Consider the following 554,134-nt stretch of genomic DNA (forward strand, 5'->3'; position numbering starts at 1 on the left):
AATCCATACTGGTATATATGCTTATATATATATATAGTACTCGTAACATAGAATAGTTCACATAGTTAACTTGTAAGAGAGCTAGAAGAAAGTATTGAGATAAGAATTAGGAGTAGGAAAAATGAGAAACAATAAGTCATTATTATATTTAAGCTTAAAAATTAAATAAAAGATTATAAAAATAAGCTTGATGTGGATAATTAGTATGTGAACTTAAACCAACAAATTGAACAAAGCTTCACTTATATCAAGTTGACTGTTCCAACGGAAACGTTATATAGTACGACTTTCGAGATATTTCTCCTCTTCTTCTCCCACTCTCTATCTCTCTCTCCTCTCTTATCTTTCTCTCCCGATTCAAAATATCTTAACTGAGTCGAACCGAGTCGACTCACCCAAGTTGAATAAGCTAAGGAGGAGATAGACGGGGTCGGTCACGGTTTCCATGTTTTGGGAATTAGGCTTAAGTAGAGTGGATGATGGAAATCAATCGCGCTGTTAAAAACATCTGATCAACCGCGGGAGGAGTGCACACGTGGCGGCCAGAGATGCAGCGTATATTCGAGAGACGGAGGAGGCATGATATTTGGGGATAAAAGGTAAATTCCTTAAATGGTAATGGGGTTTATGTCCAACAGCACCACAAGTACGACTTCAAAAACAAGCAACAGCTGGGAGGAGCTACCGACTGACTGACTTACCGACCGAGCTATCAGAGTTAGAGAAAGCCGGTCGCGAATCTAATTTCTCTGTAATTAGTACAAAACCCCTCTTTCTTTCATTATTTAGGTGTCGAATTCGCTGCTGCTGCTGCTTCTAGGTTAGGGTTTTACATTTGGCTCCCGGAAACTAGAGAGAGAAACAACAGAGAGAGAGAGAGAGAGAGAGCAAGAGCAAAGTAATGGGGCGAGGGAAGGTGCAGCTGAAGCGAATCGACGACAAGATCAGGCGGCAAGTGACCTTTTCCAAGCGGAGAAGCGGGCTGATCAAGAAGGCACGTGAGCTGTCGGTGCTCTGCGGGGTGGAGGTCGGCCTTGTCATCTTCTCCACAAAGGGGAGGCTCTACGAGTTCTGTAGCGGCTCGAGGTACGCCCCCCACTTAATTTCTTCTTCCTTCCAAGTTTCGACCGCCTTGTTTTTATTTTTATTTTTATTTTCCGTGGTAAAAAAAACAAATACTTTAGCTAATAGGAACTGGCCAGCTGGCTCTCGAACTATCTCTTCTGTATGTATGTTTCTCTCTGCAGTGCTAGGGTGCTCGCTAGCTGCCGCCATCTTTGTAATTAAAAACTTGCCAATAAATGGATCCATTTGTTTTCTCATGTATAATTTTATTTTGTGTATTTTCGTCCCTTTGTAGGTTTTGTTGATAACTTGATATGGATGGAAATTTGAAAGAATCCTTTAAACTAACTTCTCATAAATATCTTTAGCTTTCGTTCCCATAAATATCTCCTTTGCTTACGAAGGTTTCGAATTCTGAATTTCCAGCCTACTCCCACCCAATATGCTTCCATCCAACGCTCGCCATTGGACCAAATTCCCACTAACTTTGCTTTCAACGTTTTTCAAAATTTATTATTATTATTATTATTATTACTATTATTATTATTATTATTATTATTTGTTACCTCTTGCATGAACAACACTATGGTGTGTGTCGAACATTTGACAGATGAATTGGAGCATCCATTGTCTACCGTTGATAACGAATAAATACCTTTAGAGCAACCTAGTTGTATTGAGATTGAAGCTAAAGATGATGATCATTAAAAGTACTTAAAATATTATATTAAAAGTACTTAAAATATTATATTAAAAGTTGGGTTGGAAGAAAATGTCACCTCCATACTGTCCATTGCAGTGTCCTTAGAGAATGACATAGCATCAATCTCTTCAAACGCCCTCGGGAGGACCCGATTGAGTACTTGTTATATGAGTACTATCTATATAAGACGATAAGATAGTGACGGTGCGTACTCTATATATCTAATATTATTCCTTTTCTCTGTCTATATTATTAATTTTCTATGGGAAAATGTATATACAGTTAATAAGATAGTCAAGGTGCGTACTATATATATAGCCAATATTATTCCTTTTCTTTTTCTATATTGTTAATTGATCACTTAAATAATGTGTGATTTATACAGTTTGATTATCGACTCTAGTAAGACAAGAGAACATTGCCCCCTAACTTGAGAAACAATCACATACCTCATCTTATCATTGACTAGCTTATCACATACCTCAACCTTTCATATAGATTGATCACATCTAATTTGTGAAACAAAGATGTGATCGGGAATCCAAAGTGTGGAAAAGGAAGTAAATAATACTAACTAGCTGTCATAAGTAACTAAAATAGCGATTTATCAATATAATCACCATTTGTCCGATAGAAGTTGTGTGTGACGCTTGCTATGTCGAGATTCTAGTATGCACTCATGTATTAATAGTTGTGCGCATTGTATTCAGGTGAGTTTGTGAGTGTATAACACTGTCAAGTGGTGTTTCCCTCACATGAAAGAATTCCATCAAGAATTCACTGAAAAATAGTATTGGACGATATGTTAAGATGATAAGGAAAAGTTTTTGGGACGATATGTTGAGATGATAAGGAAAAGTTTTCAGGTGCAATTTGCTCATCACCTTCAAGTGGTGGTAATGCTCGTCACCTTATTTATTATCGTTGGATGAGTTTAAATTTTAGAATTTGTGTCTATTCACTACACATATCTCAAAATTTAAATCTATCTAACGGTGATAAATAAGATAGTGGGCACCACCATCGCTTGAGCATCGTGAGCAAAAATATTCTCAAAGTTTCCATGCATAAAGATGAAGGAGTGGTATGGCAATAGTTGAAAGAGTAACGTCCAAATTGCCATGCATGCATGTCGTGAGCATGTTCGAGATGAAGTTTGTTTGCGAGCTGCATGACGTGAGTTGGCGAAGCACTATAGGAGAATGGATCATGTGAGTAGCCAAAGTCTAATCTCCAGCATATCTGATATCGTTTTCGGGTTAATAGGAGGTGAAGGGTCTAATTCCATTTGTTCGATTTTCATGGTTTTTGCGTCTTAAGAACTAATTAATTAGCTTGCTCAGGTTTGTTAACCATCTTGAACTGAAAAATGAAAAGAAAAAATAAAAATTAGAAGTTACCCTGTAGTGAGTATATTTGTATATCATCTTGCATGGCCAATGATGTTATTACAATAATTTAAACATCAACTCTGACTGCAGAAAGAAGAAAGATGTAGTCCATTCTATGAAGGGCGATGGTACATATGTTTATAAAGCTCAATACAATCTTGTGCCATTACAGGTATACAGCTGGGAAAGAAAGGATCAAAATATTGTCGTAATAATATAACTAAAATAAAGGACCAAGATCAAAATCTATGGCATTATTGTTAAAACAAATCACCTAATATAAAGACGACAATCTGATTAATTTTCTATAATTTTTTTTAAAAATTTAAATCTAGTACTCATATGAGAGAACGTTAAGATGGTTAAAGACTTAAAAGTATATACTTACATAAAATACAATAAATATTTAAATAAGTTCAACATGCATCTAAATAAAATATGTGTAACTGTAAAAATTACAAAATCTACGTGGAGCGCATGCCAAGTAACTAGGAGTTAATTATGTTCTATGGTGGTTTAAGTGCTGATGTGGCCGTGCCAATTTGCCGCCAAGCTCGGCCAGGTGAATAACTTGAATGTGGTGATGTAATGGAATGCGCTGCCAACTTCTGAGTCAAGTAACTCCAGCCGAAGAAGGACTAGTCTTGACCTTCAGTTCTAGAACTAAAGACAAGGTTATGCAAATCACTATGAAGTTTTGAACCTGTGCACCGAGTTTGGCAGCCTCAACTATGAGATTCCTCCATATCGGCGGTATGTTCAATAACCATATCAATTGACATGGTTTTTACTTTAGAGACCGTGTTTCGGCCTTCTTTGTCATTGGAACATTCCCTCAACAATCACCTCCTGAGTCAATCTTTATAATTGTCTTAGAAACTTTAACTTTTTCTTCTAGGCCAACCAAATTTTTAGAAAGAATAGGTGGATTGGCTTCTTCGTGAGTCAAATAAACAATCTTCTCAGGCAAAGGCTTGATTATGGCTAGAGTGAGAATTTTCCCCCACCCCTTACCCCCCTCTATGACCTTTTGATCTAACCATACTTTAAATGGAATTAATTTGTCCATAGGAATAAAAGGGAAGCTTTTCTCATCTAGCCATTGTTTTGAAGGTTACATGAGCTTTCACTTTCTACATTTGGGATAAGAATTTTCTCATCTCTTATGTACATCAAGAATCTTCTTCACCTTCTATTCCTTTTATCCTCCTTACTTTTTTGAATGAGCTTCTCTAGTTGAGCTTGAGTCTCGTCCAATCGGCTGAAATGAGATGGATTGGAATATTGAAATATCATATGGGCTTCACATATTTGCACAAAGGTCCCATTGAGCATACCAAAATGTTGATTTTAAAAACTATAAAGCCTACATGGCGCGTAAGCCAAATAACTAGGAGCTAATTACTCATTTGGTGGCTTAAATGATGATGCGGGTGTGCCATCTCGCTGCCAAGTTCGGCCAGCGAGTATCTTAAATGTCATGATGAAATGTAACACTCTTGGCCTTGAGTTCTAAAACTTGAAGGGAAGGTTATGCAAATCACTATGAAGTTATGATCTTGTGCACTAGGTTTGGCAGCCTCAACTATATTGGTAAATATATAGGTTGGTTGAATCGGTGTCGAACTGTATGAACAAAGATACTCGAAGAAGATGAGTCTCTTAATCGTAAAGATGGTTCGACTATTTGTGTGCTGAACTCTAATGTAACCTAAGAGTAACCAATCATAGTACATATCACTTTGCCAAAAAGGCTGATGAAGTGATCTCTTTTGGCGAAAGAGTAAAAAACTGTTCGCCAGCCAAGACTTAAGATAAAAAAATCAGCCAAAACTTGAGCTAGTCCTTGTCTATCCAGTCGGTCAAAACTCTTAAGACAAACTTACTCTAAGAATTTGGACCCTGTTTATCCAATCGGTCATTTATACTAGTTGCTTTTGAAAAACCCGTCTATCCAGTCGATTGTCATTTGTTAGTTGCCAACCCAAACCTGTCTATCCAATTGAAGATTGTGTTGGCGGTTAGTAAGTCAATTTCACAAAAAGGGTGTGAAAATATTTCGCATAGAGCGTTGATTTGTGTGTTAAGTTGAATGTCCTTTTCTTTTTGCCCACATACTTGTATTTGTGGGCATAAATTGCTTGATATTCAAGTTGTACTAATACTATAGAGTCTGATAAAATTGCAACTCCTTGAAATATTATCTTGATATACTTGAGAATATCTTCAATTTTCTCATGGATAATCTGTTCTTTTTAACTCATGATCAAGTCCAAACCTTATACTTGATTATCTCCATATTATTAGAGATAATCGCATTCACCGCATGTCTAGCCGTGACCTCAAGATGAGTCTTTATCGCATGAAATATTCGACTCCTTAATTATCCCTACTCAAGCATTTTCAAGAGAATTTCCAAGAACACCTTAGACAATATTATGATTATTAAAACCATAATAATATCTAGTAAAGTTATTCAAAATCATCTTGATCTTTTAGTCTAATGGCTGCAAACATATGGGCCAACATTGTAAAATCGGGTATAAACAGTATGATAATCCGCTTACATAGTTAGAGTCCTAGGTTGACCTCATATCTCATAGTTTACCATCTGACTTCAAGTTAAACAAAAATTACATGATATATTCGAGTTTTTGACATTTATTTCAAAGAAGTAACTTAAGCTTTTGCAATCCAAAACTATTGTAGAAGGTGAATATCCAATCCAAAACAACTAGTAATAGAGGAATAACTCACCTCTTCACACTCATTGGTGTTCTAGGCGAATTTTCAAACTTAACAGGTAGGCAATGTAACTAGTGACATGGAGCATGGCTGACTGTGAGGCTTCACACATGGCCAACTTGCTTTAATATCATGAAAGAAGTTGAGGTTCCACCTCAAATTGGAAGTAGCTCAATTCCTTATAAACCTTTGCAAGAAACAAGGTTTTTACATATCCCTGTGTGGGATAATTCTTCACAACGTCACACGTTTCATTACATATACCTACGCCGTACCAAATACATTAGCAATATGCTTGAAACACGTATGGCTGTTGGCAACACATATTAGCTAATGTGAAGTATGTATGACCGTTTGAATTCACACGTGAGCCAAATTGCTTTGTTACAACAACAAAGCCTTATCTACTAAGTGAGGTCGGTTGTATGAATTTTAGAATACCACTGTGCCCGGTTTTGTCCCAAGTTTTTCGTTAGCTCCAAGTATTCCATGTTTTTTTAAGTCTATTTCCAAGTCTTCCTAGGTCTTCCTCTGTTTCTTTTACCTTGAACGTATATCTCATAATCGCACTCTAACAGGAGCATATGTAGGTCTTCAGTTCACATGTCCAAAGTACCTTAATCGATGTTCTCTAATCTTATCTTCAATTGCGGCCCTCCTACTTTATCTCGGATATCCTTGTTCTTAATCATATCCTTTCTCGTGCGCCCACACTTCCAATGAAGCATTTTTATCGCCACTACACTCATCTTTGCATGTGATGATGCTTGATCACCCAACATTATGTGCCATATAGTATTGCTAGCCTTATTGTCATCCTATAAAATTTTCCCTTAAGCTTTAGTTGCATACGATGACCGCACAACACACCTGATGCACTTTTCCATTTCATTCATCTAGCTTGTATTCTATGATTGAGATCTCCATCTAATTCTACGTTCTTTTGCAAGATAGATCAAAGATAACAAAAGCATTCAGTCTTAGGTACTTTCTAATCTCCAATCCTCATCTATATCTCATTTAGATCCCGTTCCCACTAAACTTGCACTCCATATACTATGTCCTTGACCTATTTAAGCGAAGACCTTTATATTTCAACACCTTCCACCAAAGGTTAATATTCGCATTTACTCCCTCATGCGTTTCAACTATCAACACTATATCATCTGTGAAAAGCATACACCAAGGAATATCATCTTAAATATGTCTCACCAAAGCGATATAATACAAAAAAAGAAATAGGGAGAATAACCCAACTCCTTTTAAGCACTTGCAAGGCTTTCTAACTTTATGATGGGAGACAATGCTTCACACTCTCACAGTAATCAATTGCATACCACGTCGTGCACATCATTTGGTCTATTTATGTTACATTATTTTTGTCTCAAACGTAGGGTCTCTTAAAAATGTTCACCTAGAAAGTACTTTTGCTTATAAACACTTTTATTAGATGCAAATCAAAAGTTCTAATAAATACAAGTGCTTCTTAAAAAAAAAAAACGCTTAAAACTCTTGAAGAAACACTTGCTAGGTGTTTTTTCATAAAAGCACTTAGAAATGCTTTTACAGTATAGAAGCATTAGCTCTTCATATTAAACATTGACAAAACTTCGTTTGTTAACTTAAAAGGGCTTGAAACTATTCCTAAAACACTTCGAAAACATGCATTCCAACTGCAATGTGCAGCTTAGATTTGATGTTTATCTCTAGTGGTGCAGTATAGGGATAAGGCCCCCTTAATCAAGTTTCCATCCTTGACCATCCATCTTAAAGTGTCGCCGAAATAGTCATGGCATGCACATTGAGAGTAAAATCCTAAATGTCACTCATTTAAACCTTCTTGGGGATCTACCATATGCATGGAATGGTGAATACCTAAAAAAAATGTCGTTTTTCTATGTTCATCTATTTGGCTTTTCCGTAACTTAGGGTCAAGGGTCCTTAGGCCTATTTGGTGGGCTGGTTGGCATACGTTGTGATCAATTAAAATGGACTTGATTATAGTCTGTTCTTTGTTGTATCAAATTATGAGATGAACATAATTGGACATGATGGGTTATGAATCCACAATAGAGTGAGTTATTCAACTTATCTCTATACACGAGTCACAAGTCCTGCCTAACCAATCTCTGTCAATCCAATCCTATTCTAATGCCTAATCTCATCCAGCCCACCAAACAAATCCTTGGCAGTTACATGTTTAGGCTCTGTAGGCAGTGTCTTGGACACTCCCAACGAAAATGTCTATAATATATAGGTCTCAAAATCCAGAGAGGGAGACCCGCCCTTTGGATTTTTTATTTGCATAAAGCATTGAATAAGATCATAAGATCAGTAGGACATCTCTAAGGCTACAACGAGAATACAAACTAAAGAAAGTGTATGAAAAGACTAGTTGATAAAGGATTGAGAGAGTAGAAAAAAAGACTCGAACACATAGGGCCATGAAGCTCATTTCCTCTTTTCAATCCTTGGACAAAGCTAAAGTTGATCTTTATAGATTCTTCCAACTCATTGAGGTCAACATCCACCCTTGAAGGAAACAAAATACCCTTCTTTCTATGACAAACTACAATTAGTCCATGTAGTTTGCACAAAATTTTACTTCTACCCTTTTAGTTTCAATTTTCTTCAATTTGGGTCCCTATTGTTTTCTATTATGTTTCAATTCAAGGATATCTATTAAATTTAGCTTTGATACCATGTTAGATTATGAGTGCTCAATGCAAACTCAATTGGAAATACGTGGAAACGCCAAGTTTGAGCACTTAACGCAAAAGATACTCCTTGTATGCCACAATCTCCCACTTGGGAACAAGTGTTTATGTTGGGCCTAACATGTCCTTAGCCTAACAACTGTTTATGTTGGGCCTATCATGTTCAGGGCCTAACATGTCCTTAGCCTAACAACTGTTTATGTTGGGCCTAACATGTCCTTAGCCTAACAAGTGTGTATGTTGGGCCTAACATGTGCTTAACCTACTAAGTTATAGTATAAGCATGTAAAATACAATTGGCAATCACAAAGAGGTCCAAGAGACCTTTTAATACCTAATGCCAAACTTCCATATCTAGTGTGAGATATTCTCAATAAGGACACACACAAATGTCGAGCCCAAAGGTTAAAATTTCATATCCATTTGGAACATGGCTAAATTAGAAGCAAATATTGATCTTGTGTCTTTTTGCTCTTGACAATTGATTTAGATTGAAAACTTACATTATAATACGGTGACGGAGTATGCTATTTTTATGTTTAATCATCACTCAATACGTTTTTCACGTGTTAAGACTCTTGATCCCTACATGTGAGGAGCCGTGTTTTGAGTTTTTCTACAATAAAAAGGGAAGCTTTGCCTTGGTTTTTTAAATGGTCTTAAGCCCCTTCCCTCCTATTTCCAATTGGTTTTCCACAAATGTGAATGTTGGTGGTCGAACTCATTCACCAGCTTTCTCGCAACAAATGGAAATCGTACCCTTAAGCAACGCTTGAGATTCGGGCTGACTTCACGGCAAATTAGATTTTGGAGTTGAATGCTTTTGGACCACGAAGGAGCTAGCTTTTCAATTGCAAATGACATTTTGAATTGAGATAGCTGCAAGCTCGCCGAGTAAAGACTCTGGCTTAGGCTATGTTTGGATTAGGGATGAATGAATTAGGGACAATGCACTAAGGTTATGTTTGGGTGAGGAACTTGCAAATTTCAAGGGATTGAAGCCAAATTACTAACAGATGGGCTACATTATGTGAGATGTATAGAGGATTTGAAATACATTTCATGGGTATTACAAAGGCATGTGAAAAGGATTTGCAAATCGCTTTTAGAAGGATTCATGCACAATCCAGCATACATGTCTTTGTAATGACCATGTTGTGCATTTATACTTACAAATGGTTACCTCACATGAGGAATTTGTTAATACTTATTTATCTTTATAACGATCATGTAGTGTATTTCAAATTCCTCAAACTAATATTACGTAGCCTATTTCGATATATTCCAAATCCCTTGATACTTGAGCATGTTAGCAAACAATGTGATTTGTCACAAATAGAAAATAAACACGTAAATCAACACTTAAGTAATAATCTAATCATCAACATCATGTAATGATTTAGGAATGGTAAGCCAATGATGATTTTTCGTATTTTTTTAGTTAAAGAATCATTAAAGTGTTAACATGAGAAATGAATGGATCCCGTTTTGGGCTTTAATCTCCAAAAGAGGTCCACTCCTTACTATTTTCTAAGTTTTTGCTAAACTAGCTAGTGAATAATGTCAAAAGCTAGTTGCCTCAACTTAACATCTCCAACAACTCCTTAATGCATGCCCTAAGCCTTCTTTTCTATATGGGATCTGGGGTGGGTGGGGTTTATGCACGCTTCTTGTCAATTAGTCTTAATCACGAAATTCCACATTTCTTAATTTACTGTTAATCACTAGCACTAGATGTTTTATTTCAATTGGATGAATTATGTGCATATAAATGGCATCTTTTCTACTGTAAGTGTATTTATTTCTTTCAAATTAATCAATGTATAAAATAAACTTGCTTCTGACATATATATTTTTTTTCTTGTGACCCTTTTCTGCTTCAGTTTTGCAAAGCTTCTGGAGCGTTACCAGCAACATAATGCTGAGGAAATTGCTGCTTCCAAGAATGCTGGTGATACCGACAAGGTTAGTCAAACGTTTTACCCTGCACAAAATTAACAGGATTAGAGTATTGAAAAATCCTATATGTTAATCCACCAAGTTATCGAGCTCGGTGATGCTCAACTTGGCTCACATGTAAAGCCCTAAGATAACACGTGCACTGAGCCACATGATGTGTGTTGTCCACATGATTGGCTTGACTGCCTCCAAACGAGATGAGTGAGGAGATGTGAAAGTTGTTCATATTAGAAAGTAACGGAACTTGGCAAAGGCTTGTAAGGAACTAATTTGGTTATGGGTGGTGCTCCACTTCTTCTATGAAGTGAGCGCAACTTGGCCCACCTTTGAGCAACTTGGCCCACCTTTGACCAAGTTGCACTAGTATTATGAAAGAAGTTGAGGATCCAACATTTGTTGTTCTAGAATCAAAGGTGGGCCAAGTTGATAGTGAAAGAAGTTACTGAAATAACAGTTCAACCAATTTAGTGTATTTGTTAGGACTTCAAGTTTTGTATCACTGTCAAAATTACAAACACTAGTAGCAATACTTTCAGCCTATGTTCTCTGGACAAGAACAGAAGTTTATCATTTACCAATTACCATATCGTTTCTTCTCACGTTCTGCTAATCTCGGGTGCAGAAGCATAATTTGGAATGCAGTGGTCTCCGTACAGGCGCTAGCCGATCTCTGAAAATGATTCAAAGGTAAGTATCATGTACAGAAGCTTCATTACATTTCACCAACGTGACTGGGATCTGATTGCCTTTATGCAGTGATATAGAAGCACAAGACCTTGATAATCTAGATGTTCCAGAGCTCACCAAGCTTGAGGAGGAATTGGATGCAGTTTTAAGACAAACAAGATCAAGAAAGGTTTATTAATCTTCTTTTATTCTTATATAGACCATCGTTAACTAGTTCATATTCTGGTTTGCTGTGACAGCTCATGGAAAAAGAACCTAAAAGTTTCACTTAGACTGGTTTCGGATATAAACCTGCATATATAGTTTCTGGTTTTGGAATATAAACCTGCATTTCAATTAAGTACCTGGAATCGGAATATAAACCTGCATATATAGTTTCTGGAATCGGAATATAAACCTGCATTTCAATTAAGTTAAGTACCTATTTTTCGGAATATAGACCTGCATATATAGTTTCCTTTTCTAGCTGGGATTGCGTCGGTGATCAACAATTGTGTTAGTGGTAAGTTCTGTTGTTTCCATGATATCAAGGTATTTCTTCAGGTTTGGGGTGAAATTTAAACCACAAAATATATGATTCATCCATTGAACTGCAATTTTATGACACAAGTTTTAGTGATATTTGATAATTTCAGTAATTCCAGAGACTAACAGATATGTGCACTAATATAAATTCTGAATAAATGGCAGAGAACAATTTGGCCATCCTAATTTTGGTCTGTAAAATGTAAATGCTTGTATACTTTAGTGGTTCTTCTTAGATGGTGCTCTGTTCCTGTCCCATAAACAACTAGGATTACGAAGAAAAGAAAAAAAAGGGCTTTCGAGTCACTTGACTATCATTGAAATAAACGCACAATAGTAACAGATACACGAAGCGTTTATATAATTTGCGTCGTGTATTGGAAGTACGGTAAGTCTGATAGATTGGTGGTAAAAACTCACTTGAGTGCTGTTGATAATGCAGACACAGCTGATGATGGAAACCCTTACAGCTCTTATCGAGCAGGTACACATTCTATCTATATGGCATCATCAACCTTCGACTTTGAACAGAAAGTGTTTTCTGTTTGAAGAGTGTTGTCATTAATTACCAAGATATATGCTCTGTTTAAGTGGAGATTGAAGGGGTGGGGGTTTTACCGTGCAGTTTTGGTATACTAGTACTGTCTTGAATTTGCAATTCTAGCTAATGGGAGCGCCAATTGCAATCTGTTTGAGGGCATAGCCACGTTACACATGTGCCGATGAGCGGTCCATGTGTACTGTGGATATGCCCTCCCTCGAACTCACAATTCGTGCAGGGACTTGCATTTATGTTGCTTCATTTTTATGTGGTTTGGGAGAAGGGGAGGGGAAAGTGTAAATTAAGATCAACTATATTGATACTAAGGGTCTGTTTGATACTCTACTTGAATACAACTTGGTGCGATGGCAAGTGCCTTCGCCCATGAGCGGTAGGTCTCGGGTTCGAGACTTGGGAGCAGCCTCTCCATAAATGGGAGTAAGGCTAGGCGACATTCACCTCTCCCAGACCTTGCGTAAAGCGGGAACCTTGTGCACTGGGTACGACCTACGACCTTAGAGTTTTTAAACTTAAACTCTCATTTCTTTTCTCTCCCTCCTCCCCTCTCACTCCAAATCTATTTCTTTTTTCTTCTTTCTCAATCCCCTTTCTCTTTTTATTTTTTACCTTTTTCGTCTATTCTTCAATCCGCTCTCTTCATTCTCTCGGTTTTTCCTCTCACTCATCTTCCTCTCTATCTCCTCTGATCCTTTCTTCTTTCTCTTTCAACCAATCATCTCCTACTTTCATTTCTCATTTCTCCTCTTTCTCCATCAATCCCCTCTTTTTAGATCTTTTTGTTCAGTTTAAGTTGTAAGATGTAAATTTTTTAACTTATATACCAAACAAGTTTTTGAACCTTAAAGAAAATTGTTTTCAAGAAAAGTTCTTAAAAAATATTTTGAGAAATGATAAAAGTTTTTAAATAGAATACCAAACAAGCCCTAATATTTTTCTTATATTCCAGTTGTCTGATCTCTGAGTTTCTGCTGGTGCCGCATATATATATATATATATATATTCTATGAACTGAATTTATAATTTGGTGCCACTGATATGTTGGCGTAAATATTTGTGGAGATATTTTGAGAGAGTTTTGATTTGAATTTGGTGGATTATATACATGGCACTAAATCTGAGCAGGAAAAACAGCTGAAAGAAGAGAAGCTTCTCATGGAAAATGAGGTATATAAGCACATATAATTATATATTTCGTTGAGATATTGAAGAAATTAAGGAAGAAATTATGATAGAAAAGCAAGTAAAAAAATTAACAAGTACTCAGTCACTTGATGGCCTTTAATTTTTCAGATTGCAGCAAAGGAGCAGCAGATCAGGGACCGAGCTGCCGACGAGGAACCGGTTCAGCAGAACACTTCCGCCGCTAATCACACCACCACCACCACCTCCAACAACAACAACAACTGCAGCAGCGACGACGATGTTCCGGCCACCATACTTCGTTTGTTTTGACTACTTTCTAGGGTGTGGGCAACTTATGTACTATACTGTATACGTGGCAATAAGGCGAGGTGACACGTCTACCAACTCTGGGGACATGTCTTGAGAACCGAAATTGTAAGGCAGAGTGGAACCCGCCTCACCGTGTTGTATAATATATCGTGTATGAACGGGATCCCGACTTGAATTTGTATGTAGCGCCACAATATTTGATTTTTATGTTTTCCTTTGATTGGAAATCTTAATGAAACATTTTTGGTACTATTCATTTTTAACGTTAAGAATATTTTTAATCTAAAATGTCACTTTTGATACTATTCACTTACACTTTTATTTTGTTATTTTGATTTAAACTAAATTTTTTGAGAATTTTTCGTTAGTTTTCCTTTGATTTATAATTAAATTTTGCTTTCAAGGATTTAAAGAAATATGGTTTAAAAAGAAAAAAAATTTACCATAAACCGTCACGTCATGTCGCTTATAAAATATAGTTTTTTTTTTTAAATAAAATCTATAAAATATAGATGAGATCCATATATATTAATGAATTTTATCATTATTAAAGATATGGTTAGTCCACTATTACACTTAAAAAATTAGTATTTATAGCATCACAATTTTGAATGAGATATAACAGCATCTCCAATGAAAAACCTCATTTTAAGGTCCCTACCACCACTCTCAAGACTCTTTTAAGGAGTTAAAGAGAATCTTTTGGTCCCCAAAATAATATTGGCTCCAATAAATATAGTAAATTTTTAAACATGTGTAATAAATTAATGAAACTGTTATTAGCACTTTCAAAATCTGATTCTACAACTCTTCGCAAGTATATTTTTCTTTTTAATTATAGAAATTTTAGAATACAAAATAAGATTTTTAAAATGCTAATAACAATTCAAAAAATTACATTCTACACTATTCACAAATGTATTTTTCTTTCTAATTATAGAAAGGTTGAAGAGCTAAATAAGATTTGTAGAATGTTAATAACAATTCATTTCTTAAATTAAAATAATTATTGTTAATTTCCTAACCATTGATCTAAATGCAAAAGAATAGAAAACAATCCAAGAAGCTATGTGGACCATTTGTTTAAAAATAAAACAAAAAGGAATGCATCGTACTTTTTTTTCTTTTTCGGACGAATTACATCGTACTCTTAGTCCAAAACATAAACGATCAACCAATAAGATGGACTGAATATGTTGGAAAGTGGAACCTTTTCGCAGTGGGTCCAACTAAAAAAAATAAAGAATAAAAACCCACCCGCCCCTTGTGTTTGGCTGTTGGGTTACTAAGAATATGACCAGTTTTGCCCACCACCGTTAAATTTTGATGGATGTCCATCGCCCCTCTACGAGCTTGTCACGTGTCATTTTAAAAAAAAAAATTAATGAAAAATACTTAAAATTTTTAAGTTTTAACGAATGAATAGTATCAGGATTGATTTTTTTGTATAAAAATATGTTTTTCGTTAAAATGAACAGTATCGAGAACTTTTCGTTAAAGTTCCATTTTCTTTAATCATAGTTAAAAGCACATTAAAATAAAAAATATAAACAGTTCTCGAAAGTTAATAGTGGGGAGATGAATGCCCCCCCAAGAATAAGAAGCAAAATTAACGAGAATTGTACGGCCCAAATAAATTTTAGATCAATGATATAATCTATGTGGGCCCAGCTCAATATCTAAGCCCTCCCCAGATTGAATTGAATTTTGTGACGAGAACGGAAAGGATAGGGACATTTCATCAATCAACAAACGATATAAAGTATGGACATATTAGGGTTTATGATTAAGAGTTCAGTCACCAATGCATTGGTATGTTGATAATTTTCATAAACAACCGTAGTGAATCAATCCTTACGTGATTACAACAGTGTACAAATCTACCACAAAAAACGAAAAACACAACGGCTTGTACTGAGAAGCACATAATGTTCTCGCCGAATAGTGAGATCACGTCAAAGTCATTGTTGATAGGCGAGACCACATCACTCATTAGGCGACACAACACCCTCTAAAAGCGGCACAAACAACAAATCAACACTAACCAAAACTAACTAATTCGAAAAAACCAACCGATTGACTATCTTCATAACTTGGGATTAGGATGCCATAGGGAAGACCGCCCGCGACCATGGAGGCAAATTGTCTGCCTTCCTGTTTGGGTGCCGTTCTCATCTCCTCCTATTTTGTGCAGCCACAGTTAAGTCACGTCAACATTTTATATTAATTTTTTTATATAAATAATAAGACAAAAAGTAATAAGAATATAAAAAATTAACGTGACTTAACCGTGACTGCACAAATAAGAGGAGATGAAAATGGCACCCAACAGGAGGGCAGACAGTCTGCCTTGCCGCGACCATACCTCTCCTAGTACGATCCGCAGCTACACGAGTCAAGCAAGGCGGAGCCCAGATTGGACCGAATTGAAGTGAATCTCTTTTTTTTGTTATAATTTGGAACCAAATTAACAGGCAATTAATTTCATAGACAACAGATGTTGATAAAATTAATCAAACACAACGAACTCTTAAATCACAAAACAATTAACGTTTCGGCGGATCAAGAAAACGTAAATGTTGCAGATGTATAGCATGCAGAGCTAGCCCAAGTAGATGTGAACGCCGATAGCGATGAGGAATATGGTGATGAGTCCGAAGTAAATGATTGTGTGAACCAAGATGGAAACCCCGCTAGTCTGCATGTTGTTGAACTCCACCACCCGGCTGTTCCCGGGGAGCTGAAACAGAAGCCCCGGCGTCAACAACACGAACAGCACCACCGCTATCACCACCGGCCCCCAATCCGCCATTCCTCAACTAACTAATTTCACAGTAAGGTCGAGTTTCCGAGCAGATAGAATAATAAAGAAGATGATGACTCGTACGATGGAAGTGGAAATGAAAGGGCAACCGGAAGGAAGGAGCATAAAAGGAGAGAGTGATGGCGGTAAAGGGACAAAATGGGAATTAATGGAGACAAAGAAGTAGAGTGAGCCGGCCTCCACGACGAAGCAGAAGGTTAGAAACTTTGAAATCAGCAGACGGTAGTATCTTTGGACTCGGACGGCTTCCTTGCCGCATTGGACAGCATTACGTGTGCAGCATTACGTGGCACTTTTGTTTGAACCTTTGGAAGAATAAGGATCCTCTCCGAATCTTCTTTGTTGAAATCCTGAGAATCCTTCAATCATGTTCGTTATCGTACATTGTGCGGTAAAAAATCATTATACGATGTACGATCAACAGACGTAATTAGAGAATCTCCTGAACTGCACAAAGAGGATCCTCATTCCTTTTGGAAAATATGGACGGCCGTCATTTGATCTTGGGCCTTGTTTCTTGCTCAAATTCACTTATTCTTGGGCCTAAGCACAGGCCCAATGAAGTAAATTCAATTGTGATCATAACATAAGCACAGGCACAAATTCACTTCTTCTTTTTTGTTACAAAAAACGAAAGCCTTCAAAATCCTCACTGTGTGAGGGCCGCCCTATCCAATCAACCCGGCGGATATCTTCTCCTAAAGTGAGCCCCATGTGGTCAAAATACGTTAATCAAACCCATATGATGGAGTCTATCACCAATATTGATCAAAACCGAAAACCCGTGTGCAACTTTTGGATGAAAATCTCGATTTTGATCAACATTGATACCAAGCTCCACCACTTGAGTATGATTTATTTTTAGGGAAAACTAATGAAAAAGGCTTGAAAATTTTGAGTTTTAATGATAAGGACAAAATAAAGAGTAGAGTGAATAGTATCAAGATTGACTTTTTAGTGTAAAAATTTGGTTTTTCGTTAAAGTTAACAGTACCGGGTGCTTTTCGTTAAAGTTCCCTTTTTTTTACCACATGGATCACTGTGATAAATTCCTTGATGTATGCATTGTAGCTTTTCCCTGTAGAAACTGGCCAAAATCAATGTCTTTCCTTTTCCTTTAGAAAGTTAAACCAAACAAGAAAAGCATTCCAAACATATGCAATTATGCATAACCCAACTACAACTTTACACTTCATTTTCCCACATTATTTTATGGCATTTCTGTAAAGACACTCCACCTTCATCGATCCCTAAAAGAGAAAGCGAAAAAAAGAGCTTCTTAAACGAACAATTATTGGAAGCTTAGGAAAGCAAACGTCTTTGCTTTGATGCCCATAAAGCCATCCACCACCTTCTCCTAATACCTTTCCCCTCTTTTAATCTCACTCTCTTCTTTCTCACTTAAGCTTAGCATCCCTCTCTCCTTCTTCGCTAAGATATTAGGTTTCGTCCTTCTACTTATTCGGAAACATCACAACACTCTGTTTATCTGTTTCCAAATATAGAAGCCTCTAAGTTTTCTTACCTCTCCTTCAGGTTTCGTCCTTCTTCATATTCGGAAACATCGCAAACACTCTGTTTATCTATTTCCAAAGATAGAGGCCTCTAAGTTTTCTTACCCCTCCATTCAAACTTACCTGGAGAGAAAGATGAGTGCTGATTGGGGGCCGGTCGTTGTTGCAGTGGTGATGTTCATCCTCTTGTCGCCCGGGCTGCTATTCCAATTACCGGCAAGGACTAGGGTGATGGAGTTCGGAAACATGTCCACAAGTGGGATTGCTATTCTTGTTCACGCCGTCATATACTTCTGCATAATCACCATCTTGGTCATTGCAATTGGTATTCACATACATGTCAACTAATCTATATTGTTTTCAGCCACCACTCACAATTGGAGTTGTTTGTTCTTTTCCTTTGATATCGCAAAATACTGTCATATTTTGTAAGCAAACTCCTTATTAGGCTTTTCTTCTTCCCTTATACTGTGTTCCTAGTTTAATGTTTCATATCTGAGTTTAATCTCTGACTAAGTTTCCGATCCATTATGTTTAAGTTTTATAGTATCATACACAATCAAAGGGGGGAAACCGGGAAGGTATCATGTACATTGTAATAAACCTAAACTTAATGGAATTGACTTGCAATTTTAACGAGTATTGTTGTCATCTACGCATTCTAAGGGTGAAAGTTTTAGATAAAAACCGAGAAGTGTTATTAGCACTCTAAAAATCTCATTCTACACTCCTCACAAGTGTATTTTTCTTTTCAAATATAGAAAGTTTGGAGTGTAGAATGAGATTTTTGTAGTGCCAATAATAATTCCCTAAAAAACCAGTTTCTATCAACGCAATCTGAAGCTTAACAAAATGAAGCGCCTAAGAGGGAACAGATCGACTCTCAAATTTCGGATATCAGCTACTAGCAAAAGGATTTTCTACATTAAAAACCTTAGACATTCATATCCTTCTAAAAGAGTAGCTACAGAAATAGTTCAGACCACCACACTAGTTGGCTCATTCAAAGTTTGAGCGATATTCTAATCTAATCTAAATCTATCTAATCTAATCTAATCTAAATCTAATCCACGAGGGGAAAGATTCGAACTTTAAGTTGAACTTGGCTAGCCTACAATCAAGTCAACAAGTTCAGACCAATGGACTAGAACTGTTAACAAACAGAAAAATCGGAAAATCTAATTAAATTGCATCAAAATTAATTGGTAAATAGAATTAAAAAAAATAAAATAGAAAAGGGGTTTCTCAAATCCCAGACTGAACAGAATCCATAAGCAAGCAGCTGCATCTCTTCTTCTCCAAATCAGAGAAAAGTTTTCTGCTTTATATTTATATGGAGCTCATAGACAAATAGTACAAGTATTAAGTTACAACAGGGCAGCCCAGAAGAGAGACAGTCCAACATACACAGAGATTCAGAGCGGCGGAGGGTAACAGGATCAGCCGGTATAGATGTGGACGTGGACGACCAGGATGAGAATGGCATAGAGAACGAAGAAGAAGAGAGTGTGGACAGCGATGGCCTTGCCGTTGGTCTTCATGCGCCCAAACTCCAACTGCTTGCCGTTTCCCGGGAACGTGAAGAGCAGCCCCGGTTGCAGCAGGATAAACAGCACCACTCCTATCAATACTGGGCCCCAGTCCGCCATTGTTGCTTCCTCAAAAATCAGTTTTCAGATTAAAGTTGCAAGCTTTCGGTTCCTGTGGCACTTGGGATTCGGTATTTGGAAACGGTTTTGCAATTTGTGATTCTAATTTGTAAAGCAACGAGCGGTGGAGATGGAGGGAAGGAACTGGAAGGTGCCGACTAGTGAAGGTTTGGATTCTCTGGTTTGGGTTGCAGGGTAGATTATTGCAGTCGGGACCCACCATCCACTGAGTTCAAAGCATTAATCTTTCTTTTTTTGTTCTTTATATCTTTGACTAATCTTTGAAGGACATTGAAATGGGGTTGTAAAGCTTTAAGGTTTTCGGTGGCATAGACTGATATAGACATTCGAATTGAATATGTTAGTGGTGTGATTTGGACAGGGATTGAAGCGCTTAACAGCCAACCTTTCAACTTAAAACAAGTGTTAAATGTGACTGCTACTGATTGCAATTGCAAACACCACAATTATGTTTGGTCAGAAAATTTTGGTAAAGTTATCAGATCAAAATAATATTATCTTTATAGACAGTTAGAATACAAATCTCATCATTTTGTGAAATATGTTCTGCAGATACATAAATTATTGGAGTCAACACACGCAACATGTAATTGACTAGCCAAAACTCATTAGATAGGAGTCATAGGACCAAAACGACAGTGGATGAGATCGAAATGTAGAAAAATGGGTTTCGATAAGATGTTTTGTGCGTTAATCGTAAGGATGAGATGATCTGCCGACGCTCTAGAATTTCTCTCGGTGAAACATCTCTTCCCACTCAAATTTTCTCTGCTTATAAGTTATGTAACAGTATAGCCTTGATAGCAATAGAAAATGAAAATGATGCTAAGCCTTATCCAAAAGTCCAAGAAAGCAATAACAAGTTAACAACAAATGCAACACCAAAGCATTTAAAACTCAAAGATAAGGCTACTTAAACTGGATTAATTATGTTATTTCTAGCCCTAAGGTATTCTTATTCCCCTCTTTCAAGCGCTTAAATCCAAATTATAAAGCATCCAAAGCTCCTTTTTATATACTTTTGCTATATTCTTTCTCCTCCTCCCTTGTTCTTCTGCTGTGACATCTTCTTGTTTTGACAATGAAAGATTGGGCAGCTCCGCTGATAGCATCCGCGCTGTTTGCGTTTCTGTTGCCGGGATTGGTGTTTCAGATGCCGGGAAAGGAACGTCCCTTGGAATTCATGAACATGAAAACGAGCATCGCGTCGATGTTCTTGCACGCCGTGATCTATGGTTTGCTCCTCATTCTGTTTCTTATTATTCTTGACATTCACATCCATGCTTAGGATCCAAGAAACGTTGTGGTTGTGGCACACCAGCTGAAAGGAGGAGTTAATTCTGTTGTTTTACTTGCTTTTATTAACTATTTACTAGTTACCTTCCTGAATTCTGCTTTGTGCAAATAATAAATTATAGCAATCTTTTATATTTTGCAAGGGTCTTTATGCTTTCATTTACCTTCCATAATCTGCATAAATGTAAATCTTTCGGTGACGAAATCTCGCTAACAAGGATCTCACACAGCAGCAATAACACATGATCTCGACATGTAACTGAGAGATCAGCAGATTATTTCACATTTTTTTTCCCTTTGATTAACTTTATATAGTTAGTTAATCAATTTAGAAGTTCCCCAGTTAAAGCTTTAGCAAGAAACTCACCTAGCAGAAACATGGAGGCTAATGAAATTAAGCTTGTGTGTTATAATTCTTAATCACTTACTTAGGCTAATTCTACGCTAAACATTCGCATAATTCTCGACTCTACCATTGATTAAGTTTGTGTATCAAGCTTAAAAATCAATGGGACAAACAATGACCAACGATCCTAACGAGTAATTTAAATCTCCGAAACAAGGGGAGGAAAAACAAACATTTGTACAAGATCAAATCCAGATGCAGAGCCAAACAAGCTAATTAAAGTGTACAAGTAAAGTTGAGACGAGATGATACGTTGGTGCCTTTTAATTAAGTGACAATTAAGAGCCAACATACATGTGGACACCGATGGCTAATAAGAAGATACAAATGAGAGCAAAGTAGATTATGGAATGAACCAGTATGGACACTCCACTCGTCTGAAAGTTTCCGAACTCCACGAACCGGCTCTTTCCCGGCATCTGAATCAGCAGTCCTGGTGTCAGCAATATGAACAGCACCACTGCTATGAAAACCGGCCCCCAATCCGACATATCGAAGAAATCTCGATCTCTTGATCTCTCCCAAAACTTAACAGACGTGTTTAGCTGTGATCTGCTAATATAATGAGTGGGAGAAGGATTGGGTCGTACGAGGGAAAGAAAGATGGAAGGTGTGCATGATTATAAAGTTGAGCATTTGGGAGGAAGAGACAAGGGATTGATGACTAGGGAAAAAAAGTGAAGTGTAAGGTTAGAGTATCAAGCTATTCCAATTTCCCCCATTCACATTTCCATGTAGTTTGGTAGTTTACACTTCACATCACATGCATCCTAAATAAAGGAAGCTTCCCACATGACACTCAACCCTACAAGACTGCTACTCAACTCTACTTTTGCTATAGATGGTGAATTGGGCAAATGATGCCCATTTACAAAAAAAAATCTGACATATTCTCGATTACGTACTTATATCGCTTGCGTTATGCGATCAAAACAATAAACACGTAAATATACAGTCAGTAACATGTAATAATCACTCATTAATTTGACTAGACTTCTAATGTTTTCAGGAACCATAAGAAATCAAGATAAGAAGATTCATGGTAGGGAGCTTTCTTGTCACTGAAGCATTATTATGGTATAAAAGTTGCTGTTTTTCCTTTTCCTTTACTGATAATCCTATTAATTATTGGCTCCCTTGCTTTCAATCAAATTATAATATTGATTTCGGTGGGGCATTTGGATCTCAAAAGACACTTTTCAGTTGCTTAAGAGCAGTTCTACCATTGATAAGGCCCCGCGGGCTATTCACTGTTTAATTCATATAGTGAACAATAACTGTCTTTAATGAACAGTAATTGCCTTTTGCATCTTTACCCCTGCATTGAATAGCCCTGACAATAGACAATAAAATATTAGTATTATTTTTTAAAAATAATACAAAATAATTTTATTTATAATTTCGGATAGGATTTTTAATTGGTTTTGTTGTACCACTTTCTATTAAATTTTTTTTTTTTTTTTCACATAGTGCAGCACACCATTCCAAAATCTTTGTTTTTTTCACATGGTGTCGATGCACCACTCCAAAACCTTTTTTTTATTATTTTTTTCTTCTTCTTTTCACATGGTGTCAAACACCATTCCAAAATCTATGTGTTTTTTTTTCTTTCTTTTTCAAGCTCAGCAGCTCTCTCTCACTTGAGCTCCGGCTCCGGAGGCAGAGCCTCATACTCTTACAATATCAATAGCCGATCCGTGAAAAAATTCACAGTTTTTCCTTAGTTAAGTAGGTAAATGATCGCCAACTCCTTAGTTAAAATCTCTCTCTCTCTCTCTCTCTCTCTCTCTTAAAAACAAATCCCAAATCATGTGATCTGGGCGCTCGAGTGGAAAGAGGTGGATCGTGAGTGCGTGGAGGTGAAGACGGTGTGGGGTGGGGCGGCAGCTGTGGCGGAGGAGGGACTGGGGTGCTGCGGCCAAGTTAAAGCTTGCTGGGTTTTACATTTTTTAATTTTTTTATTAATTTATTAATTTTTTATTAATTTTATATTGTGGTTGACGTCGTCCTGACGTCAACCCACATCATATTGCCTTTGGGCTCTCGGGCTGACAACTCGTGTCGGGCCTCTCCCTTGGGCCTGCTCAAGCTCCTTCACCAGCACACGCTGAGCTTGCTTGCTCGGGCTCTCTGCCACTGTTCGTGGCCCTGTCCCTTAGGCTCCAGCACACGCTTGATGTCACATCCCAGCCCGGGCTCCCACCGCATCCAGGGCTCGACTCCACCGTAACACGATATTGTCCGCTTTGGGCCCCGACCACACCCTCACGATTTTATTTCTAGAAACTCACATGAGAACTTCCTAATGGCTCACCTATCTTGGGATTGTTCTCGCGCAAACTTGCTTAATTTCGGAGTTCCAATGGAACCCGAAGCCAGTGAGTTCCCAAAAGGCCTCGTGCTAAATAGAGATGAGAATATATATATAAAGCTTATAAGATCCTCACCTCTGGGCGATGTGGGATGTTACAATCCACCCCCCTTAGGGGCCCGACGTCCTCGTCGGCACACTACCGACCAGGGATTGGCTCTGATATTAAATTGTCACATCCCGACCTGGGCCCCTACCGTATCCCGGGCTCGACTCCACCGTAGCACAATATTGTCCGCTTTGGGCCCCGGCCACGCCCTTACGATTTTGTTTCTGGGAACTCACACGATAACTTCCCAGTGGATCACCCATCCTGGGATTGCTCTCGCGTGAACTAACTTAATTTCGAAGTTCCGATGGAACCCGAAACCAGTGAGTTCCCAAAAGGCCTCGTGCTAGGTAGAGATGAAAATATGCATATAAGGCTTACAAGATCCTCATCCTTGGACGATGTGGGATGTTACACTAGAGCTGCTCTAAGGGATCATTTGGGTATTTAACCAAAAGACTTTTGTTCACTAGCTTTTCATGAAATTGATATACTTCGTTATCTTTTTTTATACAATGAGTCAGTAATAATTTGATATTGAATTTGTTTATTTAGAAGTCGAAATTAACATGTATATAGGAACAAACCAAAAAAATTATATTGAATGGGGGTATCTCCAAGCAATATACTAACATTAAAATTAACAAATATAGTTAAAAATAAGACTACCAAAGACAAGCCACCAATATTATTAAGGGTGAATTGCCAATTTAGTCCCTGAATTATCACCTCAATGAAAATTAGGTCTCTAAATTATTATTTTTTCTCTAGAAAAAATTAGTCATTGAATTATAAAAATCTACCAATTACATCCCTAATACTATACTCGAAGCTACTATATTTAATTTTTCGTCAATTTAAGTCACGTTACTTGCATGTGATACACATTGAAGGGTAGATTGATAGTTTTTCATAAAGAAATAGTGCATATAGTTAACTTTGGAGGGTAAATTGGTAGTTTTCCATAATAATTAATGTAAGTTAACTTAGGAGGGTAAATTAGACGTTAGATTCGCAACCTATATAAAATGTTAAAGGCTTATAGGCGAGAAAATAACGGTATTACACTTTAAAGTGTGTCAAGTGACTTGAGTTGACTAAAAATTAGATAAAATAACTTTGAATATAATAGTAGGGATGAAATTAGCAATTTTTAATTAATTTAGGGACTTATTTTACAAAAAAATAATAATTCATAAACCTAACTTTCATGGAAGTAATAGTTCAGAGACTACTAAATAAGCACTTCATCCTATTATTAAATAAGGAAAACTAATGAAAAATGCTTGAAAACTTTGAGTTTTAACGATAAGGACAAAATAAAGGGTAAAATGAATAGTACCAGGATTGATATTTTAGTGTAAAAATATGGTTTTTTTTGTAAAAGTAAACAGTACCGGGAACTTTTCGTTAAAATTTTCTATTGAATATGATGTATTACCTAGCCATGTAGGATTGCATGTGGATGTTTAGTGAGCTTAGAGTAGCTCCGTCCGTAAGTAAATACCAGGTCACTTATTTTCTATTAATAAACGAAGAAAATGGAGTATTAGATCAGCCGAGCCCAAATATTCAAAGGCGACAAACCCAACTGAACAAATGGATGTGGGCCGTGGAACTGCAGAATCCAGTAAGGAAAAGACCCTTTTGAAAGTGGGGGAAAAAAATGGAATATTGGAAAAGACGTCGACAGCAGGGTTCGAACCTGCGCGGGCGAAGCCCAACAGATTTCAAGTCTGTCTCCTTAACCACTCGGACATATCGACATTGATGTCATGAAAGCCCTAGACGTTTCATCTTACACGTGCCAACTCTACGTTTCTTTTGCTTTTCTGAGAATTTCTATTTATTTATTAAGAGAATAAACGAATCCTGTTGACCAAGCAACACGGATCGTTAGATCAAAATTTAATGGCTATAATTATTATAACTTTTAGAAGGTTCTCTTGTTTGTAACCGTTGAATTTTAATTCAACTGTTTGTGTTGATTGGTCATTCGGATCCTCTGCTTAGGAGATAGTCCAAATCCATCAAATAAAAGAATCCAGCAAAACGTGGCACATTTTGGATTGATACAAAGGAAAACGACAACTCCTTAATAAGAAGATCTGCAAATTATTATTTCCAATTACTTCAAGATTAGTATATTGCTAGTCATGGTGATGCAAAATATTAATTGGAGTCCTTACATTAATTATTCAGAAAACGACATGATTCATCGATTGGAAAAACAAAGAGCAGACCACATAATCTATGTCGTTTACCTTTGCCACATTTATATAAGTTAGAGTCCACTTACGACATGTTACATACCACTACTTTATGCAATGAATGTTAAAATGACAACCTACTTCACTCACACTTTCACACAAGGCATATCTTTCGTTTTAGGTGGTGCTATTTACACATAATTTTTTTTGTACAATCAATTTTAATTGTTGTTTTTTATCTTTCAAAATTTATTTAATTTAACAATCGATAATTAAAAAAAATGTGTAAAAAATAAAATCAAATATATGATAGCACCACCCTTTGTTTTTCGGACCAAAATAAAGGGGATAATATCCTTACTTTTTAAAACCTTTTTCACAAAAGTAAAGCAAAAAAAATGAAACATGACAAGCTTTTTATCAAGAACACGATTGTAATTTGAAATCATTAGGTCGGTTTTTGTGTTTGAAGAATCCAATTTAACTTTTATGAATCATTCAAATGAATCAAAATCACTTTGAACAAATAAATGGTAATATTCTCCATTTATACCAAATAATCTGACCAAATCAACGTTAAAAATGGTAAGGATATTATGTTAAAAATGAAACCTTTTATAAATTATCCTTCTTTTATGATAGAAATGATGATATGAAATATAATAATCATATACGTTTACGTTAAAAATATTATAAAATATTGTACTAAAAATATACGAAGTCGTAACATTATACTAAAAATCAGAAACCTGTCACCGGGTGTCGACTCGAAATCCAGCACATCACCATCATCCACCCGCCTGCCTACGACACTCATCACTGTAATACATATCTTCTTCTTCTTCTTCTTCTTCTTCTTCTTCCTCATCTTCTCGTAAAAAATAAACCCAACAAAATAAAATCACTCTTTTTTTTTTCTCCAATCGTCGAAAGTTATCACTTTTCTGTGTGATGGGTCGGGTGCAGGAGAAGCTGCGGTCCTTCTTCAACAACAGATGGCTGGTTTTTGTGGCGGCAATGTGGGTGCAGTCCTGTGCGGGAATTGGCTACCTGTTCGGGAGCATATCGCCGGTGATCAAGAGCTCCATGGACTACAATCAGCGGCAGATTGCGCGGCTGGGTGTGGCTAAAGATCTCGGGGACAGCGTTGGGTTTTTGGCGGGGAGCTTGTGCGAGGTGCTGCCGTTGTGGGCGGCGCTGCTCGTTGGTGCTCTGATGAACTTTGTTGGGTACGGTTGGGTTTGGCTTGTTGTTACTGGTCGAGCTCCTTCTTTGAATTTGTGGGCTGTGAGTATCATATCTAACCAAAGTTCTTTGCTTTTCCTGTATTTTTTTTTTCTAATTTTGTTACCTTTTTGATCTAGTTTGATCGTGTATTTTGACATTGTGGATGGTTTTTGGCGATTTTCGCACTCCCGTTTTCTTGTTCTGCACTTTTACCTTATTTCTGGCTCTTGATTTCGTTTGGTAATCCAATCCAAAGGCTAAAAGAGGGAGGAGTAAGGCGTTGAAAAGGGGAGTGCGAAGATTACTTCTTTTCGTTCAGTTTGCGGATATACTGATTGAAACTCTGGAAATGGATAGTGTTTTTTTGGTATGTATGGGTTGAGAGGTTGAGTTGATAAGAAGAAGCTTAATGTTAATTTTTCCATAAAAAAGGAGTAATCTTTTGCCTTAAACTTGTTACTTTCTTATAAATTAGCAATCTTTTTGGTTGACCACTTGCAGTGAATTGAGTATATATACATGCTGTTTAAGGCTCTGTTTGGTCTGTGGAATCAGCATTTCTGCAATTTTCTGTGGTCTAAGCAAAGCGTAAAGTACGCCCAAAAAAAAGAAGAAAGAACGGCTTTTTCAATGAGCTTTTGGAACTTTAGACATTCTTTTGTTGTATGTTATGTCTTTTCCTTGATGCTACTGGATATAGCCATTTTTGTGTCATATGTTTTGATAACAAAATTTGCTCACTGTGTTTGCAATTTGCTAACAAAATTGGTCATTCTGGTAGAGTAAGGTAGTTCTCTGTAGTAGTTTCTGGTTTGTAATTAGATCTTCTACTGCGTTAGTAAACCTCGTTCATGAAAACTTTTGATAAAGCAACAATGTTTATAACAAACTTACAAACCATTTAAGCATTATGATTAGCAATGGTGGGTTGGTGCCTATGCCATGTATTCTTTTAAATGATTCGGTATTACTTTTTGTCATCTTGCCTTGGTTTAGTCTTTTTAACAGTTACAATTTTCAATTTTGCAGATGTGTATTCTTATATTTGTGGGAACAAATGGCGAGACCTTCTTCAATACAGTTGCTTTGGTCTCTTGTGTGCAAAACTTCCCAAAAAGTCGGGGTCCTGTGGTTGGAATTCTCAAGGGCTTTGCTGGGTTGGGCGGCGCAATTCTGACTCAGATATATGTGATGATCCATTCACCAGATCATGCATCTTTGATTTTCATGGTTGCGGTTGGTCCAGCAATGGTGGTTATTGCTTTAATGTTTATTGTCAGACCGGTTGGAGGTCACAGACAAGTCCGACCAACTGATGACATGAGCTTCACGTTTATTTATAGTCTGTGCCTCCTATTAGCTGCTTATTTGATGGGGGTCATGCTAGTTGAAGATCTAATTGATTTGAGCCACACCGTGTTGATTATATTTACAGCGATTTTGTTTGTGCTCCTGTTGATTCCCGTAGTGATTCCCATTTCGTTGAGCTTTTCTTCTGAGTCAAGATCTCTAGAAGAAGAGGCACTCCTACCCGAGCCACAGAAACAAGACCCCGGGAAATCTGGGCACGATGCTAATGAGGTAATATTTAGTGAGGTGGAAGACGAGAAGCCTAAGGAAATGGACTTACTTCCAGCATCTGAAAGGCAAAAACGAATTGCACAATTGCAATCGAAACTATTCCAAGCAGCTGCCGATGGAGCAGTTAGGGTTAAGAGGAGGACAGGTCCGCGTAGAGGGGAAGACTTCACCTTGACACAAGCTTTGATCAAAGCAGACTTTTGGCTGATTTTTTTCTCACTTCTCTTGGGTTCAGGATCTGGTTTGACAGTGATTGATAACCTCGGTCAGATGAGCCAGTCTCTCGGGTATGATGATACACATATATTTGTATCCATGATCAGCATCTGGAACTTTCTTGGTCGGGTTGGTGGCAGTTACTTCTCTGAGATTATTGTGAGGTATGAACTGATTACATTCTCATCTAGAGTTTATGTAGAGCATTATTTAAACTTGGGTTTGTGACTTCTCAATTCTCATCCATCGCTATGCATTTGATAGGGACTATGCTTATCCAAGACCGGTAGCAATGGCTGTGGCACAATTCATTATGGCAATTGGGCATATCTTCATTGCTTTCGGATGGCCTGGGGCAATGCACATTGCCACCATCTTGGTTGGGCTAGGCTATGGGGCACATTGGGCGATAGTGCCAGCTGCTGCTTCTGAATTGTTTGGCTTGAAAAAGTTTGGGGCTTTGTACAATTTCCTCACAATTGCAAACCCTGCTGGTTCGTTGCTCTTTTCTGGCGTGATTGCTAGCAGCATATACGACTTTGAAGCTGAGAAGCAAGCTCATCAGCACCATCACCTGCATATGAGTCCAGGAACATCAGTTTTCCAAGGCATGCTTCGAATGGACGCGCCAAAGTGTGACGGTTCTATATGCTTCTTCTTAACTTCGTTAATCATGTCCGGATTATGCATTGTTGCCTTTGTTTTAAGCATGATTCTGGTACATCGGACTAAGATTGTATATGCCAACCTGTATGGAAAATCACGTCCAGCTGGGCTTTCATAAGCTGAGGATTCCATCCAATACATCCTGTATTTTTTTTCTGTGTCAAACCACATTGTATTTCTTCCAAATTGTTTTGATGTTTCTATACTTTGTCTGAGGGTTGTGTAGATTCTTTGTGTGTTTCTGTAACCACATTTCAAGGATGATGGAGGCAAGTGCACGCCTCTTCAGTACTCTTGAGGATCGGTGCCCCAATTCAGTGCTATGTATGGTTGTGTAAGATTGTCTTTTCGAGTATAAGGACGTTGTATTGAATTTTGCCAGTCAATTGACCTTGAAATTTTGTTGTTTCGTGATCAGTTGTGTTCATAATTTTCCCATGAATGAAGGGTTTAGAACAGTTACAATTGTTATGAAAAACTTAAATTCCTGAGAATTAAGTTCTTATTTTGGAGATTATCGGGTGCTTGTTAACCCTATTAATTAGAACCAGTAGGTTATGCCATGATGAATATTTCTTAGCTTTCGATGATCATGAATTGAAGGTGGTGCAGTGTCTCCTGATCCCCCCTTGATTACCAGTCTTAAAACCGACTCTTCCAAGCTTCCTCATGGCAGCGACGAGGCTTCGTTGAAGTTACCTGGGTTCTTAGCAAAATCAAGGACAATGGGCTGTGATGCAGAGCCAGAGAATAGAACCTGATCTGAGCTCAACAACCCTTTCCCCAGCAACCCGTGAGGCTTTCGAGATGAGTCCATCACGGTGTCCCAATTCCACGTTGAACGAAGGGCCTCCTGCCTGCAGAAAATTGAATGTGGAACATGAGAGAGCCAGTTCATTGTCTAGTGGAAGTGCACCACAACTCATATGAGTCTCAAGACAACACTTACAAAGAATACACAATCCCGGACTGTCATTGCCAAAATGTCAGCACAGGAGACGACACCGGGGCATTGTGCTTCCACTGCTTGCTTTGCCCTGCTTGCTTTGCCTTGATCCCGGTGTCAAACCCGTCTCCTGCTAACGACAGCTTATCAGTGAAGTACTTCTCTGTATCCCCGTTTGGTGAAGCAAAATCATGATCGATGCATCGCATCCCTGCCTTGAATATTGCAAAGTTCAAATGAAGTTGGGAACTTTGAATGTAACGTTCATAACCATGCAAATAGGCCCATATATAGATGGCCTTATAGAATGTCGGCAGGCCCAAATCTCTCATGATGGCCTTATAGTATTTCGAGAAAATTTTCATTGTAACGGAAACACGGATAGTATACTACGAGGTTTTACGTAAGAGCAAGTCCACCCCTAAGGACTTTGTGTCAGCACCCAGCGCATTTATCCATTCAAGTGAAGAGTAATAGACTCCAGTGAACAGTAATAGGTTAAAGCATCTCCACCTCTAACAAAAAATAGCCTAGTCCATTATATTAAAATATTAGTTTTTTTATTATAAAATAATAATTTTATTTTTAATTTCTGAATTTATAAAAAATAAAATAATAATAATAATAATAATTTCTAAATTTATTAAAAAGTTTATGTATTTTTTAAAAGTGAAATTCTTAATTTTTTGGGGGAAAAAACGTGGACCGTTGATCTATGATCGGACGGTCCAGTTTAAAAGTGAAATTAAAATTTTTTTTACCGTTGAAAATCCAACGGTCTAGAATAACTACCCGTTGGAAATCCAACGGCTGCAAGTGGGCCACGTCACTGAGCTCGGGTTGTGGTCTGAGTGCGCCTGCGTGCGAACCCCACCACCTGATTTCTTGTCTCCTACTCGCGCCCACGCGATCGTGAAGGCCACGCGCCAGTACAAAAATGCAAACAGGCCAGTCCCTTGGTCAGTCAAAAATGGGCTGGGCTAGAGACTGGCATGGGCTGGGCGCCAGTCAATTGGGTCGGCTGGAGGGGATCCACTGGGTCCTGGCCTATTTTTTCAACTGGGTGCTGGGCAAAAAGTCCTCCGGTGGACTTGCTCTAAGTGATGGAGAATTTTATTTATTAAATTATTAACACATATCTCATTATTTATATAGTGGGTACCATATGTCACCCTAAAAAATCTCTCCAATATTTCGTACGGGTGGAGCATACGAATCTTACCGATACGCGATTCAAATTTCAAACAAGTCTATATGAGGGCACACAGTTGAAGAGGAAGACTACAACGGCCATGGCGTCGATGGATGTAGAAGAAGCACGACTGGGGTTTCCGCACTGGAAACCCCTCCGTCGAAGGTTTGCTCCTGAATCTCCTTTCTTCGCAACTGGAAACATCGAGAGGGAACTGCTCGCCAAACAGGTTTACATTTCTCTCTAATTTGGTGTACATTTCATGAATTTTGATGTCATCTCAGATGATTTGCGTCGCTCGAGTCCGAATTTGAACTGGGTTTTTTAATCATCAAACGCAATGAGGAATTAGCATTTCAAAATTTTGGTAGCACATTTGAGTTTTGAATTTGGGGTTGCTTTATGCTAAATCAATTTACTGTGATTTTGGTTAGATTGCATTGGATTTAACCGAAGACGAAAAGCATCAGCTTCGAGAAATGGTAGATGAGGAAGGCAGGTATTCACGTTTCATGGTTATATGAAATTAATGTACTGCAGTAAGACGCTATTGTTTGTTTTGTTGCTTTTTTACTTGATGTGAAGTGCGTTCTTTGCTTTTGCAGGGGGGTTTTCTGTCCGATTGTTGGTTGCGGTGCTCGCTTGAGTTCCTTGGAGGACTTTGAAGATCACTACAATGCACGGCACACCGCGTCTTGTTCTGTGTGCTCTAGAGTCTATCCAACCTCACGGTTGCTCAGCATACATGTATCCGAAGCACACGATTCTTTCTTTCAGTCGAAAGTGGCACGCGGCTATCTCATGGTATTTACTCTTTATTTTCCTCCTTGATTCGTGCTGGTATTGTCCATCATATGACATTTTCTTCTTGCTTTCGAATTTGAGTCAGTTATGGCGTAGTGCAAGTTCCTCTTTCACTTTTAATCAATTTTGTTGGTTTTAAATTACGAGAGTTCTAGGGGAAGCAAAAACAGAAGCCAAACGTGACCGTTGAAGTCATTTTATAGTTTTTGTTCTCTCTTCTACTGTCTAGCTGTCAAGCTTGAAACCCACGGATAATGGATTGGGTAATCGCTGAAATCCTCACCCCCAAACGGCATATCATTACCCCTTAAAAGTTTCAAAAAACGCATAAGTGCGAACTAGAGTTATACTTAAACCTGAAGAATCCATCCGGCATTCCTCAAAGATCACCGCTTTTTCTAGATGATATTGTCTATACAGATGTTTTCTGATTTATATACTGAAAGGACGGTTTGCTTTTGTCTCTTGCACCAGCATTCTTCGTGCACTTTTATTAAAGCATTATTTGTTGAAAATGTTAGTGTTTTATATGAAGCAAGAACACAATCCAAACACTACCATGGAAGACTTTTCGTACTTTTCTTTTCCTCTTGAATTCCGCTGACAGCGCCTTGGCTAAAGCTCATGGTTTTTGCTAGGTGATATCTTTGTCTATAGATATGTTTTCTGGTTTATATACTGAAAGGGTCTTAATTCAAAGACGAAAGATTTCTATATCGCCTTCTTGAGCATGCACTGGTTTAATCGTGTTAATTTTGTTTGGATTTCTGTGGTGTAACAGTATGAATGCCTTGTAGAAGGCTGTGGTCTGAAGTTCAAGAACTATAAAAGCCGGCAGCAACATCTGGTGGACAAGCATAAATTCCCCACTTCATTTGAGTTTTTCAAGAAGGCTCTTCCTTCCAAAAAGCAGAGGCAGAAGAAGAACCAACGGAGACAAGTTGTTCCGAAGAAGGCAGATTCATCTAGTATGCAAGTAGATAACGAAACCATGGATGGCCTTGTTTCTGCCGTTTCCAAATTAAGCACATCAGACTCGACCCCTTCAGCCATCAGCTTTGGTCGTCGACCCACTCGTGGAGTGACATTCGTCCCAAGAGCTGTTCAACGTGAGAAAAAACCGGACTCTGCATAAGTTGGAATGCCGAGAACTCTTTCGGAAGATTTTGAATGTTGTAGGTGGTGATGATTAATTGTTGAACGGTTATGAGTGAGCAGTTTGCTACACCCTCCGATTGTAAGGATGTTTTGGGATCACCGATGTGGATGGAATATTTTCTTTTTTCTTTTAGCTTAATGCAATAGTTCAGTGCTTTTAAAATGATTGAAAGCGTTTTTGAAGAAAATGTTTTTGAAATAAGTACTTCTTAGTAAAAATGCAAGTAAATCATTTAAAATGCTTCATGTAATAAGTACATAACTGATGCTTTTTGAAGAGCACACTTCAAGTGCTTTTGAAATCCAAAATTATTTTTATTAAAAACGCTTTCACTCATTTAAAAAGTACTTTCAAACGAGTTAAGAAATTCTCAAAACTAGTGCACTTTCGATTTTGTAGTGGCAATATGCAGACGACGTCGTATAACCGTGCCCAGATGTGCAACAATTGCAATTTGCAATAGAGCGCTTTACGTCTGTGTATAAAGATCCCCTGTTTCCTCTCAATTCAGCTCATAACTTCGATATTCTGTTCGTGTTCTTCGTTCCCTCAATTCTTCAGCTCGTCGGAAAAAATGGACGCCATCGATTCAGTGTTCAGTCCGCTGAGAGAGTTCTCGAAGGACAGCGTCCGCCTCGTCAAGCGCTGCCACAAACCCGACCGTAAAGGTAATAATAACCCCATCCACTTCCAATCCAGTCCCATCCATTTCCTTCTTCGGATAATTAATCCAACCTGCATGTAATGTGTAACGTAATCCTGTTGATTTTGAAAACCTTCGAGATGCGATCTGTGCTTTGGACCGGACTAATCTATCCGGCGCGCCTTTTCTTTTCCGTGTGAATGTAACAGAGTTCACGAAGGTGGCGCTCCGTACGGCGATCGGATTCGTGGTGATGGGATTCGTCGGATTTTTCGTGAAGCTGATCTTCATCCCGATCAACAACATCATCGTCGGAGCTGCTTAGGTAATGCCCTCTTTATATGGTCAGTTTGCATGCAATGAATTTGCAAATGGAACTCTGATTTAGGATTTCTTAATTACCATTTTCCATGATCCAATTTAGTTTAATTATATTTGGAAATGTGAGGGCGAGCTTTGACGCAACAGAAAATGCCTCAAGGGGTAAGGTTGAGTATTCCTTCCGACCATCGCAAAGTGGAGAGCCTTGATGGCTTAAGGTCGCCCATTATATTTGGAATTGTGTGTGTATTGAATTATCCTAATTTTGTATATGAAGGCAATTCATTGCTTGCGAAAGTTGCACACTGGCACCGGTGTTCCATCAGTTTTCTGTAACTTGAATGACTGGATTCTGCGAGTCGAATGTGATTGGTTTTATACAGATTTACGTGCGAATTGTTCCAATTTCCGAGTGTTTGATCATCGTGTATGATTGCGTGGGAATGCTTGTAGTCGTAAATCAAGGGAATCACAGGATTTCTACTTAAAGGTTAAGGTTCTTGATCATTGTTTCGCCAATTAAGCGTCTGTAAAATTTAATGTTTGTGCTGCAGGTCGTTTGGCACTTTCAAGTAGATGAAAGTCTGGCAGTGAGCGCTAAGGAGGGCCAAGATCTACCATCACGGGCACTGTGATGTTAATCAGTGTTTTAGACATTTGTTTCTTCAGAGCTAGTTGAAATAATGTTTCTGAAGCAGTTGAGATTGTACTCTCTTGTTCTACTATAATTCAAAAGATTTAAGCCATTTAGAACTTCTCTCTTGGTCATGGCTCGTTCATTCTCTCTATCATCTTCGAACATATGGAGAACAAAAAGGAGAATCGGAGTGAGATTTTGCAGACTCAGCCGATCACTAGACGAGAGTTACTAAAATTGCAAACTCAATACATGACTCGAGATTTTCCGGTGGAAGTGTTCTTATAAAATTTTACAGAAAGGAAAAGGAAAAGCAAGGCAAACTCAACTGCAAGATTGCTCAACATAGAACCGAGAAATTAACAAACCGGATTGGCATCTGCAGCATCAGCAGAAGCAAGTAGTAGCTCGGGTTTGTTTTGAAGGATGTAGCCTTCCTTTCTCGCTTTCTTACGTTCACGCTGTAGCCTGAAGTTCTCCCTCTTTTTAACCCGGTAGCTGTTGGGGTTCTCCGGCTGGACTTCTCGAGGGTAAACACTAATCTGCGGATAATACAAATCAACGATTCGTGTTAGCATACAATACGCAGACAATCAAACCACAAGAACTCCAGATCATACCTTCTTCTTGTCGGGTCCAAACTTCTCAAATTTAACCATGCCATCAATCAAAGAGAATATGGTGTGGTCCTTGCCGAGCCCCACATTCTTCCCTGCATGGAACTGATAATTCGATGCCAAAACAAACCCAGAAGTCACAACAACATTCTACATTTCTACATGTGCCAAAATGAAACATTAGTCAAGAGAAATGATTTCCGCGTTCATTTTTTTTCTTTCTATATGGTCGCATTTATTTTTGTTTATTGATTTTCTTTTGATTTATTCAATCCGAATGACGGAAATAAACATCCATCTAAATGAAATGAGCAAGACGCATATATAAATGAGTAAACCCAAACACGATCCATTGCCAATCCCTAGCTTCAAGTACCCAAATTCAAGTTCGACACAGTTCATTTCCTTCTCAAATTGGTTTTAATTACAGAAAACTAATGAAAAATGCTTGAAAACTTTGAATTTTAACGAAAATAATAAAATAAAAGGTAAAATAAATGGTATCAGATTGACATTTTAGTGTAAAATATGATTTTTCGTTAAAATGAACCGTCCCGACAACTTTTCGTTAAGATTCCTTTAATTATTCCTAAATCCTACCATGCCAAAAAAAAAAAAAAAAATAATAATAATAATAATAACCAATTTTATCAGAAAAATGGGTGAAATTGAAGTTACCTTGGTGCCACGCTGGCGGACAATGATGGAGCCAGCCTTGGCGACCTGGTCGCCGTAAATCTTGACGCCGAGCCTCTGGCCTTTGGAATCACGGCCGTTCTTGGTACTCCCAGCTCCTTTCTTGTGCGCGTTTTGAATCGTCAATGGAAGTCTCTGTGGGCCCGACGACACTAACGATAGCTTGGGACCCAGTTGCAGAGAACCCAAATCGCCTCTGAAGAAGGAGGAGGAGGACGAGCTGGAGGTGGAGGTTGGGCGGAGAGACAGCCCCCTGAAAGCTCCGACTACGTTGAAACTCATGGACGCAACCGCCATTTCTGAGAAATTATTAAGCTTTCATAAACAGGAGAGTGTGAATTTGTGGACAGCCAAAGCTTATAGCTTTGGACGAAGAAAGAAGAGGAAAGGAGAAGATAGTGAAAACCTTATCCTGGAGGCTGCTGATTGGGTATCTCTGCCGAGTGCATTCTAATTTTTTATTTGGGCCGTTTATACTTAGTCCATTGGGCTTGAGCTATAAGCCCACATCCACCAGAGCGTTTTGGTCCGGTAGCCGCACATGTGGTTGTCCGGCCAAGACTCACTTGGTGAAACCAAAAAGGGTTGGGTGAAGCCGATAACAAAAAAGGTCTTCGGGTTTGTCTTTCATTGGACATATAAACCATATCGTTTACCACAAGTGAGATGATGCACTGCATAGTTTGTGTTTCTAGTACTAAAAATTTGTCTAAATTTAGCATTAATTTTGCATGAGTGAGTGGAAATTGAAATACAATATCTATCCGTAAGATATTCAAAATTCTTAAACTACGTTTAATGGAGTACTATCGCGTCATTGACCGATAGGTTTAACATTGCTAATGTGTAAAAATCTTGAAGTTGAGCGTTCTTGACGGCGATCCTGATCGTACTCTAAGCAAGTTTATTTCTTATTCGTCGTCTCATGCAATCGCCGTGGACAACGAATTTTGAAAGAATACTCATAAGTATGAAGTACGTATCATCAACGTATAAAGAAGCATTCACCAAAAGAACACACACAAGTACATGCATTACTGATCTGAATAAGAAGTTTACATCTTAGGGATACATAACATATTATTATTAATTTAACATTGCATTAATCATGCCTTGTTACGCAAGTACCAAATGAAAAGAAGCCTTGGATTTAAACAATCTGCAAACTGCAGGGATGAAAATCGTTGCACTCGAAAACATAGGAACAAAAGTGGAACATTGCGAAGGCTGATGGTACTGAAAACATGTTTTAGCCTGTAAAAGAGGGAATACAGAAGTGAATGAACAATTGATACTTGAAAGACCAGAATGGTGCTGGTTTTGTTGGCCATTCATGGCAACAAAACGATGAGTCACTGTGACTCACCGAGTGAAGTAAAATGTGGGGTGGCAGTTAGGTACAAAGCATTCTTTCTCTTGCAGGTCAGTCCTAAACTCTCTGTCATGTCAAGTTCGTCTGGATTCATCCCATTCGCCAGTTTCCAATCGAAGTGGTAGAGCAATTCAGCGAGAGCAAGTTCAATCACGGTAACACCAAATGACATGCCTGGACATATTCTTCTGCCGGCACCAAATGGAATGAACTCAAAGTCAAAACCCTTAAAGTCAACAGAAGAGCCATGAAACCTCTCTGGCTTAAAACACTCAGCATCTGCCCCCCATATATCTGGGTCTCTTCCCATTGCCCATAGATTAATAATTACTTTTGATTTAACTGGTAATTTGAATCCGCCGACTTGAACCGTGTCCCTTGCTTCTCTTGGGAGCAAAGCGAGTGGAGAGTGTAACCTCAGAGTTTCTTTCACCACCGATTTCAAGTAGTCCAACTTTTTAACATCTCTTTCTTCAATAACTTTGCCTTTCTTTCCTTCAAATTGGACAACTGACTGTCTCACTTCAGCTTGAGCCCTCTTCATGATTCTTGGGTTTTTCATCAACTCTGACATTGCCCATTCTAAGGTAGTAGCTGAAGTCTCGCTTGCTGCAGCGAAGATGTCCTGCACATAACAATTTTTTTTGACTGAGTTAGACCGTAAGGACGACATTGGTGTGTGGGGCAAAATGTGTAGCATGACAATAATTGATTTTCAATGTGCGGGACCAAAATCATGAGTTTAAAAAACATAAGCAACCATTTGTGATAAAACCCCTTCATATATTTCTATTAAGTGATGAATGACAACGAAGATGAAATGTCTACAGTACAACAAAGCAAGCCTACATTACTCACCAGAATGATATCTTTGATCTGATTGGTAGTGAAGTTGAACTCCGCCTTATTGGACTCTTTAAGTTTTAGAAGTACGTCAACAAAATTTTCCTCCTCCCCCTCCTCCGCTTTGTCATTGCCTGCTGTAGTAGTACTAGTACTACGGATCATCAAGTCTCTTTTGGATATTTTGGTCTTATGATCGTTGATGATATTTTCGAGAATCTTACCGAGCTTGCTTTGTATGTCTTTCAAAGCAGGGATCGACCCAGTAACGAACCCAAGAAAACTGAGTGAAGGAAACAAATCAGGAATATCAAACCCACTAGCAAGTTTGTTTACTTCGTCTAGTAGCGAAAGGAACTCCTTTTGGTCTTTGCATTTTTTCCCAAATGCTGCCTTTGACACCACGTCATTTGCGAAGCTGCAGCACCTGTCACTAAAATTGATGGCAAGTCCCCTGTGAGACATTGAGCCAATGGACTCAACAAGATTCTGTGCCTCCTCTTCTCTTATGGATCTGAAAGACTGCACACGTTTCGCGCTCAGTAGCTCGAACATACAAACCTTTCTCAGCGATCTCCATAAATCTCCATAAGGAGCAGAGATAATACCTCCTTGACCAAAAGACAAAACCTCTGTCGCCAAAACAATAGGCCTCTGCGCAAACGCAAGCTCATGAATCTTCAACACCTCCCGGGCAGCTTTGGGAGATGAAATAATCACGGCCTCTAATTGACCCAGTTTAAGGTGCATGATGGGTCCATGTTTCTTCGCTAAGTCTCTAAATATGTGGTGTGGTAGTCGACCGACCATTTGATGCAAGTTTCCAATAATCGGCAGCTTCCATGGCCCTGGGGGTGACTTTAGGCCTCCGGCTCTGGATCGCTTCCAAAAAATCACCAGGATGCAGACAAGGAGCGAAACGAAAATAGGAAAATACGGCCCTTCGACAATTAGGAACATAATTTGATCCAGATAGGCTGTGATCAATTTCATCATACGACTTTGAGGTACTTTACTTGCAAATCAAAGCACTTAAATTTGGATCGATATGTTGAAATTGCTTAAGGTGTTCTCAACGTAAATACTGGTTTTGAATTGGAACAATAAAAAAAAAAAAAAAAAAAAATCATGTGTAGTGCAACTGTGGAACAACAAAATAAAATAAAAAGAGTTTTAACGAAAAACCCGCGATACTGTTCATTTTAATGAAAAATCACATTTTTACACTAAAAAGTTAAACCTGGTACTATTTATTTTACCCTTTATTTTGTCCTTATCATTTAAACTCAAAATTTTCATGTCATTTTCATTAGTTTTCCTTAAAATAAATGCACTTGGAGTGCAATGTGCAAAGCAAGTTCATAAAATATTACATAATAATGCAGTAGACATTTTTCAACCAATGCCTGTTTTCTAGCTGGATGCTTAAGTTAGCACGTGCAATTTTCTATATGCAAATGTGCAAACGCCCTTTTTTACTTGCCATACGTCCATGACAGTTCTGTTTTTTTTTATTTTCTCTAATTGATTCGTTCTCACGGATTAAGAAATGTGCATGAGAGGTAAAAAAAGATGTATGAATAGCATTATTCTTTAAAATACATTATCAGCATGATACTAGTCCCAACATTGGAAGAGATACAAATTCTGGAACCCCCTCCCCAACTAATAAAAAAAAAATTCTTTTGAGTGAGATTGTAACATCACCACTCCATGTAGAGGCAATCAAGAAAGCCGCATAAGTAAATATATACCCAACAGAAAAGTGGGCTAATCCAACCAATCTTGCTTGCACAATGGAAAGAGCCATCGGTTTATCTCTCTATTGAATCAAATTAGCCAAAGATGTGCATTCATGAGCCCATGCTAAAGTTTCAATCAATTCCTGTCAATATCCACTCCAGGAAATTAAGAACATAAATCACGTAACCCATTACTCTATTCAGATCTATTAAAGTGTTTAGGGATGAATTCTAGGCCCAGTGGTTGTGGATGAATTCTAGGCCTGTATTACTCTTGGCACATTCTGGGATTAATTCCTGGCGCTAGTGAATCGCATGATGGTGGCTAGGGGGAGGCTGAAATGCCTTTATGAGCCTTCCCGACCCTTGAAAGAGAGGACTGTCGTGGTAATGCCACCAGCTGATCCCATTTTAAAAAAAATTATATTAAAGTGTTTTATTCATCAATATTTTACCTAAAGTACCAATGTAAAGTCTTTCTCCACTTACGTTGTAACACACAATTTAAATATAAATCTTGCACATATTCAAGTTTCACCCAAGTATTAATCAATTTTAATGTGATCAATTGATGGGTATTCAAATTAGACATTTGACTTGTTTGTCCATAACCACAAGTTTGGTAATAAGTCTAACATTTTTTGTTAATATAGTTTAGTAAGGATAATAAATATATATTTTTAGAGTTGGTGTTGACTTTGTTAACAACTAGCCGATGAGCATTCATTTTATTTTTTGTTTTTTTATTAAGGAGTGTGATTAGTTTTTAAAATTTTAAAAAGAGTATAAAAAAATGATGGTGAGATAATTTCTCTTAATAAGTGCATATTTTATCTTAATATTACATAATTATTGTTTTGTCCTCCTTATGTAAATATTGTCTATCAAAAGTGAGGGTAAAATAGAAAAAAATAGGGATATGATTGTCATTTTCTCAAAAGATACAAAATTAATATTTTGCCCTCCTTATGTAAGTATTGTGTATCAAAAGTGAGGGCAAAATTGGAAAAAATGTGGCAAAAAGTTGACAATGAGGGTTCTCTTAATAATAGTACTAGAAGATGAGCACACAATTTGTGTGTGAACAATTTCATTTTCTTTTTTGTTTTTGATTAAGGAGTGTGATTAGTTTTTAAATTTTAAAAAAAGAGTATGAGACAATGATGATAGGATCTCTTAATAAGGGCATATTTTTCTTAATATTACATAATTACCATTTTGCCCTCTTTATGTAAATATTGTGTATCAGAAGTGATAGTAAAATAGAAAAAATGGAGATATGATTGTCATTTTCTCAAAATATACAAAAGTACTATTTTGCCCTCCTTATGTGGCAAAAAGTTGACAATGAGGGTTCTCTTAATAGAATAGAAATAGATATATAGACAATATACAAATTGAGCTTATATGATATTTTTCCTAAAAAATTGTCAGTATAAGCATATTTATAGATTACATGTGCCTATCATAAAAGTAAAAAAAAGAGACATGATTTCTTTCTTTCTTTTTTTGGGCCTTTCATGTTGATTAAGTGGAGGTTTAAATTTGAACTAAGGCTCGTTTGGAAACACTTTTAAAATGACTAAACACGCTTTTAGAGAAATGTTTTTGGGTTACAAAAACAATTCAAGTGTTTTTCCATATTTTACTAAGGATTGGTTCTAAAAACATTTTCATCAAAAGCTCTTTCAGTCATTTTAAAAGCACTTCCAAACGAGTCTTTAGCTGTCACGTGTAGTTTCATTCTATTGTCTACATAAACTGACTATTCATATGCAAGAACTAGAAAAAAACAGCGGTTTGAATCATGATCAATGAATATGTTTTGTTGGGGAAAAGATACGGAAATTCAAAGATTCACTTACCAATCAAGTGGAGCAGGAGTAGGTAGGTGCAATGGGTTTTGGGCTGCATCATGCCCGCTGTAATGCTAAATGCCATAGTGACCGCCATCACCAGACCTGATACAATTGTTATCGACAAACAATCTGCATTTGGGCATAGCTGCTCAGTATTTGGCTTTGGGTAGGTACATCATACATACTCTATAATGCTAATCGGCACAGCCCCATGTACTATGATATTGAACCGAGTTACAAGAACGAGTGAGGTGAACTAAGAAAGGCCAACAGAAACGTGTTGGAGCTAACAATACCATAATTCCCGGGTGCAAATTGCAAAAGAGTACATCTAAAAGGATTCTCAACATACGAAGTAGAAAAATTAGTTACAATCAAGAGTAGAGTATGGTCGACTCGCAACTAATCAACACAGGTTCTGATTTAGAAAATTCAGTTTATGAGTTTATGCATGAACGAGACCATCAAGAAAGCTACCTGCAATTCTTGACCTATATATATCTGGAGTACACCATCAGCTACTTGCAACCCTTAACCTACCTTACACTGCGATTAATGAACTTTTCCGATCATTTGATTGCTTAAGTTAAGTTGCATTGATTAGTGATTCTCTAACATTTTTTAGGTCATTAACTAATATATGATCAGAAATTAGCATCAGATTAACCATTCTTTGATATGTGACTCGAAGTAGCACCAAACTAAGCTAAGCTTACTCATTTTTTCATTTGTTGGTTTGTCAAATTCAGTATACGAGTGTCAAATGTCAATGCATGAATGAGACCATCACCACATGTAGTCTAATATTCTAGTGGATAGAGTACTGGATTTCTACTCTTGACGTGCGTCCATGTTTGAAACTCAAACCAAGTTCATGTTCGACAGCCGAGCTTATAGCTTTGGACGAAGAAAGAAGAGGAAGGGAGAAGATAGTGAGAGAACCTTATCCTGGAGGCTGTTGATTGGGTATCACTTCCGAGTGTGTTCTAAATGTTTACTTGGGCCGTTTATTACTCAGTCCATTGGGCTTGAGCGATAAGCCCACATCCGCGAGGGGGTTTTGGTCCGGTAGGCTGTAGCCATGTTGTTGTCCGGCCGAGACTTACTTGGTGGGACCAAAAAGGGGTGGGTGAGGCAGATACTAAAAAAGTCTTCGGATTTGTTTTTTATTGAACATATAAACCATATCGACCACACTTATTATAATAACACATGGATAATACACGGCGTGATTTGTGTTCCCTGTATTCATAAATCCAAATTTAGTATAGATTTTTAATAATTGGAATACATTATCTATCAAGATACCCAGAATCTAGAAACTATTTTTAATGGAGTACTTAAGTTTAGCGTGATTATTTTTCTATTTCTTACGAATATAATGAGTCATACAATGAAGCTCTAAGAGAGAGTCATTGAGCATAGATTGAGGCAAGAGACACGGGTTTTGGACAATCAATTCGGATTCATGCCAGGGCACTCAACCATTGAGGCAATCTATCTCTTACGAAGATTGATGGAAAGATATAGAGATAGGAAAAAAGATTTACACATGGTCTTTATAGATTTGGAAAAAGCGTATGATAGCGTCCTAAGAGACATTCTTTGGAGGATTTTAGAGAAGAAAAGAGTACGAGTAGCATATATCCAAGCTATAAAGGATATGTATGATGGAACAAAGACTGTCGTAATAACTCATGAAGGACAAACTGAAAGCTTCCCTATAACTGTAGGGTTACATCAAGGCTCATCCCTAAGTCCTTACCTTTTTGCATTGGTAATGGATGAGTTAACGGGACATATTCAAGATGATATTCCTTGGTGTATGCTTTTCGCATATGATATAATGTTGATAGATGAAACTCAGGAAGGGGTAAATGCGAAGCTTAACCTTTGAAGAGAAGTGTTGGAATCTAAAGGTCTTTGCCTAAGCCGATCAAAGACAGAATATATGGAGTGTAAGTTCAGTGCAAATGGAGGCCAAAATGAGTTAGGGGTGAGGATCGGAGATCAGAAAGTACCAAAGAGCGACTGCTTTCGCTACCTATGATGTATCTTGCAAAAGAACGGAGAATTAGATGGACACCTCAACTATAGAATACAAGCTGGATGGATGAAGTGGAAGAGTGCATCCGGCGTGTTGTGTGACTGCAGTATGCCACTGAAGCTCAAGGGAAAATTTTATAGGATGGCAATAAGGCCGGCGATGCTGTATGCCACGAAATATTGGGCGGTGAAGCATCAACATGTACATAAAATGGGTGCAACGTAGAAGAGGATGCTTCATTGGATGTGTGGGCATGGGAGAAATGATAAGATTAGAAATGAGGATATCCAAGGTAAAGTAGGAGTAGCCGAAATTAAAGGAAAGATAAGAGAAAATCGGCTACGGTGGTTTGGTCATGTGCAAAGAATGCCTATTGATGCTCTGGTTAGAAGATGCGACTACGGGACAGAGGTTCAAGGCCAAGGGGTAGAGGAAGACCTAGGAAAACTTTGGAACAAACTCTAAAAAAAAATTTAGAGTACTTGGATCTAACGGAGGACATGACACATAACCGAGCGCAATGGTGTTCTAGGATTCATATAGCCGACCCCACTTAGTGGGAAAATACTTTGTTGTTGTTGTTGTCTGTCTAACAAACCGAATAATTAGCGAATTTAGTGCAGATTGAGTACGACCACGATCGCGTCATTGACCGATAGCTTTAACGTTGTTAATGTGTAAAATCTTGAGGCTGAGCCACCTTTGGCATCTGGTTCCTGACGCCGTTCATACTCTAAACAAGTTTATTTGTTATCCATCGTCTCAGACAATCAATTTGGAGTTGTGGACAAGGAATTTTGGAAGAAGAAGAAGAAGAGCAAGAAGAGCAACAGTAGAGTAGTAATAGGGATGAGGATTTTGGAACTTCCGACATATTGAATATTAGAAAGACATCTTGGTTTTAGTAGTTTGGGAAAAAATTCATTTCCCAAACTTAGCCTGAGGCTCTGAAAAGTGAGCAATATGGCCAATAAAAAATGGTGTATCATCAACATATATCCGTACATATCTGAATAACATGTTTACATCTTAGGAATGACAAACAACTACAAAGTTTTATCCTACTATGTCCTAGAGCCGACAACAACATTGCATTAATCATGCCTTATTAAGCAATTACTAAATGAAAAGAAGCATTAGATTCAAACAATCTGCAAACTGCAGGGATGAAAATCGTTGCAATCTAAAATATAGGAAGAGAGTGGAACATTGTGGAGACTAATGGGACTGAAAACATGTTTTAGCCTGTTAAAGAGGGAATACAGAAGTGAATGAACAATTGATTCTTGATTGACCAGAATGGTGCTGGTTTTGTTGGCCATTCATGGCAACAATACGCCGAGTCACTCTGACTCATTGACTGAAGTAAAATGTGGGGTGGCAATTAGGTACAACGTATTCTCTCTCTTACAGGCCACTCCAAAGCTCTCTGTCATGTCAAGTTCGTCTGGATTCATCCCATTCGCCAGTTTCCAATCGAGGCGGTAGAGCAATTCAGCAAGAGCAAGTTCAACCATGGTAACACCAAATGACATGCCTGGACACATTCTTCTGCCAGCCCCAAATGGAGTGAACTCAAAGTCAAAGCCCTTAAAGTCAACAGAAGAACCATGAAATCTCTCTGGCTTAAAAGACTCAGCATCTGCCCCCCATATCTCTGGGTCTCTTCCTATTGCCCATGCATTAATAATTACCTTTGATTTAACTTGTACTTTGAATCCGCCTATTTGAACCGTGTCCCTTGCTTCTCTTGGGAGCAAAGGGGCTGGAGAGTGTAACCTCAGAGTTTCTTTCAACACCGATTTCAAGTAGTCCATTTTTTGAACATCTCCTCCTTCAATAACTTTTCTTTTTTTCCCTTCAAATTGGAGGACTGACTGTCTCACTTCAGCTTGAGCCCTCTTCATGATTCTTGGGTTTCTCATCAACTCTGACATTGCCCATTCTAAGGTAGTAGCTGAAGTCTCGCTTCCTGCAGAGAACATGTCCTGCACATAAAAAAAAAAAAATTCACATAGTTAGACAGTAAGAACGACATTGATGTGTGGGACAAAATGTGCAGCATGATAATAATTGATTTTCAATTTGCGGAACCAAAATCATGTGTTTTGAAAACGTGAGAATAATTTTATAAAATGATGAGTGACGACGAAGAAAAAAATGTCTGCAGTACAACAAGGCAAGCCTACATTACTCACCATAATCCTATCTGTGATATGATTGGTTATGAAATTGAACTCCACCAAGTTGGACTCTTTAAGTTTTAGAAGTACGTCAACAAAATTTTCCTCCTCCACTGCTTTGTCATTGCTTTTGATTTTATGATCGTTGATGATACGTTCGAGAATCGTATTGAGCTTGCTTTTTATGTCTTTGAGAGCAGGAAACAAATCAGGAATATCAAACCCACTATCAAGTTTGAGTATTTCGTCTAGTAGCGGAAGGAACTCCTTTTGGTGTTTGCATTTTTTCCCAAATGCTGCCTTTGACACTACGCCACTTGTGAAGCTGCAGCACCTGTCCCTAAAATTGATGGCAAGTCCCTCGTGAGACATTGGGCCAATGGACTCGGCAAGATTCCGTACCTCTTCTTCTCTCACGGATCTGAAAGACTGCACACGTGCCGCACTCAATAGCTCAAAAACGCAAATGTAAGCTCATGTGTCTTCAACACGTCCTGGGCAGCTTTGGCAGATGAAATAATCACGGCGTCTAATTGACCGAGTTTAAGGTACATGATGGGTCCATGTTTCTTGGCTAAATCTCTCAGTGTGTGGTGTGGCAGCTGACCGACCATTTGATGTAAGTTTCCAATAACAGGCAGCTTCCATGGCCCTGGGGGTGACTTTAGGCCTCCGGCTCTGGATCGCTTCCAAAAAATCACCAGGATGCAGACAAGGAGAGAAGTGAAAAAAGGAAAATAGGGCGTTTCGTCAATTAGAAACATAACTTGATCCAGATAAGCTTTGATCAATTTCATCAAAAGACTTTGGGGTATTTTACTTTGCAAATCAAAGCACTTCAATTTGGATTGATATGTTGAAAGCGCTTAAGGTCTTCTCAACTTAAATACTAGTTTTGGACTGGAACAACAAAATAAAATAAATGTATTCGGAGTGCAAATGTGCAAAGCAAGTTCTTAAAATATCACATAATAATGCATGAGAGATTAGTTGAATATCAGAGTGCGCAACGAACAAGACTAACAAATAATAAGAATTTTATTGAACAAACTGAGAATGCCGAGACGGCTACAAAACTCTAAGAGACTACATTGTGAATGACTTTATTCTCTAACTAAATTACAAGCTCTATTTATAGAGCAATAAACCAAAGAAACCCTAATGCGTATATGCCAAAAATACCCTACTACAAAATCAAATCAAATCTCTAATTAATTTCCTAAATAAACCTAATAAATTCCAACACCCCCCGTCAAACTCATGGCGGTACACAACATGAGTTTGCCAACAAGCAGATGTGGATGCAAGCCTCCAAATTCCGATGCCGATGCCGATGCCGATTTCCGATGCCAATTTCAATACGAAATTCCATCGATGCAAGTGCAAGATTCCAATGCCAGTGCAAGATTTCCATGCCAGTGCAAGATTCCAATGCCAGTACCAGTGCAAATGTCGATGCCGATGCTAACAAACAAACAAAAAATCCAACCAAATATTTTTTTTCTTCCTTCTTTCTTCCTTTTTTTCCTTCTGTGCGATTCCTTCCTTTTTTTTTTTTTTTTACCTTCTGTGCGAACCAACGTGCGACCCAACATCACCAACCTCCTTCCTTTTTTTCTTCTGTGCGAACCAACATCACCAGCCTCCTTTTTTTTTTTTTTTTCGCGAGGGTACGGTTGTGGACGGATCCAGATGCAGGGTGGGGCTGGGGAATGCAGAAATCCTAGTGCGATGGATTCACCAAATTCCTTTTTTCAAAAAACAGAATTTTTTTTCTCCCTTTCTTGAAGACTACCAAGGACAAACTGAAAACCAAACCAGAAAACGTAAAAAATCTACGGACAAGACTAACACAATTTGACGGTCAATACCGAAATCCAAAGACAAAGAACATAAACAGATATCCAAAGACAAAACGAACAAAAACAGAGTGACCAAGAACAAAGGACACAGACCAAAGCGGAAGCGAAAGCCTAAACGAGACCCAAACTAAACCAAAAAACAAAAAGCGACAAAACAAATTGATACCAACAAGAACGGATTGAACCATAAGGATCGAACCCGCTCTGATACCAAGTTGAATATCAGAGTGCGCAACGAACAAGACTAACAAATAATAAGAATTTTATTGAACAAACTGAAAATGCCGAGACGGCTACAAAACTCTAAGAGACTACATTGTGAATGACTTTATTCTCTAACTAAATTACAAGCTCTATTTATAGAGCAATAAACCAAAGAAACCCTAATGCGTATATGCCAAAAATACCCTACTACAAAATCAAATCAAATCTCTAATTAATTTCCTAAATAAATCTAATAAATTCCAACAAGATTTTCAACCAAGATGCTTAAGTTAGCCTGTACAATTTTCTATTTGTCAAGGTATCATAATGAATTTTTATGGATCCCCCTCCCCAACAAAACAAAACCTTTGAAGTGAGGTTGTAACATGGTCACTTGCTGTTAGCTCTACTCAATTATATTTAGTGTTTATTCATCAATATTTTACCTAATTGTATAAGTATAAAGTCGTTGTCCACTTATGTTATAACACACAAATTAAATATATAGCTTGCATATATTCAAGTGTCAATCAATAATTGATCAATTTTAATGTGATCAAATTGATTGGTATTAAAATTAGGCCTTTGGTTAATATATTTGTGAATATGTTAAAAAAAAAAAAAATTTGTGAATAATAATGTATGAAATGAGCTTATCTAATATAATTTTTCCCTAAAAAATTGTCAGCATATTTATAGATTATTTGCCCCTTCCACTAACAGTAACACTCTAAACTTATTTTCAAGAACCTCTTTTCACACTAATACAGTATGATGCATGGCATCTTTCATGTTAATAAAATCAAGCGTAGTAGCGTTCCACGATTTAAACAGTCGACCTTACTTAGTGGAATAAGGTTTTGTTATTGTTATTTCATGTTGATTAAGTAGAGGTTTAAATTTTGAACTAATTGTCACATGTGGTCTCATTCTCTTACCTACATGAATTGACTATTCATATGCAACAACTATAAAAAACATCGGTTGGAATCATGATCGATGAATATGTTATCATGATCATTTTTGTATTTGTTTGCCTAACAAACCAAATAATTATCAGATTCAGTGCAGATTGAGTATGATCGCGATCGCATCATTGACCCATAGCTTTAATTGTTAATGTGTGAAATCTTGAGGCCGAGCCGCCCCTGGCCTCTGGTTCCCGATGCCGGTCGTACTCTAAGCAAGTTCATTTCTTATTCGTTGTCTTAGGCAATCGTTATGGACAACAATTTTTGGAAGAAGAAGAGCAAGAAGAGTAGCAGTAGAACACTCACGAGTACATGTATTATTGATCATATATACATATCTGAATAACAAGCTTACATCTTAGGGATGACATATTGAATTAACATTGCATTAATCATGCCTTATATTACGCAAGTACTAAATGAAAAGAAGCCTGGATTTAAACAATCTACAAACTGCAAACTGCAAGGATGAACTGATGGACTGAAAACATGTTTTATTCTGTAAAGGAAAAATTCAAACCTAAAGCCATACACCAGAATGGTGCTGGTTTTGTTGGCCATTCATGGCAACAAAACGCCGAGTCACTCTGACTCATTGACTGAAGTAAAATGTGGGGTGGCAATTAGGTACAACGCATTCTTTCTCTTACAGGTCACTCCAAAGGTCTCCGTCATGTCAAGTTCGTCTGGATTCATCTCATTCGCCAGTTTCCAATCGAAGCGGTAGAGCAATTCAGCAAGAGCAAGTTCAACCATGGTAACACCAAATAACATGCCTGGACACATTCTTCTGCCGGCCCCAAACGGGGTGAACTCAAAGTCAAAACCCTTAAAGTCAACAGAAGAACCTTGAAACCTCTCCGGCTTAAAACACTCAGCATCTGCCCCCCATATCTCTGGGTCTCTTCCCATTGCCCATAGATTAATAATTACTTTTGATTTAACTGGTAATTCGAACCCGCCAATTTGAACCGTGTCCCTTGCTTCTCTTGGGAGCAAAGGGGCTGGAGAGTGTAACCTCAGAGTTTCTTTCACCACCGATTTCAAGTAGTCCATTTTTTGAACATCTCTTTCTTCAATAACTTTTCTTTTTTTCCCTTCAAATTGGAGGACTGACCGTCTCACTTCAGCTTGAGCCCTCTTCATGATTCTTGGGTTTCTCATCAACTCTGACATTGCCCATTCTAAGGTAGTAGCTGAAGTCTCGCTTCCTGCAGAGAACATGTCTTGCACATAAAAAAAAAAAAAATTCACTTAGTTAGACAGTAAGAACGACATTGATGTGTGGGACAAAATGTGCAGCATGATAATAATTGATTTTCAATTTGCGGAACCAAAATCATGAGTTTTGAAAACATGAGCAACCATTTGTGACAGAACCCCTTCATATAATTTTATAAAATGATGAGTGACGACGAAGAAAAAAATGTCTGCAGTACAAGGCAAGCCTACATTACTCACCATAATCATATCTTTGATATGATTGGTTGTGAAATTGAACTCCACCTTGTTGGACTCTTTAAGTTTTAGAAGTACGTCAACAAAATTTTCCTCCTCCTCCACTGCTTTGTCATTGCTTTTGATTTTATGATCGTTGATGATACGTTCCAGAATCGTATTGAGCTTGCTTTTTATGTCTTTGAGAGCAGGGATCGACCCAGTAATGAACACAAGAAAACTGAGTGAAGGAAACAAATCAGGAATATCAAATCCACTACCAAGTTTGAGTATTTCGTCTAGTAGCGAAAGGAACTCCTTTTGGTCTTTGCATTTTTTCCCAAATGCTGCCTTCGACACTACGCCACTTGTGAAGCTGCAGCACCTGTCCCTAAAATTGATGGCAAGCCCCTCGTGAGACATTGAGCCAGTGGACTCAATAAGATTCCGTACCTCTTCTTCTCTTACGGATCTGAAAGACTGCACACGTGTCGCGCTCAGTAGCTCGAAAACACATATCTTTCTCAGCGATCTCCATAAATCTCCATAAGGAGCAAAGATAGTACTTGATTGACCAAAAGATATAACCTCTGCCGCCAAAACTATAGGCCTCTGCGCAAATATAAGCTCATGTGTCTTCAACACCTCCTGGGCAGCTTTGGCAGATGAAATAATCACGGCGTCTAATTGACCGAGTTTAAGGTACATGATGGGTCCATGTTTCTTGGCTAAATCTCTCAGTGTGTGGTGTGGCAGCAGACCGACCATTTGATGCAAGTTTCCAATAACAGGCAGCTTCCATGGCCCTTGGGGTGACTTTAGGCCTCCGGCTCTTGATCGCTTCCAAACAATCACCAGGATGCAGACAAGGAGAGAAGTGAAAAATGGAAAATAGGGCGTTTCGTCAATTAGAAACATAACTTGATCCAGATGAGCTTTGATCAATTTCATCATACGACTTTGGGGTATTTTGCTTTGCAAATCAAAGCACTTCAATTTGGATTGATATGTTGAAAGCGCTTAAGGTCTTCTCAACTTAAATACTAGTTTTGGACTGGAACAACAAAATAAAATAAATGTATTTGGAGTGCAAATGTGCAAAGCAAGTTCTTAAAATATCACATAATAATGCATGAGAGATTTTCAACCAAGATGCTTAAGTTAGCCTGTACAATTTTCTATTTGTCAAGGTATCATAATGAATTTTTATGGATCCCCCTCCCCAACAAAACAAAACCTTTGAAGTGAGGTTGTAACATGGTCACTTGCTGTTAGCTCTACTCAATTATATTTAGTGTTTATTCATCAATATTTTACCTAATGGTATAAGTATAAAGTCGTTGTCCACTTATGTTATAACACACAAATTAAATATATAGCTTGCATATATTCAAGTGTCAATCAATAATTGATCAATTTTAATGTGATCAAATTGATTGGTATTAAAATTAGGCCTTTGGTTAATATATTTGTGAATATGTTCAAAAAAAAAAAAAATTGTGGATAATAATGTATAAAATGAGCTTATCTAATATAATTTTTCCCTAAAAAATTGTCAGCATATTTATAGATTATTTGCCCCTTTCACTAACAGTAACACTCTAAACTTATTTTCAAGAACCTCTTTTCACACTAATACAGTATGGTGCATGGCATCTTTCATGTTAATAAAATCAAGCGTAGTAGCGTTCTACGATTCAAATAGTCAACCTTACTTAGTGAGATAAGGCTTTGTTATTGTTATTTCATGTTGATTAAGTAGTGGTCTAAATTTTGAACTAATTGTCACATGTCGTCTTTGTTGAGCAAAAAAAATTGTACATAATATGTAAACAAATAATTCACTCGACACAATTTCACCCTCGTTCATTTCTTGAAGAGGGTTTTATTAATTCGAGTTCAACCCATTCTAGGCTACACGCCTATTAATTACAACCCTTCCTTTGGGAAAGGAACACCCTTTGATTCTAATATGAATAAATCGTATCTTGGGGATTTGGAGTGTTTATTTGATTTTGTGACTGTATCTAGGTAGAACCCTAGATTGCCTACGTACCCTCGTTGAGGGATCAAGTCACTCGTAGTTCCTTGTATGCTTGATACTTGTTTGGATTTGATGCCTTATGCAGTTTTAGCTCATGCAGGCGAGGACTTTAAGCCATTGGAGCATTAATGCCTTGTGCAGTTTTAGCTCATGCGGGCGAGGAGCATTAATGCCTTGTGCAGTTTTAGCTTATGCGGGCGAGGAGCATATGTGGCTTCGTGCCATTTAAGTCTTGTCACGGCTTCGTGCCCTTTTGATACGGCTTCATGCCATTGAGATTTGTTGCGGCTTCATGCCTTTTGATACTTGATACGGCTTCGTGCCTTTTGATACTTGATACGGCTTCGTGCCTTTGAGATTTGTTGCGGCTTTGTGCCCTTTGAAAATTTTTCTTCGGCTTCGTGCCATTTTGGTATTTGATAGCAGGAGTGAATTTAGTTTATATAAACCAGGGATTCGTTTCAGCTTCACGGTTGCGTCTAAAATTTTGATATCAGACTGCCTACGTATCCTTAACGGAATCAAACCGGCGTAGTTCATTAATGCTTGATTTGGATTTGCATTCTTGTGTTTAGACTTGGCAAAATGAGAAGTTGATTGGGTATTGAGACTTGGCAAAATGAGAAGTCAATTGGACTTGTTTGAAACCCATACATGACCTTTGGTAATATCCAATAGATCTTTGTGAAATGGGACTTCACTTTTTTCTTCAAGTAGCAACCCACATGGGATGCGCAGTACAAAGTAAATAGGACTTTGTCCTTTCCTTGAGTAGAAGGTAGGATTCATGCCATATGGACTGAAAAGGCATTTAAACAGCCTTTTATTTTTGGTTGGTTGAAGGGCTTCCCTCGTGTTATAAATCCTTAGTGAATTAGGATTCATCTTTGGATGGCTTTTCCACACGGTTCGGAAAAGGTTTGATCCATATAACTTCTTGTGATGCATGTTCTTTGAGGGTTCCACGTAAGTACCGTCCCTAATTAATTTGTGAAGTTTGTTTACAGCAAACTTCTTGTTTCTTCTTGTTTTTTTTTTTGGCTTTTCCACCCCATTTAAATATGGGACTTTGAACCCATTTGATTCAAAACCTTCTGACAGCAAGCTTTTCTCTTCATTGTTTTTTTATATATGATTTTAAAGCTTCCAAGTTCCAATAAGACTTGAAAGTTCGAAATCCTCTCTCCCTCTTCATGTGAGGTGCAACCTTTATTCACCCCTTCTTTTTTTGTTTGGTGTTGCTTTCATCCAAGTGATGCTTCCTTCCATCCTTTTTTTATTTCTCGGACAAAAGACATAAAGACAGCAACTGACAACTTTCAGAGGTCTTTGTCCTATTTTTTTTTTTTGCAGAGCCAATGGTTATTTGAAGTATGCTATTGTTGGGGCTTTTGTAATTGTAAGAAGACACCCTTTTCTTTTTGACTTAGTAATCTCTCCTTCTTGTGACTAACGATGATGGGTAGTACGGAGATGTAATTTTGGGCCAACATCGACGGAGCCTTTGAGGAGTGTAGATTTGTTAGTGTTTTGGAAGGTTTATATTTTGTAGAAATGTTCTTGACAGGGTTTTTGGTTATGGAAAAACACAGAAATGTAAGGAGGGATTTTGGCTATTGCAGTCTGCTCTCTTAGCAGCTCATAGCAAACATATATATATGCTGTCAGTAGGGTTTTGGTATACAAGGTCAGATCTTATCTCCATTTGAGCTAGTTGACAAAAACCACAACTACCATATAGTACTAAGCTAATCTAAGCCCTTCACTGGAGCTTTTAATCTAAGCCCTACACTTGTAAAAAAACATTACTTAAAAACAACTAGCCGTTACAAAACTAGCCGTTAGCATGTTGCTGCTTCATTTCTTCGATCAAACTGGAAGTGTTTAGCATCCAACACTCCCCTCTAAACTCTTCCTGGTGTTGACTCCAAGCAGGCTTCGAAGGTATGTGAACCTCTCTTTTGGTAATGCCTTTGTAAAAATGTCTGCCATCTGATCTTCAGTTCTGCAATACATTAATTCAATGACATTTTCTTGTAGTGCATCTCTGATAAAGTGATACTTCCTCTTTATGTGCCTTGTTTTCTGATGAAAAACTGGATTTCTTGTCATTGCTATAGCTGAGGTATTATCACACATTAGCTTAGTTGGTTCAACTTGCATTTCTCCAAAATCTTTTAGAACAAATCTCAGCCAGATTGCTTGAGATGTTGATTCTACAGCACTCACATACTCAGTTTCGGCGGTTGATAGTGCAACACTTTGTTGCTTGACCGAGGCCCACGAGAACACACCAGAGCCAAATGTAAAAGCATATCCTGATGTGCTTTTCATATCATCTTCACTACCTCCCCAGTCACTATCACAGAAACCAACCAGAATAGCTGATTGTCATTTTTCATATTTGATTCCAAAATCAATTGTTCCTTGCACATACCTGAGTACTCTTTTTGCAGTTCCCAAGTGTATTTTGGTAGGACTATGCATGAATCTTGAGAGCAGGCTTGCCACATACATAATGTCTGGCCTTGTTGCTGTGAGGTATAACAGGCTGCCAACAATTTTCCTGTAGAGATTTGCATCCACTAACTCACTTCCATCCTCACTCTTGAGCTTCTCATTTGCAATTAAGGGAGTGCTTACTGGTTTGCATCCCTTGAGTCCAAATTTGTTCAACAATGTATGTGCATATTTCATTTGATGAATGAAAATGCAATCTGATTTTTGAATCACCCCTATTCCAAGAAAGTGGTGAAGTAACCCCAAATCTGTCATCTCATATCTTCTCATCATTTCATTTCTAAATTCATCCACCATTTTCTTACTGTTTCCAGTAAAAACCACATCATCCACATAGATGGACACAATGAGAGTTTCTGACTTGTTCTCAACCTTGGTATAGAGTGTTGTTTCACTGAGGCTTTTCTTGAATCCACACTTAGTGACATGTGCATCAATCTCACTGTACCAGGCTCTTGGTGCTTGCTTCAGGCCATAGAGTGCCTTCTTTAATCTATACACTTTGCTTTCGGACCCTTTGACTTCAAAACCTTATGGTTGGTCCACATAGACCTCTTCCTCTAGTACACCATTCAAGAAAGCAGACTTTACATCTAACTAATATAGCTGCCAACCCTTCTGTGCAGCTAATGCAATTAGTGTCCTGATTGTATTTAGTCTAGCCACAGGTGCAAATGTTTCATTAAAGTCAATTCCAGGCTTTTGAGAGTAACCTTTAACCACTAATCTAGCCTTGTTCCTCTGTACTGATCCATCCAAGTTTAACTTGGTTTTATAGACCCACTTCACACCTATCACAGGTTTATCACTTGGTCTGTCCACCAGAGTCTAAGTTTCATTTTTCTCTATCATTGAGATTTCATCTCTCATTGCTATCTGCCATGACTTGTCATTTTCAGCCTCTTCAAAGGTCTCTGGTTCAATAACTAAAGAAATTGCATGCTGCATAGATTTCTTCTAGGCTTCTCATTTTAATTGGTGTTGATCCTGAGCTTGAGTTTGAACTCGAGCTTTGTTGCCCTCTCTGTTGAGATGTTGAACTTGCACTTGAGTTTTGTGTACTCTGAGGGGTTTGAACTGGTGAGGTATAAGGTATCTGCAAGCTTTCTTCTTCAGGTTCATACATCTCACCAATTTCAGTTTGTGCAGTTCTTTGCTCAGGGACATCAACTTGCAGTGATACTTTATCTTGTTCTACTGCATTTGTCTCCTAATTCCACAATGATTCTTCATAAAAAATTACATCTCTTGAGAGATTGATCTTCTTGGTTCTTAGATTATACAATCTATAACCTTTTTCATTTGTGCCATACCCAACAAAAATGCACTTATTGCTTGATTCTTGTAACTTGTGTCTGAGTTGTGATGGCACCGGTGCATAACACACAGAGCCAAAAACCTTTAAGTGCTTGACTCCAGGCTTTCTTCCACTGAACACTTCGAATGGAGTTTGCTTCTCCAAAGCTTTGGTAGGACATCTGTTCAAGAGATACACAACAGTATTCACAGCTTCTCCCCAAAATGAATAGGGTATTTTCTTCTCATGTAGCATGGATTTTGCCATCTCCACTATAGTCCTGTTCTTTCTCTCTGCAGTTCCATTTTGTTGAGGAGTGTAAGCTACTGTGAGTTGCCTTTCTAGACCCAAATCTTCACAGAAAGCTTTGAATTCCAGTGAGGTATACTCACCTCCCCTATCACTCCTTATCTTCTTGATTTGATGCCCACTTTGTAACTCCACCATTGCTTTAAACTTCCTGAATATATTGAAGACTTCTGATTTGAACCTCATAAAATATACCCAACACATTCTTGAGTAGTCATCTATGAAAGTCAAGAAGTACTTGTTCCCACTGATGGATGCATTTTTCATTGGACCACACACATCAGTGTGAATTAGTTCTAGAGGTTTCTCAGCCCTTCAAGCCTTTCCAGTTTCAAACTTGTCCCTGTGTTGTTTCCCAAATGAACAGCCTTCACAAACCTCCTTCATTTCATCCATTTGAGGCAAACCTTGCACCATTTCATGTTTTTGCAGATTTTTTAGACTTTGCACATTCAAGTGCCCAAACCTTTTGTGCCATAGTCTCTTTGACTCAATTTTGCCTGCCTTCCTTGCCACTTCTTCCAAGCATTTCAGCAACAATGGAAAGCTTCTGTTTTTCATTTGAACTTTCACAACCAGATTCAATAGAGTTCTATCATCATATACTTCAGCAATGGTATCTCCAAACAACAAGAAATAGCCATGTTCCATCATCTGTCCAACACTTAAAAGGTTTTCCTCTAGACCAGGTACCAACATGACTTCTTCAATGTGTCTTCTTCCCTTCTTGGTTTCTATGATGAGAGTACCTCTGCCAGTTGCTTTCACAATATCACCATTTCCCATCTTAACCTTTCCAGTGAATGTAGTATCAATATTAGTTAATAGAGACTCATGAGCAGTCATATGATTACTGCACCCACTGTCTATATACCACACTTCACTGTCCTTTACAACATTGGCACTAAAAGCACAAAAGACATTGTTTCCTTCTTGTTCTTGTTTTGCAATGTTCACTTGCTAAGTGGTGTTTAATCTGCAATCATTCTGCAAATGGCCAAATCTATTGCATTTGTGACATTTTGGCTTTCCTTTAAACCAACATTCACCAAAATGGGCTTTATCACAGTATCTGCACAATGGTTTGGTTTTTCCACCCCCATTGTTGCTTCCACTGTTGTATTTGTTCTCTCCACTTGGCCTTCCTTCCCACTTCTTATTTTTCCATTTCCAATCTCTCATTGGTCTGTTTTGATGCTGATTAGAGTGATTTGATGACCCTATGTTTAGTGACTGGAAGGCTTTCTTAGTTGCACCATCAGAATGCCTTTCGAGCCTTTGATCAAAAGCTCTCAAGGAAGCCATTACATCTTGAACACTGAGTGTATCAGTATCCTTAGTTTCTTCTATCACACTCACAATAGAATCATAAGGCTTAGTCAAACTAATTAGAAGCTTTTGCACTATTCTTTCATTAGGCAGTTCTTCTCCGTAAGTTTTCATTTGAGTCACAACATCAAACAGCCTAGAAAAATAGTCTTTAAGTGGCTCATCTTCTCTCATGCGTGTATACTCAAAATCACGTCTAAGAGACTGGAGTTTTACCTTCCGTACCTTCACATCTCCTCTGTATTCTTGTTGCAGGGTATCCCAGGCAGCTTTGGCAGTTTCTTCATTTGCTATCCTTGGGAATATGACATCGGAGATAGCACCTTGAATGATTCCCAACGCTTTAGCATCATTCATCCCGTTCTCCTTCAATGTAGTTATCTGCTTCTCTGCGAGATCCTCTTCTAGAGCATCTACCTCCATTTCTGGTAACTCATATCCATCTTGAACCATTTCCCAGAGATCATACGACTTGAAGATAGTTGTCATCCGGATCCTCCAATAGTCGTAGTTTTCTCCATCAAAGACTGGAGCTTTAAGTTCTCCTCCACCAGCTCCTTTCATTTTTAACTTATATTGACAGTTAGGGTTTCAGCTTTTACCTGAACAACCCTCGAAATAGGTTCCACAATGCCCAAATTTCAGTGATCAAGAACAAAGCTTTGAGGCCATGTTAGTGTTTTGGAAGGTTTATATTTTGTAGAAATGTTCTTGACAGGGTTTTTGGTTATGGAAAAACACAGAAATGTAAGGAGGGATTTCGGCTATTGCAGTCTGCTCTCTTAGCAGCTCATAGCAAACATATATATATGCTGTCAGTAGGGTTTTGGTATACAAGGTCAGATCTTATCTCCATTGAAGCTAGTTGACAAAAACCACAACTACCATATAGTACTAAGCTAATCTAAGCCCTTCACTGGAGCTTTTAATCTAAGCCCTACACTTGTAAAAAAACATTACTTAAAAACAACTAGCCGTTACAAAACTAGCCGTTAGCATGTTGCTGCTTTATTTCTTCGATCAAACTGGAAGTGTTTAGTATCCAACAAGATTGATCTTCGAAGTTGTGGTGAACGGAGAGGTTATTGGAGACAAATATCAACTGCGGCGGAAAGAGTTTGCCCTTGTGGTTGTTGTTGAAGGAAAGCTTCAGCTTGGCGAGGCTGTCGAGCAGCTTGCAAGAGACCTTGTGGAAGAAGATGGAGGAGTCGCTGTCGAACTCGGAAGTGGGTTGAACCGAAGGCCTCTTGGGGAAGCTGAATACGAGGGGAGTCCTCAAAGATGTAGTTGGCGGAGACGGCGGCGGTGTTCGCAAATGTCTTCATTGGTGTTGTTGAAGTGTTTAGTGATCGACGACGTCGCAGCGGGCTATTGTCAAAGTCCAGGTGAGAAGGCAGTCCTCTGGTTCCAGTTTGTCGCGAAAAGTGAGAGAGCTTCGGAGCCATCACTAGGCACAGTGGTTTGGCACTGTTCCTTCATGCAAGTCGTACTTCCAAAACTTCTTTAGGCACTCATTCCTTCATTGACGCGACTTCATTGGGTTTATTCTGGTTTTATGCAACACGGCATCACCAAAACCCCATCTCCTTCAAGCCATATACTCCATTGACCTTCGGGTTCTTTTGGTTTTATGCAACACGGCATTACCAAACCCATCTCCTTCAAGCCGTATCCTCCATTGACGCGACTTCCTTCGGGTTCTTCTGGTTTATGCAACACGGCATTACCAAACCCATCTCCTTCAAGCCACGTCCTGCGACTTCCTTCGGGTTCTTCTGGTTTTATGCAACATGGCATCACCAAACCCATCTCCTTCAAGCCATGTCCTGCGACTTCCTTCGGGTTCTTCTGGTTTTATGCAACACGGCATCACCAAACCCATCTCTTTCAAGCCGCATAATGTACGGACTTCATCTGGAAAATTACCGGAGACGATGGTTGGAGAAATGGCGCGACTGCTACTTCTGTTTGGGCTTCCGTCTGACGTCGGCAGTTGATACAGCGTTATGCAAAGAAGGAAAGGCTGCTGCTTGTTCGTCGTCACTACTGTTGCCTTGTTCGAAACCATCCTTGCATTATCGACGGGTTTCGGGACCATCGCTGGGCACAATGGGTTCTTCTTCTTCACTTGTTGAAACATGGAAGATGATGGTTTATTCTCCATTGCATTTCTGAAGAGACAAAGAAAGATGTAGAAACTTCTTTAGACACCCAAGAGGCTTGTGGCAAACCGATTTGCTACTGCATTTTAGTGAGATCTCCGTTGTTTTTGTTTTTGTGGAGCTGCAAATGTCTCCATCGGTGGAGACAAAGAAAGAACACTCCGTGGGTGGATGAGTTGACAGCGGCAAGGACGAAGAAGACGACAAACGTCTCCAATGGTGGAGAAGAGGAAGGAATAAGCCCAAGGACATGTTTGGGGGGTCAGTGTGAATTGATGGTGCATGTTTCCACCACCATCTTCTTTGCTTCGGTTAAACAAGAAGAAAAGAAACCCCCCCCCCCCATTTTTCTGCAAAAGACGACAAGAACCTCCTAATAAAAATCAGGAATCCGTTATGAGAACGTAAATACCTTTTTAAGCTTTCTCCTCTCTTTTGGCTTCTTGTTGCTGTTCCTTTTCGCTTTCTTTTGCTGCTTGTCTTTTTTTTTTTTTTTCTGTCAATTTCCTTCCTTGTGTGCTTCTCAATTTCTGCAGCGTTTTCTTATCACCCCATTCGTTGCAATCTTTTCTCTCAATTTCTGCAAAGTCTCTCTTCTTCTTTCTGTGTCTTATGTCCTCTTTGCTTTGGTTCGGTGCTTTTTTATAGGCGAACAGTGGACATGGCAGTTGAAGTTAGTGGGATGCAACTTTCCTGGGGTGTGGAGATGCTGAGAGAAAACCATCTCTTGAGTGGAGAACGTGGGAGTTTTAGAGGGTTATAGATACACACGTTCTCTATACCTGGTTGCCATGTAGATGACAAACGCCTTCAGACTTGGTGTACGCTGAGGTCCACCTGTGCGGGTGTAGAGTTGTTTTTCCCTCTCTTTATTTCTTATATATAAAATATAGTATATATAAGAATATATGCACATACACACATAAAGTGAGCCTTATTTATAGTCAGTCCATATTTTGGACTCTATTATTATTACTATTATTATTTTGAAGTCTCCCCATTTTTATTAAGACTTGCTAATATATTTTATTTGTGAAAATATATAGCTCAACAGTTGCCCCCTCAAGCATCGTGCGTGGAAATGGCTTTGACATGTACGAGGCTTGAAAATTTTTCTTTTCTCTAGCTCCATTTATGTTTTGATTTGATAAAAGCGTCCTTTTGTATCTTTTAGCTTGAGCTTTCTTTTTGAGTTTTAGACTCAGTTTTCTCCTCTTATTAACAGAGAAACAATCTTGAAAGTTTGGAACAAAGGATAGTTGATGCTTTTTGCTGGGCTAGAGGTGGTGCTTGGTACTTCGTTTTGTTGACGGCATTCCAGGAAATGACAAGGTTGCCGCTGTTGCTGCTTGTGACCGATGACGCAGCGACCGGGGACGTGCGAAGGTTGTTGCCTCTCTTGTTGAGAGGCTTGGTTTCAACCTTTCTTTAGTTGCAGGTTTCTAGAGGTTTTGCTCTATTTTTGCCGAGAAAAGAGAGGGAGAGACTCTCTGAAATTTTGATTGATGAAGAAGAAGGTTGATCCTCCTAACCTTGCTGGGAATCAGTGCAAGTCCCACCATTTGCTTTGCTTTGGGGAGTGGGAAAGCAAAGCTTCTCCATTTTTTTTCAAAAGCTGAAACATAATGACAAAGGATCCATAAACCTCTTTTTTTTTTTTTTTTTTTTTTTTTTTTTTTATGCCCTTGCCATGTACTCTTTCTGCTTGTTTTCCTCTTCTATTTTTCTTGTCTTATCTCCCCTGTTGTGTGCTTTCCTCTCTCGTCCTCTTTCCGTCGATCTCTTCGTAACCAAGGATGCATGATAATTATTTTGATGACTTTGACAGTCTCATTCTATTACCTACATGAATTGACTATGCATATGCATAATATATTTTGTTTGTGAAAATATATAGCTCAACAGTCTCATTCTATTACCTACATGAATTGGCTATGCATATGCAACAACTATAAAAAACATCGGTTGGAATCATGATCGATGAATATGTTATCATGATCATTTTTGTATTTGTTTGCCTAACAAACCAAATAATTATCAGATTCAGTGCAGATTGAGTATGATCGTTATCGCATCATTAATTGTTAACGTGTGAAATCTTGAGGCCGAGCCGCCCCTGGCCTCTGGTTCCCGATGCCGGTCGTACTCTAAGCAAGTTCATTTCTTATTCGTTGTCATAGGCAATCATTATGGACAACAATTTTTGGAAGAAGAAGAGCAAGAAGAGTAGCAGTAGAACACTCACGAGTACATGTATTATTGATCATATATACATATCTGAATAACAAGCTTACATCTTAGGGATGACATATTGAATTAACATTGCATTAATCATGCCTTATATTACGCAAGTACTAAATGAAAAGAAGCCTGGATTTAAACAATCTACAAACTGCAAACTGCAAGGATGAACTGATGTACTGAAAACATGTTTTATTCTGTAAAGGAAAAATTCAAACCTAAAGCCATACACCAGAATGGTGCTGGTTTTGTTGGTCATTCATGGCAACAAAACGCCGAGTCACTCTGACTCATTGACTGAAGTAAAATGTGGGGTGGCAATTAGGTACAACGCATTCTTTCTCTTACAGGTCACTCCAAAGGTCTCCGTCATGTCAAGTTCGTCTGGATTCATCCCATTGGCCAGTTTCCAATCGAAGCGGTAGAGCAATTCAGCAAGAGCAAGTTCAACCATGGTAACACCAAATAACATGCCTGGACACATTCTTCTGCCGGCCCCAAACGGGGTGAACTCAAAGTCAAAACCCTTAAAGTCAACAGAAGAACCCTGAAACCTCTCCGGCTTAAAACACTCAGCATCTGCCCCCCATATCTCTGGGTCTCTTCCCATTGCCCATAGATTAATAATTACTTTTGATTTAACTGGTAATTCGAACCCGCCAATTTGAACCGTGTCCCTTGCTTCTCTTGGGAGCAAAGGGGCTGGAGAGTGTAACCTCAGAGTTTCTTTCACCACCGATTTCAGGTAGTCCATTTTTTGAACATCTTCTTCAATAACTTTGCTTTTCTTTCCTTCAAATTGGAGGACTAACTGTCTCACTTCAGCTTGAGCCCTCTTCATGACTCTTGGGTTTCTCATCAACTCTGACATTACCCATTCTAAGGTAGTAGCTGAAGTCTCGCTTCCTGCAGAGAAGATTTCCTGCACATATAACAATTTTTTTTTACTGAGTTTGACCGTAAGAACGACATTGATGTTTGGGGCAAAATGTGCAGCATTACAATAATTGATTTTAACCATGCGGGACCAAAATCATGAGTTTCGAAAACGTAAGCAACCTTTCATGATAAAACCCCTTCATATACTTTTATAAAATGATGAGTGATAAAATGTCTGCAGTACAACAAAGCAAGCCTACATTACTCACCAGAATGACATCTTTGATTTGATTGGTTGTCAAGCTGAACTCCGCCTTACTGGACTCCTTAAGTTTTAGAAATACGTCAACAAAATTTCCCTCCTCCCCCTCCTCCTCCTCCTCTGCTTTGCCATTGCCTGCTGTAGCAGTCCTAGTATTACTGATCATCAAGTCCTTTTTGGATCTTTTGATCTTATGATCGTTGATGATATTTTCGAGAATCCTACCGAGCTTGCTATGTATGTCTTTCATAGCAGGGATTGACCCAGTAACGTACCCAAGAAAACTGAGTGAAGGAAACAAATCAGGAATATCGAACCCACCAGCGACTTTGGTTGATTCAGTTAGCAGCGAAAGGAACTCCTTTTGGTCTTTGCATTTTTTCCCAAATGTTGCCTTTGACACTACGTCATTTGTGAAGCTGCCGCACCTGTCACTAAAATTGAGGGCAAGTCCCTTGTGAGACGTAGAGCCAATGGACTCAACAAGATTCCACACCTCTTCTTCTCTTACGGATCTCAAAGACTGCACACGTTTCACGCTCAGTAGCTCGAAAATAGAAATCTTTCTCAGCGATCTCCATAAATCTCCATAAGGAGCAAAGACAATACTTCCGTGACCAAAAGACATAACCTCTGCTGCCAAAACCACAGGCCTCTGTGCAAATGCAAGCTCGTGTGTCTTCAACACTTCCCGGGCAGCTTTGGCAGATGAAATAATCACGGCCTCTATTTGACCCAGTTTAAGGTGCATGATGGGTCCATGTTTCCTGGCTAAGGCTCTCAGTGTGTGGTGTGGCAGCGGACCGACCACCTGATGCAAGTTTCCAATAACAGGCAGCTTCCACGGCCCTGGGGGTGACTTTCGGCCTCCGGATCTTGATCGCTTCCAAAAAAACACCAGGATGCAGAGAAGGAGAGAAGTGAAAAAAGACATATAGGGCGTTTCGACAATTAGAAACATAAGTTGATCCAGATAAGCTGTGATCAAGTTCATCATACGAATTTGGGGTATTTTACTTGCAAACCAAGGCATTTAAATTTGGATCGATACTGAGCCCCAATGTTGGAAGAGATACGAATTTTGGAGCCCCCTCACCAACTAATAAATAGCCAAAATGGTCATTGAGATTTGCATAATCAATAGAAATGGTCATTGAGATTGAAAATCAATAGAAATAGGGTGGAAAAAATTCCCGAAAATCCCGAACCGAACCGAAAAAATCCCAATCCCAAACCGAAATTCCCGAAATTTTTGGGATGCTATCCTGAACCGATTCTAAAATTTCGGTACGAGATTCGGGATTGGCTTCTCGATATTTCGGGATGGGGCATTTTGATATAGATGCCTCAAATTTGAATTTTTTTAATCAAACATCTATAACTTTTAAACTTTTGATCAAACGTTCTTCTACTAATTTTTAATTAAAAATTATGATTTTTATTGTATTTAATTAACCAACTAGTTCAGAAAATAATATCACAAATATTCTAAAATCACCACAAACTTCCTATCTTATCTTATCATAATTCGTTCAAAATGAATTTTTCTTATTCAAATAATTTGTTGTTTTAAATTCTAAAAACACATAAACATCCTATTAACATACAATTATGAAATATAACATGCACATATATTAAATATAACGTACCAAACAGATATATTAAATATAACGTACCAATCATTTGGTACGTTATATAAATTTAATCTGGGTACGTATTAGTATTTTGGTACGTAATAAAATATTGCTTTTGGTACATTATGCAATTCTTTATTTAGTACGTACCAAGTTATTAGTACGTTGTATTATCCTTATTTTGGTACTTACAAAATTTATGGTACGTTATGTGTAAGTTGTGTAACCCGAAAAAAGATAACTTTTCACATTAAAACATTGCACTAAAAAATATTTTGTCAACTCTTAATAATTAATTATTGGAATAAGGACTCATTTTAAATAAAAATAAAAATGTGAAAACTCTTAGTTCACGTTTCTACTATAAATAGTTGTTAAAAAATTCAAATTTATTTTTAGTTGCATGAAATTAGGCAGTCTAGTCTACATCTCAATTTTAATTATAAACGAACTCTTGTTTTCTTATAATCTATATAAAATGTTGAGTTGGAAATTGGAAAAACTATATTTCGTCGAATTAATCTTGAACCCCAGTAGATATAATTGAATCTTTAAATTGAGGAAGGGATGAGATTCCATAAAAATAGCAATAAATTAATGAATATTATTGAGTGCAATTTTTTACGTAGAAGTGGATTTAAAAGAATTTATAAAATACTTAAATTAAGAATAAACCTAGAATATAAAGTTTAATTAAAAGTAAAAGCACTTTAATCAAAAGTTGAAAAGTAACAGATGTTTAATTTAGAAAAATCTAAAATGAGGCATCTAATTCTAATTAACTGTTTCGGGAATCCCATACCGAACCTAAAATATATAATATTAATTATTATATATATATATATATTTATACATATATATTATATATATTATTCTTTTATAATTGATGCTAGTAGTTTCTAATTCATGCTTCGCAACCTGGAATGCCCTACACTATACATATTTTTCATGTTCTGTTTTATATTCATTTGGATTTTATTATTGCTGCTGCCATGGTTGATGATTTCAGAAGGCTTGATTCTTTTGTCTCTCAAGTCTCAACAGATTGCAAAAATGGTTTAATTAATTTGAATTTTGACTCTGATAAAAACAGTCAGGCATGCTAGTTTTAGATTAAATGGTAGTGTGAATGAAATGACATTCCTAGTTCATGAATGTGTTCTTGAATTATATATTTGAAGAACAATTCATAATTTCAAATTTCAATTTGGGATTCCCGATTTGTCTCGAAATCCCGAAAATATTTCGGGATTCCCGAAAATATTTCGGGATTCCCGAAAATTTGGTTTGGGATTGGTCTTCAAATTCTCATCCCGAAAAATTTCGGTTTGGGATTCGGGATACTAGTTTCAGTATGGTATCCCATACCGAACCACCCCTAAGAAATGGTCCCTGAAATTGTCCACCATCCATGATTTTGGTCCTTCCGTTAAAAACTCTTTGGGCAATTTTCAAAGCTTTGTAACTCAATCGTTTCTTAACCAAATTCGACCCATAATATATCAAAATGAAGATAGGAAAGTGTATAATAAGATTATACCTATTTGGAAACCCAATGGTTGCCGGAGATGGCCGAAAAATAGCCTGAAAGGTGACTGGTCCGTGGGAAAACTGGAAAACTCGCTAGAAACTGGGTAAACTTTAAACGTTCATAACTTCTTCAATACTCAACGAAATTGAGTGATTCAAAAACAAAAATCATACTTCTTGATGAGATAAAGAGAATGGTACCTTTCTAGATGGCTAACTCTACATGGTTTGGCAGGAAAACGGCTCGAAAATGGCTAACTAGTTATGAACGTTATAAAGGTACCACTTTCAAGCCTTTTTATGGACAAACCACGGCGAGTTAGTTATCTATAAAGGTACCATTCTATTCGTCATGTCGAGAAGTATGATTTTTGTTTTTGAATCACTCGATTTCATTGAGTATTGAAGAAGTTACGAACGTTTAAAGTTTACCACGTTTCCGGCGAGTTTTCCAGTTTTCCCGCGGACCAGTCACATTTCATGCTATTTTTCGGCCATCTCCAGCAACCATTGACTAGCAAATAGGTATAATCTTGTTCTACACTTTCCTATCATTTTGATATATTATGGGTCGAATTTGGTTAAGAATCGATTGAGTTACGAAGCTTTGAAAATTGCTTTAAAAGTTTTTAACGGAAGGACCAAAATCATGGATGGTGGACAATCTCAAGGACTATTTCTATTGATTTTCAATCTCAGAAACCATTTCTATTGATTATGCAAATCTCAGGGACCATTTTGGCTATTTAGCCTAAAAAGAATCTTTAGAGTAAATAGTAACACTGTCGCTCACTGTTAACTCTACTCAATTATATTAAAATGTTTTGTTCATAAATATTTTATTTAAAGTATAAGTATAAAGTCTTTCTTCACTTACGTTGTAGCACACAAATTAAATATATAACTTGCACATATTCAATTGCCACCCAATAATTGATCAATTTTTAATGTGATCAATTGATTGGTATTCAAATTACACAATTGACTTGTGTGTCCATATTCTATAACCACAAGTTTGGTAATAAGTAACATTTTTTTGTAACAAATTAAATATATAACTTGCACATATTCAATTGCCACCCAATAATTAATCAATTGATTGGTATTCAAATTACACAATTAACTTGTTAGTCCATATTCTATAACCACAAGTTTGGTAATAAGTCTAACATTTTTTTGTAAACAAAATTTAGTAAGATTAATATATATATATATATATATATATATATATATTTTAGAGTTGGTTTTGACTTGTGAATAAAATTGTTTAAAATTAGCTTTTCTAATATTATTTTTCCCAAAAAACATTGTCAGTATCTACATATTTATAGATTACACTAGAAATTTGTACCCGTGAGCTGCTACGGGACTGAAAATTATATGAAATATTTTATAGCTTCAATTTTCATAAACAATGTTTGAGTGAAAAACAGAAAATTACGAATGGCAATGCAATTTATATGTAAATTTATCATGAATGGAACAAATTTAGACACTAAAAGAAAGATTTTTCAAAGTGCAAAGAAGAAGATAATTGTTTATTCAAACAGTTTGACTAACGATAACTGCGTAATTGACAAATGCAATATTGAGAGTATAGCAGTCAAACAAAGCTCCCTACACGCTAAACAATGTTGAAAAACATTATTAGCTTTTTCAATTGTTATATGCAATGAATGTAAAGATTGGATACCAGAGTTGCTCCTAGCTTGAGGTGTTTCCAAAGAAGGAAAAATAGACCTTTGGTTGTAACAGATTTCAGAGTGTGTCATGTACAATTATGAATACAACTGCAAAAGATAATAAAGACAGTTAGCCGATGATAAACAAAAATATGCATAAAAAGTTCAAAATTGAGTTTTGGGAGAGAGAGAGAGAGAGAGAGAGAGAGAGAGGTGAAGTCACCTTGTAACCGGAGTTCAAATGTATTTTTCCTATTATGGAGGTGGTAATTTGACTTGTGATATTCTGAAATCAAACATTTAAATGCAGTTTAATCAAAATTTAGTACGAAATGTTAATTAGAAATGTGTTAAAATGGAAGTAAAAAAGATTGAAACTTGCCTAATGTGATTGTACAATTTTACCATCTGTTTGTGAAAAATATAAGGAAAACTAATGAAAAAGACTTGAAAACTTTTAGTTTTAACGATAAGGACAAAATAAAGGATAAAGTGAATAGTACCAAGATTGACTTTTTAGTATGAAAATGTGGTTTTTCGTTAAAGTGAACAGTACCGGAAGCTTTTCATTAAAGTTCCTAAAAATATACTACTCTAACATGCAATATGTTGATCTTGCCTTCTTAGAAGTGATATTAGTCGTTGATTGCCAGATAGCTAAAATCTGTACTACATTTTATAAATTATGAGACAAATTATTATGTCAAGGTTGTGTGCTAAAAAATAATTTATACTTCTATATTGAAGCAAGTTATGATTTTAATTTGCATATACCTCGGTGGGGTCATTCTGTGTATGAGTTTCCTATTCATCATCCATGTAATGTAAAAAGCTGATTCCAAGTTTTGCACATAAAGTCACAAAGAAATGTTATATATAATTACTACTGAACTGATGGGGTGATTGATATTTTTGTAGACTGAGATAAACACATACTATAGTTGGCAGAAACCAAAACAAACCCAATAACATTACTATTATATCATCATTTTGAAACATCAATTATTAAAAATTAACCCACCAATGACAGATACGAATTTAAGCAGCACTCATACATTGAAAATTTTGAATAAACCATTACAGAGAGAGAGAAAGTATTATTGTTTTCACCTGAACTGTAAACTGGGCCAGATGAATAGAAGAAACTGAAGAACTATAAATACGTGTGTAAGGTTTTGTAGTGCAGAATTTTGTACTGTTACAGCAATTTTATCAAAGTTACACCTTATGTCATACTTATGTTTGAGTGTTATCTTAAGAACTTGTTTGACATAAGATTGTTCAATTATAAATAATAATTTTTACATGTTTTTTAATTCACACCATTAATACTTATTTTCTTGCTTTTTAAATTGTAGAGAAGTTACAAACTTGTAATTATGAATCTGTCTAGACTGTACATAATTAGAGGACCCTAATGATTGAAACACAATTTATACAAAAATTGGGAAGATAGCACAATTCTAAAGTGCATATAAAAGCACTTTACCAAATCGGTGAATTTGTTAATTATATTTTTTAAAAGCAGAGTAGGATAAATTTGCTATATGGAGATCCCACAATAGAACCAACTTATAAATATTCTAAACTCTCATCCAAAATTCAAACTGTTAGCAATTCTACACAAAAATATTTACTTGTATGACAATTACAACAATTTGAAGTCAAATTTAACATATGCAATAGTTGAATTTAATAACTAACAACAATATTTATTATCAAGAGAGCAAAAAAGTCTAAAAAAAGGAAACCCCACATAAAAATCCAAGACTTTGTACAGAAAGTTAGCAGCTTTACTTTGCTTCTATTGGAGCAATATTAGAAAATATGAAAAATAACACAAGAACTTTGTTGATGCACAAAATCAGCGAAGACTTTGGTACAACAGAAAGTGTCAGGTTTTGTGACCTTCGCTTGGTTGCTTGGTTGCTTCAGTCACTAGTGAGGATAAGTACGTAAATGAATAGAGACAGAGAAGCAAACACAGGATGTACGTGGTTCACCCAGATTGGCTACGTCCACGGAGTAGAGGAGTTCTTATTAGTAGTGAAGGGCTTACACAAGTACAAAGGATCAAGCTCTCAATTTAGTGAGTTCTTGTGAATGATTTAACACAAAATGGCATTAGGCAATATTGTGGGGGAATGACCCCTATTTATAGAAAAACTTGTAGCTTTGTCACATTGACATGTGTCATGTTATGATTGGTTCTTGATGTTGACACGTGCTGCGCTCTGATTGGCTTCTAATCTTGACACGTGTCGAGTAGTGATTGGCCTCCTGGTCGGAGGGGAACTCTTCTGGGTCCTTGACAGTATAGCGTTGGCCGGTGCTCGGTAGTTTCGGGATTGGTCAAGTATGGTACAAACAGTGCTCCCCTAAGTTCCCAAGTGAGGGAAACTCCTCGGTTGGGGACTTGCAAGATCCAATCCCTTGAGTAATCACGAAACTTCTAAGTACCGAAGTGTGGTCTGATCTTCATCTGCCCTTCTCTGGAAGTACTTTTCCTCCATCCGGGAATGGTGTATTTAGCTGATGTTGACGCACAAGGTAATGTATCAATTTCACTTGAAGCTTAGTTGTAGTTTCGGGCTTAGTCAAGTGTGATACAAACCCTATAGTAGGAGTCGCCGAGCTAGGAGATCTGCCGAAAGAGGTGACAGACAAGGTAAGCAGTCAAACTTCCAAGTAAGCAACCCAGGATCAGAGGTGTGACTTCGGCTTCCGGTTGATTGTTCTCATTCTCCTTGTCTCTCATTCAACTGCCAGGATAAGGAGAAGCAAATGGATAAGAGATGATATGAGATACTTTTGCTTTTGAAGAAGTAACTTTCCACAGGCTTATTCTTGAACTGTGCTGGAGGGTTTTCTGGTGCCCTTCAGAGTATAAGGCCGACTCAAAAATTTGAGGGTCAAAACAAGTCCATCAAATCTAGAGTACGTTCGACCTTGATGATATGGGATACTTTTGCTGTTGACGGAATAATGAATGTGGTATGGAAAGGTGTCGTGCTGTAGTGATCTGTTTCAGCTCACCGTTGAACCTTCTGCTTCAATCTTTTGCATGGCAGAAGTGGTGTGCAACCTTTGCATTTAAATGGTCCTTCAGAACATTCCTTCATAGTGACTCATCCACACTTGGCAGCTTCAGTGTAAAGAGCCAATATCTGATCAACTGTCATGAGGTATTTGCCGGTGGAATTCGTGACCTTGACAGCAATTGAGGATGAGTACTCGAGAGCAATGCTAAGTAAGCAACCAGGCAAAGGCTCCAGGCAGTCAGTTCTAAATTGGAGGTTTGATTTCAGGTTCCGACTGACTGCTCTCTTTCTCCTTGTCCTGCAGGTGTGGACAAGGACAAAGACAAAGATAGGGAGAAAGCATGATATGGGATACTCTTGCTTTCGACCCTGATGATATGAGATACTCTTGTTCTTGGTGTGGCTTATTTGCTGAGGTATTATCGGGGGGAAATAAAGCTGAGTATTTCGAGAGGTTATGTTGAGGGTGCCTTTTCGAATGCGAGAAAGGGTTGAGCATTTTTGCAGGTTTGCCTGTCCGTTGAGGAAGGAGGTCAATGTATATAGGGATTTCCCAATAACAAGTAGTAATGCTATTCCTTTACCCTTCTTGGTCACAGCAATGTAGTGGGAGCTGCCAGCTTCACGTATTTTAATTTTGTCAGAGCACTTTGAAAAAGTGGTATGTGGTATCTGGAAAGCTGATGTTACGTGTGAAGATTACAGACAAGCTTTATCTAAGGAAATCTGGCTCTCGAAGTTCTGAGAGTTGTGCCTCTTCGGTTTTCGAACAAGCAATCCCGTCGAGGATCTGACTCTCGAGATTCGGAAAGCGGTGCTACTCCGGTTTTTGAGAAAGTAATTATGTTGGGAGTCTTTTCTCGAATGTGAGTAAAGGTTGGACGTTCTTGCCAATCTGTCTTGCCGCAAAACCCGGAGGTCGACACACATAGGGACTTTCCAGTTGTCAAGCAGTGGTGCTGTTCCTTTACCCTTATGGGTAATAGTAGGGTAGCTGGAACTTCGAAATTCTCGTGCCTAAACTTTGTCAGAGATCTTTGACAAAGTTATATGTGGTACCCGAGGAGTTGATGGTGCATATGGAGAGCGGTGATTGAACAGTAAGATTCACGTGCTTTCTACTTCACCAGAAATCTTCGACAGATTGCCCGTAATTTCCGCAAAGCTGAGTGTGCATGTGACAGGTGCTGACGAGGCTGAAAAAGCAGGTGCTTCTTCGATTTCTGAGATCGGCCCTCGTGGTCTCTGAGCAGCCCAGCTTTTGAGAAAGCAAACGCCTCTTCGATTTCTGAGATCGGCCCTTGTGGTCTCTGAGCAGCCCAGCTTTTGAGAAAGCAAACGCCTCTTCGATTTCTGAAGCTCCGTCGAGTGCAGATTTTTATAGAGGCTGGCATTAAGTTCCACAGCACACTTGAATCTCTACCAGTAGAAGCTCATTTCTTGCACTTCTAAGATCTTGATTTGTCTGACCTCTTCCTTCTTCAACACATTTGAAAATGTCTGGCCCCTCCGACCGTCGTTTTGACTTGAACCTTGGAGAAGAGACAGCCACGCCTTCTCCAGACAACATATGGCGCCCATCCTTCATATCCCCTACTGGTCCTCTTACCGTTGGGGATTCTGTGATGAAGAATGATATGACCGCTGCAGTGGTGGCCAGGAACCTTCTCACTCCCAAAGATAATAGACTACTTTCCAAACGGTCTGATGAGTTGGTTGTTAAGGACTCTCTGGCTCTTAGTGTTCAGTGTGCAGGTTCTGTGTCTAATATGGCCCAACGCCTATTTGCTAGAACCCGCCAAGTTGAATCATTGGTTGCTGAAGTGATGAGTCTCAAACAGGAGATTAGAGGGCTCAAGCATGAGAATAAGCAGTTGCACCGGCTCGCCCATGACTATGCTACAAACATGAAGAGGAAGCTTGACCAGATGAAGGAATCTGATGGTAAGGTTTTACTTGATCATCAGCGGTTTGTGGGTTTGTTCCAAAGGCATTTATTGCCTTCGTCCTCTAGGGTTGTACCTGGTAATGAAGCTTCAAATGATGAACCTCCAATGCCTCCTCCTTCTGGGGTTTTGTCAAGTACTGAGGCTCCGGATAACCACCCTCCGGTGCTTTCTCTTTCTGGGGCTCTACCGACTGCTGAGACTTCCCCTAAGCAACCTTTGTGAAGGCTCCTTTTTGTTTGTTTATTTTGACTCATGTATATGTACATATTTGTGGCTTATCGAAAATATTAATAAATAAGCTTTGCTTCATTTCAACATATTGTGTTAAATACACCAAAGCCTTCTTCATAAAGTTCTTTGAATTTTTGCTTTTGTTGAAACCTGTATTGTTGAAGCTTTGTGAGTGAAGCATGTAGTTTGAGGTAGTGTTCCCTTAATTTCCCGAGTGAGGAAAACTTCTCGGTTGGAGACTTAAAAAATCCAAGTCACTGAGTGGTTGTGAGACTGCCGAGTATCAAGGTGCAGTAGCATATGGTGGGAGTCCCCCAAGTCTTCAGGCGAAGAGAGTTGCCGAATGAGGTGTCTCGCGTGTTACTAATTTGTCAAAGTAACGAATTCTTGTTTCGATGTCACACATTCATATATGCTTTATCTAAAAATATTTCCAACTTTTGTGTGTTTGATGCTGCATGCTATTGACTAGACAAGATCAAGTGCAATTAGTAGCTTTTCTCTCTTTTTCATCTTTTCTTTGGTGGAATTGCTTTTCGTTTCCACTAATCAGCCTGAGTGGATGCAAGATAACACCTTTCTCTATAGCTCAGATTGCAAAGTCGTCTTCATGAAAGTTTTTCCTTATCTTGTGAACTACAACATATCCAAATTTGAGATCCATCGGAGTAGTACAACTTCAGAAATTCAAGTATGATGAGTAACTGTTCATCAATGTTCTGTTAATCCGTCAGATTTGTTGTGAGCTTTGAAACTCTATTTTCTCTTGCTCAGATCAGCATGCTTTCTTCATTGAAGTTGTTCCTCAGCTTGTGAACTACAACATATCCAAATTTGAGATCCCTCGGAGCAGTATAACTCCAGAAATCCAGGTATGATGAATGACTGGTTATTATTTTTCTGTCAACCCGTCAGATTTGTTGTGAGCTTCGAAACTCCATTTTCTCTTGTTCAGATCGGTATACTTTCTTCATCGAAGTTGTTCCCTAACTTGTGAACTACAACATATCCAAATTTGAGGTCCCTCGGAGCAGTATAACTCCAGAAATCCAGGTATGATGAGTGACTGTTTATTATTTTTCTGTCAACCCATCAGATTTGTTGTGAGCTTCGAAACTCCATTTTCTCTTGTTCAGATCGGTATGCTTTCTTCATTGAAGTTGTTCCTCATCGACTCTTTCATAACATATCAAAAATTCAGGATGAACTAACGGTTAAATATTTCCAGATCTTCGAAACATCACAACAGCTTCGAAATCTGCAAGAAGCCGACTATCATGTTTGGAGCTTCAACACTTTAATTTCCGTCGCTCAAACAGAAATGGTTCCTTCTTGAAAGTTGTTCATATGCTCAAGAACTATAGGGTGTCCAAAATTCAGCTCCATTGGAGAAGAGCAGAGGTTGCAGAAATTTGATAGATGAAAGGAGGCGGAAGAGGGAGAGAGAGAAAAAGTCTCTTGGGTTGGATTTCTATTTTGGGGCAGATTCCAATTTTTGTAGCACCTTCATTATTGATGAATTGCTTGTACTTTTGTCCATTATGAAACTTGGGACTTTGGCTTGTTGTTGGATCTATTATAATATGTTTGGGAACATATATAAGTGAATAAATAAGAAGGAAAATTTTGGGCCCTTGTGGGTGTAAAACAAAAAATGTGTTTACCCAAGTGTTTTTGTACAAGTTCAAGGGCATCTTGGGTTTTGTGAACAAAATTTGTTTATTTGGAGCAAGGTTTTGTGTTGAAACTTTGTAGGTGAAGCTTTGGTGTTGAAGCTTTCTAGGTGAAGCTTTGATGGTGAAGCTTTGTAGATGAAGCTTTCTAGGTGAAGCTTTGATGGTGAAGCTTTGATGGTGAAAGTATGTAGAGGGAGCTTTCTAGGTGAAGATTTTTTAGGTGAAGTTTTGTAGGTGAAGCTTTTTTTTTTGGGTGAAGCTTTGTGGGTGAAGCTTTTTAGGTGAAGCTTTGTGGGTGAAGCTTTGGAGGTGAAGCTTTTCGGGTGAAGCTTGTTGGGTGAAGCTTTTTAGGTGAAGCTTTGTGGGTGAAGCTTTTTAGGTGAAGCTTTGTGGGTGAAGCTTTGGAGGTGAAGCTTTTCGGGTGAAGCTTTTTGGGTGAAGCTTTTTAGGTGAAGCTTTGTGGGTGAAGCTTTGGAGGTGAAGCTTTTCGGGTGAAGCTTTTTGGATGAAGCTGTTTTTTTTTTTTTTTTTTTTTTTTTTGGCGCTTGACACGGTCTTCATTTGCTTGTTTTGTAGTGACTGTGGAAGACGGATTGCTTTCTGATTGAGAAGGGTTCTGGCATCGCTTGCTATGAATGTAAAAGAGTGAGGGCTGAGTTGGCTAAATTACCTCTTTATTGAATTCATTGCCAAATGGCCTTCATTACATAGGATGCCGAACGGCTATAGCTCAACACTTGTACATCGTGAGTCTATTTGTAGTAGTACTTCAAGTGATCAGCGTTCCATGGATGGCCAAGGGTCTTGCCATCAGAGCTTCTAAGTGTGTAAGAGCCAGGGCGACTGATGCCAATGACTTCATACGGTCCATCCCAGTTTGGACTAAGTGTGCCTTCACTCGGGACTCTGTCGCAGAGTAATCTTTTCTTTAAGACCCAGTCTCCTATTTTGAAAGAACGAGGCTTGACCCTAGAGTCATAATAGTTGGAGATGCGCTGCTTGTAGGCGACATTCCTCAAGTGAGCTTGGTTTCTGTGTTCCTCGACTAAATCCAAGTTGAGGGTGAGTTGTTTGTCATTTTCACTTTGAATGTAGTTCTGGACTCGGAATGTTGCTTGCTCGAGCTCAACAGGGACAACCGCCTCTGTGCCAAAGGCAAGTGAGAATGGAGTTTCTCCTGTTGAAGTCCGATATGAAGTGCGATATGACCAAAGAACTTGGGGTACAAATTCTGGCCAACAGCCTTTAGCTTTGTCCAAGCTGGTTTTCAAAGTGCGCTTGATTATTTTGTTGATGGCCTCAACTTGTCCATTAGACTGGGGATGAGCTGGAGAGGCAAAGCATAAGTTGATGTTGAACTTAGAGCAGAACAACCTGAACTTCTTGTTGTCAAACTGTCGCCCATTGTCAGTGACTATCGCATTGGGAATGCCGAATCTACAAAGGATGTTCTTCCACACGAAGTCTTCTATCTTTGCCTCAGTAATGGTTGCCAAGGGTTCTACTTCGGCCCACTTTGTGAAGTAGTCCACTGCAACGACTGCGTAACAGACTTTGCCCTTCCCTGCCGGCATTGGGCCGATCAAATCAAGTCCCCACTGGGCGAAGGGCCAAGGGCTGATCATAGGAGTAAGAGGCTCTGGAGGGGAATGAGGAATAGTTGCATATCGTTGACATTTGTCACATGAGCGGGATACTTTGATGGCATCCTGGTGGAGTGTTGGCCAGTAATATCCTTGGCGAAAAGTCTTGTGTGCTAGGGACCGAGATCCAGCATGATCTCCACAGACTCCCTCATGTATTTCCCGAAGGACGATTTCCGCCTCGGCAGGCGTAAGACACCTTAAGTATGGCAGGCTAAAACCTCGCTATTGTGGCGATACCCTTGACGCGGGTTTGACCCACTGCATTGACTGCCTGGGGGCGAGCGCTATTGTGGCGATACCCTTGGTTATCGGGATAGTGTCCCTTACTCTTTTTACTGAAAGGAGAGTGGTGAGGATGGAAATCCTTCCTCTTGCCTTGAAATTGATATGTCTGTTGATTCGGTGAAGCATTATGCAAGGCATGGGGAGGTGCCACTGCTGTTTGGAAAGTCGAGGTATTCTCATTTAGGTGAGTCTGGCTTCCACCTCCCACTTGTTGATAAATGATGGTTGTAGGGGGTTTCTCCTGATATGTCTTTGCCTCGGCGGAGGCATGGTTATAAGTCTGCTCCATCACCTCAGAGTAAGTCTTCCAAGTATTGGCATTGATCATGTATTTAAAGAAACAATCACGTAGGCCTGCCGTGAAGGCTTTGAGGGCAGTCTTGTCGTCTGCCTCGGCACACCGGGAGTATTCATGGCTGAAGCGGCCAACATACATACGTAATGACTCGTCTGGCTTCTGGCGGATAGTGTACAAGTCATCTGTAGAGTGCAAGCGATCGGTTTGGAAAATGTGTTGGGAAACAAATAGTTTCCTCAATTCCTCAAATGAGTCTACCGTCTCAGGTGTAAGACGACAATACCAATTTAGAGCTCCACTAGAGAGGGTGGAGGGGAAGAGAAGACATCGCTCTTCGTCGGTGTGCATCCGGTATGCCATGGTGGATTCAAAGAGGTTAAGGTGCTCAATCGGGTCCTCTTTTCTAGTATAAAGTTGCAAGCCAAGCTTTTGCTTTGTCTTTGCTTGAAGGGGGGTGTTGAGGATCCTCCTTGTAAGAGGGCCAGGCCTGGGTTGGTTCCAGTCAGGTATTTCAGCCTGACGTTCAGCCTTCAACTTGTTTACTTCCTCAAGAAGTTGTAGGACAAGGGGGTCCTGAGCGGAGTTATGTGTCACTGGAGCTTTCTTTCGTAAATCTCCATCTCCTCTTGGAATTAGGAAGGTTTGATCAAGGGTATGTGATTTTTCCCTGGACTCGCTGTACTGGCTTCCAGGGTATGTCTGTCGGAACACCTCTGAGTCCCCTGTACCCTCATGTCTCTCTGGGACTTGTTGCCCCTTCCCCAAATTGGTGGCCGGCTTGGGCCGTGGCAGGGGACCGAGTCTCTCAGAAATCTTTGGGTCATTAATCTTTGAGCTTATATGGATGGAATTCTCTCGACGTTGCTTCAGGAAATCCCGACAATCGCGAAAGACGGCTTTCGATCCTTCTGCCCCTTCAGCAAAGAGGTGTCTCCCTCCACTTCTCATGGTTCGGGTCGAAGCAACTGGGTTAAGAGAAGCCTCATGTTGATTATCAAGTCGAGGGGTAATCTGTTCCCTATCAGGGATATCTATGTCGAATGCATGTGACCCTCCATGTTGGAGGGCACCCAGTTGATGGTTGACTTCCACGGGGGCAACAAGCTCGCGTGTCTGAGCTTGCCTAGCTTCGTGGAGTGTCTCGAAGAGCTTCTCATATTGCTCCTGGAGGACCTCATTCCTCATTGCTATCTTGTTGTTCTGAGCTTCCAACTCATCGACTTTAGCTTGAAGAAGAACTCGTTTTCCTTCCTTCTTTCGTTGTTTCGCACTATGTGCAAGGGGGGTGTCATTCTGTGTGCTGTGGCTTCCTTCGCTTCCCATGCTGGAGAGGGATGCCTGATCAAAAGAAAGTGTACGAATGATAGAAACCAGCTTGACACAGCTGAAGAGAGTAGGAATAAGTGTCGTTTCCCACAGACGGCGCCAAATGTTGATGCACAAAATCAGCGAAGACTTTGGTACAACAGAAAGTGTCAGGTTTTGTGACCTTCGCTTGGTTGCTTGGTTGCTTCAGTCACTAGTGAGGATAAGTACGTAAATGAATAGAGACAGAGAAGCAAACACAGGATGTACGTGGTTCACCCAGATTGGCTACGTCCACGGAGTAGAGGAGTTCTTATTAGTAGTGAAGGGCTTACACAAGTACAAAGGATCAAGCTCTCAATTTAGTGAGTTCTTGTGAATGATTTAACACAAAATGGCATTAGGCAATATTGTGGGGGAATGACCCCTATTTATAGAAAAACTTGTAGCTTTGTCACATTGACATGTGTCATGTTATGATTGGTTCTTGATGTTGACACGTGCTGCGCTCTGATTGGCTTCTAATCTTGACACGTGTCGAGTAGTGATTGGCCTCCTGGTCGGAGGGGAACTCTTCTGGGTCCTTGACAGTATAGCGTTGGCCGGTGCTCGGTAGTTTCGGGATTGGTCAAGTATGGTACAAACAAACTTCAATGATAATAATCATAAAGAAATTTCACAACATCAATTATATATGTGATTAATATAAACAACTAGAGATAAAGTTAGAAAAACTGACAAACTTGAAGATTGAGGCTTGCATAAATGCAATGTCCTAAAGATAGAATTTCGCCCCTACTCTTGTGCTTGTAGTTCGGTAGGCGTCCATCTCCTAGGATTCAACAAGCTATAATCCGAAGTCAAAGCACTTCAATCTTCGGACTCTGGCGAACTTCATATATTCTGTACTCTCAAGACACGACTTGGAATTTGACACACGAAGCATGAGAGAAACAAAGTGGGGAAACCCTATTTCTCAAAAATTAACTCTAATTTTCTATCTATATTACCAATGGTTTCATGGGTTTATATAGAACCCAAGTACTTCTTGTTAAAGTGATGTAACTTTTCATCTATAAGTATACATCATTTAACAAGGGAATGCACCTAAATAACATAACCTTTCTAAAAAATATGGTTAACACTATTTTTCATTCAATTATTAAAATTATATATAACAATATTTTATACTATAATATATAATTTCCAACAGCTTCAAGAACTGCAATTGAAATTGCAGCAGCTGCATTTGTTGGGTGGTGGGAGTCATTTCGCTGTGCAAGAGTTGCTAAAAATTTACCAAAATCTTAGTAAGATGAAGAACAAAAAATAGTAATCACATAACTCAATTTTAAAGCATAGTTTTGTTGCTCTTAAATTTTTTCTAAATAATGCAAACACTCTTGCCTATCTCAGATGGCTATAACTCATGAATCCAAATCTCATTGAATCAAGCCTATTCTTTTAAAGAAAACATGAAATGAAATTGTTTCATGATCTGCAACTAATATGATTTACAACTAATAAAAAATTAATCAACTCGATATCAAATATAAACCCAAATCAATTTAAACCTACAAAGCAAAACAGAACAAACGCTAAATAAACAATCAATCAAACAAATCCGAATGAGATTTAGCTGCTTCAAAAATTTCACATCAAACCCAATTATAAAGCACAAAATCCTACCCAAAATTGAAAACAGAGATAAAAACAAAGCCAAAATCGAACAAAAAGATATGTGTACCTCTGTTTTCGACTCGAGATCTCCACTTGCTTTGAATTTCTGCATACAAAATATATAACTTCCGTAACTAATTGGCAATACTGCTATCAGCTGATTTCCTTCGCCAAAAAAATTAACAAAAATTGGGTCTGTTTGGTATCCTATTTGAAAGTTTTTATCATTTCTCAAAACATTTTTTAAGAACATTTCTTGAAAACAGTTTTCTTGAAGACTCAAAAACTTGATTGATTTCCAATTTAAAATTTTTAAATCTTACGACTTAAACTATAACAAAGAGATCTAAAAAGAGGGGATCACAAGAGATGTAGAAAGAGGAGAGAGGAGGAAAGAAAGTAAGAAATGATTTAAGGAAAAAGAATAAAGAGTGAGAATCGGACGAGATAAAGAGGAAGATAAGTGAGAAAAAGAACCTAAATAATGAAGAGAGCGAATTGGAGGAGAGACGAAAAAGATAAACTAAAAAAAAATAAAAAAGAGGAGAGAGAGATAAGAAAAGAGAGATAGATTTGGAGTGAGAGGGGAGGAGGAAGAAAAAAGAAAGAAGTGAGTTTAAGTTTAAAAACTCTAAAAACTCACTTTTTATGTTTTTGGAGAATATACTATATTTTTTAGTTAGTCTTGAGTTCAGTTTTTCAAAATAATCCTACTAAACAAGTTTTTAAAACCTAAAATTTGAAAATTATTTTTGAGTTTAAAAAGTTTGATTCAAATACACTACCAAACAGATCCTAAAGTTTTAACCCAAAAAAAAAAAAGATAGGCGTCTTTCTACTACAAGAGAGCATACAAATACCTATGCAATCAAGGGTTTTTACAAATCCAAAACTTCAAAAAATTGAAAAACAAATTAAAAGTTAAGATCGACGAAAACCACACCTTGAAAAACACAAAGGACACAGATGTTGAAAACCGATATCAATTGAGCTGCCGGAGACTAAAAGAAAGTCCAATTGTAAACGTTTTCCAGCAAGGATCGTGAGATCGATATAACAACCAAAATATTATTTATAGCTCTCGACAAAACATGGACAAATCAACGTTTCAATCTGCTCAATCTCTTGATCCAATTTGCAAGGTCTTTAATAGCTCTACTCTTTCGTATCAATTGATTTTTATCATAATATCCTGACTTTGGTATATAATAAGATTCATGGTTTTATTGACTTTCAAAGTGTTATCTTGTATTTCATTCGTAACCTCATTACAATTGTACAGAAATATATAAGGAGATTAACCCTCCTTGATTTACGCCACAACTGATGGCTTAGGGAAGATAAAACATCAGCTTCTTGAATTAAGGAGTTGACAACTAAGATGAGACTCCTATACAAGTATTACTAATCACAAGAAAAGTGTAGCCGGCTATTAACCACTTAGGGAACAATCAATACCCAGAGGAAACATACTTGAGTAATTGACCAAACCCTAATTGCCCAGTTTTACAGTGAACCACCTTAATATTCAGGAGACTCAAATAACCACTGGACTACTTCCAATAGTTTTCCTATGATTTTATTTTAAAATTTCCAAGCTAGAGAATTAGTAATGGTAAACCTAAAGTTTGGGGATCCATGTGTGATTTGGCTTTTGATCTTCAAATGAAGGAGAAGAATTTGTCAATGTAAGTTGGTAAATATTTCATCGAGTAAAAACTATGTTTAGCCACAAAATACTATCATGTAGTCAGACGGAAGTATTAAGGACTAATTTTCATTAATTCCATCTATTTGCAGACATTGTCTATATAATCCTTTTTGGCTGGTTAGTCAGATCAATTAGGGATTAAATTTAACTAAAATGGTAACACATCTTATTCGTCCTTGGGGTATGTCTCACCTATATGCGATACAACTATTTTTACATTAATTAATTAGCACATATACGAAATCCAGGAATAACTCCTCATAGTTTGCTCAAATGTAAGGTTTGAATATACGAATGTGATGTACTCGATTATACGAACCCACACAAATTTTTAGAAAGATTTTTGGACATCGGACGAGCCCTCATGCTCCCGCCAAGGCATGGCCACACACGCCGGCCACGCGAAGATACGTGCACGGCACACTGACGGAAACCCTAACGGTGTTACCTAACGCCGTTAGAATATTCCGTTAAAGTTAACGGAATATCCTTCTTCTTTTTCGATTACTCGTCGGTCTCCGCCGCCGGCCGCCGTCTACACAAGCCGGTTTCTGGAAAATTTTCAAAGCTTTATATCTACTTCATTTCTTAACCAAAATCCATGAAATTTATATGGATTTGAAGGTCTCGAAGAGTAGAACACATTCGTACCTATTAGAAGTCTAAAATCCAACAAAAACGATCGGAAAATTCCTTGGAAAATCCGGCCAATTCTGCAACTCTTCGTACTCACCTATTCCGACGTCCACTCCACTCCAAATCTACTCTAAAGTGCTAGGGAAGTTGCATAGAGACCATTTACGCACGTAAATAATCGTAACTTTTTCGTTACGGCTCCAATTCAGTTTTAACTCGCTTCAACGCATTCGAGACGTTGAGTACGATTTAATTACAACAGTGGAAATAATAATTTAAAACTGCATATACACATCCACGTCACTTAGCCAACGAGGACATATTCATCACTTTACACGCTAGAGGAGAAAATTATATAATAAATTGGGACGGGTCGTCACACGAGTGGTCCTGGGTCCATGCATGGATCCACTAGTGTCCCTAGCATTACCCAATTATTAATTAATCATTCAGATAAAGGATATAAAATTGAGTAGAGATATCTCACCAGCTCAAAAGTGTAAATTTGAGCATGTGCTTTTGTAAGAGTATCGAATCATTCACCTGATTAGACTGTCTTACCTAAGTTTTTCTTCATATCAAATTCCGTTTAAACTTAAGACGCAAATTTTCATATTACACAAGTGGAGATATAGATTTACCAAAATGTCTCATACTAGCTAAAATCAAAATGGACCGCACCGTTTAATAGCTGATTGATCTGATTGTATTCGAGAGTGAAACCAAATCTAAATCGTCCGACTAGCGCCCGCCCTAGAGTATTAATACCATCTCTAACTTATTGATGAATATTTACTCACATATTATGAATAATTAGTCCAAATTCAGCACATATTTTGAATAATTAAAATACATTATCTATCAGCAAGATACCAATAATCTTTAAACTCTTTTTAAAGGAGTACTTAAGTTTAGCGTGATCATTTTTCTATTTGTTTGCCTAACATGCCAAATAATTAGCAGATTCAGTCAAGATTGAGTACGATCATGAACGCGTTATCGACCGATAGCTTTAACATTGTCAATGTGTAAAATCTTGAGGCCGAGCCGGCTTTGGCATCTGGTTCCCAGCGCCCACCCCGACCGTACTCAAACCAAGTGCATGTCTTATTCATCGTCTTGGGCAATCGCTGTAGATAGCAGATTTTGGAAGAAGAACAAGAAGAGTAGCAGTAGAGTAGTAATAGGGAGGGGGATTTCGGAGGTTCAGACATTTTGAATATTGGAAAGACAAGTACCGACATCAATAAGGGATTAGTACGTATCATCAACGTACCAAGTAGCATTCACCAATAGAACACACACAAGTACATATATTATTGATCTGAATAATACATCTTACAGACACATATTATACATTAATCATGGCTTATTACGCAAGTGCTAAATGAAAAGACCGGAAGAGCGCCCTAAAGCCTTACATTTAAACAATCTGCAAACTGCAGCGATGAAAATCATTGCACTAGAAAATATGGGAACGATGGACATTACGAAGAGTAATGGGACTGAAAACGTGTTTTAGCCTGTAAAAAAGGGAATACAGAAGTGAATGAACAATTGATACCTGATACACCAGAATGGAGTTGGTTTGTTGGTCATTCATGGCGACAAAACGCCAAGTCACTCTGACTCACAGAGTTATGTAAAATGTGGGGTGGCAATTACGTACAACGCATTCTTTCTCCTACAGCTCAGTCCAAACCTCTCCGCCATGTCAAGTTCGTCTGGATTCATCCCATTCGCTAGTTTCCAATCGAAGCGGTAGAGCAATTCAGCAAGAGCAAGTTCAATCGTGGTAACACCAAAGGACATGCCTGGACATATTCTTCTGCCGGCCCCAAACGGAATGAACTCAAAGTCAAAACCCTTAAAGTCAACGGAAGAGCCATGAAACCTCTCTGGCTTAAAACACTCAGCATCTGCTCCCCACATCTCTGGGTCTCTTCCTATTGCACATAGATTAATAATTACTTTTGATTTAACTGGTACATCGAATCCGCTAATTTGAACCGTGTCCCTTGCTTCTCTTGGGAGCAAAGGGGCTGGAGAGTGTAACCTCAGAGTTTCTTTCACCACCGATTTCAAGTAGTCCATTTTTTGAACATCTCTTTCTTCAATAACTTTGTTTTTCTTTCCGTCAGATTGGAGGACTAACTGTCTCACTTCAGATTGAGCCCTCTTCATGACTCTTGGGTTTCTCATCAACTCTGACATTGCCCATTCTAAGGTAGTAGCTGAAGTCTCGCTTCCTGCACCGAAGATGTCCTGCACGTAACAATTTTTTTTTGACTGAGTTAGACCATAAGGACAACATTGGTGTGTGGGACATAATGTGCAGCATGACAATAATTGATCTTCAATGTGTGGGACCAAAATCATGCATGAGTTTCGAAAACGCGAGCAACCATTGGTGATAAAACCCCCTTCATATATTTTTATAAAGTAATGAATGACGACGAAGATGAAATGTTTACAGTGCAACAAGGCAAGCCAACATTACTCACCAGAATGATATCTTTGATCTGATTGGTTGTGAAGTTGAACTCCGCCTTATTGGACTCTTTCAGTTTTAGAAGTACGCCAACAAAATTTTCCTCCTCCTCCTCCTCCTCCTCCGCTTTGTCATTGCCTGCTGTAGTAGTATTAGCACTACTGATCTTCAAGTCCTTTTTGGATCGTTTGATCTTATGATCGTTGATGATATTTTCGAGAATTGTACCGAGCTTGCTTTGTACGTCTTTCATAGCAGGGATCGACCCAGTAATGAATCCAAGAAAACCGAGTGAAGGAAACAAATCAGGAAGATCAAACCCGCTAGCAAGTTTGGCTGATTCGTCTAGTAGCGAAAGGAACTCCTTTTGGTCTTTGCAATTTTTCCCAAATGCTGCGTTTGACACTACGTCATTTGCGAAGCAGCAGCACCTGTCACTAAAATTGATGGCAAGTCCCTTGTGAGACATTGAGCCAATGGACTCCATAAGATTCCGTACCTCTTCTTCTCTTACGGATCTGAAAGACTGCACACGTTTGGCGCTTAGTAGCTCGAAAATGCAAATCTTTCTCAGCGATCTCCATAAATCTCCATAAGGAGCAAAGATAATACCTCCTTGACCAAAAGACATAACCTCTGCCGCCAAAACAATAGGCCTCTGCGCAAATGCAAGCTCATGTGTCTTCAACACCTCCCGGGCAGCTTTGGCAGATGAAATAATCACGGCCTCTAATTGACCCAGTTTAAGGTGCATGATGGGTCCATGTTTCTTGGCCAAGTCTCTCAATGTGTGGTGTGGCAGTGGACCGACCATTTGATGCAAGTTTCCAATAATCGGCAGCTTCCATGGCCCTGGGGGTGACTTCAGGCCTCTGGCTCTGGATCGCTTCCAAAAAATCACCAGGATGCAGACAAGGAGAGAAGTGAAAAAAGAAAAATAGGGCGTTTCGACAATTAGAAACATAATTTGATTCAGATAAGCTGTGATCACTTTCATCATAAGATTTTGGGGTATTTTACTTGCAAATCAAAGCTCTTAAATTTGGACCGATATGTTGAAAGTGCTTAAGATCTTCTCAACTTAAATTTGTTTTGGATTGGAACAAAAAATTAAAAAAATAAAATCATGCGGAGTCAACTGTGGAACAACAAAATAAAATAAATGCATTTGGAGTGTAATGTGCAAAGCAAGTTCATAAAATATTCCACAATAATGCAGGATACATTTTCCACACCAGATGTATGCTCTAGCTGGACGCTTAAGTTACACTGTACAATTTTCTATTTGCAAATGTGCAAAGCAAGTTCACAAGATGCACACCCATTTTTACTACAGGTTCATGATAATTTCTGTTTTTTTTTTCTTGAATTTATTCGATCCACAGCCATAAATTAAGAAGGGTGCGTGAGAGGTAAAATGAGATATACAGATAACACCACCATTTGGAATACAATATCAACATGATACTAAGTCCAATGTCGGAAGAGATACAAATTCTGGAACCCCTCCCGAACTATTAAAAAAATTCTTTTGAGTGAGATTGTAACACCGCCACTCTGTTGTTAACTCTGCTCAATTATATTAAAGTGTTTTATTCATGAATATTTTACCTAAAGTACAAGCATGAAGTCTGTCTCCACTTACATTGTAACACACAAAAATTAAATATATAACTTGCACATATCAAGTGTCACCCAATAATTGATCAATTTTAATGTGATCAATCGATTGGTATTCAAATCAGACAGTTGACTTGTTTGTCCATAACCACAAGTTTGGTAATAAGCCTTAACATTTTTTGTTAATATAATTCAGTAACAATGAAAAATATATATTTTTAGAGTTGGTTTTGACTTTGTCAATAATAATATATAAAATGGGTTTTATCTGATATTATTTTTCCCTCTGGTTCTAGCTATCTTTTCAACCGTCTGTAACCCACAGCGTCGCCCTTCGCTTTCAATTCTGTTATGGCCTTGAACAACAAAAAGGGATAGATTGCACACCACTTTATTGATGACTTCTTTTCAAGTAGTTACCGTTTGGTTTATTCGGCACTCAACGGAAAGAGATTCTCTCCGGATCTCTTCCATCAAGGCCATTGAATTAAGTGATCCAGATCTTTGAAATTTTATCCAACAGTAAAAAATTATTATAGTTTTTAAGGGATCAAAACAGGTGGACCGTTAGATGAAATTTCAAAAACTCGGATTACTTAATCTGGTAACCTTGGTGGAAAGAGATCCGAGGATCTCTTTCCGCACTTGACCACGGTGAAAAAGACCAAAAAACGTTTTCGCGTGCCAATCATGTGCTGTTATAAAATATATTTAAAAAAAAAAAGACGACAAGATTCCTTTCTTTTCTTTTTGGACTTTCATGTTGATTAATTGGAGGTTTAAATTTTGAACTAGAACTTGTGTGCCAGTGCTTTTAAAATTACTGAAATCGGTTTTAAAGAAAATATTTTAAAGTTTCAAAAGCATTTTAAGTGTTTTTTCATATTTTACCAAGGAAGCACTTCCACAAGAATGTCTAGTTGTCACATGTAGTCTAATTCTATTATATACATAAACTGACTATTCATATACAGGAACTAGAAAAAACATTGGCTGGAATCATGATCGATGAATATGTTGTTGGGGAAAAAGAGAGGGAAATTCAAAGCTCCAGTTACCAATCAAGTGGAGTAGGAGTAGGAGTAGGTAGGTGCTATGGGTTTTGGGTTGCATCATGACTGCTGTAATGCTAAATGCTACAGCGACCACCATTGCCAGACCTGATACAATTGTTGTCGGCAAACAATCTACATTTGGGCATAGCTGCTTTTGGCACAGTACCATGTACTATGATGTTGGAGTTTGCAGAAGCTTGTGATATAACTGATGCAGAACCGAGTTACAAGTACGAGTGGGGTGAGCTAAGAAATGCCAACAGAAGGGTGTTGCAGATAACAAAACCATAATTCCCGGATGCAGGTTGCAAGAGAGTACATCTAAAAGGATTCTCAACATACCAAGTAGAAAATTGGTTACAGTTCAGAGTATAGTATTGTCGATTCCCAACTAATTCAACACAGATTCTGAATTAGGAAATTCAGTTTATGGGCGTATGGACGAATGAGACTGTCATCGAAGCCACTTACAAATCATCCTAACCGTTCGTATATCGTGCGGCCAGTTTTCGTCAAGTACCATTTGTGTTTAATTTTAAATAAAGAAAAGTCAAATGACTTTTTATCGCACGATACACGATGAATAACTAAGATGTGAGGATCCCTAGGATCCCCACAATTTAGATCCGGATGGGATCCAATTCCAGTGTAAACATATGAGTGAGACCATCACAATGACCTTTTCGGATCGAGGTGGTCTGGTCACTTGATTGCTTAAGTTAAGTTGCATTGATGAGTGATTCCCTAACATTTTTTGGGTCATTAACTAATATATGATCAGAAATTAGCATCAAATTAACCATTCTTTAATATGTGATTAGAACGTAGCACCAAATTAGTTAGCTAAGCTTACTCATTTTTCTATTTCTTTCCTTACCAAATTTAGTTTATGAGTGTCAAATGTCAATGCATGGATGAGTGCAATATTCTAGTCGATATTGTGATGAATTTTCACCTGATTAGGCTGTCTTATCTAAATTTTTCTTCTTATCAAATTCAATTTAAAAAACTTAAGACGCAAATTTCCATATGACACAATTGGAGATATAATATTAATGTCTCATATGAACTAAAATCAAATAAGACTAAACCGTTAAACAGTTGATTGATTTGATGGGATTCAAGAGTGAAACCAATCCAAATCGTTCGACTAGCGCTCGCCCTAGAGTATTAATATCATCCCTAACTTATTGATGAATATTTATTCATATATATTATGAATTATTAGTCCAAATTCAGCACGTATTTTGAATAATTCAAATATAATATCTATTAGCAGGACACCCGGAATCTTTAAACTATTTTTAATGGAGTACTTAAGTTTAGCGTGATCATTTTTCTATTTGTCTGCCTAACAGACCGAATAATTAGCAAATTCAGTCAAGATTGAGTACAATCGCGATCCGATAACTTTAATATTGTTAATGTGTAAAATCTTGAGGCCGAGCCGGCTTTAGCCTCTGGTTCCCAGCGCCGACCTCGATCGTACTCAACCCAAGTCATGTCTTGTTCATCGTCTCAGGCAATCGTTGTGGACAACAAATTTTGGAAGAAGAAGAAGAAGAAGAGCAAGAAGAGTAGCAGTAGAGTAGTAATAGGGAGGGGCATTTTGTAGCTTCAGACATTTTGAATATTGGAAAGACAAGTACTGGCATATATTAGTAAGGGATTAGTACGTATTATCAACGTAAAAGTAGCGTTCACCAAAAGAACACACACAAGTACATGTATTATTGATCTGAATAACAAGTTTACATCTTAGGGATACATATTATACATTAATCATGCCTTATTACGCAAGTAATAATTGAAAAGACCGGAAGAGCGCGCTAAAGCCTTAGATTTAGACAATCTGCAAACTGCAGGGATGAAAATCATCGCACTCGAAAATATGGGAACGAAAGTGGGACATTGCGACGACTGATGGGACTGAAAACGTGTTTTAGCCTGTAAAAGAGGAATACAGAAGTGAATGAACAATTGATACCTGATAAACCAGAATGGAGCTGGTTTGTTGGCCGTTCATGGCAACAAAACGCCGAGTCAATCTGACTCGCCGAGTGAAGTAAAATGTGGGGTGGCGATTACGTACAAAGCATTCTTTTTCCTACAGCTCAGTCCAAAGCTCTCTCTCATGTCAAGTTCGTCTGGATTCATCCCATTTGCCAGTTTCCAATCGAAGCGGTAGAGCAATTCAGCAAGAGCAAGTTCAATCATGTTAACACCAAATGACATGCCTGGACATATTCTTCTGCCGGCCCCAAACGGAGTGAACTCAAAGTCAAAACCCTTAAAGTCAACAGAAGAGCCATGAAACCTCTCTGGCTTAAAACACTCAGCATCTGCCCCCCATATCTCCGGGTCTCTTCCTATTGCCCATACATTAATAATTAGTTTTGATTTAACTGGTACTTTGAATCGGCCAATTTGAACCGTGTCCCTTGCTTCTCTTGGGAGCAAAGGGCCTGGGGCGTGTAACCTCAGAGTTTCTTTCACCACCGATTTCAAGTAGTCCATTTTTTTAACATCTCTTTCTTCAATAACTTTTCTTTTTTTCCCTTCAAATTGGAGGACCGACTGTCTCACTTCAGCTTGAGCCCTCTTCATGATTCTTGGGTTTCTCATTAACTCTGACATTGCCCATTCTAAGGTAGTAGCTGAAGTCTCGCTTCCTGCAGAGAAGATGTCCTGCACATAACAATTTTTTTTTACTGAGTTAGACCGTAAGGATGACATTGATGCGTGGGGCAAAATGTGCAGCATGACAGTAATTGAGTTTCAATGTGCAGGACCTAAATCATGAGTTTTGAAAACATAAGCAACCATCTGTGATGAAACCCCTTCATTTACTTTTATAAAGTGATGAGTAATGACGAAGATAAAATGTCTGCAGTACAACAAAGCAAGCCTATATTACTCACCATAATGATATCTTTGATCTGATTGGTTGTGAAATTATACTCCACCTTGTTGGATTCTTTAAGTTTTAGAAGTACGTCAACAAAATCTTCTTCCTCCTCCTCCTCCTTTTCTTTGTCCTTGCTTGCTGTAGTGGTACTAGTACTACTGATCATCAAGTCCTTTTTGGATCTTTTGATTTTATGATCGTTGATGATATTTTCGAGAATCATACCGATCTTTCTTTTTATGTCTTTGAGAGCAGGGATCGACCCAGTAATGAACCCAAGAAAACTGAGTGAAGGAAACAAATCAGGAATATCAAACCCACTACCAAGTTTGATTACTTCTTCAAGAAGGGAAAGGAACTCCTTTTGGTCTTTGCATTTTTTCCCAAATGCTGCCTTTGACACTACGTCGTTTGTGAAGCTGCAGCACCTGTCCCTAAAATTGATGGCAAGTCCCTTGTAAGACATTGAGCCAATGGTCTCAACAAGATTCCATACCTCTTCTTCTCTTACGGATCCGAAAGACTGCACACGTTTGGCGCTCAGAAGCTCGAACATACAAATCTTTCTCAGCGATCTCCATAAATCTCCATAACGAGCAAAGAAAATACTTGCTTGACCAAAAGACATAACCTCTGCTGCCAAAACCATAGGCCTCTGCGCAAATGTAAGCTCATGTGTCTTCAACACCTCCTGGGCAGCTTTGGCAGATGAAATAATCACGGCGTCTAATTGACCCAGTTTAAGGTACATGACGGGTCCATGCTTCTTGGCCAAGTCTCCCAGTGTGTGGTGTGGCAACGGACCGACCATCTGGTGCAAGTTTCCAATAACAGGCAGCTTCCATGGCCCGGGGGGTGACTTTAGACCTCCGGCTCTGGATCGCTTCCAAAAAATCACCAGGATGCAGACAAGGAGAGAAGTGAAAAATGGAAAATAGGGCGTTTCGTCAATTAGAAACATAATTTGATCCAGATAAGCTGTGATCAATTTCATCATACGACTTTGTGGTATTTTTGCTTTGCAAATCAAAGCACTTCAATTTGGATTGATATGTTAAAGTGCTTAAGGTCTTCTCAACTTATGGATCCCCCTCAACAACTAATAAACAAAATCTTTTGGATTGATATGTTGAAAGTGATTAAGGTCTTGTCGACTTAAATACTAGTTTTGATTTGTTAAGTGTAAAGTGTGTTAGGCGCCTAAGTTTGGCAGGTTCTTGCCGGCTCACCTCTTCCATAAATACTTTGGCCTGCCTCTTGTACAAAATATAGATGAAATATGAAATATATTACCATTTAAAATCAGAAATTCTACATGATTGGAACAACAACAAAAAAATTAAATCATGTGGAGTGCTTGTGGATGCAAATTTCTTCCTCGTTGATCTTGGACAATTTTGCACCTACAAAATAATTAACACCTTAGGTTAAGGCCAAGAGCCTCACGCGCCCACGTTGAATGGGGAGGGTGGCTTTGGCCGAAGAACCTCCGATGCCAAAGTTAGAATTTAGAGAGAAAGAGTGTTTAAAAATTTTTGGGATTTTTGCCAAAGTGTTGGAATTAGTTTTTGGTGAAAATAGGAGCCTATTTATAGGGCTAGGCTTTGCCATTTTTTCCAAGGAATGGCCGGCCCTTGAAGGAGTTTTTGTGGTTGAGATTTTGGTTTAATTAGCCAATTTATTGGCTAATTAAACCTTAAAGAATAAATCGGTGGTTACATATTTATTTAGAATAAATTGATAATTAGGTTATGAAAAGGTTATAAAGAATAACTAAATAATTAGCTAAAAAGGGGAGAAAAGGGTAAGGAAAGGTAGGAAATAGGATGGATCCCTTTTTAGATGGGGATGGCCGGCCATTGATGTGGTTTTGGGTGGTTTATTTGATATAATGGGTGATTAAATTGGTGATTAATGGATTAATTAGGAATTAATCCATTAATTAGCCAATTAATCTCTATTTATATGAAATAATTTGTAGGTTATGAAGTAATTACCTAAGATGAGGATGTATGAGATAACTATGAATTTGTTACCTTCCTTTGGGCACTTTTGACTTGGTTTAGGGATGATTGCCCGCTGCTCGCACATAGGAATCCCAGTATGCCTCAAGGGTATTTTTGTCCTCTTTTACCCAAGAATCCACGTGTCGCCTTGTGATTATTTTTGGCTCCGCACTACTGTGGAACAACAAAATAAAATACATGCAGTTGGAGTGCAATGTGCAAAGTAAGTTCATAAAATATTACATAATGCAGGAGACATTTTTCAACCAAGATGCGTTGTAGATGGATGCTTAAGTTAGTTGTACAATTTTCTTTTAGTCAACGCAAGAGTGGTGCTATTCACGCATTCTGTTTTTACTTCTCATGCACCCACATTAATGCTAATTAGGGCTTATTTTGGGGTTTAATTTTCTGATATTATTCTTCTCACCAAGGAGGAAAATATATATTGTACAAGATTGATTTACAAGGAAAGAAACACCAAATAATATATATCCTAATTACATCCTGATTACAAGGACCCAAACAGGTAACTAAGCTAATTACAAAGGTCAACTCTCCAACAATTAATTTATGTCATTTGATATTCTTCAATTCATTCAATTCATTCGATTCAATTCATTCAATTCATTCTTCAATTAATTTATGTCATTTGATAAGTCCCAATTGAACCCTCTCCCCAACTAATAAAATAAAATTTTGGATGAGATACGAACTTTGGAACCCCCCTCCCTAACTAATAAAAAAAAAATTTTGAGTGAGGTCGTAACACGGGCACTTGTTGTTAGCTCTACTCAATTATTTTAAATGTTTTATTTATCAATATTTTATCTTAAGTACAAGTACAAAGTCGTTCTCCACTTACGTTTTAAATATATAACTTACACATATTCAATTGTCACCCAGAATTGATTAATTTTAATGTGATCAATTGATTGGTATTCAAATCAGACAATTGACTTGTTTGTAAACAAGATACCATGACCTTTTAAGCCTAGTAAGACCTCTTTGTCCATAACCACAAGTTGTTAATAAAGCCTAACTTTTTTTTTTATTAATAATAATTTAGTAGGAATAAAAAATATATATTTTTAGGGTTGATTTTGAAATTGTGAATAATCTTTATATATAAAGCTAACAACCATTTTTGGGGTCTCAAGCTTCACCAAAAAAATTTGGACAAAAATGCTCCCAAAACAAAAAATTTCAAAAGCAACCCTAAATAATACAGGAGTATTTTTATCATTTTAACAGTATTTTTTTAATAATTAATTCTTTTTGTACAGTTTGTTTATTTATTTATTTTTTAAATTAGTATCTCACAATATTCTAGTAATAATGTGATTCAATCAGTTATTCATTAAATATTATTTACTCTATTTTTAAACACATTCAAATCATCTTAAGAGGCGTGTAATAACAGTTATAAAAAAAGTTTTTCGCACGCGCATAATAATGTGATTAAATTAGTTGTCAAATGATTATTTTTTTTTTAACAATCGATATTATCTACGGGGAGGAGTGAGCTTAACTTCACAATGGGCTAGCAATAATGTGATTCAATCAGTTGTTTATTAAATATTATTTTTTTCTATTATTACTGTCAATTCAATAGAATGCAGATGGAAATTGAAGGACCAATTTAATTATGTGAATTCCGCTGCTTTGATTGGTTTGTGAGGGGTTTTTTCTAGCATTATCTAAGATTATTCATTTACTTCAAATATTTGACTTCCCTTATAAATATATTTAAAATATGTAAATCGCGCATAGCACGCCGTGATTCAAAAAAATACATTATGCACGCACGTGAGCGCGTGCATGAAGGCTAGTCTATTAGAAACTATATAGTATTCAAATCACAAAAACGAAAAGACTTTCCTAAGATTGGCATGATACTTTACTTTGGTTTCTGGGATTTAAAAGCAATAGAACTGATTCCAGAGTTTGTCCACCATCAATTATTTTGGTCATACCGTGAAAAATCTCTGTTAAATAAGGTGAAAATAAGAAAAATACCCTTAATCTTGTCACATCCTTTTGGCCCATTTTAATAACTTGAGAGTATTTTTGTCATTTTTTGTTCTTATTTACATACCAAATGTGGAGAGTGGGATCTGAACCACGCCCTTTCGGATCAGAACCTTAATCTGGCGCTTAGACCAACTCGGCCATGTCCACGTGTGACTTGAGATTTGAACCTACCTTTAATATTCAAATACGTGTCAAGTGAACGGCCAATGAGCGGCTACGGCACTTAACTTGCTAGGTTTATATTAGCAATAAGTCCAGCTTTTACCAACTTGGTCCCATGGTCTAGTGGTCAGGACATTGGACTCTGAATCCAGTAACCCGAGTTCAAATCTCGGTGGGACCTTTGTTTTGGTTTCTTTCCTCTTGTTTTTTATTTTTTTTTCTCTAGGGCCGCAGCTCATAACTCACATTTGGTTTCCAAGGGTAAAGTAAAGTATCTATAATTTGGTGACTCTTTGGTACGGTTTTCATACGTGTGGGATGAGTGTGAAGCCAAATGGTACTAAAATATAGAGATTCGTGCTTTTGTGAGGTTGACTTGACCATCCACTTGGTTAGTCGTTCCACCGAACTTCCCAAGCGTTTTTTTCACAATAAAGGGGATGTGGGCAGTGGCGAAGCCAGGATTTACGGAGGGGAGGGGCGAAATTCCAAAGAGTGCAAGGTTCAATTGAAGTGGTTGCTTTCACATTGGAGAGTGCAAAATTTTGAATCAATATTCATAACAGCAAACCATCTCTTCACCAAAGCGGTTGTATGCGGTAATATAAAGCCATGTAAGAAGCTTAAATTAGTTAAGATTAGATTCTAAAAAAACGTTAAGCACTAGTCAGGCAGCGGACTGGAGCCTGCAGCTAGGCGCCTAAGCAAGATTTAGGTAGGAGCCTAGATGGATTTAAATGAATTTCTTTTATTGTAAAATAAGCATTAAACAATATTTACATTATTTTTTTAAAATTAATACAATATTTATAGATAATGTGAGAGTTTAAAATACATATGTTGAGGTATTCAAAAGAGGGAAAATACATACAAGAATGATAATAAAAAATAAAATAAAAAAGAGAAAGAAATTGATTAACAAACCAAAACAAAGGTGCGGTCAGAATAGAAAAAAAGAGGAGGGGGAAATGGGAAAACAAAGTGGGGCAGAAGGGACTGAAGGAGAAGGGTGTGTCAGTACAATCAGTATTAACTTTTAAGAGAGAAAAATGTAAACAAATGTGTCAGTACAATCAGTTTTAACTTTTAAGAGAGAAAACTATAAAAAAGGGTCAGCATTGCCAAACGACACCGTTTGGTATAGGGAATATCAAACACACCTTCATCTTCTTCGCAAGTTCCGTCGGTCTGCAACTACATTTTTTTTCAGATTTCCTTCTCCAAAATCTAATAAAAAGGAGGAAAAAAACAAATCCATCTTTGCTGCGCAGCAGCAGAAACCAAATCACCGGAGCAGAAATTCTCATTTTCGACTAGAGCAGAGGGGCTGAACTAGCGCTCCTAGGCATGTTTTCCGAAGAAGGGAGGGGCGGCCGCTACTCCTCGTCCTCACGTAGCTTCGCCACTGGATGTGGGTGAAAGAAAAACAAATTTGCTCAATAATATGCGTTCTATATGTGATTGCATCATTGATAACAAGCAGTCTGAAAGACAAAAACAAGGTAACAACTACATTGCATCATTGATCCATATTCCACTCTATCTAACGTTAAATAAAGGCTCACGCCCACCTTCGAACAATCTCCTGAATTTGCTCTGATGACAAAACAGATCGATGCAGCACCATCAAAATTGGTATGTTCCATCTGCTGATGCAGTTGTAAGAACAAAACACCATACATTAGCTTTGTTCTTTGTAAATCATATGCCAAAATAGCCATTAGAATTTCAAGAAGGCGTTTGCATTCGTCATCCTAATCTCTAATCCAGTTAGATAAAATCAACCATTCAACTTTTAGGTTCCAAATTTTTGATCCAACGGTAGCTAAGAGATTTGGGCTTTTAACCCAATATCTTAGGTAACTGTCAAGAATGAATCCACATTTATGAGATGAAGAATCGTGTTTATACTTATAAATAAGTTATGTTACTCCTGATATTTTCAATTGGTTTTATAGTAGAACTTCAACTTTATTCAATAACGTATCGCATACAACCACAAGGCTTACTAAATTATTACTTACTAGAATCCTCACCGGCTAATTCACACAATTTTCACATCGATAACAGAAGTTCCCGAGTATAAAAACAGCACCTTATATTCGCATCCTAAAAAAATGGCACATAAATTTACTTAAGAATAAAATGTAGTCACGATGAACGAAAGGCAAGAAACAAGAAATTTACCATAGTTAACGAAAAACGAGTAGTTGCACTTCATCATTTGGAGCAGCTGCTGCTCCCTCGACAGCATTCAGGAGGAGCTCCGCAACTTTGAACTCATTTTTCAGAGCTTTGGCCATGGTCGCAAACAATGAGATTGATATAAAGAAAAGATTTTTCAATGTGACTGAAATACAAGATGGTACACCATCTATAAAAACACATGATGTAATACTCATATTCCTATCACAATAAAAAATTTCTCGATATAAAAACACAATTAAAAAAATAATAAGTTTTGTTCACAATTCAGAGATTAAATTAGGGCAAAAATTAAATGAGATTATGGTAATAAAGTCTTCATCTTCCATTTATACTTTCGAAAACATGACAACGAGAAATTAACGAACAAACTGATCTAATTTTAAAATTGTACTAAAACACAAAGATATTACAGAGGCGACATCCATCAATCAATCAGACATTCAGAAATCCTCGTCCATCTTGAACTCATGGGAGCCACCGTTGCCGTTGATGCTATTCATCACTGACGCCTTCTGATACTCGCCGACGCGCTTCTCAAAGAAGTTGGTCTTCCCCTGCAGGCTGATCAGCTCCATCCAATCGAACGGGTTCTGGACATTGTACATCTTGCCGTATCCCAACGAGCCCAGCAGCCGATCCGCCACGAACTCGATGTACGTGCCCATCAGATCGCCGTTCATACCCACCAGCGCACACGGCAGCGCGTCGCACACGAACTCCCTCTCGATCTCCACCGCGTTCCGTACGATCGACTTAACCCGATCCTCGCTCAGCTTCTTCCTCAGCAGCGAGTACAGCAAACACGCGAAGTCGCAGTGCAAGCCCTCGTCTCGCGAGATCAGTTCGTTGGAGAAAGTCAGTCCCGGCATTAAACCGCGCTTTTTAAGCCAAAATATCGCGCAGAAACTCCCCGAGAAGAAAATCCCCTCCACGCAGGCAAAGGCCACGATTCGCTCCGCGAAAGACTCGGAGCCGTCGATCCATCTCAGGGCCCACTGGGCCTTCTTCGCGACGCAGGGGATGGTGTCGATCGCGTGGAAGAGGCGGTGCTTCTCGTCGGAGTCCTTGATGTACGTCTCGAGAAGGAGGCTGTACATCTCGGAGTGGATGTTCTCAATGGCTATCTGGAACCCGTAGAAGGCGCGGGCCTCGGCGACCTGGACCTCCTTCATAAACCTCCCAGCGAGATTCTCAAGGACGATGCCGTCGGAGGCAGCGAAGAAGGCGAGAATGTGCGAGACGAAGTGCCTCTCGCCGTCGGATAGGGCCTCCCAGTGGCGGATGTCCTGGCATAGGTCGACCTCCTCGGCGGTCCAGAAGGAGGCCTCGGCCTTCTTGTACATTTCCCAGATTTCCGGGTACTGGATCGGAAACATACAGAAGCGGTCCGGGTTAGGAGCTAGCAGCGGCTCTTCTGGGAAGGCAGGCATCTTTTGTGATGAAATTCGAACGGAGATTTTTGGGGGGTTTTCGAATTCTGCGTCTTGGGGTTGGATTAATTCGGTGGGATTGGACCGAATATATATAGAGAGGGCGGAGGGTTTATGAATATTTTGAATTGGGGGTTTCGGGAGCGGGTGATTTCAAATTTACGAGAAGCTTGCGGGAGAATGAACCGAAAACGAGGGTACTTTGGGAAATTCAGGCAGTTTAGTAGGCGCGCAATACGGTTTCTGTGTTTTGCATTTGCGGCTACTGGATGAGGAGTGGTGTGGAGAGGGGCACAACGGTCATTTGAGAAGGGAGCTTCAGGTAAAGAAGCTTGCCAGGGAAGCCTTGGCTGGATATTTTTCAAAGTTTTAATATTGTAGCGGCAATCTTTTTTGGCGCCAGTTTTGGAATTTGGAAATGAAGGGCTTAAAAAACAGCATTTGGCTCCTAAATCTATACAAATTAAATGAAATTTATTGATTGCTTCCAAATTTTTTTACCATGTTTGGTCCTTATCAAGTTACATGGTCCCCCCAAATAATACAAAATGTGAAGTCATTACCAATTAACTTCGTATTAAATGTACTGTTTACAATATTAGGTATGGTTTGGGGTTGAGGTGATTTTAAAAAAAGCTGGAGGTCATTTTTGTGTTTGGTAAACTTCCAGCTTCAGCTTTTTTTCATAGTTTTGGGTGAAAAAAAGCCACAAAACAGAAGCAGCAAAATGCAGCTTTGAAAAGCTGGCTTTTCAGCTTCTGCGCAAACCTCTAAAACACGAGTGAACAGTGACCCTTTAATGAAAGTTTATGGCAATCCTACCTTGAGCTCTCTTTTCCGTCAAACCCACCATTATCCCATACCTCTCTGCACCCCTTCCGCCTCTCTTGCTCCTTCAAACCCACAAAACCCCCTAAACCACCTTTTCTATTCGCCTCAACACTGCCGCCTGCCAGAGACAAAGTCATCGACTTCGGAAAATACAAGGGCAAGATGCTGGGCACCCTCCCTTCAGCCTACCTCAAGTGGGTCTCCAAAAATCTCCGCACTCGCGACTTCGAGGAATGGGCGAAGCTAGCCGACCAGGTCTTTGACGACGCCGTTTATCGGGACCGGATTGAGTGGGAGCTGGCGGAGAACATCCTTAATGGAAATCGGAGGAAAACAGACCCAGCCTTTGACGTCGTTTCTTCCACAGAGCTATGGCGACTCCAAACCCATCAAGAACCCTAATTTCCCAAAAGCCATTTCTCCATTTCACCGATACATTCACTCAGCTCAAGCTCAAGCGGTTGATTCCGAGGATTCCGAGCAAGAGGAAGAGAGAGTGCAAAGAGAGAGAGAGAGAGAGAGAGAGAGAGAGAGAGAGAGAGAGAAAGAGAAAGCTGAGGTGAGATGGTCTGAGATCGAAGGTTTGTGTGTAGGGTTGTCTCGGTGGAGGAAAGAGTGCAGAAAGAGAGAGCTGAGGTGAGATGGTCTGAGATCGAAGGTTTGTGTGTGGGGTTGTCTCGGTGGAGGTTGTCTTGGTGGAGGAGAGAGTGCAGAGAGTGAGAGCTGAGGTGAGATGGTCTGAGATCGAAGGTTTGTGTGTGTGGGGTTGTCTCGGTGGAGGAGAGAGTGCAGAGAGAGAGAGCTGAGGTGAGATGGTCTAAGATCGAAGGTTTGTGTGTAGGGTTGTCTCGATGGAGGAGAGAGTGGAGAGAGAGAGAGAGTTGAGAGTTTTCGAGAAAGTTCGAGAGTGTAGAGAGAAAAGAAGACATAGGGATAAGGGAAATGGGGTGTGGCCCCACAGACACACAAAATCCTCACATAAAAATAATAATATTAAATAAAATATCATAATACTAATATAGTATTACACCATTTTTGGTCATTTCACACAGTTACAGCTGTTTTACATAAAAGTTTACCAAATACTATCATACTGTTTTTTTTTTTCCAAAAGCACTTTTACAAAAAAGTTTACCAAACATTTTGCTGCTTTATTTCACAGTTTGTTTATCATGTGGGCAACGAAGGTAACGAATATGAGAGCTAGGATTAGATGTGATCACAATAAGATAGATTATCGTAGTCATGATCGGCATTTGAAACCAAGGAATTGAATCTGCAAACACAAACCCAGCATCCACAAAAACTAGCTGCGAAATCGTCAACTATATTTCCCTTGATAAATGTTCAATATCGTTAAACTATTTTATCAGTCACACTGTCATCGCTACGGTAAAAGTTAACTAGTTATGGCTGGTGTAGCTCCACCTTCTGATTAATGATTTGATTGATCTCGAAACCATCTTCTAAAGTGCCAAAAGTTATGACCAGTTCCTGCTATGCTCACTGCGGAAGCGGAGGAGGAGGCGCATGGGATTTCGCATATCTGAGCCAAGCAAAAATTCCGACAGCAAAGATTATCCAACCACATACGTCATACTTGAGATTGCTGCACTTGTTTTTCTTTGTAGTCTGCAGAGCAAGGGAGAGGGAAACTGTTGAAACTCAGAACTCAGAGAGAGAGAAACAGTTATAGAGAGAGAAGGAGGAATGTAGATAGAGAAAGGTAAATACAATTGTGATTCTTAGATTACTTCATCAGAACCATACATCAAGTATATATACATAGATAATGCCAGCTCAGTATAATACAAATAACTAAGACTACACATCACAAGCTTAACAGCTAAGTAAGGATCTAATCAGGGGACATATTGATACTCTTAACACACCCCCTCAAGCTGAAGGAAGGTGATCGAACTGAGAGCTTGGAAGAAAGAGCAGCAAAGCGATCAGCAGACAAAGGCTTGGTAAAAATGTCAGCAATTTGAAGAAGAGTAGCAACATGTTGGACACCAATATGACCAAGTAAAACTTTCTCTCGGATGTAGTGGTAGTCTATTTCAACATGCTTGATTCGAGCATGAAAAACAGGATTAAAAGCAAGAGCAATGGCACTTTGGTTATCACAGTAGATGATCGGTTTCCTGAGCAAAGGAAAGAATATATCTTGCAGAATCTTGCACACCCAAGTTATCTCAGCAGTAGTGTTCGCAAGAGAGCGATACTCAGCCTCTGTTGAGGATCTTGCAACAATGGGTTGTTTCTTAGCACTCCAAGAGATGAGATTAGGACCTAAGAACACACAGTAGCCACTGGTGGATCGTCGATCCACAGGACAACCTGCCCAATCGGCATCAGACCAAGCAGTGAGACATTGAGTTCCTTTAGTAAACCAGATTCCGGAATCAACAGTACCCTTGAGATATCTCAAGATGCGTTTAACTGCCTGCAGATGAATGGTGCGTGGAGAATGCATATACTGACAAACTTGATTAACAGCAAAGGCTAAATCATGCCGTGTCCAAGTTAGATATTGTAAAGCACCAAATGTGGACCGATAATGAATGGGATCAGATAAAAGTGTGCCTGAGTGATCCAGTTTGGAAGTGGACACAGGTGTGGCACAATGTTTAGCCCCAAGCATATCTGTCTTTCGTAGCAAGTCTAAAGCATACTTAGATTGATGCATAAGTAAGCCCTTGGCTGATCTGTGAACTTCAATACCCAAAAAATAATGAATATCACCGAGATCCTTAACAGGGAACAAAGCTTGGAGATTGGAGATGAGAGATTGACACTCAGTAGGTGAACTGCCAGTGATGATTATATCATCAACATAAACCAATATAAAAGTAATGGAAGCATCCTTTTTAATAAAGAGACTGGTATCGGAATAGGAGGACTGAAATCCCAGAGAATGAATGGCATTGTAGAAGGCTTCATACCAAGCTCTAGGAGCCTGTTTAAGACCATAGAGTGATTTCCTAAGCTTGCAGACATGATGAGGTTTAGAAGAGTCGACAAACCCAGAGGGTTGAATCATATAAACATCTTCCTTTAAATGACCATGAAGGAAGGCATTACTGACATCCAATTGATGTATAAACCAATCATAGTGAATAGCAAGGGATAGTAAGATCCGGATAGTGGTAGGCTTGGCAACTGGACTAAAGGTTTCTGAGAAATCCAAGCCTTCCTGTTGATGAAAGCCCTTGGCGACAAGTCTGGCCTTGTACCTTTCAATTGTACCATCTGGTTTGTGTTTGACTTTAAACACCCATTTGCAGCCGATAAGGTTATAATTGGAATTATGAGATACCAATTCCCAAGTTCCAGTAGACTGCAAAGCTTGAAATTCAGATTGCATAGCTTCCATCCAATGAGAGTGCTTAGATGCTTGAAGAAAAGTTGATGGAGTAGGAGGCAACTTGGTAAGAGGGTCAATGGAAGATGGAAGTTTATGTTTAGTAGCAGTGAACACTTTAGGTTTATGAATGCCTGCCTTTGCTCTTGTAATCATGGGATGATGATTGACAAGAATAGGAGGATGAGAGGGGGACGACTGAGATGAGATTGGTAGAGATAAAGCAAGAGGAGATGCTGCTGTGCTAGAAGATATAGCAGAAGATGAGAAGGGCTCAGAATTTGAAGGTGGAGGTTGAGATGGTTTCTCAGAATGTAACACTGGCAGTGGAAGAGAAAGGGAGAGAGGAAAACTGGATTGCTGCGGTGAACATGGTTGTGAAGATGACACCAACGTAGAGAGATGTTTGTAAGGAAATAAAGACTCATCAAATACAACATGTCTTGAGATATAGAGGCGATTGGTGAGAGGATCCAGGCACCGATAGCCACTATGATTCAAGCTGTAACCCAGAAAAACACACTGTTTACTCTTTGAGTCCAATTTGTCACGCGAATAAGGCTGTAACCATGGATAGCAAGCACATCCAAAAGTCTTCAGTGTGTGATACTTAGGGGAAGCATGAAACACAAGTTCCCAAGGACTGACCATTGAAGACTGAGAAGGCAATCGATTAATGAGATAGATGGCAGTTTGAAAAGCTTCAACCCAAAATTTGGCAGGTAAACCACTCTGAGATAACAATGTTCGACCCATTTCAACAACATGTCTATGTTTGCGCTCAGCACACCCATTTTGTTCAGGAGTGTGATGGCAACTCAACTAATGGGTGATGCCTTAATCATTAAGAAAACCTTGGAGTGATTTATTCAAAAACTCACCCCCTGAATCTGACCGTATACTCTGCACTTTGAAGTCAGGAAGTGTTTGAATCTTTAAAAGAAATGTCTTGAGAGTAGAGAAAACATCTGACTTGAAATAGAGAGGATAAACCCAACTATATTTAGTAAAATCATCCACTATTATTAGATAGAATTTGTAACCAGTACAAGAAGATGAGGGAGATGGACCCCATACATCCATGTGAAGAAGCTGAAGTGGTCTAGTGGAAGTACAAGGTAAAGATGAAAAATGAAGCCTAGAAGCTTTCCCAAATTAACATGCAGTACACACTGACAAGTTATTAACAGACCCAATTACAGGGAGATTATTCTTATGAACAACACAATGTAAAACTCCCAGAGAAGGATGTCCAAGTCTGCGATGCCAGATATGAATGTCAGCCTTGGTAATCATCAAAGCTGTTGGAGAGATTGCAATTCCAGAGACACCATTAGAAGCATTCCAGTAGAAGGGGTACAAACCTCCTTCACTGAGGCCCTGGAAAAGCATCTTCCCAGTTCTTAGGTCCTTGACTTAGAACCCAAAAGGATCAAATGTCAGAGAACACCAATTGTCATAGACGAATTTGTAAACAGATAGCAAGTTATGAGAAGCCTGAGGAACTAAAAGAACATCATTCAAACGAAAACAGGCATGTTTGGTACGAATGAGAGCAGAACCATTATGAGAGATACACAGACCTTTACCATCTCCAACAAAAAGTTGATCACTTCCAGCATAGGGAATGGCAGAATTGAGTGTGGAGGGATCAGGTGTGACATGATGAGATACACCGATATCAGTAAGCCAATAGCTAGGAGGTGCAGAATAAGTCATGGCAGACATTGCTGTGGGAGCTTGAGTGAATGAATTTGCCAAAGATGAGGCAAATTGAGAGAGACGATTACATGTCGGAGCCCAGTGGCCATATTGAAGGCATAACTGGCATTGCACAGAACGATTACCAAAATGTTGGCCAGAAAGTGAGGATTGACTAAAATTTTGACGAGTAGGACCAGCACCAAGAAGACCACTAGACGTGTTGTTGTGCTAGTTGTTAGATTTGTTGCCCCCAGAATTGCGATTCTGATTAGATCGATTACGATTTCGATATCGAAAATTGTTGTTCGAGGTACCTCTGGTCGAATTGACTCCAGAATTTGTGGATTGAGCAGCATAAGCATGAAATGGTGTAGTGGATGAGGAAGAAGCTCTGGTTTTGCGTTTCTGGAGCGAAATTTCTTTACTCAATAGAAGTCCATAAAGTTCATCATCAGTCACAGATTCAGTGCGAGTTTCAATAGAATCAACAAATGACTCATATTCATCAGGAAGTCCAGATAAGATGTAGGCCACAAGATCATATTCAGACAAAGGTTCACCAACAGCAGCAAGTTTATCAGAAATATCTTTAATGGAATGCAGAAAGTCGGTCATGGAAGAATCACCTTTCTGAATCGTTTGGATCTTCGATCGAAGACTATGAACATGAGTGCAAGAAGCACCAGAAAAACATCGCTCAAGAGATTGCCAAAGAGAGCGAGAGTCTGACATGCCAATAGTCAAGGGAAGAAGGTCTTCAGATAGTGTAGAGTTGATCCAAATAGTAAGGATCTGATCACGCTCGCACCAGAGCTCAAACGAATCATTGAGTACACAATCACCAGAGGAATTGCGAACAAACTTAGGAGGACACAGATTCGCGCCATTGACGAGGCCAAGAAGCTTGAAGCGCTTCAGAACAGGGATGAAGAGACTGCGCCAAGTGACATAATTCTGATGATTAAGTTTCGTCGGAACCATGCCAGCAACATTGGCAATGGAAATCGATCAAATCGACATGATCGAAGGGTTGGAGACGTCACTGTGAGGGAGATTTGGGGTAAAAGTAGGGTTTGTAGGAGGCGGAGGAGAATCGGAGGAATTCGGAACAGCCGACATATCAAGATTTGTAGAAAGAAAGGAAGAAGTCAGAGAGGCAGCGACCTGTTTGGGAGGTAAGAAAATTCAAGAAAACCCTAGAAGAGAAGTGGAGGATCGGAGGCGGTTAGACAATGGTGATGATACCATGTTGAAACTCAGAACTCAGAGAGAGAGAAACAGTTATAGAGAGAGAAGGAGGAATGTAGAGAGAGAAAGGTAAATACAATTGTGATTCTTAGATTACTTCATCAGAACCATACATCAAGTATATATACATAGATAATGCCAGCTCAGTATAATACAAATAACTAAGACTACACATCACAAGCTTAACAGCTAAGTAAGGATCTAATCAGGGGACATATTGCTACTCTTAACAGAAACAAGGTAACAATCCGTCACCAGATAGAGTGTAAATAAAAAACAAAAGATACAAGGACCCTGCTGTAAATCGTTGGCAAAGCTTAATATCTTTTAGTAAATAAAACGCGAACACAAAAGAACAAGGGTATCGGAAAAAGAGAACCATGAGACGGAAAAATCACCTTTCCACCAATTGAAGCAGAAGGTCCAGCTCCAGCTCTAGCTCCAGCAGCAGCCTCCATCCCCAGTTGACCTAAACCATGCTTGCGCAAATCTGAGTACAGTTGCGGCCCCTATAAACACAGTAATTAGTAACTTTGTGATTTAAGTCTAACATTCATAAGCTGATAGAACAGATAAAACAGTTTCAGTTCTAGAAATATTATAATCAGGAGCAACCGACTTCTCAATAAACCAACAATTGAAATTTCTATGCATGTCTTGGTACCGCAAAATGGATGCCAACACAGAATTTCAGAAACAAAACCAAGCAAGGAGACCAAGTTAGAGAGCAGTGCACCTTAGCAGCCACTTCGAAAGACTTGCGATACAGATCATTTCCCGGCTCCTGCAAAAAGAACATAAAATACTCACTACACATCAAAAGTTGAAAAACAGTACAGTCTCTTTGAAAATTTTCAGGGGAAGTACCTCATTTAGTGCCTTCTGGAAGCACTGAGACGCCCTTTCGAAATAAACCCTTGCTTCATTCTGGTCCGGAGCAGAAAATGTGCGAGCAGTTTGAGCATTTCCCAGACACCAGAGAGCATCATGTTTCCTAGGATTAATCAACAATGCCTCCTCCAGCTTCGAAATAGCATCTGGGCAAACAAACACAAACCCGCATTCCCAAATTCGAAACTCTCAAATTACTAAATGAAAACACAGTTCCAAATTTCAAATTACTACATGGAGAATTCCAACATCTAACATAATTAATCCAAAACAAAAGTTGGCACCTTGAGTCATCTTCTTTGATTCCAAAACATTCTGAAACTGGGAAAGCTCTAGCAGAGCACCAGCCCACCTCGTCAAGTTCTACAATTAATACAAAAAACCCAGATCAAAATTTAACTTCTTTTCTTAAAAAAAAATAAAAAAATTAGAATGGTGGCGATATATATGAACATAGGCAACAAGAGGGTGTAAAACCATTTTGTGAATGACAATGAATTATGCCGAGGATAATTGAGGGAATAGTTGACTTGACAATCAAGTTAATGAAATCTCTAGGACTCTCGGTACCTTAAGGAAATAAACATATTGGAGTCCTAATTACATGCAATCAACTAAGGGCCTTTATTAAGTAAATACAAGGAATAAGAGTCATGATGGGACTATAATTGATGAGATATGATTTGGGTTGATATCTTTTCCGATAATAGGGAGGAATTGATTGAAACCCTAGCTATATAACCTAGGAGCAGTCCCTGCTTCCATACCGATAGAAACTCACGAAAACTATAAGCCTATTTTGATAGTAGAGTTCATTGAGAGGTACTGGAAGTAGAAGACTACTTCTACTTTGTTCGCAAGGATCAATGACTTCACCTTCATAATCATGTCTTCCGTATTCTACAGATAAGTTTAATATAATTAGTCGATCTCTATTTCATATTGATTTGATTTATTCGTGATCCTAATGCCTTGTTGTTGTGATTTCAGAATATGTCTTACATGTGGTATCAGAGCCACACAACAAGCTTAGGGTTCGAATTAAAGGTAATTGTTTGATTACAGAATATTGTTTTGGTTGGCTGATTTCTATCATTCTATCCTATGAAATCAGTTAACATGCTTCCGCGATTCTGAATTTTGTATCAATTAATTTTTTCGTAAGTTTATTATGTTTATATTGTACGGAAAAATAAAAGTGTGTATATATATATATACACACACATATATAATCAAAGTCACTATTGTTCTAGTACTTCACCATTAAAAGAAAACTTCTTTTCAAATTGCAATATGACATGGTTTCTTTTCGAATTGCTTGAAATTTTGTAAACTAAGTGCAGGGTTTTGATGGCGTTTGACCAAACCTAATGTTGGATGATAATTGGATTTATTATATAATCCTCTTATGATTGATTTAGTTGCGATAATTCTATTTCATTATTATTAATAAAAAAAATAAAAAAAAAGGTGAGATAGGCCGTTGAAACAGTACGGGGTCTTCTCCCTTGCGTGTGAAGTCTTTAGCTCTCTTGCAAAACAGCTCAATAGCGGCTTTTGGATCTATTTGGTGTTTTCCGGTAAGAATTCTCTCCGGAAAGGTATGAAATCATACAATTTAATCTACCTAATTTGGTTGAGTTAAAATTAAGCTTTTGGTTTCAACTAAATTGATCAAGATATTGTTGATTCTGGGCAATCAACCTTTATTTTCTTATTTATTTTTCCATCTCAAAATTGATTAAGTTGAGAATTTATGCTTCCGCTTATTACGTTGCAAAATCTAGCCTTTAAAAAAAAAAAAAATTGGTTAGTTTGCTTGTATTTTGGGCTGTTCTATGTTACGATTCTGTCAAATTATTAAATTAACCCTTCCAGATGTGAGTTTTCTGGATGAATATTGTATTGGATTTCATGCTTTCATGATTTAAAATTTGGATTTAGCCTTGTTAATTAACATGTTCTAAAAGGCATTTCCAATTTGTTTGTTTTCTGATGAACCGATAATGGTGAAACAATTTGGCAACTTACGTATATATGAACAAATTATTGTATTATGAAGGATTGCTTGCTGTCATAATTTTGATGTGTGGTTAATTACATTATTATGAATTGCTTTCAGACGGTTCGTATTAGGTTTTCAACTTTTTAATAAATTGATTCAATTGTGGTGTGAATTATTTATTGCCTAAACTTTTGTCAAAATTAATCGTGCTACATTATAGTCTTTTCAAACTATAATATTATAGTGGTATGACTCCATTAAAGTCTCATTAAAAGGAAACCCATTCATTTCAATAACCTGTGCTTGATAGACTTCCATAACTCCAAATATTATGAAATTCGGTCATTTCGTAATATTAAATGGATTGTAGACGCTGGTATTTTTTCAAGTTTTAGAAATGGATTTATGGTAAATTTTTAAGTGTGATACCATGTTGCTGGAATTCTGCAGACTTCTGCAGAATAGTCTGTTTGTGATATTATTTTGATATATCAATGTTACTCATAAATTCATGAAATTTTAGTATGATATACATTGAGATGTTTATTTGAAGTATGGAAATTTTCACCAGCATTGGTCTGAAAATGAGTTACTGGTGAATTTTAATCTAGGGCCTGTACTGCAAATTTACTCAGCTTCTGCAGCACATTTCATTTCGATTTTAATTTTACCCCACTTTTAAGATTGAAAAAATAATGGAACTTTGGGTGACAGTAAATTTATATGTCTACTTCATTTCTGAAAATTTTCATGCATATTGGAGAAAAATTAAATTTTTGGTGAATTATTTAGTCTCCGATATGTACTGCAGAATTTTTTCCGTTTCTGCAGCATATCCCATTTATAATTTTCTTTTAGTACACTTGTAAAATCTCAAAAATTATGGAATTCTGGGAATTAACAGCTTTATATGTTTGCTTTATGTCTGAAAAATTTCATGCATATCGGATAAACTATGAATATTTGGTGAATTTGTAATCTCAAGTCTGTAATGAACATTTTCTGCAGTTTCTAAAGCACTTTTCTTTTCGAATTCATTTTGGCTTGCTTAAATTTTTTTAAAAATCATGAAATTTTGAGAAATAGTAGCCATATATGTCTAGTGCATACCTAAAAATTTTCATGACAATCTAAAGAGAATTGAGTGTTTGGTGAATTTGCAAACTAAAATAGTACTGCTGAATTTTTTGGTACTTCAAAACTAGTTTTGTTATGTGATATTGTTTCACTGATTTGTGCACATCTATTGGTACCGGTTATTATACAAGTTTATGGTTCCAATATGTCCTTATTTTATGCAAATTATCAACACTAATGAATTTTATAGACAACACTGAATAAATTTTGATTTAAAGATGTATTGGTTTGTTTTGCTTAAACCAATGTTTTGTTTGGTCATCAATTCTGATTATGATGATAATTGTCTTTTGAGAGAAAATTGGAAAGTGGCATCAGTTTACTAATTGATCATTTTGGTCCCTATCGAACAACTGAATAACCATGTTTCCTCTTTCGAGAACTCTATTGTTCAATGTTAACAACGACATACTTTTGTGTCTGATTGAATCTTTTGAGAATCATTGAATATCCAACAAAACGGTTATTTAATACTGTTCTAAAGAATTATTTTGAAAAATCAGAATTCTAATTTATATGGTGAATACTTTGTCCCAATGAGAATTTCAGGAAATCACTCACCAATTATAAATTAGTATTATAACAAATCATAAAGTACTTCTAACATATTTTCACCTGGCCAAAGCTGTTGAAGCTATATGTATTTTGTGTATTTTATGTTTTGGCTAGCTATGCAGGTATTTTCTTTGCATGATTAGTTTCTGCCCAAAGGTGTAACAATCATGCAATTTGGAGTTGGTTCGATCCTCCACAACTCACTACTTCCATGATGAATCTTGCATAATCAAGAATGAGTAGGTAAATTTGCCAATCTTTTTCCTTAATTTTCTGTGAGTTCTAAATTGGATTAAAATTATTATTGAAAAAATTGATGTTGTTGAGATATCTATGTGTTTACTTTAATCGACTTTGTTTTAGAATTAAAACATAAATTTTGAGTTTGGATTCTCTTATTAGGTTTCATTTTAATTTATGATCTAATATTTAACACATATGTGGGTCTTCTCTCATACACTAAAATAAATTTTGTAGCCATTGGTTTATCTAATCACTTGTCACTTTTAGATCGATTAATAATGTTGAGATATTGTTCCTTATATAAGCCTAATTTTGATACATATAGATTGGTTTATTATGTCCAAACCAACTATTTTGTGACTCAACAAATTTATTTAAGAATTTTTTTTTTTGTGTTTTGAGCATATTAAAGATTGTAAATTGGTTTTATTTAAATTATGATTAAATCTGAAATTGTGGTAGAGCTTGGGAAATACTGCTGCAATTTTGCATACCTTGCAACGTGTCCTATTTGATTACCATTTTGATAGATTTTCTAACTCCAAACTTTGTAAAAATTTGTCATCTTATATTATATAATGGATTGTGTATAGTATCTTTATTTATTCAACTAGCCTATATTTTGTATATGAAAACCACTTTCTCTAGTGTTTAATCTTGCAATTTTGAGTGTTTGCCCAAGTGGGAGAAATAATGTATTATGGGCTTCACACTCATCAATTTTGCATGCTTTTAATGATCATAGTTTTGGTAGATAAAACGTACATTATCATACTTGTTTATATTTTATTTGTTACATATGCAACTAATCGTGTAGGAAATTCAAGAATGGTTAATGAGTATATTCTGCTCAAAAGTGTTTTACTTATTAATTCTTATATGTTGTTCAAGAAATTGGACTTGTGATTTATATGTTATTGATGAATAATTAATCTGCTCAAAAGTGTTTTCTTATTCAGTACAAATATAAATCAATGTATAGTGAAACATGAATTTGACAAGATTGCATATACTTCATCTGCTCAAAAGTGTTGAAGTTATATATGTTTGCCCTTGTATTTTGTGTTTTAGCTATGCAAACCTAATATAATTAGTTTTTGTCCAAAGATGATTATGGAATTATATGCTTTTGATGCAATAAGAAAACATTCAGTTAAAGTTTTCTATTTCTGTCAATTGTTAGATGAACAAAACTGACCAAATAATTTTGTAAAGTTTTTCAGTCACGAAAATCATCTCCCTACAGATATCTAAAATAAAGATGTTGAGCTCACAAATTTTATGTTCTAGATCCCATGACTAATGTTTTGCTAATGGGAATATTTGAAAGGTATCTGTTTCATTTTTTAGATATTTATAAAGTTTTTTTTTACTCTTTTAATCAGTGGGAGTAAAAATAATTTATATAATTTTGTCTCTTTTAATCAATGGGAGTAAAGATTACCTTTTGTATTGAAAATTTGAAGTCTTAGTGGCTGATACTTTAAGAGTAAATTTGGTTTAAATTTTGTTCATAAGTTTTAATAAGGGGTCCTGATTTTGTAAACAGTATGTTGTATTTTACTTGTTCTCTTATTATATTCTAAATTGACAGAAAAGTTGGATTTTGTTACCAACCTTGTTAAGTTCTTTTGTGAACTACTTTTGTACTGAAGTATATTTTCATATTTTCAGTTCGACTATTGTGAGCTAATGTTTTGACTATTAGCTCTTGATATCATGACTTTGTTAGTAACATAGTGCTTTGAGTTAAGTGTGCATGTAATCATGGAGTGCAAGGAACTGTCCAATGTGTGCCTTGTTTTCCTTGGTTCTGCATTTAGTCTCAAAGTGACAAGTTACTTGAAATGTATGATTGCATACTTTAGTGGACTCAAGTGATCACCATATATATTTATCTCGTTGAGGTATTCTCATTGATATTCAAGTGGGAGAATGTAAAACCATTTTGTGAATGACAATGAATTATGCCGAGGATAATTGAGGGAATAGTTGACTTGACAATCAAGTTAATGAAATCTCTAGGACTCTCGGTACCTTAAGGAAATAAACATATTGGAGTCCTAATTACATGCAATCAATTAAGGGCCTTTATTAAGTAAATACAATGAATAAGAGTCATGATGAGACTATAATTGATGAGATATGATTTGGGTTGATATCTTTTCCGATAATAGGGAGGAATTGATTGAAACCCTAGCTATATAACCTAGGAGCAGTCTCTGCTTCCATACCGATAGAAACTCACGAAAACTATAAGCCTATTTTGATAGTAGAGTTCATTGAGAGGTACTGGAAGTAGAAGACTACTTCTACTTTGTTCGCAAGGATCAATGACTTCACCTTCATAATCATGTCTTCCGTATTCTACAGATAAGTTTAATATAATTAGTCGATCTCTATTTCATATTGATTTGATTTATTCGTGATCCTAATGCCTTGTTGTTGTGATTTCAGAATATGTCTTACAGAGGGTTCTCATTTAAAATTTTCTTGCATTTTTATTAAGGATGAATTTCAACTTATTTTTATCAAAAACATTTTCAGACATTTTAAAAACATTTATAAACAAGCTTTTAAGTTTCGACAACCGCAGGCTGCTGAGACTTTCCCAGGCAATGTTTTCTATTTGCATTCTCGTCTCTTGATGTCAGTGCAAAAAGGGCAACCAGAATCCAAGCCCATTATCCGCCCCAAAATCAACCATTTGATGGGCCGGTCCCTTACAATGCTCGTGAACCAAGTAAAGGCCCAAAACATGAGAGATTTGGGTGAGCATGACTTGATATCTTATGTTGATTTAGCTTACATTTTTTTATGAGAACTTTAAAGAAAAATTTCTGGTACTGTTTATTTTAACAAAAAATCACATTTTTACTCTAAAAATTCAATCATGATACTATTCACTCTATCCTTTATTTTGTCTTTATCGTTAAAATTCAAGTTTAAATTATTTTCATTAGTTTTTTTTTTTATACAAGCAATATTGAGGAGATGGTAGCACAAATTGCATGTGCAACGACAAATACTCTTAATATTTGACAATACTCACGCGTTACATGGCAACCAACCCCACCGACTATGATATAAAATAGACATTATATAAAAGATTGTTACAACTTACAAGTTGATGATATTTAAGCAAGCTTGGTCTGCAGCTCAACAGACAACCGGGGGATTTGTTGTTCATAGTTAAGGTATACGAGCATGTGGTTCTTTTTTTTTTCTTTTTTTTTTCGTGTACAGCCAGTATCGAAAGCGAGAGATTTAAACATAAAATTTCGTATGGGACAACAAACACACTTAACTATTTAAGCGACAGATTCATAATTAGAGTCATAGAATGGGACGTGAGTATTTGCCGACACATAGAACCAGAACATTGCAAAAAGTTGTAGAATCTAAATGACAGAGGATCTTCGCCGGATATTCTTTATGAGGGTCCGGAAATCTTCTAGTTATATTCGTTCATTATACATTGTATGATCAGTTTTTGTCAGATGCTGTTTATATTTAATTTTAAATAAAAAAATTACAATAATTTTTTATCAAACGATGTAAGATGAACAAATATAATTAAAGAATCTCAGAATCCACACAAAGAGGATATCTAGTTTCTAAATATAGAAAGTTTGGAGTGTATAATGAGAATTTTGGAATGCCGATAATAATTTCATACACACACACACACATGAGAAGTACCACTAAGTTAACAGTTTGATGGTACTTTGAGCATAAGAGATTTGAACCTGATGTTACTATCGATCTTAGGATGAGAAATATCGCTAGGAGAAGAGCTAGTTGATAATTTGACCAAAAACGTGAACCAAAAACTTCAAAAAGCTTTGCAAATTCACATATTGAATAAAAACTTTGCAATCGATGGTAACATTTTATCCTAATTCGAGACTTGGAAGCAGCCTCTCCATAAATAGGGGTAAGGCTAGCCGACATTCACCTCTCCCAGACCCTGCGTAAAACGGGAGCCTTGTGCACTGGGTACGACCTTTTTAATGTAGTGTTGCCAATACATGTTGCAATTCGTTTAGGCATGGTTGTCACATTATTCGCTACTGCGTCTTTTATACTTTACCCATCTAATTTTTTAACATATATAGAGTTAAACTTACATATTAAAGTCGTAATTCATCATTCATGTATCTCTTATCACATATGTTAACTATCTTATAATTGTACTTTAAGTATCTTCAAGCTATTATTTCTCCCTTTAATGAATAAGTATTTGTGTTTTGTTTCGTGCGTTGAATAACATGATTGTGAGGTTGATAATTTGAAAATCTCTGAAATTTTTTTCGATCTCGAGTAAACTGTCGTGGTAAAGTAACCGGTTGATTTTTTTGTTACGCAAATGTGATTTTAGCTTGAAAAATAATGTGAACCTTTCCACGTAACCGATACATCCCATGAATCGTGACACTAATGACTCGTGTAGATTCAAAATCCCAATTGGCAAGAAATGTAATTAAGAAAACACCCGAGGGCACTTTCGGTAAACTGAAACATATATATATAAAACGGTAAAAATCTAGCTGCTCTCCTCCTCTGTCGCGTTTTCCTGCTCCACAGGGCAAAGATAAAAGGTAAGGCCTTCCCTCTGATCCCCAAATCTAGGGTTCTTCTAACCTCTCACTCCACCAAATCAGAGCCGGCCTCCATTTCCTCTTTAAACCTAATAATTGAAGATTTTATTTGCTTAATCTCTCTGTTTAATTGGTAATTACTTGCTACATTTTGCTAATTGCATTTGGTACTCCTTAATTTCTGTTGTTTTGCTATTTTTCTTGTTTTAATCTCAAAAGCGCGTCTGGATCTTTGATTTGATTTTGGTGTTTATAGGTTGAATTTAGGAATTTTTGTGTTTTGTTAGCTGATTAGTTCAGTTTTTTTTCACGATTTGGAATAATTTTATTTATTTTTCTGTAATTTGGTTGACTTTTTAGCTGTAATTTTTGGTGGTTAGATGGAAAATAGTTAACTTCCTCAGTTTTCTGGGTTCTTATAGGTTAATTTTTTCTCGTGGATGTCTGTAAAGCAAAATTCGAAAAGCTTTATTTTCGAGCTTTTTGTTTAAATCTTCAAATTTTGAGAAGAATCGTGTTTCAATTTTGGAAAAATTCTGAGAAATGGATTCCTATCCCATATTTGTAGTGGATGTGTGTTTTTGTGCAAACCCAATGAGTAATACATAGGAAACCAAATTGTTAAAAAAAATTTAGGTTTTTAAACCTTTTTATGTGATTTTAAGATTTATTTTTTTAATGCATTCCATTTGTAAAACTATCCTGATTCGAGTAAATTATGAACTTAGCTATTGGAAGGACTTTATTTTCCTAATTTTTAAGGCATGAATAAATGTTCTTTCATCAAATTATTTTCATTGGAGAAAACTCAACTTCGGGTCGATGTGGTGTTAAATGTGTGCAGTCTTTCCAATTCTGTGGTTATGCAGATTCAGCTTCAGGGATTTGTATATGGTTATATTCTGTATATGGCTGCGACTGAATTGTGAACTTTGTCTATTTGTCCTTGCTTAATTTGTGGATTCAGCCATCAATGCTGTTTAACCAAAGTTCCTTTTGGCATTTGGACAGTTATTACTGCCTTTGTGCAATTTATTTAGATAAGCATTTCCTTATTATACGTATTTCTATATGTTTTAACGTTTTGAGTTTAACTGGTTTTCTGTTCTCAACCCGATCTTTTAGCTTTCCAGTTTCTCAATTAATATCTTTTTCTCGTCTGTTTTACAGGACCTGTCGATCTGAGTAGAGTTTGCAAGATGGGGAGCTTGAGCAGCTTTTGGCAGTTGGGTGATGAGCTTCGAGGGCAGTCAAAAGTCGCAGAAGATAACAAATGGTTAATGGCCGCTTCAAAATTGGCTGAGCAGACAAGGGTAAAAGGCGAGCGTATGAATAACCTTGATCTTTCAAAGGGCCCAGTTGAACAAAGGGTGAGGGATAAATTTGGATTCCAGGAAGATAACAAGTTTGAAAGCCAATACTTTAACATGCTGAGCTTGGATTCTAAAGTAAATGAGAATGTGAGCAAAATTTCCTTCAGGAATGGTATGTATAACATGAATGCAGTTTACCAGAAGAACAATGCAAGCATTGTAGGAAACATGACTGGTAACAAGTACAACAACAAAGAAATCAACAACTGCAACAATAACAACAACGAATCTGCAAATACAGTTGAGAAAAGGTTCAAGACCTTGCCGGCTACTGAGACGCTCCCAAGAAATGAAGTGCTTGGAGGTTACATCTTTGTGTGTAACAATGACACAATGCAGGAAGATTTGAAGCGACAACTATTTGGTAAGTTTGACTAATTCTTAGCTCCCTTAAAAATCTGCTTTAGTGTGTTAAAAAAATTTAAGCTTAAATTGCGGGTTACAACTATAGGTCCAGGTTTAAATGACTGACATTTAGCTGGCATTCCCTGCATGATGCATTTGCAGTCTTTACTGAGATACTAGTTCATGTAAAGGGTCCTTCAGTTTATGCCAATGCTTATTAGGAATATCCATAGGGATCTGAACTCATAAAAGTTATAAGTGGGAGTATAGTACATTGGACGAAATGGTTTTGTGATTTTATGATGTATTTGTCTAGCCATGCAACTTATTTCCTGAGTTAACAATAAATGCAGATTATGCTTATGAAGTATATCTTTTGTATTCCTTTTTTGAAACTCGAAGGAATTCTCATGTGTATTAATCATTATATCTATGTGGTAGGTTTACCTCCAAGGTATAGAGATTCTGTTCGGGCAATAACACCAGGCTTGCCATTGTTTCTCTACAATTATACAACACACCAGCTGCATGGCATTTTCGAGGTTTGTTCTCAAACTTAGCTTATACTGTATTCATATGTTTTGACTTTTGACTGCAATATTCTTTGCAGCATAGAAAGTGTACAGACGTGGACTATGATATTAGCTTATTAGTAAGGTCATTATGATATTAGCTTATTAGTAAGGTCGTTATGATATTAGCTTATTGTTTCCTCTTTCAATTGGTTTTGTGCAGGCAGCGAGCTTTGGTGGTTCAAACATCGATCCAACTGCTTGGGAAGACAAGAAGTGTAAAGGCGAATCTAGGTTTCCTGCTCAGGTAAACTTGAAATGATAAAGTTGAAAGTTCTGGTCTTTCAATTTTTTGCACGTATCCAATTTTTTGACGGAGACTGTCTCCCTCTGTTATACTCGATTATTAGGTAAGGATCCGTGTGAGAAAAATCTGCAAGGCTTTGGAAGAAGATTCCTTCAGGCCTGTCTTGCACCACTATGATGGTCCCAAGTTCCGTCTTGAGCTGTCAGTTCCTGAGGTATGCATGGCAGCTAAAAGCCATTGGTTGCATTTTCTACTCCGTTGGTTTAATTGTAGTGATTTCATGTAAACCCATTTGATGAGTTTTGATTATTTTGCAGACCCTTAATCTATTGGACCTATGCGAACAAGCGGGCTCCGCAGCATAAGCTAAATGTTGGCAGCAATATGCCGATGTAGGAGTTTCTCGTGGTGCATTTCAGCTGTGTGCTTTCAACAGATTTTCCATGGAGCGCAAGCTTAGGGGTTAAATCTGGTTTTTCATTTTTCTTTCCTTTTTTCTTTATCGTCTGGAGTCGTATGGTAACAGTTACACAGTGTTACCGTGAGTGAGCGCTGCCGAATAAGCGAACGTGTCTCGTGAAGCTGCTTGTTTTAAGTTTTACAACATTTGAAAGCTTTGATAATGATGAAAAACGAAGTCAGGTAGATGTAAAAGCGAAACGATTGTGCTGTGACGCAGTCGCTGTGTAATGTAATGATAAAGCCTCTGAAGGTCAAGTCCTTGTTGATGCTGTGTGCTATCCATGTTGTTTACAGATGTAGCTTCTTCAAGCTCAAATCTCGCCTTCGTTTGTGATTTCTATCACTTCTCAACAATCTGTGGTGAACTTTAACGAAAAACTTCCGGGACTTAACGAAAAACTATATTTTTACATTAAAAAGTCAATTATGGTACTATTCATTTTATCTTTTATTTTGTCCTTATCATTAAAACTCAAAGTTTTCAAACTCTTTTTATTAGTTTTCTTTTTTTTTGAGCAAACCATATTAACTATACTAAGGGGGGGTAAGTTTAGTTTTATAATGGTCTAGTAATAATGTATTTCAAATTCGTCTTTGATGAAAATCGAATCTAAAATTTTCATTTACAAGTGAAAGAAGAATACCACTAGATCGCAGTACTAAGTGGCTGTGCTATTAATTTTCTTCTAGCTGAAATTCAACAAACATAAGGTGTATTTTGGGTTCTTTACTACCATGAATGGGTACGTGATGAAGAAAATCATTTCATGAATTAAAAAATTCGATACTAAATTAGTTTTTCCACATGCACAGATGCAAAATATATACTTACTAATTTTTGAGAAAATTGTTATTGACACTCTAAAAATTTCATTTCGCCCTTCAAACTTTTTATAATTGATCAGAAAATTACATTTAATGTGGAATGATATTTTAAAAGTGTTAATAAGCGTTCACATTTCCGGTGCCAAAGCATTTATTTAGTTTCGATAAAGCTACTTGCAGCGCGCCATACATCCGGATCATTCTCTCCTCCATCACTGACATAAATGATTGCAAAATCTTTACAGACATGATACAATTCTCATGCGTTCGCTTTAATCCCATTAAATAAATAAATAAATAAAAAATAAAAAAAAACACAAAAGTAGTTGCCTCCCTCCACCCTCCAAGCTGTTCACTAACAACATCATCATCATCGTCGTCGTCATTATCATCATCATCATCATCATCATCATCATCATCATAGTCATTATCGTCATCATTATCATCAGCATCATCATACAGACATGATACAATTCTCATGCGTTCGCTAAAATCCCATTTAAAAATAAAAAAGCAGTTGCCTCCCTCCACCCTCCAAGCTGTTCACTAACAACATCATCATCATCGTCATTATCATCATCATCATCATCATCATAGTCATTATCATCATCATCATTGTCATCAGCATCATCATCATTGTCATTGTCATCAGCATCATCAGTATCATCATCAGCATCATCATCATCATCACAACCAGGAACCACGGTGCATCAAATAGCTGCTGACATGAGAAATGCACGAATTCTTTGCAAAAGCTCCGCCTTCACGGAATCGGGGACGGAGGCTGCGTATAGCAAATTTAAACAGTGAGATCAACTAATTCGAAGACAAATAAGTGAGTACTAACTGTCAAACGGGCATCAACATCTCGATAACATGAAATTGGATGAAATATGTCAAGGTCAATCGAGATCAAGGTAACTTGAATCTCTTGAATTCTAAGACTACTTTTCTTGATTGTAAATATACGTACGCTCAGTTTCATTTCATTTTTCCGAGTGAATCTCAGTCTCACTTACAGAGGATAAGATTGTGAAGGAATCAATCAAGTTTACTACAGAGGATAAGTGTAGTATTAGTAACACCAAAATAATAAACCTCGCTCGACCTAGAGTGAAGGGGTTTTGATGACCCTAATGATCAGCACCAGAAGAAAACAGCCACACCATGACCGCAAGGGCCAGAAAACCACCTTCCCTGGCTCTGGTAGCTTCCTAAACCACCTATTCTACTTAATACAAGACTATCACTCCGACCCACATGCCCACCCAACTTCATTACATATGCTCAAAGACACCATCATCTAAACAATCCTTAATCCCTCACGGACACCACCAGCACATTTTTACAGAGACGTCCAACTCCTCCCACACCATCCATCATGCTACCCGCTCCCACAAAGACACCATCAACTATTGTACTCTCAATACTACCTTTGCATTACGCACACCAAACACAGAATAAAGGTCGTACCCAGTGCACAAGACTCCCGCTTTACGCAGGGTCTGGGAGAGGTGAATGTCGGCTAGCCTTACCCCCATTTATGGAGAGGCTGCTCCCAAGTCTCGAAAATTGGTAAAATAAGATGTGCAAGTTTTCCACTGACAAACAAGGCCTTTTATACAACATTGAGTGTCTAAAACAATCAAAAGAATATGATGAACGAAAGAAAGAGTTACCTCTGCCCTTTGGGGTGATTACATGTACAAGGTCATCAACTGTAACATTGTTCCTCCCCTTTTTCTTTATAAACGCCCTAACATTAAAAAGATACACATGGGTTAAAAGATGCTTAATTAGCAACCTTGATATGTGAACACTTAGTTGACTGTATGAAAACATTATGTTAAAATACACAGAACGATTTCGCAATAAAGAAACGTAATGGATGATTCAATGTACATGTTATCAAATAGTTCATGACTAAAGCTATCTTAGTCAGCCATTTAGTTCCTACAGTTCCCATACAATCGAGGTTGCTGTAATCCCAAGGACAAGATTCAGCTTACACAACCATCGAGCCCCTAGGACCATGCCGCAACCTCCAAGAGGAAGATGTGGAAATCAGCAAAAACCAGTTGTCTTGTAGAGTAGATACCACCATGACCTCAAATCAATCTTGTCCAAGTGTTGCCTAAATTGATCAACATCGTAACTTGGTTCGTTGAAATTTTAACAACGGTCACACTTTTGAGGCATCACAAATCCAGTGAGGGCGCATTTTAAAAGATTTCCAATCGTCCCACACCTTCAGGTTACTATGACAAAGACGATATATGTTCTAAACTACTCTACTCTGAAGGGAGGGTGAATTGAATTTGAACTTGGGTGCAAGAGGGCGGGAAGACTACCCAGGTCAACTCTCCTAACCCGCATCAACCTCGAAATTACGAATCAAATAATGAAACTTTACTGTTTACTGGCTCCATACAGTGTAACTGATGAATTGATCCCAATAAATACCTGCAAAGAGCTTTCATTTCATCCTTCCATCCACACTCTATCAGCCTTTCCCTCAGAAGCTCCATTAACCTCTCCTTTTCACCGCTCTCAATCAACTGTAAAAACCAGGCAGCAAATTCGAACCAGAAACCAGAAAAATCTAAGTCAGCTCAGTAAAATCAACCCCCAGTTCCCAAATAAAACGGTAACAATAAATTAAATTAAATTAAAATAAAACACTACACCTCGATGCTGATAAGCTCTTGAAGGGTGGGCTCTTTTGCTTGATTTTCTGCAGCATCCGGCGTCGGCGGACGATTCACAGATTTCCACCTTAATTTTCCAACAAAATATGCACAAATACAAATTAAAAATCCATTCTTTTTAACACACACTATGCAAAACACAAATTAAAAAACCCCCACAAGAAATAAATCGTATGAAAACCCCAACTGAGCTTGCTAAAATTTTTCATTCATTAATTTTTTTTCCCATGAATGTAAGGAAAACCCTAGCTGAGGTCAGGGTAGGGGACTGACATGGTTTTGGCAAACGGAGACGGTGAAAATCTCGACCGTCGAACACTCTGTGACTTGAAGGAGGAAAGTAGATTGATCCTACGGTCATACGGGGATGCAGGTTTAATATTGGGCCCTCTCTGATTGACGTTTATTGGGCTAGGCCCAATCATACACATCGCCATGCCTATATTAGTATATTTTAGAGTATTACCACCCAACCAAACATTGGTTAAGTTGAATCTATGTCTGGATATAAAAAAAATTAAAATTAAAAAAAAAAAGGTTGAATCTATGTCTTCTCCGAATCTCTTTGTTTGGTCCTTCCAACATTAGTCATTTTGACGGAATTCTGATTGAATTGACGAAAATGACCCTAACTATACGTTTTGATGAGTTAATGGACCAATGGTCATGAATTTTTAGTTGAGGAACCATTACTCCAATAGGGTTAAAGTTAAGGGATCATTGCTACAATTTTCTCACTCTAAAATGAACCAATTAATATATAAAGGGTGGTTCTACCCACACACATTTTTACCTCTCACAAACCCTTTCAATTTCCAGTCATTGAATTGAATGAATATAAAAAGATCAATGGACAAAAATTAATAAATGCGTGTGGGAGGTAAAAGGGGTATACGAATAACACTACCCCATATAAATTGCCCGACCTATCTTGGACTTTAATGGATAGGGTCTTTAAAAGAAGAACCTATATGATTTGGTACATTGTTATCGTGACTAGGTGTGTTAATAATCTGACTTGTGTGTAATGCAAGTTGCTCTCCTCTAAATAGATGAACATAGACTTAGAGCTCTTCTTGGATGTATCGTGAGGTGTAACCCCTCATCACCATTCCGTTTTGTCTCGTGATGGGAGAGTATATCTTGGTTACACCCCAAATTTTACTCGGTCATAAGACGTAAGCTATACAATGATATAAGTCATCACGTTACAACACGTGATGAAATAAATACTAATAAGGGGATATATTAATAGTTACACTCTAAATTTTGCTCAAAAAACTTATATAAAACATGTTACTATCACATAAAGTCCAAATATAATAACGCATTGTCTTGTGCGTATTTAAACGTAACAATACAATATTGAACCAAAACACTAGAGTCTCGTCAACGCATCTTATATGAGTGGCTCTCCATCTATAGACCAAAGCTCTTAAAAATTCTTGTCAGCTACAAGAAAAACAGGATTTCTATTCCTAATGCATGGAGGATGAAAGCACATTAACACACGTCTTACTGGGGAGAGGCAGGTGTCGTTTTGGTTGCAAGATGCAGCCATGCAGGCATGCAGCTGGTTTCGCTGTACATAAATATATGTGTGTACTTTGTCGACACCGTTAATTACGTGGCTAATCAGATTTTTCAATGCACTAAAACGTGAACACTTTTGGTGATCTGTCCATCCGATGTAATCATAACATATAGAAATTATATTTTGTGCTCCTAACTTCTACACGAGGGGAATGGCTTGCATATGCCTCTTGAAACGCTATTATCGTTTTAAAATGATATTATAATATTATGTGTTTAAATTCTAAATAACATTGTATTATTGATCTAAAACATTTCTTCTCAAGATTCTACTAGGACGGTTGATTCTGTTTGATGTGTCGACGACCAAGATTCGATGTCGTCGAAGCCACTAAAAGGAATAGCGTTGCAGTCACACACTCTAGAGCATTCTTGGACTTTCTGAAATTCTGGTTTAATTTTGAGTTCTGGAGTTCTGGGATAATTTTGTTTGGTTGGTAGGAAAACTTACATGGATTTTGCGTTGCAGTGCGGAGTTCTAGGTTTAATTTTGATGTTAATTTCTTTCATTTCCTTTTTTTTTTGGTTTAATTTTGAGTTCTGGGTTAATTTTGTTAAGGCCTCAACGTCTTTTTCTCAAAGGAATATATAGTGTGTGGTCTTTGTCATCACCGGCATGCTTTGCTCATCTCCATTTTCTAGTGTTTTACGCTGCCCATATACAACATGGCGTTGCATTTCTTTCTTAATTTCCTGTTCTCCTATTAACAAAAAATTGGGTCAATATTTTAGTCTGACACTTAATCTGGCACTGTACCAAACACTTCACTATTTTTATCTTGTTTAGTCTAAGCCAAGCCAGTCCAGCTTAATCCCTAAAGCTAATTCAGTCCGAGATAGTCTAGTGCAACAAACGCACCCTAAAAGACAAAGCAAGGATGCCCATGTACACACAAAGTGCTCAACGAAGTGTTAATTTAAAAAATAGAGAAAAAAAATTACCCGTTACACACTATTTCTGTTTACAAAATCTTTAAATCTTTTATACTAAGACCATCCGAGGTTGAAATCCTGCATCCGCCACTGATTTCAATGATATGGGCTTGATCACTGGTCGGACCGTTCGAGTTGGTCACTCAAAGTTTATAGACCAGGTACAAGAAACTGAAGAAACTAAGTAACTGACTGAATCGGGGTTTACCTCGATCTGGGGATTTCAACGTGTGAAGTAATAAAATGTGTTTAGCAAGCTTTTGATGTTTAGACTTTACGGGGTTTGTGTGAATATCAAAATATTACTTTGACATAACGACATGTAGTTAGCGGCGAAGAGGGACGAAAACAGCGACAGGACAAAGTGTGTGCAGTCAGTGTTAATTATTAAAGATCAAAAGGTGATATCATGAGTTTATTACTAATCCTTTTGATTAATCAATCACTAATCATTCCCCTAGCACTAATCCTAGTACTAATAGTTCCTACTAATCCTTTTGATTAATCAATCACTAATCATTCCCCTAGCACTAATCCTAGTACTAATAGTTCCTGTTTCCATCAAACCATCAATTCCAAATTTCCATCAGCTTCACTTTCAGTTGTCAAGCCTGTCCTCTTCCCTCACATCAGCATTCTGCTTTTGGTCGTTTACTTTCCTCTATGGCACCGGGGTCTGTCTACCGTGTTAATTAACGGAGCAAATTTCTCTCATCGGTTCTCTTTTATTTGAAAGGTCATGATTAAGACATCTCAACATTTTGTGTTGTCTTTGTTTTTTTTTTTTGTTTTTTTTAAAGAGAAATAAAATGAGGAAGTTGAGGGAGGATGGGAGGGAGGAAAAAGAGTCATACTTCATTAGAGCAACTCCACCCTTTAAAAAATGCGCTTGCATTCAATCCACTCAGTGAACAGTGATAAACTTTAATAAACAGTAATAAGTCAAATGCATCTCCACCCTTAAAAAATACGCTGGCACAAACGATCTCCACCCCTACAAAATATGCTGGCACTTAGCCCATTTAAAAAATATATTTTTTAATAATAAATTAAAAAATAGTTTTAATTTCTTATAGAATTTTTAATCAATTTCGTCACGCTACGTGTCATTATCCGAACATACTATTTTGTGAATAGATTTCCGCTAAGATTTTCAACCAATCCTAACGCATCTCGTGTCACTATCTTATTTGATGTGTTTAAATAAAGTTCCAAAAATAAATTTGAAATTACATAAAGTTTTAAAAATAAATAAGAAATTACACAAAGTACTAAACCATAAATAAGAAATTACATCTATTAATAAAAATAAATAATAAATTACATAAAGTACAAAAAATAAAGACGAAATTACATAAAGTACTAAAAATAAATACGAAATTATACAAAATCTGTGGAGCTAGGATATGTGGTGCTAGGATTTTCGTTGCTAGGATCTGTGTAGGTAGAACCCCCTCAACTTGTTTCCGCATCTCTTGCACACCTCCTTAGCACGACGTCTCTTTTTTCCGAAATCCAAAAATATTTTGAATTTGGAGACAATCCTACTAGAGGCTTGTTCATAGTGTCATGATCTGCTTGAGCCATCATTTCTTCTCTAAGCATCTCATTTTCTCGATTAAGTGCTTCTCTAATCATCTCGTTCTCTCGATTAACTATTTCTCTTTGTCTCTCAGACGTCGTATTACGTCTCTCAGTAGCTGCTAATATTGTTGCCATAACAACAGCTTTTTCCTCATTTATAGCCGCTTCCTGCGCCATGTTCAGTTCACCTTGGTGAGCAAGTTCGTCCATATATTTAGTGTAGTCATTTTTGGAAGAACTACATTTTTTCTTTGATGCCTTTTTACCTTGAGGCCTGAGGGACTGACGAGTCGGTTAGGTCTCCAGCACTTCTTTAGGCGTCCCTTCCATCTCTTCAAATGTGTCGTCTTCTTATTCGGCCATGTTTGCCTCTGGCGAACTGTGTAAACCCATGTCGTGCATGACAACTTCTGGACCGGTTGCCACAATTTTGTATCTGGGGCAATTTTTGACAATTTGCCAACATTCTCATCTGCTGAATGATTTGTTATGGTTATTTGCATTGTAGAATGCTTGTGCTTGTAGTGTCTATAAATGTGGGATAAGACAGTATTATAAAATGCGGGTGTAACACAAATAAATAAATTAAAATATTGATGTGGGTGGAATGCATATAAATAAATAAAAATATTGTCACTTGATTCGCTAAACTTGTCCCACTACGCAGATTACCAAAAGCATGAGAGATGGTGTTTTTCCAACAAGTAAAGGATGCGTTGAGTTTTTTCCAACGACCTTGAAGACCTTGACTACTTCTGGCGTCTTTTCCATGTACATCGCCAAAAGCTTTCATAATTTTACTCCACATTTCTCGCTTATCCATCTTATTACCCGTAATCGGGTCATAAGTAGTGTGAACCCAACATTCAAACAAAGTAAGACCTTCGATGAGCTTCCACGTAGTCATTTTTTCTCTAAAAAATTATATGAAAGCTTTGGTAGAAATTGTTGAAAATATTGAAATGCGGTGTAAGGTGGAATATGAGGGTTAGGTATTTATAGGGATTTTAAAATAAAATAAAATTTTGTATTTTTAACAATTTTTTTTATCAATTTTAATTTAGGTAATTAATTTGGACTGTTGGATTTAAAAAAGATTCAAATCCAATAGTCTATACCTTGACACGTGGCCAAAAGTCATAATTCTGATCGTTGTGTTTTTTTTTTAATTTTAATTTCTGGCAGAAAAATGTGGACCGTTAATCTCTGGATCGGACAGTCCAGATCAATTTCAAATTCAAATTTTTTTTACCGTTGGAAATCCAACGGTCCAGAAATCTAGCTGTTGGAAATCCAATGGTCGAGGACTGGCCACGTGGCCTCCCATCAGAAAGGTTTAGTGCGCCTACGTAAGCGCGCCCGCCTCAGTTTTGTTGTCGAAGATGCGTGTCCTTCCCATGCGCATGGCGCAAAAAAAATATAAAAGGCTATCTAACGTCATGCTGAAGTCAGATAAGCCATCTCTTCCCTTTGTTGATTTTGGGCCGGCATGTGGCTTGGCTTGGGCTGGGGTGGAGTTGCTCTTAATAACCTGTAAAATTGTAGATGCTCTGAAATGAACCAATTATTATATAAATTGCATGAGCTATATTGGACTTCAATGGATACTGCGACCATGTGTGCTAATAGAACGTGTGTGATGTGAGTTACTCTCTTCTAAATAGATGGACATAGATTTAGAGCTCTTATTAGTGCTAATAAGACGTGTATGATGTGAGTTGCTGAAACACCCCAACCCTTAATTATATGTATAATTTCGTTGTTCCCCAAAATGTTTATGAAATTATCAATTTAGTCCTTATTCCTTTACCCAATTGAGCTACCACGTGGCAGCACCCTATCAATCCTCGTGTTCTTTCTTTGTCTCTTTCCCGTAACCCCCTTCTTTCTTCTCTCCCTTTCTACACTCACTCCTGTCTCTCCCTCCCTCACTCCCCGATCTCTTACCTCTCGACCCACACCACCTTTCCTGACGTCAACGGCGTCCTCATCGTCATCATTTTCATCATCATCCTGCTGTCTCTCTCTCTTATCGCTGCGAGGCACGGAGAAGCCCAGAAAATACTCCGGTAAGTTTCTCACCTTTCCGATGACTAGTAAGCCTCGGTTCCCTTGAGATTCTTTCATCTTTGTCCCTTTTTACCAAATTCTAACCTTGAGTATGTTTTTAGGACGACGAAATCACATTGAGGCACCGTGGGTGTGCTAAACCCAATTTCCGGCGAGCTGTGGGTTACGAGCCCAAGTCCGGCCACCTTCAGTCCTTTCATGGCGAACTAAAGGTATAATTTCACTCATCTCAACTTCCTCTTCATATTGGTAGCTAGATTGAACCCTAAAGGCTACGTTTGCAGTCAGCCGGAGCTGTAGAAGCTCTAACGTTCTTTTCTGTTAGTTCCCGTCGGCGTCAGGCCCTTCAGGCCATCCATGAGCCTTAGCCCTTACTTGGACTGGCCCAGTTCCCTTTTGGTTATTTAGGTCGTGCATGTGCATAGTGAGTGTGTGTGTGTTAAGCCTCTGTGTGTGTGTGTGTGTGGCCGTGCATGTGTGTAGTGAGTATCTGTGTGTTGGGCCCGTGTGTGTGTGTCCGTATGTGGGTGTGTGCGTGTAAGCATGTGCACGTCTGTGTGGTGCGATGCATGTGTGCATGTGTGTTGTGCATGTATATGTGCATGCTGGAGTGTGTTGTAGGTGTTGTGTAGGTTTGGGCTCAAGCCCAAACCACCCTTTTTATTCCTAAACCTATCCAAAACCAAAACCCAATGAGTCCTAACTTTATTTAACCTAAACCTAAACCATAATCTTGATCCAAACCTTCAGCCTAGACTCAGTTGACTCGGTTAACGGTCAACGTTGACTTTTAGGGTTGACTTTTTAGGGTTTCGTCTGGGACCTCTCCTAGGCTAATTTCGACGTCCTAGACCCGTTTTCCTAAATTAAATCGTTTGAGTAGAGTTTGATTAAATGTGCTATTTTTGTGCTTAGGGGCAATTATTGTGACGTTTCTGTTTTCGCTAATAGCACAGTTTTTTGCGGCTAAGTACAGTGAGTTGACCCTTTTTAAAATTTGCATAATTTCATAGTTTAATTGCATAAATGAAATGCATGCCTTACGAGTTATTAACTGATTTTATGTTAAGCAGATTTATGAAATATGTTATTTATCGTCTCGTTTTTTGTGAGAAATTAATTGTTGGCCTATATTGAGCTATATTTTAAAATATCGTATTTTCTATAAAAATCATGAATTGGTAGACGAAATGACGATAGGATGCTAGAACATGTTTTAGAAACCCCTCTTTATAGTATGAAATGGTTATTTATGAGAGGCGTAACTATTTGTGCGTACCTAGTGGACACTATGACGCCTGGGGCGAGGATCTGGTGTTGGCAGTTAGATCGGGAGAAATAATCCCTAGTTACAGGCTGAGGGACACGGAGTGGCATTGGGCCGGGAGTTGGTAATCTCTGGTTACGGTCGCAGAGACCACGGTGCTGGCATAGGGCCGAGAGAGAGAGAGAGAGAGAGAGAGATATATATATATATATTTCAGTGATCTTACTAGAGTACATCACGCGACGAGACGATCTGTGAGACGTTTGATATTTTGTGTTCCACGATATGTCTCTTGAGATATTTTTGGCATGCTAGGATTTTTTTCATTAAACCTATCACTTATTATGCTAGTAGTTTTCTTTATATAAACTGTGGGGGTTAGTATCTTGATAACTGTTTTATTATTATTATATATATGAACTTGATCCACTCACCCTTGTTTTGCACCCCCTTTCAGGATTTAGAATCGAGGTATACGATCCCGACGTCAACGCTTTTGCATTGGCATATTTGAGTCCTCTTGATGTAGGACCCACATTTTTTATTTATTATTTTTTTTAATTTTTAATTTTACATTAATTCTTTTAGAACTCTAGTTAGTTATATGCTCTGAACACGTTCCTAAATTATTAATTTATTGTATTTTAAATTCATAACCCTTATTTACTTCTTATTCTTAGCTTTTGTATCAATTAATGGTTTTCGTCATCCTCGGGTGTCGGCCAGCACGCGTATATCCTGTATTCAGGGAATATCAGGATCAAGGCGTGTCAGTTGCTCTCCTCTAAATATATGGACATAGACTTAGAACTCTTCTTGGATATGATGGATGTTGAGATTCCACCATAAAATCAATTGTCAATATGGGAAATATAATAAGCCCATGCAAGGCTCATTCTCTTATCAATATGAGATTCATTCTCAACATACCAGGGCAGGCGTGTTGAGAATAGGCTAACACGTATTTTTCAAGTCTAAAACGTGGACAACACATCGGAGTAACGTAGAGCACATGTGCCCATTTGACTTCACACGTGAAACAACATGTTTTGATACCATGAAGAAAGTTGAGGTTCCATCATAAAACAATTCGTAATATGGAGAATCCAAACTTACTTAGAAGTTCATGCAAGATCTCTCTTCTTATCAATGTGAGATCATTCAACAGATATAACATGAGATGTACCCCTTCATTAGTATTTCTTTTATTCTGTTTTGTCACATGATGAGAGAGTTGTTGTAAAATCGACGATAGGTGCAGTGGTATAAATGAAACAAAACACAAAATTTACGAGGTTTCTCTACAGTCAGTGTGATTGGAGTACGTCATCGGGGCAGCAGTGGTGCTTTCATTATAATCTGAAATAATAAGAGTACAAAGATAACTCTCTCTATTATCTCCTCTCTTCTTCCTCTCTTTTCTCTCTTCCTCTTCCTTCCTTTCCTTTCTTTCTTTCTTTTCCTTCCTTTCTTTCCCATGAACCTCTCTCTACTTATCTCCTTGTAATGCTCTATTTGTAAAGCAAACATTATGAAAGCAAACAAAAAGTTCACTATTTAACTTGTGAACCTTTACTATATACATGTGGGCAAACATACCTATTGTTTTACAACACTCCCCCTTGAATACCCACATAAGTCTTCAATTAACTTGTTAAAATCTTGATCTGTTTTGGATGCTCCCCTTGATGAGTATCTCCCCCTGATCTTAAAACATTTAGGCTAATCGTTGATCATTCTGCTTCAGTTTCTTAGCAAAAAGAGTTGTCGAAAGAGGTGATTTACTTGTTGTTAACTTTCCACAGGCTTGTTCTTGAACTAAGCTGGAGGGCTTTCTGCTAGACTTGCTTCAAAAGTCTGAATTTACTCCTTTTATCTGGAGCGGAATTTGATTTAAGGGTAGTGGACACTTGATCTTGAATCGGACTTGTGATTTCTTCAAGGACTTTCGAGGCTTGATGTTGAATGAAGTTGTATCGTGAAGAGCTTCACGTGGCAAATGATCTTCGACTTTGTTGGGGATGAATTAGCACATGTTTGTTGCACTTGTCTCCACATGTTTCAATGTATCATTTTCACTTTCCTTACTTGCTCCCTTGCTTAAGTAGTATTTTCCCTGTTTTTCCCCCATGCATGTGTGGCATCTTCTCCTGCAGTATTTGCCCTCTGATGTAGGAGTGGAATGCAACCCTTGCATTTGGATGGTTCATCATTTCTTGGTGACTGGAGACCCAGCTCCAACAGTAGTTGAAGATGACTACTCGAGAGCTAGGTAAGCAATCAGGAAAGGTTTCAGGCAGTCAGTTCCTTATTGGGAGTTTGAGTGGAGGTTCCGACATATTGTTTTCTTTATCCTTGTCTTTGCAGGTAAGAACAAGGATAAAGGAAAGGACATGGAGATTGCATGATATGAGATACTCTTGCTCTCGTCCTTGAAGATATGAGATAATCTTGCTCTGGTGTGACTTATGTGAAAAGGTATTCTCAGAGATGAGGAAGAGTTGGACATTATTGCAGGTCTGCCTTGTTATGGAGAACAGAGGTCGACATATATAGAGATTTCCCAATAGCAAGTGGTGGTGCTGTGCTTTTACTCTTGTCAGCAATTGTGGTGTAAATAGAACAGTAAGATTTACGCATTTTCAACTTTGTCAGAGATCTTTGACAAAGTTGCACGCGATATTCGAAAAAGCTGAGATTGTGTCTGAAAAATGCCAACGAACTTTATTCAGGAAAATCTGGCTTTTGAAATTCGGAGAGCTGTGTCGCTTCGATCTTTGAACAAATGGCTCTGTTGGATCTTCTTTTATAGAAACATCAATTGTGTTCAAGAGTATGCTCAGATAGTTGCTGCTTGAGAAATTTCCCCCTTCTTGCATTTCTGAAATTTTATTTGACCTCATTTTTCCTTCATCATTTTTGAAAATGACTTGCCCATCTAACATTTGCTTAGATTTGAGTCTTAGGAGTGATGCAGACGAGCAGCGTCAGGATAACATATGGCGCTTCTTATCTTCTAATGGTCCTCTTACGGTTTGGGACTCTGTGATGAAAAATAACATAATCGCTATTGTGGTAGCTAGGAATCTTCTCACTCCAAAGGATAATAGAATCCTTTCAAAACGGTCTGACGAGTTGGCCGTTCAAGACTCCTTGGCTCTTAGTATTCAGTGTGCAGGCTTTGTATCCAATATGGGCCAACGCCTACTTGCTCAAACTCGCCAAGTTGAATCATTGATAGCTGAGGTGGCAAGTCTTAAACAAAAGATCAGAGGGCTCAAGCACGAGAATAGAGTGTTGCACGTGCTTGCAAATAATTACTCGACGAGCATGAAAAGAAAGCTTGACCAGCTGCAGGAATCCGAAAGTCAAATTCAAAGTGATCACCAGAGGTTCATTGCTAGATTTCGAAAGCAATTGATGCCTTCCCATTCTAGTGTTTTGCTAAGTACTGGGGTGCCACATGATCAATCTCCAGTGCCTCTCCCTTCTGGGGTACTTCCGAGTACTGAGGTTTCACATGAGCAACCCTTGTAAAGGCTTCATCCTGTTAGTTTGTTTTAACTTATGTGTATGTACATATCTATAATTTCTCGGAGATATTTATAGATAAACTTTATTTCATTCAATGTATTGTGCTAAATATAATAAAGTATATACTTCACTAAGATGTGGTACTTCTGGACCAAATATTAATTTATCTTTACCCTCACGAAGATAAATGATTATTCTTAGTGTCTAAATCATTTGAGTATTCAACTCATAATCTTCAATCCATATGGTTCTTTAACATCATGGATAAGATTCGTGTTGGTAGATTGTTCGATCTGCAGCTCGAGACAATATTTCGCTCAACACTTTATAATTTTTCTTGACTCTTCAGGAGTCTCAATTTAATATCATCAACTCTTCAGGAGTTCTAACTCATTGACTTTTGCAAGAGATTTTAGTATGTTGCAACAATATCATAATGATAGTACTCACTAAGGCAATTTATACCATCCATTGGTATTGAGTACATAATTTATGCTTTACCCTTTGGGGGCTTACTTCAAGGATCCTCCAGGGATTTTCTACACTTCATGACACATTTTCCTTTGGAATTTATACAGAGCAATTTGCTCCCATGTATACTTAAGGGATTTACTTATGGAGATATGATGTGGGCGACTCATAACCCTTTATATATAATTCTCCATTCATATGAACTCGTTTACAAGAGTATAATTAGTAACCTTGTGTCATATCATGTAAGTGTATTTCATTGTATTACAAATGCCTATATGTAACCTCATTGGTTCAACATCTTTTGACTATTTGTATTATATTCAAGTATATAGGCCCATTTTTCCACTTTCTTACAAAATTGTAATGGAATTGCCTTTCTCCATTTTGGCCAATAAATTTTGGTGACGACAAAGAACGGGACTCAATATCAACACAGCTAATTGATGAATTTAGTAGCTACTTATAAAAACCAAAATTATCATTGGTTATCATCAATCTGTGATCCCATATTCTCATGTGCATGCGCATGCATAAAAACTTTTCATTTCTTTTGGATATCCATTGCCTGTTCAAGAGCATTATACTATCTCTTCCAGGATAATTATAATTTAAAGAATGCGGATCATAACCTCTTCTTGAGCGTTATAGAGCTTGGATTTTAATCTCCACTTTGAGTCATTTAGAACCTATACGTCAATCATGCTTCATGCATGAGACATCAATATTCCCATGTCTGCGGATTGTCCTTTCTGTGACGTGTATCCATGTGGTGACTGTCATGCTTCTGGCATGCAATAGTTATGCTTCGGGAATGCAATAGTTCAGTAGTGCCATATTCTTCTTCTTTCAAATAACTAAACCTTTTGAGTCTAAAAGTCTACCACGCTTCAGGCGTGCAACAGATAAATCATTTATTGTCCCATTATTTTGTCCAACAAGGACATCAATTCTTGTAGGCACATTTGCAGCAAGTATATATAATTTCATCACTTTCGTTGCATCATTCAATTATTCATATTTCATTTTCTCATTGTTTGCTTCGTGAATCAAAATAAGACAAATTCTCTTCGTTCTTCTGGAACAGTATTTTCTTATCATTCTTCTGGAATGATATTTTCTCATCGTTCTTCTAGAATGATGTTATTTTCTCCCTCTAATGGCAGAAAATTTGTCAGATCAAAATGATAGTCTGCAAACCACGCGGTAAACATATCCCCAGTCAAGGATTTCAAATATTGAATGATAGATGGTGTTCAACATCAATGTCTAATCCGTGATGATGCCTCATTTCAGTACGTTATGGCAGTCTTACAAGCACATAGACAACACAACCAAAAACTCGTAAAAGTATAATGCTTGGCTGGTTCCCAAACACGAGTTGTACTGAGAAGTGTTGATGGTTGGTAACATGTCTCAACCGAATTAATAATGCATCATGTAAAATCTACATGTCCCCATGTAGAAAACTGGCAATTTCGTTTTCATGAGCAGAGCGTTGGTAATCAATTTCACCCACTTAATGAATGCTTCTGCTAAACCATTTTGAGTATGGACATGAGAAACTTCTGGTCCTTATTTAATAGTCTGTGAACTGAGACTCTTATGTCCTTTATTACAATTAAGTTGAGGCACTGCGGCACTTCAAACTTACGGTACTCATCTAGGAACTTCATGTCCTGATCTTCAGGATCAAGGGACATCATACCTGATCCTTTTGCGTGATGAAACTTCAGGTCTAATCATTTTTATATGATGAAGATCAAGAAACTGTAGGTTCTGATCTGATTAAGAAAGTTCAGGTTCTGTATAGATTCGTCGTAACAAAAGATAAGTACAATAAATAAATTAAAGCAATAGGCGGTAATTCCAGTCATAATGAATAAATTGTATTTAAGTAAATAAAGCTTGTGACAAGGGCTTTAATTCAGCACCATCAAAACTTAAAGCAATAGGCGGTAAAACCGTCCATGGTAAATAAATTGTTTTAAAGTAAATAAAGCTTGTGACAAGGGCTTTGATTCAACACCATTCACATAAATATCAAAGCTTTAAAGCAAAAGGTAATAATTCTACCCACTGTAAATAAATTGCTTTAAATAAATAGAACTTGTGACATGGGATTTAAACAAACACCATGCACATAAATATCAAAACTTTGAAGCAAAGGGTAATAATTCTACCCACTGTAAATAAATTGCTTTAAATAAATATAATTTGTGACATGGAATTTAAACAAACACCATGCACATAAATATCAAAACTTTGAAGCAAAGGGTAATAATTCTACCCACTATAAATAAATTGCTTTAAATAAATAGAACTTGTGACATGAGATTTAAACCAACACCATGCACACAAATATCAAAGCTTTGAAGCAAAGGGTAATAATTCTACCCACTGTAAATAAATTGCTTTAAATAAATAGAACTTGTGACATAGGTTTCAAACCAATACCAAGCACATAAATATGCCAAAACAGAAAATGCAATGATTAAGTCATCATCTTTTGCTTTTTCTTTTTCTTGGTCTGCCACTTCTTTTGTTTGATTCCTTTTATTTTTATTTTTATTTCACAGTTCTGAAGTCATTTTGGTTACTCAGGAAATAATAGTAACAATAGGTTTCAATTGGTGTTCCTCCTCCGGTGAGTTTTGAAAAAGTCAAAACGGTTCCCATAAGTTTTGGAGTCAAGAGTGTCTGCAACTTATGAGACGATCAAACCGTTAGATTTAGGTCAAATTTTATTATGATAAGGATAAGAGGATACTGAACAACTTTCGTGAAGAAACAATTTCGATCTGATCTACCAAAATGGAGTTTTTGTACTCATAAGGTGGCTGTCTAGTTTTATGCGGAAATTGGAAACTGGTTTGGCATTTCAGACATCTGCGACAATCGCACCGTTAAAGTTTTCTGAAATTCTGATATGTTGTAGATATTGTGCGGACGAACAACTTTTAAGAAGAAAGTATTTCAATCCGAGGTCCACAAGTTAGAGTTTCAAGGCTGTTTACATGGCTGTCCAATTCTCTACGAATTTTGAGTCTGTACTCTTTTGCTTCTGCAAATGATGATATACAATCCTACAACAATATATATAGTTGCTTTAAGAAAATCAATTGTACTGAGATTTGAAGATGAAATGAAAAGATTTTCTTATCTGTGAGATTCCAGTTGAAGGAGGTGAACAAGATTTGTGGCGTTGTGCTTTCCACTGACATGAGAGCTTCTCGTGCTGATAACGTGTTGTAAAATTGACAGTGAGTGCAGTGGAATAAATGAAACAAAACACAAAATTTACGAGGTTCCTCTACAGTCAGTGTGACTGGAGTACGTCCTCGGGGCAGCAGTGGTGCTTTCATTATAATCTGAAATAATAAGAGTACAAAGATAACTCTCTCTATTATCTCCTCTCCTCATCCTCTCTTTTCTCTCTTTATCTTCCTTCCTTTCTTTTCTTTCTTTCTTTTCCTTCCTTTCTCTCTCGTGAACCTCTCTCTACTTATCTCCTTGTAATGCTCTATTTGTAGAGCAAATATTATGAAAGCAAACAAAAAGTTCACTATTTAACTTATGAACATTTACTATATACATGTGGATAAACATACTCATTGTTTTACAACAAGAGTGTATATCCTGGTTACATCCCAAATTTTTTTCCGTCATAAGTCGCAAACTATACCATACTATACAAATGAGTGGACATATCATAATTACACTCCGGATTTTATTAAAAAAAAAACTTATATAAAACGTATTCATCGTCAGGTACGTTCATCTTAGACGAGTGGCTTTCCATCCATGGACGGATGGACCAGAGGCCGTATAGGCGATAGCTTTACTAGAAGTGTCTAGGCGAATGAAAGCAGGGAGACCCACCCAGAGCTCTCAAAAGTCTTGTCGGCTACAAGAGAAACAAACAAAAGGATTATTCCTAATGTGTGGAGGATGAGAGCATATAATCTGAACCGTCCATATCCAAAGACACGTGTCTGATCTGTTTGAACCCGGACAGTAACACACGTCTTATTGGGGAGAGGCAGGTGTAGATTTGACTGCAAGACGCAGACATGCAACTGGTTTCGCTATTTATATATGTACAATTACGCAGCTAATCCGTTTTTTCAATGCACAAAAACGTGCACACAGTTTTGGTGATCTGCCATCTGATGTAATCAAAACATAGATGCATTGTATTTTGTTCTCCGAACTCCTCCACCAGGGAAATGGAAAGGGATCATTTTCCGATCCCTTCTTCCTAATTCACTAAATTAAGGGATTCGTATTGTTAAAATTTAATCCAACGTTTGAAGTTATTATAACTTTTAAAATAAGTCATTATTTATAGTCGTTTGATCAAATTTCAACGAAACAGATTCTCTGATTTGATGGATTAGGAGGAAATGATCTGAAGATGATCCATTTCCCAGGAAATAACTTACATATGCTTCTGGAGACGCTATTGTCTTTTCAAAATGACATTATGCTATCATGTGTTTGAATTCTACGTAGTACTGTGTTATTGGTTTGGAACATTTCTTCTTAAAGAGTGCATAAATTGTTACTCATATGCTATCGTTCACATGTTATTCTTAATTTTTTATCGTTGGATAAAATAAAATGAAGAGATTAATAGTAAAAAATTATCAAAAATGTGTGAATAACCTTTCATAATAAATACGGGCACTTTGACTCTGTTGGATGTGGAGAAACACGTCACATTTGGCTCAATAATGGCCTTAGTGGAGGTAAATCGAGTACTAGCTAGTGATTTGATTTGAGTAGGATTAAGTGTGAAGTGTCTTCGGTGCTAATATCTGATTACGAAAAAGGAAGGTTTATGCAAAATCTTATGACACAAATTAAACACAAGTTTGTTAGTCTTGCATCTGTTCGTACATCGTATGAGTTTGGACGCCAGACAAACTACATCAAACACTTGATCTTAGTTATAAAGTGTACTTGCTAGTGAGTTTATATGTTCAGTAATGTTAGGGAGTTAGGGTGCGTTTGTTGCGCCGGACTGTTTCGGACTGGACTAGCTGCCGGGACTAAGCTGGACTGGCTTAGACTGGACTAAGCTGGACTAACTTAGTGAAGCGTTTGGTGCAGTCTCGGACTAAGAAGCAGGATAAGAAAAACAGTACTGTTCACCATATTTGTGTTTGCTTAGACTAGAACTACAAATTGTTGCCATTGTGTAATAGAGTAATGCTACAAATCTCATGATATGGGTTAATTGGAGCATATTTTTGCCATGTATATTATGAATCTTAAAAAAAATTGACAATTGTTTTGTTTCTATTACCTGCTAATAGAATTGGGTTTAATTTGCAAATGTAGCTTGATTTAAACTCTATCACCCAACAGAAGAAAAATAATAGTGGCCAATACATGCAACTTCAACAAATACAAGTACATAAGATCTCCATAATTTAGAAAATCCTAGTTAACATTAGTTAACATTAGCCAAAATAGATCTCCATAATTTACAAAATGGCTAGTTAACATAAGCCAAAATACTAGTGCAAAGCTAAGTTATAAGTCATAACATAAGATTGTATGATTAATAAAATACATCCATGTTAACGTTAATAAAATACATCCATGTTAACATTAGCCAAAATCCTCATCCGCTTGCGTTGTCGCTTAAAAGCCTTTGGACGAACACTTTCTTGAGTTCCGGTTTGATTGCCCTGAACACTCCCACATTTTTTGGTTTATCCAAAATAAGAGACAATGCATCAATTTGATCCATAGGAGAGAGACCCATTGCTTCAAGTTCATTAGCTATGTCAGTATGATCTGCAGTACCTTGAACTAAAGCTTCAGTTACCATTTGCATCCTCTTCCCACTTTCAACATAAAAATCTTTCAGTCCACTGATAAGTGCCTCGGTTCCATCACTTGAACTTCCCACAGCTCTTTTCCTCTTTCTTTGGCTATTTTCAGATGGGGTGCTTTGTTGGCTTTGTTGGTTAATTGAAGAAACAAAATTTTCACCTCCAATATCACTTTCACCAACATGATCATGACTTTGTTCCTCCACCATTTGAGCAGGGGTTTCGGCTACATTACCCGTAGCCCGATCTTTTCCAAATATATATGCAAATCTATCAAACAGTGGAAAATGTTTGCTTCTCCATCCATCGGCTTCTTTATTTCTCTAAGATTATATCAACATAGCAAAACTAAAATTTAGCATGCGTAACAAATATAGCAGCAAGAATATAACTAATGCATAAATAAAATAGGATATGAACCTACACATAAGTTTGCCATGCGTCATCACTGTCAACTTCAACGCACTTTTTGACATCATTCCATGCAAATCCACTTGTGTTTATCATGTCAACGACCATACTATATGTTTTTTTCCATTTCTTCAACTTGGACTCAATATGTGAATTTGCCTTTATATTTGAATGAGGACATAAAACATTGACAGCTTTTGCTATTTCAACCAAAGTACCTTGTTTGAAAGCACCGGTGTCACACCGTTGCTTCCGAGCAACAAAATCCTCAAGAACTCCTAGTAATACTTCTTCCTCAAATGCTTCCCATTTACGCCTTCTTCCTTTTGGCTCTTGAGTAGCATTCAAAATATTATCGTTATCCATACCTAAACAAAAAATATTTTAATGAAGGAAAATATCATACAAATAATCAATTTGCATAATATCCAATCAACTTGCATAATATCCAATTAATTTGCATACCATCCAATCATTGTGCTAATATCTAACAAATGCATGATAAAAAGGAATACTAAAATAAAATGTTATCATTAAAATATATAGCTAGTTCGGTTGCTGGTTCCTAATTGCTCTCCACTCATTATACATTTCCTGAGCCATATCATTCCTCATTGCAGTCCACTGGTCCGATGTTTGAACACTACCAACATATTCACCTTCTTCTGTATTTTGTCCATCTTCTATTATTGGCAAATTCTCCATTGGATCTACTGACATCTCTTGCCTAATAAGATTGTGTAGTAGGCAACAAGCGGTAATTATTCGACCTTGTGTCCTTATCGGATAGAAAGATGGACTCCTTAGTATCGACCACCTTCCTTTTAGCAAGCCAAAACAGCGTTCAATTACATTCCTTGCCTTAGAATGCTTCATGTTAAAATATTCTTCCTTATTAGAAGGTGTTCGTCCCTCCCATTCAGATAAATGATAAGGTATTCCTCTATAGGGTGCAAGGAATCCTTCACCATTTGTATAACCACCATCTACAAGGTAATAACAACCTAATGAAAAAAAAAACAAACCTTATTAGTGTTTTGTAGTTGACAAACAGAACTAAACCTAACTTACAAAGTTGAGACTAAGTAATAGTCTTACCCGCTGGTACCTTAAAACCATTAGGCCTACTAATCGCATCATGTAGCACTCTAGAGTCTGATGCGGAACCCTCCCACCCCGGAAACACATATATGAACTGCATATCTCCTGAACACACACCTAACACATTAGTTGCGACTCGACCCTTTCTTGTTCGGTATCTTGGTTTGTCAATTTCAGGTACATGCACATCAATGTGTGTTCCATCCAATGCTCCCAAGCAATTCTTAAAAACCAAAAATAATAAACTTTTTGTTAATTTATACAAAGGGAATGAAGAGTTAAAGCTTAGGGAAAATGAAAAAAATTTCTCATCATACCTTAAAACATCGCCACCTAGCATCTGTAGAATCAATAGGCACAGGCTGGGGGACTTTTAGTAGGGTACCTTGTAATCGCAAAATTCCTTGCAATACGCTATTGAAATACCTACTTATAGTCTCTCCCGACCTATAAAATCTACCGCCAACACTACGATTCTTAGTATGATGTGCTAATATTTGTAAAGTCATACACACATGTTCCTCTACAGACACCAAACCATCAGTTTTTACCCTCCCATCTTGACGAAGTAAGTCGCATAATATGCCAAAAGTCATTCTATCCATTCTCAATTCGTTAACACATTCAGTATCAGTATTCCCTATTATACCATTCAGATAACACAAACTAATCTCTCGTCGAATAAGTGAACGGTTAGTCAATGTGGGTCGTTCAACATGTCTCTGTTTGCCACATAGCATCATCACCACAAGAATCGTACAAATACAAATTGTCTCCAAATAAGACATCTCTAACAATAAGATCAATAAAAGCTTCCTTTGATCCATATCTATCCAAACAAAAAAAAAACAATAAACAAATTAACTAAATCATTAACCCGAGGCAACAAATATACATATGGCGTTGAAAAAAAAAAGTTATCATTAACCCGAGGCAACAAATATACAGGTGGCGTTGAAAAAAAAAAAATTTCATTAACCCGAGGCAACAAATATACAGGTGGCGTTGAAAAAAAAAAACTTTTCATTAACCCGAGGCAACAAATATACAGGTGGCGTTGAAAAAAAAAACTTTTCATTAACCCGAGGCAACAAATATACAGGTGGCGTTGAAAAAAAAAATTTCATTAACCCGAGGCAACAAATATACAGGTGGCGTTGAAAAAAAAAAAGTTTTCATTAACCCGAGGCAACAAATATACAGGTGGCGTTGAAAAAAAAAACTTTTCATTAACCCGAGGCAACAAATATACAGGTGGCGTTGAAAAAAAAAAAAGTTTTCATTAACCCGAGGCAACAAATATACAGGTGGCGTTGAAAAAAAAACACTTTTCATTAACCCGAGGCAACAAATATACAGGTGGCGTTGAAAAAAAAAAAGTTTTCATTAACCCGAGGCATCATATTCAAAATGTTCTACTCTTATACATCTATAAACATGTGTCTAAGAACACTAGTATGAGGATTGCTATCATTGCTAGGCATTGCATGTGAAAAGGGAAATTAAAGGACACCTGTAATGCAGTAGCCTTAGCCTTAGCCTTCCGTTTATGCTCCTCTTCTCTGCAACCAACAACCACAACAAATTGCAATTCAGCATCAACCCCACACAATACAAAACATTCACATTGTATACACATTGCATACATACACACTGCAAACACAGTACATACATACACACACTACATACACTGCATACACTACACACACACTACATACACTACACACACACACTGCATACATACACACTGCAAACACAGTACATACATACACACACTCACATACACTACACACACACACTACATACACTACACACACACCCTGCAAGTACACACACAATGCATACATACATACACACACTGCATACATCCTGCATACACCCTGCATACATACACACTGCATACATAGTACACAAACACACATACTGTATACACCTTGCACACACAGTACACAAACACACACACTACATACACTACACACACACACTGCATACACTACACACACACCCTGCAAGTACACACACAGTGCATACATACATACACACCCTGCATACACCCTGCATACATACACACTGCATACACAGTACACAAACACACACACTGCATACACACTCATTCACACACACACTGCACACACACACACTGCTTACACACTGCACACACACACACTGCACACACACTCACACTCACACTCACACTCACTCACACTCACTACATACACTACACACACACACTGCATACATACACACTGCAAACACAGTACACTACACACACTACATACACTTCATACACTACACCCTGCATACATACACTACACACACACTGCATACATACACACTGCAACACACAGTACACTACACACACACACACTACATACACTACACACACACACTGCATACACTACACACACACCCTGCAAGTACACACACACTGCATACACACTGCAAACACAGTACATACATACACACACTACATACACTGCATACACTACACACACACTACATACACTACACACACACACTGCAAACACAGTACATACATACACACACTACATACACTACACACACACACACACACACACTACATACACTACACACACACACTGCATACACTACACACACACCCTGCAATACACACACAGTGCATACATACATACACACACTGCATACACCCTGCATACATACACACTGCATACACAGTACACAAACACACACTGTATACACCTTGCACACACAGTACACAAATGACACCGTAATCTTATATTATTACATACGAATCGAATAAATTCAAGATACAAGATCTTTGGACCAATTTTATGAATCAATATTCTGTTAAACGTCCTTGATTCGGTATCAATTTCCTAAGACACATAAAGCAGAATAATAGAGCAACAGAGTAAAACCAGAACTCAAACTAATCAATCGTGCCTCAAGAAGATCTCCCTATTTAGATCATATCACCAGATTCACCACATCCATTTCTACCAAATATCACGATGCAGACTATCCGTTCCAAACCATTAACGTAATCCGAATGAAACACTCAAAACCAAGAGCGATGCACACATCTAAACATAAAGTTGATAAAAATCTCAACATTAAAGAACCATTTCAACTATATTGGCATAGAAGAAAAACCAAACGTCTGTGTGTGTGTATACATATGCAACTCAACCACTACATTCCTCATCGAAACTTTTGATTCGTTTATAAAATTGAACAAACAACAATTACCAAAATCAAATTAATCCGAATTCCAACTAATAAACAACCTAATCAAATCATACATCGATCAAGCAAACCAATCAAATCTCCATAATTTCCATCAATAATTTTCAATCAATGGATTTGATTAGATCCAATAAATACCTAAACAGATCCAACGATGATATTGTTGATGGGGATGAAGATCAGCTTGACGAAGAACCCGACGAAACCCATCACGACGAACCCGATCGCTGTCCGGAGCGCGACCTTGGAGAATTCTACACGACAATCAACCATCAAATCTCATCAATTACACATGCATATCAAAGAATATAACTTGTGAGAAAACACAGATCCGACCCGAATGCTGAATTACCTTTGCGATCGGGCTTGTGGCAGCGCTTGACGAGGCGAATGCTGTCCTTGGAGAACTCTCGGAGCAGATCTGTTACGTGAAGACGAGGGAGCGGACGACGAGAGGAACAGATGAGGAGCAGGATGCAGATGAGGGCGACCAGGATGCAGCTGACGGCGAGCAGGACGCATAGATGAGGATGAGGAGGACGACGTGAGGGAGGAGGTCTTACGAATCCGGACGTTTTTGGGGTGGTTCGCTAAGAACTGCTAGCGAAGGGTTTAATCCGTGCGAGTCGGATCTAATCCCATTAAACGTAATCCTTGCCCCTACCAAACATCAGACTACAATACCAATTAGTGTAGTCTAGTCCAGTCCCCCCTAAGAAGGTCAAACAAACACGCCCTTAAAGTTTTAGACTAAATTTACAAATTAAATAAGTATTACCAATAAGAAGCAAACACGTCAACACTATCAACACTTAAGTAATAATTCAAGGATAATGCTAGGGAGACTAAAGTTTTAAACCAAATTTATAAATCAAATGATGTGTCACCAATAGGAAATAAGCACATTAATCACCACTTAAGTAATAATCTAATCATCAACATCAACATCCACATCATTTTGTTTAGAATTTTGGTCTCCTTAGTATTACCCATAATTAAATCATCAACTTTCACATAATTTAGTTTAGCAAATTTAGTTAAAAATGCTGCTCTTGCCACATAATTGTATTATTATTTGTATTATCTCTCTAATAGAGATGAAACTCACATGAGATGGCAGACCCTACTTCTATTAGAGAGATGGTTCAATAGGTGGTAAATGTAGTACTACCGAATTTAGTTTCCTAGCATTACCTATATATGTACTCACCTTTTTATTTGGTCCAATAAAAAAATTACAAATGTTCTTTACTTTTTGAAGCTCAAGAAAAATTAAGGGGTGTGCTATTCATCCACCCATTTTTACTTCCTACACACACTTTTCAATTTTCGACTGTCAGATTGATTGAATTGAAGAAAAGCAAATGATATAAATTAACAAAAGGTGTGTTAGAAGGAAAAATGAATGTGTGATAGCACCACCCAAAATTAATAGTATGTCCATTATTTTTTACACCAATAAAACATGTGTTAAAATAGGATTGGACAAAATAAATAAGTGAGTACTTATCAGTGGAAAAGGATCCTGTAATCATGATCGTTCATCGTATATCGTGCTGTCAGTTTTCGTTCAGATTCTTTTCCTGGGGATCCTGTGATCGTGACCGTTCATCATATATTAGTTTTCGTTAAGTACTATTTATATTTAATTTTAAATTTTAAATTTTAAATGATTTCTGAACACACAATATATGATGAACTGTCACAATCATAAAATCTCTAGTATTCCCAAAAAAAGAATCCGACGAGGATCATTTTCCCTTTTCAGTGAGATTCGTATCTGTATGAGGGAGAGGATTTTATTTATTTATTTATTTGGTTCGAAAGTTAAAAACCTTGAACAAATGATTAGTTGAAGAATTGTTTGTTTAGTACAATAACATAGAAATTTATTGACAAAAAAAAAAAAAAAAAACATAGAAATTGGAATAATATAATTCCTTCATCATTGGTAGTACACGCATTGCACCCACGACTGTGCACTTTATTATTAACATGCATAAAAAATTATTGAATATAAACATGTGTTTTTCACACTACGACCGAAGAAGACAAAATTAAAAAAAAAAAAAAAAAAAAAAAAACAAATAATTAACGAATTCAAACCCTTATAAACATGCGGTTGCTGGAAGCTAGTTTTTGCTTAGTCTCAGTTCCTTGAGTTCACGTCTGAGATGGGAATATTCATGTCGCTCTTCACACAACCTACATTCTTTGTTTTCTTAGCAATGATTCTCTATGTTTTGCACGTCATTTTTTCAAGATTCCGGCGAGTCTATGAGTTTTCGTGCCAAGGTCCGGCGAGCTATCCCGTCATCGGGTGCTTCATTTCCTTCTACTACAACCGCAGCCGCCTCTTGGATTGGTACACCGACCTCCTTGCAGAATCAACCACCAACACCATTGTCGTCCACCGCCTCGGCGCACGGCGGACAGTAGTCACGGCCAACCCGGATAATGTGGAGTACATGCTCAAGACCAACTTCAACAACTTTCCAAAAGGCAAACCATTCACTGAAATTCTTGGGGATTTTCTGGGATATGGTATATTCAATGTGGACGGCGAGCTTTGGCGCACCCAGCGCAAGTTAGCTAGTCATGAGTTCAGCACCAAGTCTCTGCGTGAATACATGGTGAGAACGTTGGAGGAAGAAGTGGAAAAGGGTCTACTGCCGCTGATGGAGTCGCTGGCGACGGCGGCCCAAGTGGTGGACTTGCAGGAGTTGCTAAGGAGATTTGCTTTCAATGTGATTTGTAAGGTGTTTTTGGGTGGTGAGCGGTGCTGCTTGGATCCCTCTCTGGCCAATCCGCCGCTCGCAGGGGCTTTTGACACGGCGTCGGAGATTTGCGCAAGGCGCGGAGCAGCTCCCGTGTCCATAATTTGGAAGATGAAGAGGTGGCTTGGAGTTGGTTCGGAGCAAAAACTAAGAGTTGCGATTGAAGAAGTTCATGCCTACTTTAAGGACATAATCGAGAGGAGGAAGAAGGAGCTTGAAGAAGCTGAGAGGGATAGCGGAGCTCACGAAGACCTTCTAACTCGGCTAATAACGGCGGGGCACGAGGAGGAGGTGACGAGGGACATGGTGATAAGCTTTATCATGGCGGGGCGGGACACTACTTCAGCGGCAATGACATGGCTCTTCTGGTTGCTTTCCCGCCAACCAGGTGTGGAGGAAGATGTGCTGAAAGAGATCGAATCCGCCGGAGAAAAGATGTCGGATTTCGAGTCTTTGGAGTTGAGCTTGTTGAAGGCATGCCTTTACGAGTCCATGAGGCTTTATCCACCGGTTGCTTGGGACTCGAAGCATGCCGTAGTTGATGACTTGTTGCCCGACGGGACCCGCGTCCAGGCCGGCGATAGAGTGACCTATTTTCCCTACGGGATGGGAAGAATGGAAGCGCTGTGGGGGAAGGACCGGTTGGAATTCAAGCCGGACCGGTGGTTTCTGGAACCGGACAAGGAGAGATCGGCTCTGAAAAAAGTATGTTCTTACAAGTTGCCTATTTTCCAGGCGGGTCCGAGGGTTTGTCTGGGGAAGGATATGGCTTTTATTCAGATGAAATATGTGGTGGCTTCGATTCTCAGACGGTTTGAGATCAGACCGGTTGGTTCCGGTGAGCCGGTTTTCGTGCCGCGGCTGACGGCTCACATGGCCGGCGGGTTGAAGGTTCTAATCCGCAAGAGAGGGGACTGACAATATTAAAATTAGGAGTCAATGGTTCTCAGTATTTAAGATTTCTTGGACAGTGTAACATGCGGTTATGCCTCAAATGTAACACATGGATGTTGTTTGTTTATTTATTTATGTACATAGTGCATATAGTAAACTCTACTACACGTGTCCCGTTTTGGTCCGTAAATCACGATCATCAGACGTTGGACATAATTTCACCAATTGTCCCAATAGTACCCATTTTCACTTTCGTTAATATAATCGTTGAGCGGTGATAAACCCACTCCTTTGTCTTATCTTCTCATTCACATTTTAGTAAAAATGTTAAAGGCATGTTAATCCTTTTATAAAAAAAAAAACTTTTAAACCTTTATTATTTTATTATAATTAATGTTATTATAGCTAAAAAAAAACCCAGCTACCATTTCTCTTGTCCCCACCCCTTTTCTCTCTCTCCCCACTACTGTCTCTCCATCTCTCTCTCAAACTGGGAAAACTGAAAATCTCACTCCTTATCACCACCACCACTCTATAACCCAGCCCCCACCCCACTGGTGTCCACTTATGTTCCATCAAAATTGCATTTCAACCATTGCTGACAAAGAGAGGGGGTCTTCGTCCTTTCTTTCTCTCGTGCTTCTCTCTCTTCCTCCCCTCCCGTTTTTCTCTTCCTCCCTTCCCGTTTCTCTCTCTACTTCCCTCCCCCGTTTTTCTCTCTTCCCAAAGGAGATGCCACCAAGTAGGTGTCAAAGGTTTTGGTTGCTGATGAGGGTGGGTGACATTTTGAGGGGGTGGTGCAGCTAGGGTGATGACATTCTGATAAATTAAAATAGAATGAATTTTGATATAAATTAGAGGATATTTTAGGAATAATAGTGGGTGAATAAATAACATTTTAATTTTTTAACTATTTATAGTAGGTCAAATTATAAAGTGGATGGAGATATAAGACAATGGGATGGGTCTAGTAGCATTCATTTCGTATTCTTGCATTTTTGCCATCAATTCATTATTTTAGTACACAAAATTCCTTCCAAGTTGAATTTTAGATAGAGTATATTTTATGAATGATCTCTTAACTTTAATTCAATTGGAGGAATGGTTCATCAACTAAAAATCCATTACCATTGGTCCCTCAACTTTAATCCAATTGAGGAAATGATCCATCAACTATAACCTAATTATAGCAATGGTCCTTCTAACATAATTCATTTTGACAAAATTCTAACGAAGTTAACGAAAGGAACCATAGCTACAGGTTTTGATGAGTTGAGGGACCCCAATTATAGCAATGGTCATTTTAACATATTTTGACAAAATTCTGATGAAGTTGACGAAAAGCACCATAACTACACAATTTGATGAGTTGAAGAACCAATAATAATAAATTTTTAGTCGAGAGATCATTGCTCCAATTTGATTAAAGTCGAGGAACTATTGCTACAATTTACTCCTTTAGATATGCCCACAAATGTGGATGAAAACATCAACTGAGTTGACGGAGGAACGAAACTATAGAAACAAAAATGCAATAAAAATCCACAAGAACAAAAATGACAATGCGAATCAGCTTTGGAAACTACTAAGTGCAAAAATCATGTGCCATATATAACTTGGGTTGGATCTGTGACTATTTTTTTTACAAAAATTTTGACACAAGTTTATGTGGGACTCTCACTGTAATGTAGTTTAACAATTTGAATTGTTTATCTTTTAGAACATCGTTCATGGATCATTCTTGCAAAAAAGTAAACAAATCGAAAACCACTAAGACATTCATTTGGAGTAAAGAAAATAGACGAATATGATTCTATAAAGAAACCCTAAACCTATAAACCCAGGGTCATATGGTTCAAAGTGAATGATTATTGGTTGACATGATCTTTGAGGAAAGACTTAAAAAACAGATGGCTCTTTACCGCAGTAGTATAAATCAATAATGCCTATCTATGTACTTTGGTGCGGGCTTGATTCCCACCGATGTCCCTCTCTTCTAACATTTAACAATTTAAATCACTAATGTTATCGTTTGTAAAAAAAAATTGAATTAAAAAAAAATTAGGATAGAAATTCAATATCAAGATCTTTTGCACAAAGGAAGAAAACAAACGTGCTCCTCTTTAAACAATAGTCGATCGAGCAGTTGGCATAAAAACAATCAGCAAGCACCAAGCACCGTACACATTTCATCGATATAATAGTATACACATCTTTCTATTTTTATACTTCTTATTTTTTACGGAAAGTGAGAATCTCATTCAGTTGGCAGCAACATATTTCTACTTAACCTAATTAGAATTTGTTTCAGAATATATACAGACAGATTCTTACAGTGACAAGCTTCCAAGTTGCTTGTTCCATTCCTCATACGTGCAGAGCTCGTTTAAGGAAACAGAAGGCCTCACTTCTTGCAATGCACTTTCAAAGTCCTGCGTCAAACAAAACAAAAACATGTTTTTAACTACTAAATTGGCGACCCCGCCATAAGGCTCTCCGTTTTGTGAGGGTCGGGGGGAACGTCTAATGTACGCAGCCCTGCTCTTGCTTTGCAAGGAAGCTATTTCCACGACTTGAACCCATGACCTTTTGGTCACAAAAGAGCAACATTCTGTTGCGCCAAGGCTCCTCCTCATGTTTTAAACTACTATGCAGGTGAAAAATGTAAAGGTAAACAACAAATATACTGATCTGCGAGGAGTATGAAATTCTAACCTGAACAGTTACCGGACGCATATCCTCTTTTTTCAGTTTTGTTATTTCGATGCCTTGTTTCAGAGCTTCTCTTAGTGGACCCATTGAGGCATCCTTCACCAAGTTTTTCATGTCTGATCCTGAGTACCCTGTGAAAGAAAACGAGAAGCTACAGACAGTGGAAGTACGATAGAGAAGACGATGGATTTGGGTCTCAAATGTATGCATTGGTTACCTTGGGTCAAATTGCATATGCTATCAATGTCCTCCCTTGAAAGTTTGAACAGTCCCATCTTTTTCTAAGAGATTCCGTATGATCCAAGCTCTCGCTTCTTCAATACAGTAATAGTTGGGTAGCCGTTAATTGAGCATTAAGAGTTTAGTTAAATTAAACATGTTGCAAGTTGTAACCAACCTGATGAAGGCAGGGGAATGTAAAGCCTCTTGGTATGTCGCCTCCTTGCTGCTTCATCAAGTTCTTGGGGTCGATTCGTTGCTCCTAGAAAATTGTATCCATTTTGTGAAAATGCAGTGAAATTTTCCCCATTTAACTTGTGAAACTAAGAATGAACTCTAAACTCAACAACAACAACAACAAAGCCTTTTCCCACTAAGTGGGGTCGGCTAAAATTCCTTAACATGATAAAATTCCTTAACAGCATTCTAGCTAGAGATGATTGAGATGAGAGATTGGGGGTTCAACGATCACCTATAAGAAGAATTTGCTCACTGCCACTGTCAAAGCCTTCCATCTCAATAAGGAACTGTGTTTTGAGTCGCCTACTTGATTCATGCTCACCTTCTGACTTACGCTGCAGTCATACAGAATTAGTAGAATTATATCAGCTAAATACATCCAGAAAGAAGGCAACATAATTGATACAATAAGAGATAGAAATGGTCATTCAGTGAAACAAAGTGCAACCCTGAGAGAAGTGTATTGCATGCATAAAAACAGCTTATTTCATTCCAAGTTTAGTTAAGAGCTAGAGCAAACCTTACCTGTGAGAGAAGTGAATCAATTTCATCAACAAAAATTACAGCAGGCTGACGACAACTTGCAACTCCAAACAGTGCTCGCACTAGCTTTTCGCCCTCACCAATCTGCAGTCACCGGTTAAATAGTTCAAATATAACAGCATTTCAAGCATCTATAATCATGGGTAAAAATCAAAATTACCACGTATAATGATTATAATTATCTTTTGTCATATATCCAAAAAGTTTCCAAAAATTAGTTAGACATTTTAGAAAAGACAGAAGAAAAAAGAAATCAGAAAACAGTTGCCAGTGAACCATCACAGAACCAAAGCAAATACAAATGCCGCATACCCATTTGCTTGTTAATGAACTAGCAGATATGTAGAAAAAGGTTGCTTTTGCTTCTCCAGCTATGGCTTTCCCGATCATTGTTTTTCCAGTTCCCTAAACCAGGTCAAGGGTTAAGATCGCTCATTGATCAGATATGTTTGTCCTCCCCCCCCCCCCCCCCCCCCCAAACACACACACACACCCCACCATTCAACACTTACTGGTGGACCAAAGAGAAGAAGGCCTTTCCCAGGAGAACGGCAACCTTTAAAAATGTCAGGACGTAGTAGAGGCCATATGACCATCTCGGTTACACATTTCTTAGCATGCTCCAAACCAGCTAAACATTGCCATACAACAGAGAAAATCAGAACAGAATCAGATGTGTAAAAAATTGTAAATGTTGAGAAAGTTTAAAGCATCACACATTACCAATATCATTCCATCGAACAGTCGGATCCTTGTCCATAATCTCATTACTAACATGTTCAAGAAGACGAGGTTCCAAGTTCCTTAATTTTTCTGGGAGCTCTCCATCAGGACCACAGAGCAATTCCAAACTTAAATGAAAACATTAAAGACATTGGGATATGCATACATATTTCACACAATCAATATCAAAGTTATACCACCCACCATCTCTTAGTTGAGTCACCTAATGCATCATCTGACTTTCCAACAACTCGTGAAGTCACATTCCCAACATTTCCCTCATTAGATTTAATAGGGGGAACAAAATTACCACGGGCACAGCGACGTAAATAGCCATATGATCTCATACCATAACCCCTATTAGCAGCATTGTTATCGCTTTGAGGGGAGACACAATAATTTGGTGATCCCGCTGGCGCTAACCCTCTTCTTTGCCTCACATCCATTTCCTAGCCAACAAAGAAACAAACCCATCAAAATTTCCACATGTCCAAATATGTAAACAAAAGGAGGAAAATCCCTAAAGAACGGCAATAGGACCTCCGGTAAGATCAGGTTAACTACAAAATGATTTACTAAAGGTTACAAAACCTTATAGTAAACAACAGTAATAAGAGGAAGGGTTGTCAGAAATAAGATAGATACCAATTTGGCTTTGGCAGTAACAAAGCTATTTCCAGAACCATCACCTTTAGCATCTTCGTTGGCTGATGGGGACTTCGCTGTATCAATGATGGGGCTAGTAAATTCCTTGTGTGCACGTTTAGCCCTAAAGGTATTACCATAAGTTCCTTCCTCTTCAACTTTTTGAAAAGATGAGGCACTAAGACCGCCATTACGGTTTTGGTAAGTGTGAAGCTTTTCTACAACAATGCAGTCCTCAGAGCTGTTACTTCTACAGGCCCAAGAATCCTTGGAATTGCCATTACTTTCCACTATTGAGTTGTGTTTGTACAACGATGTCAACTTTGTTTGTGTCATAGGTTTCGATAACTTGCTAGTCAACTTGTCCTGCCTCTCCAATCGATCTCCCTAAGGCAGACATAACTTTTGGTTAGCAAGCCAAATCGTAATAAATCACAAAGTTAAGGAATGTTTTCAACATGTGAGATCAAAGGCAAACGATACCACATCATTTGCGGGCCTTCCGTTATTAGAGTGCTGAAGAAGAGCCTGAAAGTACTTTGCCTGCTTAATCTTCTCAATGTCAATATCGCCATTTGTCCTGAAAACATGGCCCGGCGCCTTCTTTGCTTGCTCAAAGACTTTGCTGTACAGCATACGGTAAAAAATCTGAATCTACTTGTGAAGAAAAATTACGGTTACTTATCTACACTAAGACCACTAACAAATTCAGTGCCGGTTTCACAAAACTCGAAAATAATTCTGATCAAATTCCGATGGGGGATTGATCAATTCAAAACCTAATTGGCATTTAGCAAAAATTACACGATCATTTGAGTCACAATTCAAAATTTAACTTCTCCAAAAATCTTCAAGAAATTCACATAATGTTTAACCTCTAGCAATTTCACAGCGTCTCAACCAATGAAAAGTCCAATAACAGGTAAATTAAAACGCACACAAGAAATGCGAAGTTGCTCGAAGCTTCGGTTCAAATGAAAAATCAAGCTCATACAGAGAAAGAGAGGCACACCAATCAGAAAGAGGAATGAGGGCGCGGCGGGCAGCTTGGAGTTTGGCGACGGTTTCGCGGCGGATGGGGCGGATGAAGGCGTGTTCGAGCGGAGAGTGAGATTGGGAGTCGAGGAAGCCGAGGAGACGAAGGCCGAGGATCTGAGCGGAGGAGAAATCGTGCCTCTCGAGGGCGAGCTCGGCTCCGAAGGAAAGAGAATGGAGCCTGTTTAGGTTATCGTCCACTTGCTTTCTCCAGCAGACCTCTTCGCCGCCGGTCGCTCCTTGCCGCCCCTTCGCTTCCTCCTTTCCCGCCATTTTCCCTTTTCCTTTCACTTTGCTCAACTGTCAGTCTGTGACTGTGACTGAGTGACAATTTAGAGCAGGATTCGATCGAGCCTGAAAGGTCAAAGATGCCCTTACTTATTTTGTCATGGAGGGGGTAGAATTGACTTTTTATTGTTCTTCGTATTCGCAAATTGAAAAAGGATGTGTGGTCAATTTTCATTAGGTATTATTTATATTTAATTTTAAATTTTAAATTTAAAATAATTTTTTATCGCACGATATACGATGAACGATGACGGATTCTTTTCCTAGCAAATTTTCCTGACTACGTCGTCGTGTGTGAAACACGTTTGCCTATCGGGTTAGAATTTATGAATGACATATTTCTTGTAACTTGTAAGCATGGTCAGTAAATTGATGGATAATTCGTGTTTTATGTATGAGGTATTTATTGATTTTTTTCCGAACTTGTAAACAGTTGTTAATTTTTTTCATAAACTTTAATTTTAGTCAATCAGGTCATGAATTTTTATAATCGGCTAATTTCCTCGCAAATTACCGCTCTGAACTTTTGTAATATGCAAGTATAATACATGTATATAAATTTTCATTGTCTTTACATGTTTCATGATTCGTTAACTTATATATTTTTCGAAACTCCAAATATAATACACGTATTATACATGTATGAAAATACTTGTCAAATTTAATACACGTTATTTTCCCATATGTTTTCAATAATGCACATAAAATTAACGTATTCTAGACGTATTTTTAACATGTAGAAGCTATTATTTTTTCACCGGCCGGCCGTCGAGACAGGTTTGATGCGGAAGCCAAGGATTGGGGCTGAGTTGGTGGTGGTGGTGGTGGTGATAGGCATGGCGGTCGTGAGCGAGCGGATTGAAATGATCACGCAGACTTACGCATGCTTGAGAAGGAAATTTCCAATAAACGAAAGCTTGCAAGAACATACAGCCTCAAGAAAAAGAAAAGAGAGGGGAAGGATTCCAAAGGACAAAACATCATTTGTCCGTTACAAATTGAGAGCATACATGACAAATAAAACTGTGTCAACATGTTTGTACATTAACCCTAAATCAGCAGTTCAGCAGCACAGCAAGTACATGGCAAAATTTAATGGTTACAACAAACAGAACAAGCTCTATATTTTTTGCCATGGTTCAACAATCTGCAAGCGGCGTCAGCGTCCGTCCTCCCTCCTCGTCCTACACTAGAAAAGGCAATCCTATATCCTCTTACATCCTCTCCTACATCTGCTTAACAAATAAGAATACAAAGGGGGCTGGCAGTGGCACACACCCCCGGCAAGAGCTCAACAGTCCCCTCATATCATATGCTTCCAGGAGCAGCATCACCTCCTGCACCTGGCTTACGATTCAGATACCGGATAACAGCATCTTCGACCCTGATACAATCACCAACACAAGATTCAATAAGTAGGTCGTCGCCCTAAACCATATATGTAACTAAATGTCAAGGCAAATCAACTAATGCATCATCCAACAAAATAAATGAAATTCCATCCAAGCACAGCTATTGAAACATAACCAGCAAGAGAAGGGGATATGAAAGTAAACAAATAATTTGGTTGCCATCAAGTAAATCATGATCGGCAGACTTTCATAAAAATAGCGATGGTAAAGCCTTGAAATGCAGGTAAAAGTGGAAATATCAATTAAGCTAAAAAGTGATGTGTTTACCATGGTTGGTGGAAGAAATCTGATCGCCTCTCTTTTTCAGCAATACGGCTTGCTACTCCAGCTACAAGCTTTAAATCTTTGTTTTGAGATTCAATCAGTGCATTGATAAATTCTACAGGAGATTGACTAAACCCAAGGAAAAAAGCTCGCCTGCGACGATGCTCATGGATTTTTCTTATAGCTGCACATATTGCTTCATCACAGGTATCAATCTCTTTGTTCTTCTCGGAGTTGGCCAAAAGAGCAGACAGTTCCCTTTGAATTGGAAAAGGAACGTCAACCAACACATCATAACATGCAGTTCCAGCTGGACTATTTCCTGAAAGCTTTATCTTATGCTCCAAATGAATAGGTTGCGGGGGGAACAAATGCTGAGATATCTTCTGCGATACCATGGTGAATTTCATCTTTTCTTCCCCAAATACTTTTTGAAGTGGTGGATCACAGTTAAAGAAAGAAGGATCATGCTGGTTCTGCAATTTCCTAGCCTTCACATAGTGCCAGATTGAAGCTATAATCCTAGGTCGGGTTTCAACCTCAATACCAAGAACTTCCATCAATGGTTGAGAAAGCTTATACTTCTCAGGCGCATAATTCATTTCCAACCGTATGTTCACAGTAAATTCTTTGTCACCTTTTCTCTTCACCTCGAAGCCCTCATGAATTGCAGGCGATCTAGCATTTTCCCACAAAATGATATGATTCTCAGGATATAGTCTCTGATCCAAAGAAATTGTTACTCTCTTGAAGAAAGATGAGAACTTTGGATAAAAGGGATTTGATTTCTGGACCATTCCAGGCTGGTCAGGATCAACCCCATCTTCCAAGATCCTCCCAACTATTTTAAGTGTCCAAGTGGGGGGATCAGCATTTGGCTTCTGTGGAATCGAGCGAACCTGATTAGCAAAAGTGTTAAAAACATAAATCCGCATCGTTTTCTGAATGCAAGGCGGGCTTTTAAGGGCCTCTTGGATGTCTACTTTCTTTCTTGCGAGGGCAGCATCAACACGAGCCTCAAACTCGAGAAGCTGGGTGTAGAGAGCAGATTCAGGCAGAATGGTGGCTACTTTGTCTTGTAGCAGTTTATCGGGAAGCTTCTGCTTCTTTTTACGAGCAGCGGGGTTGAGTTCCATGGTTCTCACAGGTGACATCATGTGTGTAGGAGAAACACCAGAAGGGCGTACTGGTGGTTTTTGGGGGTAGCGCTTGGCACTGCCATTCCCAGGTGTGGAAAAGGAGGGTGAAGACGACCCCAAATTCGCAATGCCAACTGCTTGGTTCTGGTTAAGGGCCATCGCCTGAGCTTGCAACTGAGCTTGGAATTGAGCGTTAACCACTTGAGCTTGGGCATGTGCATGGGCTTTTGACTGAGCCTGGGCAATAGCCTGCGCTTGAGAGAACTGAAACTGACCTTGGTAACCAGCGCCAATCTGTGTTTGGGCTTGTGATTGTTGAAATGTTGGGTTTGCAGACATAGATTGCCCTCCCATACCGATATTGCCAAAGGGCGACGAAGAGGCTCCGAGACTCTTAGGTGGGTTATTATTGTTCATAGACATAACTGACTCTAACTAGATAAAGATCCAAAACCAGCAAAATATTACTTCTAAACACGCATAACCTCAAAAATCCGTCCCACCATCAAAAACCCACAAAAATTACCATACATCCATAAGCCATTTCCACAAGATCTTAAAACCCAGCAAAAGAATATGCGCGAAACCGAAACCGAAACCGAAACCCGCTCAAATTCAAACCTCTAAGAACCATTTCCGAGCAACACACCAAAAGGAAGATGACCCAAATCCACGAAATGCACAAATTTCGCAGGAGGCAACCTTTTGGTTTCACAAAACCCTAATTCAAGAAACGGCAATCAGACCCAAATATTGGCATACGGTACCGAAATCCACAACCAAAGGAGCAAAATATCTATCAAAAGATACAGAATTTGACATAAACAGATCAAAACTACAGCAATTTTGAAATTCCGAACGAGAATTGGCAGTCGAGAATACTGAGAAATTCATAAGGAGATCAAGAGAGACCTAAGGGAACGAAGAGATTGAGAAGCACTTACATAGAAGCAGAAGCAGAAGCAGTCCAGGGCTTTTAGAGTAGAGCAAAAGCTGGCTTGCTTTCCTCCACCCGACAACGATGACGCCGGACGACTGTGAGCTGCAGCAACACACTGACTCTATGCTCTTTGATTTCGTTCCCTTTTTCCTTCTCCTACTCTTTCTTCTCAAGTTGAACAAAAGGCGAGCGAATAGACATGAATGGGCCTAGCCCAACATCCCCAAAAGCCCAGCCCAGGCTTTTTAACAAGTCCGCGCTTTATAACGTTAAACCCTAAAATATCTTCCCTCTTCGCTCCAATTCACCTCTGACCGCCCAGACTCCTCCTTCCGCCGCCGATCAACAGCAATGGTAGATCTCTCTCAAAAATACTCGTTTTTGTTGTAAAAATTGCGACTTTATTAATTAATTCTGATAAATTTTCAAACTTGTATTATGTAGGTGAAGTACTCGAGGGAGCCCAATAATCCCACCAAGTGTAAGCAATTTTTTTTTTTAATTTACTCGATTGTATGTTCTAAATCCGAATTTATTCGCATTCGTATTAATTTTTGGTTTATTAATAATTATTTGATGCATTTTACCTCAGCCTGCAAGGCCCAGGGCGAGGGTCTAAGAGTTCATTTCAAGGTACTTTTTTTTTTTTTTTTTTTTAAATTTTGGTTTCCAAATTTGCTGTGTTTTTAGAATTTACGGTTGAAAAATCTGTTTATCTGGGATTTTTTGTTGGCATTTGAGATTAAATTTTCGCTTACGAGTAGCGAGTAGCGGCGAAATATGCTTGTTTCATGCGTAGACGTGTTCGATTCGATTGTTGTAATTTGGATTTGTTAATATGTTTTAGAACACGAGAGAGACTGCCCATGCCATCAGGAAGATGCATTTGGCAAAGGCCAAAAGGTACTTGGAAGATGTTTTAGCCCACAAGCAAGCCATTCCCTTCCGCCGCTTTTGCCGCGGTGTTGGTCGAACTGCGCAGGCGAAGAACCGCCAGTCCAATGGTCAGGGGCGTTGGCCGGTTAAGTCTGCTAATTTCATTCTTGATTTGCTCAAGAATGCCGAGAGCAATGCTGAGGTAAATGCTTCTCCTTTGTTGGCCTCGCTTTTGCCTCTCTACTCGATGTTTTATGTTTTATATTTTAGCATTGAGTTCAAACTGAGGTGTTTTCGTATTATGTAGGTGAAAGGGCTTGATGTGGATTCGTTGTACGTCTCTCACATCCAGGTCAACCAGGCTCAGAAACAGAGACGCCGCACATATCGTGCTCATGGGAGAATAAATCGTGAGTTTGCTTTTCTATCTCTCTTTTTTATTCCATTTTGAGTGGTGGGAAGGAACTACATATTTTGTTTGGACATTGTTTTAATAATATCGTTTTGCAGCTTATATGTCATCTCCCTGCCATATCGAGCTGATTTTGTCAGAGAAAGAAGAGGCAGTAAAGAAAGAGGTAATCTAAAGCTTCATTCTCCAATTACTTAAGTGTCAATTTTAAAAGGAAAACCGAATTTGAGATTAAGTGCAGTCCAGCCTATAAATCGAACATATGCATTGTGTGGCATTATCTAGATATGTGCGTTGTGCAGACAGTTTCTTGAAGGTGATTTTTTTTCGAAAAGTATTTAAGCTGAGGTTTTTTTCTATCATCTTATCATTTTGATGTGCTGCAATAATGCGTTTGTGAATGAGAGCTTGTCATGCTTCTTAGTATACTGAATTTGAACTCATAAATTGATGGCACAAGATATGGACACCCTAACTCTGAAAAGAAACAGTAGGTCATTGGTTGAAACCTTTCCACATTTCAAATATATCAAAGCTGACTCAGTCTTTACCGTTATGCATCAACAATAAAGCCTTCTGTTAGTCAACGATAGACAAATGAACAGGACCCAAAATTTTTTTGGTACATGCAACTGTGCTGGTATTAACTAACAAGGCATGCAGCCGATGCTGCAAACTTTGAGCTGATTGACTGAAGTCTTAATCAGATTGAAAAGAATCACAATTTGGTATCATTTCCTAGGAATTGATTGTCAATCAACTTTCCTGACATAGTTGTTGGATGATGCTACTGAATTGTTTGTCAAATATGAATTTTCTGCTCACTGTGCGTTTTTTGCAGCCTGATACTCAGTTGGCTCCCAGGAAGTCGAGGAAAGGTCAAGCACTGCAGAGCGGTGCTTCCTCTTGAGATCTGTTATTTGTAGTTTAAAGAGTTTATGGTCGTCATTCGTATCCTAGATCATCCACTCTATATCTTTCCCAGAATATCTCTGTTTTCAGATATCTTTTATTTGTAGCTGAGAAATCTATCACCGAATTTTTGTTCAGCAGTTGTGCTTTTCAGTGTCTGGACGAGACTTTAAGGCTTTTGGTTTTCAAGTACAACTACTTTCAAGTTGAAATTTGTGGTGTTTCCATATTTTGAAGCTAATAGTTTGGTTTTATGTTTTACGTAAGTTAAGCTCGATGACGTTAGTTCTCTCACTCTTATCTTGTGGTTTTTAAACTCACTTTATCGCTAATGCTAAGGTGAAGGTTGCTAGAGTTTGCTTTCGTGTTTTGTCACCTCTTTCTATCATCCTTTTAAAAGCTTATTCTGGTTCTTGTTTTAATTCGTTGTTTGTGCTTCGAAGTCAATATGCTTTTCATCACTCTCGGAACCTGCTGCAAAGTAAACATTATAGGATACTATGTTCTTTTTGTGATACTGATGCCTTAGTGCTACTTTTGTGGTCACCAATTTGTTCGTTCATGGGCAAATTGGTGACCATCCTTGTATGGTAGGTGTAGGAATGTTGTTGGATTATCTTTGAACCTTTGTCTATTGTTAAACGGCAAATGCTGGGCTTAGGGCTTATATTAGTGCATTGTCCTATTTGTAGTACGGAAAGTGTTACTGACACTACGAAATAGTCATCTTGAACTCGCCCTTTGTGGCTAGGCACGCTCATGCACATGTTATGCAGGAGATAGAAGAAAATAAAAACTCAGAAAGCTCCATTGATAACCCAAAGTTTTATGTCTCAAGGTTTGGACTTGGGAGGCTCACGCACATTAATACTAATACAACAAAAACACTGGAAAAGCAAGTTGAAAATCAAACACACTAGCTTGTACTCGAGGCAAGCCTTCTAAGAGGTGGAATAGAATAATCCGGTCGAAGCATAATCCTTTTTCCAGAGTCAGATGACTATTCATAGCTATTACCTTAGGTCCTTAACACCAAAGAAGAGTTTGATCCAATGTTTTTATTTTTATACACCACACCAAGAGGCTAGCTATACAGAAATCACACCTTTTAGGGTTTAAGTTAACCATATTCAAGCAGCCATGACGGAACAATTAACAATGAAGCGGGTAGGGCGGCTGTGGCCGTGCTCAAGAGCTTGCCACTGCAATTCATCAGCAGTTGGATCAGGGCAGCAAGTGTATATGAGGGCAGGGCCTCCTGCATTTGCATCTGATGAAGATTGGATGACAAGTAGCTCGTCTCCGAGCACCTTAAACGCCACGCCCCATCCGGAAGTAGCATCAGCTCTCACCGGAACAACTCCCAATTTCTTCCATGCCTTGCTTTGTTTCAGATACACCTTGAGCTCATTTGTGGAAGTTTCAAGAGAGTACAGCTGGTTGGCCACCACTGCAATAAGTGGCGGAGATGGGTTGCTTAGAGTTGTCCAGTCAGCTTCTAGCATGTCCGGGATGAGTTCCCATGTTTGTTTCTCAACATCAAAGGCTTCAGCACAGAAAAGATCTCTTCCATGCCAATCTTTCCCTCCAATCACATAAAACTTGTTGTCCAAGAAACATCCGGAGCAACTCATCCTTTCTTGCTTCATATTCGGAAGAGGCTCCCATGATTTCGTCCTGGGATTGAATCTCTCAGCAGAATCCATGGCTTTCCAATCACTTGCTAATCCCATCCCGCCGGCCACATATCCGTAGGAACCACATGTTGCGGAAGCAAACATACACCTTGGACTGATCATGCCGGGACCCTTGCCCCATTGGTTTGCTTCCATGTCATACCTCCAAACAACCACACCCTCTATCTCCCTGCCGGATACCAGCAGATGAGTCCCAGCGCAAAGAGACTCCCTATCGCTTGACATGAAGCACGAATCAGACGGTAGGATTGGGAGCTTCCTGCAAAACCTGAACTGCCTGTCAAATTCCCGCCATGTATTCTCACCGTATTGCGACACAAACACAGAGGGCTCTTTGATCCCGAGTTCGGCCCTGATCTTGTAGAGCTCGCCACTCTTCAACAGTGCGAAAAAGCGCTTGTTTATGGTACAAAACTTCCGGTACTCTGATCTCGGCACCCTGGCTAAAATCAAAGCCTCCACCTCGTCAATGAGGGGATGAATTGTATAATCTGCATCCTGCGGTTTACATGGCACAGTCCCTAAGGAACCAGAACCATCAACTTCGAGCCTGAGCTGCCGTGAATATTTAAATCCACGGCGGCTCAGGCCTCGATTTCCAACCTTTTCTCCAGCCTTACTAGCAAACACCCACTTCTTACTAAGATTATTATTACATTCATCCCTAAATAACTTCCTGCTTTCATCTTCTTCAGCACCCTCCATTAATCTTTCTCAGAACATTAATCAGAAACCCTACCTTCAAACCTTTGAATACTAGGCGATTTCGGATAACTGAAGAACAAATTCCGAAAAATTGTCATCAGAAATTTGTTTTCCATATGCACTAATCACATCATCAACACATAAATAAATAAGAAAGCAATAGAACTCAGATGAATTGATCAGCAGAAACAATTGTCTTGATAGTAATTTTCTTAAGGAGAATCTGATTCTCTGAGGCCAAAAAGCTGAAGAATTTACTTGAAAAAAGCTGCGTTACAAACAAATAAATTACTCGTCGTGATTTTCTACTCTTATTTTATCTTTTGATATATTTAATCATACGACTAGGAAAATAAATGAAAGAGTACATAACGAGAACACGAGAGTGGAAAAATCACTTCCTGAAGGTTTGTTCACCCACATCAAAAATAGATCATACACCACTTGTGCAGAGGTAATTAATATGACAAACTAAGAAGATAACTGGCCATGCCTCAAATAATATTACAAATATATAACCACCCTGATGAATATTTTGATCAATATCCAATTAATAAACAGAAAGCAACAAATAAATAGTAACATATATCCAAAAAAATCACCTTAATTAAATTGGGTAGCAAAAAAACAGAAGATATAACTGCAGAGAGGTGATAGCCAATGAAATTTAAATAGAATAAAAAAGTAGGGAAGAAGTAGTACCAATGAATGAGTCTCTAAGGCTCAAACTTTGTGAGGGGTAGAAGAAAACCAGGAGATTGAAGCAGCAAAGGAGGAGAGAGAAGAATCAGAGGAGAGAGAAAGAATGGAAGGAGGGAGGTCATTAAGGCACAGAGAAGAATATGGATGGTGAGATCAGTGGAACAAGAGTTGAAGAAGCATATTTCTTAGAGAGAGAGAGAGAAAGAGAGATTTGTTGATGGTGCTTTTCTATACTGGGTGAGTAGGAATGCCAGCCGGAGTCGTTTCTCTTTTTTAAGATCGGGAATATACTATTTTGTTAAGGACATGCATGTCGATGCGTCTTATTAATCAGCGTGTTATAATATGTGAGTCATTATCATTCGGCAGAACGTTGTGACAATCATATTGAAAAAATCAATCTTACCTTCAAAGGATTGCCTTGAATTTGAACTCTATATAAGAGAGAATTTCATCATAGGTAGCATGGGAAGACGCTCGCTCAAGAAAAAAAAAAATATATATATATATATATATATATATGGAAAATGATCCAGTGAGGATCTTATGATCATACTCGTTCATCGTACATTATGCGGTCAGAAATCATTTAAAATTTAAAATTAAATATAATTAGTACCTAACGAAAACTGACTGTACGATGTACAGTGAATAATCATGATCACAGGATCCCCTGATGCTCAGGAAAAGGATCCGGCGAGGATCCTTTTCCTATATATATATATATATTGCTCTCGCATTCATGTGACTTTGAACTACTTTCTCAAATCAAATAGCGACAATTATCACTCCACTTAGAAGTTGGTTGAGATCAATGAACAACTTCAAAAACCAAATAATAATAATTAAGATTTGCAATTAGCCAACAGATGAAGAACATTGGAATTAGTATAGCTATTTCTAGGACCATTACATCTTCCTAGTCGGATTGTACTGATCAAGAATATCGTATCGATAAAGCTAATTACCAATTTCCCATCTGATTAGTTTAATGGCCACCAATTGCTGAGCAGATGCCAGGCCTCATAGATAAAGATAAATTTTTAGTGTGTCGGTAATATCGTTTGGTAAACAAAGTGTCAAAATATAAGTAGTTTATATTTTTTTTTTTAAATATCCAACTACTTGTATTATGATACTTGATGTATCGAGTTGTGTTTTCGGCACACTAAAAATTTCTTATAAGTAAAGGACTTTGTAAAACTGCATGTCCAATTGGATATTAACTAATTATAAATGTTTTCTCTTTTAAGTGTTCTTTTATTTCTGCTAATCCACTATTTAATCAAATTAAGGTTAGTGTCCGTCTGTCAGTCCTGGATTTGCCTATCGTCCCTAATATAATTTTCTAATGAGTATTCTAATCAATTTTCAGAGTCATGATCGCATAGGTTTCCTAAGATTTAAAGTTCCAAATTAACTATGAGAAAAAGCAAAGATGACATTGGCTGCAGCAGAGAAGAACTTAACCAGGTTTCAGCCCCTTGATTTAGTACGGAAAAGCAAACCAGTTTCGATTAACGCACACTAATTCATCTTTTAATTAGATTTAAGGATGAGCAGGAATTTTTACTCAAAATTTTTTGTATTCGAACAACAGAGCTTTGTACTTATGATCATAATTGTTTATATTATGAATCACTTTGTAAAGACCATCTATTCGAAAAAATGAATTAAAACTAAGGTCGTTCAGTCAATCTATTGTAACAAATACATAGACGGTTCATAATACTTTTACAAATTTCGTTCATTTGTTTTTATCCATATGATGACTAAATGACCTTAGTTTTAGTTGGTGCTTTGCAGAGACGATATTTATATAGAGTAATTTATAATATGAATAATTTGGATTATAAACACGAAATTATATGAATCTGCAATGAACGATTTTGAGTAGAAACTTCTACTCATTCTTTTAATAACCAAATATTGTTTTATTTCCCTCGCTTTATAGAGATCTTGGCTTTCTGGTTTTTTGTTTCGGGGGTGACGTGGAGAAATCATTTAGGAAACCGAGCATGTAATAAGCGGAAATCAATACACAAGAAAGGAGTTGTACACGAGTTTGGTAAAGTTGTTGATTCCGAGACATTAATAAAATGAAACAATAAAAAGAGTATTGTATTTACCAAGAATTGAGGATGGACGTGGAATGAATTGCTTCAAATACGACACGAAAGTATCGAATGTGACAATAATATTATGACGTGTCATTAATTTACGTTTTATAATATAAAATAATGATATGGATAATATTTATGACATGTTTACTTTTTAAGAATGAAATAAGTCATAAAATTGTTCAGGCATACAATAGACAACACTCGTTTAGTGATCTTATACTTGGATTTTCAAGTATGTCATACATAATCTCAAAGTGGAATTTTTCTAGTATTTTATTTTTTTGCGTGTTATTAGACGTGAATGATACTTATACATTGCATATCTATTCTTAGTAAGTAAACATATCTATAAAATGGATCATTAAGACTATAGTAAAATGTGACAGTCACGCCAAAACATCTCTCACAATCTACATAAAGTCACAAAACCTGAAAAGTAAATAGAAGGAGAAATTGGGAATGCTTTGGCTTGGATTTGAGTTGATATTTGATCATTGGTGCATCTTGCGTTGTTGCATCACAAAACACATAGATGCCTAAGCATTGAGCTCAGCAGCATGTATACATATATAACATATATAGAGTGATGTTATTCACACATCTCTTTTTGACCTTTCACATTTTTTTTTTAATTTCAACCGTGAGATAAAATAAATTAAAAAATATCAAATGAAAGAATTTAAACAGAAAGTCCGTAAAAGGTAAAAAAACGTTGAGTAAATAGCACCACTCATACATACATTGAGGATGCCTGTTTGAAATGCAACCTCGTCAGATTGTGGTGCTTTGTGAGAATGAGCACCATTACTTACTGACGTGGCCTCCACAATCCCTCCATGCACGCCAATCACTAGAAAATGACAAGTTAAGCATCAATATCAACTTGCCTCTATAATTATTTCTTCATTATAAAATTTTGGTCAGACCGTATGATCATATGATTGATTCAATCAACTTAATTAATATTGATTAGTATATCAACATGTTATAAATTATCGATGTATTCTTATACTAGTGATGCCATCAATACTTCAAATTGCATATATACAGCGATATTCTGTTGATATATTTGCCAAGTAACTTACGATGTGGATGTTCAAGAATGTTAATGATTTAACTTCGGAAACTTGAAAAGTTAAAACACACTTTGTAATGGTTCCACTAGCATTTCTTATGTATTCTAATTAGTCTGCAAATCTCAAGCTATAAATTCAAATTTTTTTTTTTTTTTAGTACAACGATATATTTTACACCAAGGAAAGGGAGGGAGTTTGGCTAAGCCACACAACGGACAACCTAATTTGGTATCGAATTCGCCATCCACAAGATTCGAACCTAAAAACTCAAATTTGACCAGCAAATATATTTCCAAAGAAAATAATTGAATCTTCTCAACAATAATAAACCCCTAAAATTCATTCTATTTAGTATTAGAAGTATATCTAGCTGGGCCTCTCAACTGACTCCGAAGTGATTGACTATATCCAACGGCCCAAATTTGAAGTCCATCAAACACATTGCTTCTTCGTGGGCCCAATCCTATCTTCCCTCCGGAAAAAGGAGATAGAGATAAACAACAAAATCAGAAGGTCGAGAAGTCTCTTCACACCAATCACCAAAGTCATCATCCATGGCTGCCTCATCCGCTCTCTGCAACTTGTTCTCCCTCCTCAGCCCCTCAAAGCCACCGCAACCCAAACTCCCACCGACCCAGCTCTCCATTTTACAGACCCAGAAGCCCAGAGACTGGCTGGTTTCCCTGGCTGCCCAAGGGTCCCACTCTGCTTCTTCTTCTTCGTCGATAGAGTCTGTGATTTGCCCCTCTCTGGCTCACGCCAACGTCCTCTTCTTCAAGTCGGCGTACAATGTGCAGGTGATTGTCGACGACAACGAGCCCGAGGAGCGGCTGCTTGGCAGGTTCCGGCGGGAGGTCATGAAGGCCGGAGTTATTCAGGAGGTTAAGAGGAGGAGGTACTTTGAGAACAAGCAGGATGAGAAGAAGCGCCGGACCCGCGACGCCGCGAAGCGAAACAAGAGAAGGTACGTGTCCTAATTGTTTCTTTTCATTTCTTTTGTTGGTTGCTTCAGAAATTGAGGATTTAGGAGAAAGAACGTAATTAAGTAAAGTTGTTTATTTTTATATTTTGTGATTTTTCGGTTGCTTGGTTAAGTAATTGAATGCGAATTAAGATAGAAATGTTCGACATTGGAAATTGAGACAGAGAAAGATTTGAAGTTTATGCATTGTAGTTCAGTTGAATAATCGAACAGCCTTTGAAATTCAGAAGGGAAAGGTTTGAACTTTATGCATTGTAGTTGAGTTGCGTAATTGAATGTGAATTAAGAAGAAATGTTCAACCTTTGAAATCGAGAAAGATAAAGATTTGAACTTTATGCAATGTAGTCTTGTGGCTGCGTAAGATAGACGTTCCCCCAAGACCCTCGCAAAGCGGAGAGCTAAGCTTTGTTGGATAGGGGTCACCCTTTTTAGTCTTGTGGATGAGACCAAATGCTTGAATGTGAATTAAGATAAAGCATGTACTTTTGTAATTGTTGGGCCGTTGTCAAAGGCAGTGTGGCTGCCAATTCACCCGAGTTTGAATTCCTCTTCACGTAGATTAGACTAGTTTAGAGTATCACTGCCAAAAAGAAAAAAAAAATGTGAAATTCGTTTTGTAATTTGAGTGCATCATTAGAGTGGGATTCCTAATGCCTATGAACTAGTTGTTCTATCTGTAAAACTATGACTTGAAAATCACGGACTTGAATGAATTCCTTTGGTTAGCACTCCCCGTTGGATCTGATTATTGAATTCCATTTTTATTGTTTTTTATCAGCCGGCGACCCTTCTCAAGACCCTTTCAGCAGAAGCCAGAAGTCCCTGAAGCCAAGAAGAGCGATGATGACGGAGATAACTGGGATCTTCCTCAAGGAGGCATACCTTACTGACCACATTCTACCCGTCCTTTGATTTGTAGGAATATCTACGCTTGATTTAGAGAGGCTATGGTCCATGTAAGTTGTATAAGAGTTGCATTCAGTTCAGTTGTTCTTCGATTGACTCCAATCTAAACCGATCCTATATCTTAATTCTATCAAGTAAAAAACTTTCATTCTTGCTTATGTATAAGGATACTTAATGTGAAACTTCCAATGCTTTTGTCTACCTAATTTTGTTGCCCTCTTTACTCCTGCTATGTCCAATTTGCAATATTAAAACTTTTGAAAGCTTGATGAGCAACATAAGCATAGGGTATGCGATTTGTCTACCCTAAGCATATGTACTTTGAATACAACACTTGGATAAAATATTTCCGAAGTGCTTGGTATGCGATGTGAAGGCGTTTATGGAGCACTCGAAAGTTTCACAAAGTTCAATGCTAGCCTTCTTTCGTATTTATATTTTTAGGGCTACTTTAGGTGCACATAAGGCTTCTCTGATTTTGTTATGGCAAAGTTTCAGTACAAAGACATTGATCATTAGGTGAAATACTAGGTAAAGATTGGTCCCTGCTTCCCCTTTTACAATTGTTATTGCGAAAAGAGTTTAGAATTTTTATCGTCGATGATTCTCTGTTAAGTAAACTGAATGCAGCAAAGCAGGTATTGGCAAATTCTTATTGAATGCATTTGTTTGGGGCTCTCCATGAAGGTGATTGCCCCGAACTATTATTTGCTGAACGACCTGTGATACTGCGCCAATCATCTAGGACAAGCTTGAGATCGTGGACTTTACTTTCGATATTTTCACAGCAGTTTGCTTGCATTGTATAAACCTCACTGTAGTTCCCAAGTGGCTGACAAAACCCACCAAAATAAGCTGTGTCGATAATCTGCACTCGCATTCCAAGCATTTTGGTAATCTCCTCTCGTGTTACAATCTCACAGGGAGATCCAAGAGGAATACTCGGGTACAGAATCCCGACCAAGTTCAAGTACTCGAAGAATTCGAGTGATATAACATCTGATTTCAGAAAAAAGATTCCCCTATCCTGTTTGTTGCCTGCGTTTTCCGAATCGAGGTCACAAGGAATTGTGACTTCCTTTTGAGAGTCAAATTCTGTAACCGGATTTCTGAACCACATAACATCTGCCTCCTGCAGCAAAGTTAGATTTCAGTTAAAATCTGCCTGATACAGTTACTTTCAACCCATCACCACCACACAAGGAACAAGAAAGCTTACTGTGAAAATCAGATTGTATCCCAGTTGAATCACTCTATGTAGCAGGTCGATTCCCTCCCGACCGTGACCGAGAAGTTGCTTTCCGGCAGCAGGTTTCGACAGTCGTAGTGGCGCGAGCTTGAAGCAATGGGGATGCACGGACTTGCAGTACTCAAAAGCTCCCTTACCAACAGTGGCAATGAGCAAGTGATTCAAGAGCCTCTTCGTCCCTTGGCCAACCCGAAAGCTCTCGAGGAAGAGATCGAGGATGGAGCCAGAACCAGTCCATGCTTCCTCAACAATCGTCAGTATGATCGTTCTATCTGGCATCGATGCTCTCCTCAGAACTTCCACCAGCTCTTTGCATTCCTAGTTCCAGTAGTACATACTCGTTAAATTTAGGGATCTTTAACGAAAAGCTCCAAATACTGTTCAAGTTAACGAAAAACTACATTTTTACACTAAAAAGTCAATTTTTGTACTATTCACTTTACCCTTTATTTTGCCCTTATCGTTAAAACTCAAAGTTTTCAAGACATTTTCATTATTTTTCCTTTAAATTTATGGTTTAAAAAATAAAACCCTCCACACTTAAAGGAAAACACGGATTATGTACAAACAATATTGGGGAGGGGAAATCACTTCAGCTACAAGATCGTTGCAAAGAACAAATAATTTTTTTTTTAATTTGGATGTAAAGCGGGGAGCCTTGTTGGTTTGAGGTCGTCCTTTTGGACGTAAATGCGGATTGATGAAACAAAAAATTAATTGATAAGAAAACAAACATACCTGTTGAGATTTGAGAAGCGATACTTGGTAGGTGTTTCCAATTGGTTTAGAAGAATTATGCAAAAGCAGCCATAGGAGGAGCACCAGTGAAAAAGCTATTATAAATTTTTTCATCTCTCTCTCTCTCTCTCTCGATGATATGACTCGATTTTTCGAATTTGTGATTGAATTATCAGAAAATAATTAGATGGTTTAGGGTAAATCATGATAGTGATGTGGAAGATTACGTAGAATCCATTGCAAATCTTGGTCCAAGAATAGATGGGCATAATAATTATTATATCGACCTTGAATGGAAAATCGATCCCTACATTTTAGGTTCATTGTTCAACACACAAAATTTTCACTTTCTATCTTTATTTTTTTCTATGCAAAGTGATATATTTTTTATTTGTAATACAACTTAAATTATGATAAGGGAGGTTCGAACGCTAATTTTAGAAAGAAAAAAAACATTATTTTAGCCTAATTAACTACGATGCGATATTCTAACCTTATGTTTTCTTTTCTCATTTTTTGGTGTCAAACGAACTGTTATTCGATTCAGTCAAAATTTTGACCCAGTGGACTTTAGTCAAACTATTAACTCAATAAATAACATTGTTCTAAAAATTCCCGTTTAGCGCTGCCTAGGCCCCCTAATCCCACCTCAGCCCCACCTAGGGGTAGGCGATTGACTACCATCTCGATTAATGTTTAGGCATTTCAAAATTAAGAAATGATGCTTAGATTTGCTTAGGCGCCCACCCAGACCCACCTTGGTAGTCGCCTGGGTCGCAACTCCCACTCAGATAGAAAATAGATAATTTTCATTTTACATTTTATTTTTTCATTAAATTGCAAAAGATTTGTTGAATGCTTAGAGGAATACACATTTCTCTATGTGTTCATTACGTTCTAATACTTTACAATTTATATGTCATTCTATTTGTAGTTACTCGATCACTTGGCAGGGGGTTTAGGAGGTATTTTTTAGCGCATGTTCTCATATCGATAAAGCATGTTTCGTCTCATTTTCCGGAAAGCCAGTCATACTATTTACCTATCCCAATGAAATTATGTATTTTTTTAGCATAAAAAGACACTTATTTATATGATATAAAATAAATTTACTTAAATCCGATTAATTCACCTAGGCCTAGCCTAGCCGCCCTTTTAAAACCTTGACAATAGTAAGAAAGCTTGTTTGTTATCTAATTAATTTTACTAATATTGTTTATATTTTTATGACTTGAATGAATGAATGTATGTATGCAGAAGCTGGAATGGCATATGTGGTGGCTGACGCGTTTTGCAAAATCAGTAAACATGCACAGCTGCTCAGGGTGCATTCTGATTCGGGACACCGTCGTCACCACTTCACCACCTCCGCCGGTAATAGTAGTACTGGTAATGTGATCAGGTGTGAAAACATCTCCACGGCCTGTTGACAATCAATACAAACTTGGAGATGGCAGTTCTGGTTCTGGTTATGGGTCTAAGTCTAACCAATACAGACTCAATGATCAGGATCGAAGCCTTGTAATAACTACATTATTGCTAGCTTATTGTGAGACTAAGCCTATCCTCTCGATAATATTGTTTGTTAAAATATATATATATATATATATATATATATATATATATATATATTGTTATGTAAAGTCTACATAATTTACTTAAATTTTGGCATACAAGCGTTATTATTAACCTCAAGCCCTTCATATTTCTCAATGATCAATGGACTGAAATTCAATTTTGAAAAACAGGAGACCGTTTTCGAATTTTTCCATTACAAGAATCTAAAATATTTAAGATACATATAATTTCATTTAGAAAAAAATGATGCATAGAATCCGGTATGGACCCTTAAAATTATGTCTTAAATTAAAAGGAAAAAAAAAACATTTCAACCACATATTATTGATTATTCATATTGCTATATATTAGTTAACTAAATAATAATTCACTTTCCTACTAAAATGTAATCCATTTTATAAGCTATTAAAATTAATAAAATCTAATAAATTATTTTTTATTGAACTAATAAAAGATTATAAACACCATAATAAGCTATATAACAGTTCAATATAATTTTAAAATAACTAAAATATTTTTTTTGGGTAAGGAACTAAAATAAATATTTTTTTTTTCAATTAATTTCATTTTAGTTTTAAAGTTACTTTCGTTAAGTAATTTCAAAATTATGGATAAGGTGTATGAACACTACGTTAATTTTCATGAGCAAAATGGTTTGGTCCATAGAAGTTTTCTCCTAAAGATTTTTCACTCTTCATGAAAAAAGGGTCCTCGAAATGGAATATTGTCATCTGAGAGATCCTTTGCTTGAATGGCGTTAAGTATAAGATAAGAAGAAAGAATATATACCGTAAAACCTGAATTACCTTAATAATTTGATTACGGTTGAAATCTGTTTGATTGGTTATTAGTAACCCATTTAATTGTTTACAAAAATACGCAACAAACCTCCTCTATATAAACCACCCAACAGTACTATTGCTTTTGTGCTGTAAGTTAAGCAAAAACTTCTACGAACTTCCTTGATGAGTACCAAGTAACATACAGTTTACGGTTAATCCATTTTCGATCGAGAAGCAGATACACAACACAGCACATTCTTTCAAGTACTCTTCTGCAGAAACCTATCAATCTGTTCCTTTTCTCATCATGGCTGAAACAACGGATACTGATTTCATGGTTAGTGACGTTTAACAAACCCTAGCTAGCTATCTCCCTCCGGTTTATTTTCCATGTGATTTCATTTTCCTTATTAATTTTGCCCATATGAGGCGATTATATTTCAACTTTGGATTATGATTTTGCAGAGATGTGAGTTGAAACTGGATACCGGTACCCCCGGCCCGGATGGCATAAGACCATGACCAAAGTTTTGAACAAAATCAAGGGTACGTACAAAAATATATATGTATATATCCTATTGTTCTTATGAATTATTATTGTTAATCTCATTGTTCTTGAAAGTTTAATTAATTAATTAATTTGATTTGATCGTAATTAAGGAGTGTCTTACACCATCGACACACAAGCCGGAATTGCATATGTTTCGGGTACAATTGAACCGAACATGCTTCTCAAGTTATTAGCAAAATCAGGGAAGCATGCAGAGTTGCTCAGAGTTGATTCAGGATATAAGCATCAGTTCTACGAAGCTAAACCTGTTGCTAATTACACAAGTGGACAAGATTATGGGGCTTATTACCATAATAATCATGATTACGGATATTATGGTCACAATGGAAGCTATGAAACAACGATTCCCTACCATCATCATCCTCAGCACTACCCTAATTACTACGATACACGGGAAACTGTACCAGCGATTAGATTTCCGCAGCCACCTCCGCCAATGCAGGTCCACCCGTTTTATGATCCGGATACTCAATGCACCATTATGTGATCAGCATCGTATAATATATATATATATATATATGGTGCTCTTTACATAAAATAAATGGGCTAAAAGTTTTTATTTTTCCTTCTCCACCATTTGGGAAATTAAGGGGCTTGATGATTCGGTTTGCCATTCTTCAATTACTAAAAGGAGAATGTTGAACTTTGGATGGAATTTTACATATAATATATATATATATATATATATATGTGTGTGTGTGTAATTATATGTGTCAGAAGGCATGATTTGTATACAATAGACGTTCTTTCCTAATTCTCGCTAAGTGGATAGGGTATTATTACGGTAGGGTTTGAGTGGACTTCTCAATTGTACTTGAAGAGTTTATACTTGAACTATTTCATATGTTCAATAATACCGAATATTGCTTAATTGTATGGCAATTTGTGGGTAATTGCAATTTGCTCTCCTACTTGCTTCATTTTTTTTATCAACCTCATTGGTACGAGGGAGGTTTGTTAGTTGTTCGAGTCATTGTTATGTATTTATGAAATTTAAACTCAAAATTTCTCGCTTATAAAATTTGAACTCTTAATTTTGTAGAAAATTTCATAAATTCTTCTAACTTCAATCTCTTTCAACCTATTATAAATAGACAAAAGTTAGAGAGATAACTTTTATTAGGGACATGAGAGAAGTGGGTGCAAGATATCACACTGTTTAGTTTCGTAATCATAACACAAAAAGATTGCAAGAAAAAGAGGAAGGGATAAATACTAATATTATTGCTTTCATTTCTTTTCTTTGTTGTGTGTTGTAATCACACACGGAGTGCTCTTTATATAGAGCCACATCTGTGACAAAACAAAAAGTGAAGTGATTGCTCTTTTTGAAAACTTAACATAATAACAAACTACTATGACATTTTTGAAAATTTCACACAATAACAAACTATTTTGGCTTTTTTGAAAACTTCACATAATAACAAGGGATGTGCTATCCACACATCTCTTTTTACTTCTCACACCCCTTCTTAATTTTTGTCCGTTGATCTTCTTTAATTCATCTGATCCGACGGTCGAAAACAAAAAAGATGTGGGAGAAGTAAAAAATGGTGTGTGTATATCACACTCCAATAACAAATACACTACTATGAACATTCATTCTCACAATTTTACATCACAACCCACTTTTTTTTTTCATTTTTGTAAATTGCTACAATATCGTCATATTACCTATTTTGGTCCATTTTCGTGGAGACATGCGTCGGGTCAATAGTAAAATAAAGAAACACAAAAAATAAAATCTTAGTGCTTTTTTGAAAACTTCACATAATAACAAGGGATGTGCTATCCACACATCTCTTTTTACTTCTCACACCCCTTCTTAATTTTTGTCCGTTGATCTTCTTCAATTCATCTGATCCGACGGTCGAAAACAAAAAAGGTGTGGGAGAAGTAAAAAATGGTGTGTGTATATCACACTCCAATAACAAATACACTACTATGAACATTCATTCTCACAATTTTACATCACAACCCACTTTTTTTTTTTCATTTTTGTAAATTTCTACAATATCGTCATATTACCTATTTTGGTCCATTTTCGTGGAGACATGCGTCGGGTCAATAGTAAAATAAAGAAACACAAAAAATAAAATCTTAGTGGTGTGGCTGCTGGGATTCGAGCCCAGGTCTCCACGGCCACAACGTGGAATTCTTACCACTAAACTACAGCCACAAGTTGTGGAGTTTTTACCACAATCCCTTGATCTAAATTCAATTTTTTTATGATTTAATACAATCACTATCTATAGATATAATTCATATAAATATATGTATTTAATGAAATCACTATCTGACCAACGAGATATGGATTATATTAAATATGTGTAAGTATTGTAGCTAAATCCAATATATGAAATTGTGCGGAATATCCAGCACCTAAAAAAGCAATGTACCATAGAACTTTTACATCAACGCCAACATTGCATCTTAGTTTAAAATAAGTTTATCATCTCATAACCTTAAATTATTGAACTAAAATACAATATATCGACCATGATTTTATTCGTCTTCTTTTCACGAAGACGGATGGAGTTGGATTCCTACACATGTCCACTTGCGTATCCCCGCAACATTGCTGCCGGTCCATTTTCATCGAATTCAAACATGAAAACCAAATTCCAAATTCGAATGCGGTTCGACAACAACTATACAAAATCCAAATCCCATATTTTTAATAATTGAAACGGATAAACTGCCTTTTCAATCACCCCAAAGGTCACATTTGAAATCTACCGTTTATCTGTGCGATCTGGGGGGTCATATTTTGACACGTGTATCTGCCCATGGGGATCCCACATTTGTGGTGATCTGGTCTGGATGCGGATTAGAGCAGTTTCAGATCAGGATATGGATGATACATATGTAAATTAATTATCATACTTCACCTACAACACAAGTCATGTGTAATGCGTAGCTGTCATGTGTTTAAAATCAATAGAGTCGATATCAACCCGAAAAATTATGGAGAAAGCTTGGCGTTGAAAAAATCAGCAGCAGTTCCTATTGCTAACAAATCATGGATAGGCACGTATTCAATTTGTGATTAAAAAATCAATTACTTGGACTTGTGTCCACCTGTTATTCGCTAGCAACAGGAGCTGCTGTTGATTTTTCAGCAGCCAAGCTCCGTTCAAAAATTATTAATATACAGAATAGCCCAACTTATGATAAGCACATGCAAGGTCTCATCTTCATCAAAGTGCGATTCATTCTTAGCACGCGCCTTACTTGAGAGAGGAATTTTCAAACTAAACACATGGACAACACAAATTGGATGATGTAGAGCACATGTGACATTTGAAATTTATACGTAAACAACCTGCTCTGATACAAAAAATTAAGTTAAAGTTCCACCCTAATACTATTACGAAGCCAATATGCAATACACATTCATCATTGACCAACATGCAAGAAGATGATCATCATATGGATTATCATTGGTGACACAATTGGTAGAAAATTATGAGATTGCTCAAATCATTTATTTCCAAACGTCCAAGCCTACATCACCAATGTTGGCATGTACGTACAAAGATAGAACAAGTGTCTGTATATTTAATTATAAATATTATATAGATGGCATGATACCGGTAGCTCTCAGCTTCTGGCCAATCCAACATTCGTAGCCAATAAGAGTTGCTGTACCACTTCAGACACAAGAGTTTGTGAGCTTTCAGTTTCTGTTCCTCTCACTCTGCAGCTTCCACGAGCCCCATGGCGGAACACTCGAACCACCATGCAGAAGCGGCGATTCCGCAAACCATGCAAGAAACCGGTGCGGAAGAAAGAGATCCAGAGAGCATTTCTCTCCAGCAACCACTCCTCAAGAGAAACCGAACACTTTCTTCCACTCCACTGGCTATGGTTGGAGCCAAGGTCTCCCATATCGAGAGCTTGGACTACGAGTAACGACTTTAAACGATCCGTTTCTAGTTTCATCTAAAAGAAGCATCTGAATCCTTATTGTGTTGATCTTCATCACATTGAATTGAAGTTGGTTTGATGCAGGATCAACGAGAACGAACTGTTTAAGCATGATTGGAGAAGCAGATCCAAAGTCCAAGTCTTGCAGTATGTATTTTTGAAATGGATCCTTGCCTGCCTTGTTGGACTCCTAACTGGTATAATTGCCACCCTCATTAACCTCGCTGTTGAGAATATTGCCGGCTACAAGCTTCTTGCCGCGGTTAGTTTCATAGAGAAAGAGAGGTTTGTTGTATTCCCCTGTATTTCTACCCAACTTTCAATGTCGTATTCAGCTACTACAATCCAGATATCATGTATAGTCCGTTGAAATGCCTATGATCGCATAAACAATATGGGAATTGTGTGGTGTAGGTACCTGATGGGCTTCATCTTTATAGCTGGGGCCAATCTTGTGCTGACCGCTATTGCTTCTGTTCTCTGCGTGTGCTTTGCTCCGACTGCAGCTGGACCTGGTATACCTGAAATCAAAGCATATCTCAACGGAGTTGACACACCGAATATGTTTGGTGCGACAACGATGATTGTCAAGGTGGATTTTCTTTTGCAAATTGAACATTGTTTGCATTTAATTTCAGTGACTTCTCTATTAGATTACTCTTAGGAAAGTATGTCATAATTTATTAAGCTAAGTGGCACGAAAAACTTTCATCCTGCAGATATTCGGAAGCATTGGGGCTGTTTCTGCAGGCCTAGATCTTGGAAAAGAAGGACCTCTTGTGCACATTGGAAGCTGCATTGCTTCCTTATTAGGTCAAGGGGGACCTGACAATCACCGTATTAAATGGCGCTGGCTCCGCTACTTCAATAATGATCGTGACCGCCGAGATCTCATTACCTGTGGCGCTGCCTCTGGGGTATGTGCAGCTTTCCGAGCTCCTGTGGGTGGTGTACTGTTTGCCCTTGAAGAGGTGGCAACATGGTGGAGGAGTGCCCTTCTCTGGAGAACTTTCTTCAGCACAGCTATTGTGGTGGTGGTGCTTAGAGCTTTTATCGAAATATGCAATTCTGGGGAATGTGGGCTTTTCGGGAAAGGAGGGCTTATCATGTTCGATGTAAGCACCGTTACTGTGACGTACAATGCGTGGGATATCATCCCCGTAGCTGTAATTGGCATTATTGGTGGAGTTTTGGGAAGCCTGTACAACTATCTTCTCCACAAGATTCTCAGACTATACAACCTCATAAATCAGTAAGCAACCCTAAACCAAATACGAAAACTGACACAACACGATGTCAATTCGATACTAATTACTTCTTGATTTACTCTTCTGGCAGGAAGGGGAAAGTTCACAAGATCCTCCTCAGTCTCACTGTATCACTCTTTACTTCTGGATGCCTATACGGTCTCCCTTTCCTTGTCGAATGCACACCCTGTGACTCCTCTCTTTCGGAGTCTGCCTGTCCCACCAATGAAGGATCTGGAAACTACAAAAAGTTCAACTGCCCAGATGGCCACTACAATGACCTAGCTACTCTTCTCCTTGCCACTAATGATGATGCAGTTCGAAACATCTTTTCGACAAACACTTCTACTGAGTATCATCCTTTATCCCTCCTAATCTTCTTCGTACTATATTGCATCTTAGGATTGTTTACCTTTGGAATCGCTGTGCCGTCTGGACTGTTCCTCCCCATCATCCTTATGGGCTCAGCTTATGGCCGTCTGCTTGGAATTGCCATGCAATCATATACGAGCATTGACCAGGGGCTTTTCGCTGTTCTTGGTGCAGCTTCCCTAATGGCAGGGTCAATGAGGATGACTGTTTCGTTATGTGTCATATTTCTTGAGCTCACCAACAACCTCCTCTTACTACCCATAACAATGCTTGTCCTTCTAATTGCCAAAACTGTTGGAGACAGTTTCAATCCAAGCATCTATGAGATTATACTGCACTTAAAAGGTTTGCCTTTCTTGGAGGCACATCCAGAACCGTGGATGAGAAATCTGACTGTAGGTGAGCTCGCTGATGCCAAACCGCCAGTAGTAACCCTCCGTGGAATTGAAAAGGTGGATCGTATTGTGGAGGTCCTGAGAAACAGCACACACAATGGTTTCCCTGTTGTAGAAGGAGTGGTGCCACCAATGGGATTGGCAGTTGGGGCAACAGTACATGGACTAATTCTTCGAGCTCACCTTCTTCAGGTGCTGAAAAAGAAATGGTTCCTAAGAGAGAAAAGAAGAACAGAGGTGTGGGAAGTTAGAGAGAAATTTACCTCCGTTGAGTTGGCCGAGAGGGAATGGAAGATCGAGGAGGTGGCTGTGACAAAAGATGAAATGGAGATGTATGTAGATCTGCATCCACTCACCAATAGAACACCATACACAGTGATGGAAGGCATGTCAGTGGCAAAAGCTATGGTGCTTTTCAGGCAAGTGGGACTTCGCCATTTGCTCGTTGTGCCAAATTATGAAGCATCTCAGGTGAGTTGTCAACCATTCTCATTTTAAGAAACACCATGCACTTGTTAACGAGAGTTACAGTTTACTTCTGCACGAGCATATTTATTCTGTCGATTGAGCATAGTTATTCAAGACGGTACACTATACTTTTTGTAAAGGCCAAATCACTAACCTCGATGTTTGCTCCATTTGTAGGTGCCTCCAGTGGTTGGGATCTTAACCAGGCAGGATTTAATAGCCTACAACATTTTGAATGCCTTTCCACATCTCGCAAAATCTGCAGGCAGAGAGAAGGGGAGCTGAAAACGTCTTCACCTCAACCAATGAACTAGCAGCTTTCCTGATGGAAGACAATGTATTCTTCATCTTTTGAAGTTTCCTACTCAATTATTTATTCTTTTTATCCAATTCAAAAGGAGTCAGCTAGATATACAACAGAGTGCAATTTCATTCATTTGTAACTATTCACTTTACACATGTTTCAGCCGACGGTGAACAAAATCCCTTTCTACAAAAGGGCAGACAACACCGAAGAATTGGTTTTGTTACAATCTCTCTACAAGGTTCTCCCACTCGTCTTCTTGTAATAACCACAGAAAAAGTTCAAGTGGTCATCACTGAAAGTCACTGCAAAATCCTAGTTTCAGAATTGTTTACAAGCGTTTCTTCTTCTTTATTCCTGTTCTCTTTTTCTTCAGGCTTCCCTTGCCCCTCTTGAACACGGCTAAAACCTCAATGCCGCAATCATGGGAAATGAACAACGATCAAATTAAAAGTATAATATATGCTATGAATCAAACAGCTTGGATATTTTTAGAAGTATGCCTCGATAAGAACCAGAACGAAGGTAGCGTTTGAAGGAATCTTGATAATATATCAAAAAAATAAACAATCCTGAATTTCAATCCAATTAATGTAACAAGACGGGAGTCAAAAGAAAAGAAACCGAAAAACACCTCGGGGTTCCAGGACTAAAATTATAGCCACGGGCTTTTTCCAAGTGCCAAGCCTTGCTAGACAACAAATCCTTGCAATCCTGTTGAAATATTAATCCCTAATTAGGTAGAGGAAGAAATGGTAACAATGAATCAAGGTAAAGCAAGACGGGATGGAATAATCAGAGAGCAGAGAATAATTAATCTAATTCATAAAATATCATAGCAATAACTTCATACCTCTTTGGATGATGAGCTGCAAAAACAGAAAGAAAATTCAAATTAAACTAAAAATATAAAATTTTAACACTAATCCAAAGATTAAAGGATCAAATATAAAGTCATTAGGATTGGGACCGCCATCCCCACTAACAACAAACCCAAATAATATCAGGATCAAAACCCTAATTAATACCAGAAGGATGATTCTTTTTACTTAAATTAAAAAAAAAAAAGCCCTAAACTTTACGAATTTATGGGGGGAAAGTAGTAAAGTAATACCAATTTGGCAACTGTCAAAAGTGAAATCTGAGACTCCAACTGTCTTGAAGAACTCCGACGCCTCGTCGACGATGACCGGACGGTGGAGATTGGACTAGTGCGTACACCCGGAGCACCTGATTATACACCCAGCAATAAAATTCAAATTAAATCGAACAATTATTATGAGAAAATAAATTAAAGGGGATTTGAGCTGAGAGTTACGATTCGAAGTGAGGGCAGTGGAGGGCGCAGGTTAGCGGCTGCGGAGTCGAGCTAGCGCTTAGTGAGAGAGAACTCAGAGAAGGTAGTGCTGCTGGTACTTGTGGTGGTGCTGAAGCAGACGGCCAAGGGCGCACTGCGACTGGGGACACGTGGCAGGCGATGAGGCGAGGGGGAAGAGGACGGACGGAGAGGAAGCAGAGAGGCATGTTGTTCCGCCGCTGCTCTGTGGTGGGAACGGATAATGGACAAAGCAAATGTTGATGAAGGATTTTGGTAGGAAGATCTCAACGGTAATAAAACGGGAAAAGCCGCTAATTACAAAAATTTCCCGGAGTTTTAGTGGTTGTTCAATTTTGGTCTTCAAACGTTTTTTTGTCGCACATTAGTCCATAACGTGCAGATTCGTTCTTTGAATCAACCAAATTTGGGTTTGGTCAATTTTGTTCGCCTTCTAGCATAAATGCCTACTCTTAGACAAAAGTGGTCAAATTCTAATATATTAAAAGCATTTTTATCAAGTACACGAGCCATCGAAATGTCTTTTAGAAAGTGATCACGTGTTATTCTGTCAACTTTTGTAACGAAAGTTACTTTTAGATTAATTTAGGGTACAAATAGAGATTTGTAGAGTAATATTGTAGAATATGTGTCTTGACTTACAAGCAAAACATAAAGGACATTGAAACCACGCTTACAAATTCATGAAGGAAAGGGAAAATATTAAACATCTTTATTTGCTTAAATAAGCTTTCACAGTTGACAGCTTCTTCTAAAATCTATGATCTTTTCTGCAGATAAGTAGCAATGGCTGAGAAAAAATCAAGCACAGCATACTTCACCTTGTCAACGAAGCAAAAGTAGGCATATCTCCAAGACTTCTTGACGGCCAAAGTCCCGAAAACTCCCCAGAACCCGAAACAGAAACCTATCACCACGCTGAAGATGAACCATAGCCTATCGGACTTACCGTCATCATCCTCCCCATCTGCACTTGGAGCCGGAGGTGTTTCTTTGTTGCCTTGGCAATCGGTTGGTAATGGATGCCCGCAGAGACCGGCATTGCCTTCATAAATGGATGGATCAATGAAGGTTTCAAACTGGTTGCTTGTTGGGATTTTCCCGGACAAGTTGTTGTATGACAAGTTGAGATGATTCAAAAATGTTAAAGAAACCATGGTCTGTGGAATTGGACCCGAAAGTTTGTTGCTTGATAGGTCAAGAGTTTCTATCCGCTCCAAGATTCCGATCTCTGCTGGGATATTTCCTGTCAAATGATTCATGGACAGATTCAAGGTGCCTAACCTTATAAGGCTCGTTAGCCCCACAGGCATCTCTCCTGACAAGTTATTGTCCGAGAGATCAACACTGTTGACAAGGTAAAGGATGGAGTCATATTCGAGCACTCTTCCTTTAGCCACTACCTTCAATCTTCCCTGGTAAAGATAGTCTTGTGTATCTTTATCTGTGAATTCCGATCTGAAGCCAGCCAAGTTACCTATGCAGCGTGGAATATTTCCGGAAAGATTGTTGTGAGAGAGGTCCAATATGTGGAGATTGGAAAGGCCGCATAATTGCGAAGGGATGTTTCCACTAAACGAGTTGAACCTCAAGCGTAAAATCAACAAAGAGAGCATGTTTTCTCCTATGGAAGCCGGAATAGCTCCAGACAGCTTGTTCTCACCAAGATCAAGACTCCTCATGTCGGTGCAGTTTCTCAACGAAGGAAGTTCGCCCGAAAGGTTGTTGCTAGAGAGTATCAAGAATCTAAGTGAAATGAGAGAACCTAAGGAACTTGGGATTGAACCTGAAAGACTGTTATTTGACACATCTAGGATGTACAATAATGGCATATTGTTCCAAAAATGAGGAATCTCACCCGACAATTGGTTATTCGAGACAACAATGGTCATCAATTGGCGTAGATTGCCTATGGACAGGGGAATGCTTCCATTCAAAGAGTTCCTCGAAAGGTCTAGATCTGTCAGCGAGGGCATTGCATCACCAAGTTTACGAGGAATTGGCCCAGAAAATTGATTATCATTAAGATACAGCATGGTAATATTTGATGACCAGAGTTGGAGGGGACCCTCAAAGCGGTTTGAACTCAAATCAAAAGTGGAGGGAAAGGTGAATCTTAATGAATGCGGCACCCTGCCACTTAGTTGGTTGAAAGAAACATCGAATTCATCCAATTGCAAATCCAACTGCAAAAACCAGTCTGGTATGGTGTCGGAAATCCTGCAATTACTGAGTAACACAGTAACCAGCTCATTCTGATTTCTGAGCCATGTAGGAAATTTGGGACCAAGTTTGCATGATCGGATTGCCAAGTATTTCAACTTGAAAGGAGGTATCCAATCAGGACTAATGTCGAAAAGCAGAGAAACGTTTTGAGATCCCTTTTTTATGGATAAATCCTTTAGGCCTCGAAGTTTCGCCAAATGAGCTTCTGTAATGACACCTTCCCATGTGTTTTCCGAGATATCTAGCGCAACCAGCGATGAGAGTTGACCGAGACTTTCTGGGATCGTCGTCAGTTGATTGTATGCAATGTAAAACTCCTCCAAAGATTTTAAGTTTTCAATGGATGTTGGAACTGAACCCTGAAACGAGTTGTGCCACAATTCGAGAGATCTTAAATTTTTAAGATGTCCCAAAGAATCAGGCAGTTTTCCTGTCAGGTTATTATATCCCAAATCCAACCTCTGTAAGCTGATATTTGCGCATGAAGACAAACTATCAACAAAATTAGTAATCTCACCAGTAATTCTGTTGATAGAAAGTTTCAGTGCCTGCAAATTGCATAGCGTTCCCAAGCTTCGTGGCAACTGACCTTCAATGTCTGAATTCTGAGACAAATCAAGCGTCTGGAGAGACTTCAAACTACCAAATGTTTCTGGAAGTGCTCCACGGAGATTATTGGAGTTTAGGTCAATGCTGACTAGTTTAGTCAGATTGAACAACCAAGGAGGTAATGTGGAGTTGAAATTATTGGTAGAGAGATCGAGAACCGAAAGGGATGTGAAATTTATAAAAGGAAGAGCGAAAGGAAGGATGGAAAGTTGACAAGAGGGCAAATGCAGTTCAACAAGTGAAGGGAGCATATTAACAGTGGGAAGCCAAGAGGATGCAACCTTGTTAAGATCCACTCCTCCCAAGTTGAGGAACTTTAAGGAAGAAAGAGTTGGAAGCCATCGAAGGTCAGTCGCATTCGGTTCAAAAAAATTATTGCTGAGGTCTAGAAAAAGCAATCTCGAAAGATTTCCGAGATTATGGGGAATGACCCCACCAAAAGATGCACCAGAGAGATTGAGGTATTCAAGCTTCTCTAGTGATCCCATGAAACTTGGAACTCGAACACCTTCGAAGTTATTCATGCTCAAATCCAAATAAATCAAATCTTTCAAAACAAGCAAAGAACGGTTGATCTCACCACCTAATGCATGCATTGCTCCATCTTCACCGTCCAAACCATCTACATATTCGTTGTGAAGATTGAGCCTGGTCACACGTCCAGTTTTTTTGTTGCAGCCTACACCCCGCCATTTGCAGCAATCTTCTCCCGTCCAAGATGAAAGCCTGTCTGAAGGATCAACGAGGCCTTGTTTGACCTCAAGAAGGGCTTTCCTCTCAAAATCCAGGCATCCCACGTTATGATCAACGCTGCAGAGACCGAGCTTAACAGTTTCAAGGTATAGAATTCCTGATAGCAAAATAAGTGAAAGAAGTTGGGTGGAAACACTAGTCTGACACATATTTCGAATGTGAGCGTGCAATTGGATGATTTGTAGTACAAAAGATGAGTCTGCAGTATAAAAAGAGAAAAATGCCATGTATAAATAGGAGATTGTCTCCTCTTTTAGATGTTCCAAATTATGTGCCGTCATGGAAACACTTAGAAGTGAAACCATAATGTTGCTGTTACGAAAATTTCCATGTCTCTGATAAGAAAACAAAAACAAAAGACTTACAAGTCAATGGTGTACCTCACCGCTCAAAACCAAGGCCAATAACTTCTACATCTTCCCCGTTTAATGACAGCAACTCCCGTGTCTTTGGAGATATACCACGTAAGTGCCGTAGAGTTAAGGAAATTCATACCCGATTGTAAGTAAGAATCTCGTCATATAATCGGGTCACCTATAACAACCGCGTTGTCGAGGCTATCCTTAATGCTATGAGAATCGACACTAGTACGATCGTCCAAAGATTTCCCAAGTCAGTGCTATCCCTTAATGTACACATATCATGTCTTCTAGCTTAAAATTTAAGAATTTTTCTATGTTGGAGAGATTAACAGGAAAAGTATTGAAGTAACACCAGTTGTTTGCAGCAGTCAGCTGCCAAATGTAAGAGCTGCGTTAGACAAGGCCGGAAGCTTCTGTGGAAGTCGGGTTTAGAGAACATATTTTTGTTTGTACTCAGTTAGTCCTGACCGAAACGTGCTGCTTGTTTTCCGCTTATGGACACCGAAATTTCAATAAGCTTTCCTGTCCTGGTATGTCGAAAATTTTCTCGAATCAAAATTTCTCCAAACGTACAACACAAGTAAATATTCAAAATAATGGTTTCATAAGGAGTTTGGGTTTTGAGGGTTTGGAGGGAGTAAGTCTTGTTGTTTGAATGAAACGAGTATTTTGGTTTTGGCGTAAGTGATGAGTGGGAAGAGTTTTTTTTGTTTACAAGTTTCAAGGGTTTTGGTTTTGGCATGAGTAGGGGTGCAACTTGGAATATCCAATTCCGACCGATTTGAGTTGAAATATTACAAAGATTCTGTCCAATTCAAATTCAAACTTTTGAAATCCGAAAAAAAAAATGGATAGGAATTGGAATGTTTTTATATTCTAAATTCAATATCAAATTCTGAAACTTGCATAACTCTTTTACATAGTACTTATTGACTTTCGATTTATTATACATGTACTCAAATATGTAACTATTTTGTCAATTACAACTCCCTACAGAATATATTACATAAAAAATGAGAATTTGAGAACTATAAAATTTTATATTGTTAGGAGAGTCCAAGGGCTTTGCCCCACACCAAAAGGAATCTTGGTGGTGGAATGAGGAGGTACAAATAAAGGTGAAGGCTAAGAAGGAATGTTGTAAAGCCTTATACAAGGAGAGGACCGATGAAAATGGTGAAAGGTATAGAAAAGCGAAGCAAGAGGCGAAGAAAGCTGTCAGAGAAGCTAAGTTAGCGGCTTACGACGATATGTATAAACGACTAGATACCAAAGAAGGAGAGTTGGATATCTATAAACTATCTAGAGCAAGGGAAAAGAAGACAAGGGACCTAAACCAAGTGAGGTGCATCAAGGATGAGGATGGAAATGTTCTTGCTACAGAGAACGCGGTTAAAGACAGATGGAGAGGTTATTTTCATAATCTTTTCAATGAAGGACATGAAATGAGTGCTTCTTTAGGGGAGTTGAGTAACTCATAAGAGTGTAGAAACTACTCTTTTTATCGTCGAATCCGGAAGGAAGAAGTGGTTGTAGCTTTGAAGAAGATGAAGCATAAAAAAGCAATAGGCCCAGACGATATACCAATCGAAGTGTGGAAACTTTTGGGAGAGACAGGTATAACATGGCTCACTGACCTTTTCAATAGGATTTTGAAAACGAAGAAGATGCCAAATGAGTGGCGAACGAGCACTTTGGTGCCTATTTACAAGAATAAGGGCGACGTACAAAATTGCATGAACTATAGGGGTATTAAGCTAATGAGCCATACAATGAAGCTCTGGGAGAGAGTCATTGAGCATAGATTGAGGCAAGAGACACATGTTTCGGACAACCAATTCGGGTTCATGCCAGGGCGCTCAACCATGGAGGCAATCTATCTCTTACGAAGATTGATGGAAAGATATAGAGATGGGAAAAAGGATTTACACATGGTCTTTATAGATTTGGAAAAAGCGTATGATAGGGTCCCAAGAGACATTCTTTGGAGGATTTTAGAGAAGAAAGGAGTACGAGTAGCATATATCCAAGCTATAAAGGATATGTATGAAGGAGCAAAGACTGCCGTAAGAACTCATGAAGGACAAACCGAAAGCTTTCCCATAACTGTAGGATTACATCAAGGCTCATCCTTAAGTCCTTACCTTTTTGCGTTGGTAATTGATGAGTTAACAGGACATATTCAAGATGATATTCCTTGGTGTATGTTTTTCGCAGACGATATAGTGTTGATAGATGAAACTCAGGAAGGGGTAAATGCAAAGCTTAACCTTTGGAGAGAAGTGTTGGAATCTAAAGGTCTTCGCCTAAGCCGATCAAAGACAGAATATATGGAGTGCAAGTTCAGTGCAAATGGAGGCCAAAACGAGTTAGGGGTGAGGATCGGAGATCAAGAAATACCAAAGAGCGACCGTTTTCGTTACCTAGGATCTATCTTGCAAAAGAACGGAGAATTAGATGGAGATCTCAACCATAGAATACAAGCTGGATGGATGAAGTGGAAGAGTGCATCCGGCGTGTTGTGTGACCGCCGTATGCCACTGAAGCTCAAGGGAAAATTTTATAGGACGGCAATAAGGCCGGCGATGCTGTATGGCACAGAATGTTGGGCGGTGAAACATCAACACGTACACAAAATGGGTGTAGCGGAGATGAGGATGCTTCGTTGGATGTGTGGGCACACGAGAAAGGATAAGATTAGGAATGAGGATATCCGGGATAAAGTAGGAGTAGCCGAAATTGAAGGAAAGATGAGAGAAAATCGGTTACGGTGGTTTGGACATGTGCAAAGAAGGCCTACTGACGCTCCGATTAGAAGATGCGACTATGGGACAGAGGTTCAGGGCCGAAGGGGTAGAGGAAGACCTAGGAAAACTTTGGAAGAGACTCTAAGAAAAGACTTAGAGTACTTGGATCTAACGAAGGACATGACACAGGATCGAGCACAATGGCGTTCTAAGATTCATATAGCCGATCCCACTCAGTGACTTGGACTTTCCAAGTCTCCAACCGAGAAGTTTTCCTCACTCGGGAAATTAAGGGAACACTACCCTAACCTACATGCTCCACTCAGAAAGCTTCAACATACAAGCTTCAACAAAAGAAAATTCAAAGAACTTAGCGAATAAGGCTTTGGTGTATTTAACACAATACGTTGAAATGAAGGAAAGCTTATTTATTGATATCCCCGATAAGCTACAAATATGTACATATACATGAGTCAAAATAAACACACAAGAGGGAGCCTTCACAAAGGTTGCTTAGGAGAAGTCTCAGCAGTCGGTAGAGCCCCAGAAAGAGAAGGCACCGGAGGGGGATCATTTGGAGCCTCAGTACTGGACAGAACCCTAGAAGGAGGAGGCATCAGAGGTTGATCATTTGGAGCTTCATTACGCGGTACAGCCCCAGAAGACGAAGGCAATAAATGCCTTTGGAACAAACCCACAAATCTCTGATGATCAAGTAAAACCTGACCATCAGTTTCCTTCATCTGGTCAAGCTTCCTCTTCATGTTTGTAGCATAGTCATGTGCGAGCCGGTGCAACTGTTTATTCTCATGCTTGAGCCCTTTAATCTCCTGTTTGAGACTCATCACTTCAGCCGCCAATGATTCAACTTGGCGGGTTCGAGCAAATAGGCGTTGGGCCATATTAGACACAGAACCTGCACACTGAACACTGAGAGCCAGCGAATCCTTAACAGCTAACTCATCAGACCGTTTGGAAAGTAGTCTGTTATCTTTGGGAGTGAGAAGGTTCTTGGCCACCACCGCAGCGGTCATATCATTCTTCATCACGGAATCCCCAACGGTAAGAGGACCAGTTGGGGAGACGAAGGATGGGCGCCATATGTTGTCTGGAGAAGGCGGGGCTGCCTTTTCAACAAGGTTCAAGTCAAAACGACGGTCGGAGGGGCCAGACATTTTCAAAGGTGTTGAAGAGAGAAGAGGTCGGACAAATCAAGATCTTAGAAGTGCAAGAATGAAGCTTCTACTGGTGGAGATTCAAGTGTGCTTTGGAACTTAATGCCAGCCCCTATAAAAATCTGCACTCGACGGAGCTTCAGAAATCGAAGAGGCGCCTGCTCAGAAATCGAAGAGGCGTTTGCTTTCTCAAAAGTTGGGCTGCTTAGAGATCACGAGGGTTGATCTCAGAAATCGAAGAGGCGTTTGCTTTCTCAAAAGTTGGGCTGCTCAAAGACCACGAAGGCCGATCTCAGAAATCGAAGAGGCGCTCGCTTTCTCAAAAGCTGGGCTCCCCAGAGACCACGAGGGCCGATCTCAGAAATCGAAGAGGCACCTACTTTTCCAGCCTTGTCAGCACCTGTCACACGCACACTCAGCTTTGCGGAAATTATGGGCATTCTGTCAAAGACTTCTGTGGAAGTAGTCCCACACGCAACAATAGCTCATGGGTACCACAGATAACTTTGCCAAAGTTCTCTGCCAAAGTTGAGCACGTGAAGCTTGCAGCTCCCACTACACCGCTCTGACCAAGAAGGGTAAAAGAATAGCAAAGAAACAGCACTAACAAAGTTTAGACCCATAAATTTTGAAGGTCTAGCTACCATATTATTACCCACAAGGGTAAAGGAACAGTACCACTGTTGGATAATTGGAAAGTCCCTGTGTGTCAACCTCTGTGCTTCGTGGCAAGGTAGACTAGCAAACATGCCCAACCTTTACTCACATTCGAGAAAACACTCCCAACAAGATTGCTTGCTCCAAAATCGAAGAGGCACCGCCCTCCGAATCTCGAGAGCCACTCTCCCAACATGATTACTTTCTCAAAAATCGAAGAGACACTGCTCCCCGAATCTCGAGAGCCAGACCCCCAGCATGATTGCTTTCTCAAAAATCGATGAGGCATCGTTCTCCGAATCAATTGAAGAGGCGCTCGCTTTCTCAAAAGCTGGGCTGCTCAGAGACCACGAGGGCCGATCTCAGAAATCGAAGAGGCACCTACTTTTCTAGCCTTGTCAGCACCTGTCACACGCACACTCAGCTTTGCAGAAATTATGGGCATTTTGTCGAAGACTTCTGGTGAAGTAGAAAGCACATGAATCTTACTGTTCAATCACCCACTTCCCACACGCAACAATAACTCATGGGTACCATAGATAACTTTGCCAAAGTTCTCTGCCAAAGTTGAGCACGTGAAGCTTGCAGCTCCCACTACATCGCTCTGACCAAGAAAGGTAAAAGAATAGCAAAGAAACAGCACTAACAAAGTTTAGACACATAAATTTTGAAGGTCTAGCTACCATATTATTACCCACAAGGGTAAATGAACAGTACGGATAATTGGAAAGTCCCTGTGTGTCAACCTCTGTGCTTCGTGGCAAGGTAGACTAGCAAACATGCCCAACCTTTACTCACATTCGAGAAAACACTCCCAACAAGATTGCTTGCTCCAAAATCGAAGAGGCACCGTCCTCCGAATCTCGAGAGCCAGACTCCCAACATGACTACTTTCTCAAAATCGAAGAGAGGGTAAAGGAACAGTACCATTGCTGGATAATTGGAAAGTCCCTGTGTGTCAACCTTTGTGCTTCGTGGCAAGGTAGACTAGCAAACATGTCCAACCTTTACTCACATTCGAGACAACACTCCCAACAAGATTGCTTGCTCCAAAATCGAAGAGGCACCGCCCTCCGAATCTTGAGAGCCAGACTCCCAACATGATTACTTCCTCAAAAATCGAAGAGACACTGCTCTCCGAATCTCAAGAGTCAGACCCCCATCATGATTGTTTTCTCAAAAATCGAAGAGGCATCGTTCTCCGAATCTCGAGAGCCAGATACCACAGACCACTTTTTCAAAGTGCTCTGACAGAGTTAAAACATGTGAAACTGGCAGCTCCCACAACCGTGCTATGACCAAGCAGGGTAAAGGAATAGCATTACTACTTGTTGTTAGGGAGACTCCTATATATGTCGACCTCCATCCCCAACGGACAGGCAGACCTGCAAAAATGCTCAACCCTTCATCATATCTGAGAGGGCACTCCCAACGAAGCCTTTCGAAATATTCAGCTTTCTTTCCCCCCGATAATACCTCTGCAAACAAGCTATACTAGAGCAAGAATATCTCATATCATCAGGGTTAAAAGCAAGAGTATCCCATATCATGCTTTTTCCCTGTCTTTTCTTTTGGCCTTGTTTTTACCTGCAAGACAAGGAGAAAGAGAGCAATCAGTCAGCACTTGGAATCAAGCTTCCAGCCAGGAAGTGACTGCCTGGAACCCCTTACCTGATTACTTACCTGGCATTGCTCTCGAGTACTCATCTTCAACATCTTATGTTTCTAGGGAAGATTCCGCATCTGCTTGAGGAACAGATAGGGCAAGTGCGAAGGATACAAGGAAGCATGTGGAGACAAGCGTAACAGCACACGTGCCGATACATCCATTACTCTGTCAAAAGCAAAAGTATCCCATATCAGCAGGGTGGAACGTACTCTAGATTTGATGGACTTGTTTTGACCCTCAAATTCTTCAGTCGGCCTTATACTCTGGAGGAAACCAGAAAACCCTCCAGCTCAGTTCAAGAATAAGCCTGTGGAAAGTTACTTCTTCAAAAGCAAAAGTATCTCATATCATCTCTTCTCATTTTTCTTCTCTTTATCCTTCATGCTGCTGCAAGATGGGGAGAAGGTGAACAATCAGTCGGAGCTCTGATTGCTTACCTTGTCTGTCACCTCTTTCAGCAGACCCCCTAGCTCGGCGACTTGGGAGACTCCTACTACATGGTTTGTATCGCGCTTGACCAAGCCTGAAACTACAAGTAAGCTTCAAGTGAAATTGATACATTACCTTGTGCATCTCCACCAGTTAAAGATACCACCCCTGATGGAGGAAGAGTACTTCCAGAGAAGATGCCACATCTACCTATGAGACAGATAAGGCAAGTCAAGACGACACCACACTCCGATACTTAGAAGTTTCGTGATTACGAGATCATTCTCCCACAATATTTCCTAATGTCATTTGTACTAAATCATTCACTTGTACTCACTAAAGGAGAGCTTGAACCTATGTACTTGTGTAAACCCTTCACAATTAATGAGAACTCTTCTATTCCGTGGACGTAGCCAATCTGGGTGAACCACGTACATCTTGTGTTTGCTTTCCTATCTCTATCCATTTATATACTTATCCACACTAATGACCGGAGCAATCTAGCGAAGATCACAAAAAGCGACCGTTTTCGCTACCTAGGATCTATCTTGCAAGAGAACGGAGAATTAGATGGAGATCTCAACCATAGAATACGAGCTGGATGGAAAGAGTGCATCCGGCGTGTTGTGTGACCGTCGTAGGCCACTGAAGCTCAAGGGAAAATTTTATAGGACGGCAATAAGGCCAACGATGTTGTATGGCACAGAATGTTGGGTGGTGAAGCATCAACACGTACACAAAATGGGTGTAGCGGAGATGAGGATGCTTCGTGGGATGTGTGGGCACACGAGAAAGGATAAGATTGGGAATGAGGATATCCGAGGTAAAGTAGGAGTAGCCGAAATTGTAGGAAAGATGAGAGAAAATCGGCTCCGGTGATTTGGACATGTGCAAAGAAGGCCGACTGACGCTCCGGTTCGAAGATGTGACTACGGGACAGAGGTTCAGGGCCGAAGGGGTAGAGGAAGACCTAGGAAAACTTTGGAAGAGACTCTAAGAAAAGACTTAGAGTACTTGGATCTAACGGAGGACATGACACAAAACCGAGCGCAATGGCGTTCTAGGATTCATATAGCCGACCCCACTTAGTGGGAAAAGGCTTTGTTGTTGTTGTTGTTGTTGTTGTAGAGAGAGCCATGGAGATGACATTTTTTTTATCTTGCTGGAGAACAGTAGATGAAGTCATATAAGTCCCATAATTTTGAAATTCAAAAAATAAATCTGATTCCAAAAATACCGAATTCAACATGAGTTTATGAAATTTCGAAATTTTGATTCTGAAATTAGAAATGATATGCATTCCCGAAACTTTTTGGATTGAAATTGGAAACATGTCTTCCGATCCGATGTAACAAAAAATCAGGCCTAGGAGTGAGGATTGGGTGAGAATAGTTGTCCTTTATTGTCTTTCTAGAAGAGAACATAATTATAATTAAAATTTTCACTAGTTTGCCTTCAATATTTAATTAATCGGTAGAATGTCTCACGAAATCATCAAACAAAAACAATCAGACGTTACAAAAACACACTAAACTTTCTTTTTACAGAAAAATAAAAGTTCGATGCATGGATATAATCGCAGAAAAGAAGAATAAAATTTCATGAATTATATAAGATATTCATGCTTCTTTATTACCAAAATAGTAATGAGAACAACAACCAATTTTCAGGTCTTATTTGCATTCATATATATGCTTTCACATTTGACAGTTTCTATGATCTTTTCTTCAGAATGGCTAATACATATGCATACACCTTGTCAACGAAGTTGAAATACGCATATCTCCAAGACTTCTTGATGACCAAAGTCCCGCAAACTCCCCAGAAGCCGAAACAGAAACCTATCACAATGCTGAATAGGAGCCACAGCTTATCGAGCTTACTGTCATCATCCTCGTCATCTCCACCTGGAACCTGAAGTGTTTCTTCGTAGCCTTGGCAATTTGGTAATGGATGCCCACAAAGACCGGCATTTCCTTCATAAATGGATGCATCGGAGGTTTCAAACTGATTGCTTGTTGGGATTTTCCCGGACAAGTTGTTGTATGACAAGTTGAGATGATTCAGAAATGTTAAAGAAACCATGCTCTGTGGAATTAGACCCGAAAATTTGTTGCTCGATAGGTCAAGAGTTTCTATCCGCTCCAAGTCTCCGATCTTTGCTGGGATATTTCCTATCAAATGATTCATGGACAGATTCAAGGTGCCTAACCTTGTAAGGCATGCTAGCCCCACAGGCATCTCTCCTGACAAGTTGTTGTCTGAGAGATCCACACTATTGACAAGGTAAAGGATAGTGTTATATTCAAGGACCCTTCCTTTTGCCACTACCTTCAATCTTCCCTGGTAAAGATAATCATCTGTATCCTTATTTGTGAGATCGGATCTGAAGCCAGTTAAGTTACCTATGCAGCGGGGAACATTTCCGGAGAGATTGTTGTGTGAGAGGTCCAATATGTGGAGATTGGAAAGGCCACATAACTGCGAAGGGATGCTTCCTCTAAACAAGTTGAGCCTCAGACGCAAAATCAACAAAGAGGGCATGCTTTCTCCTATGGAAGCCGGAATAGCTCCAGAGAAATTGTTCTCACCAAGATCAAGACTCCTCATGTCAGTGAAGTTTTTCATGGAAGGAAGTTTGCCCGAAAGGTGGTTGCTAGAGAGTATCAAGAATCTGAGTAACGTAAGAGAAGTTAAGGATCGTGGGATTGAACCTGAAAGACTGTTATTCGACACATCTAGGATGTACAATGATGGTATACTGTCCCAAAAGTTAGGAATCTCACCAGTCAACAGGTTATTTGAGATAACCATGGTTGTTAATTGGCTTAGATTACCCATGGACAGGGGAATGCTTCCATTCAAAGAGTTCCGAGAAATGTCTAGATCCGTCAGAGAGGGCATTACTTCACTAATGTCACGAGGAATTGGCCCAGAAAAGAGATTATCTCTGAGATACAACATGGTAATGTTTGATGACCAGAGTGGGAGGGGGCCCTCGAAGCGGTTTGTACTCAAATCAACGGTGCCAGGACTGATGAATCGTAATGAGTTAGGCACCCTGCCGCTTAGCTGATTATAAGCGACATCTAGTTGATCTAATTGGAAATCCAACTGCCAAAACCACTGCGGTATGGTATCCGAAATCCTAGCATTGTTGAGTACCAAAGTGACCAACTCAGTCTGATTTCTGAGCCATGTAGGAAATTTAGGACCTAGTTGGCATGACCTAATGTTCAAGTATCTCAGCTTAAAGGGAGGTATCCAATCGGAACTAATGTCGAAAACTAAGGAAATGTTTGGGCTATTTTTATATATTGAAACATCTGTAAGGCTTCCAAGTTTCATGAAATGAGCTTCTGTAATCGAACCTTCCCATGTGTTTTCCGAGATATCTAGTGCAGCCAGCGACGAGAGCTGCCCAAGACCTTCAGGGATGCTCCCACTCATTTGATTATTTGAAATGTACAACCTCTCCAAAGATTTCAACTTTCCGATCGATTTGGGGATTGAACCCTGAAATGAGTTAAACCGCAATATGAGGAATCTTAAGCTTTTAAGATTTCCCAAAGAGTCCGGCAGTTTTCCTGTCAGCCTGTTATATCCCAAATCCAGCTTCTCTAAGCTGCTGTTTGTGCATGCAGACAAACTATCAACGAAATCAGTAATCTCACCAGTAAATTTGTTGATAGGAAGATTCACCGTCTGCAAGCTGCATAGCATTCCCAAGCTTCTTGGCAACGGTCCTTCAATGTTTGAGTTTTCCGACAAATCAAGCGTCCGAAGAGATGTCAAACTACCAAATGTTTCTGGAAGTGCTCCGTGGAGATTGGCTGAGTGCATTTCAAGGGTGACTAGTTTAGTCAGATTGAACAACCAGGGAGGTAATGTGGAGTTGAAATCATTGTTTGAGAGATCGAGAACCGAAAGGGATGCGAAATTCATGGAAGGAAGGGTGAGAGGAAGGACGGAAAGTCCACAAGAGGGCAGATGCAATTCAACGAGCGAAGGTAGCATATTGACAGTGGGAAGCCAACGTGATTTAGCCTTGCTTAGGTCTACTCCTCCGAGGTTTAGGTACTTTAAGGAAGAAAGAGTTGGAAGCCATCGAAGATCATTCGCTATCGATTCAAAAAGATAATAGCTGAGGTCTAGAGAAAGCAATCTTGAAAGGTTTCCAAAACTTTGGGGAATGACTCCACCGAAAGATGCACTAGAGAGATTGAGGTATTCCAATTTCTCTAGTGATCCGATGAAGTTTGGAATTCGAACACCTTCAAAGTTATTCATGCTCAAATCCAACCGAATCAAATCTTTCAATACAAGCAAAGAAGGGTTGATCACACCGCCAAATGCAAGCAATGTTCCATCCTCGCCATCTGAAAATTCGTTGCGGAGATTGAGCGTGGTCACACGTCCAGTTACGTTGTTGCAGCCTACACCGCTCCATTTGCAGCAATCTTCTCCCACCCAAGACGAAAGCCGGCCTGAAGGGTCTGTGAGACCGGCTTTGAGCTCGAGAAGGGCTTTCCTCTTAGTTTCCTTGCATGCCACGTTACGATCAGCACTGCAGAAACCAAGTTTAGTGGTTTCAAAGAAGAGGAAACCTGACAGTATAATAAGTGAAAAAAGTTGGATGGGAGCACTTCTGGGAACCATACTTCTTATGTGAGCATGCAATGAGATATGCTTTGCAGGTCTCAAGATATCTGCAATATTTAAAGTGTGAAAAAGTATAACAATGTCATTTTTTCTAAGGAGAATGAGTCTTCATGGAAAATGGGCAGCCGGCCGATGGTCTGTGTCTGGCCTTTCACAGTCGCTAGACTTCCAAGTCAGTGGTCCCGACCCTTGGTGTGTCTAAAAGTATTTGCATTACCCTGGTATGCTGTTATTGTTTGTGTTAAGTTTTGTTCACGTAACTTGTTTTATTTACACCGAATGCAACGATAATGATACATACGTATCATAAAATGGCTCATTGGGAAGTGATTTTAAAATGACGGAAAGTGCTTTTTGTGAAAATATTTTTTAGAACAAATTCTTAGTAAAAATGCAAGTGAAAATTCTAAAAAAAGCACACGAAGTGTTTTCTACAAAAAGTATAGAATTGATTATTACATGCTCGCATAAGGGTCAGTTTGCAAGTAATACTTTAAATGCTTTTGAAATTAAAAAAAAAAACATTTTTTCTTAAACTTTTTCAGTTCTTTTAAAAATATTTTCAAACGAGACTTGTTGACGGTTCAATATGGTTTTTAGATCATGGCACACGTTGGAAATCCATTCAGAAGGGGTCAAATGGGGTCACAATCGTACTTGTGTGGCTATCCTTTCTCCCTTCTGATACGAATAGTAGAATTGTGCAGAGGCTTCCAAGCAATGGTTGTGACCTCTCATCTCCGTACAATATCAGTGTTTTGGAAGTTTTGATTTCCCACTGTGGAATTGAAGTTTCGCGGGGTCAATGACAATGACTTATAAGTTGAAAATGCAATTTCAATCGATACGATTTTAAGGAGAGATTCTCGTACTTAACCGGTAATAAGACAAATTCTTTTAATAAGGGCAATTCCTACAACGGGATTGCCAATGTGATGATATCCAACGCCAATCAAGCACTGTCATATAAACAAAATTAAAAAGTACGTTAATGTGTACTTGACTTGGAATACTGTTACAGCTGCATTCTCGGTCCCCCATAAGAAATATCCAAACGATATCAGACAATACCCAAATTATCAATTAATAAGTCATTTTTCCACAGGCACATCTTGAATTGATTCCTAGTATTGATGAGTCACAAGATGTATTGATGAGTCACAAGATGGTGACCAGAAAAAACTGAAATACTTATGGGAGTCCTTCTAGTTCCTGAAAGAGTAGATTGTCATGGCGAAGTCACTAGTTGATAATTTTTAACAATTTTAAGATAAAAAGGTTAATAGGTCCCTTTGTTCAAAGAAACCATTAGACGCGTTCAAATTAAACAAAAAAAAAATTAATAGGTCTCTTTGTTCAAAGAACCTATTAGACGCGATCAAATGCAAAGAAAAAGCTCCTGTATTTCTTAATAAACTTCCAAAATTGACAAATTGCATGAGGACCAAGAAACTAACATCACACAGTACTTTTTATAAATTCCACCATCAGTTAGCTCATGGTTTGAAAGTTGAAACAATTCAAGAAAAAGCAGCTGAACCATTTATAGAATTTGGACACAACGCCAATACACACTACCAGGTTTCCAAATGGACACAAATTCGGAAACAACGACCTACTCCAAGGCCGCAGCCCAATATTATACGATCCCAATCTATAAGTAAGCACTTAATCATCGGTGCCAAAGTATCGGTCACCAAATTCACCCAGTCCTGGTATGACACGGAACTCTTCATTCAGCGCAACATCAATCTCCGAAGTCACAATCTTCAAAGATGGAAACCGTTTGGAAACACAATGGATTCCTTCAGGGGCCTAAGGCAGATGAAAATAGTAGGGTATTTAAGTCACGTGTGTTGTTATTTGTACACAAATACGCGTAATCAACCAGCATCAAGGAAAAAACTCACAGAGATGAGGTTTAAGAAAATAATATGAGCTTCAGGAACTCCTTTCTGTATGAGTAGTTCAATCGCCTGGTTAGCAGAGTTACCTACAAGCCATTAAGGTTGATCGTTACTACTAAGTCACCAGCAAGTTCAAAAATTTGAAGAATGCCCTCTAGCAGAATGGCTCGTAAATTTGGTAAATTATGGATGCCTATTTACTGTTGCTTGTAATTTGAAATGTTTAGAGTAGTGGCCCCTAAAAGTATGGGCAAATCCCGCATTGGCCCGCAGAAGTTACAATGAACTGCCTTGCTCCTGCCACTATTGTTCTGTGTCAAAGTGAGACACAAACCATCGGACAAGGGGAAAAGTGGGGCGTCGTGACTTTGGGAGCAATGTGAGATTTGACCATACTTTCAAGAGCAATAGACTGATTGAGCCTCATTATATACACAAATTCTTCAGCGTACCACATAACAAAGACTCCCGTGCCCCATAAATTAAAAAATAAACAAAAACCCGATGACAATTTTAAGCTAGCAAAAGCTAACATGCCACGCCAACTGAATTTTCAGACTGAACACTGTCTCACAACATGCTCTTTCAATGGGAATGGCACAAGACATAAGCAAATGATATCTTTCTACCACTGCTGTGTATAACAAGAATAAAAAACTAGAGACGAATTTTTTCTTGCAACATTACCAACTGCATTTCCTGCGTATATCCAGGTACCAAAGAAGGACAACCAAGCTTATGAGAGATAAATGGGATTACCTGTAGCAAGGACTGGATCTAGAAGCAGGACATGACGTTCTGAAATATCCGTTGGAAGTTTCTCGTAAATAAGCTGTTTAAGTTGGAATAGCTCGGTTATACACAACTTTTATAAGGTTTGAGAGGGAGGAGATAGCTTTTGGTCAAATTTTCTCCTTTAAAAACAAGGTACCTGCTTTCCATTGTCTCCATCACGGTGAATCAGAATCTTTCCAATCTTTATTCCTTTGCAACATGCACGTAATGCATTTTCCATGCTCTCACCACTGACATAATAAACAAGGAAAGGTTGTCGGCATAGACAAAGGACTGCCGGATAAATAAAACTTCTAAAATTCAATACCTGATTTAAAGCTCACCTTCGAACAATTGAAACCCCACACAGTTTCTTGCAGAAATCCACCCCGGTATATACTGATGCTGGTATATAATAAAAGCAAAATTTCAAAGACATGCAAAATATTCCTCATTTTCAGGCTATAGTTCCGATGATGCAAATTAAATATGAATCCATGTTTGTGCGAGATTTATCCATTTATTCAAAATAGCATATATAAAAAATTCAAAATACACCCTACCCCCTAAAGGAAATCCAAAATTATCCCCATGCCGAACCGAACAGGTCACAATCAAGTTATGAAACGAGTATGGGTAAGGAAAGATGAAATTGTAGACATGTAATCAGCACACCTGTTGGAGTTACTACTTGCTTCTCTGTGAATGGCAAATGGCCAAGGCCATGCTCCACAACCTGGAGGCCACATCAGAGTATAAGAAAATATAAGCACAACTCTTGTAGATATATGAAATTTAAATTAGGCATGGAATAAAAATTACCAGACGTATTAGCCGATCTGAATAAAATACAAAATCATGCTTCGATATTTCTCGGTCTCGAATCAGTGTATGCATACCTCTAATCTGAAAAATGACAACAACTAGATTAAAGACTAAAGAGATGAAAGTGAACAAACAGTCATCTAAGTGCCGACTGGTGGGAAAAGCTTTAAGGTTACAAGTCCATCATAATGCAAATTATATGCTCAAATTACTTGGGTCAGTCAACCAAGAAATCTGATTTGTAATGCTTTTCAGAGCTGAAAATTAAAATACTTGAGAAGAACACAAAACGTGCTCAGAAAAATGCAGTTTAGAAAGTTTCTGAGTTATAAAAACAAGACCCATACTCAACTAAACTAAAAACAAGAGCCGCATAACTGAATTTGGCAAATCATTTGTACTCATGAGTTGTGGAATCAACAATCAAAGCCAAATACCAAATTCCTAATTCCCGTAAAAGACAGAAGGTGAACAATATGTCTATATAAAAACAAATCACACGAACACATATTGCATACCTGAAATGTTGACTGAATAACGTACACATTAGGATATATTTTGCAGAGATCATGCTGACCAAGCTTTGTGCGAATATGTTGCACAATCAAATCAATGGCAACATGATTATCACCCCCACGGGGAATGATCACATCAGCATACTTCTTTGATGGGTGAATAAAATCATCAAAAGCAGGTTTGACGAACTTGGCATACTGCACAATACATAATGCCTCAGTGTGATTTTAGGAATGGAAATAATACAGTCTCAGCAGAGTTACAAAAGAAACTATAAAAAAGCCACTCTCGTCTTACCCAACTCTACAAAAAAAATTATCCCAACTACTGTGAAAAGAAAAATAAGCCAAGCTGGTCTTACCATTTCAAGAACAGAGTTAATGTCCCTGCCCCTCTCAACTGTGTCTCGTCTTATTCTACGAGCAAGCCTCACATCAGCATCTATTAACATATGGTAAAAAGTAAAATAAATATTGAGAGAGAGAGAGAGAGAGACAGCATAACCAAAAAAAGGTTAAGACCTCCTCCTCACACACATACAGAGACTGGCCAATAAGAGGAAAATTCCATATCAAGACCGCAAGTAACGCTCAAATTTCCATATCAAGTCCGCAACTAACGCTCATACTAACATGCCATGCAAAACAAAACTATGGAAATCTAAAAGATGTGATCACCATATAGGGCAGTTATTGCACAATAAATAAGATGAAAACGACAAGAATTACACAAAAGAGATCAGACCTGTATCAACAAAAATCTTAATGTTCATTAGATTGCGGACACGTTGGTCATGGAACACCAGAATTCCTTCCAAGATTATTACATCAGAAGCATTCACCTGATAAAACAGTACACCAAATGCCAGAAAAAGGGAAGAGAAACGACAATTACAAATCAAAATTGTCCTTGAGAAGAGCCATAACAGTAGCAATAGAAACAATAATAGAAGTAACATAAGAAGAAGAATATTAATAATAAACAATAAATAGTATAGCGTAATCAAGTAAGCTATTACATGCAAAAATAGCTAAATACTCGTAAGGAAGAAAAGGGAGGAAAACACGTAAATGATTTGAGTACCTGCCGGAAACTATCAGAACTTCGTCTATGTATCTTAAAATCATAAATCGGAACTTGGACAGATTGCCCGTTCTTTAGCTTTTGAACGCAATCCAAGAGTTGTTCGGTGTCAAAAGCGTCTAAAAAAACAAAACCAATAGATAATCAGTAAACTATATGAATAATGTTCCTATAGATATAGAAAAGAACCCAAACAAAACATGATCTGTCGCTACACAACTGCCAGATATGCACAGTATACCATAGCACACAACCTAATTCCTTAGCTAAAATCAACAACACAAAAGTGAATTTGAATTTCAACAGTAAAATGATTACCAGGGTGATCAAAATTATACTCATGCACTCGTTCCGATTCCTCGGGTGTCAAACCTCGATAAAATGAATCCTACAAAATGTCCAAATCAAACTAATCAAAGAATTATACTAATTATATAGCTTTAATCAACTAACAACAGAAAATCGTGCATGCAGAGAAAGTAAGCAACGAGAAGGAGCTTCACCAAGCCCTAACCTGATTGACAAGTACGACACGATGATCGTGAAGCTGCTGGATGATCATGTCACACACCGTCGTCTTACCGGAAGCCGTACCTCCCGAAACACCTAATCAATCACCGTAACGCCAACGAAATTGAAATTAAAATTGAAGAAATTGAAATTGAAGGAATTGAAATGCAGTTGCAGCGGAGACTGAATCGCATCGGATCAACGAAATGCAAATTGAGATTAAAACGAAGAGCGAGGGGGTGAGGGTACCGATGACGAATGGCTGCTTGGGGGCGTTGGGGTCGGCTGCGACGTTGGAGGCGGCGGCCGGAGACGAGGAAGGCGACGGAGAGGAGAGGATGCCGTCGAGCCGGAGCCCCGAGAAGTGGGGACCAGATGCTTTCTCCATCACATAGTCAATCGCCGTCGCGTCCTCCGGCATGGTTTTCCACTCTCTCTCTCTCGCTCTCGCTCTCGATCTCTGGTTTCGGGTTTCGGAGTGAATTTTGGTAAAGAACGACACGACGCTGCAGTTTAAGTGAAAAATTATGTTAAAGAGTTTCAGTTGGATAGAGGAGATTCTGCCGTTTCGTCACGATTTGTCCGGGCGCACAAGATTCGCGCTTTCATTTTCATTTTTATGATTATTTTTTATAAATGAAAATATTGTTTTTTATATTAAATAATAAATAAATAAGACAACCGATGTCAAGTCACATTTATCGACCTTTTTCAAGCCCGAAAAATCTATGACGAAATTTCATCTTGTCCATGGCTATAGTTAAGAAGACTCACCAGCTCTCGGAATCTCTCATATTTTTTGTTTATTGGAGAGCCGCAGTCTAAATTTACCACTAAGTCAATTGTTGTAATTAAATGAAAATATTATTTTAATTTTTCTGATTTTGCGACAATTATTATTTTTATTTTTCTGGTCTTGGATAGGGAACACAGATCCTCTCCAGATTTGAGCCTAGGGATTAATAGATCCGGATCATTGAAATTTGATCCAACGGTTACAATTATTATAACTTTTAAAAAGATTTCCTGTTTACAATCGATCAAATTTCAATAATCTAAATCTATTGATTCCTAAACTCATATCCATAGAGGATCTGCGTCCTTGGATAAGCACGTGGTGGTGGATAAAATACCTTTTGTTCGACAGATTGGGTTTCACGTTTAAATTATGAAACTTTAGTAGACATCTCTTAAGTAGTCAAAGTCTTATGTGCACTGACCACTCGTTTGAAGCGTTCATCTGAAGTTTTGCGTTCTTTGAGCAGGGATCTTGGCCGTTTATTTATATAGTCTTGACCCTAGCGAATCTTTCCATCATGACGTCATTAGAGTTTTTGTCACCCATTAATTTTGAGGAATTGGATCCTCTCTTGAGCCCAATGAAAGGATCCTCTTAAACAAGGATCTTGGACCGTTAGATTTTTATTCAACGCTACAAATAGGAGGATTTTCTTTAAGTTATAATAATTATAGTCGTTTGATGAAAATGTTCAAGATCCTTGGTCAGGAGAGGATCCAATTCCTAATTTTGATCCACCAAATCTCACACTTAAGAAAATTATAAAGAGTTGCACATGGTTATTTATCATAATGGTGAAAAGGATTTAAGCTCTTATATGACGGTATGAGTTCAAATTATGTCAATGGTTAATCTAACATCTAATTTAACAAAAACAGTTTTTTTGCTCCAACCCTTCTGGCCTAAATTTTTAGCTCTAGATTATTAAAGAATGAATTTAAGCTATTTTCTTTCTTAAAGTAACTTTTTTAAAAGAAAAAATTATGTAGATTATCATAATTTAATTTTTTAAACATTTTAACCTAAAAATATTTAGATTCTGACAAATATTGAAAAATCACAAACCAACACTATGAAACTCGTTAAACACTATGAAAAAAATATGAAACACATAAAAGATTTTTTTTTAATTACTTTAGCCATTAAATTTAAATTTGAACCGTTAAATATTTTTTTTACTGTTGAATTTCATTAAATTAGATTTTAACCATTAGATTCAATGAATTTATAAATATAAAACTAAATAAAATACACATATATGGTGGCCCAGCCCCGCTAATCCTGGGCTAAATTATGGGCTAAATCTGGCTTTTGTTTAGCTTTTAGCCCACACATTTAGCATGTGTTGGGTTGGATTTTGGGGGGGGGGGAATAAAATCTAAAAAATAGCATTTAGCTCAGGGTTGGAGATGGTCTAGGTAACCGAATATTAGATTTACTTAGGGTTCGACAATAGCAATTATTGAACTCTAACCTTACTTACACTCCAAGCATTTTTAAATTAACCTGAAGACCTATTAGGCTTTGATAATTTCAAAGGACTTTAGAGGTCTTTTTTTATGTATAAAAAAATGACGCGTACCATGAAAACAGCAAAAATATTTAAATGTAAAGGTTGCTAGCATTTCTTTAACTAATATTGATGGAGCTACATTCTTTGTATAACCAATATAGGTGAAGGGAGGTATTGGTTTTTCATTTATTTTTGTCTCTTTTTTTTTTTTGTCAAAAACTAAAGGACTTTAGAGGTCTTTTTTTATGTATAAAAAAATGACGCGTACCATGAAAACAGCAAAAATATTTAAATGTAAAGGTTGCTAGCATTTCTTTAACTAATATTGATGGAGCTACATTCTTTGTATAACCAATATAGGTGAAGGGAGGTATTGGTTTTTCATTTATTTTTGTCTCTTTTTTTTTTTTGTCAAAAACTACAAATTAAGGGCACATTTGAAAGCCTGTTATAATTTTTTTTTAGTTTATTTTGTTAGAGATAACTGAATGCGTATCATTCTTAAAAATTAAAACATGACAAAAATTTAAAAGTGAAAACTTAAAACTAGCAATTAGTCTTTTATTTAGTGGTATTTGTCTTTATTTAATCGAAAATTGACTTGAATTTAACTCGCATGAACGACGAGTTCGATATCTAATTGTAACTAACCTTGTAAATTGTAATAGAGCTGAAGTGTCAAATATGTCTACGTGCATACGGATTCCAAAAATAACACCAATCGCAGCCACTTTATAATGCTCCTCTTTAAAATTTCAATCAACCAAAAAATAAAAACCATAAAATATTTGCTATAATTACAAACAAATCCGTCAGTGACCGTAACTCAGCTCCAAAATCCAAGATAAACTCATACGTCCATCGTAGTAATAAGCAGGCCCAATAGGCCCAAGATACTCCGAAACAAAGTTTTAAAACACGGAAAGCAGAAGGGTGGCAGATAATGCAGCAATCACAAACAATGAAAGGGCAGAATGCAGGAAAGAAGAAGAAGCTGTTGCAGAAGTCGAAGCAGGAGGAGAAGCGTCGGAAGACGATGAGGATGGTGATGACGGTGCGTTTCCGTCGACAGTAGTGATCTTCATCTTCATGCCTTGGTCGCAGTGGCCTGAAGTGCCGCAAGCAAAATATCGTGTGCCGGCCTTGGTCAGTTTCACCACATCACTGCCGCTAGACTTGGAGTCCAGGGCACTGCCGGTGTCGCAGCCCTTGTAGGCACTCTCGTTTGGTAGCTCCACCACACTGTGCAGCCCCGAGGTGTACTTAAAAACTGCCAAGAAAGATCAATTATATTGGTTATCACAGTATAACACTGAGCATAATGTAAGTAGAATTTCATGTTGGAAGGATTAAAAAAGCATTTTCTAACGACCAAAAGAGATTTTCTATGCTTAGGTGAAAGTGCTTTTGGGTTATATAAGTGTTTCTTTCGAGAAACACTTTCCATATATGCGTTAGCACTTCCAAATACCTCTGGTTAAAAAAGCACTTGGATTTCTCATGATATTTCAACGTGATTTTTTTTATAAAAAAAGTACTTCATAATAAAAGTGTTTATGAGCAAAAGTATTTGCAACAGAAGCAGTTTTAGACGAAGAGGTACTATAAGAAACATATTAACACTTTGTGCATGACATTCGTCTGTTGTTAAAGAACGGATTTTGTATCGATAACATGTCAATACGTACTGTTGCCAACATTATTAATCTACGAATGGTATCGATGACTTGACCATACTTTATTGAGAATCCATTAATTACCAAAGAACCGATGTCTTGTCTAGAAACGAAGTAGCAAGTAACTTACCAAGTTGGTCGCCGGCCTTGAATTTCTGGCCGGACGCCCATGAGTTCAAGTCTGTGGATTGCTCCCAGCCTTGGCTTCCCCCAACAACTTGTTGTGCTGCCAAGGTTTCCTTTGTGAGCAAGGCTGCAAAAACCAACACCAACAAAACTGTGTTCGTACGCCCCATCCTCTTCTAATTTTTTGTAGCCTTAATTTGTTCTTAGCTCCTTTCACAGTCTGAGCTTTCCAATGCCTATACAACTATATATATACACTCAATGAAAACCAATATTTATTTATAACGTTTGATTTTTTTTCTCTTAAAAAAAGGATCACTTGGTGGCTTCGCCATGTTCATCCTTTCGGAATTCTGGAAGACTCACAAAGGCATTTTAGCCTTTCCTAACCACCATCGTGTGATTCACGAGCAACAATAATCAAACCAAGACTTGCCTATAATTCGTCCCTGATCATTGGGCCACTCTGTTTATTTGTAACGTTTAATGAGTTTCATAAGATGGACATTTGATTGAGGGCAGATCAATTTACCAAATTGCACGTTTAATGAGTTTCATAAGATGGACATTTGATTGAGGGCAGATCAATTTACCAAATTGCACCAGGAATCAGGAGGTAGTGCTGCAATCTAGATAAGGTATTTGTGTAATTCTGCAGACATAACAGGGCTGGGTTTAGGAAGTGAGATTATGTTGAGAGTCCAGAGAGTTTGGTTTGTCCGCAAAGCAAAACTAGTCGGTAGATATAATGGAAGCTTGGAGTTGAACCAAAGATATGCTGGTGATCATATTCATTAGAAGGCATGACCGTCAGAACTCAATTTTTTATACGCAAATGTCAGAAGCTGACAGATACAAAATGAAAGAGAGTCTATTCCCTAGCTTGTGACGGTCATCATGAGTAATGACCTGGCTCGTTTGAAATGGTTTCTATTAAAACCATTTTTGTTTATAAGTGTTTTTATTAGAAATGCGTCAAAATTTTTTTATTGAAAATCCAATTGTTTTTTAAGAAAACATTTGGAAGTGCTTCAAGAAAAAGCAGTTAACATGTGATTTCTATATTGTCTATCCGTTTTCAATCTCTCATCTTAGATTCCTTGCCAACCAGAATTAGTTCACCTTTTTTTTCTTTGAGGAGCGGCAATCTGGTTTACTGGTACAACATTCGTTTAGTCAACTCATGGTAGTGCTACTAATGTCGGTGATGGACCCTTAATAGCTTCTGTGACACCAAACGCATCTATCAGAAAACAATTTTAGCCTCTCTAGAAGCAATATCGGACAAATATTCAAACTCACTTGTGGGACCATCAGAAGAAACAAAACTCATGAACTCAACTGTTATCTCACCTAATTATTATTGCCTTTGGCATTAACAATTGATTGGCGAGGACTTGTTCTTTAGTTTGATCCTATAAGTGTTTCTTGCTAATATTAACAGTTGTTAAGGGAAATTCAGCTAAATATGCACAAAATTTATTCAAAATTTATGGATACTTTTTACATAAGCTCATGACCCACGTACATTGGTTAACCTTTGGGCCTCAATCTTAGTGGAAATATCAACGTTGCTGATTGAAAAATGCAGTGACTTGATTATACACAATGTCCTTGGCATTCAACCCCATGATGAAATCTGCATGTGCATAATTCTCAACGTACTGAACAGTGAGCTTCCCCGCATCATGAAGTTTTAGACCATCCAGTAAGCGCGCCACGTCGCGAGGATCGGAGAGCGCGTCTTGGCCGCCGTAACTGAGGAACAGAGGAAGGTCATGGGGGATGTTGGCGAGGTTGTAAACTGGAGGGTTAAATTCGCCATAATGCATAAAGTTGTAGTCTGGTCTCCCGTAGTTGTATTTCGCCAACTTCCCACCTCGTACAGCTGCAATTTAATTTACGCCACAAGTCATAACTACTTAAAATATCTTATCGTCGATTGAATACAATTACATATCTACACTATTTATGCTTGAGAATCTAATTTATGGCACAAATCTTAACTACTTAGAAGGTCTTATCGTCGATTGTATACAATCACGTATCTACACAACTTGTGACGCTCCAGAATTGAGACAACAGTTTTTGATGGGTATAATAACTTACTTTGAGCCAAGTGCACCATGTTCTTTGTGGATGTTGACTGAGGCTCATTCTCCAAGAAGAGATCAATGGTGGAAGAATTGAGACAGCAGTTTTTGCCTTAAATCAGATCAATTTAGTATGGTGATTAGCATAATTGTGTTATAGTTCTGCTAGCTGCAAGGTTGGAATGATAATAATTATAGAGATGATGAGAAAAGGCTAATTATACCAGTAACTGCTTGCAATAAGTCATAGCAGTCAACTCCTGGATAAGCACACAGAGCATCCAGATATTGAGTCTCTGGGTCCCTGCAATTAGGACAAACCAATAGTACTCGAATACCGGCATCTGATACAATTCAGTTAACGAGTTTACTATCAAGGCATTTTAGCTAAAATGATCATTGAGATTGACATAGCTTCTTACTTTGGTCCTTGACAATGAAATCGATAGAAGTGGTCCCTGAGTTTGTTCACTTTGGTTCTTCCGTTAAAAACATGTCAATGTCCTCGTTAAGTGAAGGGGTTGGTTTAACAAAAATTTACCTTAAAAGTTGGTTACATGGTTGTTCACGTGACAATTGAATGAGAAGTTCTATCGATTTTTATTATCAGAGACCAAAGTGAGGAGTTATAACAATCTCATGGATCTTTTAGGCTAAAAAGCTTAATATAAATGAACTTATTCGTGCAACATGGAAACGAATGGTTAATTTCTCATTCATACCCTTTCGGATTGAACTCCGCAAGACCGAAAAGTGTAGTGATCTGTTGGGGAAATCAAGCGTTTAAGTAATTAGTGACATGTATTAAGACATGAACATTGTATTAGCGAATTAGTATGGGGAATGATTTACTCAATTATTGACAACTGAAGTACCTCACCAACAAAGGTTTTGGCAGCAGCCACACCAAGTGCTGTCTTCATGTGGCTCAAATAAGCAATGGGGCTTAGCAACGCTGCTGATTTCATCTGGTCCACCAGTTTCCCTTCCGATAACGATGCCAATACAATTAAAGTTCCCTGCCAAATAAATCAACATTAGTTTTTCTTCTTATAAAAAAATGTTGGGATGCTTCAAAATAAAAAGATGCGTAAATTTATAGAAAGAAAGTTTATAGAAAGAAAGTGATTTTCGCATATTCGACTTCGTATTAAACTATTCAATATCAAAAAATAAGCAAGAATGTGCACCGGTAGAAGATGAGTTTGCAAAAATCAATTCAAACTTATTAGGATACCATTGGGACGAAAATATCATTCAATCACACATTATTATGAGTTCTAACCTACTCATGGACAATGAGTGATCGACTTGAAATATTGTTATAGTAGTCTCTACAAAAGTTTTTTTCTGGCTCAAGGGTGCATATAAAATGGGCGGCCTTAAGCCAACAAGGCTTCTCATTTTGTGAGGGTTGGGGGTTGATCTACATAGTAAAAAGGTTATTTTTAGGACTCGAACTCATGATCTTTCAATCATAAAAGAGCAACATTTTTGTTGTGCTAAGATTCGCCCTCCAAAAGTGCATTACAAAACAAATATATTGATTCTCACCTGGGAATGGCCAACATAATTGATCTTCTGTCCTGCCTTGCCATACACGAAATCAAACACTGCTGGTAGGTCAAATGCCACCAGTTCATCCCAAGACCAATTCCAAAATTTCTGCCATTGTCAGAAATCACAAATTCATTAAGCTAATTACTATTAAAATCCAGAAAAACTTGATATTTCATCCTGAATTCAAAAAGAAAGTGCATGATCGAACCGGATCGTCGGGATCCATGGAAGTATGTTGCCGGCTGAACCTGGTCCCTCTGGTGTTAGCAATCCACACGTCGAAACCATTGTCTGCCAGAATCAATGGCAGATTCCTGTCCGGAGAATTCAGGAGCCAGGTGACTCCATCCTGCATTCACATACACAATATAGAAACCTACCAATAAGAAACCTATATTTTATAAAGACCATATTCTATTGTAAACTATCTTAGTTTTTAGGTTGAGAGATTCGAACTCGAGAGTGCTAAGACTTCAAACAGACGACTAATTCTTACCAACTTAGGACAACAAATATTGATGTTTTATCTCATAAAATCTTAGTATAATACTAAAATGTTTTTGAGTCGATTAAAAAAAATGACCATAGATCAACAAGATTTTCTGCTTTACGAGCGTCGGAAAAAAAGGCCATTATACACGGCTTTATCTTTGTTTTACAAATTGTTGTGTTTGGCTCATACATTTGTGAGTAATTATGAGTCATGTGTTAACAACAATGAAGTGACCTGTGTTTGCTTTTGGTGGAAATATCACATGGTGTGGGTTGCATGAAAATTGCAGACAAAGTAAAAGCAAAAGTTTGGTAGACATCATCATGAGTAAAAACATAATGATGATGCTTGCTTTTACTTTAATGATGATGTTTGTGGAAAAAGGGAAAGTTGATTCCTTTTTTCTTTTGCTATTTATTTTGCTAAGAACCGAAGGGAGAGAATGAGAGATTTGGCTCTCTCCTGAGAAGGCATCAGAGAGCATACAAAGGGGGAGAGCATTCGGCTCTCCCATGGGAAAGCATGGGCACGGGTGAGAGAAAATCAAGAGAGCTAGAGTGAAAAGTATTCAAGTGAAAGAACTCTTGGGGTAGAGTGAGGCTCTTGGGAAAATTCTATGAGTGGGTGTGCAAGGGATTTGGGATTGGGTTATGTTGATTTAACTCATGTGTACTTGTACTGTTATTCTCATAGTGAAGAGCAATATCTCTCCGGGGACGTAGGCAGGATTTTTGCCGAACCTCGTAAATTTCTCGGTGTCTTTATTTCTTGTATTTTATTCTGTTCAACTGAATGTGATTTTGGTGAGGTTGTAATCTGAATCTCGTTTCCGCACTAATGAACAAACCAAGGCACAACAATTGGTATCAGAGCTTTGTTGGAAGCTTTGGTTCATTGACGGTTCAAATTTTTTATTCACCATGATGACTACAAACATGTCATTTTCAGTTGAGAAGTTTAATAAGAGAGGCGGTTTTACTCTTGGTAAAGGAGAGTAATGGAAGCTTGAAGAAATGGAAGCCATGTTCAGGGATGCTTAGATCAACTGCGAAAGTTGATGTTGAGGAAGAAGACAAATGCCTCTTTCTTCTTCCCTCACTTTCAGATTCGTACGAGAACCTTGTGAAACTTTACTGCATGGAAAGTTACAGTAAGTTTGGAGCAGGTGCAAGCTTCTTTGGTGTGGAATGATACACAAAGGAGACCATGGATAATGGTGGGCACAAGACTGCTTAAGTTATTAAAGGTTGGAATCGTGGAAGAAAATTGGAAAGAGGATCTGAGAGAGACAGCAGGTTCAGATCCGGTTCCGGAGGCAAGGGTCCACAGTGCTACAAGTGCAAGGCCGGGTTGTAGCAAGTTTGTGGCGGAAGACTTTGAGTATGTCCTCTAGGTACTCGAAGCAACACTTCTCCTGGTGATGTTTAGTCTCAAGTGTTGCAGGGGTTTTGCAGCAGGTGGAGCTATGGGATTCACAGGTGATGAAATGGTCCTGAGGTAGGAGGAAGTGTGGGAATTTTGTCTGGCTCGATGGGTTGTTGCTGGAAACGGGCGCGCTGATGAGTTTCCAGGTTGCAAACAATGAAAAGGAGGAAAACCTGCTGGAGGAGACGAGGATGTGTCGAGATCCTGTCTGAAGCTAAATGGTGATTTTTTAGCTTGCAGCAGCTGCGCATGCATTGGCAGTGACTGAATCGGAACAGGACCAATGAGGTGGATTCAGTGTGTGCATGCTGGTACGTAAGGCCAATGGACTTTGGTGATGGGTGCAAGGATTTTTGCATGGTGTATTCGCCAAGGTGGAGATTGTTGTGTTTGGCTCATACATTTGTGAGTAATTATGAGTCATGTGTTAACAACAATGAAGTGACCTGTGTTTGCTTTTGGTGGAAATATCACATGGTGTGGGTTGCATGAAAATTGCAGACAAAGTAAAAGCAAAAGTTTGGTAGACATCATCATGAGTAAAAACATAATGATGATGCTTGCTTTTACTTTAATGATGATGTTTGTGGAAAAAGGGAAAGTTGATTCCTTTTTTCTTTTGCTATTTATTTTGCTAAGAACCGAAGGGAGAGAATGAGAGATTTGGCTCTCTCCTGAGAAGGCATCAGAGAGCATACAAAGGGGGAGAGCATTCGGCTCTCCCATGGGAAAGCATGGGCACGGGTGAGAGAAAATCAAGAGAGCTAGAGTGAAAAGTATTCAAGTGAAAGAACTCTTGGGGTAGAGTGAGGCTCTTGGGAAAATTCTATGAGTGGGTGTGCAAGGGATTTGGGATTGGGTTATGTTGATTTAACTCATGTGTACTTGTACTGTTATTCTCATAGTGAAGAGCAATATCTCTCCGGGGACGTAGGCAGGATTTTTGCCGAACCTCGTAAATTTCTCGGTGTCTTTATTTCTTGTATTTTATTCTGTTCAACTGAATGTGATTTTGGTGAGGTTGTAATCTGAATCTCGTTTCCGCACTAATGAACAAACCAAGGCACAACACAAATAAGCTGTTTTTACAACTCGTACCCCGTTAAAGAAGCAACTAAGACTCATCATTTTTCTTAGTCAATTGTTCAATAAAAATTGGTCTAACTTACGTGTGCAAACGATACACTTCAACCTCGACGTTGAGAGTCAATATTGAGAGAAACAATGATTGAAATCTTGAAATATGCACCATTGGAATTATGCGTGAGGCAGTGCATGATTTTTAGGACAGCTTCTCTTCTGATGATGGTCCTTAGTGTCTCTTGATAAGGGAATTGGATGATCCATTTTGTGGGAATTTTAAGAATTTTTATATCTTAGTCATTTATCATGTATCTTGCGGTTAAAAATAATTTGACTTTTTTTATTTAAAATTAAACACAAATATCATCTGATGAAAACTGACCGCACGATGTACGATGAATGGTTAAGATATAGAGATCCTTAAGATCTCCACCAAGTGAATCCAAAAAAGATCCTCCTCCCTCGATAAGAATCTGATAATCAGAATTCAAAGACTTCTTAAGTTTAAATTTGATTTTATGGTCATTGACTCACTCCATTAACGATGAGTTTATCGCCAAACATTAATCTTATTACGTGGCATGTTCTCTTATTACTTACGTGGAAGTTTTGTGCAAATATCTCAATAAATTTGTGATGTCTAGTTTCAACAAAAACTGACCGCACGATGTATAATAAAATTAAATATAAATAATAATTAACAAAATTGATCGCACGATGTATGATAAACGATCACGATTACAAGATCTTTAGAATCCTCAGGAAAATGATTCGGCAAGGATCCTTTTCCTTTCAACCCACTCTATTCTGTTCTGCTTTCACTGTTTCGGAATGAGATCAATCTCTGCTGTCAGAGCAGAGAGATCCAGATATCTAGACCATTCAACTGAAAGTGGAGAGGCATGAGTTTGTATTTAAAGTAACCAGTAGAATAAGTTAACGAGGACGGCAAAATTTAAATTAAATGGTTCGAATCTTCAGATTCGTCTACTTCGGAAGCAGAGATCCAAGAATAATCTCATCCGCTCATTTAAAGAGTATTAGCAAATGATGAATTATCTTAGTGTTTGCTGAAAGATTAATATATTTATATTATTGTTAATTGTTATTTTTTAATTAAAAACGTGAGTAAATTGTAGCAATGGTCCTTCAACTTTAAACAAATTGGAGCAATGATCCATCAACTAAAAATCTATTACCCTTGGTCCCTCAACTTATCAAAATGTGTAGCTATAATCATTTTCATCAATTTCGTCAAAATTTCGTCAAAATAAGTTATGTTGGAATGATCATTTATACAATTAGGGTCCCTCGACTCATCAAATTGTGAAATTATGGTTCTTTTCGTCAATTATGTCAAAATTTTTGTCAAAACGAGTTATGTTGAAATGACAATTGCTACAATTGAGTTAAAATTAAGGGATCATTTATCCAGTTGAATTAAAGTTGAAGAACTAATGAATTTTTAGTTGATGGACCATAGCTGCATGTTTTGATGAGTTATATGACCAATAATAATAGATTTTTAGTTGAATGATCATTGCTTCAATTGAGTTAAAATCAAAATACCATAGCTACAATTTACTCAAAAAAACGTACTTAAAATAGTAATTAAGACTGGTTACGATAGAGCCATTCCCAGGAGCGGCTGCGTAGGGCTTCATTCAACCAAAACGTCCTACGTTAATAAGCGACATGTACAGACCGAGCCAATACATGGCACATGTTTTTTTTCTTATGATAAAGCAATATTTTAAACGACTTTAAATTATCAAAAACGTTTGACAAAATGAACCATCGGAAACGTGTGGAAAGGACTGGCAGAAATTTTTAACCATCTAACTTAAGTCTACATGTATAACATGACACCTTAATCACCCTTACATTTTCCCTTAATTTCCCTTTTTGACTTTTGGCCGTAATCGATCTAAAGTAACTTTTGGTACATTTCTCATGGAAAGGAATCTTCTTCAGATTCATTTTGTAGAGAGGCTAGAGATATATACATTATAACATTTCATCATATATCATGCAGCTAGTTTTTGTTAAATATTATTTGCGTTCAATTTTAAATAAAAAAATCAAATGATTTCTAACTACACGATACGATAAATGATTAAGAAATGAAGATCCTAGTATCCGGATGGAATCCAATTCCATTTCTCATGATGTGAAATAGTGAGGGTGGAACGAAAAGGCAAACTTTAATCAACATGCGCCATAATGATTCTTTATCAAAGGCGCAGAAAGCATAGTGAAACGTAAAGGGGAGCAAAGTTTGGGTCGTAATTACGTTATGACTAAAGATATTAGCGAGAGGTTGTGCCGTAAGAGTGTGTTTATTGTATTAAACTATTTCTAACTGAAATAAATTTATAGGCTAAACTGGAATGACTTGACTTGAAAGCAGAATAAAAATAATAACGCATTCGATGCTGAAATAAAACTTTCTTGACATAAACTAAGCAAATAAGAATCCCCGTAAACCGGACAAAATCATGTGTAATTAATGAGGATGTATTGAGAAAACTTACCACAAGGACACCATGCTGAATTAAGACCGGTGGCTTCTTAATCCCGCCGCCGCCGCCACTGCTGCCACTCCCGCGACCTTCCGGAATCCTTTGCAGACTCAATATGTAGCCATCTTGAGTGGTCACCTGAACAAAAATGCAGCCATTTTAATTAACTAAAGTTAAGTCACTAATTATCTGCAATATTGGCTTAATTAATTAGTTCAAGTCTTACTTCAAACTCCTGGCATGGGTAGCCGTACACAACCACCGACGACGCGCATATACCAACGGTCGGGGCGGCCGCAGCATCTTGTTTGCGGCCAAATAGTGAATCCCAAGCGGAGCCGTACGCTCGATGAGGTGAAAGTGCTGCAAGCAATATTAGGAGGCAAAAGCTCGCCCAGACTGCTGCCATAATTCAAATAAAACCGCTTTCCTTTCACCTGGTTGCCTGCTTTCAGGGCATTATATAGCTGAAGAAAAAAGGATGCAGAACCGAGTGGGAAAACGAGTAAGATATTTTGCTGGCTTGAAGTGAGGGGCTTTTCACCTTCTTTTCAGTGATGTGGCATTGTGGGTCCCTTCTGGACCTGACTTTTTGTCGAGAGGATCTTCGTCGGATCTTCGTCGGATCTTCTTTGTGAGGATTTTCTCTCTAATCACATTCGTTTATCGTATATATCATGTAGTCAGAAATCATTGTAAATTTTTTATTTAAAATTAAATATAAACCGTACCTGTTAAAAACTGATCGCACGATATACGATGAACGGATATGATTGGAGAATCCGACGAGATCCTCTCTCGAGTTTTTGTATCATTAAGAGACTGATTGTGTATTATACACATAGCATTTGAGATTGGCCACCCCTGCAAGCAAATAAAGAATTTTTAGCTGGAATATTGCAGTTGCTATTTCAATACCTGAGAGCTCTGAATTGGAGATTAGGATGGAGGGTTTTTTCCTTGAGAACTTTAATGAAAAACTTCTGATATTGTTCACTTTAACGAAAAACTATATTTTTATACTAAAAAATTAATTCTGATACTATTTATTTTACCATTTATTTTGTTCTTATCTTTAAAACTCAAAGTTTTCAAGTCATTTTCATTAGTTTCTTTTTTTTTTCTTTGGGAAACACAGTATGTGGCTCTACTTTACGACCCTGTGAATACCTAACTGGACCCTGTGAGTACCTAACCACAAATTTTAAGACTAAAGGAAAATCCTTGATGGGACAACTTGGTCACGTTATCTGTATCATCGTTTTTTTAAATCATAAAGTACGAGATAATATAGAGTTGCATGAAACTATAGAGTTAAGTAAAGCTGACGTACATATGACATGATTAGGCTGATAATTTTCTCCAACATAAATGGATAAAAGAGGTAACACTGATTATACTTACCTTGACAATTTCACAATATGTCGGTTGATCATCTTAGGGAAGTCTAAGAATTACATTTTTTTTTTTTTTTTTTTTTTGGAGAACCTCGACGGTACGAGGGAAATTTATTGATAAGAAAAAAGAAGATACACCTAGACAGGGGGGGACATAAACCTAACCCCTCATAGAACAAGAGAAAAGAAATGCAAAAAAGGGGGGGACATGCACCTTACCCCTTTTGAGAAAGGAAATACAAAAGAGGGGGGGACATAGACCGTACCCCTCTTGGAAAAGAAAATACAAGGAAAAGACTGGGCGGACATAAGCCCAAACCCCTCTATGAACCTAAAAGGTAATAACCTGCAAGACAAGCTGCAAAACAAAAGGGAATCCAAAAAGGTTAGGAAAAGAAAGGAGAACACACATCAAGAAGAGGAGACAAACCTGTAGGTTGGCATGCCCAAGAAATCTGAGTGCAGAGAATGAAGGATCTCTATAGGGGGAGTGGAATGCCAAACAAGTGAAGATGATAGAAGCCCTAAATTGGCTAATTTGTCAGCAACAACATTCCCTTCTCGAAAAATATGAGAGCAACGAAAAACCATGTTCTGCAAATGGAGAGTACAATTGTTCCAGCGTGTCTGGAGAGACCAGGGGGGAGAGAAAGATCCAGAAGCAAAACATGATATTACACTAGAAGAGTCGCTTTCAAGCCATAAATTTTGCCAGCCCCGCACGTGGGCCAATTCGATAGCAAGGATGACAGCATGGAGCTCCGCATAGAAAGAAGTACGATGGCCCAAGCTTAGGGAGAAACCACCAAGAAAATAACCTGCAGAGTCACGAAAAACCCCGCCACATGCCGCAGGACCCGGATTACCTTTAGCAAGGCCATCAGTATTCACTTTAACCCAAGAAAAAGGAGGGGGGAGCCAAAGAACAGGGACAATAGAAGGAGCTTTACAGGAGTTAGGCGATATTCCAAGAGAAACTAAGAGTTGCCTATCCAAAGTGCCTCGTACATGGCCAGGGGTGAGAGCTCCAACCTGCCTAATCCAGGCCGAGGTGGAGCGGTAGAGACGTGAGAGGGAGGGAGGTTTGCCTTCAAACTTCACTTTATTACGCATCTTCCAAATAGCCATTAGTAAGAAAAACCCTGAAGCTATCCAGACATTGCGAAGATGTGGAGAAAACCGCTTTGACAGAAAAACAAGCCATAGATCAGAGAGGGAGCAATTTTCTAAGAATTACATTTATGTTTCTCGGTCTTTTGGTTAAAATCAAGTGAAGTCTAATAACTACAATATTATATATAACGCCATCTTTCAAAAGTATAAGATAAATGTGAGATCAAATGAAGTCATTACTATATTTTTATAATGATGTATGATATGTATTTTTGTTCTGAACATAATAAAAAATCTCTCACCATGTAAATAGTCTCATTTATTTGTAAGAGTTGTCATATGAGGCCAGACTATCCTATTAAAATTTTCCCAAGACGAAACTGACACTGCATGCAATTGTTCGGAAGAATAATTCAAATAAAACCGTTTTCGTTTCACCTGGTTGCCTGCTTCCAGGGCATTATATAGCCTGAAGATAAATGGACGCAGAACCGAGTGGGAAAACGAGTGAGATATTATGTTGGCTTGAAGTGAGGGGCTTTCCACGTTCTTTTCAGTGATGTGGCATTGTGGGTCCCTTCGGGACCTGACTTTTCAGAAAAGAGATCCTCTCCGGATCTATCTCCAAAGCCCAGGTTCAAGTGATCCAAACCTTTGAAATTTGATCTAACAGTAAAAAATTATCATAGTTTTTAAAAGTTTTTACCAACTTATCTGTTTTTAACCGTTAGATCAAATTTCAAAAGTTCAAATAACTTAATTCTTGAACTTTTAAGGAGAGATCCAGAGAGAGGATATCTTTTCGACTTTTCGTATCTTTAAGAGACCGATTGTGTATTATACACATAGCATTTGAGATTGGCCACCCTGCAAGCAAATAAAGAATTTTTCGCTGGAATATTGCAGTTGCTATTTCAAGACCTGAGAGCTCTGAACTGGAGATCAGGAAGGAGGATTTTTTTCTTTGAGAAAGACAATATGTGGGCGCCATTTTACGACCCTGTGATTACCTAACGACCCATCCAAAACTGCAAATTTTAAGACTAAAGAAAAATCTTCGATGCGACAGCATGGTCACGTCATCTGTATCGCTATTTTCATAAATTGTGAAGTGCAAGATAAGATAGAGTTACGTGAAATTATAAAGTTGACTGAAGCTGACGTACATATGACATGATTAGGCTGCTTTACTGATAATTTTGTCTAACATAAATGGATTAAAGAGGTAACACCGATTATACTTACCTTCACAATTTCACTATATGTCGGTTGATCATGTTAGGGAAGTCTAAGAATTACATTTATGTTTCTCGGTCTTTTGGTTAAAATCAAGTTAAGTCTAATAACTACATCATATATAACGCAATCTTTCAAAAATGTAAGATAAACGTAAGATCAAATGAAGTCATTATTATATTTTTATAATGACATATGATATATGTATTTTTGTTATGAAGAGCTTAAAAATCTCTCATCATGTAAATAGTCTTATTTATTTGTGAGACTTGTCATACGAGGCCAGACTATCCTATTAAAATTTTCCTGAGACAAAATCGACACTGCATGCAATTGTTCGGAAGATTAATTTGTCTGTAATCTCAAGGAGGTCCAATCAAATCGTGCGTCATGAAACATGATAAGTACCAAAGTATTGTCTAATTTATACATTTGAGTTGGCGTTCTGCAACTCAAACCAAAGTTCTCATCGTGGAATTCATGTGAGTGCATGTGGCTTGGGCAACTTTAGAATCGACTGCGATCCAAGAACAAGTACGAGTTCGCATTGGAGTTGACCAACTTAGGTTAATTAGGTTATCGTACGTCAAAGAAATGGGAGATTCCTCGAAGCACCAATCTGTTTGTTGCTGTCTAGGTTGTGCAACATTTTATACGTTTTCAACACATTCCATGGGGTAAGGCCGTTGGCTATACATTCTCTGTACTATATCTTGTTAGCAAAGATTTCTTTAAAAAAATAAAAATAGAACAAGATAATTTGAGCACAATAATTGCAATAAAATATTATCTTCGTTTTTTTTTTTTAAAGTAGATAACTTTTATTAATTAAAAAAATTAGTATAAGATTAACTCAAAAACAATTTGAATACAAGCATAGCTTAAAAAAATAAGAGTAAACCCACAACAATAAAAGACTAGATTTAGAAGACTATTGCCTCCATGCTATATCACATCAGAGGCGCCACCATTCCAAGTCAACCACCACCACTAAAAAGAAGAACCCATGAACAAACTAGATAAATAAAATGAGGGTGAGGGAGCCATCAATGCAAAAGTGCTCCTATAATTCTACCAAATAAAGCTAATAGCATTTAACAACCACCTAACATCAAAGTACGCGGCCGAGGAGAGACACCTGATGGACCAAGTAGCAAAGGTTTGTAGTGGAGACTGGGAAGAAACATCTAAGGAAGAGAGGGGCATAAAAGTTAGATATGAGACAAACTCAGGAAAATGGAGACAAAAGCTCAAAGAATACTAGAAATTAAGGGCCAAAATGAAATAGAAATGCAGGGAGGCAAAGGAGATGAGAAAGAAGTAGCTGGGTTTGGCAAGTAAGAGGAGTTGCCACCGACCCCCCTCAAAAGTAGGAGTTTGCGGCAAGGGGGTGTTAGGGTTTTTTTAATTTAATTTTTATTTTTTGGCTTTGGCAAGAGAGAGTAGCACCCAACTTGACTACGGACAAGTCCAGCGGGGACAAAATGTCCCAGCCCTCAGTCCAAAAAACGTGCCGGGCCTCTGTCAATCAAGTCCAGCGGGTGAAATGAACTGGTACCCAGCCCGAGCTGGGCAATGGACCAGCCCAAAATAGACTGAGCAAGAAGCTGGCCTATTGGCCTGGCGCGTGCGATTCACGCCGGTTTGGCGCGAGTGCCCGAAAGGGTTTCAGAGCCCGGGCCCGCGTGACAGGCGCACTGACTCCCCCCCCCCCCCGAGTTGGCGACGTGGCTTTCTTTCGGCCGTTGGATTTCCAACGGCTAGTTTTCTAGACCGTTGGATTTCCAACGGTAAAAAAAAATTAAATTTTACTTTTAACATAGACCGTCGGATCAAAGATCAACGGTCCACTTTTTTTTACAAAAAAGTAAATAAAAAAAAAAGGCCCCAACGATCAGAAATATGACCGTTGGCCACGTGGCAAGTCCCGGGCTCTTGGATTTGAATATTTTTCAAATCCAACGGTCCAGATTAATTAACTATATTAAAATTCATTAAAATTTATTAAAAAATACAAAAAAATTATTAAAAATTACAAAAAAATTTAAAAAAATTACAGAAATATTTGAAAAATGTTATTTTTTTCCTATAAATACCTAACCCTCATCTTCCACCTTTACACCACATTTCAATATTTTCTACACTTTCTATACTATCTACATTTCAATATTTTCTACACTTTAAGAGAAAAAAATGTCTTCGTGGAAGCTCATTGAAGATATTACATTGTGTGAATGTTGGGTTCACACTACTCATGACCCGATTACGAGTAATGAGATGGATAAGCGAGAAATGTGGAGTAAAATTACGAAAGCGTTTTGCGATGTACATGGAGAAAACGCCAGAACTAGTCAAGGTCTTCAAGGTCGTTGGAAAAAACTCAACGCATCATTTACTTGTTGGAAAAACGCCATCTCTCATGCTTCCGGTAACCTCCGTAGTGGGACAAGTTTAGCGGATCAGGTAACAATATTTTTATTTATTTATATGCATTCCACCCACATCAATATTTTTATTTATTTAATTTCGTATGTAATTTTTATGTTATTTCTTATGTAATTTTTATATGCATTCCACCCGCATCAAAATTTTAATTTCTTATGTAATTTTTATTTAATTTCTTATGTCATTTTTATGTAATTTATATGCATTCCACCCTTATCAATATTTTGAATTTATTTATTTGTGTTACACCCGCATTTTTTAACACTATGTTATCCCACTTTTTTATAGACACTACAAGCTCAAGCATTCTACAATTCAAAGAACGGGAACAAATCATTCACTAAATGGGAATGTTGGCAAATTGTCAAAGATTGCCCTAAATACAAAATTGTGGCAACTGGTCCAGAAGTTGTCATGCACGGTATGGGTCTACATAGTTCTCCAGAACCAGACATGGCCGAACAAGAAGCCGACATATTTCAAGACACGGAAGGGACGCCTGAACAAGTGCCCCGAGACCCAACCCACTCGTCAGTCCCTAAGGCCTCTAGGTAAAAAGGCGTCAAAGAAAAAAGGTAGTTCTTCAAAAAATGACTACACTAAATATATGGAGGAACTTGCTCGCCAAGGTGAACTAAACTTGGCACGAGAAAAGGCTAGAGATGAGGAAAAAGTTGCTGCTATGGCAGCAATATTAGCAGCTACTGAGGCCCGTGATGCGGCGGCTGAGAGACAAAGAGAAGTAATTAATCGAGAGAACGAGCTGGTTAGAAAAGCACTTCATCGAGAAAATGAATTGCTTCGAGAAGAAAGGATGGCTCAAGCAGATCGTGACACTATGAGCAAGTCTCTAGTATGACTGTCTCCGAATTCTAAATATTTTTGGACATCGGAAAAAAAAGATGTCATGCGTAGGAGGCGTGCAAGAGATGCGGAAACAAGTCAAGGGGGTTCTAGCTACACAAATCATGGCAACCAAGATCCTAGCACCACATATCCTAACTCGAGAGACTTTATTTAATTTCTTATGTATTTTTATGTATTTTATTTCTTTTTTCTAGTAGAACTTTATTTAATTTCTTATGTTTTTTCTTTTTTTAGGTTTGAACTTTATTTAATTTTTTATGTATTTTCTTTCTTTTTTCTTTTGAACTTTATTTAATTTCTTATGTTTTTTCTTTTTTTAGGTTTGAACTTTATTTAATTTCTTATGCAATTTTAATGTAATTATTTATTTATTTATTTATTTTTAAAATTTTATTTCTTTTGTACTTTATTTAAACACATGAAATAAGATTACATAAACTCACCAAATAAATTTAAAAACAAAACACATTACATAGAATTACATAAACTCACCAAATAAACTTAAAAACAAAACACACTACATAGAATTACTTAAACTTAAAAAACAATACAATTTATTCTTCAACCACAAGCCTCATTCTAATTATCTTCGCCTCCATGCAATCCCTACTGGTGCTCAATCAAGTCATTCTGGCGGGTTACGTGCCAGTATGGCTCTTGCACATTAGTGTACCGCTGAACGATCAATTCATTGTAACGTCCATCACATTTCAACGGCTCGTGTTGCACTGGATCTTCGGTCCGGTCATGAGCACAATAGATACGTGTTCTTGAGTTGTTCATCGGATCCGGCTCATATTCATCGACGGCATCATAATCATACTCATCTTCAACAATCATGTTGTGGAGAATAATACACGTCATCATGATGGATCGAAGAGCCTCGACATCAAACATTCTAGCTGCAGCCCTGACAATCGCCCAACGAGCTTGCAGGATACCAAAACAACGCTCGACATCCTTCCTACACCCTTCTTGACATTTTGCAAAGTGTTTTTCCTTTTCAGTCTGTGGATGTGGCACTGTTTTGACAAATGTTGACTACCTTGGGTAAATGCCATCTGCAAGGTAGTATGATCCCTCGTATTGGGTACCATTAACCCAATATGTGCATCTCGGCGAGTTTCCTTGCAGCAGTTCGTCGAACACTGGGGATTGGGCAAGGACATTTAGGTCATTCTGAGCTCCTGGAACACCAAAAAAAGCATGCCAAATCCATGTATCAAATGAAGCCACCGCTTCCAAAACGATGTTTTTGGCTCCTTTTCTGTCGCCATATGCTCCTTGCCACGCACTTGGACAGTTTTTCCAAGTCCAGTGCATGCAGTCGATGCTTCCAATCATGCCAGGGAAGCCTCGCATCTCACCCTTCCTCAGAAGCCTTCGCATGTCCCTTGACGTGGGTGTTCGGAGGTACTCTTTGGTGTAGAGGGCTTCAATTGCAGAGCAGAAACGCATCAGGGACTCCAGAACAGTTATTTTTCCCATCCTCGCGATCTCATCCACTTGATCTGCAGATGCTCCATATGCAAGCATTCGCAAGGATGCCGTAATTTTTTGCTCGGGAATGAGACCTAGAACATGAAAAGCATCCTCTTTTTGCACAAAGTATGAATCATGGTTGCAAATATCACTCATGATTTTGTTGAACAAATGTCGTTGCATTCTAAAACGCCGTCTAAAAATATGATCAGGGAATATGCTATTGGGAATACAATAATCTTCCAATAGATTTTTACCTCGTTTTTCCCTTTTTCTATCGAGGTTTGCAACACGTCTTGGTTTGGCTATCTGACCCACGGCTTCCATGACACGGCGGGAATGTGAGGCATTCTGCCTTCTATGGTGATCATCATCATCCTCCTCCATGAAGAAAACCTCATCTCCACCTCCACCTTCCTCGAGATTGGCCATTTCTGCCTGTTGTGCCAACAACCTTTGTTGTTGCTCTTGCAACTGCTTATACACCCTTCTTGAAGAAGACATTGTAATAAGAACTCAAGATTTGAAAACGATGAACAAGGATTCTGAGCTAAAAAGAAGGATTGAGTTTGGTGTGAGGATGGATGTAGGGATGTAGGGTTTATATGGACAAAAAAAGAAAGGATGAGGTTCTGGACAATGCCACGTGGCACTACGTGATTGGTTGAAAATCTTATCGAAATCTTGGCTAAATTATTGTAAACCGGAAGTGACACGTGGCGTGTCAGGATTGGTCGAAAATATTTTCGGAAATCTATCCACAAAATAGTACGTTCGGATAATGACACGTGGCATGACGTGATTGGTTGAAAATCTTATCGAAATCTTGGCTAAATTATTGTACCACGGAAGTGACACGTGGCGTGTCGGGATTGGTTGAAAATATTATCGGAAATCTATTCACAAAATAGTACGTTCAGATAATGACACGTGGCGTGACGAGATTGGTTAAAAATCCTATCCGAAATTAAAACTATTTTATTTTTTTATTCTTTATTTTAAATGGGTTAAAAATCTTATCCGAATTAAACTTAAAAAAAAAAACACACCAAATAAATGCGTTGGGTGCCCGCATTTTTTTAGGGGTGGAGATGCCTTGGCCTATTACTGTTCACTCCAGTCTATTACTGTTCATTTGAGTGGATAAATGCGCTGGGTGCTGACGCAAAGTCCTTAGAGGTGGAGTTGCTCTAATAGCTCAAGCTCAAATATTATCTTGTTTAACTTACAATTATATCGTGTGTGAACTCATTTCTATTGTTGAGGATATAGTAGTTGCTAATGAATATAAATCTCATATGCATCTTAATAACAAATTTTGATATTAGTAGCTACCCCATAGATTCCACATCTTTGTGAATGAGTTGCCACATGAGACAGTCTTATCCAAGACTTTCTCAAAAATAGTAACTTACATTGCTCAATAACACGTCAAGTAATAATAATAGTATATTCGCGTAACGTGTCATATAAATATTTTTCATCCTTGAATGTACCATGTTGAGCAGTGAGCATTCCAACACCCCACCCTCGATGAGCCCATGCCTCATTGCCTATCATCTGAAAAAAGAATTGAATAATTGCAAACAGTTGCGAATTATGAGCAAAAAGGAATGAGCTAGTGCCTTCATTGTGGAGTGTTGGCTTTTTTTGCTACACAATCCTTGCTTTCACATTGACAATATTGGTGAAGAAGAATCAACGCCAGTAATTGAGCCACTTTCTTCAGGTTCCACTTTATTTTTGTCGAGTGGCAAAAATATCTTCAAGACTCCTACCAAGGAATCAGTTTATAACTTTTCACACTGGCTTGAAAAAGGACTTCTTCCCACTCCTCCACTAACAGAAAAACTTGTCTATCCGCATTCACCTAATCCATCTCTCATCTCAATCACCACGTGATATTTACGAAAATAAAAGGCTTGCATAAAATATAGTTAGTTTGTGTAAGTTTTTCTTTTTCTCATTTATTTTGTCTATCATATATTCATGTAATCTTTTTCTCAATTTTCCTCACCACTTGACATCTACGAGCGAAAGGGCTTGCATGTAATGAAGTTGCTCCGTATAAGTTTTTCTTGTTTGTTGCATTTCACTTCAACCTAAAATGTACTCAGTCCAGAATGAGTTCTCTCAGTCATCTCCCTTGATTTTCAAGTAAAGCCCCATGGCCTGAAATTAAATGTTCGGAAAAATCATCCTCATGTACGCTTCTCTTGTTAATTTGCTTCAGGAAAGTGATTTTCAAAAACCTTAATATTTTTTTAATGTAAATTGAATAAATCAAAATAAAATGAACGAACAAAATAAACGTGGCTTTCTCTTTCTCTTTAATTAAATATGCAGTAACAACCTTCCTACTAAGATTTCAGTGGTGTTGTAAAATACTCATAGCATTGGACATTTTCATCCTTACTCTTTACATGCCCTGCATCCCCAAAATTCGTAATTTCAACAGCGGCAGCAAGGATCTCTAGTACTTTACAAGATATTGAGGTCGAAGTTTAGAAACTCGAGCGGGTTCTTAACTTCTCAAATTTACACTATTACGATTTCAGGAAAAAGTATCAAGCTTTATCACCTACAGCAATGGTAGGGCTCATCTTCTTCCTCTGACTCGAGCTGCGGCAAGAAACTAAGCTCGGAAGGCAGCACTGCGAGGTCCTAAATGGCTTCTTCGTCTCAATCGCAGTTGGAACATCTCCACTTATTGTCCTCTCGCTACTACACACGGAATCAGTTCCATTGACAAACTTTGGAGGGAGGCTGGCTGCAGCTGGCGGTTTTACTTCATTGTCCGCTTCTTCATCATCTTTGAAGCTCTCCTGAAAAAGCTCAAGTAGTTTCTTCTTCTTTTCTGTTGGCGTTGGAGTTGGACCAGGAATTCTGTTCTCGAAAGGAGTTTTGTCGATTAGAGAGGAACCAGCGGGTAAGTACTGATGGACAGGAGTGTTGCCGCGAGATGGAGTAAAATCTGCACGGGAGGCAATCAAAGTCGCAAAAAGTTCAAAACGAAAGCGAACAACAATCCTGCATTTTATGTTTCTTGTGGCGCAAGCAAAACTAACAATCCATTTTCTCATGAACTTTTACATTCAGCTCATCGAAGCAAAAAAACGTAAAGAAAATCGTAATAATGTTGCAAGAAAAAATGGCTCGAAGCGTTCGACTAAATTCTTACCCCCATTCACACTGTAAAAATCATCTTCACAATCCGAGTCCAACCACTGCCGGGTATCAAAATAGGAATCCTCTCTACTACCTGCTCAGCTGAAACAAAATTAGGGTACTGGTATAGCCATTTAATAAAAAGCTTCCAAATGCTTTGCCTGAAACATCCATCTGACCAACACCAGCAAACAAATAGAAAACCAAACACAGGTTAATTAGATACAACTTAAGTTGGAACAGAAGCAATTAGGTACACCTTGCGAAGTTCACGACTTTTAGTAACATGAGTCAGATTCGAAACCATGGATGACACAATGAGATACGAAAGAAGCAAAGTTACACCATCTCAATGCACTAACGACGTCTAGGTATCAAATGATTCAAACTCATCACAAATATACATCATCTTCATTTCTGCTGAGTCAAATTAGAGATATGCTCCAACCAAGTAGAGTCAACTACCATCAGGGATGTGATCCGCATACCCATTTACATCGTCGACACACCATTATTATTTACCCCCTTTACATCGTTGACACATCATTTCACCTACTACTATACCAAACGTTAGTTGGTCTCTAAACACTACACATTCCCACACGTGGTCCATCCATCGCTTAGAGATTCACAAGATACTTCACGCTAAAACTGGTTCTAGTCAATAATTTCATCGATATTCATCCCTTTGAAATGAAGGGAAAGCACCACAATCTCAATAAGTTATCTATCATTTCTCTAAAAGAGAAATTTTAATGACTCTGTCTGAAAAGAGACTTTTCTTGGATTGTCTGCTATTCATAATTATTCAATTTTCGTACTAACATTAAAAAATATTGTGTCAAAAAAAATAAAGTGATAAAGAATTCATAGAGAGTTCCACTTTTAAAAGAATCCGCTTAGCATTACTCCAAAAACAACCTAACCCTATTTGTAGCAACAAACGCACACCTACTGAACGTCCCATTGGAAGACATTGACTTCTACCAATCTCTTATGTAATCTGGGCAAACTAAGGGTCCTAAAAGTTCACATTTTTCTACATCCAGGAAGTGACACAAAAAATTGAAATTCAAGCTTGGTTTTTTTTTCCCCTGCAAAAGACAAGGGCATGATCATAAAGTTTAGGCGTACTTCTTGTCGAATTTGTAAAAATACGTGACGGATTAAAATGCTCTCTCATTTATTCTGGCATCCGAATTCGTGACGGATTAAATTGTTACATTCCTTAAAAAATAGAAATCTTTAAAGAAATCACATCACCAATTAAATCCACAACCACCTACAAGAATGTAAGGGCTATTGCCTTCCCTTCTTGAAAGCAATAGCATCATACTTAAAAAGGCAACTAAATAGATGGTGTCATAAACGTGAAAGCAATTTCTAACAGCTTCTACAAGTAACGAGGAGAAACCCAAATTTACACCGACTTAAACCCAAAAAAGTTAAATAAATAGTAGTTAACCACAAAATGATAAGCTAAAAGTAAAATGATTTTCGAATATCTTTTTTTCTAGTTGTACGCATCTCTGATTATTTCTGTCATTTGATTCTCGTGCATATGCAGAGAGAGTGTGTGCGACAATCACTTCGCACTCAATGCATAAACCTTTCATACATCTTATAATACAAGAGATCAAAAACCAAGCATAAGCACATGTTTTGATATTTTCAAAAAGTTTTGCCTAAGTTAGCGTGAAAATATGAGAAATCCAAAGGGCACATTTGATTAGTTTGACCAGAGAAGACCAAAAAACGAAGTCTTTTTTGTAAAAAGTGTGGTTTTTTACCGCAGTCCCGGAAGGTGGTGGCGTTGGCGGTGGCGTGAGAGGGCGACCATTGAGATTTAAGTGGAAGATCGGCAATCGGACGGTCACCATTGGAAGACAGTTTATCAACCTTGACTGGGAATGGTGGGATGACGAGCTTGTTGTCGGTTTTGGACCCGAATGAATGTCGGAGCTTCAAGACGGAATCTGCGTCCTTATGAACCGAAACACATGAACCCATCTGCCTATATATATGTATATCTGTTTCTATATATTCTCTAGAAACCCAATAATTTTCTCAGTGCCACTCCGAACACCACGCTTTTTTGAGAGAGAGAGAGAGAGAGAGAGAGAGAGAAAGGAGAGAGAGTAAAGTATGAGGAGGAGGAAGAGGAGGAGGAAGAGGAAGCGGCAGAGGAGAGAGGGCGTTTTTTGGCGTTATGCTTGGGACTACTGAGTGCCCAAATGCGTTTCTCGCGCAGAGAAAGAGGAAAGAGAGGAAGGAATTGAAAGGTAACGCTACGAGATGGTGTTTGTTTTCTACTGTTCGTGTGGAATAGTGGGTTTATAGGGTTGTGGTGCCCCACTGGGGCCGTTGAGCTTTTCCTCTCTTTTCTATAGTGGGAAATTTGTGGCGCCTGCTGATTCTCTAAAACTCAAAGCTGACCGGTGAGTCTCTCAACTTTTTGCTCTAGGGTTGAAAACTCTTTTAATATAAAAAAACTTGCCTGTAACGTAGACGTCATTGTAATTAACTTGAAATCCATTGCACTGTCATTTGATTAATTTACTAATATGAGATGGTGTTTCGTTACGGTATGTCATAGTGCTAATTTTTCGGAAAATTGTATATACGTGTGATGAAAATCTTTGTTACATAAGTTTTTTAGAAACGAAGAAGAAATGTTGAAAGTGATTAAATTATTTTTTATTTAAAATCGTGAACAGAAATTTGAGGGCATAAAATCACTATTAAGTCCTTGAATCGTGCTTTAATTTTTCTTAACTTGTGTCACTCTTAATATATTTTCTTTCTTTTTATTATAAAGTCAATGTTCTTATAAAATTGTTGATTGAAAAAGCACTTTGATTTGCCATACTAAAAATGAAGCTTAATAAGGCAGGCCAATGGTCAAAACCTGACTTCAACTACGAGCATGAAAATGCACAATTAAATGTGATTACTACAATAATCACGCTTAAATTAATTATTGTTTGTACAAATACAAATAAATATACATGCATACCAAACTCATCTCAAGGCCAGGATAGTACAAACACTGTCAATCGAATTCACATTATTTGTGCACATTTTTTTTAATTTTCAATCATTAAATCACTAAATTAAAAAAATTAAAAAATTAAAATTAACAGAGTATATAAAAAGTTATAAAAAAAAACATGTAAATAGCATCACCTAATAAAAATTAAAATCGTGCAGTTTGCAGAGAGTGCCGTGCTTTTGACAAGACGAAGCATAGCCAGTAGGTACCGTTTGGTATGTGGGACGGGACAGAACGGAGTGGGACGAGGTGTTCCTTCCCATATTTGGTGCGTCTAAAACGGGTGGAACGCGTTGTTCCACGGGATGAATTTTTGGTGAATTTTCGTTCCGCCTTACCCCTGGAACAACTCGTTCCACATCCGTGGAACACAAAATTATAACATCTCCGTCTCCTTCTTCTTTCTCCTTGTTTCCATCCGAGAGCATCTTTGCTCCCTCTCCGTTCCGTCTTGTCCCGTCCCGTCTGCATACCAAACGATACCTTAGGGAAACGGATTCTCTCTAGACCCAAAGGAATTGAGCTCAAGACTCAAATAATCCAAGCTATTGAAATTTGATCAATGGTTATAATTATTATAATTTTAGAAGAATTCCCTGTTTGTAGCCGTTAAATTAAATTTTAATGATTCAGATTATTTGATCATTAGACTGAGTTCTTTTGGATTCAGAGGAGATCCGGTTTCATAGTTTAGTAAGATCAGCAGGACACCTCTCCTCTCCGTGTTTCGTTTGAGTTTGACAGCTTTGCTTTATTAATGAATTCACTTGGTATTCTTTTTAGCCGACGTCTTGTCATTTCAATTTTGTATTATCTCCCCACTTATCTAATTAATCTAATCTAATATTGCATGATGACATTACAAAAGACAAATTGAAAGAGGTGTGTGGCTAAGAACATCAGTTGGGTGAAGTTTGAAAACGATAGAATTCAATTCACCCAACGCCAAGGGCCAAGGCTGTTACAAAATTGACCATAACCTAATTAACTTCTAAGAGTGACCCACCACTAATCGCACAATATCGTCTCATACTTGTATGTACCACATACTAGTATTACTAGTATTGTATGTGTGAGACTTTATCATACAAGTTTCTATACGATATATATATTAGTTGTAAAACTATTCGGTGTCATGTTGTCCTTTTCGATGTCAACTATTTTACATTTTTATAACAATGTTTCAAAACACACGTTCAAAATCCGCTGCTGGAGTGGAAGCCAGACTTGTTACCAGGAGGAGGTTAAAATGACTCTATAAATCTTCCCAGACTCCGAATGGATAACCGTGCCTTGCTATTCATTGTCCTCTATTTTTGAAAAAAAAAAAAAAAACCGCATCAAGCTCCTCGCTGATGTATGGGTCATGGTCATGGGTAAGAAGCAAATTTACTGAAAATTTTAGAATGTGAAATGAATATAATTGGAGTTTGTACATGCTTTTAATGAACTTCCAAGGTGCATTCTTAAATAGATGATCATGATTTTCCCGAGTCAGTCCAAAAACAATTCGTTATTTCACGCCAACGAGCTTAACCATTATCAATATGACACACTAAGCCTCCACCAATATGCTAATTTTTGTTAACCTAAGCTTAAATGAAGATAAGGATTTAGGGTCCTACACCTAAGAAAAGTATGTATGGATACGTGTGTGTAACTTATGCCACAAATCACCATGAAGTCCTTCGTCTTGTAACAGAAGCAAAGTTCATTTGCTTTTCCTTTTAATGCGATAAGTGCCTTTCAGTTTGCCCTGCGTAGGAGTTTGGTAGTGTTTCCGTTTCGATTGTTCTCCTTCCTTTGTGTTTATTTACTTTTTTATTTTTATTTTTTATGCTTACTCATCTCTGTCACGTTGACGACGTTTCTTATTTTTTAGTGTGTCAATAACTCGGTTTGATACATAAAATTTAATAATATAGTTGATTGGAAATTTGAAAAAAAAAATTCAGCCAATTGAATAACGACATTTAGTGTACTGGACCATGTTTCTGTCATACTGAAAAATTTCTCTTCATACATGAGAGGCAATAATTGGTAAATTGTAGCAGGAATGCAACACTTCACTGAACCTCAAGTTTCATCTGCTTTACTCCAGATGGGAATGTGTAGTACAAGTCCACCAGGATCAATCGCACCTCATCACTCAAACAAAAGAAAAATGCTTAGATTCTAAGTTATACATGTGTGCACGTAAAAGCACAACACACTCATGCACGAATAAAAAAATCATGCAAAATGGTAGTAGTTGTGTTCCAAGAATCCTTTGCACAGGTATTAGGTAGGGTTAGGTTTCCATAATATTAGAGGGAAGATGCGTGAAAAATGCAGGCTACGTATTCTTGAGAAAGTTTATAAAATTGACAACTGCACCACGTGGTTGCTCGACCAAAATGCAGTGGAGTTAGACTGCAAGGGGTAGGTCTGAGTGAAAACGCTTTAAAATGACTTAAAATGTTTTTTGTTTAAAGTGTATGAATTTCATAAGCATTTGAAGTAATTCTTACAAAAATCATCAATTATATGCTTCTTGTACAAAGCACTTTAAATGTTTTTCAAAAATTCACTTACATTTTTGCTAAGGATTGGTTTCAAAAATAATTTCATTAAAACTAAGCAGTTTTAATTATTTTAAAAACATTTCCAAACGAGTTTCAAAATTCATTTGAATTTTTTTTATTAAGATTGGTTTAAAAAAAAATCAATCATTTTAAAACACTTTCAAACTAGTAATCACTACATTTTACTAAAATTAATTTTAAAAACCTTTTGAACAAAAAAATACTTCCAAACTACACATAAGCGGAGCCGCCCTGTATGTTAGAGCACTTATAGTGTAGGAAGGCCCCCCATGGTAATTGGCAATTGAATCCCCTTTAATAAACAATAACTGCCTTTAATGGACAGTAATTACCTTTTGCATCTCCACCTCTAAAACTGAATAGCGATGGCAATAGGCAATAAAATATTAATATTTTTTATGTTCTAAAATAATAAAAAAAAATTTAAAAATTTCTGATAGAATTTTTAATCTATCTCATCACGTCCATGTGTCATTATCCAAAATTACAATTTTTGTAGATAGATTTCGATAAGATTTTTAACCAATTATGTCGCACAACGTGTCCTTCCATATTTAGAATTGTTGAAAATATTGAAATGTGGTGTAAGGTGGGAGAAAATGGTAAGGTATTTATAGAAAAAAAAAATTATTTTTTGAAATTTTTAATTTTTGTATTAACTTAATTAAGCTGAACCGTTGGATTACAAAAAAATTTGAAATCCAACAGTCCAGATTGTGACACGTGTCCTCCCAAAACATTTCTGTCTTTTTTTTAATTTTTAAAATCGGAAAAATCTGGATCGTTGATCTAGAAATCAAACGATCCAAATTCAACTACTACTTAGAGGGCTGCAACACGGGTCCCACCTCCTGAAATCTTGTCGGTAACGCGCCTCATGCGTGCGTATTATGCACGCACCTAATCCAAATTTTTTAATAACGTGGCTAACATTAGCCTTGCATCACTCCTCCTCAAACGCTCAAAGTCTTGGAATTCCCGTCTGCCCTCTCCCATGGGCTCTCCATAGCCCAATTACCCGATTAGGCTGGAGCTAATTTCGGAGGGAATTGGATTGCAAATGGTGCCTGTCCACAGGTCAAAAGAGCACGGTGGAAGTGCTCTTAACGACTGGTCCCTCTCCCACCAACCCCAGCAGCTATTTGTCTTCACGGATTTGTGGCGTCTTTCTCTCCCACCAAAAACTGAAAAGTAAGTTGAGTAGACCGGCGGCTTCTGAAAAAACATGGGTGTGGCGGCGAAAATAGCACCGTCGATGCTGTCGTCGGACTTCGCTAATTTGGCATCAGAGGCCGAGCGCATGCTCAAATGCGGCGCCGATTGGCTCCACATGGACATCATGGTACGCCCTCAGCCCATCTGTTCTCTTGTCTACGTCCGATGAATTTCAATGTTTTGTCACTAACACCATGTCTAATGTTTGACAAAATTCTCGTACTTTTTGCAGGATGGGTAGGTTTGATTCTTTTTTGTTGCCCTTTTAGTAATTCCCATGAATCTCAAGTGGCTGCAAACGAATTAGGTTTGCTAATTCCTTTTTGTTTAGCTAGTTCATTTACTTGGTTGAATTTTGATACAACGAAGTAGCTAATAGTTACTAAACGAAGACTTGGCGCAAAATCGAGCGCAATGTCGTTCTAGCTGCGCTCTAGAATTCATTCAGCCGACCCCACTTAGGCTTTGTTGTTGTTATTGTTCAAGTCGACTTCTTTGCATAATATATCCATGAAGATGCTTTCTTTTTCTGTTGTTCTTATGAAACATTTCTTATGTGCTTACTGAAGACATTGTAATTAACTTGGGTTCTATGTTAATCGCAACGTTTGCTTCTCACAAATGTAAATACTAGCGGTCTTGAATTCATTTATGTTTCTTACCAACAGGCACTTTGTCCCGAATTTAACACTCGGTGCTCCGGTCATTCAGAGTTTGAGAAAGCACACAAAGTAACTACCTTGACATTGTTTTATTTTCATTTTTATCGAGCGTAAATAGATGTTGGTGGTATCATTTGTTTTTTTTTTTCCGCCTACAGGGCGTATCTTGATTGTCACCTAATGGTCACAAATCCTCTTGATTATGTCGAACCTATGGGAAAAGCCGGTGCTTCAGGTTTTACATTTCATGTTGAAGTATCGAAAGGTTGGCTGTAGTTGGGAATTGAGATGTTCCTATTTTACTTCCATTCCCTGTTCGTGTGGTATTTTCTTGATACAGGAGGGACTTGCTATTTTTCCTTCATTCACTTTCGTCGTCCTTCTTTTTGCAGACAATTGGCAAGAACTTGTTCAAAGAATTAAGTCCAAGGGCATGACGCCAGGTGTGGCATTAAAGCCCGGAACGCCAATTGAAGAAGTTTATCCTCTGGTCTTACTTCTTTCTTTCTTTCTATCTAATTGTTTCTTCTTCCCCCTCCTTTTTTTTGGGTTTTTTTTCAATTTTTGTTTTGTTTTGTTTAGTTGTGTATGTATTGAAGAGGTCGCACTTGGTGCGATGGCAAGTGCCTTCGCCCATGAGCGGTAGGTCTCGGGTTCGAGACTTGGGAGCAGCCTCTCCATAAATGGGGGTAAGGCTAGCCGACATTCACCTCTCCCAGACCCTGCGTAAAGTGGGAGCCTTGTGCACTGGGTACGACCTTTTTTTTTTAGTTGTGTATGTATTGATTGGCCAGGCTTACTTGCATGACATTCAATGACCTAAGAAAGAAAATCCGATCTTTAGTCATTGTACGCATTGTTTAGTATTCAGTAGCTGTCTACTCCGGAAATATTTTCGAATGATGCTGTGTTATCCACAGATTGAAGGTGAAAATCATGTGGAAATGGTCCTTGTTATGACCGTAGAACCTGGGTTCGGTGGTCAAAAGTTCATGCCGGAAATGATGGAGAAGGTGCGCACACTGAGACAAAGGTACCCTTCACTAGCTATAGAGGTGAGTTAATTATCCGTTATGTTTCTTGTGAACTTTTCTATATAGAAGTTCTGTTGTTGCATCTCTCGACACACATTTTTTAAGAGTTGGGTTTCCAGGGACAGGTACTAAAGTTGCTTTCAATCTCATGTCACAGGTAGATGGTGGCTTAGGGCCTTCGACGATTGATATGGCAGCTTCAGCCGGAGCCAACTGCATAGTTGCAGGAAGCTCTGTGTTCGGAGCCCCTGAGCCTGCTACAGTAATATCCCTTTTGAGAAGTAGCGTTGAAGGAGTTCAACAAAAAAGTTGATACTGGTATGGGAAACACATCACAATTTGTTTTTTCTTATCAACATATATTTACAGTGCACCTCTATGATCGAATTGTAGTTATCTGCGCTATGAATAATAACATTTGTACTTGTTATCTGCACATTCACTCCATGTATGTTACTTTCTCGAGCGTAATCAGGCTTATGGAATAAAATTACTTGAGCGATGAATTGACACATACAACTTCTTTAACATGACAAAGAACTGCGAGTCTACGATCCTTATTTACAGCTTTTATTTTATACTTGAATATCATGACATCCTGCAGTTGGCAATCCCTTGATACGTTGCATACATTTCTGTCGATCTTTTTTATTTGTTATCGGGTTGCTTGAGGCTATAAACACAACCGTAGTGATGACATGTTCATTGCCTTTAGGGATTTCCCACTTTCTGCGTAAATATGAATGCTGATTTTGGTGTTGCAAATCATCATGGTTTTATCTTTTGAGATCAGCTGTGGGGGGAGAGAGAACAGAATCCCACGTGCTCGGAAATTATTCGTCTTAGTAGTCAGTTATCGAATGGGGTATAAGGTGAATTTGGCCTTACTATGGCCGCCCTGTAAATAGACGTACATGAGACAAGGATGTCGCTGAGGCGGTATCTCACTCACTGTATTCTGTTTGTACTTTTTTACATGGCGATATGTAATTGATTTGGGATACTAACTCGGTAGCATTTCTGTGCATGAAAAGTTCTCCCTATGAGGGAAAATCTTTATCTGCCTGCATTTGGTATGAATATGGTCTTGTTTGGCCAAAATTGTTTTCTAAGAAAACTTTCTCCAGAAAATCCTGTGTTCCACGTCAGCGCATGTTTATTTATCAAGATTATGTTGTTCTAGAGATATTTTAAGTGTAACCGTCACACGAGGTGGTACATCACATGTTCCTAAAGAAATGATGGGTTATGTGTATTAAAAGGTTAATAATTTAAAAATTAAAAATTTCCACCACTTACATAAAAACACGTGGTGTACCATTCGTATTCCCGTCACAATTAAAAATTTCTCGTTGTTCTCCTGATCTGTGAAGTATAGAGCACGTGCAGCAGGCATCATATGCGATCTGAACACAATGTTTGCATTTGGCATCCACTATTGAATTGTTACATAAAACTACTTATTTTTTATTCGAGTCCATTTCATGCGAGAGAAAGAAACTACAGTCCGAAGATCTATGAAAACACATAAACTAAGACATAATTAAACACTTAATTACATAATTAATGAAACAGAAAATTGCAAGATCCGATCGATGCCTATGAGAAATGGGGAAATCTAGTTCTTAATTTTTATTAATAAGTTTAATCTCACCTGAGCATGGCAAACGGGTCGTGTTTGTTGTTTTTGTATTGTTTTTGTGTCATACATGTTATTTTAGCTGACCACTTCGTGTCAAACCTTTTATTTTTACGGGTTCTTAATAGATGCCGATAATGACCCAACTCGGTATGAGATCGCATTGTTTCGTGTCGCCTTGATGGGTTATGCAAGTAATTTCCATATCGTGTCATTTACATGTCATAACGGGTTAACCTGTTTCGTTAACGTGTTCGGTGATTCGAGTTAACCTATATTTGGATAGAAACTTGGAAGTTGGGCATGCTCCAAAGTCCCAAGTTGGTACTTTGGTAAATCTTTCATTGTTGACCAGGGGAAGTGGTCAGCATGTGTTATCACGTGCCCTTCACTGTTGGGACTCTTCGGTTCATCCATTGCTACCTGTATTTCTTAATCTTGCTTTGAACGAAAAGTGCCTTCCATTATTCGACTTTGGCCCTCTTGGGATGTGCTCGAACTTTTTTGTGAAATATGGGAATTGCTACTCATACATCCAACTTTATGGTTGGATTTTCCAAACAAATTAACCGAACTGAATCTTAGTTAGACTTGACGGACCAAAAATTTGAGAAATTATTGCGTTCGAAAATCGGATCAGGTAAACTGAATCTTAGTTACATCATATTTGTACCATACTTGACCAATCCCGAAACTACTGAGCACCGGTCAGTGTTATACCGTCATGATTTCTTATCTTAGTCCCGTTGTCACCCACAAGAATTTCTTCAGAGAGGTTACAACAACAACAATAAAGCTTTATCCCACCAAGTGAGGTCAGTTGTATGAATCCTAGAACGTCATTGAGCTCGGTTTTGTGTCAAGTCATTCGTTAGCTCAAAATACTCCAATATTTTCTTAGAGGCTCTTTCTAAGTCTTCCTAAATCTTCTTTTATCACTTTTACCCTGACCCTAATTTCTTCAGAGAGTCTAATTGAGAGAATTCACAACATCAGTGTGTTCCAATGTTCCACTACCTCATTGTGTACACGCTTATTGGTTTCATCTCTAAGCTATGACTGAAAACGAATATTTGATCTATTGGTGAAGGGTGTTGGTTGTCAACCTAGGTTGTTCATAACCAACTTGACCTATCAATAACACGTAGGCCTTTATTTCATGCCTCACTTTTAACCTGCATCGCTGTCTCTTCCATTGTATTTCAGTTCATTTTTATCCTCAAATTTCTCCAAATCTTGCATCATTTTTATCCCTACTGATGTTGCCTGCCTGCCAATTTAGCTTCTTCCATCTTTTCATTCCGAAAGCTTAAATGATTCACGTTTGTTCTTTCGTTTGTATCGAAAATGTCAATATTTGTATGAATTATGTGGATAATATTTGATTGCACACGATTGCTATTGACATGTTACCTGCCTATGTTACCTATAGCTTATCAACACTATATCAAATATTTCGTCGTTTTAAGTAACTAATGAGCATCTTGTTTAGATAATAACTGCTTGTGATCAGTGTTAATTGCTAAATGACGGATTATGTATCAATAACACGTCTTATCCAGAGAAAAGTGTATCTGATAAGTGGCATTTGGAACTTGGGGATAAGTAGCTGCCCATTAGCTAGCATTTGGTAATGGAGGATGGATGGATTAGCCCAAGGTAAGGACTAAGTAAACAGCTGGAATCAGAGGGATTAATATATACAAATTCCTTGCCATCCCCAAGAATCTTGTTCATGAACAACTTTGGTAAAATTCTCCCGTTCAAATTTCTAAATTATATTTGTATAGATCCAAAATATTCACTCCCTCAAAGTGTTTTTAAACTCTATTTATTTTTTATAGGCTCGTGTGGAACTGAGTGGTCAGCTTAGTGGTTCATCGGCATGGCTGCCGCAGCTGCTTCTTCCTTCCTATTTTTCTTCTCGCTTCTAACTGTCTCTGCATTTGAACAAAAACCACACAACATTTTGAGCTGCGAGTCCACGTCTCCCGACGCTTCCGGCTACTACTGCAACGCTACAAATGCATCATCTGTAGAGAACAAGTGTGCAACTTTTGCGATTCTTCGCACCAACGCGTACTACTCCTCTCTCTCCAATCTGAGCTCGTACTTGGGCATCAGTCCGTTTGTGATAGCAGACGCGAACGGATTTTCAGCTGACACGGAGTTTCTTCCTAAAGACGAGCTTTTGTTGATACCGATTGATTGTAAGTACGGCAATGGTGGTGTTTTTTGTGCCGAGTTGACAAGGACTAGTGTGAAAGGTGAGAGCTTTTATGGCATTGCTCAGTCACTAGAGGGCTTGACAACCTGCAGAGCTATTCGAGAGAGGAATCCAGGCGTTTCGCCATGGGGGCTTGCTGATAAGCTTCAGTTGGTGATCCCCTTGAGATGTGCTTGTCCTTCTTCATCATCTCGACTTGTGACACGATCAAGACTCTTGATTTCATATCCTGTGAGTGAAGGCGACACGATTTCTGATTTGGCTGTTAAGTTCAATACAACACAAGAAGCTATCATATCTGCAAATAACAGATCATTCAAAAGCGTTAGACCCGAAAGTTTGACACCTCTTACATCTCTTCTGATTCCGCTTGAAGGAAAACCTATACTCGGTCCCCTAGGAAAACCCCGGGAACCCAATTTGCGCCTTCCAGCAGCTAGCATCCCTGCAGTTAGTCCCCACAAGAAGAAGGCGAAAATGAACCAGATTGGATTGTATGTCGCGCTTAGCGGAGTCGTTGTTGGAGCCAGCATTGCGGTCGCGGCAGCATTCTTGCTATTTCAGATGAAGAAAAAGAAAAAGACTTCACCAAAAGGATGTGATGTGGATCTGCAACAGCTCAGCCTAAGTGTGAGGACAACAAGTGACAAAAAAGTCTCGTTTGAGGGATCACAAGCTACTTTTGACGGTCAGATCATCGAGACAACCACGCCGCGAAAGGTTCTGGTGGAGATGTATAAAATTGAGGAGCTGAGCAGAGCAACCGAGGACTTCAGTTCCGGCAACCACATTGAAGGATCTGTGTACCATGGCCGCCTAACCGGGAAGAACTTGGCAGTAAAGCGCATACAGCCAGATACAATTTCGAAGATTGAGTTTGGTCTTTTTCATGATGCCATTCATCATCACCCCAACATAATGAGGCTGTTGGGAACTTGCTTGAGGCCAGAGGGGCAAGAATCGTTTCTGGTTTTCGAGTATGCGAATAATGGATCTTTGAAGGACTGGCTCCATGGCGGATTGGCAATCAAAAACCAGTTCATTGCGTCGTGCTATTGTTTCTTGACGTGGAGCCAAAGGCTGAGGATATGTCTTGACGTAGCCATGGCATTGCAGTACATGCACCACATTATGAACCCCCCTTATGTCCATCGTAATGTAAACAGCCGAAACATTTTCCTCGACGAAGAATTCAACGCAAAGATTGGGAATTTCGGCATGGCAAAGTGTGCTGAAAATGACTCCGACGATCAACATTGTAGTCCAACCAGCCCTGCCGCGTCTTGGAGCCTGGGTTACATGGCACCCGAATATGTTCACCAGGGTGTGATTTCTTCAAGCATTGATATTTTCGCATATGGCATCGTGTTGCTGGAGGTCTTGTGTGGACAAACGCCAATAAGCAGGCCGGGCGCTGATGGAGAAGAAAACTTTTACCTCTCAGAGAAGATCAAATCCGTGTTGCATTTGGACAATGCAGAGGAGTTAAGAGAGTGGATGGACAGCGCGTTGGGGGATAACTATTCGTTCGACGCAGCTGTCACACTGGCAAATCTAGCCAGGGCCTGCGTCGACGAAGACCCTAGTTTGAGGCCTAGTGCAGGGGAAGTTGTCCACAAGTTGTCGCGATTGGTGGAGGAGTCGAAAAGCGTGGAGGGGGAGAATATTTTGATCAGTGAGAGCTCTTGTAAGCCGCTGGTGAAGGCGGCGGCGGCAAACAATGTGTGAACAAAGCATTGGGAGGATGCATTGCAAACAGAAGACATGTTTATTGGTGCATGTCACAGGGTTCTTCTGCTTGTATATATATGTAACATCTTTGTCTCCTCGAATAATAAATGGCATTGGTACTACTAGGCACTAGCTACTTAGTTTATTGGTGCAGAGCTTCAATGGTGGTTGGTTCTATATATACATGATTTCTTATTGCTTTGTTGTATAGGAGCATGTGCTGCATTTACTATCTCATTCAAACATCAGTCAATTGAAATTCAAACCCGAGCTAACAAGGTCGTTCGTTTTGCGATTATCAGAAAGGGAACGTCTATCGTATATGTAGCTTTATCCTTATTTTGTAAAGAAGTTGTTTTCATGACTCGAACCTGTGACGTTTCGATCACAAAGTAGCAACCTTTCCATTGCGCCGAAGCTTTCATATTTCAAAATATTGAACAATAGAAGACCCTCTTGCACATGGGATGCATGTCGTGGTCATTGTATCCCAGACAACGACAAAATGTAAGATAAGCAAGTTAAAAATACATAACAATGCATGATTGACTTAAAAGTACCGTAACTAGTACAAAATTTCCGATTAGTCAAGCATGAGGTAGACAATTGAAACTGCATGAACAAGGAGTAACACCAACCCTTGTAAAGAGAGAAAAAGTAGACGACTTAGTAGAAAAGCATTTTTTCAATACAAAAATGCAATATTCTAAACTAATTTGTACATATAAATAGGCGATTCGAACTCTGTAACAAAAGAGTAGAAACAATGTTCTGATGAACCGGCCTAATCCAAATACGCAGTATAGAAGCAAATGAACGAATGTAACAATCTCTGTCTCAGGTTAGATTTGCTGAAAACAGCACTAGAGCCGTAAAACCAAGCAACAGCGAATGAACAAAAATTACAGAAGTAGCAAAAACAAACCAAAATCACACTTCATATCTACACCATCCATCAAAACATCATGACCTTAAACTCATCAAAATTGAGCACCCCATCGCCGTTGAGATCAAACCTAGCAATCATGTTCTTGCACTCGTCGACGCTCTTGGACTCGCCGAGCCTACTCAGCATCCTCTTAAGACTCTTGGGCGTAATGCACCCACTCCCGTCCATCACGTACATCTTAAAAGCCTCCTTCAAGACACTAACCTTCTCTTCGTCGCATCCTCCGTCGACGAACTTGACAAAGTCATCCAACCCCAGCAGCCCGTCGCCGTCCGAGTCTAGGTACTCCACCGCCACCTCCGCCTCCGTCAGCGAGAGCTCGCCGCCTATCGCCCCGACACACTGTTGCAGCTCAATAGGTGATATCTTTCCGTCTCCGTTGCCATCAAACTGCTTGAAAACGCGCTCGTATTGTGCTACTTTATCCATTGCTAGAAACCTTTTTTCTTTCTGGAAGTTGTGTTCTTGGTTCTGGGTTAAATATATGAGACAATGCGCGTGTCGTGGTTGACCAACCGGCTTGATGGTACTTCAGTGCGTAGGTGGTACTTTCGTAAATAACGTGTGCAAGACTATGTTTTGTAGAACAATATTTTTATTTAAGAAAATATTTGAGCTAAATATTATTAAATATCGAATTCAACATATTTCTGAGTTAAATTTAATATTTTTAACTTACAAATGAAAAAAAATATTACTTAACTGGTTTGTAGATAATTTTACATGTTTAAAAAATAAATAATTTGTCGAACAAATAATTGTCACGTAACAAGTTGTAGACAAACAAAACATTTATTATTCCAACAATTTTCTGTATATAAGGAATATAAAAAAACGGCCAAATTAAAACAAAAACGTGACAACAGAGGAGTTGTTGGTTTACTGCACTGCACACAGATTGGATTTTAGACTTTATTGACCGACTGACTTTAATTCGAGCTTTCTGGAAGCAGCTCGAAGCAAAAGATTTTTTTGGATGCCATCTGTCGCCAACCGCCAAAAACCACCTCAACCACCAGAAGAAATATACGAAAGTGGGAAGCAACTTCCTTGAATTTAAATTCTAGCTCTTTGGATAGCCACTATCTAGAGAAAAACCTATATAAAATAATAATAATAATAATTGTCAACAGCCGACTTTGGCTGTTAATTTTGGAGTTGGTGACAATCTCTCTTGGTTTTTTTTTTCTTCTTCTGTGTTTCTATTTAGTTATGGTTGCCCTTTCGTTGTCACAAGAAGAGTTTTCGTGATTAAGGTCATTGTCTTGCTCTAGCGAGAAAAGTCTTTGTGATGGCTATGATTACAAATCAAATTTAGATATTTAAGCAGTGGCTATTGTTCACAGTTAAGGTTGGTTTTTGTTTTAGTTTGTGCACACAACGAAGAACTATGAAGAGAAAACTCGACATTTGTTGGAGGTGGCTCATAGCAGTATATTTTTGCTAACAATTACAAGATCATTAGAGGTGGTGCAGTTTTTTCTCATGATGTTGTTATGGTGAATCTATGATTTGCAGGGTTGTTATCTTTCTTGTGGTTCGACAATTATATTGTCTTTATAATGGTTTGTAATTGTAAATTTATGTGGTTTTTTTAGCCACTGTAACCTCTTAATTATGTTCGACATGCTTGTTCTCTATACCTTCCCGATTGTTTCTTTATAAATTCTTATTATCTTAAAAAAATACATTCTAGATCTTTGGTTTGGTGGTGATTCTATTCAGATTTCTAAACGGTTTCTTTATCCACTAGTGCCTAAATATTTGATACAAGTAGCTACTTGTTCTGTTTTTTAATCTTATAAAGGCTCACCTATAAAAACTTGGGAACTTTAATGAAAAGTGTCGAAAAACTATATTTTTACATTAAAAAGTTAATTCTGGTACTATTCATTTTACCTTCTATTTTGTCCTTATTGTTAAAACTCAAAGTTTTCAAGCCATTTTCATTAGTTTTTCTTAAAAACTTAGGAAAACTAATGAAAAAGGCTTAAAAACTATGAGTTTTAACGATAAGGATAAAATAAGGGGTAAAATGAATACTACCATGATTGACTTTTTAGTGTAGTTAAAATAAACAGTACCGAGAGTTTTTCATTAAAGTTGTTTCAAAACTCTGGGTCAACCCGTGGTTAGTTTGACTATTCAACGTCAATAAGTATCTCGATATGTTATCAACTATTTTATGTAGATATGTTCAGATATACTTATCAACTATCCACGTAGATATCCATATTATTAATAATATCGAGATACCCGGATTAAGTATGCTATCATCTTTCTAATTTGAACATTCTTGACTTTTTTTTCTCAACTGCTTGCACAATTTCTAATTTAGTTGATTTTTATTTTATAATTAATCTTTAAAGGGTGAATCAAAAAATAAATATTCCAATTATTGGGTAACAATGAAAGAAGATAAAGATAGCTAAAATGAGAAGAACCGATCAGGAAGGTCATATATCTATAAAAGTTTAGGTAAAAAATAAATGACAATGTAACAACATCTTATTTCGTGGTAGGACAAGCCACGTGATCAAGCCGTCACACTCAAATTCTGTCTAGATGGTTGTCCCAAAAAACTTCTAATGACAAAACTAGTAGCTCCCACAAGTTCTAACACACACACACACAAAACCCCATCACATGTCCAAACCTTAAGCGTTGGAACTTGGAAGCGAAAGAAAATCAAGACAATAACAAATTGATACAACTATTTAGGAGGATGATAAAACTGATGAATTGCATATACAGTCTGCAACATTGTGAGCACCAGCAGAATAAACGCAGCGACCAAAGAAATAATCGCCCACGGCGAACCGAAATGCTCGCGCCTCAGCTTTTCCATCCACTTGTTCCAGTCAGTCTTGTAATACTTGTTCACTTCGTTGCAAAGTCCCTCGTAGTAAAATCCGATGACCATCGTGTCGTTGTACAGCTCGTTGAAGAACCGCGCAGCGTCTTCCGGGCTCAGCCAGTTCACCAGTATTCCCATATCGCAAAGAAGGTCGATGTCCTTGCTCGAATCGATGAGATTATCCATCAGGACGGCGTAAGATGTTACCTTGTGGGGGCGGCTGTGACAGCATTGCTTGAAGGCGATGAGGTTCCTGAAGAGCGGCCCTGTCGTCTCGTCGATTCCTAGTGGTGGAATGGTGAACACCCCGTTTTCGAAATTTATGTTCATTATGCAATCCGAGGTTTTGAAACTTTTTTGGAATTTAATGCCGGCTTCGGACAGAGTTGTCGCGTTTGGAACCCTCTGCGGCGGCGGTCTCTCCTCGCTCTGCTGTTGGTCATCATTCCCTACTTTTCGTTTGCAGCCTAAACCTTCTTCTTTACACGGGAAAACGATCCAGGTTCTTATGAGATCGAGTATGTGCAGGGGTTCGTGAGGGAGATTCAGACACGGTTTGAAAATAAAATCGTCTGCCACGGATTGTTTGAAGAAGTTGAGGACAAGGTCGGGGAGGGAGGCGGCATTTCCTTCGGAAGTAGTATTCTTCACGGCGGTTAAATTGTATAACCGCTCGAGAACAAACCATGGCAGCTGATTTTCTAGCAGGAGAAGATCATGGAAAAGATATTGCGGCATGCAGGAGACATTGAAAACAGGGTCGTTCTCGTCTCGTTGATCGACGGAAAATCCTTTTCGAAATAGTTCGATTAGGAAGCATCCGTCGATTATCATCATCTCAATGAAATCTTTCTTGTTGATATGATCCAATGGCTCTGCGTAACAATCAGGAGTGCGCTTGTTGAAATCCACGACACCTGTGATCAAGTTTGCCAAAGTTATGTTTGCTTCTGAGAGAAGGCACTGTAAGTACCAGCGCTTCACCTTTTCCATGAGTTGGAATTGATCGCCACCGCGGCCTCGGTGAAGGGGTCCGATTGAGACGATATCAGGTTCGTATGCCTGTATTTTTTGTCGCCGAATCGGATGGGGAACTCTGAATATGCAGCAGGATGCTGGCAATGGCGAATGGTTGAGAAGCTTTGCTCCGATGGTGTTTGTCAATTCTTCAACGATACCATCAGTGTCTATACAAACGGATTCCATAGAAGTACTATCGTCAACTTCGCCACTTTCTCTCTCACTTTCCATGACTATATATTTTCAAAAATCCTGAAACAAATTGCAAATGAAACAAATTCTGAAGTATTTTTAGAAACCAGTTATAGGCATTCATACATTTCCGATAATCACAGTTTGACAAGTGTGCCGAACAATGAAATAAAATGGGAAGATAACGGAAACATGTACCTGAAAATCAAGCAAATGCAGTAATGCAGGACGTTAGAATAAAGAGATCCAGTATGGTGGTCATATAGTCTTTCGTCATACGCAAAGGGAAAGTTCAGTGAACATTAAAGTTACAAAGGCAGTACAGACATGCTTCTTTTGCTTTGCAGAACCAAAGAACAATTCTCGCTCTTTAATAATGTACTTTAATTTTAAGTAAAAATTTAACCAAGACATGACCATGCGTCCTGATGAATCCAATCCTCAAAGGAAGTATATACAGTGTCAGTGAGATTGCCTTCATTGTCTTTGAGGAAGGAATTTCAAAAGTTGCTGGCTTATCTGTCTTTCGGAGTAAGATCTCTCCCCGCCAAATTCTCCTCCCTTTCAATCTCCTCCTATATGAATGATGACGATTAAATCACGTCAACATCTTATGTTGAATTCTTTATAGAGAAAAAAACAAAGTGAAAAGCGAGAGAGAGGGAATGGGAGGGGAGACGATTTGGAGGGGAGAGAATTTCAAAAGTTGCAGCCATCGATTTGTCATGTGGATACGAATACTTGTGAGTTAGGCTACATTGCTCATGGTTTAGTTTGCATGTATAGCGTTGGTTTCGAAATTATCGCTTTGTGGAACTCGTCAATTCAAACGTTCAAGAAGATTCCCTTGACAACTTTTGACACGAAAGCTGAACATATGCTGCATAGTTTCGGGCATTGAAAAGTTGTTGAATAGAATACTACTGGCATATCAATTAAATGTCGTTGACACACTAAAAATTTAATCAATCCAACCACTTAATTTAGAAAACTTATTATTTCCCGATTTTCTAAAATTTAATGGCATATAATTTGATATAAGTTCTTTTTTTTGTAAATTTTTTATCAGGATTAGTCCAATTTTGTATTATTGTTTAAGAGTGCGGTTAAGCCCATCCCAGTGTCTTATTTTCACATCCACTATAAAATGATACTCTTATTGACAAATTTATCCTAGTACAAAATGACATTTAAAGACCTAAAGACCAACCAATCATGTCTTGCCACATAATTAATAGTTATATTGATTGTTTTTAAACAAATTATTAGTTATACTGATAAAAAAAACCTAAAATATCATAAATAAGAAAAAGAAAAAAAATATCATGAACCCCACAAGCTTTACTGGGGAAGGAAGTTCATAAATTAAACTTATCAGGAAGATGGTGAATTCGGACTTGACAAAGCAAAGCCTCGAGGCTCGCAATAAAGCGGTGTGGAAGGTGTGATCAAGCTTCACCAGAGAATAGAGCAAGTTAGTCTTCAAGATTATTATAATGTTGAGATAGATTAGGAGAGAAGCTCATAGTCCAAATTACATTAGGGGACTCATGGATCCAACACTCGTTGAACTCCGATCGTGTTTGGTGTTTTGGAACAATTTGGATACCTACCATATACTGAATTTGGAGGAATTTGATGGTAGGGAGAGCCAATGCATCACTAAACTATGAAGCTCAAGGGAAAATTTTATAGGACGGCAATAAGGCCGGCGATGCTGTATGGCACAGAATGTTGGGCGGTGAAACATCAACACGTACACAAAATGGGTGTAGCGGAGATGAGGATGCTTCGTTGGATGTGTGGGCACACGAGAAAGGATAAGATTAGGAATGAGGATATCCGGGGTAAAGTAGGAGTAGCCGAAATTGAAGGAAAGATGAGAGAAAATCGGTTACGGTGGTTTGGACATGTGCAAAGAAGGCCTACTGACGTTCCGATTAGAAGATGCGACTATGGGACAGAGGTTCAGGGCCGAAGGGGTAGAGGAAGACCTAGGAAAACTTTGGAAGAGACTCTAAGAAAAGACTTAGAGTACTTAGATCTAACGAAGGACATGACACAGGATCGAGCACAATGGCGTTCTAAGATTCATATAGCCGATCCCACTCAGTGACTTGGATTTTCCAAGTCTCCAACCGAGAAGTTTTCCTCACTCGGGAAATTAAGGGAACACTACCCCAACCTACATGCTCCACTCAGAAAGCTTCAACATACAAGCTTTAACAAAAGAAAATTCAAAGAACTTAGCGAATAAGGCTTTGGTGTATTTAACACAATACGTTGAAATGAAGGAAAGCTTATTTATTGATATCCCCGATAAGCTACAAATATGTACATATACATGAGTCAAAATAAGCACATAAGAGGGAGCCTTCACAAAGGTTGCTTAGGAGAAGTCTCAGCAGTCGGTAGAGCCCCAGAAAGAGAAGGCACCGGGGGGGGATCATTTGGAGCCTCAGTACTGGACAGAACCCTAGAAGGAGGAGGCATCAGAGGTTGATCATTTGGAGCTTCATTACGCGGTACAGCCCCAGAAGACGAAGGCAATAAATGCCTTTGGAACAAACCCACAAATCTCTGATGATCAAGTAAAACCTGACCATCAGTTTCCTTCATCTGGTCAAGCTTCCTCTTCATGTTTGTAGCATAGTCATGTGCGAGCCGGTGCAACTGTTTATTCTCATGCTTGAGCCCTCTAATCTCCTGTTTGAGACTCATCACTTCAGCCGCCAATGATTCAACTTGGCGGGTTCGAGCAAATAGGCGTTGGGCCATATTAGACACAGAACCTGCACACTGAACACTGAGAGCCAGCGAATCCTTAACAGCTAACTCATCAGACCGTTTGGAAAGTAGTCTGTTATCTTTGGGAGTGAGAAGGTTCCTGGCCACCACCGCAGCGGTCATATCATTCTTCATCACGGAATCCCCAACGGTAAGAGGACCAGTAGGGGAGACGAAGGATGGGCGCCATATGTTGTCTGGAGAAGGCGGGGCTGCCTCTTCAACAAGGTTCAAGTCAAAACGACGGTCGGAGGGGCCAGACATTTTCAAAGGTGTTGAAGAGAGAAGAGGTCGGACAAATCAAGATCTTAGAAGTGCAAGAATGAAGCTTCTACTGGTGGAGATTCAAGTGTGCTTTGGAACTTAATGTCAGCCCCTATAAAAATCTGCACTCGACGAAGCTTCAGAAATCGAAGAGGCGCCTGCTCAGAAATCGAAGAGGCGTTTGCTTTCTCAAAAGCTGGGCTGCTTAGAGATCACGAGGGTTGATCTCAGAAATCGAAGAGGCGTTTGCTTTCTCAAAAGTTGGGCTGCTCAAAGACCACGAAGGCCGATCTCAAAAATCGAAGAGGCGCTCGCTTTCTCAAAAGCTGGGCTCCCCAGAGACCACGAGGGCCGATCTCAGAAATCGAAGAGGCACCTACTTTTCCAGCCTTTTCCAGCCTTGTCAGCACCTGTCACACGCACACTCAGTTTTGCGGAAATTATGGGCATTCTGTCAAAGACTTCTGGGGAAGTAGAAAACACATGAATCTTACTGTTCAATCACCCACTTCTCACACGCAACAATAGCTCATGGGTACCACAGATAACTTTGCCAAAGTTCTCTGCCAAAGTTGAGCACGTGAAGCTTGCAGCTCCCACTACATCGCTCTGACCAAGAAGGGTAAAAGAATAGCAAAGAAACAGCACTAACAAAGTTTAGACCCATAAATTTTGAAGGTCTAGCTACCATATTATTACCCACAAGGGTAAAGGAACAGTACCACTGCTGGATAATTGGAAAGTCCCTGTGTGTCAACCTCTGTGCTTCGTGGCAAGGTAGACTAGCAAACATGCCCAACCTTTACTCACATTCGAGAAAACACTCCCAATAAGATTGCTTGCTCCAAAATCGAAGAGGCACCGTCCTCCGAATCTCGAGAGCCAGACTCCCAACATGACTACTTTCTTAAAAATCGAAGAGAGGGTAAAGGAACAGTACCATTGCTGGATAATTGGAAAGTCCCTGTGTGTCAACCTCTGTGCTTCGTGGCAAGGTAGACTAGCAAACATGCCCAACCTTTACTCACATTCGAGAAAACACTCCCAACAAGATTGCTTGCTCCAAAATCGAAGAGGCACCGCCCTCCGAATCTCGAGAGCCAGACTCCCAACATGATTACTTTCTCAAAAATCGAAGAGACACTGCTCCCTGAATCTCGAGAGCCAGACCCCCAGCATGATTGCTTTCTCAAAAATCGATGAGGCATCTTTCTCCGAATCAATCGAAGAGGCGCTCGCTTTCTCAAAAGCTGGGCTGCTCAGAGACCACGAGGGCCGATCTCAGAAATCGAAGAGGCACCTACTTTTCTAGCCTTGTCAGCACCTGTCACACGCACACTCAGCTTTGCAGAAATTATGGGCATTCTGTCGAAGACTTCTGGTGAAGTAGAAAGCACATGAATCTTACTGTTCAATCACCCACTTCCCACACGCAACAATAGCTCATGGGTACCACAAATAACTTTGCCAAAGTTCTCTGCCAAAGTTGAGCACGTGAAGCTTGCAGCTCCCACTACATCGCTCTGACCAAGAAAGGTAAAAGAATAGCAAAGAAACAGCACTAACAAAAGTTTAGACACATAAATTTTGAAGGTCTAGCTACCATATTATTACCCACAACTGTAAAGGAACAGTACCACTGCTGGATAATTGGAAAGTCCCTGTGTGTCAACCTCTGTGCTTCGTGGCAAGGTAGACTAGCAAACATGCCCAACCTTTACTCACATTCGAGAAAACACTCCCAATAAGATTGCTTGCTCCAAAATCGAAGAGGCACCGTCCTCCGAATCTCGAGAGCCAGACTCCCAACATGACTACTTTCTCAAAATCGAAGAGAGGGTAAAGGAACAGTACCATTGCTGGATAATTGGAAAGTCCCTGTGTGTCAACCTTTGTGCTTCGTGGCAAGGTAGACTAGCAAACATGCCCAACCTTTACTCACATTCGAGACAACACTCCCAACAAGATTGCTTGCTCCAAAATCGAAGAGGCACCGCCCTCCGAATCTCGAGAGCCAGACTCCCAACATGATTACTTCCTCAAAAATCGAAGAGACACTGCTCTCCGAATCTCGAGAGTCATACCCCCAGCATGATTGCTTTCTCAAAAATCGAAGAGGCATCGTTCTCCGAATCTCGAGAGCCAGATACCACAGACCACTTTTTCAAAGTGCTCTGACAGAGTTAAAACATGTGAAACTGGCAGCTCCCACTACCGTGCTATGACCAAGCAGGGTAAAGGAATAGCATTACTACTTGTTGTTAGGGAGACTCCTATATATGTCGACCTCCATCCCCAACGGACAGGCAGACCTGCAAAAATGCTCAACCCTTCATCATATCTGAGAGGGCACTCCCAACGAAGCCTTTCGAAATATTCAGCTTTCTTTCCCCCCGATAATACCTCTGCAAACAAGCTATACTAGAGCAAGAATATCTCATATCATCAGGGTTAAAAGCAAGAGTATCCCATATCATGCTTTTTCCCTGTCTTTTCTTTTGGCCTTGTTTTTACCTGCAAGACAAGGAGAAAGAGAGCAATCAGTCAGCACTTGGAATCAAGCTTCCAGCCAGGAACTGACTGCCTGGAACCCCTTACCTGATTACTTACCTGGCATTGCTCTCGAGTACTCATCTTCAACATCTTATGTTTCCAGGGAAGATTCCGCATCTGCTTGAGGAACAGATAGGGCAAGTGCGAAGGATACAAGGAAGCATGTGGAGACAAGCGTAACAGCACACGTGCCGATACATTCATTACTCTGTCAAAAGCAAAAGTATCCCATATCAGCAGGGTGGAACGTACTCTAGATTTGATGGACTTGTTTTGACCCTCAAATTCTTCAGTCGGCCTTATACTCTGGAGGAAACCAGAAAACCCTCCAGCTCAGTTCAAGAATAAGCCTGTGGAAAGTTACTTCTTCAAAAGCAAAAGTATCTCATATCATCTCTTCTCATTTTTCTTCTCTTTATCCTTCATGCTGCTGCAAGATGGGGAGAAGGTGAACAATCAGTCGGAGCTCTGATTGCTTACCTTGTCTGTCACCTCTTTCAGCAAACCCCCTAGCTTGGCGACTTGGGGGACTCCTACTACATGGTTTGTATCGCGCTTGACCAAGCCTGAAACTACAAGTAAGCTTCAAGTGAAATTGATACATTACCTTGTGCATATCCACCAGTTAAAGATACCACCCCTGGATGGAGGAAGAGTACTTCCAGAGAAGATGCCACATCTACCTATGAGACAGATAAGGCAAGTCAAGACGACACCACACTCCGATACTTATAAGTTTCGTGATTACGAGATCATTCTCCCACAATATTTTCTAATGTCATTTGTACTAAATCATTCACTTGTACTCACTAAATGAGAGCTTGAACCTATGTACTTGTGTAAACCCTTCACAATTAATGAGAACTCTTCTATTCCGTGGACGTAGCCAATCTGGGTGAACCACGTACATCTTGTGTTTGCTTTCCTATCTCTATCCATTTATATACTTATCCACACTAATGACCGGAGCAATCTAGCGAAGATCACAAAAAGCGATCGTTTTCGCTACCTAGGATCTATCTTGCAAGAGAACGGAGAATTAGATGGAGATCTCAACCATAGAATACGAGCTGGATGGAAAGAGTGCATCCGGCGTGTTGTGTGACCGTCGTAGGCCACTGAAGCTCAAGGGAAAATTTTATAGGACGGCAATAAGGCTAGCGATGTTGTATGGCACATAATGTTGGGTGGTGAAGCATCAACACGTACACAAAATGGGTGTAGCGGAGATGAGGATGTTTCGTGGGATGTGTGGGCACACGCGAAAGGATAAGATTGGGAATGAGGATATCCAAGGTAAAGTAGGAGTAGCCGAAATTGTAGGAAATATGAGAGAAAATCGGCTCCGGTGATTTTGAACATGTGCAAAGAAGGCCGACTGACGCTCCGGTTCGAAGATGTGACTACGGGACAGAGGTTCAGGGTCGAAGGGGTAGAGGAAGACCTAGGACAACTTTGGAAGAGAGTCTAAGAAAAGACTTAGAGTACTTGGATCTAACGGAGGACATGACACAAAACCGAGCGCAATGGCGTTCTAGGATTCATATAGCCGACCCCACTTAGTGGGAAAAGGCTTTGTTGTTGTTGTTGTTGTTGTATCTTGTGTGGTCAGAATTCAAATTGGAAATGATAGAAATTGGGTACTGGACCGGTTTTTGAGATACGGTGGTGTTGCGATGGTTGCAATAGAGGAGGGGCGCTTGGTAGTGACGATTCTACAAATTTTATGGGGAAAGGGCTGATGCTGGTGATATTTAGAGTTCTTGGGTATTTTCATTTAGTGATAATTGTTTTTTTTTTTTAATTTGTAATAATTTTTTAAAGCAAGAAAAATTTGAAAAAGAAATATGTAGGGTTATTTTGGAAATAATGGTGAGTGGGAAAAGAGTTGATGTATTTTTTCACTTTTTATGGTGAGTGTAAATATAAGATGGGTGGGGAAATAAGACATTAGAGTAAGCAAATCACCACTCTTGTTTAAATAGATCCGATAACTCCACCTAAAGTTAATTTTATTTTGTACTAAATTTACCCCTTAGGCTTATAAATTGGGAAGAGAATCCAATCTACTTTGTGGAGATCATAAGGATTCTCAAATCCTAGTCATTCATAGTATATTGTACGATTAGTTTTCGTCAGAATCCAATAGATCCGACAAAATCCTAGTCATTCATAGTATATTGTAGGATTCTCAAATTCTATTTATTCATAGTATATTGTACAATATACTATGTTCGATTAATTTTAAATAAAAAAATCAAATAATTTTTTATCATACAATATACAATAAATAATTAAAATGTGAGGATCTATAGATCCGAATAGGATTGATTCAAATCCGGTAAGTTGCAGTTAATCAAATGCCCGTGAGTATGAAAGAAGGAATAGACCCGTGGCCAACACAAAGCAATTCTAGTCCAATGGAAAGAATTGACCAGAGGCTATCACCCACGTGGCACCCAGGCAACGACCCTCCACCATCTCTGGAGTCCTTGACCATATATATTTGAAACGTGTCTCTCCCATTTCGTTACCTAGGGTCCTAGAGCACTAACTAGTGAAATCATCCAGTAGGATACTGACACGTAGATAGTGCATGATAAACTGTGCACATGATACATGTGATCCGCACCCACACCGTAATCAAAGAGTAAATAGAGTCGGTGGCATAATTGGCCTCCACTGCTTTTGACATCAACAAAAACCCCGAACTTTCTCTCTCTTCCTCCTTCTCTCCCTCTAAAACCCTAGAGAAAGTGAGTTCGCCGGCCGCCACCATGGCCGTTCTCAGCCGCCTCCAAGTAGTTGCATCCCAGATCACGCGCCGGAGCCTCGGGAATCTGGAGCGCCGAGCCTACGGATCCGCAGTGGCTCAGCTGCAGTACGACGACGACTATTACTACGACGATCAGGATGAAGAGGAGGAACGGAGGAAGGCGACTCGAAATCGGATGCTGGACTCGGACGGGCGGGTCCCGGGGAGAGGTGTGCAGTGGGTGCTGATCGGAGACAGAGGCGCGAAGAAGCACTTGTACGCCGAGAGGCTCTCGAAGCTTCTGGAAGTTCCGCACATTTCTATGGGATCCCTCGTCCGCCAGGAGCTCAATCCTCGCTCTTCTCTCTACAAGCAGGTTAATTTCATTGTTTTCTTTCTCAATTAAATTTCTTTTGCAAGAATTAGGATTTTCTGGTGTAAAAATATTATTTTTCCCATTTTTTGGGAAGAAATTTGATTTTTTATTTATTTTTTGGTGGTAATTTAGATTGCGAATGCAGTCAATGAAGGGAAGCTTGTTCCGGACGAAGTGATATTTGCATTGTTGTCGAAGAGGTTGGAAGAAGGATACTATCGCGGCGAAAACGGATTCATTCTCGATGGGATTCCTCGAACAAGAACTCAAGCTGTGAGTTTTAACTTCTATGACAAGATCAGAATTTTACTTAATGGTTTGTGATTAGAATTTCGGGAAATTTGCAATGTACGCAAATAGAACTGGTTACAAACTTTTAATTAAGTCTTGAGGGAAACTAAACCGCGGCATGATTTCCGGAGAATTTTTGTAATTTCTGTGGGAAATTTGAATTTGTTCGTTTTGATGGAGACATTGTTTTGCTTGTTACAGGAGATTGTTGACCAAATTGCCGAGATTGATTTAGTGGTGAATTTCAAGTGCTCAAATGAGCACTTGGTGAAGAACAATCTAGGAACCCGAAACTTCTCTGCTTGCCGAGAATATCTTAGCATGGGCAACTCCGTTCGAAATCTGAATCTGCAGCCAAAGGAAGAACTTCTGAAATCTTCACCTGCTGATGCAGACCAGGTATTGCCATTGTTCTCTGTCTACATCTATTTGATGATTTCGACTTTGTTCTGTTTTATATGTTTGTTTATTTCCATCGAAAATTGTTAGTTAGGACAAGGAAATCATCGAAAAATGGGTAGTAATCTGTTTCTCTCTTATCTCAGACCAAGTCGCTGGAAGATTACTACAGAAAACAGAACAAACTCATTGATTTTCAGGTCAAAGCTGCGCCCGGAGAAACCTGGCAAGGGCTGTTGGCTGCGTTACATCTTCAGCATATAAACGCTGTCAGTTCTTCCCAGAAGCTCACCGCGTGATTACACTTCATCTGTGTCTTTTCCGGCTTTCCTTATCGGTTGCATTCCGGGAGTATTAAGTATATATTTAAGATGTGAGAGTTACAGAGTTTGGTTGGAATTCATGAGCGTTGAATGTTCCAACTTAGTTTTGATCCTGTAAGTGTTATTTTTGTCACCCGTGGCTTGCAGCACGAGAGCTACAAGTTTGTAATGTATTGAGAGAGACATGAAAAATCCCCCGGCGTTTTTTCGTCTAAAAGAATAAAATTGAACACTTTCTCTACTAGAATTCGATCACAAAAGACACTCTTAACCACTTGAATTTCAGCGTTTTCCGTTATTTTTGTACAGCGATATCAAAGATACAATGTTGTGACCAAAACTGGAGCACGGATTTACAAACTCCATTGAGGAACAGAAACAAATTATTCATCTGTGTATACTTGTGAATCGTGGACATATTTCTATATATTACAGCTACTCGCTGTTCGTCCAAACTTCCCGGAGGAGTTCATATCTGACAGCAGTTTGATTGCCATTTCCCTTTGATACCCAGCTGGGCTTCGTTGCAACAGGCGAAGACCGGGAAGAATCGATGAAGATTGAGGCCAAGGGTGAGTTCAGTTCATCAAGCTCATCATCACTGGTGTATGATTTTCTGAGCACCGAAGACCCACTTCTTCTCAGCTGTGATTGGCCTCCAACCTCTCCGATAATACTCGCAACGGAAGCTGTTGAGGGTGGCAAATAGACTGTACCAGCTCCGGTGTAGGGGACGTTTGTGACAGTGTCCTCCCCAGCCTCAAGAGCGTCCTATTTTACAACAAAAGAGACCAAAATTGGTTTTGATTTAATAGAGACTGCATGCTTCTTATGATTGTAACTACAAAATACAAATTCACCAGAAACATGCAGCTCCTCGAAAGAAATTGTTTTGAAATGGATGATTACCTCAGATTCCAGGGCTTGAAGCACTACGCCTGGAATTGGGTCGGTGTAAAATTCATCCGGGACAAAAGTGTCGAGAATCCTCTTGATCAGTGGTGCAGAAAATGCAGGGCATACCTTCAAAACAAAATCCAAGCACCATGAATAAGAACTGAAAAATGCTCAGAGTCTGATTGAAAGGTCTGAGAATTGTGCCGAACCTCTTTTCTGATGGATTTACTTAAGAGCAAGTCCTTCGGGAGCATCATGAGATCACTCAATGCGTTAAGGAGATGGAAAGACTTGAACGATTTATCTTGTCTCTCGTCATTGACATCTTCAAGTGAGTCATCATCGTCCATACCAAATAGGTCAGTTAGCCATCTTGACCAGTTCCCAATCTGATAACCATGACCATAAATGGAGAAAAAAAGAAGTTAGTATTCCTTACATATAACATAAGAGAGATGCAAATTTGACGAGGTACACCCAGAATAATGAGACTCAGGGATTATGAAGTACAGGATGCGAATTTGATGGAACTCGGAAGTGTTTTGTTCTATATGGCTTTCAGTCCAATGCACATAACTATCTGATTTGAATCAAAGATTTAGTGCACACGTATATACTTTTGCCTAGAGAGATTCATGAATAAGGCTTACCGCACTCTTCAGTTGTGCACCAGCCCCAAAACTTGATTTCCCAGCTGGAATTGGAAGAACCTTCAAATCACTAATGGGATCGGACACCGGATCAGTTGGGATCTCATCAGAAGATTCGCGAAGAATAGCATTGAACATTGCCACATCTAGTCTAGCAACAGATTGTTCCATTACCTAAACACATGACAGTGGCAGAGATATCATGCAATTACAATGCCAAATTTAAAGGAGAGAAATTTGCATCGATCAATAACATATGAAACAGCAGATGGCACTTTACTGCAGTGGCGGAAAGCAATCATGCCTATGCACCCTGGTGCGGGTTCAATCCCCACCGAGCCCCCTCCCCCCTAACAACTAACAATTTAACACACTAACACTACCGTTTGTTAAAAAAAACATATGAAACAAAATCATCCTGCGAGATTGCTATTCACAAGATTCAGATATCTTCGAAGAAAAAAAAGATATTTATTAATATCAATACGTAATGATGGAAATATCTGTGATATATGGATATACCAATCTCGCCAACAAAGGCAAGCAGCCACACTCATGTCCCTCAGCTCGTACTGGACAGAGTCTTTCACAAGCATCCCTGAAAGCCTTCTTCCAAAGGTCTAATGAAAAGTTAATTCGCTCTTGATCAATTGAACTAGATGTCCTTTTATACTTTTTCCTCGACCCAGAATCGGCACCTTCACTATTTGCCTTCACAGCGACAGACTGCATATGGGGAGTCAAAGTCTGAAAATATAACAGTGAAAGAATCAGACACAAGACCTCATGAAATTCATTCGATAAGATAGTTTTGAAATTCTAGATTTGAAGAAAATTCAATGCGGAAATACAGAGGAAAAGAGTTATTCTATGACCTGCCACCAGATAGATTCAACTATCCGTGAAAAGATCCACGATTCAATCTTCTCCAGTGTAGACATAAAGGTTTGCGGGTTCTCACAGTCACCAAAACTTCCATTCAAGAGCTTCATTCCTTCTTTCTTCCCAGAAGATGGAGCCTTCCATTTAATTGAAGACGGTACATTATTTTTTACTTTTCCAGCACCATTCCTGTCAATAGAAGGCCCTGCCAACATAGGTAATTTTGATTCACCAGCAACCTGGCTTACTATTGTTCTCAACACGATAGAATTTGACAGCCAGTATGTTAGTCTGCAATCAGAGAGAGAAGGAAAATGAACAAGTGCATCAAACAAACATGAAAACTTAATTCATGTAATTCATATATGCAGTTCTTCTTTGGATCTTCATTCAGTACCCTGATTTTCAAATACCAAAGTTCCACCAATTTGTTAAAAGTTCACACTTAACGATTGAAATCTAACGAGCTCTGGAAACTTTTGCTTCAAGGGATCAATCTCAAAGGCAACATGACTGTAAATAAGACAAAGAAAATGCAGAAAATAAGCACCTCTAGAACGTACCTTGGGACATCATTCCCACACGCTTTTGCAACCAAAACTAGTCCTGAGACAATACTTTTAGCTGCACTGGCCCTCCTAAAACGGGAACTTTCTTTGCAAGCATGAAGATACAGCCTAGAAAGGCGCCGAGCTGGAGCATGGACCTTACTCATGGAACTTCCATGCTCAGCAACTACTGAATAAAGGGCAGCCTCAACAGCCGCAGCTTCTCTCAATTCTCCCTCAAGCAACTTAATTCTGTTTTCCATCTGATGGATTTTGCTTTCTAAGATCACACTTCTTGAATCCCTAGGATATACTTTAGCATCTTTTCTTACAATACCTGCACCATTCTGTGCTTCTCCCTGAATACCAGTTAATGCATTCTTAGCCGAGTCAATCGGTGACCTAACAGACTTAACATGCTTCATATTTTCCTTCGTGCCGATAGGAATTTCCTTTCCATTAGCCTCATGCGCAATGGATGATTCACTTTCCCAAGAATGCTTTTCCTCATCAAAACTTTGTCTTCCATCTCCATTTTCTTCTTGTTGCTTTCTTTCGTTGTCCTCAGTAGAACTATCATCACTAACTGCAGCCTCCAGGCAACCCCTGCCATCAACAACCTTATCATTAACATCGTGAGCTAAGTGATCATGGCCATTGCTTCCCATGCTGGCCTTTCCATTAAAAGATGCTGATGGAGAAGCCTCTGCACCAACAGTTTTTAGGATTCTTGAAATTGAGCTGGGAGAGTTGGCTACTGAAGCATTACCATTTACTGGGCTTCCAGGGTCAGAAGATAGGTCGATTGATGATGAGCATGATGAACTTCCCTTCATATATTCATGTAGTGCATTCTGAGCCGTTAAATTTGGTTTTTCGAGTCCTAGTTTTGAGTGTAAGGCCTGTTTCTCGTTATCACCTTCAGTGCTATGAAGCCCCGTCTCTTGTCCCATCTGCAATCCAATGCGGAATTGTTAAATGACATATTAGTATATTATCATTTTAGCGGTCACAGTGACAACTTTCCATCCAAAACAGAAAAAATAAAAACTAGGTGAATCATTACCTCTTGTTTTCGAGGATACATAGTGCGATTTGTTTCTAAAGTGGAAGATATTGTTTGAGACGAGTGCGAGGAAACATCATCATCAGTGAAAGAGGCAACTTCCACTTCCTCAACATATTCCTCATTCATCAAGGCCGAAACAGATTCACTGCCAGCATTGTCCAGTGATACTCCTCTCGACAAGCTACCCCTAGATGAGGAGCTAGTGCGGCCCTTCACAACAGGCTGAATCTTGATATACAAAACTGGTTGATCAGTGTTCCTATAGTTCCTCTTACTGTTCATTGGAGCGGTAACGCTTATGGTCTCCTTCACGATACCATGATCTGCTAAATCTATAATGGCAGTGGCCAACAACTGGCCTTTAGGGTTGTCCCTCCGAGGCTCATACAAATGTAACTCTAACAAATTCTTTTGAAATGTATCACTACCACCACCACCTTTAACTGACATATCTCTTAGCAGAGTCACCGGTAACCTGAAAGACTGATTGAATTCAATTTTTCCCTCACCAACAACGGACCCAATTGAGGGGACAACAGGGCTGGTGGTCCCCGAATTGCGGTCACCATTTTCCCACTGAATCAACACAGTACGAAGTGATCTGAGCGACTGTGATGGGGGCCAAGGCTTAATATCCTGAATATGAATGTGATAATCAATTTGAACCGTGCTGCCCCGACGGCTCTTGGCTTTTACTCCTAGACCCATTGTTGCAGAAACACACAGCAGACTTTTCTCCAATGTGTTCAAGAATTCACATTCACAAAGCTTTATACTCCACACACTTGAGATACAAACAAAACCAGAAAATCATTTCAATCAGCAACAAAATTACGAGTTTAGCATTCCTAAATGTCAAAAATATGAATAAAACTGTTACATCTGATGGAAAACAAACTCATTGAAGATCAAACGCCAACACTAGAAAGATTAAAGAACATTAATTTTTAATGAAAAAAGTGACTGAAATTGGCAAAAAAGAGCTCAAAAATCACAAACTGAGCTCACCAACCACAACAATAAGCATCATTAGGAAAAATAATAACAATAATGCATAAATATATTTCACAAAAAATGGCAATAAATTAGGAATTAAGGTTAGAAAAATATTTCATTCGTCACCAAAAAGGTAATAAAAAAGGACGACCCAAGCCAACAGTGCTCCTCACATAGCGAGGGTTGGAGGAAACGTCTATCGTCCAAGGCATTACACTTACTTTACAAAGAGACTGTTTCCACAACTAGAACGGATGACCAAAAAGGTAATGCTTGATGGAAGCCAAACTCATTGAATATCGAACGCCGCCGACACTCAAAAGATGGAAATTAATAATTTTTTAAGAAAAATGCGACTCTAATTAGCACAAAAACAGCTCAAAAATCAAAAACTGAGCTCAGCTACTAAAATATTTCCTAAATTTGCTTCTTAAGCATCCGATCCACATACTCCAAACTCACGCAAGCTCAAAGCAAACAGATTTATCACAATGTACGCCATCAAATTAAACAAAAATCAATAAAATTGCAGATTATCAGAAGCAAATGAAAAATTGATTAAAAAATTAGATGAATAATTAAGAAAAATAAAGATCATTTACCAGTAAATTTAATTCAGTGGCCAAAAATTGGAGAAATGCGTGGGAGCGAGACGAGAGAGACGAATCGTTCTACGGACGGTGGTGAGAGTGAGTGTCCAGCTGATTACGAATTTAAAATAGTGCGGATGTTGAAAAAGGTGAAGCTGACAGCAGCGATTTGGGAATTTCCAAAAAAATTAAATAAAATAATATATTTTTATGGATAAATTGAGGTTTTGAAATTAACCCTTTAAAATATTTTTTTTGGTAAATTAATCCCCTGAATTATTTAAAATTAGTCAATTAACCCATTGTGGTTAGATTGCGAAATCAGATCTGTCAAATTCAAGGGTAAATAAGTCATTTCATTATTAATTGTTATTTGTCAGATATAACCACCAATAAAATTTTGACACATGATACAAAATAATTCAAAAATATATAGCATAATGAGAAAACATAAAAAACCAAACTTTTACATAACGAATTATCTCACATTATCATAACACATTATTTTGTTTTCACATGTTACAATTACATTGTTGGTTATAATTGACAAGTAAGAATTGATGAAGGAATGACTAATTTTCCTTTGAATTTCCAAAATAGTGGATAGAATTTACCGATAAAGAGTCAATTAACTTATTTTAAATAATTCAAGGGATTAATCTACCAAGAAGATAGTTCAGAAAATCAATTTCAACTAAAATAATTGTTCACAGTTTATCTTATTTTTATAAGCCCGAGAAAATTTATTATTTCTGTCCAAAGAGGTGATGAAACGACGTCGTGCTGGCGGGGATGTGGTTCGGTGTCTGGACGGTCGTTGTCGTTTCAACGTTGGCTGATTGCGACGGCGCTGCTGAAATGCTCCTCTCACCTAATAAATTACAACTCGTCGTTGGAACTCGGAGAGCGTGTGCAACCGTCGCGCGGAAAGAAAGTTTGACTTGGGCGCTGACTCAGTTGGATCCGAGCTTGAAATGCATGCGAAGACTTTTGTCGTGGTGATGCCCGCGCTTTTGTTGCTTGGCTGGCTTGTACTCGCCGACACACTGCTGTTGCCATCGGATACTTATCGGTCAAGTCGTCAAAACACAACCCGCGAGATAATGGACCCCGCGCTCCCATCAGAATAGCCGTTACATTTTTTGTTTGGGCCACGGACCACCGAATTTGAGAGTAAGAATTAAAATTGTGTGTGCATAACGTTTGTTCTTTAAAAAATAAGTGTATATTGATATGTTATTTTTAGAATAATGATATTGACATACTATTGATGGTGAATTGATTGTCTGGATTGGAAGTGGAGGATGAATTAGAGATTGGCATGGTAACTGGCTCATTGGTCTTGTTGCTAGAAAAAGGAGTTTGGAAAGTTCTCTGTGCTGATTTTTGGGTTTTGTTTTATGGGTTGAAAATAACTAAAGCTAGAAACTTCTTATGTGGAGGTTGATTCTGCTTTAGTGGTCTCTCTCGTTTATAGTTCTCCTAGCCTTAATCATCATCTCTATGGTCTTGTCTTGGATTGCAGAAGTTTGATAAAAAAAAATTGGAGTTACGATTTATAACATGTTCATAGCGAGCGTAATTTTACAACTGACAGATCAGCCAAACTGCCTACGCAAATAAGTGATCATCTGTACGTAAGTATCATAAAACTGGAGCTGGAATTGGACCCTTTACCTGTCTGTCTGTCATCAAACTACCTACTTCCTCTGGTAATGGAATCAAGTTTGTATGTGCTTAAAATGTAAGCATATTATGCTACAAGGCATATTAATATATAGTATCTAGAGAAGGAGGAGGAGCTAAGTTAGGAGTAGGTTGAAATGTCCACTTTTACCAAGAACACATTGTCCACTTCAAGGTAGTCAAATTTTATAATTAAGGTTGGGGAAGACAACCAACCTTTGGTTGGATTCTCATATTTAATATTCTAATAATCTCATAATGATTTTTCATAAAGTTTGATATGATTTAGAGTAAGATAATGATTCGAAGCAGACCTGACAAAAGAGTCGTGGTTGTCGTGTTCATATCGTTTTCATGTCGTACTTGTTATCTTAAGAGGGCGAATCGTGTTAAATTCAATTTCTTAACGACTTTTAACATGTGACCCAATGACGACCCAATTCGTTAATGGGTCATGTCAGGTTAACGAGTCATGCAAGAATTTGTCATGTTTAATGTTTAGATATGGCAAACAATATCTTATCGGGTTTTTAGCAAATAACTCGATAACGACCATACGTGTTAAAGGGTTGACCCGAAACTTATTATTTCATCGTTCGTATCGGGTTAACGTGTCGTGCAATAAATTGTCAGGCCTAAGCCCAAGCATTGTCTACCACCAATATCACAGTTATTATTCCAACTTAACCACCTATTACTAAGTGTTGAGTTTTATCAGAAAATGCATCGATGATATTAGAAGTGTAAACTCTCGGAAATTATATATTATTTTGTCAATTTTTTTTTTTGTCAAAATATTACTTTGTCATTTGACTCATATAAGATCATATTCTCGAACAGATATAACCCTCTTTTTTCTTTTCATGCATACTTCTCTTTATGTCTAATTTTTTTTATTAAATAAAGTCAGACGAGAATCGAATTTGTTAAACAACAATGTGCATGAAAATTAAATTCAAATTCTTTATTATTATTATTTTATTTTTTTTAATCGAATTCTTTATCTTCCTTATCTTATTTTGTAAGTATCCCACACCACATTACCTCTTCACACAGTTCTGCAGATTTCTTTTGAAATAAGAAAGCAAAGCACGTGAGCGGAGAAATTGTTCACCTGTCCTTGTAACGTGAGAACCACCATTGTTTTTTTTTTTAATTTTGTTTAATTCCCCACCTTGATTAACTTAATCATACAATTAACAATCACCTTTCTTTAGTAATTAGCGTGCATCTATGATTACCATATTAATATATACCGACTCCTTTTTTTTCCTTGATACAAGCAATGTTCGGGGACCGAGAAGATAACAAGATGACCTCGTGTTTAGTTGTGGGTGTTCGTAACTAATTGAGTTACAAATCTGCTTGTTTTTGTATACCAACTTTAGCTCATATCACTAGGATTGGCAAATGGATTGTGTTTGTCGTTATTGTTTCATACATGTTATCTTAACGGGTTGTGTCGTGTCAAACTTATTATCTTAATCGGTTCTTAACTTGTGATCCGATATTGACCCAAACGGTTCATTATTTTCGTGTCAGATTAACGAGTCATGTAAGAAATTGACATTACTAATGACTAGATCTGACAAAATATATCTTATTAAAATATATTTTATCAGGTTCTTAACAAATAATTCTATAACAACTTGACTCATAAATGGATTCTTAATGAGTAACCCGATAATGACCCGATTCGTCCCGATAATGACCCGATTCGTTAGCAAGTTGCCTTGAAACTTATTTTCGTATCATTTCGTGTTGCGTTAATAAGTCGTAAAAAAATTGCAAGCTTACATATCACCCCAAGGACCAGAGCCCCATACTCTGGAATATCAAACTTCACGACTCACTATTATTTGTACTAATGAAAAGCCCAAACCTAGCAATCAACAACCTCTACATTTTCACACGGCTACGCAGCCAACAGTGAAGAAACGCAGCCCAAATGCAGGCCTACTACCTAGTTTATCTTTACAATCCTGCCTCTCGGAGAAATTTCTCAATGTGACCATCATACTGCCACATGTTAACGTGATCTCGCTTCTCAGCTGTCGCATAGGCTGTAAGGTCACAACTGACTAGGAGGAGTCTTACGACGTAGAATCGGATTTCTGATCACTATCAGCAGTGGCTTGCACTTGAGCTGCATACTGCAAGTTCCAAAGAACATCCTCGAACGAGGGACGAGCTGCCACTTCTGGAGATATGCATTTTTTTGTTATGGATACCACGATCGATAAAGACTCTTGCGAGCAAGTCGTCAACACAATCGGGTCCACAATTCTTCTTCGACCATCTTGGCTGCCAAACGATGCCTGCATTTTCGGTTCATCACAACACACATCAAAATTACAGTTCCACATGAAACATTTCGAATGTTATTCTACAAAAATCGAAACTTTACTTTGGCGTACCATTTCATTTAGCAGAAATGTTTCCCCTTTTCCGCTCACGATAGGCCCAACCAGTGATTCGAGTAGGATAAATCCGAAGTTGTAAACATCACCCTCCATATTTGTTTTATTCCTGCAAAAAGGAACAACAAAACTAACTATTATACTCAACTTTTGAATTGTTAAAACTGCAGTAATCTGCTGGAAAGCTACTTTGTAGACAATAGGTTACATTCTTACCACGATTTTGTTTTCGGGCCTTCTCCCTTTGCCTGCAGAAGAAATAGAACGGCATCAGAATAACTTGGAACTGTACTTACGAATGCAAAGTCGAAAAGTAAAATGAGTGAAGAAACATGCCACGAGTTTTTCACTTTCATCTGTGATGATGGACATTCCATAGTCACTCAACTTTGCGATCCGATGCTCATCAAGCAATATATTGTTTGTTTTCAGTCGGTTGTTGAAGCAACCTGGAATAACCCCGGTGTGAAGAAAGTCCACGGCCTTCGCAACTCCCATGAGAATTGCCAATCTATCAGACCACTTGAGAACCTTCTCCGGATAGTTTTCTACACATATGCGCACAGCTTGGTTAGAATTTGAGAGAATTCCATACAAACCCTATGATAAACTTTAAAAATACGCTTCCATGCACACATGCAAATACTGACCTGACAGATAGGTACGGTAGTTCCCACCAGAGACAAATTCATTCACAAGGAAGATTCTGTTGCCACTGGAATCATCGTGTCCACCAGTGTCGATGCAATAACCCAATAGGCCAGCCAAGTGTGGATGATGAAGCTTGGAGAGCAAATCCAGCCGAACTTTAAGGTTTTGAATTGAATATTTCTTCAATATAGTGAGAGATCGGATTGCAACATAGGTCCCATTTTCCAACCTTCCCTTGTAAAGCTGAAAGCAAAAGAATGAAAATAACAGGTCAAAATCAAGAATCCGGAGAGCTTAAGGGTGCGTTTGGTACGTGGGACGGGACGGGACGGAACGGGACGAGGCGTTCCGTCCCGCGTTTGGTACGCCAAAAATGGGTGGAACGGGCTGTTCCACGGGACAGATTTTGGGTGTTTTTGCGTCCCACCTCCCCCCTGGAACGGGTTTGTTCCACGTCTGTGGAACACAATGTTTTACCATTTTAAGACAAATATACCCCATGTCTTTTTCAAAAATTACACCTTCGTTCCGTCCCGTCCCGTCTGCGTACCAAACGCACCTAAGTGATCACTAAATAATTCCAAGCCCATTAAACTCCTATCCCGGTTACTACTCATAGTTTTGAGCTTGATAGTTAAAAAATTGGATGTTTCAAGCAAACTATTATATCTACAGCATTTCTAAACCAGAAGGGTACCTTTCCCATGGAGCCTTCACCCATAAACATAGATGAATCGAAGTTGTCTGTTGCTTCCTTCAACTGTTCAAGCGAAAATATACGACTCGCTGGGGCACCGTGTGTGTCTAACTTCGCTGCTTGAGATATGAATCCTACAAAGGGTACAATACAAATGTTACCATCTTAAGTTTCGTAGCTACTCAAACATGATTGTTGTCTGTATTCATAGATTTCAGAGCAGAAATTTGATATGCATTATTCGTTATGAAATGTCATGCCTTGTGTTTGGGGCAACAGAAATAATAACAAAGTATAGCCTGATTGGTTATAACTTACTTGCGTTTGCGACGAGTTCAGAGCAATAACCATTTGGTGAATTATCTGGCACGGCCTTTGCAAATATGTTGTGCTCAACCGTCCTTCTAGAACGGTATCTTCGACAAAAGAAAAGAACCCCAAATACCAAAAGTAGTAAAACAAGAACAGCTCCAGCGATAACAGCAACTAGCACGACAGTTCCTCTTCCCCTAGATTGTTTGCTCCTTGCAAGAGCTTCTCTGCAGTATGAAACCTGATGCTGGTGTCGAGAATCAACTGACAGACAATTTCCGTTCAGTTGAACAACTCTCTCATCTGAAGGACTGCCTAGGCAAGACGGAAGATCACCTATGAACTTGTTATTAGAAATATCAACAAACCCAAGTTTTCCACCACAATTTAGCTTGTCTGGGAATGCTCCGCTCAGCGTATTGGATGCTAAATTCAGATAACTGATGTTTGACAAAGAGAACAAAGCAGAGGGCGGTGCTCCGGTAAGATAATTGAATGAGAGATCAAGGTGCTGAAGCTGACCCAAATCACCAAATTGTGCAGGAATCTTTCCGGAGAATGAGTTCTTGCTAAGAAGAGCTGTAACCAACGCTTTTGGCATCCTTGGTAGTTCGGAATCTAATTGATTTTCTCTCAAGTCCAAGACATGCAGGCTGCTTAAAGTAGCCATATCAGGTAACTTTCCAGAGAGCTCATTGTGAGACAAAGCAATGACAGTGAGTGTCTTGATTCTGCATAACGAAGAAGGAAACTTGCCCTTCAAACGATTGTTCTTTAAGCTCAAAACAGTGAGATTCGACAACGAGTCCAACCACTCAGGGACAGTTTCATTGAAATAATTGCTCTCCAGTGTTAGGGTCTGAAGTTTCACAATTCTGGATATTTTCGCCGGAATGGAACCAAACATGAAATTTGAGCTCAAGTCCAAGACTTCAAGCGAAGATAACCGATGAATCTTATCAGGAAGCGGACCCCAAAGCCCCAAAGACACTAAGCTAAGAACCCTCAAACTAGGCAACCTTGACAATGTGGTGAAAAAAGAATCAATCTCAAAATTCTCAGACAGTGTCTGGTTGGGAATTGCAAATCCATTGAAACCACTCACATTAACAAGCTTATAATCTCCCATAATTTTGAGCTCAGTGACTGAATTGCCCTGGCATGAAATGCTCACATGAGCAGTGGAAGACAGGTTACAGAGGTCTCCACTGTAATTTCCCCAAATTTCTAATGAGGGAGGGTACTCTAAATGCTTCCTCAACTGCAACAACACCTGGCTCTGAGAGGTTTGCAATTCATGGGTTCTTGGAAGGAACAAAACCCATGACACAATTACTGAAACTAACAAGTAAAAATATCTCATTGCGGTAAAAATTCTTACAGCTCGACTCCTAAATTCTAAGCTTTCTGTTACTCTCAAAGTTTCATGAAAGTTCCTCAGTGCCCAAAATTCTGTGATCCCTCCATGCAAATTTCACTCGGCAAGTTTCCTTTTTCCTGGATAATGTTGAATGATTGAACAAGTTGGTTAAAAAGTTAAAAACCCATGTGAAAAACAAGGATTAAGCATTCAAAGGAAGCATCTTTAAGAAATTTTCCGGAAAAAAACAGAGAAAAAAGCACAACCCAGAAGAAAAAATGGGGAGAGAAATAAAATGCAGATAAGGTAGGAGGAAGAAGAGACAAACCTTGAGAGTTGGAAGTACCAAAAACACCATTAAAGAGCAGCTCCCACAGTGATGTTCTTGGTCAGTGAATGTTTGTGTAGAGAAGAAATGGTGGAATGGTAGTTGGAGAAGACCGTACAGGACAGCGTCGAAGCATTTACTTCTGGTTGTTCTGTGAGAGTAGAAACTGACAAACCGCCATTAATGGGGCCGATTTTTGTCTGAGGGACAGAAATGCAAGTGGAAAGGCAAAGGCTCGAAGGTTGAGGAAAAATGGCACCAAATCCGTAAATTAATAGAAAAACTTTGGGTTCTTTTAATTATTGGTGTCCTGGAAAATGCAGTTCGTTGATTCTCGTGAACTGCCTAACATTCCGCTGGTAATTGCAGTAGCGGCACCACATGGTTTTTCCCTCTCTCGGTGGTGCCATACTGCTATTTGATAGGTGCTTGATATGACCAAACTGTCCCTGCTTATTGTGACAGTATATCAAGTCAACGTAAATTTCATTATGTCTCTCAGTGTATGATACTCACCGTATGAATGAAATGTTTCATTTAAAGAAAAAGTGAATGAAACGTTAAATATGCGGCTTAGCATCCATCTTAAAGTATACTATACATTGGGCAAACTAGACAATCTCATTAAGCTAATCAAACAATAATGGCGTGTTACAGTATATCAAACTAATCACGCAACGTTATATGCCTAAACGAGTTTAAATGGGCAATTTAGTAAAAAAATAACAGTAAGTACGTGGAAAGGTCACAGGTTCTGAAATTGAGAGTTAAAGTTAAAGTGGAGCATTTAGTGTAAAAAAGTAAGGAGGGAAGTGGTAGGGCAATCGGACCGTTGGAGCAAGTTGCACAGCCACAGCCACAGCACGGACTGGGATCACCTCCGGAGCAAACTGAGCAAAGCATCTCATCCTTCCATTTTTGATCACGTGGTCAGAAATAAATTTTAATATTAAAAATTCTCACGCAAAACAAGGTAAGATGAAAAAGGAAGGATGGGATGTTTTGCTCGATTGCTCCGGAGGCTGAGATCCGGAGGTGATCCCAGTCCCACCAGCACGTGCTCTGCAAAGCTGTACACTTTTAGAATCCCATGAAACTCTGATTGCAAATTATTATAATTATAATTAAGCCATGATTAGTATAAAGAGGCGAGTTCAAATTTTCTGAACCCAAAACTATCTTCTTATGCTGCCGTCATATTGTGTGGTGTGTGGTGGTAGAGAAACTTATTTATTGTGACATTTTAAGTCAATAACGCACTAGAACAAGTCTAGACATACTTCCTATGGCGGTAGGTTCCATTTTCTACACACGCTCGCCAATATGCCTCTCTCCGCTTTTACTAGAGAAGATATATGTACTTATGAAGTGTTGAGGTCATTTTAAATAACTCATGCAATGTTACGTGTTATTGACTTAAGATTCAGTCACAATAAACGTCCTGGAAGTTGTGAGATCAAATATTCTGAACCCAAAATATAGGTGTGGCCTCCATGTGACCCTAATCTCTTATTGTTTGACGCATACTAAGTTTATGACAACAAAATTAAAAAAAGTTAAGTTTATAAACACGTATCAGTCAATAACTGAATGGCAATAAGAAACCACACCAATTTTAGGTGGAGAATATTTAGTCTTGAAAGTCGTACTTGTGGAGGTAGGTTTCCACTGTGGAGATCCCACTTGAGCGCCTAAAAAGGGGCATAGAAGTTGGAGCGTTGTTAATGGTTGTATGCTGTCGTTGGGCCAGACAAAGAGGAAGAGGAAGGCATGTTGTAGGGTTTTGGCTTTTGCCTTTGGAATTTGAATTTCTTCGTGTTTGGATTTGGCATCTCATTCGGTCAATCCCAAGTGCAGTTTGCATAACATGATAAACTTTTGCTTTACAATTATATATGTCATTTGTTTGGGACCCTAAAAAAAGCAACTTGGAGATTCCACATCCACAACAGTGTATGTTAATTTAAAGGATTTTTCTTAATAAGTTGGGAATACTCACATAGGCATTTCAATCTTTTCCTGACTATTATTGTGTGGAGCTAGGAAGACTCACTGAGGCATTTAGCCCTCCTCTGGCTACTATCGTGTAATCCACACACGCTAGAAATTGAACCTATAATATATCATGTAAAATACAAGTCTGGAATTCGTTCGGAACCACGAAATAGCCCATGGTTAATTTAAAGGATGATTTGTGCAAAATATAATGCATAAAGCAGTTCCATGGAAAGCAAATAACCATATCTGTAGATTTTGGAACAAGACCAACTTTTGAACTTTTGACCAAGTTTATCTTAAAAGATGATTCGTTGAGATGTTGTGAACTTGTGATTATCCGTAAGGGTAGAACAATGCACCATCCCTTTACAGCCCAGTTGCTCTTCGTGAACCAAAGTAATAAATTATCGTTTTGATACCAAATAATGTAAGGCTCATTTGGAAATACTTTTAAAATAACTGAAAATGTTTTTAAAAAAAGTTAAGAAATATTTCCAAAATCATTTGAAGTGTTTTTCTATAATTCACTTGTATTTTTACTAAGGATTGGTTCGGAAAAAAAAATTCACTAAAAACGCTTTCAACTATTTTAAAAACACTTCCAAACGAACCCATAGAGTTTGTGGACATTTGGCATAATTAGCATATTAATGTTCTGGTGCTTCTTAGAGGAAGTATTTTAAATGTTTTTCCACGATTCACTTGTATTTTTACAAAGGATTGGTTCAATATATATATATATATATATATATATATATATATATATATATATATATCTTCACTAAAAACACTTTCAACTATATTAAAAGCACTTCCAAATGAGTACGTAGAATTCTCGGACATTTGGCACGATTAGCATATTAATGTGGCTTTTGAGAAATGATTTGTCAATTTGTCACTACTTCTGATACAACTAATCATATGCATATTATTCCAAAGTAAAAAGACATATTCGGTTCCATTTATGGGCTCAAGGTGTGACAAAAACAATAATTATAATTACAAAAACAGTAAGGGAACTCACTGCATGTGAAGGTGAGGCAACAACAATTTTATTTATTTATTTATTTTTAAGGAAAAATCCACAAAAACCAAAAAAAAAGGTATATAATAATTAATGTGAAAATGATAGATTTTGAAAAGCACGAAGGGAAGACTAAGTGCCAAGACATTCAGGCAGGAGGGGGACCAGATTGGAAGCCATCGATGAACGGACGAAAGTGGCCACTATGCTCCCATACCCAATACAACCATACTAATCAACCCGAATTTTTTGTTTTTTCTAGCATACACCGGAATCTTTGATCGTTGGATTATTAGTTGTTGGATCTTTGTTCGCACATTCAGCGGTTGGTGGCGTTTAGTCACATGAGCATATTATGACGTGGTTCATTCTAAACTTTTTGCAAATTCCATGCATCAATTGAATTGTAAGCCCATCTTCCCAAACGCTAAGGTAACACTGTTTTAAGTACATCATGCAATACTATATGAAAAACTCAAAATATGTGAAGTTGGATTATTGGTTCAACATGTCACGGTTGCATTCTAAATAATGTTGATAGAGGACTATCATAGCTCTACATTAGGGAAAGGGATCCTCTCTAGATCCCTTCCTCCTAATCCACAAAATCAGGGAATCCGTATTATTGAAATTTGATTCAACGACTACAAACAGGGGTCCACTTTAAAAGTTATAATAACTTTAACCGTTAGATCAAATTTTAATAGCACAGATCCCCTACCTTTAGTGGATTAAAAGAAAGGGATCTGGCATTAGGAGAAGTTCTTGCATAGGACGCTCACATGGAACCCATGTGTGGGGGCCCACCTTACGCATGGAAGTGCTGCAAACATACATTTGTATGCTAGAATTTATTCTCATTAGAATAATTTACATGACACGGGTACACTGCTATATAGCATCCCATGCTAATGAAATAAAAACATGTAAACAAAAATGTTACACGTCTTTATTTCTCGGCGCGGGACATGACTGTGGTATTGTACCCGTACCATGTAAGTCCTCGTACCCATATTGTATGCCTAACATTAAAAGAAAGCCGAGTCTTGGTAGTCGCATAAACAGATGAAGTTGAAAACGAAATCCACGAAAGCATGCATTTTACATCAGAAAGCTCAAATGTAGTATGTTAGATATTTACAACTAAAACTCTGCCAGCATAATTCATAAACCAGTATTGGATCCTACATCCAAGAGCAAAGGATGCACCTTCTGTTTCTAAAACAATCATCATTCCTGACGCGTCTTCTCATCCGGCGGAGATTCCAGATAGGCGATTACAAGTTCAGCTGCTTTGCATCCAGAAGCTATTGCATTGTCAACTGAGAGTCCGCCCCGATGGTTCCCTGCAATATTCATAATTTGTACATCAACATACACCAAAGGAAAATAATTAACCAACATCAGGACACCATCACTCATCCAGATCTCGAGTTACTGCATCCGCAACACCCAGTTGGTGAGTAATTTACCTGCATAGAAGAACCCGGGGAGATTTTTCTCCATCTTCTCAATTGCTTCTATAACTGAATCATAGTTATGCCCATACAATGGACATGCTTTGCTCCAGTGGTAATGGCTGCCATTAAGTGTACTTCAAGCTATAAGATGACTATTCAAATTAATGGTAAATACGTAGGCTCTAAAAATATTCATTTCCATTATTTGATTTGCTTAAACCACTAGATCGAAAAGAGAGAGGATTACATACTTCACGGATGTAGGCTCGCCTTCTGCTCCTAGCCAGTGCCTAATGTCAGAGGTAACAATCTTCTTCAATTCATCCCTAGAGAAATAGTTAGAAGTAGAAGAGTATTAGCTGTGTAAAGTTATATCGTCCTTCTATGTGTATTAATGTGTGCATAAATAATATAGAACCAATCGCACAATATCAAGGACAGAGAACATGGCTGTTTTGAAAAATTATTGAGATTTCCCATACGTTGAAGCTTTTGCTAGTTCCTTGTTTTGACTTCCCCCAACAAAGGTAGTATACAGATGCAGGCCACTAGGTGCACGATCTGGAAACATCATGGATGAAAAAAGAGTGCCTGTGCAGCAGTAGTAAGCATATTAGAAGAATATATTAGTTACTCAATGTGACCGGGCCATGCCAAGCATTACCAAGAGTTTTTAAGCCATTTTTCTGCTCTTTAGAGGGCACAAGAACTCCAAATCCCTCAAGGGGTCTCTTAACATCTTCCTTCTTGAAGGTCGTTATTATCACTGATACTGGTACATAAGTCACCTGCAATAGACAGCAAAAAATAAGATGTTGCTAATACTTCAACAACTTCTTTTTTGGGTAGAGAACCAAAATGTCACAAATACCTCAGGAAAAAAATCAAGAGGGAAGAGAGTTCCTCTTTTCGTGATATTCATTTCTTTGACGTTACACAGTGGAGCCTATGGCAGAGAAGAACCTTGTCAGTTAATATTAGTATTCCTTCCAATAGAGTAAACATTATATGAAGTACGGGAGGGCAGGTGTGTGTATGCATAGACTAGACAGAAAGAGCAGTTACAGTTCAACACGAATAAATGGTAAAGCTAAATTTCACTTGCATGTCAAAATGTAGAACACGGTGAACCATGCGAAATATATTTCTTATATTGGTACCACTTGGTCATGGCACCTGTGCAAGCATCTAACAACTGCAATGAAGCAGTTGAAGGACGTATGTTTCTTTTAATCTACTAGCTCTATCTTGATCTTCCCAAAACATAAACGTTTTCGGACAGTAACCATGCTAGATGCAGAGAAGGCACACTTTGTGAAGCAAAACGATATGGTAACCACCAGGTGCCCCAATGAGAAAGTAAATAAACCACCAAAGCCATGTTTTTAGAGTACTAAAATATACTAACCGTCATGACTACAGCATCGACAGATAAACTTTGTGAATGCTTGTCATCCTTAGCAGCAGAGGAAACAGACCAATTTTCAAATGCAGACTTCCCATCATGACTATAAGATAACGACAAAACCTTTGAGTTCAGTTTAAGCTCATCTTTGCCAAGCTGGTTGCACAAGGTATCGGTGAGTGTCTGCACAGAAAACAGAACACAGGGTAAAACATTTAGTTTTGAAAATAGACTCTGCCTCTATGATCTAAACCAAATGTTATTGCAATTGAAGTTGTAATGAACCATGAATAAGAAAAGCAACCAATAAATTGAAACCTGCATTCCACCATGAAAGGAAAATGAACCCCGCTGACGCTTCCCTTTTTCTACAGAACCCTTTGTTTGTCCACTTTTTTCCTTTTTGGCAGATAATTTTGATTTAATTGCCCCAGATATAACGGAACCAAACCTGACAAAATAGCAAATGTGTTGCTTAACATCAAACATAGATCATGCGACAAGCATCAACTACACAAGAAAAGAAGTCAAACAGGCTAAATAAATTATGTCTTATTTGAAGGACAAGAAAACTTGACACAGAAGTTTCCTATTTAACCTTCAACTTTCAAAAACGCCAATCTTTTTTTTAGCTAGTAGCATAGGCTTGTGACTAAATAGGGCATTAAAGTGATTGGTTGATTGAAACCTAACCAGGTTGAATGTGGAGCTTTTTCTGTTCACTTCTGAAAATTCATTGAAAGCACGACTCTAAACCCTTGGGTTAGTACGGATTTCTATCCACAATGAGTGGGTAATGAAAACACCGGCCTATGTTCCAAATGAACATAAATTTATGAAAGAAAAAGGTGTCAACTAATCTAATTAAAAGAATCACAATGCCTATTCTAGTCCTAGGCAATAATTTGGAAAATTTCCCACAACCTACACTAAAAGTAGGATAGGCAAGGAAAATAATAAGCAAAAATGATCTTTGTTAACAAAGAAAAAAGAAAACTTGGATACCTTTTTTCTATGTTCCATAAATCCGGAAAAGAATGGCGCATCTTCAAACAGAATCACATGGCAACACAAAAGAATTATTGAAAACATAATAAGATTCATGAGATAAATGCATGGAAAAGGTATAAATACAGATTCTGGGTAACAATTGACTAGTTAAGAAACAATCCCATTAGCCACTCAGTGTGAAATATGGACAAAGATTGAGACATTACTCACAGAAAGTGATTCGGGATATCCACACCTTGTGAAGGCAACAAAGGGGTCAATGAGATAATCAACAACCTTCCAAGCAAAAATGATAAGATAATATCAAGAACACACATAATATAAGGATATTCAAAAGATTTATTGTTTACTCTAATATTGCAATGCAGTATATACCTCTTGCCCAAAATGACGCTGAAAGAACCCACCCACGCTGCAAACGATAGGTTGAAAAGAAGAATTCTAAGGAAATCACTCCTTAAAAAGTTAACAAAGAAAGAGGAGACGGTTGTTGTCCTAAGACAGAGAAGACTACTACCTTTCTTGGGTGTCATCATCGGAAACTCCTTTTTTCTTCCATAAAAATGGCTCCAGAATAATCAGAAGCTGCAATACAGAAATGCATATCAAAGTTGATGCCAATGTAAATGGTTTATGCACGTGCACAGACACGATATTTTGCATTGATACTGGTCATTACTAAATAGCATTGCAACATGATTAAATAACTAGGAAACTAACTTGTCCGACATGCCATGTGTTGTAGAAAACAAACCTTTGATTGTGCTGAAAGAAAATTGCTCTTGATCAGCGCGATTGGATTGGTAGGTAACTGATGTGAAAATGGAGCAAAAGTGATAGTCACAATCAGGAACATTCAACTACGTAAGGAAGTAAAAACCAAAAAGAAAAAACTGAAAACGAATGAAAATGTATTTCATATGCTTTCCTATAGTAACAAGATGCAACTGGCAAGACATACCAGCACAGGCGTCCCGTTCCTTACAATATAACGCTTGGTCTGTGAAATCGGCTGCAACATCGGAAAACAATGAATTCAATTATTACACTAAAAGAAGCATCAGCCACTTCCATCCATAAATTCCGAGCTAAGTTTGAAGTTAAAAGCACATTGCTTTATAACGGAAAGCACAGCCGACGCTAGCACAGCACAAAAAACTATAATACACATGAAACTATTACAAACGAAATCCTTACAAATTGTTGCTTTTCTCTTAGTCCAAGATTATCAAGCAAAGTTTGGACCTCCGTTTCGCTCTCGGTCTGCGAAAAAACCTTATGTCAGCATAAAATCATAACGAAAATTCAGAACTGCCCGGCATTGATTCAAACTATTTGGTTACAAAACTCACCATTAAGTTTGCTCCTTCATCCCAAATAAGATCATCACGCGAAACGCTTCTGAGGTTCCCTCCAGCTCTTCCCTCAGCTTCGAACACCGCGACGTCAAAACCATGTGATTTCAGCTTGTAGGCTGCAGCAAGCCCGCTTGAGCAATTGCAACACAAAATCAAAGTCAAATTCTCGGAAAAAAAATCAACCAAAAATAAACAGACAAATCACATCTGAGAATTAATCATGCTTAGCATAATCTGCATGCAAATGTTGAACAAGATTACCTTACACCACCACCAACAACAGCTACTCTTTTAACAGAGCCTGAAAAGTGAAAATTCCACAAAATAAATAAAAAATGCAAAGAAATTCCTAATAATTTTGCATTTATATATATACACACACATACAGATATATATATACACACACACAGGGAGAAAGGGAGAGGTTACTGACTCTGTTGATCTTGTTTGGTTGGTGAGCTCATTATTTGCGGTGATGCTCTCTGAGACTGAGGCTCCAGATCTGAAAGAAGAAGAAGAGTTGTGCACTTATCGTGGGATTTAAACACACTTAGCCGATCTCCAACTAAAGGAGTTAAACACAGTTACGTCCAGAATTATAGTTCTCTAAAAATTTTTTTTTTTTAATGAACAGTATCACGCCACAATCATATACTAATCGCGAACCGAAAGGACTAAACATGGTCCCTCAATAATTTATTAGTTTAGATTTATTCTTTAGATTTCTTTGTTATATTAATTAAACTACTGCTATCGAAAGGACTAAAACTACAATTGTTCCCTCAAATAGTGTTAGGATTCTAATGGGATTACTAGTAAATAAGATGGTTGTGATTGTGCCCGATGGCATCATCTGAGCGATTGAGCTGTAATACTTGTAATAAGGTTGCTATATAGCTTGGTTTTGTAAGTAACAGAACAGTTATGAAATAATATTGGAATTCCTTTTGTTACTCTCTCTCTCTCTCTCTCTCTCTCTCTTCGAGTTCTCTCGTGGCTTGTCTGAGTTAAGGTCGATCGAGGATCTATCATTGGTATCGAGCCAGTCTTGTCTCCTTCATCCCTTCTCTGCTGCCGTACGACTCGTACGTCGATGAAGAAAGCTATGGAATCGAAGAATCAGCTTGATGCGATAAACAACACTCTCAACATGCTACTCCAAAGGTTTGACACCATGGAAGGGCATCAAGATTCATCAGATGCTCGAATCGAAAAGCTTCATCGCGATTTTCTGGAAAAATGTGTAATGGGTTGTCCGGGAGATTCATCGGAAGCAGCTCAATCTGACCCCAATTTGCGTGGCGATTCAAGAACTCAACATCTCAACCTCCATGAATTGGGATTTCAACCAAGACCCCATTTGGTTAAACTTGATTTTCCTCGCTTCCAGGAAGGGGATGATCATCTTGGGTGGATTTACAAGGCAGAGCATTACTTTGATATTCCGGCCGACGAGAAGGTTATTATGGCTTCCTTTCATATGGAAAATGAAGCACTTCAATGGTTTCAATGGGTGAACTGCGTCAAGAACTACCCTAAATGGGAAGACTTTACAAAGATTTTTTGCAAGGTATTCGGTTTTTCTGACCTTATGGATTGCACTGAAAATTCGGTGAAACTTCGCCAATCTGGATTGCTCAGGGACTACATCATGGAATTCCGACGGTTGGCAAATCGCACTATGGAAATGACCCTTGGACTCTTGAAAAGCTGTTTCATTGGAGGTTTGAAGCCAGAAATTTGCCACAATGTCAAAATTCTGAGACCATTCGATGTTCATGAAGCCATTGCTTATTCTCAACAAGTGGATGCCAAATTGGCTGAATTAAAGGTTCGATCTTTTCCAAGAAGCCTTCCCTCGGCATCTCAATTCAAGCCTACACAGTTATTTGATATCACCAACACGCAAAAGACTGAGCCTTCTTCAAGAAATGAAAGTTTTAGGCGCTTAACAGCAGCAGAAATTGAATTTCGAAGGAAGAACATGTTGTGTTTTAATTGTGATGAAATTTTTTCCAGAGAGCATGTGTGTGCGGGTCCAAAACGTCAAGTACTACTCATGGATTTGTATGAAAATGGAGACCTTATTGAGCATCATTCTGATGACAATGAAGAGCCTGAGGTAACTGCCTGTGCAGTTTATGGAATGCCTGCTCCAAAATCCATCAGAACAATGAAAACCAGTGGGTTAGTACTCAATGGTCCTGCTATTTTTCTAACAGATTCATGTAGCTCACATAATTTCATTGACATCTTACTCGTCAAACAACTAAAGGGTCATTTAGATACCACACACCCATTAGCTGTGAAGATTGCAAATGGGGGATCCCTTATTAGTCCTGGATGTTTAGCTCATGTTTCTATTTGCCTACAAAATTATGCAACTGTGCCTGATTTCTATGCTCTTCCTTTGGGTGGATGTGATATTGTTTTGGGTATACAATGGTTAAGAACATTGGGACCAATAGTATGGGACTTTGACAAGATGATTATGCAGTTTGTAGTTGGCAACACCACTTTTTCCATATCAAGTCCTCAGTCTCAAGAACCTCAATCCATTTCTTCCTTACAAATGGATTAGTTGCTCAACCATGAACATTGCTTAGGGGCTGCTTTATTTGTTTTGCAAGTTAGTGCAGACAACACACCTCCATCTACTCATTCTCAGTTGGATTCTTATCAAGATAATGAGGCAACAACAATTTTATTTATTTATTTTTAAGGAAAATCCGCAACTCCGCCTATGTCTTACATGGCCGGTCCCAAGCCCGGATAAAGGAGGAGGGGGAGGGCGTCAGGTAGTCGACAGCCGGCACTCCATGATCACGTCGAATCCTTATGAAAATGAATCCAGAACAAAATCGCCGAGCGCAATGGCGTTCTAGGATTCATATAGCCGACCCCACTTAGTGGGAAAAGGCTTTGTTGTTGTTGTTATTTTTAAGGAAAATCCGCAAAAACCAAAAAAAAGTATAATAATTAATGTGAAAATGATAGATTTTGAAAAGCACGAAGGGAAAACAAAGTGCCAAGACATTCAGGCAGGAGGGGGACCAGATTGGAAGCCATCGATGAACGGACGAAAGTGGCCACTATGCTCCCATACCCAATACAACCATACTAATCAACCCAAATTTCATGTTGTTTCTACCATACACGGGAGCATTAGATGCACCGGGATCTTTAATCGTTGGATTATTAGTTGTTGGATCTTTGACTGCACATTCAACAGTTGATGGCGGTTAGTCACATGAGCATATTATGACGTGGTTCATTCTAAATTTTTTGTAAATTTCATGCATCAATTGAATTGTAAGCTCATCTGCCCAGCTCCACTGCCTTATTTTTCAATTGATGAAACGCTACTGTTTCAAATACATCATGCAACGCTACATGAAAAAACTTAAAATACGTGAAGTTATGTTATTGGTTCGACATGTCATGGTTACATCCTAAAGAAAGTTGATAGAGGACTATCTTAGCTCTACACTAGGTGAAGTTCTTGCATAGGACGGTCGCATGGGACCCATGTGTGGGGGCCCACCTTACACGTGGAAGTGCTGCAAACATACATTTGTATGCTAGAATTTATTCTCATTAGAATAATTTACATGACATGGGTACACAATTATGTGGCATCCCGTGCTAATGAAATACAAACATGTAAACAAAAATGTTACACGTCTTTATTTCTCGGCGCGGGACATGACCATGGCATTGTACCCGTACCATGTAAGTCCTCGTCCCTATATTATATGCCTAACATTAAAAGAAAGCCGAGTCTTGGTAGTCGCATAGACAGATGAAGTTGAAAACGAAATCCACGAAAGCATGCATTTTACATCAGAAAGCTCAAATGTAGTATGTTGGACATTTACAACTAAAACTCTGCCAGCATAATTCATAAACCAGTATTGGATCCTACATCCAAGAGCAAAGGATACACCTTCTGTTTCTAAAACAATCATCATTCCTGACGCGTCTTCTCATCCGGCGGAGATTCCAGATAGGCGATTACAAGTTCAGCTGCTTTGCATCCAGAAGCTATTGCTTTGCCAACTGAGAGTCCGCCCCGATGGTTACCTGCAATATTCATAATTTGTACACCAAGATAGACCAAAGGAAAATAATTAACCACCATAAGGACACCATCACTCATCAAGATCTTGAGTTACTGTGTCCACAACACCCAGTTGGTGAGTAATTTACCTGCATAGAAGAACCCGGGGAGATTTTTCTCCATCTTCTCAATTGCTTCGATAACTGAATCATAGTTACGCCCGTACAAGGGAAATGCTTTGCTCCAGTGGTAATGGCTGCCATTAAGTGTACTTCAAGCTATAAGATGACTATTCAAATCAATGGTAAATACGTAGGCTCTAAATATATTCGTTTCCATTATTTGCTTTGTTTAAACCACTAGATGCGAAAAGAGAGAGGATTACATACTTCAAGGATGTAGGCTCGCCTTCTGCTCCTAGCAAGTGCCTAATGTCAGAGGTAACAATCTTCTTCAATTCATCCCTAGAGAAATAGTTAGAAGTAGAAGAGTATTAGCTATGCAAAGTTATATCGTCCTTCCATGAGTATGAATGTGTGCATGAATAATAAGGAAAACTAACGAAAAGTACAAAAAAACTTCTCTTTTTACGAAAAGCCCTTTTTAAAGGTATAGTGAATAGTGCCAGTTAAGGTAAAAATATGGTTTTTCGTTAAAAGTGAACAGTACCAGAAGTGTTTTGTTAAAACTCCCATAATAATATAGAACCAATCGCACAATATCAAAGGACAGAGAACAGGGCTGTTTTGAAAAATTATTAAGATTTCACATACGTTGAAGCTTTTGCTAGTTCCTTGTTTCGACTTCCCCCAACAAAGGTAGTATAAAGATGCAGGTCACTAGGTGCACGATCTGGAAACATCATGGATGAAAAGAGAGTGCCTGTGCAGCAGTAGTAAGCATATTAGGAGAATGTGTTAGTAACTCAATGTCACCGGGCCATGCCAAGCATTACCAAGAGTTTTTAAGCCATTTTTCTGCTCTTTAGAGGGCACAAGAACTCCAAATCCCTCAAGGGGTCTCTTAACATCTTCCTTCTTGAAGGTCGTTATTATCACTGATAGTGGTATATAAGTAACCTGCAATAGACAGCAAAAAATAAGATGATGCTAGTACTTCAGCAACTTCTTTTTAGGGTAGAGAACCAAAATGTCACAAATACCTCAGGAAAAAAATCAAGAGGGAAGAGAGTTCCTCTTTTCGTGATATTCATTTCTTTGACGTTACACAGTGGAGCCTATGGCAGAGAAGAACTTTGTCAGTTAATATTAGTATTCCTTCCAATATAGTAAACATTATATGAAGTACGGGAGGGCAGGTGTGTATGCATAGACTAGACAGAAAGAGCAGTTACAGTTCAACTCGAATAAATGGTAAAGCTAAAGTTCACTTGCATGTCAAAATGTAGAACACGGTGAACCATGCGAAATATATTTCTTCTATTGGTACCACCTGGTCATGGCACCTAACAATTGCAAGCATCTAACAATTGCAATGAAGCAGTTGAAGCATATATGTTTCTTTTAATCTACTAGTTCTATCTTGATCTTCCCAAAACATAACATTTTCGGACAGTAACCATGTCAGATGCAGAGAAGGCACACTTTGTGTAGCAAAACGACATGGTAACCACCAGGTGCCCCAATGAGAAAGTAAATAAACCACCAAAGCCATGTTTTTAGAGTACTAAACTATACTAACCGTCATGACTACAGCGTCGACAGATAAACTTTGTGAATGCTTGTCATCCTTAGCAGCAGAGGAAACAGACCAATTTTCAAATGCAGACTTCCCATCATGACTATAAGATAATGACAAAACCTTTGAGTTCAGTTTAACCTCATCTTTGCCAAGCTCATTGCATAAGGTATCGGTGAGTGTCTGCACAGAAAACAGAACACAAGGGTAAAACATTTAGTTTTGAAAATAGACTCTGCCTCTAAGATCTGAACCAAATGTTATTGCAACTGAAGTTGTAAATTTAATAGGGAAAACATAACAGAATACGAGGAACATTCTACATAAGGTATCAAAAAGAAAACATGAACTACAAAAGTAGTCATGAGTCATGAACCATGAATAAGAAAAGCAACCAATAAATTGAAACCTGCATTCCACCATGAAAGGAAAATGAACCCCGCTGACGCTTCCCTTTTTCTACAGAACCCTTTGTTTGTCCACTTTTTTCCTTTTTGGCAGATAATTTTGATTTAATTGCCCCAGATATAACGGAACCAAACCTGACATAATAGCATAGTGTTACTTAACATCAAACGTAGATCATGCAACAAGCATCAACTACACAAGAAAAGAAGTCAAACAGGCTAAACAAATTATGTCTTATTTGAAGGATAAGAAAACTTGACACAGAAGTTTCCTATTTAACCTTCAACTTTCAAAAACGCCAATCCTTTTTTTAGCTAGTGACATAGGCTTGTGACTAAACAGGGCATTAAAGTGATTCGTTGATTGAAGCCTAACCAGGTTGAATGTGGAGTTTTTTCTGTTCACTTCGGAAAAGTCATAGAAAGCACGACTCTAAACCCTTGGGTTAGTGTGGATTTCTATCCACAATGAGTAGATAACGAAAACACTGGCCTATTTTCCAAATGAACATAAACTTATGAAAGAAAAAGGTGTCAACTAATCTAATTAACAGAATCACAATGCCTATTCTAGTCCTAAGCAATAATTTGGAAAATTTCCCACAACCTACACTAAAAGTAGGATAGGCAAGGAAAATAATAAGCAAAAATGATCTTTGTTAACAAATGAAAAAAGAAAACTTAGATACCTTTTTTCCATGTTCCATAAATCCGGAAAAGAATGGCGCATCTTCAAACAGAATCACATGGCAACACAAAAGAATTATTGAAAACATAAGAAGATTCATGAGATAAATGCATGGAAAAGGCATAAATACAGATTTTGGGTAACAATTGACTAGTTAAGAAACAATCCCATTAGCCACTCAGTGTGAAATATGCACAAAGATTGAGACATTACTCACAGAAAGTGATTCGGGATCTCCACCACTTGTGCCGGCAACAAAGGGGTCAATGAGATAATCAACAACCTTCCAAGCAAAAATGATAAGATAATATCAAGAAAACGCATAATATAAGGATTTTGATATTCAAAAGATTTATTGTTTACTAGAATATTGCAATGCAATATATACCTCTGGCCCAAAATGACGCTGAAAGAATCCACCCACACTGCAAACGATAGGTTGAAAAGAAGAATTCTAAGGAAATCACTTCTTAAAAAGTTAACAAAGAAAGAGGAGACAGTGGTTGTCCTAAGACAGAGAAGACTACTACCTTTCTTGGGTGTCATCATCGGAAACTCCTTTTTTCTTCCATGAATATGGCTCTAGAATAATCTGAAGCTGCAATACAGAAATGCATATCAAAGTTGATGCCAATGTAAATGGTTTATGCACATGCACAAACATGATATTTTGCATTGATACTGGTCATTACTAAATAGCATTGCAACATGATTAAATAACTAGGAAATTAACTCGTCAGACATGTAGAAAACAAACCTTTGATTGTGCTGAAAGAAAATTGCTCGTGATCAGTGCGATTGGATTAGTAGGTAACTGATGTGAAAAATGGAGCAAAAGTGACAGTCACCACAATCAGAAACATTCAACTACGTAAGGAAGTAAAAACCAAAAAGAAAAAACAGAAAACGAACGAAAATGCATTTCATATGCTTTCCTATATAACTATAACAAGATGCAACTAGCAAGACATACCAGCACGGGCATCCCGTTCCTTACAATATAACGCTTGGTCTGTGAAATCGGCTGCAACATCGGAAAACAATCAATTCAATCATTACACTGATAGAAGCATCAGCCACTTCCATCCATTAAATTCCAAGCTAAATTTTGAAGCTAAAAGCACATTGCTTTATAACGGAAAGCACAGCCGACACTAGCACAGCACAAGAAAAACTAAAATACATGTGAAACTATTACAAATGAAATCCTTACAAATTGCTGTTTTTCTCTTAGTCCAAGATTATCAAGCAAAGTTTGGACCTCCGTTTCACTCTCGGTCTGCGAAAAAAACCTTATGTCAGCATCAAATCATAACGAAAATTCAGAATTGCCCGGCATTGATTCAAACTATTTGGTTACAAGACTCACCATTGTGTTTGCTCCTTCATCCCAAACAAGACCATCACGCGAAACGCTTCTGAGCTTCCCTCCAGCTCTTCCCTCGGCTTCGAACACCGCGACGTCGAAACCATGTGATTTCAGCTTGTAGGCTGCAGCAAGCCCGCTTGAGCAATTGCAACACAAAATCAAAGTCAAATACTCGGAAAAAAAAAATCAACCAAAAATAAACAAACAAATTATATATGAGAATCAATCATGCTTAGCAAAATCTGCATGCAAATATTGAACAAGATTACCTTACACCAGCACCAACAACAGCTACTCTTTTAACAGAGCCTGAAAAGTGATAATTCCACAAAATAAATAAAAAATGCAAAGAAATTCCGAATAATTCTGCATTTATATATATATATATATATACAGATATATATATACGCACACAGAGAGGGAGAGAGGAAGAGGTTACTTACTCTGTTGATCTTGTTTGGTTGGTGAGCTCATTGTTTGGGGTGATGCTCTCTGAGACTGGCACTCCAGAAATGAAAGAAGAAGAGTTGGGCACTTATCGACGATCGTAGAGAGAGAAAATAAATGAACCGGACTGGGCTGGCTAATGGTTTTTTTATTGAATAGAATATACCTGGACTGGGCTGGACTGGGCAAATCGCAGACCTGGACCGCTGACTCCTGCCGCCTCTCTGTTTCCCCGAAATGAAGTGCTTTCTCAATTGCAGCCCAAAACCAATTTAAACACACTTAGCCTATCTCCAACCCTGGCCTATAACCTAAATTTCCACTTTTATTCCCAAACCCAATTTAAGTTAAATGTGTGGCCTAAAACCTAAAACTCAAATGAAAGTCAAATAACGGCTTGTTTTTAGCCCAAGATTCGGTGTGGGCCACACTAGTGAGAGTGAAAACGGAGCTGTGAAGCCCACATGCCCAAAACAACTCGCCCAACGCACTAGGCCGAATTGCAACAAGACCCCACCCATGTGGGCTTGTCTCCCGCGTGTCAGGCCGAGCTGTTAGCCTAACGGCTACTTTTGATGATCCAACGGCCAGATTTAAATGGGCCGTTGGTTGATCCAATGGCCTAGATTCAAACCTTTTTTTTTTAGTTTTATATTTATATATTTATTGAATCCAACTTTTGTATGTGTTTCATATGTGTTTTGTGTGTCTTATATGTTTCATGTATTTTGTGTTTATACATCTCTATCATGATTTTCATATTCTTCCATAGTGTTTCATGAGTTTCATTTATCGATTTAGTGATTTTTCAATATTTATCGGGATTTAAATATTTTTAGGTTAAAATGTTCGTAAAATTAATTTAGGATAGTCTGCATATTTTTTTTTAAATAGCCTAAATTCATTCTTTAATAATGTGGGGCTTAAATTTTAGGCCATAAGGGAAAAACTATTAGAGATGGTCTAAAAGAGTTGAACACAGTTCCATCCAGAATTATTGTCCTATAAAAAAATATTTTTTTTAATGAATAATGTCATTCCACAATTATATACTAATCGCGAACCGAAAGAACTAAACATAGTCCCTCAATGATTTATTAGTTTTAAATTTATTCTTTAGATTTCTTTGTTAATTTAATTAAATTACTGCTACCGGAGGACTAAAACCACAATTGTTCCCTCAAATAGTACTTAAAGCGAAAGCCCAGATCAAAAAGGAACAAATTCATATAAAAAACACACGTGCTATGAAAAATCTGATAAGAATAGCATTTTTTTAATTTCAAAATTTGTACGTGGTTGTTGTATTGATTGTAGTAGTTGGCCAATGTATTTGTTGTGTGTTGATAGTACTAGTTGGCCAATGTGGTTGCTGTATTGATTTTGGTACTCTATATTCCTCTCACTTTCCGTGGTAGAAACCCATTATATCTTCCCATCCTCCACCATTGTCTTCTTTTTATCTCTCACTGTAAACTTTTGTTCCCTCACATCTCTTTCTCTCATCTTTCATCTTTCAGATCTCTTCAAACCCTAAACACGCTCTTACTACCGTTTAGCCAACAACATTTTGTTCTTCTCTCGACCCCTCTATATCGGCTCTCTTACTTTTGACACAAAAGAATTCTTTCTCTGTCAGCTACCACTATGGCAACCACCGTTGAAAATGACAACGAAGATGACGATGAAGACATATAGTGGCAAAATTTATCAGACACTCGACAATATATTGGCCTTGGTGGTTTTAAGAAATGGATTAACAGGTAAAAATATTAGTATGCTTATGTGCTTTTATTCTTCATTTGGTGGATACAAAATTTGTTGGAAAATATTATACCTTCGTCATATATAAGAAAGGTTAAATAATGTTTTGGAGATGTGTGGTTAGAGTTAGAGATAACTATAATTTCTTTCAAATACGCTAATGCATAACAGTTTGTGTGTTGGGACTGTTTGGATAAATCAGTGCTGGAACATTGGGGATTTTTTCGCAAGTATATGCAAGTATTATAGCCGAGTGGTATTATCAGCATGGAGAGATTAATGTCACATGGAATTTTGTGCGACAAAATGTGGCAGAAGTGCAAACAATTTCGAAAACTGACATGCCTTAGATACGAAACGAATCGTCGCTAGAGACGTAATTTAATATTTTCGATGGGATACTCACAACTGCAAATTGAAATTCTGCGCAAACGACGACCAACAACCCTGTGCCAATCATGTCGTGTCACCACCAGTTGAAATTCTCCCCATCTAGATCCTCTAAACCCTATCGTCTGGATTGACAGGATTTTCAACCTGAAACCTATAAACTACATTTCTCGCATCGAGGTCACTTAACCAAATTTAATAACTATCATTTGACCTCAGGTCGCATTCCTTAGATAAGCATTCAGGGCATGTATGTTCCAGAGAAGCTTTTGTTTTACATGCACACGTGTACAACATTATTCTCTGCAAACGGCTCCATACTCGAAGGTTGAGCACCCATACTCGAAGGTTGAGCACGTGCTTGTAAAACGTGAGATCTTATGGAATATACAAGCCCTGAATGATTATCTAAGGAATGTGACATGAAAGCCAAATGATAGTCGACGCGAGAAACATAGTTCATAGGTTTCATGTTGACAATCCTGCCAATGGGTTTTAGAGGATTTAGATACGGACAATTTCAACAACTAGGTGGCAACACGAGACGATAGGTATGAGGTGTTGACCGAAGTTTGCGCACAATTTCAACGGTGGTACACCATCAATCCATATATCTGTCATTAATTCCTACTCTAGTACTCTCTGTTTTGCCCACCTCATTCGATCGAATAGAATTCAAGTTTATTTAGTCTGCAGTTTGCGAATATCGCATAGTTATCTTCAAACTCATTATCTTATCATGTAATTATCTATATCAAAGATAGGTTTCAATTTTGTAACACTCATAAATCATCGAATTGAACAAAGTTGTTTTTATGAAAAGCAGGTGGTTGAACTTGTTTTTATGAGAAGCAGGGTGGCCTAGTGTTTAAGGACAAATTATAGGCTCGAATTTTACACGGCACGTCCTAATTTATTCCTGACACTTAAGAACTACACGATGATGACTAGGGGAGGCTGGCCTCTAGAAGAGTGGATGCTATTCTTAACGCTGGTGAATCACACAATGATGACTAAGGAAGGTTGACTTCCAGAATGGATTGTCGTGACGAAACCACCAGCTTGTCTTCTTTTAAAAAAAAAAAAAAAACATTATGAATATCTCCAAGTCAAAATGTTATTATTCTTTTCCTAGTTTTATTTAAGTTTTCTTGTTATTTCTTAAAGGATTGGTCTAACTTCCTTTTTTTGAATTAGGACACCTTTCTCACGTTGGATCACTTTCTTATTTGTATTCAGCACTCAAAGACTTGTTTGACAAAAGCGTATGTATGGTATTTCCGAATGAAAACCTTTTTAGCAGAGAATTGGCTTTCCATTTTAGGCTGACCCTCCCTTTTCCACCCTTTTATCCCTCAAAACGAACTACCTGTAGGCTGTATTTGCGACTTTGTGTTAGCCCCAAACTAATTAGCTTCCAATTTGCTAATGACGAATAATTAAACAAGCTTAAATATAAGACTTTGTATAATACAAGCTCGAGACTTGTTTAGCGGAAAATTGATACCAATTCTCTGCTATTTCGAGCTCGAGATTTGTTTAGCAGAGAAACGAGACCGATTCTCTGGTATCCTTAAGTTATCTGTCAAACCAACAAAGTCGAAGAAGTTTCCGCTCGACCACGCCTTCATTCGCCCCATCCGCAACGACACCATCGCCTAGCTTTCCTTATCTACTTAATATTCCAATATATCAATAGCATACATTTTAAGACTGATTTGGATGCGTACTGTTGTTGTCATCATTACAAGTTGAAAGAAAACTTGGAAGAGACGGAAATTGATATCATTACGTTAGTATAGATGAAACGATTGCTACTTGGATGTTGCAATCAAACTTTAGTCACAGTAACATAAAAGTTTAATAAACGCTCGTCACATATTCAAAACGTTGCTACTCGTGCAATAGACAATTGACAGAATCTCTCCTTTATCAAACATTTTCCCCACCAAAACAATCATTATCCATTCATTCCCACTTTTTGGACCACTCATTAAGGATTTCGGCGCCTTCAAGCATCCCTTTTTGCTATTGCTTCTAAGATTGTGTATAGAAAACGATATGTGGGCCATAGAAAATAAACAAGCATGGTAATTCAATTAGTGAATGATTTGGTGGTAATTGGTCCCAATATTATTTTCTTAAAAGAAGACAAAGATGCTCTCCCGGAGATGATTACATTTGAGATTAGAAGTGAACTTTGAACCATAAGCAAAGCAAAGCAAAAGGACTTATAACATAATTTACATAGTTATGATTGATTAGTAATTAGAGACTTTAAGCAAATATATGTGGCTTCAAGACAACTCTTACTTATGAATCACATGATGTGGTTAGGCAGAGGATGAAAGGCATCTGTGAGTTTTTTTGGTCCTCATAAGAGTGGACTGCCGTAGTAAAACCACTAGCTGATCTCCCTTTTAGTTTTTTTTTTTTTTTTTTTTTAACTCTTTCTTATGCAAAGTTGTAGGTGATTGTCGTTTCGTATTTAAATTGGATTGCGCCCTTTAGTTGATTCAAATTTTTTGCTTTTTTTTTTCTTTCCTTTGATCGATTTGATATATCAAAATTATAGTTCCTTGCAAATTGATTAATTATAACTCTAGGAAAGGGAAAAAGAAGCTGCATTTGGTGGCTTGCCATGGTGGATAGAATATTCATCTTCAATATACTGCATTTCAAGTTCAATATTTCCTCTTTGTAGTGTAGCACATCGTTTGTAATTGAAAAGGAAAAGCACAAACACTAAACTCGTTATTTGAAAGAGAAATTACTATAACAAACATTATTTGCTTCTCTTACATATTCATGTTTATTTATAGTTACTAAATTAAATAATTAAATGGAAACAACAGACAAAATTAAAGTGAATGTGTAAAAGAAAAGAATAGTGCTATTCACAAACTCATTTTTACATCTCACACACCCTTGTTAATTTTTTGTCATTGATATTCTCAAGTTCATTCGATAATGACAGTAAAAATTTGAGAGAGATGTGTGAAAAGTAAAAATAGGTGTGTTAGATAGCACTACCGATAAAAAAATGTAGTTATCATTTGGCATTTTAAAAGGTCACAAAGAGTTTGTATTGTATGATATTTATTTGTGCCTTTTTGGCAAGTGAGATGATGTACACACCAAGAACAAAATGGTCCCCAAAAAGTTTGGCGCGATGATCTTTTGAAAACTAATGTTTTGAATTCAGAAATTGAATTGTTGTTAACACTCTAAAATTCTCATTCTACACTCCAAACTTTCTATATTTAGAAAAAAAAATACACTTGTGAGAAGTGTAGAATGAGATTTTTAGAGTGTTAATAACACTTCCCTTCAGAAATCCGCACTGAGAAAAATGTTAGGTTAAGACTGATTTGTCCAGGTGGACAGTGGTTAGGCTTAATTAGGAAGAAAGAGAAATTAAAAAGGAGCAAAGCTAGGGATTATGAATTGGTAAAGAAGCAAAACATTAGTTGTCCCAATTGTGGAAGACAACTTGAATGATCTCCAGCCTCCACCACCAACACACTGGCCGGCCCAGGATTTTGAGGGCCGAAGCAAACTAGTGCAGAATTGAATTTTGAAAAGTTTCATGTTGTAATAACACAAAGTCATGACTCATTTGAAAATACTTTTAAAATGACTGAAATTATTTTTGGTGAAAGTCTTTTTGGTTTTCTAAAAGTACTTAAAGTACTTCCTAAAAGAAACACTAGTTATGTGCTTCTTGAAGGAAGTACTTTAAGTGTTTTTTCATAATTTACTTACATAAGGAAGCACTTAAGTGTTTTTTCATGATTTACTTATATTTTTATTAAAGATTGGTTCAAAAAACATGATTTACTTGTATTTTTATTAAAGATTGGTTCCAAAAACACTCTCATAAAAAATGATTTCAGTTATTTTAAAAGTACTTCCAAATAAGGTGGTTGATTACCCCAGTAATTAGAACCTTTGTATTAATCCTACTTGAGTTTGAACACTTCTTCCTCCCGTTAGTGTGGTTTACATCGGAGTTGTCTCTTATGCCCAAATTCAATTAGCAAAGCTTAACATCTTAATCTCAAAATTGGCTTTGAATTAATTTACTCGAAAACTAAAAAGAAATACTTATTTGCAGACTTGGACAAAAATTGTAAGCTTATAGACGAGTCGATTAAAATATTGTAAGTTAGGGTTTCACCGTGAAAACAATTAGCAATATGCAGAGTAGTTTCATCATACTTATAAGCTCATGCAAAGTTTTTCCTTTTACTGATATGAACTTTTTTACTTTCACAACTTTAAACTCCCCCTCAAGTGTGGAGAATTTTCGAGCCAAACACATGAACAACACGAATTGATTGACATAGAACATGTGTAGCCGTTGAGCTTCACACTTAGGTCAACTTGTTCTAATATCATGAAAAAAGTATAGGTTAAATCCTAAAACCAATTAGTAATATGAGAAATAACTCAACTTACTTATAAAATTTTGTAAAGTTTTTATTTTTACTGATGTGAGACTCTTTTACTTTTACACTCTTACACTCCATGCTCTGCACCCGAATTTCAAATTTCCGTTCTTTTAGTTTATCCATCGAATAAATAAAAGGTCTCTGCCTATTGAATAGCACTCAATGTGCATTTATAAGGTGGACAGAAAAGATTTGTTTTATTTATGCTACAGCTATTAAGTTGGCAGTCCATGCACGCAACAAGTATGTTATATAACATCCGTACGTCCCTTCGACGAAATTCGGAGGGAGAGAATTAAGGAGCCATTGATACGAGAGATTCTACAGTGTATTTGAAATATAGAACATCATGTCGTATATTATTATACAAGTACAAAAAAGTTTTTTTTTTTCAACGTTCTTCAACTTGTATAATGATGCAAGTTCAAGGAAACGTAGGTTCACGTGCATGAAAATCTATGGATATATGCACATAATCAGACCCGTTCTATACCCTATAGTTTAAGGAAATTGTAGTCATCCCTTGTTTGATTTTAGTTCAACAATAAGTGGTCATTTTAACTTTGATTTTGTACTTTCTTTTCCACCATTTGATTAAGATCGAATTGTAGTTGATCAAAATAGTTTTGGACCATAGTATTTAAGAAAAATTGAACTCGTAATGTGACAAAATTCGAACATATACAGGAAACTTCGTACTACCATTAATCCTTCCATCCACATGTATTATCACATATTTCAACTATCTGCGTCGATCTTCATAAAAGAATTAGTGCTTCACATTAATTAGTTCACGCTTAATTTTATAAATTTTGTTCATAAATTATGGAATATTCAAACTATTTTAATTTATTTATGTTTTTTATTTCATACCCTTCATCGAGGATTTAAAATATCTAGATCGAATCATGCGGCTGCATTGTTGCGTATTTGGAGACACGACCGCCCAAAAATTTAGATTTTATATTTACTCTTAGTAGTCAAATGTCCCACATATATTGCATATGGGTCGACTTTGTTAAATAATTAATTTACTGTTTTAGCATGCATGGGTCGACTATGTTAACCCATCCTTTTTATTGAACAAGCTTTATCTTATTCTCCGGACAAAGTAAAAAAAAAAACACTATCCTGTTCCAACTTCCAAGTAAAAAACACTACCCTTGTATAATTGTATTGAATAAAGAAATCTCTACAGTCCCTCACAGTGATAGATCCAAAATTCAAATTTTGGGTGATCTCGGTGTTAATGATATAAGTTTTTTACATATGAATAGAACGCGAACCATGCAAATGAATTTCAGTTTATTCACTGAGGTATTTCATCAAACACTTGATGAGTGATATGAGAGAATTTATCGAATGCTGCCCACGAAATATATCGAGTATATGCTTAACAGATATTACATCAAACACTTAATATGCACAAACGAATCCATACAAAACTTTTAAAGGGTCTTCAAAAGACGTTCATATTTTCTGAACTTTTAAGACAAATGCACACTAGAACTTAGGTGATACAAAATGAACCGAATTGGTAGTTTTGTGTGTAGCCATATAGACACGTGATTGTGCGATGGACGCTAGAATTTTATACGGAATGAGCCTTATGCTTTAATATGCTTTGTCAGGGAATCAGGGTTAATTAGGTTAAGTTAATTCAAAGAGGTGTACGAGTGATTATTGCTATTACTAGTAATAGGCCCGCGCGCTGCTGCGGGACTTGAATGCACCAGCCTTAACAACATGAATAAGACACATTTAACATGAAAAAAATTCAACATAATCATGAACGAACAAAAGGGATAGCTGAGTGAACAGTGTTTGTAAGTAAAACAGCTTAGATTTTATATACATTCAACCAAGCTAATTACAAAAGATGTGATTGTAAAAAATGTTCTGCTTCACTGAGAAACAAAAGCAACATGCATTTTACATATAAGACATCTGATATTAAACCTAAAATCATGTAATTCTATATGAAGTGGAGAATAATGCAGAAAGATGGTTTTCTATAGTGCTGCCAATGACAATTAATTTCTCATGAAAAAAAAGAAAAGAGAAACCCAGGTATAAAAGAATATTATTTTTTATAGTTGCAAACATTATGAATTCCAAAAAGAAAAACTAAGATAACACTTCAATCACAGATCTAAGCATCTAAACGTGGCAACCCAGATACCATTCAAGACATTGCTCAGCATCATGGATAAACTAACCTATCTGTGTCCCTGTGCTCACTGCATGTCATATACACCCGACCAACTGGGCATAGGAGCATAATGAGGAAAACTTTCAGCACCACTCTGTACCTGAAAAATGAGGGAGGAACTAATTAAAGCGTTCCTCACTTGGAATAAATAATGCATGCATAATAGCCAGATGGACATCGCGCATATAAATTGTTGTGGCAATAATTTGCAATAGAAAACGTAGTCAAAAATAAGATAGACGAAATACCAACATTGCAATGGTATTTTTTTCTTCCATTCGATTGTACTGAAGCATGCATCTTAAATTAGGTACTACGTGAGGTCTCTATAATGAAATGGGAGATTGAAATACACTCAAGGAAACTGAAAATTCAAATATGCACACGCTCGATAGTGTATCTTCACAACCAAAAGAAACGTTTATATATACGACATATGTTTGACATTGTTTTTCCCCACTCAAATCGTCTTGAGAAAATTTGACTACTAAAAACTACAAAACTTTGATTAAAGAATCAAATAGAATAGCATGAGAAAGTTATTATTACACCATACCTGACTTTTTTGCATATAAAAACACCTGTATTTCACCTGATTTTGTAATGAAATACAGATGCTTGTAGTTCACCAGTACATAGCTGCCTGTCATTTGTTTTCTTCTTCGGGTTCAAGATCCTTATATTGTCTGAGACGTGAAAGAATTAGAAATTGTATACAGTTTGATAATGAAACATGTAATGTGATTATGTGACAACAATGCACTCCTCTCTCAGAGAGATAAACAAAGATATCAAAAACAGAGAGACAATGTTAAGATAAACAGAAAGGCAATGTCACATTGTTTTGCATGATCTTGAAAATTGGGGATAAGGTATTCAAAGTGCTAATAAACACGTGCAAATGGGGATAAAAAAGGGGATAAATTGAAAAATATATATGCTCTTAATCGAGAACTTCATCAAATAAACAATAAAATCTAATGTAATCTGTCCAAAACCAAAGAGAGTGATAATTTGAAGGCACTATAATGTCTTGGGCATCGCATACTTGCGGTATATGATTGATGCATCTGTTGCTCAATCAAATCATTTGCTTGGCTAAAAAAGTAATTTTTACAATAAATAGATTCGCATCCAATTTATGAGAAATCATGCAAAAGTAAATGTAAATGATAACGGAATCATGAATGCGAATAAGAAACACAAACATGCCAAAAAGAAAACCTACTATAGTGTGTCAAGTTACTTGCAAAATAATTTTTTATGACATCATCCATTTCGCAATACTTTAAAAAAATTTCGTTTGAAAAAGCTTTGCTATGATTTTTAGGTTTGGGAAAAATAATACCATAAAAATAAAAAAACAATTACTAAAAATCATGGCCTGTTAATAGCAAAATACACTCCTCAACAATGTATATGAACATGTGAGTTGAAAATTTGAAATATTCAACAACTAAAAGAAAGAAGCAAAATCAGAAGAAAAGAAAGAGATACTCACTCAAAAATAAAGATGTAATAATGCCAGGCTTCTTCTCCTCGGCATCCAGAATTCCATTGTTGTCTCCATCTTCAACCTTCAATGTATTTAAAATATGAAATGGTAAAAACCCAGAAGAAATCATTACATAAAATAAAATTATCCAAGTAAAATTAAAGGATGGATAGAAAAGAAATGAAGGCAGTTTATTCGGACTTAATTAGAGACTTACTGAATAAGCTTGAAATCTATCTCACACATCTCTTAAACTTCAACCCCTATCCTCCTTGCCTCTGTAATATGCACACATATAGAAAAAGAAATCAACTTTAGAACCTGCATTGATACATATCTTGTGTGAGTAGGTCTTTCCTGCTTTTCCCCAATCAATCATGCATATCAAAGAAACGAAAAAGAAGGAAATCACCCATATATATAATACTTTAAGTTTAAATGCATCCCAATTTTGGGTTCCAACGTCACAGAAAGAATGTCTTATACATAATTTAACAGTACCCCTGGCATCGGTCCATCCATTCGTATTAATAGTTATTGTCTGCACAAACCTCAATTACCTTACAATCCATCATTATTGACATAAAGTTCATACAATATGGGACATCATGACCTCTCTTTGGCCAGCACCAGTTTTTCCAAAATGAAATCAACTATTATTGGATTAATTATGGGTCCATCTGGCCAATTCATTGAATTCGCAGACCCAAAAATTTCACCAATTAACTGAATTTACATACAAATGGGAGAAGTACAAAAACAAAGACAATGGCATAAATTATACCATAAAAATTACACTACGAAAAATTTAGAGACCAAAATCCTTGTTAACAGAATTTATTCACATTAAAAGACACAATTTCGGTTCAAAAAACTATCAAATTTAAACTTTTTTATCATATGATAAAAGGAAAACTAATGAAAAGGGCTTGAAAACTTTGAGTTTTAATGATAAGGACAAAATAAAGGGTAAAGTGAATAGTACCAGGTTTGACTTTTTAGTGTAAAAATATGGTTTTTCGTTAAAGTGAACAGTACCGTGGGCTTTTCGTTAAAACTCCCTATGATAAAATCTTAATTAAACTCACAATCTCAAGAAGTTGAAACCATGTTAAGTAAAAGAAACAAATTGAAAAAAATTAAGATGTAAATATTGATAAGAACAACAAAAGTGGCAAATACATTATACACAGATAGGACCATGAAATATCGGAACCAGCAGCAACAAATAGAATTAAGAAGAAAAAGGATTAGCAGACTTAATAAATGAGAAATAGGATAAGAGGTACAAACCAATGATACGAACTCAGTTTTTCCACTATGAATAAGAGATCCAGTGGCATAACCTAACATTAGGTAGAATCAATGCTGGTTGATTGAATTTTCATTCCCTGAAAATTCAGAAAATGACGTGTTTTGATCTGCAGATAGAAGCTTTCTATATATAAAAAAAAAATATGGAGACATGATGAGGTTCAGAAACCAAACCATGTCGGTAAAATCCTCTTGGCAGGTTGCTCAAGGTTGATCTCCTAGCCCTTGGACCAGTCAGGAGACTTGGCCTCCTGCTTTCAAGTTTGGAAGGGAAGTAAAAGGTTCAGCCAATAAGTAAAAGAACTGATTCAGAGGATAGAATCAAAATTTCAAAAATATTATTTGGTGCGATTAAAACTGTTCCCAATGATAAAATGAATAAAAAAAATCCATTGGAATAAAAGAAAAAGAATGATTAAAATTATTCACAACCCTTGCTGTTTTTACCTAACCATTTGTAGGATCCATAAAGGGCCAAAAAAGGTTTTTTACTTCTCCTCTAGTCCCATAAATTTGGATTCCATCTCGTCCAAGCAAACTAACAATCATTACTATACTTTGTTTTAGCATGCGAACACAAATCTCAAAAAAAATAGATAATTCATTTACAAATTTAAATTCAATTTTTATATCTCGATATATTTGTTTGTTAAACTCAGTGATCAAACTTCAAACTCATGCCTTCCAAAAAGAAAAGAAAATGAAGAAGAATCGAAAGCACTTCCCATTCCAAGGAAAGAGCAGCCATTATTAGGATCCAAAACTCATTCTTTAGTCTCCTCATCTGAAGCTATATATAATCATTGAACAAAAACGTTTAACGTCCAGCAGAAAGCAAACTGCAATAAAAATTTCAAAAAAGCAAAATAATGCGCAGATAATTGACAGCTGCAACAAACAAAAAATAAAAAAATCAATTGCAGATTGAAGGAAAAATCGAGACCGCAATCGAAACTCATGCTTGTATGGGTAATTAATTGTAGATACCGAATCATCAAAAGCCACTTGTCTACACCAAATTGCATACAAAAGATATTGGGGCAACTCAGATTGCGCAATGAAAAACAAAGTCAAACTACGACGTAGATGTCTATCGGAATTTCATTCAAAGAATGATTAAATAAAGACAATGGCATGCCAAAGATTAAATACCCTAAGCGACAGTGTCAGCCATGAGCTTCCCTCTGTGAGAGCACAGGGGTGTAACTGCAAAAGAAAGCCGGAGACTGAGGGCAGACTGTAATTTCGTCAAAAAGGAGGAAGAGTACAAAGGAGAAGTGATAGCAATAAGCGTACACGCCAAGGACGAAGTAAATATGTATTTGTGATTGGGGTTAAGCTGCTGCCAGCTTTGTATAGTGTAATAATGCAACTGCAAATAGACCAAGTTACTGCTACTAAAATCTTTTGCAAAATCATAAAACTCTTAACAGTTTGAACCCTACCGAAAAGTTTATATGAGTTAAAGAACAGTCGTACTTAAGTGCAGCAAGATCATAAGCTCTTGCAGCTTCTCCTCCATATCAGAACCACCTGCAGTCCAAATTAACCAAGATTCAAGGCCAAAGCAAGAACAAATTAGTGATAATTTAAACTAAAATCCCTAATTATTGTTGCAGAGAGAATTCATATCAAGATTAACTACATTATTTGATTCGAATGGAATCCAAACGCAGCATAAACATGAAAGGTAAAAAATTAATACCAAAAGTCACATTTAAGCAGCAATTAATAGCATAAATCAGATTTTAGTGGCATGGACCAAAATAATTCAGTAAAAAAGAAACAATCCCAAACAAATAGAAAGAACTGGAGAAACAATTCGAAACAAATCTTTGGAAAGCAACCCCATCCCTCCCTCACCCTCTCTCTCTCCAATTCCAACTTCTCCCTACATCTCTCTGTCTATAATAGATGTGCAGTTTTATTAATCTTTGTTGCCGAAGCATGCAAGATAGTGAAAAGATTGTTTATCTAAGAAAAAAAAGGGCACATTGTCCATCATAGAAAGCAAGCGTGGAAGGAGAAGAAAATTAATCATAATCCAGAATATATATTCGGAATGCTGGTGTATAAAACATAAATTTCAAATTATATCTAAGCTAATTAAAATGCCAAACCCTTTCAAGTAAGCTTGGCAGCCACTGATCAGGGTGTGTTACAAATAAGAAAAACAGAACCAGATGAACAACCAAATGTAAGTTGTAATCTGCAGAAGATTAATACCTTCACTAACTAAACGAACCAAGAATGAAAACATCCAAGATTAATACCCTCCCGTCAACCCCCCTCTCCACCTGCAACCCATCAACCCCTCTGTGAACCATGCCTCTGACCCCTGCGTTCTTCCCTCTGTGCAAGCCCATACTCACCAACTCCCTCAATCAACTCTCTCTCTCTCTCTCTCTCTCTCTCTCTCTCTCTTTCTCTTTCTCTCTCTCTCTCTGCCTTCTCTGTCCGTGAATCCCTGTGCATCAATAATCTGAAAACCCAGTTCGATTTTTCATTGCTCGGATGGAGAAAATTGAGGAATGAAAGAACAAATTAGGGCTAGGACTAAAGTTGAGAGAGATGGAGAGTTGGGAGAAAGGGAGACTCTGAAAGAGAGTGAAAGAGAAAGGGCTAGAGAGAGGAGTGTGACAGAGATGAGAGGAAAACACGGGATGGGATTGCCAATCCCTGAAATCACTCTCCCTACCCCCAAATACCTGAAATCTCTCCTTCTCACACTGTCGCCCTCCCACTCACCCATGCCAGGATCGGCATGGCTTTGTCTGTGCCGAAGACAGAACGAAGTGACGGGGCAGTCTCATGATAAAAAGACGATTCTACCCCTCCATCTCATCATCCTCACCGTGGGATCTGAAGATGAGATGGGCAGTCTCGTCATTCAACACAATAAAAAAAATTTGAAGCAGAGCAATCCTGGTAAAACCGTAAATATTTTGAAATCTGGTCAGAGACAAAATTAACCTCCTAACTTTTAAAAACTACCTTCCAACCCAGCCCCAAATCCCACGGTTTTGTTGTAAATAAAGCAAAATCGAAGGGGGAGGAATTGACCTCAAAAGACAAAATTACCCTCCTAACTTTTAATAACTACCTTCCAACCAAGCTGATTACAAAAGATATAGTTGCAAAAAATGCTCTGTTTCCTGAGAAACATAAGCAACATGCAATTTAACACTGAAAATAAATCAAGAATCCAAAATAAAAATGAAAATTTCATGCCTCTAAGTTTCTGGGTTTTACTGTGGAATCCAATTGAAAACCACTAAAAAAGGGGAAAACTAACCATAACACGTTAGACAACGCAAGCAAAAGAAGGATTTCAGCGGAATTGAAAAAGGCAGAAATTAACAACCAAAATCCATTTAATCATACAACCAAAACCCATTTAATCATACAACCAAAACCCAATACCCATTTAATCATACACCAACGAAAAATCTAAACACAGAGTCACAAATTAACGAACTGAAAACCCACAAAAAGAACCTAAAAGAAAAGGAAACTGACCTTAAAACAAAGAACAATACACAGAACAGAGAGATGCATCCCCAAAATATGAGAAAACGAAACAAATAAAGGAACCCCCAAAACCTGACCTAACAGTGCAACAAAATCAAGAAATAATTCACAGCAAAAAGAACGCAGCAGCCAAGATACCATTCAAGACAGGGCTCAGCAACATGGATGAACTAATCTATCTGCGTCTCTGAGCTCACTGCATGTCATATACACCCAACCAACTGAGCATAGGAGAATAATGAGGAAAACTTTCAGCACCACTCTGTACCTGAAAAATGAGGGAGGAACTAATTAAAGCGTATCCTCACTTAGAAGAAAATAATGCATGCATAATAGCCACATGGACATCGCGCTTATAAATTGTTGTAGAGATAATTTGCAATAGAAAACGTAGTTATAAATAAGATATATGAAATACCAACATTGCAATGGTTTTTTTTTTTCCATTTGATTGTACTGAAGCAAGCATCTTAAATTAAATACTACGTGAGGTCTCTATAATGAAACAGGAGATTGAATACACTCAAGGAAACTGAAAATTTAAATATGCAAACACTTCATAGTGTATCTTCAGAACCCAAAAGAAACGTTTATATATATGACATTTGTTTTGACATTGTTTTTCCCCACTCAAATCGTCTTGAAAAATTTGACTACATTGAGAATACGCAAAAGAGTACTTAAAACCAAGGGTGAATTCAGCACTCTAAATAAGTGGAAGCATTTGTACCTCAAATGAATTTACAGCTTAATTTTGCTTGCTGAAAAATCTTGACCTACAAAACCAAATTACATTTATCAACAAAAAGGAATCCATTCAAGTCAGCTCTATTTAGATTATAATACCTCTCAGTTTAAGAAAACAAATACAATACAGAAAAAGCAAATATAATCCAAATTACCTTGATTTCCAGTCTGACAGGCTGTTAAAACATCGCAAAAACGAAGAAAACCAATCAGTACAAAATTAGAACACCAAATCTCAAATAATATTACAAACTCCGATATCTACTGAACTATGGGACAGTTAAGAACAACGATAAAATGGAGATATTACAGATTTTGATAATATAATTTTCTATAAGAAATTGTGTTAACAAAGATATTAGATGCTAATCCCAAAAGGGTCTGTTCCACCACTTAAAATTTGCAATACTAATTTTGAGCACTCAAATCATATTACAGTATATCACAAACTATGCCATCTGATAATCGAAAAATTTTAAGAAAATTCAAAATGAATACCATAATCTGAAATGTCCTAATTTTCTCAAACACTTTCTCAAAAGCCAAAAATAAAAACAAAACAAAACAAAACAAAAGGAGATGAATGAGAAATGAGAAATCGAGTAATTACCATGTCTGGATTTGGATGAGGCAGGAAGAGAAGCACTGATTGGCGCTCAGTCTTCCTGTTCTTCTTGTAATTTATGATCCCCTTTCAAATTTCAAAAACACAAAAACCACCCATACTTAATTCCCATAAAATAAAACTGGTATAAAAATTTAATAACACCTATAAAAATCCACCATGCATAGCTCTTTTAATTCTAACACAGAAACTTCATTTTAAATTAACATTCACACAATCCTAATCATTTGTGAATAACCATATTCTTATCATTATTTGAATATATCTTCCTATGTATAGGGTGAGCTCAAACCAGTCACTAAACTCGCTAATGTATTTAGTGATTAGGCTTGACTTACAATCTTCTTCAGTATCATCTCCATTCGGAATTGTTGGCGCATATCATAGCCACACCTCAGAAGCTATCCAATCTCTTCCCTGGATTGGATTTGATTGCCTCAGATTCTAACTTTTCAGCCGCACCCTTTGGAGTTTGGAGTTTATTTGGAAAACATCGTGGAGTCCAGTTGTGCGGGGAGATTCACGCAGATGCTACAGCGCGAGCCGTCAGATTTGAACAAAGTGGTGGTGGCGGCTGTCTAGAGGCAGAACAAAGCAAAAATTTAAACCATAATCCATCCGAAACATGCTCTCAGAATCAGAACAAAAAAAGACATGAAATCACAGGATTTAAGTGAATTAAGGCAGGGATGAAACTCATCTTACAGACGAAGAGCTGAGCAGCTCTGCAATTCATGGGCGCACCCCAACTCATACCGCCCCTGAAACCCCTACACCCTACACACACGTCCTGCACCCTCACTTTAGAATTCAACCCCAATATAATCAAACCTAAACAAAACCAAATTAGCCAAATTGGAATAGTTAGATCAAACAAAGATTTGAGCCAACCAATTACACAAATTAATCCATACAAAGAAATATGAAAATTTTGAGCCAACCAATTACACAAAGCAATCCATATAAAGATTTGAACCAAACAATTACACAAATTTCAGAATGAAGATTAAAATTTACAAAAAATCTATACAACTGACACCAAAAAACTTGCAATTTAGGAAATACCAAATTAACAAACCAGAAAACCCTAACAATCAGTGTTGTTAAAAGCAGGTGAATACATGGTCCAGCTCTTCATCAAAACATTTGCAGTTGGACTACAGAATAATCTAGCACAACTTAATTCTTGCAACATGAATGTCAATCTTCAAACGCAAAAGCATATTTAAGTAATGATTATTCACAGAAAAGCACATTTAACAAATGATTATTCACAGAAAAGCACTTTTACCAAATAATCAGGCAAGCAATTGAATTGTACTCATTCTAAAAACAACTAAAACAAAAGTTAAAATAAATAAACACATAGATAAGCTTAAGCACTTCTAGCATCATTTCCCTGAAGCTTATAAAATTATGTGGCCAAGAATTTGGGGAGAGAAAGAGATGCAGGAACCTTTAAGTGGAGTTGATGACGTGTTAAATTGGATTTGGAACTTCGAAACCCAGGCATGGTAGAACAACGTTGTGTAGATGCTGAGAGAAAAATGTACAACAACCAAACCCAATTCACCAAATGAAAAAATAAATTCTGGGTTATGACTACAGCAATTAAAAGAAAGTTTTAAATCCCTTTTTCAGATTTAGAAGCAAAAAAAATGGAGAACTACACAGCTAGGAAAATTTGAAATCAAAACTATTGGATCTGAAACTATTGCTCATAGATCCGTGAATGTTCGAACTCAAACAATAAAACCCAAATTAAATATTCAAAAATTGATTGAAAAGTCCTTACCTTGAGGAAGAAGATGAATGCCAACAACCAGAGACGCAAATTGGGAAAGGAAGGATATAGAAAGAGAAAATGACTGCACCCACCCTCTCTCTCTCTCTCTCCCTGTAATTGCACACCCAAACACTATGGAAAATACAACGGTCAGGTAAGGAATTGAATGGCAAATCCAACAGTGAGATAAGGAATTGTAACCTATATTTATATTAGAGATAAGCATAAATATAGGAAAAGATATATAAGATCTTCGAAAAGTGTAGAGAAATGAGTACCTATGCATGTATAGCACAATTTCTTGAAATGGTTGAAGAACCATTTCAATCAAAACAGAAAGGTATATGCAATTTTTAACACCCCATTTGACTGTGACATTCTACCACTAATTAAAATGGTAAAAGTGGGAGATTATATAAACCCAGCAAAGCTGACAGAAGAACATCTAGGGAAGGGAGAATGGGACCAGCCAAAGCAGACAACTTTGGAAACCCAGCCTCATGAAAATCCCATTTCTCCCTTGCAGCCAGAAGTAAAGAAAAACGGAAATCAGTCCCATTTCCCCTATGTTAGAATTACTGTTACAGTGAATGCAGCACCTCGGCCTTCCAGTGTTAGAATTAAAATCGTGATGGTCTGAGCTGCACAACGGCAATCGCATCCGCCTCCTCTTCCTCGACTCATGATTTGAATGCTTCGATTTCTGAGCTTCTTCTTCTTCTCTGGTTTTTAGGGTTCCTCCGACTTGGCGTATCAGACTTCTGAGCTTCTTCTTCTTCCATCATCGTGGTTCTGCAAGCCGCATGCTCTCTCTCCCTCTCTGCAAGTCGAAGCTCTCTCTCATAAAACCAAAATTACAATCTGAACGGAAATGAATTTTGTAAATAACGTGAAACCCACTCTCTCCCATACCTCCCTCAGCCATTCTCTCCTTACCAATCCCGTTTTCTCAAAAAGTGGACAAAATCCCTAAATCTCTCTCCCACTCAGTTGAAACCATGCTTTCTGCCCTCTCTCTCTCTCCATCGGAGGCATGGCCTCCCATCCCCGAAACCCTTGAATGACAGCAAACCTAAACCCACCCCAATCCGTCTCAAACGCAAAGGACAAAATTGCCCTTCCAACCCAGCCCCAATATCAGCACAAACCTGACGGCTTTGTTGTAAATAGCAAGAAATCGAGTGGCTCCCTGATAAGCCAAATGGACAAAATTACCCTCTGAAATTTTGAGAATTACCCTCCCACTCGGCTGGTATTGTTGCATGGCTTTGTTGTAAATAAAACAAAATCAAAACAAACGTGAACAGCGCCTGCCCTCCCCCCTACTTTAGAATAGATAATATTAGTGTGGTACTGCATGCCACGCGAGTGGGCTCGGTTTTTGCTGCTCTCAACGTGATCAGTTGCTCCCTTCCCCGCGCGCGCGACCCATAATCTAATTTCTTTGTTTTTTAATTAAGATTAATTAAAAAGAAATTTATTTAATTCTATATAGTTGGTAACTTGGTACTATATAGTAGATCAGCTCAGCCGTAGACTGTTTTGTAACTGTCACCAGTACCAAGGAGGAGCTATGATTAACAACTATATAAGGACATTGTTGGATTCATTCGTGGAAGCATCTCTTTATCATATTTCGAGACTAATTAGATTATACTAATTGATAAATAATAACTAATTAGATTATACTAATTGATAAATAATAAGTTAATTGTTCTCAATAAATCAAATAAGATCATATGAGAAAGAGAGAGGAAGCTAGACGACGGTCCAAACAAGTTAGATCTTATTTTGGTACAAAAAAAAGAATAAAATTACAAAGAAAAGCCACGACGGCAACTCTCACTAAAACAGTTAAATTGTCAGGCATGCAAAGCTTCACGAGGCAAAACATTAAAACTTGCAAAATATTTGTAGGATGTCCTCCGATTGCAGTTGCATCTGCCACGAAATTCGCTTCACGAAAGATATGCTTGAACTGAATATCGTCAAAAGAGGGAGCAAGCGAATATGTAATTGCCAAGATCGTTTTAATACGCCAAGCTAAATTGCACACCTCCTCATGATTTGAATCAATGAGAACTTTAGAGTCTCCCTTGTACGTGAAATCTTCCACCTCCTCCGATCAAAGTTATACCTTGTTGGTAGTAAATTAGTACGTAATTGCAGATCCTGGAATGTCCACAAGCAGCTGCATGACAGCCACGTCTGGTCTCGGATTTTGATTAATTCTTTAATTAAAGTATAACGTGTGTCAAAGTTGTATTTCTATTTTCCGAGTCTCTAATCTCGCGAGCAGTTGTGTATGCGACAAGGCGTTGAACATATATATATATACACACACACACACATAGAGGAAGTCTTGAAGGAAAGATATTTCTATTTTTAAATTAGTTGTGGGATTCACACTATATTGAATTTTAAGGATCCGAACCGTCTATTTTTTAGGTTGCACCTCATAGATCATTGTTGCAAAATATTAACCAAATCTGGAATATTTAAGACATCTAATTGAGTTAAAATAAATTAACGAATACTTTGTTATATAAGAAACAATGAATTTTTTATCTTGATAATTAAATAGTCAAATGGTTTCGGATTGAATTGAATTTTTGTAAGGATGATATATGAATCGAAACTTACAAAATAAACGATTTGGATCGTTGAAGTTCAATGTGGACAGGACCCCATAAATAATCTCCATTTAAAAAAAAATGAAAATCCCTGGTCTGAATATATATATACTGCACGTTGCTTCGCACGTGTGTATACATGGAAACTACAAATAAACCCTCCTCCCTCGTGTATCAGATCAAAGATGCCTCCAACGAAATTATCAAATATATATTCACAGAATTTTATCTTATTTAGTTTTCTTAATTTGCAGTTTTGAGTTCATGTCCCTTATGGAGGCAGATTGTCTGCCCTCCTGTTTGGATGTCCTTCTTATCTTCTCTTATTTGTGTGGTCACAGTTAAGTCACGTCAACATTTTATATTCTTATTGTTTTTTGTCTTATTATCTCTATAAAAGAATTAATATAAAATATTGACATGACTCAATCGTGACCGTACAAAATAGGAGGGGATGAGAAGGGTACCCATACAGAAGGGCAGACAATCTGCCTCCGTCCCTTATTGACCTAAAAAAGAAAGAGTAACTTTAGTTTGTCAGGATTAATTTACAGTGCTTTTCCACGTAGACATAGAATGTAGTTTTTCTAAATTAACTAATTGGATGGTCTTGTACAAGAGTACAATTTACGTTAATGTATGAAGAGGCTCTTGTATGTAGCAGGGTCACTGTTATTGTGGTGTTTTAATTCAACATCATGCATGTAAAAGACTTTTATACGTACATATATCGCTGACCTAAAACACCACACTGGAGATGAACGTTTTTGGTTTAAGTTCTTCTCTAATGCATGACACATACATATCGGTTAGAATTATGCTGAATAATTCTAATAAATTTGACGGGTGAATCTAATATCTCTTAAAAATGTGGTGGTGAGCCTTCAAGGTTGATAAAGTGAAAATGTGACTCCAAACATAGAGAGAGTGAGAGGGGTGAACTAGGATTATCACAGCTCCAAATCACCTTTTTTTCTCCTTCTCTTTCACTTTTTTCCGTCTTTTTTTTCTATAAAAAGTCATCATAAAATATTGACGTGACTTAATCGTACAAAGAGGAGAGGAAAATTTGGCGGGGAGACAATTTTAATTGAGAGAGGTGGCTTTTCCAGTACTCGTATTGAATTGACTGCATGGGAGACATGCAGAACCATGCAGGCAGTAACTTTATTCTGCACTTTTGCTTTCACTCTCTTTTATACATGGCTTCAGATACGCCAAATTAAGGGAACCAGATCCCCCTTCGGATCTAAAAAATCTAAGCCCAAAGATCAAATGATCCGGACCATAGAAATTTAATCTAACGGTTATAATTATTATAACATTGAGAGGGGCTTCCTGTTTGTAATTATTGAATCAAATTTCGATGGTCTAGATCATTTGATCCTTAAGCTCAGAATTTTTAGGTCCGGAAGGGATCCGGTTCCCAAATTAAGACCTCTGACCAGCTCGTCAACTACTCGGATGAGGACTACCCAAGACCATGGACTGTCGAGTACTGATGCTGTTAAAGATCTTCTGGACATTGCATGGGCTGCCTGTAATGTATATATATATGTATATCTCTTCGTGTCCCGTACATAACGGCGTTAGTATGGACTGTGTGCGCCTTTGTCCCCGTATTAGACGACACCGACTTGTATTTTTATATTTCATATTTTTGGCATGTATATATTTACATGTTCAATTTTGCATCGGATACTCATACAAGGCCATGCGACCACACCAGCGATTTTTGTTTTCTTCACAGTATACAGTTTATTAATAAATTTAAGAGAATAATATAAATGGATATTAAATGCATGGGATCTGCCCTTCATATCTAATATCTATGGTGTTAATGTAGTTATGATTAAAGTCAAATAGTGTATCCTTCAACCCAGGGCGGAGTCAGAAATTTCTTCTAGTGGGGGCAACCGAAAACAACTAAGAAAATCTTATTATAGTATGATTATACGCAATATGATATTAAAGATGGTTTCAAATGATGATGTATCACAATTCTAATGTTACAAAAATTTCAATATAGTAGTGGAAAGTGACAAAGTGATGAGAAAAATATAAGTACATGATAGGCGGAAAAGGGTTCTTTCGATTTGAATGACAGAACAAGAGCACTATTTCTCATATAATATTTAATATGGAGTATAAGTATAATGAATGTTGTTAGATATTGAATACATATATTTTCTTAAAAAATAACCCATGTATATTATATAATTGTAGTCTGCAACTAAACAAACGAATTACTTGAGTGGGGGCATCTGCCTCCAATGAACCTTCATTGGCTCCGTCCATGCTTCAACCCTAATGTAATGAGTAAATCTTCGATAATGATAATGGTACACAATATTTTTAAGGTATGAGGGTGATATGATAATGGTACACAATATTTCATGTATAACATAAAGACGTTCCCTTTTGATAATGATACATGGTTGAATTATTGAGAATGAAATGCGGATTTTAATGTGAGATTCACTTAGATATGTGTGAAAGAAAGATATTCCTACCCTATATTCTCAATCATTGTAAGTAAGCAAGCTATAGTGGGATCACTATGGGGTTGAATAGAACAAAATATACAGTCTCATACTTTTGTAAGATATGCCTACAATATCTTGACTAGGTATAAGCACCGAAGTTTTATTTCTAGTAGCACCGACACAGTTTAAGAAAAGTAACTTTGTAAAACACAGATACACTATCACCGTGACAACTATTACCAATGAAACCACCTTATAAAAGAAAACATGCGTTGGAATTTTTAGGCACAAGTCACCAACTGTGACTTTGTAACTGCGCCATAAAAATCATTCCCAACTCAAGTCTAAGTCCAAGAAGATTGGAATGAGATCCGCTCTATATTTTTGTGTTCGGAACCCGTGGAACGAGACATCCTCACCATTCAAGAGAGAGATAGAAATCCAGTTCATTCAAGTTTTTAGATTTTTAGTAGGCCAGTGGAATGTACTAATAGGGATCGCAATACTGCAGTAGTCTTCGGACCCCACGACCCTTGAGTTAAATAATTTAACCCATTTCCTAACCATGGTTAAATAAAAATTTAAAGTTAAAACGGTCCAGATAACTTTGCAACCTCCACCTTTTCCCTCTAGCGCTCACTTATTTCAAGTTTTCTGTTCTCTTTCTCTCTCCCTCTCGAAACTCGCGTCTTATTTAAACGCATGCGAACTCTCATTCGAGTTTGCAGCACCAGAGAAGAAGACCGCCACTCTCCAAGCTCAAATACCGCCACGTGTTCGCCGGAAATGGTATTCTCCGGCAAACAGGTGTTCCCGGTGGACTACGAGGCCGAGGTTTCGCAGCGACTGCTCGAAGCCTCGCTCTCCGGCGATCTGAAATCGGCGCTGGAGTGCGTCGCCGATCCGTTCGTGGACGTTAACTTCGTCGGCGCTGTGCTCCTCAAAGCGAGGAAGTGTGAGTTGTTGCTGCGCGACGAGTCGGCGAGCGAAGTCCGCGTCCACTACCAGGAGTTCAAAACCGACGTCACGGCTCTATTCCTCGCCGTTCATGCTGGAAACGTCGCTTTGGTGAAGAAATTACTGGTAATGTGTACTTCAATCTTTGATTTTAAACCGTGTGATGCCAAATCACCGTGTTTGAAGTTGAGATTTGAATGTTTTTTTGCTCACATCGTTGATCTTTCACCGAATTTGAAAGCATGCTGTGCTTAATTTGAATTATTTTGAACTGTTTATGCTTTTTTTACGATTATATTGTTTGATTTGAAGCTGTTTCTGTTTGCTTAGAATTAGAACTGATTTTGAAGTTGTATTAATACTTAATTAAAGAAGATTGAAGTGCTTTCGGCTTAATCACATTGTCGAGTTTTGATGATCTGCGAAGCATTTTTGATGTGTTTAGAAAGTGAAATGTTATCTACGTTTTCAAATTAGTTCATGATCCAGCATTTGTGAATTTTTGTTTCAACTGTAACTCTGTTTTCAGTACATTGCGGGAAGAAATTCACCTCGTTTTGTTTTCGCTATGCTTAATTGCTCGCCAAAAGGGAAGAAACTCAAGAAATTACTGCTAAACCATATTTTTTGTATTTAGGATTTATACAGCCGATCCCACTTAGTGGGATAAGGCTTTGTTGCTGTTGTTGTATGTTATTTTTTAGTACTACTTTATGGATTTTAACTTTAAATCACTGCTGATCCTGGATGTTTGGAGTGACTATTCATTCTCTACGTTTTGGAACCGAAAGTTTGTGATTTTCTTACTTCGGGCCTTGCTTTGCTGAAAATATAGGGCTCGTTTGGAAGTGCTTTCAAAATGACTAAAAGCAATGTTTTTTAAACCAATCATAGCATTATTTGGTGCTTCTTCCAAAAAGAACCATATTAGTTGTAACACTTACTTTTACTAAGGAATAGTTAAAAAAACATTTTCACTAAAACCGCTTTCAGTCATTTTAAAAGCACTTCCAAGCAAGCTCATATACCTTTATAAGATAGCTTCCATTAATGAATGGTCTGGAGATCCCACATCACTTGTCTCAAATTATATGTTCTGAGCCTGAAGTACATAACACTATGCTAAAATTAAACATCCCCCCTTCCCCCAAATTAGTGAACTGCTTGTTGAATGTTCCATGCTTCTATGCCTATCACGTCAGATTTGTTGCCCCATTTCGTCTGTATGTGTTTTCTGACCTTTTGTCTCCGACGAAAAAAACAATGTACCTGCTAGTGTACTAGCTTCAATCTTTTCTTCCTAGCCTTTACAAAGTTTATGTGGAAATTAAAGTGAAGAAAAGAAGTGGTAGGTTGAATAGTATTATGTCTGTTTGCGGAATTACTACTGTTTCTGGCTTTATAACATACTAAGGATTGGCGTTTTCTTGAATTACAGAGCATTGGTGCTGATGTAAATCAGAAACTCTTCAGGGGCTTCGCGACAACAGCAGCAGTGAGAGAGGGCCACCTTGAGATTCTAGAGATCCTACTGAAAGCTGGAGCATCTCAACCAGCCTGTGAGGAAGCTCTATTGGAGGCAAGTTGTCATGGACATGCTAGGCTTGTTGACCGGCTTATGGCCTCTGATTTGATTCGGCCCCATATTGCCGTGCATGCTATTGTCACGGCCAGCTGCAGGGGGTTTGCTGATGTGGTGGACACTCTCATGAAGGTAGAGCGTCGTATTCATTTTCCAATAAGATCTGTTCAACAACTTTCTGAATCCCGTAGCAGATAGCATTAGAGTAAAATATGATTCAACAGTTAATAATTGCTTGTACTTGACATCAGTAAAAAAAGATAATCTGCCTGTTTAAGCTCAATGTGAGAAATATCCCATCATATCTTAATAATCATGGATAAACAGATCTAATATCCTTCGGAGCGGTCTGGTGAAATACTGAATTAGTTAGTTTTATTAGCACAATAACATTGTTCGTGTTGCTCAATTGCAGTGTGGTGTGGATGCAAGTGCCGCTGATAGGATGCTGCTTCAATCGTCTAAGCCAGCTCTTCACACTAATGTTGACTGTAGTGCACTTGTGGCTGCAGTTGTGAGTAGGCAGGTCCCAATCATACGTTTGCTGCTACAGGTGATTCCCACATCACTTACAATTTTGCTTAGCTTAAATCAATGGTGATGCAGACATATGGACAAGTTTGGGGGGAGCCCGGTTATTTTACTGTCAATTACCCTGCATTCTTAAGCCTAAAATGTACCATTAGATTGATCAGATACGAACTGTCAATTACCCTGCATTCCTAAGCCTAAAATGTATCATTAGATTGATCAGATACGACCCCGAAAGCCATAATTTAGGAATAGTAGAGAAGTAAATTTCAACTGAGATTCCAACTGTAGGTCCCCTCTAAGAGGTGCATTAAGCTGGACAGCTGGATTTGTACCCTTCCATAGGGATAGAGTGGTACACATCTCTATGATTGCAGTAAGATCTAAACAGAAAATGATTCTGATTCTATCTTTCTGACAGGAAATAATACTGTTACTGTTTCATCTTCTGAATTACTACTCTCCTTGTATCCTTTTACTTTTCACTCCACATGACTAACAACCTTCGTTTGTTCTTTGTTCCAAAATTGAAAAATTAGGCCGGTGTGAGGACGGATGTCAATGTGAGGTTGGGAGCATGGTCATGGGACCCAGCTACAGGGGAAGAGTTTCGGGTTGGGGCAGGGTTGGCGGAGCCATATCCCATTACCTGGTGTGCTGTGGAGTATTTTGAAGCAAGCGGTTCTGTCTTGCACATGCTACTCCAAGGCCTTTCTCCGGATACCCCTCATTGTGGAAGAACTCTCCTGCACCACGCTATTCTATGCGGTAATGCAGGAGCTGTCCGTGTGCTCTTAAGTTGTGGTGCCAATGTAGAATCACCCGTTAAAGCAACTGGTGGTACCAGGTTTAATCCGATACACATGGCTGCCTGCCTTGGTTTGCCAACAATCGTTCAATGTTTAACTGAATCTGGATGTGATATGAACTCCAAGACTGATTCTGGCGAGACAGCTGTAATGATCTGCGCAAAATACAAGCATGAAGAATGTCTCAGAGTATTGGCGGCTGCTGGTGCTGATTTTGGCTTGGTTAATGCGGCTGGTCAGTCTGTTAGTTCGATTGCCAGGGCAGCTAGGTGGTCACTTGGTTTTCAGCAGGCGTTGATGTGTATAATGAGTGACGGAAAGATGCCCAAATCCAGCAACTTTTCTGTTTTCTCTCCCCTGATGTTTGCAGCTCAAGCCGGCGATATTGAGGCCTTGAAAGCCGTAGTTGGTTCAGGAGAATTTGACATCGATTATCAAGATGATAAAGGTTTCACCGCCGTTATGATCACTGCTTTGAAGGGGCACGTTGAAGCATTCAGGTTTCTGGTTTATGCAGGGGCTGATGTAAAACTGTGTAACAAGTCTGGTGAGACTGCAATTACTCTATCAGAAATAAGCCAAAACCGTGACCTATTTGAGAAGGTAATGCTCGAATATGCACTAGAAAAGGGCAATCGTTACGCTGGAGGGTTCTACGCTCTGCATTGTGCAGCACGCCGTGGGGATGTGGATGCAGTCAAATTGTTAACAAGTAGGGGATATGATGTGAATGTCCCTGACGGAGATGGTTACACTCCGCTCATGTTAGCGGCTAGGGAAGGTTACGGTCTCATGTGTGAACTCTTGATATCTCACGGGGCAAACTTGGATGTCAAGAATGCCAAAGGCGAAACACCGCTTTCGCTTGCGAGGAAAAGCGGCGGTGGTCTGAAAAATGAGGCAGAGCGGGTGATGCTAGATGAGCTTGCTCGCAAGCTGGTGCTAGGTGGGGCGCGTGTCCAGAAGCATACAAAGGGAGGGAAAGGCTGCCCTCATGGGAAAGAGATGAGGATGGTGGGAACTGTAGGGATGCTCTGCTGGGGGAAATCAAACCGGAGAAATGTGATATGCCGGGAGGCGGAGGTGGGGCCTAGTCCAGCCTTTAGGAGGAACCGGAGGAGCAAGAGCGATGCAGATGAACCCGGAGTGTTTAGGGTGGTGACTACCAAGAACAAGGCGGTGCATTTTGTGTGTGAAGGCGGGGTTGAAAGCGCCGAGCTTTGGGTGAGGGGTATAAAGCTTGTGACCAAGGAGGCTCTTTCGGTGATCGGAGCGTCATGAACGTAGGTGACCGACAAGAATAACGTCGATGAAGTAGGATGGTGTATAGAAAGGTTTCCGGGAATACTTCGTCTTGAAGTATTTAGAAGTAGAGTCGGTTTCTTTTCGTTGTAAAGGTTTTGATCCCGCAGTTGTAAATCTGTCATCGTCAAAAGGGACAACGAAAATTGAGCATTCGATAGCTTGCTTTGTTTGCCATATGGATTCCAAATTTTCAAAACGAAAAAAAAAAATTTAAAACGAAATGAAATGATTACCAAGCGGACCATTAGCTGATTTGAATCGAAATGAGCTCACTTTATAAATATTTCCAGAACGGAGAATTAAGTTGTAATAAATACGAAAAACTAACGGACTCTTTAACGAAAGGGAACTCCGATAGAGCTCTTCGGAAAGGAGTGGGATCGAGCGCCAACCAGATTCAAAATACACTGAAACACCACCCTTTAGCCAGAACTGATCTCCTTCTCCTTTGCCTTGCACAAGTCCTCTGCTGTCTTGACAAACTTTTTAGTCAACTCATCAACCTGGAAGATGTAGCCATTCCAAACAACCAATGAGCAATACAAAAACTTGCATCGTATCAATTGGGGCACTTGGAACCGTTAGATCCAAGTTGTGAACTGAAACTAACTGGATCTAACGGCTCTAGGTGCCAGAGTATGCCATACTCCGGTGTAGTATTGTAGCGAAACTTCATATCAATTTAAGAGCGGTTAGTTCTTAAGTTAGAGCTCACCTCTTTCTCCCATCTCTTTAAGTCGTCCTTCGGGTAGTTTTTGGTCAACTTTTTTATCGTATCCATTGCCTGTAAAAGAAACCAACAGTCTTAGTCGGGGTGCAAAGCCACCAAACTTAGAGTCCGTACTCACATATCAAGCACGTTGGATCGTACTACACCCCTCATTGTTTTGGTCTTCAGTACTACTAATGATACATTTCTTCCTAAGACCACGAGACTAGAAACCAGGAAACTAAAGATTTAACTTATCGTCCAATAGTACTGGTAAAATTGATATCGTTATAATGAATCATATCTTACAAAAAAAGTATTTTGAGTTTTACCATAAATAAACTTGCAATTGAAGCATGTGACGGTAAATGTTCATAAGATGGTCTGGTAAATTTGTTAGACGGATATCGTGCAATGGTTAGGAGAATCAATGACCTGGCCTTACGGTTTTTACGACTAAATATAGAGTAAGAACCGTGCGGTCTAAACTTCTCTGACTTGATGGGTGGTGATTATAAAAAATAACAAGGCGAAATCTTGCAGTCGCCTCAATCTCGATCATATATGCATATATTAAAAAACTGTTCTAAAAATCCCTGCCTCACCACCCAAGGGGCCTAGGTGCTAGGCGAATGGCCACTTAATCCGCGTAATCCGCCTATACCTCACCTAGCTGCCAAGGCGCTAGCCCCAATCCGCCACCCAACTAGCGCCTAGAGTCTTTTAGAACCTTTTAAAAAAAAAAAAAACTGACTTCTGTTACCTTTTGGCGACCTCTTCGAATACTTTGTTTGCCATCTTCAGCGGACTTGGTAACCACTTTACAAATAGCCTGGTAGAAAATGTTCACTGATAAGGTATGGTAATTATCAGGCAAGGCAAAAACGAAGAGGGGAAAAGCAGTTGTACGTCACCTGAACATGCTCTTTCGTCAATCTGGACATCATAAAAATTAGAAAAAGATAAAATTAGTCAAGTAATGAAACACACGGCTGAATCCAAGTTAGCTTGGCGAGTATTTTCGAGTTATTATTAAGAACTAAGAAGCGAAAAAAACTATGAAAACCAAAAATTCATGACAGCATAAGTGACAATCAGATGCGTGCTTACGGAGGAATAGCTGCAATCAGTCGGTCCCCATCAACTTTAGGATTTAACCCCAATGGAGATTCAACAATGGCAGTCTCCAAGTTCGATAAGGCCTGCACAAGATCGTCACGTTATTGGAATATTTTTACCAGAATTGAGTTTAGATATATCACTGCAGACGATAGGTATGGTAAGGATCTCGCTTAATCCAACCCGAAGAACAGAAAATGTACTTAAGATTTACCAAAATCAAAGGTCACTACATACAAATACAACACAATGTTACTGAAACGCGCTTGCATTGCTTCATTACCGTGGGATCGAAAGGGTTGATGGATAAAGTTTTCGAATCAATGACCGAAACAGCGGCTATCTGATGCAAGGGCAACTTCACACCGCCGGTTTCCACAATGATGTGATCAAGCATTCCTGCACAAACATTTCAGACAACTTAGAACAATAAGAACCAAAATTGAGCAAATGAACATCGATTTGGCACCGGAGAGACTGCGAGTGTACCAGGAGATGCTCTTCCGGTGCGCAGTTTGCTTAATTCCGCCGTTAGCGCTGCGATCGCCGCCTCCATATGCGAGGTGGCATTTGCCTTGATCGTCGGCCCCATGTTTGGCAAAATTTCAACTGTACTCGCAGCCGATTCATCTTCTTTTTCTTTTTCAGAAAATGTGCAAAAAATTTGAAAGATCGTATCAAACGAGTGCAATTTTAGAAGTTACATTTGAGAGAGAGAGAGAGAGAGAGAGAAAGAGTGAGAAGGTACTTTTATTGCGGCCTTTGGCGAAGCCTCTGCGGCTTTCTCTGACGAATTCAAGGGCGGGAAGAGATAAAACCCTGTGCGGTGACGCGGAGTTGCATTGCCGGAGCTCGCGACTGAGCAGCGCGGAGCTACGGAGGAGAAGGACGTTCCGGAATGAGAGCGTGCGTCTCAGAAAGATCGCCATGGGCGGAGCTCTCTAGGGTTTTAGATTTTTGATAAACCCCCGCGCGCAGCGAGGCCTGAGATTTGGGCCTCCAAGCCTGGGATTTGGGCCTTAGAATATAGTAAGTTCATCTCCAACCGACTCGGCCAAATGGCTAAAAATAGCTCGTTTTGATACGAAAATCGTCTCCAACCAAGGACTAGACCAAAGGGCTCGTGGTTCCCACCTGGAAAAAAATGGGAGAACCGGCAAAAGGGATGGCCAAGAGCAGCCAGCCCACTAGCCTTATAGCCCAGCCCTCAAGTGCCAGACTGTCAAGCTTGACATTTTGCCAGCTCTCCAGCTTAGCCCATTTGAATGCCAACGGCTACCTAGCATCAGCATGACGCCAGCTAGTAACGGCTAGCTGATGTCTTGCTGTAGTTAAGTTACCGTTGGAATTTGATTTTTTTTTGACGAAATTTAAATAAAAACAATTCTATTTTTTTTCCTATAAATACCTAAGTCATTAATACACTATTTCTCACATATTTTTCACCATTCCATACTATCTTACCTCATTTTATTTCAATTCTTCACATTCTATTCTCTTACCTCTTCCAATAATCTTTCCTTTATTTTTTTTCAATAATTTTCAAATGGCCACATCTGCAATGAAAGGAAGGGCTTGAACCCGAAAAGAAAATGAAGCTCTTTGTAGGGCTTATAGATGGGTCTCAGAAGATAGTGTCAATGGTAGTTCTCAAACAAGTGAAGGTATTTGGAGGTGTGTGAATTCTACCACAATATCTAGCCAATTTATTAACATTGGAAGTTGAAGATAAGAAGTACCACATAAATACGAATCCTATCTAGAATTTATCCGAAAAATTATTAAGATTACATAAAGATAAGAAATCTGGAGAGTTACTCACTTTAGAGACACATGTCACTCGAAATCTTATCCGAAAAGTTATTGATATTATATAATGATAAGAAATCTAGAGAGTTATTCACTATAGCGACATGTTTTACTCGAAATCCAATAAAAAAAAATATTGAGATTATATAAAGATAAGAAATCCAGAGGTTTATTCATTTGGCGACAAGTGACACTCAAAATATGTTCGAAAATTTTATTTTAATCTGGTAGTTTAATTTAAGTAACCATATTAATTAAATTAAAATAATAAATTACTTTTGGCCTATGATCCTTTGGTCATCTCGGTTGGAGATGATTTTTTGTCAAATGGCTATGTTTGGCTTATGGCCCTTTGGCCATCTCGGTTGGAAATGATATAAAATATGGTCTGATAATGTTTATTAACATATAATTTCTTGCAAGACTATCGGGCTAAAAGGAGTCTTTTGACCCTCATTCAGTTACGTAGACTAATACGCCCTTCCTTAAGAGAAATGGTAAAGCATCAATATCTAACTTCTAAAGGGCAAAACAGTAGAAGGCAGAAGCTTACCAACTATCTAAAGAAGCGTTCGGCATAAATTACCGAAACCTAACGAAAGACATTCGGAATTGTTCTTCGAATATTGAAAGCATCATGAGGCTCGAACAGCGTCATATTGGTGGTTCGGTATGTTTTATTTTTTGTTTGTTTGAATACATCGATATTTTTTTGTTTGTTTGAATACATCGATATTTTTAATTAGGAGAAGAGAGAGTTCAGCTAAGTCAGAGCAATCTAATTTAGTATTATATTCGTCATTCACGAAATTTAAACCTAAAATATCTCGTTTCTAAATGAAAATGAATACTACCAGATCGTAGTATTAACTGAATAATCAGGTTTTGAAAGCAAATCAGAGCAGATTTTGCACGTGGCAACAACACACACTACTCTCACATCATATCCAAACAACAAGAGAGGCCGATAAATCCCCTCGCCCCTCTCTGCTTCTTCTCTTGAGCTCAAATCCTCTAAATTCAATAATTTTGGTGATTTTTTTGTTGGATTTAAGCTGAAAAATGGAAACTTTCTGCGCTATCCGCTTCGCCCACTTCACAGCTCCACTGAAAGTATCGTTCATCAGCACCAGGTTTTCACTCCACTATCCCTCAGCTTATTTATGCTTAAATTTTGTGAGGTTAAAGCTTACTTTTTTATCTTCTTTGGGTTAATAAAGCTTAAATATTTGTTGAATATGTGAATTCAAAGCCTTGTAATGGGAAATGGGGTGGTGGAAAATTTGAAAATTAGAGTGACTAATTGCATGTTAAGACATTTTTAAGTGGATTTTGTTATGGATGATTGTGGTAATAGTGTGGTTGAAGGAGGCACGGGTTCGATTCGTGGAAACAACCTCTTTACAAAATAAGGGTAAGGCTGCATATGATAGATGTTTCTCCCGACCCTCGCAAAGCGGGAGCCTTGTTTGCTTGGGTTCGCCTTTAGTGTGGTTGAAAGGAGGATTAGAGGGATGGTTAGTGATTCTCGCATCAGTGAAGTGTTGTAATAATGCTAGCTGAGGAGAGAAGGGGAAGAAAAAAAAAAGTGAAAGTTTATTGGTAATGTATTGCTCGTTGCCTTGGTGAATTGGCGCACTACCAACTTAGATGTGGTTGAATGGAGACTAAGGAGTAAAAGATTTCATTGTGATTGTGAATTGCTATAATTTTGTGATGGGGAAACTAGAAACTAAAAACGAAATGGTCATAAAACGAGTCCTAAAGCTTAATCTTTGTTCATATGTCAACTCAAAGTCTCAAACCCTTTGTTATAGGGAACTAGGATGATGTAAAAATTAAAGTTACCTACTTGCAGACAGATGTTTTCAAGTGGATTATATAACGGAGATTGGGATAATTGTATAGTTGAAAGTAGGACTTGGGGGATGGTTAGTATATTGGCACCAGTAGAAAGAGGTGTCAAAATGCAAGCTGAGGATAGAGAGGAAGAAAAATGAAGATATATTGGTCATAAGTTAACACTAATGTGTTTGTTATTGGTGCTCGGTACCAACTTGTATATGGTGGAAGATTTCGATATTTCCAGATTGCTTTCTGGAAGCATCCAATGTGATTAAGCAGGTCATGATAGGCGGGAATTACGGTGTTATTTGTTAGATTAAGTAGATTTTGGTCGGCCGGAGTTATGGTGTTTTTTGGATTATTTTCTCTGTTCTCTTAAATAATTGTCATGATGGATACTGATTTTATTTACTTTTTCTCCAGGACCAGACTTGCTTTCCCTCAGAAACTCTTTTTCTGTCAAGCGAGGTTTGGTAAGCAACTGTTTATACACTCCTCTAATGCAGCCTTTGTAGTAACAACCATATAAGCAACCAGTTCTGCACACAGTTTATCTAGTTCTGTTTTTAACCAATACATATCAACATTTGTACAGCTGACTCGGGTGTAGATGGCTCGTTTAGCTTAAAATTGGTATCTCCAGCTCTATTGGCAGCTGAAAAAGAAGAAGCTAGGGCTGTCCTAACCTTGTTCCTAAAGAAACAAGGGCTTAGCCCTACAGTTGCTGCGAGAACCATCAACAAGTCAGAGCATTTCGTTGACCACCTGGTCGATAGACTTCATTCTGTGCATAAATCCCGGTATCTAGTAGGTTCGAATTCAACATGTTACTTCTTCTCCCTTGATCCAGCTTACGTATATATTGTAAACTCTAAATTGTTTGATCAAATATTCTTGTAGGACGAGAGCTAACAACTCTTGAGATTAGGGAGGCCCTAATCCCTTACCTTGAAGCCCTTCTTGAGGAGCATGAAATGTTTTTGGTAGATGTGGTGGAAAGCTTTCCAAATGAACCTGTAAAAGAAAAGCCCATTGTACCAGTTACTAAATCTCAACCGTCTGTGGATTTGAACTTGAAGAAGCTAAAGGCCATTTCTCGAGTAAGTGAGATAGGCACAGCTGGGACGCTCCCACCTCACATTGTCTACCTTTTAGAGCTTGGCATGGATCTTGATCAAATCAAGGGAATTGCACGCAGATTTCCATCTTTTGCGTATTACAGTTTGGAGGGGAAAATAAAACCGATTGTTGAGTTTCTTCTCGAACTTGGGGTCCCAAAATCTGATATCCCATCAATCCTTAACAAGAGGCCACAGTTGTGTGGAATCAGTCTATCCGAGAATATTATACCTACCATGAGTTTCTTGGAAGGCCTGGGTGTAGACAAGAAACAATGGGCAAAAGTGATTTACCGCTTTCCAGCGCTTCTCACTTACAGTAGGCAGAAGGTGAAGACAACTATAGATTTCCTATATGAAATGGGACTTTCAGCTGAGATGATAGGTAAGGTTTTGACGCGCTGTCCGAATATTATAAGTTACAGTGTAGAGGACAAGTTACGGCCAACGGCTCAGTACATTGTCTCATTGGGGGTGGATGTTGGTGTTCTGCTCCATCGATCTCCCACGGTTTTTGGTCTTAGTATTGAGGCCAACTTGAAGCCTGTAACACAATTTTTCGTTGAGAGGGGATACAGTATGGATGAAATTGGGATCATGCTTTCAAGATACGGAGCTCTGTATACTTTCAGCTTGGCAGAGAATCTGGTACCGAAATGGGAGTTCTTTTTGACCATGGATTATTCGAAATCAGAGCTGGTTAAATTTCCTCAGTATTTCGGTTACAGTTTGGAAGACAGGATCAAACCAAGATATGCACTTATGAAGGATTGTGGAGTGATGCTGCTGCTGAACCAGTTGTTATCGCTGTCCGGTAGTAACTTTGATAAGGCTCTTGCAAAGAAGATAAAGAAATTTCATGCCGGGAAAGATCCAAATACAAGCAGCGATGAATCGGAGGTTGAAGAATGAAACTCCTGAGCATGATATGGTAACAACACAGGGTGCACACGCGCAATATGAACGCAGATGCAGTTCAGTTGCCACATCGAAGCTACAAATGGATGCTTTCACCGAGCAATACAATCAGTGCATTGTTTCTAAAGCCGGATAATCTATGTGATTCTTCTCAGCTGCGTCTGCAGACCGGAGTTATTCCGGTGTTGTCAACTTTCCGTTAAACTTGAGAGCAGATCATGCGTTGCTGATTGACATCCTCCAAATGAACCATCTGCCGCTGTAAAACGTTTCCCTTGCTTGCATATTTTATGTACATTGTACCCAGCAATATCTGTAGGAAGGCTGGTTCTGCATTGATGTCAATACATTTTGTAGTAACAGACTAACAGTTGCGTCGACACAGTTTCAACGGTCGTTCTTTAGATTCTCGTTTCATAGCGGGATTATTAACATCTAAATACCATTGTGTGTTATAGTTAACCAAGTACTTACATGATACATATCTTAATGTTTTCACGATGTTTCGTGTTTACAATTGTCATTGTGACTTTCCGTGCTTATAATATTATGAAAGGTGATGTCACGATGTAATTGATGAAATGTGTAAGTTCTTATATCCGGAGAAAATTTTCAGTGTGTCGGAACATGTTTGGTATACAAAGTATCATAATACAATTGGTTGGAAATTAAGTTTTCAATTAATTATATTTTTACACTTAATATACCGATTAGTGTTTTAACACATTAAATTTTTCTTATTTTTTGCACACTGAAAAATCTCTTCCGTACTTTTTGTATGTTACTCGCGCCAATTAAGTTTGCTTTTCAAAAGGTCAGCGCACAAAGTTGCAGTCCTTTCCGGATTGGTCTGGTTAAAGTTGAAGGTGGAAAGACACGAAGTGCATGAGTTGGCATTTTCTGTCGGTTAATTCGGAAAAGATTCTTTTCGGATTTCTCCCAGCTCTGAATCAAGTAATCCGAACTTTTAAAATTAGTTATAAAGGTTAAAAATTATTATAGCTTTTAAAATTTTTATACTAACTTCTTTGTTTTTAATTATTGAATTAATAGGGCTGTATTCAATTAGGACTTTGAGAGATTTTAAGGGATTTATAAATTTATGAATTTTTATGGAGTTTAATTGATTTGTAGAGATCTTATATGGGGGTGTATTAAATTAGGATTTTGAGAGATTTTAATTCTTTTAATGAATTCAAGAGTATTCAATCATGATTTTAAGATAGTTTATTAATAGGGAGTTTTAACGAAATGTCCATTGTACTGTTCACTTTAAAGAAAAACCACATTTTTACACTAAAAAGTCAAATCTGGTACTATTTACTTTACTCTTTATTTTATCCTTATCGTTAAAACTCAAAATTTTCAAGCATTTTTCATTAGTTTTCCTTTATTAAAATACTTAGAAATCTAGATGTATTCAATTAGAATTTTAAAGAAATTTATAAAGATATATTCAATTAGAATTTAAATTTAAAGAATTTGGAAAAGTTGAGGAATTATAGGGAATTGGAGATGTTTTGTAGTGTATTTTAAGCATCCATAAATCTCATATCTCACCATGAGATTTCGAAAGAATTAAATCAAAAGTTTATATGGAATATCTACAAATCAGTTAAACTCCATTAAAATCTCTCAAATTCCTAATTAAATACACTCTCCTAAATTTTAAAGGGAAAAAATTATTATAGCTTTTAAAATTTTTTTACTAACTTCTTTATTTTTAATTATTGAATTAAATTTTTAAGGTGCGAATCATATGATATGGACTTTGAAGTCTCTTTCCAATTCAAACAACTCTATCTATTTATCGTCTTGGTCCTGGCATTGTTTTGTCTTTTCCCATTTTTGCATAACGTTTTAACTTTGGATTTACAAATTCAAATAATTTCCCTTTTTGTTTAAAATGTGTTATTACTTAGTACACCTTTTTACTCCAAAAAGAAAAGAATCTACGTTGAATTTTTTAATTCTAAATATGGTATTGTCTTATCTAATTTATTTTTCACTCCATCATTTACTAGTTTCTTGTCAACGCATACATACTTGTGTATTAATTGAAAATTAAACGATTTAGATATTATAAAAATTTCGTAATTTTTTTTTAGCCTTCACTCTATAATTTTTTTTTAAGGAAAATCATTTATGTATTTGGAATGTAATGGTGTATCATATAAATTTGGAATCCCACCAAACATGGGAATTAGATTGTCACCTACCCAATTTGGCATCCCACCAAACTAATTACCAATGTAAATTATTTATTTTGTACAAGATATAAATTATTTAAATCAATTCAAATTACGAACATAAAGATTCAAACTCACGCGTTTTGGAGTGAACACATACGTCTTAACCAATAACGCTACGTCCACTGCTACACCGACGATTTCACAAATACGAATCCTAAACACCCATTTTTTGTCCAATAACTAAATGGGTAAATGTAAACAAATGATTTTAGTAATTTAAAATTTAAATTTTGAAAAATACAAAAAAAAATCAGTAATTTTGTTTTCTTTTGATCTGAAGGAAAACTAATGAAAAAAATTTAAAAACTTTAAATTTTAACGATAAGAAAAAATAAAAAATAAAATAAATAGTATCAGAATTAATTTTTTAATAAAAACGTATAATTTTTCATTAAAATAAATAGTATTAGAAGCTTTTTGTAGGTTACTTAGCCTGAGGGTTTATAAGGCACACAACACCGCCAGTCGACCGTTTCTTCACTTTTTAACTCCCTCCCTCCCTTCCTCCCGTGGCCGGTACATACATTTGTCAGCAGTTTGCTGACATAACCGCTGTCCTCTGTTTTCTTTCTCCTTTCTCTCTCCGACTCTCAGAGAGAAGCAAGTACAACAACAAATCGCAGAGACTGAAAAGCTTGAAGCTTTTCAAAGGCGACGATGTTCTACTCGCAGTGCTTGCTGTCGAGAAAAGGGCCGTTGGGCGCCATTTGGGTTGCCGCCTACTCTTTCAAAAAGCTCAAGAAGTCGCAGGTCAACCAGACCGACATCTCCTCCTCCGTCGGTTCGTTTTCGTTTCGTTTCCTCTCTCTCTTATTTTTTCCGTTTCTTTTATCTTCCGTCGGTTGGCATTTGATAACAAATGAGGGAAATTTAGAATTTGAAATTTGAAAATTTAATTTAATTTATGTTCTTGAAAGGGTGTTTCCTGTTCATGGGTACTTATATTTTGTTGCTTAATTATGTGTATTTGCATTGACGTTGATCAATTTTGTTATCTTGCTTCTGGGTTTCCCATTAGCCACGTTATCAACCATCTGGGAAAATTTTATTGCTCTAGTAATTGTTGTTGGTTGAAGAAATTGTAAAAAGATGGCAGAAAATTTGGGAAATTTTTTGACCTTTTGGTGTGTTTTAAATTTGAAATTTGAATTTAATTCGAAAAGAAAAGGTTTTGTTGGCTTTTTTGTTGGGAAAGATATTGGGTGGCTAGGATTAGTAGAGAAAACCAAATCATATATACAGAAGAGTAGGATTGGTTCACTTATTGGGAAAAGAAAAATTCGAATTGCTTTTTACTTGCGTTTTTCGGGTTTTTGTAATGCCAGGGGGAAGTGGATATGATATCTGGAATTTTGAAACCGAACTTGGATGACTAACAGATTACATTTTCTAAAGTAAAGTATTATTTCAACTTTATCATGTTTATTTAGAGTGTTATTTTTCGGATCGGATGCTGTCCGGATGGTTTCATATCGTTTTATTAGGTTTAAACGTTCATAAGGGTTGAGGACATTTGCTTCGAATTTATTAGGTTTAGACCGTTTAGTGTTGGGAAATATCCTAAACCGTATTGTGTTGCTGCAGATAAAATTTTGCAGGATGAATGGGATGCTGTTGCTTACAGGGTGCTGGCCTACCTTCTTCTTGGCGTTGTTCGAATATACTCAAAGAAAGTTGAATATCTGTATGATGACTGCAATGAAGTGCTGGTTAAAATCAACAAATTTGTAGTCAGTACAAAAAAGAATGCAGGCCCAGATAAGCTGCGTGCACCTTATTACACTGTTACCCTACCTGATAGGTTTGAACTCGATGCTTTCGATCTGGGGATCCTTGAATTTGAAGATGTCAGTGGGTAAGCTGTGTAACTCATAAAACTGTGAGGATATTCCTGTATTTAGTATTCATATTTAACATGTGTGATTCCCTTAATTCACAGAGGCAATGTGGTGTCTCATGAAGATATCACACTTAAAGGTATTGTGTCTATGATCCCGAATACTATTTTACTTAGTCTATTTGTATAAGTTTACTTGATTCAGCATGATATGAAACAGATAGTGCATATGGAAGAGGACAATTTTATTCAGGAATGGTACGTCACTTAAAGATTCTAATGCTTATCTTTTTCATGTCATTCATTTTCTTATATAAGAATTAGTTGTTAATGATTGCAAAATTTCCTCATACGCATTTTCAAAGGCTTGATTAATTTGTATTCCGAACATGCATTTAAGATTGTGTTTGTGTTTGTGCAGTATGATTATGAGGAATTTGATGCCTGCGACACCCCAGTCAAAGAGTATGTAAAATCATTCCAGATGCTGAAATTTTAGATTAGTTTTGCAATATTATCCTTTAATCGTATGTTTGATAAGTATATCTTATTTCAGTGTACTTTCATCTCACTGGTTGGACTTTGACATGGAGCTACGAGCATCGAGTAGTGGAGCCAAGTCAGCACCAGTTATGGAGGAGTTTCATGAGAATAGGCTCTCTCAAGAAGAATGCGTTGGCCTAGAAAGATTTTCTGGAGTTGAGGATGAACCTCCAAGACAAGTTAAATCATCTGGTGAAGGTAAAGAAACTAATGGAGAGCAGTTAAAGGTTCCAGATATAGCACTTCTTGGAGATGCTATTCGAGAAGAAGCAAACCTGGCAGAAAAACTTGAAGACCATAGGTTGTCTCATGAAGGTTTGAACCTTGAGACATTCGATGGGACTGAGAGAGAACCTTCCCACCATGTTAGAACATCCAGTGAAGATCATCAGATTGATCGTGAGGAGGTTATGGAACCAGAGTTGGTACAACCAGAAAGTCAGACATGTCCGAGTATAGTACAAGACCATAATCTAATCACTGTAGAAGCTGGCATGGAAAAGTTGCAGAGTTGTACAGTATCTCAAGAAGACTACATGGACATTGATACATTTAATGGGGTGAAGCAACCTAGAGAACTTGTTTGTCCATTTGGTGAAGCAAATCATAATGATGGAGAGCCAAAAAAACTACCCGAGATGATTTCACCAGATAGTAAAGAACGTCAAATTATTATGCAAGAAGATCCAGATCCTCTCTCTGTTTCATGTGATGGAACTCCTGGTGTCAAAATCCCCGATGCAGGTACAACACAGTCAATAAGGGAATTTAATGTTATGTTTCTTATAACTTCTTAATCCTTCAATTCCTATAGTTGTTTTCGTACTGGTAAGGGGCTGCTTTTGCACTATAACATACACAGTTGGACATTATTTGGCGTAGTCTGTCACTTTTCGAAGTTCTTTCTTATACTTTGCAATATCTGTGAAATTAAAACCTTCATGTGTTCTTTTGTCCTAAATAAATTTCTCCTAATGCAGGTGTTACTGTACCAAAGTTTATGGTTGTTCATACACCAGCCTCTAAGGAGTTCACTCGATTTTCTAAGAAAAGAAAATGTGTCATGGATGATATGACAGTCCTGCCTAATGAGTACGTGACAATTTACTTCCCCTTTACATGTGTTAGTTGAAGTGTTTCTGTTTCGCGTATTGATAGAAACCTAGGCTATGAATCATTTCTATTTTGTCTAAGATGCCTGCTCAAATGTTAGGAAGAACAATGTGTCAGGGATGGTATGACAGTGCTGTCATTGATGATAAAATCGTTCAGGATGCTTTGGACTTTAATTATGTTTTAATGGATTATAAGTTGACCATGGACTGTAAATTTGAAACAAAATTTTTTACAGGATAATCAGGAAAAGCATAAATGATGCAAGTGACTTGGTTTCTAAAAGAAAAAAAGTTCCTCAAACTGCCCTTGCTGTCTGGAAAGCCAGTCGAATTGCAAATCTTTGCTGTGATTTCTCAGAGCCATTGATACCTGGTAATTTTCTATCATTATTTACTTTACGGTTCACCAGTTGTCAAATCGTTGCTAACTATATATTTTCAGCTGCTGTTTCACGAGAACTTATATCCCTCGTCTGCAAAAAGAAATTAAAGATTACAGTACCTGCCAAACCAGTTGCCCCTCCAGAAAAGTTAGACGCTCCCGAATCTCCAAGTGTTGTTAGGTCAGAGCAAATAGAAATTGCACCAGAAACCCCCATTCTTCGCTCACAAGCAATGAAATCATTTGGGAGTCCAAAGAGCCCTGATGCTGCTGATATGGATATCGTAACACCTGAGACATCTGGAAGGGTAGAGAAGGAGGAGCCACCCCTTGACAGTGAGCAAGCTGCACCATCTGGATATGCAGAAGAAGTACCATTTATGGACAGGGATCAGGAACATGATTTCAATTTGTTGAATGAGGTATAGTAATGATTATTGTGTTGTGTTAGTACACCGCATAGCCATCCACCAAACCTTTCTGTTTGTGGTCCTCAAACATCTTTAGTGCACGTAACAAGCTCGCACATACCAAATTAAAAGGGCGGAAACAAGCATGTAGGATATTGATGCTGCCACACGTTATTATGTTGCATCTCATTTGGTTCCAGAATAGAACCAGTTCGTATCTTTCGTTGTTCCCTATTTTTCCTAACTTTTTTAGTTGTATCTTGCCTCAGGACATTGATTCGTACGAAGGAGTTAACCCACAACTGGGTAAGAGCCTCAAATTGATTTCATTAAGCTAAACTTCTGTTTGAGTTGTATATTTTTCTCAATAATTGAACCTTGAAACTTATTTTTGTTGCAGAGGGATTGTCAGCGAGAACAAGGTATGGTGGATCGCCCCCCCGGGGTTAAATTATTCTTGTACAAATTTTTCTTCAACATGTTGAACTTTGTGTATACAGAATTGTCGCAAGGTACTTGCATAGACACTTTCCAAACTGTAAAAATCAAGGAGAGGAGGAAGTGAACTTGTTGGAGGTTTCGGATGGAAGAACTAAGAAAGAAAGTGCAAGGCTGTTTTATGAGCTACTGGTATGATCTCTCTGTACTACATGGTTTAGAATGTTCGTGTCCATAAGCCAGCTTCTTTTCAGTTCTTTTAGAATTCATGAACCGAAATTGTAACTTCCAAACATGCCGATGCAAAACCAAGCGTAGCACATCATCATCTTTTCTTTTTTTTTGCAGGTGTTGAAAACTCAAGGGTATGTGAATGTGAAGCAAGATGATGCCTATGGTGATATACTGATCTCAAAACGTCAGAAATGGGACCAAACGTGGGGAGACGACGATATGGACAACAGAGGCACCTCGGAAACTATGTACTTGTGTGCGTAGCATACGGAGTCCTGCATACATTGTATATGGTGCAAGTTTTTGTAGTCGTATAGTCCCCTTGCAGCAAGTTTTTAGTTGTAAATTTAGTGTTTTTCGAAGTTTTCGTTGCAAGAATTTTAGATAGAAAGGGTACAGTCGTTGTTGATTCAAGTTTTAAAGCCTTCTGGTGGACTCTCAGCACCCACCATTGAGCATAGTTTTGTTGAATCTCCAATTCTGTAAACCCATCACCAATTTTTCGGATTTTGACAAATAATTGTTAATTCAATAGTTATGTGAATGTGTTCTTAATTCAGCACCAAATTTACTCTGTAAATCACTGCTTGAAGATTGTAACCCAAATCGAAACGGCCTGAACCGTGCCCAGCTAGGAAAAATCTTGAATGATTGTAACAAAAATGGAACCGGTTCGAACCGTGCTTAATCTGAAAAAGATCTTGGGTAGCCGGTTTTTCACTCCATTTATGGAATGAGACCCACTCTCGATCTGTGTTCGGAGCTCGCGGAATAAGGAATCTAGACCATTCAGGGAGAAAAAGATTTGAATCGTTCAACATTTTCTGTTATTGTAAAGTAAGATTGAAATTGAATGATTCGAATCTTTTAATCCGTAGACTCTGAACACAGAGATTCGGAGTGGATCTCAATCCTATTTAGCCTTACACAAACCTTTGTATTAAATTGAATAAATCAAATAAAAACAAAGATGCGTGAGAAGAAAAAAAACCGGCTTTCATTTTGGGTCCTATGCATTGTCCATTTGTTTTTTATTTTTATTTTTTTGAGTACATCGATATATTTTTACACTAGGGGAAAAGGGTATTCGGCTAAGTCATACAATATGCAATTTTATTTGGTATCGAATTCGCCATTCACGATATTCAAACCTAAAGCCTCTCACCTCCAAGTAAGGAAGAATACCACCAAACAGTAGTACTGAATGACAACGTACATTTGTTTTAAACTGGATGTATAATAAACCGTCAGATCAATCCAACGGCTGATATTAAGCTCCAGCAGCAATAGAGAAAAACCCGGTCGAAGCAACCCAACACCTTGTATTCATTTGCCCAAACCCTATACCTCCGCAGGGTTTTACAGGTCCATCTCTTTCTTTTCTTCTGAGAATTTGAAGTGATTAGATCTTCTCGAGCTTTCTGCTTGTTTGCTTAAATCTTTGATCTGCTTTCCCAGGTGGATGATTCGCGTTTGAAAAAAAGCCCCAATCGGAGAAAACGAAGGAGAGAAATGGCGGGCCAAGCAGCTGCCGCGTTTAGTGGCAACATGAAGGCAATGTTTTCTTCTAATTACGTTGATTAATCGTGTTTAAGTTGTGTTTAATTGTTATTTTCTTCTTAATATGTTGATTTTGTAACCTCGTCAGATTGTGAATTAGTATATCAATGAATGCCCGCCAACTGTTTGTGGAATGTCCTGAGAGAGACCTTGTGTTTAACGGAGTTTGTGCTTTGATTTTCATACAGAGAGCTCTTGCTGGCCTGAGACGCATTGATCTTGACGGTCTGCGGTGGAAAGTTTTCGATGCGAAGGGCCAGGTTGGTGGTTGATGTTTGTAGTTATTTCGATTTTTATGGTAGCATTACTTGTAGGCGTGGGATATAGTGTTGCATTTTTGTTTACGGAATTAATTTTGGTGAATTTTTCATTCAGTTTTTAATGAATTTGAATCAAATACTTGAAGTAATAGCCTTTGCAGCGGATAATGATAACGTAAGCGTACTTTTAGGTTCTTGGAAGACTAGCAGCTCAAATATCTACAGTGATTCAAGGAAAGGATAAACCAACATACGCTCCAAACCGAGATGATGGCGATATGTGCATTGTGCTTAACGCGAAGGATGTTTGTGTCACGGGGAGAAAAATGACCGATAAGGTTTATTATTGGCATACTGGGTAAGTGCCACTGTTTTAGCATTACCATTACTTATTGTGAAAATTTTTGGTTGCTAAAACTATGGAGGGACTTCATGGGATTAACGTCATTCAATTCTTGTGCACGGTCGATCGATCTGTCCTTCAATATGATAAATATATGTCTTCATTGTAGTTGTAAATTTATCACCAAAACAACCTTGAAATAAAAAATTTAGCCTTTTTAATTCTGTTCTGAGAATCTTCGAATCTACTCAGTTTTTCTATGAACGAGCGAAGGATATCAGTAGAATTGATTCCTGATGTTTCCTGAGACCCTCTAAATAAAGTCATATCCGTTGGTTTTGATACTGAATCATTTATGGCCTGTATAGGTATGTGGGTCACCTCAAGCAAAGGAATTTGAAGGATCAGTTTGCTAAAGATCCTACAGAAGTCATTCGCAAAGCTGTTATGCGCATGCTGCCGAGGAACAAACTGCGCGATGTGAGTTTTATAGTAGTAGATTTTCTTGTCTGTTATATTTAACTTTTATCATAGAATTCGTTGCTGGTGTACTGAATTCTCTCTCAATGATGCTTCAAATGGATGTAGGATAGAGATAGGAAGCTGAGGATATTTGCTGGCGATGAACATCCCTTCGCTGACAGGCCCCTTGAACCATACCTGATGCCCCCTCGGAATGTAAGGGAAATGCGACCCCGTGCAAGACGAGCCATGGTCCGTGCTCAGAAAAAGGCTGAACAGCAACAACTGGATGCCGGTGATCCACGGAGGGGGAGGAAGAAAGATAGAGCGGAAGTAACCGCATGAAGAGGTATTTGAGCTTATTTCCTGTTTCGAAAGCTGCCGGTGTATAGCTACCATATATGGGGCTTGATTCACGACTTATTTGGAGCACTTTTACTATAACTATGTTTGATGATCATTGTCTGGTCAGAATTTTAATTTTTGGTTAGAGCTGTCAAAAGTTTAGTTGTCTTGTGGAAATTGGCCGGCATTTTTCCAGTAATAATGTTTTTAGGTGATTCTTCGGATGCAGTTTCGAATTCTAATGATAAACGGTTCAGTTATTCGCCACGAATTTGTTGTCTCTTTGAAGCTTATTCTTTGATTTGTGCTCTGTCGTTGGATGAGTTTGATTTAATCTACCTGCTTAACGATTCTTAAAAATCAAATTCATTCAATTCTTCCACTCAAGTTAACACATCAGAATCATAACCTTTCACAAACAATGCAACCAAACACGCCGTACACGAACAAGAAAGAAGCACAAACGAGTGTCATCTGATTCACTTCTAAACTCAAAAACTCTTACAGAAACCAATTCAAAAAGTTCTAAACCAAAACTAGTACACAAACCAATATAAAGTTACTGGGGTTCTAATCGCTCGAGGACCCATCATCAACGTCTTCATGCTCTGTCACAACCTTCTCTATAAACCTCCTGCGAACTCCATCGATCACAGCTTGCCTCGACCGATCATTTCCACTCAGGCCATCATTAAGTACAGGATCTGATTGGCACAGAAGTAATGCCACACCTGATATATCAGCACAGCACAGAAAACTTCATCAAAAAGAGTTTTAAGCATTGCAATACAACAACGGTTCACATCAAGAGCCTCAACATACTAATCATGTACAGCAAAAGGCCACAACTTCCAGCGTATCTGCTCCAGTCACCCAAGTTCCAATCCCCCTCCCCGTAGATTAGAACAACACAAAGCCTTATCCCACTAGGCAGGGTTGGCTAGGCAGGGTTGGCTCTATGAATCCTAGAACGCCACTGCGCTCTTTTGCGCCAAGGATTTCTGTTGGCACCAAGTACTCAAACCAAAAATGTCCACTTCCTCACAGTCCATGTCATCTTGAATCCATTTCTCACAGTAATTCGTGTTCTAAACAACACATTATGTTAACTTAATCAAGTTAAAAGCTTAAAATTTCATCGCAGACATGAGCGTAACTACATAATATGTTTCTCTACGCACTCGAGTCCGAACTCTATCCTGCTGTTTAGATTGGTTTAAAGTAAATATCACTTGTATAAAGAAAAGAAATGTGAAATACCTTCAGGTGTGCATCTGCGGCCAAAGCTCTGCAAGCCGACGTAGTTAGCTTTGACATTCCCACTGTTGTATACTAAAACAGTCGGAACATTCCGATCAGGGTAGTTCGGAATGCAGTCCGTCGATATTATCTTGACGAATTTTGTAGCGGGATATTTCGTCGCCAAATCTTCCATACACTGCATCAAAACCCCGCACTCGGCGATTCCTTCTTTGTACAAAATCACAACCACCCAGACATCCGGCGGCGCCTGAGACACCTCCCGCACGAAATCCGATCCCGAAATCGGCACCACCGATCCGAACCTTGCAACTTTGGCTGCTTCTCTCAGCTCCGCCAGCCTCTTCTTCCTGTCCAACCCGCCAAATTTTTCACATTTACGGTCTCAATTTCAAGTAAATAAAGCAGTAATTCGGTAGAAAAACAAATTGAACTGTAAGGACCTGTATTCTTCGAGGAAGCGATCGTCGTCGAGATCGGGATTGTCCTCGAGGTCTTCGAGGTCCTGCTCGGATTTCTCATCGATCCAGGACTTGTCTTTGGGAAGGGAGGCTTCGTCCTGAGCCGGTGTGAACTTCGGCGGCTTGAACGGCGGTGGCTTCTCGGGAAGGTTCCCGAGCTTTCTCTGTATGTCGTCCCACTGAGTCGATGCTCCCTCCAAGTCCTTGTACACAAAGTGATAGTCCGCCATTTCTCTCTCTCACTCTCCGGTATTCGTCACCAAACAAGTAGATGAGAAAAACTCGAAATTGATATCTGTGGTTGTCAATGGCGTCGACCAATTTGGGAGTGAATTTCGAATTGGGGTTCAAATTCGAAGACAGAGAGAGAGCAAAACTATGAGGAGAGAAATAGGAGAGACAGCGAGAAGAGAAGGATCCAGTTCTTCCCAGTAAGAGAAAAAGAGAGAGATATCCCTTCACTTTGGGCCTACTTTTATTTTTAGGCCCCGAACAAATGGGCATTTTTTAATTACTGGGCTCTATTGAATGGGCTTAGTTTGGTAGGTGGTTTTTATAGGCTCAATTAAAGTGAGATAATCCGCCCTACTCTCTTGACTATATTTTGCGTCTCACTTTACGATAGCATGTGAATAACTTCTTTAAAACGTGACTCTAAGGCCTTGTTTGATAGGGGAGGATTAACTTGAATAGGAATATTCACTACATCGAAGATATTTTGAAAACATAAATGGATGAGAACTTCTATATTTTGTACAGCTTGAAGTTTAGTCATGAAGAAAATATATCTCTTTAGCTCCCACAAAAACTGATAGGATTAAAAGGGACAGTTTTTGTTTCCATGAGTAATCTTCAATTTGGACAAAGTAGAAAAGTTATCGGCCATTTCTGATTTCAAAATGTCTTCAATACAGTGAATAATAAATTTATGTCCACTTGAAGAGGGCAATGCGGGTTTTCTGTTGATAAGCAATGTAGTCTTTGAATATGAGTGGCGCCAATCAATGCAATCATTTTGTTAAAGTTCTGTCAAACTTCTATTCATGTGTTGACGTGTCATATATATGGACTCACAAGTCGGCTTTTTAGCCAAAATAGTCCATGAGATTTGCATAACTCCTCGCTTTGGTCCCTAAGATTTGAAATTAATAAAAGTGGTATATGAGAATGTCTATCATCAATCATTTCGGAAAAAAATTATGTTAAATAAGAATCAAAATGATAAATATATCCTCAATTTAATAAACAATAGGCCAAAAAAATTTGACAAAAAAAATAATTTAGGGTATTTTTGTTATTTTATGTTTATTTTATAGAGATTTTTCATGGAATGACCAAAATGATTGATTGTAGACAAACTCGGGACCAATTCTATTGATTTCAAGAACCAAAGTGAAGAGTTATGCAAACCTTATGAACCATTTTGGCTAAAAAACCCTCACAAGTCTAATCAAAATTTACCACGTCAACCTATTAACAGAAAATTTGACAAAATTTTAACATAAACGTATTAATTTGCGACATTCATGTTCAAATATTACATTGATAATTTCAATTTCAAATATCGGAGTAGCTCAATTTCAGGACCATTTGTCATAAAACTCCACCTTTCCTTTATTCAACCGAGTTTTACTCATCGAACCGCCCCCACTCAATTCAGCTAAATGGGCGAATCGATCCCCGTGTTTCATTGATCGTGTTTCGAATCGAATCGTACACTAAAAACACACACACACGGAAACCGAGACCGAGCTCCCGAAGCTTTCTCTCTCGTCTCCGCTCCCGGGTCCTCAGCAATCGGAAACTCGACCGGAAACCATGGAGCCCGTGCAAGCTCTGGTGGCGAACATCCAAGGGCTTTCGAGCTCAGGCGACATCCTGCACCTTCACGCCCTTCTGAAGCAAGCGCAGGAGTTGCTCTACGCCGAGTCGACTCGGTTGCTTCCCGTTCTCGACCAGCTCGACCCTGCCAAGCACTCTCTCGGATACCTCTACATTCTGTGAGACTCTTCGTCGCTCTAGCACTTCTAGTTTTCGAATTTTATTCGTGTATTTTTCGTTTTCGGTATTGGATGCAATATTATTGGGGGAGAGAGAGCGGGAACTGTGTGACCTAATCCACTGTTTGGTGATTGAGTAAACGATTTTAGATGCATCTTTTAATAAATTCTACGAACTCTGAATTAAGAACTCTGTCAGTGCTTGAAATTGCATTTGAGATCACAAGTTTGATTGTCGAAAGCATGTATAGCGTGTGGTTCATTTGTTTATAATTCCGCGTGGTTACTAGTTACCAGCATTTGAAAATCGGTGAAACTGACTGTATCATGGGTTTGTGAATGCGGTGGCAGGGAGGCATGCTCAACTGGTTCGATTTCAAAGGAGCAGGCGAGTGCGTTGGTCTTGCCCATTGCCAGATTTATCAATTCCTGTGCTGCAGAGCAGATTCGTTTGCAGCCTGATAAATGTATGTATTCATCTTTACTTATTTATTCGACTTGTGTAAATGCTGTTAAACTGCACCTGTCGTTTCTCTTTCCGTTGATTTGTTTGGTTTGCAGTCATATCTGTTTGCAAGAGGTTCAAAGATCAAGTTATGCTGCTTGAAGCACCATTGCGAGGCGTGGCACCGATGCTGACAGCCATTCGGAAAATTCAGGCCTCCTCGGAACACTTGACTTCTTTGCATCCGGAGTTTCTTCTTCTTTGTTTGTTGTCAAAATCCTATAAAGCTGGATATTCTATTTTAGATGATGACATATTTGAGGTTGATCAGCCAAGGGATCTTTTTCTCTATTGCTATTACGGGTTGGTTGCTCTTTCTTCACAGTGTTATCTTTGTTTCAGTTTGCTTTCACTTAAGTTAGCTGTTTTTAATTCTTGAGGAAATTACTTTCATTTTCTTCTTGGAAGTATCCTTGCTTTGTTAACATGTTTCACTTTGGGGATTTTGTGTTGCTCAGGAAATTTCTGACTATTTCATGTTTGACATCATTGTAGGGGGATGATATGCATAGGACAAAAGCGTTTTCGCAAAGCGTTGGAGCTTCTTCACAATGTCTGTGATCTATATTCAGTTTACCTTCTTATACATTTAAGTTATCTTCTATAAGAAGTTTGATTTACTTGTCCATTCTAATCGCAAATCATATTTCCCAGGTTGTAACGTCTCCAATGACTGTTGTTAATGCTATAGCTGTCGAAGCGTACAAAAAGCATATATTGGTTTCACTCATTCACAATTGGAATGTATGCCTTTTCTTCTCATAGATCCATCTACCTTTAGATTTAATTTGACATCGTTTTGACTTGATGAGTTCATCTGTTTGCGCTGTAAATTTATTTGAGGATAATTTGATGACTCTTCTTTTCCTGGTGACAGTTCTCTACCAGTCTTCCTAAATACACCTCTTCAGTAGCTCAGAGGAATCTAAAGAACTTTTGTCAGGTAATGCAAAAGTTGAGCGCTGCTCTTTGCTACGTGTATTTTCTTTAATTGATTGCTTTATTTAAATCCTGATATAATCAGTCATTCCATAGTAGGCTAGCATTTAAACTTACCCGCTCTAATGACTTTATTTGGTTTTTAACTCCCTTTCGAGCAGCCCTACATTGAATTGGCAAACTGCTATGTCAGTGGAAAAATTGTAGATTTGGAGGCATTGGTTGACAAATACAGGGAAAAGTATGAAAATGTGAGTTTTTTATGATGATTTCATCCTGTAGTTTTTCACTTTAGTTGTTTGTTGAATCCATGGTGTCAAAGAAAAAGATGATGCAACATGATCTCTCTCTAACCTACGAGTCTCTGACTCGAATTCTTCAGTCTTCTTAATGAGGCTTTGGAATTGTGTTTTTCCCTAGGACAACAATCTTGGACTGGTGAAGCAGGTTATATCTTCCATGTATAAGCGAAACATTCAGAGACTGACTCAAACATACTTGACTCTTTCCCTTCAAGACATAGCCAACAGCGTTCAACTAAACAGCGCTAAGGAAGCAGAAATGCATGTGCTACGAATGGTAAATCATAAGTATTAGCAATAAAGTATCGGAATCGCAATCTTTGTATTGTACCCTAATGTTATCTTTTATCAAAGTATAGATTGAAGATGGTGAGATATTCGCAACAATTAACCAGAAGGATGGAATGGTTAGATTTCTTGAGGATCCTGAGCAATATAAAACCTGTCACATGATTGAACGTATTGACTCATCAATACAGAGGTAAATTGTTTGGATATCAATAACATTTTGCATTATTCTTTTCTTTTGTCTGTGGGAGAGGCGGTGGCACATCGTTTTTACCATTTTATTTTTCTCTCCACTCCATCCAGGATAATGGCACTATCAAGGAAGCTGACTGCTATTGATGAAACCATCACATCCGATCCTTTGTTCCTGTCAAAGGTGAGTGAACTGTTTCCGTAGTGTTACTAAACTAGTTAGTGGTTAATCAGACTAATACCTGCATACATGTTCAGACTGGAAGAGAGCGGCATAGATTTGACTTCGATGATTTTGATGGCGTCCCCCAGAAGTTTAACATATGAATCAAGCAGTATCACTCAACATATCGACTTGAAGTTGAGAATGGCGATGGACAAAGATGCTGCAGCACCGAAATTGTTATTTTTGGCTACTTATTGTGCAAAGAGACGGAAAGTTCTGAGTCATTTTCTCCCAAACGAGTAGTAGATGTCTCTGGCTACCGTCTATTTATGGAACCAATTTTGAACATGCTTTATGTTAGCTTTTCTTTTGATCAGTTTTGAGCGAAGGCCGAAATTATGCATGTGCAGTGGCAAGGAAATCAACAGATTACATTTTACTCAAAAGGTATGCATATTCTGAACTCAGTAATGTACATTGAACGCAACTGGACTAAGAGACTGGTCATCCCAATTCGCATATACAGAGAATGACCAAGATTACATCTGCTACCAAAATCATCAAGGCATGCATCCTTCATACCATTTCCATTTCTCTTTGTTCTTTTTCCGTTCACAAGGCGGTTCTCAGTTGGCACCGCATTCATCTGAAGGGAGGAAGAAAATGAAATCGGGGGAATAGACGATGGGGGACTGTCGGGTGGAATCATATTGTATGCTGACAAGCAAGCGGAAAGGAATTTACAGGTTACTGAATACAAATATGCCTGATTCTCTCCTCGTTGATGCCTGATGAAGCGATGGACAAATATTACGGTTCTCCTCGGTTGCCCTGTACGTTGCCCACTTCCTTCGATCTATCTGCAAAAATAAATGGTTTTGGAAAGGAACTTAGTAGGCTGCAATCAGAAATTAACGTTAAAGCAAACGCAATAAGGGTAAAACTCCAGAAATCCCCTAACGACAACGGATTCAAACAGACAAACGCAGTAAATTCTTGTCGAGGAAACTAACACAAGTAATGATCAGTTCTCAAGGAAACAAGACCTCATATGTTGTGTACCAGAAAGATACGGATAAATAGAGTTCGAATAGTTTTTAAGGTTTCCCACGCTCGGTTGCAGAATGTTCATTATGTTTGGATGAGGGAAATAAACTTGGAATTTGGGTAAAAGTCAGTAACATTTGTTCCCACGCGCACACTTTCTTTGCCCGTATCCCAGCACATTCACAAAATTCCGTCAACTTAACCGCATTACGTTCTCCCACTTGAACCAATAAATCACGTAGTGCACAGAAGTTCCATGGTCTTGCACAAAAAAGAAACTAGTGGTTTTTGCACGCAGTTCGTCCATATCAAATATAGTTGCAAATGACAAATACATAAGCAACGCGCATACCTTTTTATTTCAACGAAGGGCCATAAGGTGCCGGGCATGCTGATACAGTGTCATCTGGTAACCGGTCTATCAAATCAACTACCACCTTCAGGCATGCATGGAGCATTTTCTTTTCGAGTCTGATAAGCTGTGTAGCAACTCGCTTCTTTGGATTCAAATTAGCGTCTTCCAACTGCGCAAGAGTGAGGATATTAATTTGGATTCACCTAGCAATAACCTGGTATCGCAACTAATTTGACAGAGCCAAGATTACCAAAGACTCATCTTCACTCAATGTAGTTGGATAGCCGGCCAGCCGCGTTCTAAAATAATCAGCAAGTTGGTCCAACACTGCTGGTTCCATACAAGGACTCACCTACAAGTTTATAACATCCAGCAGTGCATGTCATTTATCACCATAAAAATTTTGGCCTCGTTAAAGACGAGAGACATAAATGTTAACTTACAGGACAAATTGGACCTTGAGAAGAGATAACAGACTGCATCTCTGAAGGATCTGAAACATAGCCCAGTCGCAGATAGGGAAGCATATCGAAGACCGTTTCCTTTTCCTTTCCCGCGTATACCTGAAAGCAATGAGGCAGATTAAAGAACTAATGCAGAAAATCATGTTATAACTTTCTTAAGGGAAATAGTTTTTAAGTACACACCTGAAAAGTTTGTACCGATAGTTTTCCATTTCCTTGCGCAACCATTCTTTTATCTTGGTATTGTGGATCCTCGGTATTCAAAGCTGCCTGGAACACATAGGAAATATGGGATGCTTCAAACAAACACACATTTGACATAAACAGAACCGGAGTTTATGAAATTGTCCAGAATTTACCTCAACCACCAAACGGTCATAAGAATTATCTTCATCAACAAAACCATAGTTTATAAGCAACTTTGAATTGGGCTGTGGTCCACACCTGCAATATCTTACCAAATTACATTTTAATGACTTCTACACGGCAGTAACATGATAAGGCCACCCTATAGCTACATAATCTTGAAAAATTCAAATAACATACCAAACAGCAATAGACTCCCCTGCTTTATATGGCCTATCGACCACTAGTTGAACAGCGCCATCAATAGCTGTCAACATTGCCCTACAGTTGCTTCCATAAGCTAACAATGGGGGCCCAAGAGGAACCAAAGCAAATCTTTGAGCCAAACTAACTTTCTGTGTCGGAAAGGGGAAAAATATGTAAGCAATCCAGAGGGCTTGATTTAGAAATGCACAGCACCAAGAGGGATGTGGAGCACTTAAGAAACTATTTATACCCTTTTTCTTATTTTTGTGTGAGTTAATTGTAACAAGAAAATATATTACCAATGGAATGAAGAACTTACCTGCAAATGCACCACACAAGACTGAACCGCAACAAAAGCTTGTTTGAATATCTCAAAAGGGAAGGCATCCGTAGGAATGTCATATGGGTATTGCTGAAAAATGAAGTAAATTTAAGTCCATATCATTGGCTACAACAACACTGGTGCCAGTCAAAGACACTCGAGTAATACCTGAAATAGGGAACCAGCCATAAACCAGACCGTGTCAAGCTCGTTATATTCCCTTTTAATTCCTTTGGCCCTTGCATGAACATCAGCCTGATTCATCACCACAAGAAGGTAAGGTAGAACATTTTGAATTACTGAAGAATTCCATAACTTACTTTAACAGAAGCATGTACAGCGATCGTAGCATAAGATACCTTTGTGGGGCTTCCTGTAAGATAAGCCAGTTCCGCCTCTGACCATAAAAGGGGTGACTCCACCGCTAACTGACCCCTCCCTCGCTGACGATCAAGCTCTCTTATATAGGGATACCAAAATGACTTCTTTCCTTGTTTCTTCTCATACATCAGATACAATGCCAAGCATGCCAATTCCGATAATTTGTTCGTAGTTAATAATTCAGCTGCAAAATAAAACAAGCAAAATACACATTAATGTATGCCCCCCATATCCCATTGACTACGAACATTCATTTAGAAAGGTCGAGAAATCGAACAATAAACAACGCACATTACCAAGTGTTTCGTTCCCTAACACTCTCTTCAGAGTCACAACTAAGGAATCCGGCACCGAAAATGCAACATCACCAACCTAGCAATCACAACAATTCAAAGAACAAAAAAATAAAAACCCATCACCAAGAAACTCAAAGTACTAAAACCCAATGAACTTATGAATTAAATTACTCAGTCTCGTCACCTCAAGATCTTCGCTTGCAGCAACGTAATGAATGGGCCGGAGCTTCTCGTCGTAGGAAGGTTTCTCCTTGAGCACGACCTTGCAAGGAGGCAGCCCGTTCTTGTGCATCCAAGATTTCAAGTCTTCCTCCTCGTCTTTCTTGCTCACGACCTGACTGTGCTTGCCGCCGTCCTCCTTCCGCGACCCAACCAACGTCTCGGAGCTGGAGGCGGAGCACAGATTTCTCCGGCGAATCGATCTGAAAGAAGGTACGGACCTGAGGAGCCTGGTCTTCCGAGGCGAAATTGAAACGAGTAGAGGACGGTGAGAGGAGGAGGACGAGCGAACAGTCTCCAAGCAAATGCACCGGTGGTGCGGAGGACTGAGCTCCATGGCGGAGTGGTGGGATTTGAACAATTCACAGAGAGAGAGAGAGAGAGAGAGAGAGAGAGAGAGAGAGTGAGGGGGAATTGGAGGGATACGAGCGCGGAATTTGGCACCGTTGTGTGGACTCACACTCACAGCTGGGAACTTGCCATAGGATGATTTGATGAACAAACAATTTAATTTTTATTATTTGATATTTCGAGAGATTTTTGTCTATACACAGAACGATACGTCATATGTTATTATGTTAGTAAAAAAATTATTCTATAATAATATATAGTGTGTGCTCGTTTTCGAACATACTGAACAATCTTTATGATATTTCAATGTTGTATTTATTTGTCTCAAGATCTTAAATATTGTCTTATTTAAGCTTGATTAATTAGAATGATTAGAGGAGGTAAATGTTTTATCTTCCCTAAATAAAAGTTCTTCAAATACCATTAGCACTTCTAAAATTCACTTTTTAGGTGACTAAGCATTCGGGTCGTGTGATTATTGGACTTCACACGAGTATTACATACTCTAATACTTAAAAGTTCTAATTTTAAAGGGCTTTATCCAAAATAGTTTTTGAGATTAACAGAGCTCTTCATTTTGATCTCTAACAATGAAAATCGAAAAAAGTGGTCAATGAGTTTGTTCATCGTAAATCATTTTGGTCATTTCGTGAAAAATTTGTCCATATCCTCTCGTTAACTGTCACATGAACGACCACATGACCACCTTTTAAAGGGTATTTTTGTCAAATCAACTCATCCCTTAATGAGAATATTGACAAATTTTCATATAAAGACCAAAATGATTTACTTTGCATAAACTCATAAACCATTTTTATCAATATTCATTATCAAAACAAAAATAGAAAATTATGTCAATCTTAAAAACCATTTTAAATAAAAAGTCAATCTCAAGTCAAACACGATGAGATAGCACACATATAACTCTTGATAAACCTATGCAAAGTGCCATAAGGCCCATAACTATAAACACAATGTCCAACGAGCCCAAGTCCTCGAACTTCTCTTATCCTAAAAAACTTTGCAAAATAACTCTAAACCAATATAATTATAAAAATAAAATATAAAATAGAGATAAATGGAGCCATGGTCTTTTAATTTCTCAATTTTAGAAATTTGATTTATGAATTAAAAATTTACAATTCCTTGAACTTGTAATAATGTTGAGCAATGATCATTTTGACTAATTTTGTTAGAATTTTCATCCATTTTTTGCATTTTTAAAATCTTTATTTTGGACAGAAGTTCTAATGAAATTAGCCAAAAAAAACCTATTGATCCACATTATAACAAATTCAAGAACTAGTACTCACGAATTTTTAGTTCAGAAGCCAAAGCTCAAATTGAACTAAAGTTTAAGACCATCGCTCCACATTTCTCTAAAAAAATAAATATATAAGTAGCCAATACATTGTAAATGCGATTGTCATAACTACTCACCTAAAAAAAAAAGGTCGTACCCAGTGCACAAGGCTCCCGCTTTACGCAGGGTCTGGGAGAGGTGAATGTCGGCTAGCCTTACCCCCATTTATGGAGAGGTTGCTCCCAAGTCTCGAACCCGAGACCTACCGCTTATGGGCGAAGGCACTTGCCATCGCACCAAGTGCGACCTCTTAAAATAATACTAAAGGTCGTACCCAGTGCACAAGGCTCCCGCTTTACGCAGGGTCTGGAAGAGGTGAATGTCGGCTAGCCTTACCCCCATTTTTCATAACTACTCACCTAGAGAATGAAAAATGAAAGGCAAATTTGCTTACTCGCAGTTTTCGTATATAAATGTGTACACAAGTTCGAAGTAACATCTATCGAACAACGATCTAGGTAGAGAAAAAAAGATCTGACAAAAATGATCCGATTAGCAACCAAGGAGGTGCGAGTGGTTGAGGTGACAAAATTGGACTACAAATGTAACTTGGCCCTGAACATATCTCCAAGGACCTGTCTAGGCTGTGGATTATCCGGTCCCCTGTCCCGCTGTCCAGACGTGAAATACAAGTAACCGTTCCAGAAACCGGTGCACGTGGTTTTTATCCGGTAGGGAAGCCTTCCGATCACTGACCAAGTCTGCAACATATAAGTAGATAGAAATTTTCAGCACAATGAATGATTTCTGATGTAAAGTTTCTAGTGATGGGAGAAGAATAGTACCAAGTTGTCCAAGCGAAATTGGAAGACCTCGCCTACGAGGATCATCCTTTTGGTCACCGGGTTCTTTTCTGTTGTCCCGCCGGTGATGATGATAGAATTGTTGACAAGAACCCAAGAGCTCTCTATGTGAGAGTCTGGTTTTGGCATACGAGGTAAAACTTTCCATTTCATTTCGTCATCCAGCATATAAACATCGCCGTAAACCACCTGAAACAGTAAGAATCGAGGCTATAAGGAGGATAGTAGCAGGGATAAGTCATGAACATCATGGCTAGCTGATAAAATCCAAGGACGGTAGATAGTCTAATGAACACGATAATACCTCGTGCCTGCGTGAACATTTGAAAATTGGTGACCCAGGCTTGGGCATAAAATCACCCTCTTGACCACCAATTACGAAAAGGCGATCATTGTACACTACGCAAGCCCTGTTAGAAGATTGATTATCACGATTAGAAAACAGTAAAACGAACTCACAGGATTCAAGTTTTTCTGAGAGGAAAATTTTGAGGTCATTAAAATTGATGTCAATACAAATATCAGGGGTAGAGTCAAGAAACCTGTGAGGTCCCCCGCGTGGTATGGGTACTTCTTTCCGCCACACTTTCTCCAATGCTTTTCCATCCTTCACACCAAGACTCCAGTGCTCTGTGCCGGGCGTATGGCGGTTTTCCTTGCTGCCACCCATCACGTGGAGTCTGCCTCTCCACAGTTGAGTTGCTGGAGCATACCTGCAAATTATCTGTTAAATTAACCATATGTATTTTGACAGAGTATGGCATAGCATGATTGACACAAGACTTAACCAAAATATATACCTAGGTGAAGGTAATGGGGGCAAACTGCTCCATTTCTTTGTCTCCGTGTCCAGCACAAATGTACGAGCTGTAGGCCCTCGGCATTGAGGACCATATTGGCCTGATACCACAAATATGTATCTTCCATCAGTGATCACTCCCAAATGGGAATGCGCCATCTCTTTCGGAGTATCCAACCTTCCCACCCATGTGTTGTCAGTGAAATTGAATATATCGACATGAGAGTGCACCTATAACGCGAAGGCGTGTAACATGAACAACAAAACCAACAATTTGAAAGGAACATCACATTGCACTATTGAATCGGTTTAAATTCATCAGGCATTCGAACAGAAAAGCGCAAGATAGATAAAGATCCTCACATAGTCAATGGTTCCATATCCCGCAAACACGTAAAAGAGATTTTTAATCTGTGCTGAAGCTCCGTCTAGACGAGGCACGGGTGCTGGTGGCATAGGCTCCCATGGTAATTCAGGTGCAGCTATATCAGCAAAAGTTCCAGACAATAATCTCTGCGGAGCACGTTCCTTTGCTTCTTTCACAACTCCTTTCTGCATATGAGAAAAAAATTCATAACCATCCAGCAACTACAAAACAAGAAAACCCATTTGCATATGGGAAACAGTAAAATTTCATATATTTACCATCCAAATTCCAAAACAACATAAATTACATGTCTCAAGCATAAATTTCCCATCTTTTTCTTCTAAATTCCCAGAACCCCAGATTCAATTCGAAACAATGTGGCTGAAAATTCAAAAAAAAATTCAAAAAAAAATTCCAAAAAAAATTCCAAAAAAAATTCCAAATGGGTATCAGAAAAATGGGCATTTGATGCAATTGGCTCACCACATTAGCTTCATTGGCGGTGGCATCTGGTACAACAAAGGTCCCAGCTTTATCAAGCACCAAATTAGAAGCAATCAAGGAATACGCAGAGGAAGAATAGGAAGAAGAAGCCCAGAGGAAATCTGCAGCGAGCGCCACTCCGAGCAGAACAGCGCAAGATGTGAGAACTACCCATTTGGCCGCGTAAAAAGGAGAATGATGAGTTTGATCTGGGGCCGTAAATCTTGTCATTTTTCATCGGAAGCCATGAATGCGCAGGAAAATATTTATAGAGAGAAAAGAGAGTGATTGGAAGAGGAGAAAATCGTCGAAGAGGAATTCAGAGGAGCAAAAGAGTTGGGCGCCAATGGTTTCCATTCACTTTCGCATGTGCCTTTGCCGCCCCTTTGGCTAATTGTTTTTTCTTTCTTTCTGGTTTTCCTTTTTCGAATTAAAATTAGCTTATTCTTTTATTTCTTCGATAGATAATATCGTATGTATCTAAAAAAATTTAAATAAATAATTAAGAGTGAGTATAAAAGCAATTTCGTGTATGAAAGTCATTTTTCTATTGACTATTTAGGAACCGGACTCCCTTCAGATCCAAATAAACTGAGTCTAAGGATCAAAGAATTCAGGTCGTTGAAATTTGATCCAACGGCTACAATTATTATAACTTTTAAAGAGGCCTTTTGTTTGTAGCCATTAAATCAAATTTCAACAGCCCCGATCATTTGCTCAGGAAGCTCAGTTTATTTGGGTTCGGATAAGATCCAGTTCCGATTATTTATATCTCATATTTTGAAGAGAGACAGCTACGGACCGAAGCACCCCTACACAAGTTTTTCTCCTCTCATGATCGGTCTACATTGTGTTTTACTCCTTACAAGCAACGTCCAGGGTCCTAACATGCTATCCATAATAAGCCCACTCTGTACCATAGGCATATCGGTCCAGTCCAACTTCAAGTCCATATTCGACATTGAAGAAGCTCAACATTTGGAAATGAGAGCACAATTATAAGGAAATGAGATTTTGGAGCCCGCAGATCGAGAAATTTAGACTGTTCAAAAGAGAGAGAAAAAGATATGAGTTGTTTAAGTTTTTATATCATTGTACAAGTGGCCAGTAAAATAGGCTAATGAGGAACATAAAATTAAAAATAAATTATCCGAATCTCTCAATCTACGAATTCCGAACTCCGAACACGTCAATCCCAATTATAATTCGAAAAGGACCGTCTCTCAAGAGAAACGAAGACTTGTGGCCGAAAAACAGGAAACCGTGGCGTGGAATTAACCAACGATTACGAAAAAAGCCCAGCCCAAAAACAGAACCCGCCGGGTCCCACAAATGGGCCAATCAGCCCACCAGAACCAATCACGCTACATCGAAAGAGATTAGAGAGAGAGAGAGAGAGAGAGAGAGAGAGGGCGTGTGGTAAAAAGGCGTCGTTCCCCATTTTCTCAAGGTCTTCAGCTGCTTCTTCCTCTCCTTGTTCCTTTGGATCTCCAAGCTCCGGCAGCTCCTTGACCTTCCCATCCCGGAACCCAATCGCCGTCCGACTGTGAGTTCCTTCAATATCTCCCTCTCTTTCTCTCTCATTTTTCTGGTTCCCCCAACTCTCCTCAGATCTGCGCTCTCCTCCCGAATTAGGGTTCGTATCTGTATGTATTTATGCTTTGTTATATGTTGCGCCGGTCAAATTTTTTAACTTTGTGATTGTTCCAATCGAGAAATGGTAGTCGATTACGAGTATCAGTAAGATAAGCTTACGATTGAAAATTTGATTTCCGTTTTGCGCCGGGATTCTGTTTCGATGATTGATCTTATGGTTGTTTTATTCATATTAATGATTTGAATTATTTTGTAGACTTGTTTTTGTTTTCGTAATTTGGCAAGTATGTATGGTCAGTTGAGAAAGAGTAAGACTTTTGTGCCTCCCATTGCTCGCTCAGGATTTTCCCGGAACATGGGGCGGAACACCACATGTCATTATACATTTGGAGGGACAACACGGGATGAAACACAACACGTCAATATACAATTGGAGGGACACTTGAAAAGCTTTCCTCCAATTTTATAATGACATGTGGTGTTCCGCTCATGTTCTGGGCACACTGAAAAATCTCTCACTTAATTGGATGCTTTAAACCGATGAGTTGTGAGTTCTTTTTTTTTTCTTTTCTTTTTTTTCTTTTTTTTTGAATTTATTTGGTTTTGGTAACTGGCAGGAATATTGACTAAAATGGCTGGAGGAGCGATCCGCCAGTTATTGAGGAGGAAGCTTCAGTCTCAATCTACTGTAAGAACCTTTGTCCCGCCTCGTTTTCCTTTTTGTTTTCTTTGACATTCAACATTTTCAGTCCTTTTTGTTTGCTTAATTGGAACTTTATGATAACATCCAGAAACTTTTGGGGTTATGTTAGTATATCTTTCATTTGTGATTGTGAGTTATGTTTGCTTCTTTGAGTAAATGACATTCACATTTAATGAAGAGAAGGAAAACAATCATTTAAGTATCTCTTTACCTTTTCTTTTGTGGAAATATCGTAAATTTCTGTTCGAGATTATCATGATAATGGTTGTTGTATGCTACTTGATTGCAGGCCTCTCCATTATTGGCTTCCCTAGCACATAAGAAAGATGATGCTGGGTCTGCTGGGGCAAGGTCTCTCAGAGCACTTGCGCTCCTTGGAGCTGGTGTTTCAGGACTGTTAAGTTTTGCAACTACTGTTGCATCTGCGGATGAGGCTGAACACGGATTAGATAGCCCACACTACCCCTGGCCTCACGCGGGAATCCTTAGCTCATATGATCATGCTTCGTAAGTTCAAACAGAATCCATGACACGTGTGTGTGTGTGTGTGTGTTTTCAATTATTTATTTCTTGTGAATACAAGTTTTTTACAGGATGCAACTAAAGCTTAATGGTGTCAAATCTTATAATATATTGAGCTTCGTTTGTTTTTGCAAAATGTTTTGGGTTATATCCGTAGCCCTGCACTCTGGTGTCCCCCCAAGCAAGAATCCCGTACTTATTTTCTATCTGAAATGTTGTATCATAATGTGGGTTGTTGATGGTTCAAGTTCAATTCTACTTGCAGGATTCGTCGTGGTCATCAGGTTTACACACAAGTCTGTGCATCCTGCCATTCCATGTCTTTAATATCTTACCGTGATCTGGTGGGTGTTGCTTATACCGAAGAGGAGACAAAGGCTATGGCAGCTGAGATTGAGGTAACTGATGGGCCTAACGATGAGGGTGAGATGTTTACTCGCCCTGGTAAACTTAGTGATCGATTCCCGCAGCCATATGCAAATGAGCAGGCAGCTAGGTTTGCTAATGGTGGAGCATATCCTCCTGATTTGAGTCTTATTACAAAGGTACTCGCAGTCTTCCGCTAATGAATTCTTAGTGATTTGTATTTTTTATCTCCCGTGGAAATATCTCACCCATGTCCTTTCAGGCTCGTCACAATGGTCAGAATTATGTATTTGCCCTTCTCACCGGTTACCGTGAACCTCCAGCTGGTGTTCAGGTAATTTCTATTCATATATTTATTCTGAAAAAAATTGTGGATGTCATGAAAAAAAAAAAAAGCTTACATGTTTATATGAATTTGCACTACTATTGCAAAGTGTATATTTAGCCTTTTACGGACCCAACTATTATCCCATCTAATTTTGAGTTTTGTCTAAAATGGAAATACCATTTCGTATGCTTGTCAGCCCTCTGGTCCCTGTTGTGCTGTTGTCATTGCTAATTTGTTGTTCGGCTGTGAGTGTTTGGTATTTGCATCAATGTCAGTGTTGTAATTCATTAGATTTTTTTTTTTTTTGAGGGAGTTAATTAGATTAGATTAGATTTGAACGGTGAACATCAATTTGGTGTTTAGCTCCATGTTGCTGAGAATTATGTTTGTGTATGGAGTTCGTGTATTTGTGGTTCTACGAAATGGAGGTGATGTCATGTAATTCTTATCAACTGCAAAATGTTCTTTGGTCTTTGTAGATCCGAGAGGGCCTGCACTATAATCCATACTTTCCGGGGGGAGCAATTGCTATGCCTAAAATGCTTAATGATGGTGCTGTTGAGTACGAAGATGGTACTCCTGCAACCGAGGCTCAGGTTGGTTTACGATAGAATTAACTGTATATATAGCGTGTGAGTCTTATTTTCTGAATGGTTGCTCAAACTAATCGAATACTGCTACGTTGCAGATGGGGAAAGATGTTGTATCATTCTTGACTTGGGCCGCAGAACCAGAAATGGAAGAGAGGAAACTCGTAAGTTTCATTATGCAATCTCCCTTATTGACATTGCTGAAAGCCGGACTCTATTTTGTATCCTGACACGATGAGTCTTGAAAATGCAGATGGGATTCAAATGGATCTTTGTTCTCTCGCTGGCGCTACTTCAAGCTGCGTACTACCGGCGCTTGAAGTGGTCAGTTCTCAAGTCCCGCAAGCTGGTTCTTGATGTTGTGAACTAAGCCAACCCGCCATACTTTGGTTTCTTTCAATGTTTTGCTTCCGGGGAGGACCTATTTTGGAAATAATTTTTTCACATTGTAATCATAGGCTTTCTTTTCTTTCCTTGTCAAATTGGCTCGAATCCGAAATTGGTGATGGAGTTGTGACCCTAGGAGTGTCATTTTAAGAGAGATAATAAAGCTACTCCATACAGATGGAATATTTATGTTTTTTCCTTGGGCATGTGAATTTTGATCAAATTTTCTCTTACTAACAAAACTCATTTTGTCAACCAAAAGAGTGTAGACCCTCTATTCACAATTCAATACAGATATCGGAAAAAAAAATGATGGGCATAAATGTAACTCTAGACAATTTTTTTCGTTTTTGTTACGGTGTTTTCTTTTCTTGCTCACATTTGCACGGACTGAAAAAAACATGGACCATCCATTCTGCATTGATCCTTATTAGATAGTAGACATTGAACTCGATGACGTTGATAGTATCTCACTCATCACGAGATTTGAATCTTGATATATGTATCTTTGTCCTTTCATACTAATTGGCGGAGTTACCCCGGTCTTCTCCCTTTTGTTCTAGATGGCTAATAGTCCATTGGAAATCAAGGTCACGGCAAGTCCCACATGTAACATAAAATTAATAGTAAAATTAGCCGACAGACCTGGTTGCAATTACATTAGCTATAACGGTTATAATTTGATTGTACCCAAAAAAACAATAAAACCAGTGGTTTGGCGAAAATGGGCTCCCTACTTACAAAGATGTTAGCGTCCGTTTGATGAGTTAAACGAGATTAGGTTTTTAAAATGTGATTGGATTGATATGGACATGCATAACTTTGTTAGGCCTTTAGTCTCTATATATCCCAATTCAATATTCAAAAGTTTGGCACCATGTTGAAGAAAAGTTAGTGTGAGATGAGATGAGATGGTGGTTATTCACAAGCAAGAGATTAATGACTAAGTGATGAGTTTGTTAAACATAATCGAGTTAAGTGGTATTTAGATCAACTAAATCTTGCAATTGACTCATTGCCCTTATCAGTCATAGGACCCACATGGCAACGTTATTTACTAGAATTTTTTTTACAAAATAACTAAAATAATTAATGGTGGACAAATTCAGAAATCATTTCTATCGATTTCAAAATTTCAGAGACCAAAATGAGAAGTTAAACCAACCTTAGAAGCCATTTTAGATATAAAAAAAAACCTTGTTTGTGAGTGGCGAAATATCATATGTGAAAGAGGGATTACTTTGACTGCAGTTATCGTAAGACAAGGAAACTTTCTGTATTGTTTTCTTATTCAATACTAAGATAGTCAATAAGAGCGAAAAACACGTTAAATTACTCGATACGTCGTTAAATAATAAGACATGTAGCATTTTTGTAGATACTCCTTCGCAGTTCGAAGTCGAACAAACAAGAAAAAAACAACCACTCATTCTTAGTAGAAAAGTAAGAGACGATACGACCAAGCAAAATGCACATTGACTAATAAAAACGAGTATGAGGAGGGATCTTTCAGTGTAATCGTTAAACGAGATAATACATCATGTGTTTTTATATAAATGGTGAATTATATGTGTTAAAAGGTTAATAACTTAAAAATTAAAACTTTTCACCATTTTCATAAAAACATGTAATTTACTATCCGTATTCCTATCACAACTAAAAATTTATCAATTATGAGAATAGCAACTACCTAACATGTACTAAAATTTTGAAACTTGGTATATAAAAGGCGATGCGTTTGTCTGTGACTGAGACAGGGGCGCCTCTCATAACATTACACGCGTCGATACATCATGAATTCATGGAAAAGGCACGTGGTCCAGTCCGACCACCCCTCCAATCAAGTCGTACGGTTTAACCAACATCTTGGGCCGCAACCTCACGCGCTGCCGGCCCACAGTGCCACCCACATTCCTCAACTATTATGAAAGGCCAATTCACTTGTTTTGGCTAATCTGGTTGGTACACGTGTGCACATTCCCCAACCTTTCTCAATCACAAAGTAGGAAACCCCAATTTCCACTTCAGTTGGAGAAAATGCGCCGCCGATCTGTTGTTACCGTTTTTGTGTGTCTCCTTTTTTATTGTATGTGTCCATCCACTTAAATCGAAATTTAACATGCTTAAGTTTAAATATATGAAGATGTGGTGGAGACCGACGAGGAGGTGGTGATGTTCGAAGAAGAATTCGGATTTTTGCCGGATTTTATTTGTTAGGATTTCAGAAATTTATAAATTATATCCGTTTATTGTACGTTGTGCAGTTATAAATCATTTTAAATTAATTTATTTAAAATTAAACACAAATAATACCTGATAAAAACTGATCGCATGATGTATGATGAACATACACGATTTACGGATCTTGTTGGGTTGAATAAAAGGTAGACAGCAGAATGGGGGTTGAAAGTGGCTCATGTGATGGTTGGACTTCGGTGAGGAGACGAAGAAGGGGTAGTGGACGACAAAAGTGTGGTGGCCATGGCTACCAGAGTCGTGTGAGGGATTTGGGTGGCTCCTATGTTCCCCAATCTTCTATTTTTAGTTTTGATTATTGTTTTATTTATTAACAATGTTACTTTCTTAGTTAATCAGTGGAACACGTGTTAAATAATTAGAAATTAGACAAAAAAGAAACACAAAAAGAAGGATAGCGTAACCTTAATCAAGAAAATTATACTTTCACCAAACCTGACTCCACATGTCCCTCATTGGCCAACATGTAGGTCCAACTCCAGAACTCAGAAATCAATTACACCGCTAGTATCGAAAGAAGCTTATGTATGAACAAATTCACCGCTTCGTGAAGTTTTAATCTAATAATATATTGTCATGTTAAAAAAAATAAATTTACACGTGATATAATTTGGATTATGAACCTATAATGACAATAAATTTGTTCCATATCATCTTTCTTCTTGTTTATGAGCAAATTTGCACTGTATATTATATATTTGGTGATACTATTGAGATCATTTACTTAAACTTTATTTTGTTGATCACATGATGTGAATGTTTGATTGTATTTCTTCTTTATTAAATCATTAAAAAAGAATCTAACCATTAATCGCTTGTCATGTGTCTACATAATATAGTTTAAAAATATAATATCTGACACACCCCGGCCGAGATCAAGGCATGTTGGGCGTCACGTGAGAGTGACGTAGCCATGTGCACAGTGCGGAAGCGATAAAGATAGCAAATATACGAATAATTTAAAAAAACACATTTCTAGAGTGCACTATTTGCAGGAAGTGATAGGAGTTAGTTACAACCATAAACACTCCTAATCAGCATAATAAGTCTAGGTGCAGTCCAGTATGACAAGTACTAGTTACACAGTACCAGTTACACAGTACCAAGAATGTCCTACTAGTAATCAATTAGGTCAGAACTGCCGACGATCTCTAGCCACCAACAACAAGCTCACTTAGAACCTAGAGGGGCGCAAAACAGAAAACGTGAGTGGGCAAAAACAAATATTTTACAAAATCATTTCATTTATCAATATATTAACCCCTCGTTGTAAAACATATATAATTTTCCCACAATCAAGATATAAGCATATATATATATATATATATATATATCTGAAATCATATCAATTCAGTTCATGCTTCACATAATCATAGTCATATGTATGCCATGTCAAAATATAACAAGGTAAACAATCCAGGTAAGAATAATTTCATAGAAATATGATATGTTAGTAAGAATAATTTCATAGAAATATGATATGTTAGCCAGAACTCCTGTGGTAGTCTGTACGGCTGAATTCATAGCTCAAACTCAATCTAGCCGGAGTCACTACTATGACCTATACGACAAGATCAGGTGAAATATAATTATGCTCAATTCTATTCTCTCATAATAGCCGGGCAATAAATTGCTAGTCACCTACGAGTCGAAACCATAATTAAGGTCTATACGACAAGACTGTGCACTTAAGTTGGATCCAATATGAGCATATAGTGCGGGAGGCAACGTAAATAAACAGACATGTACTTCACATCTCTGGCTAAATCACAATCACCCTAGGTGCAGTTTTATGAGCTCAACATTATTCAGTCACATATCATATCATCGATGATTCATATAACCAAACATAATTTATCTGAACTTACTTGTGCCTCCACAGCACCACATTTATATATATATGCAACCATGAAATGCATATTCAGAATATAAAAGCATTTGGCATATTATTTCAAAGCATACTTTCCTAAAAATGCATTTCTGAGAAATATATCAAGTATATAAATATATACTGAAAACAAAAGCCCACTCACTGATATGTTGACGGGTCGTAACCCCCGAGTCGCCCCTGGATACGCTTGTTATCGGGATCAGTCTCATTTATATGCGAATTAACTATAAAAACGTTATTTTAAAGCACATAGATAAAACTAGTTAATAACTTCTCATACATTGCTCAAAATGAGTATATGAATATACCACAATGATCTACACAACCTCAAGATCATCCCCATATTTTTAGAAATATTTTGGGACCTCCCACGCTCCACCAATCGCCGGCGGGTGCACGGTAAGACGCGGCACCACGAGCAGGGAATCCTGTGGATTCCCTAACTGTCGTTAGGAATATTCTTCCGAGTATTCTGTTAAAACCCAACAGAAACCGTCCAAACTAACTGACGTCGTGAGAATATTCCGTCAAACTTGACGGAATATTCTTCCATCTCCTACCTCCAGCTCCCGCAACCGTCGCCAGCGCTGGAAACTGGGCAATTTTTTCAAACTCCTTAATCTCGCTCATTTATTCACCATTTTTCATGCAATTTATACCAAAATGAAGCTAGGGACATCTACAATCACGTTATACCATTTTAAAGCTCTAAAAGTCACGGGATCTCACCGGAGAATTCCAAGAAAAACCGATCAAACTTCTTCCACACGATCCCGACGTCTAAAACCTTCAAACGAAGCACTCCGAGCTTCCTTGGGACTTCACTAACCTTCCTACAAGCTTGAAATTTCTAAAAACACGAGATTTAATGTTTGCATGAATAGTACCCCAAATCGGGGTTATGGTTTCGACGTGAAAACAAAGTTGTGCTTACCTGAAAATGGTATAGATGTGTTCCTGAGTTTGCAAAGAACACAATGGTACCTTCAACGTCCTTGATCCGTCACGATTCAACATGGTTCCACAAGTCTAATTAAATATTATTATAAAATTAAAAAAATAATTAATAAATAAAAAATAAATTTTTATGTCAAAATAAAAAAAAAAGTTAAAAAAAAAAATCTCAATCGTCTTCGTTGAGCGAGTTTGGCTGCCATGGCAGCCCTGCCCACCATGGCTCCATTTTTTGGCACTCAATCCATTCAAACATAATATACCACAATAGAAATCGAGTCGAACCAAACCATTTTCTTTGTTTCTGACTCCAGCGTCGCTGACACCCACCTTCTCCCTACCATATCCTACGATCTACAGCCGCACCCGAGGCCTAGATTGACGGCCCCACACCAATCTTTCCAACGAGTACCACAAGATTTGGGCAAAAACCTGCCGCACCCATGGGATTTTTTGCTTTGGCTGGTAGTGGGAAGGGCTGCCATGGTAGCCAAACCTGCGCGAGGAAGACAACGGAAGAAAAATATATATTTATTTTTATTTTTATTTTGACATAAAAAAATATTATTTATTATTATCTAAATATTTTTAATATAGATGTTAATATTTAATTAGATTTGTGGGATCCACTTATGTGACACATAAGTACATAACAGAAATTTTAACGGAATTGTAATGGAATGACCACATTGATTTGCAACATCCATTTTCAGGGACTATATTGATTGATTTTCAATTTCAGGGACCATCTTGATGGGATGGTTCAGTTTCAGAGCTCATTTGTAATAAAAACCCAACTTATAAATAAGACATACCAATTGTTTTATGGTTAACACTGATTAAACACGTAGAATAATATATACTACACGTGTTATGAGTTATAAAAAAAAGTAAAATACGTTACATTACGCGGTACATTACACGATACGTCTTTAAATTATAAGACATGTGGCATTTCTGTAGGTACTCCTTCGCAGTTCGAAGTCGAACAAACAAGAAAAAAACAACCACTCATTCTTTGTAGAATAGCAACATCCTAACATTTACTAAAATTTTGAAACTTGGTATATAAAAGGCGATGCGTTTGTCTGGGAATGAGACCGGGGCACCTCTCACAACATTACACGCGTCGATACATCATGAATTCATGGAAAAGGCACGTGGTCCACTCCGACCACCCCTCCAATCACGTCGTACGGTTTAACAAACGTCTTGGGCAGCAACCTCACGCGCTGCCGGCCCACAGTGCCACCCACATTCCTCAACTATTCTGAAACGCCATTTTACTTGTTTTGGCTAATCTGGTTGGTACACGTGTGCACATTCCCCAACCTTTCTCAATCACAAAGTAGGATGGAAACCCCAATTTCCACTTCAGTTGGAGAAAATGCGCCGCCGGTCTCTTGTTATCGTTTTTGTGTCTCCTTTTTAATTGTATGTGTCCATCCACTTAGATCGAAACTTAACATCCTTAAGTTTAAATATATGAGGATGTGTTGGAGACGGACGAGGAGATGGTCGTGGTTGAAGAAGAATTCGAATCCTCGTCGGATTCTCTTTAATTTTAGAGGTTTATAAATTGTATCGGTTAATCGTACATCGTGCAGTTAGAAATCATTTTAAATTTATTTATTTAAAATTAAATACAAATAGTATATGACAAAAACTGATCGCACGATTTATGATGAATAAACACGATTCACAGATCCTCTAGGTTGAAGAAAAGGTAGACAGCAGAATGGGGGTTGAAAGTGGCTCATGTGATGGTTGGACTTCGGTGACAAGACGAAGGGGTAATGGACGAAAAAAGTGTGGTGGCCACCAGAGTTGTGTGAGGAATTTGGGTGGCTCCTATGTTCCCCAGTCTTCTATTTTTAGTTTTTATTATTTTATTTATTAACCGTGTTACCTTCGTAGTTAATGAGTGAAACACGCGTTAAACAATTAGAAAAGAGATACAAAAGAAACACAAAAATGAGGATAGCGTAACCTTAATCGAGAAAATGATAGTTTCACCAAACCTGACTCCACGTGTCCCTCCTTGGCCAACATGTGGGTCCAACTCCAGAACACAGAAATCAATTACACCTCTAGTATCGAAAGAAGCTTATGTATGAACAAGTTCACCGCCACGTTGAATTTTAATCTAATAATATATTGTTATGTTACAAAAATAAATTTACACTTGGATTAGGAACCTATAGTGACAATAAATTTGTTCCATATCGTCTTTCTTCTAGTATATGAGCAAGTTTTCACTGTATATTATATATTGGATGATACTATTGAGATCATTTACGTAAATTTTATTTCGTTGATCACATAATGTGAATGTTTGGTTGTATTTCTTCTTTATTAAATCATTAAAAAAAGAATCTAAATCATTAACCGCTCGTCATGTGTCTACATAATATAGTTTTAAAATATAGTATCTCTAACTTATTTCTTTATATTGTATGTATTAACATGTGTATTTGTTTCTAAGGTAACTTATAAATAAGACATACCAATTGTTTCTAGTCAACACTGATTATAACACGTAGAATAGTATAGTACGTATATTATGCTTTTCTTATAAAAATGTCTTCCTAGATAAGCCAAACTTTAGGCGGGCCCTACAGGCAAACGAATCAGCCAATGGGTTGTCAACACACTTGGAGTGGTGCCCTAGACAAGTGGGGGTTCCTCACCCAGCCACCACTCTCCTTCCTGCTATGATTATCCCTTCTGCCATCCGGAGAGAGAGATATTGAGAGAAAGGAGGAGAGCGAAAGACAGACAGAAATCTGGCATCCGCGGGAGGGGAGAGGAAGATCGTGCGTGGAGGGTGGATGGACGCCAGAGATGGATGGCACGTGCCATATGGTGAGACCGGTGCTCTGGATAAAGCGATAATCAACCGGACAATGATCAGATTCCGGCCGATCGCTCCGAAACCGGCGGATGGCGGCTCTTCCTCCGGTACGACTTCGGCGGATGGTAAAACCGTTCTTAGTGCAAGCAAGAGAGTCAAGAGGAAGTACATTAGGGTTGCAAAGAACCCTAAAAATAATAACGGCGCCAGAAAAATAATCAACAGTAGATCTTCCACAGTAGATAATCCGACGGCTGTCGTCACTCTTCAGCTGATGCCGGAAAAAACAGACTCGAGAGATTTTTCAGGTAGTGGATCTTGGTGTACTTCTGTTGATCCTACGGTTGTTAAAACATCGGATAACAGGGAGTTGCCTACGTGGATGAACCTAAACCCTAAGATGAACTGGTCCGTCTGGAACGCGGACACCCGATCCGGCACAGATCTTACGGCGGTGGTGCCTCGGGTGGCGGCGGTGGACTCGTGGGTGACGGTGGAAAGCGTGACAGACACGTGCATGGATGTACGAGGTTTAGGTTGTACGGACGTGGAGAAACTGAAGAGTTTGGATAAAGACACGTGTCCGGGGTTTACATCGGACGGTTTTAGCAGAGTGCAGTGGGTGAACGAGGCCTACAAGAGGATGGTGAACTACGTGGAGGGGCAGTCGCCGCCGGCGGAGGTTGTGGTGCGGCTGGCTACGAAAGAGAGCCTGCCGTATACTCACCCAGCGTTCAGTTGCCGGGTGAGGCTGCAGTACTACACGAGGCAGAAGGAGAAGTGCTCGAAGATGGTGCCGTGCGATGTGTGGAGGATGGAGTGCGGGTTGGCTTGGAGGCTGGACATCAAGGCGGCGCTTAGTTTGGGTCTTTGAACCAGAAGCAAAGCTGGAGTGGACAAATACGGATCAGGTATATGTTTATTAATACTTGTTTCTATAAAGCAAACTACCAAAACAATGGAAAGAAATGAGAGGAAAGAAGTTCAAACAAAGAAATAATAAGCAGAGAGAAAGAAAAACGCGGCTCCTCTCGTTAAGCCATGCATTTTCGGTCGCAGGTGTGCTTTCCAAACTTCGTGTCTCTTTCGTGTTTTTTTTTTTTTTCAAATTTGCTTAACAAGTGTCTTTCAACTACTAAAGGGTTAATACTGTTAACTTCGTTAGTTTTCATTAAAAGTAGAGTTCCCAAAAATTCTTTGTGCACACCCATCTAAACCCTGTCGGCAAAACATCCTCTCTCTCACACACACACTACAGTGCAATATTTCGGCCAATGATATAGACACAACTTCTATTCACAAAACGCAAGCGTTATACCTCTGTGCACGTCTATACCTGGACAAAATCAAGATGAGAAAAATCGAGAGCAACGATACATGCGGATTTCCATCGTTTTAGAAATGGAACTGAGTCGGCCGGTGATTGAAAGCGAATTGATTCATAGCCTGCGAAGGCTTCGATCTGAATCGGAGCCAGACAATTAGAATTGGGGCTGATGAGGTTGGAGAAACAACAATCTTGTTTCTATAAGAGCAACGGATGTGTCTTCGATGGTTGAATCCATACGAAATCCAGAGAGAGAGGCTTGGTCGGTGTTGACGAAGATAAGAAGAAGTTGTCGGCGTGATGGGCTGTTTGTGGGTTTGGGCGAACCACAAGAATGGATGTGTCTTTGATGGAGGCAGATTGTCTGCCCTCCTGTTTGGATACCATTTTCATTTCCTCCTAAGCTATGTCAACATTTTATATTTTTATTATTTTTTGTCTTATTATCTCTATAAAAAAATTAATATAAAATGTTGACATAGCTTAACTGTGACGGTTAAGTCACATCAATATTTTATATTCTTATTATTTTTAGTCTTATTATCTCTATAAAAAAATTAATATAAAATGTTGACATAACTTAATTGTGACAACACAAAATAGGAGGGTATGAGAATGGCACCCAAACAGGAGGGCAGACAATTTGCCTCTATCTTTGATAGTTGAACCCACCTCGCCGACGACTTCTCCTTTTGTTTTTTAATTTCCAATACAAAATAATAAATTTAAAATGTTAACTTTTTAATAAGTTGAAAGACACGTGTCAAGCAATTAGATAAGAGACGTAAGAGACAAAAAATTTAGGGACAACAGACCTGTGAACTACATTTTCTTATTATGAAAAGTTTTTATTTAGAACCCCACCTATTATTAAGTAGTAATTTTCTTTTCTACCAAGGCATTTATGTCGATTGGAAAACTGAACTTGATTCTAGTTTTCTAAAAATCAAATTTTTACAGTGGGTTAGAAAATTTGAGTTCAATGTGAGTAATTCAAACTTATATGTTCAATATATAAGTTTGTGGCCACTTAATATTATGGTATAATAATATTTTTTTTTACTTGTAAGTGAAATCGTCTAGGCATTGCCCATGACTTTTAGATGGTCCAACAGCTTATAAAGTAATGCCATACACCCTGATCTACCAAACATAGGCATCTCTCCAAACTTAGTAAATTAATCTTACATAAATAAAATACAATATTCTCACTTCATCATGTCCGTTCGCCTGTCATCCTTTGCCATAAATCTTTTGAAATTTTATATTTAAAATTGAACACAAATAGTGATGAGAACTGGCTGCACGATGTACGATGAACGGACATGATGAAGTGATCTCCAGGATCCTCACAAAGAGAATCCGGAGAGAATCCTTCACCACCCCCCCACCCGACCCCACCTCGGAACTTATAATTATATTTGAACAATAAATAAAATAAAACATGAGTATTATTTGGAATTATTTTTAAAATGTCTGAACGCATTTTTATAAAAATATTTTTGGAATCAACTTTTAATAAAAATGCAAGTGAATCTTATAAAAACTCTTAAAGTGCTTCTTAGAAGAAGCACATAACTAGTACTTCTTACAAGAAGCACTTTAAGTGCTTTTGAAACTCAAATTTTTTTTTTCTAAAAGCACTTCTTCATTCATTTTAAAAACACTTCCAAAAAGTCTGTAACGTGGTAAACCCTCAAACCTCAACCTTCAATTACAGAATAATATGTAACATGTAGATATGATAGTTATGAACCTTTTCTTCCAAATCTTATATTTTCATTGCCATGTCTAGTGCTTACATACAATCTTAGCAACTATTAAATAATGAAGCTAGTTTTAGATTTTACGAAAAAATTGTAGCAATGATCCCTCAACTTGAACCCATTTGGAGCTACAGTCTCTCAACTAAAAATTCATGACCATTAGTCTCTTAACTCATTAAAACGTACAGATTTAATAGTTGCTATGTGCGTGCAGATTTAATGATCCCTCGATTCAGTTACATGTGCGTGGGACGTGACTCACTTTCACGAAAATTCTAACGGAGTTGAAGAAAATGACCATAGCTGCATGTTTTGAAAAGTTAATGGACCAACAGTTACGGATTTTTAGTTGAATGACCATTATTATAATTAAGTTAAAGTTAAGAGATCATTGCTACATTTTTCTCGTATTGTAAATGTATATTTTATTTTGAAAAAAAATATTATTACAGCAAGGATACTATTTGAATATAATTCACAAAATATTGTCATACATTCATAGTATAATCTTTTGCTCTATCCTGGAGTCGCATAAGAACAAGAAGTCTTTAAATAATTAATTGAAACATTGAAGTTATATATGTTGGGTTAAGATCCTCTCCGGATCTTAATTGTCCGAATCATGTGGATCAACCAGCAAGCAGCAGCCCCAACGAAGTTGTCCATTTCGTTCTCCCCCTTCCCAGCTGCCGAAGATCCATTTGTTTGACGTGAATTAAGACTTGGACATCGACTTTGCTCGAAGCTTCTCCATCTTGCGACAGTACTAGACGACGATCTTCGCCGGAGAAGCAGCTGGGCATCTCCGAGAACCGTCGTCGACCCAATTTTGCAGTGTGGCCCTGAGGTTCCGTAGTGAAGGGTTGCTGCTTATTGTTGATTCCTGGACGCACAATCTTCTTTCGGACGGCCATGATTGTTTAACCCACAGAATCCGAATGGTTAAAATCCGAAGAGCATCTTAACCCTATATTTATATTTGTTTTCATATATTGGAAAGTCGTACAATTAAATAAACCTCTACACTCAGAACTAGTAGATCAAGCTATGGATTTAAGGAAGGAAACTTTAACGAAAAACTTCCAATACAGTTTATTTTAACTAAAAATTATATTTTTACACTAAAAACTTTTAGTACTGTTCACTTTATTTTGTTTTTATCTTTAAAACTTAAAGTTTTCAAACTATTTTAATTAGTTTTCATTTCTAAGAGAAAATGGATCATCTTTAGATCTCTTCCACCTAATCTTCCTCATTAAACAATTCGGGCTCTTAAGATTTGATCTAACAGCTAAAAACATGGGCCCGTTTTAAAGGTTATAATAATTTTAGTTGTTTGATCAAATTTAAAGAACCTGAATTATTTGATAAAGATGATTAGGTAGAAGAGATTTGGAGATGATCCCTTTTCATGGATTTACAACAATGTTGGCCAAACATTTTAAAGAAAACTAATAAAAATGGTTTGAAAATTAAAATAAAAAATTCTAATTTCTTAGTATAAAAATATAAATTTTCATTGTTTTTTCGTTAAAATTCTCAACATTTTAATGTTGTTAAAAGAAGAAGTATTTTGTCGGTCCAATGGGTTGTCGGTCCAATGTAGTTCCTGACCACGTGGCAGCGAATGAGGAAAGGCATTCCATAATAGAAAATTTTCCCTTCTGTAAATAGAAAAAATAAGAACTTTAATGAAAATCTTCTAATATTATTTACTTTAACAAAAATTTACATTTTTACATTAAAAAATTAATTTTAGTACTATTAATTTTATCATTTATTTTATCGATTAAAACTCAAAAATTTATAAATTATTTTCATTAATTTTTCTAAAAATAAACATTAAAATGTCGCTTTTGTCGTATGACGTCGAATATCTTGCCCTAAGATTCACTTGCACATCCGACCAACCACGTGTCCATATCATAAAGCACCAAATTTATCTCTTTCACTCGCACAGAGCTCTCGTCGTTCCCCTTCCCTTCGAATTGTTGCCGTGCGCGAGGAGGCGTTGGTGGGAGAGTGCGACTCACGCGGCATGTGTCGCGTACAAACTTTCAGCGTTACTGTTTTCCAACCGAATTTTGATGATCTGCGGCAAATGAAAGGCGACCACGTATTTGATATCTCGAACCTCCCCAAAAGGCAACATTACTACGCTAACCCCGAGCTCTGCCCCACGTGTACGTCTCCTTTCGGCAGTGTCTGACACATAACGCTCTGTGATTGGGTAAGACAGTTGGACAATGAATTCGAGTGGGCCCCACTGGGGGAAAAGATTTAACCAATGAGATCCCGCGCGTCGTTGTTTTGGAGCTGTGACTAGGAGAACTTTTCTAATATGTCAGAAACACGTTACGATACATTAAGTTTTATAATACAATAGTTAAACTGTTTCAGCGTTTTGGGTTCTGGGGGTTGCTGATTTCAAATCGGCAAGATAAAGAAAGAATATTATAACCCCATTTTTATTAATACCAGCTTTTTGTGGTAACATTCGTACTTGTCGAATTGTGCATGTAGTAATTAATTAGTTGAAAGCAATATCAATGTTGTTGAATGTTGATCTTTGGCCCGTTTGTCTAATAATTTGACTTGATATTAGAGCCAAAGAGTGAGCCTTACTGCCAAATGATGGGTGGATCTCCTTGGCTCTGCCTGATAATGGTGGGTCCATGTGGCCACATGTGTTGAGTGTGTCCTCTTACTCCACGTGGCTGCTGAGTGTGAATTTTTCACGTGTGATATGCTAATTGGATCTCACATGAGGAGCTTCTTGAATATCCTATATCGACAAAAAAATATATTTAAATTTGTTAACTTTAATTAATATTAATGTCTTTTGAGATAACCACACATGTTTGATTATTTAAAATGTTAATTAACAAATTAGAGACAATATAAATATTATCGCAGTTGATCTTACGCATGTCTCTCTAATAATTTGAAATGCGTTCTAACCAATTTATATTAAGACATTTCATGTCTGAAGCATTAAAAAATCTCTCCTGGTGCAGGTGGGGGAAGTGCACTGTTTGTTCACGCGCGCTTCCTCTCACGCTTCACGGTTAGTACTTCTGGCCGCCTCCTGTACTAATAGAATCATCACCTGCTTGAGCTACCACTCCGACGAGAGGGAGAAAGAAAGCAAGAGGGAGAAAGATGGTGTAAAGCCGGTTGATATGGAAGGCGGAGAAGGGCGGCGCATACTAAGATGCGCTGGGGGTGAGCAGGATAAGCATGCAATCATGAACCGGAACATGCTCAGATTCCGGCCGATTGCACCGAAACCGGTGGCCAACGGAGCCGGAGAGGTTGGTAACAAAAACTCGGGTTTGAGTGTTTTGACAAGTGCAAGAAGAAAGAGAAAGTACGTTAGGATTTCCAAGAATAATGTATGTAGGGCGAAGAATAAGGATCCTAAGCGCGTGGTGACGACGCTGCAGCTCTTGCCGGAGAAGAACGATATAGAGAGCTCGTCGGACAGTGGATCCGGGCGTCCTTTAGATCCTACGGTGACGGAAAGTAATAACGATAGAAATAATCAAAATAGTTATCCTGCTGGAAAAGAAGATGAGGGCTTACGCCTAGGAATTCCCATGTGGTTGAGGAATTACATGGGTGGTGGAGGAGGATCAGATCCGACGGTGGGTATGCGGCAGATGGTGGCGATGCAGTCTTGGGTGACGGTGGAGTGCGTGACAGGCACATGCATGAATGCGCACGGTACGTTTGGAAGTGTTAGGACTAGGGACGTGGAGGGGATGAGGAGTGATCTGGAGAGGGACACGTGTCCGGGGCTTATATCGGACGGTCAGAACAGGGTGCAGTGGCTGAACGAGGCTTTTAAGAAGATGGTGAGCCAGCAGAAGTGCGCGGCGGAGATAGCGGTGTGGTTGGTGGTGAAAGAGAAGCTGCCGTACGCGGACGCTTTAGCGTTAACGTGCCAAGTAAAGCTGCAGTACGCGGTGGGTAAGGAGAGGTGCTCTCGAATTGTGCCCTGTGATTTGTGGAGAATGGACGGTGGAGGATTTGCATGGAGGCTCGACGTCAAGGCTGCTCTAACTCTAGGCCGTTGATTTGAAGCCGTTTAAAATTTATATGGATTATCAGTAGATGGAATGGAAGGCTGAAGATCTCAGGTATACACATTTGCATTTGTTTGTATATCTATACATGTATATTTTATACATTTGAGTGAGTTTGGTGCAGTCTGTCTTAATTAAGTTCACAAGTAAGATAAACACGGATTAATGGAAAAAATTTATTAATATTTGTGGTGTTGGTAGACAAAGTTAGCTAACAATTTAACTCTAATTTTCGTATCAATATTATACAACATTTTACTAATAAGTCAGTAGAGAGTCCGTAGACAATCCCACTTTTGAGAAACATTGCTCTTTGTACAATTATCTGCTTTTTTAATACAATATTGTTACATTTGTGATCATCCAGTGCCCTAATTATTCAGATTAACAAAAACTAATATTTAAACACCAGGTTAATTAAACTCCATGTCTCTTATACATTTCTTGTTTTAGTTAATTTTAATTTCCTATTCATTCCGTCCTGTCTAGTAATGCAACTTTTAGTCACAGTCATCTACATCTAACCCTTTAAATTAATTGGATCCATCTATAAATAACCATCTGGCTGGTTGTCTTAGATATATATTCTTAGCCAGGAACATGATGTTTATACCAAAAACAGATTAAAAAACAGATTTATATACCAATAGGAGGGAAAACGAAGCGATTAACAAAATACACACACACACACACATATATATATATATATATATCTGAAAATAACATCTCTAATTAATCATGGGAAATTCAATTAGTATAAATTGAACTTTTGAACCCTAGCTAGATGTATGATTTATTGTCAATACTTGAAAAAATAGTTTTTATATATGCACATATATAAGAGGAATAACTCCTGTTCCTAGTTTTGCATTTAACAGAAGTAATAAGAAACTATTGTTGCATAATAAACCTAATTGGGAAGAGTACATATACTGTTATACAAATAAGAGACTGACATGAAAAGGGGCATAAAAAATGTGGTTGTGACATACGCGTATCTATGTAATTTAAATTATTCTATTCTTTTTTCTGATACATGCATCGACAATTTAAGGATCTCGTTTCCAATAAGTTATTCTTTACATAAAAATTGTATTAGATGGTGAGTATACTATCATTTGTTTTTTTTTTTTTTCACTCTTTTTCTTTTTCTTTTATTTTATTTTATTTGGGGGATTGGCTGGGTGTTATAAAAATAGAATTTCCCCATTCAAGATCAAATCCCCATTCGTTTGCTGATGGGAAATGAAGAACTTACGTTGGTGTCGTTAAACTAACCCCAGTTACTATGATCTTTGAGGGACTTTTTTGGGTGCTCTAGAGTATCCGAATTTCTTCAGGTGTTTTAACCGTTAAATTTTACAATTAAAATATTCGAAATACTGGGTACTTTGGAACACTCAAATTTTTTTTTTGTTCTTTTGGTCTGATAAGTACTTAACTTATGAAGAGAGTTATAGTGTTGCATGTGATTACCAAAAAAAGAAGGGTAACAACTACATTGCAATATTATTACCCATTTGAATTTCCCTTCTTCCGCTTGTTGTTTTATCTGATAATTAACTTCAGTCTTTTCATTCATCACTTTATATTACATGCGTGCATGCCCTGTTCAGGTGAAATAATTGGTTCAAAAGAAAAAGGCCGAAATATATGGATTAGTGGAACCAGCAGGAAGGAAAAACATATATAATATAAATGTTAAAATATTTTTACGTATACTGTATACTTGATGTGATCTCAATTATACAGTTTTAAAAGTGCCAAAAGTTTGAGAAAAAGACATCATATCAGCTAAAACTGTAGCTTATATTCGGATATTTGTCTTACGAAATTGTTTAAGATAGATAGAGTGGACTACCAACAATATATCTACTTAATTAACATAATTAGCAGACATATATGTATATATATATAGACAAACTTTGAAAGTAAGGAGATGGAAGCGAAACTGCTCGAATGAAGGCTCTAGCGAGGAGGGAAGCGAAGCTGCTCGATGACAATGGATCGAAAGAGAGTAGACGACCGACTCGTGTAAGTCACTACAGAAAAATAGACTTTTTGAAGAAATGACAATAAGAAAGAGCGCTTGCACTTGAAGAATATTGAATATAAAAATCATATCTTCTGCGTTATTCTTTTAACTCTAAATTAAACGACAATAGAGAACTCACCCTAAAAGGCTAATTGTACATCCTCGAATCTCCTAGCTATCCAACCATATGTAGATATAGACTATTTTCTTCTTCCTTCTGTTTGTTTTCTTATATATTTAACTATCCACTGGAAATAGCTAGACATTGTTTTCGTTTCTTGTTATATAATAATTATTATTGTTATTATTATGTAACAGGGTTTAGCTATCCACTGGCATATAATAGTTAATAATGTTTAAATTTTGTTGCTAAACGATAATTAAGTACATTCATTATTGTAACAGGCTTTGATCTTTTCTGAGGAGGTAGCTGGCTTCTCTGGATCTCCGAAGAAGAGTAGAACAGTAGTCTTGAAAGTGTACATACTAGTAAGCTCGAAGCAACCGCGATGAAATCATATATATATATATATATATATATAATAGAGAAGTGGAGTACGCACTCTTGATTTAGCAGCAAAGCAGCTGCTGATGAAATCCTCAAAGGTTTGAGTACGTACATGTAGAGGAGAGACTGTACTTATTAATGCAGTAATGCATGACGCTAGCAAGCTATGAAAAAACCCGCTGGTATGTTTATATATATTTTTCATATGCAGTAATGCACACCTTCATATCATCAGAGTGATAGCTGTCCAATAATATATATATTGCCCGTCGATCTGTCTCTGAAGTTTCAATTATTTTCTTAATTAATTTTTCAATTTTTGGTGGATAAGTAGTTTCCTCATCAGCATGCACTAATTAAATGAAAAATTTATAAAATACACACTGATTTGAAACGAAGGGGACAATACAATCTGCTTAGCTAGATAAACAAACAAAACATGAATATACAGTCTGCTTAAGGGATAATTATTATTATTATTATTATTTTTTTTAGGTTTTAGTTTTTACTTTTTGTGCTTGAGATATGGAGAAAGTATATAGGAAAATGGATGAATGAAGAAGGTTGGTGGGAGGGAGATTGAAGAACAACTAAAGAAGAATGAATGAAAACAAAATTTTGAATGTGAAAACAATTTAAAATAATTTTGTGCGTAAATTTTCTTATACATGTCTTCAACATCTATCATTCATGCATCCTTCCTTCATTTTTCTCCCACTTAGTTTTTCAAAATCTCAAACACAAAGGTTAAAAACTAAAAGCTAATTAAATACTAGTTAAAAACAAAATGATTACAAAAAAAAAAGTCACTAATATCTCCAAATAACAAAAGGATAATACTTGTATTTCCCCTTTAGGGAATAAGTTCATTACGCTACTTGCAAATAACTTCTCTTCAGTGTAGAAATTTTATTGGAACTGTCAATATTTTAAATTTGAAGATCATCTTTACAGAAAATCATTCGAATCGGTGATTGTTTAATTGTCCAAATGTATCAAACAATTCAAAGTTGTAGGTACCAAGTAGCATATTCATGATAAACCGTTGAGTTATTTGATTCATTTGGATAACTAAACGATCACCGATTCAAATGATTTTTAGTAGGGATGATCTTCAAAGAAAGATTAAGAGATTGAATGTACCAATTATAAAAAGTTTACAGTGAAAATACATTATTTGCAAGTGAGAAAATGAGCTCATTCCCAAAAGAGAACGCAAGAATTATCCACAGAAAAATATGCCCCATTTTTTCTTCCTTTATTCTTTCTTGCTTGATATTTTTAGTGATCATCACTTCTCAATATTTTCTCCATTCCTTCACATACATCACCCTCCATAACTGACCATCAAGGCTGCATGCAGCCATTGGCTTTCTTCCTTCAGAATCACATCATAATTAAACTTGAAGGCCATTCATTTACCAAAACTTCTTGCATATATGTTGCTCCAAACATTCTTCTCGACTTGTGCTCCAATCTTCTGAATGTGTGTTCTTAAAACTATATATTATCCATAATTTAAGTACTTTGAGAAGGTGTAATAATTACGAAAGATACAGCGGCTAATTAAACCCTTAACATGTATTACAGAACTTTTAAATGCACCTAATTACTATGTTCAGTTTTTCCATAATTTTGGCCCGTCGATGGAGCTTGCATTTTCACCGTATGAAGTTTCTCATTCTCTTGAAACTCTTTCTGATCATTCAAGCTAGGAGATTGCCTGATGTGTCAACTCTCCTTTTGCGTCTCTCTCACTCTCTTGATCGAACATTAACTACTATTTCTTTTTATTCACTTAGGGTGGTGCTATTTACACTCATTTTTACTGTTAGTTTAACTAATCCTTTGATCTTTGTTTCATTCGTCCCAACCGCCAGAAATTAAAAGGCGTGTGTGAGTGGTAAAGGGGGTGTATGGATAGCACCACCATTCACTTAATTAGTGAAGTGTTTTGTTTAGTTGTTAGGATTGGATTGGATCAAATAATTCATTATATTCAATTCAAGGTTTGTAAAAGGAAGAAATGAAAAAATAAATCAATTGTGTTTAGCTTGAAGATAGAATATGGACTACTCATTATAGAACTTATATGTTCAATTCCCTTGAAATAGATTGAAAGCGATAAGTTATTCACCTTCATTCTAATCTCATTCGAAGTCCCTTAAAATATACGTCGTTGTGTACTTTACATATTGTAAATTATCCATTCTAATCCAATCCTAAACATCAAGCTGATGCCTTAAGCGTTTTGGGGAACCTTGCTAATTAATTGATTTCTTCAATTATTCTCCTTTCGAAGGAGGGAATATATATATTCGAACAATTAACAATACAAAGAAAACATGAGAATATGCGACGATTAAATAAGTCAACTTAATATTTAATCGGAGGAATATCTTCACTGCGTAAATTAATTAAGTGAGGCCACCAAAGCTCTGGTAATTAGAAAAATATACAGATTCCTCCAAAAGCTGTATGATCTATAAAACCTTGACACATGATCTATAAAGTGTATTCAGATACCTCATAAAAAATCTAACCTATAGAACTACGGCACGAGGATAATGCGTTTGGTTGCTGAGAATAATATTTAGAAAGAGAAATGCACTTACTTTTCTTATGTTTGGTCCATCGAACTTGAGTTTCAAGTAACATAATTAACCATTTATTTATCTAATACATTCTTTGATTATGATTATATAATTTGTATTAAAAAAGGCTTCCACAGCCACCGACCCTAGCCTTTGACTATAGGGTCGGTGGCAGCCTCCAGATTTTTGTGATTTATTCTTCTCTTCCTCCCTATTTCTTCATCTATGCTTCCTTCTGAGCTTGTCGCAGTTGTCTGAGCCTTAATTTGTCTCAGCCATTTGAGCCTTGGTCTCAGCTTTCCTACCTCTCCCTCGCTCCCACTCATCTTTTACAACCTATAATCATAAATTAGATCTCGGATTGTTGGGCTTTATCTTGACACCAGACCCAACACTCACAATCCACTGTCGAACTGATTTGCCGAAAAAATTGAACGAAGTGTGGAACAATTAACATCGGAACAAGGATGTTTTACACACCCCTTTGCCCTCCCCCCTCCTGTTACGTTTTGTGACCTCCCTCGCTTGTGTGGCTATGGATGTTGTGGTTCTTGGTGGATTGATTCTGCACAACATTCACAAATCTAATTTTTGGTTCGGGCGCTCTTTTCAGTTAGGGACGATGTCTTCCTTCGCGGAGCAAGCCTCGGTTACAAATTACAACCCTCGCAAATTCCTGACGCAGGGCTTGGGGCCTCATACATATACATCACCATGTATCCTGTCACTTGTCATGCCATATGTTGAGGTAGAACTGCCAAGACTACAATCAAATTCATTCAAAAGAACTCGCAATCTCGTCTATTTTAGTGAAAAAAAACAATTACGATACATTAATAGTCATGGACAACCACAAACGAAGTACTGAATCCGCGAAACTAAGAAAGACTTTTACCACAGATCCCGCTTTTCGCTGTTGATGGAGTAAACAACACTGAATCAACTCTTTTAGCACGAGTAAAATAGTCATACAATCCGAGATGAAATATGCAGCATTCGACCTTCCACAGATACTAGCGTCTTGCCCTTTCCGGGGAAGAGAAAATTTAACCAGACCAGAGACAAGAGAGGGGTTTCCCTTCTTGGCATGTTTTTACACAATCGAGTACCATCTTTTGCAACTGTTCCTCAACTTCCTCCATGGATGAACAAGCATCTATGATCTGCATCAAGCCAAAACAAATTTAACCTCGGCATAGTATCCACGTAATTCAACTCACCTAAGAATGGTATAATTCGAGAATAACAGTTGCAAACCAAACAATTTAGCAGTGTCGCAGGGTTAGTTGTTTTTGAACAGCTAATGCGATGAGCCTCCGTACTATACAAAAAATTACCAACTTGCAGCATCACTCCAAGATAAACTGTGTACTCAATAATCAGATAATGGTAGCCCAGCCAGCATCTATATTATATATTAGGAACAGATTTCACATCAGTGTTTGTTGGAAAACAAAAGAAAACTTGGGCATGAGAAAATGAAGTTGGAGGAATACGTTTGGCATCACAACCCCACCTATGCTCTTGGTGAGAGTGAAATCTTTTTCCATTTCCGTTCATTCTGTTCCTCTAAATACTTGTTTTAATGGACAACCGTTGATTCAATGTATTCTTTACAGTACAAAAATTAAAAGTTTGAGTAAAAAATTGCATATAGGATGATATGGTCAAGATAGCATCACAACCAGAAGCAAATATCCAAGGTTCTTTAGTGAACTACATGAATGAATCAACAAACTACCTTCCAAGTGGGACCGTGGAGGACCTGATAGTTCTGACCAACCTTCTTCTGAAACTCAAGCTGCTCGTATCTCTCACCTCCATAGCCTCCTCTTTCTGCAGCTTTCTGACAATTATAAATTCATACTTCATATCAACAAAGGGGAAAAATCACTGTGTCGATCTGATTTGCAGAGTAACCATCCAGGCTAATTTGTCAACATCATGCCAGGCTAAATGTAACTAACAGCTCTATTTTCCTCAACAATAAAAGTCAGCATAGAATAAGGACCCTAAGATATCAGTAGTTAGCCATGAAGGGCCAAAAATATACACCCATTATCTATTTTAAGAACCTATTGACTGCAAAATCAATTTGCATACCTAGGAAACTTCTTATGAGGGGCTGTTTGTGTATCTCGGAAGATATGTAAGACCACATAGGTAGCAAGGAATCACCTTAACCATGTTCAATATTAGATATGCAATCACACAGAAAATTAACCGACATACCAAAATCCAGAATTACAAAATATGGGCCAAATCTTCATGTTGTTCTTCCCTAGAATTCAGTGTGAAGATGAAAATGACTACATACCTCAGGTGGTATGTCAAGGTACACTACAAGATCTGGAGCCAATAACCCAATCTCCGGAGCCTGCAAAAGAAACCTCATCTTTTTAATATCCTTATGTACAGAATTTAAAGATCATCAGGGGTAAAACATAAAGCATTTCCCCACCTTACACCATTCAATATCAAGTCCTTTGGCAGATGAAAATGCCACCCCTGAATAGGAATAACGGTCAACGACAAGGGTGGTTCCACTTTTCAATTTGCTCTCCATCAATGATCTACAGGGAAATTATAGATTACTTAGAAAAATGATTTGACCATCTCATTCTTCACCCTAAGAGTGAACTTCAGCTAAAATTGAAGTGCACACACTCTTATAGTAATCAAAATAATTATTAAACAAACTAAAAAAGCCAACGACTATGTCATACAAAATGGGACATGGACTGTTCCTTCCCCTCTTAAACTATTCCTTCCACATTTTGCATAACACCAACTAAGTTAAAAATAACAAGGAAAAACTTCTAACTTTACTAAAGTCTGCCCAGTCGAAATAATACCCAACACATTTTGTAACCAAACATTGTTCTCATCTTGATCAATTTTAGCCAGGTTCCTGAGAAACCTAAATGCGAAATACACGAGGTCATTACAGATTTTATGTAAATGAGCACTGGGACCTAGAAAAACAGTGCATTTGGATGCCCATGAAGACTAGAAGAATCCTGTAAACATATACAGAAACACTCAATAACTTGTTTCCTCACTATCAGCCATACAACTGAAGTAACTTTTGCTGCTTATGAGTTCATTGTGTATTTTACCGTTACATTGGTTTCTAAACTCATCAGAAACTAAACTCGAACAATGAAAGATTAGGTCATTAAACAAGATTGTCACACAACTCGGTAATCAAAAGAAAAAAAATATATATCTCACTGTGTATTGTCCTGGCATCAGTTAGAAACAAAAACAACAATCAGAAGAAGTGCAATATATAGGAAACCTCACAACAAAGAATAGCATAACCAACCTCTTCTCCCAACGGTTGGCACTAAAGAGTAGATGGATTGTATGATCATCCAGTTGTGATTCGTTGGAAAGATACGAAGATATCATTTTCCCAACACTTGTAGTTCTGTCAGGAAACCGCCACAACTCAGCTGAATACCCTACCCTCTCCAAGTTTTTGACTAGTCTAGTTGATTGTGTTGTCTTCCCACAACGATCCAAGCCTTCAAGAACAACCAAGGCACCTCTTGAATCCTCCTTGCCACCTCTTAGGCTACAGTTCTGATTATTACTCTCCATCCGAATCCGCCTGATAAAATCCTTGTGGGGAAAGTTTGAGTGAAAACCCAACGACCTTCGTACCGCCCTGGCTCCAAATTTCCTAGAGAAGCAAATGCAATCTGTTAGATAAAGCCCTCAACTTCAACCAATTTCGAACAATTTCTGAAATCTATCATCAACATCCATCCTAATCTACTCAAGTTCAAATTTTTCAAAAATGGGTATCAATTTCTAAACATGGCTAGCTGGGAAATGAACCAAAAACACAATAATTTGCAAGCTCAAATTCTTACAAAGCCTTGCAAACAGTAGGATAAGAAGCATGGATCATGTCCCTCTCAACCTACAAACTGGAGATTTAATATTAAAAAGGAAAACAATTCACCAAAATTTGTATGATAACTGTGAACAGAACGTGATCTTGGCTAAAGAAAGAAAAAGGAAAGATTACCTTGAACGATTTGCGCTTCTGGGTAATCAGACTGTCAAAGCAAATGTCAGACAGAAAAGAAAATAACAGTAAAGTAGGAACTTGGGGACCTGTGTGATTTCGCCGGCCAGTACGGTATCCGCCGGGTGGGGAAAGGCGGCAAGTGGGGTTGAGTCGGAGGAGAGTTGCGGCAAGAGGGCTTTGAGTAGGAGGAGAATGGCGGCAAGAGGGCTTTGAGTGGTGGTCTTGATAGAAAGGGTTTTGACTTTTAAAAGCTAACGATACTTTACTAATTTACTTTGGGCTCTTCCTTGTGAATGAGAAATTTTTCTTTGTGTCGAGAACATGGTTCATTACACTAAGTTTTATAATATAATTAGTTTTTTTTTTTAAGTTTTATTCAATTGTGTTATTATACTTGATATACCGTATCCATCTCATTCCCAAAATGCAACCATGTCCATCGATCATCTCTACAAAAATCATACAGATCCGAAATAATTAAACTATTGTATTAAATGATAGCCTTAGTATTTATATGAAAAACCGTATTCGTTTATTTTTTCAATGCAATTGGATGTCTTAATAATTTTATATTTGTCCAATTTTTTACAAAAATAATTTATGAACAATATACTAAAATAAAAATAATTTAAATCGTTGAAGAAAATTACAAAAAGAGTAGGATAAAGTCTCTTTGAGATAAGCTTATTAAGTAACTGCATTTATCAAGCTCTGTAGTAAAAGATCAGCTAAGATCCAGTGTAGGGTCAGCAGAAAACGCATGAGACTCTATCTGGTTTCCCAACCTTGCAAATTCCTTTGCTGGCCATCCTAGCCTTTGCTCTGATCTGTAGACTCTGAGCAGAATATGGTTGCCAGATTTATTTCCCTCCCTCCATGTCCCCTCCCCAAACGGCTTGCCATATTTCCATCGAGGCCTGTCCTTCATCTTGCTTCTGCAACAGAATCAAGGGTTGCTAGGTGGGACTTTGGTGGCGGCTGATTTATTGCTTTTTGTGTACATTTTGGTTTTTTGTATTTTAATTTTAGGGCTTTTTGATGTAGCTACCTCATTTTTTAGATTCTTAGATTATACATCTGTTTCTTTTAAGAATATGATTGAACATTTTCCTAAAATTTTAGTGTCATGTGTATTTTAATTAGCCCATACATTGTACCTAAATTACTAGGCTTGCCATAGGGTTTCCAGTTTATATACCCCAAAAAATAAAGAGTTCCTACATTCTTGCTAACTGATATCTTAGAGTTTGAATCGAAGCAAAAGACTAACGGCTCAAGATAAGAAGAGTTGTTTGTTTTTTTTTTTCCAACGGCACATTCTTCCCATAGTTGAATGTAGCGCAAGTTTTAGATGTTGTACCATGGTCGACGTTGCTATTGAAGTTCCAGGTATTGCTTCTTTAGTTCAAATTATTAGTTGGTTGCGTTGGTTTTGATTGTCTTTTGAAGTCGAGTAGGTAGGTTTTAATTTTTACTGTAGACTGACATCCTCAATCATTTTTTTTTGGTACCACTGTTGAAGTTCAAATGAATTTTTTAATTTGTTTTCATGTATATATTTGATTTTTGAGTCCTCTGATCGGTACGTTTGTTCTTGCTCAGTACTTTGTTTAAATTTTGCTTTATTTCAATTAAATGATTAGATTATAGTTGAAATGGAAGGATTGGTACGTTTTGATTCACTTTGTTAGTATTTAATATGGTAACAATTGGTACGTAGGTTTATCGAGGAGAGAAAACTAACATTTCTTTATAAGAAAATTAATAAAGATGATTTCAAAATTTTGAATTTTAACCAAAATCATATACTAACTTTATTTAATGGTTAACTCTGAACCAATCCAAATAAAATAGTCAAAAATTAAGTTTCTAATTTTACCCCTGACAGCAACACAACACATCGGGCTGGTTTGGTATTGTTGTGCTTTGAAAAAAAACTGCTGTGAGAATAAGCGGTTGTGCTGTGAGAATAAGCGGCTGTGAAATAAATCAGCAGAGTGTTTGATAAACTTTTTTGTAAAAGTGCTTTTGGAAAAGAAAAAAAACAGTCTGATAGTGGGTCTTTTCATTAAAGGAGCACTGTAACTCCGTGTGCTTTGAAAAAAAGCCAGTTTTCCAAAGCTGCAAATAGCAGCTTCAGCTTTTTCCTTTGATTTCAGCTTATTCTCACAGCAGCTTCCAAAATAAGCTTTTTTTTTCAGTTTACCAAACACCTAAAACCCTCACAGCTTTTTTTCATGGATACTTTTTTTTTAATCACCTCACTCCCAACTCATCCCCGTCGTCTGTCCCTCCTCGTACCTCCTCTGGATTTCCTCCATTCATATAAAAAAGACAAAAGTTGATTTTTCCTACCTCTGTTGCATTTCCTCCATTCATATAAAAATGACAAAAGTTGATTGTTTTTTGTTATGTCCTTTAACGCTATTTTGACGTGTAATGATTATTTTGGTGTATGGAAATATTATTAATTAGCAAGTACAAATCATTAGGTACGTAAGGGAGAAGAAAATACTGGAGTCTTGTTCTGAGAGGTAGATTGTCTGCCCTTCTAGTTGTGGTGTCCATCCATGCCCTTCTATCTGTACGGTCACGGTTAAGCCATGTTAATATTTTATATTTTCTTTATTTTTATCTTATTATCTCTTATATAAAATGTTGACGTGACTTAATCGTGACCGCACAAAATAGAAGGGCATGGAAGGGCACCACAACTAAGAGGGCAGACAATCTGCCTCCCTTGTTATGTGTCATTAGTCAGTATAATGAAATTTTTAATAAATTTGGTCATTGTAAAAATATGCTGAGGCAATCGCTCCAAGTAAAAACATGCTCTGGAGTAGCTTACATAATGAACCCAAATCCAAAAAATAAAGGGGAGTTCTTCCAAAGAAATACAACTCTAACAAATCAAACAAACAAAAACCGATAGACATCACTAATTAATCAGCAAACAAGAAAATTGTTTCCCTACGAAAAAAGGACACATAAAAAAGGAGCAAATCTTAATCCCGTAAATAGAAAGAGAGACGAAATAGAGAATATGAGAGGAAGAGATGAAAGGGAATGGAAAGAGGAGGGGAGAGATTTTTAATACCGTAAAAAAAAATCTACACATTAGGAATTCAATAATTCATATTTTAATTTAAAAAATATCAATAATGAAATGTAATTTAAATTCATCTGGACCGCACAAATTGAATTCAATAGTCCCCATTAACTTATTTTCCTGGCTCACCACATAAAACCAACAGCTCTGATTTCTTTTACACGCTAATCTGCAATCAAAATATTAGCTTTTAAAGGTAGATAATGTAGTAAAATACATTGACGCGTCCGATTTAAAGTAACACTTTGGGATTCAGATTCATTCGACAAAGACAGATATGGTCACTTTCAATTTGCTAGCATTTAAAGCAACACCGGCAATTTGTAATAAAGTGATGTTATCCATATATTCATTTTTAATTTTTATATTTTTTTTAGTTTTTAGTTGTCCAAATAAATGAGTTAAAGAAAATTAAATTACAAAAATTAACAAAAAATGTGTAAAAGATAGAAGATAGTGTGATGATAGCATCCCTTAGAGCATGTCAATTCCCCTAAGACAATAATTGTCCCGTCAATTGGGCAAAGAGAATTATTACTTAGTACATAGTTTGTGCCCATGTACATCTCCATCCAACATAAATTGCCTAGACAGTTAATATTAAAATTATTCCTAGAAAAATTAGTAAAAATACAATATTATTTTATATTGTTATATATTTCTACGTTGTCTATGAACTTCTCCATCTCCTCCCTCCTTTTTCTCCGTCAACCTTCAACTTAACACCAATTTAACAACGTTAACTTGAAAGAAAAAAAACCTAGAAACTTAAAGAAAAACAACAGCATCCCCCAAACTATCCGACAACCATCTACCCTAACAAGTCCCACTCGTCGTCGCAAAGCACCTCATCGGCGGCGAAGGTTATCTCTTCGCCCTTTCTGTCTCTTCCTCTCTCTCCAAATCAGAGAAGTGGGAAGGCCAATAATTAGAATCATCTAACTCATATCTCCGCAGACATAACCGGCAACGTTGTTGCCAAAAACCTTATCTGATTGATCTAGCCCACCAACAAATTTATGGGTATTTTGGAACAATTTTTTCTTCTTCTGGGATTTGAGGATAGCCAGTTTTTTTTTTTCTTGGGTTTTTTGGGTTCTTTCTGGAATTTGGGGATTGCCACAATTCCTAAAAAACCATAGAAAACCCAAGATTTCAATTCATTAAAACGTATTGTGCTTTAATTTTTACATAATGTTTTTTATATTAATGATTCTAACCATGCGCAGAAAGTTTCGTGGATCAGCCACGAACCACTCGTTTTTACTAATAACCACAAGTAATTAATTAAGTGTCATATATCTCAGTGATAATTGAGCTTGAAGTATTATTCTAGTGTGTTGTTTTTAAGAATTTTTATGTAGAAAACTCTTAAATTAATGTGTTTATTATTAATTTTGATATTCATTTATGTTCAATGCATGTTTTTTTCAGACTAAATGCATTTTACACTGTTGAGGTTTAAAATCAGTTTTGAAATGATTCACAAGATTTCGATTTTTCTTATTAGACCTCAACATTTGACATTAAATCAATTTTCATATTTTTTCAGACTTGTGAGAAAGTAGGAAAGTGGTCATTCAGTAATGTGACAAAGTGATGCAAAATCGACCCCTATGATATAGGTTGTTAATTTAGTCATAGCTTCGACGCTGCGATAGTGTGTATCTTGATAAGTTACTTCATAAACATTTGAACGTATCCACAATTATTTTAAAGAAAAACTAACGAAAAATTCAAAAAAACTTCATTTTTAATGAAAAACCCGTTTTAAAGGTATAATGAATAGTACCAGGGAAAGGTATAAATGTGATTTTTCGTTAAAAGTGAACATTACCGGGAGTGTTTTGTTAAAACTCCCTTATTTTAAAGCAACTGACATGATTTTAACTCCTCACAAACCTCTTTATTTTTCAAGTCATCAGACTTAATCAAACAGATAGCTTATAAAATTAAACTTAGCCTTCTTATTTTAAATTACACACATCATCAGTGAGTATTCATGACAAAACCAAACTAGTTTATGGAAGTTGCACGTTGGTAAACAAGGAAACAACAATGTCCATCACAACGTCACTCAAAGTCGGAGGCAAGAAGTGCAGAACTGAAACACCAGTAGGCAGTAGCCGGCGTCGACACAAGGACATACGGCTAATGGAATTTCTTAATGAAGTCGTGAATGTGTTTGCTGATTTCATCAGGCTTTTCTTGTTGCAGAAAATGGGCAACTCCTTCCAACACAATTACTTCTTCCAGAAGCGGCACAAATTTCTTGAACCCGCCTTTGTGTATGAAGTCCTGAGCACCTAGAGAGTTGTAAACTAGGTCCTGGTCTCCCACAACAAACTTCACCGGAACTTTCACTTGAGCCCTAGTCCATGGTGCAGTCAGTTCCCAATTTCTGCATTGTTAAAGCGAATGAAATTAATTAAAACAACGATTACCTTTAGAGTCATCGACACTCGACAGCATAAGTTCGAAAAAAATTACGTACATGTCCAAATTCCGGTAGTAGTTTATGCTGCCGGTGAAGCCCGTCTTGTCAAATTTGGCGGCGTAGTAGTTCACTTCATCCTCAGACAACCAACTTGGCAAGACAATAGGAGTATCTGTGGGATGTCCAAATCCTTTGCCTTTAGGCAGGAAAAGTGGACCAGGATTCCTATATGTTAGAAACTCCTTGATAACTCTTGTAGTGCCCATCTGAGCAAACTCAGCTTCTATCACTCCTGGCTCCTACAAATATGAGTAAGTTGTCCAGTCATAACTCATAAGCAAAGATTGCAATTGATATCCGCGGGTATGCAATTTCAGAATTACATACTAATGTTTTCTTGTTAAACAAACAGTAATATTTTTTAGTAGAATGATAGGGTTAGCAGGTTAGACTTAGATAGTTAGTTGTTATGAGGAGAAGAATCGGTGGAGATCAAATCCGCACCATAATGCAGATGCATGACTGCTTTCACCATACGATAAGACCCATCTACAACAACAATATTTTCGAATAAACCCAATTGGATTATTAGTTCAAATTCGCAGTCTAGTTAGCAACAGAAATATTCATAGCAACTTCAACCTAAAAGAAAAAAATCACAATCAATTACATTACAATAAAACGTTCATATATCTATTTTTATTTTTCACTCATTTTTATTTTTGTCCGTCGGATTAAATGAATTGACGTCAATATACAAAATTTAACAAAAATGAGAGATTAAAAAAGAAATGTGTAAATAGAACTGCTCTTTAAAATATTTGCTTTTGAAAGGTAGAAAATGTAATAAAAAATAATATTGTCACATCCTATTTAATATAAAATAACACTTTGGGATTCAGATTGATTACAAAGAGCGACAGATGGTCGTTTTCAATATGCCAAGATGGTGTAGAAAGTTAGCTCTTTAAAATAAAGAAAAACTAAAGAAAATTGCTTGAAAATTTTGAGTTTTAACGATAAGGACAAACAATATTGGAGACTTTTCATTAAAACTCTCTTAAAATAATCACTTCCAAAGTGAAGATGTCCACACACACTTTTATTTTTCATATTTCTTTATAATTTTGATTGTCAGATGAAATAATTAAAGAAAATTACATGACAAAAATTAACCCTTTAAAAAGTGTGTTAAAGATTAAAAAAAAAACATGTGTGAAATAGCTATACGATATGTTATAGCTTGTATTTAGAGATTGAATTAATAAGCAAAAGCAAACCTCAAGACCTTTTATTACAGTAATAGAAAGAAATTGAACATTTGCGAGTTCGAATTCTGTCGGTAATTAATCTAACATTTATTCTAACTAAATTTGTCAGTTGACAATAAAAAAAACTAAAAAAAACTCAAGGATAATTAAAAATAAAAAATATCGATTATACCAAAGTGTATCTTTTTAGTTTTGCGAATCTGTTCCTCACCATTAAAATCTGTGAATTCTTATGTCGATTCCTTTATTCCGGACAAAGAAAAAAGAGTGAGAAGCTTGATGTTCGAATTTATTGTTCTAAATTGAAAGTCCAAAATGCAAATCGGAAGCACAATATGTACCTCACAACTAATTTGAGTAAGGATGATTAAATGTTAATCAAATTGACAATTAGTGACTGATGTGGAATTTTAGGGGCTCAAAAATTCCCCAAAAAAAAAAAAAAAAAAAAAGGTAGAGAACCTGAAATCTGCACATGTAGTAGTCATCGCCATAAGCAGCTTGAAACGATTCGATGAACTTCCTCTGAGGGTTTCGTGGGATGAACTGCACGCTCAAGCTGACCAAGGCTTTGACCCGGTCGGGCCGGAACAGGCAGAGGTACCAAGCGATGACGGCGCCCCAGTCGTGGGCCACCACGAACACCTGCTCCTGGTCGGGTGCAATGGCGTCCAGGAGCGCCACGAGGTCTCCGGCCATGTGGAGGCAGGTGTAGCTGGAAGGGGAGGCGGGGGCATCGGTGTCGCCGTACCCTCGGAGGTCGGGGGCTACGGCGCGGTAGCCGAGGTCGGAGAGGGCTAGGATTTGGTGGCGCCAGGAGTACCAGAGCTCAGGAAAGCCGTGGACGAAGAGGATGAGTGGGCCATTCCCTTTCTCGGCGACGTGCATGTTGATGCCGTTCACTTGGACTGTTCGGTGCTCTATTCCCTGCGACTCCATGATCGGCTTTTTTTTTTTTGTAATGGTTATCAGCGAGTGAAGGTGTTTGGGTGATTTTGTGTCATTTTATAGATGGAATCCGGCGGTAACGAATTTTTCGTCGTTTGGGGATAAACAACCTGTTACAACTTACGTGTAATAATGCAATTGACAAATATATATATATATATATATATATATATATATATATATATATTTATTTAATTTCCAATCAATGGGACTGCGGTGCCGACTGCCGACCTGCCGTCCACTAAATAGTGTCCATCTTATCTTTTACTTTATCTTTTTATGTGTCATACCACTTAATTTTAATTTAACTTTGCCAATTTTTTTACATAGTATTATGATGTTGTGATATTCTTCTTCATTTATAAGTAAGAGGTTTTAAGTTTTATTCTTTCTAAAGGTAAATTTAAACCACATTGTTTGATAACCCATTGAAAAGCTTAACCCACACTTTTAACCCTTAATGTCGTTTGTTTAAAAAAAAACTGATGAAAAATTAAAGAGAGAATTAGAATTTCTTGCATATTTTTAATATGTTTTAGATTACATTGATTTCATTTTGAAATTTGATTAAGGTGTTTTAAACAATAACCACGTCAACATATTTCTATTCATTTAAATTACATTTCATTATTGATATTTTGTAAGTTAAAAATTAATTATAATATGTAGATATTTTTTTACATGTGGTTTTTTGTACGGAAACAGTTTTCTGTTTTGCTGATTAATTAGTGATGTCTATCGTTATTTGTTTGTTTGATTTGTTAGAGTTGTATTTCTTTGGAAGAACTCCCCCTTATTTTTTGGATATTGGTTCATTATGTAAGCTCCTCCAGAGCATGTTTTTACCTGGAGAGATTGCCTTAGCATATTTTTACAATGACCAAATTTATCAAAAATTTCATTATACTGATTAATGACTAGAGTCGAAGGCCACAGAACAAGACTCCAATATTTTCTTCTCCATTACGTACCTAGTCGAAGGCCACCAAATCTTCACCCTCTCCGCCCTCGATTACAGCGTTGTCGCCCCCGACTTCCGAGGGTATGGCGACACCGATGCCCCCGCCTCCCCTTCAGCTACACCTGCTTCCACATGGTTGGAGACCTCGTGGCAGTCCTGGACGCCATCGCACCTGATCAGGAGTAGGTGTTCGTGGTGTCCCATGACTGGGGCACCATCATCGCTTGGTACCTCTGCCTGTTCCGGCTCGACTGGGTCAAAGCCTTGGTCAGCTTGAGTGTGCAGTTCCGACCGCGAAACCCTCAGAAGAAGTTCATCGAAATGGTTCAAGCTGTTTATGGCGATGACTATTACATGTGCAGCTTTCAGGTTTGGTACTTTCTATTTATTTTTTTTTTGGAATTTTTTAGCCCCACAAAATTCCATAATATTGGAAATCAATTTATCTTTTTTTAAAGACTAATATAACAAATAAAAAGAAACAAATTAAAGAAAAACAAATGGAGACAAACTCTCCACCTACCTGATAACCACCTACCAAACCACATACAACCTAGGGGTGGGCACGGGCAGGGCCGGGCCCAAAATTGAAGGAACCGAACCATACCTGTTTGTAAATAAAACGGGGCGGGGCGAGGCGGGTTTTGGATTTTTCCAAATGGGATCCGGACCTAACCCGGCCATTTTGAAACGGGCCGGTTCCTACGGGTCCCCGTGGGTTCAAATCTTCACTCACACCTTTGCTTCTCCTCACCTCCCCGCCACCGCCGCAACTCCTCTGACACACCATCCACAGCAGAAACGAGCAGATTACGACTACCACGAACCCACCCATGCTCGCTGCGATTATCTTAACCAGTTTTTCAGAACTGCTTCACAAGGGATTAACCAATATAATTCATAGAATAAAAGTGGAGGGTTCATATTTCAGAACTGCTTAACAAGAGATCATATAATTATGTGGGCCCTACATCATATATATTGAACCTCAATCCTCCATCCATCAGACTGCAATTATGATCTATATATGAAACCAGACGGTAAAAAGTAACTTACTGATCGACGATGGAAACTCGATTGTCTGGTGCTGTTGCTTGACTGAAGTGTTGTAACATGACCGTGCACTAAGTTAATCTCCTTTGATGTAACCATTGCCATAGAGGGTTGGAAATTTCATCAACAACATATGTGTGGATACCATGGCCTTGAGATCATTAATGTCTGTGCGTCCAAAGATGACATTGTATGCCGTTGGGCAATCAACCACCAGACAGTTAGTGGTAATGGTAGCTGTGTAAGGGCCTGTACCAATGGTGAAAGGTAAGTGTATGCTCTCTAAAGGTTGCACGATATCACCGGAGAAGCTTATTAGAGGAGAAATCAAGCGATCGAGCAAGTGTTCAGCTACATTAAGTGCCCTGAAAGCTTCAACAAACATGATATTGACGAAGCCCCCGTGTCTACCAGGATTCGTCGTACTTCAAAGTTGGCTATGTGAGCTTCCACGATCAGTGGGTCATTGTGAGGGTAGATGATACCTCTTTCTTCCTCAAGGTAGAAACATATTGAATCCCAGTTAGGCTTTTGATACTTGCCTCGCCTGATGTCTTCCACGTGAAACACTTGGTGACCAGGTCTTAAAGCTTGTTCGCTGTTTTTCATAGCTCTGTTGGAAGATTCAGATATGGGTGTGCCGCCGCTTATGGAATAAATCACATTCACTTGGCGTTGGTTACGGTTATCCCTTGAAGGATGAAGAAGGAATTGATCAATTTTTCCTTCACGCGCCAAAGTTTCAATATGATCACGAAGGGTGATACACTTCTCACCGTCATGGCCGTTATGCTCGTGGTAGTAGCAAAACGTGCCCGTGTTCTTCGTGGGCTTGTAACCCGACTGCCTCGGCATTGGCTTCGGTATCAGGTGTGCTATGTGGGGTAAATGGCCACGCATGTGGCGTTCAAATGTGTGTATGTCTCATACCTCGGGGTAGGGCCTGTCCTGACACGTGCTTGGCCCACTGTGTTGACTACCTGGGGACGGGCATTACCGTGGTGATACCTTTAGTTATCGCGATAGTGTCCCTTACTCCTTTTACTAAAATGAGACTGGTGAGGATGGAAATATTTCCTTTTGCCCCGAGGTTGATATGTCTGTTGACTTGGCGAAGTATTAAGTAAGGCAGGGGGAGGCACTGCTACTGTTTGGAAGGTCGAGGTATTCTCATTTGGTTGGATCTAGCTTCCACTTCCTACTTGCTGATAAGGGGTGGCTATAGGGGGTTTCCCTTGATATGTCCTTGCCTCGACGGAGGCATAGTTGTAAGCATGTGCCATCACCTCAGAGTAAGTCTTCCAAGTGTTGGTATTAATCATGTACTTAAAGAAATAGTCACGTAGTCCTGCCGTAAGGGCTTTAAGGGCAGTCTTATCGTCTGCCTCGGCACGACGGGAATACTCATGGCTGAAGCGGCCAGCATACATACGTAATGACTCGTCTGACTTCTGATGAATAGTGTACAAGTCATCCGCAGAGTGCAAGTGATAGGTCTGGAAAATGTGTTGAGAAACAAACAGTTTGCTCAATTCCTCAAATGAGTCTACCGTCTCAGGTGGAAGACGACAATACCAGTTTAGAGCTCCGCCAGAGAGGGTGGAGGGGAAGAGAAAACATCGCTCTTCGTCGGTGTGCATCCGGTATGCCATGGTGGACTCAAAGAGGTTAAGGTGTTCAATCGGGTCCTCATTTCCAATTTAGAGTTGCAAGCCAAGTTTCTGCTTTGTCTTTGCTTGGAGGGGGTGTCGAGGATCCTCCTTGTAAGAGGGCCAGACCTAGGTTGGTTCCAATCAGGTATCTCAGCTTGTCATTCGACCTTCAACTTGTTTACTTCCTTAAGGAGTTGTAGGACAAGAGGGTACTGAGTGAAGTCATGTACCACTGGAGCTTTCTTTCGTAAGTCTCAATCTCCTCTTGTAAGTAGGAAGGTTTGATCAAAAGCATGTGATTTTTCCCTGGACTCGCCGCACTGATTTCCAAGGTATGTCTGTTGGAACATCTCTGAGTCCCCTATACCTTCGTGTTTCTCTATGACTTGTTGCCCCTTCCTCAAATTGGTAGCCAGCCTGGGATATGGGAGAGGACCGAGTCTTTCAGAGACCCTTGGGTCATTGATCTTCGAACTTACATGGATGAGATTGTATCGACGTTGCTTTAAGAAGTCTCGACAGTCGAAAAAGACGGTTTTCTATCATTCCACTCCTTCTGTAAGGAGATATCTTCCTCCACTTCTCCTGCTTCGGGTCGAAGCAGCTGGGTTGAGAGAAGTCTCATGTTGATCAATGTTTTGATGATTAGCTCGCTCCTCATCAGGGATACCCATGTCCAAGGAAGGTGACCCTTCGTGTTGGGGGGCACCCAGATGATGGTTAATGTCCACAGGGGTAACGAGCTCGCGTGTTTGAGTACGCCTAGTTTCGTGGAGCGTCTCAAAGAGCTTCCCATACTGCTCCTGGAGGACCTCATTCTTCATTGCTATCTTGTTGTTCTGAACTTCTAGCTCATCGACTTTAGCTTGAAGAGCAACCTTCTTTCCTTCATTCTTTCGTTGCCTCGCACCAGGTGCAAGAAGGGTGTCATTCTGCGTGCTGTGGCTTCCTTCGCTCCCCATGTTGTAGAGGGATGTCTGGTCAAAAGATAGTGTCCAAATGGTGGAAACCACCTTGACAAAGCTGAAAAGAGTGGGAATAAGTGTCGTTCCCACAGACGGCGCCAAATGTTGATGCACAAAATTAGTGAGGACTTTGGTACAACAGAAAGTGTCAAGTTTGTGACATTCGCTAGATTGCTCCGGTCACTAGTGTGGATAAGTATGTAAATAGATAGAGACAGGGAAGCAAACACAAGATGTATGTGGTTCACCCAGATTGGCTACGTCCACGGAGTATAGGAGTTCTCATTAATTGTGAAGGGTTTACACAAGTACATAGGTTCAATCTCTCCTTTAGTGAGTATAAGTGAATGATTTAGTACAAATGACATTAGGCAATATTGTGGGAGAATGATCTCCTTTTATAGAAGAGAGTTTCTAGCTTTGTTCTGACATTGACACATGTCGTGTTGTAATTGGCTTCCGATTTTGACAAATGTCGCGCTATGATTGGCTTCTGATGTTGACACATGTCGCGCTGTGATTGGCTCCTGGTTAGAGGGAAACTCTTATGGGTCCTTGACGGTATAACGTTGACCAGTGCTTGGTAGTTTCGGGATTAGTCAAGTATGGTACAAACAAGTTTATTTAATTGGACTGGACTTTTATGTATCTGTTCCCCCAATGTATTTGGATTACTTTGACTTCCTTTGTGTTGACCTGTAACTTTCTATCAGACTAATTAAATTATCATTTCAGACCAAAAAAAATTATAACTGCATTTACCAATCAGTAATAAGTACAATATTTCCAACTTCCATTGATTATAGTGAGCAGAGTAATTTAAAGCATAATTTTGCTATAAAAAAAACGCGCTTAATCAGATCCAACGGTTGAAATACCAAATTTTCTGAATAGTAGGTTTCATCCAAGGGTCGACACGGCGACACCTGTTTTAATAGATAATTAAATCAGAAGGCTTAACAGTCAGGGCAGTCGATATTCTCCCTGTAACTTTTCTTTTTGGTCCTATTATTTTCTTAATTCGTGCGCTTTGCTCTGCGGGAAAGAAAGAAACCTTGCATTCTTCAAGCTCGTCTTCTTCTTCGTCGCCTCGGGCGGGTACGGGTCGCGATCCGGTCACTGTTCAATTCGGGCTTTCTAGGGTTTCACCTCACTCAGCACGCTCCACCCCTCGCAGTTTCTCAGTCTCGTTGCTCTGAAGTTCTCGACCTCGATTTGTGATCGCGCAGAAGATTTCTTGTTTGATCGCAAGAGAGCTTTGGAATTCTAGTGGGCAGCTCAGCGATAGCTACAGGTATTTTTCTAGGGTTTGGGATAACCTTCAATCATGGGAATTTGTGCTTTATATAGTTCAATTTTGTCGAATTAGTTGCTGTTCAAGTTTTTAGGGTTTATATTCAATTTTGTCGAATTCTCACTTCTAGATGTAAAAATTGAGCTCTGGAACTTACCCAAGAATTAATGTTACTGTTGTAAACTTTTTGATGAATGCTTCTTCTTCTTCTTCGGATTTATCGTTCTATTTTTTTATTTTTTTTAAGGTAATTTAAAATGAAGCTCTTCTAAGTTGTGTTCTTCGTATGTGTTTTTTCGTATCGAAAAGTAATCATTTTGGCGGTTAAATTGGAGACGAACTTGAATTATTGCTCCTTCCTATGCAACCTAACGGACCCCTTTTTGTTTAACTGGAAAATCACTGTTCTGGTATAAAGAATAGTGCTAGGAGATTGTTTGGGATATTTGGTGATGGCCAAGAAGAACAAGAACCCGGGAAGGGGAGGGTACTATGGCGGTGCATTTGAGCAGGCTGGTGAATGCTCGGGTAGCTCAGGGAGAATCGACGCAGAAGTTACTGGCTCGGAGGATTCAAGTGCTCCTACGAGGAAAAGTATTAGTTTGAATTCTAGTAACCGCGACAGTTTTCGTGTGCCCATACAAATTCTTCCCTTGTCAAACATGTTGTCATCAGAGAGGAAGGATTTGATACATAGGTTGAGAATGGAACTTGAACAGATACGAATACTTCAGAAAAAAGTTGAAATGCATAAAACCAATGGTGTTGCAGTGTCCTCTTCTAGTGATATCATCAGCAATGGCCAGAATGGGCCGCATGTCGATAGTTTTAGAAAGTCGTCGACATTGACTTCTGTGTCGGGGAAAAAACTGAATCTTGGGGCTCCAAAAGCACAGACACGGAATCCGGAACCTTCTGGGAGGTTTGACTCTACCACTGCTAGTGCGATTCTTATGAAACAATGCGAGGCACTATTGAAACGGTTGATGGCCCATCAATCCAGTTGGCTTTTCAAGGAACCTGTTGATGTGGTGAAGTTGAACATTCCAGATTATTTCACTGTTATCAAACATCCAATGGACTTGGGTACAATAAAGAGCAAGATAGCTTCGGGATCTTATTCATCCCCGTTGGAGTTTGCTGCTGATGTAAGGATGACCTTCACCAATGCTATGACCTACAATCCACCACAAAATAAGGTCTATGCCATGGCTGATACTCTTAGTAAATTTTTTGAAGTCAGGTGGAAAACCATTGAGAAAAAACTGCCGAAGGCTGATTCCCAACCACCGCCAACTAAATCTGGTCCTCGCGAAGGCATGGAAACTTCTAAACCATTGCCCCCCTCAAAAAAGAGGACTATCACGTCAGTGCACAATGAAGTCAAGTCTGAGCCTCCTAAGCGAGTAATGACAACAGAGGAGAAGCTCAATCTGAGCAGAGAACTGGAGTCTTTGCTTGGAGAGATGCCGTTACACATCATTGATTTCTTGAAGGAGCACAGTTCAAATGGAAAGGACACTGGAGAGGATGAGATTGAGATTGATATCGATGTTCTAAGTGATGATACTTTGTTCACCTTACGGAGGCTTTTAAATGAGTATTTGCAAGAGAAACGAAAGAACCATGCAAAGGCTGAACCTTGTTCAATGGAGGTATTAGCTCGACCTCACCTTTTTCCTATTCCTGGAATCAAAGTAGATTAATATATGCCTGAAACATACATTGTTGTCACTATATTGCAGCTTGTCAATGAATCAGGGTTGAGCAATTCATCCATGCAGCCATGTAAAGGTCATATTCTTCTTTATCTACTTGCATATATAAGTGCCGACTTCAGTTTTAGAATGTTTGAAACACTTGGTTCCCCCTTTCACTATATGCATTTGTAGGGAATGATCCGGCTGATGAAGATGTTGATATTGGTGGAAATGAGCCTCCTGTCTCAAGCTATCCTCCTGTGGAGATAGAAATGGATACTGGCCATAAAAGTAGTAAAGCCATCAGCTCAAGCAGCTCCAGTGGTAAGTTGAGTTTGTCAACTTTTTATTTCTCCAATTTCATGCATTAAATTGTATAATTTTTTAGTTTTAATTAGATGGAGAGGAGAAAAAAAAAAAAAATAGAGTAGGGCTTGTTGGAGCAAATATTTTGTTTCTCAAATTCATGCACTAAATTATTTAGTGTTCAAGTTTTGACTTAACTTGAGGCCAACAAATAAATAATTAAATAAAGACTGCATGCTTGCAAAAGAGTCATGATTTTATTTCCTGAGTTTCAAAAACACTAAATAATTTTTTATCTTGTGTATGTTTTACAGATTCAGATTCTAGCAGTTCTTCTGAGAGTGAATGTGATGATGTGAAGGCTGCAAGTCTGGTAAATGAGCATAAGCTGTCTGAAATTTTATGTTAAATACATCAAATCAATTTTTCTGCACCTCTCATGATGGATGGTTTGTGAACTATTGAGTTTGTTTGGTACAATAGTGTATGGGTACTGGGTAGTGGTTTGACTGACGGACCTGACATCATACTTAATTCTTCTTCAGGTACCAGAAACTGTGAGTTCTGGAGCTCATTTAGATGTAAAGACAACAATTGATAATCCCCTCGAAGGAAATCGTGAGTAATTTTTTTAATAAAATCACATTCCTGTTTTCATTCTCTTGGTGTTGCATGAAGTATTTTTGATATACAGTTTCCAGTCCATAAATGAGAAACACAGGGTGGGTCGAAAATATAATACGTAGTTATAGAAGATAATAGGGAATCTTTTGACAATGTCTTGGGCAAGAAATCTAATTTAAACAGGATCATGAATAGAGAGGAAGTACCTTCATGCTTAAATAGACGCGTGTTTGGAAGAGCGTATCATGTTTTGTGTTGCAGATGCATAACATCTGATCATCTATTTTTTAAGAGACATCTGATCATCTATTATTTATAATAAACATGGTTATTTTATTTTTTATTTTTTTTATCTATAATAAACATGATCTCTTATATGCCGCCCTTCGATCATCTATTACAATATTCAGCTTAATGATGGGGATTGAATTTAGTCCGTTTGGGACTCTCAATCATTTTAGTAACCATCTTGGTTGTACTCTAACTAGTGACATGGTTTAGACTTCTCTGAGGTGTGATTGTATTTATGGATTTTGAATTACTTGTTGATGATTAAATTTTCTTATCCATGGGATCTTACAGAGTCTGATAGTGGGTTGGATCAAGTTGAACAAAGTTCCCAGCAGAAGCCAAGTCCTGTTGAGTCAGATTGTTGCCAGCATGGTAAGCCGAAGAGTTTATTTCATTTAAAAGAAAATTAAGTTTAAAAAAAAAAAAAAAAAAAAAAAAAAGTAGCTGTGCTGTTGGTTTTGTGGTAGCATCTCATAGTTCATCTCTAAAAAAAATGTAGGAGACAGTGCTCCCCAAGAGAGGCCAGTCTCCCCCGAGAAGCAGTACAGGGCTGCTCTATTGAAGAATCGTTTTGCTGATACCATTTTAAGAGCACGTGAGAAAACACTTAATCAGGTGGGTTACAAAGTCACGCTACTTGTGTACTTAGTGTGTTTGTATGAAACCATTTTGCAAGTATTTTCTACTCTGGATGTGATCCGGTGCAATTTGATCTGGCTGAGATCAGGGTGATAAAGGAGATCCGGAGAAATTGCGGCGCCAGAGGGAGGAACTTGAACTGCAACGGAAGAAAGGTGGAGATCTTTACGCTTAAACTTTTACTTTTCTGCTTGCATCAATTCCTTTGTTGTGTGCATGTTTTGTATGGGTTTGGTGGCATAAAATTTTGCAACGATCCTTTGATTGCAAACCATGTTCATACATCTCCTATAGTTTAGTAAACTGAAATGTCTGTTCGTATGTATTTGTGTATTTTGTTGCAAAATATGAGCAGAGAAAGCACGGTTACAAGCGGAAGCTAAGGCTGCTGAGGATGCTCGAAGGCGAGCGGAAGCAGAAGCTGCAGCTGAGGCTAAACGGAAGAGGGAGCTTGAGAGAGAAGCAGCAAGGCAGGCATTGCTGCAGGTAAATCGCCAAACCTCCTCATATGTTGCATACATACTACCCCTCTAGTATCTGTGGATCTTTATGGGGAAATTGTTTGCGTTGTGTACAGATGGAAAAGACTGTTGAAATCAACGAGAACTCTCGGTTTCTTAAAGATCTGGAGATGCTTAGAACTGCCCCTGCAGAGCAGCTACCGAGCTCTGTAGACGAAACGAGCCCCGATCACTCGCAGGACGGCTTAGGCGGCTTTAACTTTGGAGGGAGTAACCCGTTGGAACAACTTGGCTTGTACATGAAAGACGATGATGAGGAGGAAGACGCCGAGCCTGTTAGTGTTCCTCCAGGTACTGTAAATGCTTCTCCGAGTCCTGTAAATGATATAGAAGAGGGAGAAATTGATTAAATCGTTTGCTGCTTTTGTACTCATGGACGAAACAAAGAAGTACGAAATAGAATATTTTGATATGAAAAGAGGATTAAAAAAGAAATGTCTGCGTACTTTTGTCGTTGATGCTTTTTTGGGTACCTTACCATCCATCCCTTGATGCCATCCAAAGCCCAGAAAGAACCCTTTTTGTTTTTTTTTTTTTTTCCGGTGACCGTTTCAACGAGGAATTCTACCGTTCGCCGGATCGGAAACAGAGGTGCATGTAAGACTATTTTAGACTCATTGGTATGAGAAATTGAACCCGAATTTGAATTCCCGTTCACATGAGGCCGGTGCTCGACCCTCGCACTTAAAACTATCTCCAAAGACAAAATTTACAAGTTAAAAATATACGTATTTGATTACAGATGTTGTGGTGCAAGTTATAACATCTCTAATGCAAAATTGCAAAGAAAATCAAATTCGACTTTTAAGTATCGAGAACGGTAATTTTGTAGTTTGCATAATGTGATGATTGATGATTAGATGCATCTATTTAAATATGATAGATCACGTGATCTGGCGTTTAATGGTTGGATCACATGATCTGACATTTTATGGTTAGATACATTTTGTAATGATATAAACAAAGAATTCAACCATCAATTACCACATCATCAGATTTACAAAATATAACTCAAGTTGATGTGTCTTTAACATCACCAGTATGAATTGGAGAGGCACTAAGTCAAACAAAGTTTAAAAGCCCCCAATCGTCCTCGTGAACATAACGATTTACCAAATCGCTTCGTACAAATAAACAATAAAATAGAGTTAGCGGTTCAACACCGCACCGAATTTTTATGAACTTTCTCGAACTCGAACGCAGTCAGTCAGTCAGTCTCAGGAGTCGCACTGACACACCCACACCACACCAGTCGTTGTCCCACTCGCCATCCCAAACAACGCAATTCTCTATAAATCAAACCCTCTCTCCGTTTCCCGTAATCTTCGTCAAAGCCCTTTGATTTCGTTTCCATCTCAGATGGAAACCCAAAACCCAATCCACTCCCCGCCGTCGCCGTCGCTGTCGCCGTCGTCATCTCTTCAATTCCCATGCCTCCCCATCTTCTTCCTCATGTTCTCCATCGTCTACCTCATTGCCTACTTCATCGTCTTCCGAACTTGGAGCCCTAAGATCCGACCCGAAGCCTCCAGCTGCCTAATCTCCCTCGCCCACGGCACCCCCGCCGTCGTTCTCTCCACGTACGCCATCCTCTCCGACCCCGCCACCGGATTCGCCGCCCCCAACACCCTTTTCCAGAACTCCGTCCTCGATTACAGCGTCGCCTACTTCCTCACCGATCTCCTCCACTACCTCGTCTTCTTCCCCAGCGACGTCCTCTTCATCGGCCACCACCTCGCCACGCTCTTCGTCTTCCTAACCTGCCGCTACGTCGCCTCCCACGGTGCATTCGCCATTCTCTCCCTCCTGATCCTCGCCGAGGTCACCAGCCTCTGCCAGAACGTCTGGACGCTCGCCAACGCCAGGAGAAGCGACTTGAAGTTTGCAGCTAAGGTGTATGATCTATTGTCTCCTCCTTTTTACATTCTGTATTCGATTGTTCGTGGCTTTGTGGGTCCGTATTTCGTGTACCGAATGGGGGCCTTTTACATCAGCGGCGCCGCCGACGGATTGATTCCGCGGTGGGTTTGGGGTTCCTGGATTGTGGTAGTGATGGCCGCCATTTCTGTCAGCATTTTGTGGATTTCGAATCTCTGGGTCGAATTGTTTAGAGCCAGGACTGGCGAATTGGAAAAGAAAGCTAGATAAAACCCAAGATTTTGGGTTTTGGGGTTTTGTTTTTCACCAATTAGAAATTTGAAATTGAAGATTTGAGCTGTTTCTCAAAGCTTAATAACAATTTGGGTTGTTCTTATTAGTGGTTATATATGTAACAATTTGCAACATGTATTCTTAATCACAGTTTCATAGTCCTTTAATTAAAATGTTTGTTACAATTTGCTGAGCGCAGTGACGTTCTAGGATTTATATAGCCGCTTATTTGGAACATGTATTCTTAATCATAGTTTCATAGTCTCTTCTTTCAAATTTTTGTTACAATTTGCTGGTTTCTGCATAGGTTTGCTTGAATTCACTTCACAAAACGACGTTCTAATCTACTCTAACTTACGAGAAGGGATTTGAACAAGGGGTGAGCACACTATTATGCCTAACTGACATAACCCACGTCTACGTATGCATCAATTATTAGGAAGGAAATGAATACGTTGATACCCTTATCTTCTAGTTGAAGCAGGCCAACCACCAAACCTATTGAATAGGTTGAAGCATTGAAGCAACCCAAAATTTTGACTTTCTTTCTTCAGCAATATTCTTATTCCTCCCAACTGCTTTGGTTATGGTCGAACTTTCGGGCCCTGTTTCGCTGTCATGCTGCATTTTGGTGAGATCGTCGACATTCAACTATGCCAGTACTTGGTTGGCTGTCGACATACCAAAGAAAGAGAGGTGGAAAACCCGATTTTCATATCTTTCGTGGTACTTATTCCTCACAAACTGTACTGGTTTGAGTGCCAAAAGTTTGTTAATTGTAGAAGTGCCAGTCCTTGGCCTGAAGTATGATATTCCGTAAACCTCCGATAGGCGATAGGATCATCAGTAGGACGCCGAGTGTAATGCAAATCTGAAATCGAGGACACCAAATATTATGGAGGTCTGGTTTTACCACCATTGAACGAAAGAAGTTACGTACGTACCCAGTTAATAAACCGAGATAGGCTAAACTTGCGCGGTTTCTTGATGGCAAGCCATATGACACACGGGGAGCTTGAAGAGAGAAATCAAACGGAGACTGAGTGAGTGAGATTTGAACTTGGATTTGACTGCAATTTAAGAGACGGACTTAGGACTTCCATAGTGTGATGCTGGGGAATAAGCAAATCCTCCGAGCAATCCCATGAGGCCACCGAAGAAGGGAAAGGTCATTCCGACGACCATTGTGAACGCTGAAATGCAACACACGAAGAACATCGATTCAGATGATGTAATACACTCAGTAATCACATAACGCCGTCCCAAGAGTGTAGGTCAGTCCGTTATCAAACTTACCAACGTATATATTCCTGGTAACGACCAACACCGCGGTTTCTATCATGTCAAATGCTGGCATTGCAAATAACTGCAATGCAACAAGATTTGTTTAAAATCCGATTGAATGACCAAGTTTACCAAGAGCTGTCGACACCAACTTTGCATACGCGCTGCTGAGGCACCACAATTCAGAAGCCAAGCTTTATGCCAAGGCGTGTTGCCCTAGTTCTTGGTTCCTATCGAACCGCTTTCCAGGAACCCTTTCATGTATCTCAACAATTTGCCATTACGTGAATAAAGCGATCACCTCTGAGAACACCATTACAATTTACAACACATCCAGGACGCCACAGATGAATGAAACAAGCAATTAAAAATTTGTCCGAGGTTTATAGTATAGTTGGTCAAGGCAGTGTGCTTGCTGAATGTACCATCCGAGATAAGGACACAGGCTGAACGTACCATCCGAGATTGGACATGGCAAAGGGAAGACTTAGGACACCAGCTCCAACCATGGAGTTGACATTGTGGAAAGTTGAGTACGTACCACCATTTTGCGTTCCTTGAAGAAGTAATTGGAAGCCAATCATATATTGCCTTCCGCCTCCTTATCTTTTCCTCATCAATGATTGCTTCTCTCGTTTCTCGTCCACCAGCGATTGAGTACACAATTCCTAAACAAAATTGATTCACAAGCCAAATGTATGTCACCCAAATGAATCAAAATCAGAGAGAGAGAGAGAGAGAGAGAGACTTACATTGCTGGGGATGGAAGAATTTTAGGGTCGGAGCTTGAACTCCCATTGCTGCAGAGAACAGATAAGGCTTTGGCTTCGAGTCTAGCAGGAATTGAAGAATTTTTGTTTGCTAGTTTTGTCCAACGAATAAGCCATTCGGCCATAGTTGATTTTTTTGAGCTCACTTGATGTTGATATTTTTTTTTGTTTGCTTTGGTGCCGGAAATTATTCTTGGGCAAAAAAGATAGTTCAATTGATGTGTGTGTATTGTACGATGCCATTGTTGATTGAATGCTATAAGAAAACCTGACTAGTTATAACCACGGCTATTAATTGCACAGAATAAAGTACAATGTAGGCCTATCGCAGAAGATTGAGAGACTCGAGAACATAATGGCGGAAAAATGCAAGTTTCTTTGCATGCTTTTGGGTTTAAGGTTTGGATAGATTTTAGTTTTACATGGCTGAAAGTTTATATATATTAGCTTTCAAGATGTCACAAGAGTCATGTCCCAATGTAACATTGTTCTTCTCACCAGTGTCCAGCAAATATATGCAATCCACTAAAGTGATATCTCTATTTCATTGGTGCTGAATATAAATGAATCAAGGTTCTGAGTTTATGCATACACATACTGACATACAACACAAAAATACACACCGAGATGACTTGTTACATAAGTTTTTCTTTTGGTACTTATTCGTAACTTATGCTTGCATTTCCATATCTACTGCATTGAACTTCAGGGCAAAGTACTTGTGTTTGTGCCAAGTTTGTTACTTATTTGTAGAATTTGTAGGTACTGGCTTGAATTATGATACTCCTCAACCCTCCAATAGGTGATAGAGTCATCAGCATGACGCCGAGAGTAATGCAAATCTGCAATTTAAGGAAGCCGATTTAGAAATGAAGATGGTTATGGAAAGAGTGATGTTATTAGCACTCCGAAAAAACATGTAAGAATAGAATATGAACAAACACACGTACCCAGTTAATAATCCAAGATAGGCTCCACCTGCGCGGTTTCTTGATGGCAAGCCACATAACGCAAGGGAGCTAAAGAATGAAATCAGATGGAGATCGTGAATCAGTGAATGAATAGGTTAGGTTAGACTATACTATCGCTTGAACAAAGGAAAAGTAAAACTTTTTTACTGCAAAGAAAGAGATTAAGGACTTACAAAGTATGTTGTCGGGGAAAATGCAAATCCTCCAAAGAATCCTAGAAGACCACCGAAGAAGGGGAAAGTAATGGCGACGAACATTGTGAAGGCTGAAAACAATCACACACGATCAAATCATATATTCAATATTGTTTGGGAAACGACAAACGTAACACCTTTTCCCCCTTTTGCACGCCATGTATATCACTTTTTCCTTATTCTCCTTTAATTTGTTCAATCTAAAGATCATAAATAAATAAATACGGTGTGCATGGAGAGAAAAGAGTCAAGTTATGGCGGTCACTCTACTCGATGAGGACCTGAACTACTTACCAACATAGATATTCCGGGAAACAAAGCGGAGGATTAGGGTAGGCCTGAAGTGCAGTTTCTTCACCAACAAGGTCTCTATCATGTCAAATACTGGCATTGCATATAGCTGCATTGCAATAAGGTAACACAGCAAAACCAAGAATATTTGATTAAAATCCAATTGAAATTTACCAAGATCAAATATTCTAGTAAAAATTTACCTGATAACTTCCAATGACATGGACGACAACAAACATGTTTGCAGTTATGATGAGCCACTCAGGTTTCTCTAACGAGATGAGGATATTGTCCTCCACTGCGTTCCCAAAAGTGTAATATCCAATGAGAGCCACTGGAAAGTAGCACAAGGCCACGACGAGGTAGGCGAACACAACTCCTCTCCACATAGGCTTCTTCGATGGCTTTTCGGGCGTCGAAGGGATTGTTGCTTGGATCTCCAAAACCACATTGTGGCCTGCATAGGCAAAAGCTACGTCCCCCAAGGCAGTGAAGAAGTTGAAGACTGTTCCTGGAGTGCTACTGGCTTTATACCCGTATGCTACATCCGGCTGAACACCCTTGTGGAGGGAAGCAGTCCATGCAATAGTAGAGTAACTGAAATCAAAATCAAGAGAGAATGAGTTTAAGAATCTCTGTGCTTCCCATAGTTCTACTTTCATTGTTGTATACTCAATTACATGCGCGGAACATGGGAGGATAGACAAATTCGTGTTGAGAATACTGATTTGCATTCCAAAGTACTTGCCCAGCGCGTACGTGACACTATTTGACAGAAAATTCAGCTAACTCAATACTTTTTAAATTAATGATGTACCTTAATGACATGACTGCTGCAGCTAACGAAACGCCGGAGATGGAGTTGAAGTTGGGGAGATGGGCGAGGACAAAATGACAGGAGGCAAAGATCATTATGAAGTAGGTGAGTTTGATCGGATCCTTGTCTTTCTTCACCGTCTTGTAAACTTTCTGCAGCGAGTTTCCCCCCGTGACCATATACACAATGTCCACACCAACTTCACATATGAGCTGTTGGGGCACCACAATCCAAAGCCCTAGCTTTTCACCAAAGGCATGTTGCCCTAGCTCATGGTACCTATCAAACCTCTTTCCGGGAACCATCTCATGCATCTCAACCATTTGCCATAAAGTGAATAGAGTGATCACCCAAGATAGTACAAGAATCACACAACCAGGACCCCTGAAAAATTAAATAAGCAATTAAAACCTTATCAGTCAGTTAGGCTAGTTGGCCAGGACAGTGTGTGCCTACTCTTGCATCTGAATTTGAAATTCTTTCCCGTAGATTATAATAGTTTGAAATATCATTAAAAAACAAGGCCAATGACTTTAAAACTCATATTTTAGCTTCCTGCAGCACTTCTGTAAAAAGGTCGTACCCAGTGCACAAGGCTCCCGCTTTACGCAGGGTCTGGGAGAGGTGAATGTCGGCTAGCCTTACCCCCATTTATGGAGAGGCTGCTCCCAAGTCTCGAACCCGAGACCTACCGCTTATGGGCGAAGGCACTTGTCATCGCACCAAGTGCGACCTCTAAAAGGGGAATGAGAAAAGTTGACATACCATCCGAGATTGGACATGGCAAAGGGAAGACTTAAGACGCCGGCTCCAACCATGGCGGTGACATTGTGGAAAGTTGAGTACCACCATTTTGCATTCCTTGAACCAGTGATTGGAAGCCACTCATCTATTTCCTTCTGCCTCCGTAGCTTATCTTCACCAATAATCTGTGATTGCTTGTTCCATTTCTCGTCCACCTGCGATTCAGTACACAATTCCAGAATTCTTAGAAAAATTAATTCACAAGCAGAAAATGATCCAAATGAATCAAAATCTAGTCTAATTACCTATGAGCATGTTCCAATAGGTTAGGTAAACCAGTTGGCAATAAGGAGAGTTTTCCCACTCGAAAAGTTAAGAAACCTTGCATAGGCTTATATGGGGTTGAGTCACTCCATTATTACCAACTAATTTTAGGTTAAACCTCAACTTCTTTAGGCGTGTGCGAGTAGCTATGGGGAGAGAGAGAGAGAGAGAGAGAGAGAGAGAGGCTTACATTGCTTGGGACAGAAGAACTTTGGTCGGTTGTATCTCCCATTGCTAGCTGCAGAGAGTAGTAGCTAAGGCTTTGGCTTCAAATCTTGCGGGAAATTGAGAATGCAAAATAAACATAAATGGGAAAGATGAAACGTATTATTTGTCGGAGGTGACAAGAATGTGAAGGTCCAGGAAACTCCGCCCACAATAGTTCGAGCTAATTTGAAATTGATATATTTGTTTGCTAGTTTTTTTCTAAGGAATTTATTCGGCCTGCACGCCAAGTTTCATCCAAATGCTAAATATCTAATTTAAAGTAATTATAGAATTACAATCTTATATGATATACTTGTTTTTTTTTGGTGGGAAAAGAAAATGACCTCCTTAAATATTTATATTATGAACATATTAATGCTTCTTTCTGCATTATTGACAAGTTGATGCAGGATTATATATGATTATATATATATTGGATACATATTTTGACACACGTTTTTGTTACTCCTATTTCATAATTTTTTTCAAGGATCTGAATGGTCTATATTGCAATTCATCATTTATAGATTATCTTTACGTAAAATTAGACAAATTCAAGATCATTAAGACATTAATTTGTAGTGAAAAAAATAGACAAATACGGTTCTATGAAGAAATACTAAATTTAATAAAATTGTCATATGACTTCAGATTTGAGAGAATTTTGGTAGACATAATATTTGAGGGATGACTAAAAGATAGATGGTTGGATCATTGAAATATATTACGGAGTGAGCCCACTAAATGTGTGTTAAAAATGTGTGTCCCCGCATCCTAACTTGTTTATATATATATATATATATATATATATATATATATATATATTATGTATTTAGTTTTTTTTAGGAAAATAAAATGTGTTTCAAGTCTTGGCTTGAGGTAAGTTTTCAATAGACCGTATTACCAAGCAGTTAAGTTTTATAAGTTTATATCCATTAGATGACAAGTAAGCAAAACAATATTTCCTCAATTGAATTATGATTGTTCATTTTTAGTACTACTAAGTAGTAAGGGCTTTTGAAGAAAAATTGCTTGGCTTAGTCAATTACGTTTGATTAGTTGGTTAATTAGGTGCTAATATAGCTATAGTAGTCTCCTACTTTGTTGCAAGATTAGTTGTAGCACAAGTTAGTTTATGACTTGCACTTGTTTCTCTTATTTAGTTATATGTGGCATCTATAATCATCATAATATTATTGTATCAAATCGAAAATACTCAAAAGTATGGGAGATAGATTTGCATGGAACAGAGATAAGTTAAAGTGACAATGTTTTAAATTAATCACATGTGAGAAATTTAAATCACATGGTGTCGTATTATTGATCTAAGATGTTATGGAGATGTCTAAGGGTTGTAAGTAAGTCTTTCTTATAGTGAGGGAAGCAGATTGATACTTCAATTGCATCATATCAAGATTATCTTGATTATTTATTATCAGTATAGTGAGACAATGCTGACAACATGATAAATTGATAATGGATGATATAATGCGACTATTTACGAAATTAGAAAAGGTCACTATAAAAAGGAAAGTGATAAAATGAGTCAACTGACAAACAACACAAAACATAAGTTACAGGGCAAGAAGAGTTTGAATGAGTCCGAAAGGTAAATTCTCAAGGTTTTTGGGGAATCATGACTCATGCATTGTTTGTCTGCCTGTAAGTAAAACATCGTCATTTCATATAAGTCATTCTCCGTCACATTGGGACAAGAGATTATAGTGTGCATATGAAGGGGAAACTGGCCTGCTTTGTTTGTATGGATGCACACTGCTGCTTCATTTGTTTATTGTACAAGATACAAAAAATTGGAAACCTCAGTTGTCACAGATATTCACAATGTTGCTTGCTGCCATTGACTTGAATCGTTGTACACTGCCTATAGGCCTTTTGTTGTCCGTGAAAGAGCCGAACCTAAATTAACTGTCAGATACTATTTCTTCCTTTCTTTTTTTAAAGAAAAAAACTCCTTATAGTTACAGCTGCATATCTATCTCATATACATAAACATAATCGACCTACCTGCCACTTGGGGAACGATGATATCTTCAAAGAAAAGTTGCAAAGGCCAAGCTGGGCAAAATTGTTAGCTAGTATTTTTCCTTTTTTTTTTTTTGGAGTGTCCCCTAATCGGGCATAATAACAGTCGAGTTCAGAGGTTTTTCTTAAGACCAGTGATTTACGTGTTTTTTAAATATGAAATAGAATTTTGAAGAGCTTGTCAATGAAGAACTCCGGTTACTGATAATTTGGATATACGTCACATTATAACACTACAACACAACAATTCAGAAATTTCAAACCATCGTTAATAAATATATGAGAAAATGTATTGCACACCAAAGAGATTAAATTAACACCAAGCTACATAAGTAAAAAATGTAGTTCCCAAATGCTCTTTTCCTAAGCCCTATTAAGAGTAGTGCTAATTACACAAAAAACTAGATTTGTTCTCATGTATTTAGGATTTGATCAATCTTTATTAGAGAGATCAATTAAGAATGCAGAAAAACAAACACAAAAGAAAAAAAAAGAGAGATGATATTATACATATACTAGGGAGTTTTAACGAAAAACCCGCGATACTGTTCACTTTAATGAAATGATGGATTTGCCCCTGTTTGATTTGTGTAATTTCATCTTTGCCAAAAGCTTCTAATTCATCCTATATTTCATTTTTTTTATCTGGTAAATTTTTTATGGATTTATGTCTTTTTTTTTGTGTGAATTCGAACTCGAATAGGTATTACGGAATTAGAAGCAAAAAGTTGATGAATTTTTTTTTTTCGGTGTTTATGTTGGTCATCTGGATGAAAACTCTCCCCATAGGTCCAGAATCCTCTCAACCTTTTGTCCATTTTCTCGATTTATCTCTCTCTCTCGCAGAAGGTTTTTGCCGATAAAGGAACAAAAAGATATACCCCTTCAGTCGTCTCAATTAAACCCTCAGGATTTTTAGTTTGGTGAAAAGGGTTTTGTTCGTAAGCCCTTCATCCGTCGAAGTACGGCGAGTTCTCACTATGTTTTTCATTGGCTGCAATCTTGAAGTAAGCGTTTTTCACTTGCAGATGAGGTCATTTTCTTGGTTCCAAAGAACAAACACATGCTTTCAAAAAAAAAAAAAAAAAAAAAAAAAAAAAAAAAAAAAAAAAAAAACAAACACACAAGCTTTATAGCTGGAGGGGGAATGATAATATTATTACTGCAAGTCTGGAACGACGGTAGTGATTGTAAATGTAACTAAATCTATGAATTTGTATACAGAAATTCTAGAGAGAGATAACAACTTAGAGAGAAGAGAGAGAGAAAATGAATGTTCTTGATATATAATGCCTAAGTAATACAAGAGGTTGAGATATTTATACACTTACAACAACAAGGCTAACTGCCTTAACTAACACATCTTCTAATCTAATTACAAATGTCATCATCCTATACATCAATTTCTATACTCTATCATCCCCCCGCAAACTCATGCTGGGATGCACGAAGCATGAGATTGGTACAGTGAGTATGAAATAAAGGAGAACTCAAGCCTTTAGTCAGAATGTCAGCAAACTGCTCTTTGGACGACACAAACTGCACAGAGAGTTGTTTCTTTGCAACTCGTTCCCTCACAAAATGAACATCAATCTCAATGTGCTTAGTGCATTGATGTTGAACTGGATTAAAAGACAACGCAATGGCAGACAGATTATCACAAAACAAAACAAGTGTAGAGGGTAAAGGAACCTGCAAGAAAACTAACAGTTGCTGGATCCAGTCCAATTCTGCAGATATGGATGACAGGGCACGGTATTCGGCCTCTGTAGAAGATCGTGAGACTGTCAGTTGCTTCTTGGATGACCAGGAAATAGGATTATTCCCTAAAAACACAACCAAGCCAGTAGTCGACCATCTGTCATTAGGGTCCCCTACCTAGTCAGCATCACTAAAGGCCTTTAATTGAAGCGATCCTCTATAATAACAGATGCCATGATGAAGGGTTCCTTTTAAGTACCTCAAGATTCGTTTAACTGCTGTAAAGTGGGCAACCATAGGTGATTGCATGAACTGAGCCACTTGATGGACAGAGAATGCTATATCAGGCCTTGTAAACGTAAGGTACTGTGAAGCACCTACCACACTTCTGTACAAAGTAAGATTGGTATATGGATCACCATCATCCTTAAGAAGTCTGTTATACGGCAAACAAGGAGTGTCACAAGGTTTTGCATCTAGCATCTCTGTTTTGGTGAGAAGATCCAACACATATTTCGATTGAGACAAGAATAAACCAGTTGCAGTTCTTGAAATTTGAATGCCAAGAAAGAAATGCAAATCCCCTAAATCCTTGATGTCAAACTCAGTTGTTAATGCAGTAATAACCTGTTGTATTGATGCAGATGCACTCCCTGTGATGATAATATCATCCACATAGAATAGGAGAATGACAATACCAGAATCAACCTTTTTTACAAACAAAGAGGAATCCGAATAAGTGTTTTGGAACCCCAAGTGAGGCAGGAATTTTGTGAATCTATCATTCCAAGCTCTGGGAGCTTGCTTGAGTCCATATAGTGATTTGTGTAGTTTGCAAACTAGATGAGGATGATTAGCATCTTCAAACCCAGGAGGCTGTGTAACACCCGCCCCCACTTATAAAATTATATGTGTGTAATATTCCCTAAATATTATAAATCTATCAATTTTACCCTTTTTGGACTACCCTATCAGGATCTAAGCTTTGGATCCTTCTTTCTTTTCAAACTGCCACGTGGCAGCTCCCTAGCAATTTCCCTGTCTTCTCTCTCTGTCCCCCCCCTCCGTGACTCCTTCTTTCTCTTCTTCTTTTTCTGTTTTCTTTTCTTTCTTCTGTCTGTCTCTGTCCCTCCCGACTCTATCTCTTTCTCTCGTCTCTCTCTCTCATAGCTCCCTCATCTCTCTTCTCTGCAGCAACCCGCACGCACGCACCCGTCTCCCCCGCGCGAAGAAGACCCATCTCCTTCTTCTCTCTCCCTCTGTCCCGTGCTGCGAGCCCAGAAACCGGAGAGGAACTCCGGCGAAACCTTTATTTTTCCCGGTTGGGTAAGCTCCAAACCTTCACTTTTTCGTCCTAAGATCTGGTGAATGAGTTTTAATGGAGGTTATTTTGTGATTTTTCGAGGTTTTTAGGACGAATCGAAGCCGGGTGTAAGCACACCCAACTCCGGCGATCCCGAGGGTGTCGGGGCTTTTTCCGGCTATCTCCGGTCGTTCCACGACGAAAGGAAGGTATAAAAACACTCCCTTCGTCTTGCTCTTCGTTTTGGTACCTAGATCGGACTTTAGGATGGTGTGTGGTAGTTGGCCGGAGCTGTGAAGCTCCGGTGGTGGTGCTCCGGTGAGGCCAGGCCTCCCAGGCCGGTTTCGAATAGCAGGCGGGCCTTAGGCCCGTGTGGTGAGGCCAGCCCAATCCAACCCATTTCCTTTTAATTGTTTAAATTAATTGCTGTTATAGATTAAGGCCCTTGGGCCGGTTATGTTTAGGGCATTAGGCTCGTGTGTGTAGCCCAAGCAGATTAGGCCTTGGGCCAATCTGAGTTGGGTTTTCAACCCAAAACCTTTAAGGCCTTTCGGCCCAACCCAAATTCAAAGCCCAGTGGACTTTGACCTCTGACCAGTTGACTGTTGACTGTTGACTTGGTCAACGGTCAACGTTGACTCGGTCAACGGTCAGAGTTGACTTTGACGTTGACTTTGACTTTGACCGGTCAACGGTCAACGTTGACTTTTTGAGTTGACTTTTCGGGGTTTCGTTCAGGACCTCTTCTAGGCTAATTTCGACGTCCTGGACCCGTTTTTGAAGTCCGTTTTCCCAAATTCAATCGTTTGAATAGAGTTTGACCTAAGGTACTCCTTTATGTGAATAGGTGCAATTATTAACGGTGATTCTGTTATACCTTCTTGGTATAGCTTTGCACCGTCGGTGTACGGTGAGTGGACCCCTTCAAAATCATGTTTTAACAATAGAAATGCATACATGAAAAGCATGATTTAATACTTATGTTTTACGAAGTACTTATGAGATATATGCTTACTGAGGCTAGATTGAATTATTACTATTTTTTCTATAACCCATGTTCTTATAGAATATCCGATGGATGACGATATGATATTAGAACATGTTTAGAACACCTCTTTGTAGTATAGATGATGGATGACTTTATACTACGAAGTTGTTTTTCAATATGTTTATGCTCAATGGTTTTGTACTTACCTAGTGGTCCTTTCCGCTACGGGACGTAGGGATAGATTCCGGTCCGTCCCGGGCGACGGTTTGGTGTTGGCATAGGGCCTGGAGTGTGTTTCCTCTGGCTATTTAGCACAGAGACGGGGAGCCGGCATGGGGCCTGTAGTGTATTTTCCTCTGATTGTCTGTTCAGAGACGGGGAGCCGGCATGGGGCCTGCAGGTTATCGGACAATTCACTAGTGTTTATTACTTATACAAGTTATGAATTTGAGATATTGCACAGCATGCTAGGTTTCGGAAAATCTATTTTGATCATGATATATATGTTTTCATAAAACCTGGGGGTTAGTATGTTGATAACTGTTTTATTATATTTATATCAAATTGGTCCACTCATGTTTGTTTTGCGCCCCCTTCAGGACCTACGAACGAGGATTACGATATAAGCTACGAGGCATTTCCCTACCAGTGATCCAGTGCTATACTTCTTCTGCTTCGACATCTTTTGTAATATAGCACATCTCTATCTTATATTCTGTTTGTACTCTGTAATAGACGTATGCTCTGACATTTTGCGTGGATCCTAATGTTGTTAATTAGAAGTTGATTTGGTAGTATTATTGTGGCTAGTCTTGCTGCCTGTTTTAGCTTATTTATGAGTTTTTACTTAAATTAATGGCTTTCGTCACCCTTTGGGTGTCGGCCAGCACGTGATCATCCCGATGTCACGAGGACATCAGGATCGGGGCGTGTCAGATTGGTATCAGAGCATGATTCATTCAGAGCATACTTAGGATTCTTTTCCACCATTTGGTAATTATAATTCCCCTTATATCCTTAATTTTCTGTTGTTCTAAATCTTTCTTGTTTCTTATCAGAATTATGGATCCCGCTGGTGGGCATGTACCTCGTCGAGCTCGTTCTGGTTTAGGGGGAGGACTTGAGCAATTGGCTAATGTTTTGCGAACTGCCCTTACTGGTAGATCATCGAATCGCACCTATATTGAGATTGCTACCAGTCATGGTATTCCAGAGCTTAAGGTAGTGGGAGCCTGTCCGGAGGCTGAGGAATGGTTAGAACAGGTGGAAGATACTCTGGAGGGTATGAGATGTCCACCAGGTGAGTGGGCGGAGACTGCTGGGTTTTTTCTTAAGGGTCCTGCAAAGATTTGGTGGAAAGGAGTGAAGCATTCTCGTCCACGAGGCACTTCGATGTCTTGGGTGGCATTCCGGAAAGCTTTCAGTGCACATTTTCTGAGTCCCAGTTATCAATTGAGAATGAGACAACAATTTCTGGAGTTTCGTCAAGGCGATCTGAGTATCACAGAGATGGATAATACTTTTCGACGCCTGTCGAGACACCATCCGGTGACTTATGATAACCCGAGTGAGAAGATGGTTCAGTTGCTGGTTTGTTTGAACCCTGATTATCGTGAACGAGTGGCAGCCATAAGGCACAGAAGTTATGAGGAAATGATTGAGACTTGTTTGAGGATTGAACAATCTAGGTGGGAGACTCAGCACCAGGAGGAGCAGACGCAGTATCTGGAACCACCCAGATATCAGGAACAACCTCGGAACCAGAACCAGAGAGGTCGTGGTTTTAGATCTCGGAGTGTGAGGGAATCTGGTAGCTCTTCTAACTTTGTTGGCCCTAGACACTCTCATTCCTTCAAACGTCAGGGTCAAGGTTCAGGTTCTTCCAGCGAGGGTTCGGGTAATGAATCAGGGAGGCGATCTTTCAGTCATTTCCGGTCGCAGGTTACATGCCACAGGTGTGGAGGCATGGGACATATTGCCAGATTTTGCCCTTCAGGACAGCCTGCTGAGAGTTATGCATCGGTGCCGAGTTATGGTGGAGGGAGTAATCCGAGTTCTAGCTATGGAGGTAATTACACTCAGAGCTATGGTGGAAGTGGAAGTGGAAGTCAGAATACCCAATTTTCCACTCAGAGACAGCCGCAACAGTTTGGTGCAGCTTCGAGTAGCCGCTCTCAGGGGAATCGAGCAGGCCGTAATAATCAAGGTTTCAGAGCTCGTGGTAACCGTAACAGTGGTGGAGGACGTCAGTTTCATGGACGTATCAACGCCATGACACAGCAGGAGGCTGATCAGGATCCTCAAGTCATTACCGGTATGTTACTTATTTGTGGTAATTGGGCGAGGGTTCTAATCGATCCGGGTGCTACTTTTTCTTTTGTGTCTTCATCTTTTGCACCGAATTTAAATGCACCACCTACACCTCTTGGTTATGATATGCTTGTGCAAATGCCGCAAGGGGATCTGTTTTGTGCTCAGTGGGAGTATAAAAATTGCCCAGTGGTAGTGGAAGGGGAAATGATGGAGGCTAATCTAGTCCCTTTTCATTTGGCGGAGTTCGATGTGATTTTGGGGATGGATTGGCTATCCAGGCACCGGGCCTATGTCGCATGTTGGGAGAAATCTGTGACGTTCAATCGACCTGGACGACCGTCAATCACATTTCAGGGTGAGCGACGAATCCTTCCTAATAGTATTATTTCCGCTATTCAGGCTACTAGATTGTTGAGTAGGGGATGTGTGGGATTCTTAGCCCATGTAGTAACGAGGGATAAATCTTCGTTACGTCCTAAGGATGTGCCAGTGGTGAAGCATTACACCGATGTTTTCCCGGAGGATTTACCAGGGTTACCGCCTGCGAGGGAAATTGAATTTACCATCGATTTACTTCCAGGAACAGACCCTATCTCTTTAGCACCTTATCGAATGGCACCGGCGGAGTTGAGGGAATTGAAGGTTCAACTTCAGGAGTTGGTGGATAAAGGTTACATCCAACCCAGTATGTCTCCCTGGGGTGCTCCTGTTTTATTTGTTAAAAAGAAGGATGGATCGATGAGACTTTGCATCGACTATCGGCAGTTAAACCGGGTGACGGTGAAGAATCGTTATCCTTTGCCTCGGATCGACGATCTGTTCGACCAGCTGAAGGGTGCTCAGATATTCTCTAAGATCGATCTTCGCTCAGGTTATCACCAGTTGTTAATTCGGGAGGGAGATGTACCGAAGACTGCTTTCCGCACTAGGTATGGACACTTTGAATTTCGTGTCATGCCTTTCGGACTGACGAATGCACCTGCAGCGTTCATGGATTTGATGAACAGAGTTTTCAGACCGTATTTGGATCGGTTTGTGATTGTGTTCATTGATGATATTCTGATCTTTTCCAAGAGTGTCAGCGAGCACAAGAAGCATTTGAGGTTGGTGTTGGAAAGGTTGAGCAGTGAGCAGTTGTATGCTAAGTTTAGCAAGTGTCAGTTCTGGCTAACCCAAATTAGCTTTCTCGGTCATGTAGTATCTGCTGAGGGGATTAGTGTGGATCCTCAGAAGGTGTCAGCAATAACTACGTGGGAGCAACCGAGGAATGTTACTGAAGTGAGGAGTTTTCTAGGTCTGGCTGGCTATTACCGAAGATTTGTTAAAGGTTTCTCAGCCATTGCCTTACCTCTGAATAAGTTGACTCGAAAGGAAGTGGAGTTTAAGTGGGATGAAGATTGTGAGCGGAGTTTTCAGGAACTGAAGCGATGTCTTACTCAAGCTCCCGTTCTTACTCTTCCAGACGATAGCGGTGAGTTTGATATCTACACGGATGCATCACTATCAGGTTTGGGTTGTGTACTGATGCAGCATGATAAAGTCATTGCTTATGCTTCCAGACAGCTCAAAATTCACGAGAGAAACTATCCCACTCATGATTTGGAACTTGGTGCAGTAGTGTTTGCTTTGAAGATCTGGAGACATTACTTGTACGGTGAGAAGTGTCGCATCTTTACTGATCATAAGAGCCTCAAGTATATCTTTACTCAGAGGGATTTGAATTTGAGGCAGAGAAGATGGATGGAACTTATCACTGATTATAACTGCACGATCGAGTATCATCCCGGACATGCCAATGTAGTGGCGGATGCACTTAGTCGGAAATATCATGGACAGCTTGCATCTCTCCAAGCTATTCACGTTCCACTACTATTTTCTCTTCGAGAAACAGGCTTGTCGGTGAGACCGGGTGAGCAAGGAGCGTGGTTGGCAAATTTCCAAGTTAGACCTGTTTTGGTGGATATGGTCATAGAAGCTCAGGAGCTTGATCAGGAAAGTGCCAACATTAAGGTTTCAGTGGAAAAAGGAAAAGAGAAGCATTTTATCATCCGAAGTGATGGAGCTTTGATGTGGGAAAACAGATTGTATGTTCCTCATGATAACGAAGCAGTGAAAAGAGCAATTCTGGATGAAGCACATTTGTCAGCTTATGCCATGCATCCGGGAAGTACTAAACTGTATCGCACTATCCGTCCGTTCTATTATTGGTTGGGAATGAAGCGGGATGTGGCGGATTATGTGAGTAGATGCATCATTTGTCAACAGGTGAAGGCAGAGAGGCAAAGACCTGGAGGATTGATGCAGAATCTTCCGATACCAGCATGGAAATGGGAAGACATCACCATGGATTTTGTGTATGGTCTGCCGAGGACGCGGTCGAGATTGGACGGCATATGGGTAATTGTGGATCGACTGACTAAGACCGCTCATTTCTTACCTGTTCGACAGACCTATTCAATGGAGAAATTATCGAAGTTGTTCATCGATAATATTGTTAGACTTCATGGTGTACCTGTCTCTATTGTTTCAGACAGAGATCCCAGATTTACTTCCAGATTTTGGAAAGCTTTTAATACTGCCATGGGTACTCAGTTGCTGTTTAGTACTGCTTATCATCCACAGACTGACGGTCAGTCCGAGAGGACAATACAAACATTGGAGGACATGTTGAGAGTGTCTGTTCTTCAGTGGAAGGGTAGTTGGGATAACTATCTGCCGTTGGTTGAATTTGCATACAACAACAGCTACCATTCGAGTATTGGTGTGGCACCTTATGAAGCCTTGTATGGGAGAGTGTGTCGAACGCCGTTGTGTTGGGCAGAGGTCGGCGAGCGAGTATTGTTGGGACCGGAGATTGTAGACACTACCAATGAGAACATCCAGCTGATAAAGAGAAATCTCAAGGCAGCTCAAGACCGACAGAAAAGCATAGCGGACAAACATTCCAAAGATCGGGAGTACAAGGTTGGTGACTTTGTATTCTTGAAGTTGTCTCCCTGGAAGGGTGTGGTTCGTTTTGGTAAGCGAGGAAAGTTGAGTCCTCGATATATTGGTCCTTATCAGATTACGGAGAGAATTGGTGCAGTTGCCTATAGATTGGAGTTGCCACCGGAGTTATCTCAGATTCACAATGTTTTCCATATTTCTATGCTTCGGAAATATGTATCAGACCCCTCTCATGTTATTCAGCTAGAGCCGCTGGAAGTAAGTCCGGATGTTAGTTATGTTGAAGAACCAGTGGCTATTCTTGACCAGCAGAATAAAGTGTTGAGGAACAAGGTCATTCCGTTGGTGAAAGTGCTGTGGAGGAACCATGCTACTGAAGAAGCGACGTGGGAAACGGAAGACCTGATGAGGAGTCAGTATCCGTATTTATTTGCTTGAAGTTGTAATTTCGGGGACGAAATTTTTATAAGGGGGGTAGATTGTAACACCCGCCCCCACTTATAAAATTATATGTGTGTAATATTCCCTAAATATTATAAATCTATCAATTTTACCCTTTTTGGACTACCCTATCAGGATCTAAGCTTTGGATCCTTCTTTCTTTTCAAACTGCCACGTGGCAGCTCCCTAGCAATTTCCCTGTCTTCTCTCTCTGTCCCCCCCCTCCGTGACTCCTTCTTTCTCTTCTTCTTTTTCTGTTTTCTTTTCTTTCTTCTGTCTGTCTCTGTCCCTCCCGACTCTATCTCTTTCTCTCGTCTCTCTCTCTCATAGCTCCCTCATCTCTCTTCTCTGCAGCAACCCGCACGCACGCACCCGTCTCCCCCGCGCGAAGAAGACCCATCTCCTTCTTCTCTCTCCCTCTGTCCCGTGCTGCGAGCCCAGAAACCGGAGAGGAACTCCGGCGAAACCTTTATTTTTCCCGGTTGGGTAAGCTCCAAACCTTCACTTTTTCGTCCTAAGATCTGGTGAATGAGTTTTAATGGAGGTTATTTTGTGATTTTTCGAGGTTTTTAGGACGAATCGAAGCCGGGTGTAAGCACACCCAACTCCGGCGATCCCGAGGGTGTCGGGGCTTTTTCCGGCTATCTCCGGTCGTTCCACGACGAAAGGAAGGTATAAAAACACTCCCTTCGTCTTGCTCTTCGTTTTGGTACCTAGATCGGACTTTAGGATGGTGTGTGGTAGTTGGCCGGAGCTGTGAAGCTCCGGTGGTGGTGCTCCGGTGAGGCCAGGCCTCCCAGGCCGGTTTCGAATAGCAGGCGGGCCTTAGGCCCGTGTGGTGAGGCCAGCCCAATCCAACCCATTTCCTTTTAATTGTTTAAATTAATTGCTGTTATAGATTAAGGCCCTTGGGCCGGTTATGTTTAGGGCATTAGGCTCGTGTGTGTAGCCCAAGCAGATTAGGCCTTGGGCCAATCTGAGTTGGGTTTTCAACCCAAAACCTTTAAGGCCTTTCGGCCCAACCCAAATTCAAAGCCCAGTGGACTTTGACCTCTGACCAGTTGACTGTTGACTGTTGACTTGGTCAACGGTCAACGTTGACTCGGTCAACGGTCAGAGTTGACTTTGACGTTGACTTTGACTTTGACTTTGACCGGTCAACGGTCAACGTTGACTTTTTGAGTTGACTTTTCGGGGTTTCGTTCAGGACCTCTTCTAGGCTAATTTCGACGTCCTGGACCCGTTTTTGAAGTCCGTTTTCCCAAATTCAATCGTTTGAATAGAGTTTGACCTAAGGTACTCCTTTATGTGAATAGGTGCAATTATTAACGGTGATTCTGTTATACCTTCTTGGTATAGCTTTGCACCGTCGGTGTACGGTGAGTGGACCCCTTCAAAATCATGTTTTAACAATAGAAATGCATACATGAAAAGCATGATTTAATACTTATGTTTTACGAAGTACTTATGAGATATATGCTTACTGAGGCTAGATTGAATTATTACTATTTTTTCTATAACCCATGTTCTTATAGAATATCCGATGGATGACGATATGATATTAGAACATGTTTAGAACACCTCTTTGTAGTATAGATGATGGATGACTTTATACTACGAAGTTGTTTTTCAATATGTTTATGCTCAATGGTTTTGTACTTACCTAGTGGTCCTTTCCGCTACGGGACGTAGGGATAGATTCCGGTCCGTCCCGGGCGACGGTTTGGTGTTGGCATAGGGCCTGGAGTGTGTTTCCTCTGGCTATTTAGCACAGAGACGGGGAGCCGGCATGGGGCCTGTAGTGTATTTTCCTCTGATTGTCTGTTCAGAGACGGGGAGCCGGCATGGGGCCTGCAGGTTATCGGACAATTCACTAGTGTTTATTACTTATACAAGTTATGAATTTGAGATATTGCACAGCATGCTAGGTTTCGGAAAATCTATTTTGATCATGATATATATGTTTTCATAAAACCTGGGGGTTAGTATGTTGATAACTGTTTTATTATATTTATATCAAATTGGTCCACTCATGTTTGTTTTGCGCCCCCTTCAGGACCTACGAACGAGGATTACGATATAAGCTACGAGGCATTTCCCTACCAGTGATCCAGTGCTATACTTCTTCTGCTTCGACATCTTTTGTAATATAGCACATCTCTATCTTATATTCTGTTTGTACTCTGTAATAGACGTATGCTCTGACATTTTGCGTGGATCCTAATGTTGTTAATTAGAAGTTGATTTGGTAGTATTATTGTGGCTAGTCTTGCTGCCTGTTTTAGCTTATTTATGAGTTTTTACTTAAATTAATGGCTTTCGTCACCCTTTGGGTGTCGGCCAGCACGTGATCATCCCGATGTCACGAGGACATCAGGATCGGGGCGTGTCAGGCTGAGCCATGTACACTTCTTCTTCTAAAATGCCATGTAAAAAGGCATTTTTGACATCTAATTGTCGAAGGGACCAACCAAACTGAGCTGCAAGAGCGAAGACTAACCTAACAGTTGTAGGCTTAACCACAGGACTGAACGTTTCCCCATAGTCAATTCCAGGTTCTTGACTGAACCCTTTAGCTACTAATCTAGCTTTATGTCTTGCAATAGTACCATCAGAATGTCTCTTGATCTTGAAGATCCACTTGCACCCCACCAAATTCTTTGAGGAAGGTAATACCACCAGATTCCAGGTACCTTGTGTATGCAAAGCACTGATTTCCTCTTGCATAGCCTTAAACCAAATTGGATTCTTAATTGCAGATTTTTAGGAAGTTGGTTCAATGAGAGACAAATCAGTACCCTCAGACTCCTGAACAGTAGCTAACAAAGCTCTTTTCTTGATAATTCCACTATTGCTCCGAGTTTGCATAGGATGTAAATTGAGTGATGGAACCTCCAGTACCACTTGCAAAGTATCAGGATGAAATTGTGCGGCTGGAACTTAAGAATGAGGAGAACCATTGACAAGTGCCACAGGAGGTTGAGAAGTAGTAGAAGCAGTAATGGATTGAGATGATAGTGCTGATGATGTAATTGGAGAGAGTGATATGGTAGAAGTACCAGGCAAATTGGAAGAGGCATGATTTGATTGTGATGGTAGGGGAGCAATAGGTATAGATACAACAACATTATCAGGGGAAACAATAGGTACTGGACTGTGGATGGTAGAACTAAGGTGTGATGAGTTATGATGTACCAACAAGTCTGTGTATGGGAATTGAGACTCATCACACACTACATGCCGTGATATGTATAGTCTCTGTTTAGAAACCTCATAACATATATACCCTTTATAGTTGGTAGCATACCCCAGGAAAATACACTTGGTGGTTTTAGGTTGCAGCTTAGAGTCATTATAAGGCTTTAATAATGGATAACAAGTAAATCTAAATGATCTAAGATGGGAAATGACAGGCAAAAGCCCAAACAATAGTTCAAATGGAGAATGATTGCCTAGGACTAGAGTGGGCATTCTATTGATGAGGTATATGGTTGTTTGACAAGCATAGGACCAAAACATGGTAGGTAATCTAGCAGTTTGTAAAAGGGTCACAGTTGTTTCAATGATATGCCTATGCTTTCTCTCAGTTAGGCCATTTTGCTTGGGTGTACATGGACATGATTTATGATGTGTAATTCCTTTGGCAGTAAGAAATGACTGAAATGCTTTACTGACATACTCTCCCCCTCCATCACTTTGAAGAGTTTGAATAGTAGTTGCCAACTGAGTAACAACAAAGGAATAGAATGCAACAAATTTGGCAAAGACATCAGATTTATTTATTAATGGGAAAATCCAGCAGTATCTTGTACACTCATCAATAAAGGTCACATAATACTTGTAACCATCAATTGAGACAGAAGGGGCTGGACCCCAAAGGTCACTGTGAACTATAACAAAGGGTTTTACAGACTTATTGGGACTTATAGGAAAAGGAAATTTACAAAACTTTCCTTCCAAACAACTAGAACACATGATAGGTAACGATGGTTTTTGGACAGGGAATATTAGCTTGTTTTAATATCAAAGAGACAATAGAATTGGATGGATGGCCTAGTTTATTGTGCCAAGTAGTAGAGTGAATGTGCTGACCGAAAAATGCTTTAGCTTGGAACGATACTGAGGTGGATCCATGAGAAGTGGCTGAAAGATAGGGAATTGGGTATAGTCGATTACTGCATACTTCTTTGTAAATGATCCTTCATGTGGCCTTGTCCTGAATCCAGAAGCAAAAAGCATAAAAAATTATCCAGCAATTGTTATCCAAACAGATCCGATGCACAGATAATAAGTTTTGTGTCAACTTCGGAACATATAACACAAAATTAAGCTTCATTGGAGGAACATAATTAACTTTGGAAAGATTAAGAACAATACTTCCAATATGAGATACAGGCAAACCTTCACCATTGGCAGTTTGGACAATCTCAGAGGTAGGATATGGAGATGCCAGAGATAAGTTGCTGAGATCAGAAGTCATGTGATTTGTAGCACCAGAGTCAGTGAGCCACACTTGAGGATTAGAGTGAGAAAAAGATGCCACGGAAGGTGACTGAGTCATCACAGTATGCATAGCTTGAGGAAAGTGATGCTGAGGATAGAATTGTTGTCCAGTCATTGCAGATTGCTCAATAAAAGCATTGTAACCGGGAGCACCAAAGTTTGAGGAATGCATCTGAGACGGATAAAATTGACTGGTAGCGCCAACAAAATTAGGACCTTTGTCATTATAAAAACAATACCATGTACTGTGATTGTGCTTGCCATATATTTGACAATTAACTCTGTCAGGAGGTTTAGAACGGCAGAATGGTGATGTGTGTCCTTCAGCACTACAAAATTGACAGGTTTGCACCAAATGAGCACTTGAATTGCCATAAGACTGCACTGGGGAGCGACTAAGGATGCCCGGATTCGGTGTTGGTAGCACATGTGTTTGAGTGGAAAAAGACTGTTTGGGTGGATAAGACTGAAACCCTTGATTAAACTTGCCTTTTCCTTTGTTTCTGTTTCCATTGAACGGCTTATAACCACCAGAAAAAAATTGAGACTAACCAGATGTACCCTTTCCTGAATTCGAAACATTGTTTGCAACCATTGCAGTAATAAATGGTGCAGTGGTAGAATTCTCAACAATAATCTCTTCAGCAAGCAACTGAGATCGAAACTCTTTAAGAGATATCACATTCTCACGACCTCTAATGACACACCGAAAAGTATTATATTCAGAGGGTAAACCATTGAGAGCAAGTATAACAATATCTTCATTAGCAAAGTAAACTCCAGCAGCAGATAAGTAATCTCGAGCCTCTTTTATCCTATGAAGATACTGGGACACAGAATCAGAACCCTTCTTAATTGTTTGGAGATTAGACTTCATTTGAAAGATACTAGTCTTAGACATAGTAGAGAATTGTTCTTTCAAACAAATCCATATATCCTGAGAACTCTTACTACCAATAGCACATGATAGAGCAGCAGGCGAAAGGGTAGCAGTTAGCAGTTGCATTACAGCCTTATCATGCATTTTCCAAATCATAAACTCATTCGTTGCAACAGAAGCATTAGAGCTAGAGTTCATACAAGAGGCACCAGATTGATCGGAAAATTGAGAAGGACAGAGATGTGAGCCATGAACAAACCCCATAATTCCATTGCTCTCCAACAAGAGTTGTATCGGAAAGTGCCAATTAAGATAGTTGGAGTCATCCAATTTGACATTCACCGAAGTCGAAATAGAGGAGATTAGGGCAGTAATCGGGGATTGCACAAGTTGAAGTTACGATGCAGTCACCATTGAAATTGCTTCGGACAAACTCATTGAGAACTTTTAGCAAACAGTTGGTATGCACTAACCAAAAGAGTAGAAGAAATGATCGACGTAGAAAGACGATCAACCGAGAAAAACCCTAGAAATCAGAATTTCAAGAAGACGAAGATAATTGAAGATATCGAAGACAAAAGTACGAGGTCAAAGACACCGTCGAGGCGAGCGGAAGCAGAGAAGGAGGATCGAAGATCAAGCGTAGGCAACAATGGCGATTGATACCATGTAAATGTAACTAAATCTATGAATTTGTATACAGAAATTCTAGAGAGAGATAACAACTCAGAGAGAAGAGAGAGAGAAAATGAATGTTCTTGATATATTTCGTAATGACTAAGTAATACAAGAGGTTGAGATATTTATACACTTACAACAACAAGGCTAACTGCCTTAACTAACACATCTTCTAATCTAATTACACATGTCATCATCCTATACATCAATTTTTATACTCTATCAGTGATTGCCATTCTGTGATGATGTGTGAGGCTAAGGCAGCTGTGGAATTTATATTTTTCTTAATATGGTCAAATGGTATGCAAATGGAGGTGCCCTCTATTTAACAAACACATGCTTTCAAAGAATACTACTATTGCGACGATGTGAGTGCCCTCTATCCTTAATATGGTCAAATGGAGGTGCAAATTTTATATTTTTCTTAATATGGTCAAATGGTATGCAAATGAGATTGGGTTAAGCTTTTGGGTTTAACTCTCTCACTCTCTTTGTGTTTGGGTTCCATTATTGGGTTTCTTTCTTCATTTCTCTATTTCAGTTGTCCTTTGGTTGTAACCCATCTTTTTGATTTTGTTCATTCATCTTTAACTATTATCGGCATATCATGAGGTCTAGAGCAAACTGAGAAATTGAAAAACTTTTGAATACTCTAAGCTTGCCCTTCTGTCTAATGCACTCATCAAAAAGTCTCATGGCCACTAGGGGAGTATATAAGACTGATGAGGATCAAGTATCCATATATAAAGCTAGCAATGATCCAGATTGGTAGTTTTGGACAAGTAACATATTCTCTTTATCAGAATGATGATTGAGATAATATTGTTTAAATCATTATCTCCTTATTACTAAATATTTTAGCGCAATACTAATAATTTCACTGCTAATGAGAACTTTATTTGGGATTTTCTTTTGTGTTGTCACTTCTGATTTTACTGATTGATGTATTTTTTGAAGTTGGTGATGTAATCATAAGAAAAAGTCGAGTTCTTTAGTTCATTGCAAGTCGACCCATTGCCATGTATCCCTCTCTCTCTCTCTCTCTCTCAAGATATTACCAATTAGGAGTATTTATACTTTTATTGGATGTGAATTTTAGTATAATGATGTAACTGCATGATAACCTATGCATCGTTTGGAGTTTAAATATAACACTTAAATTGTGGGCAAATGTATGATAAACTATAACCTCATCCATCATTTATTTGAGAGATCACTTAAGTTGTGAAGAAATGTAACTAGCCATTTTATGAAGATTATTAGCACTTAATGTACAATTGTATTGCATAATTTTTGTGAAGAATATATTTATCAGCAGAATGTGCTTTAAAGAAGAAAAAAACAGTTTGTAAAGTAGGAGAAACAGCGAGGTGCCACTGTGTAAGATTCTAGGGACTGCTGAATTGGAATACTCAGAGAAACAATATGTATCTGGATCACTAATAATATTTTTGTGTGTGTATGTATCTCATATGTTGAAGGCACCCTAATATTAGCAGTCAAAATGGAGCAATTTGTTTGGATATTTTGAAAGACCAATGGAACCCAACTCTGACATTTAACTGCAGAGATTGTTGGGTCTAAAAATAAGAAAATTAAGAGAGTAGCACAACACTACTACTCGAAATTGGCTTTGGGTAAGCTTCCACTCTCTTCTATTTATAATCTCTAAGTGATTTTGGTTGCTGATTGAAAGAGATAATGTCAAATTCATATATGAACTAAGAAAACAATATGCATGTATAATGAAGTGGAATTTTTCCTGGTATTATTTACATGCATGTTATAAATTTAGTTGTTGATCTTGACTTGACATGAAGAATGGCATTAAAAAAACTGAAAAACTAGAGCTACTCAACTGTTTATGCAGCGAGCAAAGGGAAGGAAAGGAAAAACAGTTAATTTAATGCTCCCTTTTCTTAATCACTCTCCATATTTTCTGCAAGCTGAATCGTTCATATCTTTCAAACTAAATAGCTTTTACTTTTCTGATTATATATTTTTTCTTGCATTCTTTTATTAGTTTGGAAACTATAATCGAGTATATCTTAGCACTACAGCTTTCCATAAAGTGGTTCCAATAATATAGTTTCATATATAATACTCTTACACTCTCTTTTACTAATTTTTGTTACACTATCAATCACTCACAGGTCATGCTATTCATAGATTGGTTCAAAGGATTCGAAGAGCTTCATTCACCCAATTTCTGATCTTCATGTAAAAATTCTTTCAAAAAACTCAAACATCTTTCAATGTAAATACACATGAACCTTCTTTAATAATCTCTTATAACTTCGAAATGTTTTTTTATACAGTTACTAACCTCGTAGCAACGCGCGGGCCATATTTCTAGTATATATAAATACATGCATATATATTCACCATTACAAACAGAGAAAATGAAACAGAATGCCAATCCGTACTTCCACAAACAACCTTATTTATTTTCAGATCTCCGATTATCGCTAGACCCTCGAGGCACATAGTCCTAATTAGATTGATCTTCATCATCATCAACAGCTTCATTTTTCTTGTTTTTTAGGTTTTTGAGATTCTTGCAGCAACCTACTATCCTTTTTTGGGCCGGGAAGGATGGTGAAGGACTTAAGAGTAAAATTTGTAGGTCTTGGCTTGAATGATGATCGATCTCAATCCTCCGATAGGTGATAGAACCATCAAAAGAACACCCAAAAAGATGCAGGTCTGAAAATGAAGTAAAATAATTATTAGGTTAACTAATATAAATTAAAGAAATGTCAACTTATGGACAACGAAGTATGAGTACGAATGAACATACATAGTTGCACCACCAAGACAAGCTGAACTTCCTCGGCTTGTAAATGGCAAGCCACATGACACAAGGGAGCTGCATATAATAACAAGATTCAATCAAAATGTACAAGTAACGTTACGCTATGTTTTGAATTAGGTGTGGAGAAAAACTGTGGGCTTACGAAGTAAGTTGTTGGAGCGAAAGCAAATCCTCCGAAAAATCCAAGGAGACCACCGAAGAAGGGGAAGGTAATGCCAATGAACATGGTGAATGCTGCAATACAATGTCAATTAGAACTCATTTATCCACCTTCAGGTAACAACATGCGCATTTAAGCTCATGTTATAACTTGATGGAATAAAGGGAAAAGGGTACTTACCGACATATATATTACGCGAAATGAAGCGAAGCGTTCTAGTTGGTGCGAAATTCAACTTCTTTACCAACACAGCTTCGATCATGTCAAACACCGGCATTGCGTAAATCTGATAGCTTCCGATGACATGGATGACAACAAACATGTTGGCCACTGCAATGAGCCAGGCAGGTTTTTCAAGTGAAATGAGGATGTTATCCTCAACTGTATTGCCAAACATGTAGAATCCGACCAGAGCAACTGGGAAGTAGCACAAGGCGACAACAATGTAGGCGACGATGACTCCTCTCCACATGGGTCCCTTGGATGGCTTCTCAGGTGTAGATGGAATTGTTGCTTGGATTTCCAGAACAACATTGTGACCAGCATAAGCAAAAGCCACGTGACCCAAGGAAGTGAAGAAATTGAGCACAGTTCCTGATGTAGACGTGGCCTTGTACCCATATGCGACATTGTCTACCACACCCTTGTCCACAGAGGCTCCCCAAGCGATGGTAGAGTAACTGCATCCATCACAAAATCAATTGAAAGATATTAATTAAACATTAATTTGAAAACACTTGTAACTTTTTTTATGCCAATTGATGTGTTGTTTTTGGTTATCTAAGAGCACTAGCTTGTCCGAGTACATTTGTAGTTTTTATTAAAAATATATTTGCCTCCTGAGATGCACTTGAAAGTGAATTCTAAGAAGTATATAACAGATGTTTTTCCAAAGAGTTTTTATGATTCACAAGTAATTTTAACTGTTTCTTCCAAACGTAGTCAGAAAATTTTAGATTTTCATATAAAGATCTTTTAGCCCTATCAAAGTGGTTCCAAACAAGTTAATCAATTTTTTTTAATAAATCACACTTTTTAACTTCTTTCTTGTCAAACCATGTCATAAGCATTTTTATTACCTAAAAACACTATGTCATTCTAAAAGTACTTTCAAACAATTTAGGTTGAGAATATATACCTCAAGGACATGACTGCAGCAGCCAAAGACACACCAGAGATGGAGTTGAAGTTGGGAAGGTGGGAAAGGACAAAGTGAACAGATGCAAAGATCATGATGAAATAGGTTAACTTGATCTTTTTACAGTCTGAGCACACAGAATTGTGGACCTTCTGCAGCGATTTTCCTCCGGTAACCATGTAGACGATGTTGACGCCGACCTCGACGATGAGCTGTTGAGGCACAACAATGTAGAGGCCAAGCTTTTCACCAAATGCATACTGCCCCAGCTCGTGGTATCGATCAAACCGTTTGCCTGGAACCATCTCATGCATTTCAACCATTTGCCACAGTGTGTACAATGTGATGATCCATGACAGCACCAGAATTACCACACCAGGACCCCTGAATTAGCACAATGCGAAGGCAAAGTAACAGCAGTAAAAAGTAGGAAAAATATTTTGCGCACTCATTTTCTCCTTTTTCGTACCCTTACTAATTTTTGTCCAAATGTAAAAAGTAAACACGGGTGTGTAGAGAGAGGAGTATGAGGAAATCAAATTCCCAAGTGATGTGACGAATTGTATAATTATTTGATATTGACAGAAGATTACGGTTGAGTTAATTAGGATTGACATACCATCCAAGATTGGCCATGGCGTAAGGGAGACTGAGAACACCAGCTCCAACCATGGCAGTGACATTGTGGAAAGCTGAGTACCACCATTTTGCATTCCTTGAAGCAGTGATTGGAAGCCACTCTTCGATTTTCTTCTGCTTTGCTAATTTTTCTTTTATCTATCATACACAATAACATATGTTGTTTCATCAGCATCAATCATGGAAAATTGACATATCATTATTCGCTTCAACGAAATCAACATTGTCGGGGTCGGTTAGCTAAGACAATTATTGACATGTCATTTTATCTTTAGCTACAAATCACATTAGAGCACAGTGTATAAGACCGTATTGTAGTTATGAGGAAGAATAACTTTCTACATGTACAGAGCTAAATATCTTCAGCTAATAAAGGACGGATGAGGAAATATTAAAAATTCTCCGTAAATAAAAAAGGGCTATGGTGTGATTGGAATTCTAGGGGGTTGGGAGAGAGGAGGGGGAGGGGAGGGGAGGGGAGGGGGTGGGGGAGGGGGGATTGGCAATGAATCTTTGGTATCTGGTGGTATCCCTGATTTAGAATTAGGGGAGGAATCAAGAATCCGGATCCTCTCCGATTCTCTTTGTCAGGATTTCAAAGATTTTATGGATGGTGTTTGTAAAAATTATTTTAAATATTTTTATTTAAAATTATAAAAATTAACCGTATGATATTAAATAATTGGGATCCTCCTGACCAAACTCATCGAATCCTTGAAATTTTATCCAACGGTTACAAACAGGAGCCTCTTTAAAAGTTATAATAATTGTAACCGTTAGATAAAATTTCAACGACCCGATGAACTTGGTCAAGAAGATCCTCACCATTTTCTCAGGAAAGGATCCTGATCCCAATAATTGAACATCATTCCCGAATCCCTAAGATTCTCATCAAAAAATCCGAAAAGGATCTTGTTGGAGGAATCAAAACTCAAAAGTTAAGGCTTTTCATCCAACTTCATCAACTGTCGTAATTGAGTTGCTTCAAGTCTTGTTTGAGCAGTGTCTTATTCTCTGTGGGGCGTGTAGGGGCCAGCACTAGCTACTTCCTGACGAACCGGTCAAGCTTGGTTAATAGCAGTGCATCCCATAATATATTATTATTTTAATTCAAATCTTTTATTTTATAAGAATAATGTTTTTCATACTATATTTTTATACTATGTCAGATGACATCTAATGTGAACAGTCGCATCATTTGTAAAATTTACAAAACCTAAGGAACGAAATGAGAAAAACTTCTCGTATATCACAATCATCATTTAATTAACTAGTTTTTCTTAATTATTAATTTATTAAATAATGAACTAAATTTAAAAATCTAATAGCATGAAAATATGGTACAAAAACATAGTCCAAATAGAATTACTCATTTTATAATGATATAAAAATCCGACCTGAACCTAGTTTGCAAAATAATATCTTCTTCTGTGGTGATGTTGATATTATAAGCACACAAACCTTCAAACAAAAAACAAAAGACAAATGATGTAGCTTGAGTCAAAATATATGCTTGTTTTCAAATTCACTCTCAAGTCGCTTGTATAGTTCAAAAATGTTTAGTTTCACAGACATAGAGATTTAGTGAGAGAGAGAGAGAGAGAGAGAGAGAGAGAGAGAGAGGGAGACTAACTTCGTCAGTTGGAGCTTGGGTTCCCATGGCTGGCACAAGATTGCAAGGATACACGACAAAGACGACAATCACAGATAAGAGAGAGAGAGAGAGAGAGAGAGAGAGAGAGAGAGAGAGAGAGAGAGAGAGGAAAAAAACAAGCGGAATTCAACTCGAGTCTCGAGCACAGAAATTGACCAGGGGTCTAGGGTGCTCTTTCTATATATATAATACAAAGATCCAAGGTCACACGTGAGGATTGGACTAAATTACCCTTCCAACTCAGTAGAAAAACTCAGTAATTATCTTGCTTTTGTGTCCATTTCATTCCAATACTCCTTTTTTTTGTGTGTGCACGTATACTCACTGAAATTTCCTGGAAACATCCACCTTAGACTCAAAAAAGAAAGGGAAACAAAAATGGAAAGGAATTTTGAGGAGGCGTATAAGTTATATATTTCACAAGTATACTAGCCTAAAAGATATATAATTGACAACTTAGATGAAGGTTTCACAAAGCAAAAGGGAAGATAAAAAACAAATAATATTGCAAGGTTAAAAAGTCAAAAAAATAAAATAAAATAATAAGGTTTCATTTGGAAGGAGAGATTTCTGGAAATATGGATTGGAGAAGGCTTTCCCAAAACAAACGATTGAACGTGCAGGAGAACCTCAAATAGTTATACCAAAAAGAAAAGAAATCCCTACATATATACAAATAGTTTAGGAAACATCAACAATAAGATCCATTTTGGATGGATAAATTTAGAAAAATTGCAAATACATTCTGCAACTTAAAATGACAATATTCCATGTGATATTGTGTACTTTAAAAGCGGTTGGGTTCATTGAATCATTTTTAAAATTCATCTGTTTCTTCTGTATTTACCACACTATTAAAACAAAGTTTAATGTATTGTTAATTATCACCATTAAAGCATTTAAATTCCTGTATTTTTTTAAATGTTAAAATGGACAACGAAATATGTATATAACTTTAAGGATGTCAAGGGGGTCAAACCAAATTTTTTTTTTTCTAAAACCACAAAGTCTGTTTCGCTCTATCATTATTATCATGGAAAGTGATAATGAGATAGATTTATTAAAAAAGACGAAGAGTACAATTTATCAAGGAAACATAAAGTCTAATCTTGATCATAATAGCAATCATAACAAACAAAACCTTCAATAACCAATACAAGATAAAATAATGGCAACAAAATATAACCTATCGAAAGCAGTAGTGTGGAAACTCTACATAATCATGATGATAACATAGGAAAATAAAATCATGAGGAGAATCCCACCAAACAAGACCAATAAGTATAACTTCTTTGTTCGTCATCGATAAAATTATTCTCGTATTGCCGAAGTTTTATAAATAAATAAAAAATATTAGGGTTAGGACCAAAGTTGACATTGCCAGCAAACCACATGCATGCATCGATATCCCTAGCTAGATTCATATAGCAGACAACTTAAGCAATTTGGAGCGCAACTAGCGGTAAGCTTGCCAGGTTGTGTCACTGCCCATAATATTGATTTTATCTGTCTGTCGGCTTCTTGGCCATTTGATTCTTCATATGAAGACTTTTATTTTCTTTTCTGTTTATGTTTAAATTCCATCTTTACTATTCTCTAAATTCTAGTTTGTATTCTATCAATTATTAATTGGCCTTTTACATATTATGGTCTCATTAATTTATAATTCGAGATCACGACATGGCTTGTCCTTAACAAGGAATTGGAATGATAGAGTTGTTTTAACTTTTAGCTAATCCCTTCATTACATGAGAGTGATGATTATATGCTCTTCTTTTGTCCACAAAAAACTTAGATTTGAGAGTTGAGACATTGTAATATGATGACGTGCATTTACAACTGATACGCAAATCAAGATACAAAGTATTTCATAAACATGACTTAGTTCGGTTGATTAAGATAATGTCCCGTCTTTAATTTGAACCCAATTTTTTTGGGAAACATGTTTATATATACTTACATTATAGAGACTCACACCTGATGGCCACACGAAATATGATAATGTGCATTTATAATTAATAAGCAAATTAAGATCCAAAGCATTTGACAAATGCAAGTTAAATCAGTTAGCTAGAGCAGTGTACTTGTTTTTTACCAAGATTCAAATTCCTATATTGTAAGAGTTGTGTAAAATATTGTATTAGCAAATACAAAGATATAAAGTAGTTCTTAACAACAACAAAAAAAGTCAACTACATAATTGGTCCCTAAACTTTTATGATAGTTTAGATTTCGTCCCAGAATTGAAAAAGAGGTTTAATTTTCATCCTTCAATTTTAAAAAAAATCTAGAGAATTGGTCATTCCATAATGGGGATGAATTTCTGTTATTTTACATGTACTTGATACGAGTGATCCCTAAATAACAGATGCAGATTAGCAGCATGGAGTTCAAAATTTTTACACCAATTTTGTGTGTGACCTTTCTGTTTATGGACTCTGTAGCATGTAGTGTGTTACTGTGTTATATATAAAAGGTTTTGCTACTAGAAAAGGGTATAATGGTAATTTGCGGTGATTGTTAGGGCATTGGGTAAGGAGACGGCAAGGCAGTGCTGGAACAATCATATCGTGATTGAAGAAATAAGATCAATACAAACATTCATGGAGGAATCGAGTAGAAGTGGATGGTGCCAAATTAATGTAGATTCGCTCGAGTATCTGGAAACGTGATTAGAAAGTTTAAAAGTGTGAGACCAATCTATACGGTTCAGATGACATATCCATGGAGATTCGATGAGTGTCCTAGATATAGGGAGAGGATCCTTACCGGATCCATTTTGTGGGGATCCTAGTAATTCTCACATCTTAGCCGTTCATCGTACATCGTGCGATCAATTTTCGTCAGATGCTATTTGTGTTTACTTTTAAATAAAAAAAAATCAAATGATTTCTAACCGTACAATACACGATGAATGACTAAGATGTGATGATTCCTAAAATCCCAACAAAATGGATCCGGATGGGATCCAATCCCCTAGATATAAAGATTTTATTATATTTTTGTGTATGACATGCAATAGAATAATGAATGGTTGAACATGTGGTAAATGATCCAATATATAAGGATCCCGCCAACAAAAATCTTCAATCTCCCAAATCAAGAGAATGACTTATCTACACTTTTTGATAAATCATCATAACATTTCAGACCAATAATATGATATCACGTGTTTTAACTTTTCATCGGACTTATCTACACTGCATTTACGCCATGACACTATGTGATATCTTATATAACATCGTCTAATTCGTCCGTTATCGCAGTGGGATATTAATGGTGTAGAAAAAAATCTCTCTCCATAACCGTATATAGTGTTTTAACTATTCACATGGCATACCTACTTTGCATTTACACAATGACTCATAATAACATCCCAGACCAATAATGTGATATTTTACATATCATCGTTTTATTCGTCAGTTATTGTAGTGGGATATTAAAGGTGTAGAAAATATCTCTCTCCATAATCATATATAGTGGCATTACATAGTGTCTACTTTTTGTTAGTCATCATTGGTCAACCACATCTTAATTTGCTAGGTTTCAACTTTCAAACGCTTAGATTCCACCGCACTTGTATCTTTTTTAACCTTAAGCTACCCAAATTTGATTTCTCAAGTGACACAACCTTAAAAATTTGCTCCTCCCTTTCAATATAATTTGACTTCTTCAGGAGAATCTAACTGTATACTCATTTTCCTTATAAGATGAACCGGAAATGATATTGTCATAAGCAACAATTATTTCTAAAGTATTACACGTATAATATATTTTTTTTTTGGTAAATTACACGTATATTATTGGAGAGAATCATATGTTGTGTAAGACATTATACATTTTATTTTACGTTTTCAAAAATGCATTTTAAACTTATCGTAATTTTAACTCATTAACGTATTCCTTTGATATGTTAACGAACCTCTATATATATATATATATATATATATATATATATATATATATATATATATATATGCGCTTACTGCTTGCTATGAAAACACCATTTTCTTTAAGTATTTTAGTTTATAATAAAAGAATTGTAAAGAATTCGACGGTGACTCACTCGTTCAATATTTATAAAATAATAAGCAATATGGTCAATGATTCAATGGGTTGCAATGTTCCTAAAGTTGCGTTTATGAATCTTACTTTCCTGGTTCTTCCTCCCACTCCCAAGTTGTAGGCGTGGGTGGGACTTACACTATTGATTTTTTTTTGGGTCAGGAACAATCTTTGCAAGTCAAGCTAGTTGGCTGCTAGGAAAGGAACCGGATCCCCTCTTGAGCTTAGTAGGCTGAGCCTTCAGAGCAAATCACACGGACCATTGAAATTTAATTCAACGGCTGCAATTATTAAAACTTTTAGAGGGTCCCATGTTTGTAGCCGTTGGATCAAATTTCAACGTCCGAATAATTTACTCAGGAGGCTCTCAGCCTCCTAAGCTCACGAATTTTTACATCAGATGCTGACGTCCCATGACTGCAAGTCCACTTTTGAGGAAGAGCAAAAACCATGAAACGTATACATACTTAAGTCGATATTTCGTACGTAGTCCACTTAGTGTACCAAAACAATGATAATCGAAGCTACATAGGGTTTTATTAACTCTATCCAAAAAATTTAGAGGAAATTTGTATAAATTTAATGAACATTAAGATCAACCGACGAATGATACTTGTATGTATAATTGTACATAGCTGTCAAAGACTCAAAGGGCAGGAAGCAGCAGGTACAAATTATTTCTTTCAAGTTGGAGCTATCTGCAACTAGCAGTAGCAGCTGCTAGGGAAAACTGTGTGTCCACTGTCCATACTTAATGTCCTTATATAAGTACGAAATCGTCAATGGCAACTTGAAGTTACGGAAGCTTGTGCTTGCTGGATTCACCCTGATGATGTTAACACGAAGAGTTTATTTTGCGAGCTAGCAAGTACCACACATTTGCTTTGTTCTTTGCGTGAGTAAGGGGATCAGTACGTGTAATATAATACGCTACAAAATAAATACTGAAAATATGAGTACACCCCTTCAGTGGCGAAGCCAGGAATTGTCGAGCGGAGGGGCGAAACTTAAAAGCGTAAAGGGTTCTAAAACAATGTAGACAATCAAATTCTTTACATAGTAGACAATAATATACCAATACAAAGAAGTTACGATTATTGTTGGTGATATTTTATGTTATGACTAATAACTAAAAAGTTACAGTCTCGTAATGTATTAATGCTAGAGTAACTTTATTATATGACTAATAACTAATTAAACTAACAATTCAATTACTCAATATCATTAATTATTTAAATTATTCAATAATTCAAATTATCAATAATCAACAAATTCATCACTAATCTTCATTCATCAATATTCATTCATATCAATATCAACAATTTCATTCATCAAATGGTTCGTATCAATAATTAATAATAAATAACAACATTACGCTATAATTCTATGCAATGCAATTAATTTCCAATCCACAAAAACCCAACCCAAATTTTCACTTTTTATTGTTTTGGGGTTATAAAAAATTGAATTGAGTCGGCAATGGAATTAAAGACAGTACCAAAAACGACGGCATAATCGTTAGTGAGGATGTCACTGCAGTTGCCGCCGCCGTTGCCGCTGGACCACCTCTGGGAGCCGTACGATTTCTACGAGCAGATCCACCACCACAACCCAGCGAGGCAACGAAGTTTTAATCCTTGTCGTCAGGCTCGAATACAAGATTCTCGAGTTGCACAGGTACAAGCTCGCGGGGAATCAGAAACAAGAGACACCCAATTGGGTGGCTGCGAACCCAATGGAGAAATGAAACAGATTGGTAATGGCTGAAACGGCGGTGTTTTGTTTAAAAAATTTTTTTTTTTTACCAAGCCCAAAACGACGTCGTTTTGGCTTGGATTTAAAAAAAAAATAACAGCAATCTGCTGCTGCTGCTGCGCGCAGCAGAACAGATTGCCCAGCAAAAACAGAGGAGAAGATGAACCAGGGTTTTCCGACGAGGCGCGAGGGGAGTGGCGAACCCAGTTCTCCAGTGGTGTTTCCCGGCGAGGGGAGTGGCGGCGGCCACTCCTCGCCCTCACGTGGCTTCGCCACTGCACCCCTTGAAATTTAATTTTCTTTAACCAAAACCTATCATGATAAATTTCTATAACAAAAACCTAATGACTAGGCTCCAACTAAGCAATATCCATAATTAAGTTTGACTTGGCAAACTTTGTATTTTTGGATGTCTAAATTACCCCTAATAACACTTACTTTGGGTCTCTCACTTATTATCTACATTTATTTTACATTATTTCATTCAATTACATGTCTTCAAATACCTTATGAAGATTTGGAAAAAAATTTAAATGTCATGATTCCTATGCATTTAATAACAAAAATTTACATGATACCAATGTTCCTTATATAGTTGTTTTTACAAGATGCTAACAGGTAAATTAGTATATCCTACAAATATAAAAAAATTATTCAAAATTATCAATATTTTAAATATAACATAGGTAAATTATTTTGCACAACATATATGTAATAACAATATAAGTTCCTAGTAAATTATGTAATGATACATGCAAAATAATTTACCTATAAAATAAAAGAATGTTGATTGATTGCACACTCTATATAATAATAACAAAATGTGGCTATAGTATATATGTAATATCACATGAAAAATAATTTACCTACAAAATAAATAAATATTTTTAGCCAATTGATTCAAAATTAGTTTATTACATATTATTTTACATAAAAATATAGATAAATTATTTGTACGCATATATATAATTTTAATAAAATGTGCTTAATACATACATGCAAAATAATTTACCTACAATGATTGTCAAACAAATAAAAGAAATGAAACATATGATGGTAAAAGAAGTATAAATTAGATAATTTTATGAGGGTAATGCTATGGAAACTAAATTTGTAGACTAAATTTTGGAAACTAAAGAAAATAGAAATTGATGATTAATTTATTACTTAAACGTTGATAAATGTGCTCATTAGTGCCACATCATTTAGTTTGCAAATTCAGTCTTCCTAGCATTATCCATATTATAATAATAAGGCACTTATTTCCCACAATTATGGCGGATAATTAAATTCATTAACACTAACAGAGAGCACATACTTTGTGTGTGTAAATAATTTCTCTTAATAAGTGCAATTTTTTTAATATTACATAATTATTGTTTTGTCCTCCTTACGTAAATATTGTGTATCAAAAGTGAGGGTAAAATTGAAAAAATAAGTATAAAAAGAGGGTAAAATAGGAAAAATAGGGATATGGTTGTCATTTTGTCAAAAGATACAAAATTACTATTTTGCCCTCCTTTTGTTAATAGTGTGTATCAAAAGTGAGGGTAAAATAGGAAAAAAGTGGCAAAAAGTTGACAAGAAGGATTCTCTTAATAATAGTACTAGCAGAGAGCACACACTTTGTGTGTGTGAATAATTTCTCTTAATAAGTGCATATTTTTTTCTATTCTATTATTAATAGAAACTTCCTTGTCAACTTTTCCCCCTTTTTTTCCCTATTTTGCCCTCCTTTTTGTCAATAGTGTGTATGAAAAGTGAGGGCAAAATAGGAAAAAAGGGAAAAAACCGTCTACCTCCTCCCACATTCTCCTGCTTCAGTTCATTCAAACTATCCAAAAAACATTATGATTTCACTTACGTGTATGAAAAAATGATGGTGGGACAATTTCTCTTGATAAGTGCATATTTTTTATCTTATGCAAATATTTCGATATAAAATTACTATTTTTCCCTCCTTATGTAAATATTGTGTATCAAAAGTGAGGGCAAAATAGGAAGAAAAGGGGAAAAAGTTCAAAAGATACAAAATTATTATTTTGTCCTCCTAATGTCAACATTGTGTATTCAAAAATGAGGGAAAAATTGGAAAAAAAGAGGCAAAAAGTTGACAAGCCCTCTTCTCTTAATAATATAGATAGATATAGATAATTAGAGTGTTGTGGCACAATTGTAAATAGTTTGAAGATATAGATAATTAGAGTGTTGTGGCACAATTGTAAATAGTTTGAAAATAATAGTTATTTATTTTTTTACATGGCAGTCTACTTCAAATTTAAGTTTTATTTAAATGTTTAAAATAAGATGAGTTTTTATCAAATCACGTTATCTGGTGTGACTTATTAGGCATTGGGCTGATACGAATTGAGTGGTTCTGAGTGTAGGTTGACTAGTTTGTGTATCTGTTGTTTTTTATTCATGTATTTTGTGGCTTGTGGACTTGGAAAATCATTTTTCCTTCTTCGTCTGGCCAAGTGTCCGTGCGTTGTTCGTATAACTTTTTGTCTGGATCAGAGACTGGGCTGTCTGCATGAAAGAAATCAAGAAAAGAAACCTAATAGGAGTATGAGTAGGACCAGAGGTTGACAAGGCCGTACGCAGTACCCAGAACAAGAAAACCAAAGGGAGCTTCTATTCGGCCCCGTCTGCCGCACATTATCCTTCTTGTTGAAGGACTTCTGATACTTGGTAGACCGGAACCAAATATATATCTTAAATTTCATCAATACGTTGGGTGTCGAGAAATAAAAATGAGTGTAACTGAAACTTTTAAATAAATTGATAGTGGTATACAAATCTAAACGGTCTTTAAATCATCTCCAACCGAAGGAGGGCTAAATTAATATTTTAATTAACAATGCAGGGTCATATTTCTTACCATCTCCAACCGATGACCAAATGGTCATATGGCCAAACATAATTTATTATTTAAATTAAAAAACTACAACTTATATTTAAAAGAAGCATGTAGTAGGTGTTTAAGTTTTATGTTGTTAAATGTTTTTAAAAATGTTGTTTAATGTTACTTAATTTAATTTAATGTTGTTTAATGGCTTAGGAAGTTATAGAAAAAAATAGAATTTAAAAAAAATTTGTAAAAAAATATATATATATATTTTCAAAAATAACTGCTAGCTGACATTAGTTAGTTGACGTTGAGTTTGAAATTGTGGCCCGGCCCGAGGCCGACTGGCCGGCTCATTTGGGCCGGCTGGCTGGCTCATTTGGGTAGGCCAGTTGGCCCTTCGACCCTTTTTGTCCAATGGGGCCCGGCTTGACCCTCGGTTGGAGACATTTTTCAAGCTATTTTCGACCCTCTGGACCCTTCGGTTGGAGATGGCCTTACTACTGCATTGGGCTGGTTTCTTAATAATGACATTGACAAGTCAATGATCCGTTACAAAACTTGCATCTCGAAAACAAGAGTAAATGAGATCAACTCGAATGAGCACACCAGCAGTGTCCAGCTTGTGAGAAACCATTGACACATTCCTTGTTGAATTCAATTGTTTCAACAGTTCCGTAATAAATCGTACATCTTTTGAATTTATGAAATTAATACCATTGCTTATTGATCCTTGTTCCTCTCATTCAAGTAGTGCATAAGAACCTATAATTATGCCAGTAATTAGGTATAGGAGGTGAATGAGGAACAGAATCTGATGTTCCCATGATTACAGTACCACATTATTATTTTTTTTCTGATAAAGGCGATATTGGGACTGAGAGAATCGAATTAGGGATCTCTGATGTGCGTAGTGGATGAACGTTCCGAACCAAGTAAGCTACAAACTCTTGCACTATATAACATTATTATTTTTTATACAATCCTTAACTGCAGCAAGATGTTTATCACAGATGACTTGAAACCTATTGAATTGATGCAAACCAATTTTTTAACTAGTTTTTTTTTTTGTTCATTTATTCAAGTTAAAACAACAAAGCATGCTATAAAGTAAAAGAAAGTAAAAGTTAAAAAAAAAAAAAACAGATACAAGCTACTGAACTTAGGGATCTTCTTCTACGTTAGTGAGTTTGCAAGGACCAAACTCCTCACATAAAAGTCAAATCAAGCAACTGAAATAACAGGAGGATGCTTGAAACGTTGCTGCTGCCTGTGAACTGGGGTTTTCACAGACAATCCTGATGCACCAAAACAGAAATAATGGCTCCTCAACCTTCTACGAACAGAGCCTTGTTTTGCCAAATTCGGTGTTTCGTCGTCAACTACTTCATTCGACCAAGATGGTCCTGCAATGTCGGTTTCCATGCAAACGCTTTTCTGTTTATCCAGAGAAGTAGGTGAAGAAATTGAAGATGATTTCGAAAATGAACTAGACCGAGAACGACCTGGCACAGTTATGTGCGGAATTGCCTGCATTACGCCGTGCCTTATGCCGCAAGCAAACCTCTTTTTCGCTGATGGACTTGACTGGTTGCTCCTCACGGAAAGTGTCCGTTTGTTGCTGGGAACTGATGAGACTGAGGGCTTTGAAAATCTCTGTCGAAGTGGGGTTGGGGCTGCATCATCTGGGCTTTTGTTGCATATCTTGATAGAATCTACCGATCCCAAATCAACCGATTTCTTGAACCTTTCGTGCTTTTTCGCTTTCATTTGTGGCCAGCCTATGACACGTTTTAGTTGTGCTGCTGCATTATTTACAGAACCAGGTTTTTTACCAGAGAATGAGCTGCCGTTATTCTCAGTGGTTGGATCATACGGACTGATAAGTTCGGGTGCAGGTGAATGGGTTCCTATGCTACGGCGATCAGCAGTAGCATCTGATACATTTTCAATGCCAGTATACAAGAAGATTTCCGTGTCAGAAATTCTAAATGATGTTCCGGGACTACCTCCATCGCCTTGCATCTTCAAGCGCGAAGCAATCGCTTTTCTTGCATTGTAATCCTCACAACCAAATATTCCCCCAGCCGAAATCAGCTGCCTGATTAGTATATCAGATGATGCTGAACGAGGCCATTGTCTAAGGTAATCAAGTGCTGTCATGCCATCCATGTCGCGGGCATTCACATCAATTGATTTTGCAATCATCAGAAGTTGGACTAAATCGGAATGCACATCCCCAATGATTGCCGTGTGAAGGGCAGTCCGTCCTTCATTGTTTTTCGCATTGATGATGTGTTCGATAGTGAAAGCTTTCTCGCTCACCAGTTGCTTCAGAAGCTGAATTTGTCTGTCCAGTCTTCGGAAGGCAGGACTTTGGAAGCCGGATATAGCCTTGTGGAGAAACGTTTCTCCAGAGTTGTTTCGTGCAGAAATGGATGAAGGGGATGCAGATATAAGCGCTTCGGCTGCGGCAAGTTGGCCTCTTGAAGCTGCAACATGCAATGCTGTGTTGCCCTGGCGGTCAGTGGAGTTTATGATATCAAAGGATGCCACAAGGTACTTCACTACCTGCATGAAAGAAAAGATTAGTTGATTCAGGGAAATAGGGGAGGTGATAAACATTGAAAACAAAGACAAAGTAAGGTAAGTCTAATTAACTAAAAAAAAGGAAAATTAACAAGGAACAATCTAAAAATGTGGAATTACAAATGGATTTCCTTTTTAAGTAAATCCATAACAAGAGTGAATTAAGTGGAACAATGATATAAATCAGTCATCTAGCATTAGGCCGGCTACGAAGCAGACATTCAGACAGTTGATAGCATAATGATATTGTGTTGATTTCATTGCCACCAACAAAATGTACCGATATGTTACCATGCATTTTTGACAATATCAATGCAGATCCGTTATAAAGGAATTTATGCATCTAACAAACATGTAACAAGAATGCCTTAAGAATTTAGGTTAAGAATTTTATATAGTTGTATTTCCTATAAGCAAAATGGTTATCAAAACAACCGTTAATTTTCTCTTCGTGCTAAAGTTTATGATTTTCAACAATACAGACCAATACACATCCGTTCCGCACAGAGAATTTATGCATCCAACATCTATGGTAACAAGAATGCCTCAAGAATTATTTTTAGTTGTTTCATTAGAACAACTGAAAATGAAATGATTATTAGACTGACCTTGATCTTCTCTTTACCCTAAATTTTTATTATTTTGGGTCATCATCCTCGGATTTGGATCCTCTCTTGAGCTTATGGAGAGGATCCTCCTGACCAAGACACTTAGGCCGTTGGATGAAAATTCAACGGCTACAAACAGAATGGTCGCTTTAAAGTTATAATAATTATAACCGTTGGATTTTCAACCAACGGTCCACGTGTTTTGGTCAGCTCATCCAACGGCTACAAACAGCGAATCCCTTCAAAATTATAATAATTATAACAGTTGAATTTTCAACCAACAGTCCGCGTGTTTTGATCAGGAGGATCCCTCCTTAAGCTCAGGAGAGAATCCAAATCCATCATCCTCACCAACAATTGTTACCAGGAACCACTTGACTAATTAAGCTGACACGTGCTTGTAAAAGTGTAGGAAAAGAAAGCAATTTGGAAAGGAAAAAAAAAAATTGAATCTTTGCAAAAGCACTTTTAAGAAAAGTGGGAAGCAGCTTCTCACCTCTACCCGTCCTTTCCCGGCCGCTGCATGGAGCACAGTTGATGCCTGAATATCCCTATAAGCCAAAACATCCTCACAATCCGAAAGAAGGTCCTTCAAAATACTCAAATTTCCGCCTCTCGCCGCTGCATGAACCGCTCTGTTAAGCATTTCCCGTTTATAAACACTTGGAATCTCCCCAACGTGCTCCTCCAGCTCTCCGCGGCTCCCAGTCATAAACCTCGGCGAAACCGCAAAGTCAAAAAGCAGCCTGAAAACCTCAACATTCTTGCTCCTTGCAGCAGCATAGAAAATATCAGTCACCCCATATTCTCCTTCCCCGAAAACAAGCAGAGGGTTTCTCTCGAGAAGTTCTTGGACAAAACCAAGCTCCCCGGCGGAGGCGGCGGTGTACATAAGCCAACCGCCGTATCCAGCCCTTATGAGAGAGTTTGTTTTTTCTTTCTTGGACTCGCATTCGTGGAAGAGCTTCCGCGCAACGCGCGAACGACACTTTGCTACATCATCATACTGTGCTTCGTCGTCCCACACTGTCTCTAGACGGCGGATGCGGCGGAGAGATGTGAGCTTGATGAGGTGGTTGCCGTCTATACGAAGGAGCTCTCGAACCAAGTCGTAGTGGCCGTTAGCGGCTGCGTAGTCGATCGGAGACGCGTACCACCATTGGTCTCCAGTGCTCTCCCACCGCAGAGGAAAATATGTGGGAGGCATTTTCTAGTTTTGGGAAGATAATAGAAACTACAGAGCAACAATATTATCTAGAAAAACTTTGATTTGTTGGCGGAAGTAATGCAACTAACAACCAAAAACTGAGTGAGAGTTAAGGAAACCCAGAAGAGGAAGATGAAGAAAAGAAGGAAGATTTAAAGCAGTTACCAGCTAGAACAGAAGAAGCACATCAACTAATAGCACGAAGAAATTAAATAAGGATGAATAACTTTTTAAAGGGTAGATGGGAAGTTTAGAGGGATGAGAGAAATAATTAATAATATCAAGTAGGAGATAAGGGGTGGGAAACAACAATCATGGCTTACACATATGGAATTATGGAAGACAGAAAAAGGAAGAGTCCCTTTCTTGGATGAATTAAAGTTGTAGAGAAAAATAATGTAACAGGTGATTAATATATGAGAAATATGCACATATATTTTTAACTGAAAATATAATTTTTGAGGTGAAACGAAGCCAACTTGGCTAATTTAATAACCACTATAACTAAAAAATATATGAAATGTGAAAAGCGACAAAAGAATTGAGCCAGCACTTTAAAACTGAAAGAATTCTAATTCTTAAAACTAGAAATAGAATTAGAAAAACACTAAATCTTATTATGTATAATACGGCGTATAGTCTGTTTAGTGTTATTGCATTCATAATCAATTCTATTTTAGCATATTTCATCTAAGTGTGTCTGATAGGTTTTGGTTTTTCATGGTTGACTGGTGGGTAACTAATAAACCCCTATCCAACCAAAGTAAATTATCCTGTGGTGAAATGAGATTACTTTTGTACCGAGAAAGTTAGAGATAATGATGTGTGATGTATAGAAAGAGATTAAATTTACTGATATTGGTTGAAGTAATGATAGAGGAGAGGACCAGTGGGTTGAAAGGTTTTTACTGAGCACTGAGCAGGAAGATGGTCGGAGTGATCATAAAAAAGCTGAACAATACAGAACGCACTGTGCTTTTAGAATTGGAGCTTTTGAGAGAGTTTATGACATAACAAGGATGCTCATAGTCCTTCATTTATGATTTATATTTTGATTTTGACCATTTGATAACTTTTCAGTTTTCGTAAAAAAATAGGAAGTGTTATTGACATTCTAAAAATTTCATTTTATATTTTTTATAAATGTATTTTTCTTTTTAAATATAGAAAGTTTAGAATGTAGAATGAGATTTTTAGAATGCCAATAATAATTTTCAAAAAGAATTACCAACAAGTTTGTTTTAGGGTTTTAAAACAAGAACAAAAAAAAAAAAACTAAAAAATAATGACGAAATAATTGTCAGACAAGTCTTTAATTTTGATTAATTAGCTAATTAATTACGCAAACTTTATTAAGCCAGCAGCGGTGAGAGTGGTGACACTTTACCTGACTAATCCACCTTCTTGTCCCAGTCAACTACTCAATCAAAGATGAGACTGATTAGGCCAACTTATCTCCCATCACCAATGCTTTATCAACATTCAACATAATAATATATGATGAAGCTGAAAGTGAAAGATGCATGGAGATCTCACGAATAATCGTCGAATATTATTATTTAATGACAAGATAATTAATCAGGGAACGAAAATATCAAAATATATTTAGGAACTAATCAACTTGAAAAAGAAATTGAATTTTCCAGAAATTTAATATTGGGATGGACGGGGTGTGGCTGGCTACTCATTCCCCAATCCAACGTCTAGAATAAGCGCTGACCATAAAATGGTTGACCTTTTTCAGCTGTTCATAAGGTTCCGTCGGTGGAATGCCAATGTTGCAGATTACTTGCAATATTATGACCTTTAAACCAACCATGCATGATATATGCAGGTTTAGTTAACCGATTTAATTCGAGAGTGTGCAGACCTTAGATATATAGTCAAATTAGTTATAATATGTATGTCCACTCAAATTCGAATCTCTTTCGCGTTCGTAGTGAAAGTCAAGTAGAGTAGAATTATTGTTTGCATATAAAAAGGAAAATCATGCAAGTTTGATGAACTCTGTATGTGTGTGTATATATATAGGAGATGGATTGTTTGCCCTTCCCATCTCATGTCCTTTCTATCCTCTCTTATTTATGTGGTCACGGTTAAGTCACGTCAATATTTTATATTCCATTGTTTTTTGTCTTATTATTTCTATAAAAAAAATCAATATAAAATGTTGACGTGACTTAACCGTAATCACATAAAATAGGAGGAGATGGGAAGGGTATGGGATGGGAAGAGCAGACAATTCATCTCCATATATATATATATATATATTAGCAGAAAGGGATGCGTATATATTTATGTGGTCACGGTTAAGTCACGTCAACATTTTATATTCCATTGTTTTTTGTCTTATTATTTCTATAAAAAAAATCAATATAAAATGTTGACGTGGCTTAACCGTAATCACATAAAATAGGAGGAGATGGGAAGGGTATGGGATGGGAAGAGCAGACAATTCATCTCCATATATATATATCAGCAGAAAGGGTTGCGTATATAATAATATATGCACGCATTATACATGCTTAATTACCACGTGAGTTTCTTGAAGTTTACTCACATATCATAGAAAAATTAATACCAAAGCACGCGGACATGCTAAAAAGAGATGTTGTAGATCCTTAGTTGTGATTGTTCATCATTCCAAGAGATGCTAAAGCATATCACATGCAAGATTGGCTGAGCTCTGTTGCCTGTTTGCTTGAAGAGAAACTAACCTACAACACGAATGTTGTTGCGATCATATTTCAAATCCATCAAACATTATCATATATTATTATTATTTTGTATAATAATATATTATTAACTTAAGATACCGCGTACAATATAGTTGCAAGAAAGTTCTTCTCGTTAAGTTGGCTACGTAGAACCCCCAAATGCTTCGCACTGAGTCTTACTGGAACACACACACCACAACTCTAGCTAAAAGAAAAGCAGATTAAGATGGCACGGCCATGTGAGAGGGAAGGCAACTTTTTAACTTTTGGAGGAGTTCAACATTCAAAAGGTATATATAATAGATAGGGCGTGGGTAAAGGTAACGAGTTTACTCACCTTTTAACAACAACAATGCATGTTTGCATGTGACATGTCATATCAGTTCCCTTTCAACTTTTTTCATCATCTCTCCAGGCTTCGTTCTTAGCTTTGACACTTTCTGTGCTTTGTTCTGCATCCAATCCACTCCACCAGTAGTCTTTTTCTTTGCTTTAAAATAAGAGCCATGAAACCCTAAATCTTCACATGAGATATATTACAGAAAGAAAAGCATATGATAATTCGATGGTCTCCATTCCAACACAACAGCGACCTAATGGTCAGCAGCTGCATGCAGCTTGCCCCAATAATATTGTAGTAGTGGCAGTCTCTAACTCTTCTTAAGGCACTGTCGCGCTCACTATCGATATCACTATCACTAACGTAGATTCATATGCTCTAGCTAGAAAGCGTACAAACTCATAGAGGACCACCAAATCACCATCATCGTGTATACTTAAACATAAGCATATACATGTATACATACATACATATATATATATATATATATATATATACACTATTTCATTTTTCAAGCGATATCCAAGTTTTACTTATGATTGAGTTTGACAAGTGAAATCTACATTTATAGTCTATAGAGTATTTGAAAAAAAAAAATTGAGATTTCATCACAAAATTAATTGTCAACATGGGAAAGAATCAAACTTCTTATAAGGACTTTCAAGATTGAGCAAACTTCCAATGTGTGACGTTTCTTTACATACCTTCACGACAACAAATGTCCCTCCAAGTTGACCTAAGAACAAAGGGAAAAAAGTGTAGAGAAATCACTCCCTTTGCGTGAATCAGTATAAGTATGAGATTGTAAGATCGAAGGTCACCCACCCCACCATTGTTAAGATGGGTGGTAAGACCTAACTAAGGACGACGGCAGTAGGACATGAGATGAGATGGTGCTTTGCTTTCCACCACCACCACCAGCAGCAGGTCCACCACCAACAATTATGATCTATAAACTATAAAATTAATAATCTTCTCAAAAGTATATGGACCCTGCAATGATTCAATCAAATATCCTTTATATTAAAGTGTATATCTTCTGCAAATCTGCATATTAACATGTAATTAACTCAAGGATAACATAAGCATTTCATTCTACCTTCATATATCGCTTGCATTTCATTTTAAGAAGTGCTTTTTCTTTGATTTATTCAATTTGAAGTTTAAAAAAATGCAAAAAAGAGAAAGATGGGTGCAAAAATCACTTCTCGCCTATGTAAAGACTGAACCAACAATGGATGCCCTTGCATATATCCAATATTCTTAAATTGAACTCGGTTAAATTAGATTTTTCCTTTCCCTGTGTATAAGGAGCTATTATCGGCACTCCCATACAAAAAGTGCAGGGAATTTTGGAGCGCTAAGCAGATAAAAGACAATCTCCTTTCAAGGGCCCAATAATATTAAGAATGTTCGGCCTAAAAGCCCAGGCCCATTTCGTAGTTTTCCCGTCGCCCAAGTAGTTAGGGTTTTGACAAAAATCACATAAACCCTACACCCCTCACTCCGCAAAAACCCATTTCCCTTCTCTCGAATCTTCTCATCGTCACCAGGATGGGAAGCAACCAAGCTGCCGTGTCCTTCCTCACCAACCTCGCGCGCGCCGCCTTCGGCCTCGGCGCCGGCGCCACAATCCTCAACTCCTCGCTCTACACCGTCGACGGCGGCCAGCGCGCCGTCCTATTCGACCGTTTCCGCGGAGTCATCGACGACACCGTCGGCGAAGGGACCCACTTCCTGATCCCATGGCTCCAGAAGCCCTACATCTTCGACATCCGCACCCGGCCCCACACATTCTCTTCCGTCTCCGGCACCAAGGATCTCCAGATGGTGAATCTCACCCTCCGTGTACTCTCCCGCCCCGAGGTCGCTCGCCTCCCTCAGATCTTCAAAACCTTAGGGCTAGAATACGACGAGAAGGTCCTTCCCTCCATCGGCAACGAGGTCCTGAAGGCCGTGGTGGCGCAATTCAACGCCGATCAGCTTCTCACCGAGCGCCCCCACGTGTCGGCGCTGGTGCGCGAGAGCTTGATTCGCCGCGCCAGGGATTTCAACATTGTTCTGGATGACGTGGCCATCACGCATTTGTCGTACGGGCTGGAGTTCTCGCGCGCCGTGGAGGCGAAGCAGGTGGCTCAGCAAGAGGCGGAGCGGTCCAAGTTTGTGGTGGCCAAGACTGAGCAGGAGAGGCGGGCTGCGATTATCCGGGCACAGGGTGAGAGCGAGGCTGCGAAGCTCATCTCTGATGCGACTGCATCGGCAGGTATGGGACTGATCGAGCTCAGGAGGATCGAGGCATCCAGAGAGGTTGCTAACACGCTTGCCAGGTCGCCCAATGTGTCTTACCTGCCTGGTGGGAAGAACATACTCTTCGGTCTCAACCCTCGTTGATTGGTAATTTTTCGTTTCGCTTCTTCTTCTGTGTTTGATTTGCTTCCTGTTTTACTGTTATATTGATTTGGTAATTCATTCTGCATCTGTATGGGATCATCTGTAATCAATGTATGTTTTCGAAAGCACAAGTAAACCATTTTAGAATTGAGACAGTGCCGTGTATTAGTAGTGATTAAACCGAATGACTATTCGAAAAGAGTAGTGCTCACTAGCATTCTAAGAGTTTAGGTTTTCGGCACCAAGAGAGGTAATTCATCAAGTTTTCTAGGTTATATGCTCAAGGGACTCAGGTTTATCATTTTGCTAAGTTTGGGCAGTCCCCGGAGTTTGAATGATTTGGTTATGGTTCTTCTTGAATGATAGCATGTTAGCCACAGAGGGGGAAGCTGCACTGTTGTATGCGTCTTACCATAATCTACACAAGATGCATGATAGTTTTGTGCTCTGTTATACCGCATTTCACCGGCACCAGTCCACTAAAAGTTGCAGTTCAACTCTGTAGATCAATGTGGGGCAACTCGTAGATCAATTTTACTTAAAATTGTCTTAAACCTAGACTTGGATGATCATAACCTTGATGTACATGTGATTTGCAATTAGATGCGTTGTCTTCTATAGTTATTCGTTTGCCCTGAGGTTATATATGATATACTTAGTTTCTTTTCTCTACTTCATACCTAGCAGTGCAGTGCACGGTAGATATGATAGATTATATAATGTGATGAATTGTTTGCGACTACAGATCTTTTTATCGACAGATATACATTGTATTAATCGTGAATTCCTTTGTGTGACGGTAGTTGAGCTCCACATTGCCAATGTATGTTTAGGTGTATCTAGTGAACCTAAGTTTAGAATTTAGCAAAAAAATTTTAAGCTACAGATCTTGATTATGCATATTGAGGATATTGGAAAGCTAACATTACTTTTAATATACAACAGAACTAAACATGTGTGTGTACTCTTTTAACTTGGGTTTTGAACAAAAGCCCGAAAATTCAATTATTTGGTTTTATCCTACATACACGAGAAATATGAATGAGGTTTATTTTATGTTTCTTTCCACCTCTTATGTATCATGATACATTAGTCGTTGTAGATTGTGAACTTTTTCCGGTGCAATTTGTAGGGTTCCAATTGTGGCATAACAAGAAGACCAGATGGTGAATACACCGAACTTCTGAGTGGTTTGTTTCTACAGTATTTTTTGTTTTTACTTGGGAAGACGTACTATCTGGAACTTCTTCAGAACGAAAGTCGGTGTTTAGGAACGTTCCATGGATGTTGCGTTGATAATGCAGTTCTGACTGAATTCGCTGTGCGTTAGTGGTTGAATATAAATGGAGCACTTTTGTTAATATATTGATGGATCATGTGTTTACTGAATTTTGCACCTATTTCAACGGTTTTTTCTTGTAAACGGCAGTATGGCTTCGCATGTTGCTGTTGCATATTCTTGTGCCTATGCTTGGCAATGTTTGGGGTGCGACACATCGGAAGCGAGATGAAAGACCGATGAGGTTCATGGTGCCTTTGCTTGTTTTGGATGTTACTCGATCTTCAAGTGACTCAATCTTGAGTTGAAAGCCTTTTGATTTTGTTCGTCTCTTTCACTTGCAATCTTCGGCTTTGGAAAATACTCAAAGACTTACAAATGCTTCAGTTAGAAGATGCGGCATTGCGGAGGGTCAAGGCAAAAGAGGTAGAGGAAGACATAAAGATTGTTTAAAATCAGATACAATGACATTCTAGGATTCATACAGCCGATCTTCTTGTTGTTGTTATTGTGGTCGGTTAACCGCAATCAAGAAAATCTCCGTAAAGAGATGCTATTAATTATTTTGTTTCGAAAAGGAGAAGAAGAACGATACCCAGGTAAACAAAAGGCATCTCAAGTTAAAAGTTGGGGCCAATTTTGAGCACTTGGTATCTCTTAAACCAATGCAATAACCAACCCCAAAACTAAAGCTAAAGCTTTTTAACACTCTTGGAACCAGTCCCTTACAAAACTGGATCACTTGCGAAGATGATCGATTATTCCGAAAAACAAGCTTAAGCTGCCTTGCCTCGTAATTAATCCCGAGAAATGGTCGAGTCGTCTATTTAACTGAGGCAATGTGACGGATCAAGTCAATTACTCGCGAGCTGCAGCAAAACCATACCGCGTTTTTTCAGTACAGATCAACACAAGATAACATCTTAGAGCGCAAATAATAGTTTCCTTTCGGAATTCATAATTCATAACGAAGTAGATTGTGAGGAAATTACCTATAACCCCACTCGTTGTCATACCAAGACACAAGCTTCACAAAGTTGTCGTTCAAAGCAATTCCAGCCTTGGCATCGAAAATGCTCGACCTGTTGCATAATTTCCAAATACATATCATCAACCCACAAAACACACAGCAGCAACTGAGAACAAAACTGTCAGAAAATTCTCACCGGTTATCGCCCACAAAGTCCGTCGACACCACATCTTCGTCAGTATATCCGAGGATTCCCTTCATGCTGCCCTCTGATTCTTTCCTACAATTTAATCACATATAACATTAGACATTCAAGGAAAACACAACGGAGTCCAGAAATATAGCATCAGTTCAAAGTCGTAGCGAAGAGGAGAATGCTTGTGAGGCTTACTTGATGGCATTTTTGATCTCGTCGTAAGTGGCCTTCTTCTCAAGTCTCACCGTGAGATCAACCACCGAAACATCCACCGTGGGAACACGGAATGCCATTCCCGTCAACTTCCCGTTCAATGCGGGCAGCACTTTCCCCACGGCCTACACAAAAATCAAACACCGCAACGAATGCAAAGCATGGTTTAAGCAGAAAAATCTGTCAAAAACTATCAAACAATGTATCATCGTCCAATCAATACCTTGGCAGCTCCAGTACTGCTGGGAATGATGTTGGTAGCAGCAGCTCTGCCACCTCTCCAATCTTTCATCGATGGTCCGTCAACAGTCTTTTGAGTGGCTGCATTCCGTTGAGAAAAACCAGTCAGCAGCGAACGATCGATTACATATACGTACACACACACACACACCACACACACACACACACACACATATATATATACACTCACCAGTAATAGAATGGACGGTAGTCATAAGACCCTCCACAATACCAAACTTGTCATGAATAACCTGTTAATTGATTCAACATGTGAAACGCTTATGCTACAAGTGCTTTTATTAGAAACACGTTAAAGTTATTAAAAGTCTAACTGCTTCTTGAAGAAGCATATGGCAGACGCTTCTTCAATCAACCCTCATATGACCCAAAGCCACTTCCAACTTTTTTGTATCAAAAATAATTAGAAGCGTTTTTGGTTGTCATAAAATGCCTTTCGCCCTTTCAAAATCATTTCCAAAAGTGTCCCTAAGAAATTGAGACTAGGTACCTTTGCCAATGGGGCAAGACAGTTGGTAGTGCAACTGGCATTGGAGACAATGTCAAGATCTGGCTTGTACTCCTTCTCATTGACACCCACAACAAACATTGGGGCGTCCTTACTTGGGGCAGAAATGATAACCTTCTTTGCACCACCCTTTAAGTGCAGAGAGGCTTTTTCCTTATCGGTGAAAACTCCGGTGGACTCGACCACATATTCCGCTCCGGCCTCCCCCCACGGGATCTGTTCGGGGTCCCTAGTCACAATGTGCAACCCCAATCATTGGAAATTTCGCTCTACTAACCAAGCTAGCTTAATTAGCACTAATTGATGATTAATTAAAAGTAAATCATACCTAGAAGCGAACACTTTGACTGGCTTGTCACCAAAGAGAAGGGTCTTATCATCCTTAACCTTAAGCTCGTGGTGCTTCCATTGCCCGTGAACCGTGTCGTACTTAAACATGTAGCTCTGCATCCATGAATTTTTCGAATTATTTCGTTGGTGTTTCACTCAAATTTTACGTTTAAACAAAATACGTCATGCAATTACAATTAACGCGCTCATAATCTCATCTCATCGCCGTGCTTTCATGTACAAACACATACATTAGTGTTGGTGTAAAATGCAGGATACATTATACGTACCATGTATTCGATGTTGATGAAAGGATCGTTGACAGCGACAAGCTCAATGTCGTCTCTCTGCAGAGCAACCCTGGCCACCAAGCGGCCAATCCTTCCGAATCCTTCATCACATAGAAAACAAACAACAACAACAACTTCATTTAGGATTCATTATCATAGGGATCGACGGAAAAACAAAGTGCCGGTTGTCAGCTACATAACGCCTTCCCCCTCCTTTTTCTGAACTTGGAACAGGCAGCGTAGGGTAAACTTACACAGACGGAGTTATACAATATATAGAAAGCAATGCAAAGTTAAATACAGCAACATACCATTGATGCCAATCTTGATCTTGGACATGATGATGAGCAATTTGTTTTGGTTAAAACGTAAAGAGAGTGAGAGTGGAAGGACTTGTAATTGTGACAAGGGAGTGAGAGTATGAGAGCTACTTATAGGCTTCAATTCTCAAATGCTATTTGTCCACGTCGGAAACTTGTGCTGACATGGATGTCATTGACCGTTGAGGTGGCGGTGTCGCCGTTGTTTTCGGGAAAGATGAACGGAGTTGAAATGGTAAAAACGAAAAATAGAACTAGTAAATGTTGGGTTGTTTTCTTAAGCAGTTCCGTTACAGAAGAGTACTGACTGCAGTAACCACTTGAAGAGGGAAGCAGTTACAATAAGGCTCTGTAACGCAATCTCACCCTTCCTGAAACGGATTGAAAACTCGTGTTTCGGAGTTTTGGAGACGGGAAAGAAGCGGTTTTCCTTGACACGAATCACCGGCAGGCAATCGAAGAAGTACTTAACTGGTACAAAGGATTCATTCAGGTAACATAACAGGGCTACACAGAACTGGAACGTTGCTTTGAATGTACAGATTACATCTTTACAATGTAAACAAAACTACGAGCCGGACAAAAAGCTAAATACAAAAGTTTTCAGTCCACCAGAAGTCGCACCCCCTGGTACATTGCACCAGAATGAAGATCATCTAAAGTATCGATGCGTCTGTAGCCACTTAACTCTCTCAAACCCATCAAGCCTCGGCGTGCAAGAAAATCACGAAAATCATCCTCAGTGTACAATGTTATTTCTTCAGTTCGAACTATGCGGTCAGAGTCATCGTAGAGGCAAAGTTTGATTGTAATTCCTGCCACAAGAAACATAAGGCGACTTACTAATTACCATGGATCCCAGAAACCAAATTTAAGTTCCATACAACAACAACAACAACAACAAAGCCTTTTCCCACTAAGTGGGGTCGGCTATATGAATCCTAGAACGCCATTGCGCTCGGTTTTGTGTCATGTCCTCCGTTAGATCCAAGTACTCTAAGTCTTTTCTTAGAGTCTCTTCCAAAGTTTTCCTAGGTCTTCCTCTACCCCTTCGGCCCTGAACCTCTGTCCCGTAGTCACATCTTCGAACCGGAGCGTCATTCGGCCTTCTTTGCACATGTCCAAATCACCGGAGCCGATTTTCTCTCATCTTTCCTACAATTTCGGCTACTCCTACTTTACCTCGGATATCCTCATTCCCAATCTTATCCTTTCTCGTGTGCCCACACATCCCACGAAGCATCCTCATCTCCGCTACACCCATTTTGTGTACGTGTTGATGCTTCACCGCCCAACATTCTGTGCCATACAACATCGCTGGCCTTATTGCCGTCCTATAAAATTTTCCCTTGAGCTTCAGTGGCCTACGACGGTCACACAACACGCCGGATGCATTCTAACACTTCATCCATCCAGCTCGTATTCTATGGTTGAGATCTCCATCTAATTCTCCGTTCTCTTGCAAGATAGATCCTAGGTAGCGAAAACGGTCGCTTTTTGTGATCTTCGCTAGATTGCTCCGGTCATTAGTGTGGATAAGTATATAAATGGATAGAGATAGGAAAGCAAACACAAGATGTACGTGGTTCACCCATATTGGCTACGTCCACGGAATAGAAGAGTTCTCATTAATTGTGAAGGGTTTACACAAGTACATAGGTTCAAGCTCTCCTTTAGTGAGTACAAGTGAATGATTTAGTACAAATGACATTAAGAAATATTGTGGGAGAATGATCTCGTAATCACGAAACTTCTAAGTATCGGAGTGTGGAGTCGTCTTGACTTGCCTTATCTGTCTCATAGGTAGATGTGGCATCTTCTCTGGAAGTACTCTTCCTCCATCCAGGGGTGGTATCTTTAACTGGTGGAGATGCACAAGGTAATGTATCAATTTCACTTGAAGCTTACTTGTAGTTTCAGGCTTGGTCAAGCGCGATACAAACCATGTAGTAGGAGTCCCCCAAGTCGCCGAGCTAGGGGGTCTGCTGAAAGAGGTGACAGACAAGGTAAGCAATCAGAGCTCCGACTGATTGTTCACCTTCTCCCCATCTTGCAGCAGCATGAAGGATAAAGAGAAGAAAAATGAGAAGAGATGATATGAGATACTTTTGCTTTTGAAGAAGTAACTTTCCACAGGCTTATTCTTGAACTGAGCTGGAGGGTTTTCTGGTTTCCTCCAGAGTATAAGGCCGACTGAAGAATTTGAGGGTCAAAACAAGTCCATCAAATCTAGAGTACGTTCCACCCTGCTGATATGGGATACTTTTGCTTTTGACAGAGTAATGGATGTATCGGCACGTGTGCTGTTACGCTTGTCTCCACATGCTTCCTTGTATCCTTCGCACTTGCCCTATCTGTTCCTCAAGCAGATGCGGAATCTTCCCTGGAAACATAAGATGTTGAAGATGAGTACTCGAGAGCAATGCCAGGTAAGTAATCAGGTAAGGGGTTCCAGGCAGTCAGTTCTTGGCTGGAAGCTTGATTCCAAGTGCTGACTGATTGCTCTCTTTCTCCTTGTCTTGCAGGTAAAAACAAGGCCAAAGGAAAAGACAGGGAAAAAGCATGATATGGGATACTCTTGCTTTTAACCCTGATGATATGAGATATTCTTGCTCTAGTATAGCTTGTTTGCAGAGGTATTATCGGGGGGAAAGAAAGCTGAATATTTCGAAAGGCTTCGTTGGGAGTGCCCTCTCAGATATGATGAAGGGTTGAGCATTTTTGCAGGTCTGCCTGTCCGTTGGGGATGGAGGTTGACATATATAGGAGTCTCCCTAACAAGTAGTAATGCTATTCCTTTACCCTACTTGGTCATAGCACGGTAGTGGGAGCTGTCAGTTTCACATGTTTTAACTCTGTCAGAGCACTTTGAAAAAGTGGTCTGTGGTATCTGGCTCTCGAGATTCGGAGAACGATGCCTCTTCGATTTTTGAGAAAGCAATCATGCTGGGGGTCTGGCTCTCGAGATTCGGAGAGCAGTGTCTCTTCGATTTTTGAGGAAGTAATCATGTTGGGAGTCTGGCTCTCGAGATTCGGAGGGCGGTGCCTCTTCGATTTTGGAGCAAGCAATCTTGTTGGGAGTGTTGTCTCGAATGTGAGTAAAGGTTGGGCATGTTTGCTAGTCTACCTTGCCACGAAGCACAAAGGTTGATACACAGGGACTTTCCAATTATCCAGCAATGGTACTGTTCCTTTACCCTCTCTTCGATTTTGAGAAAGTAGTCATGTTGGGAGTCTGGCTCTCGAGATTCGGAGGACGGTGCCTCTTCGATTTTGGAGCAAGCAATCTTGTTGGGAGTGTTTTCTCGAATGTGAGTAAAGGTTGGGCATGTTTGCTAGTCTACCTTGCCACGAAGCACAGAGGTTGACACACAGGGAGTTTCCAATTATCCAGCAGTGGTACTGTTCCTTTACCCTTGTGGGTAATAATATGGTAGCTAGACCTTCAAAATTTATGTGTCTAAACTTTGTTAGTGTTGTTTCTTTGCTATTCTTTTACCTTTCTTGGTCAGAGCGATGTAGTGGGAGCTGCAAGCTTCACGTGCTCAACTTTGGCAGAGAACTTTGGCAAAGTTATCTGTGGTACCCATGAGCTATTGTTGCGTGTGGGAAGTGGGTGATTGAACAGTAAGATTCATGTGCTTTCTACTTCACCAGAAGTCTTCGACAGAATGCCCATAATTTCTGCAAAGCTGAGTGTGCGTGTGACAGGTGCTGACAAGGCTAGAAAAGTAGGTGCCTCTTCGATTTCTGAGATCGGCCCTCGTGGTCTCTGAGCAGCCCAGCTTTTGAGAAAGCGAGCGCCTCTTCGATTGATTCGAAGAACGATGCCTCATCGATTTTTGAGAAAGCAGTCACGCTGGGGGTCTGGCTCTCGAAGATTCGGGGAGCAGTGTCTCTTCGATTTTTGAGAAAGTAATCATGTTGGGAGTCTGGCTCTCGAGATTCGGAGGGCGGTGCCTCTTCGATTTTGGAGCAAGCAATCTTGTTGGGAGTGTTTTCTCGAATGTGAGTAAAGGTTGGGCATGTTTGCTAGTCTACCTTGCCACGAAGCACAGAGGTTGACACACAGGGACTTTCCAATTATCCAGCAATGGTACTGTTCCTTTACCCTCTCTTCGATTTTTCAGAAAGTAGTCATGTTGGGAGTCTGGCTCTCGAGATTCGGAGGACGGTGCCTCTTCGATTTTGGAGCAAGCAATCTTATTGGGAGTGTTTTCTCGAATGTGAGTAAAGGTTGGGCATGTTTGCTAGTCTACCTTGCCACGAAGCACAGAGGTTGACACACAGGGACTGTCCAATTATCCAGCAGTGGTACTGTTCCTTTACCCTTGTGGGTAATAATATGGTAGCTAGACCTTCAAAATTTATGGGTCTAAACTTTGTTAGTGCTGTTTCTTTGCTATTCTTTTACCCTTCTTGGTCAGAGCGATGTAGTGGGAGCTGCAAGCTTCACGTGCTCAACTTTGGCAGAGAACTTTGGCAAAGTTTTCTGTGGTACCCATGAGCTATTGTTGCGTGTGGGAAGTGGGTGATTGAACAGTAAGATTCATGTGTTTTCTACTTCCCCAGAAGTCTTCGACAGAATGCCCATAATTTCCGCAAAGCTGAGTGTGCGTGTGACAGGTGCTGACAAGGCTGGAAAAGTAGGTGCCTCTTCGATTTCTGAGATCGGCCCTCGTGGTCTCTGGGGAGCCCAGCTTTTGAGAAAGCGAGCGCCTCTTCAATTTCTGAGACCTGCCTTCGTGGTCTTTGAGCAGCCCAACTTTTGAGAAAGCAAACGCCTCTTAGATTTCTGAGATCAACCCTCGTGATCTCTAAGCAGCCCAGCTTTTGAGAAAGCAAACGCCTCTTCGATTTCTGAGCAGGCGCCTCTTCGATTTCTGAAGCTCCGTCGAGTGCAGATTTTTATAAGGGCTGGCATTAAGTTCTAAAGCACACTTGAATCTCCACCAGTAGAAGCTTCATTCTTGCACTTCTAAGATCTTGATTTGTCCGACCTCTTCTCTCTTCAACACCTTTGAAAATGTCTGGCCCCTCCGACCGTCGTTTTGACTTGAACCTTGTTGAAGAGGCAGCCCCGCCTTCTCCAGACAACATATGGCGCCCATCCTTCGTTTCCCCTACTGGTCCTCTTACCGTTGGGGATTCCGTGATGAAGAATGATATGACCGCTGCGGTGGTGGCCAGGAACCTTCTCACTCCCAAAGATAACAGACTACTTTCCAAACGGTCTGATGAGTTAGCTGTTAAGGATTCGCTGGCTCTCAGTGTTCAGTGTGCAGGTTCTGTGTCTAATATGGCCCAACGCCTATTTGCTCGAACCCGCCAAGTTGAATCATTGGCGGCTGAAGTGATGAGTCTCAAACAGGAGATTAGAGGGCTCAAGCATGAGAATAAACAGTTGCACCGGCTCGCACATGACTATGCTACAAACATGAAGAGGAAGCTTGACCAGATGAAGGAAACTGATGGTCAGGTTTTACTTGATCATCAGAGATTTGTAGGTTTGTTCCAAAGGCATTTATTGCCTTCGTCTTCTGGGGCTGTACCGCGTAATGAAGCTCCAAATGATCAACCTCTGATGCCTCCTCCTTCTAGGGTTCTGTCCAGTACTGAGGCTCCAAATGATCCCCCTCCGGTGCCTTCTCTTTCTGGGGCTCTACCGACTGCTGAGACTTCTCCTAAGCAACCTTTGTGAAGGCTCCCTCTTGTGTGTTTATTTTGACTCATGTATATGTACATATTTGTAGCTTATCGGGGATATCAATAAATAAGCTTTCCTTCATTTCAACGTATTGTGTTAAATACACCAAAGCCTTCTTCGCTAAGTTCTTTGAATTTTCTTTTGTTGAAGCTTGTATGTTGAAGCTTTCTGAGTGGAGCATGTAGGTTAGGGTAGTGTTCCCTTAATTTTCCGAGTGAGGAAAACTTCTCGGTTGGAGACTTGGAAAATCCAAGTCACTGAGTGGGATCGGCTATATGAATCTTAGAACGCCATTGTGCTCGATCCTGTGTCATGTCCTTCGTTAGATCCAAGTACTCTAAGTCTTTTCTTAGAGTCTCTTCCAAAGTTTTCCTAGGTCTTCCTCTACCCCTTCGGCCCTGAACCTTTAAGTTCCATAAGGTAAAAAAAAAGGGAGTTTTAACGAAAAGCCCCCGATACTGTTCACTTTAACGAAAAACCATATTTTTATACTAAAAAGTCAAACTCGATACTATTCGCTTTACCCTTTATTTTGTCCTTATAGTTAAAACTCAAAGTTTTCAAGCCTTTTTCATTAGTTTTCCTTAAAAAATACACGTATGCTTATGATTCTAGGATACCTTCGTCAAGGTGGAGAGTGTAATTTCCCAAAGGCATATCCCTATCAAGACTTCGAACAACCTGATCTTCGTCCTCCAACCAAAATGCCCGCTTAGTTCTTATTCTGAACGCAGACTTGATCGCCTCCTTAATTGCTTCACCAGTCCCATCAATTCCAATCCTTCTGGTGTATTCCCCCAATTTGACAGTTATAATCCTTCCACAGTAAGAAGAGTGGTCCTCCCCTCCTGCAATTTAAACATTGCGTAAAATTTACAATATATACCCACCAGTTAGCTCATGCTCAGTCTCGCTTAATCCACAGATATTTCTGAGCCTCAACGAAGGAGATTTGCAATACTTTGACAGGCAAGGTAAAGCTTACAGGGGAAGTGCCATGAAAGTGATTGACAGTGAGACAGAGAGAGAGAACTCAAACAATGAGATGAAAAGCAGAATGAACACGATAAGCAAATCGATACTCATAAAACCGAAGATCGTTTTGCTGTTGGTAATTCACAACTAAAATCAGAATACATCCTATGCTAGAAAGATCCTAAATCAATGAAATGTAGCATGATTGTGAGGTCGTAAAACTCGCATTTCTTGACGAAGGCTGTTTAATATGGACGAAAGGTGGTGGCTTTGCATTACAGGGTCTCGAAAACAGGTTCCTCACAGCCAATCGAAGTATTGTTCCCAACATGCATTTACCAATATTCTTTCAAATTCAAAGGGAAAACTTTGGCAACGCAATTGTATCGTCGAAAGAAAGCTCACCGTTTTCAGGACCCTCCCTCCAGTTCCAAGGAGGAACCCCATTGACTGCAACCGCATCCGCGGCAGTAATAGCAAGCGGGTCACCGCCGTCGTGATCCAGCTGCCTCTCCAAATTGAGCGCCGATCGGTCATTAGCTACAAACAAACAGATATCAACAAGCATTCTTTTCACAAATCACATTCAAATTGCAAAACTGCAAACTGCAAAACACACATGCAAAGCAAAAGCAGTGTAATGTTGTTACCTTCCATAGGCCCAAATGGAATAGTTGAATCCTCAAGACCTGTAATTTTTTCCCAAATTTAAGTAGAAATAATCAAATTTACAAAAATGGGTAGGCATAATTCTCAACGTTATTAGCAGAGAAGTTAAATTAACAACAATTCGAAAGGGACGAATTGGGAATTTCGGATTTTATCAGTCCCAGTGAGAAATGTCTCACCTTTATCAGAAAATCGAACGAAAGAATCTAACTTGGGAGGAGTGGCAACGGCGGCGGCGGCAGCAGAAACAGAATTGTGGTTGCTGTTGGCGGTGGCGGAGTTGGAATTGGTGGAGCGATCTCTGAGCAAGTCCTGGAGGTCCTCGTAATAAGACATCTTGGCAGAGCGAGCACCGACTTTAACTTGGTGGCGAGCCTTCTTGAACTCCTTGAGCAAGTTCCGCCACTTGTCCGTACACATGGTGGGCGATCGGTCGAAGCCCTTTTCCCTCATCCGCGCCGAGATCTGGTCCCACAGGTGCCTGTTGGACTTTGACGTGTTGAAAAGCCCGTCTACCTCTCTCCTAAACCCTATCAAGCTCCGGGTCTCCTCCTGGACCCACGTCTCCGCCCGTTTCTTCGGCCCGGCGGCACCGCCCGGACCGCCTCCTGCTCTGCTGCTCACAGCCGCACACAATTCCTGCTCCTCCCCCTCGCCACCGCTGCTCTGCTGCTGCTCTCGTTCGTTTTGGTTTTGGTGGTGAGGTGGCGCTCTCCCATTCACCGCCGCCACATCCATCATCATCTCTGTCTCCGTTTCTTGGTCTAGTCCTCCTCCCTTGTATAAGTCAACGGCGCGGGGCTTCTCCAAGAGGTACATGTCGGATTGCTACTGGCTGGGGTTTGAGGGTGTAGGGGAGTGGATTGGCATGCGGGTGTAGCGGATAATACGGAGCGGAGGAGGAAGATGGGACAAAGGACAAAAGAGGAGGGAATCGGATGCGGGAAGGCGCGCTCGTGTGAGCGAGCTTAGGAGACCAGCTATATTTAATATGGAGATGATCTCAGCCGTTGGATTTTCTTTTATATCTTATCCAAAGGGCTTGCCACATTGCGGCTTTGCCTTGAAGTGAACCTCTTTTCTTTTTTTTTTTGTTAATCACGGTGTAACTTGAGTTGAGTCAACCTGAACTTGCTCAAACTCTATTCGGATCACTCAATTAAATCCGTATTATTGATTGTTGATATACGTTATCAAGTCAACCTTAGCATAGAAAGATTGAATTCACTTTGGTTGGGTTGGGTTCATATTTTTCTAACTTGACAAAACCCTAACCCAAACCAAAAATCCTAAGGAACGAGTTAATGTTTTGTTTACCTTCCAACCCATCCAAACCGTCAGGTTGCACCAGTACCCTCCATTTATATCACAAGTCAATCATGCAATTTTATGCGTTTTGTGCATAACTTGCTCAAAATGCGAATCAAAACTTCCTACTATCTACCAACCTTAATATCCAGAGATACACTCGATAATATGTAAACTACACGTGTTTTTATCAGAAAACTATATTTCGTCACATTGTATATGATTCATTAAAAGCAAAACTACATATCATTAAAATGTTGAGGAAAAACAAGAACAAAATCTTGATCTATGAAGATACTTGGTGTAGCCGATTCACCTATGCATCGTTGTCGACCAACATTGTAGTTACTCCCTGGTTTTTCATCATTTTATCGACGATTTTCTTCAGTGCAGGTGCACTCACCCCACATTTCTGATCAACAAAACAAGATCTACCTTCTTCGGCCGCCTTACAAAGCTGCGGATCCAACGGTACCTTCCCCAGAAAGGGTACCCCCATTTCCCCGCACATTCTTTCAGCTCCACCGCGACTGCTATCAAACACTTCAGTAAAAGCTACTATGTTTGAAAATTCTGGCGATCTCTCTTTCAGCTGCTCCCTAGCCCATTCTGTGACATCTACTTGCTCACCGGTCTCTGTCATCCTCAAAAATTTGAAATCCATCAATGGCTGGGACAAACCACTCATGTTTTCAACAACCCCAAGGACATGAACTCCAACTTTCTTGCAGAAACTCACTTCTTTCCGAACATCAATCATGGAGACCTGTTGTGGAGTGGTGACTATGATTGCACCATCTATTGAGCCAGCATCAAGGTATTGGACAATTGAAATATGCTCGTCCGAGGTTCCAGGAGGAGCATCCACTATCAGGAAATCAAGCTCGCCCCAATAAACATCCTTCAAGAATTGCTTGATGAGCGCATTTTTGCGCGGCCCCCTCCATATAACAGCATCATCAGGATCCGGAAGCATAAACCCAATTGACATGACCCCGAGGTTTTGCTCAACATAGACAGGAGACCAGCCAAGGTTGCTCTGGTGGATTTCTTGGCCTTCTAGGCCGAGCATCTTTGGGATGCTCGGGCCACAAATATCGATATCAAGAAGTCCCACCTGGAAGTCCATAGCTGCTAGTGCAAATGCAAGTTGGGCAGAGAATGTGCTCTTGCCAACTCCACCTTTTCCTGATAAAACCAGTATCTTATGCTTTACAGTGGCCATCCTTTCTGCAATTGCAACCACGTCTGTACCAAAACAATATACAAATCATCAAGACAATAAAGCACATCATTCTTGATTCATAAAAGACAGAGTCTTGTAAAGAGGAAAACGAACTCACAGAGTCACACAAACGATGAAAATCAAAGACGGGTTAGTAATACTGTATACACAGATGCCTTGCAATGATTACCTAATAAAACTTTGAAATAAAGGTCGCAATCCAGCTACTGAAAAATGAAACGTAAAGGTTCATCCTTTGATCAAACATTGAGTTCTAACATATAATTCGCTTAACACACATTTGCTCAAATATTTGCGCAAAAAATTCACAATAACAAAGAAACACTAATTACCACAGCTTGGAAAACCAAGGTTTCGAAAGAAATCTTATAGTGTGTGTATATTTTGTATATTACACTCTCTGCCCAACAACGCCGCCACCAAAGATAGCCAAATAACTACTTAAGTCGGTTTGAGAGCAGAACATTAAGAAGTAATTTCAGTACAAAAAAATTCTTCTAATCCATATCTCCAAAGAATTGCCAGACATCAAGTCTACAAATATATTTTAGAACATAAATAGCTCGAAACATAGAGATCAAGCGCAACAAACAACAACAACAAAGCTTTATCCCACTAAGTGGGGTCGGTTGTATGAATCCTAGAATGTCACTGTGCTCGATTTTGTGCTAAGTCTTTCATTAGCTCCAAGGACTACATGTCTAAACTATTGTATTATTCACGCTATATTATTCATGATCATGATAAAAAAATTCATGAAATTAACATAAACCATCTGCTTTCGCTTGTTCTTCAAAATTATACTCATAGTTAAAACAAAAACAAATAATTTACAGTAATCGCAGGCTGAAATTAACTTAAAAAACAGCTGAAAGCTGCAGATAAAGGAAGAACAAAAAGCACAGAGCTTTAGGAGCAAGAGAGAGAAAGGAAACCTGGGTCGGGGCCCTTGGGAGCAGTAGCACAAATCTGCTGGTTCGGGCATCCTTCGCAGGCGTCGGATTTTCCAGCCGAATCGGACTGCGGACCCGGGCAATCTAAAACCAGTAGTACCCCACAAAAATTAAACCATAAGAATCACGACGAACAAAAAATTAATGAAAAGCTCCGGAGAATTAAGAAAAAAGGGCTTACGTTCGTTGGCGTCTTCTGGAATTTCACCATTCTCCATGGCTTACAATTTTCCGACGGACTTGGGTTTTGCTTTGTTCACGTAAATGTAGTCTTGAGGGAGAAGAGAGAAATGAAAGAGCTGAACCGGGTTTAGGTCAAGCAAAATATCAATTTGAATTGCTGGGACACGGAGTCGGTTTAGGAACAACCAACCCTGACCCACAGTTGTTCTAGAAAATTCTTAACGTATCAAGTGAAAAGTTGGCTGATTTCGTATTGCTTTGAAAAAAAATTATTTTTGATGTGTTTTAAGAATAAGTAGCTGTGAAATAAAGTAGCATAGTGTTTAATAAATTTTTATGTGGAATTGCTTTTGGAAAGAAAAAAAAACAATATTATAGTGTTTAGTAAACTTTTATGTAAAACAGTTGTGACTGTGTGAAATGACCATAAAGGGTATACTGTTATGTAAAGGTGAATTACTAAATATACTTTATTTTTAAAAGAAAAATATTTATAAACTTTATCTTAAATATTAATTAATATAACAAACTACTTTAATTGAAATATTTTAGACTGAATAGCTAGGATTCATTAGTACAATATTGTTAATGTACTTGAAAGTAGTCTAATTAGATGATTTCATCAAACTTGCCACTATTCTATTTCTTAATGTTTTTATCTCATGTGATCCTTCAACTTGATAATTTTGGTATTCTTCATCATCATCATCATCATCATCATCACTATTATCGCTCTCTTCACAAAAGTCCCTAGGGTCATCAAAATGACGATCACGTTCAGAATACCTCCGTATGTAATTATGAAGAGCCATTGTAGCAATGACAATCTTCACTTGCTTATTGAACGGGTAATTAGGCATATCCCTTAAAATTGTTCATCTTTTCTTCCATACCCCAAAAGTTCATTCAATGATGCTCCTAAGAGAAGAATGTATGTGGTTTAATACCTCCTTTTGACCCGTTGGATCGGGACCCTTATGAAAATCCGGGAGATGATATCTTTCACGTTTATACGGTCTCAAATAACCTCTCATTTGTGGGTACCCACATCTACCAAGTAATAGTTTCCTGAAAATTGAAAATTTAGTTTGTATTGCAATAATTATACAAAGCAAGTATGTAAAATGCTATAATAAATATGAAGATTACCATTGGAGACTTAGAAAGGTTTAAATTTGGATTCCGTAGCACGGATAAAAAAACCCTAGTATCATGTACACTGCCTTCCCATCCATTTTCAAGGTTGGGATATCATTGGTATTCTAGTAGGTTGTTTATGCTCTATCCCCAGCTTAATCGAATGCTAAGCCTGTTGTGTGTGGAAAATAGCGAGACATCATCTCATGTGTTTTCTGGCAATGATAAGAAAGTGACTTGAATGAACAAACTAACTTCTATAGAGCTATGTACTTGATGTACAAGTATTTCAAAGCAATGATAAGACCTAGAATCCTCATTAACGAAATAAAGGAAACCTCCTTATCGGCTTTAAGAAACAAAAATGGCTTTTTAGTGATAGAGGTAGATTGTCTGCCCTCCTGTTTAGATGTATTTCCCATCTCTTTCTATTTTGTATGATCACGGTTAAGTCACGTCAATATTTTATATTGAATTTTTTATAAAGATAATAAGATAAAAAACAATAATAATATAAAATATTGATGTGATTTAACCGTGACCGCATAAATAGAAGGAGATAGAAAGGGAATCCAAACAGGAGGGCAAACAATCTGCCTCCTTTAAGAAAAACACAAAGCAAGAACTCACCAGTAAAGCAGGATGTGATTCAAAATCTTCCAATTTCCAAACTTTCCCAGTAAGTGGCTTCCGAATCTAAAACCAATTCCCAAACAATCAAAATAAAGAACAAATTTTGAACATAATTCAAAACAAAATTTAAAAAGAACAAGTATATATGTGGTGCCTCAAAATTGGGAGCTCGGAACCCCAGAGAGACCCCTTTGGACTCGGTTTGATCGGCTCAAACGACAAGCTTCGTTGCGGGCAGAGAAGTAATCAATTTTTCTTACTTCTCTCTCAATTTTTCTTGTTTCCTCCACAAACCTTAATTTTTTCCACAAACCATATCACATTCCCCAATTAATTTTTTCTCAACCCTCCATCCCCAATTTTTTTTTCCCGACGCCCATACACTCATCCTTTCGCTCTTCCCACCCCTCTTTCACTCACTCTGTCATCCCTAAATTAAAAAATCCAAACAAATAAATAACGAAATTTTAGATAAGAGAAGCTTACCAAAGGAAAGACGCCAAGCTGGAGAACACGACTTGGAGAACGAGGAACGTTGGGAGGAAGGAAGTTTCAGGTTGGGGATTGGGCTTGGGGAGACGAGTTGGGAGTGAATGAGTGAGACGAGAGGGAGAGAAGTGAGATGCCAGAGCATGGAAGAGAAGTGAGCCACGAGGGGTGAGGGTAGGATCGGCATTTGAAAACTTTCATTAAATGTTAATGTTCACCCGTGTTTCTATGATAAAAAGCCGGTTTTTGAAAACAGCAAATAGATGCTTCCACTTTCCAGCTGTTTCTCACAGCAATTTTGGAAATAAGTGCTTTGTTGCTAAGTTACTAAACACAATATTGAGCTCAACTTTTCTTCATCCCAACTTTTTAAAAAAAAATCTAAGCAGTACCAAACCATAGCTAAAACACATAACATTAAGTCATTGGTTCGTAATATCACGTGTCAAAATTACAAGTCGTAGTTTTAAAATAATAATTAGCCGGTCCATCCTTCCGAAGGTCAGAAAGATTCACAGAGGCTTTTGACCCTCCCTTGTCCATCATCATATGATTTATTAGCGCCAGGAGTTGAACCCAAAACGTATCGTGTGAAATACAGAAGTATGCATTAACAGGTCTAGTAATGGAAATTTAGTAACAGAAATCAAGCACTTGAAAATGTGCATAGCAGCAATTCTCAAAAGGATGAAATGAGAAGATATCACATTAACAACATAGAAATAAGATAAACAATGCATCTGTATTATCTTCCCAAAGAGGATGAGAAAAACAGTAAATCTGTAGGATTTCAACTGAATTAGTACTACGCATTCCACCAACCGTGGCACAAACATCCTTCGGAATCATCCAACCGTGGCATCCTACCGGCAGCGGTGGTGGCATGGATAGTAGCATTTCATAACTCCGTCCAGCTCTGCCGTGACTTTCTGCTTCTCCCTGTACGGCTGCTGCTCTTCATCTTCACCCATAAAACTTCTCAACTCTGACTATGGAATCTGCTTCGACTAACAATCGACAGCTACTAACACCCGCTGCTTCAACTTTCCGACATCTTTTCTTCATCGCCCTTCGGTAAGTCTCCAGGACAGGAACCAAACACAGAACGAGCTAAAAACATGTTCAAAATAAACTTCTGGATCTCTTATGTGTCCCCTCCTGTTTCTTTTCCAATCAACCATTCTTGTGTAACCTCCTCTCCTCCTCACAAATCTAATCTTCACTCTCTTTTGTTCCCCTTTTTTCTCTTTTTTTTTCTATTTTTTTATTTATTTTCAATTTCGTTTCCCGGGAGATTATCTCTAGCTTCACAAGCTGCAGCTTCCTCCTGGTAACACAAATCCTTACTGCCCCAACCAAGCATGCACTAAACAGCTTCTGCCCACTTTCGAACACCCGAACCTTGTGGATTCTGATCCACAACCAACAGCAAATGAATACCTGATCTCCTTCTCTTAGCCAAAAAGGCAAAATTGATACCTGTTCTCCTGACAGAATATCGCGCACTTGGGAGCGCCCTTGTCTCCATGCTTCTCTTGACTGTTAAGTAGACTCTCCAAACAATGCAAGCAAAACAAGTCTAGACAAAATGTCTCCTCATAATCGCAGTCTTTAAGGCAGCACCCGCAACTAATACAGCGAGCTATGCAGAGCGTGCAAGCCCTACATGTCTGATCAGCAGGTTGTTTCCCTTGGCAACTCTTTGCAGGGCAATCATAAACTAAACTAAGTCTCTGGCACCTGGGGCATGCTTCGATGTCGATGGGACAATCATCATCACAAGAGCCATACAACAACCCACCTTTAAAAAACCGAGGTTAATTTCGGGGCTCTAAGCTGAATGTGGTGAATTCAGAGAAACCCTAGTGGAAATTGGGAATTAGGAATTCAGAGAAGCAAAATCCTAATGTGGGTAGTAGATAAAAGAAAAGATTGAAACGGGTACGGAGATTAAAAGGAGAAAGATTGAAATTTACCGAATCTGATGCGGAAGAGGAAAAGCAGTCTGACCCAGCGATACAAGCAACCGACCGACCAATCACCCAACTCAAGGAGGAAAGAGGTAGAGAGAGAGAGAGAGAGAGAGAGAGAGAGAGAGAGAGGAGGAGGAGGAGGAAAACCAAAGAGGAGGAGGAGGAGAAGGAGAGGGAGGGAGGTATTCAGAGAGGGAGATAACAACAGAGCGTGCGTGCCAAAAATGGGGGGCACAGAGAGTAAGGGCGGGGAAGGTTGGGAAAAAGACGCGTGGAGGGAGAGAGAGAGAGAGTGGCGGCCGACAGGTCTACCACCTGGAATCGTGATTTGTTTTGGATCAATGTATCAAAAAATGTAACATGCGTAGTACAATTAAAAGTGAACGTAATTTTTATTTATACATTTTTCTTCATCTCATCATGCGTAAAGTACATCCATATCTAGCTTCCTAGCTGCTCCTCTATACTTGAAACTACTCCTACTGTTGGTCATGAACGAGTACAGATAAGATTAAAAAATAACGAGTAAAAATAATATCCCAAATCTAGACCGTGGTAGAAGTTATTTGAGGAAGCTCATCATTTTGTTCTTCGGGTTCTGTTGCGAAACGTCGGATAATCATGTTCAAATAATCTTTCAATTTGCCAAATGTATGAATAACTGATGCAAATGCATTTTCATACAACGTTTTGAGGTATTCGCACTCAGCTACAACCTTCACAAACCAAACAACCCAAAAGAATCCAGCGACTAGCCCTAAACTTGGCACAAGGATCACCACTTCTAAAATCAAGGAAAGAGTTCCAAGGAGTAGGCTAATCTTATTGCTGAATGATTTTGCCAAATCCGAATTACTACGAGCTTGCACGTGGAGTATTCTATAGCCAATTAGTGATCCGATATAAGCAATTAGAGCAATGATTAGAGACACCATAGCCGGGTAGTTTGTGTTGAACAGAGACTCATTTCTGGCTCCCTGCTTGAGTTGGAGGAAAACGCCTAGCATGGCGATGAGGAAACATATATATTTATGCACCTTTGTAGAACATTCTTCACTTGTGCTGTTATATATATATATATATAGTTAATGAGAAAATTAAATGGAATTGCACTAATGAATCATCTACAATATTTTTTGTAATCTCAGCTAATAAGAAAATGCTAGGGAGACCATATTTTTATATCACATTTGTGTACTAATATGACATGACAAGTGATGTGTACATACCACATAATTGGATGTTGGTTGTACACATCACATGTCAATACATCTGTAAATTAATCAAGTCAATATATGATCTGAAATCAACTAATTAAGAACGTATGATAGATTCATAAATTAATCAAGTCAATATGCCATCTGAAATCAACTGATTAAATAGGTAAGTTTTACCTAGCAAGCTGTTATTTTCTTCAATTTTTATTAATAACGAAAATATCTAGCCATTCGACGCTCTTAATTTATCAAAAAATTGCCTAGAGTTATCAAGAGCTGATTTGTATAGATTAATTGCTAATTAATCGGTTCTTTTTGGTCTCCCCATCATTTTCCCCACGTAAAAGGCAACAAAAAAAAGAAAAAGTATACACTTACCCTTCCAGTTCCGAATGTGGATGGACGCTAACGGGAAGCCCTGCGACACGATCCATCTGCGTATATATGAAACTTCTGTACAGAGGAACACAAAAACAAAATTCAGATCAAATACTCGTCACACCTTCACACACACACACGCAGACGCAAGAGCTCTGTTTTTTTGTTCTTTTTGTTTTTGAAATTCCGCCAAAGGAGAACACTCCAAAACAGACGAAAATACGGCCAATAGCGGCCGTCAAGCTTAAGACAGTAATGAAGATGGCAAGCAGATATTCAAATGGTAACGAGTGAAATGCGAGCTAAAAAACGCTGTTACTTGAGAACTACACGCACAAAATGAAACTTGAGAACTACACGCACAAAATGAAGGCACAAAGAATAAAAGGGACTTGTTCGAACCAGAAATATGATCTTGTGAGTGAAACAATGCAACTGGGTGCTGTGCGGCGGTGATGTTGGGCAGAAGAGAAGGCCTTCTGTCAGCATATATAGATATGGTGCATGAATGGGAAGTATGACTACTTCTTCGAAACAGCATTTTCCCAGAATGATCAATATTGTTCTTCTTTTAAAAAGCAACGACTGGAGTGGGAAAGTGGCAAAAAGATTCCTTCGCTCATTCAAAAATGAATCATGTTTTGGGCTGTTATTTTGGAGGTGCATTCTGTGCCCTCCCATTTTGGGCAGTTATTTTGGAGGTGGATTCTCTGCCCTCTTATTTCCAAACTTTCTCCATCCCTTTCTATTTGTGTGCTCACGGTTAAGTCATGTCAACATTTTATATTTCTATTACTTTTTGTTTTATTATTTTTATAAAAAATTAATATAAAATATTAATATGGCTTAACCGTGACCACACATAGCAGGAGGGCATATGAAGAGTATGGAAATAGGAGGGCAGACAATCCACCTCTGTTATTTTTGGGGCAAAAAGAAATGTTCTAACTTGTCTCATATCTGATTTTAAAATCCATTCTTGATGTTGTTTCAGGGAGCTTAAGGGGAGGGATCCCCATTTTTTCAAAAAAAATGGGGACACGCTCCCCACCGTTAGATTGACTTTAATGAAATTGTGTGGTTGAGATTAAAACACAGGCCACAGAATCTCAACCACAGGATTTCATTAAAGTCAAATCCAACGGTGGGGAGCGTATCCCCAATTTTTTTAAAAAATGGGAATCCCTCCCCTTAAGCAATTCCGATGTTGTTTATTCTTTTCATTTCTTTTAAATGCGCGTGTGTTGACATGCAGAAAATACTACCAATCTTACGTGCTCTTGCAAAGTTAAAGCATATGATAATTCGACGGTCTCCATTTTGACACAACAGCAAATCTTTTTAAATGCGTGTGTGTTTGAGCTGCATGCAGAAGCTCGCCCCAATAATATTGATTTCACTATCACAAACTCCAAATATTGATTCATGAGGACCACCAAAAAATCAATAAAGCATTGCGAACTCATGAGGACCACCAAAATATTGATTCAAAATATTGATTCTTAAAATTAGTGCTCTATCTAGAAAGCTATTGATTCATTCATTAAAATTAGTTTTCTATCTAAAAAGCTATTGATTCATTAAAATTAGGGAACTTTAACGAAAAGCACCTGGTACTGTTCACTTTAACGAAAAATCACATTTTTACACTAAAATGTCAATCCTGGTACTATTCACTTTACCCTTTATTTTGTCCTTATCATTAAAACTTAAAGTTTTCAAGCCCTTTTCATTAGTTTTCTTTAAAATTAGTGCTCTATCCATTGATTCATTCATTAAAATTAGTTTTCTATCTGAAAAGCTATTGATTCATTAAAATTAGTGCTCTATCCATTGATTCATTAAAATTAGTGCTCTATCCATTGATTCATTCATTAAAATTAGTTTTCTATCTAAAAAGCTATTGATTCAAAAGCGTTGCGTTGTCCAAAAAGAAAAATCTTTGCGAACTCATGAGAATCATCAAATCAGCGATATCCAAGTTCTACTTATGAACACACCTTTTTTCAGTTTGACAAGTGAAATCTGTATTTATGGTCTATACTTGAAAAAAAGAATTGAGGTTTCTATTACAAAATTAATTGTCAACATGAGAAAGAATCAAACTTCTTATAAGGACTTACAAGATTGAGCAAACTTCCAATGTGTGGCATTTCTTTACATACCTTCACAACAACAAATGTCCCTCCAAGTTGACCTAAGAACAAAGGAATAAAAAAAAATAGGAAAAAACACGAACACATTTGTAAAGGAAAATAATTTCGCATGCACTCCGATATCATTGAGAGATTTTTTAACATGCCCGGAACACGGCAAAGCATCACATATTATTATACAATTAGAGAAAAAAAATTTTAAGTATTCCAACAATATTGACATGTGGTGTTCTGTCTCAGTGCTCCGATCCTACTAAAAAATCTTTAGATATCATAGGCTTTCTAATTAATAAAACACTATTATTTTTATGTTGATTTTTCTTTAATTTATTAAATTTAAATGTCATAAATAAACAAAAAGAACAGAGAAAAATTGTGGACCCTGCAATGATTCAATCAAATATCCCTTATATTAAAGTGTATATCTTCTGGAAATCTGCATATTAACATGTAATTAACTCAGGGATAACATAAGCATTTCATTCTACCTTCACATATCACTTGCATTCAGAAAGGAACCGAATTACAATATCTTAATTTCTTTTTCTTCTTAAGAAAAGCCATGGTCATGCATCTACACAAACAGCAAAAATTAGGAAAAACAACTTAATTAATTAGGGTTTTAATTGATGACAAACAACTTACATAGAACACTGAGATTCTCTTACCTTTGAATCACTGTGATAGGAGTTTCACTTCTTTCTCTCATCCACAAGTCAGTCTTTTTTTTTTTAATTCTAAGAAGTGATTTTTCTTTGATTTATTCAATTTGAAATTTAAAAAAATGCAAAAAAAAGAAAAATATGTGCAAAAATCACTTCTCGTGTTTGTAAAGACTGTGAACCAACAATGGATGCCCTTGCATATATTCAATATTCTTAAATTGAACTTGGTTAAATTAGGTTTTTCTTTTCCCTGTGTATAGAGAGCTATTATTGGCACTCCCATACAAAAAGTGCAGAGAATTTTGGAGCGCTAAGCAGATAAAAGACAATCTCATTTCAAAGGCCCAATAATGTTAAGAATGTTCGGCCCAAAACAAATCTATTGATGAGTTGAACCGGGTTTTGCTTTTTTCACTTAAGTGTAGTATTGAGGAAGAAGAGAGAAATGAACGAGTTGAACCGGGTTTAGGTCAAGCAAAATATCAATTTGAATCACTGGACACGGAGTCGGTTCAGGACCAACAGGATCCTCTCCGGATCTTTTGGTGAGAATCCTGGGTCCCATGAATTATGTCAGTTTATAGTACATCGTACGGTCAGTTTTTATCAAGTACTATTTGTGTTTAATTTTAAATAAAATTATTTAAAATTATTTCTGACAACATGATGTACGATGAAATGACACGATTCACGGATCTCCGAAATTCTCACAAAGAGGATCCGGCGAGGTTTAGGAAAAACCAACCCTAACCCACAGTTGTTCTAGAAAATTCTTAACGTATCTATAACATGATCACGTTCCGTATAAGTTCTTTTTTTTTATAACATATATTTATTTTTTATTAATAATCCAGAGAAGTGAGACACATTAACCTATTCTATGCGAAAAGTGCAAAAATTTCTCCATTTTTATTCCCAAATTGTAGAAATTCATGTCAAACACCGACTCCATCATGATATTCGAACTAACGACACAATGTCTAGTGAAAAGTTAAAACACATATTTTCCCCAAAAAAAAAAAGTTAAAGCACATAACATTAAGTATTGATCGTAATGTCACGTGCCAAAATTACAGGTCGTAGTTTAGAAAAAAATAATAATAATCAACCGGTGATTTTGCCATGGCAGTCCATCATTCCAAAGGTCAGAAAGATTCACAAAAGCGTTTGAACCTTCCCTGTCCACCATTGTGTAATTTATCAACGCCAAGGGTTGAACCCAAAACGTATAGTGTGAAATACAGAAGTATGCATTAACAGATCTAGTAATGGAAATTTAGTAACAGAAATCAAGCACTTGAAAATGTGCATAGCAGCAATTCTCAAAAGGATGAAATGAGAAGATATCACATTAACAACATAGAAATAAGACAAACAATGCATCTGTATTATCTTCCCAAAGAGGATGCGAAAAACAGTAAATCTGTAGGATTTCAACTGAATTAGTACTACGCATTCCACCAACCGTGGCACAAACATCCTTCGGAATCATCCAACTGTAGCATCCTACCGGCAGCGGTGGTGGCACGGATAGTAGCATTTCATAACTCCGTCCAGCTCTGCCGTGACTTTCTGCTTCTCCCTGTACGGCTGCTGCTCTTCACCCTCACCCATAAAACTTCTCAACTTTGACTATGGAATCTGCTTCGACTAACAATCGACAGCTACTAACACCCGCTGCTTCAACTTTCCGACATCTTTTCTTCATCGCCCTTCGGTAAGTCTCCAGGACAGGAACCAAACACAGAATGAGCTAAAACACGTTCAAAATAAACTTCTGGATCTCTTATGTGTCCCCTCCTGTTTCTTTTCCAATCAACCATTCTTGTGTAACCTCCTCTCCTCCTCACAGTTCTAATCTTCACTCTCTTTAGTTCCCCTTTTTTCTCTTTTTTTTTTTTTTTTTTTTTTTTAATTTTCAATTTCGTTTCCCGGGAGATTATCTCTATCTTCACAAGGTGCAGCTTCCTCATGATAATAATACAAATCCTTACTGCCCCAACCAAGCATGCACTAAACAGCTTCTGCCCACTTTCGAACACCCGAACCTTGTGGATTCTGATCCACAACCAACAGCAAATGAATACCTGATGTCTTTCTCTTAGCCAAAAAGGCAAAATTGATACCTGTTCTCCTGACAGAATATCGCGCACTTGGGAGCGCCCTTGTCTCCATGCTTCTCTTGACTGTTAAGTAGACTCTCCAAACAATGCAAGCAAAGCAAGTCTAGACAAAATGTCTCCTCATAATCGCAGTCTTTAAGGCAGCACCCGCAACTAATACAGCGAGCTATGCAGAGCGTGCAAGCCCTACATGTCTGATCAGCAGGTTGTTTCCCTTGGCAACTCTTTGCAGGGCAATCATAAACTAAACTAAGTCTCTGGCACCTGGGGCATGCTTCGATGTCGATGGGACAATCATCATCACAAGAGCCATACAACAACCCACCTTTAAAAAAATGAGGTTTGGGGGCTCTAAGCTGAATGTGGTTATCTACACCAAGCAATAATTTCAACTCTTCGAACTGCTCGTCAGTTATACCAGAGAGACCAGCAATTCTTAACTGCTTTATTCCAGGGTTGCCGGCAGACTTCAAGGTCCTTATGTTTAAGAAGATGCACTCAACACTGATTTTAAGACATCCAGGAACACTTAACTGCACAGGCAAAAAAGTGTATGTATATAAGTTTAATGCATTCGAAAGAACATAAACTACATAAAAATAAGGCTTAATACACTCCTGTAAATTTCACACATTTAAATTGATAAATACAAGATGCAAAATATCCGTAAACAGCAGTACCAGGTTTACAAAATAAAAATTAGCCGGAATTTCAGCTAAATGAAACAAAAACCACAACAAAACACTAATCATGTCCAGCATCAAGAGCTGCATAAATTGTCAAATCTTTTGATATTCGTATAACATCCAACTATTAAGACCCTAAAAAACCATTACAGAGATGATATAGTCTTCAACCTACTTGCTATAAACGACAGAAGAGTTCAATTTCAACAGGGTTGTAAGCTAGAATCACTTCATAAAGTGATATAGCCTTATGTTCGATAACTTAGGGCGAACGAGAAGTTATAGTAAGAGACACACAAGATATGTTTTCACAGAAATCAAATAGGGAATGTAACTTCAGAACAGTTTATTCTAAGGGAAATCAACATAAAAGTTTTTTTTTTAAATGTCACAGAACAATAGAGAGGTATCCTGTTATACAAAATCATAATCAGAAACACAAGCAGGAATGTCGAAAATACAAAAGTTCAAATACTAACCTTTGTCAAACTCGGGTTGCTGTCAAACACACCCTGCAGCCCACTGTCAGTGATCCTTACGCAATGCACTAGACCCAAGGTTTGAAGTGTGCCTTGAGCCCTGCTAGTTAATTTTACAAGAACATCATCGGTGATGCGCTCATTCAATGGCCAATCAATGATAATATTCCTCCATAGAAGAGGGTCACTTCTAACTGCATTACGAAAAGACTTGCAAACCCTTTCAACCGAAAGAAGGTCCTTAACACCAAGAAAACGCAGTGCATAAAACATAGCATCATGCGGAGCACTTGCCTCACCATCAGGACACATGATGCTACAACCCTGTATTTCCTTAGTTCCAACCTGCAGTTGCTTAGCTCCATCAAAAACATCTAAGTCCCCCGCATAGCTAAAACTCAGAAACTCCTCCACATTGTCATCCAATACAAAACTTCCATCACAGATCCCGAACCCATCAAAGCTATCATATGGGATTGATACTCCATCAAATTTCAGGTCACAAACTTCCGGCTGATACCACACAGCGCTATTCCAAACCCAATTCAGACCAGTAAACAATCTGCCATCAACCACATTTGCCTTTCCTTCATCCCACTCAGAAGAACTACAAGATTCATCATCCGGTTCAAAACCTTGAAACCAACCAGTGATCGCCGTAAACGTAGACCTAATCTCCATTCCAAAGGGATCGACAGGCAATCGATCCACAATATCATCAGCAGAACGGTCACAAAAGCCACCCAATTCACTCTTGCAATGGGTATTCTTCAAATCCAAATTGGAACTCCAAGAACTTGACGGATCATCACAAATACCATCCAAATCCTTTTCCTTGAATTGATCCATCACATACCCATCAGGGTACTTAACAGAAGAACACAAACTATGCTCCGCGGACAGATACGCCGGAAAGATAGAGCCACGAGAGAGATTCAAAGCCATCCTTTGCAGCTAAGAGATAGAATATATACAGAAATTTATACCAAGAAACCTGGTTCTTCTTTAACACAAGGCAAAAATTCCGAAGATAGGAGGCCAAAAAAGAAAAACCAGAAAGGAAGCAAAAAGCACCTGAATTTCTGGATTATATGAAAAACCCAACTTCCTAATAGGCCGATTCTCAAACAAAAAACAAAAGTTCACAAATTTTATACGACTTAGGAGTACCAATCAAGCTGAATTCAGAGAAACCCTAGTGGAAATTGGGAATTAGGAATTCAGAGAAGCAAAATCCTAATATGGGTAGTAGATAAAAAAAAAGATTGAAACGGATACGGAGATTAAAAGGAGAAAGATTGAAATTTACGGAATCTGATGCGGAAGAGGAAAAACAGCCTGACCCAGCGATGCAAGCAACCGACCGACCAATCACCCAACTCAATGAGGAAAGAGGTAGAGAGAAAAAGTTAGAGAGAGAGAGAGAGAGGAGGAGGAAAACCAAAGAGGAGGAGGAGAAGGAGAAGGAGAGGGAGGGAGGTAACAGAATTTGGAAGGTGAGGGTCAGGGAGGGAGATAACAACAGAGCGTGCGTGCCAAAATTGGGGGAGCGGGGAAGGTTGGGAAAAGGACGCGTGGAGGGAGAGAGAGAGTGGCGGGTGACAAGTCTACCACCAGGAATCGTTTGACCATCACCAACGCCAACAGCGACAAGTTTTTCTTTATGATCGAAACACAAATGGTAGATTACGTGTTTTATATATAAGTAGTGAGAAGTTTTATTTTTGGAAAAATTAGTATCCAGTCCCTAGTTTTTACTGTTCATTGACTAAGATCTTATTAGTTCTCAAATTTTGATTCAAGTCCCTAGCATTAATGTGATAATGAATTTACATGTTTATTAAATAATTTTTTAATATAAAAATTAGTAATTAATTTAGGATTTAATACTCACACCTCTATTAAACTTCTAATTAATTTTCAATTCAAACATTTCCAAAATAATAAAAAATTAAATTAAATTAAAACCTATTAGTTTTTTTTTATATATAAAAATATTCTAAATTTTTTAATCTTAAATGTACCCATTCATATAATTTTTCAATTTTTTAAATCTTAAATGTACCCATTCTCAAATATATCAATTTGTTATATGTAAAATATACCCTTTTTTTAATATAAAATCCATTCAAATTTTTTAATTCATGTTTAAACTTATATGGGTACATTCTTTTTCGTTGATTTGAGGATGTATCCATGTTTTGGTACAATAACTTTTTTTGTTAATTTTGGTTAATGTACCCATACATATATGTGTTGGAAATGTGCCCTAAAGCCAATCATGTGATGATACTTTACGGACATTTCACATGTTAAACTAATCTAGTTTTACATATAAAGGGCATACATTATTGTTTGAGCCGTCTCATATAAATGTTATATGCTTAAACGATAAAGTCCAAGGAATATGTGATTGGGAGAATGTAATCTAATGAAGTTAGATTCATGAGACCATTCTTTCGTAGACACATCCTAAATGTTCCTGATCATAGGATTGTCAATTGGGCATTGACAGTCCGTAAAGATCGGTACGTACTATGTCTTCTCTCAGGGAGAGTGATTAGTCTCGAGTCATTGGTGTGTGACATCAAGACAAGTACGTAGGTGCTCAATAGAGAATGAGTACACTGAACGTGATCAACGAAGAGTTCTCATATTCCATGTCACATAAGAACTCATGGTTGGGATAATTCAAAGTAGTCCTTTGACCTGAGGCATCACAGTTGTCTTGTGGTTAAGTCCTTGATCTTTGATTATGTCAAAGTCACCCCCTCGGGGTGTCCACGGCATCGTTGGGGTTAAGCCACTTAGCTATGGAGACAAGTGAATGCGCAACAAGGGATCTCTAACCTTCAAACAGTTGAGGAAGAATACTCTATGATATGATTTGGAATCTCTGGCCAGAGTATGAATGAGATTAGGGAATGCGTTCCAAATCACATTCAAGGAAATCATATAAGCAAACGATTTACATTGGATAGTAGACATGAGTAAATAAACTATCATACCAAACAATGTGGTCAAGAGTATTAGATTAGAGAAAGACCGTATTGCATTTGTAATCCCGAACTGAATAGGTTCTCTATCTTCTTCTGATTAGCTTGGGTAACCATGATATGCTGCTAGGTGTCACTCATGGTTTGTGGAAGCCCTAAACGTGTGTAATCACTAAAGGGAGAATTGAAAATAGTTTCAATTCACAATCGATGTAAAATGGTTTTTAATCGCCCACTACCTCGCTAAAAGGAACCTAATGGATCGCACACCGTAAAAGGTAGAGATTGGAGATTAAACGGAAATGAGTAAGAATGATTAAATGGTTTAATCATTTATTTATGGCAAGGATTAATTAATATGTTAATTAATCAAATGAATAAGTTCGTTAAAGACTTCGGGATAGTTTTGGACCTTAAGGCCCAATGGGCTTCGAACGTCAAGCCCATTAACTTAAGTTGTATGACAATTTAATGAATAAAGATTCATTAAGGCCCAAAAGCCCAAATCTCTCTATATGGCCGGCCATGAAGATGAATTAGGGTTTTTTGGTTGTTTAGGTCACTTAAAGAAGTGACTATATAAATGACTTTATAGCCAAATATTCATCAAGTGATTAAGGGTTTATTTTGGGGGAAAATTGGTGAGAATTGTCTCTCCATTTTCTCTCTAAAGAGGACAACACCTTGGAGGGTACATCTAGCAATCCTACTACTCCAAGGTCACTCATTTCTTCTACAATCAAACCTTGGTGAAGAGACTTAGAGGTTCCCTATTTTGGGAACTTGGAGAAACCTATTTTTCTATCCAAATCCATGGATCTAAGAAGCAAGGAATGAAGGCCCTATCTCTTTGGGTGATTAGCCTTTGCTTATGCAAAGAGGAATCTACAAAGGTAATAATTTCAACTCACTTTGTTTTGAGTTGATTATTGGTTCACCAATCTACTAGGCTTTGAATTTCATGGTAATGTTTTGTTTTTGAGTGCATGCAAGCATGATTCCGCCTTTAATTGTTAATTGCATGCTATATGATGTTGCTCAAATGAACATGTTTTTCAAAATAAATCCTTCAAGTGGTATCAGAGCCTAGGTCTAGTAGTTGGTGAATCCTTTTGGGTTTTGTAGTTCATAAGTTTATGATTTAAAAGTTGTAATTGTTACAAGCTTTATTCTTGCTTCTTTGAATGTAAATTTTGTTTGAAAATTTGCCATCTCAAATGTTGTAGATGTAGTTCATATGAGGATGAATATTGGAGCTAAAATTTGGTGTCATGATTTTGGGGATTTTCGGCCAAATCCAAAGGGTGATTTTTTGGGTTCATGTTTGTCTTGTTAAAATGGTTTTAAGGTGACTTTTGGAACCCCTAAGTACCCTAGGATGTTAGCCTCATTTTGAATGATAAAAATTTGAGTTTTATTGCATGAAAACATTCATGGAGCTCTTATGGGTTTTCATGGATGTTCTTCATATGTTCTTGATGTTCTTGCCAAGAACACAAAGGTTTGTGTTTTGATTCAAAGTTTTGATTTATTTCATAAAGTTTATGATATATGTTTTTCAAATGATTTATCATGTATTTAAAGTGTTAAATATTTGTATAAATGATGATGGAAACATCAATCATCAAAACATATATTATTTTTATGAAAGTATTTAAAGTGTTAAATATTTGTATAAATGATGAAAGAAATATCAATCATCAAAACATACATTATTTTTATGAAAGGTGAAAGCACTACTTGATTGTTTTTGACAAAACTAATAAATCAAAACACCCACCACTCCTTTTTATCCCTAAAAACCGGCCACCCTAATAAAATAGGGTATTTTTGGGGCTTTTATGCAATTACATAAAGTTTTGATACTTTTGTGTATTTGTACTTTGACCCGAAAGTTTACGTTTTGACGTTAAGGCCTAAAAACGCTAAAGGACAAATTGTTTTGCTCCTTTAATGAAGTTTTGAATTTATTTAAATTTTGGGTTCTAGTTGTATTTACATGAAGTAGTGACTTTTGTGTTTTTACAAAGTGACCCCAAAAGTTTATGTTTTCGCGATATGGCCCAAAAAGTTGTGGTTATTGCATGATGGCCCAAATAGGATGAGAACAAAATTGTTTTGTCTCTTTAAATGAGAATTGGATTTTCATTTTGTTTAGCTCCACTTAAATCAATTTTATGGATACAAAAACCAAATGAAAAATGTTGCATTCAATTAATTAGTTAAAGTGTTAATTAATTAAAGGGTGATTATGAACCTAAGCCTAATATAATTGAGCTATGTGAAAGGCGTTTCAAATTTGTTTGAACCATGGGAATGTGTAGATTAGATTTTGGTTGTAATTTGATTTGATCAAATGTTGTAAAAGGGCATAAGTCCTTCTTTACTTTAAGGTAATTTGTTTTATGCAAATGTTGTAATGAGCATAAGCTCATCCTTTACTTTGAAGTATTTCTTTCTTGCTTTATATGATATGCATGAAAATGAAGTAATTGGGTCCAACGCCCCTAAGACAACACGCCTTAATGTGATTAAACGCGTAACTAAAATCAATCTCCATCCCTAGACCGAGATTCAACACAAGGCTCGTGTTGAATCTAAACAAAGGTTCATAATCATCCTTAGGCCCTAAGGCAACTATGTAGTCCATCAAATGAATGCAAAGTTTATGTTAGTAGTATCATATACTCTTGCTTTAAAATCGTTTTATAAGCATAGTGGGAGTATTATATACAACTAAAACAATTAGATGGAACAATAGTTGTAATAGGACCAAAATTGTTTTAATAGAGATTAAAATGAATATTTATATGTGATGAGACCTAAAACCCTCAACCAAACCATTATTAAGTTGATAAGCGTGAGAGTGCTTAGAACACTCTTTCGTGGCCTTCCACCGTGGTGGGCTTCAATGGTTTTTGACTCGTACAATGTATTCGTCCAGTTCTGGGGTTGCAAAGTATGTGCTTACATTCAGGAGAAGCCTATAAACATATGATGAAGTGAAAGGTAGGCAACGAGTGTGGCCAATATGGAGTTCTTCTGAGGTCATTCTTGAACCCCTACTTGAACTAGCATGGTGGGAATGACTTAACTAAGTGCAATGGTGCCAATATGGAGTTCTTCTGAGGCATCATTCTCTAGAGGCCAAACGAGATGGGTACTTGCAAGAGGTTGTTGCAAATGAGTAAGTGTACTCTCTCATTATTATTGTTGCTAGCCAATATGGAGTTCTTCTGAGGTGGGCTTGGTAGTAGTGAGTCTCCCATAACCTACTAAAAGTTTCATCCAAAACTCTCGAATTCCAATGAGGGATATGGAATTTGCCAAAAATAGTGGGTGGTGCTATTTGATTTAAAGACCCGAATCAAATGGCTTAAAATCAATCAATTTATATTCGTTATGTATTTGTTTACCAATATATTTGCAAACGCTATCCAACACTTGACAAATAAAAGCCAAACGTTTAGTTTACGGACTTGGTACTACAAAACCATAGATTGTCTTTAATGGCTTGTAAATGTACCTAAGTAGTCTCATCCTCACAATCTTCCTATTGATAATGTATCATTAGAAGAATATGTTAGAATAGGTCTATCATAAAGAGGACAACACTTTTAATGTCATAATTCTTCAATTACAAATTGTTGTATGAAGAAATAAGAGTTGCTTTGAACAACCCTTAGTCAATGCAAACACTTAGTGCTTGTTTCTTTGTTACATGAACAAGGAACTTGAGAAGAAAGCACAAAGACATGGACACTTAAAGTGCCATGATTCTTCACTTACAAATGTTGTATGAAGAATTGAGAGTTGCCTTGTACAACTCTTGAAAGTTTGTAATTATGTTTAGAACATAATGGTTGGTTGACAAAAATAGTCCATTAACATGGACTTATGATGATTTTGAATCATTGAGTGTTGAAGTGATTAAATCACTTAACGAGACGGAAACTAGGCAAGGACTTCACCTTTGTTTCCCTATCCTAATGGTTCACTAAGTTTATGGTAAACTATGTAGTGAACAATAATCACATGCTCTCCAAATTGTTTGATGTGTATAACACAATTGAAAAAGGTTTCAAGAGAGATAGTGGGAGTTTAGGGACCATGACTAATGTAGTCAAAGGTGAAAGTCAAATAAAGAAGATAAATAACTCCAAGGGAACAAACTTTCTTTATGAAAGGATGGACATTGGAAGGGGTATTTGCAAGAAATGTCTTGCAAGTGTCAAGAACACACCTTTCGAAGGTGTTGAAAAATGTTCTTGAATAGTTTAAAACAGTTGGTTCTTCTACTTGAATGAATGATTCCGTATTAGTAACTATGTTTTACAAATCGTTGTAAAAGTGTGACTAATAAGAAGTAGAAGATATATGAGAGAAGAAAAGGTGCTTCACATACGGAACGTGAATAAGATATAGATCTCTGCGAAATCAGATAGTACTTACTTCCTCATATGAACTACCAAAGAAATTGGATTATAGTAATCTAATTGATTGTCTCTATAGTAGAGATGATATGGTAGTGTTAACTGTTTAGAATATAATGATGCTTAAAACCCAAAAGGTTGCAAGGTAGTGACTAATCCCAACTAAATTGTGATACCTCTAAAACATAAGTTACGAGTTGGTGAAACAAGGATGCTTTGGATCGTTAGATCCGGATCCAAATCTTGTTAAAATTGTATAGAGGCGAAATGTTCGAATCTTTATTCTTTTGGAAAGAAGAAAGAATCACAAAGTTGTTGAGGTTAATTCACTTAAATGTTAGTGGCACTTGTCCACAAACATAATATTACTCATGTTGAATAACATTCACCGAAGATCACTCTCGGTTGGACTATAGTTTATTTTGAATAAACACAAGTCCGAATACTTTGTAAAATGTTTCAAAGAATTCAAGTAATGTAAGTTGATGAGTAAGACATCTAAAGTATTTACCTCCTTAGATTTGATCCAAGGAAAGGTAACACTTTAGATAAGTTTCCTTGAAAGATATCAAGGAAAATAGCATCATAAGATAATGTATTTCTCCATTAGGAGAAGAACGAACTTGAATAAGATTTAGTTCGTTAAATGTTATATATTACCCATATATAGGATATATACTTCTAAAACAATATGATTGTCAATTAGAAGATCTTCCAATATTTTCATGACTCCATAAGATGTAGTTGGAAAAGAAAGACAAATCTTAAGCATGTTAAAGATTTGGGGTTGTGTGCTAATAAGCAATATTTGTTTGATAACAATCTTGTAGGATATCCTTAAAATAACTTTTGGATATCGCTTCTATAAACCAACTAACAAATGTTGTTTTGTTGGGTAGTTCATTGTAATTCTACAATGTGATTTGCCTAAAAGCAAATGAACGAGAGATAGAACTCAAAGAATGGGTTCTTTGAGAGACAAGATAGTAATCAACAAATATAACAACCTAGTTCCTATACCACAAGCTCCAAGGTAGTCGATAAGGATTTATAAACCGTCTCAGTTGAATGGTTTTGAACTTTATGACTACAATGAGTGCATATACGATATATACTCAAGAAAATGGTAAAGTACCATTTGACTCGAAATAATGAAACCTTCATAGCTAATTGGTAGCTTAAGGTGACTACAATCAAAGAGAATGGTTGACTTTAAAGGAACCATTTTTTATGTAGTCTTAGTTTCAATTAATTCGAAGATTGCTAGCTACAACTAAATGGTGATTCAATGTTTGGACATAATATGGGTTTCCGAAACCATTATTAAGATAGTCTTGATAATATATGTCTAAAACTATAAATCACAAGACATGTAAGTTGTAGAGATCCATCCATCATGGATCTTAGCAAGTTAGTGGGAGCTATTTGCATTTTATGAGAAAAAGGATCAAATCGTTTGATTTCTCATAAAGATGTAAATGAATCTTTTGTTTACTAGTTTTACAAAAGATTAGTGGGAGTTAATCATGTTCCTAAAAATTTAAATATATATGATATATTAATTTTGGAAATGAAAAGAATACTTCTTCGTTAAAGTTACGACTTTAATACATTATATGAAGATAGAATGTATATGGGAGATATAGTCTATATACATGGGATGAAAATCTATAATGATATATTTCATGATATAATTGGATTATATCAATCCCTAATAATAGACAATGGATGCTAGGAAGTTTCTCATATGATGATAAACTTCAATAAGAAGGACGATTCTAGTGAGACTAGCAAGTTGCCCTTCTCAAAGGGAACGTACCCTTTGACTCCCATTGAAATAATGCGTAAATAGAATCCTTTATGCATACGCAGAAAGTTGATTTATGTATTTCATATTGTATGAAAAACATTGATATGAGTTGTACCTAGAATGGTACAAGACGATATCAATGCAAGCCCAGGATCAGAACCATGGCAACTGTCAAGTGAGTCCTTAAGTATTTAAGAAATACTAAAGGATAAATTCCTCAAAGATCGAGGAAGAATCAAAGTAACGTAATGGAAGCGTAAATGTATTAGATTATGAATCTAATCCATCATTGGATGTTTCTTCATTATGAATGAAGAGATAAACGAATATCTCTTTATTATGACTAAAGAGATATTTGGATGGAAACATTAAAGTAATGACTTTAGTGTGTTCCATTATGAATGCAAGATATATTGCCATATAGAAGTTTACAACAATGTTGTTTGGATGGGAAAGTTCATTTATGAACTCTTTATTCGATTCCAACCAGAAAGTGTATGACACTAATGGGGCGATAGCTCAAGCCTGGGAATCAAGGTCTCATCAAGATCCGAACACAAATGAGAGACTGAACCACATGATTGAGAATCATGTATAATGGTGACGTCGTTATTCTCAAGGTTGCTTCTATGGATAACACATATAGATATCCACTGCCTAGGCCTACTATTCAGCCATTTATGAAATGACTACAGAAGAGGTATCATCAAGATGACCAAGCTGATTGGCTCTAGTGCAAGTGGGAGATTGTTGGAAATGTGCCCTAAAGCCAATCATGTGATGATACTTTACGGACATTTCACATGTTAAACTAATCTAGTTTTACATATAAAGGGCATACATTATTGTTTGAGCCGTCTCATATAAATGTTATATGCTTAAACGATAAAGTCCAAGGAATATGTGATTGGGAGAATGTAATATAATGAAGTTAGATTCATGAGACCATTCTTTCGTAGACACATCCTAAATGTTCCTGATCATAGGATTGTCAATTGGGCATTGACAGTCCGTAAAGATCGGTACGTACTATGTCTTCTCTCAGGGAGAGTGATTAGTCTCGAGTCATTGGTGTGTGTGACATCAAGACAAGTACGTAGGTGCTCAATAGAGAATGAGTACACTGAACGTGATCAACGAAGAGTTCTCATATTCCATGTCACATAAGAACTCATGGTTGGGATAATTCAAAGTAGTCCTTTGACCTGAGGCATCACAGTTGTCTTGTGGTTAAGTCCTTGATCTTTGATTATGTCAAAGTCACCCCCTCGGGGTGTCCACGGCATCGTTGGGGTTAAGCCACTTAGCTATGGAGACAAGTGAATGCGCAACAAGGGATCTCTAACCTTCAAACAGTTGAGGAATAATACTCTATGATATGATTTGGAATCTCTGGCCAGAGTATGAATGAGATTAGGGAATGCGTTCCAAATCACATTCAAGGAAATCATATAAGCAAACGATTTACATTGGATAGTAGACATGAGTAAATAAACTATCATACCAAACAATGTGGTCAAGAGTATTAGATTAGAGAAAGACCGTATTACATTTGTAATCCCGAACTGAATAGGTTCTCTATCCTCTTCTGATTAGCTTGGGTAACCATGATATGCTGCTAGGTGTCACTCATGGTTTGTGGAAGCCCTAAACGTGTGTAATCACTAAAGGGAGAATTGAAAATAGTTTCAATTCACAATCGATGTAAAATGGTTTTTAATCGCCCACTACCTCGCTAAAAGGAACCTAATGGATCGCACACCGTAAAAGGTAGAGATTGGAGATTAAACGGAAATGAGTAAGAATGATTAAATGGTTTAATCATTTATTTATGGCAAGGATTAATTAATATGTTAATTAATCAAACGAATAAGTTCGTTAAAGACTTCGGGATAGTTTTGGACCTTAAGGCCCAATGGGCTTCGAACGTCAAGCCCATTAACTTAAGTTGTATGACAATTTAATGAATAAAGATTCATTAAGGCCCAAAAGCCCAAATCTCTCTATATGGCCGGCCATGAAGATGAATTAGGGTTTTTTGGTTGTTTAGGTCACTTAAAGAAGTGACTATATAAATGACTTTATAGCCAAATATTCATCAAGTGATTAAGGGTTTATTTTGGGGGAAAATTGGTGAGAATTGTCTCTCCATTTTCTCTCTAAAGAGGCCAACACCTTGGAGGGTACATCTAGCAATCCTACTACTCCAATGTCACTCATTTATTCTACAATCAAACCTTGGTGAAGAGACTTAGAGGTTCCCTATTTTGGGAACTTGGAGAAACCTATTTTTCCATCCAAATCCATGGATCTAAGAAGCAAGGAATGAAGGCCCTATCTCTTTGGGTGATTAGCCTTTGCTTATGCAAAGAGGAATCTACAAAGGTAATAATTTCAACTCACTTTGTTTTGAGTTGATTATTGGTTCACCAATCTACTAGGCTTTGAATTTCATGGTAATGTTTTGTTTTTGAGTGCATGCAAGCATGATTCCGCCTTTAATTGTTAATTGCATGCTATATGATGTTGCTCAAATGAACATGTTTTTCAAAATAAATCCTTCAATATGTATATATATACACACACACACAATATAATAGAGAGTATAATTTATATTTTATTATTTTTAATCCCATAAATTATGGGTTTTATTTAAAATCTCATTAATATAAACAATTACAAATTTCAATTTTGAATTTTGAATTTAAAAAATATAGTAACTTACATTATTACATTAATGTCAGGGACCTCAATCAAAAACTAAAAACTAACAAGGTTTCAATCAAAGAATGTTGATAGCTAGGGACCGCATCCAAAGTGTCCCTTTATTTTTTAAGTTATTAATTTTTTAACACATATATTCCATTATTTATATAGTGATAAGTGGTGTACCACCTGTTTTCTGGTCATATTGAAAAATCTCTCGCCAACGACGACATTCCCTCTCTTTTAGCCAAAAATGGTCAAGATTGACACAACTCTTTACTCTCATTTTTGAGATGCAAAATCGTTAAAAATATTTTTTGAATTTGTCTATCATCAATTATTTTCATCAAAAATTTACTTAAATAAAAACTAAAATGATAAAATATTCTCAATTTAATAAACAATGGCGAGGCCCCAAAGAGACTTGTAGATTCCAAAATGAAGAATGGTTTCTTATAATCCATGTCAAAAAAATTGAAAACAAGAAACAGATCTAAATTTAAATCTAAGTATTTAAATTTAAATAAAGTAACGTAGGGAGGAAAAAAATTAATGGAAAAAGAAAAAAGGAGAAAATAATTAAAAAAAATAGAGAAATATACGATTGGTACTTCGCTAGCGATTATTATCAATTAGAATTGCTAAAAAGATAGTGACCAATTCCGGAATAGGTCGCTATCTATCTAGCGACTCTATTATAATTCATATTCATGTTAATTTTTCAGTTTTTCTTTTTATATTTTTATATTTGTAATTTTTATTTTATTTCTCTTACCATAACAACAAACTATCATATTCATGTTCTTCAAAATATTTATTTTTGTAGAAAATCTATTATAATTCATATATAAACACTTGAAATCAACGATTTAAAATCTAAATTTGAAGATATTTTTTTATTTTTCAAGTTTAAAAATCAATAAAAAATTATTCCGAGATCTAATAAATGGTAGGATCACGTCTAAAGGTCTTGCAAGATCTTAACTCCGACGCAAAATATTTCCTAAAGCTAAAAAACAAAAAAAATGTGAGTTACCTACAATTTTTTAATCTATTTTGAGAACTTTTACAACATTCGTTATAAGCCAAAGTTGGAGTCATTCTACTCGCACCACATGTTTTCTAAAGTTAATTTAAGACATTTCCAAGATTTTGGACGCCTACACATCTCTTTGGGGGCTCCACTATTAGCTTTCATTATTTTTTCTATTTTCAACTTTAAAATTTAATGAAAAATAGCTTCGGAACCTAATAAAGGAAAAATTACATCCAAAGGTCTTGTAACATTTTTGTTAATTCTCACACAAGATATTTCCTAAAACTAAAAATTTCAATTTTTTCACAAAAAATGTAAGTTATAACCCACGTTTTCCAATCGATTTTAAGAACTTTTACAAGAATCATTATAAACCAAAATTTGAGTCGTTTTAGTCGCACCACATGTTTTCTAAAATTAATTTAGGACATCCCAAATATTTTTCAACACCTACAAATTTCTTTGGTGGCCTCACTATTAGTTTATACTATTATTCTAACTCGGAGTAACAACGAAAAATTTTCTCGGCATGACCAAAATGATTGATGGTGCATACACTCAGAGACTACTTCTATCGATTTCAAATTTGAAGAACCAAAGTAAGGAGTTATGCCAGCAAGTGGCCCTCTTCCACATTAGTGGAGAGGAGTATTGCCCTTACACTACGTCGGGGGTTCAAACCATGTCAGCTCCCTAATCTAATATCTAATTTAACAAATCTATCGTTTGAGGGAAAAAAAAGTAAGGAGTTATGTCAATCTCAAAATCCGTTTTGGCCCCTTTTTAACATGGATGAAGGGTTTCAAATTCCTTGTTATTACCTTTTAGTGGTTTTATTAAATTCTACGAATATTTTTTGTTGGTATATTTGAACGTATTTTTAAAATGATTAAAATTGTTTTAATATAATAAAATAAAAAGTGTTTATGACGACATTTTGACCCAAAAAAAAAAAACTTTATGGAGAGGTCTATGAGCAAAATGCAACTCTTACTACATATTTGTACCACTAATAGAGATGGGAGCCACATGCATTGGCGGGCCCTACCTCTATTAGAGAGATAGTACAAATAGATAGTAAATGTAGCATTACTCGTTTATGAGTGTTTTCAACGGAGTACAATTGTCTCTCATCCTATTCCTATCATGTTCCCTCCCCTCCACTCACACTTTGCTTTTTATCTTATTATCTCTATAAAAAAAATCAATATAAGATGTTGATGTGACTTAATCATGACCGTTCAAGTAGGAGATGAGGGAAGATAAGAGATTAAGAGGACAGAGAATCCCCCTCCGTTTTCAACAATTTTTTTTTTAAAGTACTTTCAAATGTTTCACAATGTGCTTCTAAAAAAAGCATTTTTAAGTAAAAGTGATTTCCAAAGAAACATTCTCAAACGAGCTCAAATTTTCTTTCCGTTATTAGGGCACCACTACTTCGACTAAGAATCTTCTCTTCTTTTTTCCTCCATATCAAGGAAACCATAACAAAGAAAAATATTTCGACTAGCAATCAACCCTTTTATTTATCCATGCATCCGAGACTCTGTATTCGGGTTTAGGGTTTCTCCCCTCCCAACATTTGTTCATGTTTCAATAGGAACAAAACACTCTTCAACAAGTCTATTTCGTGTGACCCCTATCGACACACCCTCGTAAAAACGCCGGCGTTTAGGTGTTTTGAATACACATAGCATACTGCACTCTTATTCTGGTTGCATAGCTTATAAAAGATTGCAGTGTTAAAACAACACTTTTCCGGCACACCGCGTAAGGGCACGCCCGAGCTGGAAGTTAGAAGGGTGAGCATTCTACAAGGTAGGAGGGATCCATATGTAGCCATGTGTTTGTACGTAGCCAGCTTTTTCTAGCAGTGCATCCGCTTCTGCAGGACCCCGACTGCCTGGCTGGTATGGAAGCGGCTTTACCTCACCATTGTCAATCCTGTGCAGAAGAGGGGTGAAGATTTCCCACGCCGCCTGATGATTGATTGGCACAATGAATCAGTCAATTGGGAAAATGGCAGCATGCCAAGAAAATAAGTGTAAAGAAAAAAGTGTATGATGTTGTTTACCTTCAACTCGTCTCTTCGTACAAAATGTTGTTGATCACCTCTTATTCTGTCAAAACAAATACCAATTGTCATGATTGATTAATCTTATGGCGTTGTCCTTCAAGTTGAGTGGAAGAATTAGACGTTCATAAGCATAAAAGATTCTGAAAATAGAAAGGGGGGTGCCTTACGTGTCAAGAATTAGACGTTCATAAGCCTCCGGGATAGTTACCCCTTGATAACGTTGCCCGTATGACAAGTCTAATTCACTTTGGACAGTTGACATCTCAAGTCCAGGCTGCTTCACCTGCATAACAGACATTGAGCTGGTAAGTGAACATGCTCAAGGCGACGGACTCTCCTAGCGTTTCTCTGCTTAATGAATGTGACACATAAAGCGTGGGTTCCTATTTACTTGGATTGAGGACCTTACAAAGTATTCTAACCTTTTGCTAAAGTGAATTGGTAATTTGGCAAGAAACTAAAGCACTATATGAAAGCTTTGCCCGGTGATAATGCACATGAAATTTGAAGATATCAGCTCAAACATACTGTCATTGGACTTGACAGTGAACACATTACCGTAAGTTTCATGTACATAGCTTCTGAAGGTTGCAAGCGTATTACAAACTCATTCCTCCCTTGCTTCTTACCTAAAAAAGAACGAGATAACAGTGAACAAAATATGGAATATAAAAACAACCAACAAGAAGATAGCGAATTAAAACATATTGAGATAATAAGCCAACGTGCTTATCAACTATCATTATCTTTTACAGGAATGATTCATAGCAGGAAACCATGAATTTCCCTTTTGGTGCCAGAATTTGAAGTAAAGGAGAACAAATTAGCAATAACATGATATACAATTAACGGAGCAATATGTTGAAATTAAGCCCTACAGAATTATAAAGGTCTGTGCCTTACATTTGAATATGTCACCAGGAACATCCTTAAATTGAACTCTTATTTCTGCCTTTCTTGAATTTAATGCTTTCCCGGCCTTTAGTATAAAAGGAACACCTGAAGGAAATCGCATTGATGGTAAGTTCAGCGCATAATATAAATTCATATAAAAAGCAAACCATTATATTTTAGTCGAACCTCCAAGACAATAGTACTTCCCAAATGTAAGGCTCAAAAATTAGTTCAAATAAAATGTAAATGAATTGTGAAAGTTACCATACCTTCCCATCTTTCATTGTGGATTCGCAGAATCACGGTTGAAAAGGTTGGAGTGTTAGAGTGGTCAGGAACAGTTGGATCGTCTGTGTAGCCATCATATTGTCCAAGAACAACTTCATCATCCTTAATTGGCATCACTGATTGAAGAACCTAAATTTACATCCGTTAATCATCAACTGATACAAAAAGGCATTCTGGAACAAAGAGAACATATAATGAAAGAACATTTCATATCTCCTTTGGGGACAAGTTTCAAATTGGTTTTTTCCTTCTGAAAACTATAGAGAGTGTATCATCATAATGAATCTGGGATGCACACACCTTTACTTTCTCGTCCCGTATGTGCTCAGGTTTTAGGGAAATAGGTTTTTCCATGGCAACCAAGCATAGAACCTGCAAAAAAATGTGATTGAATAAATCAGGTGAAAGTTTTAGTGCCTTTATCCTGATATGAAGGTTCACCGGGAGGGAAGGTAAGAAGAAAATTCTGATGCATAAAGGTCTCACCTGCAAGAGATGATTTTGAATAATATCGCGGATAATTCTGCCCAAAAAATAAAATTGATTATTCAATACATCCAATTATATTTCCAGATACAAATAGCAACATATGATCTCAAAAAAATGTAGTTAATAAAATAATTCCCTACAAACAGCAGTGAATATGGATCCTATTAACAAAAAATACAAAGTAACAAATTGGGACAACAGAACTGGTGAAGCATACCCATATTCATCAAAGTATCCACCTCGACCTTCAGTTCCAAAATCCTCCCTAAACACAATCTGCCAAATAAACATAATTAAAAGAGAAAAGACGGGGATGAAATTTACTGCATGTTAAACGTCTTGGGGTACCACATGTACTGTATATTGTCAACGTCATACTGACATCCAATCATCAGTACCGAGGCAAGGATTCTCACCTGTACATTCTCAATGTTGTCTCGGTTCCAAAGGGGCAAAAAGAATCGATTTGCAAAACGGAGTACTAACTGCAAATTTACATACAAATAAAAATATAAGCATATTTCATTAATATTAATAACCAGAAACGTCTAAGCAAGTATATGCAGACATTATAATATTACCAGATTCTGCACCAATTCCTTCCCCAGATAGTGATCGATACGGTAAATTTGTGATTCCTCGAACAACTCCCCGATCTGGTTACTGAGTTGTTCTGCAGAGTCCAAATCCTTGCCAAATGGCTTCTCAACAACAATACGAGTCCATCCACCAAGATCAGCTGATATGATCATAATCAGACAATTGTAAATATTAATATCGACCTGTCATTTAACTTCACTCTGGAACCATTTAATGCCAACATGTATGACTGTTAGAAAGAGTAGCTAATTGAAATTATCCGTGTTGATACAGTGTTTTTGGTGAAAACCTAAATTGTATTGGGGAAAAGCTTACATCTATTCATGCAATAATGCCTGATCATCCTGCAGACAGAGGGGTATACTGATGGAGGAAGTGCAAGATAAAAGAGCCTGCGGGATGATCCTTCCGCACTATTCTTTGAGATTTCATTATCTGAAATTTCCTTATCAAGCAGGCGAAATCCTTCCTCACCATCATAAGAACCACTAACATATTTGATCTACAAAAGAAAATTATTATGCAATTCAATATCTTTACAGAATGATATTATATGAATGGAGCTGTACAAAAATGTTGCATAAGGCACTGACCAGTTGCAAAAAATTGGTTACATTCTCCACGTCCTTGGGCGAAGCTCCTTTGTCACTGACAAGATACCTGCAGAGCAGTCCAGAAAAGATGAGGAAAAGAATTGAACCTAGCATTAGTTTAAGTGAGCTAAACGAAATGTACAGTTATGAACACTCGTACGAATGATAATGGAATTGCGAAAAAGATTGCAGAAAAGAAAGCTCACCCACGTATGCGGTTTCTTAGCTCATCATCAGAAATCTTAGTCCTCGCATATCCAAAAATGTGAACTTCTTCTGGTAGCAGAAATCCCTAGACAACAACACACCCAGTAGTAATGTCACACTCACATTGCATTGTTCCACAGCATACTCTGCCGACTTTTTTTTCATCAAATTTTAAGTGCAATTCACATAAGTTCACGATCGATCATATTTAAGCATGCAACTACAAAAAAACGTAATATATACCTGCCGATAAAGGTTGAAGAGTGCCGGAAAAGTCTTCTTCTTGGCAAGATCACCGGAAGCGCCAAGCACGATAATCGAGAGAGACCCATTTTCAAGCACATTATCAATGTCTCTAACGGGTTCGACCCGGAAGCTGTCTCTTTTCTCCATGTGCCATGATCCCGATCCCATTTCGTAAGCTGTATAAGCAGCTCAAAAGCTATTTTTTTAAAACAAAAAAAAAAAGCTTAAATCTTTTAGTTCGATTGGATCAATGGCAGCTTGAAGCATAAGTCAATGACGCAAATCACTGTTCCGGAATCAAAACGAGATTCGCATGTATTCGCAATAATACAGCGTTTGAATACTAAGCACATTCCACTGGAGCGACTAATCTCCACTAATTGCGATTAACTGTAATTAATTAAGAAAATTATCCATTTTTTCGGCCCCCAAAATATTAATTTAAACAAACTACATGCAAAAATTCACATTTCACAACAACGAACTTGTAAGAACCGAATTGCATGCTAGAAAATGAAGCTGAAAAATCAAAAAAAAATTTAAAAATTTTGAAGGAAAAAAATTGATCTGAGCTATCGGAAAGCGATCAAATTTGCTTAAGAGCTTACGAATTCAGCAAATTAAGTAAGAAAATAAGAGATTACGAACCTGGTTATTGAGCAAAGCCGGATCGAATTCGCAGAAACTGATATTTTGAGATGCAGTGAGAGGAGAGAGAGAGTGTGTGTGGGAAGTAGGAGGGAGTCAGAAGTGGGTGTTGAATAGCAAATGGAAAGTGACGGATGAGGAGGTTGCCGGTTGGTGGCGTTTCGTTTTTAAATGATTTCTTTCTTCTGCTTCTCTCTCTTTCTCTCTCCGGTGTAGGTGTTGGCATTAGTGACATGGTTTAGGGGTGTAGTTAACCTTATATTTAAGAGGATTTTAAAAGATTTTAGAATCCATTTAAATCTAGGAGTAGTCAATTAAAAGATCTTAGAATCCATTCAAATGATTTTAGAATCCATTCAAATCTATGAGTAGTCAATTAAAATATTTTAAAGGATTTTAAAATTCATCCGAATCTAAGTATATTAAAAAAATTAAAATTTTTGAAGATTTCAATAAGTTGTGGATTTTGTGGGATTTGAGAGAAAAAAATATATATAACCAAGACTAAAAAGAACTTAACCTCACCACTTAGGATTTCAAATCCTTCCAAAACAATCCACCACGGTCCATTCAAATTCTTTAAAATCCATATAAATTTTGTAGGGGTCTTTAATCCTCTTAGGGTGTGTTTGTTTTAGCTCGCTAGCTTTCGCTGGTTGGACTGGTCTATGTAGTAGTTTAGTCCTGTGTTTGTTAACAGTCCGGGACTAAGCTTAATGAGATTAGAAGGGACTCGCGGGGACTAACTCCCTTACTAGCAAACCCGTCGAGAACCATGGGATTAGCGGGGACTAACTCCCTCGCGTCTTCCTCTGCTCCTATGTTTTCACAAATGCCGAGAACCACCATCATTCCCCCCTGGCCAATTCCTCATTCCCCTCCTCCTCTCTCCTCATTTTTTTCTCTTTCTGCTCAGCCGAGATTCGAGCTCGACTCGAACTTGGTAGCGACGGCGACAGTTGCTCCATCCTGCTAGTACTGTAGTGCTGCTGCTGCGGCGGCGACTTAGTAGCAGTCGGCTTCTCCTGCGCATAAGATATTCTAAGCACGCTCGAGAACTGCTGGTCAAAGAGCCTCCTGAGCCGCGATTTGAAGATGGGTTGCGCCGAGTCGACCCGGCTTGTCTCAATCAAATTCTCGGAATTGATATTAATCGGTTGGATCTCATCTGAAATGGAGATTGTGGGATTTGAAAGCAAAACGTATGTATAACCAAAATTAAAAATGATCCAACCTCACCCCCTATGATTTCAAATCCTTCTTCCACAATCCACCACAATCCATTCAAATTCTTTAAAATCCATATGAATTTTGTATGAGTCTTTAATCCTCTTAAATCCTATCAAATCTATCACTTTTAAAATCCTTTAAAATCTTAGTTTGACTACACCCCCTTTAGTTTGACTACACCCCTTAATGCCAACTCGATTCGATTCGTCATCACTGGCCGCCGAACATGATAGCCATACTTTTATACGTTTTTTATTTCATTGCACGCCACCTCACTTCCTATCTTCGAGATGAGGATCATATCCGAACCATATCATATTCGTTCATTGTGTATAATGCAGTTTTTTTGTTAGGTATTATTTGTGTGTAATTTTAAATAATTTTTTAAAAATAAATTCTGATTGCACGATAGATAATGAACAAAAAAGATGTAAGAATCCATAGAATTCTCACAAATTGAATCCAGATGGGATCCAAATCCCTATCTCCGCATGTTTCTATTTTTGTCGTTGTGGCTTAATAAATTATGGGGCGTTAAGGAACACATGGACGTGCCTAGGCAAATATACATGAGAAATTGTGAGGATGTTTAAAATAGTCACGAAATTGTTAATTTTGTTAACATCTGAAAAATTAGGATTGATACGAAAGGAAATGAAATGCAAACTTTACTTTATATCGGCAAGATATAGGAAAATCAATAATATATCGATTTCACTGCAAAATTTTGCCATTACTCATTGCTGATTTTGAATTGAACGTCTTTTGATAAATTTGGCTCTAATTTTGACTACATTTGGATGCGTTGAGTTGAGTTGATCTACCCACCTCATTGCAAATTTTCATAATTTTCATCGAGTCTATAAATTTACATATGGATATTTTAAGTACAGATTATGATAGACGAAACATACGAGTTATTCAATACATTGGGTTATTAGCGATGAAAAATAAAACAAATCAAATAGGTGAGATTAAAATTTGAGACCTTGAAGTATTTGTATTGTACCTTTGTATCTCCTTACGAAGAATACTATGTTTAGCTTCTTAAAACGTTAATTATATTGTTCACGCATATTATAACACATAAATTAATAATCTTCTTGTTAAAAAAAATGACATAAATTAAACTTTGTAAAATAGTGACGGTGATTTTTTTTTTAATCGTATGATAAAACAATGATATGAAGTATCCAATTACATATGAAGGACTCAAGAGGCAAAGGGAAAGAGATCATCTTCGGATCTTTCCCTTCAAAGCCTAGGGATCAAGTGATCGGTACCCTTAATTGATCAAACGGCTAAAAATTATTATAGCTTTTAAAAGTTTTTACTAACTTCTCTATTTTTAGCCGTTGGATCTAATTTAAAGATCCGGATCACTTGATCCCTAGGTTTTGGAGGAAAAGATCCAGAGAGGATCTCTTTCTGAGGCAAATAACGACATGAATCATATGAAAGTGTCAGGTGACCAATTAAGTGCTGGTTTGAAACTATTTTTAAAATGACTAAAAACGTTTGCGTGACATAAGGTATCGTTTGGTATGCAGAAGGGACGAGACGGGACATGACGAGACAGAACGGAGAATGAGCAAAGATGCCCCCGAATGGAAACAAGGAGGAAGAAGATAGAGACAGAGATGTTATAATTTTGTGTTTCATAGATGTGGAACGAGTCGTTCCAGAGGATGAGGTGGAACAAAAATTCACCAAAAACTCATTCCGTGAAAGTTCCATCCATTTTAAGCACACCAAACATGGGACGAAATGCTCCGCCCCACTCTTTTCCATTCCGTCGGTCCCACGCACCAAATGGACGGACAGAGGACGTGTAACGCGCGTATCATAGAAGCTTCCGTCCCACGATTCATATGTTTGCCGCCATTTCTCCACTCTTCTGCACACCCTCACTCACTCGCGCCTTTTTCTTTCAATCACAATTGCTCAGACCAAACCTCCACTATCTTGCGCCGGGGCCGCACATCTTATCCCTTCCGTTTCTCTGATTTCCGACCTATCTCCGCCTTTAATTTCGCCACCAGCGCCGCCCGGGGTCGGCACTCTCCGTCGAACTTCCAATTTTGCAAGCTTGGAATTAGGGTTAGGGTTTTTGAAAGTTTTCGAAATTGTCCGCGATGGGGAAAAACAAGGTTACGGACGAACTGCTGTCCACCGTCCGATCAATCGTCGACTCAGGATACTCCGACATGGACATTATCAGAGCCCTCCACATGGCCAACAACGACGTCACCGCCGCAATCAACATAATCTTCGACACGCCCAGTTTCAAATTGAAGGAAAGACCACCGGCTTTTCGTAAGAAGCCCCAAATTTTGAGCTCCGAGGTCGTAAATTTGAAGCAAAATGGGGTTCAGAAGAGTAATTGCACTTTGGGTACCGAAGGAAATGGGAGTAGTTGTCCCAGTAATTCAGGGGACGACGTGGTTGAAGAAGTCGCCGTTGCACGGTGCGAGAGCTCGGCTGGGAGCCAGTGGTGGTTTGTGGGTAGCGGTGAAGTTTCAGGTTTATCAACGTGTAAAGGTAGGAGGCTTAGGCCTGGAGACGAAGTGGATTTTACTTTTCCAACAAAGAGCAGTTCGACATCTCCGTCACCCGGCAAGGTTTTTGGGAGGGGACGGCAGGCAGCTGCTTGTTCGGAGATTGTGAGGTTTTCAACGAAAGATTCCGGAGAGGTATTCCTTTTTGAGGATTGGAAATGTGGTTTAATTGGTTGGTTATTTGGATTTTGAATTATTGTGTTCGGATTAATGGTTTTTTTTTGGTAGATTGGTAGAATTCCAAAGGAATGGGCTCGGTGTTTATTGCCACTTGTGAGGGATAAGAAGGTTAGAATTGAGGGGCATTGCAAATCTGCTCCTGATGTGTTGAGCATTATGGACACCATTCTTTTGTCAATAAGGTATACTCTTCGGGAAGACCCATACTTTTCGATAATTTGTTAATGACAGTTCTGAAGTATAGTTCGCCTGATTTTGTATTGATTAAGTAATGCATATGGTTGATAAATTTGTTTCTTGGTTCTTGTTTTTTGTTTTTTAATGGGGCGGTTCAGTGTGTATATCAATAGTTCAATGTTCCTTAAGCAAAACAAGACCTCACTTAAGGCAGCCAATAATTCCACAGACGAAACAGTGGTTCATCCTCTTCCAACATTGTTCCGGTTGCTAGGACTGTCTCCTTTCAAGAAGGTGATCAATTATTGTAAATGACATATGGACACTTTTTTAATGGAAGTTAAGTATTTGGCCTTGCTTTCAACTTGTTTCTTTGGTTTAGAGGTGGTGATGTTGTTATTCCTTTTTTTTTTTTTAATAGGCAGAATTTACTCCAAGTGACTTGTACACGAGAAAGCGCCCTTTGGACCCAAAGGTATTGAAATGGTAATGCTTTTTCCTCCAATTACGTTCTCAGGATTTCAGTGGGTAATTTTTGCCTGAACAGGATAGCTTTGGACTTTGTGCCCCAGAGTTACGTGCCAATAAGCCTAAAATCCCTGGTCAAAATGGAGATGAAGTTGAAAATGAGGAGTCTATTTCAGATGCTGATCTAGAAAACATTGTTGGTATTGGTGACAGCTCTGAGCTAGAGGTATTAGATGCCGATCTTGTACATATATGGAGCTTGCTCCTGCATGTACCTGAAAATTCACCAAGGAAGTATTTTATTTCAGGAAATGGATCCCCCAGGTACACTTCAGTGTGAACTGCGTCCGTACCAAAAGCAGGCTCTTCATTGGATGATCCAACTGGAAAAGGGACACTGCATGGATGAGGGAGCAATGACTCTTCACCCTTGTTGGGAGGCATATCATCTTGCAGACAAGTACGCTGGTTTGTTAATCTTGTATTATCCTACTTTATGATTTGATTTTCACAGGGCCCTTTGCATATAGGAGGGACCGTGTTATCTATTTGAATGCATTTTCTGGTGATGCAACAACAGAATTTCCAAGCACACTTCAAATGGCCAGAGGAGGAGTAAGTCTTAAGTTGGCTCCACCCTTGATTATATACATTTTTTTCAAACATTATTATCAAGTTTGTTGATTGTGTTGCCTTTACCATGCATTTGAAGATTCTGGCTGATGCTATGGGCTTGGGGAAGACCATTATGACGATATCGCTCCTTCTTACTCATTCAGGACATGGATTATCAGTTAGTTACCCTACAAGCCAGTCTTCCAGTGAAGATATTGAAGTCCCTGACATTTCAGACCACTCATCAGACCTACCAAAGAAGGTCCCAAAATTTTCAGGATTTGATAAGTTGTTGAAGCAAAAAAACACGGTTGAGGATGGTGGTTGTTTGATTATATGTCCTATGACTCTTCTAGGCCAGTGGAAGGTAGTTATTGTCATTTTGAAAAACATTTTTGTAGTTCTGCTTACTTGCACGAATACCAGTTTTTGACGTGCACAGTGATAAATCTTCTATATTCAAGAGTTATCTAAAAGTTTGTCTGTATTGTCAGGCAGAGATCGAAACTCATGCTAAACCTGGTTCTCTATCGGTATATGTTCATTATGGACAAAGTAGACCGAAGGATGCAAAGATTTTAGCTCAAAGTGATGTCGTAATCACTACATATGGAGTGTTAGCCTCTGAATATTCTGCTGAGGTATCCAAACAACTCCTACCCGTATATCATGCAGATTTTTGAGTATCGCACATCTCAACAGAAAATGAATTTCTGCATCTTTTCTTTTCTTTTTAACTTTACCCTACTTTCTCCTTCCATCTAGAATCCAAAGGAAAATGGGGGACTTTACTCGGTTAGTTGGTTTAGAGTGGTTCTTGATGAGGCGCATACCATAAAATCCTCAAAAAGCCAAATTTCCATTGCTGCTGCTGCTTTAGTTGCTGGTCGGCGATGGTGTCTTACTGGCACACCCATACAGGTAAAGTACTTTTTCAGAAATTTGTTTAAAGAGGAGGCCATAAATATTTTATGTTTCTAACTTTAAGCAAAGGGAGAATCTCTCCAAACATTCTCAATATTCTTGTTTGGAGGTCATTTAGTTCCTTGATAGACTTGTAAAACCCTGATCCTTGAATACGTTTTATCTGTATTGGGATGAATGTTTTATTCTTATAAGATTTGGAGAATTTGTTAATTTTAAGAGGTTAATTATGTGTTATATATCCTGACATTTTTTCCCCCATAGAACAACCTGGAGGACGTTTACAGTCTTCTCCGGTTTTTGAGGGTAGAACCTTGGGGAAACTGGGCATGGTATGTTCTACTTTACGGTCTTGTCCAGTCTTTTTTTTCACCTTTCACAGAAATATGTTTCTGAGTTTACTCTCTTTTTTAATTCAGGTGGAATAAACTCATACAAAAACCTTTTGAGGAGGGTGATGAGAGAGGATTAAAGTTGGTTCAGTCTATCTTAAAGCCAATCATGTTAAGGAGAACAAAGTTTAGCACAGACCGCGAAGGCAGGTGAGTTACTAGCTCAGGACGCGTCATTCTTTTCAGTTTTTTTCTTTTCCTTTCTATTTTGGCTCTTAAGGTTTACTGTTTGTTCCAGGCCAATTTTAGTTCTTCCTCCAGCTGATATTCAGGTGATTTACTGTGAACTCACAGAAGCTGAAAAAGACTTCTACGAGGCCCTCTTTAAAAGATCAAAGGTATATATTCTGATTTACCTGATTGCATTTTGTGTATTGTATTGGTTTGTTGTATCTTTGGTGCATTATAATTAATAATTCTCTCTTTATTTTCAGGTGAAGTTTGATCAATTTGTTGAGCAAGGACGGGTTCTTCATAACTATGCATCCATATTGGAGTTGCTTTTACGCCTTCGCCAGTGTTGTGATCATCCATTTCTTGTGATGAGGTGTGTGTTTTTAACCCCTCTTTTCTCCAGATGTAGCCTTAGGAGCTTTATGATACATATATGATGACTTGTGCTTTGAATAGGCAATCATTCTTTCTATGCCTTTATAATTGTTTTTCCTTCTGGACTTGATAGATAATATTTTAAATTTATAAAAATGTATACTGGAAAATGTCTCTTTTAAGTTTTTACAACTTAGCTTTAAGTTTGTTTGATTTGTTCAGCCGAGGTGATACACAAGACTTTTCTGATCTGGATAAGCTAGCTAGACGTTTCCTTAAAGGAAAACAGAATTCTGTGGAAGGGGAAGCCAAAGATCTGCCTTCACGTGCTTATGTTCAAGAAGTTGTAGAAGAAATACGTAAGGGGGAACAGGGAGAGTGTCCAATATGTCTTGAAGCCTTTGAAGATGCAGTGTTAACACCTTGTGCTCACCGCTTATGCCGTGAATGTCTCTTGGCAAGTTGGCGGAACTCAAGTTCTGGTCTATGTCCTGTTTGTAGGTATTTAAGTAATGCCTTATGTTTCAATAGGATTTTTATTTTTATTTAGTTTATGGGCAAAGGTTCAATTTCTGTTCTTCTTGAAGTTCTTGTATTGAATTTTCCTATTATGTTCTTAAGGTTTAACGGTTTGTTTTTTGCAGGAAGACCATCAGTAAGCAAGATCTTATTACAGCACCCACTGAGAGTCGGTTTCAGGTTGATGTTGAGAAAAACTGGGTGGAATCATCCAAAGTTGTCATTCTTTTGCGTGAACTTGAATCTCTTCGCTCATCAGGCACAAAAAGCATTGTCTTCAGCCAGTGGACGGCTTTTCTGGACCTCTTGCAGATCCCTCTTTCTCGGTAAAAATTACCGTATGAATAAAATATTTAAAGAAAGTGCATATGGTGTAATGAAGCAAGAAATATAACTCTACTCTTTTGATCACCTGCTGTTTGCGAGTTATAGTATCTTGGTACTTTTTCGCTCAAGAGTTATGATTGATTTCTTTTCCATTTTTTGACCAGGAGTAACATTCCATTTCTTCGCCTTGATGGGACTCTGAATCAACAGCAACGTGAGAAAGTGTTAAAACAGTTTTCAGAAGATAGTGACATCCAGGTTGTGACTCCTGACATCGTCGTATTCTATCTCGTGCTGTTTTCGAACGAGGGATGTGGTTTTTCATTCTACTTGACAGTTTAGGTGTAACCATTGGAGCTTGGTTGTTGCATCAGGTATTGCTAATGTCACTGAAGGCTGGAGGAGTTGGAATAAATCTGACAGCAGCATCAAATGCTTTTGTCTTGGTAGGCACACACTCAAGATTTTTAAGATAAATTTGTGACTCGGTGTCATTTTTTCTTATATATAATAGCAGAAAGCTTTAAGTTTATCGTAAATTTGGTTGGTTTTGTGTGTCACACGAATCATGTTTGCAGGATCCATGGTGGAATCCAGCAGTCGAGGAACAAGCTGTCATGCGTATTCATCGCATTGGACAAACAAAAAGGGTGATGATCAAGCGGTTTATTGTGAAGGTACTCTTGTTATTTTGTACTGGAGACTAATGAGTGTCTTCCAAAGGCATCATCACCAATGAACGTAACAGTTTTCTCCCCTGATTGGTCTAGTAATACTCGGATGTTATTGGATGGCAGGGAACGGTTGAGGAACGAATGGAAGCAGTGCAAGCGCGTAAACAGCGACTGATTTCCGGAGCCTTGACGGACCAAGAAGTTCGAACTGCTCGCATAGAGGAACTAAAGATGCTTTTTACTTGAAAGCATTTGATAAAATTATCAACAGGTTCATTTATGTCACTTATTAGAATTGGTTTGAGCATCAAGAGCTCGTGCGGCGGTGTCTAAACCGAGAAAATTGAGATCCTCGTTCCGAAGTTGCGGGACTTCAAGGAAGATCGGTTGAGGGTATTTGTATTGTAATTAAGCTAACAAGGTCGAGGCAATACGGGGTTGTTGTTTGCGGTTTCCATTTTCCGTCCGGCGCGTGTTAGCTCACCGGAAGGATTTGGCACATCCAAATGTAGTTTTGATATTGTTACATCCAAACATGATGCTAAAATTCATACATTGTTTTGTTCTGGAAAATACAAATTATCTTAGCAAAGAACAAAAGCATCTCTTGAAACTCCTAACAAGCATCCGAGGGCAAGTTACGAGAACCAGCACAATCTTAAAGATAACAAGTTGTGCGCGAAGATTCACAGAACATGTGACGATTAATAGGGTACACCTGCGAAGTTACGCGATTCATGTCACATTTTCAGCCACTTCGGCTTAGCAGGTTTCTTCCCCTCGGGCTTCTTCTCTTGCACAACAGGGGGCGGTGCCTCCGTTGTGGTTTCTGGTGCAGACTGAACAGGCGGCTCTACATGCTTCTTGATGAGTTCCAAACCTTTCAAGGACATGACCTCTTCCTGAAGAAAGGGACCTGACACGGCATCTGCAGCATCATCCGCTGGACACGAAATGGGAATCTTAATCACTTCGCATCAAACGTTGCTATTTACAAACCAAAGAATTATAGAAAACGTGCCAACCTTTTGGTGTGCCATATGAAAAGTACACAATTGCACCGGGAACAAATCCAGCAGTGTGAAAATCCTGTGCCGTGTCTTTTATCTGCTTCTTCGGAGGAGTGGTATCTGCACAAGTAAATGTTAGACCCTACTCTGGAATCAAAATTGGAAAACGCAATATTTTGACTCGTATTTGCATACATATATAGAATGGTAATTCTGGTCGAGCAACCACTTTGACGAGGAGATCGACCAAGCTCTGAACTGTTTCTGATGGATTAAAAGTGGCCTCCAATGTGTGATTATCAGGAAATCGAACCCTAATCACTGTCTGCATACATAAGCACAATAACTTAATAAATGGGCAAAAGCAACTATACGACTAATTAAAATCGAAACCCTGATCACAGTCTCTATCTGATGATAATGGAAGGAGTTGATCATCTACAAACAACTACAAACAATCACTACAACAAGGAAAAGAAAGTCAGAGAAAGGGCACCTTTGTTATCCTTGACCTGCGGGCAGCCTTCTCTGCCTCTCTTAACTTTCGTGTTTTAAGAGTCTTATCTGTTTATATTGTATCGACAAAATATAGTCAGTATAAATACAATGTGTACGAATACATGCGTGCGTGTTTTTTAGTTTGTGCGAATACAAGACGTGTTTCCCATTCATATATACTTGCTATAAGATTTACAAGCAGATTATGTAGCTTAAAAGCATGCGAAAGGTTTTATATTTCCCCTACAATTACAGATGACACAGTTTCTGCCAATTACCTTCTTTTTTTGCATTCAAAACCCGATAATAATCTTCTGCAGTGAACTCATAGAAATCCTCGGTCTCCTCTGCCAAACAAAAAAAATGACACAAAGAAAAATTCTATCAGACGTCTAAATGCACTTGCTTTGGAAAAAAATATGGGGCATATTAGTTGAATTGCTTCATGCCAGTATTAGACTCTTCACTTTGTGAAGAAGAAGATGCTGATGTTGTTTCAAAAACACGGATTTCTCTCCCGAACTTTTCTTTTGCTGCTGTGAGCTTGGCCTGAATTCACCCCAACAAATCAAAAAAGGAAAACGTAAATGTGATATAAGATATAGCGGGAACAATCTAATCTTGAAAACAGAATGATCTCAATTCGAAAAGCGGTATTTCGTATCATCATCCACGACAAGAATAGCAATATTCTGCACCAACTAACACAATTACCACAACATGTACTTCGGATATTGTAGTCACAAACTTACAATGCTTCTACACATCGATTTAATCGAAAACACGAAGTAGAAGCACACAAAAAACTTGCACGCAATTGCAAACGTAAACCAACAAAGACTGTAAAACTGTACTTAGAATCCCAAACTGCAAAACCTTCCCTATTTTTGCTGCACCTAAATTCAAGTAATCCATTCCCCAAGAACTTTAATCTCTTGATAAGAAGTAATTAATCCCACAATTAGATAAGTTCTTAAAGATTATGCAAAATCCTGTAAATCTTTATCTAATTGTGGCACTAACCCACAACTTAGAAACAGCCAACAATTACTAATCAACAATTTAAACCCCAAAATAATCGATTATACAGAAAACCCAGATCGACCCAGCATCAAAAACAAATACCCAGAAACTGAAATCAAGAAAATACGAATGCGAGTGAGTGAAAGTTTGGGACTTTTTGGGTTAAAAAAAAAACCTGAGCTTCTTCGGCCTCCATGGGATCAATGCTTCTGAACTTCCTTCTTTTCAAGGGTGTGTGAGAAGAAGCATCAACGATCATCAGCGAGACTCCGAGAAATCCCGCACCAACAGAAAAAGAATCAGAGGGATCCGATTAAGTTATACGATTCTATTCTTTTATTTGTATAGGGGATTCGCCGTTCGCTTTGTGAGTCGTATTTTATACGTATTTGATACGTATGGCATACTCTGTTATTCCTTCCTTTTTGAGTGCCGGGAATGGGAAAAGCGGTATCCGATGTTTTTTTAAAATGATCGAAAACGTTTTTGGTGAAAATATTTTTAGAACTAATTCTTACTAAAAATGCAAGTAAATTTTGGAAATGCACTTAAATGCTTCCTGGAAGAAGCACATAATTGATGTTTCTTGCTGAAAGCACTTAAAGTGCTTTGAATCCAAAAACATTTTCTCTAAAAGTGTTTTCAGTCATTTTAAAAGTGCATTCAAATGAACCCTTATAAATGAACATTTAGTAGTACGGTCTAGTAGTCTTCATTTTTCTTTATAGTTATAAGTGAAAGGTTTTAAATTCGATTATTACAAATTTGAATCATATTATTATGGCTAGCCCATTATAAGACTTATCTCACTCCCTTACATGTACAATTTGGGTGCCAACTGATTTGCATGTGGGCTTCAAAGAAGAAAATAAACAAGGGAGACCACATAGGCTGTGGCTTGTGGATTGGACCAAAAAACCAAAAGGCTGTGGCCGCCTATGGACCTAAAATGCATTTCAGAGCAAATGCAGGACAATCATATTGGTTAGAACGGATACGCTTATTTTATGCATCATGATATAGATTTCAACTCAAACTTCTTAGTTATTAGTGCTACGATTTAATAGTATTTGTCATTAAAAATGTTCTTCTTTACTTAAAAGTCAAAAGGTTCAGGTCTAACTCCATTGAAAACAAATTTGATCCCTCGATTTCACATCAAATTGTGTTAAAGCACAGTGTTTGGCATAGTTTGAATTCCCTTCTCCTCTTTTTCTTTTGTTATGAATAAAAAAATATTATTATTAAGGGGAGTGGAAATGTTCCAAAATATTACAATAATTTTAGAAAGGGGAAGTTTTGAATCTGTAAAACATGGGTGGAAACCCAAAACCCTATCAACTATAATTTAGGGAAGAGAGTTTCGAATCTAAAACGCATTCCCCATCCCTTAAGATATTGGACTACATACTGAATTCCCCACTCCTAATATCCTATATCAAAATAATACAAAGTTTCAACCACGAGATGGTGGTCCATTGGTAAAAGACGGATTGCTAGGCTTCCTTCAAATAAAAAACTGGAGGTCTCGAGTTCAAAACCAGCTGCTGGTGTGGATGCCAAACTTGTGGCTAGGAGGAGGCTGAAATGCCTCTGTGAGTCTTCCCAACCCTCCAAACTTGAAGGGATGGATAACCGTAATTTGCCACCAATTGTCCCCCTTTTTAAACAAAAAAAAAATACAAAGGCTCTTGAAAATTGCTTTTATACAAAAGCCAATTTTGCCTTTGTTGGTGGGCTTTTGGGATGAATGTGATAAAGATCATATTTTAGCCGCACAAGCATGTTCAATTTTGGGCGGCCTGCTTTAGGCATCATCATTTTGATAAAGCAAAAAGATTTCTAATCAACTAAAACTTTGGAATTGAATCACTATATTCACTAAACTTAGAAAGAGAGGGATGCCTTGGGGAATGCGGACACAGATGATGCATGGCTGTTGTCAGCTCGTGTCTTAAGGTGTTGGGTCAAGTTTCACAACAAGTGCAACCCTCGTGTTTAGTTGTTACTGTTGAATTTAAAACTCTAGATAGACTCTCGTTAAAAAAGTATTCTAAAATAATTCATATAAAATGGCTGCATCCCCCCACCCCCAAACAGTCTATTGCTCACCAAACCTACTATTTTCTTATATAAACCTTTATGTTTACTCATTCATTTGTCTCCAAGCTAAGCAAAATTACAAATCTAAGTCACTCCAAAGGATCACATAGTGTGGTTCAGTGTTATTAACTAGAGGTGGCCCTCAAACTGGCCAAAAAACGTCTAAACATACTCATCCAAATTTTACTCCGCGATTTGGTTCGGTTTCTGCTGTTAGAAAGCCAAACAGTCGTAAAAACCAAAGAAAATTGTATATCTCGTTATGATAGTCAATCAACTCAATGCACATTTGACTCCATTAAACACAAAATTAAACTATATAGGCAAGTTAAAAGATAACATGAGTTCATTCTCACACGAACCTAAAATTCGTCTTAACCACTGGACCACCGTAAAACAGATGGTCCAGGGGAGCATGTTGTCATCCTCACCAAACTACAAGACGTGACGACACCTAACGCTTTCGGAGCAGGCCGGCAATACTATATCATTAGCCCACGTCAGCACCTTTCAAATTCTTCAAAACGGCATCAAATAAAGCACAAATCCCCTCCAACAAAAATATTAAAAAAAATAAAAATAAAAAATTGAAGTTTTAAACGCAGGTCCCTCCACATTTCCCTATTTTCAAAATAACCCCAACTTATTCAAAATCTGAAAACTCCGTCAGGGACCTGCATTTCAAGAAAACCCAAAAAGTACCCCCAAAAAATTGAACCGAATTCAGAACGGAGCAGAAGAGCGAGAAACAGAGGAGAGGGAGAGGGAGAGGAGAGAGAGAGAGAGGGAGGTTGGTGATGACAATGGACAGAGAGAAGGAGAGAGAGATAGAGCTAGAGAGTGCAATGTACACTAACTGTTTGCTGTTGGGGTTGGATCCGGCGATTATCGGGCTCGGAGGCTCCAATGCCACTCCTCGGGTCGGGTTCTTCCGCCACTCCAACCCTAAATTGGGGGAACAGCTCCTCTACTTCATCCTCTCTTCTCTCAGAGGCCCAATTCAATCCGCCAAGGTAGTACAATCTCTCGATTTCGTTTCCTTCGTCTATATTTACACAATGTGTGTGTATATATATTTGTATGTATGTTTGTATATATGTTTGAATTTCACTTCTGTGTATGTATATATGTTTGAATTTTTGTCACACTATCTTCTGCTATGGATCACGTTCCTGAGGATTTGAGATCTTTCAGGATTTCGATAAGGTCTGGCCAATCTTCGATTCCGCGCAATCACGGGATTTTAGAAAGGTAAATTCGTGGATTCCACTTTCTTTGTTGCTTCTGGTTTGATATTCTTTTAAAGTTTGAAAAATTGGATGGAATGGGATGATTTGTTGTTGGTGATCAGGTTGTGCAAGGGATCATTAGCGAGCTTGAATCGCAAGGGGCCCTTCCGAGGAGCAATTCGAGGGTTTCATCACTTGCTACATGTTGCGGACCCAGGTCGGTTGATGATGCTACTCCTCCCATTGTTTTTATGAGTTTGTTCCATTTGTTTATGTGCATTTCTGCCTTTAATTATTCAACTTTTAAGGTGGAGTTGGGCTTGCTTGGCAAGCAAATTGACAGAAATCCGAAATTCACATTTACTAACAGTTTGCTTCTTAATTTGACCGAGGTTCGTAGTTTTGTTGGGCTCACTTGGCCAGCCATTTTGCATTAGAGTGAGAAATATTTTTGAAATGAATGCAAGGAACATGTAGTTATATGTGACAGTGAACTTGTTTCCCCCCAAGTCAGCCATTTGATGATATATGAATGAATGCTTTCTCTTTAAATGTTGTGGTGGTTCCTCTTAGCTAAAATGACCATGTCTTACTTCTGCGCAACAAGTTTATGGGTTTGGATCCTTAATTCATAAGCTTCACTTTTTGACTGCAGGTTTGTGGAACTTCTGTGGCAACTTTCTTTGCATGCTTTGCGAGAGGTTCATAGGCGAACATTTGCAGCTGATGTAGTTTCTAACCCACTTCCTGCATCACTGACTGATGTAGCTTTTTCACATGCAGCCACTTTACTTCCTGTCACAAAGGTAGGCTTGAACTACATGTATAATGTTAAAGCATGCATAATTTAAATTTCCGATGACATCTTGAAATTGTGGTTCCCAAATTATTGATATGCTTAGCTATTGGTATGGTCATGTTGGTTTTGCATCTTATTATAGCATGGAAGTGTTTCACAAACATAAAACATCGTTCTCTTTCCGTATAACTCTTAAATGAGTTTTCATGGTTAAATGCACATCGGCATTTTTCTGTGGAGTTTTCGTAATTGACATGCTTATTCAGTAGCGGTTATTTGAACTTACTGTCTTAAACAGGCTAGAATAGCACTTGAACGAAGAAGATTTCTTAAGAATGCAGAAACAGCAGTACAGAGACAGGCCATGTGGTCGAATTTGGCTCATGAAATGACTGCAGAGTTTCGTGGTCTTTGTGCTGAAGAGGTATATATGGGTAACAATTCAGATTCTGATGATTAACTTATTTTTGTAGAAGCTTATTTGATAATCTTGGAATTCAGCTACTACGATACAATTTGTATGCTTATGTTTGTCTTTGCATGAATTTCAGGCTTATTTACAGCAAGAACTGGAAAAATTACATGACCTTAGGAACAAAGTGAAGTTGGAAGGGGAACACTGGGATGATCTTGTTTCTAGTTCGAGTCAGAATTCCCATTTAGTATCAAAAGCTACTCGTTTGTGGGAGTCTATATTAGCCCGTAAAAGTGAGTACAAACTTTCACGGTCCTTTATAAATTTCTTAGGTTTTTGTGTATTATCAAATGGAGGTCGCACTTGGTGCGATGGCAAGTGCCTTCGCCCATGAGCGGTAGGTCTCGGGTTCGAGACTTGGAAGCAGCCTCTCCATAAATGGGGGTAAGGCTAGCCGACATTCACCTCTCCCAGACCCTGCGTAAAGCGGGAGCCTTGTGCACTGGGTACGACCTTTTTTTTTATGTATTATCAAATAATGTCATGTGATCACACCTTATATGTTTATGTAGTAACTATTTAAGATCCGATTAAATATGTACCCAGTTTGATGAGCTCATTTAAATCTCCATCATGTATAGGTCAACATGAAGTTCTTGCTTCAGGCCCTATTGAGGATTTAATAGCTCACAGGGAGCATAGGTAATCTACCATTAAATATCATTTTAACATCACTTGAAACCCTTCACCCACTTACTTTTGCATGCAATTCTTTGTAGGTACCGCATCTCTGGATCGTCTTTGCTTGCAGCTATGGATCAGAGTTCTCAGGTTCCTTATGGAGATGTCTTATCTGTCCAGTCTGGTGACTTTACTCCAACACATGTGGATGGCAAGGAACAAATTGATGGAGCAGATTCATCCCATTCACAAGTAAATGATGAAAGAAGTGGAAGAGTGCACCCAACCGTTGACGTGGCAGAAATTATCAGGCGCTGGACGCATGCATTGCAGCGTATTCATAAACAATCACTTCACATGGTATGCTACTTTGTATATGTTCATGCCAATGTTGGATACAAGTTTAGAAAAACGTAGTGAATTGGTGTTATGCAATTTTAATTTGTAGGCAAAGGCTAATGAGGGGGAGGGTCCAGAAATTTTAAGAAGTGCACGTGATGGTAGTTCAAGTGGTCATGCAGAGTCTTTAGCTGCAACTCTTGCTGAACATCAGCAACACTTGGTTAGCTTTCAGGTAATGCTTATGCCTTAGCTAAAAGTACTGCTTATTAGTTATTACATATGAAGTTATAAGATGAAGTAACCAGTACGTGAGGTAGCCGCAATGTGACTGTATTTGATGGTCAATGGAAAGAGATTGGCAGGCATCAAGCTTAAACTTTAAATGAGATTATGCATTCAAGTCTTGGAAATCTGCCATTAATTCTTTGCTTTTGTGAAAGTGGAGTCAGCTTATATAGTTTGAACTATTGGAATTTGCATTAGAATCAACTGGTTTCTAATTTCTTCATATGCTTTTTGAGCCATTCCTGAATATATGTGTTATTTGAGTAGTCTGTTGTTTATGAGGATCTATTAGTACTCTGATATTCACCATGCTGATATTCTTTCATGTATGAAGTATTTCAAGTTGATTTTCTGTTGGTAGGAAGTTGTTGTAATACGGGGTAGTGCATATTAAATTGCTTGAAATTCTTTAAGTGAATACTCATTGTAGAACAGTAAATAATGAAAGTGAGACTATTTGTCCATACGCCTTTCTTTAGTCCCCTTTATCTCCTTTGCTTAATTTATTTTTCATACTATGCTGAGATTCCAATTCATAATTTCTGTAGGTTCTCATTAACCAACTGAAGGAAGTTGCTCCGGCAATACAAAAGTCAATATCAGAATGTACAGATAAAGTAGATAGCATTTCGTCTAGTCTACCTCCGATGTCCAAACAACCTGGTCGATCAAATTCACCTATTCAAGCACAGAGCAGTGGAAGGACATTGGTAATTTTGAACCTATTTCATGCAAACCTTATGCCTACTAAATGTCTAGACTTGAATTATTGCAGTGTAGAATTGATTTAACCTGTCTTTATTTCCTTTCGAACAATCCAGGAGAGCAACACTGATGATGTGGCTGAGGTGACTTCAAAATTGTCTACCGTTCAGCTCGAAAAGGTGTCATCCAGCCCTACTTTAAAGCTCCCACAGTTGTTTAACTTGACCCCTAATTCTTCTGGGAAAGGTGCAAATATGCATAAGCGCCCTGCTTCAGTTGCTCAATCAAACCAAATAGAGAACTTTCCTGAAAGGAAGTCTGTGGAGCAGCCTCTTTCAAATAATCACTTAGATAATCTACAACAAGGTCATTTATCTGTGCATGACTCCTCCAATTCTCATTGTGTTATAAGCGTATCCGCTTGCTCGAGGCATTTCATTTTATATGCGGATTATCGGTGGATGAACAGCTTTGTTGAAAAGGACTCTGATTTTTAGTTTTATGTTGTGCAGATAGTGACAATTATTATGTCCAGAATCTAAAGAGATCTGTTAGAGAAGCTGCTCTGTCACGGAACTCCTTAAGTTCCAAATCATCACAAGGCAGCCATTCTGATGAAAGCTCTGAGCATTTCTTTTTACCTCTTTCACCATCTGGGTTTTCTCGTCTAGGCCAAGAATCTAAAGGGGCTTCACTAAGGAGTAAAAGGTTTCCATCTCAGACGGAGGCTTCCTTTCATGAAAAGCGTGCTCATGATGGTAATGTGGGGAGCAAGTACGCTGAATTATCTGAAGTATTGAATGGTTTAGATTCACTTGATGATTATGACCAAGTAAATGGGTTTCTTTCGGCTGCTGGTTCAAACTGTGCTGTTTCAGACACACAGAGATCATTTTATGACTTCGAAGAAGCTCAGGAGCAGGTTTTCTCACCTCCTTTGCTAATGGACTCATCACTATTAGCAGATTATGAGGACTTACTTGGTATGTTTTCCTGGTCACCAACTAGTTCTGTTATATTGGCTTTTATATGTAAACGTTGCTATCAGTAAATGAATTAATTTTATTATTGAATGCTTTCGTCAGAGGTCGCACTTGGTGCGATGGCAAGTGCCTTCGCCCATGAGCGGTAGGTCTCGGGTTCGAGACTTGGGAGTAGCCTCTCCATAAATGAGGGTAAGGCTAGCCGACATTCACCTCTCCCAGACCCTGCGTAAAGCGGGAGCCTTGTGCACTGGGTACGACCTTTTTATTGAATGCTTTCGTCATTCAAAGTATATGGTCATCTGTACTGGTTCAGGCACTAGGTTTTGTACCTTATATCGTTCAACCTTGGGGATAGCCATTATAGCCTTGAGGTCAATCACCACATGACCTATATCATACATGCAAGATTGGCTTTATCACAACTAACACACACGCACGTCTTTAGTTTCCTGTGAGAACATACTTCACTAATTTTAAATTGTAAGTCAATATCAAGTTGTCGAAAATTAATCATTTGTATGCTTGTATCTTAGCTGGCTCCATCTGTTGCCAATTTTTTTTATTAAAGGTCGTACCCAATGCACAAGGCTCCCGCTTTACGCAGGGTCTGGGAGAGGTGAATGTCGGCTAGCCTTACCCCCATTTATGGAGAGGCTGCTCCCAAGTCTCGAACCCGAGACCTACCGCTCATGGCCAAATTTTTTTATTAAAGAGATCAAAATATATTTATATTTGTTTACCAGTGTGATTAATATATGGATGCTATCTAGTCGAGCTATAGTTTTCTAGCTTCGTTTACACTACAATTCTTTTTTTTTTGCCTGTCATATTTTCTTCCCGCTGAGAATTTGTTCGACTCTCTTTTGCAGCACCACTTTCAGAAACTGAAACAGCCTTAATGGAGCACTGAAACTGAATTTTAAGCAACCTGACCTATTGGTCGAAGAGCTATTTGGTCACTGCGATGGTTTTGTTTCCATTTCCCGGGACACTTTCCACTTTCCCAAATTACTGTTGACAACTTGACATGCCGGTATCATTTCCTTGATGTTTTGTACATTTCCCCCCGTCCAACGCAGTGCAGTTCGTTTGTTTGGAAGAAACCAATTTTCCTAGCAGTGCCGTTGTACATGCTTGACAATGGCTCGGAACCAAGACGATTGTAAGCTACAATGTGGCGCCTTATGCGCGTTCCTGGTGTGATTTTGTCCATGGATGATTAGAAAACTACAACGTGGCGCCTTATGCGCGTGTGCTTAGCCAGACACTGTGCAGCGATCTTCGAGTTTCATGCTTCGGTTAACTGACAAGATTGATTGTTAGTATGATTTTTATGTCTATGATTAATCTGACCTAAATGTAAGTTGCTGATACGGCATAGATGTGATTAAATTGTTGTTGGAACAATAGGGATTTTACCTTCTTCTTTTTTCTTTGACGTTAATATTCTTTTAGTAGGGTAATTTTTTCTTTTGAAATGATGGAATTGTGGGTAAATGTCGTTGTTTAATCAAGTAAATGATGAATGATTACACAAAAGTTAAGTTTTCTGTCCTTTTTTTGGCCCTTTTATATGAGTTTGGCCTCTCTCCGAAATCTTACTGTTCAGAGTCTAAAGATAAGGTAATCCGGGTTCTTGGTTTGTATGAAAGAGAGATCATAATTATTGGTTTGTGTGATGTAAGCCAGCAGAATGAGTTTTAATGACCGTCAAATTTAATGAGTGGTTCAGATTGTCTGATCCTTGGACTCTGGACAATTCGGATCTCATTCCCTTTTATACATGTCATCTCGCATTTTATTTGTGGAGGAAAATGGTTGCCCTATTGACGGGGCGCAAAGCGAAGTCCTAAGTCCAGTCGAGACAAATCGGCTTGCAGAAGAAAACGAAAAAGGAGCTTCGCATATGAATTATGATAACTACTGAGTTTTTCTGCTGGCAGTCGTGGACGTAGTCATATTGATAAACGTTGTATACACATTTGAGTTTGAATTTCATTTTCGTAGTTTAAATTAGTTTAAAGTTGAATATTGTATGATAAAAATTATGTGGAATATTTACGTACTCAGAAATTAGCAAAGTAATGCATGGGAAAAAAAGAAATACAAATACAATCAACTACTCTCACTAATCATTCGAAATTTGAATTTTGAAATTTTGAAATATGAATTATAGATTGTAATGTGGAAGGGGGGGTAATTTTTTAGGAAAATTAATGAAAATGACTTTAAAAATTTGAGTTTTAATGATAAAGATAAAATAAAGAGTAAAGTGAATAATATCAGGTTTGACTTTTTAGTATAAAAATATAATTTTTTGTTAAAATAAACAGTACAGTGGACTTTTCGTTAAAACTTTCTAATTTTTTACTCTGAAACTATATGTATATAACTAAACACAGAGTAAGTCATGAATCAAATTAACTCTAATATACGTGTTTTACTAGCATGTCCTTAAGAGGGATCGTACGACACCATTTTTTTCTGAAAAAGTTCGAGAATTCAATAAATAGGAAATGGATCATCTTCGGATCTCTTCCTCTTAATCTACTAAATCAGAGAATCCATGCTATTGAAATTTGATCAAACAACTATAAACATAGACCCACTTTAAAAGTTATAATAACTTCAGCCGTTGGATTAAATTTCAATGATCCGGATCACCTAATTTGATGGATTAGAAAGAAGGAATCCGAAAATGATCAATTTCCCAATAAATAAACTATCATTTGTTAAAAAAGAGACAATTCTACCGAAATTTCTCGTTTTCCATTTTATCCCAATGCCAGCCCATGAAAGAGAAACAAAGGAGCCTCGACCTCGGCGCTCGGTTAAAGTGTACACTGCACAGCGACATTTCATTCTGCTTTGGCAAATGCAAGTACTAAATTACCATTTCAACCTTTCACTTTCCTCCCCAACGACTCTTTCCAACCGAAACTTGCGGTAGATTTTAGAAGGCTATTTTAGTCAAATGGGACCCCTCGACTCTCGTCATCTGGAGTGAATCAAAGAGAGAGAGAAAGCAAGGATGAAAAGTTTTTGACGTTTAAAATTGAAATTCCCCATCAAAGTTAAAACAAATAAATAAATAAATAAATAAATAAATTATTAATAATATTAATTTTACAATGAATTTTTTTTGTTTGTTTTTCTAATCAAACCATAATATTATTATTTATAAAGATTCATCTAAAACAGAAGTGCAGACTATCGACTATCTGATATACTTTTTTTTTGTTCGAATTTGGTATCTGCACAGAATTATAAGTTAAATACAAAGTAAAAAAAAATGAGACTATGCGATGGTGAAGGTGGTTTGAACATGGAAAGAGATCCCTTCCAGATTTTTTCCTTTAAAGCCCAAGAATTAAGTGATCTAAACCTTTAAAATTTGATTAAATGGCTAAAAATAGAGAGGTTAGTAAAAACTTTTAAAAGTTATAATAATTTTTAACCGTTAGATCAATTTTTTAAGACTCAGATTACTTAATCCCTGAACTTTGGAGGGAGATATCCGGAGCGAATCTCTCTCTGTTTGATCGTATAGACAAAAGACTAACATATACTCCGATTATAAAATGAGACTGTGTGACGCAAACTCAATACAAAATGGGTAGAAAAAGAATTAAAAAAAACTTAGAAAAAGACTCTAAGAAAAGATACAAGGTGTTGGGAGCTAACAAAAAACACGACACATTTGCTCTAAAAAAAATAAAATATAGCATAGAATCGAGCACAATGATGTTCTAAGCATGGTTATTTTTCTGTTGTACTCAAACCATATTATTATTTATTATTATCATTATAATAATAATTGCAATTTTAATCTGAAAATTAGAAAGAAAAATCATCCAACAAAAACAACTGCTTGCAGCCGCCAAGGATTGCTGTTCTTCAACACCCATCCCACCCACCTTTTTTCTCTATTTCTCTCCAATCTCCGAAAAAACAAGACAAGAACCAATAGCTCCGACCGTCTCTCTCTGTAAGTATCTCCGAACAATTCATTATTTTCTCCAAAAATTGACCTTCATTGCATGTTTTTCCAGCTCTGCAATAACTTTCCACTTTCTGGCTTTCAAATTTGTGCATCTTAATCTCTGTCGCAGAATGCCAAATGGGTTTTTCAGATCATGTCCGGATCTTGTGCTGTCATGATCCAGCTGAATTTCTCGTCAATTTTGGCGAAAAGGGGCAATTTTTCTGTATTTTTTTTCTTTTCATTTTTTTATGTGGGTTTTTGCATAAGTCAAACTTTCTAATCTTAGAACACGAATTCGATTGTTTTGAGGTTACCTACATCTGGGATTCCCGATATAGGTTATGATGTTAGATTGTTTCTGGTTAAAAAGTCAAGGTTTTACTGTTACCTAAGAAAAGTTTGAATTTTGGCTTTGGCTAATGGATCAGAGATTAGAAATTTAGCAAAAATGTTGTTTTTGCATTGTTTAGTTAATTAAAGATTTGAAATTTCTAGAATTCTGTTTAATTTTCGGCTCCTAATGGAATTTTATATGCAGCTGTGTTCTCATTTGTTGGGGGTTTGATACTTCTGCTGCAGATTTCCCCAATTGGGTAGGAGCGTTTGTTTGTAATTTGGGGGAAGTCACTGTCTTTACCAAGGAAAGACATGAGAAGTTTATAGGATCGGGTTCTTTCTTCGTTGTGCCGAATTTTGGTTTTATGTTTCTGTGTTTGCTCGATGATTTGATCAAGTAAGTAGTTTGATAATATTGTGCTGTGAAGTGCACAAAGAAGAGGTTTCCTTTGTCGATTGAGTTATGATCAAACAGATACTTAATAGGCTCCCGAGGAAGCCCAAGTCATCCGAGCATCGCGAGGGAGGGTCCTCTAACGCTAATTCAAATGCTTCCACCGGTTCAAGAGGCAACTCTATATCAAGTAACAAGTATGCGAGCTCGAGTACTACTTTTTCGAGCGCTACTTCTACTCCGAACTTTGGAGTAAATGCGAATTCGAAGCTTAATGGGAACTCATTGGCTTCTCCATATGAGGCATTGCCTAGTTTCAAAGATGTCCCGAATGCAGAGAAGCAGAATTTGTTGATAAAAAAGTTGAACTTGTGTTGTGTTGTCTTTGACTTCAGTGACCCAACGAAGAACATCAAGGAAAAGGAGATCAAGCGACAGACATTGGTAGAGCTTGTGGATTACATTGCTTCTGCTAATGGGAAATTCCCAGAAACTGTCGTGCAAGAAATCGTAAAGATGGTGTGCATAAATTTATTTAGAACACTCAGTTCTCCTCCCCTTGAAAACAAAGCATTAGAGGCCTTTGACGTAGAAGAGGAAGAGCCCTTGATGGACCCAGCATGGCCGCACTTGCAAGTTGTGTATGAATTCTTCCTGAGGTTTGTGGCATCACCTGAGACGGATGCAAAGTTGGCTAAGAGGTACATAGATCACTCTTTTGTTCTCAGGTTGTTAGGTCTTTTCGATTCAGAGGACCACAGAGAGAGGGATTACTTGAAAACGGTTCTGCACCGCATCTATGGGAAATTTATGGTGCACCGCCCGTTCATCAGGAAAGCAATCAACAACATCTTCTATAATTTTATCTTTGAAACTGAAAAGCATAATGGGATTGCGGAGCTGTTAGAGATTTTGGGAAGTATAATAAACGGTTTTGCTCTGCCGCTGAAAGAAGAGCACAAGCTCTTTCTTGTTCGAGTGCTTATTCCACTTCACAAACCAAAATGCATACCCTTGTACCACCAGCAGTTATCATACTGTATTACTCAATTTGTGGAGAAAGACGGCAAACTTGCTGATACAATAATTCGTGGTTTACTAAAATATTGGCCTATTACAAATAGTTCTAAGGAGGTCATGTTCTTGGGTGAACTGGAAGAAGTTTTAGAGGCAACTCAGCCTGCAGAGTTTCAGCGCTGTATGGTACCGCTGTTTCGCCAGATTGGCCGTTGCTTGAGCAGTTCACATTTTCAGGTTATTCACCCCTTTCATCTGTTTTCTACTTTCTAGTTTCCTCTCTTTTGTGGAGTCCTGTTTTAATCTTTATTATGTAAGACGTAGTGATGGGAAATAGCGGTATGTCAGTTGAGTTATATGAACTTGTGGGTGGTCAATTACTGAGCCTTATAGAATGCTTGCGTTGCTTGTGTCCTTTGTTGAAGCATCTCAAATTTATGCATACAATGTTCTTTAATGCCATCTGGAAATTGTTGTACGATGGAGAGAGTGATATTTTGATGTACTTTATCGGTGCATATCTTCGTAAAGATGCAACTGAGGAATTTCAAAATTTAAAACCTTTACATCGTAAATTGCTGGTTTGGGTTATTTTCTTGTAGTATTTTAATCTGTTCGGGAGTTATATATATTGAAACCTGTGGAGAAAATGAATTGGTTAGTAGTGCCTCCTACTTCAGTAGGAAATTTCTGGTCATAGCCAAGTCATTTATTAACGATCTACAGCTTTCCTAATATTCGAAGAAAAAGTGTATTTTAATTTTCGAATGAATGGAAACAAACAGAAATAGATATTTTCCTTCTAGAGATGCAGTTTATGCTCTCTCGCTCTCTCGCTCTCATATATCTTGTCGGCACTTAATTTGCAGGTGGCAGAGAGAGCACTGTTCTTATGGAATAATGACCACATTGCAAACCTAATCAAACAGAATCGCCATGTCTTACTGCCAATCATATTCCCTTCATTGGAGAAAAATGCAAGAAGCCACTGGAACCAGGCAGTACAGAGCCTGACGCTAAATGTCCGTAAGATTTTCTCCGATATTGACCCTGAGCTTTTTGAGGAATGTTTGCTCAACTTCCAGGAAGATGAAGCACAAGCGAGTGTAAAAAGTTTGAAGCGTCAAAACACTTGGAAACGTTTGGAAGAGATTGCGGCAAAGAATGCTACAAGCACTGAAGCAGTGCTTGTTTCCCCCAGAGGAGCCTCCGGCAAAACTTCTGGCTAGCAAGTTTGAGATTCCCCGTGATGTGATTACAGTGAGTTCGATGTTCAAATTATTTTGCAGATGATAAACTGACACTGCTGTATAAGTTTGATCAGCCTTCTTGTTGGCTCCTCCCCTACGTGCAAAAATTTGGGTTGTCCGGTGATCAAGTCACAGAGAACACGAACGGCTGCTCAATCTGGAATACGATTAGCCCCCCTTTTGGTTGGCTGTATATATCGGATTGGGTGTGGAAGAATAACAACGGGGGTGTTGCTGCCATCACACAAGCATGGTCTCGGCGGGTGTGGTGAGTAAAATGCTGATCCTTCATCGTCGGGGTTCTAAAGGTAACAAAAAGGCTTGAAATTGACATATCAGTGGTTACATATTTTTGGTTTTGGTTTAATAGACATGCTCTCCTCAATCTTTTCAATTACTTGTATTGTATGTATCATCCTCAATTCATCACCATCAAACTGTGTTGCTTTTATGAAATGTATAATCCCGCACCACGTAAATTCCGGAGTTCGTCCGCGTCTATCATGAGAGAAATGTACTTGCACCTGAAATGTTGCGGTGACAGTGCATGATTGGTTTGAAACACCGTCATCCTGACATCTCGGGGGCGGGAAATTTCCTCATGTGGCCAACTTGTTTGCAGCTACTTTGAGCAATAATTCATGTTTGATTCCAATCGGTAATGGTCTATCTGTTGCTGATGAGGACATACTAATTTGTCCAACTATACACTTGGAGACAAATTGAATAAAGGAGATGACAGAATAATCCTATTATTATATTCCTATATAGGATTTGTTTGAAACTGTTTTTAAGATGACAGAAAGCAGCACTTTCAGAGAAAATGATTTTGAGTTCCGAAAGTACCTGAAGTGCTGGCCAAAAGCACCGGTTATGTGTTTCATTTAGAAAACACTTAAAAGGCTTTTTTAAGGTTCATTTCCGTTCTTATTAAAAATTGGTTTCAATAACATGCTCATCAAAATCACTTTCAAAACGCTTCCAAACCAGTCCCTATTCTTTTGTACTCAGTAACTCATTGAATATACCCTTCAAATGACCCACAGAAAGAGGGAAAAAGAGTAGATTATGAAATGCGAGAGAGACACCGTCCTTATCTCTTCTTTTTCATAGTCCAACCATGATTATCCATTTGTTTACTTGTGAATATTTTCTTTTTACCAATCGTGTACTGAATCAAACTTTGAATCTCTTTCGATATTAAAAGCAGAAAGCAACAAAAATGTATATGAGTTGTTATTAGCGCTCTGAAATATTTATTTCAAAGAATTACAAAACTGACTTTTTAGTCATGCATTAAAGAGAAGGATGAGATGATTATTTTGGAGCACTAATGCCAAATCATGTTTTTATAGGTAGTGCACTACTCATAAGTTGTAGCACTCAATCACCATTCAATTCAATATATTAAGGGCTTATTTAGAAGTGTCTTTGAAAGGGCTGAAGACGTTTTTGATAAAAGTGTGTTTGAATTTCAAAAGCACTTGGTGTGCTTCCTACAAGAAGCAAAGGATTTAAGTTTTTTTTTTTTCAGAATTTATTTTCATTTTTACTAAAAGTTAGTTTCAAAAGCAAGCTCATTAAAAACGCTTTCATTTGAAAATAATTCCAAACGAGTTCCCCACACAAAAATAATAAATATAGATTTTTAATGATCTTAATTCTTCCAGTGACTTCATTAAACTCTTTTTTTTTTTACTTTAAGTTATTAAAAAAATTGGTTTAACCAGCAAATTCTTAAATAAATGCTAATTGACAGATAAACAGCTTTAAAACAGATCATAAGTGTGATTGGCTTCGTTAATTCAGAACCGTACAAATATTAATGCGAACAGTTAATTTTATAATTAATTAAGGTGAATTATTAATCATTAAAGTACGATTCTTTTGTTAATTAATTAATTTTTAATACGTGATTAAGAAATTGGTTTCATGTTTGTATCAGTCCCCATCCCGAAGCAGACCCGCCGCCCGCCCACAATCTGCTGCTTGATTACCTGCGTGCAACCCTATTTTACCAATCCTACACCTTCATCACGTGTCACCAAATTAGGCACGAAGATCGGATTGGACTTGAAATGATTTTTTTTTAGTACATCAATATTCCACACTAAAGGAAAGTGGAGTTCGGTTAAGCCACACAGTGAACATCCTAATCTGATATTGAATTCGCCATTCACGAGACTTAAAATGGTTTTAAATCCAATTTAAAGAATATCCGAATTTAGATTGGAATCGTTAAAATATAAATTCAAATCTTTCTGACAGGTCTAGATTCTAGTTTTTCATTTCTCATCGCTTGGTTTTGCTTTGATCGTTGTTTTTCCAGTGCCCTTCAGATTAAGTCTACATGTCTAGCTAGTTGTTACTTTGGTTTGGTTGCCATTGTATTGTTCATTGAAGTTGATGATGTTGGTTTGTATTTTTTTTGTTTGCTCTATTTTTTTTTAAAAAGACGTAATTTTAGTTGTTGATAATTACGTTTGAGTTTTGAATAGCTTTTATACTGTTCAATATCTACTTATATGTTGAGGTGTGAATAAAATATATTTTCCATAAATTAAAAAAAATAAAAACCAAACACCCGCTTTATGTAATTGTACTCCACAATGAAACTTGTTTCGCGCAAGTATCGCGTACAACTCAAACCTACAGCGAGTCCCTCCCTGGAAGCGTAGATGAAAAACAGACGATAATTGCTCTTGCTAATTAATAATTTTTTTTCTGTTTTCAGACAAGTAAATTAGAATTAAAAAATCTTCTTTCAACAAATAAAATAAAATAAATTGGAAAACATAAACATTTAGAAAATAAAAAATGTTTTTTTTTTTAAAAACTAAAATGGTTCATGAGATTGTCATTACTTACATAAGATTTAAAATCGGTATAATTGATCTTTGAAATTGTTCATCGTCAATTATTTTGAGGTTCAGTTGCAATTCTCAATTTAACGAAGATTTTATTCACAAAATAACCAAATAATTGAAGTTGGGCAGACGCAGAGACCGCTTATATCGATTTTAAATATCAATGATCAAAATGAGACCTTATGTCAATCTTATAATTTTGGATAAAAAGCGAATAAAAAATGAAAAAAATTTGAACAAGCCAAAACAGACAGCGTAAAGTTGCATGTGTGCCCCTCACGCACCTGCCTCTCTCGCTCCTCTCTCTCTCTCTCTCTCTCTCCTTTCTCTCTCTCACGCCATTGAAGCCATCAGAATTCAGAATTCAGATTTCAAGCTCTCTCTCTCTCAGATTACAAAAACCCTAATCCCATGTGAATCCGATTTTCACAGGGAGATTAATTAACCCTTAATCTCAATCCTTAATCCGCCATGAATTTACACTAACAACCCAGAAATTCCCACCCCCCATTTCTCATTTTTCCAGTCTCTGCAAATCTCCCAATTTGTAGAGAGAGAGAGAGATGCCAAGCGTAGCTGTGAAGCTCTACAGCGTGTTCTTCAAGTTCCTCTTGAAGCACCGTTTGCAGAACCGGATCCAAACCCAACCCGACGAGTTCAACCCGTTTGGCGTCACTTCCCGACCCGAAGAAACCATCGCTGCCCCCAATCCTATATTCAACGACGGCGTCGCAACCAAGGACATCCACATCGACCCCATCACTTCTCTCTCGATCCGAATCTTCCTCCCCGAGTCCGCCCTCACCCAACCCGAACCCGCTCCCAAGCCTAGGGTTAACAATTTACCGAAGCGATCCGATCTCAATAGAGAGCCCAACCGGGACGATCCGACCCGCCAGAGCCTTAACAATTTACCGGCCACCCCTTCTCGACGCAACAGCTATGGCAATCCGGCGGTATCAAATTTGGCGAAAAGCGAGCAGAGGAGGAACAGTTACGGGTGTAGCAATGACATGGAGGGATTGAACTTGATGGCGAACGCCGGCGTGGGAGTGTACAGAGGCTACTCGCCGGCCAGTTCGACCAGGCCAGGTCGAAAATTGCCGGTCATGTTGCAGTTTCACGGCGGCGGTTGGGTCAGTGGGAGCAACGACTCGGTGGCCAATGATATATTCTGTAGGCGGATCGCGAAGCTATGTGACGTCGTCGTTTTGGCCGTGGGTTATCGTCTTGCTCCGGAGAATCGGTACCCTGCGGCGTTTGAGGACGGGTTGAAGGTTTTGAACTGGCTTGGGAAGCAGGCCAATTTGGCTGAGTGTAGTAAGTCCATGGGAAGTGGAAGGGGAGCTCTCGGGGGCGTTACGGAGTTTAAGAAGACCGATTCTCATCGGCATATCGTGGACTCTTTCGGGGCGTCGATGGTTGAGCCCTGGTTAGCTGCCCATGGAGATCCAACAAGGTTATAATCTTGTTTTAATCACTTTTAACTTGCATTTCTAATCTAGTGTGTTATGATTGATGATGATATATGAGTTTACAGTTTCTTAGTTCAGTCTGTGGATATTGATGTATTGTTTACAGTTTCTTAGTTCAGTCTGTAGATATTGATGTATTGTGGTTTGCATAAAAGTTGTCGGCGTTTCTTTCGATTTTATCGTTCCTCGTAGCTTGGTTTTGTTACTTGTTTGATTTCCAATCGATTTCACGATGGAAATATTGTTAGCCAAATCTTGGGACCTGTTTTCCCAACTTAAAATAATTTTCTAGGCTGGTTGCTAGTGGCAATGCTTTAGCTTTTGAGTTTGTTTCCATCCCACGAGAACTTCGAATAATGTCAATTGGGTCATGTATAAATGGATAAATAGGTTGGTGACGTTGGTCAATTGGGCTAATTTCAACTTAGAAGGGCAATGTATGACATCATTATCTTAATGATTCCTCTTCGGAGAAGAAACCGTCTTCCTTTCATGCTCCCTTAGTTTAAATGAATAAGTTGGTAAGTTTTCGAAGATTTACTCTGTTGTCTTTACATCAGTCAGCATTCTGCATTTTGCATTTCATTCTTCTATGACATGTCCAGTTGATTAGCGTTTGCACCATTTTGATTCCGTTATGTCTAAACCGAATAGCGTTCCTACGTTAGAAATGGAGTTTAATTTAGTTCGCTGCATTTTCTTGTTCTGTAAATATAGTTTCTTCTGTTTGTTTTTGTTTTCCTCTTTTGGAAAATACTCTTCAAGAAAGCTACACGGGAATTTCTAACTTGTTTTAATATCACAAACAGATGTGTTCTCCTCGGTGTGAGCTGTGGTGCGAACATTGCAGACTATGTGGCCCGGAAAGCTGTAGAGGCAGGCAAGCTTTTGGACCCTGTGAAGGTGGTTGCTCGGGTCCTTATGTATCCGTTCTTCATTGGAAGTGTTCCCACCCATTCTGAGATAAAACTGGCAAACTCCTACTTCTATGACAAGGCAATGTGCATACTAGCATGGAAACTGTTTTTACCTGAGGACGAGTATAGCTTGGATCACCCAGCTGCCAATCCCCTAATCCCGGATAGGGGTCCACCTTTAAAACTCATGCCTCCGACCCTTACGGTGGTGGCAGAACATGATTGGATGAGAGACCGCGCCATTGCTTACTCAGAGGAACTTCGGAAGGTAAACGTTGATGCACCTGTACTGGAATATAAAGATGCAGTTCATGAATTTGCAACCCTTGATATGCTTCTCAAGACACCTCAGGCCCAGGCTTGTGCAGAGGACATTGCCATCTGGGTCAAGAAATACATCTCGCTTCGAGGTCACGAGTTCTCATATTAGGTAGGAGAAACAAACACCCCAAGAGATGTTGCCACACAGCACAACCATCTCCGCCCATCTCCGCCCATCTCCGCTTGTGTATTCTGTTAGAAACTGACCAGAGAAAACCGGTTTTGCTGTCATTGCCTGGAATCATACGACATTGTTTAGGTGGTTTCTTCCTCGATCTCTCGGGGTTGTTTCAGTTTCGAAATTGTTTCCTGTGACCGTCGTGCTGTGTCTTTGTAAGATAGAGAAGTTGCCTGAGAGTAGATATTAGATGAGCCTGTGAAATGTTTACCCTCGTTTTGTAGCAAGGAGCGCCGCATTCGGACGCCTTCTTGCGCCATTTTTTTCCCTGTGCATTATGATGAACTGTTTCTCATGAACAGAGTACTCAGTTTAATTAAATACTCACTCCCTAGTTTTGCTTTATGTATTTTGGGATGGTTAATTCGAACACGATCTATTTGATCCTGACGGGAGTGCATGATGACTTTTTGGGAGCGCCAACAACTTGTTTTTTATTTTTTATTTTTGCTAGCGATTATGGTAATGAAACAGACAAATGGGCACATTGCCCCGAAAAATTCCATTTCAAATACTTGGAGTCACGGAGTCACATGCTAACCTATGTTCTCTCGATTTCCAAATTCCAAATACTTGGGAGTCACGTCTTTGATATTGGTAAAATACCATTAGCCACTTGGGACTAAGGTCAAAAGGATGTTTTTTTCTTTGGAAAAATTATGTAGCATTAAAATGCTTCGAGACTTAGATTGATTCGAATTATTATTTTATTGTGGTTATGTGAATGTAGATCATTTAATACTCGTAACATTAATGCTACGTAGCATTGAAGTAGAACCATTTTTTACGATATAACGTAATGAGGGACGATTCAAACTTGGTTCAGACACAAGCGTAAATACTTTCAGTTAATTGAGTTACAATCTATTTATGTTTTCACAAAGATTTAATTGAGAAATAAATTTACTTACATGAGAATGCTATTGTGATGATATTCTAGCGGAATTGCATGAATTCTCTTTAATTGGGCCAAGGCTGAAAGTCAAATTATATTTTGGGTGGTGTTATTCACATATTTATTTTTATCTCTTACGTCCTTCTTAATTTCGGTCCGTCGAATCAAATAAATTGAAGAAGATCAATGAATAAATTAACAATGATATGTGAGAGGTAAATATGGTGCGTAAATAGCACTACTTTATATTTTTCACTTGTGATTTACTTGCTTTCAAATAATATACTTTGATAATACTTTTTACCCAATCACCTTTTCTCCCAAATATCCGACTTTTCCACCCGAATCCGACCCGTAAAAACAGTTGCTCTGTCTCTCTCTGTTGGTTTCTATTTTGGGTGTTGGATGCTAGCGTTCTCTCTCTCAAATCAGAATTCCGAGCTCGGAGCTCCACCAGTCCAAATCTCCATTGCATCTCCGATCCGGCAAAGCCATCGCCGTCGCTCCTTCAGCTCCTCCTCCCAGACCCGTCGCCTCAATCGTAAGCATTTTCCAATCCACTTTCTTCTTTCCCTCTCTGTTTTTAGCTAAATTTCTGTAACGGATCTCTCTCTTTTTTTATTTTTTTAAGTATTAAGGAAATTTCGCTTCAATTTAATGCCATCGTTTTGTGATTAATTTCGTAATTAATGTTTCAGTTAATTTGTTTTTACAAGGAAATTAATCATCGAATTGTGGATGAATGCGGGGATTAATTAATCGAGCCGCAATTTCCCGCTTTCACGATGCAACTGCAAGGATTTAAAGCCAAATCCAGAGCAGCACTGCTCGTCGCCTTCGTCTTGTGTGTTGGTTTCGCGGGTTTGTATGATTTGTTGAAGCCCGTCTCCAATGGCTGCATCATGACGTACATGTATCCCACTTATATTCCCATCCCCACGACGACTCCGGTTTCGCCTGCGAAATACAGCTTGTATTTGTACCACGAAGGATGGAAGCAGATCGATTTCGAGGAGCATCTCAAGAAGCTGAGCGGCATTCCCGTTCTTTTTGTTCCGGGAAATGGCGGTAGCTACAAGCAGGTGAGGAAATGGGAGCTGGGTTTTCGTTGAAATGCTCGGTTTTCATGTTTTTAGTGACGATTTTTTTTCGAAATGCTTGTGTCTTATGACAGTGGAATATTGTTTTTTGTGTTTGTTTTGCATTTTTCGGATTTGCAGGTTCGATCAATTGCAGCAGAATCTGATAGGGCATACCAAGCGGGGCCCCTAGAGCGTACGTACTATCAGGAAGCTTTCTTAACTCCTGAAGAGGGAGGGGAGGAGATTGATGTGACTTCCTTTAATTTGCCCAATCAGTATGATTCCAGGTTGGACTGGTTCACGGTGGATCTTGAAGGGGAGCATTCTGCTATGGATAGTGCTATTCTCGAAGAACATGCTGAATATGTTGTCAACTCCATTCACAGGGTCCGTCTCGAACTCTCATTATTTTCTACCAATTGCATACGAAGATGAAACTTTTTATCTATTTGTTTGATGGGCCTCAGGTGTCCCCCCTCCTAGGGGACGAAGGTGAAACTTTTTGATGCATGGTAAACATGTCTTTGAGATCATATTACATTTTCTTAATATTGCATTATGAGGAAGTGTTATGAAGGAGTAAATGACACAGAAATACTACTTGCACTTCTTTACGTTCAGCAGAATATGTTCTGTAGTGTAAATACCAATATTGGAATTTCACGTTTCAAATAGTCTGAATGCTTGTTTTCATTCTTGACATGATCCAGTCCCATCCAAATTATGTGGGGTCACAGAAACTGTCAACAATAATTAATGCTCTGGACAACACGTAACCATCCTGTCAATAATTTAGGCATGTAGTTTATTCAGTTTTCTAACGATCTTTTAGTTTATAAGATGTTCAACCTACAACCTTGTGTGCAGATTTTGGATCAATACAAAGAATCTTATGAGGCTAGACAAAGAGAAGGTGCAACCTCTGGGAGTTCTCCAAAAAGCGTTATATTGGTTGGGCACTCTATGGGTGGTTTTGTTGCTAGAGCTGCAGTTACCCATCAACGTTTGAGGAAATCAGCAGTTGAAACAATTGTTACTCTCTCTAGCCCCCACCAGTGAGTTTTTGGCTTCTATGATAGCTCTCATTGTCAAAGTGAATGTGTTAATTAGTGTTTGATGAAATGTAATTATTTCATTCAGATACCCTCCTGTGGCATTGCAGCCTTCCTTGGGCCACTACTTTGAACAAGTTAATGATGAATGGAGAAAGGGATATGAGGTCCAAACAACTAGAGCAGGACATCACGTGTCTGGTCCTGTTCTCTCCCATGTTGTTGTTATATCCATTTCTGGTAGTTATAATGACTATCAGGTAAATACATTTTTCTTATTTTCCTGTGGTATATAATTTTTGGGGAGAGACTGCAGGGGTGTTATAATTTTTTTTTTGTGTCACTGTGGGGTTGTTCATAACTTAAGTTGTACATAGACATCGGTGTATAAATATATTGTGTTTGCGATAATATAAATTCTTGCTATGTGCCTTAACTCTGTGAGTGCTGTTATTCTTGTTTTTTGTCTTTAGGTAAGGTCCAAGTCAGAATCCCTTGATGGCATTGTGCCTCCCACTCACGGTTTTGTGATCAGTAGTACGGGCATGAGAAATGTGTGGTTGTCAATGGAACATCAAGCTATTTTATGGTGTAATCAATTAGTTATCCAAGTAAGTGGGAGTAACTTCTTGAACCCAGAATTAATTATCATAAAATCAGTTCTGAATACGTATGTTCTTATCTAGGTAGCACACACTCTCCTTAGTTTGGTAGACTCCGGAACAGGCCAGCCATTTTCTGACACTCGAATAAGAATGGCGATATTCTCAAAAATGCTTCGTAGTGGGATACCACAGAGCTTCAATTGGAGGATGCAATCTTACTTCTCTCAGAAGTCGATACATGTTCCTACTAGAGAGAAAAAAGATAAAACTGGTACTGTATTGCCACATTGTTTGTTTTGACAAGATCCATTGTATTGCTCTATATAGTTTGCTAAAGTTTTGGATCTTTTTTTTATTAGCTGTTTTAGCAATGTTTGACACATGAAGAGAGAAAGTAGTCATGATGTTATATCATTGAATTACATGTGTAACATGATTGCAGAATCGCTGTACACTTCCGCTGCATGTCCTAGCAATGTTCATTGGAGTGATGATGGCCTCGAGAGGGACCTATACATTCAGACGACCACCGTCACTGTTTTAGCTATGGATGGTCGAAGACGGTGGTTAGACATACAAAAACTGGTTAGCACCAGCAAATTTTCTATCTACTCAATACCGAAATCATTATAAACTTAATTTCAAGCTTATTGCTGAGTTAGCTACTTTGTCCTGATTGTTCTTGATCTCCTTTTTTCTCAGCCCCCTCTTTTACTTTTTCATCAACCTTGCTTAAATTGTTGTCATTTAAACAACATGATCTGGAGATTAGTTTGTTGTATCTTGTGCATGTACGAATTCATTGACATAGTAATGATGTGTACAACAATTTAATTTATACCATGTTTGCATGAATATGACTGGGGCAAAATACTTTTGAAGCATTACAAAATGATATTGGACCTTGATATATTCTTTTCCTTTCCATTTGTTCTTGTCACGCTTATAGAACTTGTTAATTTTCTTTTATTTTTTGAATTTCCAATATCTGATAGTGCTCAGACTTTAACCAATACGTGCAGGGGTCAAATGGAAGAAGCCACTTCATGTTTGTGACAAACCTGGCTCCATGTTCTGGGGTTAGACTTCATCTGTGGCCGGAAAAAAGAAACTCAACTTCAAAATTGCCTATTTGTATAAGAATCCTCGAAGTGACATCAAGGATGGTGCGCATTCCATCAGGACCAGCACCAACACAGGTATTGAGTGTTGCATTCATGACCATGTTTTAATGGTATAATTGTTGCATGCTCTTATTTGTGGATATGCTCTATCTTATTAGATTGAACCTGGAAGCCAAACAGAGCAAGCTCCTCCTTCTGCTATATTTCGCTTGGGACCTGAGGACATGCGTGGTTTCAGATTCCTGACCATATCAGTTGCACCTCGTCCGGTATTGTTTCCCCTCAATGTTTCTTTTTTAAAAAGTTTTATTTATTTATATTATATATATATATATTGATGGTTGGTTCGTTTGTTATGTTCTTGTAGTAGGCCTTGCCTAGGTGAACTGGCTGTCATCTCCCTTTGTCTTTCTCTTCAGTCCTTTTCACGGTTTTTTAAATAAATAAAAAATGTTTTGAACTAGTTGGTTTGGCTTATATTGAATAATACTTCCACTTTCTCGTAAAATGTGATATTTCAAGTGGTTTGATTTTTGTATATGAGTGGTGACAATCTATTGATCAGACTATTTCAGGCAGACCTCCACCAGCAGTTTCCATGGCTGTTGGGCAGTTTTTTAATCCAGAGGAAGGGGAACGAGAGTTCTCCCCTTGGTCTATGCCACTATCTAGTTATTCTTATAAGGTTAATATCTCGATGATGCTGCTTAAATCTGGAATATTGAAAATTGATGAAACTTAAAATTTAATTCGAATGGTTTGATATTGACTGTGCATGACTTGGTTTCAATGCAGGAAATGTCTTTGAAGGAGAATCATCCTCTTGCTCTGAATCTATCATTTACCACAAGCTTGGGTCTTCTGCCTGTCATATTCTCTTTGAAGACTGCAGGTTGTGGGATAAAGAATTCTGGACTTCCAGATGAACAGGCTGGAGATGAAGATAATAGCAGTAAGGATTTATATAAATAGTAGTTTTTCAATTTATGTTTTTTGGTTCTATTTGTTGTCATGGATTAATGTAAAACATTATTGATGAAAAGAATAGTTGTAATATGTTGATATTCTTGCACAATATTGAACCTACCGCTCTTTTCTCTTATCTTTTTGGCTAAGCTGGTTCTTTCTTGGTATAACAGAGTTGTGCAAGCTTCGCTGTTTCCCCCCTATAGCATTTGCTTGGGATGACACGTCAGGTCTCCACATATTCCCGAATATGTACAATGAGAAAATTGTTGTTGATTCTTCACCAGCACTATGGGGTTCATCTAAAAGTTCTGAGAAAACCTCTGTTTTGTTGCTGGTAATAAGTCACCTAAATTTTCATATTATTATAATATGATATTGGCACAAGAAATTTGTAACTTACAGATTCTTTTCAGGTCAAAAATATGGGATTCTAATGATTTATTCCAATCATTTGTTAAATTCGATGGTGTTTATGTTTGTCTACATATGCTTCTTTTCAGGTAGATCCACATTGTTCATATAGAAGTTCCATGACTGTTTCTGTCACTGCAGCTGCGAGTAGGTTCTTGCTTTTATATAATTCACAGGTAATGATTCTCAACTCTCTCTCATTTTTTAACCCTTCTTAATAAAGAAAGAGGCATGCTTCTGAGTTTATTGATGCCCTCTTGCAGATCGCTGGTTTCTCCCTTGTTGTTTTATTTTTTGCACTAATGCAGCAAATATGTACGTGGGATCTTGACCAGCACATACCTTCGATTCTTACGGCTGTGGAATTTAATTTGAGAATCCCATTGCCATTTCTCTACCTTGCCATTGCCCCGATCTTGCTTTCTTTTTTCCTATCCTTTTTTACTTCACAACCATTTCCTTCATTTGCTAGCTTCACCATGGTCTCATTGACTTGTTATTTACTTGCTAATGGCTTCATAATTGTTCTTATTTTGATATCCCAACTCATCTTCTATGCGGCCGCTGTTGTACATATTTTCATCAATACAAGGTCAGTATGCTCTCTCTACCACTCTTTATTTTCTTTCCATGACTTGAAAGTCAATTAGCTTGAGTATTCTCAGCCAGTGCATATGCGCATGTTCACTGGTTTTGTGCTGAATAACAAGAATTAGTCTCTTGCAGGTTTCAATTGGGGGAAAAAAGTGTTCATCGGTTTATTAATCTTTCCTCCGGTTTCTTTTCATTGAAGGTATACTTTATCCTGTGGTATAATGTAATTGTTACAGGCTCATGTTTCTTTAGGCAAGTTTGCTCATTCACTTTCACATGGTTTTTTTCATGAACAGGTGGTAAGGGTTTTAAGAGCCAATCCGGTATTTGTTACAGCATTTGTTGCAATTACTCTGGTGTGCTTGGTTCATGCAGCATTCGGTCTATTTATAATCTTGTTATTTGATGCTTTGAGCTGTCACAGTGCACTTTGCAGGTATGTCCTCACTTTTTTTTTCTGATGGACTTTTATTGTCATCGTTGCTTACGTATTGATAAATAATACGTAAAGCTTCTTGTGTCATATTACATTCAGGGTATGTGTGATAAAAAAAGATCCTAAGAGTTGCTTTATGTCTGTGTAACAGTTTTTTGACAGCTTCATTTCGCAGCCATGCACAAAGACATGAATTATTTGATAGTAAAAAGGAAGGCAATGACCGCTCCTGTCAACTTCCATCCAAAAGTGATGGTATATCGAACCAGAATATTCATTCTGAAGATTGCTGCTCCAACAGTCCAGTCTCTTTGAAAAGTTTTGGTGAAACACAGTTAGAGCTATTCCATCATCGGCATGGGCTGTTTATTTTGCATCTTGCTGCAGCACTTATGTTTGTCCCATCACTTGTCGCCTGGTTTCAGGTACAGTAATCCAAATATCGATATATGTTTAGATTTCAAACCTTCTGCCTAGTTCTTCGTCTTTTTTTCCCAGTTGTGTAAGTGGGCTGGCTTTTCACAAAACGACATTTTTCTGGTTGCAGAGAATAGGGATGGGTCATAGCTTCCCGTGGCTCTTGGATTCATTTCTTTGCACCGGTGTGATCCTTCATGGAATCTTCACCGCAAAGCCCGAGTCCAGTTCCTTCTTGGTTTCTTTCCCTGGCTTCCGAAACTGTGAAGTGAGTCTGAATTTTCTGTACCTGCTCGCTGGATACTATTCCTATATCTCTTCCCTGGCCTTGGCTCCATACAGAGCATTTTATGGTATGGCTGCTATAGGCTTCACTTGCTGTGCTTTGACGTTCTTACAAAGACGGAACAGAGAAAAGGGAGAGCCCCATTTTGTTAGCCGAAAGCACTCTCACAGGCACTAACTTCGCCAGAAACACGCATTTACTGAGCGGCCAAATCTCCGGTAAGGTCCCTTGTACAAATACAGTTTATGAGTACATTCTACAGTTTTGAAATCAGAATCGTCACACGCACAAGCGACCCTGTACGTTGGTGTAACACGTAATACAGAGCGAAAATTTTGCAGCGTGACAATTGTAAGAGTTGCCTCCTTTTTCCGTCGGGGCAGTTTTCTTCTTCTTTGTCTCCTGGCACAATTGAGTGATATGAAGCTCCTGTTCTGATGAGGAAGATTAAGTAGTTTGCCTTACTGTTTCATTGACTCGACCTGTGTATGGTGTTGCTGATGGAAAACAGAATTGGGAAATGGACATTCAAATTTGTTGTTGTGTTTGATTAATTTAGTTCGCAATTTGTGTTGGAATTTATGTGCAGTCTCAATATTTTGGAGGAAAAGGAGTGCGAACGGTGAATTTAGTTTCTAAATTATCATCTAAATAAAAATTAGGTTCTTAAAACTATATTTTTGGGTAAAATAAGTCTCTAAATTTGTTCAAAACTGTTAATTTCATCACTATTGTAGTTATTCTATCTAATTTTTTGTTAACTTAAGTCACGTAACACATTTTAAAGGATAACCGTCATAAAAAAATTACCAATCTAAGTGTATCACGTGACTTAAATTGATGAAAAATTAAATAGAATAACTTCGAATCTAACATTAAAAGTGTAACTGACAGATTTTAATTAGTTTCAGAACTAATTTTTCCTAAAAAATAGTTTAAAATCTAATTTTCATATAGAATGGGTATATTTCATTGATTTGTTTATAGGTACAGGTATGTGATTATATACACTTTGAATACAATCCTAATATGGTAAATACAATCATACTTGAATGACTGAATCAATCCTAATCAAATAGAATAGGAAAGACAGCATAGCATATATCATAGTTGACTTTCATACGGAGGAGCCGATTGTGCGGTAGATGGAGCATATTGTGTTGTTGATGAACTGATCTCCTTTGATGTAGGAGATTCCTTAACACGCCCTTGCAAGATGGTGGCACCATCGGAGACACCGATCTTGGAACGAAGGAGATGGAAACGAGGACGTGGCAAGGACTTGGTGAGAGCGTCAGCAAGCTGATCAGTAGTGGAGACATGAGACACTTGAAGAAGACCACGAGTGACACGATCCCGTACAAACTGAAAATCAATATCGATATGTTTCATACGGGAATGTAGGACAGGATTAGCACAATAGAACATGACTCCAATGTTATCACAAGAAACAACCGGTGTTGTGGGGAGAGGAATGCCAAGTTCACGCACTAAGGACTGAATCCATATGAGTTCAGCAGTGGTGGCAGCAATGGCCCGATATTCGGCTTCGGTGGAGGAGCGAGAGACAGACTGCTGCTTACGAGAGCTCCAAAAGATGAGATTTCCACCGAGATAGACAACATAGCCAGTCGTAGACTTGCGATCATCACGGTCACCAGCCCAGTCAGCATCGGAAAAGGCATAGAGACGATGAGAGGGGCGACGACAAAGATGAAGGCCAAAGGAAATGGTACCCTTCAAGTAGCGAAGAAGACGCTTGAGTGCCTGCCAGTGAGTCTCGGAAGGAGAATGCATGAATTGAGAGAGCTTATTGACTGCGAAGGAGATGTCAGGGCGTGTAAGGCTTAGGTATTGAAGACCACCAACAAGACGACGGTAGGGAGTGGCATCCGTTAGGGAGGAGCCATCATGGAGCATGAGTGAGTTAGTGGTGGAGAGAGGCGTACTGACAGCCTTTGCACCATCCATCTTGGCAGTGACGAGAAGATCATGAATGTACTTGTGCTGAGAGAGGAAAAGACCAGTGGCTGTGGGAAGAACCTCAACACCAAGAAAGTAATGTAATGAGCCCAGGTCCTTGACGGAGAACCGAGTTGCCAATAGTTGGATGAACTTTGCTACAAGTGAGGAATCGTTGTCTGTAATAAGAAGATCATCAACATAAACCAAAAAATAAATTACAGTAGTCCCATTTTTCAAGAGAAAGAGTGAGGCATCAAAGATGGCATTGACAAAGCCATGGGAGAGCAGAAATGAGTGTAATTCCTTGTACCATGCCCGGGGAGCCTGTTTGAGGCCATAGAGGGCTTTCCTCAATTTACACACATGAGATGGATGATTAGAGTCAACAAAACCAGGCGGTTGGACCATATAGACATTTTCACGGATGGTGCCATGAAGGAAAGCATTGTTAACGTCCAACTGACGAATTGGCCACCCATGAGTTACGGCAAGATGCAAAACAATGCGTATGGTAGTAGGTTTGATCACCGGACTGAAAGTATCTGAAAAATCAACACCAGGGCGTTGGTGAAAACCCTTGGCAACTAAGCGTGCCTTGTACCTGTCAATAGTGCCATCAGGATGCCGTTTGATACGAAACACCCATTTACAACCAATAAGATTATGAGAGGGGAGGGAAGGAACGAGCTCCCATGTACCATTGCGAATTAACGCATTGAACTCATTGGACATTGCTTGCCGCCAAATGGGATCCTTGACGGCCTGGGAAACACATGTTGGTTCAACTGAGGAGAGAATGAGATGTTTAGTAGCAGTCATAGCATATCGAGGATTGGGTTTGTGGATACCGGATTTGGCACGGGTGATCATGGAATGATCGGGGAGCACAGGAGGTACCGGGGGGGGGGGTTGGGGGGGTGTGGGTAAGAGGATGGAAAGGTGACAACAGTCCTATGAGGGTTTCTAATGTATGTATGAACGGGGTTGAGGGGAGGAGGTGGCTGGACGTGGTCAATTTGGGCTGGAGAATGTGGTGGGGTGAATAGAGGTGTGGTAGAGGTAGGGGCCAAGGCGTGATGGTTGGGTGACGGTAAGAGAGGAGTGGTAGCAGCAATAATAGGGGCCGGGGCAACGGATGGTGACAGTTCTGAGACAGGGGCAGATTCTGATGATGATGATGTGACATGTGGTGGCAGCGAAGAAGAAACAACCGACTCAACAGGCCTGGTGGGGAAGTGTACAAGAATATGAGTAACTGGAGAAAGAGAGGAGACCCAAGTGTGAGAGTTATCAACAGTGACATGGGGAATGGAGGAAGGGAGGTTGGCAAGAGGAAAAGTTGACTCATCGAATTGAACATGCCGAGAGATAAAAAGTTTGTTGGAGGAAAGATCAAGACACTGAAAAGCACTTTGATTAGATGAGTAACCAAGGAAGAGACATGGGCGGGAACGAGGGAGTAATTTATTGGAATTGTAAGGACGTAACCAAGGAAAACACAAGCACCCAAATGTACGAAGACGGGAGTAATTGGGTTGTTCATCAAAGAGTTGAGTGAATGGGGAGAGATTATGAAGAAGCGGAGTAGGCATGCGGTTGATAAGATAGGCAGCTGTTTTAAAGGCATAAGACCAATAAGTGAGAGGTAAAGAAGCTTGATGAAGAAGGGTGAGACCAGTTTCAACAATATGACGATGTCGACGTTCGGCGACTCCATTGTGTTGAGGAGTGTGAGGTGGTGTAAGAAGATGGGTGATGCCATTGGATGAGAGAAAATGTTGGAGTTTGATGTATTCGCCCCCACCATCAGTGTATAATCTAGTGATTTTTCTTTTGAAGTAATTTTCAACAAGTGCTTTGAAGGTGACAAAAGTGGAAAACACATCAGATTTCTTTTTGAGAGGGTAGAGCCATATGTATTTTGTAAAATGGTCAACAAAGATAACATAGTAGGAAAAACCATCAATAGAAGAGTACGGAGCAGGGCCCCAAACATCACTATAAAGGAGGTCTAATGGACCATGACTGGTGAGAGACGAAGTACCAAACGGGAGCCGATGGCTTTTATTACATAGACATGAATGACAAACAGACTCGAACAACTTGGAAGACACATTAATGGATGACATACGAATGACTTGTTGGAGAGTTTGGTGGCTGGGGTGACCAAGACGACGATGCCAAAGGTTGGGAGAGACCACCACACCCACCATAGCTTGTGGTTGACAAAAAGATTTGGGAGACCACTCATACACATCATCCTTATTCGGGCCTCGAAGAAGAACCGCCCCTGTGCTCAGATCCTTGACATGAAAGAAATCAGGAAAAAGTTCAATAGAGGTATTATTTTGTTTATTAAATTTAGAGATAGAAATAATGTCTTTTTGCATAGAAGGAACACACAGAACGTTTGATAAGTTGAAAGATTGGGAGGATGAGGAGGGTAAAGTGGTTGAACCGACATGAGTGATACCCAAACCTGAACCATTACCAATAATTATTTCATCAGGACCATCATATATAGAGGCACCAGAAAGAGTGTTGACATTGGAGGTAACATGGTGAGAGGCACCGGAATCAAGCAACCATGTTGGGGAAGAGGTGGACCGGCCATGGGTGGTAGGATTGGCCACTGGCGGACTGTGAGGTCCAGATTGGAGTTGAGGGCAGCGTTTGGCACTATGACCTTGAGTGCCACACCATTGACAGAAACCACGATAACCTGTGTTGTTCACGTTGGTAGAGCGGCGACCATTGTCGGTGAAAGATTGTTGGGTGGGCTTGTAGGAACTACGAGAATTGGTGTCAATGGAAGATGTGTGGGGGTGCCCGAAGGAACCATGAGAAGGATTGCGAGAGGCAAAAGACCCACGGTTGGAGTTGGAGTTGTGAGAGCGGTAGCCACGGGTTGAGGTGTGGGAGCGAGATGTCTGAGTGACATTGGCAGTGATCACTGGGGCTGCAACAACGGTATTATCACGCTTGAGAGCAGCTTCATGTTCAACCAGTTTGTCATGCAGGTTTTCAAAAGAGATTGAGGTGTCACGGGAACGAACTACCGCAGCAATTTCCTTGAAGTCAGAGCCAACACCATTAAGAATGTAGAGGAGGAGATCGTCATCAGAGAGGGGGACATCAATGATGGCGAGCTCATCTGCAATAACGCGGACTTCTTGCAGATATTCAGAGACATGCTTGTTCTCATGACGCAGGAGAGTAAGGCGTTCTTTGAGACCAAGAACACGGGCACGGGCTTTGCTAGCAAAGAGATGGAGAAGTTTGTCCCAAGCCTCCTTAGATGTCTTGGCAGAGGCAATAAGGGAGATGACATGCGGTGAGACGGAAACAAGAATCACATGAAGGAGGAGTTGATCTTGCCGAATCCAAAAGGTGCGAAGCACGGTTTGAGCGGTTGATGGGCAGAGATTAGAACCATCCATATAACCCATGAGGTCGTAGCCGTAAAGAAGGGCGTTGAACTGAGCACGCCAGGATGGGTAATTGGTGGGTGTGAGTTTCACATGTAGTTGGGCTGTAGCGTTGATTGTGATCAAGGTGGGGGTTAGTGGAGTTGAGCTCTGGTAGAGGGTTGGTTGTAGAGGCGTCAGTGGCCATGGATGAAGACAGGGAAGAGAGGGATAAAAAAAAAAGGATTGCTCGTTGGAGTTTTTGGGCTCGTGATACCATATAGAATGTGTATATTTCATTGATTTGTTTATAGGTACATGTATGTGATTATATACACTTTGAATACAATCCTAATATGGTAAATACAATCATACTTGAATGACTGAATCAATCCTAATCAAATAGAATAGGAAAGACATCATAGCATATATCATAGTTGACTTTCATACGGAGGAGCCGATTGTGCAGTAGATGGAGCAGATTGTGTTGTTGACGAACTGATCTCCTTTGATGTAGGAGATTCCTTAACATTTCACTCGTGCGATAAATCGGCACATTACTCTCAAAATTAAGCACCAACCAACCAACCAACCAACCAACCAGTGAGCTCTTTCCATCCTTCGACACCAAAAAAAAGGAAGAGGAAGAAGGGTTTTCCTTTCACATTCTATCTTGTTGTCAAACCAATCTTAACCGCTTCAAATAATGCTAGTGATAAGTGTCACGTCATCTTCCTCGCTAGCATTACTGAAGCGGTTAAGGTATCATGGTTCGACAACAAGGAGAAGACAGAAGCCTTGAAGGACAATCAAAAGATAAAACCTCTAGGGAGAGTTTATGTCGCATACAGCCAAGGAGTTGTTCATTTTGCCTTGCTTTTTTTACGTACTCCAACATTGCCGTCCAGTCCACTGAAGCAAAGCATCAGTGGCGTATGATCTCATGTGGAAGCAAAGCATCAGCCAAAATCTTCCTCTTGCAGGCTTTTCGCCTCCTCCAAATACTTTTCAACCACGCCAACTCTATATCCTCTTCCTCCTCTGGATGGTTGCCAACCGGAGACCTTATCCAAGGGAATCAATACCTCATTCGTGAGCCGGTTTATGACTATGTCAGCAACTCAGTGTAATCAGCCTCCATAACACCTGGTATTTGGCTTGTGGGAAAAACTTCCACGCAATGCTCGTGGTATTCTGCTGTGTAGAACGCTTCTCTATAGGCTTTTCCAGTCATTCTTCTGTTTTGTAGGAGGTTCCAGTTGAGCTTCAGAGTGGTCGGGATTGTGAGACCAGGCAAGCGGGAGCAGTCGCTTCAAATATCTGCGGGAAGTCTCCACATCCGCCAAGGGGCTGTTTCTGTCTAGTTTAACCACGTTGAAATAAACTGTCATCGTCTTGGCTGTTCTGTCTGCAGGCTGTTGAAATTGGCATCAGCAAGAGTTGCGTAATTACAACCCGCCATAGCAGTCATTCTTGTATCGAGTTGTGAAATGCAACTCTCGAATTGGATTTTGTTTGCTGCTTTGGAAACTTGCAGGGTTTCATTCCAGTTGTAGATCTAGATAATTAAGTAGCAGTCACTTTGTTCTTCTTATTTAGTTAAGAATTAATTAATCGTGTGGATTTGATACATTAATATTAATTAATCGCTAGTTGTTGGATTTTTTACTTGTTCTCCAAGACTTGTAATATCTCTATATGTTTATCAGTTAAACATTACTTATTCCCCAAGACTTCCAACATCTTTTCCAATCAGTTCAATGGATTCTAAGTTTCATAAGCACTGGAACAAAATGTTTTCTGCTCTCCTTCCGTTGAAGCCGTTCTCAGATTTTTCGCTTCTGAAATGCAGACAACTTTGTAGTAATAAGAAAATACTTGTACAAAGCACCTTTTATGCTACTTTATGAAAACATTGTTCAACCAAATAAGGGAGAAAAAAGCTAGACTACCAGTCAGTAGTGCCACCAGCAATGGAAATTTCGAAATCGAAAGAGAAGCTAGACTACAACATATGTCGGGTAAGACGATGGTTAGTAGCTCTAGATGCCAGGGCTCTCATGTTTGCTCTTGCCGAAGAAATCAAAGAACTACTGGACTGATCAGGGGTTCCCCTAAAAGCCTCCATAAACTCCTCCCTCTGCAATCTCAGAACTAATGCAGCATCCTCATCCTGGCTTGAGATCCTTCTACTACTACTCCTCAAATACATCTCTCTGCTTGATGCCCTTAAAAACCGAATGCTTCTGTCAGCAGTTTGTTCTTGGTTTCGATGCTCCGCTTCATCCTCTTCATCTTGGCTTAGTATTACCCGTCTTCTCCTCATGGTCATTTCTCTGTTGCTGCTTGTGCTTGATACCCCCGATGCCCTTCTACTTTGAGCATTCCTTGCGTTATATACCGCCTTTCCAGGGCTTTGACGATCAGTTTCTCTGCCATTTGAGGCTCCAACAGCTTTCCTTGCTTCAACTTCTTGTGGAAACAGAAGCTGTATTGTGTTCCAAAGAACCGTATTGACGGTGCAGGATCTACTATTGCTGCAAATATCAAGCAAGATAGAGATAAATCCAAAAGCGCAATGCAGCATTGAGCATTAGCCGATTAATTAACCAATTATCTTGGAACTATGTCAGAAACATACCTGATTAGCTGCCTGCACTTAGGGCACCTCTTCCCACATTTATCAGCAGCGGACCGCAAGCACTTCTTACAGAAACTACAATCAAACAGTTGTACAAATCAGGATAAATTTATCGGTTATTCGAAGTCAAGCGGCATATGATTCAATCATTCAAGCCCTCATTTGGATCATCGAAAGGAAATAAGGTCGATAAACACACAATTTTAAGCAACGCTTTATTGGTTTCGAGATTACCTGTGCCCACAAGGAGTAGTACTTGGTTCAAAGCAAATCTCCAAGCAGATCTACCAAGAACATCAGACCCAGCTACGTTAGAAAACAAAATTCAAAGAAACCCCATTGACTTTGAGTATATCAAACTTCTAATTGCTAAGTAAGGTTCTTACAGCGCAAGAAAGTTCCTCTCTGAGCTTATCCAAGCAAGGAAGATTCGAACTTGGCGGGCAAGAACCACCAGAGCTCTCAGCCATTTTATCTTCTCTTGTTTCCTTATCTTTATTTGCAAAAATTTCCAGTTCTACCTTCTTCTCTTTCCCACCCTCTGCATATCAAAAATATTACCCACAAGTTTTCATACAAAATTTCAGAAAAAAAAGGTGCAGGCTTTCTGTAACCCAAGTACCCAATAGATCAAATGGAGAAAATCAGTACCATCTTTCGCAGTTTCTTCGGCATCATCAAGATCAAGGACAGCTACAGGGATTGAGATCGGGCTCCTTCTCGGTGCTCTGCGCTTTCTAAGACACAAATCACATTCAAAATTAAATCTTGTGCAAAAAAATCAAGAAACCCTAATGCCCAAAATCCAGATTCAAAATTAAATCTTGTGCACAAATCAGAAGATTGAATCCAAACCCAAACCCAAATTTCTCAATCCAAACGGCCCCAAATAAGAAAACTTACAAGAATTGAATAACCAATATTATTTGATACCTTCTTGATGAATTGGTGGGTGGGGTCTTGGAGTCCAAGACAGAGCGTTTCTTGTGTTTAAAATCTCTCTCCGGTGTATCGTCGACCACCAGGCTTGCGACTAGAAGGCTCTCTTCGTCCCAACCGGCCATGGCGGCGACGGATTTGAATCTGGGGCTGAATATAATCGCATTGCCGCTGGTGCCACTGATTTCGACTTCAACTGGGTCTGGTTCTCTTTGCTGGTTTTTCGGGTTTATCGGACTCTGTTTTGGCTCTTCTTCTTTCCTCGCCATTTTTGGTTGTGCCTTTGGGTGGACCGAAGGGGAAGGGAAGAATCGAATTCCAGGAGCAGGAAAGAAAGAGGCTAACGAGTAAGGGATTTTGGTCTTTTTGCTAACGGTCAAAATTTTTGAATCTTATGTTTGGTTTTGAATTTCCAACGGCTACAGATCCCGGTTTGAAAATTGTGCACGAATTTTTTGTGTGAGACTCGTTATTAATTTTCGTGTTATAATATAACTCGACAATATAATTGATAGGTTATGGGCTTGGGGTATATCATTAATATCTATTTCAATATGTTGTGACGTAAGTTTTTTTGTTTAGGTTATAAGTATTTCATTAATAGAAAAAAGTGAAGAATGTCATATATTAAGAGTATAATTTCATGATTACAACACACAACAGAAAGACAATAAAAAATTTACCTCACATAATTTATACAATTATGATTGAATATAATATTCAATCAGAATTGTATAAATTATCAAAAGATTTTCTTTTCTTTTTTTGAAAATTATCAAAAGATTTTGAATACCGCATATTTATTAGAACTTCAATGGAGGAAATGGATTTCAATATAGGTGTTATAAATACCAAAGGCTTTTTAGCTATCCAACCTTCACCCCTATACCTGGAATTCAATGCAAAAGAGGAACAGTCTTCCTCCATTTTTGGTTCTGCTTGAGATTCGGTGATCATCTCATCATCTGTGTGTATTATGACACCTGATGTATCTGGTTATGTTTTAAATATCAGATAAAATCTCACCGACCAAAGACCAAAAAAGGAAAAGAAAAGGTGAAGTTATATGTTTTGTCCACGTAGGCACGTGTCCATGTCTTTTTTAATCAGTGTTAACTTTGTCAAAAAAGGTGGCTCATACTTAATGGGACAAATCACTATTATATGCTTTGATTATCATTACCTTTTACCCTTTGGCAAATACTTTAGCAAAACAGATAAGACATTGTGTTTTTTTGTTTAGGTCGTGATACGACATTGTCTTTATGCATGAAATTTGGGAAGGCCAACTTGACCCATTCTTGACAGTTCGGCACAACCTAAAGTTAATATAATCTTAGAGGGGCTAGACCAAAACAGATACGACATTGTGTTTTTTTGTTTAGGTTGACATTGTCTTTATGCATGAAATTTGGGAAGGCCAACTTGACCCATTCTTGACAGTTCGGCACAACCTAAAGTTGATATAATCTTAGAGGGGCTAGACCAAAACAGATACGACATTGTGTTTTTTTGTTTAGGTCGTGATACGACATTGTCTTTATGCATGAAATTTGGGAAGGCCAACTTGACCCATTCTTGACAGTTCGGCACAACCTAAAGTTGATATAATCTTAGAGGGGCTAGACCAAAACAGATACGACATTGTGTTTTTTTGTTTAAGTCGACATTGTCTTTATGCATGAAATTTGGGAAGGCCAACTTGACCCATTCTTAACAGTTCGGCACAACCTAAAGTTGATATAATCTTAGAGGGGCTAGACCAAAACAGATACAACATTGTGTTTTTTTGTTTAGGTCGTGATACGACATTGTCTTTATGCATGAAATTTGGGAAGGCCAACTTGACCCATTCTTGACAGTTAGGCACAACCTAAAGTTGATATAATCTTAGAGGGGCTAGACCAATTGGAAACCCAACTATTTTGAAAGACTTTTAATCATAGTAAAAACTCGTTTGAGAATTATTTTTGAATGACTGAAAGCGTTTTTAGAGATAATATTTTTGAAATCAATTCTTAATAACATTGCAAGTTAATTCTAGAAAAGGAGTTGAAGTGCTTCCTGTAGGAAGTACATAACTGGTACTTCTTGTGGGGACCTAGTACTTCTGAAACCCAAAATATTTTTCCTATAGTTTTTAGTCATTTAAAAGTACTTCCAAATGAGCCATAAGAAGCCCCACTTGAGTAATGTTCGAATTGAGTTGGTTTAGAAACTAGACTTTGGGTTGTAGTTTGAGCTTGATTGGCAATGATTACAAACGGTATTACTACTTTAAATTGTATTAAGAGAAATAAAATCAGTTTGAACCTACGACGAAATGATTTGAACAGAAAAAGTCTACCCATCAGGGCATTCCACCACTTTCGATCTTGATTGACATTGAATACTACTTCATTCTTATATATTGAAATGATAAGGACAAGTACGTTAGTTATTGTGGTCATTAAGCATTCGATGACTAAGGATCTAGATTTTAAATAGACGGCTACTTGCTATTCATACTTTTTAAACGCATAAAACATGAACGATCAATCTATACATGCGTATATGACTGATGCTAGTAATTCTCTCTCGTAAAAGATCTAGTATTTGACTATGATCAAAATGGCCAGACTTGAAGGTTCTTTTTTAACTAGTGATAAGGACGCTAGTTTGTACCTAAACAAGATGCTAAATTCTCAAGAAACAAGTGATCAGTTAACTCATCAATTATACATTGACGTAGTTGTCTTCGAGATTTTTTGTCTGCAGGTGTACACTTCTTCTGTAGAAACAAAACAAGCATCACCTCAGAGCTTGGCTTTCTTCTTACGATTCAAAGATACCTTTTTGGTTTTTCCCAACATTAATTCCATTGGATACATTGGTCGTTTCTTAATCTGGTGTTTTCCTTGCTAATAAATTAAAGGGAGACTTTGGATGCGGTCCCTAGTTATGAATAGTCTTTGACTGAAACCTTGTTGGTTTTCAATTTTTGATCCAAGTCCCTGAAATTAATTGATAATTTATTTCTATGTACGTTACTATATTTTTTAAATTAAAAATTAAAATTTATAGTTGTTTATAGTAATGAGATTTTAAATAAAAAACCATAATTTGTGGGATTAAAAATATTAAAATATAAATATACTATTGTGTGTGTGTGTAAACATGGGTACATTCATAAAAAATAACCAAAAAATTATTGTATCAAAACATGGATACATTCTTCAAAATGGGTACATTTAGCAAAAATAAAAATGGGTACAAATAAATAAAAAAATATGGGTACAATACAAATAAAACTTTAAAAAATATGGGCACAAAAAGAAATTAATATATGGGTACAAATTAAAACTGAAAGGAAAATTGGTACAAATTAAAAAAGGGTTGCAAATTAAAAATGGGTACAAACTAAAAATAAAAATATATGATAAAAAATTTAGCCATAAATATAAATATACTAATTGTAATATTTTTAATATTAAATGAATATATTTAGAAATAAAAAATATTTTATTATTGAAATAATTAATGATATTATTAATACAAATGACCTTGATCAAAAATTGAAAAGTAATAAGGTTTTAATCAATAGAGTAGTAAAAATAAGGATGAAAACCTAATTACTCCTAAATTAAAACTTGTTTTCATATTTATGTCAGCATCAAAAGCTCATAAAGTCAGCCAAATTGAACTACTTGGTAAGTGCTAGTGACCACTTAACGATACCTTTTTTATCAGTATTTTTGCTACACATAAGGCACAAATATTATTTTTTGGCAGCTAGGGTTGCTATTGATGATGCCTTCCAACTGGACGTCAGTTTTGTCACCAGCTACTGGATCCTTGTTCTTGACTTCTTTCACCTACAATGATGTCGTGGACTGGGATTGGTCCATCCAAACCTCTATTTAAATTTCATCATATTAGAAAAACAAGAAGATATATACGAGAGTATAGGGTTGTATCGTGATTCCCAGTCGTTGATTTGTTGTCATATGGTGAGAAAGATAAAACATGAACACATACAGCGTAGTGATATAAATTTATAGAGATTCTCGATTGACTCAAAATGATCTATATATACTATTAGTATAAGGCTATATAGAGATTCTTGAGCGACTCAACCCTAAACTGGTGATAAGACAAATTTTCTCAACGATAGTGAGCTAAAACAAGTGCGCGATAAGCATAGTAGCCCCCTCGGGCATGTTTCCTTGTATAACCAAGCAAAGAGCTAGTGAAAGCCGGAATGGAATATCGTATGTAGTGTAAAATCAGATCCAAGGTTCTTTAGTATTGAAAGGTACTTCGAATTATTAATTCATCACCCAAATTGAACATAGTTACTGTGTATAGAATACTTTTATTTTAAAATTAAAATAAAAGTACAGACATGAATACAACTATTGTCAAAAGCCATGTGCCATTTGGGGAAGTTCAAAGTTGCATGCACCTCTCCAGGCCTTGGCATGGAAACATTATAAACATGTCGTGCAGCTGTGTACCTGCAGCATTCAAATAAAGTTTGCGAATTTAGGGCTTTTCCCCCCTTCTTTTTCCTTTTTCTTTGTATCTTTTTTCCAATTTTTGTTAACTAAAACCCTATTATATTTGTTAATTAGATGTAATATAATATTTGACAATCGCGAATAGTCATCTTGGAGCACCAAGATAATGTTTCCACGCCTCAGACGGCGGCCCCGCCGCCCCAAAATGTTTGTGTTTCTGATGACTCTGCATCTCCAGAAAGATCATGGGGAATCTTCCTGTGCATGAACCCAATTTAAGGACCATATATATGATTGCTCATTTGGTTAATAATATTATTCAATATTCATATTCTAAAAAATTGTCAACTGGCAGTGGAGTTAATCCATATTTAATTCGGCAGCAATATTGTTGTAATTTCATACTTTTGCATGTACATGGAGTCCATCTTCTGAATTCCATCAAAGTGGAGATAGATTTTTCATTGTGACCGAAATATGACCATATTCGTTAAACAATATTATACAAGTGGAGGGACATTTGAAAAAAAAAAAAAAAAAAAAAAAACTTTCCTCCACTTGTATAATAATGTAGGGCGTATTGCTCCATGTTTGGACATATTGAAAAATCTCTCCAAAGTCTACGTGTTTCTTCAAATTCGTCCAAAACCAAACTTCTAACTTGTCAAATACGTTGGAACACATATTTCCTTCTTATAATAGCTCATTTTTTGGAAGTTTTAAAGATTTTGCACATAAAATCATCACAAGAAAAGTATACGTGTGTTAAGCCAATTTGTAAAATATAATCATGTTTGTACATAAAAGTAGTTTAGAATATCACGAAAAGAGGAAAAAGGAAAAACAAAATGTGTACGAGCAGGTCAGCACATCATATTGGTAGGCTTTGTACTCAAATTATCGATCAGACATAAGTGACCTCGCTGTCTAGGAATTATGGAGATTGTTGGTTACCCCATTGTGTTTGTTTTCAAGTCTTTTTATTTTTTTGCTCAGAACGTCTCCATGGACATGCTTATATATAATTAGCTAGCATCAATGCTTTCAGAAAAAAAAAAGTAAAAAGAAAGGAAAAAACAAAAGGTATCATTGCTCACAAACTCATTAGTGAATTCGCAGCATGCAAAGCATTGTAGATATAGATTCACTGGCTTGCGACCATGCATGATTTTGCTTGCTAAACAATGCTAACATGTACATGTATTGAGAAATTGCAAATCACGGTCTAACATGTATATCTCATTAAAATAACAAAAAAGAAAGTTTATGCACACATTGTCTGCCAAAAGGAATGAAGATGAAAAAAAAAATTCAGGCTAATTCAGTAATGCAACTGAGTTTACTTTGATTTTTACCAAAACTGATAATAATAAAAAATTGCAAAAAGGGAAGTGGAAATGTTAATAATGTGAGCTAGAATCGTATCTTCTAAATATGAGATGAGGGATTCGAAGAAGAGACTCTTTGTTCTTTTTTCACTTCGGTACTTTTTTTTGTTAAATTAATAGATATTTGACTGATCAGAACTTAACCATGTCATGTCATGTAGCCAACTTTAATTGATTCATGTTGGGAAGTTTTATACTTTGATTCAATGGTGAAGCATCTGTCTCTCTCTCTCCCCTCCCTCTTTCTCTCTCTAGATTTCGTATAAACAAAAGAGTTGCCTCCAACGACAAAAGTGGCCAGCATTCAAGCAATAAGGAAACTTTCAATCTCATTATTTTTTTAGGAAAACTAATGAAAATGGCTTGAAAACTTTGAGTTCTAATGATAAGGACAAAATAAAGGGTAAAGTGAATAGTACCAGGATTGAATTTTTAGTGAAAAAATGTGGTTTTTCGTTAAAGTGAACAGTACCGGATGCTTTTCGTTAAAATTCTTTTTTTTTTGTTTGCTTCACGATTAAAGCCAATGAGAGAGAGAGAGAGAGACTTAGGTTGTTAAAATTAAAAAAATAATCATTTGAATTCAATGAAGGTGACCCACGTCTGTTTTTTTTCCTCTTTAATTTTCTCACAAATAGGACTTTGTTTAATTTTGGGGTGGTGCCATTTTTATATCTAGTTAGACTGAAATGCTTTTTTCCAATTCAATCATTTATCTCCCCTCTCAAACAACAACGTTCTGATTTTTTAATGACTGAATGAACTGGCAAGGCATCTTTGCTTGGATTATAAGGCTCCCTTTTTAAGCTAGCCCTCCCACTTTATTGTCCACTTAGGAATTCAGGCTTTCTCACTTTTGCTGCTCGGCTGAGTTTTGTTTGGTTTTTTTTTTGTTTTGAGGAATCTCACCGGTACTAGAGAAATTTAGTTTGCGACAATGGGAAGACAACCTTGTTGTGACAAGGTCGGACTGAAACGAGGACCATGGACTATCGAGGAAGATCACAAGCTCATGAATTTTATTCTCAACAATGGCATCCATTGCTGGAGAATGGTACCTAAACTTGCAGGTATATATATACCACTATTTAATTTGCATTTCGATCATGATCTTGTAGATTTCCATTCCCTTCATCCCTTGCTCCGTCTCGATCCTCATCAGATAATTTTGTATGGTGATCTAGGGTTGCTGAGATGTGGTAAAAGCTGTAGGTTAAGATGGATCAATTATCTAAGACCAGACCTTAAGCGAGGTGCTTTTACTGAAGCTGAAGAGAATGAAATGATTCAACTCCATTCATGTCTTGGTAACAGGTACACAATTTGCCTACTTTTAATCTTCCATTTCCTTCTCTGAAATAAGTGTGATTAGTAGTGAGCCGTTGGTCTCTGAAATCTTGATATTAATGTCATGGCATGTGTACTAACTGATAGAGAGGGTGTTTTTAATATTTTTGTGTGCAGGTGGTCTAAGATTGCTTCACATTTTCCTGGTCGGACTGATAACGAAATCAAGAACCACTGGAATACCAGAATCAAGAAGAGGTTAAAGCACCTTGGCGTAGACGCTTTGACCCACAAACCAATTGAGGAAAAAGAAAGCACTGAAGAAAATAAAGAGACAATTACTCTACACTCAAACATTACTTCTTCATCGTCGGAAGAAGGACTACACGAGTCACCAAGCAATGGCTTGGAGGCTAAGATACTGCAGGATAGTTATGGAAATGAAGGGTTTCCAGAATCAGATGAGAAATTGCAGAATGAGGTTCAGTTAGCCCCGTTGGATGACACGAACGATATCTTGAAAAATTATGAAGTTTTTTGTGGAAGCTTGGATTTGGGAACATTGATGTTGAACCAAGGAATTACCAACACCAGCAGCATGTCTAATTCGTATAGTACTTCTTCGTTTTCGATCGAAGATTCTAACAACGCTTCGATTTCAATAGCGGAATCCATGCAGGAAAATTGTCGGCAACATTGGGTTGACACAGTCGATTCCATGCTGTCATGGGATGGTTTCAATAATCTCGAGCAAGACCTTTTTTTCTTTTGATCAAAACCGCCATTGATGAACATTATTTCCCATCACTCAAGCTACAAAATTGTTGCAACAGTTAAATCAGATGATATGATGATTTTGATTGAGAGTATTGCATTAATCAAATATGAAATTTCTAATTGTCTTGTGCTCAAGACTATGTTAATTTCATGTGTTTATCATTTGTAATTTCGACCGATATTGTAATCTAAACTACATGTAGAGGGTTTGTACCTGGGTGCTGCCGTCTTAGCCAACTTTACTACGTCTATGTCTGTTTTTTTTTTTTTAATGACGGAAGGAGGAGTAATATGTGGGAAAAATTAACCATGCAATTGCTTATTGTTTAGGTCGTGCTAATTAAGCACCGAGGATTAAGTGCAGTAGCTCTCAAGCTCTTATAGTGTATATATAGAAAGTGAAAGTTGTTATTAACACTCGAAAAAATCATTATACACTTCAAATATTTAAAATATAAATAATAAAGGAGTACAAAGTAACTTTTTTAAAGGGCAATAACAACTTCATTTCATATATAAGACTTTGATGCGTGTTATTTTTTTACTTAGTGACGCAGTACGAGCATAGAATCATACCAAAGTAAGCCTTGTAGAACAATGTTCTAGAATCCACCAGATTTTGGGAAAAAACCAAAAGGTTTATTTGAATACGTCTTGAATAATGATGATTACAATAGCAGTCATAGGGCTTAAATAGACTTAACTCGACCCTTGGAAAGTTCATGGGAGTTTTAAGGAATGTGAAAGAAGTAAATCGGACATAAAACGGAAAGTCCATTTTTTGTTACAAACTTTAAAATGCGGTTTTCGAAGCCTAAATGACTTCGGATGGATTCAATCCATTATATTTCACAATAAAGCAGTGAGTTTAAACTGGGATGCCGTGCTCTTTTCGAAAAGCATTATGCGCCCAAATGCTCGAACTCTAAATCTCTAACTTCCCCTTATGTCTTTTTGTCTTCCTTCGGTCCATTTCATCTTCAATTCACTCGGTCATGTGTTCTCCATCACTTAATTACGTGTGTGCATTGTGCGAGCAAAGTGCGCAATGAGTCGACGTGGAATCTTATGGTCTCCTCCCAACAAAAAAGGAGAATCATCTGAAGCCACTGCCGACGCTATTCAGTAATATTCGTCCTGGAAAAATACAGGACAGGATGCATATATTATAATTCAGTGTATGTTCAATGCAAATTAATGTATACTAATCTGTATTTTTAATTAGTATAATAAATTAAGGAAGTTGGATAGAATACCGGTTGGCATTAGTTCATCAGCTGACCCTATTACTTAGTATAAGAGTTCGTTTGAAAGTATTTTGAAAATAGCTGAAAGTGTTTTTGGTAAATTTTTTGAAACTAATCTTTATTAAAAATGCAAATAAATCCTGAAAAAACACTTAAAATTCTTTTAAAACCCAAAACGTTTTATCTAAAAACGCTTTCAATCGTATAAAAGTCATAGATTAGCATTTAATAAGTTGGTTGTTAGGGTTCTTTGATTCGATCATAAGATGGTCCACGTATGTTTGTCGTTCGTGTCATGATTCCACACATATATTTCATCAAATCTTAGCCAAAAGGCTGACAAAGGTATTATATTTTATTAAGTCACTAGCATCATCATCTTCAATTCTGAATATAAATACAACCAAATTGACAAAATAAATAAATAAATATTTCTTTGCACCAAAATTTAATAAGTATATTGTAACATCCCACATCGTTCAGAGGAGTAGATTCTCTAAGCTTTATATGTATATTCTCATCTCTACCTAGCACGAGGCATTTTGGGAGCTCACTGGCTTCGGGTTTCATCGGAATTCCGAAATTAAGCGAGTTCGCGCGAGAGCAATCCAAGTTCTCGTCTGAGTTCCCAGAAACAAAACCATGAGGGCGTGGTCGGGGCCAAAAGCGGACAATATCGTGTTATGGTGGAGTCGAGCTCGGGATGTGGTGGGGGCTCACGCTAGGATATGACATATATAAGCAAAACCAAACCATAGATATATTGGTGTATGGGACCTAATATATTGGTATAAGGGTAATGCTAGGAAGACCAACAATGTAGATCAAGTTTCGTAAATCATACAACGTGGTTATTGATGATTGATTTATTACTTAAGTGTTGATTAACACACTTACTTCTTATTAACATATCACATAATTTACAAATTTAGTCTAAAATATTGGTCTCGAGGATGCTGGCTGATCAGTTTCTTTATACTTGGTTTGGCCTAGGTTTGTTTTGTTTTGTTTCTTTGTTTCTAGCCAGGTGGTTCCAATTTTTACACTTAAATAGCTATTTATATTTTAAAAGAATAGAGTAACAATTGGAAAACTAAGTTTGTAACTAGATGTTTGGCACTTCTACGATTCCTCTTTGTTTTTCTTCTTTATAATTTTCCACTTTGTTTTATACCTTGACTCAATTGAAAGTTACAGGCTACTGATTTTAACACCTTTTTAATATACACACTAATGAGTATAAAAAATGAATCGTAACGCATAGCTTAAAGTTGATGTCACAGGACTCGATAATGGATATTCAGTATGGAATGCCTATGCTCAAAGTTCAAAATTTGGAATGCATATACCTAAAAGAGAATGCATATTTTTATTTTCAGTTTTCTCTCCCTCAATCCTTACAATAAACTCGAGATTCCGAGCTCCTGAGTTCGAATCCTACCATCCAATTGTATTCCGTGGCTTGTAGAAAGAAAAGGGAAAAAAAAATCCTCATGGATAGACCAAAATGCCTACAAACGATCTGAGCCCAACCGGCAAAGGTATTGTATTTTATTAAGTCACTAGCATCATCATCTTCAATTCTCAATATAAAGACAACCAAATTGACAAAATAAATAAATAAATATTGGTGTATGGAACCTAATATTGTATTTAATAAGTATATAAGCAAAACCAGACCATAGATATATTGGTGTATGGAACCTAATATATTGGTATAAGGGTAATGTTAGGAAAACAAACAATGTAGATCAAGTTTCGTAAGTTATACAACGTGGTTGTTGATGATTGAATTATTACTTAAATGTTAATTAACGCACTTACTTCTTATTGACACATCACATAATTCACAAATTTAGTCTAAAATGTTGGTCTGGTTGGCTGATCAGTTTATTTATACTTGTTTTTGGCCTAGGTTTGTTTTGTTTTGTTTCTATTTTTCTAGCCAAGTGGTTCTTATTTTCATACTTAAGTAGCTATTTATATTTTAAAAGAATTAGAGTAACAATTGAAAACTAAGTTTGTAACTAGATGTTTGGCACTTCTACGATTCCTTTTTGTTTTTCTTCTTTATAATTTTCCACTTTGTATGATACCTTGACCCAAACGAAAGTTACAGGCTACTGATTCTAACACCTTTTTAAAATACGCACTAATGAGTACAAAAAAAGAATCGTAACGCATAGCTCATAGTTGATGTCACAGGGTTCGATAATGAATATTCAATATGGAATGCATATACTCAAAATTCAATAATGAGTACTAAATTTGGAGTGCATATGCCTAAAAGAGAATGCATATTTTTATTTTTAGTTTTCTCTCCCCCAATCCTTATAATAAACTCGAGATTCCGGGCTCCTGAGTTCGAATCCTACCGCCCTATTGTATTCCGTGGCTTGTAGAAAGAAAAGGGGGAAAAAAAAACTAATGAAAATGGCTTGAAACTTTGAGTTTTAACGATAATGACAAAATAAATGGTAAAATGAATAGTATCATGATTTACTTTTTAGTGTAAAAATGTGGTTTTTCATTAAAGTAAACAGTACCGAGAGCTTTTCGTTAAAGTTCCCAAAAAATAAATCCTCATGGATAAACCAAAAGGCCTACAAATGATCAGAGCCCAATAAACCTGTTAGGCCAGGTCAGAGAGAAAGGCCCAGACAACGTTCATAGTCTCAAGTCACTAATACAAGATCATGTAAGACTCTCACTACATAGCCTTTCGGTTTGGCATGCCACAATGACGATAAATGCGTGAGCAATGATAGGTAGATCAAAATTGTAAACTACATGATGTGCCACGAACAGAAAATAAGTACGTTAATCAACACTTAATAATCCAATCATCAACCACCAAGTTATATGATTTACAAAATTTGGTCTAAATAATTGATCTCTCTAGCATTACCCTAAATGCATTCCACCTAAGTTATTCCTTTTCGTTTGTGGGAGGTCCATATGGTTTACTGACCATTCGTCATCAATTGAATACGTTTTCACTATCTTGCTAGCTCTCAAACTATCTTTGACATGTTATTCAGAATTTTCTCTGCGCCAACATGTTGATATCATAACTTAGCTGGTGTGAGTTCAAAAGATCTAATCTTGTGTTTCCACTCATCTATCAATTGATGCAGGTGATATCAGGGCGGCGTCACGCCGATATCATATCTTCGGAATCTGTAGGAAACTATATGGTATGGTACTTTTAAGCTCTGAATTTAACGACGGTTGCAAATTGTATATCGGAAGTGTTATGCGACCGTGACTGTGGAATAGATGGGTGGATGTTTCATGATTGTGTTTCGATGACTTGCATAACACGGGAATCTATTTGTGTGATTACTTGCATCATTTGGGAAGTAACAAGTTCAGCTAATGAGAGATTATGTCAAAGGGATGTGCTATCCACACATCCCTTTATACTTCTCACACACCTCTTGTTAATTTTTGTTCTTTAATATTCTTTAGTTCAGTCGATTCGACGACTGCAAATTAAGAGGGTGTGCATGAAATAAAAAAATGTATGTAAATAGCATACTCCTATGTCAAAATGCTTAACAAGTATGGGTTTAGATGCGATCCACCTACAAGAATGATTCTGGCTTTTGCTTCATTGCTCTTGAGAGAATTGAATACCAAACTAGAGGTAGTTTCGATTCCCATCGGTTTGGTTTTTGCCGAAACCAAAAACCTAACCATTTCATTTTACACCACTTCTTCTCCTCTTTCTCTTAATGCTAAGCTGTTGTAGCATTCCACACCTCCCCGCTCTCTCTCTCTCTCTCTCTCTCTCTCTCTTCTGCAACTTTCAAAGATGGCCTATGGATGAAGAAATTTTTCATTGTGTTAGGAAAATGACCCCTTACACTTGTCAAAGTGGTAGGAATTTTTTTAATTTTTTTAGAAATACAATGTAGGCCATTTCAATTAGTAGAGCAGCTTACTTAAGGTCCGATTTGGGCCTTTTCAAGCTTAACAAATGTCATTTTCAACAAGGTCCAACTCAGTAACAATATTGAATTCTTTTTTAAGGAATAATAATTAAATGAACTCTACATATGACAATCTACTGTACTGGCGAAAAGTAATAAAGTTTTGGCATAGTAAGGAAGAAACAATTCGTCCTTTTTATCTTTTAATTATCTGCTCTCCGTTGTATTGCCATTTGATTTATTTTTCCAATTAGAAAGAGAAATAAGTATTATTCATTAAGAAAAATACTATTTTACGTGTCACCAATCATCTAATTTGATTTACAAATGAAGGTGTAAAGATCATAACTCTAGTCTCCAAGGCAACCAAGCTATTTTGTTCACTTTGTTCTTGCTGGGGAAAGCAGGAGAGGTATTCTGCTCGTGCATGAAGTAGGCTGATCCAATGCAAACAGTACTAATTAAAATTCAAATGTCTTGATCGATCCAACCTGGCATTGGCACGTAAACGAGACTAAACACTAGAAAAAATATGTATAGATGAGGCATGCCCATTATTTAACGAAAATGTGGATAATCGAACCCCAAAATTTTCTTAATAAGTATAATGAATATGATAGCACATGTAGCAAACATTTTAGTATCATCCTAGTAAGTGTCACGCAATATCCATAAAAATGCATATGCCTAAAAGAGAATGCATATTTTTATTTTTAGTTTTCTCTCCCCCAATCCTTATAATAAACTTGAGATTCCGAGCTCCTGAGTTCGAATCCTACCGCCCAATTGTATTTCGTGGCTTGTAGAAAGAAAAGGGGGGAAAAAAAACTAATGAAAATGACTTGAAAATTTTGAGTTTGAACGATAAGGATAAAATAAATGGTAAAATGAATAGTACAATAATTGACTTTTTAGTGTAAAAAATGTGGTTTTTCGTTAAAGTGAATAATACCAGAAGTTTTTCGTTAAAGTTCCAAAAAAACAAATCCTCATGGATGTACCAAAAGGCCTACAAATGATCAAAGCCCAATAAGCCCGTTAGGCCAGGTCAAAGAGAAAAGGCCAGACAACGTTCATAGTCTCAAGTCACTAATACAAGATCGTGTAAGATTCTCACTACATAGCCTTTCATTAGCGGTTTGGCATGCCACGATGACGATAAATGCATGAGCTATGCTGGATAGATCAAATTTGTAAATCATACAATGTGCCACGAATTAGAAATAAGTACGTTAATCAACATTTAATAATCCAATTATCAACCAGCAAATTATATGATTTACAAAATTTGATCTAAATAATTGATCTCTATAGCATTACCCTAAACGTGTTCCACCTAAGTTATTCCTTTTCGTTTGTGGGAGCTCCATATGGTTTACTGACCATTCGTCATCAATTGAATACGTTTTCACTATCTTGCGCGCTCTTAAACTACCTTCAACATGTTATTCAGAATTTTCTCTGCGCCAACATGTTGATATCATAACTTAGCTGGTGTGAGTTCGAAAGATCTAATCTTGTGTTTCCACTCATCTGTCAATTGATGCAGGTGATATCAGGGCGGTGTCACGTCGAAATCATATCTCCGGAACCTGTAGGAAACTATAGGGTATGGTACTTTTAAGCTCTGAATTTAACGACGGTTGCAAATTGTATATCGGAAGTGTTATGTGACCGTGACTGTGGAATGGTTGGGTGAATGTTTCAGGATTGTTTTCGATGACTTGCATAACACGAGAATCTATTTGTGGGATTACTTGCATCATTTGGGAAGTAACAAGTTCAGGCTAATGAGAGATTAGGTCAAAGGGGTGTGCTATCCACACATCCCTTTATACTTCTCACACACCTCATGTTAATTTTTGTTCTTTGATATTCTTTAGTTCAGTCGATCCGACGATTGCAAATTAAGAAGGTGTGCATGAAGTAAAAAAATGTATGTGAATAGCATACTCCCATGTCAAAACGTTAACAAGTATGGGTTCAGGCGCGATCCACCTACAAGAAAATGATTCAGGCTTTTGCTCCATTGCTCTTGAGAGAATTGAATACCAAACTAGGGGTAGTTTCGGTTCCAACCGGTTTGGTTTTTAGCCGAAACCAAAAGCCAAACCATTTCATTTTACACCACTTCTTCTCTCTTTCTCTTTACGCTAAGCTGCTGTAGCATTCCACACCTCCCTGCTCTCTCTCCCCCTTCTGCAACTTTCAGAGATGACCTGTGGCTGAATAAATTTTTCATTGTGTCAGGAAAATGGCCAGTTACCCTTGTCAAAATGGTTGGATTTTTGTTTTT

At 38.2% G+C, this 554,134-nt stretch overlaps 73 protein-coding genes, 9 long non-coding RNA genes, 4 other non-coding genes and 3 pseudogenes across 157 annotated transcripts; 39 read left to right on the forward strand and 50 right to left on the reverse strand.

Moving 5' to 3' along the window:
• Positions 1 to 302: 302 nt before the first annotated feature.
• LOC126612479 (truncated transcription factor CAULIFLOWER A-like) lies at positions 303 to 14,058 on the forward strand. The gene is made up of 7 exons (XM_050280902.1): positions 303 to 1,086; positions 10,505 to 10,586; positions 11,203 to 11,267; positions 11,337 to 11,436; positions 12,235 to 12,276; positions 13,477 to 13,518; positions 13,645 to 14,058. Exons 1-7 carry the CDS (start codon positions 902 to 904, stop codon positions 13,804 to 13,806), a joined length of 678 nt encoding a protein of 225 aa, XP_050136859.1. The 5' UTR covers positions 303 to 901; the 3' UTR covers positions 13,807 to 14,058.
• A 2,203-nt stretch (positions 14,059 to 16,261) lies between these two features.
• On the reverse strand, positions 16,262 to 17,884 carry LOC126612083 (uncharacterized). The gene has a single exon (XM_050280386.1). The coding sequence runs from the start codon at positions 16,616 to 16,618 to the stop codon at positions 16,409 to 16,411; it is 210 nt and encodes a 69-aa protein (XP_050136343.1). The 5' UTR covers positions 16,619 to 17,884; the 3' UTR covers positions 16,262 to 16,408.
• Positions 17,885 to 17,895: 11 nt separating this feature from the next.
• Positions 17,896 to 18,610, forward strand: LOC126612080 (uncharacterized). Its single transcript, XM_050280384.1, has one exon. It carries the CDS (start codon positions 18,280 to 18,282, stop codon positions 18,490 to 18,492), a length of 213 nt encoding a protein of 70 aa, XP_050136341.1. The 5' UTR covers positions 17,896 to 18,279; the 3' UTR covers positions 18,493 to 18,610.
• A 2,107-nt stretch (positions 18,611 to 20,717) lies between these two features.
• LOC126612084 (uncharacterized) lies at positions 20,718 to 21,244 on the forward strand. The gene has a single exon (XM_050280387.1). The coding sequence runs from the start codon at positions 20,896 to 20,898 to the stop codon at positions 21,100 to 21,102; it is 207 nt and encodes a 68-aa protein (XP_050136344.1). The 5' UTR covers positions 20,718 to 20,895; the 3' UTR covers positions 21,103 to 21,244.
• A 507-nt stretch (positions 21,245 to 21,751) lies between these two features.
• LOC126612081 (uncharacterized) lies at positions 21,752 to 22,266 on the reverse strand. Its single transcript, XM_050280385.1, has one exon. It carries the CDS (start codon positions 22,005 to 22,007, stop codon positions 21,795 to 21,797), a length of 213 nt encoding a protein of 70 aa, XP_050136342.1. The 5' UTR covers positions 22,008 to 22,266; the 3' UTR covers positions 21,752 to 21,794.
• A 3,354-nt stretch (positions 22,267 to 25,620) lies between these two features.
• TRNAS-UGA (transfer RNA serine (anticodon UGA)) lies at positions 25,621 to 25,702 on the reverse strand. Its single transcript has one exon. It is a non-coding gene; the product is annotated as a tRNA-Ser (tRNA).
• Positions 25,703 to 26,902: 1,200 nt separating this feature from the next.
• Positions 26,903 to 30,250, forward strand: LOC126612248 (protein NUCLEAR FUSION DEFECTIVE 4-like). The gene is made up of 3 exons (XM_050280623.1): positions 26,903 to 27,433; positions 28,403 to 29,334; positions 29,435 to 30,250. The coding sequence occupies exons 1-3, from the start codon at positions 27,098 to 27,100 to the stop codon at positions 29,952 to 29,954; spliced, it is 1,788 nt and encodes a 595-aa protein (XP_050136580.1). The 5' UTR covers positions 26,903 to 27,097; the 3' UTR covers positions 29,955 to 30,250.
• A 1,716-nt stretch (positions 30,251 to 31,966) lies between these two features.
• Positions 31,967 to 34,099, forward strand: LOC126611692 (uncharacterized). The gene is made up of 4 exons (XM_050280070.1): positions 31,967 to 32,203; positions 32,409 to 32,473; positions 32,580 to 32,778; positions 33,560 to 34,099. Exons 1-4 carry the CDS (start codon positions 32,075 to 32,077, stop codon positions 33,911 to 33,913), a joined length of 747 nt encoding a protein of 248 aa, XP_050136027.1. The 5' UTR covers positions 31,967 to 32,074; the 3' UTR covers positions 33,914 to 34,099.
• A 156-nt stretch (positions 34,100 to 34,255) lies between these two features.
• LOC126611694 (protein transport protein Sec61 subunit gamma-1-like) lies at positions 34,256 to 35,656 on the forward strand. Its single transcript, XM_050280073.1, has 3 exons — positions 34,256 to 34,605; positions 34,790 to 34,905; positions 35,456 to 35,656. Exons 1-2 carry the CDS (start codon positions 34,512 to 34,514, stop codon positions 34,903 to 34,905), a joined length of 210 nt encoding a protein of 69 aa, XP_050136030.1. The 5' UTR covers positions 34,256 to 34,511; the 3' UTR covers positions 35,456 to 35,656.
• Positions 35,657 to 35,766: 110 nt separating this feature from the next.
• Positions 35,767 to 37,262, reverse strand: LOC126611693 (50S ribosomal protein L27, chloroplastic-like). Its single transcript, XM_050280071.1, has 3 exons — positions 36,834 to 37,262; positions 36,159 to 36,260; positions 35,767 to 36,080 (listed from the first exon to the last, which is right to left on the reverse strand). Exons 1-3 carry the CDS (start codon positions 37,146 to 37,148, stop codon positions 35,898 to 35,900), a joined length of 600 nt encoding a protein of 199 aa, XP_050136028.1. The 5' UTR covers positions 37,149 to 37,262; the 3' UTR covers positions 35,767 to 35,897.
• Positions 37,263 to 37,922: 660 nt separating this feature from the next.
• On the reverse strand, positions 37,923 to 40,078 carry LOC126612110 (desmethyl-deoxy-podophyllotoxin synthase-like). Its single transcript, XM_050280423.1, has 2 exons — positions 39,082 to 40,078; positions 37,923 to 38,848 (listed from the first exon to the last, which is right to left on the reverse strand). Exons 1-2 carry the CDS (start codon positions 40,060 to 40,062, stop codon positions 38,204 to 38,206), a joined length of 1,626 nt encoding a protein of 541 aa, XP_050136380.1. The 5' UTR covers positions 40,063 to 40,078; the 3' UTR covers positions 37,923 to 38,203.
• Positions 40,079 to 45,697: 5,619 nt separating this feature from the next.
• On the reverse strand, positions 45,698 to 92,936 carry LOC126612109 (desmethyl-deoxy-podophyllotoxin synthase-like). 3 transcript variants are annotated; one of them, XM_050280421.1, is made up of 3 exons: positions 91,806 to 92,928; positions 91,364 to 91,572; positions 45,698 to 46,493 (listed from the first exon to the last, which is right to left on the reverse strand). In XM_050280421.1, exons 1-3 carry the CDS (start codon positions 92,787 to 92,789, stop codon positions 46,058 to 46,060), a joined length of 1,629 nt encoding a protein of 542 aa, XP_050136378.1. In that variant the 5' UTR covers positions 92,790 to 92,928; the 3' UTR covers positions 45,698 to 46,057. The 3 variants fall into 3 exon arrangements, 2 of the variants coding, with proteins under 2 accessions (XP_050136378.1, XP_050136379.1); XR_007618965.1 differs by lacking the exon at positions 45,698 to 46,493 and adding an exon at positions 85,004 to 85,282 and having other exon boundaries at positions 90,872 to 91,572; positions 91,806 to 92,922; XM_050280422.1 differs by lacking the exon at positions 91,364 to 91,572 and having other exon boundaries at positions 45,698 to 46,702; positions 91,806 to 92,936.
• LOC126612108 (desmethyl-deoxy-podophyllotoxin synthase-like) lies at positions 50,223 to 65,482 on the reverse strand. Of its 2 annotated transcripts, XM_050280420.1 has the most exons (3): positions 64,422 to 65,482; positions 63,820 to 64,195; positions 50,223 to 50,782 (listed from the first exon to the last, which is right to left on the reverse strand). In XM_050280420.1, the coding sequence occupies exons 1-3, from the start codon at positions 65,445 to 65,447 to the stop codon at positions 50,517 to 50,519; spliced, it is 1,668 nt and encodes a 555-aa protein (XP_050136377.1). In that variant the 5' UTR covers positions 65,448 to 65,482; the 3' UTR covers positions 50,223 to 50,516. The 2 variants fall into 2 exon arrangements, with proteins under 2 accessions (XP_050136377.1, XP_050136376.1); XM_050280419.1 differs by lacking the exon at positions 50,223 to 50,782 and having other exon boundaries at positions 63,260 to 64,195.
• LOC126612112 (desmethyl-deoxy-podophyllotoxin synthase-like) lies at positions 50,990 to 52,647 on the reverse strand. Its single transcript, XM_050280425.1, has 2 exons — positions 51,396 to 52,647; positions 50,990 to 51,145 (listed from the first exon to the last, which is right to left on the reverse strand). Exons 1-2 carry the CDS (start codon positions 52,323 to 52,325, stop codon positions 51,119 to 51,121), a joined length of 957 nt encoding a protein of 318 aa, XP_050136382.1. The 5' UTR covers positions 52,326 to 52,647; the 3' UTR covers positions 50,990 to 51,118.
• Positions 74,915 to 76,114, forward strand: LOC126612113 (uncharacterized). The gene is made up of 2 exons (XR_007618966.1): positions 74,915 to 75,353; positions 75,710 to 76,114. It is a non-coding gene; the product is annotated as an uncharacterized LOC126612113 (long non-coding RNA).
• On the reverse strand, positions 85,004 to 87,277 carry LOC126612111 (desmethyl-deoxy-podophyllotoxin synthase-like). Its single transcript, XM_050280424.1, has 2 exons — positions 86,223 to 87,277; positions 85,004 to 85,983 (listed from the first exon to the last, which is right to left on the reverse strand). The coding sequence occupies exons 1-2, from the start codon at positions 87,207 to 87,209 to the stop codon at positions 85,357 to 85,359; spliced, it is 1,614 nt and encodes a 537-aa protein (XP_050136381.1). The 5' UTR covers positions 87,210 to 87,277; the 3' UTR covers positions 85,004 to 85,356.
• Positions 92,937 to 96,103: 3,167 nt separating the features above from the next.
• Positions 96,104 to 96,175, forward strand: TRNAQ-CUG (transfer RNA glutamine (anticodon CUG)). Its single transcript has one exon. It is a non-coding gene; the product is annotated as a tRNA-Gln (tRNA).
• Positions 96,176 to 98,500: 2,325 nt separating this feature from the next.
• Positions 98,501 to 99,717, reverse strand: LOC126609785 (ribonucleoside-diphosphate reductase small chain-like). Its single transcript, XM_050277714.1, has one exon. It carries the CDS (start codon positions 99,630 to 99,632, stop codon positions 98,643 to 98,645), a length of 990 nt encoding a protein of 329 aa, XP_050133671.1. The 5' UTR covers positions 99,633 to 99,717; the 3' UTR covers positions 98,501 to 98,642.
• Positions 99,718 to 101,966: 2,249 nt separating this feature from the next.
• On the reverse strand, positions 101,967 to 108,153 carry LOC126610393 (mitochondrial import receptor subunit TOM20-like). The gene is made up of 6 exons (XM_050278448.1): positions 108,127 to 108,153; positions 107,958 to 108,036; positions 107,650 to 107,819; positions 107,519 to 107,566; positions 107,181 to 107,291; positions 101,967 to 102,095 (listed from the first exon to the last, which is right to left on the reverse strand). Exons 1-6 carry the CDS (start codon positions 108,151 to 108,153, stop codon positions 101,967 to 101,969), a joined length of 564 nt encoding a protein of 187 aa, XP_050134405.1.
• On the reverse strand, positions 105,951 to 106,089 carry LOC126612731 (small nucleolar RNA Z247). The gene has a single exon (XR_007619291.1). It is a non-coding gene; the product is annotated as a small nucleolar RNA Z247 (small nucleolar RNA).
• Positions 108,154 to 116,151: 7,998 nt separating the features above from the next.
• On the forward strand, positions 116,152 to 119,491 carry LOC126611266 (B2 protein-like). 2 transcript variants are annotated; one of them, XM_050279477.1, is made up of 6 exons: positions 116,152 to 116,214; positions 117,385 to 117,951; positions 118,374 to 118,474; positions 118,668 to 118,751; positions 118,855 to 118,965; positions 119,069 to 119,491. In XM_050279477.1, the coding sequence occupies exons 2-6, from the start codon at positions 117,414 to 117,416 to the stop codon at positions 119,114 to 119,116; spliced, it is 882 nt and encodes a 293-aa protein (XP_050135434.1). In that variant the 5' UTR covers positions 116,152 to 116,214; positions 117,385 to 117,413; the 3' UTR covers positions 119,117 to 119,491. The 2 variants fall into 2 exon arrangements, with proteins under 2 accessions (XP_050135434.1, XP_050135433.1); XM_050279476.1 differs by having other exon boundaries at positions 116,207 to 116,347.
• A 680-nt stretch (positions 119,492 to 120,171) lies between these two features.
• LOC126611267 (transcription and mRNA export factor ENY2-like) lies at positions 120,172 to 123,183 on the reverse strand. The gene is made up of 5 exons (XM_050279478.1): positions 123,020 to 123,183; positions 122,726 to 122,813; positions 122,502 to 122,596; positions 121,718 to 121,794; positions 120,172 to 120,822 (listed from the first exon to the last, which is right to left on the reverse strand). The coding sequence occupies exons 1-5, from the start codon at positions 123,181 to 123,183 to the stop codon at positions 120,749 to 120,751; spliced, it is 498 nt and encodes a 165-aa protein (XP_050135435.1). The 3' UTR covers positions 120,172 to 120,748.
• A 17,818-nt stretch (positions 123,184 to 141,001) lies between these two features.
• LOC126610131 (protein ANTAGONIST OF LIKE HETEROCHROMATIN PROTEIN 1-like) lies at positions 141,002 to 142,198 on the reverse strand. The gene is made up of 3 exons (XM_050278113.1): positions 141,874 to 142,198; positions 141,554 to 141,779; positions 141,002 to 141,459 (listed from the first exon to the last, which is right to left on the reverse strand). The coding sequence occupies exons 1-3, from the start codon at positions 142,159 to 142,161 to the stop codon at positions 141,002 to 141,004; spliced, it is 972 nt and encodes a 323-aa protein (XP_050134070.1). The 5' UTR covers positions 142,162 to 142,198.
• Positions 142,199 to 144,922: 2,724 nt separating this feature from the next.
• LOC126610394 (protein transport protein Sec61 subunit gamma-like) lies at positions 144,923 to 146,319 on the reverse strand. Its single transcript, XM_050278449.1, has 3 exons — positions 146,291 to 146,319; positions 145,137 to 145,342; positions 144,923 to 145,038 (listed from the first exon to the last, which is right to left on the reverse strand). The coding sequence occupies exons 1-3, from the start codon at positions 146,317 to 146,319 to the stop codon at positions 144,923 to 144,925; spliced, it is 351 nt and encodes a 116-aa protein (XP_050134406.1).
• Positions 146,320 to 146,890: 571 nt separating this feature from the next.
• On the forward strand, positions 146,891 to 148,754 carry LOC126609913 (cytochrome P450 94B3-like). Its single transcript, XM_050277849.1, has one exon. It carries the CDS (start codon positions 146,959 to 146,961, stop codon positions 148,477 to 148,479), a length of 1,521 nt encoding a protein of 506 aa, XP_050133806.1. The 5' UTR covers positions 146,891 to 146,958; the 3' UTR covers positions 148,480 to 148,754.
• A 1,805-nt stretch (positions 148,755 to 150,559) lies between these two features.
• On the reverse strand, positions 150,560 to 154,862 carry LOC126609933 (ATPase family AAA domain-containing protein FIGL1-like; annotated as a pseudogene).
• A 959-nt stretch (positions 154,863 to 155,821) lies between these two features.
• On the reverse strand, positions 155,822 to 158,785 carry LOC126610714 (SWI/SNF complex component SNF12 homolog). 2 transcript variants are annotated; one of them, XM_050278828.1, is made up of 3 exons: positions 158,620 to 158,785; positions 156,540 to 158,396; positions 155,822 to 156,244 (listed from the first exon to the last, which is right to left on the reverse strand). In XM_050278828.1, exons 2-3 carry the CDS (start codon positions 158,096 to 158,098, stop codon positions 156,169 to 156,171), a joined length of 1,635 nt encoding a protein of 544 aa, XP_050134785.1. In that variant the 5' UTR covers positions 158,099 to 158,396; positions 158,620 to 158,785; the 3' UTR covers positions 155,822 to 156,168. The 2 variants fall into 2 exon arrangements, with proteins under 2 accessions (XP_050134785.1, XP_050134786.1); XM_050278829.1 differs by having other exon boundaries at positions 156,540 to 158,471; positions 158,620 to 158,780.
• A 51-nt stretch (positions 158,786 to 158,836) lies between these two features.
• LOC126610716 (60S ribosomal protein L17-2-like) lies at positions 158,837 to 161,027 on the forward strand. The gene is made up of 7 exons (XM_050278831.1): positions 158,837 to 158,969; positions 159,060 to 159,096; positions 159,208 to 159,248; positions 159,463 to 159,693; positions 159,799 to 159,901; positions 160,002 to 160,069; positions 160,745 to 161,027. The coding sequence occupies exons 1-7, from the start codon at positions 158,967 to 158,969 to the stop codon at positions 160,811 to 160,813; spliced, it is 552 nt and encodes a 183-aa protein (XP_050134788.1). The 5' UTR covers positions 158,837 to 158,966; the 3' UTR covers positions 160,814 to 161,027.
• A 578-nt stretch (positions 161,028 to 161,605) lies between these two features.
• On the reverse strand, positions 161,606 to 164,306 carry LOC126610715 (F-box/kelch-repeat protein At3g27150-like). The gene is made up of 2 exons (XM_050278830.1): positions 163,920 to 164,306; positions 161,606 to 163,286 (listed from the first exon to the last, which is right to left on the reverse strand). Exon 2 carries the CDS (start codon positions 163,215 to 163,217, stop codon positions 161,946 to 161,948), a length of 1,272 nt encoding a protein of 423 aa, XP_050134787.1. The 5' UTR covers positions 163,218 to 163,286; positions 163,920 to 164,306; the 3' UTR covers positions 161,606 to 161,945.
• A 3,312-nt stretch (positions 164,307 to 167,618) lies between these two features.
• Positions 167,619 to 169,213, forward strand: LOC126612369 (30S ribosomal protein S21, chloroplastic-like). Its single transcript, XM_050280772.1, has 2 exons — positions 167,619 to 168,082; positions 168,880 to 169,213. Exons 1-2 carry the CDS (start codon positions 167,673 to 167,675, stop codon positions 168,989 to 168,991), a joined length of 522 nt encoding a protein of 173 aa, XP_050136729.1. The 5' UTR covers positions 167,619 to 167,672; the 3' UTR covers positions 168,992 to 169,213.
• Positions 169,214 to 169,659: 446 nt separating this feature from the next.
• LOC126610395 (uncharacterized protein At4g15970-like) lies at positions 169,660 to 170,494 on the reverse strand. The gene is made up of 3 exons (XM_050278450.1): positions 170,394 to 170,494; positions 170,186 to 170,225; positions 169,660 to 170,139 (listed from the first exon to the last, which is right to left on the reverse strand). The coding sequence occupies exons 1-3, from the start codon at positions 170,492 to 170,494 to the stop codon at positions 169,660 to 169,662; spliced, it is 621 nt and encodes a 206-aa protein (XP_050134407.1).
• A 3,038-nt stretch (positions 170,495 to 173,532) lies between these two features.
• LOC126610396 (uncharacterized) lies at positions 173,533 to 174,412 on the forward strand. The gene is made up of 3 exons (XM_050278451.1): positions 173,533 to 173,691; positions 173,820 to 173,900; positions 174,015 to 174,412. Exons 2-3 carry the CDS (start codon positions 173,873 to 173,875, stop codon positions 174,410 to 174,412), a joined length of 426 nt encoding a protein of 141 aa, XP_050134408.1. The 5' UTR covers positions 173,533 to 173,691; positions 173,820 to 173,872.
• Positions 174,413 to 176,032: 1,620 nt separating this feature from the next.
• TRNAH-GUG (transfer RNA histidin (anticodon GUG)) lies at positions 176,033 to 176,104 on the reverse strand. Its single transcript has one exon. It is a non-coding gene; the product is annotated as a tRNA-His (tRNA).
• Positions 176,105 to 177,380: 1,276 nt separating this feature from the next.
• Positions 177,381 to 182,293, reverse strand: LOC126612199 (uncharacterized; annotated as a pseudogene).
• On the forward strand, positions 177,646 to 180,855 carry LOC126612198 (chloride channel protein CLC-b-like). Of its 2 annotated transcripts, XR_007618983.1 has the most exons (7): positions 177,646 to 177,836; positions 177,940 to 178,140; positions 178,270 to 178,447; positions 178,575 to 179,107; positions 179,194 to 180,340; positions 180,515 to 180,674; positions 180,805 to 180,855. XR_007618983.1 is itself a non-coding variant. In XM_050280551.1 (6 exons), the coding sequence occupies exons 1-6, from the start codon at positions 177,646 to 177,648 to the stop codon at positions 180,620 to 180,622; spliced, it is 2,358 nt and encodes a 785-aa protein (XP_050136508.1). In that variant the 3' UTR covers positions 180,623 to 180,796. The 2 variants fall into 2 exon arrangements, 1 of the variants encoding a protein (XP_050136508.1); XM_050280551.1 differs by lacking the exon at positions 180,805 to 180,855 and having other exon boundaries at positions 180,515 to 180,796.
• A 373-nt stretch (positions 182,294 to 182,666) lies between the features above and the next one.
• Positions 182,667 to 197,448, reverse strand: LOC126612606 (receptor-like protein EIX2). The gene is made up of 2 exons (XM_050281068.1): positions 194,604 to 197,448; positions 182,667 to 183,048 (listed from the first exon to the last, which is right to left on the reverse strand). The coding sequence occupies exons 1-2, from the start codon at positions 197,261 to 197,263 to the stop codon at positions 182,736 to 182,738; spliced, it is 2,973 nt and encodes a 990-aa protein (XP_050137025.1). The 5' UTR covers positions 197,264 to 197,448; the 3' UTR covers positions 182,667 to 182,735.
• A 1,271-nt stretch (positions 197,449 to 198,719) lies between these two features.
• Positions 198,720 to 203,471, reverse strand: LOC126612608 (uridine/cytidine kinase UKL1, chloroplastic). Its single transcript, XM_050281071.1, has 14 exons — positions 203,131 to 203,471; positions 202,886 to 202,977; positions 202,690 to 202,759; positions 202,372 to 202,490; positions 202,033 to 202,129; positions 201,650 to 201,729; positions 201,291 to 201,485; positions 200,770 to 200,853; positions 200,623 to 200,683; positions 200,292 to 200,352; positions 200,105 to 200,198; positions 199,933 to 200,005; positions 199,177 to 199,259; positions 198,720 to 199,081 (listed from the first exon to the last, which is right to left on the reverse strand). Exons 1-14 carry the CDS (start codon positions 203,300 to 203,302, stop codon positions 198,935 to 198,937), a joined length of 1,428 nt encoding a protein of 475 aa, XP_050137028.1. The 5' UTR covers positions 203,303 to 203,471; the 3' UTR covers positions 198,720 to 198,934.
• A 2,434-nt stretch (positions 203,472 to 205,905) lies between these two features.
• Positions 205,906 to 207,229, reverse strand: LOC126612612 (basic blue protein-like). The gene is made up of 2 exons (XM_050281075.1): positions 207,000 to 207,229; positions 205,906 to 206,463 (listed from the first exon to the last, which is right to left on the reverse strand). The coding sequence occupies exons 1-2, from the start codon at positions 207,163 to 207,165 to the stop codon at positions 206,105 to 206,107; spliced, it is 525 nt and encodes a 174-aa protein (XP_050137032.1). The 5' UTR covers positions 207,166 to 207,229; the 3' UTR covers positions 205,906 to 206,104.
• A 1,223-nt stretch (positions 207,230 to 208,452) lies between these two features.
• LOC126612610 (triacylglycerol lipase 2-like) lies at positions 208,453 to 216,631 on the reverse strand. Its single transcript, XM_050281073.1, has 9 exons — positions 216,398 to 216,631; positions 216,184 to 216,309; positions 210,857 to 210,997; positions 210,643 to 210,753; positions 209,964 to 210,107; positions 209,811 to 209,851; positions 209,313 to 209,392; positions 209,105 to 209,200; positions 208,453 to 208,883 (listed from the first exon to the last, which is right to left on the reverse strand). Exons 1-9 carry the CDS (start codon positions 216,578 to 216,580, stop codon positions 208,561 to 208,563), a joined length of 1,245 nt encoding a protein of 414 aa, XP_050137030.1. The 5' UTR covers positions 216,581 to 216,631; the 3' UTR covers positions 208,453 to 208,560.
• A 10,455-nt stretch (positions 216,632 to 227,086) lies between these two features.
• LOC126612611 (uncharacterized protein At3g27210-like) lies at positions 227,087 to 230,147 on the reverse strand. The gene is made up of 3 exons (XM_050281074.1): positions 229,670 to 230,147; positions 227,893 to 227,973; positions 227,087 to 227,685 (listed from the first exon to the last, which is right to left on the reverse strand). The coding sequence occupies exons 1-3, from the start codon at positions 229,887 to 229,889 to the stop codon at positions 227,279 to 227,281; spliced, it is 708 nt and encodes a 235-aa protein (XP_050137031.1). The 5' UTR covers positions 229,890 to 230,147; the 3' UTR covers positions 227,087 to 227,278.
• A 4,315-nt stretch (positions 230,148 to 234,462) lies between these two features.
• Positions 234,463 to 236,946, forward strand: LOC126612613 (ribulose-phosphate 3-epimerase, cytoplasmic isoform-like). Its single transcript, XM_050281076.1, has 7 exons — positions 234,463 to 234,858; positions 234,964 to 234,968; positions 235,400 to 235,462; positions 235,552 to 235,658; positions 235,786 to 235,883; positions 236,314 to 236,448; positions 236,585 to 236,946. The coding sequence occupies exons 1-7, from the start codon at positions 234,742 to 234,744 to the stop codon at positions 236,738 to 236,740; spliced, it is 681 nt and encodes a 226-aa protein (XP_050137033.1). The 5' UTR covers positions 234,463 to 234,741; the 3' UTR covers positions 236,741 to 236,946.
• A 2,553-nt stretch (positions 236,947 to 239,499) lies between these two features.
• LOC126612607 (protein LYK2) lies at positions 239,500 to 242,221 on the forward strand. Of its 2 annotated transcripts, none has more exons than XM_050281070.1 (2): positions 239,500 to 239,725; positions 239,911 to 242,221. In XM_050281070.1, exon 2 carries the CDS (start codon positions 239,952 to 239,954, stop codon positions 242,019 to 242,021), a length of 2,070 nt encoding a protein of 689 aa, XP_050137027.1. In that variant the 5' UTR covers positions 239,500 to 239,725; positions 239,911 to 239,951; the 3' UTR covers positions 242,022 to 242,221. The 2 variants fall into 2 exon arrangements, with proteins under 2 accessions (XP_050137027.1, XP_050137026.1); XM_050281069.1 differs by having other exon boundaries at positions 239,501 to 239,814.
• A 348-nt stretch (positions 242,222 to 242,569) lies between these two features.
• LOC126610397 (putative calcium-binding protein CML19) lies at positions 242,570 to 244,601 on the reverse strand. Its single transcript, XM_050278452.1, has 2 exons — positions 244,582 to 244,601; positions 242,570 to 243,502 (listed from the first exon to the last, which is right to left on the reverse strand). Exons 1-2 carry the CDS (start codon positions 244,599 to 244,601, stop codon positions 242,980 to 242,982), a joined length of 543 nt encoding a protein of 180 aa, XP_050134409.1. The 3' UTR covers positions 242,570 to 242,979.
• Positions 244,602 to 245,420: 819 nt separating this feature from the next.
• On the reverse strand, positions 245,421 to 247,384 carry LOC126612609 (UPF0481 protein At3g47200-like). Its single transcript, XM_050281072.1, has 2 exons — positions 247,241 to 247,384; positions 245,421 to 247,102 (listed from the first exon to the last, which is right to left on the reverse strand). The coding sequence occupies exon 2, from the start codon at positions 247,079 to 247,081 to the stop codon at positions 245,687 to 245,689; it is 1,395 nt and encodes a 464-aa protein (XP_050137029.1). The 5' UTR covers positions 247,082 to 247,102; positions 247,241 to 247,384; the 3' UTR covers positions 245,421 to 245,686.
• A 1,467-nt stretch (positions 247,385 to 248,851) lies between these two features.
• LOC126612614 (uncharacterized) lies at positions 248,852 to 254,247 on the reverse strand. The gene is made up of 2 exons (XR_007619181.1): positions 254,091 to 254,247; positions 248,852 to 249,036 (listed from the first exon to the last, which is right to left on the reverse strand). It is a non-coding gene; the product is annotated as an uncharacterized LOC126612614 (long non-coding RNA).
• Positions 254,248 to 255,314: 1,067 nt separating this feature from the next.
• Positions 255,315 to 257,050, forward strand: LOC126610954 (probable adenylate kinase 7, mitochondrial). The gene is made up of 4 exons (XM_050279125.1): positions 255,315 to 255,777; positions 255,910 to 256,050; positions 256,270 to 256,467; positions 256,614 to 257,050. The coding sequence occupies exons 1-4, from the start codon at positions 255,424 to 255,426 to the stop codon at positions 256,764 to 256,766; spliced, it is 846 nt and encodes a 281-aa protein (XP_050135082.1). The 5' UTR covers positions 255,315 to 255,423; the 3' UTR covers positions 256,767 to 257,050.
• LOC126610953 (uncharacterized) lies at positions 257,013 to 262,597 on the reverse strand. The gene is made up of 9 exons (XM_050279124.1): positions 262,435 to 262,597; positions 260,834 to 261,620; positions 259,783 to 260,720; positions 259,213 to 259,510; positions 258,860 to 259,084; positions 258,338 to 258,511; positions 257,897 to 258,076; positions 257,700 to 257,813; positions 257,013 to 257,561 (listed from the first exon to the last, which is right to left on the reverse strand). Exons 2-9 carry the CDS (start codon positions 261,542 to 261,544, stop codon positions 257,226 to 257,228), a joined length of 2,976 nt encoding a protein of 991 aa, XP_050135081.1. The 5' UTR covers positions 261,545 to 261,620; positions 262,435 to 262,597; the 3' UTR covers positions 257,013 to 257,225.
• A 3,239-nt stretch (positions 262,598 to 265,836) lies between these two features.
• LOC126609549 (probable inactive leucine-rich repeat receptor-like protein kinase At3g03770) lies at positions 265,837 to 270,270 on the reverse strand. The gene is made up of 8 exons (XM_050277395.1): positions 269,877 to 270,270; positions 268,195 to 269,685; positions 267,877 to 268,010; positions 267,179 to 267,422; positions 266,865 to 267,076; positions 266,745 to 266,776; positions 266,526 to 266,637; positions 265,837 to 266,426 (listed from the first exon to the last, which is right to left on the reverse strand). Exons 2-8 carry the CDS (start codon positions 269,549 to 269,551, stop codon positions 266,202 to 266,204), a joined length of 2,316 nt encoding a protein of 771 aa, XP_050133352.1. The 5' UTR covers positions 269,552 to 269,685; positions 269,877 to 270,270; the 3' UTR covers positions 265,837 to 266,201.
• A 3,449-nt stretch (positions 270,271 to 273,719) lies between these two features.
• Positions 273,720 to 286,919, reverse strand: LOC126610878 (protoporphyrinogen oxidase, mitochondrial). 7 transcript variants are annotated; one of them, XM_050279024.1, is made up of 19 exons: positions 286,798 to 286,919; positions 286,624 to 286,663; positions 286,355 to 286,490; positions 286,199 to 286,264; positions 285,959 to 286,009; positions 285,743 to 285,799; positions 285,516 to 285,583; positions 285,374 to 285,410; positions 285,203 to 285,268; positions 284,987 to 285,027; positions 284,300 to 284,432; positions 283,894 to 284,073; positions 283,355 to 283,429; positions 283,148 to 283,271; positions 282,966 to 283,074; positions 282,582 to 282,656; positions 282,342 to 282,448; positions 282,079 to 282,215; positions 273,720 to 273,920 (listed from the first exon to the last, which is right to left on the reverse strand). In XM_050279024.1, exons 1-18 carry the CDS (start codon positions 286,826 to 286,828, stop codon positions 282,100 to 282,102), a joined length of 1,512 nt encoding a protein of 503 aa, XP_050134981.1. In that variant the 5' UTR covers positions 286,829 to 286,919; the 3' UTR covers positions 273,720 to 273,920; positions 282,079 to 282,099. The 7 variants fall into 7 exon arrangements, 6 of the variants coding, with proteins under 6 accessions (XP_050134981.1, XP_050134983.1, XP_050134980.1 ...); XR_007618636.1 differs by lacking the exon at positions 273,720 to 273,920 and adding an exon at positions 273,970 to 274,049 and having other exon boundaries at positions 282,020 to 282,215; XM_050279025.1 differs by lacking the exon at positions 273,720 to 273,920 and adding an exon at positions 281,064 to 281,349.
• On the forward strand, positions 273,779 to 274,211 carry LOC126610879 (uncharacterized). The gene is made up of 2 exons (XR_007618637.1): positions 273,779 to 273,903; positions 273,964 to 274,211. It is a non-coding gene; the product is annotated as an uncharacterized LOC126610879 (long non-coding RNA).
• Positions 286,920 to 295,482: 8,563 nt separating the features above from the next.
• Positions 295,483 to 306,270, reverse strand: LOC126612444 (uncharacterized). 38 transcript variants are annotated; one of them, XR_007619090.1, is made up of 15 exons: positions 305,719 to 306,262; positions 305,129 to 305,251; positions 304,790 to 304,869; positions 303,672 to 304,164; positions 303,319 to 303,399; positions 302,864 to 302,884; positions 302,692 to 302,737; positions 302,100 to 302,229; positions 299,583 to 299,963; positions 298,605 to 299,269; positions 298,410 to 298,507; positions 297,334 to 297,394; positions 297,123 to 297,198; positions 296,178 to 296,307; positions 295,483 to 295,721 (listed from the first exon to the last, which is right to left on the reverse strand). It is a non-coding gene; the product is annotated as an uncharacterized LOC126612444 (long non-coding RNA). The 38 variants fall into 38 exon arrangements; XR_007619086.1 differs by lacking the exon at positions 304,790 to 304,869 and having other exon boundaries at positions 305,129 to 305,939; positions 306,032 to 306,270; XR_007619078.1 differs by having other exon boundaries at positions 305,129 to 306,259.
• A 4,593-nt stretch (positions 306,271 to 310,863) lies between these two features.
• LOC126612123 (uncharacterized) lies at positions 310,864 to 315,579 on the forward strand. Its single transcript, XM_050280433.1, has 4 exons — positions 310,864 to 311,321; positions 312,634 to 312,909; positions 313,193 to 313,330; positions 313,848 to 315,579. Exons 1-4 carry the CDS (start codon positions 310,941 to 310,943, stop codon positions 315,396 to 315,398), a joined length of 2,346 nt encoding a protein of 781 aa, XP_050136390.1. The 5' UTR covers positions 310,864 to 310,940; the 3' UTR covers positions 315,399 to 315,579.
• Positions 315,580 to 315,674: 95 nt separating this feature from the next.
• On the reverse strand, positions 315,675 to 318,260 carry LOC126612124 (uncharacterized). Its single transcript, XM_050280434.1, has 8 exons — positions 317,999 to 318,260; positions 317,740 to 317,889; positions 317,534 to 317,649; positions 317,242 to 317,333; positions 317,046 to 317,067; positions 316,895 to 316,963; positions 316,138 to 316,206; positions 315,675 to 315,925 (listed from the first exon to the last, which is right to left on the reverse strand). Exons 1-8 carry the CDS (start codon positions 318,177 to 318,179, stop codon positions 315,845 to 315,847), a joined length of 780 nt encoding a protein of 259 aa, XP_050136391.1. The 5' UTR covers positions 318,180 to 318,260; the 3' UTR covers positions 315,675 to 315,844.
• A 1,710-nt stretch (positions 318,261 to 319,970) lies between these two features.
• On the forward strand, positions 319,971 to 323,457 carry LOC126609544 (transcription termination factor MTERF5, chloroplastic). The gene is made up of 4 exons (XM_050277384.1): positions 319,971 to 320,192; positions 321,328 to 321,377; positions 321,500 to 321,715; positions 321,805 to 323,457. The coding sequence occupies exons 1-4, from the start codon at positions 320,122 to 320,124 to the stop codon at positions 322,932 to 322,934; spliced, it is 1,467 nt and encodes a 488-aa protein (XP_050133341.1). The 5' UTR covers positions 319,971 to 320,121; the 3' UTR covers positions 322,935 to 323,457.
• A 2,195-nt stretch (positions 323,458 to 325,652) lies between these two features.
• Positions 325,653 to 330,695, forward strand: LOC126609590 (sister chromatid cohesion 1 protein 2-like). The gene is made up of 13 exons (XM_050277441.1): positions 325,653 to 325,973; positions 326,777 to 327,047; positions 327,132 to 327,169; positions 327,250 to 327,287; positions 327,451 to 327,494; positions 327,586 to 328,316; positions 328,553 to 328,664; positions 328,924 to 329,060; positions 329,130 to 329,491; positions 329,749 to 329,785; positions 329,880 to 329,901; positions 329,980 to 330,109; positions 330,266 to 330,695. Exons 1-13 carry the CDS (start codon positions 325,850 to 325,852, stop codon positions 330,413 to 330,415), a joined length of 2,196 nt encoding a protein of 731 aa, XP_050133398.1. The 5' UTR covers positions 325,653 to 325,849; the 3' UTR covers positions 330,416 to 330,695.
• A 706-nt stretch (positions 330,696 to 331,401) lies between these two features.
• On the forward strand, positions 331,402 to 333,392 carry LOC126611377 (uncharacterized). The gene is made up of 6 exons (XM_050279611.1): positions 331,402 to 331,516; positions 331,610 to 331,705; positions 331,900 to 331,971; positions 332,163 to 332,329; positions 332,683 to 332,794; positions 332,903 to 333,392. The coding sequence occupies exons 2-6, from the start codon at positions 331,664 to 331,666 to the stop codon at positions 333,119 to 333,121; spliced, it is 612 nt and encodes a 203-aa protein (XP_050135568.1). The 5' UTR covers positions 331,402 to 331,516; positions 331,610 to 331,663; the 3' UTR covers positions 333,122 to 333,392.
• A 79-nt stretch (positions 333,393 to 333,471) lies between these two features.
• On the reverse strand, positions 333,472 to 335,271 carry LOC126611376 (uncharacterized). Its single transcript, XM_050279610.1, has 3 exons — positions 334,825 to 335,271; positions 334,382 to 334,731; positions 333,472 to 333,852 (listed from the first exon to the last, which is right to left on the reverse strand). The coding sequence occupies exons 1-3, from the start codon at positions 335,070 to 335,072 to the stop codon at positions 333,692 to 333,694; spliced, it is 759 nt and encodes a 252-aa protein (XP_050135567.1). The 5' UTR covers positions 335,073 to 335,271; the 3' UTR covers positions 333,472 to 333,691.
• Positions 335,272 to 336,441: 1,170 nt separating this feature from the next.
• On the forward strand, positions 336,442 to 339,610 carry LOC126611366 (COP9 signalosome complex subunit 3). The gene is made up of 11 exons (XM_050279600.1): positions 336,442 to 336,842; positions 337,194 to 337,309; positions 337,404 to 337,650; positions 337,843 to 337,900; positions 338,002 to 338,091; positions 338,225 to 338,290; positions 338,448 to 338,537; positions 338,707 to 338,865; positions 338,948 to 339,069; positions 339,180 to 339,252; positions 339,327 to 339,610. The coding sequence occupies exons 1-11, from the start codon at positions 336,661 to 336,663 to the stop codon at positions 339,393 to 339,395; spliced, it is 1,272 nt and encodes a 423-aa protein (XP_050135557.1). The 5' UTR covers positions 336,442 to 336,660; the 3' UTR covers positions 339,396 to 339,610.
• Positions 339,611 to 339,668: 58 nt separating this feature from the next.
• On the reverse strand, positions 339,669 to 343,370 carry LOC126611364 (uncharacterized). Of its 5 annotated transcripts, none has more exons than XR_007618820.1 (13): positions 342,836 to 343,368; positions 342,652 to 342,727; positions 342,334 to 342,539; positions 342,143 to 342,229; positions 341,972 to 342,064; positions 341,647 to 341,801; positions 341,460 to 341,544; positions 341,284 to 341,370; positions 341,080 to 341,199; positions 340,887 to 340,988; positions 340,634 to 340,805; positions 340,297 to 340,542; positions 339,913 to 340,094 (listed from the first exon to the last, which is right to left on the reverse strand). XR_007618820.1 is itself a non-coding variant. In XM_050279597.1 (12 exons), exons 1-11 carry the CDS (start codon positions 343,205 to 343,207, stop codon positions 340,638 to 340,640), a joined length of 1,551 nt encoding a protein of 516 aa, XP_050135554.1. In that variant the 5' UTR covers positions 343,208 to 343,367; the 3' UTR covers positions 339,913 to 340,094; positions 340,634 to 340,637. The 5 variants fall into 5 exon arrangements, 3 of the variants coding, with proteins under 3 accessions (XP_050135556.1, XP_050135554.1, XP_050135555.1); XR_007618819.1 differs by having other exon boundaries at positions 340,281 to 340,542; XM_050279597.1 differs by lacking the exon at positions 340,297 to 340,542 and having other exon boundaries at positions 342,836 to 343,367.
• A 1,194-nt stretch (positions 343,371 to 344,564) lies between these two features.
• Positions 344,565 to 347,418, reverse strand: LOC126612451 (kelch repeat-containing protein At3g27220-like). Of its 2 annotated transcripts, XR_007619121.1 has the most exons (8): positions 347,037 to 347,418; positions 346,550 to 346,738; positions 346,188 to 346,417; positions 345,930 to 346,100; positions 345,692 to 345,797; positions 345,370 to 345,576; positions 344,944 to 345,285; positions 344,565 to 344,661 (listed from the first exon to the last, which is right to left on the reverse strand). XR_007619121.1 is itself a non-coding variant. In XM_050280863.1 (7 exons), the coding sequence occupies exons 1-7, from the start codon at positions 347,265 to 347,267 to the stop codon at positions 345,121 to 345,123; spliced, it is 1,299 nt and encodes a 432-aa protein (XP_050136820.1). In that variant the 5' UTR covers positions 347,268 to 347,418; the 3' UTR covers positions 344,565 to 345,120. The 2 variants fall into 2 exon arrangements, 1 of the variants encoding a protein (XP_050136820.1); XM_050280863.1 differs by having other exon boundaries at positions 344,565 to 345,285.
• On the forward strand, positions 344,666 to 400,805 carry LOC126612458 (uncharacterized). Its single transcript, XR_007619122.1, has 2 exons — positions 344,666 to 344,851; positions 400,669 to 400,805. It is a non-coding gene; the product is annotated as an uncharacterized LOC126612458 (long non-coding RNA).
• Positions 348,417 to 351,722, forward strand: LOC126612454 (cytochrome c1-2, heme protein, mitochondrial-like). Of its 2 annotated transcripts, none has more exons than XM_050280865.1 (8): positions 348,417 to 348,582; positions 349,250 to 349,320; positions 349,625 to 349,842; positions 350,123 to 350,402; positions 350,486 to 350,557; positions 351,031 to 351,147; positions 351,240 to 351,305; positions 351,395 to 351,722. In XM_050280865.1, exons 2-8 carry the CDS (start codon positions 349,264 to 349,266, stop codon positions 351,509 to 351,511), a joined length of 927 nt encoding a protein of 308 aa, XP_050136822.1. In that variant the 5' UTR covers positions 348,417 to 348,582; positions 349,250 to 349,263; the 3' UTR covers positions 351,512 to 351,722. The 2 variants fall into 2 exon arrangements, with proteins under 2 accessions (XP_050136822.1, XP_050136823.1); XM_050280866.1 differs by lacking the exon at positions 348,417 to 348,582 and adding an exon at positions 348,654 to 348,672.
• LOC126612452 (uncharacterized) lies at positions 359,267 to 363,069 on the forward strand (annotated as a pseudogene).
• On the forward strand, positions 365,514 to 369,478 carry LOC126612455 (uncharacterized). Of its 3 annotated transcripts, none has more exons than XM_050280868.1 (3): positions 365,514 to 366,718; positions 368,561 to 368,698; positions 369,105 to 369,478. In XM_050280868.1, the coding sequence occupies exon 1, from the start codon at positions 365,759 to 365,761 to the stop codon at positions 366,653 to 366,655; it is 897 nt and encodes a 298-aa protein (XP_050136825.1). In that variant the 5' UTR covers positions 365,514 to 365,758; the 3' UTR covers positions 366,656 to 366,718; positions 368,561 to 368,698; positions 369,105 to 369,478. The 3 variants fall into 3 exon arrangements, with proteins under 3 accessions (XP_050136825.1, XP_050136827.1, XP_050136824.1); XM_050280870.1 differs by having other exon boundaries at positions 368,583 to 368,698; XM_050280867.1 differs by lacking the exon at positions 368,561 to 368,698 and having other exon boundaries at positions 365,515 to 366,718.
• On the reverse strand, positions 372,545 to 376,083 carry LOC126612456 (thymidylate kinase-like). Of its 4 annotated transcripts, none has more exons than XM_050280872.1 (7): positions 375,841 to 376,083; positions 375,683 to 375,732; positions 375,130 to 375,489; positions 374,263 to 374,374; positions 374,119 to 374,178; positions 373,543 to 373,647; positions 372,545 to 372,964 (listed from the first exon to the last, which is right to left on the reverse strand). In XM_050280872.1, exons 2-7 carry the CDS (start codon positions 375,718 to 375,720, stop codon positions 372,848 to 372,850), a joined length of 792 nt encoding a protein of 263 aa, XP_050136829.1. In that variant the 5' UTR covers positions 375,721 to 375,732; positions 375,841 to 376,083; the 3' UTR covers positions 372,545 to 372,847. The 4 variants fall into 4 exon arrangements, with proteins under 4 accessions (XP_050136829.1, XP_050136828.1, XP_050136830.1 ...); XM_050280871.1 differs by having other exon boundaries at positions 375,683 to 375,739; XM_050280873.1 differs by lacking the exon at positions 375,683 to 375,732 and having other exon boundaries at positions 375,841 to 376,082.
• Positions 380,880 to 383,719, reverse strand: LOC126612453 (uncharacterized). The gene is made up of 3 exons (XM_050280864.1): positions 383,123 to 383,719; positions 381,447 to 381,688; positions 380,880 to 381,353 (listed from the first exon to the last, which is right to left on the reverse strand). Exons 1-3 carry the CDS (start codon positions 383,597 to 383,599, stop codon positions 381,104 to 381,106), a joined length of 969 nt encoding a protein of 322 aa, XP_050136821.1. The 5' UTR covers positions 383,600 to 383,719; the 3' UTR covers positions 380,880 to 381,103.
• On the forward strand, positions 389,229 to 394,049 carry LOC126612449 (transcription factor GTE8-like). 2 transcript variants are annotated; one of them, XM_050280858.1, is made up of 11 exons: positions 389,229 to 389,533; positions 389,952 to 391,188; positions 391,279 to 391,327; positions 391,426 to 391,557; positions 391,854 to 391,912; positions 392,085 to 392,157; positions 392,746 to 392,826; positions 392,954 to 393,069; positions 393,182 to 393,248; positions 393,449 to 393,579; positions 393,671 to 394,049. In XM_050280858.1, exons 2-11 carry the CDS (start codon positions 389,986 to 389,988, stop codon positions 393,962 to 393,964), a joined length of 2,205 nt encoding a protein of 734 aa, XP_050136815.1. In that variant the 5' UTR covers positions 389,229 to 389,533; positions 389,952 to 389,985; the 3' UTR covers positions 393,965 to 394,049. The 2 variants fall into 2 exon arrangements, with proteins under 2 accessions (XP_050136815.1, XP_050136816.1); XM_050280859.1 differs by having other exon boundaries at positions 389,957 to 391,188.
• Positions 394,733 to 395,950, forward strand: LOC126612457 (TLC domain-containing protein At5g14285-like). The gene has a single exon (XM_050280875.1). It carries the CDS (start codon positions 394,974 to 394,976, stop codon positions 395,760 to 395,762), a length of 789 nt encoding a protein of 262 aa, XP_050136832.1. The 5' UTR covers positions 394,733 to 394,973; the 3' UTR covers positions 395,763 to 395,950.
• LOC126612450 (lysine histidine transporter 1-like) lies at positions 398,332 to 401,526 on the reverse strand. Of its 2 annotated transcripts, none has more exons than XM_050280860.1 (8): positions 401,351 to 401,526; positions 400,858 to 401,051; positions 400,093 to 400,476; positions 399,479 to 399,872; positions 399,279 to 399,384; positions 398,964 to 399,055; positions 398,770 to 398,838; positions 398,332 to 398,661 (listed from the first exon to the last, which is right to left on the reverse strand). In XM_050280860.1, exons 1-8 carry the CDS (start codon positions 401,390 to 401,392, stop codon positions 398,563 to 398,565), a joined length of 1,380 nt encoding a protein of 459 aa, XP_050136817.1. In that variant the 5' UTR covers positions 401,393 to 401,526; the 3' UTR covers positions 398,332 to 398,562. The 2 variants fall into 2 exon arrangements, with proteins under 2 accessions (XP_050136817.1, XP_050136818.1); XM_050280861.1 differs by lacking the exon at positions 401,351 to 401,526 and adding an exon at positions 401,142 to 401,194.
• Positions 401,527 to 420,103: 18,577 nt separating this feature from the next.
• Positions 420,104 to 421,461, forward strand: LOC126611400 (uncharacterized). The gene is made up of 3 exons (XR_007618827.1): positions 420,104 to 420,184; positions 420,645 to 420,800; positions 421,317 to 421,461. It is a non-coding gene; the product is annotated as an uncharacterized LOC126611400 (long non-coding RNA).
• LOC126611399 (lysine histidine transporter 1-like) lies at positions 421,438 to 426,186 on the reverse strand. Its single transcript, XM_050279678.1, has 7 exons — positions 425,549 to 426,186; positions 423,896 to 424,053; positions 423,277 to 423,660; positions 422,319 to 422,818; positions 422,121 to 422,212; positions 421,964 to 422,032; positions 421,438 to 421,869 (listed from the first exon to the last, which is right to left on the reverse strand). The coding sequence occupies exons 1-7, from the start codon at positions 425,573 to 425,575 to the stop codon at positions 421,771 to 421,773; spliced, it is 1,329 nt and encodes a 442-aa protein (XP_050135635.1). The 5' UTR covers positions 425,576 to 426,186; the 3' UTR covers positions 421,438 to 421,770.
• Positions 426,187 to 435,284: 9,098 nt separating this feature from the next.
• Positions 435,285 to 439,009, reverse strand: LOC126611398 (uncharacterized). The gene is made up of 2 exons (XM_050279677.1): positions 437,931 to 439,009; positions 435,285 to 436,808 (listed from the first exon to the last, which is right to left on the reverse strand). Exons 1-2 carry the CDS (start codon positions 438,639 to 438,641, stop codon positions 435,462 to 435,464), a joined length of 2,058 nt encoding a protein of 685 aa, XP_050135634.1. The 5' UTR covers positions 438,642 to 439,009; the 3' UTR covers positions 435,285 to 435,461.
• A 2,127-nt stretch (positions 439,010 to 441,136) lies between these two features.
• LOC126609628 (uncharacterized) lies at positions 441,137 to 442,497 on the reverse strand. Its single transcript, XR_007618213.1, has 4 exons — positions 442,403 to 442,497; positions 441,696 to 441,848; positions 441,465 to 441,563; positions 441,137 to 441,358 (listed from the first exon to the last, which is right to left on the reverse strand). It is a non-coding gene; the product is annotated as an uncharacterized LOC126609628 (long non-coding RNA).
• Positions 442,498 to 443,177: 680 nt separating this feature from the next.
• Positions 443,178 to 445,452, forward strand: LOC126609837 (prohibitin-3, mitochondrial). The gene is made up of 2 exons (XM_050277760.1): positions 443,178 to 444,092; positions 445,222 to 445,452. Exon 1 carries the CDS (start codon positions 443,253 to 443,255, stop codon positions 444,087 to 444,089), a length of 837 nt encoding a protein of 278 aa, XP_050133717.1. The 5' UTR covers positions 443,178 to 443,252; the 3' UTR covers positions 444,090 to 444,092; positions 445,222 to 445,452.
• Positions 445,453 to 445,795: 343 nt separating this feature from the next.
• On the reverse strand, positions 445,796 to 448,788 carry LOC126609835 (glyceraldehyde-3-phosphate dehydrogenase, cytosolic-like). Its single transcript, XM_050277759.1, has 10 exons — positions 448,445 to 448,788; positions 448,134 to 448,234; positions 447,842 to 447,957; positions 447,496 to 447,742; positions 447,178 to 447,238; positions 446,971 to 447,068; positions 446,730 to 446,872; positions 446,535 to 446,618; positions 446,361 to 446,450; positions 445,796 to 446,237 (listed from the first exon to the last, which is right to left on the reverse strand). Exons 1-10 carry the CDS (start codon positions 448,470 to 448,472, stop codon positions 446,192 to 446,194), a joined length of 1,014 nt encoding a protein of 337 aa, XP_050133716.1. The 5' UTR covers positions 448,473 to 448,788; the 3' UTR covers positions 445,796 to 446,191.
• A 129-nt stretch (positions 448,789 to 448,917) lies between these two features.
• Positions 448,918 to 456,778, reverse strand: LOC126609833 (trihelix transcription factor GT-4-like). The gene is made up of 5 exons (XM_050277757.1): positions 455,984 to 456,778; positions 455,786 to 455,824; positions 455,541 to 455,675; positions 454,781 to 455,008; positions 448,918 to 449,268 (listed from the first exon to the last, which is right to left on the reverse strand). The coding sequence occupies exons 1-5, from the start codon at positions 456,621 to 456,623 to the stop codon at positions 449,057 to 449,059; spliced, it is 1,254 nt and encodes a 417-aa protein (XP_050133714.1). The 5' UTR covers positions 456,624 to 456,778; the 3' UTR covers positions 448,918 to 449,056.
• Positions 456,779 to 457,279: 501 nt separating this feature from the next.
• Positions 457,280 to 459,655, reverse strand: LOC126609834 (cytosolic Fe-S cluster assembly factor NBP35-like). The gene is made up of 3 exons (XM_050277758.1): positions 459,493 to 459,655; positions 459,294 to 459,395; positions 457,280 to 458,360 (listed from the first exon to the last, which is right to left on the reverse strand). Exons 1-3 carry the CDS (start codon positions 459,527 to 459,529, stop codon positions 457,429 to 457,431), a joined length of 1,071 nt encoding a protein of 356 aa, XP_050133715.1. The 5' UTR covers positions 459,530 to 459,655; the 3' UTR covers positions 457,280 to 457,428.
• Positions 459,656 to 462,441: 2,786 nt separating this feature from the next.
• On the reverse strand, positions 462,442 to 472,991 carry LOC126609832 (F-box protein SKIP14-like). Of its 4 annotated transcripts, XR_007618306.1 has the most exons (4): positions 472,740 to 472,991; positions 471,431 to 472,384; positions 469,747 to 470,798; positions 462,442 to 462,714 (listed from the first exon to the last, which is right to left on the reverse strand). XR_007618306.1 is itself a non-coding variant. In XM_050277756.1 (2 exons), exons 1-2 carry the CDS (start codon positions 472,373 to 472,375, stop codon positions 470,244 to 470,246), a joined length of 1,500 nt encoding a protein of 499 aa, XP_050133713.1. In that variant the 5' UTR covers positions 472,376 to 472,990; the 3' UTR covers positions 469,276 to 470,243. The 4 variants fall into 4 exon arrangements, 1 of the variants encoding a protein (XP_050133713.1); XR_007618305.1 differs by having other exon boundaries at positions 462,442 to 463,154; positions 470,191 to 470,798; positions 471,431 to 472,991; XR_007618304.1 differs by having other exon boundaries at positions 471,431 to 472,990.
• A 12,920-nt stretch (positions 472,992 to 485,911) lies between these two features.
• LOC126612006 (glucose-6-phosphate 1-dehydrogenase 6, cytoplasmic) lies at positions 485,912 to 490,679 on the reverse strand. The gene is made up of 16 exons (XM_050280295.1): positions 490,454 to 490,679; positions 489,803 to 490,001; positions 489,559 to 489,644; positions 489,353 to 489,419; positions 489,075 to 489,261; positions 488,741 to 488,898; positions 488,576 to 488,644; positions 488,377 to 488,435; positions 488,157 to 488,193; positions 487,971 to 488,042; positions 487,652 to 487,799; positions 487,392 to 487,487; positions 487,047 to 487,117; positions 486,656 to 486,771; positions 486,486 to 486,531; positions 485,912 to 486,390 (listed from the first exon to the last, which is right to left on the reverse strand). The coding sequence occupies exons 2-16, from the start codon at positions 489,971 to 489,973 to the stop codon at positions 486,223 to 486,225; spliced, it is 1,551 nt and encodes a 516-aa protein (XP_050136252.1). The 5' UTR covers positions 489,974 to 490,001; positions 490,454 to 490,679; the 3' UTR covers positions 485,912 to 486,222.
• Positions 490,680 to 493,544: 2,865 nt separating this feature from the next.
• On the forward strand, positions 493,545 to 499,666 carry LOC126611230 (DNA repair protein RAD5A). Its single transcript, XM_050279426.1, has 20 exons — positions 493,545 to 494,376; positions 494,470 to 494,603; positions 494,757 to 494,892; positions 495,020 to 495,073; positions 495,146 to 495,292; positions 495,375 to 495,526; positions 495,597 to 495,681; positions 495,779 to 496,048; positions 496,176 to 496,322; positions 496,447 to 496,602; positions 496,870 to 496,937; positions 497,025 to 497,147; positions 497,236 to 497,335; positions 497,432 to 497,544; positions 497,769 to 498,047; positions 498,191 to 498,391; positions 498,557 to 498,650; positions 498,767 to 498,838; positions 498,971 to 499,069; positions 499,190 to 499,666. The coding sequence occupies exons 1-20, from the start codon at positions 493,819 to 493,821 to the stop codon at positions 499,310 to 499,312; spliced, it is 3,111 nt and encodes a 1,036-aa protein (XP_050135383.1). The 5' UTR covers positions 493,545 to 493,818; the 3' UTR covers positions 499,313 to 499,666.
• LOC126611231 (plant UBX domain-containing protein 1-like) lies at positions 499,568 to 501,984 on the reverse strand. Of its 2 annotated transcripts, none has more exons than XM_050279429.1 (7): positions 501,773 to 501,984; positions 501,042 to 501,123; positions 500,853 to 500,921; positions 500,573 to 500,640; positions 500,272 to 500,401; positions 500,092 to 500,196; positions 499,568 to 500,009 (listed from the first exon to the last, which is right to left on the reverse strand). In XM_050279429.1, exons 1-7 carry the CDS (start codon positions 501,854 to 501,856, stop codon positions 499,807 to 499,809), a joined length of 741 nt encoding a protein of 246 aa, XP_050135386.1. In that variant the 5' UTR covers positions 501,857 to 501,984; the 3' UTR covers positions 499,568 to 499,806. The 2 variants fall into 2 exon arrangements, with proteins under 2 accessions (XP_050135386.1, XP_050135385.1); XM_050279428.1 differs by having other exon boundaries at positions 501,024 to 501,123; positions 501,773 to 501,983.
• Positions 501,985 to 504,390: 2,406 nt separating this feature from the next.
• LOC126612137 (AUGMIN subunit 6-like) lies at positions 504,391 to 510,681 on the forward strand. Its single transcript, XM_050280454.1, has 13 exons — positions 504,391 to 504,713; positions 504,895 to 504,951; positions 505,052 to 505,146; positions 505,585 to 505,735; positions 506,027 to 506,152; positions 506,280 to 506,436; positions 506,785 to 506,845; positions 506,923 to 507,184; positions 507,273 to 507,398; positions 508,000 to 508,161; positions 508,273 to 508,522; positions 508,669 to 509,139; positions 510,012 to 510,681. Exons 1-13 carry the CDS (start codon positions 504,498 to 504,500, stop codon positions 510,050 to 510,052), a joined length of 2,175 nt encoding a protein of 724 aa, XP_050136411.1. The 5' UTR covers positions 504,391 to 504,497; the 3' UTR covers positions 510,053 to 510,681.
• Positions 510,682 to 512,982: 2,301 nt separating this feature from the next.
• LOC126610161 (serine/threonine protein phosphatase 2A 57 kDa regulatory subunit B' theta isoform-like) lies at positions 512,983 to 516,603 on the forward strand. 2 transcript variants are annotated; one of them, XM_050278147.1, is made up of 3 exons: positions 512,983 to 513,130; positions 513,666 to 515,111; positions 515,744 to 516,603. In XM_050278147.1, the coding sequence occupies exons 2-3, from the start codon at positions 513,927 to 513,929 to the stop codon at positions 516,101 to 516,103; spliced, it is 1,545 nt and encodes a 514-aa protein (XP_050134104.1). In that variant the 5' UTR covers positions 512,983 to 513,130; positions 513,666 to 513,926; the 3' UTR covers positions 516,104 to 516,603. The 2 variants fall into 2 exon arrangements, with proteins under 2 accessions (XP_050134104.1, XP_050134105.1); XM_050278148.1 differs by having other exon boundaries at positions 513,707 to 515,111.
• Positions 516,604 to 519,238: 2,635 nt separating this feature from the next.
• On the forward strand, positions 519,239 to 522,227 carry LOC126610162 (probable carboxylesterase 11). Its single transcript, XM_050278149.1, has 2 exons — positions 519,239 to 520,450; positions 521,276 to 522,227. The coding sequence occupies exons 1-2, from the start codon at positions 519,555 to 519,557 to the stop codon at positions 521,811 to 521,813; spliced, it is 1,434 nt and encodes a 477-aa protein (XP_050134106.1). The 5' UTR covers positions 519,239 to 519,554; the 3' UTR covers positions 521,814 to 522,227.
• Positions 522,228 to 523,160: 933 nt separating this feature from the next.
• On the forward strand, positions 523,161 to 530,331 carry LOC126610160 (uncharacterized). Of its 3 annotated transcripts, none has more exons than XM_050278143.1 (19): positions 523,161 to 523,318; positions 523,494 to 523,859; positions 523,998 to 524,246; positions 524,727 to 524,914; positions 525,000 to 525,171; positions 525,385 to 525,522; positions 525,598 to 525,787; positions 525,959 to 526,101; positions 526,539 to 526,715; positions 526,799 to 526,909; positions 527,206 to 527,325; positions 527,436 to 527,592; positions 527,780 to 527,943; positions 528,110 to 528,196; positions 528,284 to 528,612; positions 528,747 to 528,813; positions 528,911 to 529,050; positions 529,202 to 529,475; positions 529,598 to 530,331. In XM_050278143.1, exons 2-19 carry the CDS (start codon positions 523,563 to 523,565, stop codon positions 529,928 to 529,930), a joined length of 3,336 nt encoding a protein of 1,111 aa, XP_050134100.1. In that variant the 5' UTR covers positions 523,161 to 523,318; positions 523,494 to 523,562; the 3' UTR covers positions 529,931 to 530,331. The 3 variants fall into 3 exon arrangements, with proteins under 3 accessions (XP_050134100.1, XP_050134101.1, XP_050134103.1); XM_050278144.1 differs by having other exon boundaries at positions 529,226 to 529,475; XM_050278146.1 differs by lacking the exon at positions 529,598 to 530,331 and having other exon boundaries at positions 529,213 to 529,382.
• Positions 530,332 to 530,699: 368 nt separating this feature from the next.
• LOC126609795 (uncharacterized) lies at positions 530,700 to 535,513 on the forward strand. Its single transcript, XR_007618296.1, has 2 exons — positions 530,700 to 530,740; positions 535,440 to 535,513. It is a non-coding gene; the product is annotated as an uncharacterized LOC126609795 (long non-coding RNA).
• Positions 535,514 to 535,774: 261 nt separating this feature from the next.
• On the forward strand, positions 535,775 to 536,858 carry LOC126609794 (uncharacterized). Its single transcript, XR_007618295.1, has 2 exons — positions 535,775 to 536,274; positions 536,375 to 536,858. It is a non-coding gene; the product is annotated as an uncharacterized LOC126609794 (long non-coding RNA).
• A 145-nt stretch (positions 536,859 to 537,003) lies between these two features.
• On the reverse strand, positions 537,004 to 539,317 carry LOC126609793 (uncharacterized). Of its 2 annotated transcripts, none has more exons than XM_050277724.1 (6): positions 538,700 to 539,317; positions 538,418 to 538,494; positions 538,153 to 538,307; positions 538,001 to 538,050; positions 537,767 to 537,841; positions 537,004 to 537,662 (listed from the first exon to the last, which is right to left on the reverse strand). In XM_050277724.1, the coding sequence occupies exons 1-6, from the start codon at positions 538,972 to 538,974 to the stop codon at positions 537,131 to 537,133; spliced, it is 1,164 nt and encodes a 387-aa protein (XP_050133681.1). In that variant the 5' UTR covers positions 538,975 to 539,317; the 3' UTR covers positions 537,004 to 537,130. The 2 variants fall into 2 exon arrangements, with proteins under 2 accessions (XP_050133681.1, XP_050133680.1); XM_050277723.1 differs by having other exon boundaries at positions 538,418 to 538,503; positions 538,700 to 539,311.
• A 5,951-nt stretch (positions 539,318 to 545,268) lies between these two features.
• Positions 545,269 to 546,893, forward strand: LOC126611499 (myb-related protein 315-like). The gene is made up of 3 exons (XM_050279795.1): positions 545,269 to 545,662; positions 545,777 to 545,906; positions 546,057 to 546,893. The coding sequence occupies exons 1-3, from the start codon at positions 545,530 to 545,532 to the stop codon at positions 546,649 to 546,651; spliced, it is 858 nt and encodes a 285-aa protein (XP_050135752.1). The 5' UTR covers positions 545,269 to 545,529; the 3' UTR covers positions 546,652 to 546,893.
• The last annotated feature ends 7,241 nt before the right edge of the window (positions 546,894 to 554,134 follow it).

This window comes from Malus sylvestris, chromosome 17 (assembly GCF_916048215.2).
Source record: "Malus sylvestris chromosome 17, drMalSylv7.2, whole genome shotgun sequence".
NCBI classification, from domain to species: domain Eukaryota; kingdom Viridiplantae; phylum Streptophyta; class Magnoliopsida; order Rosales; family Rosaceae; genus Malus; species Malus sylvestris.

Bases quoted from the DNA above. Each gene is read 5' to 3' on its own strand.
- LOC126609549 (XM_050277395.1), bottom strand. From the start codon at position 269,551: ATGAGATATTTTTACTTGTTAGTTTCAGTAATTGTGTCATGGGTTTTG. The intron at 267,423-267,876 runs GTACCCTTCTGG...TTTTGCTTTCAG, and splicing joins GTGAAGGCTCCATGGGAAAG to CTTTACAAGGGAAGGTTGGA. The intron at 266,427-266,525 runs GTACGCCAAAGT...CCGAAAATGCAG, and splicing joins CATTTCTGCTAAATGAAATG to GCATCGTTTGGCAGCCAAGA.
- LOC126612110 (XM_050280423.1), bottom strand. From the start codon at position 40,062: ATGATGAAATTGATCACAGCCTATCTGGATCAAATTATGTTCCTAATT. The intron at 38,849-39,081 runs GTGAGTAATGTA...TGTTATGTGCAG, and splicing joins AGATCAAAGATATCATTCTG to GACATCTTCGCTGCAGCAAG.
- LOC126609837 (XM_050277760.1), top strand. From the start codon at position 443,253: ATGGGAAGCAACCAAGCTGCCGTGTCCTTCCTCACCAACCTCGCGCGC.
- LOC126612608 (XM_050281071.1), bottom strand. From the start codon at position 203,302: ATGCCGGAGGACGCGACGGCGATTGACTATGTGATGGAGAAAGCATCT. The intron at 202,491-202,689 runs GTAATCATTTTA...TTGTTTTTTTAG, and splicing joins GTATAATTTTGATCACCCTG to ACGCTTTTGACACCGAACAA. The intron at 200,684-200,769 runs GTAATTTTTATT...TGTGGCCTCCAG, and splicing joins CAGATCGGCTAATACGTCTG to GTTGTGGAGCATGGCCTTGG.
- LOC126611398 (XM_050279677.1), bottom strand. From the start codon at position 438,641: ATGCCTCCCACATATTTTCCTCTGCGGTGGGAGAGCACTGGAGACCAA. The intron at 436,809-437,930 runs GTGAGAAGCTGC...TCTTTCATGCAG, and splicing joins CCGGGAAAGGACGGGTAGAG to GTAGTGAAGTACCTTGTGGC.
- LOC126610394 (XM_050278449.1), bottom strand. From the start codon at position 146,319: ATGATTACAGGATCCTTTTCCACTGATAA. The intron at 145,343-146,290 runs GTACTCACTTAT...CGGATTCGTAAG, and splicing joins GGATCCTTTTCCACTGATAA to ACCTCCTCCCTCACGTCGTC. The intron at 145,039-145,136 runs GTAATTCAGCAT...ATTGTCGTGTAG, and splicing joins CCACAAGCCCGATCGCAAAG to AATTCTCCAAGGTCGCGCTC.
- LOC126610953 (XM_050279124.1), bottom strand. From the start codon at position 261,544: ATGGGTCTAGGAGTAAAAGCCAAGAGCCGTCGGGGCAGCACGGTTCAA. The intron at 259,511-259,782 runs GTACGTTCTAGA...CTCTGATTGCAG, and splicing joins TGTGGGAATGATGTCCCAAG to ACTAACATACTGGCTGTCAA. The intron at 259,085-259,212 runs GTCATAGAATAA...TTATATTTTCAG, and splicing joins TTGAATCTATCTGGTGGCAG to ACTTTGACTCCCCATATGCA.
- LOC126609832 (XM_050277756.1), bottom strand. From the start codon at position 472,375: ATGGCTTTGAATCTCTCTCGTGGCTCTATCTTTCCGGCGTATCTGTCC. The intron at 470,799-471,430 runs GTTAGTATTTGA...TTGCCTGTGCAG, and splicing joins GCAACCCGAGTTTGACAAAG to TTAAGTGTTCCTGGATGTCT.
- LOC126612612 (XM_050281075.1), bottom strand. From the start codon at position 207,165: ATGGGGCGTACGAACACAGTTTTGTTGGTGTTGGTTTTTGCAGCCTTG. The intron at 206,464-206,999 runs GTAAGTTACTTG...CTTTCTTGGCAG, and splicing joins CAAGGCCGGCGACCAACTTG to TTTTTAAGTACACCTCGGGG.
- LOC126610395 (XM_050278450.1), bottom strand. From the start codon at position 170,494: ATGGACTGGTTCTGGCTCCATCCTCGATCTCTTCCTCGAGAGCTTTCG. The intron at 170,226-170,393 runs GTAAGGGAGCTT...TGATTTTCACAG, and splicing joins CTTGCTCATTGCCACTGTTG to TAAGCTTTCTTGTTCCTTGT. The intron at 170,140-170,185 runs GTAACTGTATCA...ACTTTGCTGCAG, and splicing joins GTGGTGGTGATGGGTTGAAA to GAGGCAGATGTTATGTGGTT.
- LOC126612198 (XM_050280551.1), top strand. From the start codon at position 177,646: ATGGCGGAACACTCGAACCACCATGCAGAAGCGGCGATTCCGCAAACC. The intron at 178,448-178,574 runs GTGGATTTTCTT...TTCATCCTGCAG, and splicing joins CGACAACGATGATTGTCAAG to ATATTCGGAAGCATTGGGGC. The intron at 179,108-179,193 runs GTAAGCAACCCT...CTCTTCTGGCAG, and splicing joins CTATACAACCTCATAAATCA to GAAGGGGAAAGTTCACAAGA.
- LOC126610878 (XM_050279024.1), bottom strand. From the start codon at position 286,828: ATGAGCTCACCAACCAAACAAGATCAACAGA. The intron at 286,010-286,198 runs GTAAGGATTTCA...CCGATGTTGCAG, and splicing joins TAAGAGAAAAACAGCAATTT to CCGATTTCACAGACCAAGCG. The intron at 283,430-283,893 runs GTTAGTATAGTT...TCTCTGCCATAG, and splicing joins TCGACGCTGTAGTCATGACG to GCTCCACTGTGTAACGTCAA.
- LOC126611377 (XM_050279611.1), top strand. From the start codon at position 331,664: ATGGCGGGCCAAGCAGCTGCCGCGTTTAGTGGCAACATGAAG. The intron at 331,706-331,899 runs GCAATGTTTTCT...ATTTTCATACAG, and splicing joins CGTTTAGTGGCAACATGAAG to AGAGCTCTTGCTGGCCTGAG. The intron at 332,330-332,682 runs GTAAGTGCCACT...TGGCCTGTATAG, and splicing joins GTTTATTATTGGCATACTGG to GTATGTGGGTCACCTCAAGC.
- LOC126612611 (XM_050281074.1), bottom strand. From the start codon at position 229,889: ATGGGTTCATGTGTTTCGGTTCATAAGGACGCAGATTCCGTCTTGAAG. The intron at 227,974-229,669 runs GTAAAAAACCAC...TCAGCTGAGCAG, and splicing joins CACCACCTTCCGGGACTGCG to GTAGTAGAGAGGATTCCTAT. The intron at 227,686-227,892 runs GTAAGAATTTAG...CCTCCCGTGCAG, and splicing joins TTTTTACAGTGTGAATGGGG to ATTTTACTCCATCTCGCGGC.
- LOC126612609 (XM_050281072.1), bottom strand. From the start codon at position 247,081: ATGGAAAGTGAGAGAGAAAGTGGCGAAGTTGACGATAGTACTTCTATG.
- LOC126610161 (XM_050278147.1), top strand. From the start codon at position 513,927: ATGATCAAACAGATACTTAATAGGCTCCCGAGGAAGCCCAAGTCATCC. The intron at 515,112-515,743 runs GTTATTCACCCC...CTTAATTTGCAG, and splicing joins TGAGCAGTTCACATTTTCAG to GTGGCAGAGAGAGCACTGTT.
- LOC126612479 (XM_050280902.1), top strand. From the start codon at position 902: ATGGGGCGAGGGAAGGTGCAGCTGAAGCGAATCGACGACAAGATCAGG. The intron at 1,087-10,504 runs GTACGCCCCCCA...TTTCTGCTTCAG, and splicing joins GAGTTCTGTAGCGGCTCGAG to TTTTGCAAAGCTTCTGGAGC. The intron at 12,277-13,476 runs GTACACATTCTA...AAATCTGAGCAG, and splicing joins TTACAGCTCTTATCGAGCAG to GAAAAACAGCTGAAAGAAGA.
- LOC126612248 (XM_050280623.1), top strand. From the start codon at position 27,098: ATGGGTCGGGTGCAGGAGAAGCTGCGGTCCTTCTTCAACAACAGATGG. The intron at 27,434-28,402 runs GTGAGTATCATA...TCAATTTTGCAG, and splicing joins CTTCTTTGAATTTGTGGGCT to ATGTGTATTCTTATATTTGT. The intron at 29,335-29,434 runs GTATGAACTGAT...TGCATTTGATAG, and splicing joins TTCTCTGAGATTATTGTGAG to GGACTATGCTTATCCAAGAC.
- LOC126610160 (XM_050278143.1), top strand. From the start codon at position 523,563: ATGCAACTGCAAGGATTTAAAGCCAAATCCAGAGCAGCACTGCTCGTC. The intron at 527,326-527,435 runs GTTAATATCTCG...GTTTCAATGCAG, and splicing joins TATCTAGTTATTCTTATAAG to GAAATGTCTTTGAAGGAGAA. The intron at 527,593-527,779 runs GTAAGGATTTAT...TTGGTATAACAG, and splicing joins TGGAGATGAAGATAATAGCA to AGTTGTGCAAGCTTCGCTGT.
- LOC126609835 (XM_050277759.1), bottom strand. From the start codon at position 448,472: ATGTCCAAGATCAAGATTGGCATCAATG. The intron at 447,239-447,495 runs GTACCTAGTCTC...ATCAATTAACAG, and splicing joins GTCTTGCCCCATTGGCAAAG to GTTATTCATGACAAGTTTGG. The intron at 446,619-446,729 runs GTAAGCCTCACA...ATTAAATTGTAG, and splicing joins GAGATCAAAAATGCCATCAA to GAAAGAATCAGAGGGCAGCA.
- LOC126611266 (XM_050279477.1), top strand. From the start codon at position 117,414: ATGGGGAGCTTGAGCAGCTTTTGGCAGTTGGGTGATGAGCTTCGAGGG. The intron at 118,475-118,667 runs GTTTGTTCTCAA...GGTTTTGTGCAG, and splicing joins AGCTGCATGGCATTTTCGAG to GCAGCGAGCTTTGGTGGTTC. The intron at 118,752-118,854 runs GTAAACTTGAAA...CTCGATTATTAG, and splicing joins AATCTAGGTTTCCTGCTCAG to GTAAGGATCCGTGTGAGAAA.
- LOC126612456 (XM_050280872.1), bottom strand. From the start codon at position 375,720: ATGATCCATGCTTCTTATCCTACTGTTTGCAAGGCTTT. The intron at 374,375-375,129 runs GTTGGTTATGCT...ATTTCCCTGTAG, and splicing joins GCCAACCGTTGGGAGAAGAG to ATCATTGATGGAGAGCAAAT. The intron at 373,648-374,118 runs GTATGTAGTCAT...TATAATTGTCAG, and splicing joins ACCTTGACATACCACCTGAG to AAAGCTGCAGAAAGAGGAGG.
- LOC126612108 (XM_050280420.1), bottom strand. From the start codon at position 65,447: ATGCCTTGGTTTGCAAGTAAAATACCCCAAATTCGTATGATGAACTTG. The intron at 64,196-64,421 runs GTGAGTAATGTA...TTATATGTGCAG, and splicing joins AAATCAAAGATGTCATTCTG to GAAATCTTCTCTGCAGGAAG. The intron at 50,783-63,819 runs GTTCTTCTGTTG...AGAGGTTTCAAG, and splicing joins TAAGCCGGAGAGGTTTCAGG to GTTCTTCTGTTGACTTTAAG.
- LOC126612084 (XM_050280387.1), top strand. From the start codon at position 20,896: ATGAAAGATTGGGCAGCTCCGCTGATAGCATCCGCGCTGTTTGCGTTT.
- LOC126611230 (XM_050279426.1), top strand. From the start codon at position 493,819: ATGGGGAAAAACAAGGTTACGGACGAACTGCTGTCCACCGTCCGATCA. The intron at 497,545-497,768 runs GTGTGTGTTTTT...TGATTTGTTCAG, and splicing joins CATCCATTTCTTGTGATGAG to CCGAGGTGATACACAAGACT. The intron at 498,392-498,556 runs GTAAAAATTACC...TTTTTTGACCAG, and splicing joins TTGCAGATCCCTCTTTCTCG to GAGTAACATTCCATTTCTTC.
- LOC126609590 (XM_050277441.1), top strand. From the start codon at position 325,850: ATGTTCTACTCGCAGTGCTTGCTGTCGAGAAAAGGGCCGTTGGGCGCC. The intron at 327,048-327,131 runs GTAAGCTGTGTA...CTTAATTCACAG, and splicing joins GAATTTGAAGATGTCAGTGG to AGGCAATGTGGTGTCTCATG. The intron at 327,170-327,249 runs GTATTGTGTCTA...GATATGAAACAG, and splicing joins TGAAGATATCACACTTAAAG to ATAGTGCATATGGAAGAGGA.
- LOC126609785 (XM_050277714.1), bottom strand. From the start codon at position 99,632: ATGCCTGCCTTCCCAGAAGAGCCGCTGCTAGCTCCTAACCCGGACCGC.
- LOC126610714 (XM_050278828.1), bottom strand. From the start codon at position 158,098: ATGTCTATGAACAATAATAACCCACCTAAGAGTCTCGGAGCCTCTTCG. The intron at 156,245-156,539 runs GTAAACACATCA...TGATTGTATCAG, and splicing joins GATTTCTTCCACCAACCATG to GGTCGAAGATGCTGTTATCC.
- LOC126611267 (XM_050279478.1), bottom strand. From the start codon at position 123,183: ATGGCGATGTGTATGATTGGGCCTAGCCCAATAAACGTCAATCAGAGA. The intron at 121,795-122,501 runs GTATTTATTGGG...TTTTAATGTTAG, and splicing joins GAAATGAAAGCTCTTTGCAG to GGCGTTTATAAAGAAAAAGG. The intron at 120,823-121,717 runs GTAACTCTTTCT...TGCTATACGCAG, and splicing joins AATCACCCCAAAGGGCAGAG to CCTCCGTCCCCGATTCCGTG.
- LOC126612610 (XM_050281073.1), bottom strand. From the start codon at position 216,580: ATGGCAGCAGTCTGGGCGAGCTTTTGCCTCCTAATATTGCTTGCAGCA. The intron at 210,754-210,856 runs GTTCGATCATGC...TGACAATGGCAG, and splicing joins CCATGGATCCCGACGATCCG to AAATTTTGGAATTGGTCTTG. The intron at 208,884-209,104 runs GTAAGTTATTAT...ATTAAATTGCAG, and splicing joins CATGGTGCACTTGGCTCAAA to CTGTACGAGGTGGGAAGTTG.
- LOC126612112 (XM_050280425.1), bottom strand. From the start codon at position 52,325: ATGATGAAATTGATCAAAGCTCATCTGGATCAAGTTATGTTTCTAATT. The intron at 51,146-51,395 runs GTGAGTAATGTA...TGTTCTCTGCAG, and splicing joins ATATCAAAGATATGATTATG to GAAGCGAGACTTCAGCTACT.
- LOC126612123 (XM_050280433.1), top strand. From the start codon at position 310,941: ATGCGAACTCTCATTCGAGTTTGCAGCACCAGAGAAGAAGACCGCCAC. The intron at 312,910-313,192 runs GTAGAGCGTCGT...GCTCAATTGCAG, and splicing joins TGGTGGACACTCTCATGAAG to TGTGGTGTGGATGCAAGTGC. The intron at 313,331-313,847 runs GTGATTCCCACA...TTGAAAAATTAG, and splicing joins TCATACGTTTGCTGCTACAG to GCCGGTGTGAGGACGGATGT.
- LOC126609913 (XM_050277849.1), top strand. From the start codon at position 146,959: ATGGGAATATTCATGTCGCTCTTCACACAACCTACATTCTTTGTTTTC.
- LOC126612613 (XM_050281076.1), top strand. From the start codon at position 234,742: ATGGGTGTGGCGGCGAAAATAGCACCGTCGATGCTGTCGTCGGACTTC. The intron at 235,659-235,785 runs GTTGGCTGTAGT...TTCTTTTTGCAG, and splicing joins TCATGTTGAAGTATCGAAAG to ACAATTGGCAAGAACTTGTT. The intron at 236,449-236,584 runs GTGAGTTAATTA...CTCATGTCACAG, and splicing joins ACCCTTCACTAGCTATAGAG to GTAGATGGTGGCTTAGGGCC.
- LOC126612606 (XM_050281068.1), bottom strand. From the start codon at position 197,263: ATGGTTCCCAGAAGTGCTCCCATCCAACTTTTTTCACTTATTATACTG. The intron at 183,049-194,603 runs CTCCGATGCATC...CCAGTTTGAAAC, and splicing joins ACAAGCAATCAGTTTGAAAC to CTTCATTGATCCATCCATTT.
- LOC126612449 (XM_050280858.1), top strand. From the start codon at position 389,986: ATGGCCAAGAAGAACAAGAACCCGGGAAGGGGAGGGTACTATGGCGGT. The intron at 391,558-391,853 runs GTAAGTTGAGTT...TATGTTTTACAG, and splicing joins CAGCTCAAGCAGCTCCAGTG to ATTCAGATTCTAGCAGTTCT. The intron at 392,158-392,745 runs GTGAGTAATTTT...GGGATCTTACAG, and splicing joins TAATCCCCTCGAAGGAAATC to AGTCTGATAGTGGGTTGGAT.
- LOC126610393 (XM_050278448.1), bottom strand. From the start codon at position 108,153: ATGGTTTTACACCCTCTTGTTGCCTAT. The intron at 107,820-107,957 runs GTGCCAACTTTT...TTGTTTGCCCAG, and splicing joins ATCAAAGAAGATGACTCAAG to ATGCTATTTCGAAGCTGGAG. The intron at 102,096-107,180 runs GTGATTTTTCCG...CTTGCTCTGCAG, and splicing joins CTGCTTCAATTGGTGGAAAG to ACTACAAAGAAAAACAAGTG.
- LOC126611376 (XM_050279610.1), bottom strand. From the start codon at position 335,072: ATGGCGGACTATCACTTTGTGTACAAGGACTTGGAGGGAGCATCGACT. The intron at 334,732-334,824 runs GTCCTTACAGTT...CGGGTTGGACAG, and splicing joins CGCTTCCTCGAAGAATACAG to GAAGAAGAGGCTGGCGGAGC. The intron at 333,853-334,381 runs GTATTTCACATT...CTGATATATCAG, and splicing joins CCGCAGATGCACACCTGAAG to GTGTGGCATTACTTCTGTGC.
- LOC126610716 (XM_050278831.1), top strand. The intron at 159,249-159,462 runs GTACTTTTTTTT...AATATGTTTTAG, and splicing joins GTCTAAGAGTTCATTTCAAG to AACACGAGAGAGACTGCCCA. The intron at 159,694-159,798 runs GTAAATGCTTCT...CGTATTATGTAG, and splicing joins ATGCCGAGAGCAATGCTGAG to GTGAAAGGGCTTGATGTGGA.
- LOC126612111 (XM_050280424.1), bottom strand. From the start codon at position 87,209: ATGATGAAAGTGATCACAGCTTATCTGAATCAAATTATGTTTCTAATT. The intron at 85,984-86,222 runs GTGAGTAATGTT...TGTTACGTGCAG, and splicing joins AGATCAAAGATATCATTCTG to GACATCTTCGGTGCAGGAAG.
- LOC126612137 (XM_050280454.1), top strand. From the start codon at position 504,498: ATGACAATGGACAGAGAGAAGGAGAGAGAGATAGAGCTAGAGAGTGCA. The intron at 504,714-504,894 runs GTAGTACAATCT...GAGATCTTTCAG, and splicing joins GCCCAATTCAATCCGCCAAG to GATTTCGATAAGGTCTGGCC. The intron at 505,147-505,584 runs GTCGGTTGATGA...TTTTGACTGCAG, and splicing joins GCTACATGTTGCGGACCCAG to GTTTGTGGAACTTCTGTGGC.
- LOC126612453 (XM_050280864.1), bottom strand. From the start codon at position 383,599: ATGGAGTCGCAGGGAATAGAGCACCGAACAGTCCAAGTGAACGGCATC. The intron at 381,689-383,122 runs GTTCTCTACCTT...TCATATTTGTAG, and splicing joins ACTACATGTGCAGATTTCAG to GAGCCAGGAGTGATAGAAGC. The intron at 381,354-381,446 runs GTACGTAATTTT...TTAACAATGCAG, and splicing joins TACTACCGGAATTTGGACAT to AAATTGGGAACTGACTGCAC.
- LOC126612455 (XM_050280868.1), top strand. From the start codon at position 365,759: ATGGAAGGCGGAGAAGGGCGGCGCATACTAAGATGCGCTGGGGGTGAG.
- LOC126612124 (XM_050280434.1), bottom strand. From the start codon at position 318,179: ATGGCGATCTTTCTGAGACGCACGCTCTCATTCCGGAACGTCCTTCTC. The intron at 317,334-317,533 runs GTAATGAAGCAA...GATCTTGTGCAG, and splicing joins TCAACCCTTTCGATCCCACG to GCCTTATCGAACTTGGAGAC. The intron at 316,964-317,045 runs GTGACGTACAAC...ATTTTCTACCAG, and splicing joins TGACGAAAGAGCATGTTCAG to GCTATTTGTAAAGTGGTTAC.
- LOC126610396 (XM_050278451.1), top strand. From the start codon at position 173,873: ATGACCAAAGTTTTGAACAAAATCAAGG. The intron at 173,901-174,014 runs GTACGTACAAAA...ATCGTAATTAAG, and splicing joins AGTTTTGAACAAAATCAAGG to GAGTGTCTTACACCATCGAC.
- LOC126612607 (XM_050281070.1), top strand. From the start codon at position 239,952: ATGGCTGCCGCAGCTGCTTCTTCCTTCCTATTTTTCTTCTCGCTTCTA.
- LOC126611694 (XM_050280073.1), top strand. From the start codon at position 34,512: ATGGACGCCATCGATTCAGTGTTCAGTCCGCTGAGAGAGTTCTCGAAG. The intron at 34,606-34,789 runs GTAATAATAACC...TGAATGTAACAG, and splicing joins CCACAAACCCGACCGTAAAG to AGTTCACGAAGGTGGCGCTC.
- LOC126609793 (XM_050277723.1), bottom strand. From the start codon at position 538,974: ATGGCGAGGAAAGAAGAAGAGCCAAAACAGAGTCCGATAAACCCGAAA. The intron at 538,504-538,699 runs GTATCAAATAAT...TTTGTGTCTTAG, and splicing joins CCCACCAATTCATCAAGAAG to AAAGCGCAGAGCACCGAGAA. The intron at 538,051-538,152 runs GTAAGAACCTTA...TGTTCTTGGTAG, and splicing joins GAGAGGAACTTTCTTGCGCT to ATCTGCTTGGAGATTTGCTT.
- LOC126611364 (XM_050279597.1), bottom strand. From the start codon at position 343,207: ATGGAGCTCAGTCCTCCGCACCACCGGTGCATTTGCTTGGAGACTGTT. The intron at 341,802-341,971 runs GTAAGTTCTTCA...TTTCCGACACAG, and splicing joins CTTGTGTGGTGCATTTGCAG to AAAGTTAGTTTGGCTCAAAG. The intron at 340,806-340,886 runs GTAATCTTGGCT...ACTCTTGCGCAG, and splicing joins TGAGTGAAGATGAGTCTTTG to TTGGAAGACGCTAATTTGAA.
- LOC126610162 (XM_050278149.1), top strand. From the start codon at position 519,555: ATGCCAAGCGTAGCTGTGAAGCTCTACAGCGTGTTCTTCAAGTTCCTC. The intron at 520,451-521,275 runs GTTATAATCTTG...TATCACAAACAG, and splicing joins GCCCATGGAGATCCAACAAG to ATGTGTTCTCCTCGGTGTGA.
- LOC126612081 (XM_050280385.1), bottom strand. From the start codon at position 22,007: ATGTCGGATTGGGGGCCGGTTTTCATAGCAGTGGTGCTGTTCATATTG.
- LOC126612450 (XM_050280860.1), bottom strand. From the start codon at position 401,392: ATGGGAGATACAACCGACCAAAGTTCTTCTGTCCCAAGCAAT. The intron at 401,052-401,350 runs GTAAGCCTCTCT...ACTGAATCGCAG, and splicing joins GTTCTTCTGTCCCAAGCAAT to GTGGACGAGAAATGGAACAA. The intron at 398,839-398,963 runs GTAAGTCCTTAA...TTCATTCTTTAG, and splicing joins TTTCCCCGACAACATACTTT to CTCCCTTGCGTTATGTGGCT.
- LOC126612369 (XM_050280772.1), top strand. From the start codon at position 167,673: ATGGCTGCCTCATCCGCTCTCTGCAACTTGTTCTCCCTCCTCAGCCCC. The intron at 168,083-168,879 runs GTACGTGTCCTA...GTTTTTTATCAG, and splicing joins GCGAAGCGAAACAAGAGAAG to CCGGCGACCCTTCTCAAGAC.
- LOC126611499 (XM_050279795.1), top strand. From the start codon at position 545,530: ATGGGAAGACAACCTTGTTGTGACAAGGTCGGACTGAAACGAGGACCA. The intron at 545,663-545,776 runs GTATATATATAC...ATGGTGATCTAG, and splicing joins AATGGTACCTAAACTTGCAG to GGTTGCTGAGATGTGGTAAA. The intron at 545,907-546,056 runs GTACACAATTTG...TTTTGTGTGCAG, and splicing joins CATTCATGTCTTGGTAACAG to GTGGTCTAAGATTGCTTCAC.
- LOC126612451 (XM_050280863.1), bottom strand. From the start codon at position 347,267: ATGACAAGATTTACGGCCCCAGATCAAACTCATCATTCTCCTTTTTAC. The intron at 346,739-347,036 runs GTGAGCCAATTG...TCTCATATGCAG, and splicing joins CCGCCAATGAAGCTAATGTG to AAAGGAGTTGTGAAAGAAGC. The intron at 345,286-345,369 runs GTACTATTCTTC...TATATGTTGCAG, and splicing joins AATTTCGCTTGGACAACTTG to ACTTGGTCAGTGATCGGAAG.
- LOC126612080 (XM_050280384.1), top strand. From the start codon at position 18,280: ATGAGTGCTGATTGGGGGCCGGTCGTTGTTGCAGTGGTGATGTTCATC.
- LOC126609834 (XM_050277758.1), bottom strand. From the start codon at position 459,529: ATGGAGAATGGTGAAATTCCAGAAGACGCCAACGAAC. The intron at 459,396-459,492 runs GTAAGCCCTTTT...TACTGGTTTTAG, and splicing joins TCCAGAAGACGCCAACGAAC to ATTGCCCGGGTCCGCAGTCC. The intron at 458,361-459,293 runs GTTTCCTTTCTC...GTTTTGGTACAG, and splicing joins TCCCAAGGGCCCCGACCCAG to ACGTGGTTGCAATTGCAGAA.
- LOC126610131 (XM_050278113.1), bottom strand. From the start codon at position 142,161: ATGGATAGAATGACTTTTGGCATATTATGCGACTTACTTCGTCAAGAT. The intron at 141,780-141,873 runs GTATGATGAGAA...TTGGTTTTTAAG, and splicing joins CTAGGTGGCGATGTTTTAAG to AATTGCTTGGGAGCATTGGA. The intron at 141,460-141,553 runs GTAAGACTATTA...TTTTTTCATTAG, and splicing joins TGGTTTTAAGGTACCAGCGG to GTTGTTATTACCTTGTAGAT.
- LOC126610397 (XM_050278452.1), bottom strand. From the start codon at position 244,601: ATGTCGAACATAATTAAGAG. The intron at 243,503-244,581 runs GTTACAGTGGCT...TACGCACTGAAG, and splicing joins ATGTCGAACATAATTAAGAG to TACCATCAAGCCGGTTGGTC.
- LOC126611399 (XM_050279678.1), bottom strand. From the start codon at position 425,575: ATGGGAACCCAAGCTCCAACTGACGAA. The intron at 424,054-425,548 runs GTTAGTCTCCCT...TGTGTATGATAG, and splicing joins CCCAAGCTCCAACTGACGAA to ATAAAAGAAAAATTAGCAAA. The intron at 422,033-422,120 runs GTAAGCCCACAG...TATTATATGCAG, and splicing joins TCGCTCCAACAACTTACTTC to CTCCCTTGTGTCATGTGGCT.
- LOC126611692 (XM_050280070.1), top strand. From the start codon at position 32,075: ATGGCGTCGATGGATGTAGAAGAAGCACGACTGGGGTTTCCGCACTGG. The intron at 32,204-32,408 runs GTTTACATTTCT...GATTTTGGTTAG, and splicing joins GGGAACTGCTCGCCAAACAG to ATTGCATTGGATTTAACCGA. The intron at 32,474-32,579 runs GTATTCACGTTT...TTGCTTTTGCAG, and splicing joins ATGGTAGATGAGGAAGGCAG to GGGGGTTTTCTGTCCGATTG.
- LOC126612083 (XM_050280386.1), bottom strand. From the start codon at position 16,618: ATGGCGGATTGGGGGCCGGTGGTGATAGCGGTGGTGCTGTTCGTGTTG.
- LOC126612457 (XM_050280875.1), top strand. From the start codon at position 394,974: ATGGAAACCCAAAACCCAATCCACTCCCCGCCGTCGCCGTCGCTGTCG.
- LOC126611231 (XM_050279428.1), bottom strand. From the start codon at position 501,856: ATGATCGTTGATGCTTCTTCTCACACACCCTTGAAAAGAAGGAAGTTC. The intron at 501,124-501,772 runs GTTTTTTTTTTA...GGGTGAATTCAG, and splicing joins TGGAGGCCGAAGAAGCTCAG to GCCAAGCTCACAGCAGCAAA. The intron at 500,402-500,572 runs GTGCCCTTTCTC...TTATGTATGCAG, and splicing joins GCAGGTCAAGGATAACAAAG to ACAGTGATTAGGGTTCGATT.
- LOC126609544 (XM_050277384.1), top strand. From the start codon at position 320,122: ATGGAAACTTTCTGCGCTATCCGCTTCGCCCACTTCACAGCTCCACTG. The intron at 320,193-321,327 runs GTTTTCACTCCA...CTTTTTCTCCAG, and splicing joins GTATCGTTCATCAGCACCAG to GACCAGACTTGCTTTCCCTC. The intron at 321,716-321,804 runs GTTCGAATTCAA...ATATTCTTGTAG, and splicing joins TAAATCCCGGTATCTAGTAG to GACGAGAGCTAACAACTCTT.
- LOC126612454 (XM_050280865.1), top strand. From the start codon at position 349,264: ATGGCTGGAGGAGCGATCCGCCAGTTATTGAGGAGGAAGCTTCAGTCT. The intron at 349,321-349,624 runs GTAAGAACCTTT...ACTTGATTGCAG, and splicing joins AGCTTCAGTCTCAATCTACT to GCCTCTCCATTATTGGCTTC. The intron at 351,148-351,239 runs GTTGGTTTACGA...GCTACGTTGCAG, and splicing joins CTCCTGCAACCGAGGCTCAG to ATGGGGAAAGATGTTGTATC.
- LOC126611366 (XM_050279600.1), top strand. From the start codon at position 336,661: ATGGAGCCCGTGCAAGCTCTGGTGGCGAACATCCAAGGGCTTTCGAGC. The intron at 337,310-337,403 runs GTATGTATTCAT...TTTGGTTTGCAG, and splicing joins TCGTTTGCAGCCTGATAAAT to TCATATCTGTTTGCAAGAGG. The intron at 337,901-338,001 runs GTCTGTGATCTA...CATATTTCCCAG, and splicing joins CGTTGGAGCTTCTTCACAAT to GTTGTAACGTCTCCAATGAC.
- LOC126612006 (XM_050280295.1), bottom strand. From the start codon at position 489,973: ATGGGATCGGGATCATGGCACATGGAGAAAAGAGACAGCTTCCGGGTC. The intron at 489,262-489,352 runs GTCAGTGCCTTA...TTTCTTTTGTAG, and splicing joins TAACCAATTTTTTGCAACTG to ATCAAATATGTTAGTGGTTC. The intron at 487,800-487,970 runs GTGTGTGCATCC...ATGTAAATTTAG, and splicing joins TACGGGACGAGAAAGTAAAG to GTTCTTCAATCAGTGATGCC.
- LOC126612109 (XM_050280422.1), bottom strand. From the start codon at position 92,789: ATGATGAAATTGATCACAGCTTATCTGGATCAAATTATGTTTCTAATT. The intron at 46,703-91,805 runs GTGAGTAATATA...TTTTATGTGCAG, and splicing joins AGATCAAAGATATCATTATG to GACATGTTCTCTGCAGGAAG.
- LOC126610954 (XM_050279125.1), top strand. From the start codon at position 255,424: ATGGCCGTTCTCAGCCGCCTCCAAGTAGTTGCATCCCAGATCACGCGC. The intron at 255,778-255,909 runs GTTAATTTCATT...GTGGTAATTTAG, and splicing joins GCTCTTCTCTCTACAAGCAG to ATTGCGAATGCAGTCAATGA. The intron at 256,051-256,269 runs GTGAGTTTTAAC...TGCTTGTTACAG, and splicing joins CTCGAACAAGAACTCAAGCT to GAGATTGTTGACCAAATTGC.
- LOC126611693 (XM_050280071.1), bottom strand. From the start codon at position 37,148: ATGGCGGTTGCGTCCATGAGTTTCAACGTAGTCGGAGCTTTCAGGGGG. The intron at 36,261-36,833 runs GTAACTTCAATT...TCGAATTATCAG, and splicing joins TCCGCCAGCGTGGCACCAAG to TTCCATGCAGGGAAGAATGT. The intron at 36,081-36,158 runs GTATGATCTGGA...TATTATCCGCAG, and splicing joins TTGGACCCGACAAGAAGAAG to ATTAGTGTTTACCCTCGAGA.
- LOC126610715 (XM_050278830.1), bottom strand. From the start codon at position 163,217: ATGGAGGGTGCTGAAGAAGATGAAAGCAGGAAGTTATTTAGGGATGAA.
- LOC126609833 (XM_050277757.1), bottom strand. From the start codon at position 456,623: ATGTACCTCTTGGAGAAGCCCCGCGCCGTTGACTTATACAAGGGAGGA. The intron at 455,825-455,983 runs GTGAGACATTTC...AAAAAATTACAG, and splicing joins CGTTCGATTTTCTGATAAAG to GTCTTGAGGATTCAACTATT. The intron at 449,269-454,780 runs GTATCCTAGAAT...TTCTTGTGGCAG, and splicing joins CACTCTCCACCTTGACGAAG to GAATTACAATCAAACTTTGC.